This window comes from Haematobia irritans, chromosome 2 (assembly GCF_050003625.1).
Source record: "Haematobia irritans isolate KBUSLIRL chromosome 2, ASM5000362v1, whole genome shotgun sequence".
In the NCBI taxonomy this organism is placed as follows: domain Eukaryota; kingdom Metazoa; phylum Arthropoda; class Insecta; order Diptera; family Muscidae; genus Haematobia; species Haematobia irritans.
The window spans coordinates 2139218-2681117 of record NC_134398.1 but is presented as its reverse complement, the minus strand read 5'-3'; the positions used below and the strand labels follow the sequence as shown (position 1 = coordinate 2681117).

General features: G+C 34.0%; 3 protein-coding genes across 3 annotated transcripts; all 3 read left to right on the top strand.

The window, feature by feature from the left end:
- The first annotated feature begins 73748 nt into the window (after positions 1–73748).
- LOC142223011 (uncharacterized) lies at positions 73749–78947 on the top strand. The gene has a single exon (XM_075292944.1). It carries the CDS (start codon positions 73749–73751, stop codon positions 78945–78947), a length of 5199 nt encoding a protein of 1732 aa, XP_075149059.1.
- A 113977-nt stretch (positions 78948–192924) lies between these two features.
- On the top strand, positions 192925–477594 carry LOC142223212 (uncharacterized). The gene is made up of 8 exons (XM_075293064.1): positions 192925–193517; positions 228537–228757; positions 386013–386359; positions 448928–449072; positions 472213–472323; positions 472435–475705; positions 476467–476493; positions 476589–477594. Exons 2-8 carry the CDS (start codon positions 228708–228710, stop codon positions 476760–476762), a joined length of 4125 nt encoding a protein of 1374 aa, XP_075149179.1. The 5' UTR covers positions 192925–193517; positions 228537–228707; the 3' UTR covers positions 476763–477594.
- A 6964-nt stretch (positions 477595–484558) lies between these two features.
- LOC142226525 (large ribosomal subunit protein eL29-like) lies at positions 484559–484838 on the top strand. The gene has a single exon (XM_075296585.1). It carries the CDS (start codon positions 484600–484602, stop codon positions 484831–484833), a length of 234 nt encoding a protein of 77 aa, XP_075152700.1. The 5' UTR covers positions 484559–484599; the 3' UTR covers positions 484834–484838.
- Positions 484839–541900: the final 57062 nt, after the last annotated feature.

The window sequence follows — 541900 nt, the reverse complement described above, 5'->3', positions numbered from 1 at the left end:
ATTGTTACAAAATTTTCTGAAAATTGAAAATTGTTTCTCCATGTGGCTCCAGAAGTTAAATCTTGGGTGTCAGTTTATTGGGAGGCTATATGTAGTTTTGAACTTCTTCAAGAGGCTCCGGAATTCAATTATGGGGATCGGTGTATAATTGGACTATAACTAAAAGTGGCTCGGTATGGCCCATTTGTAATACCATCGGACCTATATCAACAACAGCTAAATGTATATAAATCCCTAGCTAATTTTATATCCTCAGTATATAGAACCGATTTATATAATATCAATAATGCCTTAAGACTACTTTCTAAATTACTTGTACCATTCATTTTCCATTTGTATTTTTATACCCTCCACCATAGGTTGGGGGTATATTAACTTTGTCATTCCGTTTGTAACACATCGAAATATTGCTCAAAGATCCCATAAAGTATATATATTCTGGGTCGTGGTGAAATTCTGTGTCGATCTGAGCATGTCCGTCCGTCCGTCTGTTGAAATCACGCTAACTTCCGAACGAAACAAACTATCGACTTGAAACTTGGCACAAGTAGTTGTTATCGATGTAGGTCGGATGGTATTGAAAATAGGCCATGTCGGTCCACTTTTACGTATAGCCCCCATATAAAGGGACCCCCATATTTGGCTTGTGGAGCCTCTAACAGAAGCATATTTCATCCGATCCGGTTGAAATTTGGTAAATGGTGTTAGTATATGGTCTCTAACAACCATGCAAAAATTGGTCCACATCGGTCCATAATTATATATAGCCCCCATATAAACCGATCCCCCGATTTGGCTTTTGGAGCCTCTAAGAGAAGCAAATTTCATCCGATCCGGTTGAAATTTGGTACATTGTGTTAGTATATGGTCTTTAACAACCATGCAAAAATTGGACCATATCGGTCCATAATTATATATAGCCCCCATATAAACCGACCCCTAGATTTGGTTTGCGGAGCCTCTCAGAAATTTCATCCGATCTGGTTGAAAGTTGGTACGTGGTGTTAGTCTATGGTCTCTAACAACCATTCAAAAATTGGTCAATATCAATCCATAATTATATATAACTCCATATAAACCGATCGCCAGATTTGACCTCCGGAGCCTCTTGGAAGACCAAAACTCATCTGATTCAGTTGATATTTGGTACGTGGTGTTAATATATGGCCTCAAACACCCATGTAAAAATTGGTCGAAATCGGTCCATAGTTATGTATAGCCCCTATATAAACCGATCCCCAGATTTGACCTCCGGAGCCCCTTGGAAGAGCAAAATTCATCGGATTCGGTTGAAATTTGGTACGTGATGTTAGTATATGGTATCCAACAACCATGCATGAATTGGTTCATATCAGTCCATAATTATATATAGCCCCCATATAAACCGATCCCCAGATTTGACCTCCGGTGCCTTGTGGAGAAACAAAATTCATCCGATCTGGTTGAAATTTTGTACGTGGTGATAGTATATGATATTTAACAACCATGCCAAAATGGTCCATATCAGTCCATAACCATATATAGCCCCCATATAAACCGATCCCGAGATTTGGTTTTGGAGCCTGTTGGAGGAGTAAATTTCCTCCGAGTCAGTTGAAATTTGGTACATTGTGCTAGTATATGGCCGTTAACAACCATGCCTAACTAGGTCCATATCAGTCTAAAGTTATATATAGCCCTCAGATAAATCGATCCCCAATCACACAAAAATTGGTCCATGTCAAGTTCATAATTGTATATATCCCCCATATAAGCGACCCCTATATTTCAATTCTGGCTCCCTACGTACCGTTCCAAAGTCCATATCGATTCGTAATTATTTGTAGACTTACATACCTTTTTGTCTAATATATACCACGTGTGGACTAACTCACAATTTAGAAAACGATTTAAGATACCACAACCCAAGTAATTCGATTGTGTATAACAGTCTTTCGTAGAAGTTTCTACGCAATCCATGGTGGAGGGTACATAAGATTCGGCCTGGCCGAACTTACGGCCGTTTATACTTGTTTTTATTAATATGGCATACAAATGCAATTGCATAGTAATAAAATCTGAGTTAGTTGACCTCAATTGTAATTGATAAACTATAATATCGTCCTTCAATTTCGGTCTATGAATGATTTATCTGAATGATTTTCCCAGGCAATATTAGAAAAAATCAATTTTGTCAAATTATCAATTTCATGCAAAATAAATCCAATAGTATATAACTTTCCTTTGACTAAACTATTTTGTAAAATAGGAGTTTTTTTATTTGGGAGTTCATACAAAAGAGCCCTATAAATTTCAAGTGGAAATATTATAGTGAAATAATCGAAAAAATAACGAATTGTTTACAATACACTCCACGATTTTTCGTAAATATATCCAAGGTTGTTTTTTTTGGCTACAATTTGCTGACGTTCCATGATAGCTTGGGTGCACGGAAATTCATTGGGAGTAAGCGAACGTGTTCATGAGGGAGGATGAGTGAGTTGTAGGCCATATACAAAGGATATTTATAAAATATTCCCATTTGTTTACATGCGTGTAAATAAAACTCATAATTTACCATTACACGCTGTACGATAAATGCTATTACGCATTCATAAATACCGACGAGTCATCCGTCTCTAGCCAAAGCAAACAACGCGAAATATATCACACTTAGCAAACCATAATAGCAACGCGTTGACACTTAAAACGAACACGACTACACACACACATATTAACTACCTTATTGATATACCATATTACTCATAGAGGACCCAACTTTCTCACACCTCTAATGTGGTCATACAAATAAATGCATATGCATGTAAACACATATGTTTGTGTATGTGTTTGTATGAACAACGTTTGAGTTATTCATTGAGGCCAACAACTTTGAATAGAACCCTGACAAACAGGCAATATGTCTATCTGTCTCTTTGTCTGTGAGTCCTCCATTCTATACTTGAGCCCATCGAACTACTCGACAAGTCGTCAATGTCAACCATACTCATCATAACCGTGACTATATCGTTCATGAACTTTCCTACTATCCCATGAAAAAGTGAATCAATTGTACATAGGAAAAAAAGTGGAATAACAATCGGAAACCAAAGTGAATACAAAGGAAAAAGTCAATGATATTCTATATAATTATAAAGATGTAATTCAAAATGTCTTTGTTTTACATCTCGAACACATGCACAGAATAATTTATGGAAGTTTGCTTATAATCAGTCGTACCATCAGAGCTATGTTTTGAGAGAGCGAGAGAGAGGTAGAAAGCCATTGCATGGGAACTATTTTTCTTCGACCATATAAGGATGTAGTTTTACTTATTGCACAATCAATTTCGTAGTAACCATTAATGAATACAAAGCTACAAAGGTTCGAATTTATAGTAAATCGTAGCATACAATATCATATTTTCGTTCAAAATGGTAAAACTCCCACTTAATACCAATTTTTCTTTGTGTATAATATAGTATTATGTGACATGGTACTCACATATCATAAACTGCCAATAGAGGCAATGACAATGATGGCATAACCAAAGAAAAAGGATAACAAAAACAACTGTCAAGTGAAATTATCCACAGTTTTGCCGCAAACGCAACGGTATATAATTTTACTTCACGCACTAATACCAATTTATGCGTTATAGCTCTTAATGTTTCCCCCCTTAGATGGGGGAATGAGGATATTTTACACAATAGTATGCGAGCGTTTATTAGGATAGTTAGGAAATTTACCCTTATTTCACTGAAAAAAAAAATATTTACGCGATATTAAAGATTACGCAACCTAAATTTTAGGATGCGAAATTTACAAAATATTAAGGACAAATTTGTTTAAAATAATGAAATTTTAATTAAAATAAAGTTTATAATCTTTGCTTCAAAAAAATTTTTTTTCATTAAATTTAGGACACACATTTTGTAAATTTGAGCCCCCCTGTTAAAGTCGCATGTCTTTGAACTAAGGCTAATTTTCCTTAAAGTAAAGAAACACATATTTGATTTAAGGAAATTATCCTTAAATTAACTGAAATATTGAAACTTTAGATTTAAGATAAAAACGCTTTAAATATAGGTTAAGACTTATTTTGAGGATGTAGTGTCTTTGGTTTAAAGATTTTTTTTGGAATTAAGAAAACATTTTTTACTTGAAGTATCAGTTATAAAGGGTGATACGGTCAAAATTTGGTCAATATAAACTTGACGTATTTCTTTCAATTTTGCATTTAAAAAACCTGAACACCCCTCATTTTGAAGGTGTGTGTGTGTAGAATGTTGCTCCTATTTTGATTTTGGAATTCAATCTTCAGTTGTCAAAATGCCGTCAAAGCAAGAAGAGCAGCGTATCAAAATTTTGCTCGCGCATCGCGAAAATCCGAGCTACTCGCACGCACAGCTGGCAAAATCGCTAAAAGTTGCCAAATCAACCGTTACAAATGTAATTAAAGTGTTTGGGGAACGTTTGTCGACAGCCAGGAAGTCTGGATCGGGGGGAAATCGAAAACCGGAAGCCGCTGAGACGACAAAGAGAGTTGCCGGTAGATTCAAGCGAAACCCTAACCTCTCTCTCCGAGATGCCGCAAATAAGCTGGGTGTATCGTCTACAACCGTGCATCGAGCCAAAAAACGAGCCGGACTATCGACTTACAAGAAGGTAGTGACTCCAAATCGCGATGATAAACAAAATACGACGGCCAAAGCGCGATCCCGGAGGCTGTACTCGACGATGCTGACGAAATTTGACTGCGTGGTAATGGACGACGAAACCTACGTCAAAGCCGACTACAAGCCGCTTCCGGGACAGGAGTTTTATACGTCAAAAGGAAGGGGAAAGGTAGCAGATATTTTCAAGCACATAAAAGTGTCAAAGTTCGCAAAGAAATATCTGGTTTGGCAAGCCATCTGTACCTGTGGCTTGAAAAGCAGTATCCTCATAGCTTCCGGGACTGTCAACCAAGAAATTTACGTGAAAGAGTGTTTGAATAAACGTCTGCTGCCTTACCTGAAGAAACACGGTTGTTCCGTGCTGTTTTGGCCGGATTTGGCATCTTGCCATTACGGTAAAAAGGCCATGGAGTGGTACGCCGCCAACAACGTGCAGGTGGTTCCCAAGGACAAGAACCCTCCCAACACGCCAGAGCTCCGCCCAATTGAGAAATACTGGGCTGTTGTCAAGCGGAACCTAAAGAAGACCAAAAAACTGCTAAGGACGAGTAGCAGTTCAAGGCAAACTGGCTTTCTGCGGCGAAGAAGGTGGACAAGGTGGCTGTACAAAATCTGATGGCAGGTGTCAAGCGTGAGGCCCGGCAATTCGGATTTGGAAAAGCGAAAGCCTAACTGAATATTTTTCCTGAATTTTATACTAATTGAACTTGAAAAAGAAATTTAATTTGATTTTTTAAATAAACGATTTCACAGATTTACACGCGTTTTCCCTTGACCAAATTTTGACCGTATCACCCTTTAGTTTGGATTTTTAAACTGGCATTTGTTTGTACGTGAGTACCTTTATTAATAAACCGCGAAAAGAGAATGAAAATTTGATAAATGAGATCTGTATCCTAATTTTAATTTTATTCGTCCTAGATTTAAAGCCAGATAGGTCGCTAAAAAATTTCCTTATTTTAAAGAAACCGCATCTTTGGCTCGGAATTAATACCAAAATCCTTAAGGGATCCAAGTAATTTTTTTTTTTTTTTTGGATCCAAGTAAATTTTTTTTTCAGTGTTGAAACTAAAATAAAATGTTTAGTTCCATCGTTGGATTGAGATCATTAATAGAAGAACTGTCCTGTAAAACTCTCATTAAGGAATCTCAAAAAAAATTGATGTAGGGCAATCGAACCCGTCCGATAATTATTTTCAGGCATTTGATATTGTTGTTTGTATTGTACCCAGTTTTGCTGGAAAGGAAGCAACCTCAAGACCGGTACAGAACTACGCCTTATTTAATCCTAATTATGTTACAAACAAATGTCATCTTATTTGTATTATAAAAATTCTTTCGACTTAGCAATTGTTGGAAATATAAAACAGAGTCCATCCTTAGGTTTGTGTGCAGGGCAAGACCCTACAATGTATGTTTTAGTTATAATGGAATAGACCTTTTAGCTATGTTCTGTGATTCTAGTTCTGACACGTGGAAGTAATATGGGAAGTTATTAGGAGAATTACTTTTATATGTTATACAACATAAAGGGTGATTTTTAAGAGCTGTAAGACAACTTTTCAAAAAAGCATAAAATTCGGCAAAATGCATAAAATGTTTATTTGAGTCGATAGTACGGTTCATATAATTTAATGTTTGAAGATTATTTCAGGCAAGTGTTGATCGTGACTGCGCCTCAAATTGTACGCGCGTGGCATGTGGCATAATCGCCATGCAAGTCAATCTCTTGGAAAAACAAAGTTGGATATCAGCTCACGGTAGCACTCAACATCCACAATTACGTTGCGATTCCCATCATCTTGGAAGAAGTGCGGTCCAATGATGCAACCAGCCCATAAACCGCACAAAATGTGTTTTTTTCTGGGTGCATTAGTAGCTTTTGCTTCTGGCTGATCTTCACTTCAAACTAAAAAACACTCAAAAAAGGATGCCCGGTCCCAAAGGCTCGGAATCAATACCAAAAACATTAATCTCTTTACACTAATGATTGTGGTATTAGGTTAAATGTTAAAGTGGCATCCCCATTAAGTTTCAGGCTCACTTAGACTATTCAGTCCATTGTGCATGATTTTGGTATTGATTCCGAGCCAAAGAAGCGGAGAATTAAGTAAGGATATTTTTAAGACACAACTCTCTTTTAAATTTAAGTAAAATTAAGTGCGTACTTGATTCCAGGAAATAAATTTTAATTTATTCGTATTTTTAACTTTTTTCTTCATGTACTCTCAAAGTCATTTAGAAACATGTTAACGATACTTCAATTTTCAAATTCCCACTCGACTTCAAGTAGAAATTATTTTGAAAAACATGTCCTAATTTCGATCGAATTTTTGCGTTGTAGTCAAGATGCAAAAAGTCCACAAATTTAAAGACTATTTCATTCATTTTGAAGAATTTTTCGGAATTATGAAAGTTAAGTTGGCCTTAGTCAAACAAAATTTTCTTTCATGAAATGATAAGCATTTTGTAGTTGAATCTCCTATATTTAAGTATAAAACAACTTCATTGAAAAGTTTATCGACTTTTGGACAAGGAAGAAAACTTTATATCAGAGAAATGAGTCTTTTATGCTAAGCAAAATTCGCATTCGTATTTTAAGGACTTGAAATCTTTGGTCTGAATACAATATTATTTTCAGTGTACCTGTTAAACACAAGAAGCTGAATAAGAAGCGCTCTATGAACATTCTTAGCAGAGTACGCATTTTGGTAAACAAAATTTAATAACTTGTAAGCATTGTGCCTTTGTAAGGCAATTCATGGCAGTGCGTCAGCTGTCTAAACCAGTATTGTCAAAAATATAATAGGTAAAAAATCACCCTTTATAAAAACTTGCATCTATTCCACCTGTCTGTCTGTCTGTCCCTTTCGTGTGAATGATGTTATCATTCGATTAAAATTCAATTCTTTAGATCTAAACAGATTTACATAAACAGATATGGAAGATATAATTCCACATTTCTCCAATGTCTAACACCAATTTCATTGGCCAATAAACTCTGTGGGTGAAAATTGCGATATCTAATATGATATGCTTAGATTCCTATCTAATATATGAGATAATTTCTGAACAGATATTAGAGGATATTAATAAGAAAAGTGCTATGAATAGATGTGGTAACAGGTTGGCTGATAAGTCCCCGGTTTGACACGTAGATGGCGTCGCTAGTGTTAAATGCATATTATTTGTACATAGTACCAACCTTCAAATGATTCGTGTCAAAATTTGACGTCATTAAGTCAATTAGTTTGTGAGATAGAGCGTCCTTTGTGAAGCAACCCAGCAAAAAAAATTGGAAGTTGTTCCACAAACATTTCTTTTGAAGCCCATCCCAGAATCCCCCATCGAGTTTTTTCAACTTCCGATGCAGTTCTTTTGGACAAGTGCACAAACATTTCTTCTAAAGCACATCTTGGGATCCCCCAATGATTTTTTTCTACTTCCGATGCAGTCCTTGAGGACAAGTATTAGAAAGAACGCAATCAGGCTATTTTAAGTGCAAATTTTGTATAATTAAATTTTACACAAAAATGGAAAACTAATAAAAAAAAAATAGAAATTAATAAAAAAAGTAAAAAAATAATAATAATAAAAAACTAAATTTCATCCCCGCTGGGATTTGAACCTGTGCCGTTTGACTTTTTCGCTTCCATGGAAGTTCTTTTGAGAAGTTTTTGCAAATTACGAGAATTTTTAATTTTTTTGTTGATTTTTAATGGAAAAAATATATTTATACGAAAATATATGCCGAAAATAAAAAATAAAAACGATCCATGACATAAAAAAATAATTTTTTAGAAAAATATTGCCGCTGGTGAGATTTGAACCTGCGTTTCTTATTTTTTCGTTCATACAAATAAAGAACATCTCGAGAAGCAATTAGAATGTTATTCCTTGGTGTCGTATTACGATCATATCCCAAACATTTGAATTGACCTTTCGACGCTTTATGTTCAACAGCGTTTGTGGCTGAGTGTGCTAAGGCGTTCTGTTATGGTGCCAGCAAACCCAGGTTCAACCCCTGGTCGGAGCGAAAAAGTTTTTCAAATTGTAAAAATTAGATAATAGGAAAATAATTGTGTAATAAAACATATTGATGAAAAAAAGTGAAACTGGTTGAAAAAACTTTTTTTTGGCTTTCTAATTTCTTCATTCAAATTAACTTCCAGGGCACAACTTCTAAAGCAATGCAAAGGATCCAAAAAGGGAGTACTTCCGTCCTATGACAAGCCCATGTAAAATTCATTGGAGATGATCCAAGTTTGCACTACTTCCGGATCACAGATTGGGGATCCAAACTACTTTTTTGGAAGCTATTTTTTTGCTGAGAACTTTTGTTATTGTGAAAAAAATGGAAAAAAAGGAATTTCGTGTTTTGATAAAATACTGTTTTCTGACGGGAAAAATACGGTGGAAGCAAAAACTTGGCTTGATAATGAGTTTCCGGACTCTGCCCCAGGGAAATCAACACAAATTGATTAGGTTAGGTTAGGTTAGGTTATGTGGCAGCCCGATGTATCAGGTTCGCTTAGACTATTCAGTCCATTGTGATACCACATTGGTGAACTTCTCTCTTATCACTGAGTGCTGCCCGATTCCATGTTAAGCTCAATGATAAGGGACCTCCTTTTTATAGCCGAGTCCGAACGGCGTTCCACATTGCAGTGAAACCACTTAGAGAAGCTTTGAAACCCTCAGAAATGTCACCAGCATTACTGAGGTGGGATAATCCACCGCTGAAAAACTTTTTGGTGTTCGGTCGTAGCAGGAATCGATCCCACGACCTTGTGTATGCAAGGCGGGCATGCTAACCATTGCATCACGGTGGCTCCCAACAAAAATTGATTGGTATGCAAAATTCAAGCATGGTGAAATGAGCACGGAGGACGGTGAACGCAGTGGACGCCCGAAAGAGGTGGTTACGAAAACATCAAAAAAATCCACAATATGATTTTGAATGACCGTAAAATGAAGTTAATCGAGATAGCAAAGGCCTTAAAGATATCAAAGGAACGTGTTGGTCATATCATTAATCAATATTTGGATATGCGGAAGCTCTGTGCAAAATGGGTGCCGCGCGAGCGCACATTTGACCAAAAACAACAACGTGTTGATGATTCTGAGCGATGTTTGCAGCTGTTAACTCGTAATATACCCGAGTTTTTCCGTCGATATGTTACAATGGATGGCTCCATCACTACACTCCTGAGTCCAATCGACAGTCGGCTGAGTGGACAGCGACCGGTGAACCGTCTCCGAAGCGTGGAAAGACTCAAAAGTCCTCTGACAAAGTAATGGCCTCTGTTTTTTGGGATGCGCATGGAATATTTTTTATCGATTATCTTGAGAAGGGAAAAACTATGGCGTTATTGGAGCGTTTGAAGGTCGAAATCGCGGCAAAACGGCTCCATATGAAGAAGAAAAAAGTGTTGCTCCACCAAGACAACGCACCGTGCCACAAGTCATTGAGAACGATGACAAAAATTCATGAATTGGGCTTCGAATTGCTTCCCCACCCACCGTATTCTCCAGATCTGGCCCCCAGCCAATTTTTCTTGTTCTCAGACCTCAAAAGGATTTTTATCAGAACTGATTCCATATTTATTATATGCAATCAGATTTTTCAAATATCGTCTGATGCGAGCATATAGGCAAATATTCAGATATAATACGATTTAACTCCACAATAAATAGATATTGTGTAACCTCACCTGTTTTCAGTCCTGATCAAATCACATCAAACCTAGAGACAACCATTTTGCCTTACGAGTTTATAGAAATAATAATGAATTGTATATGATTCTTTTTATTTAAAAAAAGAATTCATTCGGATTCCATATTTGTTTTTCTGACTGCTCTTCAATCTTTATTTGATGAAATCACTGAATTTGTATAACGCATATGTATCAAAAGCCAATGCATAATTTTAGGCAACCATAAATGTGTCAGTGTGGTAAACAAATTTCAACAACGCAAAGTGTTGTGTGGCAAAACAAACAAAACATAGATGTATTTGGCATATTCTAATGATATACAGTGTCAATGTGTTCGTGTTCATACTTCATATGGAAACGAGAAAAATAGTAGCCATAAATATGCGTTCATTCAACATACTACAAGTGTGTATTTGTGTATACGTTTTTATCCAAATAAAGGCAAGTGCTTGCTGAATTTCGTTGACTGGTTATTGTATCGCAATGTCTCATGTGACATTTATTGTGCGAAAACTACCACTAACTAGAGTCTAAAATTATGCGTGAAATATATACACATGCAGGTACTTATGCTAACACACTCGCATGTATTTAGGCCAATACCACTCACAATAGTGAAGTAGTCATGGTTAGACAGCAACTGTAGAATAACCAAACATTGAATACCAACTGTCAATGTGGTAGAACCGAAATACTCTGCCTTTGGGTATGGTGATAATAAATAAAACTCCACCGATATGTTTTGCCAAAATTATGGAGGTATCTGCCAGTTGCCATCATGGTCCAAATAAATGACAAATTACTCAGCTTTTTTCAATACTTCAATAAGCGAGGAAAACTATTTCGGACTATAAAAGGAATACAGTGTTTTCAGATTCTATTATAGTTACTATAGTGGGGCAATCAAAAAGTAGGAGTTATTTTTGCCTAAAATAGAGTATACCGGGTGGCTGATATGTAATACAACAGTATAAAATACCAATTGTTTCTTTAATTTTATTGGTCAACAGAAAAAATGTTGCCAATAGCATTACGAGTAAGTTTTGGAATCAGTTTATATTTTATCGAATTGGCTACCATTGGCATGAATTATGGCCATTGTGAGGTACAAATCAAGCGGGGAACATCTTTTTTAGCCATTCTTGAGTGCGGTGGTACTGGGGCATGTTGACATGTCCATGGTTTTCGGTCGTAATTTTTGTCCCCATGGTCATTGAATTCTTGCGGGGAGCCACCATCGGAGGAACTTGAATTTTGTTGGTGAATCAGATGTGAAAATTTTCAGCTGACCCATTGAAGCGCTCCTTGGTTTTTCCTTGTGAAACTTTCATTTAGTCTTTGATAGCCGCCTTAACACTTTGCAACAACGGCGGACTTGTCATAACAACGTTTAACGATTATTTTAAGATTTTTCATGGTCGTTCATGAAATCGTGAATACCCGTGAACGAAATCGTGAACATTCCGTTTTGATTTTTAGTGAACGTTTCCGTTTCATTTTGTCACAGTTCGTTCACGATTGTGGAAGCCATTTTTATACCCTGCGCCACACTGTGGAACAGGGTATTATAAGTTAGTGCATATGTTTGTAACACCCAGAAGGAGACGAGATAGACACATGGTGTCTTTGGCAATAATGCTCAGGGTGGGTCCCTGAGTCGATAAATATAACCATGTCCGTCTGTCCGTCCGTCCGTCTGTCCTTCCGTCCGTCTGTCTGTGAACACATTTTTGTGATCAAAGTCTAGGTCGCAATTTAAGTCCAATCGCCTTCAAATTTGGCACATGTTCCTAATTTGGGTCAGAATAGAAACCTATTGATTTTGGAAGAAATCGGTTCAGATTTAGATATAGCTCCCATATATATCTTTCGCCCGATATGCACTAATATGCACCCAGCAGCCAGAGTTTTATACCGATTTGCTTGAAATTTTGTACAAACATAACACTTAGTCGTATAGTCAAGTGTGCAAAATTTGATTGAAATCGGTTCAGATTTAGATATAGCTCCAGAGCCAGATTTTTGGCCGAATTTGGTTGAAATTTTGCACTAAGAGTACAATTAGTAGTATAGTCAAGTGTTCAAAATTTGATTGAAATCGGTTCAAATTTAGATATAGCTCCCATATATATCTTTCGCCCGATATGGACTAATATGGTCCTAAAAGCCATAGTTTTGGCCCAATTTGGTTGAAATTTTGCACACGGAGCGGATTTTTCATTGTAGCTATGTGTGCCAAATTTGATTGAAATCGGTTCAGATTTAGATATAGCTTCCATCAAGGTCGTATTCAAATGAATGAATATTTTTTTATAAATAAATATATATTTTTAGCCGCATAGAAAAATCTTATCGAAGATGTTGAAGAAAAGCTTAAGGTTTTATTTTGAAAAACGCTTACCTATAAAACTTGCACAAATCATAGAATACTAGTTGAAAAGCCCGTCAAACGACGGTCGAAAAAAAAAACAAATTGTTTTTGTTCTCGCACCACAAATTTATTTTTTGGAAAATGTCTTTCTGCTTTTTATGTGTGTTTGTTGTTCATGTTGTGAATATGACTCGCTTTGTTTGGCCATAGCAACAACAACGAAACAGCCAAACACACATGTGTAAACGAAATGTCGCAAAACTGCGAAAAGAACCTGCCTAATTCAGCGATGGAAGCACTTGGAGAATGCAATAAAGAGATATTTCCAAACGTGCATATTCTTTTAAAAATTTTGGTCACTTTGCCAGTTACTCAGGGATGGAAAATACAATTTTTAAGAAAGTACAAAAAAGGTATTTTTGAGCGGAAAGGTACTTTTTACTAACTTTCAACAAAAATTTCACTGGAAGATTATTGTCAAGAAACTGAATTTTAAAGAAACTAAAATTTTGACAAAATTTTCTATATAAATAAAATTTTGCAAAAATTTTCTATAGAAATAAAATTTTTCTATAGAAATAAAATTTTGCAAAAATTTCCTATAGAAATAAAATTTTTACAAAATTTTCAATTGAAATAAAATTTTGACAAAATTTTCTATAAAAATAAAATTTTGCAAAAATTCTATATAGAAATAAAATTTTGACAACATTTTCTACCGAAATAAAAAATCGATAATATAGAATCGCATTCTCCTGTTTTTGACTATGTCTTTTACTAAATCGAGATTTTCTTCCCACATGAACATGTCTGTTTTGCCATATTTGTAAAAGACTATTAGCAAATAAGGTTGATAAAGACTTTCTCAAAATATTAAAATATTTTGTCAAAGCCATTGTACCATAAATCTGATATCGACTCAAAAATGTCTACACAAAAGGTATTAAATCCTTCGCGGGGGTACTACAGAACTGCCCGGGGTGAAAAAGTGTTGAAAAAAGTACTATAGTACTGCATTTTCCATCCCTGCTCATCCGAACGTTCATTTTCAACAATGAATTAAAGACGTATCTTAGAAATTCGACTAGCGAGAGTAGACTCAATGGATTGACATTGATTTCGGTTCATCGCCGAATAAATGTGCCGACTAAAGAAGTCATTGATTTATTTGCCGCCCAAAAAGCCCGTCGGCTCAATTTAATATTATAAAAATATTGTATACATACCTATACATAAACAAAATTTTCTACACATGAGCTTATATGAATATTTTTTTTTTTAAGTTGAACCACCCCCGAATTAAAATCCTGGCTACGGCCTTGGCTTCCATATATATTTTTCGCCCGATATGGACTTATATGGCCCCAGAAACCATGGTTGAAATTTTGCACTAGGAGTACAATTAGTAATATAGTCATGTGTGCCAAATCGGTTCAGATTTAGATATAGCTCCCATATATATGTTTTTCTGATTTCGGCAAAAATGGTCAAAATATCAACATTTTCCTTGTTAAATCGCCACTGCTTAGTCGAAAAGTTGTAAAAATGACTATAATTTTCCTAAACTTCTAATACATATATAACGAGCGATAAATCATAAATAAACTTTTGCGAAGTTTCCTTAAAATTGCTTCAGATTTAAATGTTTCCCATATTTTTTTACTAAAATTGTGTTCCACCCTAGTGCATTAGCCAACTTAAATTTTGAGTCTATAGATTTTGTAAAAGTCTATCAAATTCTGTCAAAATCGAATGATATTTAAATGTATGTATTTGGGACAAACCTTTATATATATCACCCAACACATTTGACGGATGTGATATGGTATCGAAAATTTAGATCTACAAAATGGTGCAGGGTATAATATAGTCGGCCCCGCCCGACTTTAGACTTTCCTTACTTGTTTTTTTCGGACATAGTTGCGACTGTATGAGAAACAACTATATCGAAAATATTTGTAGAACAACTGAACAGTTCGTCATCTAGATTCTCAATATAATGGACCGTCAGAGGTACATATATAATTAATAATTCATATATATCCCGATTTAACTATAAGATCTGATGTATCACTATGTGTCCATTATGGACTATATTAAAAATATTGATTATATATTTCGACAATCAATCATATTCAAAATTTAAGCATACATGTATAACTATACATGTGAGACCTAGTTTAGCTATAGCAATTGTCTCTTCGGATATGTATTCCCCATTCTCACAAACACTTCATCATCTTTACCCCCTGAGTAACTATAAATATTCTAATATGTGTGTCACTGTGCCCGAAAAAAACAAAAAACAAATATTCAACTCCCAGAGAAACTGATTGGACTATGGGGTACCACAATGAAGAGAAAGCATTTGCCTAGCGAATTTGTTTGAATGATAAATACATTTATTATGCGGGTTATGACACATCACAACAATGATGAAATGTATAAACTTTTGACGCGACCTATGATCGCAAACGATGATGACTTCATTCATTCATTCATAAAGTCTGAGCAACGACATGGACCAGAAGCATACATTTGTTTAACCATGCCGCATAAATCTGTTGTGAAGTAGCAGCAAACATCCCGCATTTAGGCCTTAATGTATGATGCCTCCTGGTTTTTGATTTTCAAAAAAACAAAAAAACCACTACACCAATAACCCAGGCAGGAACAAAAGTACCGAAAACACAAAGGCAAACTAACAACTATGGGAACCCCATAAAAACTTTTAGTCATCTATTATATTATGAGTGAGGATTGAGGCATAAATGCATTCAGTCATTCATTCATTTCCATTCATCTACGTGTCCTGCCAACCCGCCAGTCATCGAGTCTACTCCATGCTGCGGTTGTTGGTAGGACCAACAAAAATATTTAGTACCTTGGGTTTACATCAACATCATTTTCATTCTCATAATGCAAATGCAACATAAACTCATAAATAATAAATTATGATTGCACACACTCAAACACACATACGTATGTACGTATGTATATGTGTTGGCCCCTTGTGAATGGTAAATCGTTACCGTTCACACGAACACACACTCTCCCACCAACACAGGATAACAGTTAGAGAGCATTCGCATGATATTCTATACCCATATGGTAAGTGTTTGTTTATTTCATGCCTTTGTGTTTGCTGATGTTTTGGGCCAGGTATTAAATGCTAGGTAACCGTGTGCTTGTTGGTCACTCATTGGTTTTAATACAGAAATACATTGAAAAAGAGAGGCAGAGAGCCTACCCACGAAGAAGGAACAATCCCTTTTTGACCATCTCGTCTGTTGATGCATTGACTTGCAGCTACTTTAGCTGGCGATATCAGTTATGACCCCCTAACAACTATGCCGCCGGCATCATATGTGCCGTGGGCCAAAAATTATCGCATGGCAAATATTTGTTGAACATGTAACCTGGTATAAGTGCATGTAGATGGATCAGCATAAAACTTTCATGTAGAAGGAAAAACAAGAAAAACTACAAACCCGGAACGAGTCACTAGAATTATGTGAACTCATTTACCAAATAGCAACAACAACAATAATAATATTTTTGTTTATGTTTGAGAGTCCACGACGTCTATAGTAGGCACAGTTAAATGAAGAAATTGCGGGAGCCATAGAGAAAGAGAGCGAGAGACATAAGGCATGCGCCCTCGTTTGGTAGCATATGTTTTAGAACAAAAAGTTTAGCACTTTGTATAAGAGATTTAACTTAATTTCTGTGAAATAAGGCCATAGTAAAAACAACAAATATGGAGAGAAATAAAGAATATTTTAAAGTTAACATTTAATTGAATGAATTATTTATGCTTGCATTTTAATACTGATCACAATGATTTCATTCAATGAAAATATTGCGTGAAATAAAAATTTAGTATTTTTTTATAGCATTTACATTAGAATGAAGAGCACAATGGTGGTCCAATAAGTACTTAGACTCGGTTTATGATGTAGGTGTCCCTATTACCGCGTGTAATAGGTTAGGTTATGTACATGTAGAGAAGGAATATGATTATCTCAAATATGTTTCAAGAGTTTATAGTTGTTTTTACACGGGGAACATTTAACATATTTGTCGCAACCATGTTATTGACTACGAAATTATCATGTTTGTTTCTATAGAAAAATTTGTCAAAATTTTATTTCTATAGAAAATGTTATCAAAATTTTATTTCTATATAAAATGTTATCAAAACTATATTTCTATAGAAAAATTTGTCAAAATTTTATTTCTATAGAAACATTTGTGATAATTTTATTTCTATAGAAAATTTTGTCAAAATTTTATTTTTAGAGAAGATTTTGTTAAAATTTTATTTCTATAGAAAATTTTGTCAAAATTTTATTTCTATAGAAAATTTTGTCAAAATTTTATTTCTATATAAAATGTTATCAAAATTTTATTTCTATAGAAAATTTTATCAACATTTTATTTCCATAGAAAATTTTGTCAAAATTTTATTTCTATAGAAAATTTTGTCAAAATTTTATTTCTATAGAAAATTTTGTCAAAATTTTATTTCTATAGAAAATTGTGTCAAAATTTTATTTCTATAGAAAATTTGGTCATAATTTTATTTCTATAGAAAATTTGGTCATAATTTTATTTCTACAGAAGACTTTTTTAACATTTAATTTCTATAGAAAATTTTGTCAAAATTTTATTTCTATAAAAAAATTAGTCAAAATTTTATTTCTGTAGAAAATTTTGTCAAAATGTTATTTCTATAGACAATTTTGTCAAAATTTTATTTCTATATAAAATTGTGTCAAAATTTTATTTCTATAGAAAATTTTGTCATAATTTCATTTCTATAGAAAATTTTGTCAAAATTTTATTTCTATAGGAAAATTTTGTCAAAATTTTATTTCTATATAAAAATTTTGTCAACATTTTATTTCTATAGAAAATTTTGTCAAAATTTTATTTCTGTAGAAAAGTTTGTTAAAATTTTATTTCGATAACAAATTTTGTCAAAATTTTATTTCTATAGAAAAGTTTGTTAAAATTTTATTTCGATAACAAATTTTGTCAAAATTTTATTTCTATAGAAAAGTTTGTTAAAATTTTATTTCGATAACAAATTTTGTCAAAATTTTATTTCTATAGAAGATTTTGTTAAAATTTTATTTCTATAGAAAAATTTGTCATAATTTTATTTTTATAGAAAATTTTGTCAAAATTTTATTTTTAGAGAAGATTTTGTTAAAATTTTATTTCTATAGAAAATTTTGTCAAAATTTTATTTCTATATAAAATGTTATCAAAATTTTATTTCTATAGAAAATTTTATCAACATTTTATTTCTAAAGAAAATTTTGTCAAAATTTTATTTCTATAGAAAATTTTGTCAAAATTTTATTTCTATAGAAAATTTTATCAACATTTTATTTCTATAGAAAATTTTGTCAAAATTTTATTTCTATAGATAATTTTGTCAAAATTTTATTTCTATAGAAAATTTTGTCAACATTTTATTTCTGTAAAAAATAATTGTCAAAATTTTATTTCTATAGAAAATTTTGTCAACATTTTATTTCTATAGAAAATTTTGTCAAACTTTTATTTCTATAAAAAAATTAGTCAAAATTTTATTTCTGTAGAAAATTTTGTCAAAATGTTATTTCTATAGAAAATTTTGTCAAAATGTTATTTCTATATAAAATTGTGTCATAATTTTATTTCTATAGAAAATTTTGTCATAATTTCATTTCTATAGAAAATTTTGTCAAAATTTTATTTCTATAGGAAAATTTTGTCAAAATTTTATTTCTATATAAAAATTTTGTCAAAATTTTATTTCTATAGAAAATTTTGTCAAAATTTTATTTCTATAGAAAAGTTTGTTAAAATTTTATTTCGATAACAAATTTTGTCAAAATTTTATTTCTATAGAAGATTTTGTTAAAATTTTATTTCTATAGAAAATTTTGTCAAAATGTTATTTCTATGGAAAATTTTGTCAAAATTTTATTTCTATAGAAAAACAAGTATAAACGGCCGTAAATTCGGCCAGGCCGAATCTTATGTACCTTCCACCATGGATTGCGGAGAAACTTCTACGAAAGACTGTTATACACAATCGAATTACTTGGGTTGTGGTATCTTAAATCGTTTTCTAAATTGTGAGTTAGTCTACACGTGGTATATATTAGACAAAAAGTATGTAAGTCTACAATAATTACGAATCGATATGGACTTTTGCACGGTACGTAGGGAGCCAGAATTGAATATGGGGATCGCTTATATGGGGGCTATATACAATTATGAACTTGATATGGACCAATTTTTGTGTGATTGGGGATCGATTTATCTTAGGGCTATATATAACTATAGACCGATATGGACCTAGTTAGGCATGGTTGTTAACGGTCATATACTAACACAATATACCAAATTTCAACTGACTCGGAGGAAATTTACTCCTCCAAGAGGCTCCAAAACCAAATCTTGGGATCGGTTTATATGGGGACTATATATGATTATGGACTGATATGGACCACTTTTGGCAAGGTTGTTAAATATCATATACTACCACCACGTACCAAATTTCAACCAGATCGGATGAATTTTGCTTCTCAAAAAGGCACCGGAAGTCAAATCTGGGGATCGTTTTATATGGGGGCTATATATAATTATGGACTGATATGAACCAATTTTTGCATGGTCATTAGAGACCATATACATGGTTGTTGGATACCATATACTAACATCACATACCAAATTTCAACCGAATCCGATGAATTTTGCTCTTCCAAGGGGCTCCGGAGGTCAAATCTGGGGATCGGTTTATATGGGGGCTATACATAATTATGGACCGATTTCGACCAATTTTTGCATGGATGTTTGAGTCCATATATTAACACCACGTACCAAATATCAACTGAATCAGATGAATTTTGGTCTTCCAAGAGGCTCCGGAGGTCAAATCTGGCGATCGGTTTATATGGAGCTATATATAATTATGCACCGATGTGGACCCATTTTTGCATGGTCATTAGAGACCATATACTAACACAATGTACCAAATTTCAGCCGGATAGGATGAAATTTGCTTCTCTTAGAGGCTCCGCAAGCCAAATCTGGGGATCGGTTTATATGGGGCTATATATAATTATTGACCGATATGGACCAATTTTTGGATGGTTGTTAAATACCATATGCTAACACAATGTTCCAAATTTCAGCCGGATCGGATGAAATTTGCTTCTCTTACAGGCTCCGCAAGTCAAATCGGGGGATCGGTTTATATGGGGGCTATATATAATTATTGACCGATGTAGACCAATTTTTGCATAGTTGTTAGAGACCATATTTATATGGGTGCTATACGTAAAAGTGAACCGATATGGCCAATTTGCAATACCATCTGACCTACATCAATAACAACTATTTGTGCCAAGTTTAAAGTCGATAGCTTGTTTCGTTCGGAAGTTAGCGTGATTTCAACAGACGGACGGACGGACTCAGAATTTCACCACGACCCAGAATATATATACTTAATGGGGTCTTAGAGCAATATTTCGATGTGTTACAAACGGAATGACAAAGTTAATATACCCCCCATCCTATGGTGGAGGGTATAAAAATATCTAAATTTTATTCAAGAATTCTATAAATATATCAAACAGTAAAAATCTAGCATTTTTGGTAGAATTCTTCCAACTGTGGCAGCCTTGAATGGAACCCACCCTATACCCACAAGTCGGGTATAGAGTGACAAAAGTCTATGATTTTGTTCGACTGGCGATGAAGGGAAGCTGACACCATTGGAAGTTTAAAATAATGTATGTTTTATATCCTGGAAACAAATTTGAGCTTGAGAAAGCCGCTTTTGTTTAATGTTGTTTAAATGTTATTTTTAATTATTGGAAGTCGACGCAACGTGGATCCGTTGGCACAAACGCAAAGTTGAAGTCGATAATATTTCACTATAATATTGGACCGATATTGGACCACCTTACCAAGGCTCCATCTTATACTCCTAATTTGGCACCTTGCGACTTTTTGTGATAAAACTCAGAACATCACTTTAGGATCACTTAGACTATTCAGTTCATGTGGTATCACAACAAGAGGCGAACTTCCCTCTTGTCAATGAGTGATGACCGATTCTATGTTTAGCTCAATTATCATTTTTTCTGTTATATTGCTTCACATGTAATTTTTTTATTGCTGTTATTACTGGAACATCTTTTTCTGTACAGAAAAAAAAACTGTTTTATAGCAAAAATAAACTACGTCATTTGAAAATTGAAGTAAATTATACTCCACATTTTGAGATTTCCATAAACCGCTATTAAAACCAGGAACATTTAATGTCATAATGAACTTTTTTAATTAAAACTCTGGAAATTACACTTTCTCATAGAAGACAAATGAACTAAAAGTAAAGAGAAAATCATTGGCGCAAGTCATGACCATACTGTAGTTCATTCTTACTATTTTTGGGAATAGTACGAACATTTTCTTTTGCTTTTGTTTGAACTAATGTGTATGGTCATTATACTTTATACTCAAATATGTAGTTCATAAAATATTTTTGAGACATACTTAAAACATGAAAGAGTTCATTGATTTGTGGAAAATTTCGAAAAAAATTAAATTTAACTACTAACAAATAATTTTTTTTGCAATAAAAATAAATTTAGCGTTTTTTAACTACGGATTTTTTTTTGGTGTGTCGTCATGGTTCAGTTTAATCTCCCTTTATCCTTAATACAATCTTTCAGAATATACATTTGTATCTGTATGCATCGTTTCCAAGGCATAGTGAATGTTTTTGAGTATTTGTTTTTTTTTTTTTTGTTTCAATTCACAACTCCAAAATATGGTCAACAAAACACAAATGTTAGCTCTAGTTGATATAATAAAACAATTTGTAATCTCAAGCGAATAATAATATTTTTATAATCTTTAATGGTCGACATGTTAAATTTTCTAAACATGCAATGGTTGTGGTGGTGGTGTAGGCCATTTATGGGTCATTGTACCAGAAAGAAAAATTCTTGTGTTGGGTTAGAGCTGAAAAGTGTTAAAAACAACAAAGAAAAATAAAAGAAATCAGAATAAGAAATTAGGATTTGTTCGTTTTAAGGCAAGACACAAATTCAAGATACTTAAGGAAAAATAAACAAACAAAAAAACCAGAGCAGAAAAACAAGAAATGGCCTTCAAGTAATTCGTGATACCAGTATTACTTGAAGAGTTGGAAAAAATGCCCTCAACAATCACCATTAGCATGCTTTAACACGCATTTCTTTATTACATTCATATATAAAGGCTATTTGTAATTTCTGAGTTATGCCCACCAACTACTTTGCACATCCAAGGCAAAACAAACAACGAAACACTTGAAATAACTTTTTCATAATACTTGAACATGCAAATTTCAATTATGTTAGATATTTTTAGAATGCACAGCGGTACGAAATAGTAAATGTGGGAAAAATAAATTTAAGTGGTAAATAAGGCAAAAACACATGATCCATATCATATCGGTTTATATGGGGGCTGTATATACACTAATAGTAAAAGTTTCGTTATATTAACGAAATGTGTCGTTAAAAGTCAGCCAATGAATTCGTTAATACAACGAAATTTTTCGTTATTATAACGATTTTTCTGCTAATCAATGCAACGTTTCATACAATTAACGAATAACATAGATTCGTTGTATTAATGAAAATGTTTCGTTATATCAATGAAAATTTTTCGTTGACTGACTTAATGAAATTTTCTTTGTGTGCAATATGGACCGATTTTCTCATGATTATTTGAAGTCACATACTAACTCAACGTACAAAATTTTAACCGAATTGGGTGAAATTTGCTCCTCGAAGAGGCTTCGGAGATCAAATCTGGGGATCAGTTTATATGGGGGCTATATATAAAATACATTTTTTTTTGTCAAAATTCGTTTTTATTATTCAACATAGTTCCCTTCAAGAGCGATACAACGATTATAACGACCTTCCAATTGTTGATACCATTTTGGTAGTACTCCTTCGGTTTTGCCTCAAAATATGCCTCAGTTTCGGCGATCACCTCTTCATTGCAGCCAAATTTTTTCCCTGCGAGCATCCTTTTGAGGTCTGAGAACAAGAAAAAATCGCTGGGAGCCAGATCTGTAGAATACGGTGGGTGGGGAAGCAATTCGAAGCCCAATTCATGAATTTTTGCCATCGTTCTCAATGACTTTTGGCACGGTGCGTTGTCTTGGTGGAACAACTCTTTTTTCTTCTTCATATGGGGCCGTTTTGCCGCGATTTCGACCCTAAAACGCTCTAATAACGCCATATAATAGTCACGTTTGATGGTTTTGCCCTTCTCAAGATAATCGATATAAATTATTCCATGCGCATCCCAAAAATCAGAGGCCATTACTTTGCCAGCGGTCTTTTGAGTCTTTCCACGCTTCGGAGACGGTTCACCGGTCGCTGTCCACTCAGCCGACTGTCGATTGGACTCAGGAGTGTAGTGATGGAGCCATGTTTCATCCATTGTCACATATCGACGGAAAAACTCGGGTGTATTACGAGTTAACAGCTGCAAACACCGCTCAGAATCATCAACACGTTGTTGTTTTTGGTCAAATATGAGCTCGCGCGGCACCCATTTTGCACAGAGCTTCCGCATATCCAAATATTCATGAATGATATGACCAACACATTCGTTTGATATCTTTAAGGCCTCTGCTATCTCGATCAACATCATTTTACGGTCATTCAAAACATTTTGTGGATTTTTTTTGATATTTTCGTCGGTAACCACCTCTTACGGGCGTTCACTGCGTTCACCGTCCTCCGTGCTCATTTCACAACGCTTGAATTTTGCATACCAATCAATTATTGTTGATTTCCCTGGGGCAGAGTCCGGAAACTCATTATCAAGCCAAGTTTTTCTACCACCGTATTTTTCCCCTTCAGAAAACAGTATTTTATCAAAACACGAAATTCCTCTTTTTCCTCTTTTTCCATTTTTTTCACAATAACAAAAGTTGCTTCACAAAAGACGCTCTATCTCACAAACTAATTGACTTACAGACGTCAAATTTTGACACGAATCATTTGAAGGTTGGTACTATATACAAATAATATGCATTTAATACTAGCGACGCCATCTATGTGTCAGACCGGGGACTTATCAGCCAACCTGTTAATTATGGACTGATATAGATAAATTTGTGCATGAATGTTAGGGACCATATACTAACCAAACGTACCAAATTTTAACCTGATCGTATGAAATTCCATTCTCCAAGGGGCTCCTAAAGCCAATTCTGGAGATCGCATATGGGGGCTAAGCGTAAAAGTGGACCGATATGGCCTATTTAGAATACCATCTGACCTACATCGATAACAATTACTTGTGCCAAGTTTCAAGTTGATAGCTTGTTTCGTTAGCGTGATTTCAACAGACGGACCGATATCGCTAGATCACCATGAACCTCAATACATGTACTTTATGGGGTCTTAGACCAACATTTCGATGTATTACAAACGGATTGACAAAGTTAGTATACTCCCTCTCCATCCTATGGTGGAGAGTATACAAATTAAAGAAGATTTCATTAAAACATTTCGCATTTTTTCTGCGTCACTGTGCCAAAAACACTAACCTTTAAATTGAATCATAAACCAAAAGCTCATCTTCCTACCCTTTACCCGACATTGACCATTCCGCTTATGGTTTCATGCCTTCAAGTGCCAAGGAATAACGGATATCTGTCTTGGTTAATGGCTAAAAGAAAAATTTGTTGCTGCGCAAAATTCTAGTAATCGCTGTTAAGTCGTATTTATGTCCTTGAAAAATTTTTAATTTCTTAATATTCAATGATTCCTGGCACAAGAAAGTCGAAGGATAAAACTTTCTGGTTTCTCTATGGGTATGTTTGGCTGTATGTATGTGAATGTGTGTTCGTGTGTGTATAAGTGTACTTAAGTCGATGTTAGTATGAGTGTAAAACTACTTTTGATAACAGCGTCGCTTGCAAACTCTTTGGTTCGTTGGCTTCTTTATGGGTGGATAAGTAAGCAAGTATGTGTGCAACAGTGATTTTGTGTGGTTCTTTGTGTATGTGGGTGTGTATGTATAAGTTTGCTTGCGATAATTGAAAATGTCACAGAATCACGTCATGAATCCATTGAAGTCAGGGCCAGTACAGCCAAAGGCCGCAAACAATCAAACAGTCAAACCAGATCATCAAACAACTGCAACAACAACATTGGATTGGATTGTTCTCTCTCCTCTCTCTCTCTATCTAGAGCTTTCCGACCAAACTGTGTTGCTTGGAAAAGCACCCAAGTAAGCAACAAATAAATGCTGTTGATTTTTGCTTGTGATTGCTTTGCCTTTGGTCACGCAGCATTGACATTTTCCTTTCACTTCTTAGCCAAGGTACAATCTGGTGATGATGAACGAGGAGTTGGGTGGACATTTCAAATGGCGGCTATGAATCCTCACGAATATTGTGTGAGAAAATGGAAAAGTATGAGGAGCTCATTGGACAATATAGCGGGATTATGGTATCAACATCAACAATGTTTTTGGCAACTGCCTCCACAGTGGATGAATGGATGTACAGCTCATAACTTTTGGCCAAGATTGGATAAGAGCTAGAAGATTCAGTTTCATTTTGTTGCGATTGTTTGCTTTTCCATTTCGTTTCAAAAGATTCATATCTTTTGCTATAGTGCTTTGTATCAACAATTGGGGAAAAGTTTTTAATGAGCAAAACTATTATTATTATTTTTTTTTGGCAATGTCAAGATCGTAAATAGTCCTTTTGAGATAGAATTGGAGATTCAAGATTTGTGAGAGGCACTTTTAAACTAGCGAGCATACATCAGACGGATGGACCAAAATAGAAAAACCCATTCACCTTGACAACTGCCATGAGTTTAGGCCCTTAAAGTTTTTTTTATGATTTATGACCGTTTGATGGATTCGCTTAGTTTTCTATAGTTTTTTTTGATAACAAATGTTTTGAAAATATTTGTCCCGTTTTGAATTCTTATGCTTCTGGACACCGCATTTTTTTCGATTTTCCTGAAAATAGATTTCTATTTTCAGGAAAATCGTATTTTAGGTATTTTAGGTTCACATAGAACTGCGTCATATTTGGCTTATAGCAATCCATGTTTTGATAGATGATCGAAGGTTTGAGTCATTTTATTGATTTTTTTTACACGCAATGTTTAAGATTCCTCTAAAACTTAAACAAAACTGTTTCTTATAAACCCAGACTCTAATTTGTAGAGACTTTAAATGTAACTTGGAGAAGTGTATCATTTGAACCGATCTTCTTCACAGAAAAAAATTTTACGAAAAATTGTCCAATTAAAATTTTAATTGATTTTTAAAAAATATTCAGTGAAAAATTTAATTGGATCAACAAATTTTTTAATTGAAACAAAAATCAATCACAAAAATTAATAGTATCAATTAATTTTTTAATTGGATTAATTAATTTCTAATTGACCTTCAATTAATTTTTTAATTGATACTATCATTTCTGTGATTGAAGACATTTCAATTAAAAAAATTAATTGGATCAATTAATTTCGTGATTGGATCAGAAAAAAAAAATTTTGTGTGTTAGGAGAGTTTGCATGTGGTGAAAATTTGAAATTCGGCCAGGCCCAAATTACTTACTTCCCGACCCACCAATAAAAATAAGGATTTTAAGGTATCATTAGATGCGTTTGAAATTTTAGGGTGATCTTTATAGCGTTTAGAACAAATAGTGTTTTTTTACGTTTTTTATCAGCCCAAAAATATCAGAATTATATAATGGTCCAACGATTGAATATTCATGTTTGAAAAAGGGAGGAGTCGCAGCTTGAAAAAAGTCATGGATTGGGGTTAGTTCGATTAATTTTACAGGTGAGTTTTCTGCAGGTAAACAATGTGTATCACACCAAACTGTGGCCATTACTTTTCCGTCTGGTGATATATGCGCATGTTCCCAAATCCACTTCCAGGTGAATGTGAATCAATTCCACAATTTTCGTGTCCTACAATCCGCTTTAACCGGAATTTTCGTGAAATCAATTCACTTGCAAAAGTCTTGCTGAAAGTTGAATTATGTCCAAGATAGGTGTATTTCCGGTTAAAAAAAAAAAATACTCGCGTAAAAAATTTGAAATGTTTTATATTTAATACATAAGTTTTATTAAAACTGCGTCATTTTTAATTAAAAAAATAATAAATTATAATAAGACTATTGATTCCACTTAGTTTGATTTCCGCCTTAGTGAATTTTTGGGTGATTTTTGCAACCCAGCTGGTTACAGAAAAGTTAAAAAAGAACGTGGAATTAAGAACACAAAATTTTCACGCTCGTGGATTTGACGTGAATAGTGGAAGTAGAATTGAAGTGGATATCGGAACATGGTGATAGTATTCACCTTCATCGTGGAATCTGCGCCAGCGGCATTCCACTCTTTCGACTGATTATTGGTATGCGTTTTGTATCAGCGAATACATCCTTAATCGATCGTCAAACAAAGCCTAATAATCTGCCGACGAACTGCTCGTGGCTAGAGTGAGCAAATATGTCACCGTGTCAAACGTATAACCCGTCGTAGTCGTTTGGGTCTTGCTCCCCAAAATGTAACGTTCGTCCATGTTAAAGCAATTTCTGACGAAGCTATAAAATAATCGAGTGCTATATCTAAAGAATTTCAATGCGCAATTTGAGTTCCAAAATCAAAAGTCGAGTCACCGATCGATAGTGCTACTTCTCCATTTTTATAGAATATATAGAGCCTTCCTTAGGTTAGGTAGGGGCTGTCACTAGCCCGTTATTTCTGGTGCACTTAAACTATTCAGTCCACTGAGATTCCATAGTGAGGGACTTCTCTCTTATCACTGAGTGCTGCCTGAAGGAATGTTTACCTCAACATCAAAGGACCTCATTTTGTAGCCTAGTCCGGCGAAACCACTTACAGATGCTTTGATACACACAGAAATGTCAGTAGCAATACCGAGAAGGCATAATACAATGCTGAAAAAAATTTTTGGTGTTCGGTGGAAACAGATGGCATCCAAAATCATATCATTCAATGCCAGTTTCTACCACCTCTCCACTAGAGGTGTGCACGTGACACGAAATTGTCGTGACTCACGCGTGAGTCACGCTCATGGCAACGGCGTGAGTGTGAGCGAGCGTGATTAAACCCAAATGTCATGCGTGAGCGTGAGTCACGAAAAGTGTGCGTGATAAAGATATACGCTCATGAAAAAAAAATCCCGCTCACCAACAAAACGCTTAAGAGTTAAAGGGTGATACGGTCAAAATTTGGTCAAGGGAAAACGCGTGTAAATCGGTGAAATCGTTTATTTAAAAAATCAAATTAAATTTCTTTTTCAAGTTCAATTAGTATAAAATTCAGGAAAAATATTCAGTTAGGCTTTCGCTTTTCCAAATCCGAATTGCCGGGCCTCACGCTTGACACCTGCCATCAGATTTTGTACAGCCACCTTGTCCACCTTCTTCGCCGCAGAAAGCCAGTTTGCCTTGAACTGCTGCTCGTCCTTAGCAGTTTTTTGGTCTTCTTTAGGTTCCGCTTGACAATAGCCCAGTATTTCTCAATTGGGCGGAGCTCTGGCGTGTTGGGAGGGTTCTTACCCTGGGGAACCACCTGCACGTTGTTGGCGGCATACCACTCCATGGCCTTTTTACCATAATGGCAAGATGCCAAATCCGGCCAAAACAGTACGGAACAACCGTGTTTCTTCAGGAAAGGCAGAAGACGTTTATTCAAACACTCTTTCACGTAAATTTCTTGGTTGACAGTCCCGGAAGCTATGAAAATGCTGCTTTTCAAGCCACAGGTACAGATGGCTTGCCAAACCAGATATTTCTTTGCGAACTTTGACAGTTTTATGTGCTTGAAAATATCTGCTACCTTTCCCCTTCCTTTTGCCGTATAAAACTCCTGTCCCGGAAGCTGCTTGTAGACGGCTTTGACGTAGGTTTCGTCGTCCATTACCACGCAGTCAACTTCATCAGCATCGTCGTGTACAGCCTCCGGGATCGCGCTTTGGCCGTCGTATTTTGTTTATCATCGCGATATGGAGTCACTACCTTCTTGTAAGTCGATAGTCCGGCTCGTTTTTTGGCTCGATGCACGGTTGTAGACGATACACCCAGCTTATTTGCGGCATCTCGGAGAGAGAGGTTAGGGTTTCGCTTGAAACTACCGGCAACTCTCTTTGTCGTCTCAGCCGCTTCCGGTTTCCGATTTCCCCCCGATCCAGACTTCCTGGCTGTCGACAAACGTTCCCCAAACACTTTAATTACATTTGTAACGGTTGATTTGGCAACTTTTAGCGATTTTGCCAGCTTTGCGTGCGAGTAGCTCGGATTTTCGCGATGCGCGAGCAAAATTTTGATATGCTGCTCTTCTTGCTTGGACGGCATTTTGACAACTGAAGAGTGAATTCCAAAATCAAAATAGGAGCAACATTCTACACACACACACCTTCAAAATGAGGGGTGTTCAGGTTTTTTAAATGCAAAATTGAAAGAAATACGTCAAGTTTATATTGACCAAATTTTGACCGTATCACCCTTTAAACTCATTTACAATTTTAGTGACACCTTGGATGTAATAACGCTCTCGATTTTAATAATGCTCATGTTTTCAGACACGTCGCTAAGTCAAATTACTTAAAAAAGTGTTCGGGAGTCACGACATTTTTCATGAGTAACGATATTTTTCGTGAGACATTTCGACATTTTCGTGCGTGAGTAAAAATTTTCGCTTCGTGAGTGTGCGTGAGACTGAGGGTGTTTTCGTTTCGCAAAAAATATGTTGCCCTGGGGTTACACTACTTTTTCCCTCATTGTATTTTCGCTCAAATAATAGTGTCATTCCAAAGTTATTGTTAATTCATAATATTGTGAGTGATACAGGATCCAAAATCTATGACAGTGTCCTTTATATTTGGCAATTAATTTGGAGAATGTTGCACCTTTTTTCCCAATCGAAATCGCCATGAGTCCTACCAAACAATATCGTGCGTGAGTAAGATTTTTCCGTCGTGATTGTGCGTGAGCGTGAGTGAACTATTACTCACGTGCACATCTCTACTCTCCACTACAAAATATGGTTAATGAAATTTTACAATTTAAAATGCCTTACAAATCGAAACAAATCGAAAACAGAATTTTTTGCTATAATCATTTCATAAATAATACTTTCTGGATCTTCTATAGTTCACTCTTCCAATGATTATTGCAAAAAAAAAAACAACAATCACCTAAAGGAAACGGATGCAACAAAGTTCTGCATTTTGTTACTCTGCTTAATGAAGATGCAATGGATCTTATTTGTTTGGTAGTTAAATTTTGATGTTTGACTTTATTTGTAAGAGATAACAACCAGACTTTGACACTTCTGAAGAATGAGGTTGTCATGGAGATTGCATGCAATCTATATCTGACGAAGTATGTTATAAGAACGGTGGGAGGTAGAGTGGCGTCTAGAATAGCAATCCTATAAGACACAATACCATGTTGCTGGTCCTTGGTGTTTGAGTGTTGCCGTGCGTGGGTATGTGTAAGAGTGATGTTTACTTTTTAAACCTGAAACAGCATAAAATTTCAGCAATGAATTCATATAAAAAAATGCAAGTGTCGCTACCATTCCAAAGTAGTCAACATCAGAAGCTTTGTAATGAAATACGCTCTCACATCATCTTCAGCGCCATTTTTGAGAAAGTAGCAAATGACAAATGACTGGCAAACGTTAATGAATGCAATTTGGCAAACTTTGTTGTCTGCTTAAGCGACAGAATGTCGGTGTCGGTGTCGGTGTATACTTCAATGCCACTGAGTGTTTGAAGTGGGTATTTGAAGGAATCTTCGTTATCAGCCCTCTACAAATGTCTCATCTCACAACGATAAATGAAACTGAAACTTAAGCAAAACAATCAACTGAAATTTCAGCATAGAACCAAACTTCCAATGGCTGGCTGAAGCAAAATGTTAAGGCAAGCTATACGGATTGTTTATAGTTCCGTCTTAATTTCACCAAGGATGCGTCCTTCAAATGCCATACTACTTAGAGTACAGTATTTATATTCTGCCGCATGAATAGTTATAAGAGCAGCCCAATTTTCTGCAGGTGCTAGGAATACGGTATATTTAGGAAATTGAATAACAAACTCGACAAGCTGAAGAATCAACTCACTTGGATTATTGACAGTAGATGAGGAAGCCGGTAACCACACTGAAAAGAAAATAAATGAATGCAGTAGGAATAAATTGATTGTTGGTAGAGAGAGTGATAGCAAGTTGCCAAAAATTAAGGAAGATTGATATGGATTCTTTATGGCATTTCAAATTGTAATTTTTAAGGCATGGGGAAACTCAGAGAGGTTGGTAGGTTCCAGTATACATCAAAATATGTGTTTTAAGTAAAGCTATGCCATATAATGCATGGAATAAAGCTATGTCATATAATGCATGAAATCACTCCGAAAAATCTTTGAAATAAAAGTGCCGCTTCAACGGCTGGAAATGGGAGTCAAATTGCCGTTTCTAAACGAACAGCGCGATTTTATTAGAGGAAATTTCAAAAACAGGGTGGGGGTGGGTATAGTGGCAACATATTATATCCCAGCAAAAAAGTTGTAAGATGTTCTGAAGGCACAAATTTATAAGCACTTCCAAAAATGTCCTCCGAAAGAAGCTCCGTATTTTAAATATACAGGAAGTTCTTTTAATTAATTTTTTATTCCTACCACCATAGAATGGTGATGGGGGTATAATAAGTTTGTCATTCCGTTTGTAACACATCGAAATATCGATTTCCGGCTATATAAAGTATATATATTCTTGATCAGTGAGAAATTGTAAGACGATATAAGCAGGTCCGTCTGCCGCCTGGCCGTCTGTCTGTCTGTTGCACCCAGAGAAGGAATATGATCACCTCAAACATGTTTTAAGAGCAAAATGTTATTTTGGGGTGGTGACCATGTAACATGGTTTTCGCAACCATGTTATTTTCTCGAAAATCATGTATCTGATTTCGGCAAGCAGGTTATATTTGACGAGAAAATAACATTTCAGTGACAAACATGTTACATGGTCACCATACAAAAATAACATTTTGCTCTTGAAACATGTTTGAGGTGATCATATTTCTTCTCTGCGTGTGTAATCACGCTACAGTCTTCAATTATGGCGCTATCGTCCTGAAATTTAGCACAGATTCGTCTTTTGTCTGCATGCAGGCTAAGTTCGAAGATGGGCTATTTCGGTCCAGGTTTTGATATAGCTCCCATATAAACCAACCTCCCGATTTGTGGTCTAGGGCTTCTAGAATATGTAGCTGTTATCCAATTTGAAATTTGAAATCTAGAGGTATTCTGGGACCGTAAAGTGGTGTGCCGAATATGGTGAGTATTGGTCCATGCTTTGATATAGCCCCTATATAGACCTATCTCCCGATTTTACTTCTTGGGCTTCTAGAATCAGTAGTTTTTACCCAATTTGCCTGAAATTGGAAAACTAGAGGTTTTCTAGGACCATAAAGAGGTGTGCCGAATATATTGTGTATCGGTACAGTTTTTGATATAGCCCGCTTATAAACCGGCCCTCCGATTTAGGGTCTAGATCCTAGAACTACAATTAGATGTGCTGAATAATGAGTGTATCCCTCCATATTTAGGATATAGCTCCCAGTAGACCAATCTCCTGATCTAATTCCTAGGGTTTTTAGAAATGACAGTATTTATTCGATTTGCCACAAATTGAAAATGAGATTTATTTTTTATCGGTCCATTTAGTAAAGCTTCCATGTAGACTGATTTCAGAAGGTGCACTGATCATGAAAATTGCTTGAAACTGAATGTTTCCAGATTTTACTTGTCGTACTCATTTAAATAATTGGGGTAAAAATCTACAGATTTTAGATTTTAAATCAATGCGTTATTTCATCTTTTTCTTCACACTTACAAGAGATGTTAATGATTCCTCTTAAACTCAAACAAAAAATGGTTCTTATAAATCCAGAATCTGATCTAACCTTCATAAGTAAAGAAGTTTTTCATATTAAAATTTGAATTTTTGAAGATTTCGATGGAATTTTTGATTTTTTGGGGGTGGTCACGAATTAACATCTTTTTTGCTCTAAGAGATATGAGCAAAAGAAGTTTTTCATATAAAAATTTATTTTTTTAATAGGATTTGGGTGGAATTTTTGGTTTTTTTTGGGTGGTCATGAATTAACCTCCTTTTCACTCTAGGACGCTTAGTTTAAGAGATATGAGCAAAAGAATTTTTTCATATAAATATTTGAATTTTTTTTAAGATTTCGATGGAATTTTTGATTTTTTTGGGGGTGGTCACGAATTAACCTCCTTTTCTCTCTACGACGCTTAGTTTAGGAGATATGAGCAAAATAAGTTTTTCATATAAAATTTCATTTTTTTAGAATTTGATTGGAATTTTTGATTATTTGGGGGTGGTCACGAATTAACCTCCTTTTTGCTCTAGGGCGCTTAGTTTAGGAGCTATGAGCAAAAGAAATTTTTCATATAAAAATTTGAATTTTTTAAGATTTCGATGGAATTTTTGATTATGTGGGGGTGTTAACGAATTAACCTCTTTTTCGCTCTAGGACGCTTAGTTTAGGAGATATGACCGAAATAAGTTTTTCATATAAAAATTTCATTTTTTTAGGATTTGAGTGGAATTTTTAATTTTTTGGGGTTTTTGATTATTTGGGGGTGGTCACGAATTAACCTCCTTTTCGCTCTAGGGTGCTTAGTTAAGGAGCTATGAGCAAAATAAGTTTTTCATATAAAAATGTATTTTTTTGGATTTGGGTGGAATTTTTGATTTTTTGGGTCTGGTTACGAAATAACCTCCTTTTCGCTCTAGTCCGAACGGCGTTCCACAATGCAGTGAAACCTCTTAGAGAAGCTTTGAAACACTTTTGGTGCTCGGTCTAAGCAGGAATCGAACCCACGGCCTTGTGCACGCAAGGCGGGGATGCTAGCCATTGTTCCACTGTGGCTCGCAGCCTGTTACCAGGCTGTTGTCTGGTAATCGCTGTGGGATCTCGCCCAGTCCCGTTTTCTCACCCATCTTCGATTTATCTGTGTAACAATTACTATCCTCTGCTATCTGTTCCCACTCTCCCAGGCCTATAGAATTGTCCTCGGCAGCCATGGCTACCTCAGGTGTACGATCATTTCACCTTTCGTCGCACCTATTATCATTTGATGGTTCGTCATATTATCGTCCAATCTCCCAATTTCTTCAATCTCATGGCAGCCATGGCGGTTATGCTTTTGATCTGAACCTCTTCTTAAGTCCAGTATCGCTTTCAAGGCTCTGGTTTATGTGGTCTTCATTACCCCAGTTATGCCAAGACAATATGTTCGTTGGACCCGTTGTACAATTTCTATGTTACACTTCCTCTCTATTGATGTCCACCATACTATCGACGCGAATGCCAGGATTGGTCTTATTACGCTCTCAAATATCCAATACGTCACCTTTGGATACCTTTTTCTTCAGAGTAGCTTCAAATTTAGCCAGCAAAAGATTAACATTAAAATCTAGATCTCATTTATCGAATTCTGTATTCTTTTTTTGCGGTATATAAACCAAGATATTCACGTAGAAATAAATTTTGGTTTAAAAATCCATATTTTAACAAATATTTCAAACAAAAAAAAATATTTCTTAATTTCAAATCCCTTCAAAGCAAAAATTTAAAAACCCCAAAATAAGTATTAGCCTGTATGTGAATCTTCTTATCTTTAATACAAAGATTCAATATTTTAATTAATTTAAAGATTAGTTTTCTATATTAAAAAATTAATTACAATTTTGTTATGTTAAAAAATATGTCCTCAATATTATGTAAATAACGGTCCAAAAATTGAGGTTCCATAACTAAGAGAACATTTTTTTCATTGTAGGAGACGGTTTCCTTACTTTAATACACTCCACAATAGAATGGGGGTATACTAAGTTTGTTATTCCGTTTGTAACACATCGAAATATTGTTGACTCCGTAATTATAAATTATAAACATTCTGGGTCGTGGTGCAATTCAGAGTTGATCTAGCGATGTCGATGCTTTAAGTCGAATCACTTAAATACAAACACAAAACGACTCCTTTGAATAGTTTATAGACTTTTTGGCAGGGAAAAACTTCAGAGAAATGCGTCTTCTAAGTTAAATTCGCATTTCGTATTTTAATAACATGAAATCTTTGGTCTCACCGCAACATTTTTTCAGTGTAATTGTTTTTTTTTTACTTTCTAAAACTCACAATAATTCACATCCAAAAAACTGAATTCGGATCACACCTTAAGAGGTGATGCTAATTGAGTGCAACGGCTGTTGAAATTGTGAACATCCACCCTATAACAGGCCTAAGTTAAATTCATCGCTTCTGCGCCAATTTTGCACCACTTCCGGATCCAAAAAGAACATTTTCGCTACTTTTTTGCTGGAATTAGGTTGACTTGGACTATTCATCCCACACTATAGGCGGTGAAATTTTGCTCTTGCTGCTGGATTCTATATTAAGTTCAATGAAAAAGGGCCGCTTTAAAGTATATTCTTGGTCATCGTGCAATTCTGAGTCGATCTAGCTATGTCCGTCCGTATGTATTCAAGCGAAAGCTGGTTGTATTTCTTTGTTGACAGTCGTCGAACCATGGACTATCTCTTAGACCGAAAAGCTAATGGCCACAGATAATAGATGTTTCACGATGGCAACTTACTGGGTCATATCTCCCGCCTACATCTACTTTGAAAGCCCCGATAAAACGTTGGGCCGTTGTATTGGGTTACAAGTAAACTATGTTTAAAAATAAATCGATACTTTTGTAGAACGTACTCATATTTTGCCACAAATTGCTTATTTAATAGGAGGAATATATGGTGCTATTCATTCGCCCGTTTGACTCTCTTGCTATACACAGAAAAAATTATTGCTATGTGATTCAATCGCTATATTAATGGATGCAATTAATATCACATACAATTTTTCGATCTTTGTGATTGAATTATGTTTTTTGTTTTTAAATATTTGCGATTTGTTTCTGTGTATAAGTTTGTGTTTGAAGAACAAAAGCTGAATAAATATTTCAAACTCACTTTAACTTTATAGGGATACCCTATAAAAAACAAACTATTTTAATACAATTTAATCCAACATACGCTGAAATCTGATAGTATTTCCATGATTGGCGTTCGTGAAAGTTTCTCTCTGTGGCCTAATCTAAACGAAGCCAAATATTTAGTTTACGTTTGATGGTTTAGGTATAATACGGGATATTAAATTATGTTAGAGTATAAACAATTTCTGGAAATATTTTATTTTCGCCTTTTTAAGGGGTTTCATATTTAGAAAAAGTGATTCATATCGTAGACTTCATAAGGATTTCCATATTTAATTTCCAATATCGTATCTGTCATATTTTCTTCCATAACATTTTCTGCAGCATCGATTTTGATTGTTTGTTTTTTTCCATTTCTTGTCAAATTTATATTTTTCTTTTCCTTTTTTTGTTTTGAGTTGCAACTGAACTAAATTTTATGCATGTTTATATATGCAATTAAAGTTTTTTCATTAAAGCCACAGCATCCCCGTCATAAGTGTTGTTAAGTGTATTTCATTAAAAAGGACAAACTTTTATGGAGTTATGCCATTACACTGCCACTTTACAGCAGTAACATACACTTAAAGACACCCAAACACACACACATACTCAAGAATATGTTCAACACATCAACAGCCAAGTTGCTACCAAGAACACAACAGAATCCTTGTTTTTTTTCACATAATTTAGCATTCGGTTTTTTCTGGTGTTTTTGTTTTCAAGCATTGGTCGTATGAGTTCCATAAGTATGCAACACATAGTTTTATTTTTTGGAAATTTATTAGGGTGTAGAAATTGCTGTACCATATACATATATATGTGTGTGTTTGTGTGGTAAATGCCCACGAAGGTTGTTTTTTTTTTTAATTTAGTAAAGCATTTTGAGTGCATGTGATATGAAGAAGCAAACAAATAATTTTCTTAAATGATATTGGCTAAAGGGTAGCATTTTTCATAAGTGAAAAATAATATGGGAACTTATATAAAAATTTTCTGTATTTATTTTTTAATATATTTTTTAAAAATATTTTTTATACATTTATTTACAGAATAATTTCATTGTCTATAAAAAAAGAGCTCCAAAAAGATTGGTTTGCATCCCAAGTTGTAATATGAATGTAGTGCAAATTTGGATTATCTCCAACGAAATTTTCTCATAAGACGGAAGCACTTCGTTTTGGATCCTTTTCATTGATTTAGAAGTTATACTTCATATGAATGAATCAAAGTTTCAAAAGTAGTCTACCAAAAAATATATAAAATATATATTGTTTCATAATTTTATTTCTATACAAAATGTTTTCAAAATTATATTTCTTTACATAATTTTGTCAACATTTTATTTCTATAGAAAATTAGCTTTCTAAAAATAAATTTCGTGTTGTTGCATTACTGTATAATAAAACGAAATAAAAATAAGATTAAGGGACTTGTAAGTTATATGAAAAGATGATGTACAGTGGGAGAAAAGATGATTCAATTTGTAAGAGGAATTTTCCCAAATGTTTTCTCCATAAGGAGTTGGCATAAAGGCCCAAAATTGAGTTATCTCTGCCAGCCAGATCTATACTAAAGGCTGTGGAAAGGTTCATTCGCCCGAACCGAAACATGTACAGTCCAGATAGATTTGTATCTGGCGTTTTCTTTTCAATGGCTCTATAACCATGTTCCTTAATCTATATCTGTCCATGAAGCTCGAAAAATAATTGTATAATTAGATATAATGAATTTGGACGTCAATTGCCTATTTCGGTATCAGGCTAACATGAAATAAAATTTAATTTCTATACAAAATTTTGTCAAAATTTTATTTCTATAGAAAATTTTGTCAAAATTTTATTTCTATACAAACTTTTGTTAAAATTTTATTTCTATAGGGATTTTTGTCAAAATTTTATTTCTATAGAAATTTTGTCAAAATTTTATTTCTATAGAAAATTTTGTCAAAATTTTATTTCCATACAAAATATTGTCAAAATTTTATTTCTATACAAAATTTTGTCAAAATTTTATTTCCATACAAAATTTTGTCATAATGTTATTTCTATACAAAATTTTGTCAAAATTTTATTTCCATACAAAATTTTGTCAAAATTTTATTTCCGTACAAAATTTTTATTTCTATGGAAAATTTAGTCAAAATTTTATTTCTATGGAAAATTTAGTCAAAATTTTATTTCTATGGAATATGTTTTCAAAATTTTACTTCTATAGAAAATTTTGTCAAAATTTTATTTCTATAGAATATTTTGGAAAAATTTTATTTCTATAGAATATTTTGTCAAAATTTTATTTCTCTACAAAATTTTGTCAAAATTTTATTTCTATAGAAAATTTTGGCATAATTTTATTTCAAAAAAAATTTTGTAAAAATTTTATTTCTATACAAAATTTTGTCAAAATTTTATTTCTATAGAAAATTTTGGCATAATTTTTTTACAAAAAAAAAATTGTAAAAATTTTATTTCTATAGAAAATTTTGTCAAAATTTTATTTCTATAGAAAATTTCGTCAAAATTTTATTTCTATAGAAAATTTTGTCAAAATTTTATTTCTATAGAAAATTTTGTCAAAATTTTATTTCCATACAAAATTTTATTTCTATACAAAATTTTGTCAAAATTTTATTTATATACAAAATTTTGTCAAAATTTAATTTCTATACAAAAATTTTATTTCTATAGAAAATTTTGTCAAAATTTTATTTCCATACAAAATGTTGTCAAAATTTAATTTCTATACAAAATTGTGTCAAAATTTTATTTCCATACAAAATTTTATTTCTATACAAAATTTTGTCAAAATTGTATTTATATACAAAATTTTATTTCTATACAAAATTTTACTTCTATAGAAAATTGTCGCCAAAACCATGTATTTTGTCGTTGTAATAATAATATTCGAGCGGAGAAAAATATATGCTGGCAATAAGTATTTAAATGGTTCTCAAATGCCGCAAACCTGTTCTATTATTTAAATGATAGAATTTGAGACAATTATTTACATGGTCGGGAAAATCATGTACCTGACCATTAATTTTTTTTTTACTTTTTTGCAGGGAAAAAAGTGTTTTTATAGGTTACGTATAGACATGTCTAGAACCATTACATGGCCATAAAGACCATGTACATTGTTTTCGGGACCATTTAATTTTTTAGTTTTTTAGCAGCGAAAAGAATTTTATAAAAACATTGAGCAGGTACACACGATTTTCATTTTGCGCGTCTGTCGTGTGTTGATTGTTTCTTGGAATGAATGGAGAATACGGAATTACTGTGTTTTGTGTTAATTTATTTATTCAGAAGTGGCATGTGGTTTTAGATGAATACAAACAAGGAAAGTGTAATAGAAAAAATGTACCTAGTTTTTGTTCTGCATTTTGATATATGGTACAATTTATTTTTTTTTGTAGTTACATGATGTCTGCGTTGGTACATTTGACGAAGTAAATATGGAATGATTACTAATTGTTGAAATTGAACCAAAATAGAGTGTGTAAAAGTATGTTGTGATTGCTTGCACGACATTATAAATACAAATAAACAATTTTTTTAATTTATAAATAAATAAAAACCAATAAATAACATTAATTTTGTGTTTTCTTTTCTCAAGTGGCGTTATTTTTTCGAAGACGAAAAAAGTTTTTTCATAAAGATCAAAACATTTTAGGTTGTGATCATGTTCTTTTAACTGGAAGAAAATAATTTTTGACGAATACCATAACATGTTATATCGTGACCATTGTCTTTTGATTCAAACAACATTTTTTTTATCAATATAATAACATTTTAGATGAGGACAATTTTATTTTTCTTAGAACCATGTTCTCTGAGACAACATGGTTGCAGGTAAAAATGTTACATGGTCGCCGCAAAAATAGCTCCTATCATATTATTTTGCTCTTCGTGACAATCATGTTTCTTCTCTGAGTGTAACATTTTTGGTAGAATTCGTTGGCAACCGTGCTGACGTAACATTTTTCCATCCGGTACAATTTACTTTTCCATAGTGTTCAGTATAGATCTGGCTGACGTGGATGACTTAATTCAGGCCACATATCCTAATTAAATTATGCGAATTGAAAATTAAATTCCATAAAAAAATTTATTCTAATTTCACCTTTATCAAATAACCTTCAATATCTATCTCTTGTATAAGAAAAAACAAGGAACTAAAACTAGGTCCTCGTTATTTTAGGGGGTTGTATAAAGTGAGAACTCTAGCACTCTATTATATTCCATGTTGAAGTATGTTTTTCTCTAGTACCCAAAGTAAAACTACTTTAAACCATTCTCCTAACAGTGAAGTGTACTATTTCTTTCATATTACCTGATAACTTTTTCCCCACCCCTACCAAAAAAAAATGTGTAAAACTTTTTTAACTTTCAAGTTGTTTTGTGGAAAATGAAGAGGAAATATGTGCACACAAAAATCCTTGTTACCTAGAGATATAGAGAACAAATATTTAGTTAAGGGAAAAGTTCATTTAGCATTACTCAAGCTACCTCAAAAAAAAAAACAAAAACAAAAACAAAAACGTAATGGTTTGCAAAAATAGTATTTTACCGCTACTTCATTATTAAATGGAACAAATGAATTTTCACACATTTTGCTCCATTAAAATACGTTCATTATTAAATTTAAATGTTGTAGATAACTATCATCAATCTAGAATTACATTTAATGTACTATGCTTTTTTCCCTGTATTTTATCCACAAAGTATGCAATGATTTTGTTAATTTTCATCAATTAACCTAAATGTATGCTTTAAAAAAAATGTAAGCATTTGTAGAAATGGAGTGAATTCTCCGTTTGTTATTGCTCTTAATTTAAATTTCAAATGATAAATTGTATAGTATATTTTTGTAATTATTACTATAATTATTGAGTGAAGATCTTTGTTGTAGGAGTGATATTATGAATATTTACCATACCAACATTATATTTTTATTTATATGAGTCATTCCATGGGATGGCTTATTTTAAGGAATATCAATAAATCATTTGTTGAATGGAGAAGGCCAAAGTGATATAAAAATTTGCAAATCCTTCTTGCTATTTTTCCCTATATAATTGCGTTTGCATATTTGAAATGTTGTCCGACAAGTCTTTATGAACAACGTTTGCAAACGGGGGAGGTACATTTTTCAACATACTCTCCTTTTATATAGATACCCTACGGGAAATTGGTGCAAATTGCCACTGACGGACCTATCACACAACTGGTACCGGTGCTCCAGTTAGTTGCAATTTTTAAATAGTCGTAATTTATTGATTTCCGAACTCGCTTGATATTAAAATATTATTGGATCTACACATTTAGTGACATAAAATTATTAGAATGACCTAACAGGTTGGCTGATAGGTCCCCGGTCTAACGAAGAAAAACACATTTTTTTGTCAAAATACGTTTTTATTATTCAACATAGTTCCCTTCAAGAGCGATACAACGATTATAACGACCTTCCAATTTTTTGATATCATTTTGGTAGTACTCCTTCGGTTTTGCCTCAAAATAGGCCTCAGTTTCGGCGATAACCTCTTCATTGCAGCCAAATTTTTTCCTTGTGAGCATTCTTTTGAGGCCTGAGAACAAGAAAAAGTCGCTGGGGGCCAGATCTGGAGAATGCGGTGGGTGGGGAAGCAATTCGAAGCCCAATTCATGAATTTTTCCCATCGTTCTCAATGACTTGTAGTACGGTGCGTTGTCTTGGTGGAACAACACTTTTTTCTTCTACATATGGGGCCGTTTTGCCGCAATTTCGACCTTCAAACGCTCCAATAACGCCATATAATGTCACTGTTGATGGTTTTTCCCTTCTCAAGATAATTGATAAAAATTATTCCATGCGCATCCCAAAAATCAGAGGCCATTACTTTGCTAGCGGACTTTTGAGTCTTTCCACGTTTCGGAGACGGTTCACCGGTCGCTGTCCACTCAGCCGACTGTCGATTGGACTCAGGAGTGTAGTGATGGAACCATGCTTCATCCATTATCACATATCGACAGAAAAACTCGGGTGTATTACGAGTTAACAGCTGTAAACAAGGCTCAGAATCATCAACACGTTGTGGTCAAATGTGAGCTCGTGCGGCACCCATTTTGCACAGAGCTTCCACATATCCAAATATTGATGAATGATATGACCAACACGTTCCTTTGATACCTTTAAGGCCTCTGCTATTTTTTGGATATTTTTGATGTTTTCGTCGGTAACCACCTCTTTCGGGCGTCAACTGCGTTCTCCGTCCTCCGTGCTCATTTCACCACGCTTGAATTTTGTATACCAATCAATTTTTGTTGATTTCCCTGGGGCAGAGTCCGGAAACTCATTATCAAGCCAAGTTTTTGCTTCCATTGTATTTTTTCCCTTCAGAAAACAGTATTTTATCAAAATACGAAATTCCTTTTTTTCCATTTTTTCACAATAACAAAGGTTGCTTCACAAAAGACGCTCTATCTCACAAACTAATTGACTTACAGACGTCAAAATTTGACACGAATCATTTGAAGGTTGGTACTATATAAAAATAATATGCATTTAATACTGGCGACGCCATCTATGTGTCAGACCGGGGACTTATTGTTCGACATATTTCAAAAGTTCGAATGCGATTCGGATGCCCAACATGAAACAAATTTCTAAGAGTTTGTCCGAGAGTGGTTCCTGAGGACCTGTCTATGGGGTGCTCCTGCTCATATATTATCCCCGGACGTGTTCTTTGTAATTAGTCAAAGACGTGTCCTAAAGTGTAAATTTACCCCGTCAATGACAAACCCATGTTAAAGTGACCGGTCCCTTCCATACATTTTTACCAAAACTGGGATCCATAGTCCTGTACCATGGTCCTGTGGTTGTTTCATTTCCCGTAAGGTATATTTAGTGTAGCCATATGTCAATTCTCTTAGCCTATCTGAAGAACGTTTCGCGAATATATGATGGACGGGACAGCATTTTATCAATTGGACCGTGGTGAAAAGGGGAGCATGAATTACCTTTTTTTCTTTCTTTTGGTTCTCAATATGTCAAGTTTCGTGCTCACAAAACAGCATTTGTGGGAAGCTAAGGTACTTAGACTATTCAGTCCATTCTGATAGGTTAAGTTAAAGATGCGTGAAGCTTGCTAATCGCAGCTCTAAAGGCAATAAAGGAAAAGCGTTTTGCTGGTGATGAAAGGTGGGTCCATTACGACAATCCCAAGCGAAAAAATTACATGGTTTCCCCGATTATGTCTCCACATCGAGGCAAAGTCAAAGAAGTTTATGCTGTGTATTTGATGGGACCGTCTGGGTGTGGTGTACTATGAGCTGCTGCGCAACTTAGTGAAACGATCACAGGAACTTTGTATCGAACTCAATTTGATGCATATGAACCGAGCATTGAATGGCCGCAATATTTCGACCCTAAAATAGGAAGTCCTATCCCACCACATAGCCCGAATAACTCAGACTTATCCCAATCGATGATGCATGACCTGTCTGATCAGCATTTTCTTTCTTATGAGGATTCCAAAAATTGGGCCGATGCGCAGATTAACTCAAAGAGGTGTTTTTTATACCCTGCGCCACACTGTGGTACAGGGTATTATAAGTTAGTGCATATGTTTGCAACACCCAGAAGGAGACGAGATAGACCCATGGTGTCTTTGGCAAAAATGCTCAGGGTGGGCTCCTGAGTCGATATAGCCATGTCCGTCTGTCCTTGGACACATTTTGTAATCAAAGTCTAGGTCGCAGTTTTAGTCCAATCGACTTCACAATTTGGCACAACTATGTGTTTTGGCTCAGAATAGAACCCTATTGATTTTGGAAGAAATCGGTTCAGATTTAGATATCTTTCGCCCGATATGGACTTATATGGGCCCAGAAACCAGAGTTTTACCCTAATTTGCTTAAAAATTTGCACAAGAAGAACAATTAGTACTATAGTCAAGTGTGCCAAATTTTATTGAAATCGGTTCAGATTTAGATATAGCTCCCATATATATCTTTCGCCCGATATGGACTTATATGGGCCCAGAAACCAGAGTTTTACCCTAATTTGCTTAAAATTTTGCACAAGAAGAACAATTAGTACTATAGTCAAGTGTGCCAAATTTTATTGAAATCGGTTCAGATTTAGATATAGCTCCCATATATATCTTTCGCCCGATATGGACTAATACGGTCCCAGAAGCCAGAGTTTTACCTCAATTTGGTTGAAATTTTGCACAAGAAGAACAATTAGTACTATAGTCAATTGTGCCAAATTTTATTGAAATCGGTCCAGATTTAGATATAGCTCCCATATATATCGTTCGCCCGATTTACACTCATATGACCACAGTGGCCAATCTTTTACTCCGATTTAATTGAAATTTTGCACAGGGAGTAGAATTGGGATTGTAGCTATGCGTGCCAAATTTGATAGAAATCTGTTCAGATTTAGATATAGCTCCCATATATATGTTTTTCTGATTTCGAAAATGATGATTTCTGATAGTCGAAAAGTTGTAAAAATGACTCTAATTTTCCTAAACTTCTAATACATATATATCGAGCGATAAATTATAAATAAACTTTTTCGAAGTTTCCTTAAAATTACTTCAGATTTAAACGTTTCCCATATTTTTTACTAACATTGTGTTCCACCCTAGTGCATTAGCCGACACAAATTTTGAGTCTATAGATTTTGTAGAAGTCTATCAAATTCTGTCCAGATCGAGTGGTATTTAAATGTATGTATTTGGTACAAACCTTTATATATAGCCCCCAACACGTTTGACGAATGTGATATGGTATCGAAAATTTAGATCTACTAAGTGGTGCAGGGTATAATATAGTCGGCCCCGTCCGACTTTAGACTTTCCTTACTTGTTTTTTGTTGCGGATCCTTGTGTTTCCAGAAATATGGGAAAAAGGCGATTTATCGGAAAAATTCTCCAACATTGAAAAATTTCGCACTTTTAATTTGTGATCCCATAATAAAAAGAAACTGTAGTTGAGGTTTCATTGATCTCGGATTTACTCTGCTTTTAAGATAGTAGGTAACTATCTCATGTCCAACATTTTGTGTATCGTTTTAAACGCCTGCTTTCATTACGAGCTGGTGGATTTCTGATCCTTCATTATCCGTGTTGGTCATTTACGGTGCAGCTTTTAGAAATGTGTCGTGGGGCCAGGTTTAATTTTGTTCAATCCATTCTTGACGATAGGTTAAAGTGGCAGCCCGATTAAATTTCAGGCTCACTTAGACTATTCAGTCCATTGGCATATACACACTGTATACGGCATTAAACAGCTTTTGGGTTACGCTTAGCGATTAACATTTCAAAACTAAAAGTCTGAACACCAACCGATATGCTCTTTCTTCCATTTTTCTATAATCTGCGACAGTCCAGCTTTCATACCAGTAAAGCCAAAAATGTGAGACTAATTACATAACAAACTACCCTCGTATCAAATGCAAATTTTATACAAATCTATTGTCTTTTTGTTTTGTCATTCGATTTGTCATGGAATTTCCCTCAAGAATGCCTGTGAGTTTTATTCAATGCATGACATTGCCTGTGTGCACCAATCAAATGAAATATGAAACCGTAATGATGTCATAATGCAATTAATGTTAATGTCACTTGTAAAGGACACATTTGTGTATGTAATATGGTATATGGTATATTCAGCAACGAAATGCCAATTAATTTGAAATATATTGCACATACAGAATGCATACAAATGGATGAATATACACGAACTCACACACACACACACTAACGCATAAGAATAAAGGAGTTGCCATCGTTCACACAATAATGGATATTCATTTCCTTATGGCATTGAATGGATACATGCATATGTGTTTTCACTCACACGCACACACACACGAATTTATTCATGTGTCATACTTATAGGAAATATAACTACAGTGTTACCAAATTGTTAGGTCACAATAGGATTGTCCTACTCAACAACAACACTACTTTTAATTCAGTCACAGGCACATACACACGCACACACAGCCTTGCAAATGTCCAATACAAACATATGTGGATTCTGAAATGCAAATTCGAAAACAAAGACAATGTCACAAACAACAACGAAAACGACAACAACATCAGTAGTAGATTAAAGTCTTAAATAACAACAAAGTCTCAATGAGCCAACGACAACAACTTGACATCGTTTGCGACACCGGAAGGAAGGAAATTAATACAAACCAGTGCTATGTCGTATTGTAGGTAACGCACAATAACTTTGACATCATGATGTTCAATTGCCTGAGAACTTTGCTGATAGCTTTGAATGCAGGCATTGTTTCGGGTAACGAAGTGAAATTCTCTATTGCTAAGATACGTTAACCATTTCCTAAAACACTTACTGTAACAGATGTGAATGCTCTATGGCTGTAACGTTTATTTACGTTTCCACAAAATTTGCTCTGTGTTTTGTTCTTTGCCTTTTTTCTTGTTTCATCATTTAAACAAAGTTGCTGGTGAGTTGCATCTTAATTGCATGAAATCTTCAATAACCATTTTTTTGTGGTTCAAATCAAGAGAATATTGCCAAAGATAAGTGTCAGAAGTGTGATGTGTACAACGTGGCTGATATGTATTGCAATCAACTTTAGGTTACTATAGTTTTTAAACCACTTGTCTGCCAGCTGACTTTTCATTTTATTATTTACAAACTTACAAAAGCATTTTCACCAATTTCATTCTGAAATAAAATTATTTGTGATAGAACTCAGGCGTTATAGTGTGATTACTCTATATTTGGCTGCAAAACCATATTTAAATGTGAATAATTTTTACTCGTAATGTTGGTAGATTTTCGTCAACTTTGTGGCCGGTAGTATTACATCGCGTCTATAAAGGGGACGGAAAACGGTAATAACACCAGAAATGATATGAAAATTATAGACCAGAAAATTCAAGCGGAAAATTCAAATTCACTCAAGATTTCCAGATCTCAATCCGTCGGACTTTTGCGCTTGGTATTTCGGAGAGTAAGGTTGACACTAAAATATTGTAATATCCCCCAATCCCTGGTCTGCAATTGCCATCCAAGGCAACTCGGGTCAAAGATATTTGATGCATTATACGGGATGCCATCCACGGTTGCCACTTGTTGCAAAAATAATGAATGAATGATCTCTCCTATTATCGACAGTTTTTGGGATGTATAAATACCCTTGAATTGTAAATATGTACAATTTTATACGTTTTAACGATTTTGGCTTGCACCAACAAGTGAAAATTGCTATTTCCACGAAAAGGAAGAACTTACTCACAATGGACTTTGATTGTACGAAAATTAAAATGTTTAAAGATATTGAATTATAAAAAATTCTCAAAATGTTATTCCTATAGAAAAAATTCTCAAAATTTTATTTCCATAGAAAATTTTCTCAAATTTTTAATTCTATAGAAAATTTTGTCAAAATTCTATTTCTATAGAAAATTTTGTCAAAATTTTATATCTATAACACATTTTCTCAAAATTTTATTTCAAAAATTTATTTCTAAAGAAAATTTTGTCAAAATTTTATTTCTATAGAAAATTTTGTCAACATTTTATTTCTATGGAAAATTTTGTCAAAATTTTATATATATAGTTAAGTTTTTCAAATTTTTATTTCTATAAAAAAATTTTCTTGAAATATTATTTTCATAGAAATTTTCTCAAAATTGTATTTCTAAACAAAACTTTCTCAAAATTTTTATTTCTAAAGCAAATGTTATCAAAAATTTATATCTATGAATAGTTTGTCAAAGTTTTATTTCTATAGAAAATTTTGTCAAAATTTTATATCTATAGAAAATTTTGTCAAAATTTTATTTCTATAGTAAATTTTGCCAAAATTTTATTTCTATAGAAAATTTTGCAAACATTTTTTTTGCTATAGAAAACTTTGTCAAAATTTTATATCTATAGAAAATTTTGTCAAAATTTTTTTTCTATGGAAAATTTTGCCAAAATTTAATATCTATAGAAAATTTTGTCAAAATTTTATTTCTATGAAAATTTTGTCAAAAGTTTATTTCTATAAAAAATTTAGCAACATTTTATTTCTACAGAAAATTTTGTCAAAATTTTACTTCTATAGAAAATTTTGTCAAAATTTCTATAGAAAGTTTTGTCAAAATTTTATTTCTATAAAAAATTTTGCAAATTTTTTTTTTCTATAGAAAACTTTGTCAAAATTTTACTTCTATAGAAAATTTTGACAAAATTTTATTTCTATAGGAAATTTTGTAAAAATTTTATATCTATAAAACATGTTCTCAAAATTTTATTTCTATAAAGATTTTCTCAAAATTTTATTTCAATAGAATATTTTCTCAAAATTTTATTTCTAGCGAAAACTTTCTCAACATTTTTATTTCTAAAGAAATGTTGTCAAAAATTTATTTCTAAAGAAAATTTGATCAAAATTTTATTTCTGTAGAAATTTTTGTCAAAATTTTATGTCTACATTTAATTTTTTAAAAATTTTATTTTTATAAAGATTTTCTCAAAATTTTATTTCAACAGAATATTTTCTCAAAATTTTATTTCTAGAGAAAACTTTCTCAACATTTTTATTTCTAAAGAAAATGTTGTTGAAAATTTATTTCTAATTTTTTTTTATCAAAATTTTATTTCTATAGAAAATTTTGTCAAAATTTTATATCTACATTTAATTTTTTAAAATTTTTATTTCGTTGTTTTTGATCTCAGCTTAAAGCCATGCATTGACTAAACTACAAGTGTAGATTAACCAACAGAGGAAAAGTATGCTTGTCAAATTTATTTGGGCAAAGCCCTATAGACTGCAAGATGGTGTGATGTACAGCTGTTTCGGAATTACCACATTCCTCATCAGCATCCTCTACTTGCAGCAAAACTATCAACCAATTATCAGAATAAATTCGGGTAATTCACTCAACCCAAAGTGAAATACACTTGAACCTTCCGAAAAAGGGTTTAATAGTCGGCTACTGCCTAAACAAATTTGCAAGCATATCTCTTTTCCTTTGCCAAATTTTTATTTCCATAAAAAATTTTGTTAAAATATTATTTCAATAGAAATTTTCTCAAAATTTTATTTCAAGAGAATACTTTCTCAAAAAAAAGAAAATATTGTCAAAAATTTATTTCTATAAAAAATTTGTCAAAGTTTTATTTTTATAGAAAATTTTGTCAAATTTTTATTTCTATATAAAATTTTGTCAAAATTTTATTTCTAGAGAAAACTTTCTAAAAATTTTTATTTTTAAAGAAAATGTAGTCAAAAATTTATTTCTATAGAAAATTTTATCAAAATTTTATTTCTATAGAAAATTTTGTCAAAATTTTATTTCTAAAGAAAATTTTGTAGAAATTTTTTTTTCTAGGGAAAAATTTCTCAAAAGATTATTTCTATAGAAAATTTGATTAAAATTTTATTACTAAAGAAAATGTTGTCAACAATTTATTTCTATAGAAAATTTTCTCAAAATTTTATTTCTATAGAAAATTTGCTCAAAATTGTATTTCTATATAAAATTTTGTAAAAATTTTATTTCTAAAAAAATTTAGCAAAAATTTATTTCTATAGAAAACTTTGTCAAAATTTTATTTCTATAGAAAATTTGGTCAAAATTTTATTTCTATAGACAATTTTGTCAAATTTTTATTTCTATTTGTATAAAATATTGAAGTATATCTTAGTTGGAGAGAAATATACCAAAACATCAAGAATTCTACCAACCTACCAAACAGTAAAAAAATTTATTTTTTTTGGTAGAATTCTACCAACTGTGGGAACTGTGGTGGTATTTCATCGTTCCTGTTTACAATTATCACAAATTTTGTCCATTTCAGAGCATTGCTCGCTTAGACATATAATGTCCTAGAATTTTTTTATCCCAATTTCTATGATATAAGCAGGGAATTACGGTGGATCCTTAAACCCACTTCTCTATTACCATGAAAGTCAAAGTGAATTTTGTGATTACTAAAAAACAATTCTCTTCACAAAAAAAAGAACACCATTATTCTCCGATAAATTAAAATTTTATGAATTCTTGTTTGATGCGCAAATCTGAAATGTTGGATCCTTGGACATGATGTCCCACCGGCTTCAGTCATGAAAACATCAAATGTGCTGATTTCTTCACTGTACCTGAAAATGTCAAACAAATCGGTTTTGCTATATTCAAGCGCATTTGGAACACATAAGCAAATAATTAATATATTTTTTATGGAGTTGTTTTTAGTAATTCATTCTTTTTTTAACTTCATACGGCCGTTTTTATCTCTGATTAACATTTATCATTGTCATATTAAAAATACATAATTATGAAATGGATGAAAATTCACCATGTTGCCAAACTTTATGTCTCTCTAGTCTGTAGTGCGATGGAGATTATTAAAGGTACGCAAAAAAAAAAAAAAAAACAAAAACAAAAAGTCACTATACACCAGGAAAATAACAAAAGGGGTTTGAGAATAGTTTGTGTCGACATGTTAATGAACTTTTGTGAGTGTGGATTTTGCTTCATGGTTTTTTGTGAGTGCTTAGTTTTTGGTTATGTTTAAACAAGGGGTTTCTAAGTAAACCAAAAAAACAAAAACCTAAAACCTAAAAAACCAGAAACCCATATAGAAAAAAAAATAGTTTAACTATGTTTGCAGCTGCTGTTAACTATAAAAACCAAACCAAAAACAAAACCACAACAGGCTGCCTTATCCTCCCAGCTTGTCTTGATGCTAGGGTTACCCTATGAAAATATGAATTTTCACAACATAATGTGGCATATGAATCCTAAGCATGCTGATCATATTGGTCGTGTATGCATACAAACGACCCTTCTCGCAAATATTGGACATTGTTGGGCTTTGTGGTGTTTTTCAACTGACAACGAATGTTTTTGGCGAAACCAAAGAAGGGACATGGTAAAAACAATAGATTTCAGGAATATCAGTCAGAACGGCCCTTTGCACTATTGCCCTAATCCCCTGTGAATTGCGGTGGGTTATGGTTTCTTAAGTCCTGGCTGTTAAAAGGCCTCGAGTTATATGGATTTTCCATTGACAATTTTAGATATCTATTTGTTCGTCCGCATCTGAACAGAGAGATCGACCATAATGGTTGGAAACCGATATTTGCAATAGAGGCAATCACATTTTGTAAATATGTTACCAACTTTTTTCCATTAAATCAACCCTATAATCCGGCTTTTTTCAGTTCTTTGGCTAGTCAATGTGGGTCACACTTTGTCAATTTTAGAAAACTATGGTCATCATCTTACCCGCCAATGGGGCAGTCTACGCTGTCTTCACGCAAAAAGTAACTCTTAAAAAAGTTTATTTTTAAGAAAATTATATACATTTCTGGCTAATTGCATTTTCCCTTACATTTTTCTCACGAGGCTTTTAGTTCTTAGAACCTATTTTTTCCATCAAATCAACCCTATAAACCGGCTTTTTCAGTTCTTTGGCTAGTCAATGTGGGTCACACTTTGTCACTCTTAGAAAACTATGGTCATCATCTTACCCGCCAATGGGGCAGTCTACGCTGTCTTCACACAAAAAGTAATTCTTTCCTCCCAAACGAAATTTTACACAAACAAAGTTCGTTTCTCTGAAAAAGTTCGTTGCTTTAAGAAAGTTTATTTGGAAGAAAAGTATATACTTTTCTGGCTAATTGCATTTTCCCTCACATCTTTCTCACTTCCACGTGGTTTTTTAGTTTTTATCCCCTATTTCTGTAATACAAACAATGTAGAAGAAATTATTCGAAGAAGAAATTATAATTATTCCTCTGTTGGTTAAGCTACACTTGTAGTTTAGTCAATGCATGGTTTTAAGCTGAGATCAAAAACACCAATAATGATTGAAGAGAAACCAACAATAACAAACAAAACGAATGAAGATAGAGGAAGCACGCTCAAAAACAAGCCCAGCCAACTACATTCAAATCGATGGTTTGAGTTTGGCAAAGGAAAGGATATATGCATGCAAATTTGTTTAGGCAGTAGCCGACTATCAAACCTTTTTTCGGAAGGTTCAAGTGTAGTTCACTTTGGGTTGAGTGAATTACTCGAATTTATTCTGATAATTGGTTGATAGTTTTGCTGCAAGTAGAGGATGCTGATGAGTAATGTGGTAATTCCGAAACAGCTGTACATCCAACCATCTTGCAGTCTATAGGGCTTTGCCCAAATAAATTTGACAAGCATACTTTTCCTCTGTTGGTTAAGCTACACTTGTAGTTTAGTCAATGTATGGTTTTAAGCTGAGATCAAAAACGACAATAATGATTGAAGAGCAACCAACAATAACAAACAAAACGAATTTTAACATTTTTTAAATTTTACCTTTCGCCTGGACGGAGAACCGAACCGTGGACCATGCAATTGCACTATCCACTGAGCTATGTACCTGTCGTTGTCATCAATAGACAAATATCCATATAAGTTATGTATATAGCATAGCTTGCGGCGCCCACGAGCCGATTAAACAAACTTTATTTAACAGAAACATACATTTAGTTGGACACCGTGGAACAGTGGTTGCTGCGACAGCCTTGCATACCAAGGATCCTGGGAGCCACCGTGGTGCAATGGTTAGCATGCTCGCCTTGCATACACAAGGTCGTGGGTTCGATTCCTGCTTCGACCGAACACCAAAAAGTTTTTCAGCGGTGGATTATCCCACCTCAGTAATGTGGGATAATCAGCGGTGGATTATCCCACCTCAGTAATGTTGGTGACATTTCTGAGGGTTTCAAAGCTTCTCTAAGTGGTTTCACTGTAATGTGGAACGCCGTTCGGACTCGGCTATAAAAAGGAGGTCCCTTGTCATTGAGCTTAACATGGAATCGAGCAGCACTCAGTGATAAGAGAGAAGTTCACCAATGTGGTATCACAATGGACTGAATAGTCTAAGTGAGCCTGATACATCGGGCTGCCACCTAACCTAACCTAACCTAACCTAACCTAAGGATCCTGGGTTCGATCCCTGCTTCGACCGAACACAAAAAAGTTTTTTTTTAAGAAAAACGTTTTTTTCTTTGCATGTTCAAAGCGTGATCGTCGAGTGAAGTCCAAAGTTGAAGTCCAAAGCTATTTGTTTTGTTCGATTCTTTCAAAGCTTCTCTAAGTAGTGTCACCGCCATGTAAAATGCCATTCGGATTCGATTATAACATAGAAGAAAACTCCACCAAAGTGATATCACAATGGGCTGAATAGTCTAAGTAAGCCTGAAATAACGGACTTGCCACTATAACCTAACTAAGCCTATCTGTTCCTTGATCTGCGTTGCGTATCAGTGTATCTACGTATTGTCGATAATTAGGAAACTAAGCAAAAACTTTCTCGCATTGGGTATAAACGACATCAAACGCTGCTATCATCGTTAACAAAATTTGAAGTCCTATCTTAATTTCTCTTTTGTCAGTAGTAGAATGCAGGGATCAGGCCTCTAAGCTCCGAAATAAGGTATAATTCATCCCTTTTCACTGTTGAATTTTACTGCTGAATACAAAAGAAAAATATTTCTAATGAGTATGCGTGGGTATGCTAGGGTACCTGTGTTTATGTTCTCTTGTATTTTCCATTGTTTACTTTGAAGCTCTGTACTAGCGTCACCTGTCCACCACATAAACATAATTTCCACACTAATGTTGTCAGTGCTTAAGACATGCTTTAAACTTTAGATTTTCCACAACAACAAAATCAAAGGAAAACTTCAAAGTAAAGCTAGCTCCTGTTCGAAAAAAAAACAAAATATTTTCCTCATCTCTGGCCAGCAGCTTGAAATCTTCTTGGTGAAGAAAAAGAGTTTGTTAGACATTGTGAAAGAGAATGACAGTCTGAAAGGCTTAGTGATTATGATAGTAAATAGTGTAGTAATTATTTTGTAATTATCTTGATCTTATTATCTGCCAAACAATTATTCAAAAGATGTCCTATAATTGATTTTCAAAATCTCTGTTGATGATGATAAGTAAATACAATAGCCTTTCATTGGTTTTTAGTATGCCATTGTTAACATGGGTATTGAATAATTACTTTAGTATGTGACCGAACTCACTCAGTTTAGTAAATCATATTTACACTTTTCAAACGAAATTTCCCAAAATTAATAAAATACAATTCAAAGTCATATTAGATATGCAATTATTATTAAATTGCTTGTGATCCTAAAAATATGCAGCACATTTATTTCAATTGAATTATAATTACATATAAAGCATACACATACATAATGGTTCCATGGTATTATGGAACAATAAACTAAGTCCGTATTATTGGGTTTGCCATTCCATTGGTGGTAGTATAAAAAGAATCAAACAATTTACTTTTTAAATAACTTGAAGAACTTGTCTTTTGATATTTCGTGCTTTAAATTTCGACTATTGCATTTATGAAAAAGTATATATAAAAAAACTTCATTACATTCCCTCTCAACTCAATTTAGACCTTTAGATTTTTCGCTAAAGATCGATTAGATTTGATTACTCGCAAAAGTCGATTATTCGATTTTTAACAACGTCAAAGATCGATTAGTCGATTTGACTCGATTTAGGAAAAAATCAAAAATTGACAAGAATGGAACAAAAGAATAGAACTATAACCGTCTATATAACTTTATTTTTAAGTCTTTGCTTCACATAGGGATCTGTAGAATTATAGTTTGGAGAAATTAAATTAATTATTTATTTATAAAAGAATTGATCATTTTTATACCCTCCACCATAGGATGGGGGTATATTAACTTTGTCATTCCGTTTGTAATTCATCGAAATATTGCTCTAAGACCCCATAAAGTATATATATTCTGGGTCGTGGTGAAATTCTGAGTCGATCTAAGCATGTCCGTCCATCCGTCCGTCTGTTGAAATCACGCTAACTTCCGAACGAAACAAGCTATCGACTTGAAACTTGGCACAAGTAGTTGTTATTGATGTAGGTTGGATGGTATTGCAAATGGGTCGTATCGGTCCACTTTTACGTATAGCCCCCATATAAAGGGACCCTCAGATTTGGATTGTGGAGCCTCTAACAGAAGCATATTTCATCCGATCCGGCTGAAATTTTGTACATGGTGTTGGTATATAGCCCCCATATAAACCGATCCCCAGATTTGGCTTGCGAAGTCTCCAAGAAAAGCAAATTCCATTAAATCCGGTTTTAATTTGGAACAAGGTGTTAGATATAATTTTTAACAACCGTACCAGAATTGGTCCATATCGGTCCATATAAAACGTTCTCCAGATTTGACCTCCGGAGCCTCTTGGAGGAGCAAAATTCATCCGATCCGGTGCAAATTTGGAACGTGGTGTTAGTATATGGCCGCTAACAACCATACAAAAATTGGTACATATCGGTCTATAGTTATATATAGCCGATCTCCAATCACACAAAAATCGGACCATATCGGTTCATAATCATGGTTGCCACTCGAGCCAAAAATAATCTACAAAAATTTTAATTCTATTTTATTTCTATAGAAAATTTTCATAAAATTTTATTTCTATAGAATTTTTTTTTTAATTTTATTTCTATAGAAAATTTTGCCAAAATTTTATTTCTATAGAAAATTTTGTCAAAATTTTATTTCAATAGAAAATTTTGTCAAAATTTTATTTCTATAGAAAATTTTGTCAAAATTTTATTTCTATAGACAATTTTGTTAAAATTTTATTTCTGTAGAAAATTTTGTCAAAATTTTATTTAAATTGAAAATTTTGTTAAAATTTTATTTCTATCGAAAATTTTGTCAAAATTTTATTTCTATAGACAATTTTGTTAAAATTTTATTTCTGCAAAAAAATTTGTCAAAATTTTCTTTCTATAGAAAATTTTGTCAAAATTTTATTTCTATTGAAAATGTTGTGAAAATTTTATTTCTACAGAAAATTTTTGTTAAAATTTTATTTCTATAGAAAATTTTGTCAAAATTTTCTTTCTATAGAAAATTTTGTCAAAATGTTATTTCTATGGAAAATTTTGTCAAAATTTTATTTTGTTAAAATTGTATTTCTATAGAAAATTTTGTCAAAATTTTATGTCTATAGAAAATTTTGTCAAACTGAATTATATACGTATTTGATCGATCTTTTTTGATTTAATATATACCTCGTATGGACTTACATACAATTTAGAAGACGGTGTTAGGAGGTTTTAATATACCTTGCCATCGGCAAGCGTTACCGCAACGTAAATAATTCGATTGTGGATGGCAGTGTTTAGAAGAAGTTTCTACGCAATCCATGGTGGAGGGTACATAAGCTTCGGCCTGGCCGAACTTACGGCCGTATATACTTGCTTATTCAGTAGACAGCCAGAAGGCTCAATTCTCCTTCAATTTAACTGAAATGTACATTCTGATATTCGTTTTGGGTTAAAAAAATATGTGATAGAAAATAAGTTTATTTGGTTGGATATCATATTCCCTAGAGATGAATTATGATCATCACCAACATTTTATATTTGGGCGGTGAACATGTAGTATGTTTGTCGCAACCATGTTATTTTCTCGGACATTATGCATCTTATTTCGACAACAATTATATGTTTGACGAGGAAACAAAATGTTTGCGGCAAATATTTGGTTTTCTCCGTAACAAAAATAACATTTTGCTCCAGGAGGTGATCATATTCCTTCTCTACGTGTGAATTTAATGCAAATCGTATTCCCGACATTACCATTTGTGGACCTGTGGACAGCCATTTTATAACCCATTTGTATGTATTTATACACTTCCATATTATTGTAGATCGTGTAGCTATTCCTACCCTACACAGAAAGGAACGAAGTTTGAGACAATCAAAGTTTTCTTTTGGCACTAAAAATTTTTCTTTAAAGCCAAATAAAAAGAATTAGAGACAATCATTGAATCGCATATCATAAATTTAGGAGTGTTTGATCCAAAGGAAAATACGTTCTCGTAAAGGGAAATTTCATTTGTCTAAAATTTCGTTCCTGAGAAAAGTATTTTTTCTTTGGGTGTATACACAATCGTTTATTCTTATCTTTAGGTTTTTTTATATATTTTTCATTTAATTTTTATATATTTTGGACTTATTCTCTTTTTCAACTCAATATATATTTGGCTTTTATAAATGCAATTTCGAATAGATAATGGTTTTTATAGTCCCTGCTTAAATTGCCAAAACATGCAACGGTTTAATAAATTATTTAACAGTTATAAACAAATTAAACAAGCTATGACTTATAAATAATGGTTGAGAGTTTAAAAAATATTTTTCATTACGATATATATGCATGTGACCATAATTTAATCAAAATAATTTGGCTTGGAATTATATTATGCACTTAGCTAGCTTTCCTAAAGCATTTTCAGTTCAGAGATTAAACTGTACAATACAACAAATCCACGAGAAGAAAATAAAATAATATTATTCTATTTGCAGAGATTTAGAGATATTATACCAGAATTGTCGAGTTTCAGCGTACATTAAATTACTAATGGGAATCGTGAAAAGAAGACCACAACCTCATTTCATAGACAGGATAGAATGGACTTGGCGCAGGTGCGATCTAATAGTCCCTGTAATTAAACATTAACCTTTCACTTCTGAAGCAATGACCAAAATTTTCCTGGATGATTTCGAATGATGGGAGCTCGTTTTCTTAAGCAATACTCTCAATTGTACTTACAACTCTTTAGAGTTTAAACAAAAACATGGAGATAACATATCTAAAAAGATTAAAACAAAATCAAAAATATTTTCCAATCATAGTTGGACAAATATCATCCTAATAGAATAAATTTGAACATTTTTACTGCAGTGGACAATTAAATAAAATAACATATAGAAGGTTTTTTCCTCTAGTATGTATATCGAAATAATAGAATAAAATCTAACAAATAACTGAGTGATTATCAGGAGCAGCATAAACTTAATTGTTATCAGAGACAAAACCACAGGACACAAATTGTCTCGACAATAACAATAAAAAAATGATAGGAATTTTAAATCTCCTCAAATAAAAATGTAAATTTGTAAAATATAGAAAACAAGTAAATAACATAACCTACTACAGACTATTTGCGGCAAATTTGTTTGTAAATATTTGTACTATAAATATTTGAAAGCTCCAAGAATCAGTTCCATTTAATATATAGCTTACAGAGGATTAGGTGTAGTAAAAAGAAATGCATTATATTTACATAAAAGGCTATACTTACCATAGTTTGGAGGGAAACATCTGAGGTGCAATACTTAGCATCTCTGGTTTGCATACAAAAATCCATGAGTTCATTTGCAGTTTTGATCGAACGCTAAACATTTTTTAGCGCTGACTTATCACCTCTCTGTAAAGCTGGTGACATTTCTGAGTTTTTCAATGCTTCTGTAAGTGGTTTCACCGTAATTTGGATCGCCATTCGGATTCGGCTATAAAAAAGAGGTTTCTTGACATTTAGCTAAACCTAGAAAGGGGCAGCACTCCATAACTGAATAGTCTAAGTTAGCCGGTCTGTCACTATAGCTAACCTATCCGCTCTCATTAATGCTATTGACATTTCTGAGGCATATAAGCATGGCTAACTATAGCCACTTATGCTTGATTTTGTCTTTAGGATGGTCCAATTGTTATTTTTATTTTATTCATTCATTAATTTACAATTAAAATTGATAACATAAAAAAGTTTGATGGCTATCACAACTAAGGTCTTAAGCTCCGAGGTACAGTTTTGACTTAAAAGATATGCCGTATGGAGACAGCTCTGAATAGACAATTCCCTGCAAATCCGGCCAAACATAGAGCAAAACCTTCCTTAGCCAGAATTTTTGGATATATTGCACGCGGAGTAAGGCATACTTCGCTAAAACAAACAAGTATATACGACCGTAAGTTCGGCCAGGCCGAATCTTATGTACCCTCCACCATGGATTGCGTAGAAACTTCTACGAAAGACTGTCATCCACAAATTTCAACTCACATGGTTGTTAAATATCATATGCTACCACCACGTACCAAATTTCAACCAGATCGGATGAATTTTGCTTCTCCAAAAGGCACCGGAGGTCAAATCTGGGGATCGTTTTATATGGGAGCTATATATTATTATGGACTGATAGGAACTAATTCCTGCATGGTTGTTGGATACCCTATACTAACATCACGTACCAAATTTCAACCGAATGGGAAGGATTTTGCCCTTCCAAGGTGCTCCGGAGGTCAAATCTGGGGATCGGTTTATATGGGGCCTATATATAATTATGGACCGATATCGACCAATTTTTGCATGGGTGTTTGATGCCATATATTAACATCACGTACCGGAGGTCAAATCTGGTGATCGGTTTATATATAATTATGGACCGATATGGACCAATTTTTGCATGGTTGTTAGAGACCATATACTAACACCATGTACCAAATTTCAGCAGGATCGGATGAAATTTGCTTCTCTTAGAGGCTCCGCAAGCCAAATCGGGGGATCGGTTTATATGGGGGCTATATATAATTATGGACCGATGTGAACCCATTTTTGCATGGTTGTTAGAGACCATATACTAACACCCTGTACCAAATTTCAGCCGGATCGGATGAAATTTGCTTCTCTTAGAGGCTCCGCAAGCCAAATCGGGGGATCGGTTTATATGGGGGCTATATATAATTATGGACTGATATGGACCAATTTTTGCACGGTTGTTAGAGTCCATATACTAACACCATGTAACAAATTTCAGCCGGATCGGATGAAAATTGTTTCTCTTAGAGGCTCTGCAAGCCAAATCGGGGGATCGGTTTATATGGGGGCTATATATAATATGGACCGATGTGGACCAATTTTTGCATGGTTGGTAGAGACCATATACTAACACCATGTACCAAATTTCAGCCGGATCGGATGAATTTTGCTTCTCTTAGAGGCCCCGCAAGCCAAATTTGGGGGTCCGTTTATATGGTGGCTATACGTAAAAGTGGACCGATATGGCCCATTTGCAATACCATTCGACCTACATCAATAACAACTACTTGTACCAAGTTTCAAGTCGATAGCTTGTTTCGTTCGGAAGTTAGCGTGATTTCAACAGACGGACGGACGGACATGCTCAGATCGACTCAGAATTTCACCACGATCCAGAATATATATACTTTATGGGGTCTTAAAGCGATATTTCGATGTGTTACAAACGGAATGACAAAGTTAATATACCCCCCATCCTATGGTGGAGGCTATAAAAATTAAAACTATGCTTGCGAAGAGTTATAGGAACTTATTAGATTCTTGTCTAAACGGTTGATGTTTCCGTGTCAAGCACGGAAATGATTTTTTGGAAATCTTTCCTATTTACTCTGGCAGTATATTGGACCCGATTTTATATAATTACAATAAAAATTAATTTTCTTAAAAGGCCAACATTTATCTGAAGCTGCAAAATACCTTGGAATGACGGTAGACAAAAATTAAACTGGAAATCCATGTATGAAATAAAACGAAAACCCTTGAATTGAAATGTGTGATTGGTAGAAAATACTCAATACAAAGATTGTTAAAATTCGCATTCATTCGGTTCCAATAAAAATATTTTATAATGGAAAATAAATTTCCGTTGTCAAAATATTGTTTAGAGAATGTGTGATAAAGCGAAGTTGCAATGAATCCTAATCACGAATACTTTTTCATAATCTAATCTAAATATTTCAAACGGAATAGCAAACCTATTATATACTCTCTAATCTTGTGGTGAATCTTTAATAATTAATTTGGGAAATTTAATTAAGAAATAAGAGTTTTACTCAAACTCTTAGTATTCGTTCTCATAATGCCAACTTCATCTCATCTCCCCTAAAATATCTAAGCCCATATAATATATGCCATATATAATAGTATCATGCTGCTATAAAGCTAAGGCCTTGTTACAACTTTTAGCTGTATGCTTTGCAGCTAAACTACAATAATTGTTTATTTATTGAAAACGTTTCATTTACGATTCATTGGCCAGCGACAAGCCTTAAACTTCGCATGTTTGTATGAAATACTAATCCTCTCTACGATAAGCTTCAGACTCATGCAAACAAACGTGTGTATATGTATGTGTTTGTGAGTCATGTCTTTCATAGGCTCTAAACCAAAGAAATGCATTCATACTACAAAGTCACATAGGGTCATACATACGCAGACACTGTGTGCGCCCACACATTAACCAAGTGAGTACAAAGAGAACCATCGTACTTGTCATAAGGAAGCAAATCCCTTTGAAATTGATGGTCAATAATCGTACTTGGAATTTGAAACAATGTAAGTTTTGTATGAGCCTCTATGTGTGTATGTGTGTGCGAGAGTGCTTCATATGAGAAAATGGCATGGAAAGGGCGCATTGAGTGGCGTGTATTGGACATTCATGGCAATAAAATCCACTGAACAATGACACTTATTCGACCAATACGGGATTAACGTAATAGAAATTTGACAGGCTACATGTTTTTGAAGCGGCACTTTTGCCTAATTAAATTACATAGCCATTGGAAGTATTTGGATAGTAGAAATAGTCGGGGGCATACGTGTGAAATGCATTGCTAGGGATCATATATAAAGGGTAATTGACACGAAATATCCTTATTGTATTTTTGTGTGAAGATATTTGTTATTGATTCAAATGACCAATTAATTTCAGTATACATTCGCTTTTGATAGATATGATCATCTTAACAAGTTTTCTGAAAAAAATTATTGACTAAATTTTTGTTCTGAAAAGTCTACCGGATTAGCATATGGCAAATTTGACAACACCTATGTGGATGAAATGCAGACAATAATTTCAGTTAGAACCTTCTCACCGACAATAGAATAAGACGAGCTTTCGAAAGGTGGGCTCTTGTGAACCAATTCTAATACAGTTATTAGGATAAAATCGCCAAACTTTTTTGATTAGAAAAAATGCGACTATGTTTAAATAGAATTAGAATAATAATGGAATTAAGGAATTAAGATGAGACTACCATGGCCAGGGCTGTGGAGTCGAGCCAATTTTGCTCGACTCCGACTCCAGCATTTTTCATCAGCTCGACTCCGACTCCGGAGTCGACTCCGAGTAATAGAACTAAATCTAATTTTAATACCACTAATTTGTAGTTCTATTGTGGGGGTACCGTGAGTGGATCGATATAAAGTATCGTATTTATTTATGTGTGCAAAAAAAGGTCTTAATTGCACATTAGATGCCAATTGAACTCTATATTTCAAATTTAGGGCAATGTTTACTAAATAAAATAATGATATAAATACCCATCATAATATGAGAAGATAGCAACAGTATATGTATTTGTGGACCAAAATTATTGATACTATCTCAAATCCTTTAAATTTGTTGCGAGCTATATAAAGGTTTATATTCCCATATGCATGAATTTGAATCTGAATCGAGTTAGACAAAATTGTATATACTTCTACAAAATCTATGTACTTAACATTTAAATCTAACGTTATGGGACGTAACACAATTTTAACAAAAAATGCAAGGAAAGTCTAAAGTCAGGCGCGCCGATTATAATATACTCTGCACAACTTTGTATTTAGATCTACATTTTGATAAAATCTCAAATCAGACTTCTACAAAATCTCGGGCAATATTTGGGAATTTAGACAATTTCGCAAAAATTCATTTATGATTCATTCATTGAAAAATTTGAAAATTTGAGTCATTTCTACAAGTTTTCGACTTAGCAGTGAGTATCTGTGAGCATACAATTTTGGAAAAAATGTTGCAAAATTTTATTTTCTGCAGAAACAAAATTTTGACTAAATTTTCTATAGAAATACAATTTTGGTAAAATTTTCTATAGAAATCAAATTTTGACCAAATATATAGAAATAAAATTTTGAATAAAATTTTTATAGAAATAAAATTTGGCAAATTTTTTATAGAAATGAAAGTTTGAAAAAATTATCAATAGAAATACAATTAAAAAAAATTGTGTAGCAAAGAAAATTTTGCAAAATATTCTATAGAAACAAAATGTTGACTAAATTTTCTATAGAAATAAAATTTTGACTAAATTTGATATAGAAATAAAATTTTGACCAAATTTTTTAATACAAAAATCTATTACTATAAAATTTTGGCAAAATTTTCTATAGAAATAAAATTTTGACTTAAATTTTTATAGAAATAAAATTATCAATAGAAATAAAATTTTGAAAAAATGTTTGTGTAACAAACAAAATTTTCCAAAATTTTCTATAGAAATAAAATTTTGCAAAATATTCTATAGAAACAAAATTTTGACGCAATTTTCTATAGAAATAAAATTTTGACTAAATTTCTATAGGAAAAAATATTTCTATAGTAATAAAATTTTGAATAAATTATTTATAGAAATAAAATTTTGACAAAATTTTGCTATAGAAATAAAATTTTGACAAAACTTTTTATAGAAATAACATTTTGACAAAATTTTCTATAAAAAAACTTTGAAAAAATTGTCTGTAAATATTCCACATATGTATATGGCCTTAAAATAAAATAAAAAAATAATTTCGATTGTTCGATTGATATGAGCATTAAAATGGATCGATACAGCCCATCTGCTAGTCTAACATTCTAGGAAACATAAAAAGATAGCCGTAATTGGCTGTAATCATGCTGTACATTGATCGAATGAATAACGCAATGGAATCTAATTTGCGTAAAAACTTGCTTAGTTACAAAAATGTGAAGTGTTTTAAAAAATTTGGTTTAGCCGGAGTCGGAGTCGAGCAAAATTTTTACGACTCCGACTCCGACTCCAGCAAAATCTTCAGACTCCGACTCCGACTCCGGCTCCACAGCCCTGACCATGGCTAAAACTTTTTTATTCAAATCGTCTCTAGTCCTAAAAAATTAATTATTTCCATTTGTACACATCCAACCTACTGAATGTATCAACATATCAATATAGCATGCAAATTATTTCCTGCAACACTTCCATTAATTCTTGAAAATTTTCACAAAAATGAAAACGCCAGTTTCTAGTGAAAGATGGGACAATACAAATATCAAATCAAGTTCATTTTGCGTGTTAGATAATCCTTAATTAAAAGTGTCTCCCCATTTTCGTTATAACATGGATATCAACTGAAAAATGATCAACGTAGGTGATGGAATCATTGTTATATCCAACAGCAATGCAGAGCGATGGGACAATCTAAATGCGGTGCTTTACAATTTGCTTTAATTGTAATTATCTGTCAGACAAGGGCTAGAGTGACATGCGAAATCAATGTCTCCACGTTGGGACAGTCAAATGCAACTTCCCTATCCCTCAAAACATTGGTGGAAATCTCATCTAAGTCACTGCATTGCCTGTAATTTCCGGGTAATTTTTGTACTCAGTATTTGTTTAGGTCACGCAAATATAATGTTGCAGAATTTGAGGCGCATAACAATGAAGTACCCACAAAACGTAACCACACGCGTACATTCAAAGGATGTCGACTATTGCGAGGTAGTGTTGTTGGTTGGCAGATTGTCATGCAGCAGGTAAATAATAAAATTATATTTTAGATTGTACTAAATTTGCTAATATCCTAGTAATGATATAGAATAACGGGAAAAAAATCAATTGTGGGCAAAAGGGATTACATACCAAGAATTGTAGAATAAACACAGAGATTTGGATTAAGACAATACCTGGATTGTAATAATCCAAAATATTTTAACTTATAAAACAAGCTAATGGCTGAATGACTTAATTTTTTTGTGATCGATTTTTATTTTAATTAAAAATCAATCAATTAAAGGTTTAATAATGTTTTGTTAATCTAATTAAAATTATAATTAGAACAAGTTTTTAAGTATTTTTTTCTGTGTACACATATATTTTATGTGCTTTGATTCAAAATTTCAATTTATTGTTGTTGAAGTTATTTGCAAAGTGGTCGGCAAGATCGCGTCGGGTAATATTAGTTTCCCAGAAAAAAGTTGGAAGTTTTCCTAAAATTCATCGAAAAATGTTTTTATAGAGATGAACTTAATTTTCACTTCACAAGGAGTTCTTTTGACTTTTTTACATAGTTTTTGCAATAAATATAGACTGTCTATACAAATAAAATAAATTTTCAAATAAAATTTGAAAAATTTACCGATTCATTCATCGACAGACATGAAATTTACAATAAAACATTTGCAAATAACGAAAAAGAAAACAAAATATTTGTTAATATTTTAAACATTTTTTAATGAAATCCGAAATTCTGAAATACCATCGCATTTGAAGAACATTTGCAAATATCGAAAAAGAAACAAAAATATATTTTTTAATATTTTCTTAAATTTTTTTAAATGAAATCCGAAATAATAAAATACCATCGCATGTGAAGAACAAATGCAAAATCAATACAGCAGATGCTTAAAAATATGACTTCTGCCCTATGTAAAATTCATTGTCTATGTTTTTTCGCTATACTTTGTTTTTTTTTTGTTGGGTTTATTAAAAATTATTACCCTTTATGTAGATCTTCCACACAAATTCTTTTTTAAAATATGGTGTAAATTTCATTTAAATTTCTGACAATTTCTTCTGTCAGTAATAATATGTATACTTTTTAGAAAGTACTCACTCAACATAAGCACAAACCTAAAACCAAATTGTGAATCAAACAGTTTTCCCAGAAAGCAAAAAACGTATATGCTGGAGTACAGAAAAAATATAAAAAATAAAAATTTAGAGTAAACCTTCGAAATCACTACATACAATAGACAAAATAACTGAATAATTAATTTGCTTTTAAAATCAAAGTTTAGTCTTTAGGTGGACACGATAATAAAAACTACCAACAGCAAACATCAATCGCAACTACGAACCATTGACGATAAAAATCAACAAACCAAGGACATTGTTAAGCTGTAAGTGTAATCCTAACTAACAGAGCCATTGAAAGAATCATGCAGGAATGTCAGTTTTATGTTGGTCCTTTACAAAAACAAAGTATCAATTACACTACATGAAATTCATTCAATGGTCATTGTAGTAGAGTGTTGTTTTTGTGTAATAAAACATATACATGAGTTGTTACTTTACTACTTGGTATTATTAATAATTTAAGAGTATCGACTAAAAATATACAAATGAAAAAAAAATTATCTTACCTTTATAGGTAAGGGTAGGTACCTAACCTAATGGCGGCCCGATATTTCAGGCTCACTTAGACTATACAGTCCATTGTGATACAACAAGTGCAGAACTGGGATAGAACCCATTACCTTTTGTATGCAAGACGAGCATGCTAATCATTGCGCTGTCAATCATTGGTAGCTGATATTGTCGTTATACACTCTCACTTTCAAGCAACCACTTGTTAATAATGGAATGTGAAAAGTATCTGTCACCTTGATTAAAATTTGGATAGAGCTAAGATTCACTATTTTCAAATCATACTTTACTATTTTTTTTTTAATTTTTGCACAGCTAAATTAAATAAATTCATATATTACATTTAATAAGCCACTCGAGCTCTCATCGTGAAAATCGCCTTATTATTTTGACCATATGTATATTTGCCCAATGCGGACTATGTTTGTGATCATATGGTATAGTAGCGATTTTTGTCTGGCGGTATAGAAACCGATATGATTTTTCAAAAATTGTTTACCTTTCTGGACATGGCTTAAAAACTCTTTGATGCAAGGGACTTGTGTGTTTATGTTTTGAAACAATGTTTATTAAACCAACAACAGTTTCTACTTTATTTGAATAAATTTGATATTGCTTGCAATTGTAGCTGCACAAGCATGCATCTCAATGAGAACTGCATTTGTGCATTAGGATGTTGGTGAGGAAGGCGATTGGGAGGGGGGTTGTTATGCCATAACACATTGCTTAGCAATGGTAATGGCTACGCGATTATATTGTCGTAACCATTAATTGTCGATGATGTTGTCATTACTAGGGCTCACAAACAACACCAGTTGCCTGCATAAATGGAATGAAATTTCATAGAAAAGTGCAATTAGTCAGGCATGCAAATTCATAAGCATTTATGTATGTAGACACGAAGGCTTTGACATATTTGCTACTCTCGTTCAACATTCCTCTCTTTCTTGTCTCTTACAAAGGAAAGCTTACACGCACACACACGCGTTTACAAGAGTAAATCGGAATTCAATTCTAGCACGCATGCAAGTGGCAAATCTTGTATTTCCCCGCTTGTTCAAGTAACTAGTTGTTGACTATCAAATTCATCTATTACCAATAAGTACCACCAGTTACTCCCAAATTTACGCGACATATATTTAACTGGTGAATTTAACATGGGGATGTCATTGGAGGGAGCCAATTGGATATCCTTAGCATTACATTTGGCACAAGAAATAAGTGGTAACTGAGGGATACATATATAAATAGCTTAATTTCAGTATTGTAGTAATAAGACCACAAATCGATTAAAATACAATTTGATTATTTTAATTTATTTACTAACATGAATTATATTAAATTATAACTAAATACATTTCACAAACATATTTAAAGCTAAAATTAAAAAATATAAAACATAAAACTTAATTTAAATACATAATAGAAAGGTGTCTTTACGGGAACCGCATAGCATGTACATCTGAATGATATAGTGGTACATGAAAATAAAGAATAATTAACAAAATAATGCCAAATGTATACTATATTATTACTGAACCTACTAAAAAAATTCCGAAATATATCCAAACACGTTTTTTTAAATTGTTTTGTAATGTTCTGCAAAAAACTTCTTGCTACGAAACCAACAGAAAACTAACTAAATTATTAGTTTCTGAAAATTCTAAAGTATTGAGATGTGCTTTGTTGCTTTTTTTTTTTTAAATAACTGTACAAATTGTCCAGCAAATAAGAGAATTCTCCCGCGTCTATTTTACAGGCAACCAGTTATCTGTGTTATAATTATTCGGCTATTCCATAGATTACTTAGTTGTTTATATAAATATCGAAAATGCGACAATGACTTCTTGCCGAACAAGCGGGTCATGCTACAGTAAAGCGTATAAACCAATACACGCTTACACCCAATTGTCCTAGGTTTCATTCACATTAGTGTATAAGTGCATTTTAGCCCAATCAAGTTTGCCTATTTGATTATTGAGAATTAAAAAAAAAAAACTTAACATGTCTTTGTACAGACACACAATCAAACAAATTGCTTTATGTCTCAACATTAGTTGGTTGAATAAGACAAGTGGAAATTTATGTTGGAAAATAGGAGTTGTAGTTATATCAGTTAAGGGGTGAGTATTAAATTATATACAATATAGAATAAAAAATATTGAATTTTTACATTGAAAATATTATAAATTAATATTTTTTTAAGACGGTTAGGGTGCCCTTAATCATTTTATACCTAACCCTTATAACTAAAATAATACAGTTTTGAGTTATTCTACCACAATATGGAATGCTCGTTGGGAGCTTTATTTTATAAAAAACAATGGATTTTATGGTTGCAAAAAGTTATATATTAATGGAAAAACTATGACACATACATTACAGACTAGCCATTGGTAGATGCCTATTTTTACATATTTTTATTTGATATACTTTAAACTTATGCCCATATACAAAACAATTTTAGGACAAATTGTCGAACGAATTAATTTGGAAAATTTGGTTTAAATTTTACTTAAACTTTTTTGTGTATGGAGATTAGAGATAGAGTCTATACGTGAAAGTATTTTTGAATTATTCGTTAACAAAAACATGTGAAGGTAATCTTTAATAAGAATACAATCACTTTGTGAGTAGGGTTGGCACTAAAAAATAGCAATGCGTTGTTAAAACAACAACCAGCGATTTTTGCAATTTATTGAGCCACTTCCGATCAATCCGATGTACTTTTCTATTAAGGAAAGAAAGATAAGGACTAATATATACAGGCGGCTGATTTGTAATGTAACAAAGTAAGGCGCTATATTTTTGTAAATTTTATTGTTCAAACACGAAGGATGTCGGAAATAACCTCAAATTCTAGAATCACTTTGGATTTGACAGAATTGACTACATTTGGCACGAATTATGGCCTTAAATGTCCGACAAATCCATCATATGCTGCACCAATGTGTCCATCACCTGTTGACGGTTATTTCCGACATCCTTCATGTTTGAACAATAAAATTTACAAAAATATAGCGCCTTACTTTGTTACATTACAAATCAGCCGCCTGTATATATTAGTCCTTATCTTTCTTTCCTTAATAGAAAAGTACATCGGATTGATCGGAAGTGGCTCAATAAATTGCAAAAATCGCTGGTTGATGTTTTAACAACGCATAATGTCATTTTATTGTTGTCAGATTGACACCGCATGTGTGATGATTCATGATCCACGCTATTCATATTTTTTCTATGGGTGTAATTTCGTATTTGAACACAGAAGAATTTGTTATGTGTACAACCAAATATTGAATACGCATTAGACGATAGACGTATTTTAAAAGCAAAACACTGAAAAAATATTAAGTGTAAGAAGGCAGCACACAGCTATTGCATGGCATTTAAATCTCTAGAAAATCAAAGCTACAATAACAATAAACTTGCGAACTTGTAACAAATTTTAATTTACATAAAAACCAATTTTTGTTTTAATTTCATGGGGCTAGTAAGTGCATAGCTCTGGTAGCATTTTTTCCACATTGTTATTATTCTACATATCCTTCAATTAAAACTCTTTTCTGTTTCATTACAACTAAAAGTATAATCTTTGGCATTCGTTTTGGGCTAATTTTGCAATGTGACCCCAAAAAAGTATGGTAACACACATTGCCACATTTAAGCAAATCTCTAACAAAGAATAAATGACAGTTTGACTGTTTGGATGTACTACATGGTCATGTGTATGTGTATGCGTGAGTGTGTGAGAAGAAAAGGGATTTTTATGTCAATCCTATTCAAATATCTGTGCTCTTTGAATCTGTCTCTGGAGTGCATTATGTGTAATCGAAATTTTCATCGTTTGCTACCAGTTTTGGACTTACTCAACCCCTCCATATATGACAAAGGCTGCTAATGGTAATGGTTCTTTCGTTTTGGGTGTACCCAGGAATATTGGCCTAATTTTCGGCCTCTTTTATTTAATGGGCACCGAAGTGATCGTTTATGCGTGTTTATTCTCAATAATGAGGAAACATTAAACGGCTTCAAAAACATGAGCATGATTCGTTTATGTGACACTCTAACTGAAACTGTCATAGAAGACATATTCATGGTAATATGCATGTGTATGTAAGTGTCGATGTGTTTGTTAGTGAGCATTTAGTGCGTGAGTTCACAAAATTTTATAGTTACCAAGAGGCATCCCATACACAATGACAAATACCAAAAAAAAAAAAATCAAGAAACCATCAAAACGAAACATAAGCACCATAAAAGTTAAGTGTCCTGTTTATGTTTATAGACCTTGATATGAGAGGCTATGCCTTGTGGATGATTGCCGGAGCTAGGTGGAAATATAATTTCCTTTGATTGGCCAATAGAACTAGGAAGGAATTGATAAACAACATGAATATTTATAGCAAGGAAGTATTAAATTAAATGCTGCCAATGGCATATAGTTAAAATAAAAAAGGATATATACTCATGTCCTTACGACCACCAGCAGACGTTTCTCATGGATATATCTACACGATTATTAATATAGGGTGAGGGAGTGGGGGGTTCGTTAAGAAAGTGTCCGAAGGAAAAGTAATATAAGACACTAGCATACAGGAATTGAGAAAATGAATGACATTCACGCTTTCTCAAGTATAGTCAGTTTACGAAAGAAACTTGAAATAAATGTAGTGTCAAACTAGTTTGATCGGACAATGCATAGGACATGACTTTAATTATTAATTTCAAACAAATTTAAAATTTTCAAACCTGTTTGTGGAAGATATTGATAGTGCGTAAGAAGACAAAATTAATTTAGGGATTTTCCTCGAATCACCGATTAACTGACCTTCGAAGCGTTAGTTTACCTACAAGCCAACAAATACCACCAGGCATAAATCATCACTCAGCCAGCCAGATTTAATTCTCAAATAGTCCTTCGGTTGAGTAGTGGTTATTGTAGACCACAGACAACAAAGAAGGAGACTCGGAAACGCGACTGACTGGGACAGTCGCCAGAAGGAGACGAGTTAGACACATGGTGTCTTTGGCAAAAATGCTCAGGGTGGGCTCTTGAGTCGATATAGCGATGTCCGTCTGTCCGTGAACTACAAAAATGTGTTCACGGACAGACGGACAGACATCAAAGTCTAGGTCGCAGTTTTACAGGTATGGCACAGGTATGTGTTTTGGCTCAGAATAGATCCCTATTGATTTTGGAAGAAATCGGTTCAGATTTATATATAGCTCTCATATATATATTTCGCCCGATATGGACTTATATGGCCCCAGAAGCCAGAGTTTTACCCTAATTTGCTTAAAATTTTGCTCAAGAAGAACAATTAGTACTATAGTGAAGTGTGCCAAATTTTATTGAAATCGGTTCAGATTTAGATATAGCTCCCATATATATCTTTCACCCGATATGGACTACTACGGTCCCAGAAGCCAGAGTTTTACCCCAATTTGGTTGAAATTTTGCACAGGGAGTAGAATTAGCATTGTTGCTATGCGTGCCAAATTTGGTTGAAATCGGTTCAGATTTAGATATAGCTCCAATATATAGCTTTCGGCCGATTTACACTCATGTGACTACAGAGGCCAATTTTTTGCTCCGATTTAGTTGAAATTTTGCACAGGGAGTATAATTAGCATTGTTGCTATGCGTGCCAAATTTGGCAGTTCCACCACTGAGACTTTCGGGTTTTCAGTTCTACCATTTAGACCTTCGGGCCTTCTTTTCTTCCACTGAGATATTGGGGACTACAGTCCCACCACTTAAAAATTCGGGCCTTTAGTTCAACCCCTGAGACATTCGGGCATGCAATTCCTTCAGTGAAACTTTCGGGCCTGCAATTACATCACTGAAATCTTCGCGCCTAAAATCCACGACCATGTCTTTGAATCATCTACGAGACTATAACTACAATCAAAAGATGTCATAGTTTGAAAGCCAAATATTGCACAGGACTTCACGATCACCTAATCAAACCGAATCATCAACAAACCGAACTACTCAGCCAGGATTATTCATATACCTATTAATAAACGCAAGAGTCTCCATTTTTTAATGAACTAAATTCCTGATTAACTTTCGACCATTAACAAATTCTTCAACAAAATTCAATGTCTTCATCAACTAACATATTGATCCTCAATGAACCGAAGTCTTCATCAAAAACTGACCATCATTTAATAGAATTTTCATCAATTCCTCGAGAGCCACCGTGGTTCGCATGTTTGCCTTGCTTACAAAGGATCATGGGTTCAATTTTCTCATAGAGCTAAACATAGAATTGGGATTCATTCATTAAGAGAAGTTCATCACTTGTGTGGTATACAATCGACTGAAATAATGGGTTGCCACTATACATAATCTAATCTAACCTACACTGAAAAAAATATTGTCGTGAGGTCAGCATAGAAGACGCATTTCTCTAAAAAAAGTTATTTTCCTTGTCCAAAAGTCGATAAACTTTTCAATGAAGTCGTATTGTCCTTATAATTAAGTGATTTACTTAAAAATGGGTATCTTAACATGAAAGAAAAAATTTATAGGCTAAGGTCAACTTGACTTTAATAATTCAGAAAAATTCTTTAAATTTAATGAAATTGTCTTTAAATTTGTTGTCTTTTTGCATCTTGACTACAAAGCAAAAAATCGTTCAAATATAGGACATGTTTTTCAAAACTTAATTTTAAAGAAGTTTTTTACTTCAAACATAGCATAATTTCTACTGGAAGTCGAGTCCTAATTTGGAAAATAAAGTTGCCGTTAACTCGTTTTTAAAGGACTTTGATAGCATATGAAGAAAAAAAGCTGTGTTGGTGAAAAAACCAACATATTCCTCTTTATAATTACTTCAAAATTTTTAATTTGTTAATTTTCTAATAATTTGTTTTAATTTACAAAACTTATTTTTTTAAGTTGTTTATTTAATTCAAAATTATCTAATTATGCTACAATATTCAACATGAGTGTAAATCTGTCTGCTTCCACATAACTAACATAATTTCCTTTATTCTTACCTTTGATCGTTTCAAAATATAAACTTAGCTTTTTGCAATCATTTGTTTCTCATATAAATATTTATTTCTGATATCACTAGTGTTGTTATTATCATGTGCTCTCTGAGAGTTAACAGTACAGACAAAGCTTTTGCATACTATATTGTTGCTAGTTTCTGCACTCAGTGTGTGTCGGAACATATAGTACATTTACAACTTTACTCTCTCGGTATAGCTTTATTAAAAACTATTATACAATTTAAAAAACAAATAGCTTCTATGGTACCGATGGTGAGTGAGGGGATAAATGTGTTATATGAGTTGTTATGCTGGATAATTTTTATTTTTTGTTGACTCTCACTGTAATAATACTTTGAATCTAGCAGAGAAACATTAGGCTTCTTGAGATTACTTTAGCATTTTTTTAATTCTTCTTTTTTTGGACACCGAAGCAGACAGATCACCAGCTTTGATAAGTATTGTGACTGGTATAAGGAAAATAAAACTTGCGGTTCTTTTTTTTATAACTCTGCTCTAATTCTTATTTCTTGATATTGATTTTTTTCTTGTTTGAAATAATTTCCTTTCTTTACGTACATTGTTGGTGCCGAAACCCGGGAAGTCTAGTCATTAGATTTCCCTCGAATTAATCCAATTGTATTATTTACTACGGTGGAAAGTAAATAAATTATTTCTTGCTTAATTATTGTGATAGCGTGATTTTTTGTGAAACGTGATTCTTGGTTTTTGCAAGGTGAAATATATAAATCATGAATTCTTTGGACCAATTTATTCAAATGCAGCGTGATTTGTATTCAATTTTGGTGAAATATGAGAAACGATTCGACGATAGAGATTCTTCCGGAAGAACTCCAGGTTATTTGCACACACTTGTCCAAAGAATTGATGATGTCTTTAATAATTTTGAGACCCAGCACAATGAAATTTTGTTGCAAGTGCATGACAGTGGTATAGATGCAGCCGATGTTCCTTATTTGAAAGATGACTTTTATTACGATTTTTCTGAACAATATTTTTCGTTTAAAGGTAAATTAATGGACACATTGTCTCACAACTCGGTTGCATTTTCCCCATTATCAAGCACTACTGTGGCAAGTGGAAATCGTGCTGATACTACTATTGGTGTAGACACCAAACTACCGAAAATTTCTTTACCTTCTTTTTCGGGAGACTATATGGAATGGATACCTTTTCGTGATATATATGTCTCCCTTGTGCATGGCAATGAATCATTAACAAAGATTCAGAAATTCTATTATTTGAAAGGCACACTTTCAGGTGAGGCCGCGAACTTGATAAAAACGATTTCTGCCACAGAGGCAAACTACGAGTCCGCGTGGGCTACTTTAGAGTCACGCTACCACAATAAAAGAATGATTGTTGGACATTTGGTGGGTAAACTTTTCGGAATCCAAAAGTCTGACGGTGGGTTCCAGTCCATTAAAATGTTGTTAGATTCCACAAAGGAATGTCTATCCTCTTTGAAAAATTTAGGTGTGAACACACAAACATGGGATCCACTCTTAATTCATTTGACCGCTCAGAAATTGGACATTCAGACGCGACGTGATTGGGAACATTCTTTGCGGTCATCGACCGAAATCCCATCACGTTCTGAAATGTTTGATTTTCTGGAAAGGACATTCCGAACATTGGAATCCATTCAAGACAGTTTCCCATCTGTGGTCAAACAAAAACCATCAAAACCGAAACAATTTACATCGGGAAAGAAGACATCTGTCCATTCTGGCAAATTTGTGAAACAAGATTTGATGAAATGTCCATATTGTGAAAAATCTCATGTACTTTCGAAGTGTTATAAATTCTTGGCTCTTTCATTTGCTTCACGGAACAAATTTGTATTAGATAAGGGCATTTGCCGGAATTGTTTGACGAGCGGACATGTCATATCCAATTGTGGGTCACCCTTTCGCTGCATTATATGCAAGGAACAACACCACACCGTTCTACACCCGGACGGACATAACAACTCTCGTGTGGAGATAAACAATGCTCCATCCACATCAAGTGGTTGTGGACAGGGTGTTACTCAAATGGCTTCTCATAACGTGTCTTATTTTCAGTACGTTTTGCTATACACAATTCGTCTTAAAGTTAAGACAAATCATGGCATGTTTGCTTTAAGAGCTCTTTTGGATCCAGGATCCCAAGGAAGCCTTATTACCGAATCTGCCGTACAACTTTTAGGGCTAAGGAGAATTAGATCACATTGTCAAGTCATTGGTATCGGTAATGGCCACTCCAATTTGTCGAAATATGCAGTTGGTCTTGATTTGATCTCCATGGCGGATATGCCTGTAATTTCTTGTGTTGCGTTGGTGCTCCCTAAACTTTCTTCATATTCACCAACACCGTCTTCACGGTATATATCACTTCCTGATAATGTGGCAGATAGTTTAGCGGACCCATATTTTTATAAATCTGACAAGATCGACATGATTCTTGGATCAGATGTTTGTTCGAAAATAAAGATTCCAGCTGAATCTTTTGTTCATGACGGATTCTTTTTTCAAAATACCTATTTCGGTTGGGTCTTTTCTGGTTCGACTGAACCACTGTCTGCAAATAGGGTCCATATACATACAGCGAACTTGGAACCTATTCTAAAGTCTTTTTGGGAACAAGAAGATATATCTTCTGATAGGGATTTGACATGGGAGGAATCAGCTTGTGAAGCTCATTTTACAGCTACCTCGAGTATGTCAGAATCGGGCCGATACATGGTCCAATTACCATTTAGAAATCTTCTTCGTAATATTGTTCTTCCAGATGTTGATAATAATGTTACGAGTGCTTTTAAGCGTTTGCGACAGCTAGAAATATCATTTTCTAAGCGTCCGCAATTTGCTGAGGCTTATAAGTCTTTCATGAGGGAGTATGAGTCTTTGGGCCACATGTCCAAAGTCGGTACATACCCTCAAGATACTCGTAGGGTATCTTATTTCTTACCACATCATGGTGTATTTAAGGAAAATAGCACCACGACAAAACTTAGGGTTGTTTTCGATGGCAGTAGCCACATGGGTGAAAGCAAGTCTTTAAATGAACTTCTTTCCCCCGGACCTGCTCTTCAAAATGATTTGCCTTCAGTCATAACGCAATGGCGGCGGCATAGAATATCTTTCAGTGCAGACATCGAGAAAATGTTTCGACAGATCGATGTCTGTCCTGAACACCGCAAATTTCAGCAAATCCTTTGGAGATACGATCCTTTTCAGGAAATATCAATTTATGAACTCAATACGGTGACATATGGCACCGCATCTGCCCCGTACTTGGCAATAAGAGTTCTCCAGAAATTATCAAATGATTATTGTTCTGAATTTCCTGGAGCGTGTAAAGTTCTTTTGACTGATACATACGTTGACGACGTGTTATCAGGGGCGGACTCTTTGGAAGAGGCATTTCTTCTACATAAGAATTTATGTGCTCTTTTGGCTAAGGGGTGTTGTAGGCTTCGCAAATGGGTAACGAACTCAAATGATCTTTTAAGTCGAATTCCTGTGGATTACAGGGATCCTTCGATGACTATTGATTTCGACCGCGGGAGCACGGTAAAAACCCTTGGCGTTCGTTGGAACACATGGGATGATAGCTTTTCTTTCAAAATAGAGCTGCCTCATGCGAGCTCTGTTACTAAGCGATCTATATTGTCAGAATCGGCCAGTATTTATGACCCCCTAGGATGGTTAACTCCATCAACTGTTGTTGCGAAGTCACTTTTCGAAACTTTATGGGAAAATGGACTTAATTGGGATGACGATATCCCAGACGAAATTAGGACGAAATGGCTTAGATTTCGTAACTCTTTATCTGACATATGTACTATTAGAATACCCAGATGGATAGGTTGGTCTACAGGCAGTAGGGTACAACTCCACTGTTTTTGCGACGCTTCAACAGCAGCATATGCAGCTGTTATTTACTGTAGGAGTGAGAGTGTTGATGGTGTTGTTGTCAATATACTACAGGCAAAGTCCAAAGTCACTCCCATTAAGACAGTCACTATCCCTAGACTGGAACTATGTGCCGCTGCTCTTTCGGTTAAATTGGCAGAACGGGTGAAGAGGTCACTGAGGGATATTGAAATTGACACAATTTGTTATTGGAGTGACAGCTCCACGGTCCTAAGTTGGATAAGAAAATCCCCTTCTACTTGGTCTGTTTATGTGGCCAATCGTGTCGCAGAGATACAAAGGCTGAGCAATCCCTTAGATTGGAGGTATATACCTTCAGCTCAGAATCCGGCTGATTGTGCCTCAAGGGGTATCGGACCTAATGATTTATTAGAAAGTAAAATTTGGTGGAATGGACCAGAATTTTTACTCAAACCGGAGTCATTTTGGCCACAGAATTTGCCCAATTTATATACATGCGATGAGGCAAGAAAATCAAAGGTTATGTCCTATAATAGTAGCTCGCTATCATACCCGGAGTTGCTATTGAAATATTCCAAACTTCAAACTTTGCTTCGAATTACCGCGCTCTGTTTTCGTTTCCTATATAATTGTCGGAATGCTTCGAAGAAGCGTACTTGTCCATTGACATTGTCTGAGACGAACGAGTCATTACTTCGATATGTGAAACTTACTCAAGGAGTTGATTTTAGGACTGAGCTATTTGCACTTTCGACTAATGCACCACTTAAGAATACATCAATTCTTAAATTGATGCCCTTTTTGGATAAAGAAAACATTATTCGAGTTGGTGGTCGTTTAGGGAATTCTTCTCTGTCTTACGACTTGAAGCATCCAATGTTATTGTCCAAAGCCAATCCATTGTCAAGTCTTATTATATCGGACGCTCATGGGAGAACATTGCATGGGGGTGTAACTTTGACTATGTCTTATGTCAATAGAAAATTTTGGATAATTTCTGGAAATACATTGGCTAAGACTATTATACGAAATTGTATTCCATGCTTTAAGTATACGGCCAAAACAAGTCAGCAAATCATGGGCAATTTACCTAACGTGCGACTAACCGTCACAAGACCTTTCAGCCATAGTGGGGTTGATTATGCCGGTCCCATTTCTATTAAAACTTCTTCTTTGCGGACAGCATCAACCACCAAAGGCTATATATGTCTTTTTATATGTATGGTGACAAAGGCCATACACCTGGAGGCCGTCTCTGATCTGACAACAAACGCTTTCCTAGCTGCTTTTCGTCGTTTCATATCTAGAAGGGGCTTATGTACGGATCTGTATTCCGACTGTGGAACGAACTTTGTTGGAGCGTCAAAGGAGCTCAAAGTTATCTACAATCGGAATAAGAATTCTATTTCAGCCGATCTGCATCAAGCTTTAGGTCTAATTGGGACAACTTGGCACTTTATACCACCCGCCTCGCCTAATTTTGGTGGTCTATGGGAGGCCGGTGTGAAGTCCACCAAGTATCATCTCAAACGCATTGTGAAAGACAGAATTCTTAATTACGAGGAACTTTTTACTTTGCTTTGTCAAATAGAAAGTTGCCTCAATTCTCGGCCACTTGCACCTCTATCGTCCGACCACACCAATTTTGATGCTCTTACGCCAGCGCATTTCTTAGTTGGAGAACCCACAACATGTATCCAAGAGGAGTCCTTACTAGATACAAATATTAACCTTCTTACCCGTTGGAAATGTGTGGAAAAAATGAAGCAGCACTTTTGGAAGAGATGGAGAAACGAATTTCTCAACCGCCTTCAAGCTCGGCCAAAATGGTTATGTCCCAAGCCAGAAGCTAGCGTTGGTGATTTGGTGCTGATTTCGGATGAGAGATGTGGGCCAGGACAATGGCTTTTAGGTCGTATTCAGGAAACACACCCAGGACCTGATGGACATGCTCGGGTTGTATCTGTCCTTACAAAAAACAAAATTATAAAAAGACCTATAACTAAAATCTGTTTCCTTCCAGGTGCTGAACACGAAACTCTTAAGTCCCCGCTAACTTCATCATCAAAGATATAAATCATCACATCGCAAAATATTATCTGAAAACGATGCCTATTATCCTCGCTGTGAGTCGGAGCACAGCGGAGTTCAAAATGAAACTCGACTAAAACACTCCCATCGTAGGCCATTTCGTTTTACAGGATATCCATCTCATCTTGAATTATTGTTCCATCAACTACGTCGACATTTCAACGTCTATCGGATTTTTTCATCATTATCATAATACCTAAAATCTATTTGTAAACTTCCGTTTACCAGGGGGGAGAATGTTGGTGAAAAAACCAACATATTCCTCTTTATAATTACTTCAAAATTTTTAATTTGTTAATTTTCTAATAATTTGTTTTAATTTACAAAACTTATTTTTTTAAGTTGTTTATTTAATTCAAAATTATCTAATTATGCTACAATATTCAACATGCGTGTAAATCTGTCTGCTTCCACATAACTAACATAATTTCCTTTATTCTTACCTTTGATCGTTTCAAAATATAAACTTAGCTTTTTGCAATCATTTGTTTCTCATATAAATATTTATTTCTGATATCACTAGTGTTGTTATTATCATGTGCTCTCTGAGAGTTAACAGTACAGACAAAGCTTTTGCATACTATATTGTTGCTAGTTTCTGCACTCAGTGTGTGTCGGAACATATAGTACATTTACAACTTTACTCTCTCGGTATAGCTTTATTAAAAACTATTATACAATTTAAAAAACAAATAGCTTCTATGGTACCGATGGTGAGTGAGGGGATAAATGTGTTATATGAGTTGTTATGCTGGATAATTTTTATTTTTTGTTGACTCTCACTGTAATAATACTTTGAATCTAGCAGAGAAACATTAGGCTTCTTGAGATTACTTTAGCATTTTTTTAATTCTTCTTTTTTTGGACACCGAAGCAGACAGATCACCAGCTTTGATAAGTATTGTGACTGGTATAAGGAAAATAAAACTTGCGGTTCTTTTTTTTATAACTCTGCTCTAATTCTTATTTCTTGATATTGATTTTTTTCTTGTTTGAAATAATTTCCTTTCTTTACGTACAAGCTGAGAAAGCGAAAAATTAAAATTTGCTTCCTAGAAGCAAGTACACAAAACTTAAATTTAAAAGAGAATTGTGTCTTAAAAGTATCCTTACTTGTATTCACCGCTTCTTTGGCTCGGAATCAATACCAAATTTTTTAAAGTAAAGACAAAATCTTTGGAACCGAGTATTATCATTTCCTTATTAAGTTTCCATCATCGATATCGAATCGAAGTTCTCATCGGCTATCGAATTTTCATCAACTACCGATCATCAAAGAACAACGAAGTTCTCATCGAGTAACATTTAATCAACTACAGATCATAAACGAACCGAATTCATTATCAATGAATCATCTTCAGCAACCTTCAATCCCGGCAAACCAAGCACTTTCCGATCACCTCTCCAATTATCAACATACCGATCGTCATTTTCCGATCACCTTCACGTCAGGGAAGATACTAATTTTCGATCATTTATATATCGACAAAATACCGAATGCCTACTGCCATCAGATTTTATCAACTTCAAAGTCCCCATCAACTACCGATCATCAACAAATTGAAGTCCTCATCGCCTACCTATCATTAATGAACCGACAAAGTTCTCATATCATACTGGTTATTTTGCGAACCGAATTTCCCATCAACGAATCATCTTCAGACAAATCATCTCCAATTATCTGTAAACCAACCAATATCCGATCGTCTCTACCTCATCAACCTACCAAGTAATTCTGACCATCAACTGGCGATTACCCACAAATCGATGATATATCGAATGCCTCCTCCCATCAGATCTCATCAATAAATCCAAGTACCCATTGACTACCGATCATCAACGAGCCGAATTTCTCGTCAACTATCGATCACAAATGCACCAAATTTTCATCATCGTACCGAATTTCTCATCAACGAGCAGACCAAACCGATTACTTACGAAGCTCATCAACGAATCACCATCAGCAACCTCCAATTAACTGTAAACTAACCAACATTCGGTCACCTCTTCATTATAAATATACTTCCAATTGCAAACTGCAGTCTAGTGTAATTATTTCAAGTTAAGATTTCTATTAACTCCACCAGGAATTGGTTTTCCAACTAGGACAATATCCTCACATATTTAAGGGTTTTTGTTTTGTTCTAGCCCAGAAGAAGTTTAGCATAGTTTTTCAATTTCCATCTCATCACTATAGCCAAATTGTTAATGAACTTTATCGAGGCAATTTTCCTCCTTGTTATGGGCTTTAGTTTAGTTTTGTCTTGGCTGTTGTTGTTGTTGTGTATCCATGGCATTTCTTATCAATAGAGTGTTTCTTGTGTTGCTGTTGTTGTTGCCTTTCCTTCAATCGTTAGAGTGTTAATTTTCTTATCACGTGCTTGGACTCCATAAAATATGCTTTAGTTTTGTGTTTATTTCATTTGTGCAAAAAATAAAAAAAGACTTAACGGTAGAGGTGTGCACGTGAGTAATAGTTTACTCACGCTCACGCACACTCACGACTGAAAAATCATATTCACGCACACTCACGCACGATATTTTTTTGTAGGACTCACGCTCACGCACACTCACGAAAAGAAAATTTGTACTCACGCACACTCACGCACGAAAACGTCGTGACTCATGAAAAATACCGTGACTCACGAAAAATATCGTGACTCACGAATAATTTTATGATTAATTTACCTTACCGAAGTGTCTGAAAACATGAGCATTATTAAAATCGAGATTGCTATTAAACTCTTAACATCCCAGGTGTCACTAAAATTTTAATTGAATTTAACTCTTAAGCGTTTTATGTTGGAGAGCAGGAATATTTTCGTGAGTGTAATTCTTTACTCACGCACACTCACGAAGATATTATTTTCGTGACTCACGCTCACGCACGACATTTTGGTTTGTTAATCACGCTCACGCACACTCACGCTGTTGTCATGAGCGTGACTCACGACTCACGCACGAATCACGAAAATGTTCGTGAGTCACGACAATTTCGTGTCACGTGCACACCTCTACTTAACGGCTCAATTTACGTTGTAATCTAAAGGTAATCTAAATTTCTTCGTTCGGTTGTTTTTTCGTTGTGCCAAACCATAAAAGTCGAGTATGATGATTTGCTCCACTTACCACCCCGAACCACATATTTGTCTTGGCGTTCTCACATTAGGATGATGATGCTGCCTCTACTTTAATGTTCAAATATGCTGGCTGTCCCCATCATTTTTTTTTGTTTGTTTTATTTGTGTTATTAATATCTCTGAATGTTTATATGAGCAATTTACACATACGAAAAATTGCCAGCTTATATTTGGACACTGAGAACATCTGAGATTGGGAAATGAGCTGAAAATGAGAAACAACAACAACAACAAAAATGGAAACCAAGACACAAGACCAAATGAGAGAAGAAAAAACAAAAAACGGTGAAACTAACATTACATCGCTGAAATGTCCCTATAAAATATTATGGCATTCTATAATGTCCTTTTATGGTCACTATCGCGTTAAGCTCTTAGAAAAATATGTTAGAGGATTCCTGCTTCTCGTATGGTTAGCATTCAAAAGTCGTTTTTTAGTTGTTCTTCCCCCTCAATGGTGCTGGGTGTTTGTTTCCAGCAAGCTCAAAGGAATGCGTATGTGTTGCTCTATGTGAAAAAGATGCCTGCAACACACAAACCTTCCGAAAAAGAGCATGTGTGAATCTTTTGTTTGTGTGTATGGGTGTGTGAGAGAGTTTGTTTTTAAGCATAAGTTTTTTATGGTTTTAAGTGTCTGTGTTTGTGGGTGTGCAATAATTTGTGTCGCTTTACTTGGGTATGTGTGGAAAAATTGGCTCTGTGATTGTGGCTCTGTGCGGTGCAAAATCTCATAAATGTTTTTTATTTTGTTGTCAAAAGCTTTGTGTAAGTGTGTGTGGGTGTGTGTGCAAATGTTGATATGTCCTTGTTTTTGTGGATATTTGTTTTGTGTGTATGTAAACACGCATCTTTACAAAATGCTTTTCTGCTTTCTTGCCTTAGTTGTTGGATGTTGGTTTTTGATTGTTTGCTACTCCTAATGTAACCCAATTCACAATGGGCAAAGAAACAGGCAAAACAGTGAGAGCGAATATTTAAGATAATTTGGATGAGAAACCATCATCACATGATTGCAATGTAAAACTTAAGGGAGGTTTTCAGTAAGAACCTGTTGGGAATCGTACGATTCCCAAAACTGGTCAGGTGTAGTAATGGTACGACATACTACTACACCGTACATCTAGACATGATTTGGAGCTAATGATTTCTCTCTTCTACGAGAAGTTATAATTTCGTAAATAGTGTTTAAAAAGAATATCATGTCACTACGCTTTTAGTGTTTCAACAACACAGACACCATAGTGACTTGGTTGCATACAAAAGGGTCATGGGTTCAATCCCAATTTCGACTTAATAAAAAGTTTTTCAACAGTGAATTATCCCCTCTCAGTAAGGCAGGTGATATTTCTTAGTGTTGCAAAGCTTGTCTAAGTGATTTTCATCTTTCACTCGGCAGACTTGAAAAAACATAGAGGGATTGAAGTTAGGTTAGGTTAGGTGGCAGCCCGATGTATCAGTCTCACTTAGACTATTCAGTCCATTGTGATACCACATTGGTGAAATTCTCTCTTATCACTGAGTGCTGCACGATTCCATGTTAAGCTCAAAGACAAGGGCGAACAGCGTTCCACAGTGAAACCACTTCGAGAAGCTTTGAAACCCTCAGAATTGTTACAAAGCTTCTCTAAGTGGTTTCACTGCAATGTGGAACGCCGTTCGGACTCGGCTATAAAAAGGAGGATTGAAGTTACTCGCTCATCCATCATGCAGATTTGGTCGTAGTAACTATTTCCAGTTCTTAAAGAATGGACACTGAGACAAGAATATCTTTAAATAAAGTGACGATCGCCTTAGATGAGGCCTATTGTGAAAGGGCAAAAGAAAAATCCTCACAAAAAAAGAAAAATGGAAGTACTTTTAAAGGCACAACTTTAAAAGCACTCCCAAAAATGTCCTTCCTATTTTAACTGCACAGGAAGTTCTTTTAATTTAACTTTTCGCTTTTCTCATATTTTAAAGGGTAATCAAACTTTGTTTTTCAAATAGGTTAAAACAGAGTAAGGATTAATAAAATGGTACAAACTATTCAATTTTTGTTGCACAAAATGCTAAATTCATTCTAGAAAAAAAAATTTTAGAAAATATTTGAGGTCAGAAAAGCGTTAGCTTGCATTACACTGAAAAAAAGCATACTCGGTTCCAAAGATTTTGTCGTTACTTTAAAAAATTTGGTATTGATTCCGAGCCAAAGAAGCGGAGAATACAAGTAAGGATACTTTTAAGACACAATTCTCTTTTAAATTTAGGTTTTGTGTACTTGCTTCTAGGAAGCAAATTTTAATTTTTCGCTTTCTCAGCTTTTTTTCTTCATATGCTATCAAAGACTTTTAAAAACGAGTTAACGGCAACTTTATTTTCCAAATTAGGACTCGACTTCCAGTAGAAATTATGCTATGTTAGAAGTAAATAACTTCTTTAAAATAAAGTTTTGAAAAACATGTCATATATTTGAACGATTTTTTGCTTTGTAGTCAAGATGCAAAAAGACAACAAATTTAAAGACAATTTCATTTAATTTAAAGAATTTTTCTGAATTATTAAAGTCAAGTTGACCTTAGTCTATAAATTTTTTCTTTCATGTTAAGATACCCATTTTTAAGTCAAATCACTTAATTATAAGGACAATACGACTTCATTGAAAAGTTTATCGACTTTTGGACAAGGAAAATTACTTTATTTATGCGTCTTCTATGCTAAGCAAAATTTGTATTCGTATTTTAAAGACATGATATCTTTGACCTCACGACAATATTTTTTTCAGTGTAAAGATCATAAAAAAATTAGATTTTATTTTTTAATCAAAATATCACAATTTTTTTTAATTCACATACTAACCAATGAATTCGCATCACACCTTAAGAAGTGATGCAAATTCAGTGCAACGGCTGCTGAAATGGTGGCCCATGTTAAATTCATCGCTTCTGCGTCAATCTTGCACCACTTGCGGATCCGAAAAGAACACTTTCACTACTTTTTTTGGCTACACTTTCTTTTTCCTGGGCTACTACAGAAATGGAGGTATATGCTATTCCAATTCCAGATGATGAAAATAAATTGAGTTGTTGCATAGGAGCGTACACTCAAAAAAGGGGGCACTAATGCCAATGATGCGAAGATGACACACAGTTGTGTTGAAAAATGGTTCAACTTGGGAGGAATGATTCTCGTATGTAATTTTAATAAGAAATTGGCATATTATACCCAAATTGAATCATTTCACCCAGCCAGATCTTACTGTAGACTATGGAAATATGGATTGACCGACACTGAAATGTATGTATAGTCAGGCTTGTAAGATGGGTATATGGCATTTTCTTTTCAACAGCTTAATAATACCAATTCCTTAATCTTCATGTCCAATTAGCTCGCATTAAAATTGTAATAATATGTAAAGCAATTGATTTGGACAAAAAACCAGCCTTTATTTTAGTTAATGACAATTTGTTGATTTTAGTAAAAGTTCGTCCAATGTGAGAAAATGTTCTTTATTTGAATAATTTTACTCTAATGACGTGAGCTAAAATAAGAAAAAAGGTTGTATTCCAATATAGTACACAATTTTACTAAAAAATAAAATAGTTAGTATTATCCTACAATGAGAGAAATTTGCTTAAATTGAGCTTATAAGTCTCTCAAATGAGAACATTTTACTAAACCTGTACCTATCTTGTAACAATTATTGAATCCAAATGTTTCCTTCAACATATGAAATTTTCTTAAACAACTGAAAAAACAAAATATAATTTTTTATTATTTAAATAAACCTATATTTTCATTCATGTTGGATTCACATTTTTTGGGTGTAGAATTTGTGTTTTTCACAAGGAGATGCCGATGCTCTCAGCTTTTGAGTAAAATCAATTGACTGAAGGTGGCGTAAGATTGTAATTCTTCGGACGATTAATGAGTTGTTTTGGCGACCAATGTCTTACACAGAAAAAAGTAAACTGTTTTGTAGCAAGAATGAACTACCTCGTACGAAAATTTAACTTAATTATACTCCACATGTTGAGATTTCGACAAAGCGTTGTAAAAATTAGGAAAAATTAATGCCCTAGTATTATTTTTAACTGCAATTCACGAACTTCCACTATCGCATAGAAGAAACACGCAGAGAAGGAATATGATCACCTCAAACATGCTTCAAGAGCAAAATGTTATTTTTGTATGGTGACCATGTAACATGTTTGTCACTAAAATGTTATTTTCTCGTCAAATATAACCTGCTTGCCGAAATCAGATACATGGTTTCCGAGTAAATAACATGGTTGCGAAAACCATATTACATGGTCACGACCCAAAAATAACATTTTGCTCTTAAAACATGTTTGAGGTGAACATATTCCTTCTCTGGGTGAATGATTAAGTAAAAGTAAAGAAAACAATCAAGCGCCAAATCAAGACCATTTTAACCATACCGTAGTTCTCATTAACCCGTTGTATATTTTCAAGCCCATTGTGCAAGTATTGCCTTTGCAGTAAGTACAAGTATTAAGTGGGTGGTTTTGCAAAATGTTATTATATGCTTACATATACGGGTGTCAGTTTGTTTTTTGGTTTGTGCCATTTGTTTATGTGTGAGTTAGTTTGGTCTTTATGTTTGGTGGGTTGTTATAACTTAATGGCATTGTTAGATGTTTGCTAAATTGTCGATATTAACAACAATGTTTGACATGTATCTTCTCCTCTTCTAGTTTTTGTTTTCTTCTTTTTCAACATTCCCCTGCCTCTTCTGATGCTTGGCATTGGCATAAATGCGGGCATAGTCTACATGGAAATGGGGCCATTCCTACAGAGAATAATAAGTATTATGTGAAATATGCTCTATCTGCTTTAAGGACCATTTGAGCGAAAACTGTTATAATTTATCAAAACCTTGCTAGAATATCTTTCCACTGAGATGAAGAAAAAAACGGAAATGGCATAAGTGGGTGTTATGAAGACGATAGGATACCCGCAAAAGATAATAAGAGAACAATGTTACTTAGTTTTCGGAAAATAGTCAATAATTTCTGTAAATAGCCAAGGCTCCTTTTTATCGCTTGTATATGTTATGACTTAGTGTTACGGGCTTATCGCATAGTTGAATGGATCTTTAAGTTATTATGGTTAATATTGTAAATGTACTCCATAGAAAAATATGAGATGAGATGTTTTGGTTAATACTATACATTGTCAGAGATCAATTTAAGATTGTTTTTGAATAATTTTTCTATATTTATCAAATCTGACGATATAGCGAGATATGAGTAGAAAATGACATATTTTATAATCGTTTTAGAAATTAATTTATCCACACCAGAAAAAAAACTCTATTCGGAACAACATTTTACTAAATAAATGAAATTCCAAAACTACCATGGGAAGTGCTTCACTCCCATCGGGGATAAATTATTCTAATGCACGATATTTTAATTTACAATTAATTTTTATTCCAAAAACAAAGTCGATGTCTATTATAGTGTTTTGTTTTTTGTAAAACTAGTTGCATTATTATGAAATAAGGACATGGTTTTATGTGTCGTAGTAGAAATCAAATGTACTCTGCAATGGCTCAAATCATTCTCCATTTGTGGAATATATATAAAATTATATTATTTCTTTTATTAGAATTGTTGTGTTTGGTAAATCATTTGTAATCGGTTATTTCTAACTAAAGTTGCTTGTTATAATTAAATGAAGTTCTTTTGAATCTGCCTGTGTGTGCATCATTATCTGACCAATAATCTGAATTGTATGACTTTGGGAGCCACAGTGGTGCAATGGTTAGCATGTCCGCCTTGCATATATAAGATCGTGGGTTCGATTCCTGCTTCGACCGAACAAAAAGCTTTTCAGCGGTGGATTATCTCACCTCAGCAATGCTGGTTTCAAAGCTTCTCTAAGTTGTTTCACTGCAATGTTGAACGCCGTTCGGACTCGGCTATAAAAAGGAGGTCCCTTGTCATTGAGCTTAACATGGAATCGGGCAGCACTCAGTGATAAGAGAGAAGTTCACCAATGTGGTATCACAATGGACTGAATATTCTAAGTGAGCCTGATACATCGGGCTGCCATTTAACCTAACCTAACCTAACCTATGACTTTGTTATAATGATGCCTTTCGTCAACTCTCTCCGTCGCCATCTTCAGTTCATCATCTCTAAGCATAAGTGTGTTTACACCAAATTCCGTTTAGATTTGTTCGAATTGGCTATCTTTGACACGAATTATGGTCACTATATGAATGCAGCTCTGCCGTACTTAGACCCATTCACATTCGATAAAGAGCCGTCTTGAGATGATCACCACATTGGTATTTTTTAGTGTCTACCTCCAAAATGTTTCAGGTGCAAATTCCAATGGATTGAAATATTTTAGATTTTGGTAGGCGTTGGGCTGTAGAAGTGGAGCAAGGAACCTCCTTTTTAAGCCATTCTTCGTCGACCCGTGTTGAGTGTGATGGTCCTGTTGGAATGCCATTGGTCTGTGGCTGAAATGTTTGTCTGGCTTCAATACTGGGCTAAGGCCTTTTTCCATAATAATTTATTTTTACCCCAGGTCGTTGAATGCGAGCGACCATCGACCGTTACGTCGGCCCACGCCATTACTATTGGAGGCGCTTGAGTTCTGGTGTAAATATTCTGCTGGCTTCATTGGTAAGTAAACCCACAATTTGGGTTTTCAAAATCTGCTCAATTTGGAATAGTTTCTCATCGGAGAAAGCCAAATTACGGTCACTGACCACTTTCAAGCAAGCGAAGCAAATTCTTGGCTCTTTGCAGTCTAACATTTCTATAGAAAATTTTGTCAAAATTTTATTTCTATAGAAAATTTTGTCAAATTGGAATAACAATAGAAAATTTTGTCAACATTTAAATTCTATAGAAAATGTTGTCAAAGTTTTATTGCTATAGAAAATTTTATCCAAATTGTATTTCTAAAGAAAACTTTTCCAAAATTGTATTTCTATAGGATTTTTTTCATAATTTTATTTCTATTTCGTCAAAATTTTATTTCTATAGAAAATTTTGTCAACATTTTATTTCTATAGAAAATTTTGCCAATTTTTTTTCTATATAGTTTCTTTTCCAATATTTCGGTTGACTTCGTCAAACCCGTTTTCAAGGATTTATTGTGATATGCACAGCTTCACACTCTGTTTTACACTAGTGTAGCCGAAACTATGATAAGTATTGCTTAAAAATTTTATTCCCATAGAAAATGTTGTCTACATTTTTTTCTATAGAAAATTTTGTCAAAATTTTATTTCTATAGAAAATGTTGGAAAAACTTTATTTTGTATAGAAAATTTTGTCAAAATTTTATTTCTATAGATTTTTTTTTTCAAAATTTTATATCTATAGAACATTTTGTCAAAATTTTATTTCGTTTTGTTTTGTTATTGTTGGTTTTGTTCTTTAATCATTGTTGTTGTTCGATGATTTGAACGGAACGGCAACGGAAAAGAGATATGTTTGTACGAATTTATTTCGGCATAAGCCGGCTATCATGTAAAACTTTTTTTCGGAAGATTCAAGTGTGGTTCATTGTTGGGTTTAATGAACTGCCTGAATTTATTCTGATAATTGGTTGATAGTTTTGCTGCAAGTAGAGGATGCTGATGAGGAATGTGGCAATTCCGAAACGTGCGTCCATCCAACCATCTTGCAGTCGATAGGGCTTTGCCCAAATAAATTTGACAAACATTATTTTCCTCTGTTGGTTAAGCTACACTTGTAGTTTAGTCAATGCATGGTTTTAAGCTGAAATAAAAAAAACAACAACAAATTTTATTTCTATAAAAATTTTTGGCAAAATTTTATTTTTATAGAAAATTTATTCCCATAGAAAATGTTGTCAACATTTTTTTTCTATAGAAAATTTTGTCAACATTTTATTTCTATAGAAAATGTTGTCAACATTTTTTTCTATAGGACTCCGGCTTTAGTCCTGGCGTATGTATTGCATACGTTCTCGCTACATCTACAGCTCACGAGCTAGTTTTCTGGTCTTCACTTTTCGGATTATTTCTGCACTAAAAAAAAAAACATGCCCGGTTCCAAAGATTTTGTCTTTACCTTAAAAAATTTGGTATTGATTCCGAGCCAAAGAAGCGGAGAATACAATTAAGGATACTTTTAAGACACAATTCTCTTTTAAATTTGGGGTTTGTGTACTTGCTTCTAGGAAGCAAATTTTAATTTTTCGCTTTCTCAGCTTTTTTTCTTCATATGCTATCAAAGTCCTTTAAAAACGAGTTAACGACAACTTTATTTTCCAAGTTAAGACTCGATTTCCAGTAGAAATTATGCTATATTTCAAGTAAAAAGCTTCTTTAAAATAAAGTGTTGAAAAACATGTCCTATATTTCAACGATTTTTGGCTTTGTAGTCAAGATGCAAAAAGACAACAAATTTAAAGACAATTTCATTAAATTTAAAGAATTTTTCTGAATTATTAAAGTTAAGTTGACCTAAGACCAAACATTTTTTCTTTCATGTTATGATACCCATTTTTAAGCCAAGTCACTTAATTATAAGGACAATACGACTTCATTGAAAATTTTATCGACTTTTGGACAAGGAAAAAAAACTTTATATTAGAGAAATGCGTCTTCTATGCTAAGCAAAATTTGCATTCGTATTTTAAAGACACGAAATCATTGATCTCACGACAATATTTTTTTCAGTGTGGTTTTGTTAATCCACTTGTTTGATGCAATGCGATACTGCTAGTATCACGTTAATAATCGTGATAGCCACTTGTGGATTTCCAGCCAAATAAACAGCAATCACAATATCACTCTTCAATTTAATCATGAATGACTTTATTTTTGAATGCAATAGATCGAAATGCTTTTGTAAGTTGTAAACTATAAAATTAACTTCAGTGGAATAAATCATTCAACTGTTAGACGAGCAAAGAAAGCAACCTGATGTAGGTTGCATTGCATAACAGCCACACAACATTTTATACTAGTTGATGAATCTTATAGTTTTGCTAAATAATGTGTTAAACATTTTGTTTCCAGACATATATTTTTTTACCCCGAAACAAATGCCAAACACCCTTTTCTATCCGTGTAGATATTAAGATATTTGCTTTCTAATAAACTGACAGGCTAATAAGAGTAATGTTCATCTCATCTTGGGTGTTTCGGAGGAGTGAATTAAAATTTGATGGTATCTTCTTTGGGGCATCTTTAGTATTAACTGTCAAAGCCTATCTGGAAATGAGAAAAGGGTTTCACACTTTCCAATCGATGGATTACGACATGAGTCCGACATTGTTTTGTGTAAAGTGTCAAGAAAATAATTAAAATCAGAGGAATGCAGGGTTTCAATTTACGCAAGAGGGTTGATAAGCTAAATGGTTGCCTAAAAGTAGACTTCAGTCAATGATAGCCCAATAGTGAGGGGAGATCCCAAATACCTATTATAAAAAAGCTTCATTATATTGGCATTACAATTTCCTTCAGAAGAGTTCATATTGATTTCGTTGCTATTGATATTTTCACAACTTGAGAAAATAAAAACAATAATATTCTCATGATAGTGGCAATAATGTGTAAGCGTAATTCAACCATATCATAAACTATCTCTAAATGTTCCGACAATAGTTATTTGCTATAATCCTTCCTCCTGGAGCATAGCTAAATGTTTTCCCATCGAATAAATAAACATAATTTTCCTTCTTTCCTTCGTTTGCTTGGACTTGCCGGTATAGTTCCTTTGGCAAACGTGTGTTGTCTTACAAAGTAAACAAGACTGAAATAGTTTTGTAGTTCTCCTTTTTCTTTTATGGATTCAGCCAAATGTGCTGGCATTGCTGGTCGGGTGCTGGGTCGACTTCCGCAAAGGAGAAATTTCAACTAAAAATAAGAGTTATACGCTTGAGTAAATTTTTTAATGCAGTATTTTCTAACATGATTTCTCTCTAACCAACCAAGCGTACGTTTCGTAACGAACAACGAATGCAAGAACGAATGGCAAAAGAAATATCGAAAAGGAAAATGCAAACTCTTTCTGTGCGTCTTGTTAACTTTTTCAGATATTGCCAAAAAAAAACCCAGAAATAGACGAAAAACCCTTTAAGAGTTTTTTTTTTCGTCTTTGTTAAGAGGTATTCCATGTTTGTCTTTTTTGAGATTATTTGCTGGTTGTTGCAGTAATACAAATTCTCTATGAAAAAAGGTAGAAAATCTAATACGTATATTGTATCACATATCTTGAGCTGGCCGAAGAGAGCACAAAAAGTGTGGATTTATATGCAATCATATCCTGTGGAAAGTGGGAATGGAGAATGCACTGAAAAAAAAGTGAACCCTATATGACATTAAAACCAATTTATTTCTACTTTAGTTAATGACTTAAGAAAGTTTATTTAATATATTTTTTAGAGGTGTGCACGTGACACGAAATTGTCGTGACTCACGCGTGAGTCGTGAGTCACGCTCATGGCAACGGCGTGAGTGTGCGTGAGCGTGATTACCAATCCAAAATGTCGTGCGTGAGCGTGAGTCACGAAAATCATATCTTCGTGATTGCGCGTGAGTAAGGAACTACGCTCACGAAAATAATCCTGCTCACTAACATATAACGCTCAAGAGTTAAATTCATCTACAATTTTGGTGACACCTACGATGTTAAGAGTTTAATAACGCTCTCGTTTTTAATCGTGCTCATGATTTCAGACACGTCCCTCAGGCAAAGTACTCATAAAATTATTCGTGAGTCACGACATTTCTCGTGACTAACGATATTTTTCGTGAGTCACGGTATTTTTCATGAGTCACGACATTTTCGTGCGTGAGTACAAATTTTCTTTTCGTGAGTGTGCGTGAGACCTACCAAAAAAAATCGTGCGTGAGCGTGCGTGAGTAAGATTTTTCGGTCGTGAGTAAAATATTTTTCACGTGCACACCTCTAATATTTTTGCGTACATTAGTTAAATTATCTAAAATGATGGGGAAAATATACACAAATGAAACATAAAGATATACTAGATTCGTCTTCCCCAAAAAATATGTCCGAGTTTCTTAAAATTTGTATATTTTAGTACAAATGCGCCTATCTTGAACATCGTATGGCGCTAATGGCGTTCTTGTAAATTTTAACTCCAATGTTTTTTTTTTCAAACTAACAAATTTCCATTATCAAGTGTAAAACATTAACTACGTCGGAAAAAATTTCTTTTAATTTGTCGAAAAATATTTATTTATTTTTGTAATATCGGCGTATGTACTACAGTTTAGTTAACATTTTCTAAAACTGTTGTTGTTGTTTTGATTTCAGCTTAATCTAAACTACAAGAGTAGCTTAATCAACAAAGGAAAAGTAGTTTTGTTAATTTTATATGGGCAAATCCCTATAGACTTAAGATGGTTGGATAGATGGACTTTTCGGAATTATCATATTCTTCATCAGCATTCTCTATTTGCAGTGAAACTATCAACCAATTATCAGAATACATTCTGGTAATTCACTAAATTTTTTAAAATCAACCAAAATTTTCCTTCCCGCTGGCTTCATTGATTTTTTAGTGTAGTAAGTCGCTTTTTCTTATTACATGGTGGAAATTCCAATTTACCTACAGCTGATATTCTCCACTATATATAGTTAATTAAGTCATTTGTTACAAATCGAAATATTGGCATGTGATCACATAAAGCATAAATGTTCTTTAAAAAGAACAAGTGTATACACCCAGAGAAGGAATATGATCACCTCAAACATGTTTTAAGAGCAAAATGTTATTTTTGGGTGGTGACCATGTAACATGGTTTTCGCAACCATGTTATTTTCTCGGAAATCATGTATCTGATTTCGGCAAGCAGGTTATATTTGACGAGAAAATAACATTTTAGTGACAAACATGTTACATGGTCACCATACAAAAATAACATTTTGCTCTTGAAACATGTTTGAGGTGATCATATTCCTTCTCTGCGTGTACGGACGTAAGTTCGGTCAGGCCGAATCGTATGTACCCACCACCATGAATTGCGTAGAAACTTCTACGAAAGACTGTCATCCACAATCGAATTACTTGGGTTGTGGTATCTTAAAACTTCTTAACATCGTTTTCTAAATTTTGAGTTAGTCTATACGTGGTATATACTAGACAAAAAAGGTATGTATAGGTAAGTCTACAAATAATTACGAATCCATATGGACTTTTGCACGGTACGTAGAGACCCAGAATTGAAATATGGTGGTCGCTTATATGGGGGGGCTATATACAATTATGAAATTGATATGGACCAATTTTTGTGTGATTGGGGATCGATTTATCTGAGGACTATATATAACTATAGACCGATATGAACCTAGTTAGGCATGGTTTTTAACGGCCATATACTAGCACAATGTACCAAATTTCAACTGACTCGGATGAAATTTGCTCCTCCAAGAGGCTCCAAAACCAAATCTGGGGATTGGTTTATATGGGGGCTATATATGATTATGGACTGATATGGACCACTTTTGGCATGGTTGTTAAATATCATATACTACCACCACGTACCAAATTTCAACCAGATCGGATGAATTTTGCTTCTCCAAAAGGCACCGGAGGTCAAATCTGGGGATCGGTTTATATGGGGGCTCTATATAAATATGAACTTATATGAACCAATACCTGCATGGTTGTTGGATACCATATACTAACACCATGTACCAAATTTCAGCCGGATCGGATGAAATTTGCTTCTCTTAGAGGCTCCGCAAGCCAAATCGGGGGATCGGTTTATATCGGGGCTATATATAATTATGGACCGCTGTGGATTTTAGCATGGTTGTCAGAGATCATATACTGACACCATGTACCAAATTTCAGCCGGATCGGATGAAATTTGCTTCTCTTAGAGGCTCTGCAAGCCAAATCTGAGGACCGGTTTATATGAGGGCTATATATAATTATGGACCGGTGTGAACCAATTTTTGCATGTTTGTTAGAGACCATATACTAACACCATGTACCAAATTCCAGCCGGATCGGATGAAATTTGCTTCTCTTAGAGGATTCGCAAGCCAAATTTGGGGGTTCGTTTATATCGGGGCTATAGGTAAAAGTGGACCGATATGGCCTATTTGCAATACCATCCGACCTACATCAATAACAACTACTTGTGCCAAGTTTCAAGTCCATAACTTGTTTCCTTCGGAAGTTAGCGTGATTTCAACAGACGGACGGACGGACATGTTCAAATCGACTCAGAATGTCACCACGATCCAGAATAGAGCAATATTTCGTTGTGTTACAAAGTTAATATACCCCCATCCTATGGTGGAGGGTATAAAAAAGGCAATTCAGGTAAAGAGTCTCCAATATCGAAAAAGTGGGGATTAAAACCTAAAAAAAATATAAAAAAAGTTTTTTTTTTATTAAAATATAATTAATTTTTTATAATATTGTATAATTGCATTTCCAATAAAAAATTGGAAACATTTTCATTTTAGCCAAATATTTTGTCACTGTACCAAACCTCACATTAGACCCTTTAATAAAATCGGTATTTACAAGAAAAAGGGATTCAAGATAAATTGTCTTAAAACGTCTTTATTTAAAGGACTATAGATAAATTCTATTTTAATTTAAAGTAAATTGAAAAAAAAAAACTGAATTATATAAAATCGGAACACTGTACATCTTATCTAAGGCTTGTAAACCTTGTGTGATGCAATAACAAATCACTGTTTTTCCAGGTTTACTGTTTACACTCAAAGAGGTATTTTTCTCTGTAGACTTCTAACAAATATCACACTTGAGTGCTCCTTGCAATTGCTATTTGTTATGAGCTTTTATGAATGAATATAAATATAACAGTGTGAACAGTATTGAATTACTTAAAATAAAAATAAAAAAAACATTGAAATTATAACTATAAAACAAACAAAAAAAATATATATATGTAAATTTGCAAACGCCTTCCAAAAAATATAAGGCAAATTTAATCATAGAATTCTATAGATATTCATAATGAATTATTGTCTTTCGGAAGAGTTACACTCTTATATTATCCATATCCACCCATTCATATCTTTATCTGTCTTCAAAGTGCTTGTGGGAAATATTTTGATTTCATATGAAAACTTGATTGAGCCATGAATCTGTTTTGACATTTCCTTATAGACTAAAATGGGAATACATTATAACAATTATTTATTTATGTAAGGAATTTTTGGTACCTAGAGCTCAAAAGCTATGAATGGTAGCTCTAGGACACTATTAGAACATATAGGAATTTCATAAATATCTTGTGAAGCCTTTGAATGCAATGATGATTACCAATATTTTAGTTAATCTAGTATAACGATATGCATTAATGACTTTTTCATCAAATAAAATATCTTATATACAAACATTGTACCAGAATTGAGGTTGCCAGAAATACTTTTTGTACTCTAGTGTTTCTACACAGAAAGTTACTTGCAACTCAGAAATATTTTTTAGTCTATTTTGGCTTGGCAATCCGTTGGTTGTTTTTTTTTTCATATATTAGTATTTTGAAATTAGTATTTGCTCTTTAGAAAATATATGGGATTTCTGAACCACAATAAATGTACAATTTTTATATAATTTGTATGTGTAGATATTGTTCGAGTTTCACAATTATGTAGATATCATTTACTAAGCAGTTTTATTCTAATTTGGCACAAATTAATTTTCTATGATATATTTTTTACCCTCCACCATAGGAAGAGAGGGTATAACTTTGTCATTCCGTTAGTAACACGTTGAAATATTGTTCTAAGACCCCATAAAGTATATGTATTCTGGGTCGTGGTGAAATACTGAGTCGATCTAGCCATGTCCGTCCGTCTGTTGAAATCACGGTAACTTCTGAACGAAACAAGTTATCGACTTGAAACTTGGCATAAGTAGTTGTTATTGATTTAGGTCGAATGGTATTGCAAAATGGGCCATATCGGTCCACTTTTACGTATAGCTCCTATATAAACCGACCCAGATTTAGCTTGCGGAGTCTCTAAGAGAAGCAAATATTATCCGAAATTTGGTACGTCATGCTAGTATATGGTATGTAACAACCATGCAAAATTTTATGAATATCGGTCCATAATCATATATAGCTCTCATATAAACTGATCCCCAGATAAGGGTGTGAATTTAAAGTTGTTTTCCTAAAGTGTTGTTTAGCCAAGACACAAACCATCAGCATTTTTTACTTTTCAACGAAAATTCGCAAAAAATCAAGCAAATTTCATCTTGAGTAGAAAGCCCAGAATGGGAAGAAAGTTACAGTTGCATTTCCATAACCGTAGCTAATTAAAATTTTAAAAGTGGGCTAAGCAATTTTAGCACAAGTTTCAACACTGATTTTCGCCTCTTTCAACTCCACGACAACGAACTGAAGTGGGTATACGTAGGTAGCTGTACCCTTGGAGTACCCCCAGTGAAAGCCCCATGGGCCTAGCTCATATGTGAACGGAGAAAAGTCAATGGGGGTAAAATTATTATCTGTTAGAATATCAACTATTTTCAACACTGATTTTCGCCTATTTACACCCAGTGAAAGCCCCATGGGCGTAGTTCATCGGTGAACGGAGAAAAGTCAATGGGGGTAAAATGACTATTTGTTAGAATATCAACTATTTTCCACACTGATTTTCGCCTATTTACACCCTACGACAACGAACTAAAGTGGGTATACGTAGGTAGCTGTACCCTGGGAGTATCCCCCGGTGAAAGTCCCATGTGCGTAGCTCATCTGTGAACGGAGAAAAGTCAATGGGGGTAAAATTACTATTTTCCAGAATATACTCTATTTTCAACACTGATTTTCGCCTATTTACACACTTCTACAACGAACTTAAGTGGATATATGTAGGTAGATGTACCCTTGAAGTAACCCCCGTGAAAGCCCCATGTGCGTAGCTCATCTGTGAACGGAGAAAAGTCAATGGGGGCTAAATGACTATTTGTTAGAATATCAACTACTTGCAACACTGATTTTCGCCTATTTACACCCACGACAACGAAATAAAGTGGGTATACGCAGGTAGCTGTACTCTTAAAGTATCCCCCAGTGAAAGCCCCATGTGTGTATAAAATAATTAACAAAATTTTTCATATTTTATTCTTTTAGTCGAACAGCAACAAATCAAGACGAATTTTGATTGATTTTTTGCGAATTTTCGTTGAAAAGTTAAAAGTAAAAATTTTCTGATGGTTTGTGTCTTGGCTAAAAACAACTTTAGAAAACAACTTTAACTTTACACCCTTATCCCCAGATTTGGTTTAAGAGCCTCTTGGAGGCTCATTCAATTCAGTTGAAATTTTGTATTTTGTGTAAGTATATGGACACTAACAACCATGCAAAAATTAGTCCATATCCGTCCATAATTATATATAGCCCCTATATAAACCGATCCCCATATTTGACCTCCGCAGCTTCTTGGAAGAGCAAAACTTCATTCATGAAAAGTGTAGGCCTGATGGGTGAAAACTTCCTCGTGAGCCGAACATATAGCGAGAACGGATGCAACACATAGTTATTGATAAATGAGCTTGGAAGTTCCAAGAAAGTGCTAGAGTTCACCGATGCACAAAAATTATACTAGAAAGATGCAAGGATTTGCTTCCCTTGCTCGAAAGTGGCCAGTTACTGAATTTAAGATGATGAGCAGTTTGTGAACAAAACAGGATAGGATTTATTTACCAAAGGGGTCAGCTGAAAATGAATTCTTTCGGTTGGCCACAAGAACTCAAACGCCTGCGTGGATAGCCATAACGTACGATTGTCGCCCCCAATTGTATTCATCGACCGTGAGGTCTAAATTTAATGTCGAATATTATGGGGAGAAAGTCGATAATAGTATTGAAACGCTGCTCAGACAAAAATTTCTGCGCATACCATGGACATTCCATCAGGTCTCAGCAAATTCGCACTCAGTACTGGCCAAAAAACGAATCACTTAAACAAGAGGTTCCTCGCTTAACTTCTACCAATATCTATGGATCCCAATCCGTTGTACTTTTGGGCTTCCCTGGAATTGGTAACCCTTCAGATTCACTTTCGTGCAACGTGTGATGGCCGGCCACTTGAAAGTCATAATACATGCCAAAGTTACCCAATTTGAACAAACCCTACGGGAAAATGGTGCAAATTGCCACTGACGGACCTATCACAGGACTGGTACCGGTGATCCAGTTTGTCGCAGTTTTTAAATAGTCATAATTTAATGATTTTCATAATCGCTTGATATAAAAGTCTTATTGGATTTACACATTTAGTGAAGTAGAATTACCAGAATAACCTATTGTTCAATATATTTCAAAAGTTTTTCATTTCTGGTGAAACAGAGTTTGTCAGAGACTGACAAACTACTACTAAAATGTCCCAGGACGTGTCCTAAGGAACGAGTCCAAGACGTGTCCTAAAGTGTAAATTTACCCCCTCAATGACAAACCCATGTTAAAATGACCGGTCCCTTCCATACGTCTTGACCAGAACTAGGACTGGTCCATGCACACCAGGGACTAGTCCTGTACCGGTCCTGTGGTTGATCCATTTCCCGTAGGGAATGTACACTGAACTAAAAATTTGATGTTATTTCCGATATATTTTGCTTTTTGGACAATATGTCGCTTTACTATGTTGCATCGCATATCAGCCGCCCTGTAAATATATGTATTACTTTTTTTAATTTTTTTTTGTTTTTTGTTTTTTTTTAATAAATCGTCTTCCAATCTGGAACACCCTTTCCTTATAAACACAACACCCAAAAACTACTCTTACTATTCAATCAACTAAAACTAAATTTTTATTCGTATATGTCAACAATTACATACCTGTTTTGTCGCCATAGGATCATAATATAATTTTTCCACGGATTGTCTTCAAAATCGGTAAAAAGCCTTTTAATAAATTTTACCGACAAATGAACATTATCTTAGAATAATTGAAAATTTGTATAAAATAAAATTCAATTTATCCATTAAGTATTAAATATTTTCTCAGAGACTACTTTGCTGGGTCTCTGGATTTTCATAAATTTTCCTTACAATTGTGAATTGAAAACGATCCTGCTGTAGTCTTTAGTTTATGTAAAAAACAAAACAATACGACTCATGTTTTTACAACATATTTATTTAGAATAACAAATATCTACACACTCTTATTTATATGCACACATTTTCCTGTATTGAAATTTGTTTTTGTTTCACTATGTATGTTAGTATTAAACATACGCCACCGGGTACATGATTTATTTATATAAATCATTCGTCCCATAGTTCTGTCTAACATTTTGATTTCCTAAATCCAAAATATTAGAATTATGTGAGTGTAGGACCTCTCCTTGGTTTCCCTTTGATCTTTGGTGTCATAAATAACATAAACATACATATGAAGTGTCACATTAAAGGTAATAAATAATTTTATTGCTTTTCGAACTTAAGTTTATTATTCATTCGCATGGCAAACAAAAATTAATGTTTAGTTTATTGTTAGGGAATAATGATATGATGACAAAGTCTATCTATTAAAAATGCCTAAACATAATTACTTTGTTTGTATAAATAACCCAAAGTCAGAAGTTTTGCATATAAAAAAGATTATATGTTACTTTTATTTTGATTTTCCAGTAAATTAAGTTTAAGTTTATTCGCATGGATATCTGTTTATGTGCAGATAAAAGGAGATTTTATGGGTGATGGTAATAAATAAATATTTACCTTTTTTTGTGTGTTTGTGGGTCTTTTTGGGAATAATTTAAGCCTATTTAGCTATGACATTAATCAGTCACATTTTTTATGATGCATATCTCATAAAATGCTCCAATACCTTGTGGGGACATTAGTTTAATTTTTCACATAAACTACCACCGCCAATTTTGAATTCATGGTTTGGGTCAAGGGTCTACTCCTTGGTTCTCCACTGTTCTTGTTGGTGTTGTTGTATGGGGTTGCACTCTCATTATTTTAGTCCTTTTCATGCCATAAAAATCAAGACCTTTAATGATTTTGTTTTTTTGCTGCAGTCCATCATTATTAAAAATTGGAAGTGTGCAGACATCTTGTAGTGCGAGTATGGCATATGACAACCCGAAACTTTTGCTGTTTGCAAAAGGAAAACAAGTCGTTAAATTAATCTTATTTTGAAAGTAATTTCTGAAATTCGATTAAATGTTTAACAACGACAACGGGCATACAAGCAAGCAAGTCTGCATTTGTGTTTAGCTGTCAACCAGCCCAATACCAATAACCCATCATTGTGCCAACCAACAAGCCAGGCAGTGAGACACCCAGTGAACAGTCGCAGCAGTACAAGTTCATAAAGATGAAACATCATTGACCCCATAGGGCATAGGCTTTGATGGCTTTTTCCTCCTCTTATCCCTCTTTGTGGTCGTTATAAATGACGATGAATGTTTCATCAGAATCTAGATTTGCAGTGTGAGTTTGATGAGAGTTTTGTATGTGTGTGTATGTGTGAGTGAGTGCAAGCAAGAAATCGGAGTTTCAGCATTGTGCTGTATTGGTTGCAAAAAGGCCTTACAGAACACCATATAAACGAACTGTGTTTACCCGGATAGTACGTTAAATGGCCACTACGAAGACCTATTTTATAGACCTCGAAAAACGATTTCTAAATGAGTTAAAGACTTTGAGCATCGCTGGACCATCGAAAGCTATCGAACTAACATTATTTTCATATATCCATTATACCCAAAGAAAAAATGCTTTCCTAAGGAACGAAATTTTAGGCTAACGAAATTTCTCTTTGACATAAAGTATTTTCATTGAGAGAAAATAAACCCGAATTCAAGACAAACGTTGTAACAATGGTCTTTAATTTGTTTTATTTGATTCTAAAGAAAATTGTTTAGCGTCTAATGAAATATTCGTTTGTCTAAAATTTCATTCCTCTGAAAAGAAAACTCTTCTTTCTGCGGAGCCATATCTGAATTTAAACTGATTTCTTTTCAAAGTCCACATGAAGGCCTTATGAAATTTCCCACTGATATCCAAAGACATTATGGCTGTTTGTGCGCCTTTCTTAGCTTGTTTGTTTATTCGGCTGTCTGATGAGTCGCCTTTATAGGTGTTTGTGTGAGTGTTTGTTATGCTTATCCCTAAATTAAGTTTTTAAGCACGAAAGGCATAAACTTGGAAACGAAGACAACCAACACCAGCCAAGCAGCCATCTATGGATGAATGCCTTTGACAATATTTACGAGGCCTAATCGATAAGTTTGATTATGATACAGCCTTAAGGTCTTCAATTTTTTAGAGAGGTCATAAAAAATTTTACTGCTTTGCTTTTTTTTCAAGTTTATCTCTCAATTTTAAGAAAAGCCAAGTAGGATTTGAGAAAATGAGATGTGTTTTTAAAAACAACTCAGGCTGCATTAATAACCATCACTTGAAACCTTGGAATAGGCAATAATGACAACTGGGGTTCGTGGAAGTTGAAAGAGGCTTAAATTTGGTTGATATCCGAATTAATATAAGGGAATATTTTCAACACACAAATACAAGGAATTGAACGACGTAAGCATTGCATATTTAGAGTGATATTACAATGGGTTTGCATGTTACTCACTTGTGAAAAGCATATTTTTGAAATCGAAGCTTTTCCACTTATTTGTAATGTGATCGACCTACCGCGCTGAAATTCAAAATCTGGTATTCTTTAGACAAATTCAGGGAACCACCGTGAATAGTTACCATGGCCGCCTCGCATTCAAAAGGTCACGAGTTCAATCCAAGTTTCGAACAACACAAAGTTTTTCAGCGTTGTGTTATCCCCTCTCGCTGGTGATATTTCTGAGTGTTACCGAGACCTCCATAGCAAAGATTCACTGCAACGTGAATATTGGCTATAAAAAGGAGATCCAATGCCATTGACCTAAACATATTATTTCATTTCCTTAACAAAAAGTTCATATCCTTAAAATACGAATTTTGCTTAGCTGATATATAGCTTGTTTCTTTATCCAAAAGTTGATAAACTTTTCTATGAAGTCGGTTTGTTCTTATAGTTAAAGAATTCGAGACATCCTAATATGAAAGTTTCGTTTTACTAACCTCAACTGGGCTTAAGTACTTCTGAAAAATTCTTCAAAATTAATGGCTTTTTGCATTTTGGCTATAAAGCTAAAAACCGTTTAAAAAAAGGACATGTTTTTTAATCCGTTATTGTACCCTCCACCATAGGATGGGGGGGTATTAACTTTGTCATTACGTTTGTAACACATCGAAATATTGCTCTTAGACCCCATAAAGTATATATATATTATGGGTCGTGGTGAAATTCTGAGTCGATCTAAGCATGTCCGTCCATCCGAACGAAACAATCTATCGACTTCAAACTTGGCAAAAGTAGTTGTTATTAATGTAGGTCGGATGGTATTACAAATTGGCCATATCGGTCCAGATTTGGCTTGCTAAGCCTATAAGATTAGCATATTTCATCCGATCCGGCTGAAATTTGGTACATGGTGGAAATATATGGTCTCTAACAACCATGCAAAAATTGGTCCATATTGGTCCATAATTATATATAGCCCCCATATAAACCGATCCCCAGATTTTACCTCCGGAGCCTCTAAGAGGAGCAAAATTCATCCGATCCCGCTGAAATTTGGTACGTGGTGTTAGTATATGGTCTCTAACAATCATGCAAAAATTGGTCCATATCGGTCCATAATTATATATAGCCCCCATATAGACCAATACCCAGATTTGACCTCCGGAGACTCTTAGAGGAGCAAAATTCATCCAATCCTGTTGAAATTTGGTACATGGTGGAAGTATATGGTCTCTAACAACCATGCAAAAATTGGTCCATATCGGTCCATAAGTTTATATAGCCCCATATAAACCGATCCCCAGATTTGACCTCCGGAGCCTCTTGGAGGAACAAAATTCATCCGATCCGGTTGAAATTTGGTATGTGGTGTTAGTATATGGCCGCTAATAACCATGCCAAAATTTGTTCATATCGGTCCATAATTATATACAGCCCCCATATAAACCAATCCCCAAATTTGACCTCCGTAGCCTCTTGGACGTGCAAAATTCATCCGATCCGGTTGAAATTTGGTACATGGTGTAAGTATATGCTCTCAAACAACCGTGCAAAAAATGGTCCATATCGGTCCATAATTATATATAGCCCCCATATAAACCGATCCCCAGATTTGAACTCCGGAGCCTCTAAGAGGAGCAAAATTCATCCGATCCCGCTGAAATTTGGTACATGGTGTAAGTATATGGTCTCTAACAATCATGCAAAAATTGGTCCATATCGGTCAATAATTATATATAGCCCCCATATAAACCAATGCCCAGATTTTACCTCCGGAGCCTCTTAGAGGAGCAAAATTCATCCGATCCGATTGAAATTTGGTACGTGGTGTTAGTATATGGTCTCTAACAATCATGCAAAAATTGGTCCATAATTATATATAGCCCCCATATAGACCAATACCCAGATTTGACCTCCGGAGCCTCTTAGAGGAGAAAAATTCATCCAATCCGATTGAAAATTGGTACATAGTGGAAGTATATGGTACATGTAAAAATTGGTCCATATCGGTCCATAAGTATATATAGCCCCATATAAACCGTTCCCCAGATTTGACCTCCGGAGCCTCTTGGAGGAACAAAATTCATCCGATCCGGTTGAAATTTGGTATGTGGTGTTAGTATATGGTCTCTAACAACCATGCAAAAAAAGTCCATATCGGTCCATAATTATATATAGCCCCCATATATACCAATCCCCAGATTTGACCTCCGGAGCCTCTTACAGGAGCAAAATTCATCCGATCGGGTTGAAATTTGCAACGTGGTGTTAGTATGTGGCCGCTAATAACCAAAATTGGTTCAAATCGGTCTATAGTTATATATAGCCGATTCCCAATCACACAAAAATTGGTCCATATCGGTTCATAATCATAATGCCACTCGATCCAAAAATAATTTACCAAAATTTTATTTTTATAGAAAATTTTGTCAAAATGTTATTTCTATAGAAAATTACGTTAAAATTTTATTTCTATAGAAATTTTTTTCCAAATTTTACTTCTATAGAAAATGTTGTCAAAAGTTTATTTCTATAGAAAAATTTTTCCAAATTTTACTTCTATAGAAAATGTTGTCAAAATTTTATTTTGTCAAAATTCTATTTGTATAGAAACTTTTGTCAAAATTTTATTTCTATAGAAAATTTTGTCAAACTTAATTATATACGTATTTAATCGGCCTTTTTTAGTTTAATATATGGACTATGTGGTATATAGTACGGTGGTAGGAAGTTTTAAGATATCTTGCCATCGGCAAGTGTTTATCACAATGGACTGAATAGTCTAAGGGAGCCTGAAATTTAATCGGGCTGCAACTTTAACCTATCGGCAAGTGTTACCGCAACCCAATTTATTCGATTGTGGATGACAGTCTTCAGTAGAAGTTTCTAAGCAATCCATGGTGGAGGGTACATAAGCTTCGGCCTGGCCGAACTTACGGCCGTATATACTTGTTTGAAAGACGTTTTTACTTGAAATATAGCCTAATTTTTTATGTAGTTCAGTCAAATTTGGAAATTCGACACGTTTTTAATGGACTTCGATAACCAATTAAGAAACAAGCTGAAAAAAAATGAAGTAAAATTTGTTTCTTAAAATCAAGTTCGAAAAAATCAAATTTAAAAGAGAATTATGTCTTAAATGTTCCTTTGACTTGAATAAAGTTTTTGTACGTTAGTTAAATTAACTAAAAGTGGATACTTATCAAAAATGTGAGTTTTGAACAATTGTTTCCTTCAAACTTCGAAATTTTCATTAACAATTGGACAAAAATAATTATGCCTAATAAATTTTCTTGAACTTGTCGACAAATATTTACTTATTTTTAAGAAATCCACGCGACATCTGCATTTGTAACAATGTTTAGGTAACATTTTCTAAAATTAGTCTATCTTTTCCAAAATTAGACAAAATTTTACTTCTTGTTGAGCTCACTGTTTTTTGAGAGTTTTTCGTATAAAAATTTAGATTATTTGAAGATTTAAATGAAATTTTTGGGGTAGCTACGATTTAAAGTCCTTTTCGGTCTAGGATGCATATTCAATGAGATATGAGCACTTTTTCAGAATTTAAATGTTTTTTGAAGGAGTTCTTTGAAATATTGAATATTTGACATGGTCACAAATTAACGCCATTTTTGGTCTAGAATGCATATCTGAAGAGATACGAGCCTAAATTTTTCATATAAACAATTAAAGTTTTTGAAGATTTTAATAGAAATCTTTTTGTGTATCTTGGTTTGGTCGTAGTTAATGTCCTTTTCTAGTACACATATTTAAAGCGATACGAGCAAAATAATATATACAAATATATACAAATTTGTATATATTATGGGTTATTGGTGTTACCCTTCTTGAGGACAGTAACTGATAAAGTTTGTTTGAATTTTCTTAAAGCCACAACCAATAGCATAACGATAGGCAAAATATTGATACAATATCGAAGTTTTGTTTTTTTTTTTAATTAAGTTTTGTACAAACACACAAACAAATCTGATTCAATCACGAAATTAATTGAACCAATTAATTTTTTAATTCAAATGTCTTCAAACACAGAAATGATATTATCAATTCAAAAAAGTAATTGAAAGTCAATTAAAAAATTAATTGATACTATTAATTGTGATTGTGATTGATTTTTGTTTCAATTAAAAATTTTTTCGAATCAATTAAATTTTTAATTGAATATTTTTTAAAACCCAATTAAGATTGGAAAAATGTTCGTGAAAATGTTTCTGTGTATGTCAACCAATCCTATCCTCGTGCAATATACAAAAGCAAAACATATTTAATGTATAACAGACAACAAAAAATAATAATATTATTATGGGCTAGTAATAAAAATATTTATGGCATATTGTACAATGCGATATACACCACTGAAAGATCCCAATACACTGCAGTAATTCTTGTTCACATGCACACACACACACACACACACGAATCCACTGGCTCAAGCACACAGACACAAGAATCGATATTTGAGGATGATGCTTTCATTGAACACGTATCATAATCCCAAATTTGCTGTACAAAAAACAGAAAATAAATAAATAGACTAATTGCATCAAAATAATCAAGAGCTACATAAACTAGCCCATAAAAATTATTTAACAAAAAAATAATGCTGATATCATTGGCAAGAAAAAAATATGGTTTTTATACCTTATAGTATTTTTGTTTTTTATTTAATCCACAAAGGGTTAGAGCCATACAATATCATACAACTGTACATTAATTAAGTTCCAATCAATAGCCTGTTGATAGCAAGACACAATTTGTATGACTATTATGTATCATTTAAAAATGGTATTTTTAACGAAAAACATATAAACAGATGGGATAAAACGACTACAAAAGAAGTTGGGATAGGTAGAAGTCGACCATTAACCTACTTCTGCAATTAAACCTTCTTTTCTTGGTTCTTTTAATGAAATTCTTGGGGATGAGTTTGTGAAATGTGGTAGACGTATGGTTTTTGTGTGGGAAATTGAAATGTTTTAGTAAAAAAAATTATAAATCCCCATGATAATAGTAAAAAGTATTTTCCATAGTGATATAAATAATTCAATTGAATTTCACAGTATCCATTTAAATATATCATAATCCCACAATGTTGAAATGAGAATTCATGGATAATGAAGAAAACGGACTACATTTAAATACTGACATTATAAGTGAAAAAGGTTAAATGTAAATCCGAAAAAAGTTAATTTATCTGGTTTGATGTTTAATTGTCCTCTCATTAAGGAGCTTTTCATAATCATAATGCCACTCGATCATTCATAATCATAATGCCACTCGATCCAAAAATAATTTACCAAAATTTTATTTTTATAGAAAATTTTGTCAAAATGTTATTTCTATAGAAAATTACGTTAAAATTTTATTTCTATAGAAAATTTTTTCCAAATTTTACTTCTACAGAAAATGTTGTCAAAAGTTTATTTCTATAGAAAAATTTTTCCAAATTTTACTTCTATAGAAAATGTTGTCAAAATTTTATTTTGTCAAAATTCTATTTGTATAGAAACTTTTGTCAAACTTAATTATATACGTATTTAATCGGCCTTTTTTAGTTTAATATATGGACTATGTGGTATATAGTACGGTGGTAGGAAGTTTTAAGATATCTTGCCATCGGCAAGTGTTTATCACAATGGACTGAATAGTCTAAGGGAGCCTGAAATTTAATCGGGCTGCAACTTTAACCTATCGGCAAGTGTTACCGCAACCCAATTTATTCGATTGTGGATGACAGTCTTCAGTAGAAGTTTCTAAGCAATCCATGGTGGAGGGTACATAAGCTTCGGCCTGGCCGAACTTACGGCCGTATATACTTGTTTGAAAGACGTTTTTACTTGAAATATAGCCTAATTTTTTATGTAGTTCAGTCAAATTTGGAAATTCGACACGTTTTTAATGGACTTCGATAACCAATTAAGAAACAAGCTGAAAAAAAATGAAGTAAAATTTGTTTCTTAAAATCAAGTTCGAAAAAATCAAATTTAAAAGAGAATTATGTCTTAAATGTTCCTTTGACTTGAATAAAGTTTTTGTACGTTAGTTAAATTAACTAAAAGTGGATACTTATCAAAAATGTGAGTTTTGAACAATTGTTTCCTTCAAACTTCGAAATTTTCATTAACAATTGGACAAAAATAATTATGCCTAATAAATTTTCTTGAACTTTTCGACAAATATTTACTTATTTTTAAGAAATCCACGCGACATCTGCATTTGTAACAATGTTTAGGTAACATTTTCTAAAATTAGTCTATCTTTTCCAAAATTAGACAAAATTTTACTTCTTGTTGAGCTCACTGTTTTTTGAGAGTTTTTCGTATAAAAATTTAGATTATTTGAAGATTTAAATGAAATTTTTGGGGTAGCTACGATTTAAAGTCCTTTTCGGTCTAGGATGCATATTCAATGAGATATGAGCACTTTTTCAGAATTTAAATGTTTTTTGAAGGAGTTCTTTGAAATATTGAATATTTGACATGGTCACAAATTAACGCCATTTTTGGTCTAGAATGCATATCTGAAGAGATACGAGCCTAAATTTTTCATATAAACAATTAAAGTTTTTGAAGATTTTAATAGAAATCTTTTTGTGTATCTTGGTTTGGTCGTAGTTAATGTCCTTTTCTAGTACACATATTTAAAGCGATACGAGCAAAATAATATATACAAATATATACAAATTTGTATATATTATGGGTTATTGGTGTTACCCTTCTTGAGGACAGTAACTGATAAAGTTTGTTTGAATTTTCTTAAAGCCACAACCAATAGCATAACGATAGGCAAAATATTGATACAATATCGAAGTTTTGTTTTTTTTTTTAATTAAGTTTTGTACAAACACACAAACAAATCTGATTCAATCACGAAATTAATTGAACCAATTAATTTTTTAATTCAAATGTCTTCAAACACAGAAATGATATTATCAATTCAAAAAAGTAATTGAAAGTCAATTAAAAAATTAATTGATACTATTAATTGTGATTGATTTTTGTTTCAATTAAAAATTTTTTCGAATCAATTAAATTTTTAATTGAATATTTTTTAAAACCCAATTAAGATTGGAAAAATGTTCGTGAAAATGTTTCTGTGTATGTCAACCAATCCTATCCTCGTGCAATATACAAAAGCAAAACATATTTAATGTATAACAGACAACAAAAAATAATAATATTATTATGGGCTAGTAATAAAAATATTTATGGCATATTGTACAATGCGATATACACCACTGAAAGATCCCAATACACTGCAGTAATTCTTGTTCACATGCACACACACACACACACACGAATCCACTGGCTCAAGCACACAGACACAAGAATCGATATTTGAGGATGATGCTTTCATTGAACACGTATCATAATCCCAAATTTGCTGTACAAAAAACAGAAAATAAATAAATAGACTAATTGCATCAAAATAATCAAGAGCTACATAAACTAGCCCATAAAAATTATTTAACAAAAAAATAATGCTGATATCATTGGCAAGAAAAAAATATGGTTTTTATACCTTATAGTATTTTTGTTTTTTATTTAATCCACAAAGGGTTAGAGCCATACAATATCATACAACTGTACATTAATTAAGTTCCAATCAATAGCCTGTTGATAGCAAGACACAATTTGTATGACTATTATGTATCATTTAAAAATGGTATTTTTAACGAAAAACATATAAACAGATGGGATAAAACGACTACAAAAGAAGTTGGGATAGGTAGAAGTCGACCATTAACCTACTTCTGCAATTAAACCTTCTTTTCTTGGTTCTTTTAATGAAATTCTTGGGGATGAGTTTGTGAAATGTGGTAGACGTATGTTTTTTGTGTGAGAAATTGAAATGTTTTAGTAAAAAAAATTATAAATCCCCATGATAATAGTAAAAAGTATTTTCCATAGTGATATAAATAATTCAATTGAATTTCACAGTATCCATTTAAATATATCATAATCCCAAAATGTTGAAATGAGAATTCATGGATAATGAAGAAAACGGACTACATTTAAATACTGACATTATAAGTGAAAAAGGTTAAATGTAAATCCGAAAAAAGTTAATTTATCTGGTTTGATGTTTAATTGTCCTCTCATTAAGGAGCTTTTCAGGGCGTTAATTGCCTTCAAAACGATTTTAATAAACCTTCCTATTAACTATTCATACATCGCAGGCGAAGAAGATTTAATTAAACAAAACATTGAACGAATTGATAAAAATATTTTAATCTGAAAAAAAAAAAAAAAATACAATTGTACATGCAGATGTATTTCATGTTAAACATTTTACATAATCTTTGATTTTCCGTGTACAAATTTTAAAAATGATGTTTGGTCATGGAGAAAATTTCTCTGGTCGTAATTGTTTTTACTTATGGATATTTACCACTCTATTCCGTTTTGTGGCCAGGATATTATGACTTTGAGAAAATTTTGCAATGACAACAAGTGCCTTGTGTGTCCATCCATCCATCCCTCTGGGCAATGGTGACATGATTCTCAATCAGATTATGCTAACTATATTCTAGGGCACTCAATTTACACAAAATATTATTTATTTCTCTAAAATAAAGAAATTTAAATTAATAGGAAGTTCATAAATTAAATTATTGAATTATATTTTTTTTTCATTAAATTTGTGTCATGAAACATTGAAGCATTAAAGGAGGGATGCAATACCTTTAAAGTCGTATGCCTTTGAAGTAAGGCAAATTTTCCTTAAAGTAAAGAAAACTATTTTGTGATTTCAAGAAATAATCTTAAAATTAACTGAAATATTAAATCTTGGAATTCAATTGAATTAAAAATAAAAATATCCACAAAAAATTATTTTTGTCTTCAATTACGAAATTAATTGACCGAATTACTTTTTAATGGAAATGTCTTCAGTCACAGAAATCGATTAAAAAATTAATTGATACTATTAATTTTTGTGATCGATTTTTGTTTCAAGTAGGAAATTTGTTGAATCAATTAAATTTTTAATTGAATATTTTTTAAAACTAAATTAATACTTTAAGTGGAAATAATTTCGCAAAATTTTTTTCTGTGTAGGCTAAGATTTAATTTATTGCTTCTTCAAAATGAGGATCTTCAAAATACCAATAATGACCTTTGATAATAATATCAATTCGCATACCTTTCATAGAGATTTATTTGCAGCAGTTCCAATCGCAATAAAAATACATTGGAATATTTTTCAAAATTTTTATTCATAAAAATTGATTAGATTTAAAAATAAATTTTCTAATAAAAATACCTTTTAAGATTTTTCCAAATTTTTATACCTTGCGCCACACTGTGGAACAGGGTATTATAAGTTAGTGCATATGTTTGCAGCACCCAGAAGGAGACGAGATAGACATATGGTGGCAATTTTGATCACCACCGGTCCCTGAGGCGATCTAGCCATGTAAGTCTGTCTGTGAATACATTTTTGTGATCAAAGTCTTGGTCGTAACTTTAGTCCAATCGACTTGAAATTTGGCATAAGTATTTGTTTTGGGTCAGAATAGAACCATCTTGATTTTGCAAAAAACAGTTTAGTTTTAGATATAGCTCCCATATATAAAGGGTGGTTAAATTGTAAGGGCCGATGTTGAATGTGAACCACACCTAAATGACAAGTTTTTTTCCGAATTTTATTTGACATTTCTCTATTTCAGACTTTTTCAATTTGAACCGTGGAGAGATACACAATCCAATAATGTTCCAATGGTTCCAAGAAATGGCAACGGTGGGTGATCAATTTTCGAAGAAAATCATCTGCAATGATGAGGCACATTTTCACCTCAGTGGATTCGTCAATAAACAGAATTGCCGCATTTGGGCGAATGGGAATCCAAGAGTGATTGTCGAAAAACAAATGCACTCACAAAGAGTGTCTGTTTGGTGCGGTTTATGGGCTGGCGGCATCATCGGGCCGTATTTTTTCCAAAATGAGTCCGGTCAGGCAGTTACTGTGAATGGTGTTCGCTATCGTGAGATGATAACGAACTTTTTATGGCCCGAATTGGAAGATATGGATGTGGACGATCTGTGGTTTCAGCAGGACGGTGCCACTTGCCAGACAGCTAACGAAACAATGGCTTTTTTGCGCAACAAATTCAATGGCCGTGTTATCTCAGGTAATGGCGATGTCAATTGGCCACCAAGATCATGTGATTTGACCGTTGGACTTTTTTCTTTGGGGTTATTTGAAAGAAGCAACATAAGCCAGCAACAATTCAAGAGCTAAAGGATGAGATAATTCGGCACATTAACGGCATAGAACGTCCATTATGCCTCAGCATCATCGAAAATTTGGACCATGGGATGAAGGTGTGCCACCGAGGTCGCGGCGCCCATTTGGCCGATATTTTGTTCCATACATAATTCATTAATACCAATATATCATAATAAAATAAAATTACAATCATTTCCTAAATAGTTTGTGTTTTATTCAAAATCAACATCGGCCCTTGAAAATTTAACCACCCTTTATCTTTCGCCCGATAGTTTTACCCTGATATTCAATTTTGTATAGGAAGTAGAATCAACGTTGTCGGTATACATGCCAAATTTGGTTGAAATCGCTTCAGATTTAGATATAGCTCCCATATATATATCTTTCGTCCGATTTACACTCATATGACCCCAGAGGTAAATTTTTTTAATTGAATTTTTTAAGTGAAATTTTGCACAGGGAGTAGTATCTGTGCGTGCCAAATTTGGTTGAAATCGGTTAAGATTTAGATATAGCTCTCATATATATGTTGTTCTGATTTCGGCAAAATTGGCCAAAATACCCACATTTTCCTTGTAAAAACGCCACTGCTAAGACGAAAACTTGTAAAAATTACTCCAATTTTCCTATACTTCTAATAATTACCTATCGACCGATAAATCATTAATACACTTTTTCAAAGTTGCCTAAAATTGCTTCAGATTTACAAGGTTTCCCATATTTTTTATTAAAATTTTTTCCAATCCAAGGCATTAGCCGACTTAAATTTAAAGTCTATACATTTTGTAGAAACGTGCGTCCATCCAACCATCTTCTAGTCTATAGGGCTTTGCCCAAATAAATTTGATAAACATTCTTTTCCTCTGTTGGTTAAGCTACACTTGTAGTTTAGTCAATACATGGTTTTAAGCTGAAATCAAAAACAACAACAATGAATTTTGTAGAACTCTAACAAATTTTGTCCAGATCGGGTCAGATTTAAATATATGTATATGGGAACATAACCCTTTATATTTAGTACCCAACACATTGGACGAATTTGTTGAGCTATCGAAATTTTAAATCTACAAAGTTGTGTAGGGTATAATATAGTCGACTCCGCCCGACTTTAGACATTCCTTACTTGTTATTCATGACTATTGAACTTATTTAATTCATAGAAATAAATTTTCCAATAAAACAAAATATAAACCATTTATGTTGTTTTTTTTTTAATTATTTTATCCTTGAAGTCAGTGCATATGGGAATAGAAACTAAATCCTTGCCTTGGTATACATTCGATATTGTCACTCAGCTCAACCGTAATCTGTGAATTTGAAAAATTCATGTTTTCCATGATGTTAGGAAATGTTAAATTTTTAATATTAATTTGCTGCCTTAATACAAACAGCAAAGAGGGTAGAGCGAAAACGAAGGCAATCGAGAAAAAGCAGATTGTAGGAAAATCAAAAACCAACAGAGATGAATGTAAACCAAAAAAAAAAAAGAGAAATCCTGAGGTCATTTCCATAGAGTTTTCCGAAGCAATTTTCCAACTTATTCGAATACTAGTTATGTGGTTTGTCCTTCCTCCTACAACTCAATGATGTGACACTAACCGGTGAGGGCATCTCATGCCGATGCCAAGTTTGTCATTCAGCCTCTGTGTCTCTGGGCCAATTAATATTTCATAAAGCAACCACAAAAATGTGTTGGCCATATGTCCTTAACCTGCATTCAACATTTGTTGCCGCTGTGTTGGGGTCGTTATTGTTGGTTGTTGGCATAGTTGTCATATAGTTGTTGCTCTTTTCTAGAGTTGTTGTTTTGGGGCGATGGTGTTTTGGCCAAGAAGACACAGTAATGCTTACTTCTAACCTTATGCATTCAAAACTAGACCTAGCCGCAAATAGAACACACCCACACACATACACACGTATTTGAATGTTAAAATGAAGTTAAGAGTATTCAAAATTCATACATATGTGTTGAACTATCAAATGTATTAAGATGGAACGACATGTTTATATAATATACAGGGTGGCTGTTATGTATTGCAAACAAACTCAGGTTGCTATCATTTTTAAATTGCTCTAATAGATTAATTCCATTGACACTTCAAGCTTACCCAAGCATTTTGATTTTATTCATGTAAAAATAGCTGTTTGTGATTGAATTGAAGCGTGATAGTGTGACGGCTTAATATTTGGTTTGAAAACCATTTAAATGTAAATAAATCTTTTGGTCCTCCTTTCATTGCTAGTCACCAAGACACGGATAGTGTCTAAGAAGTGGACGAAAAAGGCCAGATTTCGAGACAACACATGCAAAATATGTTAAAAAATGAGCTTGCACAAAAGCCATTGAAGTTCCAAAATGTGAAAGAGCCGATGTACAATAAAAAGTTAGGCTGGAAATAGTCAAGGAGTTGTTTCGTTTACACGAAAGTGACCAGTTACCGAAGTTCGTTTTCTGCGATGAGAAGCCAATCCAAGTTGAGTAATTGGTGAAAATACAAAATGATCGGATTTACTTGCCGAAAAAGTCAGCTGAAAATGTAAGTCTTCGATTGGCCACCAAGACCACACACATACTGCCGATGTAATGGTGTGGGCCTTCATAATCAGAGGGTTCGAAATAAATGTCGAATATCATGGAGAAAATGTCCTAAAAACAGTTCACACAAAAAATATTTTTTGTCTTCAATCGCGAAATTAATTGAAATGTCTTCAATCACAGAAACGATAGTACCAATTAGAAAATGAATTGAAAGTCAATCAAATAATTAATTGATACCATTTATTTTTGTGATTGATTTTTGTTTCAACTAAAAAATTTTTTGAATCAAGTAAATTTTTAATTTTTTAAAACTCAATTAAGACTTTAATTGGAAAAAATTTCGTGAATTTTTTTTCTGTATATATAAGTCCTGGGCAGACAAAAATGTCGACCGCAAGTCATGAACATTCTAACAGGAACGTCATTAAGCTAAACATAAAATCGGACAGCACTTAATAATAAGGGAGAATTACACCACTGTATAACACTCGACTGAATGGTCTAAGTGAGCCAGAAATAACGAGCAGCTACTATACTCAACTTAACCAAGAATGGCTGAAAAAGGTGATCCCATTCTAAAAATACCAAAGTGTCGATCATATCAATACGGCGCTTCACCAGGAACGATCCAAAATACCACAAAAATACATTCGTGCAGCATGTTATGGCTTTGTCGGCCGTTTGAAAGCCATAATTCGTGCCAAAGTTTGTCAATTTGAACAAACCTAAACTGATTTTAAAATTTTATGCTATTTTCGACATTTTTTTGCTTTTGAACAATAAGATTTAAAAATCGTGGAAAATATTTCCACACATTTCATATGGAATGAAACAGTTGCATGGTTGCATCGATGGCCATATTTCGCAGTACTAGCTTACCACAATTTTGTCTATATGTGGTTTATCTATAAGAAGTTCTCATTTATAGAAACATTCCAGGTTATCACGCCGATAATCGTTCTACCTTAATATACCACCATGTTAGCAAATACTCTTGGTTGTTTGCCTCAAAATTAAATGACATGGAAATTGTTTGCATTTTTCATAAAGTTCATTCATTTCACAAAATATTTAAAGCATTTCTGTTTGTTTTTTCCATTCAACTATGCTTTTGCTCTCCATGTGTGTATGTGCGTTTTTTTTTTTTTGCTAACAGAGTGACATGCTTTTAGAGATGAAAATGAACACGGGAACAAGGAAACCACCACAAGCAACTGCAAAAAAAAAAAATAAATAAAAGAGATATGAATGTATATTTTATATTTTACAAAAACAACAATTCTAATACAGTCCAATGCGATGACCATGAACATCTGTCAAATGCAAAAGCAGGCAAATTTTTCAAATGTCTCTGGCTAAAAATATTTTGTTATTTTGCCAAAAACTGAAAAATTTTTTTTGGAGTCAAATCCCAAATAAGGTAGTATAGTGTGATGACTATGTTGTTTTAGTTTCAGCCAATATTTCGATAGCCTTTTGTAGTAGCCATCATCGTCGTTGTATTTGGCGGTTCTGCTGGGTGTATGTGTTTGTGTTCAAAGTTTGCAATTGAAATGAAGTTATCATGACAAATTGACAGTTTAAATGAAATGTAGCTGGCACATGTCATCCACTGTATGTGCAATATGTTTGAAAATAGATGAGGCTGGTTGAATTACAAAAGTCCCTAACAAAGAAATTTCTCAAAAAGCGAGCATCTATATGGATAGCATGGCGTTAACCCTGGAAAGTCATCGTTATCTTTTGTATCATCCTTGGTCATTTTTGCTATAAATTGCATCGTCAACATAAATAAGAACTCAAACATAGTTCATTTGTTATTAATATTAATCAAAAATTCATAAAATGTTTGAATTAGTATAACTGAAATAAAATAAAAAATAAATAAATAAAAAAAAAAAAATAAAAAAATAAAAATAATAAAGGGTCATTATTTTGACGAAGGATGACTGTTTAGACTTAATAAACATAAAGTTGGTATAATAAGATTTAGGAAAAAGTTTATGAATTTTTAATTTTTCACATTGTTATACAATTAACTACACCGAAAAACAAGTAGACTGTTTTATAGGAAAAATTAACTACCTCGCACGAAAATTGACCTAAATTTTGCTCCACCTTTTGAGATTTCCACAAAACGTTGTTAAAACCAGGAAATTTTAATGCCCTGTTGTACTTTTTAACTGAAGTTCACGAAATTACATCCTCTCATAGAAAAAAAAAAAAATTAGCTAAAAATAAAGAAGAAAATCATTGGCGCCAAATCATTACCATTTTAACCATACAGTAGTTCATTATTTATATTTTTGGGAATCGTACGAAAATCTTCTTTTGCTTTAGTTCATATTGAACTTATGTGTACGGTCATTGAACTTTATATTCACGTTTAGTTCATAAAATGTTTGAGATATACTTAAAAAAAGTGAGATTTCATTAAGCTGTGGAAAATTTCGATAAAAATATTAACAATATAAGTACTTGCTACAGCGTTGCAATATCGTAATACCATCTGCGATATAGTTTTAAGCTTTATTTTGTTGTCTTTATAAGTTTATATTTGATTGTAACGTGTAAACTAAATGTAAAAACAAACTTAAAACAGTATCTATGTAAGTTTATAGTGTTTTTGGTTTCCAATAAAAATTGTAATGTATTTTATTCAAATAGACGAAGCCCCTGAAGAAGACAACAAGGAATTGTCGAAACGTTGAGCAAAATGTAATAAAACTTGTTTTTTTTTACAAAACTATATTGGTCCAATTAGCTTAAAAACTGAACTGAATAAAATTTAACTACTAGCAAATAAATTTTTTTCTAATAAAAATAAGTTAAATTTATAGTTAGTTTAACTACGGAAATTTTTTTCTGTGTACTGACGTAAGTTCGGCCAGGTCAAATCTTATGTACCCTACACCACGGTTTGCATAGAAACTTGCAATCGAATTACTTGGGTTGCGATAACACTTGCCGATGGCAAGGTATCTTAAAACTTCTTAACACCATCTTCTCAATTGTAAGTTAGTCCATACGGGGTATATATTAAACAACAAAAAGGCTGATTAAATACGTAAATAATTCAGTTTGAAAAAAATTTCTATAAAAATAAAATTTTGACAAAATTGTCTATAGAAATAAAATTTTCAAAAAATTTTCTATAGAAATAAAATTTTGACAAAATTGTTTATAGAAATAAAATTTTGACAAAATTTTCTACAGAAATAAGATTTGGACAAAATTTGTTTATAGAAATAAAATTGCAAGTTAGACCATACGGGGTATATATTAAACAACAAAAAGGCCGATTAAATACGTAAATAATTCAGTTTGAAAAAAATTTCTATAGAAATAAAATTTTGACAAAATTGTCTATAGAAATAAAATTTTCAAAAAATTTTCTATAGAAATAAAATTTTGACAAAATTGTTTATAGAAATAATATTTTGACAAAATTTTCTACAGAAATAAGATTTTGTCAAATTTGTTTATAGAAATAAAATTTTGCAAAATTTTCTATAGAAATAAAATTTTGCAAAATTTTCTATAGAAATAATATCTTGACAAAATTTTTTATAGTAATAAAATTTTGACAACATTTTCTATAGTAATAAAATGTTGGCAAAATTTTCTATAGAAATAAAACTGTGGTAGATTATTTTTGGGGATCGGCTATATATAACTATATACCAATATGGACCAATTTTGGCATGGTTGTTGGTGGCCATATAGTAGCGCAATGTACCAAATTTCACCACGTACCAAATTTCAACCGGGTCGGATGAATTTTGCTCCTCCAATAGCTCCGGAGGTCAAATCTAGGGATCGGTTTATATGGGGGTATATATATAGTTATACCGATGTGAACCAATTTTTGCATGGTTGTTAGAGACAATATACTAACACCATGTACCAAATTTCAGCCGGATCGGATGAAATTTGCTTCTCTTAGAGGCTCCGCAAGGCAAATAGGGTGATCGGTTTATATGGGGCCTATATATAATTATGGACCGATGTGGACCAATTTTTGCATGGTCATTAGAGACCATATACTTACAACATGTACCAAATTTCAACCGGATCGGATGAATTTTGCTCCTCCAAGAGGCTCCGAAAGCCAAATCTGAGCGTCGGTTTATATGGGGGCTATACGTAAAAGTGGTCCGATATGACCCATTTGCAATACTGTCCGACCTACATTAATAACAACTACTTGTGCCAAGAATCAAGTCGATAGCTTGTTTCGTTCGGAAGTTAGCGTGATTTCAACAGACGTACGGACATTCTTAGATCGACTCAGAATTTCACCACGACCCAGAATATATATACTTTATGGGGTCTTAGATAAATATTTCGATGTGTTACAAACGGAATGACAAATTTAATATACCCCCCATCCTATGGTGGAGGGTATAAAAAGGGAATTGGAACTGAAATCCAATATAAAAGGAATTGGACAATTTTAGTGGAATGCTGGTACTAATAGGTGATCTCATAAAAAAAGCAAAATGTGTTTGCCTCCAATCGAAAAGCCAGAAATTTTGAGTAAAGCCAGTAGTATCACCCATTCGGAGGCATTTAGTGAAACCTGTTCTAATATTCTTACCTTGCAAACCATTTTCAAAGTTTTGGAAATAGTCAAATAATCTATGTAACTTCGATAAACCTTGGTATCAAAATTATTTAATTTAAGCCTTGGTTCTGTATTGAGGTAAGCCAGAGTGAATTTTCATGCCGTTGCACTATGGGGCCAACGACCGGATTTTGAGGCAAAAACTACAAAAACGCTCTTATCGGTTTAAAATTTGGAACACTTGTTGTGCATAACGTCAGAAGAGCTCATAGAAATTTTCAGATCAATCCGCCCACTGACACGCCCACTGAAACCTTTAATATTTATAACCTGCACTAGACTGTAGTTTTGTATTCAATGTCTAGGTCGCAATTTTAGACCAATTGACGTTAAATTTTGCACACGTATGTTTATTGGGTCAGGATAGAGCTCTATTGATTTTGGAGGAAATCGGTTGAGATTTAGATCTAGCTCACATATATATCTTACGCCCGGTACGCACATGTAAGGCTCAAGAAGCCATAGTTTCATCCCAATTTTCTTCAAATTTTGCACAAAGGGCAAAATTGATAGTATTTGCAAGTGTGCTAAATTTGGTTGAAATCGGTTCAGATTTAGATATAGCTCCCATATATATGCTTCGTCCGATTTACACAAATGCTACCACACAGACCAAAGTTTTACTCCGATTTACGTGAAATTTTGCACAGGGAGCAGAGTTAACATTCTAGCAATACATGCCAGATTTGGCATGTATGTTATTGGCCCCAGAGGCCAGAGTTTAACCTTAATTTGCTTAAAATTGCACACAAAAATGGCTCTATTGAAAAGACCTCTTATTCTGTGAGTCCTCGAGTCCTTCTTTGCATGATCGAGTCTTTATTATAACATTTATTTCAATTTAGAGAAGCATTTCCCGCAAACACCCAATGAGACCCATCTGCTCTTTGTGTTTCTTCCATTTTTGTTTGGCTCGAGCGAAAATATTATATATTTTCTTAATTATTGATACCATGCAAGCTTACTTTGCATTCCTTGAAAATTTGGGATACGACACCAAAGGATTTCCGACGTGTTTGCAGTCAAAATATTACGAGTTCAATTTTTTTTATTTTTAGAAACACTGGATTTTTTGAATTTTTTAAATTTTTTCATTATGAGCCGGACGCTGCCGAAATTAAACTTGAAACCACATGAAAGTATACACAATAACCTTTCTTCCCATACCAAAATGTCGGTGAATACACGTGAATACAGAAAGTACCATTCCACGAAACACAAACATTACATGAAAATTATAAAACAAAAACTTACTACTTTAACAAAACACATTTCTTTTCGCACAAACGCAAACGAATTTTTAATATTTTTTATATTATTTTACGTACTTGTAGTACTATTTTCCATTTTATATAATGTAGATTAACTTATTAGTTTATTTTTTACAACTAATTTTCTACAATGTGTTTTTTTGACTAGCGATTCAAAATGTAAACTATCTAAAAACAGCCAACTTTGTCAGCTTGTTTTAAAAGCAACGAGTTGCCATATGTTTCTAATATTTTGTATTTCGAGCTACTGTCATGTCTGAAACAGAATGACGTTATCAGTTTTTCCAATTTAAATTACCGAAAAACTGACTTTTTGCCGCAGAATCCGGTCATTTGCCCCATAGTGCGTTGTTTTGGATAGTCTTCTAGGGATTGTAATGAGAATAAAATGTCGGCATTCTGAAAAGAAAAGTTTTAAATTTCAAACTTTCTAAATTTTGAAAAGTCGACTTTTTTCCGTCCGTCTGTTGAAATCACGCTAACTTCCGAATGAAACAAGCTATCGACTTGAAACTTGGCACATGTAGTTGTTATTGATGTAGGTCGGATGGTATTGCAAATGGGCCATATCGGTCCACTTTTACGTATAGCCCCCATATAAACGGACCCTCAAATTTGGTTTGCGATTGCTCTAAGAGAAACAAATTTCATCCGATCCGGCTGAAATTTGGTACATGGTGTTGGTATATGTTTTCTACTGACCATGCAAAAATTGGTCCACATCGGCCCATAATTATATATAGCCCCCATATAAGCTGATCCCCAGATTTGATCTCCGGAGCCTCTTATAGGAGCAAAATTCATCCGATCCGGTTGAAATTTGGAACATGGTGTTAGAATGTGATCTCTAACAAACACGCAAGAATTGGTCCATATCGGTCCACAATTATATATAGCCCCATATAAAGTTCCCCAGATTTGATATCCGGAGCCTCTTGGAGGAGCAAAATTCATCCGATCCGGTTGAAATTTGCAACGTGGTGTTAGTATAAGGCCGCTAATAACCATCCCCAATCACACAAAAATTGGTCCATATCGGTTCATAATCATGGTTGCCACTCGAGCCGAAAATAATATACCAAAATTTTATTTTTATAGAAAAACATTGTCAAAATGTTATTTCTATAGAAAATTTTATTTCTATAGTAAATTTCGCCAAAATTTTATTTCTATAGAAAATTTTGACAAAATTTTATTTCTATAGAAAATTTTGTCAAAATTTTACTTCTATAGAAAATGTTGTCAAAATTTTATTTCTATAGATACTTTAAACTTAATTATATACGTATTTAATCGGCCTTTTTAGTTTAATATATACCACGTATTGACTATGTGGTATATATTACTGTGTTAGGAAGTTTTACGATACCTTGCCATCGGCTTCAGTAAAAGTTTCTACGCAATCCATGGTGGAGGGTACATAAGCTTCGGCCTGGCCGAACTTACGGCCGTATATACTTGTTTTTTGATAATTTTGAATAATTGACTTTTTACACTTTCAAGTGACAACTCTTCGACTTTTTCCAAATTTGGAATCCCGCTTTTACAAGTTACATTATTATGCTATTTTTGAAAAACCAACTTATGATTCGACGTTTTTTAATGAGCTCTCAATCTACTTCATATTTGTTTTGATTCAAGGTCGACTTTTCGATTTGTGCGGCCTATGTACCCTCCACCATGGATTTTGTAGAAAGTTCTACTAAAGACTGGCATCCATATATTTGCCGAAGGCAATTTATCTTAAATCTCCTTAACATTGTTTTCTAAATTGTATGTTAGTCAATATGGAGTCTATGTTGGATAAAAAAGCATATTAAATTACAGTAAATTAACTTTATGTAAAGGAGCCTCTAAATAATTATGAACCGGTAATTAGAGAGCAACTCCAGAGACTATCGGAAATTAAATCTGGGAATTCAGTTTTTATATATTATTATGGACCTGTATGGACCAATTTTTGCATAGATGTACGAGGCCACATCTAGCAATAATTATCTAATTTCAACCAGATCTAATGCAATATGTTCATCCAAGAGGCTCCGCAAGCCAAGCCTGGGGATTGGTTTATATCAGGGCAGTATATAACTATGGACACCATGTACCCAACTTCAACTGGATCGGATGCCATTTGCTCCTCCAAGAGGCTATGCAAGCCATATCTGGGTGCCGATTTATATGGAAAGGACGGATGGACATCGGGTTATGGGTTATGGGGTCTGAGACCAATATGTCGATGTGGTACAAATGGAATGACAAAGTTAGTATACCTGGCTCCCTATGGTAGAGGATCTAAAAACCGGAGTGGTAAATTTACAAAAAGTCAATAAAATTAAAGGTGGATTTATAACTTTTGTATCCCTATAGTTTGCCATATAATTTGCTAAACATCTCAATTTGAATTTGATTGAAAAAAAATATATATTTTAATTGAAAATGTTTTATAATTCAAATCTAGTTATAGCTCGTTCCTATTTTTATACTTATTTTCTAAACGTTTAAAATTGTATTAGATTGTTCTTTTTAAGACTTAACACATGCTAATGATAACCTCCCTTAATTTTCAGTTTTATTCCAAGAACCACTTCTCCATCCAGAATCTGATTACGAAACATAAAGAAATTTCTAGGCCGTAGCTAAATATGTCTAATAGAACATAGAATTCTTTAGAATTTGCTTCGTTAGCTTATTCTCAATTATTCTGTGATCTAATATTCACCTATTATGTACACATACTTATATATTTTTTCTTTTTGCAAGACATACTCTTTCATTATTCTATGGTGAAGAGAATAAGTAAAACTAAATTAGAAATTGTAGACGTTTTCTCAATTTTCAATATGTAGTCAAACATCAGTCCTGATTGCACAGTTTCCTTGGTTACTTTTCTGTAGTCATGGCCAAAGTAGAAACATTAATTGGTCCACCAAGCTAAATGGCATGTGGTTATTACCGAGTGGCAGAGGAGGAGTTCCAACTCATGCTTGTTTTGACGTTGGCGGTTGGTCGGTGGTTTAAGCGTCAGGACTGCCCATGCAATGAGTTCAAATAATTAATTTTAATGAGGCGCGGTAAGTTTTGTAACTCAATACTTAAGTGTTGGCCCCCCTCAAGACCCGCACGTCTTCCCCTATACCAAGAAATGTCCCTATGTTATAGTGTCCAGTGAGGTCACAGTGAGTTGATTATATATTTCTTTTTGGTTCTGCTTTAGTTTTTTTTTCTTGGAAGAGGTTCAAAGAAGAGGCAAAACATCACACAGAGAAACAAAAATTAAGCAAGGATATTTTCCTCCAATCTCTCTATGATGGCCAACAAAGTTCTTGTGTTGCTTTCCGTTTCCGTTTTAGCAGATTTAATTGATGCTTAGGGCTACCCACACCAGCACTTGTAAAACGATGTAGGCACACAAACCCAATATGAAAGTGCGTGAGTGTTTGTGTGTGTGGGTTTGTTTATGAAACTCTCACTAAATTAAGCCAAGGGGAAACAAAGAACAGTAATCTTAACTTAAATTTGGTGAAATGTTTTTGATCTCTTTACACTTTGGGCATAACGAAACGTGTCAAAAGAGAATAAGTAGTTTTCCCAAAACTATTTTCCAAGATTTCTTCGTAAATTAATTTCCCATTTAATATTATATTATGCACTATACATATCGCTTTTTTTGAGAAATAAGAAATTAAGAAAAACGAAAGGTGTCTTAAGTTGACTTCTTTGGATTATTTCATTGTGACAATGTTTTAAGATTTTGAAGCGTGGCTATAAGTAACAAAGTTTTGTAAAAAATAAATTAAAATCATTGCACTAGCAAGTAACTGTCTTATAAAACATTAACATTTTAATAAAAGGTGGCTAGACGTTTAAGCCAGATCGGTGCCATATTTTTGGTTTGCATAGTCTTCTTTAAGCGAAAATGTAGCTGGATTTTTGAAAAAGAGCCATGTCATTTTTTGCTCTTTAGGGTTTATATCTTACTTCGATGGCTGCGGTCAATAAATTGTTAAATCAGTTGTAACAGGATCGTCAATGAAGTTTTCATGAACCACGTCCGTGTGTTACAAATACGACTACCACTGTGAACAAAGCTTGATCGGACATCAATTAAGGGTGTGCAAGATAGCTAAGAAACTCGGCATGATTTTTTATTTGAAGCATGAAAAAGCTCCGAAAAAAGCGCAAACATGAAATTATATTGGAACAGTATTTTTTTGTGAATCCGTTGTTAAACTACGGGGACCAACATTCATAAAATACGGCAAACGTTCTCCACCGAAAGCGAATATTTGATGACCATGAGGATTTGCACGAAACGATCAACATCGACTCTCTCTCTCTGTAGAATGTGAAACTATCAAAAGTGTGTACAGCACATTATTGGACTGATTGGAATTATGGCCTTCAAATGGCCGACAAAGCCATCTCCCGCTGCAGGAAAGTAGTTTGGCGTTATCTTGTCCCTATTCCGGTGAAACGCCGTCTTTAGATGATTGACATTTAGGCAGTTTTTAGTACCAACCTTTCTCTCAAAAATGCACCAGGCGCAAAACTGCAGCAGATTAATATCCGGGATTTTTGGTGTCCATTGAAATCGGGCAGCACTCAGTGATAAGAGAGAAGTTCACCAATGTGGTATCACAATGGACTGAATAGTCTAAGTGAGCCTGATACATCGGGCTGCCACCTAACCTAACCGAACCTAACCTTGGTGTCCATTTTGTGGTGAAAATGAAGGGAGGAACCTCCATCAACCTCATTCTTGGTTGATGAGTCCTATTGGAATGTCATATCCATGGTCCATATGTTTGTCTAACCAAGGCTTCAATATTATTTTAACCCCACGGTCGATGAATAATAGCGGCGAGTGACCATCGTCCTTTTAAGTGGGTCTGGCCATTACCATGGAACAGTGTATTATAAGTTAGTGCATAAGTTTGTAACACCCAGAAGGAGACGAGATAGACACATAGTGTCTTTGGCAATAATGCTCAGGGTGGGTCCCTGAGTCGATATAATCATGTCCGTCTATCCGTCCGTCCGTCTGTTTGTGAACACATTTTTGTGATCAAAGTCTAGGTCGCAATTTAAGTCCAATCGCCTTCAAATTTGGTACATGTTCCTAATTTGGGTCAGAATAGAACCCTATTGATTTTGGAAGAAATCGGTTCAGATTTAGATATAGCTCCCATATATATCTTTCGCCCGATATGCAATAATATGGGCCCAGCAGCCAGAGTTTTACACCGATTTGCTTGAAACATAACATAACACTTAGTCGTATAGTCAGTGTGCAAAACTTGGTTGAAATCGGTTCAGATTTAGATATAGTTCCCATATATATCTCTCGCCCGATATGCACTTATATGGACCCAGAAGCCAGAGTTTTATCCCGATTAGCTTGAAGTTTTGCACAAGAAGTACAATTGGTAGTATAGTCATGTGTGCAAAATTTGATTGAAATCGGTTCAGATTTAGATATAGCTTCCATATATATTTTTCGCCCGATATGGACTTATATGGCCCAGAAGCCAAAGTTTTGGCCCAATTTGGTTGAAATTTTGCACTAGGAGTACAATTGGTAATACAGTCATGTGTGCCAAATTTGATTGAAATCGGTTCAGATTTAGATATAGCTCCCACATATATATGTTTTCTGATTTCGACAAAAATGGTCAAAATACCAACATATTCCTTGTAATCGCCACTGCTTAGTCGAAAAGTTGTAGAAATGACTCTAATTTTCCTAAACTTCATAAATAAGCTTTTGCGGAGTTTCCTTAAAATTGCTTCAGATTTAAATGTTTCCCATATTTTTTTACTAAAATTGTGTTAGGGTGGAACATGCATTAGCCAACTTAAATTTTGAGTCTATAGATTTTGTAAAAGTCTATCAAATTCTGTCCAAATCGAGTGATATTTAAATGTATGTATTTGGGACAAACCTTTATATATAGCACCCAACACATTTGACGGATGTGATGTGGTATCGAAAATTTAGGTCTATAAATTTAGATCTACCGCCCGACTTTAGACTTTCCTTAATTGTTTTATTTGTTCACAAACTGCTAAAGTTAGCTTCTGATCGGAGAAAATAAGTTTGGCAAATGACCACTTTTGGGCAATCGAAGAAACTGACTTTTACTTTTTCCAGTCTAACATTTTTATGTGCATCGATGAGATCTTCATTTTGAGGAATTTCGAGGCTTCAGTCCTTGAGGTGATGTTTTTTATATGTGTCGCATACTTTCTCGGGATATGTTCAGCTCACGAGCATTTTTTCGGAGACGATTTTGATGTAATCTGGTCTTCACTTTTCGGTTAATTTCTGGCGTTCTTACTGTGTCCACTTTTTGGCTGCATTACGCATTATTGTAACGAGCAAACAAAATATTTATTCATATTTAAATGCTGGAAGTCTCTAACGTCTCTAAGTCTTTTGGTTTTCCAAGCGAACATAAAGCAATCACACTATCAGGATTGAATTCCATCACTAATAACTTTATTTCTGAATGCAATAGATCAACATGCTTATGTAAGCTTGTAAACAATAAAATGAATTGTTAATGGTACGAATCTGCCAGGTTTCAGACGAGCGATAGAAATGTTAGAAACCTTAAGATGGTTGTAATATATATCAGCCTCCCTGTATAAGCTTTGCCATTGTTTCATCAATTTGTGAAATTTTTTTCTATGTTAGCAATAAATTGCTGCAATCAAACTATTTCAAATAAGCCATACATCATAATACAGTTCATTTTAATTTACATATTTTTGTTTGCAAATTTGTTACAATGCATTGATGGCATCAATGCAAATTAAAATATTATTAATTTTTGTTTTGCTTTGCTAAAGCTATAACAAATTTCCAGGACTTTCATATCCATAGACCAAAGCAACATTTATTTTGCGAACTATGACCCTTAGCCGAAATGTAAATTGAAAGTCAAAGTACATGGGATTATTTGAGTATGTTCTATTTTGTGCCATAAATGTTCCTGTGAACATATACTCTACAGAGTACACTCAACATAAGGACTTGCAAATAAATAGCAACAACAAAAAAAAGAAAGAAAACACAATCCCATATTTGTTGCTCGTGCATGAACATTCATTCACCAAGAGTACCATGGCGACAAAAGCCGATTCGAGTTCATGAAAATGATATTTATGCAGATGTATGCGGATAATAAAAGTTGCTTTCATATTAAATTTAAATATTATTTTCATGCGGCGAATTAAATTCCATGTAAACCATTGCGATGGTATTTTGTTTTGCTACCAGAGTATCCTTTTTTCTGGAGAAATTCAATGCAGGCAAAGCATTGGAAGTCTAGCCATTCTGTGACGCCAAGAATAAAAAAACAACTGTAATTTTTCTCGAAAAATTATTATTCCAATTATGCTTAGTTGAAATGGGAAGTGGGCGAGTAGTCAAATTGAAATGGGTTTTATTGCGAAAAAAAAATATTGTAATTGTTAAGAATTTATATTTATAGCGAAATGCAAATATTTGTTATTGTTTTCATTGTTATTCCGTAGAAATAATAATAATTCAATGAATGATCACTTCAGTTCAATTCAAGCGATTCTTAGATACCAGTGTAATAATAATACCATGGCAAATTAAGGGAAAACAGCTAAAAAATTAGTCAAAGAATTTCATTAATTTGGAATTTTGTATCTACAGTCAAACAAAGGGTGTAACATTCAATCAAAACAGTTTCCAGTTCCAAAGATTTTGCCTTTGCTTAATTTATTTTTGAATTCTCTTTGGGCTAAAAAAAGTGAGAATTTCCACTATTTTTACAGTTAAGATGCATTTCACTTTTGAATTTAACACAAATCTTAATGTATTTTTTATTTTCTGCCAGGTTTCGTCATTATATCAAAGTTCTTCATTAGCGTATTAACCGCAACATAAAATTCAAAATGCAAGATCGCTTCTAAGTACAAATTATATTCTGTTTGTAGTAAAACGCGTTTTCAAAATAATGTCTTGAAAGAAATCTTTTATATTTAAGCGCTTTTTAGATACAAACAAGTATATACAGCCGTAAGTTCGGTCAGGCCGAATCTTATGTACCCTCCACCATGGATTGCATAGAAACTTGTACTAAAGACTGCCATCCACAATCGAATTACTTGGGCTGTGGTATCTTAAAACTTTTTAACATTGTTTTCTAAATTGTGAGTTAGTCCATATGTGGTAGAGAACCAGAATTGAAATATGGGGGTCGCTTATATGGGGGCTATATACAATTATGAACTTGATATGGACCAATTTTTGTGTGATATATAGACCGATATGGACCTAGCTGGCATGGATGTTAACGGCCACATACTAGCATAATGTACCAAATTTCAACTGACTCGGATGAAATTTGCTCCTCCAAGAGGCTCCAAAATCAAATCTCGGGATCGGTTTATATGGGGGCTACATATGATTATGGACCGATATGGACCACTTTTGGCATGTTTGTTAAATACCATATATTACCACCACGTACCAAATTTCAACCAGATCGGATGAATTTTGCTTCTCCAAAAGGCACCGGAGGTCAAATCTGGGGATCGGTTTATATGGGGCTATATACAATTAGGGACCGATATGGACCAATTCTTGCATGGTTGTTAGAGACCATATGCTAACACTACGTACTAAATTTTAACCAGATCGAATGAATTTTGCTTCTCCAAAAGGCACCGGAGGTCAAATCTGGGGATCGGTTTATATGGGGCTATATATAATTAGGGTCCGATATGGACCAATTCTTGCATGGTTGTTAGAGACCATATGCTAACACTACGTACTAAATTTTAACCAGATCGGACACCACGTACCAAATTTCAACCAGATCGAATGAATTTTGCTTCTCCAAAAGGCACCGGAGGTCAAATCTGGGGATCGGTTTATATGGGGGCTATATATAATTATGGACTGATATGAATCAATTCCAGCGTGGTTGTTGGATACCATATACTTACATCACGTACCAAATTTGAAACGAATCGGATGAGTTTTGCTCTTCCAAGGGGCTCGGAGGTCAAATCTGGGGATCAGTTTATATGGTTCCTATATATAATTATGGACCGATTTCGACCAATTTTTGCATGGGTATTTGAGGTCATATATTAACACCACGTACCAAATTTCAACTGAATCAGATGAATTTTGGTCTTCCAAGAGGCTTCGGTGGTCAAATCTGGTGATCGGTTTATATATAATTATGGACCGATATGGACCAATTCTTGCATGCTCATTAGAGACCATATACTAGCACTATGTACCAAATTTCAGCCGGATGGGATGAATTTTGCTCTTCCAAGGGGCTCCGGAGGTCAAACCTGGGGATCGGTTTATATGGGGCCTATATATAATTATGGACCGATTTCGACCAATTTTTGCATGGGTATTTGAGGTCATATATTAACACCACGTACCAAATTTCAACTGAATCAGATGAATTTTGGTCTTCCAAGAGGCTTCGGTGGTCAAATCTGGTGATCGGTTTATATATAATTATGGACCGATATGGACCAATTTTTGCATGGTCATTAGAGACCATATACTAACACCATGATTCAGGCGGATCGGATGAAATTTGCTTCTCTTAAAGGACCCGCAAGCCAAATTTGAGGGTCCGTTTATATGGGGGCTATACGTAAAAGCGAACCGATATGGCCCATTTGCAATACCATCCGACCTATATAAATAACAACTACTTGTGCCTAGTTTCAAGTCGATAGCTTGTTTCATTCGGAAGTTAGCGTGAATCAACAGACGGACGGACATGCTCAGATCGACTCAGAATTTCACTACGACCCAGAATATATTCTTTATGGGGTCTTAGATCAATATTTCGATGTGTTACAAACTCCCGATCCTATGGTGGAGGGTATAAAAATTATCGAATTTTAAGATGATTCAATTAAAATGTTCGTTTTTGTGAGATTCATTATATTCAAGTTTTCCTCAGTTCAATGGAATTTTCTTTTATGTGAGAATACCCATTTTAAAGACTAGCATTCGTATTTCAAAGACGAAATCTTTATACTTTCGTCCAGATTTGCTTTTATTATATTTTTTTATGTAAAAAATTTTAACAATTTCATAAAAAACTCAATTCAAGAAAACGTAACTTCAACAAAATTCGAGCCTGTTATAGTGTAATATGAATTCAGTACTTGTAGCAGTATTCCTAGAAACCTTTGCCGCAGTTTTGTAATTTCAAAATTTTGCAATTTGTTTGTTGCTTCTACTCTGAATCTGGATCACAGATAAAGTAACGAAAATTGTTGCTTCTCGTAGTACCGCAAACTTTTACAAATGTTTCCGTTTCAAGTGTCTCTTGACTTCGTTGGCCACAGTAATAGTAAAATAGTTTTGGATTCAAACTACGCCCAGATAGCAAGACGTGGATAGAAAATGATTGAGTTTAAATTGCATTTACGGCAAAGGTGTACACATTACAACATACTCGTGTGCTGCCATAACGAAGTTTTCTCTGTTTAATGCATTTGGAAAAATTGTAAATGTATCACTATCTCAGTTCAATCACCACACTACTACACTACCACCACTTCAACTATCATCAACATCACTTTAGTTACCAGGTACTACTGCCGCATCAACAGTACCACATATTGCTGCATTAATACAAATTGAGAACTACATACGGGAATGATAATATGTTTATCTGGGTGTGTGTATGGATGTGTGACCGTCTCATGGTTGTATGAGTAAGAAAGCTGAGTAGTTAGTGCATAGCATGTTTATCAATTAGTTTTCCTGTTTTTCTTATTATACACTTGATATTGACGGTGTTAGGTCATACCTAGATGTATGCGGAACCTCGCTCATCCCTTTAGTACTCTCTCTCCCTCTCTCTCTCTGTCTTTATAGCTGTATCTAGTTTAGTTAATGGAATTTAGATGGGAATTACAATCAAACACACAAACATACAAACACACTCAGTCAACCGTAAGCACTCTTATACATAAATGTTGAGTAAAAGCTTAAACTTATAATAATATTGTAAGCAAAGTACAGGAAAATAAGAAGCCGCAACTGTAGCAGCATAAGAAGTGGTACCAACTAAATTAGAAACGATAGGGCATAGACTAAAGGATTTATGCGAGAAGCCAGCAAACCAAGTAGTTGATCATTGAACGGTGGCTCCAAAATTATACCAAGTAAGATAACATGTGCAAGGAGATTTTGCACTTCTATATTAAAACATATCGAACAAGTTGCGGAAAGCAAATATATGGATTGAGAATTCCTCCCCGTGTGAAGATATACTTACAGGGAGCCACCGTGGTGCAATGGTTAGCATGCCCGCCTTGCATAACCAAAGTCGTTGGTTCGATTCCTGCTTCGACCGAACATCAAAAAGTTTTTTCAGCGGTGGATTATCCCATATCAGTAATGCTGGTGACATTTCTGAAGGTTTCAAAGCTTCTCTAAGTGGTTTCACTGCTATGTGGAACGTCGTTCGGACTCGGCTATAAAAAGGAAGTCCCTTGTGATTGAGTTTAACATGGTGAACTTCTCTCTTATCACTGAGTGCTGCCCGCTCAGTGATAAAAGAGAATGTGGTATCACGGGAGCCACCGTGGTGCAATGGTTAGCATGCCCGCCTTGCATACACAAGGACGTGGGTTCTATTCCTCCTTCGACCGAACACCAAAAAGTTTTTAGCGGTGGATTATCCCACCTCAGTAATGCCGGTGACATTTCTGAGGGTTTCAAAGCTTCTCTAAGTGGTTTCACTGCAATGTGGAACGCCGTTCGGACTCGGCTATAAAAAGGAGGTCCCTTGTCATTGAGCTTAACATGGAACCGGGCAGCACTCAGTGATAAGAGATAAGTTCACCAATGTGGCATCACAATGGACTGAATTGTGATGCCACATTGGTGAACTGATACATCGGGCTGCCACTTAATCTAACCTAACATAATGTGGTATCACAATGGACTGAATAGTCTAAGTGAGCCATTGGGCTGCCACCTAACCTAACCTACAGGGTGGTTGATATGTATTGTAACCAAATTCAACCTGCTATAATTTCTCAACCGCTCGTCTGACAACTGACCGATTTATTCCAGTGACAGTTCATTTTATTGTTTAAAAGCTTACAAAAGCATAAAGTTTATATTAAATAAAGTTTTATCATAAAAAAAATTAAAAAAAAAAAACGTTTTGCTTTATATTTTGCTGGAAAACCACAAGTGGCTATCGTTAAAGCGCTCCAGCATCGCGATCAAAAAGTTGACGAAAAGTAATAAGTCAGATTTAATCGAAATTAATGTCGCAGTGATGGAAAACTTGCTCATTAGCTAAACGCATAGCGAAAATGGATGCAACCCATATAAAAAATTGCTATGAAGTTCCAAAAAAGGCAAGAGCTCACCGATGCGCAAGAAAAGTTAGACTAGAAAAAGGGTCAAAGAGTAACTTCGCTTCCAAGAAAGTGGCCTGTATCCGAATTTGGATTTTCTACATTTCGATTTGTCTGAAATCAAATGATCGGGTTTAATTGTCAAGGAGTACAACTGATAATTTACAGAAATCATGTGATGCCGATAAAAATGGTGTGGGGCGCCGTAACGACCGACCGCTGCCGGCTTATGTTCATCGAGTCTAAATAAATAATTAAATTAAATCTAAATATATAATGCAAATTTTCTAAATACTGTTCTGAATCCCTGGGCAGGCAAACATTCTGACAGAAGAATTGGCCAAGAAGAAGATATTTCGGGACATTCCGACAGAAGAATTGACCCAAAATAACCTCTTTCAGACAGCGTGTGATGGCTTTGTCGGCCGTTTGAAAGCCATAATTCGTGGCAAAGGTAGCGAATTCTAAGAAATCTCAACTAAAATTTGGTTTTATTTTCAAGATTTTTCATCGGGAAAAGTGAAAAGTAAAAAAAGTGAGTGCTTTTCTTTCTTGCATATCGTATCAGCTGACATGAAGGATTTTTAATATTACTAAATCTATATAACACAATATGCTTAATTTCCTGCCGATTGGAAAAAAATAATAATTAAGACAGATACTTAAGATTCATTTATATATCGTTCTATATATAGACTATTTCGAAAATGTGCCTTCCAGGTTCTCGTAAAGTCAAATCAGGAGATTCCTTTACGTGGGTGCTACCGTGGAGCAATGGTTAGCATGCCCACGTTGCCGACAAAGACCATCCAGTTTCGACCGAACATTAAAGACCTTTTTAATGGTGGTTTATTCCCTCTCGTCAATGCTGTTGACATTTCTGAGCCCTTCAAAGTTTCTCTAAATGATTTCACCGTTATATGAACAGCCGTTCGAACTCGGCTATTCCTAAAAGGGAATCCCTTGTCATTGAGCTTAAAATGCAATCGGGCAGCACTCCGTGATATGGGAGAAGTTCACCACTGTGGTATCATAATGGACTTAATAGTTTTGTGAGCCTAAAAAGACGATCTGCCACTTACTTAACGTTGGGTGGTATATCATAAAATAGTCAATGTGAGAACTTTAAATGCCTGCAGATAAAACCCAAAAAAATATTCCAATTATCCCAACGCCCATTAATCTTATTAGACTTCTTTCTAATAATTTTTAAAATAGCATATACATTTTTGATATATTTTCTCAAAAGGACCGAAAATTGTATTAGTTGAATGGTAAATTTCAAGTCATTCCACAAAGTTTTGCTGGGTTATAATGCTAAAGTGATTTTCATCACCTTCAACCTGAATGCTGTCATGCAACTTCTTCCATGAATGTAATAAATATTATAATGTTGAGCATAAAATTAGTGTTTACGTATGGCAAAAGGACAAAGTATACCTTTAGGCTTTCAAACCATCTTTTGCTGGATGTGCTACGAAAATCTAATAAAATACGTGTTTGATGTGACTCCTTTGCCATAAAGTGCATGATTTTTTTTCGAAATTTTTACGGCACCAAATGACTACAGCTTCCATGTCCTACACACTTGAAATTAAATCAATGTTGGTCCTGTGGCTTTGAGACATAGTGAAGCTAAAACGAAAAAAAAAACCAACCAAACGATGAACCGTAATAAATTCACTAAGGCTATAGAAAAACAGTAATGTCTCCAATTTATGTTTACGAATTTATATTTGTCATCGAAAACTTCCACAACTGATAATAAACAATGAAATCTCAACAACAACTTGGCCATCACACCAGTGGCAGCAGTTGGTGTTTAAAGTTGGCTACTTCTAGGGCTAAGTTGATCCGGTTAGCTATCCACAAGCAATTTGGCCTAAATGGTTTTGTTGCCTGCCTTTGGTGTAACCATAAGGAAACTAGTTATCTTAAGTGTTAAATCACCTGATGCCGTCAGCATGATTTATCGTCAATTCCCTGGGACTACATTGTACATACAGCATGATCATGATGGGAAACATTATCCTTTTCAGGTCTGGTCTGGCCAGGATGGGAGAGGTGAAAAAAGGGACTCTGGTCAAGAGATGTTGTGCTTGCAAAGCCAACCCTCTTGTAGGTCGTAACGATGAAAAAGAAGAACTGATAAGCTATCAATATACTATAAAAATGTCCATAGTAAAGCAAATAAGTGACCCTTTTGAAATACACAGACGCACGTTACGTTTACCCATGACACAGCAATCCAAATGGAACCGGAGACAATGGCGGCAACCATAAAAATTATTCTCAAGTGTTTCACTTTCAACTCACGTTACACGAGGCAAAAACAAAAAGACGAGAAGTAAAATCTTCAGTTGGCTACCCCCAGGAACGCAATCAGTAGCAACAATAGCAACAACCAGAGTTTTATTTTATTCTCAGCATTATCAAAATGCTGGTTTTGGGGACTCTATAAGGCCTTTTTATTTGGGATCGTAAAAAAAAACACCAAAAATATTTCAGGTTTGTAAAAGTTCTTGATAATTGGACTCTAAAGTGTTTGGAACTCAGAACGGATTCGGCTAGAAAGAGGAGATCTCTTATCATAATACCCTGCACTAGCCATGCCAAATAAGTGTTATTCGACACAATTGAGAGGTAGATTATAGTTCTTACTCGTGAGAAGTATGCAAAATTGATATCTAGTGGGAAGTTAGAAGAACAAGCGCCATATCTAATATAAGTCTTTGTATAACTTTTTTAACTAAATATAAAGAAAATCGGACCATCATGAAGTAAATAAATCGACAAACAGGGATCAGACAGAGTACATGGTACAAACTCGCAACAAGTATCCTAATAAAATATCTTGTGGTAAATTTTAAGGCAATGTAAATGGACGTCATATCTTTGGTCTGTGTACACTAAAAAAAGACTTTCGTGAGGCAAACGATTTTAAGTCCTTAAAATACAAATGAGAATTTTGCTTAGAAGGCGCATTTCTTTGATATAAAGTTTTTTTTTTCGTTGCCCAAAAGTCATTAACTTTTCAATTAAGTCCTTTTGGCTTAACAAAAAAATCGTTTGACTAAAGTCAAGTAGGTTTTAATAATTATGAAAAATGCTATAAAATTAACGAAATCGTCTTCAAGTTTGTTGACTTTTTACATCTTCACTACAAAGCAAAAAAAAAAAACGTTCCAAAAATAGGAGATGTTTTTCAAACTTTATTCTAATGACTTGAAACATAGCATAATTTCTACTTGGAAACTTATAGAACATGAACAAAAAGCAATAAAACAAATAAAATAAAATTTGTTTCCTAGAAGCAAGTACGCAAAACTCAAATTTAAAAGAGAATATTGTCTTAAATGAATCCTTATTTCAAATCTCCGCTTCTTTGGCTCGGAATCAATACCAATGTCATCAGTATAAAGACAAAATCTGTGGACATGCTTTTTCATCAAATTTCGATCGAACAAAATTGAGGTTTCCAACATGAAGTATGTAAGTAAACTGAGAAGGCTTGCTTGCTGCATTGTGAGGGACTGAAATGGAAATATTTTGTACTGTGAACTTTTAGAAGTTTTTGTTATACCCTCCACCATAGGATGGGGGTATATTAACTTTGTCATTCCGTTTGTAACACATTGAAATATTGCTAAGACCCCATAAAGTATATATATTCTGGATCGTGGTGAAATTCTGAGTCGATCTAAGCATGTCTGTCCGTCCGTCTGTCGAAATCACGCTAACTTCCGAACGAAATAAGTTATTGACTTGGCACAAGTAGCTGTTATTGATGTAGGTCGGATAGTATTGCAAATGAGCCATATCGGACCAATTTTAAGTATAGTGCCCATATAAACCGACTCTCAGATTTGGCTTGCGGAGCCTCTTTGAGGAGCAAAATTCATTTGATCCGGTTGAAATTTGGTAAATGGTGTTAGTATATGGTCTCTAACAACCATACAAAAATTGGTCCACATGGGTCCATAAATATATATAGCCCCCCTATAAACCGATACCCAGATTTGGCTTCCGGAGCCTTTAAGAAAAGCAATTTTCATCCGATCCGGCTGAAATTTGGTACATGATGTTAGTATACTGTCTCTAGCAACCATGCAGGAATTGGACCATATCGGTTCATAATTATATAGCCCCCATATAAACCCATCCCCAGATTTGACCTACGGAGCTCTTGGAGGAGCAAAATTAATCCGATCCGGTTGAAAAATGGTACGTGGTGAAATTTGGTACATTGCGCTAGTATATGGCCGCTAACAACCATGCCAAAATTGGTCCATATCGGTCTATAGTTATATATAATCGATCCCCAAAAATAATCTACCAAAATTTCTATAGAAAATTTTGTCAAAATTTTATTACGATAGAAAATGTTGTTAAAATTTTATTACTATAGAAAATTTTGTCAAAATTTTATTACGATAGAAAATGTTGTTAAAATTTTTTTTTAGTATAGAAATTTTTGTCAAAATTTTATTACTATACAAAATTGTGTCAACATTTTATTTCTATAGAAAATTTTGTCAAAATTTTATTGCTTTAAGAATTATTTTTCATAGTTTCGGCTATAGGTCGATTAAAAAACATAGATATGATGTTTTTCTTTTATTTTTATTTCCAATATTTCGGTTGACTTCGTCAAAGCTGGTGTACACAGCTTCACACTCTGCTTTAGAAAATTTTTTCAAAATTTTATTTGTATAGAAAATTTTGTCAAAATTTTATTTCTATAGAAAATATTTTCAAAATTTTATTTCTATCGAAAATTTTGTCAAACTGAGTTATATACGTATTTAATCGAAGACGGTGTTAAAAGTATTAAGATACCTTGCCATCGGCAAGTGTTACCGCAACCCAAGTAATTCGATTGTGGATGACAGTCTATAGTACATAAGATTCGGCCCGGCCGAACTTATGGCTTGTTATACTTACAATGTTTATACCCTTCACCACTACTGTGGTACAGGGTATAATAAGTTTGTGCATTTGTATGTAACGCCAAGAAGGAGTAATCATAGACCAACCTTTTAGTATACGGATCGGCTTAGAATTAAATTCTGAGTCGATTTAGCGATGTCCGTCTGTCTGTTGATGTATTTTTGTGTGCAAAGTACAGTTCGCAGTTTTATTTCGATTGTCCTAAAATTTGGTATAGGGTCCTGTTTCGGCTCAAAGACGATCCCTTTTGATTTTGGAAAAAATCGGTTCAGATTTAGATATAGCTGCCATATATATTTTTCACCGATCTGGTCATAATTGGCGTGTATATCAATCGATCTTCCTCAAATTCCGTACACCCGAATATTTTATGAGTCTCAAAAAACTTGCAAAATATCAGCCAAATCGGTTGAGATTTAGATATAGCTCCCATATATAGCTTTCGCCCGATTTACACTCAATTGCCCACAGAGGCCAAGTTTTTGCTCCGATTTAGTTGAAATTTTGCATAGGGAGTAGAATTAACATTGTAACTATGCGTGCCAAATTTGGTTGAAATCGGTTCAGAGTTGGATATATCTCCCATATATAGCTTTCGCCCGATTTACACTCATATGACCACAGAGGCCAATTTTTAACTCCGATTTAGTTGAAATTTTGCACAGGGAGTAGAATTAGCATTGTAGCTATGCGTGCCAAATTTGGTTGACATCGGTTCAGATTTAGATATAGATCCCATATATATGTTTTTCCGATTATGACAAAAATGGTCAAAATACCAACATTTTCCTTGTTAAATCGCCACTGAATAGTCGAAAAGTTGTAAAAATGACTCTAATTTTCATAAACTTCTAATACATATATATCGAGCGATAAATCATAAATAAACTTTTGGGAAGTTTCCTTAAAATTGCTTCAGATTTAAATGTCGGCCCCGCCCGACTTTAGACTTTCCCTACTTGTTAATTTTAAAAAATAATATTTTACTTGACTTTTGACGTATGGTACTCCTAAAACTTGCTAAGATTTATGCAAAACAAAGAGAATTTTTATTACAAAGAATGGGGACTATACCAATCTTATGCCAAAAGCTTTATATCAGCAAAATGTTAACATTGAAAACTTACGTCCATTCGAGGGTTCGATTAGAAACAGGTCGTTGATATGTAAAGCGCCCATACACAATAGCTCCATCAAAGATATTTCAAGCCATGTCTTATCTTAGCATCCCTGCAAAATTGGTAAGACTAATACAAAGACAGCAGTTAAAGTCCGAAAGAATCTTTCCGACTTTCAATACCGATGGAGGATTCAGATAAGGCGATAGTTTTTCAAGTGATCTACGATATTGAACATCCTGCTGCATATGACCATTCGAGATGCGAAATTTTGTAGAAATGTAACTTATTTGTCTACGCCGATAACATTGACAAACATTGCCAACGGTAACAGCTACCTTCGGGCAAATACCAAGTTGATGGTTTCCACTTGCAAAATGTCCAGTAGAATCGTACCAACTGTGGATGTTGAAAACTACAGCTTTGGATTAGTCATCGATTTTATTTACCTCGGTACTGTCGTAAACCAATCTGGAAATGTTTTATAAGTTCGGCTTATCGAGATTTGTTGGAATAAAATTACATTTTTTTCCAATCTAATGAAACCTTTTCAAATTAAAATGAAAGTTTTTTTTCATATATCTAGAAAGCACAAAAATGGTTTGTTAAGAATACTTTGGTATGACAGCCAATAGAATTCAAATCGAATAAAAATATTTGGGATACCATAAATAAATGGGTTTCCGATGTCAGTCAAATAAATTATAATCAACGATAGATCATTGCTGAGGACTGTGATCATCATTGTGAATAGACAACTTTCAACTATAATAAATTGATTTATTTTTTATATTTAAAAAGATTACTTAAAAACTTATTTTTAAAATATATCATAAATAGGATAGGTTTTATAAAACGTCAAACCATAGAAAAAGTATGTACTTTTGTATTTTGACAATATCTTTATATTTAAAGCCCCGTTTTAAGGATAGCCAATTTTGTAGAATGACTCCATGGCTAACGGATTAAGGCCTTTTCTTACTATACAATCCCTAGAAGCATTGCCAGCACATACGTAGAAACAAAGCATTCCGATGGTTATTGGGTTTTATTTTATTGTGGTAGTTGTATTCAATGCCCGAAAACGATTCCTTGAGTATGTGTGAATTCTGGGGTTTCCTTTTGATAGTCTGATATCCTTGACAAACAGCATGTACGTGTGTGTGTGTGTGTATGTGTGAGGTGAGGTATGTATACGTGTTTGTTAGCATTGAACTGTTTTTTAAGCAGCTTCCTATGAAAAACTTAACTTATTATCAAGATTTGTTTAGTTTTTATTTCTATCCATTTGAAGCTTCCCCTTTTGGATTGCCCTACCAAGAGGCTGCCGTATAAAGGTCTGGAATTTCTACCGTTAGGCGAGAATTACCATTATTTTTGCTTGTTTTTGTTATCGATGTTGAATGGGGAAGTCAAAGTTTTTTTTTTTTTTTTTGGTTCGTTATTGTTTTCCTCTGTTTATGAGATAGGGAGTAAGGAGATGGTCTATATTTGTCTTATTTCTTTTTTCGGCAGTTTCGTTTGCTGTTATTTGTTCCTTGAACGGATGCTTTAAAATTGTTCTCTTTTAGTTTTTATTTGCTTTTTCCTTTTGGTTACTTAATAATTCTTTTGTTTGTCCTGATGTTGGTGTTGTATTCTCGATATTCTTGAGTTCTAGCTCTTTTTTTGGTCTTAACTGGCTGTAGTCATAAATTTTCTTTTATTTTTTTTATCACTCTTGTCGATTAGAGTATGAAAAACGGGGGAGTAGTAGTGTTTTGTTTTTTAGTATTTGATCTGAGATAAATCGCTTTGTAAACAATTTTTATTATGGTGCATTAATAAAAGAAAAGTCGACCCCAATTCTGGTTGGTATCTTCAACTGTTTCGATTGTTTTTCACAAATTTTTGTTCTTGTGTTTTGTTTTTGTTTTTTTTCTTAGTAGATCACATCATCATTGTAGACCTCTTTTCGCCTTTTGTATTATGTGCTAAATAAATGCGAAGACATTTGGTAAACAAAGCCAAGATAAAGCCATCAATATTGAAAGAGTTGCTATACTGATTGTTTTTCTACTTTCTCAGCAAAAAAAAAAAAGCTTGAAAAAATTCAATATAACATTTGCATTTTGAATGTCGGTCATAAATAATGAATTTTTCTCCCGCCCAACCATATGCAGAAGATTAGCAATCAACAAAGCGCCCCAAAATATGCAACAGTTTTTCTTAGGGCTATATTTTGCATTAGCAAACAAGACAAAGTGGTATTAGGCAAATGGGTGATTTTTCTGATGATTTTTAAGAAAAAAACAAATTATTTATTATATGATAATTTTAATGCATGTAGTTAGGAACAAATTCCTAATTAAAAGTATACCTCTTGCAGTCAAGGCCAATTAATGTTTGCGTATTATATTTTTTTGTGTGAATATACAAAAGTTGTTTTATAGGTAAAGGAATTAACCTAAATTCTCCTATTCTTTCGTAGAAAATTTAAATTATATTTTATATAACAAAAAATCTGCATTAAGCTAATTAATTTTAGAGATTTGTATCTCTATTATGTATCCCACTCTGCTCTATGTTCTTTTAATTGTAGTTTATAAAACGCATATATTTTAATATAACCTCCAATATAAAATGCAAACGAAATTATTCATTTATATAAAATATTTATTTGCTCATAGAAGCTAATTTAGAATGTGTGAAAAAGCACTGGGAACAGCCAAATGTTTTAGCTGATAATGAGAATAACTCTTTCGTTTTATTTTAAATTACGATTATTAATGAATATTTCATAGAGTTCCCACACTTAATTACGTGAATTCTCTAATAGAAGGCATTATAAAACTTTCTTTTTTCATTGATGAAGGGTAGTGAAAGGCTTCTCAATTGCATAAATAATTCACAAAGGAGTTTTAATTGGGCTGAAGTAAAAAAAAACGAAAAAGAAAAAGAAAATAGGTTATAAATATTGGAGGGGTTTAATGTTTTCCTTCAATTTTTTGTGAGGCGTTCTCAGACTCATAAAAGCTTTAAACATTCATTAGATAATTTCAACACCCGGCCCATTTTCATCGGTAATTGTGTCGTTGCTGAAAAAAATCAACTCTCTCCCATGCCCCTTTTGTGGAATAAACCATATGGCTTTGGTGCTATAGTGGTATGGTTGATTATTCTATTACCAGGATCGTAGAAAGCATAACGCATATGTGCTATCAGGGGGAATCTCTAAATCGAAGTGGTGGTAGGAGTTAGCCTAGGCGCTAATTTAATAACATTTGACGTTTAAGTTTTACGACAATGTGACGATGGTGATGATGTCAATGACTATGTAGACATTGACAATAATGCTGGCAATGATTATGACGATATTGGTTAGGACGAAACTGTGAGTGAGCCTAGGATGAAGCTAACCACAGCATAATGTGGAGGTGATTACAGCAAATTATATAATAACAAAGGCGACGACGACGACATCATCGTCATCAACGACATTTGCTGTTGTGTGTGCCTGTGTGTGTGTGTGTAGATGTTGGAATATTATGTTCAAGGCCCATCTCTCCTCCCCCAACAATCGCAACACACGCCTCCACGAAATTTAAACCATGGTTTTTGGGAAGTTTTGGGAATTTTATAACCACGGCGGCAAAAGGCGTTAATACCTATTGTTGTGGTTAACACCAAGCAAAAACTCTGCCAACACCACTACCACAACCATCATGGCCATTACGTATATAGAGTATGGAATGAGTCCTTGGGATTAAACTAAAACGAATATATCATCATGTGTATGTTGGTATGTGAGTGCAAAACATTTAGGAAAAGGAAGGGTGGTTGAATAGGGGTGATTATACGACAATGATTTGCAGTTTTCTAACTAAATTAATGATGATTTGTGATTTTGTGTTTCACAACGGCAGTAAATAATGTCATTAAATTATTTTTATTGAGCTTATGCGATACGCCCCGTTCGTTTAACACCAATCTTTAGGGAGGCAGGCGACAAAATTGGCAAGTAAAGTTATTTATTGTAAAATGCGCTTAAAATGGGGATTTGCAATTTTATTTTTATTTTGTATTTATTTTTTTTCGTATCGTCTTTGTGCTATCTACTTATTTTTTTTTTTCGTAATAAAGACGAAAGACTATGAAATTAAGTCCTTAAAATTTCAACGATAATATCACAATGAAATAGGCCAAGTCATATAAGTAATCTTGGTTGATCGAGTCAGTCGATAAGTCATCAAGAAAATTGAAATAGATAAAAAAGAAATTGAATAAATTTCCATTTAATTTTAATTGGCAAATTTTAACTAAGGCAAAAAGTAAAAGGTGCTTAGTCATGTTACTCTATTCTAAAAAAACCTTTGTATAATTATCTAAGAATGGCATAGTGGCTCAATGGTTCGCAATTTTGGATAACGTAAGCTTTGAGCAGCTCTTAACCGTTTAAGACTCCGGGACTTGATGGACTAATTCTTTCGAAAAAACCGGTTATGGGTACATACAAGTACTGCAGAAACCTGTGGTATATTCCTCAAAAATCGTAGAAGACAAAATTTGTCTTTAAATCGACCAATTCTCACATATGCGCTAAACACACTGGACTAAAATCTGACTTTAGCGCTCAAAAAGCGCTTGATAAGAAAGAAACGGATTCTCGAAATTTAAATGTGATATATTTCTGGAAGAAAAAGTTACTTCTACCTGAACCTGATATACCAGGATGTCACTACGAATTAACGTTACATAAAGGGGAAAATCTATGTAAATTTCGCTTGCAACGTGAATATTAACAATTGAGTAATGTTGAAAGGGCTGGGGTGACCACTAGATAGGGTCACGGCCTAAAGGAAAAAAAAGTTGATGCGGTCACCCCCCAGTTTTGTAGCATATTCGAAGACAATTTCAGAACACCAAAACTTTTTTTTTTGCTAGAACAATTTGAAAGCCTACTGTTTTAAAATTCTAATGGTTATAAGAAATGGGCATTATAGGGGTATACGAAGCGAAATAAAAATATTAAAAATTAAATTTGACGTCGGAGTCAAAAATGACCAATGCACGAAATATAGCCCTTGATCAGTCACGAACAACGATATGCGTTTCTTTTCGATCGGACTTCAAATGACGACACAGCACAATAAATTGTATTTCGGGGGTCGTAGGGTGCACGGAAAAAAAAGTTTTGGTGTTCTGAAATTGTCTTCGAATATGCTACAAAACTGGGGGGTGACCGCATCAACTTTTTTTCGTGACTCTATCTAGTGACCACCTCTACTGAATTAGAAATCCTGAGTGTTTGAGGGGTGTTATTAAAATAAGTGTGACAGACAATCCTAATACTGCTATATTCATGTAAATCTAAACGATATCTATACTTGATTTACTTCCTTCCTATTTTAAACAAGTAAACTAAAGTCGGGCGGGCCGACTATATTATACTCTTCACCACTATGTGCACCAACATTTGTGTTACCAACTCAACTCCTTCAAATTTGTTGGGAGTTACTATACAAATACAAATATTTATATATTAACCGATTTGGGGACAATGTTTTGTACTTCTACAAAATCTCTAGTATTAAAATTTAAATCAACTAACACCCTGAGATGAAACGGAATTTTGTGTAAAATGTGGGTATTTTGACCATATTTGTATAAACCGGACGAAAAAATATATGTGGGCTTTATCTGAAATCTGAGCAAATTAGATCAAGATGATACACATAAATAGCATATTAAATATATTCTCTGTGGAAACTATCGAGTCAATTGGAGGAAACTCCCATTGATAATGGTTCTAGAATATGAGTCATTCTACCATATTTCCCCAACTCTGGCGTACATGTATATGGAAGCTATATCTAAATCTGAACCAATTCGACGAAATTTGGCATGCATAGTTAGAATAATAATTCTGCTATATCTGCAAAATATCACGTAAATGAGAGAATAACTTTGGGCTCCGTGGTCATATGAGTGTAAATCGTCCGAAAAATATATATGGGAGCTATATCTAAATCTGAACCGATTTGAACCAAATTTGGCACACTTACCGACACTGTTAAACGTACTCCTTGTGCAAAATTTAAAGCAAGTCATGGCTTTTGAGGCCATATAAGTCCAAATATTTATTGGAGCTATATCTAAATCTCAACCTATTTTAGCCAAATTTGGCATATATACCTATATCATTAAACATACCTCTCGTGCAAAATTTTAAGCATATTACGGCAAAACTCTGGCATTTGAGGCAATATAAGTGCAAGTCGGGCGAAAGATATATATCGGAGCTATATCTAAATCTGAACCAATTTTAACCAAATTTGACATACATAATGATACCATTAAACGTACCCCTTGTGCAAAATTTGAAGCAAATCACGAAAAAACTCTGGTTTTTGAGGCCATATAAGTCCAAATCGGACGAAATATATATGGGAGCTACATCTAAATCTGAACCGATTTCAATAAAATTTACCAAGCATTGGTAGAATGTCAATTTTATTCTCTGTACAAAATTGCACGAAAATCGGTGGTAAACTTTGGCCTCTGTGGTCATATGAGTCTAAATCGAACGACAAATATATAAGGGAGCTATATCTAAATCTGAACCGATTTGGCTGATATTTTGGAAGCTTTTCGAGGTTCATAAAAAAGTCGGATGTACGGAATTTGAAGAACATCGGTTGATAAACACGCCAATTATGGCCAGATCGGGGATAAATATATATGGCAGCTATATATAAATCTGAACCGAGTTTTTCCAAAATCAATAGCGATTGGCTCTGTCCCATAAAACGACCATATGCCAAATTTGAGAAGGATCAAACTTAAACTGCGACCTGTACTTTGCACACAGAAATACATGAACAGACGGACGGACGGACATCGCTAAATCGACTCGGAATTCAATTCTAAGACGATCGGTATACTAAACGATGGGTCTCAGACTTTTCCTTCTTGGCGTTATATACAAATGCACAAACTTATGATACCCTGTACCACAGTAGTGGTGAAGGGTATAAAAATAGGAAATCGCTCAATTAGAGCTATATCTTAATGTGAACCGATTTGAATGGATTTTTGAGTAAAATCGGTTAATAAATAAGAGTTTTATGGAAAATTTTCGAAAAATCGGGTAATACCCATATATATATAAGCTATATATAAAAGACTATATTGTGCCAACTTTGAGTAAGTTCGGTTAATAAATAAACCAATTTAATCTAATATAGCAAATTTTTAGAACATCGATACATATATATAGGAGCTATATAAAAATCTGAACCGATTCCAATTTTGCAGTTGTAGATTACATTGTCTCAATTTTAAGTTCGATCGCATTATAAATAATGGTCAAATTAGGGAAAATCGTGCAATACATATGTATGGGAAAAGAATGCAGAAAAAGATTATTTTGTGTCAAATTTGAAGATTGTCGGTTAGGAAATAATCGAAATATGGACCCATTTGTTCAAATCGGACGATAGGTATATATGGGGGTTATATCTAGGTTAGGTTAGGTTATGTGGCAGCCTGATGTATCAGGCTCACTTAGACTATTCAGTCCATTGCGATACCACATTGGTTAACTTCTCTCTTATCACTGAGTGCTGCCTGATTCCATGTTAAGCTCAATGACAAGGGATCTCCTTTTTATAGCCGAGTCCGAACGGCGTTCCACATTGCAGTGAAACCATTTAGAGAAGCTTTGAAACCCTCAGAAATATCACCAGCATTACTGAAGTGGGATAATCCACCGCTGAAAATTTTTTTGGTGTTCGGTCGAAGCAGGAATCGAACCCACGACCTTGTGTATGCAAGGCGGCTCTCGTGGTTATATCTAAATTTGATCCGATTTTTTTCCAAATTTAATAGAGTTCATCCTTGTGCCGAAAAAACACAATACATGTCAAATTTCATCAAAATCGGTTAATAATTGCGACCGTAATCATGCGAACAACAAATATACATTGACAAACGGAAGGATCGACTTAGGAGGTGATTCTGAGTCGATCGTTATATATTCCATGAGGTCTAAAAACAATATTTCTGGTGGTCACTAAGTTGCAGACTTATACTAACCATTATTTGGTTTAGGGCATAAAAATACCAGAATTTGTGGTCACATTTGTGTATTTCTACACAGAAAAAAGTAAACTACATTATGGGAAAAATGAACTATCTCGTGCGAAAATTGAACTAAATCGTATTCCAAATTTTGAAATTCATTAACCTAACGAAAATTTTCCGACAATTTTGGATTTTGAATTATCATTTACGAAATTCATCTTTGTCGAAAAGAAAAAATTAACTACAAATAAAGGAAAAATCTGAGGCGCCGGATCATTCCCAATTTAACCATGCTGTAGTTCATTTTTACTATTTTTGAAAGTGTACGAAAAACTTCTTCTGTTTTAGTTAGAATTGAACTAGTTTGTATGCCATTGAAATTTTACTGCCCTTTAGTTCATACATTTTTTGAGACATACTTGGAATAAAGAAAAAATCGCTGAGCTGGGGAATATTTCTTACAAAATTTTAAATATAAACTAAAACAAAATAAAATTGTAGCAATAAATATTAGTTCATTTTAGCATCAGTTTTACAACATACTTTTTTTCTGTGTACTAATCCGAAAAGGGTTAACTATTGCATCTTCTAGATGCAACTTAAGATTATTGAAAACCTCAGAATTGTTTTAAATATTTATTCAAACTGAATTTAATGACTTTTTTCAATTAATTTAAAATACAAACTATACCGCAAAAATCCAACAACAAAAAAATTAATTGATTTTTAAATTATCTTAAACAACAACACATCTGTGGCAAATAAAAATTGTACATTAACATTGAAATGAGATATATTTTGGCTTACATTTATTTATGAACATTTTCGTATACAAGGTACTTTCTCTCAACCAATATGTACACTCACACACACACACAAATGTTTGTATTTCTTCCTGAATACTTTGGGCTTTATGGAATTTGTATGTGAGAGTGCAGTACATTCCCATAAACACCCATATGCACATCAATGCTCATCGATAAGTAGCATCAGTCTTACCACAACCAAACAAAATTGATTTGCATTCCACATTTATTTATTGATTGATTTGCAATTTGCTTGCTTGCTTTAGTGTGTATATGTGTGTGAGTGTATCACTAAATGTAGCCTTTTATGTTTATCTCTTCCATGTTTGTGTGTGTGTATGGACGCCAGCAAGGATGTTTATGCCGATGTATATTTATAAAGCACACGTGCATATTTTAAAAAGGTCGATATAGACCAATAACACTGCCACTTCAATATGTTTTTGCTTAATGCCACCATCACTGCCAATGGTTTTGGTGAATAAAAATCTGAATGTGTAAATCAAACTCACTCGATGAATATGGCTATGGAATGAAAATATTCAATACTAAATCGTGAATTTGTATTTGTATTTTTTCATTCCATACACATACATGTGACTGAAATTCACAGACTGCATGCTATTCTGGTATGGTGATATATGTGGTGCTTTAAAGTGCTTATGGTGTGACGAATTTTTTTATATGAACTGGAAAAGTATATATTTCCTTGAAGGCATAACAATGGAAAAATGAGGGTTTTTTGCTGCAAAGAAACGCCCAAAGGAATTTGAATGATAACATTGCACGAAACATCCGTAATAGGGGCCAGATTGGAAATGACTTCCGAACGTAATTTAGATCTTTTTATTGTGACAACTCATCAAAAATTTGAAAGTCGCATAGGGGATATGTTCAAATTTAGAAAAAAACCTTGTATATTGAAGAGTTTTTCTTACAAGTGTTCATAGGTTCTAACCCAGTCTCAGTTAAACGACCCAAAATGAGTTTTCTCACTCCGTCAAATCTCTATATAAAAGCTATGGACATTTGGATGAAATATGTACATCCACACAGAAAAAAATTTCACGAAAAATTTTCCAATTAAAATTTTAATTGAGTTTTCAAAAATATTAAATTAAAATTTTAATCGAATCAACAAATTTTTTAATTGAAACAAAAATCAATCACAAAATTTAATAGTATCAATTAATTTTTTAAGAGCCACCGTGGTGCAATGGTTAGCATGCCCACCTTGCATACACAAGGTCGTGGGTTCGATTCCAGCTTCGACCGAACACCAAAAAGTTTTTCAACGGTGGATTATCTCACCTCAGTAATGCTGGTGACATTTCTGAGGGTTTCAAAGCTTCTCTAAGTGGTTTCACTGCAATGTGGAACGCCGTTCGGACTCGGCTATAAAAAGGAGGTCCCTTGTCATTGAGCTTAACATGGAATCGGGCAGCACTCAGTGATAAGAGAGAAGTTCACCAATGTTGTATCACAATGGACTGAATAGTGTAAGTGAGCCTGATACATCGGGCTGCCACCTAACCTAACCTATCCTAGGATCATCTAACAGACAAAAATTCTAGCTGTGTAAACTTTACTTTTACTTTTAGAAATTAACTTTACTTTTACTAATTTTTTAATTGGATTAATTAATTTTTTAATTGGCCTTCAATTAATTTTTTAATTGATACTATCATTTCTGTGATTGAAGACATTTCAATTAATAAATTAATTAGATCAATTAATTTCGTGATTGAATCAGAAAAATTTTGTTTTGTGTGCAGGCTTGTCTATATTCATATTTGGAATTTTCTTTCAGTAACTTAATAATAAAAAATAAAAAATTAATTGGATCAATTAATTTCGTGATTGAATCAGAAAAATTTTCTTTTGTGTGCAGGCTTGTGTAGATTCATATTTGGAATTTTCTTTCAGTAACTTAATAATACAAATTTCTTCATATTTATGTCCAACAATCTCATATGACATTGTAATGATATGTAAAAACATTAATTTGGACGTAAAACTGGCCTGCATTAACATCAGGTAAACATAAAAAAAAAATATTAGATTTGGTTTTTCATGACATTAATCGTAAGCAATTTGCATCTCAATCTTAAAGACTTCAGCTCAATGCCAGAGTAACAATTAATAAAATGGTACAAATTATTTAAATTTTGCAAAAAAAAAATGCTAAATCCCTTCTAAAAAAATTGCGAATAATGCATTAATAATCATAAAATTTTTTTATTAATTATTTACTTGTCAAAACATCACAAAATTTCTTGATACACATCCAAAACACTGAATTCGCATCACACCTTCAGATGTGGTGCAAATTCAGTGCAGCGGTTGTTGAAATGGTGGACATCCGTCCTATGACAAGCCCAAGTTAAATTCATCGCTTCTGTGTGAACTTGGCACCACTTCCCGATCCAAAAAGATTATTTTCTCTATTTTTTTTGGAAGGGGAACAAAATTTTTAGATATCGGTTAATTTTTTGTTTTCAATGTAAATTAAAATTTATAAAAATTATTTGTTACAGTTCATATCGGTTGTAATATAGAGTTCCAAGACTGTCTTCATCATAAACATTCTCTTGCAATGAAAAATATTCACATTTTATTGAGATACATATTTATGTATGCAACCATTTGAATGTATGTGTGAGCGTGGGTGAAGTGTTCGTTGATTTCACCTTAGTTTCATATTCATATCCGGTCTAGGTGTTTGTTTAAGTGTTTGTATCAGGGCACGTACCCTAGGCCCCAGAATAGTTGTGTTTATATGAGAGATTGATCCTGTGGGAATGTTTGCTTCAGCCCAGCATACGTAAATGTAAAGGCATTTTTAATGAAATATAATATTTAAACCGCATTGGGTGCAAAAATTAGTTTGCATATTGAAATTGCAAAAATTACACAGAAAAATATACACTCGCCAATACATGTACCCACACAATTTTTGAAAAATATATATATACATATAAAATATATGGATATGGTTTGTGGTTACCATAATGCTTCGATAGGTGCACATGCACACATAAACTGTAATACCTGCATGTGTATGTGTATGTGTGTGTGTAATTGATTGAAATTCTTGGACTAAATATCCTCGTTTGTGTCGATGACTACCAATCAATGTTCTGGGTTCCGTTGATATTGTGGTGTTTGTTATATATGCCACAAAATTGATCTGCCAATGAATGAACGATAGAATACGGGGAAATGGCCGATGGTCATTCAGAAATATTCAGATAGGTTATATGAAAAATTGTGGCGTAATAAATGCCATTTTGGTAAATAAATCATTTTGCCACAAAACGAATATTGTGATGATTTTTTTTATTGTAGAAAATGACCTATTTATGACAATAAGTGACAATTTTGTTTTTTTCTTTTTTTTTTTTTTTGAATATGTGCTAAATACAACATTTTACTCAAGTTTTCCACTTTCTGATAAAGCATGAATGTGGCAAAGAGTGCTCATTCACATTGACTTATCAAAATTGCTCTTATGACGGAACATATGATCATTAGATAAATCATGCTCACGAAAATATCAATTACTTAATTACGAAAGTGGGTCGCGGAGGTAGTGAAAAGTATTCTTTTTGGATCCCGAAGTGGTACAAAATTGGCACAGAAGCAATGAATTTAACATGTGCTTGTCATAGCAGGGATTTGCATCACTTCTTAGGATGTGATACGAATTCTGTGGTTTTGATGTGAATTAAATAATTTTGTGATATTTTGCCTAATAAATTTCTTTTCCGAAAAATTTAGCTAATTGGGACCATTTTATTAATTCTTACTCTGTGTTAACCATTTGAAAAAAAAATAAAATTTCCGATTAAAAATGTGAAAAAAGGGAGTTATAAAAAAATGAATTAAAATAACTTACTGTGTGCTTAGCATAAAGAATGTCTTAAAGAAGACATTTTTTAAAGTTGTGCCTTTAGAGCAGATTCCATATTTTTTGGATGGTCAGATCCAAATCCCAGGGTTTATGAGCGTGCTGCTGCACTGTGTTTGTGAGCGCCTGCTGTGACCGCTGACTATTCTCCTAGGGCAATATGTGGCTTAAAGAGTTTTGTCTCACGTCGTGGGAGCCCCGATACTCAAGAAAGATTTGAAGCAGTGAGCTTGAACTGGTGACCGTAAGTCAATCAAGCCATGTCCATCCGTGTGCCTGAAATACGAGACAGCTATGTCCTTGAAATTTGCAACCAATTTCTCTTATAGTTATTTCAAATGAAGCATGTCGAACTTTATACAATCAAATCTGCACGGACGAAAAAGACTGTTTTTCATATGTTTGGGTGTAAAAATTATATGTTTGGAACTAAAATTTTCTAACACAATATTTTTAAGTGCAAGCATATAATGAGACATATATGTTAATATGTTAGAACATATTATGTTTGGGACATAAAGAAAAAAAGAAGATATCATTAATTTTTTTTCTACCAGTGTATACCTGAGGTGAAACATAATATGTTTTAACAATACAATCAATATTTTGTTTGGACAAATCCTGAAAACATATATGCTTGAAGCAAAATGTGTTTGGGGCATATGTCACAGAAGCGTTTTTTTAGGGTGTGGGTATCGGTCTATATGGAGGCGTACTAGAGATCTATTTTTCATTCGTTCCGCCTGAAATTCGGTAGGTGATGTGTGCATTCACCCTCAAGCAACCACATATCGATCGTCCTGAAAGTGTGTACGCGATATCAGAATCCTCAAGGAACCACAAACAAAAGATTCACATCGGTCCATAGCCCCATATAAATGGATCCTGTGATTGAAGTGTTCATAGGGCCGATATTTCATGGCTATGTACCATTAAACAATCACACAATTGTTAGTTCATAATTTCACACAATTACAAGATGACTGATGGGTAATGCCGACAAAAAATGTCGGAAGTATCATGAAATATGGCCTTTACACGGCCCACAAAGCTATCAAACGCTGCACGGAAGTGTCTCCACTGTATTGATGTCCATTACCGGTGAAGCGCCGTCTGGGGATGATCGACGTTGTGGTAGTTTTTAGTGTCAACCTTACTCTTCAAAATGTCTCAGGCGCAAAAATACAACGGAATGAGATCTGGAGATTTTGGTGGCTATTGTGCGGTAGAAATGAAGCGAGGAACCTTGATCTTAAGCCATTCTTGGTTGACAAATATTGAATGCGATGGTGTTCAGTCCTGTTGGAATGTCCACGTAAACCCGATCATTTTGTTTTTTTTTCGCAATCTCCTCCATTTGAAATGGCTTCCCATCGGAGAAAATCAAATTCGGTAACTGAACACTTTCGGGCAAGCGAAGCAACTCCTTGTCTCTTTCCAGTCTAACTCTTTGGAGCATCGGTGTGCTCTTGTACTTTTTGGAACTTCAATGGCTTTAGTCCAAGGTTATTTTTTAATATGTGTTGCAAACGTCCGCGTGATATGTTCAGCTCACGAGTTTTTTTTAACTGTGGCATGGATTTCGATCAAATCTGGCTTCACTTTTCGGATCACTTCTAGTATTGTCACTTCCTGACCATGATGCAAATCTCCTCGTAACGAGCAATGGTATGAGAAACAAAAATGTAATTACTGATAACAATCTAAACCATTCTCTATTTTCTAAACTTTTCAGAGACAAAGTTTGTAGTCGAAGCCAGGAAAAAAGGGTCCATATAAGTGTTATTTAGTTATACCCGAATTATAAAAACGTCCCGTATTACAAAACAAAGAAATCAATGTCGTCGTTAGTTAGATGTTGTAATGCACTTTAGTAGAATTGTGTTGGCAAATTATAACGGTGAGTACATAAATTCCGCTTTCTTGAACTTTCGTCCCTCCACCATAGGATGGGGGTGTTTTAACTTTGTCATTCCGTTTGTAACACATCGAAATATTGCTCTAAGACCCCATAAAGTATATATATTCTGGGTCGTGGTGAAATTCTGAGTCGATCTAATCATGTCCGTCCGTCCGTCTGTTGAAATCACGCTAACTTCCGAACGAAATAAGCTATCGACTTGAAACTTGGCACAAGTAGTTGTTATTGATGTACACGCAAAAAAAAAATAATTCTTTCCTCCCAAACGAAATTTTAGACAAACAAAGTTCGTTTCTCATTTGCTTTTCGCTGTAAGGAAGTGTATTTGGAAGAAAAGTATATACTTTTTGTGATAAACGTTTATTCTTTTCCAGGATGTAAAAACAATTTCATAAAGACAAACTCAAAAAAAAAAAAAAAAAAAAACATTGTTTTCTTGCTAATTGCATTTTCCCTCACATCTTTCTCACATCCACGAGGTTTTTTAATTCTTAACACCTTTTCCTGTAATACCAACAATGTAGAAGAAATTATACGATTTTAAAAATTTTTAAAATTTTTTACCTTTCGTCTGGACGGAGAATCGAACCGCGGAACATGCACTTTGTAAGCCAACACACTAACCACTGAGCTATGTACCCGTTATGATCATCAATATATAAATATCAATATAAGTTATATTTATATAGCTTAGCTTGCGGCGCCCACGAACCGATAAACAAAGTTTATTTAACAGAAACAAACATTTAGTTTGGCACCGTGAAGCAGTGGTTGCTACGTCCAATTTGTATGCCAAGGGTCGTGGGTTCGATCCCTGCTTCGACCAAAGTTTTTTGTTGTTTTTTTTTTTACATATATTCCATATATGTTCGGAAGATTCCGAAAAAATGTTCAACATTACATTGTATGTTAGTATATTAAATTTTGAACTGTAAAATGTGTCTTATTAAAGACCTTAAGTCAGAAAAGAACAGTGTTTGATATAAACGAAATGGACTGTGTTGTTGTTTCAAAAATAACTTTCTTTTATTGAAAATTGTCGAAGCAATTCAAAAAACTCTAACAAAAGAAAAACATTTTCGGTACACATTTTCCAAACTTTTTTTTCTTTTCGTGTAGGTCGGATGGTATTGAAAATGGGCCATATCCGTCCACTTTTACGAATAGGCCCCATATATACGGACCCTCAGATTTGGCTTGCGGAGACTCTAACAGAAGCATATTTCATCTGATCGGGCTGAAATTTGGCACATGTAGTTGGTATATGGTCTCTAACAACCATGCAAAAATTGGTCCATATCGGTCCATAATTATATATAGCCGCCATATAAACCGAATCACAGATTTGGCTTGCGGAGCCTCAAAGAGAAGCATATTTTATCCGATCCGGCTGAAATTTGGTACATGTGTTTGGTGTATGGTCTCTAACAACCGTGCAAAAATTGGTTCACATCGGTTCATAATTATATATACCGATCCCCAGATTTGGCTTGCGGGGTCTCAAAGAGAAGCAAATTGCATCCGATTCGGCTGAAAATTGGTACATGTAATTGGTGTATGGTCTCTAACAACCATGCAAAAATTGGTCCACATCGGTCCATAATTATATATAGCCCCCATATAAACCGATCACCAGATTTGGCTTGCGGAGCCTCAAAGAGAAGCAAATTGCATCCGATCCGGCTGAAATTTGGTACATGGTTTTGGTATATGGTCTCTATCAACCATACAAAAACTGGTCCACATCGGTTCATAAATATATATAGCCCCCATATAAACTGATCCGAGATTTGGCTTGCGGAGCCTCTAGGAGAAGCAAATTTCATCCGATCCGGTTGAAATTTGGAACATGGTGTTAGTATATGATCTCTAACAAGCTTGCCAGAATTGGTCCATAATTATATAGCCCCCATATAAACCGTTCTCCAGAGTTGACTTCCGGAGCCTCTTGGGGGAGCAAAATTCATCCGATCCGGTTCAAACTTGGAACGTGGTGTTAGTATATAGCTGCGAACAACCATACCAAAATTGGTCCATATCGGTTCATAATCATGGTTACCACTCGAGCTAAAAATAATCTACCAAAATTTTATTTCTATAGAAAATTTTGTCAAAAGTTTATTTCAATAGAAAATTTTGTGAAAAGTTTATTTCTATAGAAAATTTTGTGAAAAGTTTATTTCTATAGAAAATTTTTTCAAAATTTTATTTCTAAAGAAAATTTTGTGAAAATTTTATTTCTATAGAAAATTTTGTCAAAACTTTATTTCTATAGGAAATTTTTTCAAAATTTTATTTCTATAGAAAATTTTGTGAATATTTTATTTCAATAGAAAATTTTGTCAAACTGAATTATATAGGTATTTAATCCGTATTTTTGGTTATAATATATACCACGTATTGACTTACTTACAATTTAGACGGTGTTAGAAGGTTTTAACATACCTTGCCATCGGCAAGTGGTACCGCAACTCAAGTAATTCGATTGTGGATGGCAGTGTTTAGAAGAAGTTTCTACGTAATCCATGGTGGAGGGTACATAAGCTTCGGCTTGGCCGAACTTACGGCCGTATATACTTTTTATTTTTAAAATTTCTTTCTTTTTCAATTCAAGGGTCTTCAATAAATTTTCAGTAATGACAAAAGACGTATGGTATTATCATACTCTTATGGCACAATTTAGTGTTCCTTACAGCATCACAGAAGCGGCTGGACCGCTTTGCGAAATATGCAAAATATATGCAAAATCCTATACTTTCTTTTACTTCTATCATTTTTGTAACTCATTCATGGTATTACTTCATCGAATATTAATCACTTTTGTCCCACTGACCAATATGTTGTGTGATTTTTACAGACATATTTTTGTCGTGTTTAAAGACCTTTTTCAAGGCATAATAAATAATACGAATAAATATTAATCCTTTATGTTATAGGCTTTTGTTATTCTAATGCCACAACCATATATCTAAGCGCTAATAATTCATGACACATTATTTTCAATTTTAAGCTAATAAACACAATCTAGGGATAAGAATGGGTAGAGGGGTGAGTTTTTTCTTAGACTTCCTAGTATCATGGTTTTTGAGGTTGCTAAATTCAAGAGACAAGAGACGAAAAATATTCATTGTCGATTTTCCTAAAGTCTAAGGTCATATGATTCCTTTGAGTCTGTAGCTGATAAATTACCCACAATTTGGAAAGAATTTGTTAAAAATCCTTAATGTGAATATCCTGAAAGCACTTGGTCCAAAGGCAGCATTAGTTACGCACTCAACAGGCTTTAGAGCAAAGTTTCATTTTTCCCCATTTATTTAACAAATTTGTTACATTTTTGGATAGTCCCTGGTGCAAAGTAGCCCGCATAAAAGGTCTAGCATTAAGAGGCTATGACCTCAACTAGTTTCTTTAGTAAAAAATGACCTTTTAGTTTTAAGGAGCATCATCTTTGCGTCCCTCTTTCCATAGATTTCTATGGATATTTCAATTAATATTCCTAACAAAAAAAAAAAAAAAAGAAAACAAAAAAGAAATTAATGTGGCACCTACCGAAAATGTGGTCATGGTCCCAAGAATAAACTCTATGAAATTTACATGTGAATTGTTTCTGCTTGGTAGGGATTGTGATCGGAGTCAAAAACTCGACTTATCGACCATTCGACCTTTTAAAAGGCAAAGATGACATTACGATTTTCGATTTTTTAATATTGTCGAATTTTTGAAAAATAGATGTTTTGGAATATTCGAGTTTTGGAATGCTGATAATTTTACGCATTTATATTTATCGTATTTCTCTACATATTTATACACTAAAATACCTTAACTCTTAAATGCGCACTATATGTTTTAATATACAGCAACAAAAAATTCTAATGCCTTAAGATTTTTACCGAATTCTACGAAATCAAGTTTGTTACATTTAAAACATCATAACGCAGTTTTAAAAAAAATATATTTTTCAGAAAATCTATAGTACTTCTGGGTAACCTGAGACCAAAATTGAAAGAAAATTTAAATGAAATTTTGACCGAAAATTCAAAAACCTACCAATTATAAAAATAATAAATTTTTCCAGAAATAAAAGAGTGTTGATAAAAAATGAATGTAGTCAAAAAATATCTCCAATCTCTATGCTCTACTAGAGGTGTGCACGTGAGTAACAGTTTACTCACGCTCACGCACACTCACGAAAAGAAAATTTGTACTCACGCACACTCACACACGAAAATGTCGTGACTCACAAAAAATACAGTGACTCACGAAAAATATCGTGACTCACAAAAAATTTCGTGACTCACGAACAATTTTTTGAGTAATTTACCTTAGCGACGTGTCTGAAAACATGAGCATTATTAAAATCGAGAGCATTATTACACTCTTAACATCCCAGGTGTCACCAAAATTGTAAATGAATTTAACTCTTAAGCTCACGCACGACATTTTGGTTTGTTAATCACGCTCACGCACACTCACGCCGTTGTCATGAGCGTGACTCACGACTCAGGCGTGAGTAACGACAATTTCGTGTCACGTGCACACTTCTATGCTCTACTAAAATCAATTTTTCAAAAAAAAAAAATGTGTTATACAAATTTTGTTTTTTATAATTTTGCATATTATATATTTTTTTGAAGAATCAGTATTCTTTTAAGTTTAAGGGTTAAGGATTTTTATATTGAATCCATCTAAAAATGCCACTTCTATAAAATAAAAGTATTGATTAGGATACAGATTTTATTTATCGAATTTTTATTCTCTTTTTACGTTATTTCAACAAAAGTATTAATGTACAAATAAATGTCAATTTAAAAATTTTAATTATAAGCGATATCTTCAAGCAAAAAATATTTTCTTAATTTCAAAACCCTCTAAACCAAAGATGCGAATTCCTCAAAATAAGTATAAGCAAATTTTTTAAGCTTTTTGTCTTTAAACCAAAGATTCAAAAACTCAGTTAATTTAAGGATTATTTCTTTAAGTCAAAAATATTTTCATTTACTTTAAGATTTGTGTCCTAGCTTTCAAGGATTCGTCTCCTAAATTAACAAGAAAATTAAAGCAAGGATTATGGAGTTTCTTTGAATTAAAATTTATTTATTTTTAAGAAATTTGTCCTTAATATTGTGCCAAATGCCCATCCTAGAATTTTGGTTGCATAATCGTTCAAAGTAGGGCAATATTTTTTCAGTGTACTTTCTAAAATAAATATTGTAGCAAATTATATCGTCTAGCGATATTCTTATAGTTACCATAGAAATATTTCCCTTTTAATCGAATAATCGACTTTTTAGTAATAGTCGTTTAGTCGATTTTAAAAACGATAGTCAATTTTTCGATTTGAGATAATTTTCAAATAAATCCAATGTCAATTATGAACAATATAAAAAGTCGATTTTCGACTTTTGCATCCCTACTCCTTGGCCAACAGCTGACAGGCCGTTATGATTTTTGGCCCAAATTTTGGTGTTGTTGTTTCGTTGAAGCGTTTGCCCTCTGGTATTGGGGTTAAACGGAAGGTATTCAATATGAATTCATCGGCCTAAGTGGCCATTATTCATGTAGAATTTTTTTTCTTTTGTGGTTTTGCTTGCGTGTGTGTGTGAATTGCTAAATGTCTGGACAACAAAAAAAGGGAAGGATATTGTACTGTATTGTCCTACTGGCATAAAAAGGATCCCTTATTAAAGAAGAAGTTGTGGTTTTTGTGGTATCCTAAAATGCACCAAAATCTGGAAGGAGAGCTTGATAATGAACTATTCTCATAACTTACTTTACGGTTAGCTGAAAAAGTCTTAATTTACTTTACATCTTTTACATGTGTTGGTCAGAATATTTCTTATACATTGAATGACCGGGATTTAATGCTCCATTTGAAATTATTTAAAAGAGAAAAATTTTCAATAGTTAAGCATATCATAAATAATCTACATAGTGAATTTTACTAGTATCTAAAATTTCAAATTTCTATCTATAGATACGAGTATTTTCTAAATTTCTATCCATATGGCACAGTCAACTCGTTAGTGGAATGTTTTTTTTTTTTTCAAATTATCCTCCATAGAATTCCTTTAAACGTATCGAATAACCATCAATACCTTTGGCAGTCAGTCAATGAATTTCGTATTCAGCTAAACAGCAAGCCAAGCAATCATGGAAACCCCCTTCCTAACGCATTCACTCTGTACGTAGCATTAGTTTTGCATGTTCATTGTGGCTGTCATAATTCCCAGGAGACAAAAGTGGTGGCATTGCCATTTCTATTATTCTGACGTATGATAAACATTTCACATAACCAAGCATGGAAGTGAATGTGTGTAGATTGTAAGGTGTATAGGAGTGAATGTGTGAACATTGTTTATAAATTTAAATAAAACAAACACTTGAACAAACCTGCCAGACACAACCCACACACGTGTGATGCATTTATTCCAGTATGAATATAACATTGTTTTATATTCACTTGGATAAAATCTAAAATAGCTTAACATTCAAACAATTTTTTTTATATTGGATAGTCGAAAATGGTGTTTTTTTTTATCAATAGATGTCATTGGAATCATTCAAGCCATTTGTACAGTTTACGGAGACAATGCTGCATCAGTTCGCGTAGCACAACAATGGTTCGCTTATCGCAGAGATTGTAATCAGAATCAAGAAGTCAAATTTTGGAATAGTTTTATTTTTTTGACTTTTCGATTAAAGTCGACTTTAGGAGTTTTTGAATTTTTCAAAGTTTTGAAAATCGAATTTTTGACTTTTTAAATTTTTTGAGATACAGCTAAATAATTGTTGTACCCTCCACCATAGAATGGGGGTATATTAACTTTGTCATTCCGTTTGTAACAAATCGTAATATTGCTCTAGGACCCCATAGGTTAGGTTAGGTTATGTGGCAGCTCGATTATCAGGCTCACTTAGACTATTCAGTCCATTGTAATACCACAGTGGTGAACTTCTCTCTTATGACAAGGGATATCCTTTTTATAGCCGAGTCCGAACGGCGTTCCACATTCCAGTGAAACCACTTAGAGAAGCTTTGAAACCCTCAGAAATGTCAGCAGCATTACTGAGGTGGGATAATCCACCGCTGAAAAACTTTTTTATGTTCGGTCGAAGCAGGAATCGAACCCACGACCTTGTGTATGCACACTCAGAGAAGAGTGAACCCATTAGGGAGTTATTTTTAACTAACCAGTGTTAATATTGAACTTCGTATGTCGCTAAGGAAGCCTGTACCCATAGTAAGTTAAAAATTTTCCTATCGATTAGTAATTTGTTTTAACTTTTGTCAAGTTCAAATTTAACTGTTCAGAAGTAAAAAATTAACTAAATAATAAATTTTTTGAAAACGAAAAAATGAATGTTCCGGATTTCCTAGACCACCTAGTGACTTGGAGCAATAAGACCTCAAGGGGGAGGATCCCCATTTCTACATGTCATATTATATTTAGTACAAACCACTTACTCTTCTGTAGTACAAATCCTTTAGAATCATTTATTAGATTTTTTTTACCATTTTATAAAATTTTACCTTTTGTCCGGACGGAGGATCGAACCGCGTACCATCAGTTTTCTAACTAAACACACTGTCCACTGGGCCACTTAGCTCTTACACTCATCAACAACAAAATGTGACTTTGTTTATTCTTTTCTTGCTTGGCTGCATGTATTCATTAACACATACAGTCAAGGGTGTCTATTTTTAGAAACACCACACGAGCGCATGTTTCGGAGACGAACTATTGCCTAGAAGTAGATTCATTCAACGGTAGTTAGAATTGACATTCATCGTTAGTTTATTTATACCAAAAATGGAAATTTCGTGTCCAACTAGACTTCGTAGTATTGCACAGAAAAAGTTCAGTATCGCTGAGAAACTTCTTCGTACGTTGGAGAAAATACGTACTCGCTATTATTATATTTGCTTCAGTCCATTTACGCACTCATTGGGAGTTCTTAACCATTTTGCTGGTAATGGCCGTAAGTTCAATTTACTTCCACTGAGTTAATTTTGTTCATCAATAGTTAAATTTAACTAACTGTGAGTAAAATTTTGAACTACTCAATATTATGGAATTTACTTGTAGTTACGACGTAAAATTTTCTGAGTGCAAGGCGGGCATGCTAACCATTGCACCACGGTGGCTCCCGACTTGATCGACTATCGACTTGAAACTTGGCTTAAGTATTTGTTATTGATGTAGGTCGAATGGTATACCAAATGGGTTATATCGGACCTCTTTTACGTATAGCCCCCATATAAACGGACCGCATTTTTGACCTGCGGAGCGTCTTAGAGAAGCAAATTTCATCCGATCCGGTTGAAATTTGGTACGTGGTTTTAGTATATGGTCTCTAATATTCACGCTAAAATTGGTCCATAAAAGCCCATAATAATATATAGACTCCATATGAACCGGTCCCCAGATTTAATAATTATATAGCCCCCCATATAAATGGATCCCCAGATTTGATCTTTGCAACCTCGTGGAAGAGTAAATTTAATCCGATCCGGTTGAAATTTTGTATGTTATCCCAGCAAAAAAATTTGGAAGTTCTTCCAAAGGTACAACTTTAAAAGCACTTCCAGAAGATGCCCTCCCAATGATGTTCTTTATTTTAACTACTCAGGAAGTTCTTTTAATTAAATTTTTTATAACTTGGGTTTGTCATACTTTTAAGGGATAATTTTAACTGTTTTTGTTTCAAATAGGTTAAAAACTGAGTAAGAATTCATAAAATGGTACAAATCATTTAAATTTTTTCGACAAAAACGCTAAATCCAATCTGAAAAAATTGTGAATTTTTGAAAATATTTGAGGTCAAACGTTTCCGACAAGCATTAGAATCCATTAAAAATTATAAAATATTATAAAAATTATTTATTTGACAAAATATCACAAAATTTTTTAACTTACATTCAAAACATTAAATTCGGATCACACCTAAAGAAGTGATGCAAATTCAGTGCAACGGCTGTTGAAATGGAGGACTTCCGTCCTATGACAAGCCCATGGTAAATTCATCGCTTCTGCGTCAATTATGAACCACTTCCGGATCCAAAAAGAATATTTTCATTGCTTTTTTGGCGACGCTTTTTTTCTGGGATGTTAGCATATCGACACTAACAACCGTGTAAAATTTGTCCATTTATTATATATAGCCCCCCATATAAAGGGATCCCCAGATTTTATCTAGGGAGCCTCTTGGAAGAGCAAATTTAATTCGATCCGGTTGAAATTTTGTATGTTATGTCAGTATATCGACACTAACAACCGTGCAAAAATTTGTCCATATTCGTCCATAATTATATATCGCCCCCATGTAAACCGATTTCCAGATTTGACCTCCGGAGCTTTTTGGAGGATTAAATTTAATCCAATTCGGTTAAAATTTGGTACATTGTGCAAGGATATGGCCGCTAACAACCATGCCAAAATTGTTCCATATATAGCCCCCAGATAAATCGACCCCCAATCAAACAAAAATTGATCTATATCAGTTCATAATTGAATATAGCCCCTATATAACCGATCCCCACACTTTTGTTTGCTGAACCTCTTGGAGAGCCAAACTTGGTTCATATCGAATTAGTCTATATCAATTCATAACTGTATATAGCTCCCATATAACTGATCCCCAGACTTTGGTTGCTGAGCCTCTTGGAGAGCCAATCTTGGTTCATATCGATCCAATCACAACAAAAATTGGTTCATATCGGTTCATATTTGTATATAGCCTATATATAAATCCACCCCCCATATTTCAATTTTGGCTCTCTAATTACCACGCAACAGTTCTTAAAAGTTCGTAATTATTTAAAGACTCCCTATATATAACGATTAAGAAATTAATTATATACGTATTTAATCAGCATTTTTTTCTAATATATACCCCGTGTGGACTAACTTACAATTTAGAAGACGATGTTAAGAAGTTTAAGTATTACCACAACCCAAGTAATTCGATTGTGGTTGACAGTCTTTAGTTGAACTTTCTGCGCAATCCATAAGATTCAGCCTGGCCGAATTATTCGGGCCAGTATTATCCGGGATATTTTGAATTTTAAAACTAATTATTTTCCTACAAAATTAGTTATGCACTTTGCTCTTTAGCATTACAAATGGAAACATATAGAAAAAATTATAGCTGAATTGTTTTTTGTTGTTGTAATTTTTATTTGTATATTTGTTTTCTATTGCAGGAAATTAAATTCTAGTCCATTTTATAAAATAAATAATAAATTTTATAAAATAAATAAATTGTTGTTAAGTCATCTTTTTGTTTCAGTGTATGTATATAAGATTACAAGTTTGTGAAAGTGAGACCATAGATGTTTTCTACAATATAACAAAAAAAACCAACCAAACATAATGCTAAAAGGGGAGAAAATCACTTTTGACACGTAAGACAGCAGTAAATCAAGAAAGTATAAATTTTACATTAGTCGTGGTAATTGAGATGAGCACGAATCGCATACAAATACCTTTCAATACACCCACACGGCTATATGGTATGTAACCAGGGAGAAAAATCCATACAGCCAGCGAGCTAAACAAATGTGAAACGGAAAGAAAATATTAACATAAACATTGATGAATGGTTAAACACTCACACATGTGCGCTCATGTGCTCACTCTATGAGTATGGAGTACCACCATAATGGGATGTCACTCACACAAGTGGTTGTGGGAATTATGCCAATACATCAGCCACAAGATGAATATTTGTATGTGTTTGGGTGTTTGTGTGTGTGGCATAATTGTTGCTATTATAAATAGCTGTAAAAACGTTAAGGTGATTTAAATTTTCATAAAAATTTTGGTTGCTGTGGTGGTGCTTATAATAAAATTGAAAATTCCCATATTCGTATATGCTAATGGCTAGGAGAAATTCGATTCTCTCATGCCAACAGCTAAATGCTTGCAAAACAAAATGCCAGTATGTAATTAATTATGCAATCATTTTAGACATAAACCGCTTTATATAATATCACCATACTATAGACCTCTGACCTCACCCCATTCGATGTAGAGGGGATAACCGCTAGTCCTCAATCATTGATATTTTTTGTTTAAGAGCAATTGTTTGTAATTTTGTCTCTTTATTAAAATTAGAAGTGCTTTTAAATATTTACGAAGACCATCATATGAATGCCCTTTTTGTTGTTTTAATTTTACAAATTTCATGTAAGAGGAGATTTTGTTGTTTATTTTTAAAAACACATTTGTACAGGTGGCTTTGTCGTGTAAATGTGTGGTGTGTGTGCGTATGAGTGTTCGTTATAATCCTATTACATGTAAATTAAATGCTTATATTACATTTAAGTGCTTAATTTGTTTTATTGATAACCTGTTTGAATAAAATGCTTAAACTTATCCATGATAAAATCAAATATTCATGCTATGCTATGGGTTAGTCACATTACAAATGTTGAAAGCGCAATAAATAGCTCATATTGATTATAAATATTTTTAGAAACCTTTTTTTGGAGTAATGATGCGAAGGATTTTATACGAGCCCAATTTAATATTATTGAGGTTTCCAATTGGTTCTTTAATTGTTGTATTGAAAATTGGATAAAATGAAATTTGCTACCTCCATTGTTTCTTAAATCATAAGAAGGAAACTTTGTCATGTAAATGAGTAAAGCTCGATTATTATTTCATCTCAATAATATTAAAAAAAACATTTTTTAAGGTGAGACTCGCCGTGGTGTAGTGTTTAGCATGCATACAAAGGGCCAAGGATTCATCCAAAGTTTCGACCAAACACCAGTAACGCTGCACAGTGGTCGGTGCTATATGGAGTTAGCGGCCAAAAATACTTCCAGTATATTCGTGAGTAAAGATTTACGCTCACGAAATTAATTCCGCTCACCAACATAAAACGCTTAAGACTTAAATTCATTTACAATTTTAGTGACACCTGGGATGTTAAGAGTGTAATAACGCTCTCGATTTTAATAATGCTCATGTTTTCAGACACGTCGCTAGGGTAAATTACTCAAAAAATTGTTCGTGAGTGACGGTATTTTTCGTGAGTCACGACATTTTCGTGCACATTTTCTTTTCGTGAATGTGCGTGAGCGTGAGTCCTACCAAACAATATCGTGCGTGAGTGTGCGTGAGTAAGATTTTTCCGTCGTGAGTGTGCGTGAGCGTGAGTAAAATACTACTCACGTGCACACCTCTAGTTGGAAGTGGTGTGTATCGGTCCATGTTTTGGTATAGCCCCCATAATGACCGATCTCCCAATTTTATTTCTTGAGCTTCTAGGAACCATAGTTTCTTTCCGATTTCTCTGAAATTGGAAATCTAGAGGTATTTTAGGACCGCAAATAGGAGTGCCAAAAATGGTTTCTATCGGTCCATGTATTTATATAGACCCCATATAGACCGATATCCCGATTTTATTCCTTGGAATTCTAGAAACCGTATTTTCTATCCGATTTGCCTTAAACTTGAAATACAGAGGTATTTTAGGACCACAAATAGGTGTGAAGAAAATGATGGTTATAGGTTAATGCGTTGGTATAGCCCCTATATATACCGATCTTCCGATTTTATTTTTTGGGCTTCTAGAAAACGTTCTTTCTATCCGATTTGCCTAAATTTAAAATCTAGAGTTATTTTAAGATCACAACCATATGTAACGGAATTGAGGTGAATCAGCCCATGTGTTGGTATAGCCCGCGTATAGACCGATCGCACGATTTTACTCCAAGGGAAGTAGTTTTTGTCCGATTTTCATGAAGTTGTAAAACAAGATTGTTTTGAAAATTCGCCCTATTCGAAATACTTTGAACCACTTAACTTATCATAGATCTTATTATACACGTTTGTTCTGCATCTCAATACCTTGTATTCAAGTACAAACAAAGATATAATCGGACATTTCTAGCTCGAGGTATAATGTGTTTAGCGAAAAAGTAAAAAAAAAAACAAGTATATACGGCCGTAAGTTCGGCCAGGCCGAATCTTATGTACCCTCCACCATGGATTGCGTAGGAACTTCTACTAAAGGCTGTCATCCACAATCGAATTACTTGGGTTGCGATAACACTTGCCGATGGCAAGGTATCGTAAAACTTTTTAACACTGTCTTCTAAATTGTAAGTTAGCCCATACGGGGTATATATTAAACAAAAAAAAAGGCGATTAAATACGTATATAATCTAGTTTGACAAAATTTTCTATAGAAATAAAATTTTGACAAACATTTCTATAGAAATAAACTTTTGACAAAACTTTCTATAGAAATGAAATTTTAACAAAACTTTCCAAATTTCAACTGGATCGGATGAATTTTGCTCTTCCAAGAGGCTCCGGAGGTCAAATCTGGGGATCGGTTTATATGGGGGCTATATATAATTATGGACCGATATAGACCAATTTTTGCATGGTTATTAGAGGCCGTAAACTAACATCAGGTACCAAATTTCAACCGGATCGGATGAATTTTGCCCCTCCAAGAGGCTCCGGAGGTCAAATCTGGGGATCGGTTTATATGGGGGCTATATATAATTATGGACCGATATGGACCAATTTTTGCATGGTTGTTAAAAACCGTATACTAAGACCACGTACTAAATTTCAACCGGATCGGAAGAATTTTGCTCCTCCAAGAGGCTCCGGTGGTCAAATCTGGGGATCGGTTTATATGGGAGCTATATATAATTATGGACCGATATGGACCAATTTTGCATGGTTGTTAGAGGCCGTATACTAACTTCAGGTACCAAATTTCAACCAGATCCGATGAATTTTGCCCCTCCAAAAGTCTCCGGAGGTCAAATCTGGGTATCGGTTTATATGGGGGCTATATATAATTATGGACCGATATAGACCAATTTTTGCATGGTTGTTAGAGACCATATACTAACATCAGGTACCAAATTTCAATCGGATCGGATGAATTTTGCCCCTCCAAGAGGTTCCGGAGGTCAAATCTGGGGATCGGTTTATATGGGGGCTATATATAATTATGGACCGATATGGACCAATTTTTGCATGGTTGTTAGAGACCGTATACTAAGACCACGTACCAAATTTCAACCGGATCGGATGAATTTTGCTGCTCCGGGAGGCTCCCCAAGCCAAATTTGGGGATCGGTTTATATGGGGGCTATACGTAAAAGTGGTCCGAATTGGCCCATTTTCAATACCATCCGACCTACATCAATAACAACTACTTGTGCCAAGTTTCAAGTCGATAGCTTGTTTCGTTCGGAAGTTAGCGTGATTTCCACAGACGGACGGACAGCCGGACAGACGGACAGACGGACAGACGGACGGACGGACGGACATGCTTAGATCGACTCAGAATTTCACCACGACCCAGAATATATATACTTTATGGGGTCTTAGAGCAATATTTCGATGTGTTACAAACGGAATGACAAAGTTAATATACCCCCATCCTATGGTGGAGGGTATAATAACGGGATATCTCAAAAACGGTTTCATAAAAAAATTTTTAACCTTCATTTTAAAATTCAGCAGATCAAGGTACATAGGAAAAGTCATTAAATGTACATTTTAAGTATAAAATAGTGTTAACAAACACCACACAAAAATTAATATTTGGATATAAAGAAACAAGACCACTTCGGTATTAGGGAGATAACACAAAAACCCCCATTGGTGACTTCAGAGGAGGAACACAACTAAAACTCTACATAAAACTTACATATAAGAAAGAATGAACACGAACCAATGAGACTGGCAAAAATTGATTTTATAACAAATTTAAAACAAGTTTTATAATTTTTTTTATTTTAAAATATAGCTAATACCATTTAGTTCAAAATCCATTTCGATATAATTTTTCTTTCTTTTGTTTTATTTATTTAAAAGTGCACTTAATTGTATACTTTTTCACACTTTAAAAACCAACTGCTTACTTACTCTCTCCTTTGAAACCGTTCCTTATTTACATAGGAAACAGTGATGCCACACTTTTTGACAAATTTCTAACTTTGATTTTTTATTTTTGGCCAAAGGGATCGACCACTGTGCGCTGGTTACATTCCTAAGTTTTTTAAAGCTTCTCTATGTGGTTTCACAGCAATGTCAAACACCGTTCGGAAGTCTGGGCTGAATAGTCTAAGCGAGTATGAAGTAACTGGCTGTCATTATAACAAACCAAAGATTACCATCCCCATATAGCCGTGTCTTGAGGTCCATCCATCTTTGTTGTTTCCCAGATTTGGCTCTAAAATAATTAGACGAAATATGCATATTTCTGCCATTTTTTTCGGTTTTCTCCATCAAAAGATGAAATGGTTTTCCATTCAACCTTTGATGGCCGTAATTTCGGCCAGGCTGAATCTTATGTACCCTTCACCATGGATTACGTAGAAACTTCTACTAAAGACTGTCATCCGCAGTAAACAAATGTTTAGTTCCAATTACTATCTCCATTAGATTTCCGATTTTCTCAACAACATTTAAATTGAGCCAATGTCGGCAATTATGGATATACGTATGTATGTTAGGTAGAAAAGACAGGCAAACAAGCCCATTTATAAACACACATGTGTCACCATTGAAAGCAAACCACATTTTTTCCATTTACTGCATATCTGTCTGTATGGTCCAATTTCATTTCTATTTAAACATCGCATATTCTCGAATTGTGTCACAAATTAATATTTAATGTAACATAAAAAAGTGCTTAAAATAGTAATTGCAAATACATTTTAAATTCAGTTGTGTTAAAAATTTACATGCTGGCAGGTAAATGAAAGGACCATTCGTGTTAGTAGTTTTTCCATAGTACAGTTTATTTAATTAGAATTACATTGAATAAAATCACAAAGCATGCAATTTATGGATGGAAAATGTTACAAAATAAAGAAATTACTCAACTATCGCATTAAGGTCGTTAGACAATATATGTTAAAATTTTTCTAGAAATAATATAACATGAATTTATAATGAAAATATACACATATGATTTGTAAATTTTTTGCTCTTGATGTTTAACAATAGCATTCTACTGTTCTGGCGAATAGGGTATTGTAGATGAATGCATGAATGGAAGTAAGATAGACCCATGGTGTCTATGAAAAAAGTAGTCAGTGGCATAACCATAGTCTATTTGAAGAAGTTCACCTGTCTATAAAAAATATTTTCTAATTAAAATCGGATCGCATTGTTACTTCAGTCAAGTGGCTTTCAAATGGACGACAAAGCTACCATATTCCAAATGCAAGTTGCTCTGCCGTATTTTGGCGACACTTTGTTATGTGTTAATGCGTTAATACGTTGTTGTTTTTGGTCAAATGTGAGCTCGCGCGGCACCCATTTTGTACAGAGCTTCCGCATATCCAAGTATTGATGAATGATATGACCAACACGTTCCTTTGATATTTTTAAGGCCTCTGCTATCTTCATTCAACTTCATTTTACGGTCATTCAAAATCATTTTGTGGATTTTTTTGATGTTTTTGTCTGTAACCACCTCCATCGGGCGTCCACTGCGTTCACCGTCCTCCGTGCTCATTTCACTACGCTTGAATTTTGCATACCAATCAATTATTATTGATTTCCCTGGGGCAGAGTCCGGAAACTCATTATGAAGCCAAGTTTTTGCTTCCACCGTATTTTTTCCCTTCAGAAAACAGTATTTTATCAAAACACGAAATTCCTTTTTTTCCGTTTTTTCACAATAACAAAAGTTGCTTCACAAAAGACGCTCTATCTCGCAAACTAATTTACTTACAGACGTCAAATTTTGACACGAATCATTTGAAGGTTGGTACTATATAAAAATAATATGCATTTAATACTAGCGACGCCATCTACCGAGGACTTATCAGCCAACCTGTTAATCCTGAGATGTCTGAAGTAACAAATCATTTGTTTTAGTTATACCACGAAAATATCATTCTTTTTACAATTTGTAATGCTATTTTGCTATGTGTCAATTTGGTTAAGTATAAAAATGTCCCTATATATAACCGCTCTAATTGAACACTTCTTCAATATAATTTTCGTCTACAGTCAGATAGTTTCTGATAATGTCCTAAAGTTTACAAATCATTTTCATATCCATCAGAGATTATTGCAAGCGATTTGCTATTTACTTTTTCTTCCCTTCCATTTTGCCTTCCATCACTTTGCCCATTTAATGAGTGTTTGGGGATATTTACATGAGGATGACATGTTCAAGTGTCCATCAATTGTCATTGCAATGATAAGCAATCTTTCACAAACTTTGTGTTACTCGCTATGGGTTTGCCGGAGCAATCGATGGGCAAATTATTTGCCATGGTTAATGTCATTTTTGAACTTACGGGACTAAATCCATACGGCGATAGACAAATCTTGTGGTGTGGTTATTTTCTAATTAGGACAGTTTGGCAAGTGTCAAAAACTAAAGTGGTTCTTGAATAGAAGCCGTCAATCCCTTATGTGTTCACACGTTGAACTATACAAATTATTTGGTTTGCATTGATGTTGTCATTACTTAATTTGATGAACATTGAAAGGAAAACTGACTAGATTCAAAGTGAAAATATTGGGAAATTATTAGGAGATTATTTTGATTTTGAATAGAGAATAATGTGATGAGTAAACCCTATTCAGTGTTCGAAATGGCTCCGAAGATCCGTCTCAGCACTTTTTTTTTATAAAAAGGGCTGTTCAGTTTTATAGCTCTTGAGCGGAACTGAAAAATTGGCTCTTTGCGAGCTAATTTAAAAGAAAAACTCTTGCTCACACAGCTTTTTCATATGTGACACAAAAAATATGTAGTAGTATGTATGACACAAATTGAAATTGGTTATGTCATATGTGTATTCTTTTGAAATACAAATGAAATGAATGGAGACGGGCAAACACGTTGTGAGTTCTGATTTGATTTTTTTTATCCCATTTGGGAGCCACCGTGGGGTGCAATGGTTAGCATGCCCTCCTTGCATACACAAGGTCGTGGGTTCGATTCCTGCTTCGACCGAACACAAAAAAAGTTTTTCAGCGGTGGATTATCCCACCTCAGTAATGCTGGTGACATTTCTGAGGGTTTTAAAGCTTCTCTAAGTGGTTTCACTGCAATGTGGAACGCCGTTCGGACTCGGCTATAAAAAGGAGGTCCCTTGTCATTGAGCTTAACATGGAATCGGGCAGCACTCAGTGATAAGAGAGAAGTTCACCAATGTGGTATCACAATGGACTGAATAGTCTAAGTGAGCCTGATACATCGGGCTGCCACCTAACCTAACCTATCCCATTTGCTTGAAATTTGAAATCTAAATCTAAATTTAACATAACTCATAAAGAGTTATGTTAAATTTATTTATTTGAATTATATCGGTAATTATTCAAACCGAAATAGAAGCTTAAAGATTACCTTCGGGAAGCATACCATTTAAATCAATATTCTTGAGGTAGTATGTCTCATAAAATCCATATTTTCATGTAATCCACTACGATGAGGGTTTTTTCCGAAGGAACTGTTATAGTTGATTCTTGATGGTGTAATTAAGATTCACCCGGCCGAAATTACGTTTTTATACGTGTTCTTGGTATCTTCAAAAACGATATTTTCCTACATTAATAGGTTGGCTGATAAGTCCCCGGTCTGACACATAGATGGCGTCGCTAGTATTAAATGCATATTATTTTTATACAGTACCAACCTTTAAATGATTCGTGTAAAAATTTGACGTCTGTCAGTCAATTAGTTTGTGAGATAGAGCGTCTTTTGTGAAACAACTTTTGTTATTGTGAGAAAATGGAAAAAAGGAATTTCATGTTTTGATAAAATACTATTTTCTGAAGGGAAAAAGTACGGTGGAAGCAAAAACTTGGCTTGATAATGAGTTTCTGGACTCTGCCCCAGGGAAATCAACAATAATTGATTGGTGTGCAAAATTCAAGCGTGGTGAAATGAGCACGGAGTACGGTGAACGCAGTGGACGCCCGAAAGAGGTGGTTACCGACGAAAACATCAAAAAAATCCACAAAATGATTTTGAATGACCGTAAAATGAAGTTGATCGAGATAGCAGAGGCCTTAAAGATATCGAAGGAACGTGTTGGTCATATCATTCATCAATATTTGGATATGCGGAAGCTCTGTGCAAAATGGGTGCCGCGCGAGCTCACATTTGACAAAAAACAACAACGTGTTGATGATTCTGAGCGGTGTTTGCAGCTGTTAACACGTAATACGCCCGAGTTTTTCCGTCGATATGTGACAATGGATGAAACATGGCTCCATCACTACACTCCTGAGTCCAGTCGACAGTCGAATGAGGGGACAGCGACCGGTGAACCGTCTCCGAAGCGTGGAAAGACTCAAAAGTCCACTGGCAAAGTAATGGCCTCTGTTTTTTGGGATGCGCATGGAATAATTTTAATCGATTATCTTGAGAAGGGAAAAACCATCAACAGTTATTGGAGCGTTTGAAGTTCGAAAGCGCGGCAAAACGGCCCCATATGAAGAAGAAACAAGTAAAGGGTGATTTGTTAAGAGCTTGATAACTTTAAAAAAAAAAAAAAAACGCATAAAATTTGCAAAATCTCATCGGTTCTTTATTTGAAACGTTAGATTGGTCCATGACATTTACTTTTTGAAGATAATTTTATTTAAATGTTGACCGTGGCTGCGTCTTAGGTGGTCCATTCGGAAAGTCCAATTTTGGGCAACTTTTTCGAGCATTTCGGCCGGAATAGCCCGAATTTCTTCGGAAATGTTGTCTTCCAAAGCTGGAATAGTTGCTGGCTTATTTCTGTAGACTTTAGACTTGACGTAGCCCCACAAAAAATAATCTAAAGGCGTCAAATCGCATGATCTTGGTGGCCAACTTACCGGTCCATTTCTTGAGATGAATTGTTCTCCGAAGTTTTCCCTCAAAATGGCCATAGAATCGCGAGCTGTGTGGCATGTAGCGCCATCTTGTTGAAACCACATGTCAACCAAGTTCAGTTCTTCCATTTTTGGCAACAAAAAGTTTGTTAGCATCGAACGATAGCGATCGCCATTCACCGTAACGTTGCGTCCAACAGCATCTTTGAAAAAATACGGTCCAATGATTCCACCAGCGTACAAACCACACCAAACAGTGCATTTTTCGGGATGCATGGGCAGTTCTTGAACGGCTTCTGGTTGCTCTTCACTCCAAATGCGGCAATTTTGCTTATTTACGTAGCCATTCAACCAGAAATGAGCCTCATCGCTGAACAAAATTTGTCGATAAAAAAGCGGATTTTCTGCCAACTTTTCTAGGGCCCATTCACTGAAAATTCGACGTTGTGGCAGATCGTAAGTCTATTCATGATGAAATGTCAAAGCATACTGAGCATCTTTCTCTTTGACACCATGTCTGAAATCCCACGTGATCTGTCAAATACTAATGCATGAAAATCCTAACCTCAAAAGAATCACCCTTTATATACGGCCGTAAGTTCGGCCAGGCCGAAGCTTATGTACTCTCCACCATGGATTGTGTAGAAACTTCTACTGCAGACTGTCATCCACAATCGAATTTCTTGGGTTGCGGTAACTTTTGCCGATGACAAGGTATCTTAAAACTTCCTAATACCGTAATATATACCACGTAGTCCATACGTGGTATATAAAGGGTGATTTGTTAAGAGCTTGATAACTTTTTTTAAAAAAAAAACGCATAAAATTTGCAAAATCTCATCGGTTCTTTATTTGAAACGTTAGATTGGTCCATGACATTTACTTTTTGAAGATAATTTCATTTAAATGTTGACCGTGGCTGCGTCTTAGGTGGTCCATTCGGAAAGTCCAATTTTGGGCAACTTTTTCGAGCATTTCGGCCGGAATAGCCCGAATTTCTTCGGAAATGTTGTCTTCCAAAGCTGGAATAGTTGCTGGCTTATTTCTGTAGACTTTAGACTTGACGTAGCCCCACAAAAAATAGTCTAAAGGCGTCAAATCGCATGATCTTGGTGGCCAACTTACCGGTCCATTTCTTGAGATGAATTGTTCTCCGAAGTTTTCCCTCAAAATGGCCATAGAATCGCGAGCTGTGTGGCATGTAGCGCCATCTTGTTGAAACCACATGTCAACCAAGTTCAGTTCTTCCATTTTTGGCAACAAAAAGTTTGTTAGCATCGAACGATAGCGATCGCCATTCACCGTAACGTTGCGTCCAACAGCATCTTTGAAAAAATACGGTCCAATGATTCCACCAGCGTACAAACCACACCAAACAGTGCATTTTTCGGGATGCATGGGCAGTTCTTGAACGGCTTCTGGTTGCTCTTCACTCCAAATGCGGCAATTTTGCTTATTTACGTAGCCATTCAACCAGAAATGAGCCTCATCGCTGAACAAAATTTGTCGATAAAAAAGCGGATTTTCTGCCAACTTTTCTAGGGCCCATTCACTGAAAATTCGACGTTGTGGCAGATCGTTCGGCTATTCATGATGAAATGTCAAAGCATACTGAGCATCTTTCTCTTTGACACCATGTCTGAAATCCCACGTGATCTGTCAAATACTAATGCATGAAAATCCTAACCTCAAAAGAATCACCCTTTATTAAACTTAAAATGGCCGATTAAATCCGTATATTATTAAGTTTGACCAAATTTTCTATAGAAATAAAATTTTGACAACATTTTCTATAGAATTAAAATTTTGACAACATTTACTACAGAAATAAAATTTTGCCAAAATTATCTATAGAAAAAAAATTGACAAAATTTTCTATAGGAATAAAATTTCGACAAATTTTGCTAGATTATTTTTGCTCGAGTTGCAAGCATGATTATGAACCGATATGGACCAATATTTGTGTGATTGGGGATCGGCTATATATAACTATAGACCGATATGGACCAATTTTGGCATGGTTATTAGCGGCCATATATTAACACCACGTTGCAAATTTCAACCGGATCAGATGAATTTTGTTCGTCCAAGGGGCTCCGGATTTCAAATCTGGGGATCGGTTTATATAGGGGCTATATATAATTATGGACTGATATGGACCACTTTTTGAATGGTTCTTAGAGACTATATCCTAATATCATGTACCAAATTTCAGCCGGGTCGGATGAAATTTGCTTCTCTTAGAGGATCCGCAAACCAAATCTGGGAATCGGTTTATGTGGGGGCTATATATATTTATGGACCGATGTGGACCACTTTTTGCATGGTTGTTAGAGACCATATACTAACACCAAGTACCAAATTTCAACCGGATCGGATGAATTTTGCTCCACTAAGAGGCTCCGGAGTTCAAATCTGATATGAACCAATTTTTTCATGGTTGTTAGATACCATATACTAACACCATGTACCTAATTTCAGCCGGATCGGATGAAATTTGCTTCTCTTAGAGCAATCGCAAGCCAAATTTGGGGGTCCGTTTATATGGGGGCTATACGTAAAAGTGGACCGATATGGACCAATTTTTGCATGGTTGTTAGAGACCATATATTAACACCATGTACCATATTTCAGCCTGATCGGATGAAATTTGCTTCTTTTAGAGCAATCGCAAGCCAAATTTGGGGGTCCGTTTATATGGGGGCTATACGTAAAAGTAAACCGATATAGACCAATTTTTGCACGGTTGTGAGAGACCATATACTAATACCATGTACCAAATTTCAGCCGGATCGGATGAAATATGCTGCTCTTAGAGCAATCACAAGCCAAATTTGGGGGTCCGTTTATATGGGGGCTATACGTAAAAGTGGACCGATATGGCCCATTTGCAATACCATCCGACCTACATCAATAACAACTGCTTGTGCCAAGTTTCAAGTCGATAGCTTGTTTCGTTCGGAAGTTAGCGTGATTTCAACAGACGGACATGTTCAGATCGACTCAGAATTTCACCACGACCCAGAATAGATATACTTTATGGGGTCTTAGAACAATATTTCGATGCGTTACAAACGGAATGACAAAGTTAATATACCCCCATCCTATGGTGGAGGGTATAAAAAGTGTTGTTTCACCAAGACAACGCACCGTGCCACAAGTCATTGAGAACGATGGCAAAAATTCATGAATTGGGCTTCGAATTGCTTCCTCACCCACCGTATTCTCCATATCGGGCCCCCAGCGACTTTTTCTTGTTCTCAGACCTCAAGAGGATGCTCGCAGGGAAAAAATTTGGCTGCAATGAAGAGGTGATCGTCGAAACTGAGGCCTATTTTGAGGCAAAACCGAAGGAGTACTACCAAAATGGTATCAAAAAATTGGAAGGTCGTTATAATCGTTGTATCGCTCTTGAAGGGAACTTTGTTGAATAATAAAAACGAATTTTGACAAAAAAAATTGTTTTTCTTCGTTAGACCGGGGACTTATCATCCAACCTGTTATAGAAGAAATTAAATAATAATAAAAAAGTAAAAAAATTTCTAAAAGTAACCTACATTTTATTGGTGGGTTCACCTTTTTATTTTTTCCTTTGAATTAAAAAAAAATTAGTGGATCAGACAAAAAAAAATCATTGAAAGTAAAATTTTTATGTGTTCGACAAAAACTGTGTCCAAGTCTCTTTTGAATTAAGTACCATGCTGACATCGCATAGAATAATATGGAAATATTTCGAAAATATTTTAATTAGTTCCTTTGATACAACATTGTTTCTTTGACATGGTTATACATCTTTTATTCATCAATTCAGAGAATCCTGATGTTGCTTTATTGTTTTAAGTACAGAGATATATTATAAGCATTTGCCCACAAACATTTTATTATTATTGTTATGAACATCTAATTATGCTTTATTTGTAGTCGTACGCGTTTTACCATTTTCTGCCTCTCCCTCTCTCTTCCTCTCCCTGTCACATATACCAGTTGATGATATTATAAATTCCTAGAATGTAATCTATTATATTGGCATGCATTCATTCATTCATTACTGTTTACTCTGGTAGGCTAATTCAAAAGTAATTAAACGTTTCAACTGTTGAGCTGTTTTTGTGTGGATATCACACTAGCACACACACATACATACGCATTTTGTAAATTGGTTTTTTCCCATTGCTGCGTATGAATAATATTAATTCAGTTCATTAGTGGGACCATGGAACGTATAAGTGTTTTTTAATTACAATCAAATGAGTTTGAGAGTAAGAGATACGGTAAACCAGCATAGATGGAGATGGAGAGTTGGCTTAAGCATTTGTTAATTAACAGCTAATATGTTTTTCTTTTTCGAAATTACTCAATGATAGACTCAGGGTCTCAGTTGTATGTGCGGCATGTGTATTTATGCGAATTTTGCCGATTTGTTTTTGTTTTTTGCCGAATGGCCAATTTTCCTATATTATTTTTCTCGATTAGCCTAAAATTTCTCTTCAATGATGAAATTTCCCTTTCCAGCAAATGCCACCTAATTTGTGTCACTTGCGCTTATAGCTCCATAGCTAAGAAACTAATTAACAACTAATTCTCGTTAAGAATTTCCAGCTTATGCTTTTCTCCAATTTGCCCAGCTGTTTTGGTTCTTCCATACAGGCTTATTGTAGATGCTAGCCAGCTCCCTTGTAGTCGTAGTCATTATGGAATAGCTATAAAGATGAGAACGTTAAGACTATGTACACAAGTTCTCATGAACAACAAAACACTAAAGCAGCTGGTAATCACAAGAAGATCTTAAGCTTTCAATTGTATAAGTAACAAAAAAAAAACGGAAACAATGCACCATAAAGGGGCAAAGGAACATGTCCTTTTTCAGGCATTCCGATGCAAAACAAAAAAAAAAAAAAACACTATCGAAAGATAAAACAAATAAAGAAACTTGAAAGTTATTATAAAGCACTTGAGATTTCATGTTGATTGCCTTTCAGAACTACTTTCTGTTGTTGTTTACCTCTTTGTATCCTTGATAGCCTTGAAGAAAGGCCATATACAAACAATTTATAGGTGGATGAAACTATAACCCTTCTATTAACTTTAGTAGCAATAGGGTTCCCTTTGCATCAAAATTTCTTGCGAAAACATGGTATCCATTTTTCGTTTCATTTTTGCAAACGACGAGATTGTTCATTTGTAGCACGTTTTTTAATTAACTGCTACGTAAAGCGTAAGTCATTTTGAAGAGCAGGCAACGTGTTGTCATTGTATCCGTGTGGAATCCCTGCACGTAGGAGTCCTGGTCAGAAATAGCCAATGGCAGCAGTATATCCACCGAAGGATACAGGAAAAGCCAAGGCAAATTGAAGAATTCCCATTAAATCTTGTACGCATATTAAAACAAAAAAAAAAAAAATCAACAGAAAGGGACATTCACCCACACACACAAATATTCGTATCCTTATCCCCTTGGGTGGTACTTCAGCTTTTGTTTGGGTTGGCTACTAATCGTTGTTGCATTTAAATTGGGTGAGTGATTTACTCCAAAAAGGCACATTGAGTCAAATTCATTCACATGGGTGAAAAACGAAGATAAGGGCTATCATTTGGTTTTATAAAAAAAATCCAATTGATTGATTAATATTTATTGGATTGAATAAATTAAGAAAGGACGTAAATGTCATATAAAGACTAATTATTGTACAAGATTAATTATAAGGTTAAGCCCACATTTATTGATATAATAAGAAACAATTTGGAAATTGGAGCTGTAGGCCAGCAATATGACACACCAAACCCACCTTACTGAAATAGTATACCACTACATTTAAAGGGTATTATTAAGGCGTGCACATAATTTTTTTTTAACAAAAACAATGGAAGATAAAAAAGACGAAATAAATTACATACCCTGCAAGAAAAGCATCGCCAAAAAAGTAGTGATAATGTTCTTTCTGGGTCCGGATGTGGTGCAAAATTGGCGCAGAAGAGATGTTAAATTAATATGGACCTGTCATGGGATGGATGTTCATCATTTCAACAGTAGTTGCACTGAATTTGAATCACTTTTTGGGTGGGATCTGAGTTCAGTGTTTTGGAAGTGAATTAAAAAATTTTGCGATATTTTGCCAAATAAATATTTTTTTTTAATTGTTTATGATTTTCAACGCATTCTAACGTTTGGCCTCAAATATTTTCAAAAATTCGCAATTTTTCTAGAATGGATTTAGCATTGTTATCGACAAAATTTGAATAATTTTTTTCCATATTATTAATTCTTACTCTGTTTTTAATCTATTGGAAATAAAAAAGGGGAAAATCCCATTAAAAATATGAAAAAATTGAATTAAAAGAACTTCCTGTGTAGTTAAAATAAAAAACATCTTTGGGAGGACATTTTTGGAAGTGCTTTTAAAGTTGTGCATTAAGAAGAACTTCCAATTTTTTTTTGGTGGGAAGGGTTAGACATTTAAGCTTTAGAGGATGAGTCCAGAGTGAAGTAGAAGTCATATCTGTTAGTTGCGCAGAATGCACAAAGAGATGCTTGGTGATATTAGGCGAACGTTCATAATTCGGACAAACAAGTTGAACTGTGGGTTCAGAAGTGAGAGATAAGTATTCAAGTATATGGATATGACGGATCTAAGTTGGGATATCACCGACCTGGTCGCTCTAGGCAGCCGTTTTTCGTTAATGCTAACAGTTGATGGTCATCCACACACAACGCACAATGCTGCGCTAGTACAAAGATATTGTCTTCTGAACTGCTGTCGTGTGCCGGGCTTCCAATGCTGCCTTTACTCCTCAACACTGTCATTGCCGATTAAAATGTTAAATAAAAGTAGGTCTTTTTGGAAGTCGAACTAGATGAGCTTGAGTCGTGGCTTTCTTGATGAGGCATGGTTTACCTCTCTGAACTTTATGAGGTGCAGGTGGGTGTAGAGTTCACAGTGTAGCCTCTCGGAGAGCATTTTGGGCTTCTGCTATGTTGGCCCGGTCTAACAAAGAGAAACAGATTTTTTTGTCAAAATTCGTCTTTATTATTCAACATAGTTCCCTTCAAGAGCGATACAACGATTATAACGACCTGTTGATACCATTTTGGTAGTACTCCTTCGGTTTTGCCTCAAAATAGGCCTCAGTTTCGGCGATCACCTCTTCATTGCAGCCAAATTTTTTTCCTGCGAGCATCCTTTTGAGGTCTGAGAACAAGAAACAGTCGCTGGGGCCCAGATCTGGAGAATACGGTGGGTGAGGAAGCAATTCGAAGCCCAATTCAAGCATTTTTGCCATCGTTCTCAATGACTTGTGGCACGGTGCTTTGTCTTGGTGGAACAACACTTTTTTCATATGGGCTCGTTTTGCCGCAATTTCGACCTTCAAACGCTCCAATAACGCCACATAATAGTCACGGTTGATGGTTTTTCCCTTCTCAAGATAATCGAAAAAAATTATTCCATGCGCATCCCAAAAAACAGAGGCCATTACTTTGCCAGCGGACTTTTGAGTCCGCTGTCCACTCAGCCGACTGTCGATTGGACTCAGGAGTGTAGTGATGGAGCCATGTTTCATCCATTGTCACATATCGACGGAAAAAGTCGGGTGTATTACGAGTTAACAGCTGCAAACACCGATCAGAATCATCAACACGTTGTTGTTTTTGGTCAAATGAGAGCTCGCGCGGCACCCATTTTGCACAAAGCTTCCGCATATCCAAATATTGATGAATGATATGACCAACACGTTCCTTTTGATATCTTTAAGGCCTCTGCTATCTTGATCAACTTCTTTTATGGTCATCCAAAATCATTTTGTGGATTTTTTTGATATTTTCGTCGGTAACCACCTCTCTCGGGCGTCCAGTGCGTTAAACGTCCTCCGCACTCATTTCATCACGTTTGAATTTTGCATACCAATCAATTATTTTTGATTTCCCTGGGGCAGAGTCCGGAAACTCATTATCAAGCCAAGTTTTTGCTTCCACCGTATTTTTTCCCTTCAGAAAACAGTATTTTATCAAAACACGAAATTCCGTTTTTTGCTTCACAAAAGACGCTCTATCTCACAAATTAATTGACTTACAGAAGTCAAATTTTGACACGAATCATTTGAAGGTTGGTACTATATAAAAATAATATGCATTTAATACTCGCGACGCCATCTATGTGTCAGACCGGGGACTTATCAGCCAACCTGTTACAGATGCTGTTCTGGAGTTTCGGAATGACATTCAGTGGGAATCCCCAATTGGGTCTCGTTTATACTGGAAGTCCAAACGAAGGCCGCATAATCGATAAAGGGAAGGTCTGCCCCAAGACCTACCCGCGAATGTCTGCAGGATTTTGTTTCTATTGCCAACGTTTTAGCAACCATCTACGCATGCTTTCCAAAGAGGAACAGGCTATCAAACATTACACCAAGTGTCATAGGGTACTTGCATGAGGGTCTACTCTGGCTCAAGCTTTTGCTTCACTTCTTTGGACCACGATGTGAAAATGGTTGTCGTCGATTTAGGAGCAGACAGTTTCGGCTTTCATATGACAAAAATTCTTAAGAGCAGGAGGGTAGTCATTAATGCTCCACTGAAGCTTCTTCATGTCCTACCTGATGTAACTATGGAACAGTCGTCCTCATAGCTGATCGTTTGAAAATATAATGGTGGAAGGAGAGTAAATGCAGTTAATGTGATATGTGATCATTTCTCACCTAACTAACAATGTACGAACAATGGAAACAAGTGAACTAGATTACGGGTATACCAGAATTGAGGGATCCACGATCGATTTTCGCAAATCGTTCTATAAAATTTAGACTTTTCATGGGTACTGAATCATACGTCTTTATGGGAAAAATGTTTTGTACATAGAGTTAGGAAATTCATGAATGAGGAGATGTCGATGGTAGATTATAAGTTTTAGGGGGCATTTCTTCTTCAGTTTAGAGGTAAATTGGAACCAGTCGATATAATGCGGCTATCTGCTCCTTTCGGCGTTCTTCAGGTATTTGCAATGGATTATAATTTTTGAATCTAAGCAAACGATGGTCAACATCACAGAAAAAAAATTTCACCAAAAATTTTCCAATTAAAATTTTAATAGAGTTTTAAAAAATATTCAATTAAAACTGTAATTGATTCAACAAATTTTTTAATTGATACAAAAATCAATCACAAAAATTAATAGTACCAATTAATTTTTTAATTGGATCAATTAATTTTTTAATTGACCTCCAATTAATCTTTTAATTGATACTATCATTTCTGTTATTGAAGACATTTCAATTAAAAAATTAATTGGATTAATTAATTTCGTGATTAAATCAGAAATTTTTTTTTGTATGATCTTCACAGAACAGGGGAACGTTTTCGCCTCGTTTGCAGTTCCTACATTTGAGCGATATTACACGATTTAGAAATACCGAAAATATATTAGGTGATTCAATATCCTTTGCGTTAAGTCTTATCCTAGTTTGTAATTCTCATAAAATTAATCATGTTTTACTCACACACATACAAACCTAAAATTTGATGAAAATGAATCGGAAATTTTCGTTTTTATCCCCCTTTGTGCAATCAATGGAAATTTCATCATCTGCACAATATAATTTCTATTAATTTCAATTTTTATTGTTCCCCTATGATGGCAACAAAAGCTTCTTTCGCACAAAACTTGCAGTTAATCAAACGAAAAAATCGAATATACTTCAATGTGAATGGGGAATTGCGGCACTTAACCACAAGGACGCAATCACTTCATGGTATTCTCTCATGGAAACTGGTAATGGAAGAATGTTGAAATGTATTTATGTCAATGTATGTCCCATATGTCGCAAAAGCTTCCCCGTGAGTCTGGACTTGTTGGTATGGGAGACCAAAAACAAAAAAAAAGGAATCAGGGAAAGCATTAATTGGAAATTGTTAGAAATACGTAGATTGAGACAATGAAATCAATGTCATCAACTACAAATTGTAAAACGCACCGATAAAACGAACACAAACACCCGGAATGACAATGATGACAAAGTTTTTCCATTCGATGAAAAGGGAATTACAATCAGAAATATGACATGGGGAGCTAGCAGATGTAAACCTTGAACGAAAAATAGGAGCACATTTTTCTTAATCAATAGAAATTCTTGGATAAAATCCTTAGAAAAGATTATAAACAAATAGAATCATCTCACCCAGCCAGATCTTACTAGAGACTATGGAAATGTGAATTGGCCGACACTGAAACATATGTATAGTCAGGCTTGTAAAATGGGTATCTGGCATTTTCTTTTCAATAGCTTAATAATACCATTTCCTTAATCTTCTCTAACTCGTATTAAAATTGTAATAATATGTAAATAGCTTACATTATTTAATATAGCTTGTGAATATGGATAGGGGCACACAAAGAAAAAATTTGAATGTCATTCGGAATAAGTTATTACTGAGTTTATGAGGAATCTCAAATGGAGATGGTGATTGGATTGGAAGGCATTCACAATGCTCCACTTTGGCGAATTATGCAATCACTACGGTGTTAAATTACAAAGAAAACGAGTGCTCGGTCAGCTCGCACCTCTCGCCTGGCCAAAGTAGTTGCTTTCCCCTTTCGAGTTCTTTTTGCTTCCAAACCTAAACAAGACTCACTCGCTGGGCAGAAAAATAATCGCTATGCAAAAATCATGTTTGCCACTGAAGCCCATTTTGAAATCCTTAAGAAAATATAGATTTCAGAGTTAAAAGGATAATATGTTCAAAAAACACTGATATTACAGTTAGAGTGATCGAAACCGGTGTATCATAAGTCGAACTTAACTTTGTTTCGTTACAAACTAAATGAAGAATATCAATCAGTAATCACCAGAGATGGTCCCAATAGCAAGTGTTTGGGTTTTATAATGTCAAAAAGTTGTAAACTTCGGAATCGTCATACACCAGTATAAAACGTAGTAAATATCAAAAATAGTTATTGATATTAAGATTTGATTTTAAACTTTTTTTTTTTTTAATATTCTTTACTATGAAAAGGCCATATTGACGAATTTTTTATAATAACATTTTGAAAATGGAATAAATGATTTTAAAAATCTTATACTATTAAAATTCTTATTTTTTCAAAAACTAAGTATTTACGAAAGTTTACGACGTTTTTGACGTATGGTAAAATTGGAAGGCATTCATAATGCTGCACTTATGCGATCACTACGGTGTTAAATTACAGAGAAAACGGTTGCTCGGTCAGCTCGCACCTCCAGCCTTGCCAAAGTTTTTGCTTTCCACAGCCGAATTCTTTTTGCCGTCCAAACTTAAACAAGACTCACTCGCTGGGCAGAAAAATAATCTCTATGCGAAAATCATGTTTGCCACTGAAGCCCATTTTGAAATCCTTGTGAAAATATAGATTTCAGAGTTAAAAGGATACTTTGTTAAAAAAACACTGTTATTATAGTTGGAGTGATCGAAACCGGTGTATCATAAGTCGAACTTAACTTTGTTTCGTTACAAACTAAGTGAAGGATATCAATCAGTAATCACCAGAGATGGTCCCAGTAGCAAGTGTTTGGGTTTTATAATGTCAAAAAGTTGTAAACTTCGGAATCGTCATATACCAGTATAAAATGTAGTAAATATCAAAAATACTTATATGATATTAAGATTTGATTTTAAACTTTTTTTTAATATCCTTTACTATGAAAAGGCCATATTGACGAATTTTTTATAATAACATTTTGAAAATGGAATAAATCATTCTAAAAATCTTATACTATTAAAATTCTTATTTTTTCAAAAACTAAGTATTTACGAAAGTTTACGACGTTGTTGACGTATGGTAAAATTTTTCGTAAAAGTACCTATGTCAAATATAGACCATCTCTGGTAATCACATTAATGGATATTATGAGAAGTAAATGACTTTTGAGCATATACAGTGAAACCTCTCAAATTTGGACAATCTGAAAACCGGACACCTCCCAAAATTAACATCTCAAAAGTGGAAACCTTCCAAATGTGGACAAAATTTAGGCGACCGTAGGTGTCCACTTTTCAGAGGTTTCACTGTATACAATCCACTTTGGATAAATTCAATAAAATATTTCATACTCCTCAGATTGTTATTTATTAACCCAAAATTCCACAAAAAAAAAATATATATTCTTTGTACTTCTTGCATTTTTTTATGAATTTCATTTGCAATGTAGCATAGATATTGACCCAGTATATCTGTCTGGCTTTGTTACAAAGAATTATGATATCTTTTGAAGAATTAATTTGTTAGTCTTTGCCTTGTTTCTTATATCAGTGAATCTCAATTTTTTGTTTGTTTCATATTTCTCTTTCACCATAGTGTCCTTTCAAAAGTCCATTTCGTTCACAAAAGAGAAATGCAATATGACATTGATTTGAGTATCAAAGAACTGAAAGGCATTTCATTCGAATTCAATTTTTCCTTTTTTTTGTTTCGTATATTGAAACAGGAATTTAGTCAAGAGCATATTTCTCCATGTTTCTTAAGTTCACTTTTTTTTGATTTGAGCAGCCATGCTTCATGTAAATCCACAGTAAGATTTTTATAATAATAATATCCATAAACAACAATACCACAAAATGTGTTTTGACTGGTACCGAGGGTCCTGTTTATGGCAATTTTTTAGATGTTTAAATATATTTAAAAATTCTATTCTCTCGTGATATATAAATCTTAGCGGAAATACGTTAGAGGTGTACCTATGTTCAACACTTAGTTCTTGCGATTTTACCAGAATATGTGCAGGATTTTGTCAAGATGTTAATAGTGCGTTTGGAGATCCTATTTGGACAAATCTGATGTCTGAGCCTTTTGGAACAATATGTTTGCTATGATAACGTTATGTGAAACCACCATTGAGATTGTGTGTAAACTGTGGATATTCTGGTCATATTTCCTCAAATCGGAAGAACCTATGTCTAAATTTGAACCGAAGTTAAATAAAATTCTAATGGGACAAACATATACTGTGTATGTAGGCTGTTATCATTTCTAAACCCTTAGTCTGATAATTGACAGATATATTTCAGTGACAGTTCATTTTAAAAGCTTACAAATGCAATTTCATCTATTTGCAATCGGAAATAAAGTTATTCGTGGTGGAATTCAAGCGTGATTGCTCTATATATGGCTGGAAATTCACAAGTGTCTATTGTTATATGTCTCTAATATTTAAATGTGAATAGATCTTTACTTTCACGTATCATTGCATACCACCATACACTGAGGAAAATTTCGTACTTAAACTATCGCTGAATGTAACTTATTTTTATGAAAAAGAAAATTATTTGTTTGTTGTTATATTTTTTTATCTTTTTTTATGGGTATACATTTCCATGAAAAATTTTCTTTTGCGTTACTCCATATTGAACTTATGTGTACGGATAAGTTCAATATGAACTAACGCAAAAGAAAATTTACGTGAGATTCTCAAAAATAGTAAGATTGAACTACTCTTCTATGAGAGGGTGTAATTTCGTGAGTTGTAGTTAAAAAATAAACCAGGGAAATAAATGTACATGGTTTTAACAACGTTTTGCGGAAAAATCAAAATGTGGAGTATAATTTAGTTGAGTTACATTATAGTTCAGTTACATAAAGATTCCGAAAGTGACAGACAGATTTGATCGAAATCAAAAACTTGCTCGTGTGCGTGAACATTTCGCAACTGATTCAACTTACATTGAAAAATGAGCTCGGGCTAAACCATTGCAGTTCCAAAAAGTACTAAGGTTCATCGATGTACAAATAATGTTACACAGGAAGGAGCTAAGAAGTTGATTCGCTCGCAACAAAGTGGCCAGACCGAATTTGGGTTTCTCCAATGGAATAGCAATTCAAATTTGAGCATTTTCTGAAGAAACGAAGTGGTCCAAATGTTAGGTGTCGCCAATGGTAATGGTGTGAGCCGCCCTAACAGCCAATTGTCGGTCCCAGTTCATTTTCTTTCGAAAATAAATGCCGAATATTATCGGGAAAATATTTTTAAGACAATTTTGAGGCCCTAGGGAGACAAATGTTTCGGTAGCAGACTATGGAGATTCCAACAGTACTCAGTACGAATGCGTTTATGCATTCCGCACGCGTCGACCAAGAATAGCTTAAAAGGGAGTTTCATCGCTACATTTCTACGGCTCAATGGTCGGGCGTTTGTAGACTATTATTCGTGCAAAAAGGATCTAATTCCAACAAAATTGTCATAAATTGATTCTAAAATTTGATTTTATTTTTGATGTTTTTTGTTTTGGAACAATAATATTAAAAAATAACAAGTATATACGGCCGTAAGTTCGGCCAGGCCGAAGCTTATGTACCCTCCACCATAGATTGCTACTGAAGCCGGTGGCAAAGTATCTTAAAACTTCCTAACAACGTAATATATACCACATAGTCCATACTTTGTATATATTAAACTACAAAAGGACCGATTAAATAGGTATATAATTAAGTTTAAAGTTTCTATAGAAATAAAATTTTGACAAAATAAAATTTTGACACAATAAAATTTTGACAAAATTTTCTATAAAAATAAAATTTGGAAAAAAAATTTATAGAAATAAAATGTTGACAAAATTTTCTATAGAAATCACCTTTTGACAATGTTTTCTATAAAAATAAAATTTTGGTAGATTATTTTTGGCTCGAGTGGCAACCATGATTATGAACCGATATGGACCAATTTTTGTATGGGTATTAGCGGCCTTATATTAACTCCACGTTGCAAATTTCAACCGGATCGGATTAATTTTGCTCCTCCAAGAGGCTCCGGAGATCAAATCTGGGGAACGGTTTATATGGGGGCTATATATAATTATGAACCGATATGGACCAATTCTTGCATGGTTGTTAGAGACCATGTAATAACACCACGTACCAAATTTCAACCGGATCGAATGAATTTTGCTCCTCTAAAAGGCTCCGGAGGTCAAATCTGGGGATCGGCTTATATGGGGGCTATATATAATTATGGGTCGATGTGGACCAATTTTTGCATGGTCCTTAGAGAACATATACCACCACCATGTACCATGTATTTCAGCCAGATCGGATGAAATTTGCTTCTCTTAGAGCAATCACAAGCCAAATTTGGGGGTCCGTTTATATGGGGGCTATACGTAAAAGTGGACCGATATGGCCCATTTGCAATACCATCCGACCTACATCAATAGCAACTACTTGTGCCAAGTTTCAAGTCGATAGCTTGTTTCGTTCGGAAATTAGCGTGATTTCAACAGACGGACGGACGGACGGACGGACATGCTCAGATCGACTCAGAATTTAACCACGACCCAGAATATATATACTTTATGGGGTCTTAGAGCAATATTTCGATGTGTTACAAACGGAATGACAAAGTTAATATACCCCCCATTCTATGGTGGAGGGTATAAAAAATAACAAGTATATACGGCCGTAAGTTCGGCCAGGCCGAAGCTTATGTACCCTCCACCATAGATTGCGTAGAAATTTCTACTGAAGCCGGTGGCAACGTATGTTAAAATTTCCTAACAACGTAATATATACCACATAGTCCATACTTGGTATATATTAAACTACAAAAGGACCGATTAAATACGTATATAATTAAGTTTAAAGTTTCTATAGAAATAAAATTTTGACAAAATTTTCTATAGAAATAAAATTTAGAAAAAAAAATTATAGAAATAAAATGTTGACAACATTTTCTATAGAAATAAAATTTTGACAAAATTTTCTATAGAAATAACCTTTTGACAATGTTTTCTATAAAAATAAAATTATGGTAGATTATTTTTGGCTCGAGTGGCAACCATGATTATGAACAGATATGGACCAATTTTTGTATGATTGGGGATCGGCTATATATAACTATGGACCGATATGGACCAATTTTGGCATGGGTATTAGCGGCCTTATATTAACTCCACGTTGCAAATTTCAACCAGATCGGATTAATTTTGCTCCTCCAAGAGGCTCCGGAGATCAAATCTGGGGAACGGTTTATATGGGGGCTATATATAATTATGGACCGATTTGTACCAATTCTTGCATGGTTGTTAGAGACCATGTAATAACACCACGTACCAAATTTCAACCGGATCGAATGAATTTTGCTCCTCTAAAAGGCTCCGGAGGTCAAATCTGGGGATCGGCTTATATGGGGGCTATATATAATTATGGGTCGATGTGGACCAATTTTTGCATGGTCCTTAGAGACATATACCACCACCATGTACCATGTATTTCAGCCAGATCGGATGAAATTTGCTTCTCTTAGAGCAATCACAAGCCAAATTTGGGGGTCCGTTTATATGGGGGCTATACGTAAAAGTGGACCGATATGGACCAATTTTTGCATGGTTGTTAGAAACCATATACCAACACCATGTACCAAATTTCAGCCTGATCGGATGAAATTTGCTTCTTTTAGAGCAATCGCAATCCAAATTTGGGGGTCCGTTTATATAGGGGCTATACGTAAAAGTGGACCCATATGGACCAATTTTTGCACGGTTGTTAGAGACCATATACTAACACCATGTACCAAATTTTAGCCGGATCGGAGGAAATTTGCTTCTCTTAGAGCAATCGCAAGCCAAATTTGTGGGTCCGTTTATATGGGGGCTAAACGTAAAAGTGAACCGATATGGCCCATTTACAATACCATCCGACCTACATCAATAACAACTATTTGTGCTAAGTTTCAAGTCGATAGCTTGTTTCGTTCGGAAGTTAGAGTGATTTCAACAGACGGACGGACGGACGGACATGCTCAGATTGACTCAGAATTTCACCACGACCCAGAATATATATACTTTATGGGGGTCTTAGAGCAATATTTCGATGTGTTACAAACGGAATGACAAAGTTAATATACCCCCATCCTACGGTGGAGGGTATAAAAATATAGCGCTTTGCTTTATACCATTTCATGTTATCCACCATGTATATAGATCAAGTTCATCATACATAGTTAGAATTTCAATCCCATTATCTGTGCAAAATGGCAATTTAGTCGGAGTGAAATGTTGGTCTGAATGTTTATATGAGTTCGGGCAACAGATATATATGGGAGATATGTTTAAATTTGGACTGATTTCAGTCAAGCTTTGTACACTTAACAAAATTGACAATTGCACTGATTATTCAAATTTGTATACAATGTTCTGTGGCAATAAGAGTGCATATCGGGTGACGATATATGTGAGAGGTATATCTCAACCGATTTCTATCATCAATAGGGATCTGAATCAAGACACATTGATCTAAAATTGCAACCAAGACTTTGATTACAAAAATGTGTGTATATATATATAGAAACGCCGCCGAGCCGTCAAAGGAAGAGGTTTTGAGCATATTTGTCGAAGAAACCATCTCTATTTTGTCTGCTACTGTGTGCTGCAAACATATGCATCAATTTCCCCGGAAAAGAAATTGAAAGTTGTTTCACAAATAGTTCTTTTATAGCGGGTGGCTCTAACCATGTTGTGCACTTAGTAATTATGCTATTTGGCCATTTTAACTGAAAAAGTAAATTTTGAACACTTGCATATCGCAAGAAACAAAAATAAATAAATAGAAAATTCCCATAATTTAAGGATGACACTGTCGATGCCCCTACGTAGTATGGGGAGTATCATATTCCAGGTGGAAGTATACACCCCATCAAATGATCTATTAGAAAACATGTACACTTTGCTAGGTTTCCCCTGTTTTTCTGTAATAACAACATAAACAAAAAAGAAACCAAAGCTTTATTCTATCAAGTATCACTTCATTTTCTACTGTAATACCTTCCATCACCAACTTACACACATACTCATACACTTAGGAACACGCATAGCTCTTCAATTACTATCTTATCAATCACTGTAAACTCTCAAATCAAGTCATTCATTACCCGGCGAGTACTTATTTTTTTTTTATATTTCCTTGGAATGTCTATGAGCACAAGTAAAAGAATATCATTGCCAGTTGTAAAAAAACTCGTCATTGTTTTGCAAAGAAAAAGTGCGGCTGAATGGACCTAGTACTAAAACTTCATGCGCAGTAATGCTCACGTGTTTTATATACAGTACTAACTCTCTATACAGTTAGCCGGTTAGAGAATTACCTCATGGTTTTTCTATCTCTCGGCTACTGTTATGCTCTCGTACGCTCTGCACTCTTAGGGCCGTTATAAAATCGTTATTTTCTGTAACAGTTATGGTAACATTAACAGCAACAGTGATTGATTTAACAGAAGAATTGGGACTATGACAACATTTTTACTATTGAATGGAAATATAAATGGTAAATTGTACTCTCGCTCTCACCCGATGTTTCTTTTGCTGAGCCAAAGACGAGTGCTTTGTTTATGAGAATTGTTTTGCGGTCGACCATTGTTATGTTGCTTTGAGTACTAAAAACATTTAAGCTATGCTCTCCACCATCACTACTCGTCTCAATGAAGAGCCGAAGCTGTTTAACAAATTCGTAACATAAAGCAGCATGTAAGGCTGAACTCAATTCAAGAGGTAGGGAAGTGTATATGTGTCGCGTAGACAAAACTGCGACAATTTTCGTAAGGCAAATTCAGTACACGGACGTTATTTGCTAACGAAGCACAGACTTTATGGTTAGAGCGGTTACTGATTTTCCAAACAATAAGGAAAAATAGTGAATGTAATGTGTGTGTGTGTTTTCCTTGAGAATTGTGAATGCCAAGAAATCAACAACAAATGAAATCTTTAAATAGATCGTGTAAACAAAAATCCAAAAAATTATTCAGTTATGAAATATAAATAAAAAAGTGAAATTGAAATTGAAAAAATTAAATTGGCTTCATAAAAATTGAAAATTATTACAAAAAAATATATTTGTGAAAAATTCGTGGAAAAACGTGTTTAAATAAAAATCTGAGAAAAAATGTGAAATATTAGCAAAACCAAATTTTGCAAATTTATGACCTCCTTAAAATATGCTGCAGAAAAATGGTCTTAAAATCTGCCCAAGTGTATACCTGTAAAATGTCCAATGATAAATTGTATTCTTCTCGGCTATTTTAAGGGCAAAGAAATAGGCAAGCAAAAAAAGAGTAGAATGAAATTCTAGTGGAAGTGCAAAACTATATCACAAAAGGAACCTAACGTTAGTGCGGCTGGCAGGAATATGAAATGATGATGATCATCATCATAATGCCTGAAATGTTCATAAGGAAATTCACCAGAGTCAAGAAAATGTAGGTTAACATTTACCTCCATCCCTCTCACCCCAACCATCGGACAAAAAATTCTCATTTGGTGTGAAGTGTGTTCCACACCAATGCACACTGAAAGAATTTCGATTAAATTCATAACTACTCTTATTTTTTGTATTTGTTTATATCGTCCTGGGGGAAATGTTTATAATTAAAAGCAAATACATAAACAAATATTTACTTTTAAAACTATTCATCATAAACGAGTCAACATAGCTAAGGTGGCGGCGTACATATATATATGACTTTGTCTTTATGAGTTTGCCTTTGCCCATAGTCGTATGTGATTTTAGTCCTCATAGGCTATATGAGTGCGAATGTGAGTGTTGGTGTTTATTTAGAAAAATCCTAAAAGTATGCCAAGTAAATACAATTGATATATGTGTACAGAAGTCTCTAAGTGTTTATCATTATAGTGTCATTATCTACACTGAAAAAAATATTGTCGTGAGGCCAAAGATTTCATGTCTTTAAAATACGAATGCAAATTTTGCTTAGTGTAGAAGACGCATTTCTCTAATATAAAGTTTTTTTCCTTGTCCAAAATTCGATAAACTTTTCAATGAAGTCGTATTGTCCTTATAATTAAGTGATTTGACTTAAAAATGGGTATCATAACATGAAAGAAAATATGTTTGGGCTAAGGTCAACTTAACTTTAATAATTCAGAAAAAATCTTTAAATTTAATGAAATTGTCTTTAAATTTGTTGTTATTTTGCATCTTGACTACAAAGCAAAAAATCGTTCAAATATAGGACATGTTTTTCAACACTTTATTTTAACGACGTTTTTTACTTGAAAATAGCATAATTTCTACTGGAAGTAGAGTCTTAATTTGGAAAATAAAGTTGTCGTTAACTCGTTTTTAAAGGTCTTTGATAGCATATGAAGAAAAAAAGGAGAAAAACCGAAAAATTAAAATTTGCTTCCTAGAAGCAAGTACACAAAACCCAAATTTAAAAGAGAATTGTGTCTTAAAAGTATCCTTACTTGTATTCTCCGCTTCTTTGGCTCGGAATCAATACCAAAATTTTTAAAGTAAAGACAAAATCTTTGGAACCGGGCATGCTTTTTTTTCAGTGTATGTCCCATGTTTACTTGGGCATTTTGTGTTTATTGTTCTGGGACTGCTGCTACAGTTGTTTGTGCTTTAAACCAATAACCAATAATTTCTGGAAAATTACAATTTAAAAGATTTCTCTTTAATGATTCATGACAAACATTTTACGTTAAGAAGCTTAATAGAGACTAAAAATATCGTTCATAAATATACCCAAATTCTGAGAAATTATTTGTTGCAAAGACGAAAAATATAAAATGTATGACCTTTGATAAAGGCAGTTTACGTGCATGTTATTATTGTTTTCCTTATGATTTGGGACCAAACACCTTTAACATCTGCCATAAATTTAACAATGAAAAAAATCATGCATAAGGTATTAATATTAAAAACAAAAAAAAAAAAAAAAAAAACAAGTTGCCTTAAATATATGTGCCATAATTCTTATTAGCATTTCTTGATTTTTCCTAACATTCCCCGAGAGAATTTTGTAAAATTTATTGCTTTAATATTTTGCTCCATGATAGGAACATAAATGCGAAGGAATTTTTTGTTTGTATGTTTTTGTTTTGATAGATGAAAGGCTTAAAAGATGTATACATAAATGTGGGTGTTTTGTTTTCTTGTGTATACAAAATTATATTATGGAAATTCATGCAAATGGGAAATTGCAAAAGATTTTCATATTAAAGAGACTGTTCCAGTCTGTTAGGAGGTTATTAACATTTCAAACGGTATGAATAAAAAAATAAATACTGAGTAAGTCAAAAACATAATAATTTTCTCAAAAGTCAGTATTAAATCATGAAGTTGTCCTACGAAGTTTTTGCTTGAACTTTTTATTTGATGTCATTTCATTTTATTTTATTATACATACTGGTACAGATATTGACGACAATTGCAAGGGTGTTAGTAAAATATAAACTCTTCTGGTTTTCTTTAATAACTTGACCGATCCACTTCAATTGTATCGGTAGGTATGTCCAGTTCAATTTTCAATAAAACAACCTAGCATACAAAGTGATTTTAAATGTCTTTCAAATTTAACCAAATTAATCATTCTTAAACAATGGGACAATCACTGAGAATTGCTAACAATCGGCAAGTTCTTATAAGTCAAACCTCATAGAGACATTATTTAATTTAATCTAAAGATTATATTTAGAAACCTCTAAACATGATAGGGTCAATTAAAAAATGGAAAACTAAAATCGTAAGATCAGTGTATATCTATGATATAGCGAATAATTGACCGAGCCTATTCAGCACAACTTTTACTATATTCTCATAAAATAAACTCGGGACGTAAGACAACATTATTGGATAATCGAATAAAAATTGTAGGTGATAGGTGCTCAAAAAGTAAAATGGAGTTTATAAAGGGCTGTGCCACACAGTCCACTATAAAACTTATTTTAAAAATATTTTTAATGTACAATTTCTTTATAGAATTTAAGGAGAATTTGAAGAAAACAATTCCTAAAGGTTGATTAAAATAAATCAATCTGAACAGATTTCTCAAATTTTTCTAATAGTAAAGATAATAAATATACAACCTGTTGACTGATCAGTTATAAATATCTATAGCGTTCCTGAGTCGAATTAAAAGCTGTACGAAATTTTGGATGATCCATTACTATAAAAAGTCATACCACAACAAAAAATGGTCACAGCTTAGTCCACTCAAAATTTGATTCAGATACTATTGGTTTATTACACTACGGGCCTCAGTTTGGCTCTTAGAACTTGTACCTTCACACAAAAAATGTTTTTTTCAGATTCAAACACAAAATTAATTGATTCAAATAATTTTTTAATTGAAATGTCTTCAAACACAAAAATGACAGTATCAATTAAACAATTAAAGAATTAATTGATACTATTATTTTTTGTGATTGCTTTTTGTTTCAATTAAAAAATTTGTTGAATCGATTAAAGTTTTAATTGAATATGTTTTAAAACTCAATTAAGACTTTAATTGGAAAAATTTTCGTTAATTTTTTTCTGTGCAGTAGAGGTATAGGGTATTACTTTTTTCTTCAACATTCCATTTCTTGAAGACAACAACATCTGGACGTACATACGAATACGATATACCTGAAGCTTCTTTAGAGCAAGGTTAGCTAGCCAAGACGTACAGGGAATATGTATGTCATTCTGTCTATATATAACTCAAATGTTAGTTGGAACAATTTTTTACTAAAATTAAACCTAAAAAAAAATATCTTCTACTTAATTTTTGTTAATTGCCAGTTAAACCTTAACGGAACTAGGTTAGGAATGCACTCTGCATTCGAATGTGCCATACCCACTACGGGTATGGCACATTCGAATCATCTGGTTGCCAGCTCAATGTGCACTGAAAAAAAAATATTGTCGTGAGGCCAAGATTTCATGTCCTTAAAATACGAATGCAAATTTTGCTTAGCATAAAAGAAGCATTTCCATAATCTAAAGTTTATTTCCTTGTCCAAAAGTCGATAAACTTTTCAATTAAGTCGTATTGTCCTTATAATTAAGTAATTTGACTTAAAAATGGGTATCATAACATGAAAGAAAAATTTTTTGGGCTAAAGTCAATTTGACTTTAATTATTCAGAAAAACTCTTTAAAATTAATTAAATTGCCTTTAAATTTGTTGTCTTTTTGCATCTTGACTACAGAGCAAACAATCGTTCAAAAATAGGACATGTTTTTCAACACTTTATTTTAACGACGTTTTTTACTTGAAACATAGCATAAATTCTACCGGAAGTCGAGTCTGAATGTGGAAAATAAAGTTGTCGTTTACTCGTTTTTATGGACTTTGATTTGCTTCCTAGAAACAAGTACACGAACCCCAAATTCAAAAGAGAATTGTGTCTTAAAAGTATTCTTACTTCTATTGCTTCTTTGGCTCGGAATAAATACCAAAATTGTTAAAGTAAAGACAAAAAATTTGGAACCGGGCATGTTTTTTTTCAGTGTGGGTAAAAGGAATGCAGTATGTTAATGACATAGCAATAAAAGGGAAACTGGGGAAATACATTTTAATAATCTAAGCACTATGTAGCTACTCGGTCATGGGTCCATGGCGTTAGATTAATTCCCACACAGAAAAAAATTTCACGAAATTTTTTCCAATTAAAGTCTTAATTGTGTTTTAAAAAATATGCAATTAAAACTTTAATAGATTCAACATTTTTTTTTTAATTGAAACAGAAATCAAACACAAAAAATACTAGTATCAATTAATTTTTTAATTCTATGACATTTCAGTTAAATAAATAATTGGCTCAATTAATTTCGTAATTGAATCAGAATTTTTTTGTGTGCATGTTCTCATATCCACTAATAGGTGAATGTGAATCAATTTCACTATCTTGGTGTTCTACACTCCATATTCAGCGACATTTTCATCAAATTAATTCGATAACATATGTGAGAAAGTTGAATTATGTCCGTGATGGATGCATTTTCGGTTATAGAATATACTCACTTAAATAATTTGAAAGTTTTTTTTTTTTTTTTTTTAATACATGAGTTAATTTTATTTATTTATTTCATATTTATACTTATAAGTAAATTAGTTTTAATCTTTAGCGTATGTGTATAAATACATGAGTTTATTTTTATTCATTTTGTGCAAAAATTACGAATCATAGTGATTTGATTTCCTTCATAAAGTTTTTGGTAACCAAAATTTCAAGTTCGTGGATTTTTCGTAAATTGTAGAAATGAAATTGTATTGAATATTCGTAATTTGTTAGTGATATTTTAATAATTTGTATCTACGACTTTTTATATCACAGCTATCTAATTAAAGTAACCTTGAATCTATTAAAAGTTTAACGCCAAACTTATTTTATTCCCACATTAATATTTTATTCAAAGAGAATATTCAAAATTTGTCCCAGTGATTTATGAAATAAAACGATATTCATATACTTATATGTGATTAACACTACTATGAATACTTTTTTAACAATTGCACTGTGATTTTGTAATGCGCCTTAGAACTGTAATTATCCTGTCAGGATGTTAGTCATTTGTCATTCATCAAATTATGAGTAATCGCCGAGAGTGTAATATAAGAGGTATTTGTTGTGGCACTTCGACTAAATTATTTCGACCAGTATTCATTTATTGCTCAATTATTAACTAAGTACAAATTGAAGTATTAATTATTGATGTGTATTAGTGGATAATTGTGGTGTAGTTATAGTAGACACTGAATAACATCACTTGCCATATGTCAATTATTTGTTTTTGTCAAAGAGAATAGAGTGTAGTTTGTTGGCTGTCTCTTTCTCAGTTGATGATTGAGCCTGAATGTGGGTTGCCAAAGTTGGCAATCTAATGATATTTTAGTAAACATCTTTTATATATTCTATAAATGTATGATGTATTCTCTGGGAAGTGCATCAAATTATAGGAAGTGGCAGGTAAATCATGGACATTTTACATGTCAAATTTATTGCTACACTCAAAAAAAAACTACAATTGACACTAAAACCAATTTAACTTTTTTTTAGTTAATTTAAATAATTATGATTTCATAAAATTTCCCCCAATATGATAAATTTAAACCCAAATTTATGATATTGAGCTAAAGACTAGAAAAAAAATCCAGACACAAATAGCGCATACAATTTTACTAAATTCGAATTTTGCAAAAAGTAGTTCATCTTCTAAAATGTGTATATTTGTATGGCACTAAAAATAGTTTTACAAATTTCAACTCCAACTTTTTGTATTCAAAATGCGAATTTTCTTTATATCATAGGAAAACATTAATTATGGCTATAAATTCTAGAATATATAGAAATTATAGAATATATAGAAATATAGAATTTGTAAAAAAAGTATAATTTTGAGCATATCATATAATATACACACAAAAAAATAATTATTGGATTCAATTACGGAATTAATTGGTCCAACAATGATAGTATTAATTACCAAAGACAATTAAAATTTTTTTTTTTATCAAATTACACAATTAAATGTTGTAATAATTAAACTTAGTAAGAAGAATTTGGAAATTAATGATTATTAATTCTTGTAATTGATTTTTGTTTTAATATTTTTTGAAATTTCAATTAAAATCTTAAGGTGATTACTAAGTTCGAGTTTAGCCCCTAAATTGAAAACTAAATCAGTAAACAAAGGCATCAAATTGTACATCTTTGTTGCAAATTTTATTATAACTTGATGGGGAATAGCCCAAAGCAAATTTTCACAAAGTTTGTATTCCATAAAATGGATTATTAAAGAAAAGTAATCGTTAAAAATTGCGATGTTAGCAACTTAACTCGAACTTAATACCCACCAATGTGGTATCACAATGGTCTGAATAGTCTAAGTGAGCCTGATACATCGGGCTGCCACCTAATCTAATACCCACCTTTATTTGGAAATATTTTAGTGAAATTTTTTTTCTGTTCTGGGTTCACTTTTTTTAAGTGTACTAGACAATTTTACTTATATACACTTATTGTTTCACTAAAGTTTTCATTTGAGTTATGTTTACTGTTGTAATTAACAATCACTTGGGATATCATTAATTGAAATCCTTTAGATTTGTTGTTTGCCTTCTGGGTAACCCGCCTTAGTATTACGTATTTAGAAATATTGGGTAATTTATGTATACAGTTGGAAATGGATATAAAATGTCACACAATAAACAAATATTTTCCTTATATGCACCGAAAAAAAAAGAAAATTGTTTTATAGGAAGAACTAAATAAATCGAGTGAAAATTCAACTAAAGTGTACTTCAAATGTTGAGATTTCCACAAATCGTTCTTACAACCAAGAAAATTTAATGCCCTCTTGGACTTTTTAACATAACTGCTGTTCACGAAATTTTATACTCTCATAGAAGAAAAAATGAACTAAACGTAAAGAAGAAAATCATTGGCGCCAAATCATGATCATTTAACCTTAGATGAGTTTATTCTTGCTATTTTTTCGCAATCGCACGAAAAATTTATTTTGCTTTAGTTCATATTGAAATTGTGTGTACGGTCATTGAACTTTATACCAACGTTTAGTTCACAAAATGTTTGAGACATACTGTGAAAAATTTCGAAAAATAATAAAATTTAACTACAAACAAATATTTTTTTTTCAATAAAAATAAGTTGAATTCAGCGTTAGTTTAACTACTGCATTTTCTTTCTGTTTAATTTTTCTTTTCTTGTAGGAAATATTGTTTATAAGAAAAATTTAATTGCATAATTAATTCATATGATAATAAAAAAATGTTCTTACATGAAAATATTTTATAAAAAATCATGTTTCGAAACAAAATATTGTTTATAAGAAAAATATAATTGCATAATTAATAAATATGATTATAAAAAAATTTTCTTACATGAAAATATTTTATAAAAAAGCATGTTTCGAAACAAAATATTGTTTATAAGAAAAATTTAATTGCATAATTAATACATATGATTATAAAAAAAATTCTTACATGAAAATATTTTATAAAAAAATCATATTTCGAAACAAGATTAAAAAAATTCGTTTTATTGTTTTGAAATATTTTATTAATAAAAATACCAATGAAAATTTAATAATTTCATTCATCCATAAAATAAATTAAAAAATGTGTATTTTTCAAAAGGTTATGTTTTTATATTAAAAAATAAGTGAGCCCAACAGGAATGAAAATGGAAAAGGTTAATTTTAGAACATTTCAACTAAAATGTATCACAAATGCCGATATCACAAAAGTAAATATTTAAGTCTTTAAATTTCGTAGTAAATTTCTTGGAGTTAAACAATGCAAAAATTTCTTCAGTGCCATACAGAGTTTAGGGTGGGCGCATTTTCGACAAAATTTCTGACAAATTTTAAGAAACTCTGAATTAATTTTTGGCAAATAAGAATTTAGTAAATTATTATGCTGTATTTGTATATAATTTCCCCTTTTCGCATCGGAAATTCTTTTATATTGGAGAAATTTTAACTAATAAAATTGAACCAAAAATAGTAATCTGGCTTTAGCAACTTGCACTTTTTTGAATGCAGTTCTTGTGTTATTCATGATATTTGTCCGCTAATGGATTATCTGGATTTAAAATAAGTTTTTCTTATAAATGTGTTTCTTATGCGAAACATTTTTTATGAAAACAAAAAACACCAAAAAAATCAAACTGTTTCACTCATATTTCTTATATGCATTTGGTTCTTCTTATACGAGATGTGCGTATATCTGTTACCCACTGTAATTGTTAATATACCACTCACACACACATATAATCTTTTTATTCTTCAAGGACATTTTTGTGTACACAATTTAGATTAGGAAAATTCCCAAAACCGTATACATGAATATTGCATCTACACTCAGGCAGTATTGGGGATTGGTAAATATCAAATTATAATGTAAACAATAGGTTTAATCGAAATCAATAATTCATTGAATGTAGTATGGTTTATGAGTGGGCCGTTCACTTGGCATTGGCCTACATTATAAAGGATCTGGACTGAATAGTTTATGTCTACACTAATGGGATGCTGATATACCTCACCTTGCACTTATTTGTTGGCGTTCAAATTTATAACATTAAGTTTACCTAATAATTCTGGTTTTTGGTCCTACAACTTTTGGAGTTTTATTCGACTTTATGGGTGTTTAATTGCTTTTATAAAATTAACTGTTTTTTTTTTTTTTGTTTAAAAAAAAATTAATCAAATAGTTTTTTAATTGTATTGTTTTGTATATTGAATAAAACTTTTAATCATTTTTTTTATGTTATTTTAATTGTAGTTTTAAGACATTTGTTAAAATTTTAATATAAGATTCTTTTCTGTGTTTATTATAACAAACTCATGCCACATCAAGCCAAGTTGGAGTATGAGTATGTTACTAAACTAAACTATCTCATTAAATATTAACGATAATGAATCATCAAGTATAGTCGATTCTCATCATATATCATCATATCAATCAATCACAAAAAAGACAATAAGCAATTAAAATCTTCTACCAACATAAGGTCGATCGATTTTTGGGTCTTTAGGCCTATACAAAACAAAAACTGATAGGTCTACAAAAAAGTGTCAAATTTGAAATGGCTTCTTATGTAGATGGAAAAGCCCCCTCGTTAGTCCAATTCATTAAATAGATTGCTTACTTAAGGTTTTCTAAGCCTTAATACTCTTAAGTTTATGGTCCCAATCGATTTAGTAATAATTAAAAATCAATCATTTGTCACACTAATGACTTGGGTAGTATTTTCTAATGTTTGTTTGGTATCTCTTTATGACCAAACAAACAAACAAACATTTATTTGTTTGCCATCTATATGGCCAATCATATATTTCAAATGAAATGCACAGATCCTTAGTCAATTTCGATGTAAGAACACCAAAAACGAATGTAAACACTAATCGTTGGCACAACTACACTGAAAAACTAATGTAAAAAGTTTGCTTTATAAATTGTCCGAAGAAAAGCAAACAAACAGACATTAACGAAGAATTGGAGTTTTTTGCTTTCCTTGGGACAGGAAGGGCAAAGGAATGAGCATAGAAAATTCCCTGTGAATTAAATAGAAAACTATAAAGTTTGGCAATTGCCACAAATCCACAGACACACAAGCATATTCACACAATCAGACACTCATTTATACGAATTCCCCCCACAACACATAGTCATCGACAAATGTCATTAACCCGGTAAATAACTTTAGTCACAGTAGTCGTCATCGTCATTCTTTGGATTTTTTTGTAGTTTCTGTGATTTTGTGTAATTTACTTAGGAAATGCTAACTGCCTTTTACCTAATGCTCTCTTTCTTTTGTGTTTGTATGTGTAGTTGTTTGCATATGCATCTGTTTAGATACTCATGTCGTACATTGTCTGCTAGAGTATTGGTGCACACGTGTGAGTGTGTATGGCGGAGTTGGCTTGAAAGTAGGCGAAACCCAACAGACGACTTTGATAATTGCTAGCAAATTTACGTGCCAAAAATGTTGGGAACTGTTGGGAAATCTGTGCTGCATAAAAACATCCTATTTTTTTCTTAGCAAAGAAACAGACAAATGGAATTATTTAAGTATTTCTCAGAGGGGAGTAAGTATGTCACAGTTGGCAAAAGTACTATGTGAGACGATAGAGGTTTCAAAGCTATTTCAAATGTACATGCCAGAAATGTGACAGTAAAGTGTTGTTTAATATTCAACTGTGTATTTCCAATTCTTTGTACGTTCTGCGATTTTTATGGGAGATATATTTAAAAAACTGCCTAAATTCGGGTCGAGAAATTTGAATAAACTTAAGCATTTTGAAACAATATTTCCCGGAGGCTCTAGAAAATGAAACCTAATATCTGTCATAAATACTCTGAACATTGTTTTTTTGAACCTTTATCAATATTTTGATAAGAAACCATTTTCTTCAGTTTTTCAAACAATGCTAAATTCGAGGGCAATTCGATAAGTACTTAACCTAAAAACCAAAAATAAAAATTTTGGAAAATTATCGATTTATTTTTCAATTTAGGGACGCGAAAGAATCGATTGGCCTAATCATTCTCTAATTAGTTTTTCAATTCATCGTTGAGCAGGCCCAAAATTATTCGTTGTATAGATCTGTGATTGTTTTATCCTTCGCCATACTAAAAAAAAGTGTGCTTGCATTCAAAGACCTTCCCTTAAAAATTTTGGTATTGATTCCGAGCCAACCTATGTAGCTACCTATGTAGTTTTGAATCTAGGATCAATAAATTAAAATTAAGACAGAGATTTCGTTCATATTCATAAAGCTATTCGCGTACAAATTTAAAAATCCAAATTATAACTGATACTTCAAAGTAAAAAATTTTTGCTTAATTCCAAGAAACCTTTAAACCAATGAGGCTAAATCCTCAAAATAAGTCTAGGCCTATATTAAATCGAAACATTTAATATTTCAGTTAATTTGAGGACGATCTCTTTAAATCAAAAATGTTTTTCTTTACAGTAAGGAATGTTTGCCTTAGTTCAAAGACATTCGACTTCAACGGAGGGGCGCAAATTTCTAGTATTTGTGTGGTAAATTTAATAAAAAAAATTATAAGCAAATATAATAAACTTTATTTTAATTAAAATTTCATTCATTTAAAGAAATTTGTCCTTAATATATTGTAAATTGCGCATCTTACAAATTGGATCACGACTTCGTCTTTCCGATCAATGGGGGCTATCTTCGTGTCCTACATGTCAAACAATGCACTGAAAGGGGATTTTTCAGTTCCGCTTGTTGCCCGGTATGAGTGACTGCGGTCGACAAATTCTTCATGACTAAAGTGTTGTATGGGATACAGGGTTGTCCGATCGTACCAAAATTGGTCCAAAAAATTATTAATTTTTAAATTTGGTCCGATGGTCGGTCCAACTAGAATTTGGTTGATTTTGGTCGATTTTCGTCAAATTGGTATTTTTTCAAAAATTTCTATTGAAAGAAAATTTTGAAAAATTTCTGTAGAAATCAAATTTTCACAGAATTTTCTAGAAATAAAATTTTGACAAAAATTTCTATAGAAATAAAATTTTAACAATATTTTCTATAGAAATAAATAATTTTGCCAAAAATTTGTACAGAAATAACTTTAAAAAATTACGAGATTTGTTCGGATTTTGGAAAAATTTTGGTCCAAAATAAAAATTCATTGTGGCATAGCTGATGGGATATGTAATACGTGATATTTTAACATAAAATGCGTATTATCTCAACGATCTCGTGTAGCTCAATATACGTCAGGTATAAGGGCAGCGCGTTATTTTTTGCACTATTCAGCCGATTATGGACTATTCAGTCCATTATGATACCACAGGAGATGAACCTCTCATTGATAATTATTTTATTTATTTATTTGTCAATCTTCTTTAAATTTACCATTTAGCGATCTTCAATATACAACAACATAGATACGCTTATAAAATATGTAGGCTAGGCTATGTTCAGTTAATTACAAATATTATGTGAAATTCAACAATATATTATTTGAAGATGATTTGAAAGGGAAATTTATGATTCGTCAATATATGAATATTCTGATTTTAGCCAATAATAATATATTATTAATAAAATAATAGGTTCATTAAGTAAAAAATCTTTTTATTGCTCCTATGAATCCGATGATATACACGTGCACCTTATTAAAGTTACAAAAACTTATCCACTTGATTAATTATTCGATTCTTTATTCCCAATGTAATTAGCTGGACTATGATTTATCACATGAGACATGAATATGGGTTCCTTTATCGACCATTGAACGCAGTCTAGTGATTTCAATCTCAAATACAAATAATAGATCTTAAATGCTTATTGTGTATGTGAACGTGTACCCAACAAACTTAATGTTCGCTAATGAAGGACCATTTAAATAAGCATGGCATGATAAGGTACCCAAAAAAAAAAAAAAAACAACAAAATTGAAGCAAAGTTTAGTTGCTTACAAACGTATAAGCTTTTTCAATAATGAATGACTGGAAATGAACTCAATAATTTGAACGATGAACAATTGAACAAGGACATTTTTTACTCTTGCTCTTTCTCCTTGGCTCTCTAATTGCACCAAACAAATATGAAACAAATCATTGAACAAACTTTTAGACAAGAGTCCTTGAAGTTAAATTAAAATACAATTCATTCCCTATCGTTGGTGGGGGGTAATATTCGTAACGCAATGATATTAGCCAGACATATGGTGGGAGTTGATATTCGATACCAATATTGTGATATGAGTTGCGTAGATATGAAAGTTTTAAGTGTTCATATAATTCTTGTAGTTAACTAAAATGAAATTCGTTAAAACTTTTATAATTTTACAGAAACTTATCATAAGTAAATGACTCGTTAAAAGTTCATTGGATTACTTTTACATTATCTGAAGAGATGTATGGAGGTATATTTTTCAATATATTGAAATATTTTTAGATTTTTTAGTTGGTATTGATTAAGTGATTTAAGCAAGAAAATAAGAATGAGTTTAGCTTGGGTAGAACCAATTATAAGATATGATAAACTTAAAGGTAGAATTACATACCATGCGTTCAATGCGTCTGATGATTGAAGAGTTGAAATTTCTCTTTGAAATCAAAAGCTTGAATAGTCTGCTGCAAACAGAAAAAAACCAACCCTTCCATCAACGCACGGATTGACGCATGGTGTGTAATTCAACCTTAACCCACCGAAGTGGTAATATTTTGAATATTTTAATTTTAATAAGATGATTTTGTAGTCAAATCTAACACAGAATGTTTACGCAAAGTCAATATGTTATATTCAGAAGAAAGGGGTATTTTATATTAAAATAAATTATAATTTTTTTAGATTAAATTATAATTATAATTACTGCACATTGAACATATAGGTTTTGGGATATAAACAAAAGACTCTTATGTCATCCCAATATTTATGATCCCAGGAACAAAATTTGGAAGTTCTTCCAAAGGCACAACTTTAAACACTGAAAAAAAGCATACTCGGTTCCAAAGATTTTGTCTTTACTTTAAAAAATTTGGTATTGATTTCGAGCCAAAGAAGCGGAGAATACAAGTACGGATATTTTTAAGACACAATTCTCTTTTAAATTTAGGTTTTGTGTACTTGCTTCTAGGAAGCAAATTTTAATTTTTCGCTTTCTCAGCTTTTTTTCTTCATATGCTATCGCAGTCCTTTAAAAACGAGTTAACGGCAACTTTATTTTCCAAATTAGGACTCGACATCCAGTAGAAATTATGCTATGTTTCAAGCAAAAAACTTCTTAAAAGAAAGTTGTGAAAAATATGTCCTTTATTTGAACGATTTTTTGCTTTATAGTCAAGATGCAAAAAGGCAACAACTTTAAAGACAATTTCATTAAATATAAATAATTTTTCTGAATTATTAAAGTCAAGTTGACCTTAGCCCAAACATTTTTTCTTTCATGTTATGATACGCATTTTTAAGTCAAATCACTTAATTATAAAGACATTACGACTTCATTGAAAAGTTTATCGACTTTTGGACAAGGAAAAAAAGTTTATATTAGAGAAATACGTCTTCTATGCTAAGAAAAATTTGCATTCTTATTTTAAAGACATGGAATCTTTGACCTCACGATAATATTTTTTCAGTGAACGCGCTTCCAGAAGATGCACTCCCAATGATGTTCTTTATTTTAACTACCTAGGAAGTTCTTTTAATACAATTTTTGATAACTTGGTTTTTTCATTCTTTTAATGGGTAATTTTAACTTTTTCCAAATAGGTTAAAACCAGAGTAAGAATTCATAAAATGGTACAAATCATTTAAATTTTTTCGAAAAACATGCTAAATCCAATCTGAAAAAATTGGGAATTTTTGAAAATATTTGAGGTGAAACATTTTCGACATTAAAAATAATAAAAAATTATAAAAATTATTTATTTGACAAAATATCACAGAATTTTTTAATTGACATCCAAAACATTGAATTCGGATCACACCTAAAGAAGTGATGCAAATTCAGTGCAACGGCTGTTGAAATGGAGGACTTCCGTCCTATGACAAGCCCATGTTAAATTCATGGCTTCTGCTTCAATCTTGCACCACATCCGGATCCAAAAATAACATTTTCGTTACTTTTTTGGTGACGCTTTTTTTTGCTGGGATGTTCACATTTTATTTCATATTAAGACCTTCCTCTTTATCCAGGCCTCGACAAAGTTTTCACACGGCCTAACTTTATATTGGAGATTAATAACAAAAAAAAGGAAAATATATTCAACTCTTATGTGTAATATACGAAAAACGGTGTAGAACAAAAACTAAATAAAGAAAAAGTCTCTTAGAGAGGTGTGATTTAGCAAACAATGGCAATGGCAAACTGGGTTAAAACTTGGCCATAAATGTTAGCCCAACTAACATACTCACATCTGTGTACATTGGGCTGTTTCTGTAATAAAATTGATGATACACACAGAGAAGGAATATGATCATCTCAAACATGTTTCAAGATCAACATTTTTTTTTTTTGGAAGGGGAACATGTAACATGTTTGTCGCAACAATGTTTTGTTCTCCAAAAATTATGCATATGATTTCGGTTACCATGTATATGTTTGCCGAGAAAACAAAATATTAGCAACAAAAATGTTGCATGTTCACCGTCCAAAAATAACATTTTGCTGTTGAAACATGTTTTTTGGGGGGTATCATATTCCTTCTCTGAGTGTAATCATATATAACTTTGTTAGTATCATTGGTGAAAATCAAGGCATGTGTATGTGAGATGATACTAACAATGCCAATATAATCGATCAATCCCAATATACAATCGCAACTTTAGTTCTCTACATAGATGTATGTATATATGTATACAGAAATATATTGGCCATGTCAGTATGAGCATTTGTAATTTTAAGCGAATGTGTTATGTTGTTGGTATTTGCATTTACACTCGACCACGTTCTTTTTAAAAGCCCCAGTATTTTAGGCTTAAAACGGAGAGAAATGTAAACGCACACAATTGTACACAAAACTGAGTGGAAGCAAATATGAATGAAATGGCAACATAAACAGCAACAATCTTAAACTTAAAGGAAATGAACATTTTCTTTACACGTTTCTTTTCAAGAATAACGAGAACAAAATTATTTTCTACAAAAAAAGGTCTGCATATATAGTCTGAAGTATATAAACGCGTTCAAACCAAACAAAACATTCACATACCCATTCGCTCACTCACTTACCCACACTCATGAATGAAACATAAATAAGCCTAAAATAAGAACAGGATTCCTAGTAGCGGTAATAAGGCCCAAAGAAGGAAACGAAAACGTATAATTTAAAACCAAAATATTTCCGTATGTTCTTGGTTTTTGCATTTCCTTTACCTTTTTTCGCAATTATTTTCAACAATTTAAGATTTATGTGTTTATTTGTAATCACTTTTCGTTTCAATCTTTAGCATGTGTTTGTATGAAATTTTCTATGTAGAAAAAAGTAAATGAATATGAAGTGATTGAGTGTATAAGGGTGTTACTGAAAGCAAATAATATTTAAGAAAATTTTAAGAAAAACGGTTATGTTAGGAAATATTTATTCGTTCTATTTATTTATTTAATTTATTTAAAAAACCAGCACAACAAGATTCAGACAGTGCTAGTTTAAAGTTCACAAAAAAATTCTGATTCTATCACGAAATTAATTGATCCAATTAACATTTTAATTGAATTGTCTTCAATCACGAAAATGATATTATCAATCACAGTTTTGATTGTGCATACAAAAATATTAGATTAAAAAATTAAATGATTTGATTTGAAAATTTTAGTTTTTTTTTAATTGATTTAATTAAATTTTATTGCAAAAATCAATTAATTTTTTAATTGATCAAATTAAAAATGTAATTAAAGTTGATTTCAAAAATTAACTAATTTTAATTATATCAATTATTAGTTTTTAAATACAAATTTAAAAATTTTCAATCACCTACTTGACGTAATATTTCTAGTTTAATTAAAAAGTTAATGGTATTTATTTTTTTTTATTTAATTGAAAAAGTTTTCAGCTTCAATTATCTTTTTAATTTGAAATATTTCGGTGCTATTTTTTCTGTGTTGTGATACATAATATATGTTTGTCACAAAATAATGAAAATAATCTTAAATTAAAAAAAAAAAACTACATAAAATATTAGTTTAAAAAAATATATATATTAGTACAAAAGAAGTATATACAGCAGTAAGTTCGGCCGGGCCGAATCTTAAGTACCCACCACCATAAACCAAATATTAGGGTTTCCTTTGAAATTTCAGGAGGGCTTGAGGACACTTCCCGAAGATAAATTTAAAGATTTCACCTATGAGGCCTATATCAGATTCTGGATTTATAAGAACCATTTTTGTTTGAGTTTAAGAGGAATCATTAACATCTCTTGTAAGTGTGCAAGAAAATTATAAAATAACGTCTTGATTTGAAATCTTAAATCTGTAGATTTTCACCCGAGAAATAAAATCTGGAAATTTTACATTGAGTTTCAAGCAATTTTCATGATCATTGCGCCTTCCATACCCTCAAGAAGTGAAGTCGGTATATATGGAGGCATTACCAAATGGACCGATAAAAACTTAATCCGATACACGTTTTTGTGAGCCTAAAATACCAGAATATTTACAATTTCAGGTAAATCGGATAAAAACTACGGTTTCTAGAAATCCAAGGAGTTAAATCGGGAGATCGTTTTTATGGGGGCTATACTAAAATATGGACCGATACTCATCGTTTTCGGCACACCTCTTTATGGCCCGAAAATACCTCTAGATTTCCAATTTCAGGCAAATTGGATGACAACTTCGGATTCTAGAAGCCCAAGAAGTAAAATCGGGATATAGGTCTATATGGGGGCTATACCAAAACATGGAACGATGCGGACCATTTTTGGCACACCTTTTGATGGTCCTCAAGTACCTCTAGATTTTCAATTTCAGGCAAATTGGATAAAAACTACGGTTTCTATAAGCCCAAGACCCCAAATCGGGAGGTCGGTTTATATGGGGACCATACCAAAACATGGACCGATGCTCACCATTTTTGGCACACCTCTTTACGGTTCTAAAGTACCTCTCGATTTCCAATTTCAGGTAAATTGGATGAAAACTGCGGTTTCTATAAGCCCAAGAAGTAAAATCGGGAGATCGGTCTATATGGAGGCTATACCAAAATAGGGACCGATACTCACAATTTTTGACACACGTATTTGTAGTCCTACAATACCTTTAGATTTCCAATTTCAAGTAAATTGAATAAAAACTGCTGTTTCTATAATCCCAAGAAATAAAATCGGGAGATCGGTCTATATGGGGGCTATACCAAAACATGGACCGATACTCACCATTTTTGGCACACCTCTTTATGGTCATAGAATACCTCTCGATTTCAAATTTCAGGCAAATTGGATAAAAACTACGAATTATTTAAGCCCAAGACCCCAAATCGGGAGGTCGGTGTATATGGGGACTATATCAAAACCTGGACCGATATAGGCCACCTTCGAACTTGACCTGCCTGCAGGCAAAAGACGAGTTTGTGCAAAATTTTAGCACGATTGCTTCATTATTGAAGACTGTAGCGTGATTACAGCAGACAGACGGACATCGTTATATCGTCTTAGAATTTCTCCCTGATCAAGAATATATATACTTTATATAGTCGGAAATCGATATTTCCATGTGTTACAAACGGAATGACAAACTTATTATACCCCCATCACCATTCTATGGTGGTGGGTATAAAAAAATTTAAAATATTAATAAATGTATAAAAAATAATACAAACCTTATTTTTTGTTTATTTAATGTGAATTTAAGAAATTATTTATTTTTTATTTTGAAAGTTTAGTGTTGCTAATTGTAAATTCGATGACAGCAAGTTCCACAGATTGTTACTGAATATAAAACTGGATACAGAATTACTATTTCCTTAGAGCTGATTCACCTAGCTGGACGTAGGAATGGTTTGAGGCCTCAAGCCCTTCCTACACAGAAAAAAATATCCCCAAAATTATACCAATTAAAAAGATGATTGAAGTTTAAAATGTTTTTAATTAATAAATTAGTTGATACAATTAACCTTTTAATCAAGATAGAAACATTGAATTAATTCAATTATTGAAAATTTTTATATTATTATTAAAAAAATTATTTGATGTAATTAACTTTTTAATCGAACTCGGAAGACTATGCTCGTTGATAAAGTGATGGAATTCTTCTTTTTTAATTTTTAATTAATAATTTATTTGCAACAATCAAGTTTTTAATCAAACTAGAAACACAAAGTTAGAAAGAAATTGCAACTGTTACGTTTTTAATTAAAAGATTAATTGAGTTTTGCAATCAATACCAAGTAAATTTTTAATTGAATCAAATAAACAATTACAAGGGAAACAATTTTTGAATCAAGTATTTTTTATGCCCAATTAAAACTGTGATTAATGCTATCATTTTGTGATTGAAGATATTTCAGTTAAAAAAATTAATTGGATCAATTAATTTCGTGATTGAATTTACAAAAAAAATGTGTATACTACTTCCTTTGGAGCTTGTTTGTTTAGTTCGGGTTGCGGGGAAATGATAATAAATGGATTAATGCAGCTATATTCTGCTGGATAGAAAAATCTTCGGTCCACTTCAATTTTCCCCAAATATATTGTACATATTCACATATACATACATACAAGGATCTTGATTTTTTCATATGTGTGAAGTTACAAGTTATATTATTAAATATTAACATTTGGCTTATGTTTTCTTATTATGACAACTTTTGCCCTTTGTTTGCAGGCCTTCTTCCCGCTTGGTCTGTCCAATCATCATAGCATTGCCGTCTACCTCCTTTACTTCATGGCATGTTTTCATTTCCGCCGGCAATGGCATATGACAGCTGTGTTTCCTTTGAACGACGATTTCTGTTCCGCTCAGTGTCTACATTTCACAAAAGTATTTTCACACATTTACACTGCCTATTATCCTTGTTGAACGTTTGCTGGTTGGACTTTATACAAAAAGACACAGTAGGGCCTATGCTATATGTACTGTGCGTGTATTAGAGAACTTCCCACTAACCGAAGAATGGTTCCTTAACAAAAAGTTGCGTTAATTGTTTGGGCTGAATTCTTGAATTGTTTGCAGTTGTGGAGTTTGTTAACTTGATTGTGGGTTGGGATGAATTATAGGACTAAAATCATTGCTCATTCACTCACTTACTAACACATACACATATACACACACCCACATACTCGCATATATAAAAAAAAAAAAAAAAACATCAGCATAGTCATAGTCAGACACTGTATCCGCCATGCATGATGGATGAATGGAAGCATGAATGAATTATGAAAATAATGGTTGTTTAATGAACTTTGATGTTGCTGAATGTTTGCAAAGTTTAATGAAGAAATTGAAAGTTTTTCACCAGGAGTAAATTTGATATTTCTGTAAATTAGTAAGTGAATTAACACCAAATATGTGCCTTCAAATGTGGTATAAACAGAAGTTCAAAGTCTATAATATATGTGTATATGAAACTGAGAAGCAAGTTTATGTTGGCTCCGTATGATTTCTGGCTACTCCAAAAATACCACCCCGGGGAAAGCGTTTGTTATGTTTGTAGGAGAAAACATTGTCATAAAGGTATTTTTTCAAGAGGGGATTTGCTTGAAGTGAATGCAATTGATTTAGAAAAATGAATAAAGATTTTTCCAAACTACTTATTCTGTTTAATAGACCTCGTAGTGTTTGTCAGATACTCTATAGGATCAGAATCAGAGAATGAAGTCGACCCATTTTTGCCGGCGGTGGCTGAAACTAAAATTTTTCCTCCTGCGGCTAGACGGCTAAGCCGATATAAATTTGTCTATTCGGCGGCAGATAATTATACCCTGCTCCACACTGTGGAACAGGGTATTATAAGTTAGTGCATATGTTTGCAACACCCAGAAGGAGACGAAATAGACACATGGTGTCTTTGGCAAAAAGGCTCAGGGTGGGCTCTTGAGTCGATATAGCGATGTCCGTCTGTCCGTCTGTCCGTGAACACATTTTTGTAATCAAAGTCTAGGTTGCAGTTTTATTCCAATCGACTTCAAATTTGGCACAAGTATGTGTTTTGGCTCAGAATAGATCCCTATTGATTTTGAAAGAAATCGGTTCAGATTTAGATATAGCTCCCATATATATATTTCGCCCGATATTGACTTATATGGCCCCAGAAGCCAGAGTTTTAACCTAATTTGCTTAAAATTTTGCACAAGAAGAACAATTAGTACTGTAGTCAAGTGCGCCAAGATTTATTGAAATCGGTTCAGATTTAGATATAGCTCCCATATATCTTTCGCCCGATATGGACTAATACGGTCCCAGAAGCCAGAGTTTTACCCCAATTTGGTTGAAATTTTGCACAGGGAGTAGAATTAGCATTATTGCTATGCGTGTCAAATTTGGGTGAAATCGATTCAGATTTAGATATAGCTCCCATATATATGTTTTTCTGATTTCGACAAAAATGGTCAAAATACCAACATTTTCCTTGTAAAATCGCCACTGCTTAGTCGAAAAGTTGTAAAAATGACTCTAATTTTACTAAACTTCTAATGCATATATATCGAGCGATAAATCATAAATAAACTTTTTCGAAGTTTCCTTAATATTGCTTCAGATTTAAACGTTTACCATATTTTTTTACTAAAATTGTGTTCCACCCTAGTGCATTAGCCGACTTAAATTTTGAGTCTATAGATTTTGTAGAAGTCTATCAAATTCTGTTCAGATCGAGTGCTATTTAAATGTATGTATTTGGGACAAACCTTTATATATAGCCCCCAACATATTTGACGGATGTGATATGGTATCGAAAATTTAGATCTACAAAGTGGTGCAGGGTATAATATAGTCGGCCCCGCCCTACTTTAGACTTTCCTTACTTGTTTTTTACTAACATTGTGTTCCACCCTAGTGCATTAGCCGACTTAAATTTTGAGTCTATAGATTTTGTAGAAGTCTATCAAATTCTGTCCAGATCGAGTGATATTTAAATGTATGTATTTGGGACAAACCTTTATATAGCCCCCAACACATTTGACGGATGTGATATGGTATCGAAAATTTAGATCTACAAAGTGGTGAGGGGTATAATATAGTCGGACCCGCCCGACTTTAGACTTTCCTTACTTGTTTTATCTCGCTTTTTTCATATATTTTAATATTCATATTTTTATCAAATGAGTTAAAAACAGATTAAAAATTAATAAAATTGTGCAAATTATTTAAATTTTGCCGAAAAAAATGCTAAATCCTTTCTAGAAAAATTGCAAATTTTTGAAAATATTTGGTGTCAATCGTTCCAGACCAGCGTTATAATATATTAAAAATGATAAAAAATTTTAAAAAATAACTTATTCGTCAAAATATCACAAAATTTCTTTATTCACATCCAAATCACTGGATTCGCATCACACCTTAAGAAGTGATGTAAATTCAGTGTTCAGGCTGTTGAAATGGTGGACATCCGTCCTATGACAAGCCCATGTTAAAATCATCGCTTCTGCGCCAATTTTGCACCACTTTCGGATCCAAAAAGAACATTTTCACTACTTTTTTGGCGATGCTTTTTTTTGTTGGGTATTAATACAATGTACTGATTTATATCAATATTTTTGATTAATAGAGGACTAAATTTGTGTCGAGATGAGCCGACATATTCGGCGACGGCGTTGACTGGGAAAAAGTGGTCGGCGGTGGCTGAAATCGGCGGCTCGACTCGGCAGCTGCATTCTTTCATCAGGGTATATATATACCAGAAATATTGGTACATACCACTGCCCTTACTATCCGTTCGGCCGTTAGTCTCTTCCTGTATTTGCAGTTCGCAAATTGGACTTCCTTTAAAAACCTTCATGAAGTTATGTATAGAATATTTTTTTTTTTTTTTAATTTATACTACTGAATTTGGATAGAATCTGATAAAATATAAATATTGCTTTGAATAAATGTGAACACAATACCTTCTATATTTAAACCCGATAAAGTAAAACAGTTTATTTATCTGCTCCAAAATTTAGCGAACTGAAATTTTAAATTCTAGATTTTTGATCCTAGTTTGTGAGTTCATGGACTTTTTAATAATTCACAAGTTGACGAATTTCTCATACCTAAAAGTTATTCCCTTAAAATTTTGCTTCAAATAACCATCGAAGCACACGTCCGTTTTTTCTTTCTTTTGAAAAGCTTACAAAATATATGTTTTTTTAATTTCCAAAGCTTGCAAACCCAATCTCGTTATTACTGACCTCAAACAATATTGCAAACATATCTTCAAATTTAACGAAAAAAAAAAAAAATAATAATAATAATAATGGCAAACAATAAGGTGTTATAAATGAAATTGCTCACTTCCTTCTTTTGAATATTAAATAATATCATGTCTGGGCAATTTGTCCAAGTTTGCAGGCGCCCTTGTATTCAACTTAAGTTCAAATGTAACCACTAATAAAAATATATTGACTTTTGTTCGAAACGATTTACAAGGTGCCTAGAATACCGCCAACATATGACTCAATTATGGGCAATTATTTATAATGGTAGTATGTAGGTTCTGCCCTTCTCTCCACGCCCCTCCACCCATAACTCATATTCTACATGCCTAGTTAAAATATGGGGAAATGGCCAAATAGCCTCTGTTGGTTCTTTGCAAAGACCAATTTTATAGCAATTTGTAGCATACCGGGTGGGCATATTATGAATACAAAATTTATTACCGCTGAATATACCAAGAGCTGGTCTTCTTCTCTGGGTGGCCTCTATTATTTATCATATCCATAAAAAGCACCTGTTGTTGTTAACCATTTTTAAATTGGCTTTCGTTTACAACAATATCAACAGCAACAACAACAACAACGTAGCATAGCAATAATAACAAGAAACCATAAATATGCAACAAAAAATCAAGAAACTGTAGCAATAGCACAACAAAAATCCCATAAATTAAAAAGATAATGACACAAATATGGCAACGCCATTGGTAGCCAAAAACGGAAAACAATATCCAACAGTGAGGGCCATAATGAAAAAGACAAACCCAAAACAAAACAAAAAAGAATGGAAAACCACATTTTACAAACCTACTGACATAATTAAAATCTTTCCTAGAAAATCTAAAAATGAAAAGACATAAATTAAGCAAAACAAGCTGATAAGGATTTAGAAACAGTCAATAGACACAATTTGTTGAAACAGAATGCCCGATGAAGCATTCGAATAAAATTAATCAAAATCGAATCAAATTTCATTAAATAGGCCTTAGGGTTAGCAAAGCAGTGAGAGGATGAAAGACAATAACGAGGATGGCTTCCATGTTTTCTACCAATCTAGTATTTCAAAAGACTGAGAAATAACCGCTTGCTGTCTAAGAGGGTAGGCGTGCTACAATGCACAGTACTTTGACATCATTCATAAAAGATATTTTTATAGTCAATATTAAATTAGGTATTGACAATTTAATTAAATTTAAAATTAAATTGGGTTTTATATAAACAAAAAAAAAAAAATAAAATAAAATAAATAAATATGCATATAATAAGAGGGAAAATCTGGGTCCTTTGATCTTAACTGTACACAAAAAAATATATATAAAGCCTATGAAAAAAGTTTCATATTGGAGATGTTTGACATGAAAATAAATAAATTATTTATATTTAATATTGTCGCAGTGACCTAAGTAAATAAACAAAATACTTGATCATATTTGGAATTAAAAGAGTCATCTTTTCTGCTTTCAGAGTTTTTTAGTTAAATGCAAAGAACAATAATAAATCTTTAGCCTATAAGAAAGGTCAAACAGAGGCTATATTGGAACATTATTTCTTGGAAATGTTGAGTGCGACTGCACCACAAATGGTTCAATTTTGGCATACTCTTTCCAACATTTCGCCCAATATCTCACAAATGAGTGCTTGTCTGTATAGACATTAGCTTTAACATAGCCTCACAAAACAGTCTAATGACGATAAAACTCACGGTCTAGGTGGCCAAATTAGTCCGGTCCCGAACGCCAAATAAAAATATTCACCGAACCCGCCTTTCAATATATCCATAGTTACGCGTACTGTGTGGGATGTGGCACTGTTTAGCAAGCCAAGCTCTTGCATTTTGGTCAATCAATGTTGTAGATCATCTCACGTCAGCGCTTACCATTCACAGTTACGTTACCATTCATTTGATGCCTTTGACTTTTTCTGGATGCATTGGTAGCTCTACTTATTTATGTACCCATTGACCAAAAAATGAGCTTTCTCTCTGAACACAAAACGTGCGATTACACTTTTTTTTTTTATACATTTCGACTGTCAAATGCACCGTGGCATGAACGCGAGCCATTTAGTACTTTTTCATCACAGTTACTCTATATAGAGTTGTTCTGCCCTAAATGTGAAAATTTCTCAGATATCAACTCAATTCCAAAAATTGTAAATAGCTGGCATTGAAGGAAAAAAGATATACCAAAATGAGAATATTTTAGTTTTTATGACAGGATAACAACATTCTTCAGAGGAATATTGTCTATACCACATTCGTACTATTTAGCAAAAATGCTTAGAGCCGGCCTATGAGTACAGTTGCCACAGTTGCACAGTGGTCGATCGCATCAAAGTTAGAAGTTTGTCAAAAAGTGTGGCAACACGCTTTCCTTGGAGTAAAATCGAGAGATCGGTCTATATGTGGGCTATACCAACACATGGGCTGATTCACCTCATTTTCGTTACACCTATTTGTGATCTTAAATACCTCTGTATGTGAAGATTAAGGCAAATCGGATAGAAAATACGGGTTCTAGAAGCCCAAGAAGTAAAATCGGGATATCGGTCTATAAGGTGGCTATATAAACACATGGACCGATAGGCACAATTTTTCGTCACTCCTATTTGTGGTCGTAAAATACCTCTATATTTCCAATTTCAGGGAAATCGGATAGAAACTATGGTTTCTAAAAGCCTAAGAAGCATAAGCGTAGGAAGGCCTCTGGGGAGGGGGCTTAGACCCCCCAGAACAATTTTTGCCACCCCCCCCCAGAATTTGAAAACCTCTTTACGATTTTACATTTTTATAAGAATTAAACAAGTATATACAACCGCACAAAGTTTCGCTAAAGACTTTCATGCACAATCGAATTGTGGTAGCAGTTGTTTGAAGTCTGATATTTATGAAATCAAGCTGTGGTATAGTAATTGATATTGAAACTATTCTTTCATAAATTAATGTCTTAATAATGCTCCAAAAAAGCGTCGCCAAAAAAGAAGTGAAAATGTTCTTTTTGGGTCCGGAAGTGGTGCAAAATTGGCGGAGAAGCGATGAATGTAATATGAACTTGTCATAGAACGAATGTCCACCGTTCCAACAGCCGTTGCAATGAATTTGCATCACTTCTTGCAGTGTGATCCGAATTCAGTGTTTGAATGTGAATTAAAAAATTTTGTGACATTTTCCCAAATAAATAATTTTTATATTTTTTATGATTTTTAATGCATTCTAACGCTTGGTTAAAACGTTTTCTCTCGAATATTTTCAAAAATTATCGATTTTTCAATGGATTTAGCATTTTTGTGGCAAAATTTAAATAATTTGTACCATTTTATTTATTATTACAAATTTTTTGGACCAATTTGAAAAAAGAAAACAAAAATGTACGCATTAAAATATGAAAAAAATGAAGTAAAAAACTTCCTGTGTAGTTAAAATAATTAACTTCTTTGTGAGGACATTTTCGGAAGTTGTGCCTTTAGAAAAGTGTGGAACTACTTTTGCTGCTTTATTATAAATTAATTGTCGAGTTATTTTGATGCCTATCTTTTATTTATTTTTATGAAATAAAACATTAATTGAACCTATAAGTTCAGTCTATAAATGTTTAACTAGGAGGGCTATAGCCCCCCCCTAGGAAAATTGTCTAGCTACGCTAATGCTAAGAAGTAAAATTGGGAGATCGGTCTATATGGGGACTTTACCAAAACATGGACCGATACACACCATCTTCAGCACACGTACTTTTGATCCTAAAATACCTTTAGACTGCAATTTTCAGCCAAATCGGATAGAAAGTACAGTTTCTAGAAGCCCAAGAAGTAAAATCGGGAGATCGGCCTATATAGGGGGCTATAGCAAAACGTCATCAATCAATTCCATTTTATCATTAATAGTACTGACATAATTATAAAGCTGTGGCCGAAGTTTCACAATGACACCTATACTGGAAGTATTATTGGCTGCCAACTCCATACAGCACCAACCACTGTGAGTTTGAAAGTTTGTTAAAATTTTTGAAGTTTGGTAGATTTTGCAAAACATTTCTATCCAACTAAGAGGTACTTCACAAATTTCCTCAAGAAATAAAATTTTGACAAAATTTCATATAGACTTAAAATTTAGATAAAATTTTCTATAGAAATAAAATTTTAGGTCAAAATTTAACTTCGGTTTACTTGAAAATTTTCACAGAGAGTGTAATTAACATTTCAACGATGTGTGCCTAATTTGGTCAAAATAGGCTCACATTAAGACAAAACCGCCATATATATATATATATATATATATATATATATATATATATATATATATATATATATATATATATATATATATATATATATATATATATATATATATATATATATATATATATATATATATATATATATATATATATATATATATATATATATATATATATATATATATATATATATATATATATATATATATATATATATATATATATATATATATCCGTATTCCCACATTTTCCTTGTTATCGTTGAATCGTTACTGCTAAGTCGAAAACTTTATCGACCGATAAATCATAAAATATATTTTGGGAAATTGTATAAAAATGGCGTAAGATTTAAATATTTCCTTTATTTTTTTAGCTGATTTAAATTTTAGATTGTAGAAAATAAAAAAAAAAAAAAAACAAGTATATACTGCCGTAAGTTCGGCCAGGCCGAAGCTTATGTACCCTCCACCATGGACAGAACACATTGCGTAGAAACTTCTTCTATACACTGCCATCCACAATGAAATTACTTAAGTTGCGGTAACGCTTGCCGATGGCAAAGTATCTTAAAACCTCATAACACCGTCTTCTAAATTGTATGTAAGTCCATACGTGGTCTATATTAAATAAAAAAAGATCGATTAAATACGTATATAATTCAGTTTGACAAAATTTTCTACAGAAATGAAATTTTTACAAAATTTTCTGTAGAAATAAAATTTTGACAAAATTTTCTATAGAAATAAAATTTTAACAACATTTTCTATAGAAATAAAATTTTGGTAGATTATTTTTGGCTCGAGTGGCAACCATGATTATGAACCGATATGGACCAATTTTTGTGTGATTGGAGATCGGCTATATATAATTATAGACCGATATGGACCAATTTTTGCATGGATGTTAGAGACCATATACTAACTCCACGTTCCAAATTTGACCCGGATCGGATGAATATTGCACTGAAAAAACAGTGAACCCACCAGGAAGAAATTTTTTTTTTAATTTAGAAAATGTTGAATATATTTACAAATTTTTAACTAAATAGTATTACAAGTGCTGACATCGCTCCGATATCACAAAAATAAGTAAATATTTTTCGACAAATTATAGAAATTTTATTAGACATAAATAATTTTTTTCACTTTTTAAAGAAAATTTTGTAGTTTGAAGGAAAAAATTGGAGTTCAAAATTGCAAGAATGTCTTTAGTGACGAACGAAGTTCATGATGGACATTTTTGTAGTCAAATTTACAAATTTGAAGAAATAATGAACTATTTTATGACAAATACGAATTTAGTAAATCTCTATCCTTAACTTGTGTATAATTTTTTCCTGTCTTTTAGTTCATTAAACTAAAGTACGCAAAAAATTATTAGAGTAAATGAAACTTTTACCAAATATAATAAGTTCATGAACTAAAATATAGTAAAATTGGCTTTAGTGAAATAGTTAGTTCACTTTTTTTTGAGTGTGCTCCTCCAACAGGCTCCGGAAGTCAAATCTGGAGAACGGTTTGTATGGGGACTATATATAATTATGGACCGATATGGACCAATTCTGGCACGGTTATTAGAGACCATGTACTAACACCATGTTCCAAATTTTGACCGGATTGGATGAAATTTGCTTCTCTTAGAGACTTTGCAAGCCAAATCTGGGGATCGGTTTATATGGAGGCTATATATAATTATGGACCGATGCGGACCAATTTTTGCATAGTTGTTAGAGACCATATACCAACACCATGTACCAAATTTCAGCAAGATCGGATAAAATTTGCTTCAATGTGAGGCTCCACAAGTCAAATCTGGGGATCGGTTTATATGGAGGCTATATATAATTATGGACCGACGTGGACTAATTTTTGCATGGTTGTTATAGACCAAATACCAGCACCATGTACCAAGTTTTTGTTGTTGTTGTTATAGACCAAATACCAACACCATGTACAAAATTTCAGCCGGATCGGATGAAATTTGCTTCTCTTAGAGGCCTCGCAAGCCAAATTTGGGGGTCCGTTTATATGGGGGCTATACGTAAAAGTGGACCGATATGGCCCATTTGCAACACCATCCGACCTACATCAATAACAACTACTTGTGCCAAGTTTCAAGTTGATAGCTTGTTTCGTTCGAAAGTTAACGAGATTTCAACAGACGGACGGACGGACATGCTTAGATCGACTCAGAATTTCACCACGACCCAGAATATTTATACTTTATGGGGTCTTAGAACAATATTTCGATGTGTTACAAACGGAATGACAAAGTTAATATACCGGCCATCCTATGGTGAAGGGTATAAAAACAAATTTTCTAAATCGGTCTAGATTTAAACCAGTGTTTCCTACAAAGTTAATAGCGAAAATATCACCATTCAAAGGAGGAGATCAATCTACACATTTACTTTACAATGTTGCAATAGACAGTCTTCACCTTATTGAACAAATTACAAATCACAATAATAGTAAATCGACGAAGAGTAATGTCTTTAGAGGCTTTGGTCCAGCTGTGGACCCAGCTCGAAAAAGACGCGTATTATCTTGTGATTTCAATTTAAATCACAGTGTTTTAATTTCATGATATCTATAGTGGCATACTTCCACAGCATTTGAGGAAAGCACTTAAAACAATTAAGGCTTTCAAATAATGTTTTCCATTCTTGTAGATATCTTGTTAAGTAAGTTGTTTTAGATTTATTTAAATAAATCCTCTTATACATACATACAATTGAACTTAATTTGTATATCCGTTTAACATAGACGGAAACAAAAATCACCTCCTGACCCATTGAGGTTGTACTATCCTCCTCATTAATACGATTTACAATTTACCCCACATACATTTGAAACAGATTATGTTCCAGGCACTGTGACACATCAGTCAAAAACAATAAATCCCCAAAAGCTATAAAATAATAATCTACAGATTTTAGGGAATCAAAATTCATCAGAAGCTTCCTTCCTTCCTTCCACCATTGAGCAAACTCATGACAATGTTACTTCTATCTATGAATGAATGCTATCCACGTTGCGATGTGTTCAATTGAGATGTGATTTGTTCTTGTTGGTTGAATGTTTTCCACGTTTCCCCACTCATTTAGTAAGTAAGTGTGTTCTCTTCCCCGTTTGATGTAGTGGGATAGTGGGAGGGGGAGAGTAGTAATTGAAATATTGATATTGCCTTTTCTTCTTGGATTTTTGATGGTTCGCTAATGTGCGTGTCAGTTGTATTTGTTCTTTTTTTTTGTGGCAATAGCTTTTGTAGCCATTTGCTATTCGCTCTTCATAGACTCATTCTAATGATGTTGCAAACACTCAGAAAAAATGTGAATAGATTTTAGTAATCAAATGTAGAGAATTTTTAAAATTAAATATAGATGGATTTTAAATTTAAATTTTACGAAATTTTATTAAATGTAATTCTTTTATGAGATTCAAATTACATGGGATTTTTCAACATCATATTTTATATAAATAGAAATATGAAGTTTATGAAGTTATGTTTTTTTTGTTTTTTTTTCTAAACGAAATGTTTATTTTTAGCAAAAATATATTCAAACATTGTTTTATTTTTTCACTATGTCATGGAGATTATGAAAGCAATGTATTTCACATCATTCTCAGTGGGGAATTTGTAATATCGTTTTCATGACATTCCATGGACATAACTGTGCATGGTGGTGGGGTGGTGCCCGGGGTTATCTCTGGTCTTTGGCTGCTTGTCATAAATGGTTATCAGTTGTCTTTACTGACTTTTCGCCAAGCTCAAAGATTTATTGTTTTCCAAAGGAGTACTTTTCCTTGTCGATGTCCTCATAGTCAAAGCGATATTGTTCGTTTCATTGACGTTTTCGACGTTATCGTTTATATTGGTTTCTCTTGATTTTGTTGTTTTAGTCTCTGGTCTCTAGCATTATTGCCAAAGTCTCAATGGCAAAGGGATGGAAGAGTTTTTTTCTTTAACCCCGGGCAAAAGCTATTTGAAAGCCACCTCTCGTCATCATTTATTTTTGTGATAATCTGTTTTACAAGTCATGGTTGCTTATTTAAGCGAATTTTTATTGTTTCCGTTTTTTGGTCTTTTTTGTTTTTTGTGAGTTAGCGTTATTTGAAGAACTCTGATGGATTTAAATCACCTCCTATCCGCCAAATCTATCTTTTCCATTTCCTTTGCCTTTCGCTTAGCATTTAAATGGCTAGCTTTTGGGCCACTATTATGGTAAGCGGTTTTATTAAATTTAAATTTGTTGTTCCGCAGAACTTTGACAGAGAACGGAAAAAATCGAGGGTAAAAGAATGAAAATCAAAAGTTTGTTGGAAAAACAACGTAAAAAGATTTTCTTCAATTAATGGGCATTATGGTTGGTTTATTCCTTAAATCTATGCGATTTAGAGATGAAATGCAAAAATTTAATTATGTTAAAGAAACAAAAACTGTCATTGGAGTAAAAGAGATTGGTTTTAATAAAACTTGTTAGATCTTCAACAGATTTAACTAGAAGAAGTAGTGAATAGAGATTATAGGCTTTGACTTGATGTCAATTGAATTTGACGTGCTCTAAACAGGACAAATTAATTGATGGTCAAATATCAAAATTGTGATATGAACTGGACACTTCATACAGTGAAGAATGCAATTCAAACAGCAAGACTACGATTTTTATTTCTACTAGCTAGGTTTCTATCCTTCTAGTGGCTTAACTCTGTACTTCACATAATGAACATTTCTCCCGCATTTAGAAAACGGAGTTTTTGACTTGTATTCCGAAAACTGGGTCTTCGATCTGCTGTTTAAAGAACAAGGCTTCTTACTGATTACCAAACGCTGCCACATAAGTATGCAGTTCAAGTACAGATAGTACAGAGTCTGCTGATCAAACTGGAATTTTAGTTTTCAATTTAAATAACGGGACTTTAGTTTTCATCGGAGGCTTTGAATTGCCATTTAAATGCGATCCTCAGTTTAACTTATCAGATGTTGCGGATTTTACCTGTAGTTAAAAATGAGAGTTAGTCATTGAGCTAAATTTAAAAAAAAGTAACGAATAATCTTAGTGAGCCTTAAAAAACGGGCTATCTCTATACCTAATCTAACGTAACCTAGTACTATAGCTAAAGCTGCTAGTGGACCCCAGACAACAACTCGTTCCTGGCGTTTAAGATATCACCACCTATGTGTATCCACTATCACATCACAAAGTTTTCTGAAAGTGAAATATGAGTTTCTATAATCTTGGTGATTTCTAGGTTATTTATACTCAAAATTGAAGAATATGACGGGTACACGTCGTAGAATAACGAAATTTTTGAGGTTTTGTGGATAGGTCATCCACTTTGTTCTCAGGGAACAATGATTCATATTCTACCAAAAAAATGTCGGTCGTACAATTTTTATACCCTCCACCATAGGATGGTGGGTATATTAACTTTGTCATTCCGTTTGTAACACATCGAAATACTGATCTAAGACCCCATAAAGTATATATATTCTGGGTGGTGGTGCAATTCTGAGTCGATCTGAGCATGTCCGTCCGTCTGTTGAAATCACGCTAACTTCCGAACGAAATAAGCTATCGACTTGAAACTTGGCACAAGTAGTTGTTATTGATGTAGGTCGGATGGTATTGCAAATGGGCCATATAGGTCCATAATTATATATAGCCCCCATATAAACCGATCCCCCGATTTGGCTTGCGGAGCGTCTAAGAGAAGCAATTTTCATCCGATCCGGCTGAAATTTGGTACATGATGTTAGTATGATGGTCTCTAATGACCATGCAAAAATTGGTCTATATCGGTCCCTAATTATATATAGCCCCCATATAAACCGATCGCCAGATTTGACCTCCGGAGCCTCTTGGAAGACCAGAATTCATCTGATTCAATTGAAATTTGGTACGTGATGTTAATATATGTCCTCAAACACCCATGCAAAAATTGGTCGATATCGGTCCATAATTATATATAGGCCCCATATAAACCGATCCCCAGATTTGACCTCCGGAGCACCATGGAAGAGCAAAATTCTTCCCATTCGGTTGAAATTTTTGATGTTAGTATATGGTATCCAACAACCAGTCAGGAATTGGTTCATATCAGTCCATAATTATATATAGCTCCCATATAAACCGATCGCCTGATTTGACCTCCGGTGCCTTTTGGAGAAGCAAAATTCATCCGATCTGGTTGAAATTTGGTGCGTGGTGGTAGTATATGATATTTAACAACCATGCCAAAAGTGGTCCATATCAGTCCATTATCAATTATGGCCCCCACATAAACCGATCCCGAGATTTGGTTTTGGAGCCTCTTGGAGGAGCAAATTTCATCCGAGTGAGTTGAAATTTGTGGATGACAGTTTTTAGAAGTTTCTACGCAATCCGAACTTACAGCCGTATATACTTGTTTTTTCTGATTCAATCACGAAATTAATTGATCCAATTAAGTTTTTAATTGAAATGTCTTCAATCACAGAAATGATAGTATAAATTAAAAAAAAAAATAATTGATTCAACTAAAAAATTAGTTGATACTATAAATTTTTGTGATTGATTTTTCTTTCAATTAAAAAATTTGTTGAATCAATTAAATTTTTATTGAATATTTTTAAGATTCAATGCAAAAACTGTGCAATTCTATTGATGAAGAATCCCTTCCTTAGTAGCATGTGAACCCTATACACCGAAAAAAATTCACGAAAAAGTTTCTAATTAAAGTCTTATAATTAGAAAAATTTTCGTGTATTTTTTCTGTGTATAGGGTTCACATGCTACTAAGGAAGGGATTATTCATCAATAGAATTGGACAGTTTCTGCAGATGTAAATCATGTTCTACATCAGTGAGGGATTCGCATGCCACTAACGGGAAGGGCTTCGACTTAGAAAAGAATAGAATTTGGCAGGTTTCTTTAATATAAGACCATAGGTTTTAACTATGGCAAAATGATCACCGAGTATTCTTCCGATGAGGATCATTTTATCTAGTCTGATACGGCAAACGTAAACTGGATGGAATTTCTCTTTATTTGTACTCCCAAGAGTATGGTGAGTATCCTTTTAATGGACTGTTCACCCCGTTAAATTGGCCATGGATACAATTTGGCATTCAAAAGGGCTGATCCACATCTAGAAAAAGGTAACAGTCAAAGGGTTATAGTATGAAGATGAATTCAATGTCTCACATTTTCGACCACTCACGATTCAATGGTTTGAATTGGACTGCAAATTGAATTAGGCCTGACATCGTATTCCACTGATTTGGTCCAGTTCGACTTCCTTTTTACATTTGCAAACTAAATAAATTATAAAATTTTGGTATAAATATCAGTCGAATTAAGTCTAAACGTTGGTCTGTTTTTCATATTTAAATTTTTAATTAACAGCCTGTTTCTGTATGTCGATCGAACTCTATCGATCAACTGAAATGCCCAGAAACAGCTGATTTTTGGTTGTAAATTCAGCTGTTTGTTTCCATTTCAGTCGATCGACAGAGCTCGATCGACATACAGAAACAGGCTGTAATTTATTGGGTTAAAAAAGCGATGCCATCTACATAAATTTTTTCATGCAAATAACTTAGAATAGTTTAATAAGTTACAAACTTGTTTTTTATATGTATGATATGAGACTCGTTAGGTTCTTTTCAATAGTGGGTGTAAAATTTTTGTTGTTTTCCAAAATTTTCCCGATGAAGTCTTTCAATGAAAAGCCGAAATATTGAATAAAAATAAATTAAAAACGCAGACCTCGAGCTCGTTTTTATCAATAATTCATTAATTGGATATAATTTAAATATAATAAATTTGACCTTGGCTTCTTAACAATAACTTACATCGTAATCATTTTCCCATAAAACTATTATTAAAATTTTCTCTTTCGATTTTTTTACAGCTCCTTCTTCAATAACAACAAAAATATTACAATAACCAGGTTCTAATTTGGGCCGTGAACAATGAGTGTTGGCCCATGAAATCAAATTTCGGCTCAATAACAATAAAAGTAAATTAATTTGAACACTTGGTGTATGTCGTGGCCAGAAGAAGATATCACCTGTGCAGACACATGAAAATATTAAATACAATGGAGGTGTTTCTATTAGCCAATCACATGATGTAAGTACAGTCAATAACCAAACAAAAAAATCGTAGACACCTAATGAGAATAATTAAAGGACATTCCTAGTCGATTTGTATAACCAGACAAATTGAATAGCTTCAATGCCACCAAATAATAATAATATTATCTACTTAAGATAATTACATGTTTACAAAGTGATGGGTCGTCTTACAATTAAGTTGTAATAAAAATATTTTCTATTTTTTTTTTTGCTTTGGGGAAATCAAACATACCCCCAATGTAGTTTCTATACAATAGCCCCATTAAATAAGGGGAGATGGGAATTATAGTGTCAGAAACACTCTGACCTATGGTCAGTGTTTGGGGCAAGAGGATAGAAATAATTCACTCATTAAACTTCTGAAGCATGTTGGGAGAACAATAACACATGTCAGTGTTTTCAAACTTTTTTCATTTTGTTTTTTGGTCCAATTTTGTCCATGTATGACGTTAGGTTTCCAAACAAACATTTCATGAGTATAAGAAATTATAAAAACAATATTCCCAATAGACGTTAGAATGCTACTTAAGAGAAAGAAACAGAAAATATACAAGGATTTAAAACGGCAAGGGTTGTTACATCAACTACCATAGAAACATAACTGTTTTCTGTTTTTTTTTTCTAAGAATTTTTGTTTGTTATTTTTGCCCAAGACTTATTTTTTTTTTTGTTTTTTTTTTTCTATATTACAAGATTTTCAACACTAATTGTAGGCCCTAATTTAAGACATGCTACAACACCAGACAACCCTCATTCCTTTGCATTCATTGAAAAGTGCATTTTTAAGTTATAGGCAAAATAAGGCCAAAACAAAGTAAGAAAAAAAACTGTGAATGTAAAACATGATAATTATTTCAAAAACTCGTTAAGCACTTTGACATGCAATTATTGTGGTGAAAGAAAACGGCAAATTAAATTTAATGCATTGGCATTATACTGACTGCCACCTAAAAGTATGCAACATATTTCAAAATGTCCAGGTGTAAGGCAAAGTACAAATATGAAATAAAATAAAACACCCCTATGCCATAGTCGTTGCACAAGAATGCCATTAAGAATGCTATGTTGCAATGGCCAAGAGAGCAGAAATATGCCATATTGTTAACAAAACGTATTAGGTTTAAGAAAAATTACCTCAATTTTGCCATAAACTTTTTCTAAGAACGATTTGAATGGCATTTTTACTCTGTGAATATTTCAAATGCAATGAAATTTATGAGATGTTTTAGGGTTTTTGTGGTGTAATACAATCAACAAACTGCAGATGAAGGGAAACAAATGTTGAAGGAAATTCCAAAAAAAAAAAAATAGTTGAAGGTTCAGGACAAATATTGGTCCACATATCAAAGTAGACAAAAACAGAAATGTAAACCAAAATTGAGTATTGCGTTTTTGTAGTCATTTAGGCATAACTGTTGACATTTCTTCTCTTTTTGGTAACGAATTAAAAACCATCTGCAAGCATAAAAGCAATTTTTATTTTCAAAGAAAACAAAGCCACATCAATTGAGAAAGTAATTATTCACAATAGTAAGAAGTCAAAAGGAAATGCCACATGAAATATCAAAGCTTGCAGTAAAATTTATAAATCGAAGTATTGCAATTTTATCAATCAAAGATTTTATACCCCAAGACATGGTCATCATAAGCTTCTATAATTGAAATAGGTGTAATGGCTTTCACAGTGCTATATTGCTCAGAGAGATTTGTATTCATTTTAACCACCCAGCTAAACAAATTTGAAGTTCTTCCTAAGTTATTAATTTTAATGTACATCCAAAGATGCTCTTCTATCGATGGACATAATTATCACTTCAGAAGAAGTGCTCTTGAGGTGATATAAAAACATCAATTGCAGTTTTACGCATATGCTGAATTAAATTATATTTATTTTACACAAAAAAAAACATTATTTTCTGATTCAATCACAAAATTAATTGATCCAATTAATTTTTTAATTGAAATGTCTTCAAGGACAGAAATGATACTATAAATTAAAAAATTAATTAAAAGTCAATTAAAAAATTATTAAAAAAAAAATAATAATAATAATAATAATTGATACTATTAATTTTTGTGATTGATTTTTGTTTCAATTAAAAAATTTGTTGTATCATTTAAATTTTTAATAGAATATTTTTAAAACTCAATTAAAATTTTAATTGGAAAAATATTCGTGAAATTTGTACTGTACTGTATCCCAGTAAAAAAAGCGTCACAAAAAAAAAAATAGAGAACATTTTCGTTTTCGATCGGATATAGTGCAAAATTGGCGCAGAAACGACGAATTTAACATGGACAGATGCCCACCATTTCAACGGGACAGATGCTCACCATTTCACTACCCGTTGCACTGAATTTTCCTCACTTTTTAAGGAGTGATCCAAATTCAGTGCTTCGGAAGTGAATTAAAAATGTTGTGATACTTTGCCAAATATATAATTTTTGTTTTTTATGATTGTTGATCTCAAATATTTTCAAAAATTTCCAATTTTTCCAGAATGGATTAAGCATTTTTTCGACAAAATTTAAATAATTTCTACCATTTTATTAATATTAGAACAATTAATTAAAACAAGTATATACAGTAGTAAGTTCGGCCGGGGCGAATCTTAAATAACCGCCACCACTAATCAAATATAATAGTTTCCTTGAAAATTCCAGAAGGGTTTGATGACAGATATTTTCCAAACCAGTACGCTTCCCACAGATAAATGTAAAGATTTAATCTATGAAGACTAGATCAGATTCTGAATTTATGAGAACCATTTTTTGTTTGAGTTTTAGAGGAATCATAAACATCTCTCGTAAGTGTGCAAGAATATGATGAAATGACGCTTTGATTTGAAATCTAAAATCTGTAGATTTTCATCCCAATTATTTAAATGATTACGAGAAGGAAAATCTGCATTCAGTTTCAAGCAATTTTCATGATCAGTGCGCCTTCTATACCCCCAATAAGTGAAATCTATATGGAGGCCTTACCAAATGGACCGATAAAACTAAATCGTATACACTTTGTTATGGGTCTAAAATGCCAGTATATCCTCAATTTGTGGCAAATCGGATAAAAACTACAATTTCTAGAAACCCTAGCAGTTAAATCGGGAGTTCTATGTAATGGGAGCAAAACATGGAAGGATACACACAATTGTAGTTATAGAATCTCCAAATCGGAGGGCCGGTTTATAAGGGGGCTATATCAAAAACTGTACCGATACACAATATATTCGGCACACTCTTTATGGCCCTAGAATACCTCTAGATTTTCAATTTCAGCCATATTGGATAAAAACTAGAGATTCTAGAAGCCCAAGAAATAAAATCGGGAGATCGGTCTATATGGGGGTTATATCAAAACATGGACCGATAATCACCATTTTCGCCACATCTCTTTATTTTCCTAGAATACCTCTACATTTCCAATTTTAGGCAAATTGGGTAAAAACTACGGATAGCCCAAGAAGTAAAATCGGTTTATATGGGGGCTATATCAAAACATGGTCCAATAATCAACATTTTCGGCATATCTCTTTATTTTCCTAGAATACCTCTAGATTTCCAATTTCAGACAAATTGGGTAAAAACTACGGATTCTAGAAGCCCAAGAAGTAAAATCGGGAGATCGGTCTATATGGGGGCTATATCAAAACATGGACCGATACTCACCATTTTCGGCACACCTCTTTATGGTCCTAGAATATCTCTAGATTTTCGATTTGAGACAAATTAGGCAAAAATTATCGGCCTATATGGGGCTATATCAGAACATGGTCCGATAATCACCATTTTCGGCACATCTCTTTATTTTCCTAGAATACCTCTAGATTTTCAATTTCAGCCAAATTGGGTAAAAACTACGGATTCTAGAAGTCCATGAAATAAAGTCGGGAGATCAGTCTTTATAGGAACTATACCAAAACATGGACCGATACCCCCCATTTTCGACACACCAATTTGTGGTCTTAAAATACCTCTAGATTTTCAGTTTCAGGCAAATCGGATAGAAAATACACTCTCTAGACGCCCAAGAAGCAAAATCGGGAAATCGGTCCATATGGGCGCCATACCAAAACATGGACCGATAAGCACCATTTTCGGTACACTTTTTGATGGTCTTAAAATACGTCTAGATTTCCAATTTCAGGCTAAGACCCCAAATCGGGATGTCGGTTTATGTGGGGACCATATCAAAACTTGAAGCGATATAGTCCATCTTCGAACGTGACCTGCCTGCAAACAAAAGACGAATCTGTGCTAAATTTCAGGATGATAGATTATTGAAGGCTGTAGCGTGATTACAACATACAGACAGACAGCCAGACGGAGATGCTTATATCGTCTTAGAATATCTCCCTGATCAAGAATATATATACTTTATATAGTCGGAAATCAATATTTCGATGTGTTACAAACGGAATGACAAACTTATTATACTCCCGTCACCATTCTATGGTGGTGGGTATAATAACTTCCTGTTTAGTTAAACTAGAGAACATTTTTGGGAGGATATTTTTTGGAAGTGTTTTTTGAGTTGTGCTTTTAGACCAACTTCAATTTTTTTTTTGCTGGGGCAAAACATATAGAAAGGGCAAATAAAGTAATTTAATTTTATAAAAAAATTTTTAAATCGATTCATTTCTTGGCAAATGAGGAATTCGTGGAATTTGCTAGTATTACTCAAAATGTCTTTGGATTGATTTAAAAGTCGAAAGTTTTTTTTTTCATATTTTTTCCTTGTTTTTAATTTTTACTGAATTAGTATCACATCTGAAGAGTTAATAGGAAACCAATGCATTGGATACTTAAAAAAATTACCTCCGCCCCTTTGTGATAGTAATGAGGCAGACTTTAATACATTTTTTTATAAATCTAAACAAAGTTTTTTCAGTATCATTTTATTTTATTATTATTTTTTCTTTGGACCTGTATCTTAATTTTGAAAGTATATTTAAAATTCTGTTATTTGTTAAAAGTTTCTTATATTATGGGCAAAACTATATAATGCATTGGCGTCAATTTTGCTTTGCAGGAGAAAGTTTTTTCATGTAAATCTCCTTTCACCAAATATGTCCTAATTTTAGAAATAATTCCAGCAAATTTACAATCTCATTCAAATTAAATTGAGCATTTCAATTTCATCTAAGGCCATCTTCAATGCCACACCTAATGTTTGTCATTACCTACTTTTCATAGGAACGAAGTAAAAAAGAAAATCAGTTATTTCAAGCGAAAACCTTTTTGTCCACATTTTATTGTTTCACTGAAAAAAAAAACGAGAAAGGAAATTCTAAAATAAATTTTGTTGAAAACTGTTAGCATACTTCCGTTCGCTTTAAATGTTAATGTTTCTTTAACAGTTTAAGTCTTGGAACTCTTCGTTTTGGCCACTTCTCTACTTTCAGGGCCCCCTTAGTATTGGGTCATGTGTATATCTTCATACGTGCAAAGATGGTACAACTTTTTTACATTATGCGTAAAGTTTTTGCCGTTTTGTTGTTTTAGCAGTCAGTTTTTCTACCATTTAAGGGTCATAGTCTCTGGGCCCAAAAGGAAATAGAATTTGTTGGTACTTGCACGGGGTGAATATTCCAACTTGGCCAAATGTTGTAGCCAATGTTTGGTAACAACGTTTGTTTAGTTGGACTTTTGTTGTCACTTAAGGCAGTCACCATATTGGAGAAAAACAATTGGAAACTAAGAATAAACCACCCTCCCCCGAATAGTGGAATAAAACTTGGAAAATGAAAGAAATGAAACTTTAAAGTTTTGTGTGTATGCGTGTTCTTTTAGTTGACATCAAATTGAATTAAATAACTCCCAAAGCCTTCATACTGCTGCTTAACTGAAAGACCGTAACAGGGTAGACAAGAACAAGCAGCAAGTGTTCCTGTCATTTGTTATGACAACAATGAGATTAGTAAAAAATTAAGTCAAATTAAACAGATGGGCTTTGGTTGGTACTGTGTTTGCAGTGCTCGTCCAAGATGATGAAAAAAACTTTCGCCATACTTTCCTCCAAAGTCTTCAAGTGACAGATTTTCCTGAGACCACAAAATTGCCAGTGAGCAGCAATAGCGGGCGTTGCCCTTGGGTAATAATTAAAATAGAAACTTTGTTGTTGCTCAATCGCAATCTTGGGGGAATTTGGTGTTTTTTGGCTCACTCTCCTTGTGCGGGTAGATACCTTTGTGGTAAGACCTTGAAAAAATTTGCGCTCTAATTTACGTTTTGATGGGCCTCTAAGGACCTTACATCCAACCAATGAACCAAAGATTGGGCACTGGAATGGTGGTGGAAGGTAACGAGGCGACATGTAATAATAATTATATTTTTGTCTTTTTGTGGCACTGAAATAACGCGCTTAATTTTGTGGGTTTCTCGTTGTTATCTCTCTCTTTCTCTCTCTATCTCTCTGTGGCAATGCCGTTCTTTGTGGTTTTTAAAGAAATTTATATTTCAAGCAATTCGTGTGGAAATTTAAGAGGCATTTGAGGCCATCATGAATGTAAATACAAATAGCTATGTGTGGGGGTAAATGGGGCGTATGATGATTATATTTTAATTGCCCATCCATCATACGCACTGGAGGTACTTTGCTAAAATTTGGCCCCTGCTCCATTTCTCAATGCCATCTTTGTTTTTGGTGAATTTCAAGCAAGGGAGATTAATTCCAACTTCTTACTTCAATGACAGTTACGAAATTTATCTTTTGATTCTAGCTGCATTTGAGTGTCTATATAAACATGTATGTATGTGTGTGTATAAAAGGTAGAGAGCGCAGAGTCATTGAGGTCTACAGATTTAATTAGATATTCTCATTAGTGGCCAGTATAATGACAAGAGTATTTCTCTTTAGAATTTATAAAAAAAATCTCACATACTCAAAATGATTTATGACATTGCGCAAAAGAAAAAAAAACGAGTTTCTTTTCATTGAAAACGGAAATGTTCGGAGGGTTTGCAACCACAAGAAACAAAAATTTTAATGATACTTCTAAGGAAAAAGAAAACAGAGTTGAATGAAATAATAACAGGGTTATTTTTCTTTGTAACCGGGCTTTAAGTTTAGTATGTCGAAGATGATCCTTTGAATATTTAGTTTCAAAATCCTTCTTAATCAAAGGGTTAGTTTAGTTTTAATAAAAACAAATTTAAGTGATTTTGTAATGCAACACAGTCATGGGTTATACTCGTGCTTTTTTTTAATTTATTATTATACAGCAATAAATATTCCAAAAAACATCAAATTCTATAATCAGTTTAGATTTGTTCGAATGGACACGAATTATGGCCGACAACGACATCACAAACAGCATGAAAAAGGCTCTGCAGTATATTGGTCTATTCCATGCCAATCGCCGTTTTGAGATGATCGATACTTTGGTAATTTTTAATGCCACCTGTACTCTCAAAAGTAGCCTAGGAGCAGAAGTCCTACGGATTGAGATCTGGGAATTGGCCTTTCTGTATTAGAAATGAATCGAGGAACCTCCTTTTTAAGCCATTCTGGGATAATCGTATCGAAGGTGTCCATTTTCAGCTGCCCTCTTTGGTCAATAAACTCGATTATTTTCTTTGTTACTGACCCTTTTCGTGCAAACGAATCTATCTATCTATCTATCAGTCGGCTGTCAGAAGAGCGGTATAAGAATGACCAGCCACACTTTGTTGATCATCATAAAGGGCGGAACAAAATAGAGTGGGTGGCTATTTCGTTTCATAAACAAGCCACCTAAAGTCAATTCCTGCGAGAGTATTCCCATAAAAATCTACCAGCCAGACGGATTTACATCCAGACGTATGGACTTACTCAGGTTGATTCAAGAAGACATGACCAGAGATGGTCTGTATCAAACTTTTTAAGGTTTGCGACTGTCGCAAAGTTGTAAACGTCGTAAACGTCACATACATGTCGTAAATGTAGAAAAAGTAGCAAATGTCGCAAACTCCAAATACTTCGGACCCTTCAGATAGGCAGCGAATGATATCCAAGATGATGATATATGCGAAGAAGTTTCAATTCTCAGGAATGTTCATAAAATTATTAACGAGTTTGAAAAACTTGAGAATATAGTTATTTCAATTGGAAACTCGAAGCCAAAATTACTATAAACTACTCAATGGTCGGTACTCGTTCATAGTTAACCTTTCACAAATTACTGCAGAAACTGGAAGGAAGGAAAACTACTTAAGTCTTGCATAAGTGAATTGCTGTTTAGAGAGAATTTTATAAAAATCACTTTTTGGCTTATTATAGCCAACTTCCATACTAATTACAAATTTTCAAAATTGTAGCTAGTCATTCGTTGATGCAGCTAAAACTTGGATGGACATTATGGACCATGAAAACCAAGGATACTTTGAAGTTGTGAATGAGAGATGTAAATCTAGTATAATATATAAATACAATATATAGCATTTTTTGCATACCTTTTATCGGGGACCCTAACTAATTTAAATTAAAAAATATTCACAATTTCTTTAATTCCAAATTTGGTTTTCTACGCTAGGTTTACGACTTTTGCGACATACGTATTATACCGTCGTAAACGTATGTCGCAAAAGTCACAGTTTGCGACAGGCCAACCCTGGACATGACACAAATCTCTTCTAAACACATTTTGGAGGTCTTCTTGCTATCATTCTTACTTTTTGTATTGTATCAAGTGATACGATATGAAAAAGAAGATTTGAATTTGTGGCTGGTGACAGAAAATTTACGAAAATATCCTTGCACGGTCGATAATATTACCGTTAAAATCAATTTATGTGATAACCCTAAACTTTTATTTCATTATATTTTAGGAATTCGATTTTTTCATTTATTAAGAAGAGATCGTTTCAAATGCTGAAATGTCTCCATTTAAGGAAATTTAAGCAATCACCACACAATATGCATAGGTATCGCTCTCTCGTGCCTGTAAAAACAAAATTAAAGATATACAACATTTGTCTACCCTTCTTTCATTTCGGTCATTTAAATTCCAATTGAGGTCAGCTACTGGCAGGATTATAAAACAAAAGCTTTGTTGTTATGGCGAAACGAGTATCTGTGCGGCCTTTGTTTGTTTTCCCAACAGAAATCACAAGTATTGTCTGTTTACCTGATGGGAGGGAGCGCCATTAAGCTGCCAACCTCTGTACAGCTGTGGTGGTACATATGCTCCCCGCTCCACTCCTACTAATGTGGTGATCCCTTTGTGCCAGTACCTTTGGCTTTGTGTCGGTATATGGTTTTCATTGTTTGGTTTCGATGACCATTCTACAAAATTAAGTTAGCCATTGGGTTGTGGGTTAATGGTATCCACCATTCACCATTCATACATTAGCATTCCACCAGCATTCACAGCTGGAATGAGTTGAGCTGCACACCTTTTGAGGCTCTTTGGTTTTTATATTGTCCGATATGGTTCCAGTCAGACATGTTGGCCCATACATAACAAGGTTTTAGGTGAAACTATATGCAATATTTTAGTAGAGTTTACGTTTGGCAGGCAGCTGTTGTTTTTGTACCTAGAGTCCCTAAAGCGATTGTTATTTGTTTGCTTTTTCTATGGTAGGCCTTTGGAAACTCAATCGTAGAATAACTAGTGACCAAAGCTGCCAGCGACCAAGCCGAGCAAATGAATATAGAAATCATTATTAAGGTGACTATATTTATGGCAAATTAAGAAACTGTGTTAAATTGGGGGAGGCCAAATGGCAAGTAATATTCCATGACACCCGCAGTCCGCCTACAGAGAGCAGACCATAAAATTTATACACTTTATTATGACAATGTCCCCAGTTGTTGGTTAGCCCGCGCAAAAGTCTAACGACCAAAAAATCGACCCAGAATAAGCACCCAGAAAACATTAATGGTACGAAATGATAATGATAGGCTATAATTTTAAGAATTATTACCTTTAATTACAAGGAGACTTTTGTTTTTGGTTTTTTGCTAAGGCATGGAGGTCGAGATCTAGTTTATTTCACTGAGTTCCAGTGAAAGTGAATTTCACAAATGTGCACAGTACATTAAATAACTGACAAAGGTTGTGTTAATTGTAACATAAAATTTATTTTTTCTTCATCTTATGAAACAAAACGAAAATAGCTTCAAATGATGGCACAGACTTATGAGAATAATTTTTTTGCCAGCTTTCAAGAGGTAATTAAGTGGGTTAAATTTTCTAGAGTCTTGTTAAATATCACAGGGAGTCTGTAATAAAGGGTTCATAAGACTGCACATTTTTTGGATTTTTGAAATGGTTTGGTTGGGATGATTGTTATTTTCTATTTGAGTCAAAATGCGGAGACTTTTCCCATTGGTTTTATAGTTTTTTATTAAAGAATTTAAAACCATAATAAATTATGATATTAAATGAGATAGGTACTAACAACAAAGGTTTTCGACCTATCCATTGGTTTTATGAAAATGAAATAAGTCATTTTGACGATATTCCTACAAGAATGAATCTCAAAGTAACCTTGAGTGACATACAAGACATATTTCTGAAAATAAAAATACTTATAAAGCCCATATAAAAATTCATCTATTGTAGATTATAGATACACTAAGGTTAGGTGGCATCCACCACTTAGGGAAGCTTTGAAATACTGAGAAATGTCACCAGCAGTACTGAGGTGGGAAAATCCACAGCTGAAAAACTTTTTAGTGTTCGGTCGAAGCAGGAATCGAACCCACGACCTTGTGTATGCAAGGCGGGCATGCTAACCATTGCATCACGGTGGCTCCCACTCTTTGAGGAGGTGGATAAACATATAGGTAGGAATTGAGGCGGATGCACTTACCTGATCCTAGTTTGGCCACAGTGGTGCAATGCCGAACATTCCAAAACCAAATACAAAAAAAAAAATCAACGGTGGTTTAGCCCGCCTCAGTAATGTTGGCGACATTTCTGAGTGTTTAAAAGCTTCTTTAAGTGGTTACACAGCAATGTGGAACTCCGTTCGGACTTGGCTATAAAAAGGAGGTCCCTTGTCATTGTGCTAAACCTAAAATCGGGCAGCACTCAGGGATAACAGAAAAGTGAGCCTGAAATTTCGCACTGTAACTAGACCTTACCTTACCTAACTTAGTGGGAGGTCTCTTTCCCTCGGTTCTATAGGTGGACTCTTAAAATCGGAAGAAACTTCTGGCTTCTCACCGATTCAGCTATAGTATGAATCCTCTTCAGACCTGCCCGATATGCTGTTTGATCTAGAGGATCTATTTTGTAGCGTGGGTATCGCGCCTTTGGTAATGAAGATTAACCCTTATATTCCTGGATGGTGGTTGTCTATCCATAAAATGATGGTTTGGAGATATCCATAAAATGATGGTTTGGTTTCTTTGACGAGGTGGTCCTCAAATTGATTGCTCAAATTGATTGCCCAAGTGCTGCTGGCAATCAATTTGAGGACCTTGCGCAGTGGCGTAGTCAAGCAACTTAAAGGGGTGGTCAGATGTGACCCTGAGAATCGTAGAGTAGTTTATAGTCGGAATTGTTTCGGCATCGACTCTGCCGTTCAACGTGTTTTTGGACTTATTATACCCTAAACCACATAGTGGTCGGGGTATAATAAGTTTGATCGGCCAAAAATGTGCCTACCAGAAATATTGATTTTAGACCCCATAAAATATATACCGATCGACTCAGAATCACCTCCTGAGTCGATCTAGCGCTTGGTGTCCGTCCTTCCGTCCGTCCGTCCGTCCATGTATTTGTTGTTCACAGGATTCCGGTCGCAATTATTAACCGATTTTGATGAAATTTGGTACAGGGAGTTTTTTGGGCACAAGGACAAACGCTATTGAATTTGGAAGAAATCGGATCAAATTTAGATATAGCTCCCATATATATGTATCGCCCGATTTCGACAAATGGGGTCACGTTGCGCTTTTTTTTCAAACGGATCGTCATCAAATTTGGCAAAAGCTAATCTTTTCCATCGCCCTTCAAGTCTGCAAAATTTCATCCAAATCGGTTCAGATTTAGATATAGCTCTCATATATATGTATCGCCCGATTTTTCTAAATTTGGCTATAAAACCCTTATTTATCAACCGATCTTACTCAAATTGGGCTAAATGTAGTCTTCTATAGCACTTACTATATGTGCAAAAAATCATCGAAATCGGTTCAGATTTAGCTATAGCTCCCATATATATGTACCGCCCGATTTTTCTAAATTTGGCCATAAAACCCTTATTTATCAACCGATCTTACTCAAATTTGGTTAAATGTAGTCTTCTATAGCACTAACTATATGTGCAAAAAATCATCGAAATTGGTTCAGATTTCGATATAGCTCCCATATATATGTATAGCCCGATTTTCCCAAATTTGGCCATAGAACGCTTATTTATTAACCGATCTTACTAAAAGTTGGCTAGATCCAGTCCTCTATAGTACTAACTATATGTGCAAAATTTCATCGAAATCGGTTCAGATGTAGATATAGCTCCCATATATGTATCACCCGATTTTTAAAAATTCGCCCCTAATAACTTTATGTTTGACCATACAGGCCTCATTTCTTAACTGATCTTACTCAAATCTTGCACAAGGTAACCTTTTGTGGTATTAATCAAACCCGAAAAATATTATGCAAATTGGTTCAGATTTAGATATAGCTTCCATATATATGCATCGCTCGATTTTCCCAAATTTGGCCATAGTACTCTTATTTATTAACCAATGTTACTCAAATTTCAAATTTTGATGTACTAGCCGATCGTACTTATACGTACTTGTAGCTCTTACATAAGAATATTGCTCGATTTTTACAAATTTGTATTTATTACCCACACTAATTTAACGATTTTCTCTTTTTTAATAATGAGCTCAATATTAGTGGCATACTAACTCCGTAGGTGCAATATCAACACAGCCAGTGTTGCTAGAAGTATGGGAAATTCCCTATATTTAGCGTCTTGTAGGGACGTAGTGCCACAATGTAGGACATTTTCACTTAACACAATTTGTAATAATTTTTACATTTTGGTGGCTCTAGAGGAGGAAATTAGAAGCCGGCAAGGCTTGATCTTTAACAATGTGTGGTAAACTTTATTCCTGTAGAAAATTTTGTCAGCATTTTATTTCTATAGAACAGTTTGTCAAAATTGTATTTCTATAGAAATTTTTTTCAAAATACTATTTCTATAAAAAATTTTCTCAAAATTTTATTTCTATAGAAAAATTTCTCACAAAAATTTGTTTATAGAAACTTTTTCGAAAACTTTATTTTTATAAAGATTTAACAAAAAAAAAAAATACTAATTGGGTAGAATTCTTCCAACTGTGGCAACCGTGGTCGTAATACAAATTTATATTCTAAGTTATATACGTTGCATATTCATGTTTTAAGATAATAAAGTACTTGGAACCATTTTTGTTTTGTTAATTTTTTTAAATTTAACGAAAAATATAGTAGGGAAAATTGTTTGGGAATGTATAGGAAAGTAGTGAACTTTTTTTTGTCCTTGTAGGGTAAAACGAACATTTTCCCTGGCAACATTGACTATGAGCTATAGTCAGATTGACGCAAAGCACCCATGGACATGTACCCCTTAATTTTCTTAAATATGCAACTACGGTTTATCTCCCAGACCTATATGTTACCCCACAAATGCTTATGATTACTAATTCTGTAATGGTGGTTTAGGGTATGATATAGTCGGCCCCGCCCGACTTTCTACTTTACTTACTTGTGTTTTCGTTTCATTTTGCATAACGGAATATAAAAGTGACAAATTGGGAACAGTGACGATTGATTGTCTCCTTTAGTCCTATTCATCTGCCTTCGAAAAATTCGTTTTCCCGAAATGATTTCCTTATTCGTCTGACAACATTTGTCGATCAGAAAAATAGATCAATGGATCGGTCCCAATACGACCTTGATGAGGAAGGAGGCGAAGCTGATGCGCTATTAAGGTGAAAGAGAATATTTTTCTTCGCCAAGCTGACCATTCAGCGTTAAATCGGAAGCATCAAACAATACCCAAAAATGGTTTCCAGCTGCATTGGTTGTCTACATTGAGCATAGGAATAGAATATTTAATTTATTTATTATTATTATAATAAACTTTAAAGCATTACTCTAAGTTATTTGTATTCGACCCACCGTGCTTCATAAATATACAAGGAAACGGTCCGATTTGTTCCAATCAATATTTATTTAAATACATTTCAATTCATATCGGCCGTGTCTTCATTTTCCCCTTTTTTTCGGTTACTTAAACAAAAATGTGACACCTAAAGTAAAATGGGCTTAAAAAAGGGATCGGTTAAAGGCAAATGTGTAGGTGTAGGTGTGTGTGCGGGCGGGTGTATATGACCAAAAATATTCAGAATAATGTGATTTTCTTTGTAAAGCAAAATTGTCCTCATTCTTATGCTTACTCGCACTCACTGTTATTATGCAAATAGTCTTATTTTTTATTTTTTCTTTCGAGGAGGAGAAATGGCAAAGGACCTTCAGGCTTTGGTTGTTTAACAGATCACTGTAGAGAGAGAGAGAGAGAAAAAAAAAATAAGGAACAAATCTGTTTTGTGTAACATATTTAAGCAAATTAGTTTCGTTTAGGGTCCCTTTGTGTTGTTGGCCATTATATCGAAATTTTGTTCGTTTTTCTTCACTTGAATGATTCGGTACATTTGGAAAATTCGATTACATTTAAGAAAATTATGCTAAAATGTTATTGATTCTTCTTCGTTTCTTTCCTTTGCTGCTCTTCTTTCGGTTTGTCTCTAAAGTCATGTCCTTGAAGGTGATAGAATTGTATGTAAAAAAAGGATTGCTTTGGGCATGAGTTTACATTGTCAAGAGGATAAGTAGAAACAACTTGTATTTGAAAATGAAAATGTATTTTTCATTAAGGACAGATTTCTCTTTTATTAAATTTTGGAGTATGTCCTTAAGTTGCTCACATGAAATGAAGTGTTTCCAAGCATGAGTCATGTAAGCTCAATGAGGAGGAAACAAGTCTTCTGGAAATGTGTAAATATTGATGCGATTGCAAAGGAAAAAAATGAACAAATTTAATTTTTCTCTATATTGGATAAAGGATTTGTTTGAAACTGATGAAAGGATTAATGAAACAATTTTAATTTTGTTGACATTTTTTACGGCATTTGTTTTAAATGGAAAAGAAATATAATATGTACTTATATATTCAATAAAAAATTGTTGTAGGGTCTTGAAGTTTGATCATTGGGAATGAAATATTTAAATTATAATAATAAACAATATAATATTTATAATAATTTAATATATATATATATATATATTTTTTTTTTAATCGGAAAAACGTTTCCTATTTTTTTCTTGCACTAATTGAAAAATGCAACATTTAATTTTAAAAAAAGTTATGTGTTACATAGGTGATAAACAATAATTTTGATTCGTTTTGTTTTGTTATTGTTGGTTTATTCTTCAATCATTTCATTGTTTTTGATTTCAGCTTAAAACCATGCATTGACTATACTACAAGTCTAGCTTACTCAACAGAGGAAAAGAATGTTTGTCAAATTTATTTGGGCAAAGCCCTATAGACTGCAAGATTAGGTTAGGTTATGTGGCAGCCCGATGTATCAGGCTCACTTAGACTATTCAGTCCATTGTGATACCACAGTGGTGAACTTCCCTCTTATCACTGAGTGCTGCCCGAATCCATGTTGAGCTCAATGACAAGGGACCTCCTTTTTATAGCCGAGTCCGAACGGCGTTCCACATTCCGTTCCACCACTTAAAACTATCAACCAATTATCAGTATAAATTGAGGCAGTTCACTAAACCCAAAGTGAACCACACTTGAACCTTCCGAAAAAAAAAGGTTTATGGTAGCCGGCCTTTGCCGAAACAAATTTCTACATTAAAAATTTAATGTAGAATTTTAAATGAACTGACATATTTGCGTCGGCTTAGGCATCAAGAATGGATTGAGTCATTCTCTACTAAGTACACGGTTGAAAAAGACTGTTTTTCATATGTTTGGCTATAAACATTATATGTTTGGAACACAAATTTTTAAACACAATATTTTTGAGTGCAAGCATATAATGTTCATAAACTAGCATAACATGTTTGGGACATATATGTTAATATGTTAGAACATATTATGTTTGGGACATAAAATGTTTGTAAATATAATATGCTTGGATGCAAACATATATTAATTTAGAAATAGCCTATAAACATATATGTGTTTAGTAGCTTGGAGCGCTATTTAACAGGGAGCGATATTGAATTAAGTTGGCGGTTGTGGCTTGTTATTACAAAATTAACATTTTATTTTTCCTTGGGCAATTGATCAGCTACTTCTTTGATCCTTACACGGATGAAAAAGACTGTTTTTCATATGTTTGGCTATAAACATTATATGTTTGGAACACAAATTTTTAAACACAATATTTTTGAGTGCAAGCATATAATGTTCATAAACTAGCATAGCATGTTTGGGACATATATGTTAATATGTTAGAACATATTATGTTTGGGACATAAAATGTTTGTAAATATAATATGCTTGGATGCAAACATATATTAATTTAGAAATAGCCTATAAACATATATGTGTTTAGTAGCTTGGAGCGCTATTTAACAGGGAGCGATATTGAATTAAGTTGGTGGTTGTTGCTTGTTATTACAAAATTAACATTTTATTTTTCCTTGGGCAATTGATCAGCTACTTCTTTGATCCTTACAAACTGTGTGGTCCGCTGTTCGAATCCCCGTCCGACAAAAGGTAAAATTAAAATAAAAAGAATCATACAATTGAATAATTTCTTCTACAATGTTTGTATTACAGAAAAACGTGCTAAGAACTAAAAAATATCGTGGAAGTGAGAAAGATGTGGGGGAATATACAATTGGGCAGAAACAAAATTTTGAGCATTCAGGTCGAAAACCTATGTTGTTAGCACCTATATTACCTGTTTATTTTCATAATTCATTATGATTGTAAATATATAAATAAATAATAAAATTTTGAGCACAATATTGTTTGGGAGAATTTTTGTTAAGCATATAATATTTTTGGGTGCAAAATGCTTCCAAACATATTATATGTTCACATAATAACATATTGTTTTTTGGAAGACAACATTATTGAATTTGGATGCAAAAATACAAAATGTTTGGAACTTAGACTACCCAAACATATATTGTTTAGACCAATATGCTTTCAAATATATTATATATTGGAAGAGATCAAACATATAAATGTTTGGGCAATGCCCAAAAATATATATGCTTGAAGCAAAATATGTTTGGGAGTATATGTTACAGAAGCGATTTTTTGTGAGCGTGTACAAACTGTGTGGTCCGCTGTTCGAATCCCCGTCCGGCAAAAAGTAAAATTAAAAAAAAATTATAAAATATAACAATTTCTTCTACAATGTTTGCATTACAGAAAAAGGTGCTAAGAACTAAAAAATCTCGTGGAAGTGAGAAAGATGTGGAAGAATATACAATTAGGCAGAAACAACATTTTGAGCATTCAGATCGAAAACCTATGTTGTTAGCACCTATATTACCTGTTTATTTTCATAATTCATTATGATTGTAAATATATTTATATATAAATAAATAAAATTTTGAGCACAATATTGTTTGGGAGAAATTTTTTTAAGCATATAATATTTTTGGGTGCAAAATGCTACCAAACATATTATATGTTCACATAATAACATATTGTTTTTTGGAAGACAACATTATTGAATTTGGATGCAAAAATACAAAATGTTTGGAACTTAGACTACCCAAACATATATTGTTTAGACCAATATGCTTTCAAACATATTATATATTGGAAGAGATCAAACAAATAAATGTTTGGGCAATACCCAAAAATGTATATGCTTGAAGCAAAATATGTTTGGGAGTATATGTTACAGAAGCGATTTTTTGTGAGGGTGTACTTATCGATTGGTACATACCATTCACATCGAAAGCTCAATCGTTTTGGTTCACTACTATTTTACTTCTGGGCCACATTTGATGTCTGTATGTTGGAAAATTATGAAAAATTTCTATATTTGTAGAAAATTTGACAAATGCTAGACACTTGCGGTTGAATATGTTTCACGTATAATAAAGAAACTGTATGTGCCAAATCTGAATTTGATCGACAGCCATATGATCTATTTGCTGTCAACCTTGTGTCAATAAAAAAAATTATCTTATATAACCTATATTTTTATGGTATATTTATATGCACATCAATTTTTATAGTACCCTCTTCACATTCAGGATACGTGTCCAATTAACAAAAGCTTTTGCCTTAAATAGGTTTCAGGCTTGTTTTTTGTCAATCGTACATTTTTTTCAGAAGTTTATACATGACAAATGTTAAATATATGTTTGAAATATTAATTGAGGGAAACGAGTACAGCAAAAACTAAACATGGGATTTTTTATGTATTCTCGAAAAAAAAACAAATCCTTTATTATAATTAATTGGCTCATTTCAGTTACTTTAAATTTAACATATTAAATTAAATGATTTGCATGATTTGTATTAAAGCTAAGATATTATTTATATAAAACGTTTGGTAAAATTATATCTGATTTTTTTTTTATAGAAAACCTAAAATCCCATATGTTATGCTATTATTTGTCATTCGTTTCCTGGAAATGTGAATAATCTATGGCTTTAAATGATTATTTGTTAATTATTATCATATAATTTGAGTAATTTGCTTTAACTATTCTTTTAGCCAGCTATTGTTTTATTTATATTTAATGCAATCAATTAAATGACAGCAATATAGGCATGTGCTAAAATGAGAGATATGTGATATATTAAGCGTTTATTTGAACAGATTTATCTACTTTGGCAATAATTTATTAATGTCAGATAAACAATTTGAACGAAATCATTTGAAATTGAAATTATATAAATTAAAAGGTAATGAAAAAAACCATATATATCGAATTTTATGGAGTTTTGAGAATTTATTTCGATTAAAATTTAAATCGGAGTGATTTTATTGGCCTTGGAGTCATCAACATATGGGATTACTTGCACCTAGCACACTACTCGAATCTGTCTGCGAAGTTTAGTTATATCAATGCCACTAATCAAGTAAAGGTAATCAAAGTATAGAAAAGTAAAAGTTCTGAAATTATAGATTTATAAGTCGTCTAAAATTTCACGTAAATCTAAGCAAAAAATAAATATATATATACTCTCCAATTCAATTGAACCAATATATACTCACCGTGAGGAAATGTGAGTTAGATTAAAGTGTTGACTATTTTGTTCAATTTGAACTCTAACCCGAATTCCACAAAAATACATCACGACCGACTCCCACCCATAAGTAAGGTGGCAGCCCGATGTATCAGGATCACTGAGACTATTCAGTCCATTGTGATACCACAGTGGTGAACTTCTCTCTTATCACTGAGTGCTGCCCGATTCCATGTTAAGCTCAATGACAAGGGACCTTCTTTTGATAGCCGAGTCCGAACGGCGTTCCACATTGCAGTGAAGCCACTTAGAGAAGCTTTGAAACCCTCAGAAATGTCACCAGCATTACCTGTTGTGTTAAAATTCAAATGGTGCAATGGTTACCATGCCCGCCTTGCATACACAAGGTCGTGGGTTCGATTCCTGCTTCGACCGACTGCACCAAAAAGTTTTTCAGCGGTGGATTATCCCACCTCAGTAATGCTGGTGACATTTCTGAGGGTTTCAAAGCTTCTCTAAGTGGTTTCACTGCAATGTGGAACGCCGTTCGGACTCGGCTATAAAAAGGAGGTCCCTTGTCATTGAGCTTAACATGGAATCGGGCAGCACTCAGTCATAAGAGAGAAGTTCACTACTGTGGTATCACAATGAACTGAATAGTCTAAGTGAGCCTGATTCATCGGGCTGCCACCTAACCTAACCTAGGATCATCACACAACAGACAAAAATTCTAGCTGTGTAAATTTTCAAATCGGTTTAAAAAAAATCTGGATTTAGAATTCAAAATATTATAAAAAATAATAGATGAACAATTTACTTAATTTGTTCGATTTACCTAAATCCGTCACGATAACCATACAAAAATTACGATGGTTTCTCAGCCGAAAATTATGTTTGGACCGTATTTGAAGATAACTAAAATTTGATCTTAGATTTTGACTAGAAAATTTAGCTTATGGACAGACAAACAGAAGCCCCTAAATCATTATATTGATAATGGACACTAAGTAGTTTGACTGAAGATTTCATGGATCTATTTCGATTTCTTTTGCAAATTGTTCCTTGTCATTGAGCTAAAGCTCGAATCTGGCAGCACTGTGGTATCACAATGAACTTAATAGTCTAATTGAGCCTGAAATAACGGGTTGCATATATGCCTACCATAATCTTGTTCCACAGTAGTGCCTATTTTCAAAAAGTGATACAGGAAGATCGTCATGAGGTTAAAAAGAAAAAACCAGGCTTCCCTAACACGTCGGCTTACTTCTAAACCCGTTTCCGGCTTGTTATGAGGTCTATCTTCTCATTTCCATCATATCCTTCATGTTTTTCAGGGACGCGGGAGCAATTCCATAACAAATCGAATTCCATTCAGTCCCCATTTCTGGACTGGGTCAAGCCCTGGAAAATCTCTTCTTTTAAATTATATTATATTATCTTTTACAAGCAGGTTAGGGACATAATTAGTATTGCAAAGATTCTACTTCATCATCCGTTGCTGGCATTCGGCACAAATAAGCTCTCATGTGTAGGTTTCCGGTCATGATTTCTACGACCCCTCCGACTGTCGTCCCACCCTATTTCAGTAGTTCCATATCGTTTTATTATGCTGTTCCTATCGCTTTATGGGTTGCCCACGTTCGGATTAGCGTAACCCCTATAAACTTCTTTAGTTCACTTCTCTTTGTATCCGATGTAATTTGCGTATATGTTTGCTATTATTCCGATTGTCGGATTGGGAACTCGATGTTTGAGGCCGTCTCGAACGGCATTTACTTTACTCTGGTGTTTGTTCTGGATCGCAATTTACATGAAAACTGTATTGAAAAATTGAGAAATATTTAAACTTGCCAATTTTTTTTCTTTAAATTCATTGAGTTTGGGTTCAGAGTAGGCAATCAATTTTAGTTTGATTTGATGTTCATTGGTTTCAGTTTGGCTTAAAGGCAAAATCAATTGATTCAGATATTTATCTCCGATCTACCCACATTTATCCCAATTTTAGAAAAAAAGGAAAGGAAAGAAATGTATTAGATGTATTGCCTAGACGCCTTCTATTCCTATGAACTTTGGATAATCTAATACTATGATTATCGTCGAGACAATGAATTAACTAATTGACTGATTTTTTGTGTCATGTAGTATAATCTGCTCAAATATATTTAGGTCAATTTTTTTCTTTTTATGGACTATGCGTTTTTAGTATTTTAGATTTTTTTTATATATGTCCCAGCTAAGGGGATGTCATTATTTTTTGAGCTTATGTTGAAAATATTAAAACAAAAATATTTTCCTGCATTTAATTTAAATCCTTTTTCTGCTTATTAAGGTCTACATTCCTATTATTTTTCAGTTCCACTATGCATTCTACATAATTCTATATATTTGAAATGAAAGAAATCATACTATTGTTATTATAAAATTTCCATATGATACAATAGTATATGCATGAACGACTTTTGAAAGTATAAACATACCTACAAATATTTTTTAACATTGTAGTAAAAAGTAGAGAAATCTGTACAATGAAGTTCAATAAAATTCCTATTCATATGCTCTTACCAATTGTTTGGATTTTCTTTTATTTCACATAACTATACGATCAAGTTCTTGAAATCGAAAGAATGTGAAAAGAATAGTTTTGCTATAGAATCGACACAACTTGAGTATTCTTTATCTTTAAATATACGAAAATATAAAAGTGGGTTGCAATAAATGTAAGCACTTGAGGAAAAGAAAAATGATGTCGAACTTATTTTTTGTATTATACTTTATACCTTTTTGATTAAATCCCTGGTTTTCTGACTACACGCATATGCTGCTAATATTTTCCTGAGATTGTCAAATGTAGTTTGTTATACAAAATTGTAATTATCCTAAGGGAAATGGATCAATACCAATACCGGTCCATTGTGTGTATGGATCAGTCTCAATTCTGCTTAAAATGGTCACTTTAACCCTTAAATGCACGAGAACACCGATTCCTCTGAAAACATATATCCAAAATGGTAGAAAAGAACATCTGCACATTGTTTTCTTTTTTGCAAACTACTATGGTTGTATCGTAATATATACAGTACGCATCAAATTAAGTTTATGTTTGGAAATAATTAATTTGATTTAAATAGAGATATTTTACACTATTCAGTTTTTTTTCATCAACATTACTTATATCTCTCTGAAAAAGCATATTTTTTAAAACTGTATTATGATCTTTTAAATGCAAAAAACTTTATTTCGTAGAATTCGGTCAAAATTTTAAGCCGTAAGAATTTTTTTTCTGGTTGTATCTTTAAAGATACAGTGCGCATTTAAGGGTTAACATGTTCTTGTCATTGACGGGTTAATTTATACTTTATGACAATATTTGGACTCATTCCAAAGGACACATTCTGCGGCAATTTAGTAGGACCACCCCATAGGCAGATTTCAGGAAAGGCTTGATGGCAGCCCGATGTATCAGGTTCACTTAGACCATTCAGTCCATTGTGATAAAAAACACATAGGGACCTGTTCCATTTTGAGAATCCGAATCGCACTAGAAAGTAAAAAAATCAGTAAATGTATAGTTCAAATTCCAATTTCAAAACCAAGGCAGAAAAAAAATCAAAACTTATGTGAATATTTAAAAAATGTGTCAAACTGTAGCACCTGTGCTGTGATAGGTTCGTTAGTGGTAATTTCTACCAATTTCCCGTAGCAGTTTCATAAAAAATTTTAGTTATTCGGGTCCCTTTATTACATATTTTTTGAAAATTTAGTAATTAGTTGTTAATAGTTCCCGAGTGATTCTTAGTCACAGTCGCCTATAAACGTATATTTTTCCATTGTAATTACATCGTTAAGAAAATTTCATTCAAAATTTTTCATTTTTGTTATCATCTTCTTGTGTTGAACTACCTTAATATCTACACAGACATATTGTCACAATACTCACAACCTTTAGACAATATGCATATATAGACATACCGAGTCGTTTTCCAACGATTGATTTCGTAATTTTCTCAAGAGTATTCGTTACGTGATGCTTAAGTGCGTTCGTTTTATGTGTAGCCATTGTTGGTGTTCTCATACTCTTGCCGATGCTGCTGCTGACTACTTCCTGAGCTGCACACGACCCATATTGTTCATGTGTATCGTAACGTATTCAATTGTGTATGACACTTTCAATAAAAAAATGCAAAAAAAAAAACTGAAAATAAAGCGAATTGTTATTTAAAAATGACAATGACGAAGAGCAACAGAAGCAGCATTGTCAGTAGCGAGAGTATGAGAAACACAACAGACCGAACAAATAAATTGGAGCAAAGGGAATGGAAAATAGCTGAAAATCGTATAAATTTCAATATCACACAATGATACCATTCCAACGCCTTCGACAGCACCCCCTTGAGTAAAATTTCTATAGCAATGTTTTCCAACCACCCCCTTTGTATGCCCTGTCATATGTAAATGCTTTTGTTCTGTTGCTCAGTTGTTGATTATTGAGGCAGAATGAGTTGGAATCATTTGATTTGGAAATACATGTATCATAATGCAATATAATTTGGAAAATCAACGACATTAATAAAAATGCAGTTAAATGTAAGGAACGAAGTGACTTTCATGATAATGACACAGTAATGCATATGTGCAAGGGGCAAATAGGTATAATAATCATAATAAATATACGCCACCTTGGATCAGATGTGAAATCTTTTTTTGTCTTATTTTATATATGAAATGAATTAGAGTCCAGCGATGTAACTATGTGATATCCCCCATCAAGCAAAAGTCGCAAAGTAAAACTTTGGCCCATATTCTATAATTTCCTTAATTTAATAAAATTTTTGTTAGCTAAGGAAAACTACTTAATTCACAGCCCTTCAATTATTGTTAGGTAAATATTTTAAAAAATTAAAAATTTTGCTGGAGCAGAGAGAAATTTCAAAGATATCAATTTCCTATAAGATATGAGCTATAATGAAGGAGACGAGAGAGACACATGGTGTCTCTGGCAAATTGCTCAGGATCTGTCCCTGAGTCGATATAGCCATGTACGTCCATCCGTCTGTTTGTTTGTGAACACATTTTTGTAATCAAAGTCAGTCCAATCGTCTTCAAATTTGCCCCAAGTTTCTATTTAGGATCAGAATAGAACCCTATGGATTTTGGAAGAAATCGGTGCAGATCTAGATATAGCTCCCATATATATCTTTCGCGCGATATGGACTTATATGCCCCCATAAAACAGAGTTTTACCCTGATTAGCTTGAAATTTTGCAGAAGGAGTACAATTAGTAGTATAGTGAAGTGTGCTAAATTTTATTGAAATCGAGTCAGATATAGGTATAGCTCACATATACCATATATCTTTCGTCCGATATGGACCTATATGGTCCCAGAAGCAAGAGTTTTACCCCGATTTGCTTCCCCAGAAGCCAGAGTTTTACCCTGATTTGCTTGAAATTTCGCGCAATTAGTAGTACAGTTAAGGCACTAAATTTGATCGAAATCGTTGCAGACTTAGATATAGCTCCCATATGTATATTTCAATCGAGCCAGATTTACTCTGATTTGTTTGAAATTTTCCTATACCTCTAATACATAGCTATTGACTGATAAATCATAAATTCACTTTTGTGAAATTGCATAAAAATTTCTGTACATTTACATTTTTCCATATTTTTTTCAAACATTGCCCAAGGGCATTAACCGATTTAAATTTTAAGCCAAGATAAGTCTAAAAAATTATATATATACATATATAGACCGCAGCAAACTGGAAGAATTGGAGATAGTATCGAAAATGTGGATCCACAAAGTGGTGAGGGAATAAAATAACAGGTTGGCTGATAAGTCCCCGGTCTAACAAAGAAAAACACATTTTTTGTCAAAATTCGTTTTTATTATTCAACATAGTTCCCTTCAGGAGCGATACAACGATTATAACGACCTTCCAATTCTTTGATACCATTTTGGTAGTACTCCTTCGGTTTTGCCTCAAAATAGTCCTCAGTTTCGGCGATCATCTCTTCATTGCAGCCAAATTTTTTCACTGCGAGCATTCTTTTGAGTTCTGAGAACAAGAAAAAGTCGCTGGGGGCCAGATCTGGAGAATACGGTGGGTGGGGAAGCAATTCGAAGCCCAATTCATGAAATTTTGCCATCGTTCTCAATGACTTGTGGAACAACACTTTTTTCCTCTTCATATGGGGCCGTTTTGCCGCGATTTCGACCTTCAAACGCTTCAATAACGCCATATAATAGTCACTGTTGATGGTTTTTCCCTTCTCAAGATAATCGATAAAAATTATTCCAAGCGCATCCCAAAAAACAGAGGCCATTACTTTGCCAGCGGACTTTTGAGACTTTCCACGCTTCGGAGACGGTTCACCGGTCGTTGTCCACTCAGCCGACTGTCGATTGGACTCGGGAGTGTAGTGATGGAGCCATGTTTCATCCATTGTTACATATCGACGGAAAATCTCGGGTGTATTACGAGTTAACAGCTGCAAACACCGCTCAGAATCATCAACACGTTGTTGTTTTTGGTCAAATGTGAGCTCGCGCGGCACCCATTTTGCACAGAGCTTCCGCTTATCCAAATATTGATTAATGATATGACCAACATGTTCCTTTGATATCTTTAAGGCCTCTGCTATCTCGATCAACTTCATTTTACGGTCATTCAAAATCATTTTGTGGTTTTTTGATGTTTCCGTCGGTAACCACCTCTTTCGGGCGTCCACTGCGTTCACCGTCCTCCGTGCTTATTTCACCATGATTGAGTTTTGCATACCAATCAATTATTGTTGATTTCCCTGGGACAGAGTCCGGAAACTCATTATCAAGCCAAGTTTTTGCTTCCACCGTATTTTTTCCCTTCAGAAAACAGTATTTTATCAAAACACGAAATTCCTTTTTTTAAATTTTTTCACAATAACAAAAGTTGCTTCACAAAAGACGGTCTATCTCACAAACTAATTGACTTACAGATGACATATTTTGACACGAATCATTTGAAGGTTGGTACTATATAAAAATAATATGCATTTAATACTAGCGATGCCATCTACCGAGGACTTATCAGCCAACCTGTTAGACAGTTGCTTAGTTGAAGAACAATAACCCAGCAAAAGAAGCGTCGCCAAAATGTTCTTTTTGGATCCGGAAGTGTTGCAAAATTGGCGCAGAAGCGATGAATCTAGCATGGGCTTGTCATAGGACGGATGTCTACCATTTCAACGGCCGTTGCACTGAATGTGCACCACGTCTTTAGATGTGATCCGAATTCAGTGTTTTGGATGTGAATTAAAAAATTTTGTGGTATTTTGACAAATAATTAATTTTTTGTAATTTTTTTATGATTTTAATACAATCTAACGCTTGTCTGAAACCCTTGGCCTCAAATATTTTCAAAATTTTGCAATTTTTCTAGAATGAATTTAGAAATTTTTTTGAACAAAATTTAAATAATTTATACCATTTTATTAATAATTACCCTGTTTTAAACATATTTGAAACAAAAAATGTAAAATTTGCACTTTAAATGTAAGAAAAAGCGAGTTATATTAGTAGAAATAGAATTAAAAGAACTTCCTGAGTAGTTAAAATGAAGAACATCTCTGGAAGGACTTTTGGGAAGTGCTTTTAAAATTGTACCTTTAGAAGAACTTCCAATTTTTTTCTCCATGTGATTTTTGCAGTACATCTCGTAATAGATCTCTGCGTTGGATTAATCCTTCATTAAGCGCAAATTTCTTCCCACCTGTCAGTTTTTGTTATCTGGAACTAGGAAAGAATTGATTGGTGCAAGATCTGAATGATACTGTAGATGTGAAACGCATTCGAAATGAAGGTGATGTTTTTGTTGTCATTGCTTTCATTGACATTTGAAACAGAATATTATCTTGGTGAAGTACCACTTTTCTTTTCTTCTGATTTATTTCGTATTTTTGGGTGGTCATTGATCAATATAAACAAGTATATACGGCCGTAAGTTCGGCCAGGCCGAATCTTATGTACCCTCCACCATGGATTGCGTAGAAACTTCTACGAAAGACTGTCATCCACAATCGAATTACTTGGGTTGTGGTATCTTAAAACTTCTTAACATCGTTTTCTAAATTGTGAGTTAGTCCATACGTGGTATATATTAGACAAAAAAGTTATGTATAGTTAATTCTACAAATAATTACGAATCGATATGGACTTTTTGCACGGTACGTAGAGAGCCAGAATTGAAATATGGGGGTCGCTTATATTGGGGCTATATACAATTATGAACTTGATATGGACCAATGTTTGTGTGATTGGAAATCGATTTATCTGAGGGATATATATAACTATAGACCGATATGGACCTAGTTAGGCATGGTTGTCAACGACCATATACTAGCATAATGTACCAAATTTCAACTCACTCGGATGATTTGGCTTGGTACATTGGCTCCTCCAAGAGGCTCCAAAACCAAATCTCGGGATCGGTTTATATGGGGCTATATATGATTATGGACTGATATGGACCACTTTTGGCATGGTTGTTAAATATCATATACTATCACCACGTACCCAATTTCAAGCAGATCGGATGAATTTTGCTTCTCCAAAAGGCACCGGAGGTCAAATCTGGGGATCGGTTTATATGGGAACTATATATAATTATGGACTGATAGGAACCAATTCTTGCATGGTTGTTGGATACCATATACTTATATCACGTACCAAATTTCAACCGAATGGGAAGAATTTTGCTCTTCCAACGGGCTCTGGAGGTCAAATCTGGGGATCGGTTTATATGGGGCCTATATATAATTATGGGCCGATACCGACCAATTTTTGCATGGGAGTTTGAGACCATATACTAACACCATGTACCAAATTTCAGCCGGATCGGATGAAATTTGCTTCTCTTAGAGGCCTCGCAAGCCAAATCGGGGGATCGGTTTATATGGGGGCTATATATAATTATGGACCGATGTGGACCAATTTTTGTATGATTGTTAGAGACCATATACTAACACCATGTACCAAATTTCAGCCGGATCGGATGAAATTTGCTTCTCTTAGAGGCCTCGCAAGCCAAATCGGGGGATCGGTTTATATGGGGGCTATATATAATTATGGACCAATGTGGACCAATTTTGGCATGGATGTTAGAGACCATATACTAACACCATGTACCAAATTTCAGCCGGATCGGATGAAATTTGCTTCTCTTAGAGGCCTCGAAAGCCAAATCGGGGGATCGGTTTATATGTGGCTATATGTAATTATGGACCGATGTGGACCAATTTTGGCACGGATGTTAGAGACCATATACTAACACCATGTACCAAATTTCAGCTGGATCGGATGAAATTTGCTTCTCTTAGAGGCCTCGCAAGCCAAATTTGGGGGTCCGTTTATATAGTGGCTATACGTAAAAGTGGACCGATATGGCCCATTTGCAATACCATCCGACCTACATCAATAACAACTACTTGTGTTTCAAGTCGATAGCTTGTTTCGTTCGGAAGTTAGCGTGATTTCAACAGACGGACATGCTCAGATCGACTCAGAATTTCACCACGACCCAGAATATATATATACTTTATGGGGTCTTAGAGCAATATTTCGATGTGTTACAAACGGAATGACAAAGTTAATACACCCCCCATCCTATGGTGGAGGGTATACAAATTTTATTTATACATTTGTGAAAATTTATTTTAGTTTGCAAAATACGTTTACTCACATAAATATCTGTAAATTTTCTTTAAATCCTATAGTTTCGTTGAATTCCCTATGTCCTTTAACCGCCAAAACTTAATGCATATTTTTCCCAAACAAAAAAGGGTTTGAAACTCAAATTCATTAACACTCTCTGGTGAAATACATATAACGTGGATTTAATTAAAAATATTTCTTATTCTGGCCTTTTGGTTCTATAATAAACTTCCGCTCTTCTTTCTACTTCTTCTTCTTTTGCTTTAAGTCAAAGGACATAGATATTGAAACAACCTCATCAATAAATTATTTTTAGATTGGAGTTTTTTTGGTGATTTGTTTTTGTTTACATAGCAATTTCTTATCCTGTCTTTGCTTCTTGTTTACTCTCTTCGTATTGCTGCTCTTCCCTGTGGTCGAGGAAAAATGTTGACAATTCTGTTAAGCCATAAATAACCATGATTTGATTTTTGGCATAATATTAATAAATAACATTTTGTAAATGCCTTTAACACAAGCCAGATATACAACAATGCTAAAATTCTTTGTCAAACAGAATTTGCTTACTTGTGTGTGAATGTGTGCAAGTATGTGATAGCATGTGAGTTTGTATGTGTGTGTGTGTGTCGGAGTGTATAAGGCTTGTGTACATACACATTGTCTGCCTTCAAATCAGCTAACCAACAATAGGACCTTCACCATAGCATTATCAAAAACCAAAACAAAAAACGACATAAACAAAAATAAAAGAACGACAAGAGAATGTTTGTTATTCAATGGCGTTTGACTAAGGCCTTGTCGTTATATTTTGTTAGTCCTGTCACTTGCGGTGGCTGTGGTAGTGGAGGAGCCAGCACTGTCCCTCATCCATAGTGGGTGCTTTAGATATTTTGTTTGTTTTGACTTTGGCTTGAGCAAAGCTATGACTTGGGTGATGTGGTCTGACTTCTTTGGTCTTCCTCGGTGAGGTGGCCATAAATTATGGCCAATATTCATTCTGTGCGGCCTCAAAATGTAGTTGATTTTCGGGGGCTGGATATTCCTTTCGGCCACTGAAAATGTTAACGTTTTGCTTTCACAGCATTAAAGTCGAATAATTTCCGGCTTTTAGTTTTGTGTTAAGAAATTTGCTGTTTTGTTTGTCTTCTTAGACTGATACTGAATGCCCCCCTCTGGCTCACTGATCGATCCTGGTTATTTGCTGTGCGACAGTAATGTCCTTTGTATCTATGCAGTGAAGTGAACAATGTAAAAATCGATAGGATATTTTCGTAATTCGAAAAAGGCGTTAGAGATATTTCTAATGCCTTAATAGTAGATTTGTTTAGCATTATGCTTGAATAGGCGTGAAAATTGTATTCAAATTAAACGGACCATAAATGAATTACCAACTAAACAACAACGGAATATTTTGTGGCCAAAGACAATTTTGGTCTAAGTGAAACTTAGCGGCTTTTGGTTGGATTTAAATGTCAGACCAAAGGATATCTTTTAAAACACAGATAAATCTTTAAAAGTCATCAAATTACGGGAACTTTAAGGGAATCTAGGACATATTGTGGCAATGTTCTAAACTAATTATTTATTAAAAATATATATACGGTAATTTTGTTGTTGGGGGGAAATTGGAGCTTTTGTTTTCATCAAAAATCGATGTGTTCGATTTTTGGGCTGGAGTTTAATTCAAGCTGTGTTATATGTCCACAAAAAATGTAGATAATTATTGTGAGGTGCAAGGGTAAGTTTATGCGTTTTGTATAAAGAATGGCAAGGAAGTCCATCCACCTATACATTGATTTAATTGCCAGGTTGGGTAACATCCGAGTAAGGCTTGTAAAATTAAGACTTCTTTTGTAGTGTCTCGTCGTTTTTGTTTTTATTCTGTCATGGCTAAAGGAAGTACGTCTCATATGATTTTAATTTAAATCAAATAACTTTTGCCCACTAATAAGTGAGAAAAGTTTTTTAGTCTTCTCTAAAGAAGAACAAGATAAAAATAGTTCCATTTATCAAAAAATAGTTTCAATGTTAATCCGATCATCTCCTAGATAAAAAAAATCGTATAAAATTTTTGATGTTTTGTCTCTAGAGCAGTTATATACTATATTAGACAGTTTTTGGTTGCACCTTCTGAGAGATACAAACTTTTGAAATAACTTTTTTGAATTTTGTTTTCAAATGTGACCTAAGTCAGCACTAATTAACTTCCCAGCAAAAAAATTGGAAGTACTTTTAAAGACACAATTTGGGAGCCACCGTGGTGCAATGGTTAGCATGCCCGCCTTGCACACACAAGGTTGTGGGTTCGATTCCTGCTACGACCGAACACCAAAAAGTTTTTCAGCGGTGGATTATCCCACCTCAGTAATGCTGGTGACATTTCTGAGGGTTTCAAAGCTTCTCTAAGAGGTTTCACTGGAATGTGGAACGCCGTTCGGACTCGGCTATAAAAAGGAGGTCCCTTGTCATTGAGCTTAACATGGAATCGGGCAGCACTCAGTGATAAGAGAGAAGTTCACCACTGTGGTATCACAATGGACTGAATAGTCTAAGTGAGTCTAATACATCGGGCTGCCACATAACCTAACCTAAAGACACAACTTTAAAAGCACTTCCAAAAATGCCCTCCCAAAGATGTTCTTTATTTTAACTACTCAGAAAGTTATTTTGATTAAATTTTTTATGACTCGCTTTTTTTCATATTTTTCATAGGAAATTATTTTTTTTTTGTTTTAAATAGGTTAAAATCAGATAAAGAATTAATAAAATGGTACGAATTATTTATTTTTTTTTTCCCAAAAAAAAAAAATCTAAATCCAATCTAGAAAATTCAAATTTTTAAAATATTTGTTGTCAAATGTTCCAGGCAAGCGTTTGAATGCATTAAAAATCACAAAAAAAATTGTAATTTTATTTTTTGAAAATATCGCAAAATTTCTTAATAAAAATCCAAAACACTGAATTCGTATTACATTTTAAGAAGTGATGCAAATTCAGTGCAACGGCTGTTGAAATGGTGGACATCCGTCCTATGAGAAGCCCATGTTAAATTCATCGCTTCTGCGCCAATTTTGCACCACTTCCTGATCCAAAAAGAACATTTTCACCACTTTTTTGGCTACGCCTTTTTTGCTGGGTTAGGAGCATTATTTTTAAATTGCAAACTGGGGCGGTTTCGCTTTGTTTCGTGTCCACCGGTACCCATCAGAGAGCAATGATAATGAACTGTACCCGACTGCCAAGATTCCCATGGTGTGTTCAACGTCTAGTACCATCAAACTCGTACTATTCTCAAACTATTACCGATTTGTCTGTAAACTAAAGAAACTATGGTCTGATTTGGATGTAAGGCCAGTGCTCTGTAATGCACCGACACCACCTTCCGTCTTGTCACCACTGCTACCCAACCTCAACCCAATTTATCTGATTTGGTCAAGTGCTATTTCTGTGTTTCCATGTATAGGAATCCAAATGATTTAAATCACATCGACTACCAGAAGAAGCGTAACACCGTCACAGAATTATACTGCTGAATTGAGGGAAAACAAGCGGCAGAAATCCCTCGTTACTATCAAAGTGGTAAAATTAAGCTAGAAACTACTGCTTCAACCATTTTTCCCAAACATAAAAAAAATTTCTCTGAATGGAAATATCAATCGATTGAAGAAATCTTTGTTGATGGTTAGTATAGTGACAGCCCAATATTTTATGCTCACTTAGACTATTAAGTCCATTGTGGTACCACAGTGGCTTATCACTGAGTGCTGCCCGATTCTATGTTAAGCTCAATGACAAGCAACCTCCCTTTTATAGCTGAGTCCGAACGGCATTTCACATTACAGTAAAACCACTTAGAGAAGCTGTGAAACACTCAGAAATGTCACCAGCATTACGGAGGTGGGATAATCCACCGCTGAAAAACTTTTTGGTGTTTGGTCGAAACTGGGTTTGAACCCACGGCCCTGTGTATGCAAGCGGACATGCTAACCATTGCAACACGGTGGCTCCCATCTTTGCTGATACACAAGCGTTTTCTCTATACCTGGAGAAAGAGTATTTTTCAGACAATTCTAAGAAGTCAAATATCAAATTGAATGGAGATTACTTTAAATTGTCACCCTTCAAAAAATAATTGATCTTGTGTCCTTTTGGATTTTCCATGAGTTAGAATACCCTATAGCTCATTTCAGTAATATCAAATAACATCGATTTATCTGAATGGTATATCTGTGAATTTTTTTATTGGCATATTTGAGCTAAAGAAACTTTCTTCTACTCTAAAACTCTATGGATATTATTATTTTACCCTAGTAGTGTTTTTAGGACAATTAAATAGAACTCCAATTGTATTTCTCCAAGGTTTTTTTTGTACTGTTTTAAATATTTTTCTCCTTCCAATTTAAATCAATCTCTAAATATGAAAAAAAAATCTTTTTTTCCTACATTTAAGTACAACATTGGCAATTAAAATCAGTTAACCCGTAATTATTGTAAAAGCTACCATTGTCCTCTGTTCTCTACTTGACCACTTGTAAATGTTTCAATCACAGATTCTATTATGGAAACAAAAGCATTTTATGCCTTCATTGTGGTCAAGAGTGGCCACAAAAAAACAATCCATTAAACAATGGCGTGCCACATACAGACATACAACTCCCTGGTATTCACTTCGATACCCACGCCCACGAAAAAAACGACAAAGACTATGGCAGCGACAGACAGCAACAGCTTTAGCCACGTTTGACTCTGTGGTCCATCAGCCCCTAGCCCCGAAACATATCAGCATGGTTAGAAGAAACAAATACAAAAAAACTGCCCAAATCCACTGAGGAGGCAGCACTAGTAAAACAACAGCATAAAAACCCTGCTCATTATGGGTATTGTTTATGTGTTAAGGTTTAAATGCATTCCAAAGGATAGTTGTAAAAAAAAAAACCAAAACAGCAACAGAAATAGCCATTGGAAAAACAAAAAGGAAATCTCAGTACACCAACGAAAAATGGCCAGCCACAATGCCTGGCGTGGACTATGAACTACAGTAAAATAAAAATATCCAAAACATTTGGGTTAAAAGAAAACAAAAAACTGACACAACTTTAAAGCGGGGAGGATATACAGAAATTAAAACGCCCTCAAGAAAAAGAAAAATTGTGAAAATGAGAAGCAATACAAAAAAACCCCAAGACAATAATAATAAACACTGCTAAACAGCCAAGCTGGAACAGAAAAACTTCTGTTCATTGTTTCCTTCGTTTTCCGTTTAGAATTCTTTTGGATTTTTGCCACTAGTTTGGCAGAGAGGGCGGTGGGTGTAGTTCTTCTACTTTCTACCTTCGATAACGCCTCCTGGAGTTGCTCTTCAGTAGAGTTTACAAGAAAATTAAAGCGATTAGTTTGTTAGCTGATACTGCTTCTGCTTCTGCTGTTGCTCTTGAATTGAAGTTCACTTGACTAAAAGTCATTGTGGCAGTAGTCGTTTGTTGTTGCTGTTGTCGGTTTAAATGTCTTTATGCTGCTCGACTTGCTTCATGCACGCTAACTACAACGACGACAACGTTGGGGCTGATGATCATGACGTCGACGATGCCAACAAAGGCAAGCACGACAATAGCTTTGTAACGAACACTAATGCCAACGTAAGTTTCAACCGAACAAATCAGCCTAAAAGTATGCTTCAAGTTATTGTGAAATTTACCCTCCCACAAACACACACACACAGACATCTATATACTTACGCCCCACTTAACCAACAAAAGACTAGCAAATCCAGTGGTGTAAGAGAGGCGAATAAATGCCAACGAAATGTCTTAATTAGGAGCATACACAAAAATACCACACTCCAAAAATGAGTTAAAATTTAAAAATTTATCACATCCATCGAAAAAGCAAAAGGATTCATATCAAACAATTTAAACATTGATCTAATCGTTAAAAGGTGGAATATATGGCATTTCCATTGTTTCATGGGTGGTTCTACAGGACTATAAAAGTACAGCAGCCGAGCATACTGGAAATTGATAGACACATTATTCATGAAGAATTTTGCAATACGTTGAGGTGAGAAACTCATTACCAACAGCTCTTGTGTTGGTACATCCAGCCAGTTAAAACGGCTTGTCGTTCTACTCAATCCGCTAAAAGACCTAATATTTGGCTTGTTCATAATCTCTCCGTGCATTGGTATTTGTTGGTAATGTCATGAAAAGTGTTCATTGCAGTTTCCTGTTAATGTTACATCCCTAATATGGATCCTGCTCAATTAGTTAACGTCTATGGTGGGAATTAAAATAATATTTTGATATATTATATAGGAAAAGTATCTCATATCCCATTTAAATTTCATCATTGGGCTTAATAATTGAGGGCAGAAAAATATCCCTCTCGAGCCTTCATTGAAAACACCTACCGATATTTTCTACTGGGAAACAGTTTTGCTTCCCTAACAACTTGTATGCTTATGACATATATATCGAAAAGATTTACATGTATGTGTTACAATCATGGGGTATGTGTTCAAGTGCTCTGGAGAAGGGAGGTCGGTGAGTATAACCTTAACTGTAACGCACAAATGGATTAAAGTCTTTTGTTTTAAGGTTGGCATTCCAATGCCCACTTTTGGTATTTCAGAGTTCAAGGTTCTCTCCTATCTCATCTTTTGCAACACCCCCCCCCCCCAACTTAAGTAGCAAACAATTTACCAGAGAATGTGGAGATTTTTGAAATTTTATTGATTCGTATGTTTTCTCCCCTGGTACTTTGCGGCTTATATGTTAAGCATGCTTTGTACTTTACTTCAATAAGCAGACACAGAAGATGCCCTGGAACAACAACTACCAAATTCCTTCCAATTCCATACTATTTGAAGAATAAAAAAATGCCTTGGCTTTGATTTGAACTATAAAGCTATTTCATGAGGCATATTCGAGAGTACTCAATGCGGGAGAGTGTAGAAAAAAATGTAGAGAATTTAAGACCTACTTATTTTTTATTATCAACAAAATTGTGGCAGTTTATCCTCTATTTGTATAATGTATCGACACATCCTTTGCCGGAAAGGGTTACTGCTTACTCAGCTGTAGACTGATATTGAGGATTGTTGTTTATGGGTGAATTACTAAACAGGGATTTAAGGGCCTCAAGCGTTTCAAATTGTTTGAAATCCAGCTCTTCTCTGATAGTATATGATGGATAACGAAGGTCTTATGTGTAGCCTTGAGACCTTAAGGGGATTTGGATAAATTTAATTTATATAACACAAAGTATTTTATACAGTTTTATCATGGGACATATGTTTGAGACAACGTAAAATAGAATTTAATTATATTAAAATTGGGAACAAATTCTATAGACGTTAAAGAAACTGTTGTGCCTCATATATGACTACCATAAGTCTTGAAATTAATTCCAAGCTATACTACAAAGTATATAAAATCCCCATGGAGATGACACTCTGAACCTTATGAAACACTTTTTTAACATTCTAAAACTGTTGTAATGGTCTTACCAAAAAAACGTAGCCAAAAAAGAAATTAACATATTTTTTGGTGTAAAATAAGAGCAGAAGCAATGCATTTTACATGACATTCATTGGTCATTAATTCCTCAAATATGATGCTATTTTAGTATTTCTCAATTTATTGGAAACATTAAGAAAAACTTGAAAAAAAAATTAAAAATAATTTTTTCTACCTTTTTGGTACCTACTTCTATGTGAAGACTTTGCAGAAAATTCTAGGGAATTTCGTCGTCAGCCGAGAAATGGACTGGAACACTTCAAATATTTTTTTGAAAATTTTTTTTTCAGTTATTTATTTTATTCAATTCATATTCTAATCCTTATTTCTATAAATAAACAAAAAAACAAAAATTCATGGAGAATAAAAAAAAGAAAAACAACACAAAACCAACCAACAGACAGGAAATTTTTGGTTAATTTTAAAAAAAATTAGATTAAATTTAGGATTTCGCGCCGATTTCACAAAACTAAGTAAATATTTTTCGACAAATTCAGGACATTTATTTTTTCTCACTTGTATAAGAAAATTTCGTAGATTAAAGGAAAAATTTGGAGTTAAAAATTGGAAAAATTACTTTATTACCAGACGAAGTTCATGATGGGCGTATTATTGGGAACTAGCGTACACAAAAACTTATTAAATTGAAGAAACCTTTCTCAAAACATAATAATTCCACGAACTAAAATATAATTTAATAGGCTTTAGTGCTATATAGAGTTCACTATTTTAGTGTACATATTATAAATGCATACATAAGTTTTGTTCGAGAACCCGATAATTTTTTATAATTATCACAAATTTTTACTGGAAGTCGTTCACGAAATTTTTTCCAATGAAAATTTTAATTGAGTTTTAAAAAATATTCAATTAAAAATTTAATTGATTCAACAAATTTGTTAATTGAAACAAAAATCAATCACAAAAATTAATAAATTAATAATATTGACCTTCAATTAAGTTTTTAATTGATACTATCATTTCTGTGATTGAAGACATTTCAATTAAAAAATTAATTGAATCAATTAATTTCGTGATTGAAGCAGAAAAATTTTTTTTGTGTGTAGATAGAGAAATTGCAATTTTTTGCTAGATATTTTTTCCCTAGTAAAATGTTGCAAACCATAGCATACGTTGTTGATAACAAATAAAGCACCAGTACAATGTTAATGTTCCTCAACCACAACTGGAAGTTAAAAAGAGGATCTGTTTTTTGTTTTTAATATTTTAGAAGTTGAAAATTTGAATGTGCAAATAGTTACTGGATGTCGTTCTACTTCCTGCAATTTGAATCAAAGAGAGTAAATACACTCCTACTCTCTTGCTAGTTTTACTGGAAAAGTATGCGAACAGACCTATAATTGGATGGTAATATCTTATGCGCCGTCCAAATTATAAGTTTTTTTCTGGACGGAATGTCTGTATTTGTAAAGAAACTTACAGTGTGGGCAATCGCTAGGGTATGTCGGCTATGACTAAATAATCGGTAAATGTGTTATCGATCCCATTATGTCGATCCCGATATGTTCGAAACGAGTACTGTCGTCCGGATAAACGTATAGTCTGGACGGCGCATTACATGGAACTTTCACTGAGAATCCGAGAGGTTTATTCGCTCCTACACTGTTAGAAAAATATGTTTTTCATATGTTCCGATATAAACAAAATGTGTTTCGGGCACAATTTTTAAAAACACAATATACTTAAGTGCAAACATATAATGTTCCTAAACTAACACTAAATGTTTGGGACACATATGCTAACATGTTAGAATATATAATGTTTGGGGCATGAATGTTTCATAAAAATAATATGTGTGAATGTAAACATATATACATTTACAAATTTGTTGTGATATTTTATTCAGACAGCGACAGAGAGAGAGAGAGAGAGTATAGAGAAAGAAATAGAGATGGAAACTGGGAGGGCTGACGAAAGATATCAACATAACACAGCGAGAGAATCAAAAGAGAGCAATTTCTGTGAAACCGCTTGTATGCTGTTTCGGAAAACTGATTTATGATAAGGCCAAAAATTTGATATGCTTAAGTCTAAATATTATTTAATTTGAACACACACAATTTGTTTCTTGGTTCGTTAAAAGAAATCGGAACGTACGAGGAGTAAGTCAAAATAGTCAAGCAAAGGAAATTAAAAAAAAAAACGTTGGAAAATATACAAAAGTTACAAAGGAATCTTCATAAAAATAACGAAAGGACACTATACTCTTTGTAGAGTTCGGACAGTAAAATGAAAAAAGAAGGAAATAGTGAAAAATTAAACAGTAAAATGTATAAAAACAAAGTTTAGTTCCTCTTTATTAATAAGTAGTCCAAGAGGAGTTGACGGACACCTTCAAATATAAAAGCGGACATTAAGTTCGAGTTTTGCAGCTAAAGCAATTGAAAAAGTTTAGTTTCTTTAAAATGAATTGTTAAAGAAAAGTAAAAGGCAAAACAGGGTCATTCTAGAGCGATAATGCCAACTTAATACCGGCCTTAAAGGTAAAAATGAAATTAAGTACAAAACACGATACGTTTCAAATGCATTTAAAATGGTGTTAAATGCTCGTAAAAACTGTTCACGCCTAAATAAATTTATGTGTATATTATAAAATTATTTATGTATGTTTTTACTTGACTCCACGTTCTTCTATTGTTAGAGTTTTTGAATTCCTTCCAAAATTTCAAATTTTTATACCAAAAACAGTTTTTTGTTGCAAAATTTTTATTTTTGCAATAAAAAAATAATATTTTATCCAAAAGCTCAGTACATTTCGTTTATATTAAGCACTGTTTCTGACTGTAAATCTTTAGTAATCCACATTTCGAAGTTTCATTACAAAAATTTTATATAAATGTGTAAATTAAAAAAAAATAAAAATAAATAAAACTAAAAAAATTGGTGTTCGGTCGGAGCAGGGATTGAACCCACGACCCTTTGCATGCAAGGCAGACATGCTAACCACTGCTCCACGTGGCCAACAAATGTATGTTTCTGTTAAATAATGTAATGTTTGCATGGGCTCGTGGGCGCTGCAAAGTATGATATATAAATGTAACTTATAACGATAATTGTCTACTGGTGACTATAACAGCTACGTAGCCCAGGTGATAGTGTGTTGGCTTGCAAACTGTATGGTCCTCGGTTCGATTCTCCGTCCAGGCGAAAGGTAAAATTTATAAAATTGAATAATTTCTTCAACATTATTTGTATTACAGAAAAAAGCTGCCAAGAACTAAAAAATTTCATGGAAGTGAAAATTATGTGAGGGAATGAGCACAATCTCCTTTGGGGAAAATTCTTCCAAGTATATAATATTTTTGGGCTCAAAATGCTTCCAAACCTATAATATGTTCACATAAAACAAACATATTAATATTTCGGCAGTATCCAATAATATATATGCTTCCTGCAATATATGTTTGGAACATATGTTAGAGAAGCGATTGTTAGAGAAGTTAAAAAATGTTGATAAAGTCAACCATTGTATCGCAGAATTTATGGCCGATAAGAAGATCATTCCGGGGCCATCGCCATCATAATTAAACACGATGAACCAGGTCCTGAAAAAGATAATGACGAAAACATTTTATCTTTTTTACTTTCTGTATGAGTTTGTTTTTCTTTTATGTTTGAATTTCATTTTTTTATGCCAGACATTCATTTGCCTTGAAAGTCGAGACGGTTAAATATCCTACGAAGGCTTTATTAATTGGCATTACAATTGCCTTAATTCTTTAAAAGTTTTTCGTTTGTTAACTTCCACTCTCTCCCACTCCATTTATAGTACAGTTCACTTCCGTATTTATTTAACCCTCATTAAAAGTTTAGAGTACCATCTGCTTCTCAAAAGGCAAAACAATGTGGTATCAGTTCTCAACAATTTCAGCTTGTTATTCCCGCTTGCGTGTCATACATTTTAATTGCTTAACAAACTGGCGACATTTGAACCAGTCATGGTTAATGTTTTCCAGATGTACGCGCCTTAATGCCTTTATGTCTTTTTTGTGTGATCACATTTTTTTTTTTTTGTCAGGACCAGTTCCCTTATTTGTTTATTTTTGTTATACTGCAATGGGATTCTTACAGTAGACATTTTGCAGCTTTTAATTTGCAACACTTCTCTTGTAATTATGAAGCTAAACAAAAACAAAAACTATGCCAGACAACGACTTGTGGCTGTCACAGTGGAAATTATGTTGCTTTCAATATTTCAGCATAAACATTATAATGTTCAAGATAAACTTTGTACTTTGGAGCCGAAGCAACAAGGCCTAGAGGGTGAAGTGTGGGCAAACATTTTTTTGTTGAATTACACCACACACAAAAAATAAGCAAACAACAAATTGAAGTCAAGGCAAAAAGTAATATAAAGTGGGCAAGTAGAAAATATGGGTGGAGTGTGAATTTTAGGGAAAAATGTGTGTGTATGCTTGCGTGAACATCTGCAATTCTTATGACAAGTTCTATCTATATCCTACTCTTAGAACAATGCGACTCATAGTAGTTTTGGACAAAAGTAGCAAAAGAAATAGAGTATTTTGGAAGTTGAAATATTTTCTAAAAATATGATCGTCGATATCGAATAAAAATCTATCCACTATATACAGACGATTTTTATAATATTTGCCTAACAAAAAAAAAATTATTAGATTTTTTTTCCCTTCATGATCTCGAGTTGGACTAATACCAAAGATTTTAGAAAAAATATATTAAATATTTTGTTATATAATCCTCATTATATAAACCCAAATTTTCTGCCCGAATACTACATGTGGACCAGTGTAGGGAATACTAAATTCGTTATCATCCAAGTTTTATACTTACTTGTTTGTTTCTTATATCATGCAAGACCTTTTCAAAATACACACACACTCATACATGTAAACAATTGTGTATGATTGGGGTATGGGTGTGTGTGCTTACAATTATTATTACAATAATAACACCAACCGAAAAAAACGAAAACACCTAACCTATGCGTTGGTTATTACTCGCGTATCACACTAACACTTAGGCACATATGTAGAGACACGAGAACTTTTACACACACACCCACTTCTTTGGTACCCTGTCATGCTCATATTATTGTTACTGATGCTTAAGGGCATTGTAAAGCTAAAGTTCATTTTTTCATTTCCTCCTCTAGAGAGCTTCAATGTTGACTCATTTTAAGAACATTGTAAAGGGTGATTCTTTTGAGGTTAGGATTTTCATGCATTAGTATTTGACAGATCACGTGGGATTTCAGACATGGTGTCAAAGAGAAAGATGATCAGTATGCTTTGACATTTCATCATGAATAGACTTACTAACGAGCAACGCTTGCAAATCATTGAATTTTATTACCAAAATCAGTGGCAGAAAATCCGCTTTTTTATCGACAAATTTTGTTCAGCGATGAGGCTCATTTCTGGTTGAATGGCTACGTAAATAAGCAAAATTGCCGCATTTGGAGTGAAGAGCAACCAGAAACCGTTCAAGAACTGCCCATGCATCCCGAAAAATGCACTGTTTGGTGTGGTTTGTACGCTGGTGGAATCATTGGACCGTATTTTTTCAAAGATGCTGTTGGACGCAACGTTACGGGGAATGGCGATCGCTATCGTTCGATGCTAACAAACTTTTTGTTGCCAAAAATGGAAGAACTGAACTTGGTTGACATGTGGTTTCAACAAGATGGCGCTACATGCCACACAGCTCGCGATTCTATGGCCATTTTGAGGGAAAACTTCGGAGAACAATTCATCTCAAGAAATGGACCGGTAAGTTGGCCACCAAGATCATGCGATTTGACGCCTTTAGACTATTTTTTGTGGGGCTACGTCAAGTCTAAAGTCTACAGAAATAAGCCAGCAACTATTCCAGCTTTGGAAGACAACATTTCCGAAGAAATTCGGGCTATTCCGGCCGAAATGCTCGAAAAAGTTGCCCAAAATTGGACTTTCCGAATGGACCACCTAAGACGCAGCCGCGGTCAACATTTAAATGAAATTATCTTCAAAAAGTAAATGTCATGGACCAATCTAACGTTTCAAATAAAGAACCGATGAGATTTTGCAAATTTTATGCGTTTTTTTTTAAAAAAAAGTTATCAAGCTCTTAACAAATCACCCTTTACATGAGAGTATGTGGATATTTTTTTTTTTTTTGTGTGCGATGCATACATGTGTATGGGATTATGATCCTTGTATGGAAATATATGACTTTTTCTTATAGCTTGCAAGCATTTGAGTGTATGCTTAAATAAATTTTCCCATACAAGCGGAAGAAGAGATTACACGGTGGGCAAGCATAGTTTGTGGCAGTGCTGCCGCTACTACTTCAATCGAAGTATTTTGCTTCATTTTCACAAAATTTACTTCGTCACTCCTTCTTCCAAAAATATGCTTCACTTTTTGTTCTGCTTCAAATTTTAAAATTTTTCCGCATATTACCTAATTGTTTTTCTATTCCTTTAATTACGATGAACATAACGGTTTTAATGATTGAATTATTAACCGATGTGGACCAATTTTTGCATAGTTGTTAGAGACCATATACTTACACCATGTACCGAATTTCAGCCGGATCGGAAGAAATTTGGTTCTCTTAGAGGCTCCGCAAGCCAAATTGGGGGATCAGTTTATATGGGGGCTATATATAATTATCGACAGATGTGGACCAATTTTTGCATGTTTGTTAGAGATCACATGCTGAAACCATGTACCAAATTTCAGCTGGATCGGATGAAATTTGCTTCTCTTAGAGTCACCGCAAGCCAAATTTGGGGGTCCGTTTATATGGGGGCTATACGTAAAAGTGAACCGATATGGCGCCAAGTTTCAAGTCAATAGCTTCTTTCGTTCGGAAGTTAGCGTGATTTCAACAGACGGACAGACGGACAGACGGACGGACGGACGGACGGACGGACGGACGGACCGACATGCTCAGATCGACTCAGAATTTCACCACGACTTAGAATATGTATACTTTATGGGGTCGTAGAGCAATATTTCGATGTGTTACAAACGGAATGACAAAGTTAATATACCCCCATCCTATGGTGGAGGGTAGGTTAGGTGGCAGCCCGATGTATCAGGCTCACTTAGACTATTCAGTCCATTGTGATACATGGTGGAGGGTATAATAAAATGAATTCTATTGTTTTGTTTTCAAAAATGTATGCTACTTCAATTTTATTCAATCTACTCCACTTTTTTCCAAAATCTACTTCACTCAATTTTTCACTAGCGGCAGCACTGGTTTGTGGTATCCCAAGTAAATATATCTGGAAATTCCCCATAAAATCACCATGTCCCCAACTCAACAATATCGTCCTCATCTCTGAGGAAAAAAATCTCCATCTTGGCAGAAAATCTCCAAATTTTGAGATATAATAATATCTGAATATATCTGTGAAAAAGCACATATCTATAATTATTCTAAAATTGCAAAATCTGTGGATCTATTTTATAATTCGTTTCTTTTCAGTTTAGGCGAATAAGTGTGTAATTCGTACTCTCGTTTTTCTCCGTCTTTTAACTCCACTGTGCAGATGTATTTTCAACCATCGTGGTCTTTTTTGCGTTATCCATTGGAGCCTTTGGCAATCTTGGCTTTCTTTTCTCTTCCTATGTGGCGTTGCAGCAAAATGTTGTAATGTTAGTTTATGATATGTTCACATTTTTATTATATGCTAAATATGATGCGTCGTTATTACAACGCAAAATGTTGTTGATACCATGTTAAGTGTTGAGAATGTATAATGTCTTGGTTTCGTGTTTTTTGCGATAGCAGTATGGGTGGGTATGTAAATGTGTGGGTTTGCCTTCAAGTCAGAGAATATTGCATGTTTGCTTTACAAGACGTTTTCGACTGGTATGAGTTTGGGGAGTAATATGTGTGAAAGATTTAATGTTATGTAGCAATAAAAGAATATTTTAATGTTTTGATTGTTATATACACACACATACATATACATATATGCTACTTAATATTGTAAAAACATAACGATGCATATGATTGATATGCTTATTTTCTATGTTCCAAATCAAAATTTCGGAAGCCTGAGCATACGGCTAACTGGCTGCATTAACAATGAAAAACAATAAATTTCATTTTCATTACAATATCCATTAATGTACAAATATGAGCCCAAAATACAATTTGCCTCCTTTGTCGGTAGATGCTTTGAAAAACCTAAAAATATTCATAATTTTTAGGATTTATGTTTGTTACGAAAAATCAGACCGTATTTCTGTTCGAAAAAAGTCTCCTTCAACATATAATCACGATTAGGTCATGAGTTACATAGGCTCTAAGCTTGAATGAATAGTGGAGAAGCTTCGCTAAGGTAAGTTAAGAATATAGTAATAATCTAATAATTACAGTTAATTAGATAAATTTAGATGTACCCCAAAAAATAGATACAGAGACCATTTTTGCGCCCTTTTCTACGTTCTATATTTTCAAAGATGTTAATAAATGTATAATTACTTTGATATACACGCAAAGAAAAAAAAACGTTTGGAAAATGTGTACCGAAAACGTTTTTCTTTTGTTAGAGTTTTTTGAATTGCTTCGAAATTTTTAAACTTTTATCACCAAAAAAATTCGTTTGTTACAAAGTTTTTATTTTTTCAATAAAAAAAGTTATTTTTGAAACAACAACAGAGTCCATTTCGTTTTTATCAAACACTGTTCTTTTCTGACTTTTGGTCTTTAATAAAACACATTTTACAGTTCAAAATTTAATATAATACAATGTAATGTTGAACATTTTTTTCGGAATCTTTCGAACATATGTAGAATGTATGTAAAAAAAAAAAAAAAACTTTGGTCGAAGCAGGGATCGAACCCACGACCCTTGGCATGAGAGTAAGACGTAGCAACCACTGCTCCACGGTGCCAAACTAAAGGTTTGTTTCTGTTAAATAAACTTTGTTTATTCGGTTCGTGGGCGCCGCAAGCTATGCTATATAAATATAACTTATATGGATAATTATCTATTGATGACCATAACAGGTATATAGCTCAGTGGTTAGTGTGTTGGCTTACAAAGTGCATGGTCCACGGTTCGATTCTCCGTCCAGGCGAAAGGTAAAAAAATTTTAAAAATTTATAAATTCGTATAATTTCTTCTACATTGTTGGTATTACAGGAAAAGGTGTTAAGAACCAAAAAAACTCGTGGGTGTGAGAAAGATGTGAGGGAAAATGCAATTAGCAAGAAAAAAATTTTTTTAGTTAGTCTATATGAAATTGTTGTTACATCCTGGAAAAGAATAAATGTTTATCACAAAAAGTATATACTTTTCTTCCAAATACACTTCCTTACAGCGAAAAGCAAATAAGAAACGAACTTTGTTTGTCTAAAATTTCGTTTGGGAGGAAAGAATTATTTCTTTGCGTGTATAAACAGACAATAAGAAAAAAATTTTAAACAACATCCTGCTGCAACGTGAACATTTTTTGCCAATATTACAATATTATTTTTGAGTTTATTCCACATATATCCTGGTAAGTGATATATAACAAATGCAAATATAAATACCATAGCAACAAATGTCCATTCAACTGAAAATTATGAAAACGCTCTGTAAGTGTAATTAACATTAAATTTTGGCCTAAAATATCAACATGAAATTGTTTATACAGTGAAATTATAACCCGTGCATTCACATGCCTTAATGTTAATGGTAACCAAATAGGAATACAATTTTTTTTGACAAAATTAATCATGTTCGCGTATATTTCAACTGCATATGAAATGTCTACTTGCCACCATCTTCGAGTGGTATTTGCATCCAAAATTTAAGGGTTAAGATATGGTGAAAGGTCTAAAACTAAGGTAAGATTAGGTTTGATGTAACGCTGTATTTTTAAATGAGTGCTGCTTGATTCTTAATTAGGTTGTATACACAAAGGAAATTTCACTAAAATTAAGCCAACGAAAATTTTTCATTGAAATTTTTTCATTAAAACAATGATTGGTTGATTATTAGAAAATTCATTATAATATTGCTAATAATTTTCTGAATTTAAATTAAAACAAGTATATATGGCCGTAAGTTCGGCCAGGCCGAAGCTTATGCACCCTCCACCATGGAAGACTGTCATCCACAATCGAATTACTCGCGTTGCGGTAACACTTGCCGATGGCAAGGTATCTTAAAACTTCCTAACACCGCAATATATACCACATAGTCCATGCGTGGTATATATTAAACTAAAAAGGCCGATTAAATAAGTATATAATTAAGTTTAAAGTTTCCATAGAAATAAAATTTTGACAAAATAAAATTTTGACAACATTTTCTATAGAAGTAAAATTTGGAAACAATTTTCTATAGAAAAAAATTTGGAAAAAAATTTTCTATAGAAATAAAATTTTCCATTTGTTTTGTTTTGTTATTGTTGGTTTTGTTCTTTAAGCATTGTTGTCGTTTTTTTATTTCAGCTTAAAACCATACATTGACTAAACTACAAGAGTAGCTTAACCAACAGAGGAAAAGAATGTCACGCTCAAAATAAACCCAGCCATGTGAATTCAAATCGATGATTTGACAGTGGCATAGGAAAAGAGATATGTTTGTTTCGAATTCATTTGGCATAAGCCGGCTATCAATGTAAAACCTTTTTTCGGAGGGTTCAAGTGTGGTTTTTGTTGGGTTTAATAAACTGCCTGAATTTATTCTGATAATTGGTTGATAGTTTTGCTGCAAGTAGAGGATGCTGATGAGGAATGTGGTAATTCCGAAACGTGCGTCCATCCAACCATCTTGCAGTCTATAGGGCTTTGCCCAAATAAATTTGACAAACATTCTTTTCCTCTGTTGGTTAAGCTACTCTTGTAGTTTAGTCAATGTATGGTTTTAAGCTGAAATAAAAAAACGACAACAATGCTTAAAGAACAAAACCAACAATAACAAAACAAAACAAATGGAAAAAGAAGAGGTGGCACGCTCAAAATAAACCCAGCCATGTGAATTCAAATCGATGATTTGACAGTGGCATAGGAAAAGAGATATGTTTGTTTCGAATTCATTTGGCATAAGCCGGCTATCAATGTAAAACCTTTTTTCGGAGGGTTCAAGTGTGGTTTTTGTTGGGTTTAATAAACTGCCTGAATTTATTCTGATAATTGGTTGATAGTTTTGCTGCAAGTAGAGGATGCTGATGAGGAATGTGGTAATTCCGAAACGTGCGTCCATCCAACCATCTTGCAGTCTATAGGGCTTTGCCCAAATAAATTTGACAAACATTCTTTTCCTCTGTTGGTTAAGCTACTCTTGTAGTTTAGTCAATGTATGGTTTTAAGCTGAAATAAAAAAACGACAGAAATAAAATTTTGACAAAATTTTCTATAGAAATAAAATTTTGATAAAATTTTCTATAGAAATAAAATTTTGACAAAATTTTCTATAGAAATAACATTTTGACAAAGTTTTCTATAAAACTAAAATTTTGTTAGATTATTTTTGGCTCGAGTGGCAACCATGATTATGAACCGATATGGACCAATTTTTGTGTGATTGGGGATCGGCTATATATAACTATAGACCGATACGGACCAATTTTGGCATGGTTATTAGCGGCCTTATACTAACACCACGTTGCAAATTTCAACCGGATCGGATGAATTTTGCTCCTCTAAGAGGCTCCGGAGATCAAATCTGGGGAACGGTTTATATGGGGGCTATATATAATTATGGACCGATATGGACCAATTCTTGTGTGTTTGTTAGAGACCACATTCTAACACCATGTTCCAAATTTAAACCGAATCGGATGAATTTTGCTCTTCCAAGGGGCTCCGGAGGTCAAATCTAGGGATGGGTTTATATGGGGGCTATATATAATTATGGACCGATTTCGACCAATTTTTGCATGGGTATTTGAGGCCATATATTAACACCACGTACCAAATATCAACTGAATCAGATGAATTTTGGTCTTCCAAGAGGCTCTGGTGATCGGTTTATATGGGAGCTATATATAAATATGCACCGATGTGGACCAATTTTTGCATGCTCTTTAGAGTCCATATACTTACACCATGCACCAAATTTCAGCCGGATCGAATGAAATTTGCGTCTCTTAGAGGCTCCGCAAACCAAATTTGGGGGGCCGTTTATTGGGGGCTATACGTAAAAGTGGACCGATATGGACCATATTTTGCATGGTTGTTAGAGACCATATACAAACACCATGTAACAAATTTCAGCCGGATCGGATGAAATTCGCTTCTCTTAGAGCAATCGCAAGCCAAATTGGGGGGACCGTTTATATGGGGGCTATACGTAAAAGTCGACCGACATGGACCAATTTTTGCATGGTTGTTAGAGACCATATACTAACGCTAAGTTTCAAGCCGATAGCTTGTTTCGTTCGGAAGTTAGCGTGATTTCAAAAGACAGACGGACGGACGGATATGCTCAGATCGACTCAGAATTTCATCACGACCCAGAATATATATATATATATATATACTTTATGGGGTCTTGGAGCAATATTTCGATGTGTTACAGACGGAATGACAAAGTTAATATACCCCCATCCTGTGGTGGGGGGTATAAAAAAATATATAAGCACAAATTCGGGTTATAAAGTAGAGAAATAAATAATAAAACAAAATATACATTAATCAGTAAATATATGTTAACATACTATTCATTGTCAAAAGATTTTAATATTTCGAAATTTTGTTTGTTTAAATATAGTTTAGTAGTTCTACCTTTGGTGATAAATATGGATGTCCAGTAAATAAAAATTATGATTACTTACAAAATTTATTAGCGAAATTGGCGAGATTTATTTATTGAATCTTATCCACTATGAAGGACCATGGTGGATTTACTAAAAAAGTTTTCTAATCTATAAGTAAATGTACCCCTATAACTCCCCCAAACGTGAAAGAAACTTCTAAGTTTGAGAGTAAATTCCCAATTGTGACAACTATTGACTTCCTTCTATCTCTCCAACTATAATTCTATTATTTAGCCTCTTATGCCTGATACTAGAGTAGAACTAAGACATATCTTTCAAATTTGTTATTATGAAAAGTTCGCCAAGCATATTACAAGCATCCTCCATTCGAAGCCTCTTACATTTATTGATTTTATGCAAAATAACGCCAGCATAATTTATTCTGCATGTGACAACTCAATTTGAGAGAAGAACTCACAAATTGGAGGAAAATAAGGTCAAAGAAGCAATTTTGAGTAGAGCCTTAATGCAGTAACACCCACTCAACCCCAATCAGGACACAGTCTTTCTGCATATATTTGGCAACAAGACACCAAAGATAGGATAACACAGTGAAAATATTCAAATAAGAATATCGATAACTAAGTAGATATCACATACAAAATCATCGAGCCAAAAAACCTTTCCTCTCCTTCTCTCACATCAACACTTATGCAATCAAAGAGGACTTTTTCTATGAAAACCAAAGGCAACAGGCGACAACATTCAGAAATGTGAATTAAAGCTTCCTGTTCTATTGACAATTCTGTTATAGAATAAGTTTGAAAGGATCGACAAATACACATAGCCAGTCATTCACCTACATACGAGTATAGGCTGTTTTGCTGTGGACTCATTTTCCAAGGAAAAAGGACTTGTAGGCATTGAATTCAAAATCAACTGTGATTTATTGAGTTGTCTCCCATTGATAGAAGTTCAAAGTAAATGTTGTTGGAAGACAAACTAGAGCAGGCAAATTTATCAATTTCAAATGAAATTCCATTTCCAAGGTACCAAGGACTCCTTGTTGTTTTCAACTTCCTATTTTGTATTTGGGTTTCCAAATGTACAAAATATTTCTGAAGAAGTGAAAAAGGCTATTGTGTTCGAAGTGTATTTTGTATTAGATAAAAATAACAAAAAATAATTGGAAATTCGTTTTAATTTTAGCTATACACATCAGAATGTTATATTTGATACTTGTAAAAGGAATTAAGATTGATACTCTATGCGGACACAAATATTTTGTAATAAGATTTTCTTCGATAACAAAAATTCGAAGAAAAGAAAGTATAATACATTCGAAGAAAATTGATTTAAATTGGTTCTCTAATTAGTGGATACAAAAAATATTTACAAATTGTTAAAAAAAAGTATAGCATGAATTATTTACATTGAGTCCTCTAGAGTATTTACATTGATCAACTTTGCCTTCGCAAGAAGAGAACAAACACGTTGCAACTATTAGTGCATCTACCTTGCATACAGAATTTTCTGGGTTAAATATCAATCTTTCAGAATTTTCTGGGTTCAATCCCACCTTTTTAAGGAATAATGATAATTTTGGAATTGTTTTCTGACATATCTGAGAAATCCACACCCCTACTGGTTTCACACAAAGCATGATTCGTTTTAGCATTTTTAATCAAAAATTTACATAAAATCGGCCAACAATGTGGTATCGCAATGGAACTAAAGGGTGATTTGTTAAGAGCTTGATAACTTAAAAAAAAAAAAACGCATAAAATTTGCAAAATTTCATCGGTTCTTTATTTGAAACGTTAGATTGGTCCATGACATTTACTTTTTGAAGATAATTTCATTTAAATGTTGACCGCGGCTGCGTCTTAGGTGGTCCATTCGGAAAGTCCAATTTTGGGCAACTTTTTCGAGCATTTCGGCCGGAATAGCCCGAATTTCTTCGGAAATGTTGTCTTCCAAAGCTGGAATAGTTGCTGGCTTATTTCTGTAGACTTTAGACTTGACGTAGCCCCACAAAAAATAGTCTAAAGGCGTCAAATCGCATGATCTTGGTGGCCAACTTACCGGTCCATTTCTTGAGATGAATTGTTCTCCGAAGTTTTCCCTCAAAATGGCCATAGAATCGCGAGCTGTGTGGCATGTAGCGCCATCTTGTTGAAACCACATGTCAACCAAGTTCAGTTCTTCCATTTTTGGCAACAAAAAGTTTGTTAGCATCGAACGATAGCGATCGCCATTCACCGTAACGTTGCGTCCAACAGCATCTTTGAAAAAATACGGTCCAATGATTCCACCAGCGTACAAACCACACCAAACAGTGCATTTTTCGGGATGCATGGGCAGTTCTTGAACGGCTTCTGGTTGCTCTTCACTCCAAATGCGGCAATTTTGCTTATTTACGTAGCCATTCAACCAGAAATGAGCCTCATCGCTGAACAAAATTTGTCGATAAAAAAGCGGATTTTCTGCCAACTTTTCTAGGGCCCATTCACTGAAAATTCGACGTTGTGGCAGATCGTTCGGCTATTCATGATGAAATGTCAAAGCATACTGAGCATCTTTCTCTTTGACACCATGTCTGAAATCCCACGTGATCTGTCAAATACTAATGCATGAAAATCCTAACCTCAAAAGAATCACCCTTTACTTAGTCTAAGTGGGCCTAAAATAACGGACCAGCACTATACCTAACCTAATATACTCCAAACAAAAACCTCAGTCGTGCCACCTTTTGAGAACGTCTTCAATCAAAGAACGTTCTTGAGTTGTTTAGTGGCAGTCGATGAATCCTAGATTCAGTTTCACCTACTTGGACCAACGCCAGTCCATGTAGTGGACCACTCATAGTTAACGTGCTTCGAATAAAGCGAAGACTTCATCCAAAAAAGTGTTTGTCTTACTTTATGAATTTCAGTAGAAGCTAAATTGAAGGACAAGGGCTTTACATAGCAAAGAAAAAGTAAAGCTATAAATGTTCAGATATATTAGCCGCTGTCAGATGAATCATATATAAATCCACATTTCGCTTTACCCATAAAAAGCTATTCCCGATTTGCTGGAAATAATTATAATAATTATTATGGTGTACTAACACCATGTACCAAATTTCAGCCCGATCGGATGAAATTTGCTTCTCTTAGAGCAATCGCAAGCCAAATTTGGGGGTCCGTTTATATGGGGGCTATACGTAAAAGTGGACCGATATGTACCAATTTTTGCTTGATTATTAAAGACCATATACTAACACCATGTACCAAATTTCAGCCTGATCGGATGAAATTTGCTTCTTTTAGAGCAATCGCAAGCCAAATTTCGGGGTCCGTTTATATGGGGGCTATACATAAAAGTGGACCGATATGGACCAATTTTTGCATGGTTGTTAGAGACCGTATATTAACACCATGTACCAAATTTCAGCTGGATCGGATGAAATTTGCTTCTCTTAGAGCAATCGCAAGCCAAATTTGGGGGCCCGTTTATATTGGGGCTATACGTAAAAGTGGACCGATATGGCCCATTTGCAATACCATCCGAAATACATCAATAATAACTACTTGTGCCAAGTTTCAAGTCGATAGCTCGTTTCGTTCGGAAGTTAGCGTGATTTCAACATTCGGACGGACGGACGGATATGCTCAGGTCGACTCAGAATTTCACCACGACCCAGAATATATATACTTTATGGGGTCTTAGAGCAATATTTCGATGTGTTACAAACAGAATGACAAAGTTAATATACCCCCATCCTATGGTGGAGGGTATAATAAATAAAAATAGGTCCACAACGGTCCATAATTACATATAGTCCCCATATAAACCGATCCCCAGATTTGGCTTGCGGAGCCTCTAAGAGAAGCAAATTTCATCCGATCCGGCTGAAATTTGGTATATGGTGTTAGTATATGGTCTCTAATGACCATGCTAAAATTAGTCCATATCGGTCCATAATTATATATAGCCCCCATATAAACCGATCACCAGATTTGACCTCCGGAGCCTCTTGAAAGACCGAAATTCATCTGATTCAGTTGAAATTTGATACGTGGTGTTAATATATGGCCTCAAACATTGGTCGAAATCGGTCATTAATTATATATAGGCCCCATATAAACCGATCCCCAGATTTGACCTACGGAGCCCCTTTGAAGAGTAAAATTCATCCGATTCGGTTGAAATTTGGTAGGTGATGTTAGTATATGGTATCCAACAACCATACAGGAATTGGTTCATATTAGTCCATAATTATATATAGCCCCCATATAAACCGATCCCCAGATTTGACCTCCGGTGCCTTTTGGAGAAGCAAAATTCATCCGATCTGGTTGAAATTTGGTACGTGGTGGTAGCATATGATATTTAACAACCATGCCAAAAGTGGTCCATATCAGTCCATAATCATATATAGCCCCCATATAAACTGATCCCGAGATTTGGTTTTGGAGCCTTTTGGAGGAGCAAATATCATCCGAGCCAGTTAAAATTTGGTACATTGTGGTCAATATCGATTAGTTTTTCTTCATATTATTACAATTTTCATGCCATCTTATAGGACATGAAGATTAGAGAATTGGTACTATTAAGTTATGGAAAAGAATATGTCAGATACCAATCTGGCTATACATATTTCATCACTGGTTAATTCGAATTTCCACAGCCTTCAGTATAGATCTAGCGGAGGGAGATTCATTTTGATTCTTATGGAAATTACATACTCTTCCCAAATTGAAGCATTATATTTAGCATCTCAATAATAACTTTTTCTCTCCTTTATTAAAGATATTCCGTTCTAGCTGAAGTCATTTACTATTGTTTTAATTTTGCTATTGGTTTACTCTTTACTGAACACTTTACATCCATGCTTTCCTTTAATGGCAATGAAGAATAATTTGTCGCTAATCGAAAATCTATTTGTGTGATGATTTATTTTAATGGCGACTGTTCCGATTGAGCCACCATGATATTATCTTTGCAGGTGTCCATTATTCTTCACATGGTCAAACGAATAGAAACTTCTTTGTGGAATTACTACACAAATGCTGTCATGTGCAAATAGTAATTTATCATCAAGAACATTCACACAATGGCCTTTATAATTTCTCAATTCTTTAGATCAAAGGAAATTAGATGCTGGTGGGACAGTAAATGGAATTAAATGTAGATTAAGGAAAAATGTTCGTTGATTAAATAACGCATTATTTTTTAGTAAAATTAAGATTATTTTGAAAATAAATTTTAATAATATTTTTTTCAATAATTTTAATAACATTTTTTTTTCATTTATGTATTCGACCCATTCTATTGTATTCACATTCAAGCACTAAATCACCTCTTTATAAGTTCCCAAAATGGGATGTCTAAGGGAGGTCACTAAAATAATAATGGGTGATCTAGGCAAACTAATTGTAAATTATCACATATGCATTGCTACTTGGGGAATATAATGAGTCTATTCAACGGCCACTCCCTCGCACACCGCACCCGCAGCGATACCACATGGATGCATTCAAATTTGTGTAAATCCTCCATGTGCGTGTCCTTCATGTGTATGCCTACGTGTGTGTGTGTGCATGTAAAGTGTTGGCAAGTACATTGGATGATACACTTATTTACACTTTCCATTTATTTATTGATGTGAAGCGATAGCATGTCAGGCAATTTATTATCATCAAAATGCAATAAATTTCCTACAACAAATGTTCAACGGGAAGTGCGTAGTTTCACCAAAGCATACATGAAGACTATACTCAAGGAGAAAGTTTTGCTAAAGGATGGGCTTGATGTTGAACTCCTCCCACTTACTTAACTGTCAACGATGTAAAAGCGTTTAATTTTGAAGGAAATCTATTAAAACTTTGATTGTGGAAGTGATACAACTCCCTAATATCCTTGAGATGTCTCCGGAATATTAATCATTTCTAAGTACATATTCACACATACTTCTACATCGTGATGATGTACCTTGGATTCGTCATATTTATACATACATATGTACTTTCAAACAGTTGGCAAGAATACCACATTGTGTCTTGTGTGTGTGTGGATAATCGAGCTATGTATGGCTGTTAGTCTGTAACAAATACACCAGTAAAATAATCACAATAATGGTTATAATAATAACAGCCTTTCTCCCTGAATACTTGGCCAAGAGCATTTTTCATTTTTTGGTTAGTAAAGTTGCAATCACTCTGGCGACAGGCGGAATAAGAAAATTATATGGGAAATCTTTTCAAAGAAATCCATTACGATTTCAAAAGTATGACACAGGGCACACTACATTTGGCTGAAGTAAATGCAATAGCACTAAAATTTTACCACGGAATATATAATTTACTGGTTATTATTATTAAAAAAAGTCCAGGGTTATTTTTGTCACAAATGCGAAAAACTAAGGCAATATGAGATATTTCACCTGTTCTTAATTCAAGAAAATTTATACTTTCATTTGATGTCGATCGAAGTACTTCTCCAGATATCTTTCAGAATTGCATTGAATATTATGGAATCAATTATGCATAAAACCTTCAGTTCAAATACTGAGATATATGCCGTCTGTTGAAGTTAAATTTTTCTGCTTAAAAGTTAATCAGTTAATCAGTTTAAGTTCAATCATCTGTGATCGTAGCCATAAGGAAAAAGCTATGTGATATTTTAATTTAGTTTTTATTTATTTATTTTTGAAATTATTTTAAATTTGTGTTTAATGTTATGGTGTTCATGTGCAATCACTTTTTACCTTTTAACAATGATATCGAAAATATGAAAACAGACTAAATATTTCAATAAAGTTCATCCCAGAAGAAGTTGGAAATTACCAACGAAACGTCGGATAAAAATATGAAGTAAAGTCTTTTTATTTGATTATTTAGGGACCTTAAAAGCCAGATTTAGCATTAATCAAAAAGAATCGGAAAAAAGTTAATCAGTAATATTTCACAGTACTCCCGACTAATGTAATTTTATTCTGAGATGAATAAAAATTGAAGCTCTGAGGCTTTTGCTAAAGTCTCGCCTATAGTTCCATAACAGTGACTTTAGATGAGAAGGATAACTGATTTCCATGAATATTTGGTTTATACCCATGACAATACTGTATGCTTGGGAATAATGACTTACCGGTTAATTTTGGTTAATTTAAATAAGATTTTCAGAAGTTTTACTACATAGCAAATAAATTTGGGGGGATTGTTTATAAATCATCAACGCTTACACTATTGATCTTGCTAATGCTACAGAGAAGTCCTTTCCTAATATGCCATTATCAATGTTTCCAGTTAGTGGTAATTGCTTACCATATTTGAAATGAATTACCTGCGTTAATAGTTTTTAACGAAGGTCTTTACAGGATAGCGTTGGTTGAAAATTTAGAAAAATTCGCTTAATAAGGATAGCCATAACAGGTTGGCTGATAAGGCCCAGGTCTGACACATAGATGGCGTCGCTAGTATTAAATGCATATTATTTTTATATAGTACCAACCTTCAAATGATTCGTGTCAAAAATTGACATCTGTAAGTCAATTAGTTTGTGAGATAGAGCGTCTTTTGTGAAGCAACTTTTGTTATTGTGAAAAAAAAATGGAAATAAAAAGAAATTTCGTGTTTTGATAAAATACTGTTTTCTGAAGCGAAAAAATAAGGTGGAAGCAAAAACTTGGCTTAATAATGAGTTTCGGGACTCTGCCCCAAGGAAATCAACAATCATTGATTGGTATGCAAAATTCAAGCGTGATGAAATGAGCACGGAGGACGGTGAACGCAGTGGACGCCCGAAAGAGGTGGTTACCGACGAAAACATCAAAAAAATCCACAAAATGATTTTGAATGACCATAAAATGAAGTTGAATCGAGATAGCAGAGGCCTTAAAGATATCAAAGGAACGTGCTGGTCATATCATTCATCAATATTTGGATATGCTGAAGCTCTATGCAAAATGGGTGCCGCGCGAGCTCACATTTGACCAAAAACAACAACGTGTTGATTATTCTGAGCGGTGTTTGCAGCTGTTAACTCGTAATACACCCGAGTTTTTCCGTCGATATGTGGCAATGGATGAAACATGGCTCCATCACTACACTCCTGAGTCCAAACGACAGTCGGCTGAGTGGACAGCGACCGGTGAACCGTCTCCGAAGCGCGGAAAGACACAAAATTCCGCTGGCAAAGTAATGGCCTCTATTTTTTTGGGATGCGAATGGAATAATTTTAGTCGATTATCTTGAGAAGGGAAAAACCATCAACAGTGACTATTATATGGCGTTATTGGAGCGTTTGAAGGTCGAAATCGCGGCAAAACGGCCCCATATGAAGAAGAAAAAAGTATCGTTTCACCAAGACAACGAACCGTGCCACAAGTCATTGAGAACGATGGCACAAGTCATTGAGAACAATGGGAAAAATTTATGAATTGGGCTTCGAATTGCCCATATCTCCTTAAATATGCGTCCTAGAGCGAAAAGGATTTTAATTCGTGACTACCCTCAAAAAATTGAAAAATCCACCCAAAACCTAAAAAAATTGAAATTTTTATATGGAAAACTTCTTTTGCCCATATCTCCTTAAATATGCGTCCTAGAGCGAAAAGGACTTTAATTCGTGACCACCCCCAAAAAATTTAAAAATCCACCCAAAACCAAAAAAAATGAAATTTTTATATGAAAAACTTCTTTGCCCATATCTCCTTAAATATGCGTCCTTGAGCGAAAAGGACTTTAATTCGTGACCACCCCCCCACCCACCGTATTCTCCAGATCTGGTTCCCAGCGACTTTTTCTTGTTCTCAGACCTCAAAAGGATGATCGCAGGGAAAAAAAATTGGCTGCAATGAAGAGGTGATCGCCGAAACTGAGGCCTATTTTGAGGCAAAACCGAAGGAGTACTACCAAAATCGTATCAAAAAATTGGAAGGTCGTTATAATCGTTGTATCGCTCTTGAAGGGAACTATGTTGAATAATAAAAACGAATTTTGACAGAAAAAATGTGTTTTTCTTTGTTAGACCGGGGACTTATCAGCCAACGTGTTATTACTGTCCTTTGTTAACACATATCATCAAGTTTAGCCTCAGGTAATTCTTTTTTAATATTTCTCTTCCTTTTTAAATTTGCTTAAATTGATATTGATGTGACTTCATTTAGCCAAATTTTTATCGGTCAAATGTATATAATTCTCTTGTAAAGAAGACTCATTGTAAAGTCAATTCAAGTATTTTTGTCTTTTTAGCAATTTCTGTTTTACTCGCATTTCTTTTGGAAGTTCTGGCTGAAACAAATGAGAAGAACATAGCCTACCATGTCAATGAAAATGAGAAGAACATAGCCTACAATATACATGTAATTCCCATTTGCATTTCCATAAAGCTTCGTTAATTAGTACTAACTAAGTTTTATGCAGCACTATGAACTGTTATCCTGTCGATATATTCATATGCCACCTAACATTTTTTAGTTAAATTTTAAAAGAGAATATATAGACAATTTACTTTTTGTTAACTGCCGGTTAGAACTTAATGCAGCTACATCAATATGTTAAGGTCTTTCAAAGTATTTCTCCAAAAAAAATTAATCAATCACAATATAAGAAAAAAATATTTTGTTTACAAAATAACCTTCTATATCACATAAGCTTTTAATATACATTGAAATATGTGTCCTATAATGAACATATTCTCATAGTTGAAATAGATCTCAATCATATCATTTAAGACATCGGATGTTATGACAACATTGTAGGGTATCCGTCATTGGAAGCCAGATCAACGCCACTTCCGTTTTATAGAAAATGTGTGCCAAACTTTTGTTCTTTGGCCCTGTTTACGTTTTTATGTTCGTTTGTTTGCTAGCTTGCTTTTTTAGAAGGATTTCTAGAAACATTTTCCTTTTCCCTACATGACAACACACTTCATTTGTTCAGTTTATTGTTATGCTTTCATATATCAGATGAATAGAATTCTCAAACACACTTAAGAGCACATACTCTCACACGCACTAACACATCCACGGACAATCACTCAGTCTTTCTCATATAGCCCATCATATTCAGTGGCTCTTATGAGCAAGACAAAGAAGAGTAATGATAGAATTGCTTGAGAGGGTGCAGTGATTTCTGTTGTTGTTGATGTGTGTGTGTGTGTTTTTTTTATTTTTGTAAAAAAACGAAGAGTACATCTTTGCCTAAAGAATGCCAGCCAGGATGAAGACAAAAAAGGCAAAAAATAACGAAACCCAACAAGGAAATACTTGAACATAAAAAAAGCAGATGGTGTTTGTCCTTGCCTCAGCCTCTGCTGCTATTGTGGTTGGTGTTGTTTTTGGTATTTTGGTTGAATAAATGATGGCAACCAGCTAGACGGAAAGACCAATTGGGTTGAATAGAATACCGTATGAAGAGTGTCAGAATGTGATGCTACCATCCCAGTAAGGGTATGGGAATGTGTGTATGTGTGTGTGTCGTCCATGTGAGTTTATAAATGTCTTTCATTTTTAGTAACATATCACAGCATAAGTGGCAACAAATGTCATGTTAACAAGATTTTCTAGAAACATTATTATTACATCAGACGGGCTTCATGTCAGCCTTTCCAGAGGAAGTGGTAACCCCAGATATGAAGAGAAAGAGGCTATGGGAAACTGTAATAAAGATATTTTCTTTAAATTATGTTTGACAGTTTTTTCTTAGAATTAATATTAGAGAGCGAAGACTATACGAGGAAAGAGGATTAAAGTATTCAATAGCAAATCATATCAATGAAAATAAGACTACTTACATTTTTATTATTCAGGTATGTTACGAATCCTCTTATGTCTCTAAGTGAATATTGCGACAGTAACATATGTAAAATATTTGATAGATAATTCCTGATGTATTACATTGCTTTGAAATTGGTTGTATTCTCGGAAAAGTGTTTGGTCCTTAAACGTTAGCATGAAAAGAAGAAGGGCGAAAACTTATAATTTAAAAGAAGTAAAGAAACAATTCGAAGTAAAAAGGGGCGCACTATGTATCCTGAAGTTCTGCGTGCCTGAAAACGATTTTTTTGGAAAAACGATACCAGACCACCAAAACTCACTTTTTGGTTTGAGTTGTTACTTAAGGGTACTTTTAAAATTCTTTTGTGATGAAATCTTGTAGGATTCGATCCATCACATAATCAGCCATTGCCAGAAAAGTAAACAATCATCATAAAAAAAAGGTGTTGAACAATTTAAAAAAAAAACTGACTTAAGCAAAAAAGGTTCCATGTTTGGGTACTGAATTGTCTGTGCAAAATTTATTGAACCGAATTAAAAAATGCGATTCGTTGCTGAAACCAAGTAAAATTGATTCATTTCTGAAGTAAATGGTAATGGGACTCCACAAATGGAAGCTCATCAAAGGGTTACAAAGCCATAATTGACGCCTCGAAAGATTATGCTCTTTGGTGAGTTTGGCAAGGTATCGTCGACATCCCTGCTTCTTCGCATGGCTATTTCTAAACGATAGGAAATTTTCGTTGCGCTACTACATTTCTAGAAAATATTATACTAAACCCCATTTCAATGAAGCTCCGTTAGTGTTCCGTTAGCTAACGAACTTTTAAACCGTGCTATGGATATATCTGTCATCTTGGCTATATATTCCATATTTCAGTTAGGAGCTTAACTGCTGAAAAATTGCCAGTTATAATTAACCGGAGAGAAGATATTTCCATTTTATTTTCTGTTAACTGAAAGTTAAACCCTAACGGAGCTTCATGAAAATGGACGTAATTGGTTTAAATATTTCTGATTTGAAGTGCTTAAAAAAAACACCAGAACTAATTCTTAGTAATGCGCAGCGATAAGATCCCCCTTATTTAGCGGATGTACTTTATTAATAATGCAAATTCCCTTTCATAGCTGATAACTTTTAAAGTTCTTACTCTCTATATTCTAACATAGGAAGAAGATTATCTTTCTACCTCACCATTGTTAGCAATTTTCAATGTAAGTTCTAGTCACTTTCTTTTTGTATGCGTTTGTTTTTTTGTAAGACGAAGGAAGACTTAAACAATTCCAAGTATGAATATGCAGGTTTCATATTCATTTCCCTATTTGGTTTAAACAGTCATTCCTTGGTTTTGTCGCAAACTGGGAATATTTGGACCTGCAGTAATATTTCCTTCTCAGGGTTTTTATTTTTTGTATTACTGCTTTTATTTCTTCTGTCCGTGGCGAATGCTCCTGGTGAATTCAATTGCTAACTGTTGTGGCTAGATGTACCATTTCGATGTATAGGTTCCTTAAAACTTACATATATTCCAACACATACTCACACCGGTATACATATAGCACTATGCTTTATATTTATTGTTGACAACATTGTTGTTGTTGTTGCAACAAATATAAAAACAACTACGAGGGAATGAGTTGGGAAATGGATATATTTTTTTTGTTGCAAACAACTGGTTAGTTTTCTAGGAATTGTTCAGGCAACATATATACAAAGAAATAAAGCATTTTTCTTTCTCTCTCTCTCTCTTGTATATACAAATGCCAGTTTGCGTAATATGCACAGAGGAAAAGCGACCAAACGGCTAAACTACGAAGCATGCAACACTTGAGAAATTTTCAATAAACTTAAACGGTGTTTTATTGTTTTTGTTGCTTCCATTGTTGGCATTGTTTTCGTTAACGCAATAGTTGTTGGTGGTGGTGCTAGTTCAACTACTACTGCTATTTCTTCCTTTTGGGTTTGAGTTTAGTGCTTGGCTTTGGACTCTGTTGTAATCGTTGTTTTGTACATAAGTTGCATTTCCGTTTCCGCTTGCTTTTGAACACAAGCAATGTTATACAGAATTGCCGTTGGTTTGTTTGTCATATCCTCCGTTAACCATGGAAGGAAATGAAGAAAATTGAAAAAATGCCGCATGCTTTAAATATGAGATTTTCAACAACAACAACAGCAAAAAAATCTCTAAAATGAAGGTAAGCAATGATATATGTATGTGTATATATAAGAAATGAAAATGGTAAACTTAGAATGATTTATATCTTCTATGGTTGGTAAGAGCATAGAAGATAAGCTCGCTACTATAGCTTGGGCCTGTTTGTACTGTCTTAATTAATAACGACTTTACCATTTAATACAATTTGAGAAGACCTCATTTTTAAGATCTTTAATCTAATATACGATGGTATGGAACATCTATACCATTGCAGTTTTCAAAATAGCCAACTATAGAGATAGATGGCGTGATTTTTCTTCTTGAGCATAAGGATTATTTTATATTACCGGAGCAGAATAATTCGATATTACACCTAGAAAAAAGTGACCCTTCTTTAAATGAACTGGCTTTGAAAAAAGTTGAACTGAAAATATATATGCTTGGAAATATATATGCTTGAAAATATATATGCTTGCAGTAATTTTGGCTTTCAGCCTCCCATTAAAGTAAGTATTTTCTTCAGTTTACTTTTGTTTAATTCATTAAAAATTTTATGAACATTCCTCAGAATTGAAAATACTTCGAACATATCATCGAAATCGCTGTATAGCTGACCCGACTAAAGTATGTTGGGTTTACGACGTTTGTTACTTTTTCCACATTTACGACACGTATGTGACGTTTAACAGGTTGGCTGATAAGTCCCCGGTCTAACAAAGAAAAACACATTTTTTTTTTCAAAATTCGTTTTTATTATTCAACATAGTTCCCTTCAAGAGCGATACAACGATTATAACGACCTTCCAATTTTTTTGATACCATTTTGGTAGTACTCCTTCGGTTTTTCAAAAATATGCCTCAGTTTTGGCGATCACCTCTTCATTGCAGCCAAATTTTTTCCCTGCGAGCATCTTTGTGAGGTCTGAGAACAAGAAAAAGTCGCTGGGGCCAGATCTGGAGAATGCGGTGGGTGGGGAAGCAATTCGAAGCCCAATTCATGAAATTTTGCCATCGTTTTCAATGACTTGTGGCACGGTACGTTGTCTTGGAGGAACAACACTTTTTCCTTCCTCATATGGGGCCGTTTTGCCGCGATTTCTACCTTCCAATAACGCCATATAATAGTCACTGTTGATGGTTTTTCCCTTCTCAAGATAATCGATAAAAATTGTTCCATGCGCATCCCAAAAAACAGAGGCCGTTACCTTGCCAGCGGACTTTTGAGTCTTTCCACGCTTCGGAGACGGTTCACCGGTCGCTGTCCACTCAGCCGACTGTCGTTTGGACTCAGGAGCGTAGTGATGGAGCCATATTTCATCCATTGGCACATATCGACGGAAAAACTCGGGTGTATTACGAGTTAACACCGCTCAGAATCATCAACACGTTGTTGTTTTTGGTCAATTGTGAGCTCGCGCGGCACCCATGTTGCACAGAACTTCCGCATATCCAAATATTGATGAATGATATGACCAACACGTTCCTTTGATATCTTTAAGGCCTCTGCTATCTCGATCAACTTCATTTTACGGCCATTCAAAATCATTTTGTGGATTTTTTTGATGTTTTCGTCGGTAACCACCTATTTCGGGCGTCCACTGCGTTCACCGTCCTCCGTGCTCATTTCACCACGCTTGAATTTTGCATACCAATCAATTATTGTTGATTTCCCTGGGGCAGACTCCGGAAACTCATTATCAAGCCAAGTTTTTGCTTCCACCGTATTTTTTCCCTTCAGAAAACAGTATTTTATCAAAACACGAAATTCCATTTTGTTCATTTTTATACCCTCCACCATAGGATGGGGGTATATTAACTTTGTCATTCCGTTTGTAACACATCGAAATATTGCTCTAAGACCCCATAAAGTATATATATTCTGGGTCGTGGTGAAATTCTGAGTCGATCTAAGCATGTCCGTCCGTCCGTCCGTCTGTCCGTCTGTCCGTCTGTCCGGCTGTTCGTCCGTCTGTGGAAATCACGCTAACTTCCGAACGAAACAAGCTATCGACTTGAAACTTGGCACAAGTCGTTGTTATTGATGTAGGTCGGATGGTATTGAAAATGGGCCATATCGGCCCACGTTTACGTATAGCCCCCATATAAACCGATCCCCAAATTTGGCTTGCGGAGCCTTCCGGAGCAGCAAAATTCATCCGATCCGGTTGAAATTTGGTACGTGGTCTAAGTATACGGTCTCTAACAACCATGCCAAAATTGGTCCATATCGGTCCATAATTATATATAGCCCCCATATAAACCGATCCCCAGATTTGACCTCCGGAGCCTCTTGGATGAGCAAACTTCATCCTACCCGATTGAAATTTGGTACGTGGTGTTAGTATATGGTCTCTAACAACCATGCAAAAACTGGTCCATATCGGTCCATAATTATATATAGCTCCCATATAAACCGATCCCCAGATTTGACCTCCGGAGCCTCTTGGAGGGGTAAAATTCATCCGATCCGTTTGAAATTGGGTACCTGATGTTAGTATACGGTATCTAACAAGCATGCAAAAATTGGTCGATATCGGTCCATAATTATATATAGCTCCCATATAAACCGATCCCCAGATTTGAACTCTGGAGCCTCTTGGATGAGCAAACTTCATCCTACCCGATTGAAATTTAGTACGTGGTGTTAGTATATGGTCTCTAACAACCATGCAAAAATTGGTCCATATCGGTCCATAATTATATATAGCTCCCATATAAACCGATCCCCAGATTTGACCTGCGGAGCCTCTTGGAGGAGCAAAAGTCATCCGATGCGGTTGAAATTTGGTACATTTCGTTAGTATATGGCCTCTAACAGCCATGTAAAAATTGTCAATTTAGTTTTGTCAAAATTTCATTTCTATAGAAAGTTTTGTAAAAAGTTTATTTCTATAGCAATGTTTGTCAACATTTTATTTCCATAGAAAATTTTGTCAAAATTTTATTTCTATAGAAAATTTTGTAAAAAATTTATTTCTGTAGAAAATTTTGTCAACATTTTATTTCTATAGACAATTTTGTCAACATTTTATTTCTATAGAATATTTTGTCAACATTTTATTTCTATAGAAAATTTTGTCAACATTTTATTTTTATAGAAAATTTTGTCAAAATTTTATTGCTATAGAAAATTTTGTCAACATTTTACTTCCATAGAAAATTTTGTCAACATTTTATTTCTATAGAAAATTTTGTCAAGTTTTTATTTCTATAGAAAATTTTGTCAAAATTTTATTTCTATAGAAAATTTTGTCAAACTGAATTATATACGTATTTAATCGGCCTTTTTTTTGTTTAATATATACCCCCTATGGACTAACTTACAATTTAGAAGACAGTGTTAAAAAGTTTTACGATACCTTGCCATCGGCAAGTGTTATCGCAACCCAAGTAATTCGATTGTGGATGACAGCCTTTAGTAGAAGTTCCTACGCAATCCATGGTGGAGGGTACATAAGATTCGGCCTGGCCGAACTTACGGCCGTATATACTTGTTTTTTTTTTCACAATAACAAAAGTTGCTTCACAAAAGATGCTCTATCTCACAAACTAATTGACTTACAGACGTCAAATTTTGACACAAATCATTTGAAGGTTGGTTCTATATAAAAATAATATTCATTTAATATTAGCGACGCCATCTATGTGTCAGACCGGGGACTTATCAGCCAACCTGTTACAACTTTGAGACAGTCGCAAACCTAAAAAAGTTTGATACTGACCATCTCTGTTCCAAACTCCATTAGTGGAGTTGTATTATAGTACGGTAATCTTAACTTAACTTAGGATATTAGTTTTGGTTGATTAGTTTCTTCTAGCTTTTTTAAGCAATCCACTTGAATGTTGGGAATACATGATGACACTTTGCTGACCATATTGGTTAACTTATGAGGACGATGCATATATGAAAAATGCACATATAATTAACTAAAATTTTAAAATAGGTTCCCCTTATATTAAGCGTCGTTTTGTTACATGGTCTATAAATTCCTTTTTTAATTTATTTTTGATTGGTTTTGCGGCGTAAATTTAAATTAAGTTAAATTTAAAAAAAAAAACTGACAAACTCAGTCAATATTTTATTTGATTTTTATATAAATTCAAAAACTTTTTCTGGTAGTATCATATAAATCATTTATTATTCACATAAATCTGTATATATCAATGACTCAGTAAAGAGTAACGAATATTCTTCCCTGTGACCCATATTAGCTTTTCCTATGAAAGTCATTAAACTCTTTCCGAAGGGTATTCATTTTTAATTAATTAAAGAAAGTGACATACTAAAAGCTTTGGTAATTAATACGGGCCTATTTGAAGGAAGGCTAATATATGAGTTTGTATATGGCAAATAATTGTTTTCTATTCTATTGCTTTCCACTATCATAAAAATGGAGAAATGTTACTGCTTTTTCATTGATAAAATCCAATCAGAAAAGAGAGAAAAATAAATGCTTAGTTGATGTCATTCAAAGTGTTTGAAACTTGAAAAAAGGTCTTATTTTATTGTCCTAAAATATATTCAAGGAAACACACTCGTACATACTCTTTAGTAAGCTCTAATATAAAACTTACGGATCTTACATATGCTTTATAGTAAACGTTTCTTTTAGAAAATCAATCGGAAATAGAATCTTATTCATACCATGATACAAATGGATTGTATAATAGCTGAACATAGTCCGATGGAAAAGACAAATCGATTTTCTACACTAAAGGAATTCACTTTCACCTTTGCAGAAGAATTACCTATAATTAAGTTTTCTACTTTATTGCGAGTGTTTTTATGGATATAGCTTCATTTCGTATTATAGAGAGGCTGCCGTGAAACTAGACCCCCCAAATCATTAATTATAGCACGCCTCGAACCCAAACACAATTAAATGCTTCATCAACACCTTCCTAATAAAATAAGATGTATTTCCTAGGCCACCATTGATATGCCAGTTGTGCTAGTCACAACACGCAAGAACACTAAGGAGGCTATTTCATATAATGACTCATGGGTTAAACATACACATACACATTTAAGCTTTGCACTGAAACGCATATAAACACTCACATACAGTTAATTTCAAGGACGAACACATATTTCCTTTCAAGGTATATTAAAGAAAGATGACAAGGGTTGTTAGCATGATGTTATAACTTTTCAGATTTCCCATGAAAGGACAACTTTAAAAGTTTCTAAGCCAAATGTCACATTTAAAACAACAAAAAATAAAAGTCAATCAAAGTTTATCTTTAAAATTTTATACATGAACAGCAACGAGTTAGACCAGAAAGTTGTTTTTTTGTTAAGGACTCCTGAACCAGAAACAAGATCTTCGCTGGTCTAAGATTTTGTTATTGGTACAGAAATTATAAGTAATAAGCTTTAAGTAAAATTAACCCACAGTTCCCAATATGATTATTCATTAGCGTAGCTAGACAATTTTCCTAGGTTAAAAATTTATTGACTGAACTTATAGGTTCAATTAATGTTTTATTTCATAAAATTGAATAAAAAATTAGACATCAAAATAACTCGACAATTAATTTATAATAAAGCAACTAAAAGTAGTTCCACACTTTTCCCAGCAAAAAAATTGTGAGTTGTTCTAAAGGCACAACTTTAAAAGTACTTACAAAAATGTCCTCAATTATTTTAACTACACAGGAAGTTTTTTTACTTCATTTTTTTTCATATTTTAATGTGTAATTTTTAGTTTTCTTTTTATTTCAAATAGTTTAAAAAAAAGAGTAAGAATAAATAAATTGGTACAAATTATTCAAATTTTGTCACAAAACTGCTAAATCCATTATAGAAAAATCGATAATTTTGGAAATTATTCGAGGAAAAACCTTTCAAACAAGCGTCAGAATGCATTAAAAATCATAAAAACAATATAAAAAATAATTATTTGGGAAAATATAACAACATTTTTTAATTCACATTCAAAACACTGAATTTGGATCACAACTTAAGAAGTGATGCAAATTCATTGCAACGGCTGTTGAAACGGTGGACATTTGTCCTATGGGGAGGGGGTCTAAGCCCCCTCCCCAGAGGCCTTCCTACGCTTATGTGATTATTACTTTTTTTTATAAATTTTCTCAGCCTGTTTAATTGAGTTTATTAGTTTTTGGGATTATGAAATATTTTTGGTTAAAAATCATTACCACTAGTAATAAATTTCAAGTAAAGTAGACTCTTAATTATATCAATATCATTTTTTTTCTTGTCTCTCCACCTAAACAAATATGAGGAGGTATCATAAGAATGCTTAGTCAACCAAGCACTTTTGCTTTATATTCTAGCTTTACCATTTCAGCCAGGTATGATGTGTATCGTATGTGTAAAACTTTAATACATTCATTAATTTTATTACTAACTCGCACACATTAGCACATTTCCCATGAGGGTCATTGACACACATTGAACTGAAACAAACACTCGCAAATATATACCGTCCAACTAACGAGGCAACGATACCACACAACAACAACAACAACAGTAAACTGACCATTCAGTCTGCCTCCAATCAGCTTGAAACCCCAAACCAACCATCGAACGGCAAACCAATGTGGAGTTTTAGCAAGGACATACACAAGTCAATGTCTACGTTGGCAATGGTTTTTGTTTTATTTCTTTTTCACAATTACCTACATCCGTGGCAACATCAAAAACAACAACAAAATATTAATGTATATAACAACAACAATGTCAGTAAGACAAGAAGATATTCAATACAAATAATAAGATTTCCTACACCCATGTTGTAGAAGAGACTGTGTGTGCAAGAGAGAGAGAGAAAGAGAGCACCAAAGATCTAGGAGAATTGTCCTACAGTAAAAAATGTGCACAGTGTTGAAATTTATATAATTCGTGTAACTGAAATAAAAATTCTAGCACTCATTTGTGCACACCGCAGAATTGTTTCATTTCTTTTTTGAATTATATTATTCAAAAGTATAAAATATCTAAGCGAGCATAAAATTTAGATTTGTTCAAATTTTGGCTTTTTGCCGGAGAACAGCCGTCTTGATGATAGACACTTTGTTTTTGTTTTTTTTTAATTCCAAACTTACTCTCCAAAATTGCCCAGTCTCCAAAGTCCAACGGATTGGTATCCGGAGATTTTGGTTGCCATTTTGTGGTAGAAATGAAACAAGTATCATCCTTTTTAAGCTATTATTTGGTTGTTGCGTGCTGAGTGCAATTTGACTGTCACCTGGTGAAATGTCCATGGTCTGCTGAAGAAATTTTTGTTTGCCTATGGCTTCAACACTGCCTTTCGGATATTTTTGCGATAATGCTCGGCATTTAGTTTGACCCCACGGTCGATGAATATGAGTTGGGAGCAATCGCTGTCCGTTACGACAGCCACACCACTACCATTGGGAAAACGAATATTTCCAGCTGACCACTTTGGCAAGTAAATCCTATAATTTTGTCCGCTCTCAATCTGCTCAATTCTCATCTCATGGGAGAAACCCGAATTCGGTAACCGACAACTTTCGTGGAAGCCAAACATCTCCATGGCTGTTTCCTCTCTAACCTTTTTGCGCATCACTGAACTCTTGAATTTTTTTACAACATTTATAGTTTTACTCAAAGCTCATTTTTCTATATGGTTTTCATCCGTTATCGCGATATATTTAGCACCCAAGCAAATTTTCTATCATTGCGGAGTGCATATCGATCAAATCTGGTCCTCACTATTTGAATCGCCGTTACCGTTTTGTCAGTATGATGGTATAGAGAAACAAAAGATTTATTCGCACATAAATGGTGGAGGGCTCTTAAAATTTAAAGTAATCACACTTAAATTCCCTCAGCTTTTGTAAGCTTGTAAACAATAACTCTCACGGGAATAATTCTGCCAGCTATCCGGCGAGCGAAATGATAGCAACCTGAAGTTAATTGCAATAAATTTCAGCCACCCTGTAATTATACCCTCCACCATAGGATGGGGGGTATATTAACTTGGTCATTCCGTTTGCAGCACATCGAAATATTGCTCTAAGACCCCATAAAGTATATATATTCTGGGTCGTGGTGAAATTCTGAGTCGATCTGAGCATGTCCGTCCGTCCGTCCGTCCGCCTGTTGAAATCACGCTAACTTCCGATCGAAACAAGCTATCGACTTGAAACTTGGCACAAGTAGTTGCGAGGCCTCTAAGTGAAGCAAATTTCATCCGATCCGGCTGAAATTTGATACGTGGTGTTAGTATATGGTCTCTAACAACCATGCAAAAATTGGTTCACATCGGTCCATAATTATATATAGCCCCCATATAAACCGATCCCCCGATTTGGCTTGCGGAGCCTCTAAGAGAAGCAAATTTCATCCGATCCGGCTGAAATTTGGTACGTGGTGTTAGTATATGGTCTCTAACAACCACGCAAAAATTGGTCCATATCGGTCCATAATTATATATAGCCCCCATATAAACCGATCCCCCGATTTGGCTTGCGGAGCCTCTAAGAGAAGCAAATTTTATCCGATCCGGCTGAAATTTGGTACGTGGTGTTAGTATATGGTCTCTAACAACCATGCAAAAATTGGTTCACATCGGTCCATAATTATATATAGCCCCCATATAAACCGATCCACCGATTTGGCTTGCAGAGCCTCTAAGAGAAACTATTTTCATCCGATCCGGCTGAAATTTGGTACATGGTGTTAGTATATGGTCTCTAACAACCACGCAAAAATTGGTCCATAAACCCACCACCAGATTTGACCTCCGGAGCATCTTGGAAGACCAACATTTATCTGATTCAGTTGAAATTTGGTACGTTATGTTAATATATGGCCTCAAACACCCATGCAAAAATTGGTCGATATCGGTCCATAATTATATATAGGCCCCATATAAACCGATCCCCAGATTTAACCTCCGGAGCACCTTGGAAGAGCAAAATTCTTCCCATTCGGTTTAAATTTGGTACGTGATGTTAGTATAGGGTATCCAACAACCATGCAGGAATTGGTTCCTATCAGTCCATAATAATATATAGCTCCCATATAAACCGATCCCCAGATTTGACCTCCGGCGCCTTTTGGAGAAGCAAAATTCATCCGATCTTGTTGAAATTTGGTACGTGTTGGAAGTATATGATATTTAACAAGTGTGAGTTGAAATTTGTGGATGACAGTCTTTCGTAGAAGTTTCTACGCAATCCATGGTGGAGGGTACATAAGATTCGGCCTGGCCGAACTTACGGCCGTATATACTTGTTTTTATTTTTTTAAATTGTCTATTAAAATGTATTCATTTCGTATTAATTCCCCTGGCATTCTCACTCTTTAATTATGAGATAGTACAATACCTGTATGCAAAAATCACTTTTATAAACACTGTGCTCTAGGACTCGTCAGTGATGTATGAAGCCTATGGCCTTACCATCACTCCCATTTAATACCTATGGAAGATAAAGTAGGCCAAAGACGTCTTAGAACAATAAAATCATGAATGAATGAATGCTGTTGGCGTTACAAATGATTTCCTGTTTCCCTTTCGTTTCGATACGCTTCGAATAAATTTGATTCTACTTCGCATATAGGGTCCTTTGCGAAGACACATACGTTTATGCGTGTCATTGTGTGTGTGTACATGATTCTTTGACAAACATAAAACATACGCTACATATTTATAAACAACATTTTTATGGGTTTTCCTTATCTGTTTTGTAAATTTTTGCCATAAAAAGTAAATAAAAATACCTGTTCTGGAACAGGGGGAGACCAGCCAAGGTGAGACAATTTCAGCTACAACAACATAACCGAAAAAGTTACGGTATAGCATGGAGTCCACAAATGAGTTTGTTCGCAAATATTTTTCTTGTCCCAAATGTTGTCCAAACAATGCCGTAGCCATATTGGCAGGACCATAAACCATCGATTTCAACAAGGACGAAATAGTATGTCACCAATATCAACAAGATTTGGTACCAGAAATTTGTTGACTTTTCCCTCTATATATATGGGGGCTGTTTGATTTCGTATAGGATGTTGCCTTAACAATTTATGACCCAATATGGGGATGTATGTCGAAGTTTTACTAAGCTTGTTAGGCAATTATCAATTGTATTACGAGTGTGTTATGCATGTCACCGTGTGTGTGTGTGTGTTAGTCGTAACAACTGCTCAGGCTTCCCATTGGACATGATGGGAGGGGGAAAACATAAAAAAATCTAATTCGTTACTGAACTGTTTTTCTGGTTATTCCCTTTTCCATTTAATTTGAGGAAATTCGCTTTTTACGGCCTGCCAGACAATCCAATCTAAAGTCCATTGGGAGAAAAGATTTTCTCCAGCTTTTCGATTCGTTTCTATTGATTGATATGTGCATACATACATACATACATGAATCAAGTTCATGGGAATAGTGAACAGTTTGTAAAATTCCAAATTGCGTTGGTATTTGGTAGTAAAATCCATTGCGCTGTCAGCAAATGTAAAACAAATTGTGACAAATTCCATTTCCAGATGGTGTAAGGATTCCCCTCCCAGGAGGACCATTATATGGTAAAATGTGAAAAAGCTTTTTCACTTTAATATAAAATCCATAAGACATTTTTCAGGGAAGTGAAGATGTTTTTATAAATTCTTAAATTTAACAACAACCAGTGCTTAAGAGAGAATTTGCACGATTGGTTTTTGTTTGGCAAATGTGAGTTTTCCGCTAAATGACATTTTGTAATTGTTTATAATAAAAAAACAATGTATAAAAATAGATACAGTCGACTCTCAATAATTTGAATCCCAAGGGACAAGAGAAAAAGTTCAAATTATCAAGTGTTTCAAAATAATTACAGTTCAAATTATCGAGAGGGAAAAGCGATAAAGTTCAAATGTTATTAATAAATCAGGAAAATTAGTTTTACTTCATATTATTTTGAAAAAAAAAATGTGTTATTTAGTGATCTATCATTATCTTATGAATTTTCTACTGTTATGAGTGCTGAATAGAATTAGTTATTAGGTTATTAATAGATTTCCTTGCCTCGCTTAATGTGACTGGATTCAGCGTTTGGTCTTCTTCATTTCCATCCTTGTTTTTATCCAAATCTAAAAGTCAGTATCAACTTGAACAAAATCCTCAAAAGTTAAATCTCCACAGTTAGGTAGAAGTCCCCACCCAAGGTCCGCACTCCAAAATATTGGTAGTTCTGATAACTATGGCCCATTATCTGTTTGTCTAAACCCGCACTTTTTGAAACAGTTTTTAAGACATTTTTCCAGGCCTTATCGAACATCGTTACAGCGGCTAAAACAGCTATATTAACCTTTTCATTCTTTTAATGCTATCCAGCACAAGAGAAACAATTTCTCTGTGGTAGAAAGTTTTAAAGTTCTGGATAATGTATTGGTCTAATGGCTGTATCTTTGATGTCATGCTGGGTGGAAAAATATCAATTTTTTGTGATCTAAGGGGGTTGGGTTATTATGCACGGTGCAGTTATCCAAAAACAATAAGATTATGCGTTTTTCCTTTCTCGTGTCATCGTAAACCGAGGAATCACCAACTTCAAAATAGAGAGAGTAAAATAACAGAAATTCAAATTATAGGATATTGGCGAGAAAGACACCATTCCTGCGGCTTCAAATTATCAAAGTGTCAAACTCGTACTGTTTTTTTTTATACCCTTCACCACTACTGTGGTTCAAGGTATAATGAGTTTGTTCATTTGTATGTAACGCCGAGAGGGAGTAGTCATAGACCCATCTTTTAGTATACCGATCGGTTTAGAATAAAATTCTGAGTTGATGTAGCGATTAGAGGTCTGCATCGAATAACTTTTCACTACATGTATGCAATTCGCTGTCGAATATAGTACATACACTATCTTTCTCTCAGAGCGCAAGTAGTGAAGTGAAGAGAACACTTGCTTGTCAAATACCACCAAGTACTTATCCGAAACAATATGTGTTCCGAAAAAAAGGAACAATAAAAATGTAAGTACTTGAGAAAAAGTACAACATGGATTCTCTTCACTTCACGTGGTACCACAAGTATTTCTCAGTTATGTACGAAGTAAAACTTTCCATTATTAATAATCATAGATATGTATGTATATCACATATTTCATATATTTATGTATGTCACATACTTATCTTAACGTTTCCGTTCTCTATAACAAACCAAAACATATATTATGGAGAGTAACTGTTTTTTTGTATTTCTGAAACTGCACATGGTACATGGAGTACTCTATGAAGTTTTGTTCTCGCAACATACTCGACGTGATCACTCTGAGTACACTTCTATAAGAGAGAAAGAGGAATATGTATTTGTTGGTAGTGAAGACATCAGAGTAGCAACAAGAAGTTACTCGTGGCTTTTGGTGTTCATCAAAATGTGTACCAATTGTTTTGCGACTCTCTCAAATAGATGTACTCATATAGCAAGTACACGTGTACTCTGCATTTACAAATGGAATTGTGCAGACCTCTAGTAGCGATGTCCGTCTGTTGATGTATTTTTGTGTGCAAAGTCCAGCTCGAAGTTTCAGTCCAACCGTCCTCAAATTTGGAATAGCGTCTTTTTTCGGCTCAAGGACGATCCCTATTGATTTTGGAAAAAAATCGCTTCAAATTTAGATATAGCTGTCATATATATTTAAAACCGATCTGGTCATAAATGACGTATTTATCAACCGATCTTCTTCCAATTTTGTATAATCGAATATTTTGTGAGTCTCGCAAATTTTGCAAAATATCAGTCAAATCGGTTCATATTCAGATATAGCTCTCATATATAGTTTTCGCCCGATTTACACTCCTATATCCTCAGATGCCAATCTTTTGTTTCGATTTACGTAAATTTTTGCACAGGGAGTGGAATTAACATTATAAATATCCACACCGAATTTGGTTGAAATCGGTTCACATTTAGATATAGCTCTCATATATAGCTTTCGCCAGATTTACACTCCTATGGGCCCAGAGGCCAATCTTTTGTTCCGATTTACGTGAAATTTTGTACAAGGAGTAGAATTAACATTATAAATATGCGTACCGAATTTGGTTGAAATCGGTTCAGATTTAGATATAGCTCTCATATATATCTGTCGTCCGATTTACAGATATGACCACCATAGATCAAAATTTTCCTCCGATTTACTTAACATTGTGAACAGGGAATGGACATAACATTTTTACTATGCAAATTTAATTGAAAATGGTTCAGATTTAGATATATCTACCAGTGGTCAAAATTTGCAAATTTAATTGAAAATGGTTCAGATTTGGATATATCTACCAGTGGTCAAAATTTCACTCCGATTTACTTGCACTGACAGTAGGACTAACATTCTCGCAACACATGTCAAATTTGGTTAAAATCGGTTCAGATTTAGATATAACTCCCATATATATCTTTCGCGCGATTTAGATTCATATGAATACGGACGCCAAAGTTTAATTTCCAAAATTTTGATATTTTGCACTGAGAGTTCAATTAAAATTTTAGAAATGTGTGCCAAATTTTATCAAAATCGCCTCAGAACTAGACAAAGCTCCCATATATATGTTCTTCAGATTTTAGCAAATATGGCCAAAATACCCACATGTTCCTTGTAAAATCGTGACTGTTAAGTCGAAAACTCGCAAAAATGATTCAAATGTACCTATACTTTAATTCGTATATATCGACCTATAAGTCATAAATGAAGAAGTCCGAAATTTCATGCAATTTAAATATTTACAAAATTTTTTACTAACATGTGGTCCGTCCCGGTCATTAACCAATTTAAATTTTGAATCTAGACGTTTTGTGAAAGTTTAAAAAATCGCTTCATAAATATTTATATATGGGAAAATAAACGTTTATGTAGCTCCTAACAAATTTGAAGGTGTTAAGATGTATCAAAAATGTTGGTATACATAGTGGTGAAGGGTATGATATAATCGGCCACGCCCGACGTTAGATTTTCCTTATTTATTTTCAATTTATCGAGTTTTTTCAAGGGACCGGTAAAAGACTTCAAATAATCAAGAAATTCAAATTAACGAGTGTCAAATTATCGAGAGACGGCTGTAATGTGATTTTTTTTTAAAACAATTTTTGATGGACCTTAATTTATTTAACGATCTAGCTATATCCGTCTGTATGCCAACCATGATAAAGCAGTCTATCATGAAATTAGCCACCGTGGTGCAATGGTTAGCATGCCCGCCTTGCACACACAAGGTCGTGGGTTAAAACCCAGTTTCGACCAAACACCAACAAGTTTTTCAGCGGTGGATTATCCCACCTCAGTATGTTACTGCTGATGACATTTCTGTGTATTTCAAAGCTTCTCTAACATAGTTGGTTTCACTGCAATGTGGAACGCCATTCGGACTCGGCTATAAAAAGGAGGTTCCTTGTCATTGCGCTTAACACAAAATCGGGCAGCACTCAGTGTTAAGAAAGAAGTTCAACACTGTGGTATCACAATGGACTGAATTGTCTAAGTAAGAATATCATGAAATTAGCGACCTAAATCTGGAAAGACATACTGACGCTTATGACGCTTCAAATTAAAATCTAAATGGAAAACTTAAATAAGATTTATTGATATTGGTCTCAGTGTATATATATACATATTCTGGGACGTGGTGAAATTCTGAGTCGATCTACCGCTGTCCACCGACTCCGTAGACGAAATGCCCCGATGCACAAAAATAAGTTTTCTTACTACATAATTGCCTGGACCAGTTTGAATGTTTCTCTTGACTGAAGAAATTTGTTCAAGAGAACTGATTTGTTTGTTAAAAATTTTTAGGAAACAAAGATGGAGTTTTTGTTAATGCGAAATTGGATACATATTTTATATATTTGATTTTGGGGGAGATTCGTCATTGTTCAGAGATTTGCATGTTTAATTAATGTACATAGTTTAAATTGATGGTGAAAACTACTTCTCATTTCTTTACACTTCTGAGTTAAAAAACTAAACCAGTTTACTTCATACATTTTAAGACCATTAGAAAAGTAATCTCTGTTAGAAAACAAGACGTTCAATAAAATCTTCAATTTTGTCAAAAATCAAAATTAAGCTCTTGAAAAAATAGTCATGATACTTCCTTAAGAAGCATTATATTTAAACTTGTATATTTGTATTTATTAACGTCGTCTTTGATCGTCAATTTTATTGAAAGTGAATAAAAAGGCCAAACTAATTACGTCCTCATCATCACAAAATGCTTACCATGCTATTCAAATCGTTTTGAGTAACACTTAGTACATTAAAACGAGAATAATGGGATATTTTACGGATAATCTTCTTGTGTGCTATTCTCACTCATTCATCTCTAAATACCAATTAAACCCCTTTATGAGTTGTTGATATGAAAAATAATCCAAATTTGAATACACCTTAGGATATTGCAGCCATTGACAGCCAATTGAAAAGATATCGAGATATCTGCAATACCACGAAACAATGAATAAATAAAGCAAACACTAAATTGGCCCCATGTGGTTCCAGTCGTTTGTAAAACGATATTGATTTAGTGGAATATTCACAACTCTGGCAAATGTACTAGGCCAATGGCTAAGTAAGTGAGCGAGGCTGTATCTATCTGGCCATTGGTTCTTCGCCTAGTTTCAATCGACACGGATTCTAAACATCAGCCACAGTTCAACAATTATTGTTCCCCAATGCTTTTCGTGTTCGCATGAATAGACCAAAGCTCTAAAGGATTGTAAAATTTTGTTGCCAAAGTATTTTGTGGTATTTATCGGAAAATTTATGCTCTCATATTTTCGAAAATTGTGTGCAGAAAGTGTGCCATATACGTGGGCCAAACAAATAGGAAAAAAAACCGAACGAAAGATAAAAATAAATAGGGAAATCACGGTTTGAAAATAGGAACTTGTACCAAGTGTATGAGTGATTGAATGACCATTATTGATTGTTTTTTACTTCATATACACCCTTGCTAAAGGGTGGTTGTTAAACGTTAATGGTTCATAAATTTTACAGTCAGTTTTTTGTTCAGGAAATTGCTAATGGGTCGATGGGTTCAGAAGTGATATTTATGTAAAGTGACTTTTTAAAAGTTAAAAGTTGATCAGCGAGTATAGAAACCTCCTTAACGTTTTTGTATCTGATGAAAATCAAACTTCTTTAAGGTGGGTATTAAGTTCGAGTTTAGCCGCTAAAATCGTCATTTTTTCACAATTACTTTTCTTTAATAATCCATTTTAAGAAATAAAACCTTTGTGAAAATTTGCTTTGGACTCATCAAGTCATAATGAAATTTGCAACAAATATGTATAATGTTATGCCTTTTTTTTACTGATTTAGTTTTTACTTTAGTGAAAAAATTATGATTTTAGCGGCTAAACTCGAACTTAATACCCACCTTTAATTGAAAATTTTGATTTTATTTATCCTACGTCAGCTTATTTTTAATCAAAACATTACCAAAGAGAGATTATATTTGTGTGTACTTTCTATATATTTATATAACAATATGCGATAAAATAAATACTAACAAAAGTTTTCTATTTTTTTTTTCATTTCAGGTAAATATTAATTCCTGTTTTTGTTACAATACTAAGAACAAAATTTCTTGTAAAGAATTTCCATATTAAAACTATCAGTAAGTTCTTCAAAAAACTCTATTGTAGTTTTCATATTCATTTCATTTTACATTATTTCCAATTTAAATATGTAACAATAACCTGCTGATTTAAAGTAGTATACTTTTTTATATGTATTTTACTTCTCCCATGTAGATTGTATTTTACAACTATTACAAAGGATTACCAACTATACCTCATATACGAAAAATTTGAAAAAAAATATATATGCATTATGCTCAATAACATAGTTGCACTACAATGCAATTCACCAATAATTCTCAATAATGGTATTTTGCATAATACTCCCCTTGGTAAAATATGACATTGAATAGCTGATTTCAGAGAAAAGAAAATAAAGCAAGTTTATGCTTTCACAAGAAATTAAAATAAAGCAAAATAATTGAAACATGCTCTCATTATTACCAAGGTCTCTGGGGACCTATTATGAATTATTATTGTCCAGAAAAAAAAATAAATATGCAAGCTGATGAAAAAGCATAAATAGTCCATTATACATACTATCTAAATCCTATTATAAAACAAGTAAGTAAAGTCTAAAGTCGGGCGGGGCCGACTATATTATACCCTTCACCACTATGTAGACCAAAATTTGTGTTACCATCTCAACTCCTTCAAATTTGTTGGGAGTTATTATGAAGGTTTATATTCCCATATACAAATATTTATATCTTAGTATACTTGGAGACAATCTTTTGTACTTCTACAAAATCTCTAGAATTAAAATGTAAATCGGCTAACGCCCTGAGATGAAACACAATGTTAATAAGAAATATGGGAAATATAAAACTAGAGTAATTTTAATGCAATTGTACAAAAGAGCATTTATGATTTATTAGACTATACATATGTACTCAAGATACGCGACAATTTGAGTAATATTTACAATTTTTCCTACATAGAAGTCGGGCGATATTTTCACAAGTTGAAACTTTATTTAAAACTCGACTGTTATGTGGCAATCTGGCACTACATTGTGTAGAATATGACTACGATATTTACCATAGTAATTCTCTCTGCAAAATTTCACGTAAATGCGAGTATAACTTTGGCCTCCGCGGCGTAAATCAGGCAAATGATATATATGGGAGCTAAAGGGTGGTTAAAATTTCAAGGGCCGATGTTGATCTTGAATAAAACACAAACTATTTAGGAAATTATTGTAATTTTATTTTATTATGATATATTGGTATTACTCAATTATGTATGGAACAAAATATCGGCCAAATGGGCGCCGCGACCTCGGTGGCACACCTTCATCCGAAGGTCCAAATTTTCGATAACGCTGAGGCATAATGGAGGTTCTATGCCGTTAATGTGCCGAATCATCTCATCCTTTAGCTCTTGAATTGTTGCTGGCTTATCGACGTACACCTTTTCTTTCAAATAACCCCAAAGAAAAAAGTCCAACGGTGTCAAATCACATGATCTTGGCGGCCAATTGACATCGCCATTATGTGAGATAACACGGTCATTGAATTTGTTGCGCAAAAGAGCCATTGTTTCGTTAGCTGTGTGGCAAGTGGCACCGTCCTGCTGAAACCACATATCGTCCACATCCATATCTTCCAATTCGGGCCATAAAAAGTTAGTTATCATCTCACGATAGCGAACACCATTCACAGTAACTGCCTGACCGGCCTCATTTTGGAAAAAATACGGCCCGATGATGCCGCCAGCCCATAAACCGCACCAAACAATCACTCTTTGTAGGTGCATTGGTTTTTCGACAATGACTCTTGAATTCTCATTCGCCCAAATGCGGCAATTCTGTTTATTGACGAATCCACTGAGGTGAAAATGTGCCTCATCACTGAAGATGATTTTCTTCGAAAATTGATCATCCACTGTTGCCATTTCGTGGAACCATTTAACACGTTGTTGGATTGTGTATCTCTCCATGGTTCAAATTGAGTAAGTCTGCATGTCAAATAAAATTCGGAAAAAAACTTGGCGTTCAAGTGTGGTTCACATTCAACATCGGCCCTTACAATTTAACCACCCTTTATATAAATCTGAACCGATTTCAACTAAAATTTTCACACATAATGATACCATTAAACGTAGCCCATGTGCAAAATTTGAAGCAAATCACGGCAAAATTCTGGCTTTTGAGACCATACAAGTGCAAATCGGGCGAAATATATGTGGACTATATGTAATGGTGATTTCGATTGGTAAAAAATATGTTGCATATTTTACACCTTCCCCCATAAATCAAAAATTTTTGTTCGATTGGAAAATTCAGAGCAGCCTACCCAAAATGTGCACGTTCGATTGACGAGGTGTTACCCATCGCAAGAGCAAAAGTGCAACCCATTTTACACCGTAGCTGGTCTACGGTGCAGATGGTTACATCAGATGTTGAAGACGCTTTTATTCTTCCACCTAAATAATAGCGTTGTTGCAAATACAAAAGAAAGTGCGTAACGCGTGTATTTTGGTTGCATTTAAATTTCTTCAACACAGCTGATTAATTTACCAAGAAGAAGCATATCAATTGTTTAGTGCCGCGACAACAAAATTCGATATTAAATATTTTTAATATAATAGCAAAATGCAAATGCGTTTTTTTGTTTTTGCCAACACCCTTGTAGATGCGCTATTGGAGAGTAGTTCTTCTGACAAAGATGAAGAAGTTACAACATCATTGCTTGGACGAAATGACCAACGGCGAGTTAAAAACTTTGTTGAGGATATAATTAATTTGTACTCTGAAGTAGAAGTAGGATCATTAAAAATATATCAAATCAAAAGTTTAAACAATTTCTCTTAGTTCAAGAAAAATTTGCGTGTTAGTCGAGATTCCAATAATAGTCCAATAGTAATAATCGGAATATTTCCTCCAAATTTCTTTTGGTTTTGATTTTATATCAGTGTTGCACCTTTTTTGTTCGTTTTCACACGCAAACGGTGTTGTCATTGCAAGGGGTTTCGGCAACACTGTGGTAACACCATAAAATGTTGTACCATTTCATGGCTGAATAAGGAGGTTGAATCACGATAACAAAAACAACAAATTTCAATATGTTGTTTACAATTTTAAGAAGTCAAAATCAGCTGATAAAAGAATCGTATGGCATTGGTAAAAGTGGCAATTATTTATTCTTTCAATTGTCCTGAAAAAAATAATTCAAATCAGAGAAAAATAAAGGTTCAAATTTAATTGCGTCACCTATGAGTGATTGTGAAGTGGATAATTCATCCGAGGAACGCCGATATGAGACAAATAAGACTATAATACCCACCAAAGTTAAGAATGGAAGTCAGTCAAATGGATCTTCGCCATCTATTAACAAAAACAGTTTATGATGCAGTTTAAAAACTGATGTGCGTGGTATTTTGGGTCTGGACTATGTTATCAAGATACTCAAGTCATCTTTGAACAATTCTCCAGCTATGAATGCGCGAGTTTGTTTGAGATGGATTTGCTATGCAGTGTCATTTGGAGAGCTGCAATCACCATAAACATATGATTTTGACATCTTAAAATTTTGTCGAAATAAAAAAATTGTAATCATATGGGCCTATGATTTAACCTTCTTGTTCAGCCATGTACCATTTGTATGCAACACTTTTTTCCCAAACGAAATCACCATAAATCTGAACGGATTTCAATAAAATTTACCGAGCATTGGTAGAGTGTCAGTTCTACTCTCTGTGTAAAATTTCACGAACGTCGGTAGTAAACTTTGGCCTCTGTCGTCATATGAGTCTAAATCCGACGAAAGATATATATGGGAGCTATATCTAAATCTGAATCGATTTGGCTGATATTTTGCAAGTTTTTCGAGACTCATAAAATATTCGGATGTACGGAATTTGAAGAACATAGCTTGATAAACATGCCAATTATGACCAGATCGGGGATAAATATATATGGCAACTATATCTAAATCTGAACTGATTTTTTCCAAAATCAATAGCGATTGTCTTTGTCCCAAAAAATGACCCCATGCCAAATTTGAGGACAATGGGACTTAAACTGCGACCTGTACTTTGCACACAAAAATACACGAACAGACAGACAGAGAGACGGACATCACTAAATTGGCTCAGAATTTAATTCTTAAACGATCGGTATACTAAACGATGGGCCTCAGACTTTTCCTTCTTGGCGTTACATACAAATGCACAAAACTTCCCTGTAGGAAGTCTGGGGACATGTGTCTCTATGTCACCACTTTTGTCAAGTATTATGGTGACATTGTCGATAATTTGTCTACAGATTGTCTACAAATATTTCTCTGGCTTTAATGTGTAGAGAAATTTATGACAAATGAGAGTCAATGCTTCTTCTTCCTTTTCATTGTTTCGCTTTTTTTGGTTGTGAAAACACGTGGTATCGCAATAATTGGACAATAGTTTAAAAAGAAAAGTGAGGTTTATAAGTGAATTAAAAAATGAATAAAAGAAATTACAAAAGACTTGTGAAAAAGCAATTAAAATTGTACAAGGATAAAGTAAATGCTGAAGAGGAGTTAATTTCTAGAGTGAGCACTTTCAGTTATTTTGTGCTGCAAGAAGAAAGTTGTGAAACTTTTGAAAATTTTGGGAAAAACTGAAGCAGTGGTACATCGAAACATCGCCTTCCAGAAAGTGTTTGGAGAAGCTGCTCAGTATATTGCAGGAGGAAGGCCTTAACGTTTAATTAAATATATAATTAATTTAATTTAATTAAATATACATAATAAATAAGATTTTAATTTCTAATTTTACGTCTTTTTATTTGGTAAAAAAGTGTTGACAAAATGGTGACAATGGACTACTGATTCAGTGGTTCCCAAGTCTCCATATGGTTCTAAAAGTTCCACCTAGTCAGTAGTTCTTGTGTCAGTAGTTCATTCTCAATGACAAGTACATGTTAAATGTCAATAGAATTTTACATTGTCTGGGGTATATTTGGTCAGTAGTACTGGCGACACAGTCAATAGTAAGTCAGTACTGTTTCACTATTGACATTTCCTACAGGGTTATTATACCCTGTACCACAGTAGTGGTGAAGGGTGTAATGTATACATTCTATTAGAATTAGCAGAACCAAAAATAATATGGCTCCGTCCTAACCTGTCACCGATAAACTCATCTCCTAGTGGTCCTGTGGGTCCAACACTCCGTGAATTGTAAGTTAGGTTAGTGGCAGATCGATATTTCAGGCTCACTTACACTATTTAGTCTATTTTGATACCACAGTGGTGAAATTGAGTGCTGTCCGAATAGCCGAATCTGAACGACGTTCCACATTGCGGTGTTATCACTTAAAGAAACACTCCGAAATGCCCCCAGCATTATTGAGAGGGGATTATCTACTTTTTCTGGTGTTTAGTCGAAACTGGAATAACCCTTTGTATGCAAGACGGACATGCCAACCATTGCACCAGAGACTTAAAGGAGGTTTCTCGCTTCATTTCTACCGCACTATGGTCACCAAAATCTGCGGATCTCAATCCGTTGGACTTAGGCGCATAGGATATTTTGAACAGTAAAGCCCTTTAAAATAACAAAGTATTGATCACATCTTCGAATGGGAATGGGTCAATATACCACTATATACTTTCGTGGAGCTTCTGGTGGCTTTGACTGGCACCTATCGCGCCGAAGTCATTGCCATTATCAAAAGTTCTCGATACCTTGAAACGTCTACTGTCTCAACTAACTCCCCAACTTTAATCGACAGTTTGTCAAGAATAGATCTTTGAGTTTTGTCACTTTATTTTTATGTAATTGATGACGAACCATTATTGAAACTTGTTAAAATAATATTGGTTGTGGTAGGCATTAATGGGACGGAATATCTTATAAACATTAAATTCTAATCATAGTCCCATGCTGACTTTTTCCGATTATGAACAATGCCCGGACTCTCTCGATAAAACAGAATTTCGGCATGTACTACTGCATAGTAAGTTGTTCTGTGCATCAAGAGGTAAGTACTTATCGGTACTTATACCTTACTCCTAAATTAGTATCCCTATTATTTTGACTATATGGCTAATTATTTAGTAATTATAATAGACTGGGTTTTAATTAAGGAGATACAATTGAGTCATTTGCATAATAGGGCTGTAGCATATAAACAAAATCCCTTTTTATTTGGGCCATAGATATTATTTATTATAATATTTAAAATAGCATGCCGCCTAATTCATTCGTTTCCCTAAATATTTCGTATATAGTATATAGGTTTTTTGTACGCTTCAGTTGTATGTTTTAAATATCTAAATAGAATTCAATGATTTATTCAAAAATCGTTATGGATTTGTCACAAAAGAAATTGAAACGAATGCAAATGAATTCATATTTTGTTGATAAAATCCATAACGTTAGGATATAACAAAATTGCAATTCCAATTGAAAATATTTGTTGGATAAATATTGATACAATCAAAAATTTATTTCAAATCAAAACAAATTAAAAAAGTATTTGAGAGAAAAAAATTACATCAATTTATCTATGAAATATCGATGAAATATTTTATCATCACCGGAGAGACGACGAATGGCATTTTGAATAAAATACAAAAAATTTGGAATTCAGGCCATTGGACATTTACTCAGAAGTTGTTCTAAACAAAGTTAATTTATCAGTTTATGGTGGTATTTAGGCATTTGTTCGTACCCACCGCCCCTCCCCATAATTTTTAATTTTCACCAGATGAGACAAGACTCTGGGCACACAGAAAAAACCCAAGATTTCACCTTTTTGATTAAAAATTCAACTCACATACTCTAAGTACCGTACACACACACCATACATACCAAAAACGAAACGAGATATACAGATATATGCGAATGTAGGGACAAAATAAAACATTTATAATCATCATGTATTTTTCAAACTCATCCCTGTACTCATGGATCGCCCACATCCACACAATGTTGTGTGTGGGTTGATCTCCTTCGGTATTTGGGTGAATTGAAAGAAATCCGACTATTGTGTCGGTTGTGTTTTAGTATTTATGTGTGTGTGTGTATACATCGAGTGTTGTGGTTGTTTTGAACAATATATTCTCCCTCTCGTATTTAAATCTGTTACTTTATTTTTATTCAAAAATTTTTGTTGCCTACTTCATGGAGCCACTCACATATTTACAATGACAATGACACACACACAAAAATGTTCGTAACCAAATGAAACCTTTGGTGGTTTTCAGTTTTTGTTTTGGTTCTTTTGTCGACAAATTATTTATCCATTGTCACAGAGGTTATACAAAACCGCCCACCCACATACACTCATATATACATTTACTCATCCACTCACACACACCTCCACAATGACAAGCACATATTCTATGGAATAATTTCGAGACATAATTAGCATTACATGCTGAAAATTTATGACCTTCGTTGAGACAAAAACAAAAAAGATCTATACAAAAGAGGAATAACTCAAATGTACAATGGGAGGGAAATATTTCAAAGTTTCTATTTTTTTTTTCTCTTCCGTTCAATTAAAACAAAAGTTGAGCATTTTTTTTATTTTTGGTGAATTGTCACTTGAAGTTTAATTGGATTTTTATGCAAAGCAATTTTTAAAAATGAGAAAAAAACCAACCAAGCAAATATTGCCAGCCATGAGTATACATTCATATCCTTGGATACAATGAAAATAAATGGTATTTACTTTAGCCTCTCTACTGAGCAAGAGAAATTGTAACAAATTGATAATAGGCTATTTGGGAATTGCTGATAAAAGCTTAATCTAGATAAAATAAACATAATATCCTTGTTTGGGTGTAATTGATATTAAATGCCAGCATTTGTGACGGTTGAATAGACCTGATTCTCAAAAGGCTTAAAGATGTGTATTTTAGTCAAAGTGATTTTTTTTTATATCTTCTTTGTTTTGCAGAAAGCAAAAGATCATCAATCTACCAAATAATACCAAAGATATAATTATGGAATTAAAAAAATCTTTATTGCCTATCTAAAGATATTAGGTTTATTGCCATTTTAATGGAAAATGCCATAAAATGTGATTAGATTTATTTTCAAATTTTCAAAGCCTAAAAATGTAATTTATTTTATTAGTTTCAACGGAAAAAGAAGTGTTATTTAATGGCTGATCAATAGGTTTGCCATTAATATAGTGTCCATATTTATCGGCTTAAATTGTATTTTTTGTTGCTTTGTTTGCAATCGCGTGAATTTGAAAAATCTAATGAGAAATCTTTTTGGTGATAACCTTTTGGATATAAAAATTTCCCTTTAATGCTTTTGCCATAAGAAACTCCAATAGTGTTTGTTGAAATTTCAATGTTAATTAGAGCGAACCAAAACTTAACACAGATTTGTACCTTTCCGAAATATACGATAGGATTAAAAATTTCTATTTTTGGTATTGATATTGGGTTTATAAATATGAACCCATCAAAGCCTTTCAATACCAAACTACATCCAAACCTAGTACAAAATTGGTAAGTAATTACTTAAGAGCACCTTATACGGTCGGATAAACCCTGCGACACAACACGTTGCGGCCACAAATCCGCTAGTATAAGGTCATGTTCGCGTGTTTTGGGGACGTGTTGGGAAAAAATCAAAACAATTTTGATTTTTTCTGGTTGGGTGGCACAAATCATTGGGTGTTAGGGGATGTTCGCCAAATATTATCAAAAACAAATTTGTTTTCACAATAAAAACAGGCATTTCTGCAATGAAATTTACGAGGGATCGTCAATTCTGGCGGGAAATTGAAAAAATATATAATTCTAAACAAGAATTGTGGCAAAAACGTAGAAAAATTCCACTTCTATTCAGTGTAAAACCAGGCGAGAAGTATTTTGAAATCCATCAAGTAATTTGTAATTTATGAAATGTGGAATACTTCCGGAATCATTGTTTTGTCATATATATCCGGATTTTTATTATTTTCTTTCATTTGTTCAGTAAAAAATGCCTTCACCCATAACTTTTCATACATCTTCATTGTTTATGTTTAGGCTTCATCTTATTTTTCCACGTTGTCATCATATTTGTTCGAGCAGTGTAAGGGCAAATCTTGAACGAACACACAACAAATAGACGAACCTCTGTCGTAGGGTTTATCCGACCGTCTAAGGTCCGCTTAAAATGGAAATCTTTATTACTTTCGCAAAAATATGTCCTATAAGAAAAGCACTTTTCTGCAGCATTACCACCAGCTGGAATTTTAGCGGGATCGAGATATGAATAAAAAATATATTTGTGTGAGAAATAAACAGAACAAAGTGATAGTACACATGACAGTTTGTGTGGTGGCCAAATCTATCCGGTGATTAAAAATCATTATTCTCAATCATACGGTTTTGCTGAGGTTATGACACAAATGCTCTTGGAAAGCAGTTTCTCACCTCAACTACTTACCCAGGTTTTGCTCGCAAATATTGACACCTTCAACACATTTTTTGGAAAATTTTAAACTCATATTTCAAACTGCATCCATAAACAAAAAATGAACCCAAACTCGTAATTGCACCTAGCTACAAATGTTATGGAAGGTCTTTATCTGCTGTAAACTAGCGAATCAATATCTTTTCAGTTCTCGATGTGTCGAAATAGTCTTCCAGTTTCGTTTTTTATTCGAGTGAACAAGCGCACACTTTACGTATGGCAAGAATGGAGAAAAATTTGAGTACGGTCCTGCTTTCATGAGATGAAACATATTCATGTAAAGTCACATGAGAGATGCGCAAATACAGAATCTAGGAAGAGAATTTGCGGCTTTGTCATGAAGGAATGGAATGATTTAATTTGTTGAATATTTTCGCAGAATCATACCATGATGGGTAAGCTGGGCCTCGGCCAGAACAAAACGGAGTTTCCAATGGCTCCGCTATTGGAATTGTTCTGGGGTATTGTATCGTTGGTATCAAAATTCCAGATGTCGATGTTCCTGGCGACATATTTAAAAATGTGCCATCTATCAATTATAAAATTCTCATATAAGAAAAAATTTATTTTTTAATCAATAATTTTTATATATAATTTTTATATATAATAATTTTTAAATATCGGAAAACTAGTATCATGCTCAAATTGGCTTAATTTAATGTCTGCTGAAACAGAGAAACCTGGGTCCTCTACAAACAAACACAAACATAATCTTTTAGATATATAAGAACATCTTCCATTAACAATCAACGTGACTTTAAAATTCCTTTGATACTTTCAATTCATAGGGCAAATTATCCCACTTAGATGAAAAACCAAAATTTGTTTTAAAGTCAAGCCATTCATTGGCAAAAGTAGTCCACAAAGTTTTTGTTGCAAAATTGTAATTTTTACAAAATAATCCGAATTAAATTCTCTGAATAGCATGAATATGTTTGTTCTCGTAAATTCAACGAACTAATTCCATGAACATTTGACACAATCAAATTGTACAAGGATTTCTCACTTTCCCAAAACTCTGTCCTCTGAAATACTTTCACTGTCATAGTAGTTATCATAAACCAACTCATCAGCCAACCAACCAACGAGCCACCTACTTGGGCAAGTACATAAGGAGGCCAACATCTTCATTCAATGGTAGGCGGCCAAGAGAGACCAGTAAACAAAACTATGATGCTGAAAGCTGGTCATTTGCCAAAATATCCTTGGCCAACAACAACGATAAACCTAAAAACACTCAAAGATGCCTGAAGTATTTTCAACAAATTCACTTACGGTCACATTTAACAAATTTCGTGCTAAACGGGTGGGTGAATTCAAAAGGAGTAAATGTGGACCATACTGGTGCAATAGTGGAATAAGAGATGGACTTGAGCATGTATTTAATTATTTAACAAAATTTTAACTACAATTTGAATATCTTAAGTGTAAGGGAGGTAAAATGCCTCTCAAAATCCTTTTGAAATAAAGTTTGATGTCCTGGCATACAGGCAGGCAGGCAGGCAGGCAATCAGCCATGCGAATACTAAACTAAATCCTGTGTTGACCTTCTTGGTGCAAGTAAAACTTTTACCAGCCATGAAGAGCACAGATGATACTTCAACTGTTTCTTATACTTGGAATACAATGTGGGGCACCAACACAAGCTCGAAAATATCCATTTAGTATGGAGATCCGTCCCAGTAGAGGTGGCTGGTGGGAACAGAATAATAAACAGGCATACCGATAAGAGTGACAACAATGCCATTCGTCACTGAGCTTTCATCAGTATCGAGGGAGTGCCGGTATCTCAAACTGTCTCTGCAACAAATGCCACTTCACATCTTACAACATGACCAGGGTCATATCCCAGTTGCCTTGGTTGTCAACATCAACATCATATGTATTCGTTTTCCAAATACCGTCAGCTGCCATAAAGTGAATTGCGGTAAGCTCTCGAGCTCCCATCATCTCATAACTATCATCATGAGAGGATAATTATCATTATTATTTAAATGAATTATCCGGACAATTGTCAGCAGTAGATTTTTGGTATAAAAATGGACGGACAGAAGGACATTGAGATGGATAAATACGAATACCTCATAAAGTACACAGAGTTATTTATGAATGTGTATGTGTGTGTGTGTGTGTATTGTTGTGTGTATTTGTGTTTAAGTTTGCATAACAAAACTCATGGCCAGGATAAGCAAGTAAGTGTATAATAAAGAGAAACCGAGACAGAGAGGAGAAACAAAGAGAGATAGAAATAATCCAGTCAGCTTATGTCTCTAGCAAGCAATTAAATTTTTTTTGTATATTATGAATAGTCCCATAGGAGGAAGAGGATATGGATGATGATGATATTTAACTCAAAGTTGTTGGAGAAAAGTTATGTTGTCCATATTCCACAATTACTTAGTTTTTATGATAGGGAAAGGTTAAATGGCACTTTCCCGTGACGCATAGGAAAATCTCCAGTAAATTAGTTTTTTTTTTGTTTTTCGAAAACGAAATTTTTTCGCAAAATGAAAAATAATATCAACCAGTTTTCTGATAACTAGTTTTTTTTTTACAAGAGATAGTTAAAACAAATAAATAAATATTTTTTGAGGAAACATAGCAAAAAAAAAAAAATATTTAACTAAAACCAAAATTAAAATTGGATTAAAAACTTTGAAATAAGTAAATAAGAAAAATTGCAAAAAAAAAATAATTCAATTAAAATTTAATTATAAACTACATTTAATCAATATTATAAAAAAAAATATTAAAGTAAAATTGTAGTTAATACTTACTTTAACCAACAATAAAATTTTTCATCCTACATATTTTCCAATGCGTAACCCCTACATTAATAACTTGACGTCAACAAGAAATTTTCCTCCAACATATTTTCAGGTTAATAAATTATTTAAAATTTTTAATTTGCATATTTTAAGAAAATATTATATGAATGGGTAGAAATGCTTCTAAGACTTCGTTTGTTATTTATAAACAAATAATTATATTTATGTGAATATTAATGAGCAACATTAAACAGACAATGAGTAGAAGGACTTGTATACTGGCATGTTCTACTTGCTCAATAAAATATCCGGATAATATTTTAATTAATGCCAATGCTCATCCATGATGAATGTAAATATAATTGCTGAAATTACAGGAAATATAAACAAATTCATGTGGCAGGTTATAATAATACAATTACTTCATATCGGAATTTTAATTAACTTTGTAGAGGGCAATAACAAGGTTTTACAAGTATTTTCCAGCATATTGGGATTAATTGTATGAATTAATTTTTCCCGGAATGAGATCATGAAAACGAAAAAGAGTCCAGCATTGGCAAGCAAATGTTTAATGAAATAAATTTTAAAAAGGCTGGAACATATTTGTAACTGTAGTTTAAGGATGGATGGAAATATATCAATATGAAAAAGTTTGCACTCATTTTACTTTAAGAATTTGATAACCGATTATCAAAATTATATCAAGGGGGGATAACTCTGCATTTCCTAATAAATTCCCAGCAAAATAAGCGTTGCCAAAAAGTACTGAAAATTTTCTTTTTGGATCCGGATGTGGTGCAAAATTAACGCGGAAGCGATTAATTTAACATGGGCTTGTCATAGGACGGAAGTCCTCCATTTCATAGCCGTTGCACTGAATTTGTATCACTTCTTTAGGTGTGATCCGAATTCAATGTTGGATGTAAATTAAAAAAATTCTGTGATATTTGTCATATAAATAATTTTCATAATTTTTAATGGATTCTAACGATTGTCGGAAACGTTTGACCTCAAATATTTTCAAAAATTCACAATTTTTTCAAATTGGATTTAGCATTTTTTCGACAAAATTTAAATGATTTGCACCATTTTATGAATTTTTAATCTGTTTTTATCCTATTTGTTACAAAAAAAAAATTAAAATTATCCATTAAAAGTATGAAAAACCAAATTATAAAAAAATTGAATTAAATCAACTTAAAATAAAGAACATCATTGGGTGTGCATCTTATGGATGTGTTTTTAAAGTTGTGCCTTTGGAAAAACTTACAAATTTTTTTGCTGGGTTTATTATTTTTTTATTTTTGATATTTTCAATAAAAACCCAAATAATTTTCACAGCCACTTTTCTTGACATATATAATATGAATAAAATAATTGGATTCGATTTTTCCAGTCACTTTTATATTATATAATAAAAACGTTATAGCGACATGAACTTAGCACTATTATATGTTAATTTGATTGTTTATTTAAAATTTAATTTCCTCTAAAATTCCATCAATTATGGAAAATCTACATTAACAAATAAAAACATACAATTGTGGTAATGAAGAAAAACAAAAATGAAAACAAAGTAAACGAAGATGATCGAAAAAGGATATTGAAAATATTTTGACTTTATGTCATAAATGAATTCATTATGGTATTGACATCTCATTAAATACAACAGAAAGAAACAATAAATGAAAGAAACGACAGCTCTAGCTGAGGATAATGCGACCATAATGCACAAAGAAAAAAAATAATAAATGTCCGGTAAGACAACATTGTCATCATTTTAGTTGGCAAGGTCGTTATGGCTTTAAGTTTTGCTTTAACCTACTTTGCAAAATCTCACTTAAATTCACATAGTGACATGGTACGTGTACCATAACCAAAAACATATATGAACTATAAATCATTTAAAATTAAAAGAGAATATTTTGTATTCACCCATAAAAATATATATATTTATATATAACTGGCAGTAAATATAAGAATCATAAAAAAAAACTTTTCCCTGGAATAATATAACATCTTCGAATACAGTAGACCCATTTCGATAGAAAATTGCAAACTAAAGCATTTTACTCTTACTTTAAATATCCTTTTGTTGAATTTGTCATCAGCAAACGAAAAACCACCATCACCACCTGACATAAGGGGGCAAAGGCATAATCAATTTTATTTGGTGTTTTAATTTTCATTTCTGTTTCATTGCAAAAATACCAGAGATAAATTTAATATCAATTGAATATGTTGAAAACCGATTGTAATTAAAATTGAACATTCGACAATCAATACTCAATTTATAGATATTGAGTGAAGTTGGTCAAGTGCTTGCTGGCAATTAAAGCGAGTATATATGAAAGCCTGTACATAGTACTTGGTGATAGTTGTGAGTGTTCAATGTGATATAGGAGCATATTATTATACGATTCACAACTATAGTGGTATTTACATGTAATATCAGGAAACAGTTCAACCCCTAATACTACTGTGGTTTAAAAGTAAGATGAATTTGTTTGTAAAATGAACAATTTTTATATATTTTCAGTTTCATCTACTTTAATGCAATCACATTGCAATAAAATATATTTGTGCTAACGTTTTTTGTTTTCAAACCTCCGAAACCAGCTAAATAGTCTTTTTCCGGAGTTGCCGTCAGAACTTTCTTCGATGCAGTCTTTATTTCCTCATTCTACTCGAAAAGCCTTTCGCAGAGTGGTCTCTTTAGTTTTGGGAATTTGTTAGGAATCAGGTAAATATTGAGGTTACGGAATGATATTCGCTGAAAATGGTCAAGATAAACGAGTGCAATAGACTCAAAAGAATCAATAAATACCCACAAGTGCAAATATCATTAAAACTCCTGCAAACTAAAGACAAAAATAACTATGTCGAAAATCAAATTTTTCCTTCCTTTTTGACTAAAGCACCCATCAAAAAATTGAGCACTATTTCAGCAGGATTGTAAGGGAGAGAGACAGTATCAACTGCTTACAAAACAACCTAAACAGCGCTGATTTTTGTGGGCGATGTCCCGAGATAGAGCAGCTTCTACATAGCGCTGATGTAATTGTTCATTTTAATAGAAATATTGCCCACAAGTGATATATAATCTTGAGTATAGCATTGTTGGCGTGAACAGCACTACCTTTCATGCAATAACGTAAACGAATGATCATAAACTAGTTTGATTACTCGTTTACGTTATTGCAACCGATTTATGCAGTGTGGATGGACTGCCTACTTTATTGTATACTAAAAAGCGCAACTAAACTCTTACTGCTGAAGTATTTTTTTTGCTGGGCAGGATGGTGGGATTGCTGGTTATTGACTATTCGATAAAGATTTTACAAGACTAGCTAAACACTTTTACTACCAAATTAAAAATAAGTGATATGAGGTACACAGAAATAATTTTTGAAAATATTATCATGGAAGTAACAAGATCGCCTCCTGGTTGAACATTGGTAGACAAAGGAGTCAGTGGTCTAATATAGATTACAACTAGCTTCAACTAAATTACACAGAAGGTTAGGTTAGGTGGCAGCCCGATGTATCAGGCTCACTTAGACTATTCAGTCCATTGTGATACCACATTGGTGAACTTCTCTCTTATCACTGAGTGCTGCCCGATTCCATGTTAAACTAAATGACAAGGGACCTCCTTTTTATAGCCGAGTCCGAACGGCGTTCCACATTGCAGTGAAACTACTTAGAGAAGCTTTGAAACCCTCAGAAATGTCATCAGCATTACTGAAGTGGGATAATCCACCGCTGAAAAACTTTTTGGTGTTCGGTCGAAGCAGGAATCGAACCCACGAAATTACACAGAAAAAATCATTTTTCAATTGACACTGGTGATTGATATTACCATTCCGGTGATTGAAGACATTTCAATTAAAAAATAATTGAACAAACGGTAACTAAACCAGAAATGAACCGAAAAGGGAAGCCAGATTTGATCGAAGTCCATATGGAAGTGGTAGAAAACTTGCTCGTGGATATATGGCGAAGGCGGATTCAACACATATTGAGAAATTACCATGGACGAAATATACTAAAACCACACTGAAAAAAATATTTACGTGATATTAAAGATTATCCAACTTAAATTTTAGAATGCGAAATTTACAAAATATTAAGGACAAATTTCTTTAAAATAATGAAAATTTAATTAAATTAAAGTTTATAATCTTTGCTTTAAAAATTTTTTTCATTAAATTTAGGACACAAATTTTGTAAATTTGCGTCCCTCGTTAAAGTTGCATGTCATTGAACTAAGGCTAATTTTCCTTAAAGTAAAGAAACACAAAAAAATTTCTTTATTTTAAAGAAGCCGCATCTTTGGCTCGGAATCAATGCCAAAATCTTTAAGGGAAGGTCAAACTCGTTGCATCCAAGTAAACTTTTTTTTTGTTTTTGAGTGCAGTATTGAAGCCCTGAGCAGAAAAACATTTCGACCTCAGACCTTAGATTAGGTGGCAGCGCGATGTATCAGGCACACTTGGACTATTCAGTCCATTGTGATACCATAGTAGTGAACTTCTCTCCTATAACTGCACTGAAAAAAGTATTGTCGTGTGGCCAAAAATTTCATGTCTTTAAAATACGAATGCAAATATTGCTTAGCATAGATTGCAAATTTCTCTAATATAAAGTTTTTTCCTTGTCCATTGGTCGATAAACTTTTCTATGAAGTCGTATTGTCTTTATAATTAAGAGATTTGACTTAAAAATGGGTATCATAACTTGAAAGAAACAATTTTTGGGCTAAGGTCAACTTGACTTTAATTATTCAGAAAAATTCTTTAAAATTAATGAAATTGTCTTTAAATTTGTTGTCTTTTTGCATCTTGACTAGAAAGCAAAAAATCAATCAAAGACGTTTTTACTTGAAACATAGCATAATTTTTATCGGAAATCGAGCCTGAATTTGGAAAATAAAGTTGTCGTTAACTCGTTTTTAAAGGACTTTGGTAGCATATGAAGAAAAAAATCTGAAAAAAAAACGAACAATTAAAATTTGCTTCCTAGACGCAAGTACACAAAACCCAAATTTAAAAGAGAATTGTGTCTTAAAAGTATCCTTACTTGTATTCTCCGCTTCTTTGGCTGGAAGTCGAGTCCTAATTTGGAAAATAAAGTTGTCGTTAACTCGTTTTTAAAGGATTTTGATAGCATACGAAGAAAAACAGCTGAAAAAAACGAAAAATTAAAATTTGCTTCCTAGAAGCAAGTACACAAAATCCAAATTTTAAAGAGAATTGTTTCTTAAAAGTATCCTTACTTGTATTCTCCGCTTCTTTTGCTCGAAATCAGCAGCAAAATTTTTAAAATAAAGACAAAATCTTTGGAACTGGGCATGTTTTTTTTTTCAGTGTGAATGCTGCCCGATTCCATATAAGCTCAATTACAAGGGACCTCCTTTTTATAGTCGAGTCCGAACGGCGTTTCACATTGCAGTAAAACCACTTAGAGAAGCTTTGAAATACTCAGAAATGTCACCACCATTACTGGGGTGCGATTGTTCACCGCTGAAAAGCCCGCCTTGTTTATGCAAGGCGGGCATGCTAACCATTGCATCACGGTGGCTCCGCCGCAGACTTTAGTCATTCCAACAGGACTCACTACCATCGCATCCATCACGCCTCAAATATACATGACGTTTCATTTCTACCATACAATGACCACTAAAACTTCCGAATCTCAATCCGTTGAACTACAAACGGCACTACAAAATGTCCAAGTGGTGATCATCTCAAAAAAAAAATTAGCGTTTTATTTTGTTGCATTTCACATCAGTCATACTGTATATATGGTTATTCATAGAAGATACGAATTCCAATTACTTTATGCCCTAAATAAAAATTTCTCTTACACAGAAAAAAAATCCAAAATAGATCAAATTAATTTACTCAATGTATATTGTCATATTGGAATTGGTAAAAGTGGTAAATTAAAATTACCCTTTTTACTAATGCACAGAAAAAAGTGAATAATTGAATCAAATACAAAAATTGTGAATTCAATTATTTTTGTATTTGATTTTCAGCTTATGACGAAAATTGTAAATCCAATTACCCAAATTGTAAGGTTGTCATAAAACTATTTTCAAATGAAGTAATATTTGCGTTGAGTATAAATGTAATTGGAATTTGTCAAAATATTCAAATGACATAGTACTCAATCCAAATACATTAGTATTTGAAGTATATAAAGTGTTTTCAATTACAGTCGTAATTGAACTGAGTACAATGTTTATAGAATTTTGTAACCTATACAATTACTATCGTAATTGTGTTAATTACGATGTTAATCAATACAATCTTTGTACTATATAATCTATATTAATTTAAGAAAATTATACAAATACACTCTGAAAAAATGCATTTTATTATAAAAAAGAAATTGTGAAAATGTGTATAATTGAAAATACAGCGAAGTACATGTTTGGTAGAAAAATACAGAATATTCATTATAAACGACGTATTTAACAGGCTAACTCACAAAGAAAAAACAGTTTTTGAATTATCTGTACCACCTGCTGGAATTTCCCAAATCTTTCTCATTTATATGCGATTTGTTTAGGCATCCTGCTCTTCTGTAATACAAACATCTATTCATTTCAAAGTTTCGAAAATATTTCAAAGTTTTACATGATTTTACGTTCTGTTGCTGGGAAGAAATTCTCAAAATCCCCGTTTTCGAAGTAAACACATTTTCCTCTAGGCCACATATTTTTGACAGTCGGCTTATATCCATTAATAGGGCAATTTGACGTGTACACGAACTAATTGCAAAAACAAAATAGAAAGAATGTAATTGTACATATATTCCAAAGCTTGTTCGCAAGTTTTTAAACGACTCAATTCAGGATGTGTGTAAGTTTATACAACGAAAGAAATCATTTACATATTTTATTAAAATTTTCAGCGAATTTTAAAAATTTTACGAACGTAGAAATATGTACTAAATATATTAAATTAACTTTCCATAGTAAAAAGTTTGTGCTGTGATACTTTCGTCGTGATCCCGACTAATAGTCGAAGTCACGAGAATTCTCGTGAGTCTAAAAATTGTTGTGATCCGTTAATCGTCTTTAAAAGTTCTGTTTGCGTGAACGTACATGAGTATTTCTTGAATGTGCTTGAGAGAGAGAGAAAGAATTCTACCAACACGTCACAGGTTAGACTCACAATGAAAATGTTCATTTTTACGAAGAGAATTATTTCAGTGTAGTTTCCAAAAAACGCGCTTAACCAAAAAAACTGGTATTTAGATAAAGGTACTTATCTGCGATAAAAATACAATATGGTGCGCCAAAAATGTTGTAAATGTTAACATTTCGAATCGCGGTACCGATACCACGGTTTATTTGCGGGTAAATTCGACCATTTTCTTAAGAAGATTCTTAATAATAACAATAAATGACATTTTATTGTTTGTATTAATTTATTTTTCGTTACGTAGCAACGTCATAAACAGTTTTATCAGGCAATTACGCATTATACTTAAATCAATAACTTTTATACTTGGTCCAATTGAACATAGTAATTGATGTGTTGTGAATTCAATTACCAGTAAATTTTTATATTTTTGCCAGTTTTTCATTCAACCAATTATTTTCATGTTTGACTTAATAAAAATCGTATTTGATATAATTTTTTCATTCAATTATGCCAATAATTGATTTTTATTTTGCTTCAGTTTTTTCTGTGTGTGATGGAATTACCATCACAGCTGTATATAACTAGTAAATTAATATTAAACAGATATCCATAGCTTGATGAAACAAAATTATAAAACAAAAGCTTATAAGAGTAATATACAATCGATTGTCGACGTCATGTCCTTGTAAGCGGAAATCGATATTGTGCGGGTTAATTTTAGAAGACTCTAGCTTGACTGCCTAACATATCTTGCTATATTGTCTTAAATATTTACTCTGATGCAAGAGTTGGAAACGTAATGACAAAATTATTATAATTTCCATTCAATGACCAGCCTTACAAAAAAATTAACCGATTTTGATCTCCGTATAAAATATACCTTACTAAGGTATATGGTATTATAGCCAATCATTTAGTTTTTTTTTTTGTACGTTCTTTTCTGATTTCACACATATTGTATTTATGACCAAAATCGAAGCTCCCGTCGAAATGTGCCACAAGAAGAAAAAATTGCTCATAATTTTTGTGAATTGTTTACAATAATGTCATTGTTGATAGGTGATATTGTTTTGTGACAAACAAAGACACCCATACAAAAGTTTATCAAAAGCCCACAAACACACATATACACTTGTATATATGTATGCCTACTACAAATTTATACACTCGCACAAGCAATTTTATTAGTTTTGCTATTGCATACATGGTGACATTATGTCAAAGTAACAATAAATTATTGAACAGATTTCCGAAAGTGTTTGTTTGTGCTATTTTGTTTGTCCCCACCATTATGCATAGACAAAGAGAAATCAAAAACGCAGATAGATAAATGGAAAGCATGACAATGAAAGGCCATTTGGAAATTTCCATGTAAATTGATTTATTAAATGTTTAAGTACCAACCAAATGATAGTGTCCTCCATTAGGTATGGGTATATAAATGATTTTGGTAGACGAAAAATTTGTGGTAAAAGGGAGCGTATGAGTGTTAGCTTTTATACGCTCAGTACTCATACGTGATGGTGTACTGTAGTTTGGTCTTCATTGGTGTCTAGCAGCGTTGCCAATTTAGCTATTTTACCGCTAGATTTGGCTTTTATACCCACCACCATAGAATGGTGACGGGGTATAATACGTTTGTCATTCCGTTTGTAACACATCGAAATATCGATTTCCGACTATATAAAATATATATATTCTTGATCAGGGAGAAATTCTAAGACGATTTAACGATGCCCGTCTGTCTGGCTGTCTGTCTGTTTGTCTGTTGTAATCACGCTACAGTCTTCAATAATGAAGCAATCGTGCTGAAATTTTGCACAAACTCGTCTTTTGTCTGCAGGCAGGTCAAGTTCGAAGTTGGGCTATATCGGTCCAGGTTTTGATATAGTCCCCATATAAACCGACCTCCCGTTTTGGGGTCTTGGGCTTATAGAAATCGTAGTTGTTATCCAATTTGCCTGAAATTGGAAATCTAGAGGTATTTTATAACCATAAAGAGGTTTGCCAAAAATGGTGAGTATCGGTCCATGTTTTGGTATAGCCCCCATATAGACCGATCTCCCGAATTTACTTCTTGGGCTTATAGAAACCGCAGTTTTTATTCAATTTACTTGAAATTGGAAATCTAGAGGTATTGTAGGACCAGAAATACATGTGTCAAAAATTGTGAGTATCGGTCCATAGTTTGATATAGCCCCCATATGGACCGATCTCCCGATTTTACTTCTTGGGCTTATAGTAACCGCAGTTTTTATCCAATTTACCTGAAATTGGAAATCGAGAGGTATTTTAGGACCCTAAAGAAGTGTGCCAAAAATGGTGAGCATCGGTTCATGCTTTGGTATGATCCCCATATAAACCGACCTCCCGATTTGGGGTCTTGGGCTTATAGAAACCGTAGTTTTTATCAAATTTGGCTGAAATTGAAAATCTAGAGGTACTTGAGGATGATCAAATGGTGTGCCGAAAATGGTCCGCATCGTTCCATGTTTTGGTATAGCCCCCATATAGACCGATATTTCGATTTTATTTCTTGGGCTTCTAGAATCCGAAGTTTTTATCCAATTTGCCTGAAATTGGAAATCTAGAGGTATTTTCGGGCCATAAAAAGATGTGCCGAAAACGGTGAGTATCGGTCCATATTTTAGTATAGCCCCCATAAGAACGAACTCCCGATTTAACTCCTTGGGTTTCTAGAAACCGTAGTTTTTATCCAATTTGCCTGAAATTGTAAATATTCTGGTATTTTAGGCTCACAAAAATGTGTATCGGATTAAGTTTTTATCGGACCATTTGGTAATGCCTCCATATAGACCGACTTCACTTCTTGAGGGTATAGAAGGCGCACTGATCATGAAAATAGCTTGAAACTCAATGTAAAATTTCCAGATTTTACTTCTCGGGTGAAAATCTACAGATTTAAGATTTCAAATCAAGACGTTATTTTATAATTTTCTTGCACACTTAACATACAAGAGATGTTAATGATTCCTCTAAAACTCAAACAAAAATGGTTCTTATAAGTCCAGAATCTGATATAGTCCACATAGGTGAAATCTTTAAATTTATCTTCGTGAAGTGTCCTCAAGTCCTCAAGCCCTCCTGAAATTTAAAAGGAAACCCTAATATTTGCTTCATGGTGGTGGGTATTTAAGATTCGGCCCAGCCGAACTTACTGCTGTATATACTTGTTTTGAAGTCTATTTAAATGTGGATAAAACGGCATTTTTATCTAAGCCTTGCTGCCAGAAAAAAGGTTTCCACAGATTTCAAAGCTCAATTGAATTATTAATAACGATTCCCGCCATTATGCGGGACATTTTTGCAGCAAATACTCCTTGTTGTAAAGTTTTTTCCTCATATTCACAAAAGTAAACTTAATTCTATTTTTACTACACTCAACAAAAGTTTACTTGGATCCAAAGATTTTGACCTTCCTTTAAGGATTTTGGTATTGATTCCGAGCCAAAGATGCGGCTTCTTTAAAATAAAGACATTTTTAGGGACCTCCATGGCTTTAAATCTAGGATCGATAAAATTAACATTGGATACAGATCTCATTCATCGAATTTTTATTCTCTGCTTGCGATATAGTAATAAAGGAATTCGTGTACAAACAAATTCCAGTTTCGAAATAAAAAATTATGCCAAGTACTTAAGTAAAAACTGTTTTCTTAATGCTAAAAAAAAAAACTTTAGACAAAAGATGCAAATCCTTAAAATAATTCTTAGCCTATATTTAAAGCACTTTCATCTTAAATTAAAAAATTCAATATGTCAGTTGAGTTAAAGACGATTTCTTTAAATTAAAAATGTTTTTCTTTATTTTAAGGAACATTTGCCTTACTTCAAAGATCTTCAACTTCAACAGAGGGACGCAAAATTTCAAGATTTGTGTCCTAAATTTAATGAAAAAAGTTTTTGAAGCAAGGATTATAAAATTTCTTTTAATTAAAATGTCATTATTTTAAAGAATTTTGTCCTTACCATTGCGTAAATTTCGAGTCCTAAAATTTAAGTTGTATAATCTTCCATATTAGGTCAATATTTTTTTCAGTGTATTACCATACAAATTCCTTAGATAAAATGTCAGTAAATTATTAGGAATATTTGCATTTGACTCGTTTATGGTGTCCTTTTTATGTTATTATAATATTCTCAAGTTATTATGTTATTATTAAGTTAAAATAGTAGATGTGAATTGCTTTGTACACTGAAAAAAATATTGTCGTGAAGCCAAAGATTTCATGTCCTTAAACTACCAACGCGAATTTTGCTTATAATAGCATTTGTGATTTTCTCTTATATAAACTGTTTTCCTTGTCCAAAATTCGACAAAGTCTTTTTGTCAGTGTCCTTTTAGTTAAGTGATTCAACTTACAAATGGGTATCTTTACATCAAAGAAAATTTTGTTAGGCTAGGGTCAATTCTGAAAAATTCTTAAAGTTAATGAAATAGTCTTTGTGGAGTTTTTGTATCTTGATCACAAATCAAAAAAGCGTTCAAAAATAGAAGATGTTTTTCAACACTTTATTTTAAAGACGTTTGTAGTTTACATAGAATAATTTATACTTGAGGTGGAGTATGAATTTGAAAATTTAAATTGTCGTTAGCACATTTTTAAAGCATTCTTCATGAGCTATCAATCATGAAGAAAAAGCTGAAATAACGAATAAATTCAAATTTGACGCGAAATCAATACCAAAATCATTAGTGTACAAAATCTTTGGAATCGGGCATGCTTTTTTTTCAGTATTTTCAAGAAAAAATTCGGGAAATAAAGTTTTGAATGTGGCATTATTTTTTTAACATCAAAGAATACAAAAAAATATCGTATTGATAGGATCAAAACATTATTAAACGCGCGATAAAAACAAATCTGCCATTTATTAATGGAATGGAATTACATTTACGAAAAATAGGTTTGTTTGGCTAATTTTCCAATAAAAGTTATTCAGTATAAACTTGCAAGACAGTAAGAATGGGTTTTACTCTTTTGGGTAAAATTAGCAAAAATGTACACATTCACGAATTTATCATTAATTCAGCGGATTAAAGCCAATTAAAACGAAACATATTGATATTTTATAATGATATGACTTAGATATTGTTGCAGTCTCACATAAATAGAATTAAAATGAATACAATTAAATTAATGTGCATTTTAAGTGAAATAAAGCTTTTAAGTATGTTAAATTTCAATGAAAAAAGTGACTTTTGATGCAAAAAAATTTAGCTTTTTTATACCCTCCACCATAGGATGGGTGTATATTAACTTTGTCATTCCGTTTGTAATACATGGCAATATTGCTCTAAGATCCCATAAAATATATATATTCTGGGTCGTGGTGAGATTCTGAGTCGATCTGAGCATGTCCGTCCGTCTGTTGAAATCACGCTAACTTCCGAACGAAACAAGCTATCGACTTGAAATTTGGCACAAGTAGTTGCTATTGATGTAGGTCGGATGGTATTGCAAATGGGCCATATCGCTCCACTTTTACGTATAGCCCCCATATAAACGGACCCCCAAATTTGGCTTGCGGGGACTCTAAGTGAAGCAAATTTCATCCGATCCAGCTGAAATTTGGTACATAGTGTTAGTATATGGTCTCTAACAAACAAGCAAAAATTGGTCCACATCGGTCCATAATTATATATAGCCCCCATATAAACCGATCCCCCGATTTGGCTTGCGGAGCCTCTAAGAGAAGCAAATTTCATCCGCTCCGACTGAAATTTGGTGCATGGTCTCAGCATATGATCACTAACAACCATGCAAAAATTGGTCCACATCCATCCATAATTATATATAGCTCCCATATAAACCGATTTGACCTCCGGAGCCTCATGCATGAGCAAAATTCATCCGATTCGGTTGAAATTTAGTACGTGGGGTTAGTATATGGTTTCTAGCAACCATGCAGGAATTGGTCCATATCGGTCCATAATTATATGTAGCCCCCATATAAACCGATCCCCAGATTTGACCTCCAGTGCCTTTTGGAGAAGCAAAATTCATCCGTTCTGGTTGAAACTTGGTACGTGGTGGTAGTATATGACATTTAACAACCATGCCAAAAGTGGTCCATATCAGTCCATAATCATATATAGCCCCCATATAAACCGATCCCGAGATTTGGTTTTGGAGCCTCTTGGAGGTGCAAAATTCACCCGAGTCAGTTGAAATTTGGTTCATTGTGCTAGTATATGGCCGTTAACAATCATGCCTAACTAGATCCATATCGGTCTATAGTTATATATAGCCCTCAGATAAATCGATCCCCAATCACACAAAAATTGGTTCATAATTGTATATAGCCCCCATATAAGCGACCCAAATATTTCAATTCTGGCTCTCAACGTACCGTGCAACAGTCCATATCGATTCGTAATTATTTGTAGACTTACCTATACATAACTTTTTTGTCTTATATATACCACGTATGGACTAACTCACAATTTAGAAAACGATGTTAAGAAGTTTTAAGATACCACAACCCAAGTAATTCGATTGTCTTTCGTAGAAGTTGCTACGCAATCCATGGTGGAGGGTACGGCCTGGCCGAACTTATGGCCGTATATACTTGTTTCAAGCTATTTTTTAACTTTTTTTAGCTATTTTGTTGGGCAAATCTAGCGGTTTTAGGTGAAACAATTCTGGCAACGCTGGTGTATCATATGGATATTGGATATGAAATTGTATTATAAAATTGACCCTGTTTCCATATTCTTATTGGATTTAAAAATAAAACCATATATATTGTCTTCAAGAAGGTTTGATTTTTTTGTAACAATAATGTTTTTTTTTTGTAACAATAATGTAAATCAACTGAAAAATTGTGAGCAAATTTTATATGAAAAAATTATACGTAAATTCGTTTAGCAGTCAAATTATGATGCAACAATTTTGGTAAAGTAAGGATTGTGATATATCATGACTATGATAATTTACATATATGTATAGTGGGGATAGGTTAGGTTAGGTGGCAGCCCGATGTACAGCCGAGTCCGAACGTCGTTCCACATTGCAGTGAAACCACTTAGAGAAGCTTTGAAACCCTCAGAAATGTCACCAGCATTACTGAGGTGGGATAATCCACCGCTGAAAAACTTTTTGGTATTCGGTCGAAGCAGGAATCGAACCCACGACCTTGTGTATGCAAGGCGGGCATGCTAACCATTGCACCATGGTGGCTCCCATAGTGGGGATGATTTCGATAATTTTCACTAAACACATCTCAGTTATTTGAGATTTCTTCAGTATTCAAGTCTAGTATGAAAACCTCAAATTGATCATTCTACATGATCAAAAGCTAAATATGTATATAACATACGCCCGTATAAGCATTATTTCTTAACCCAATATTATATACCGATTGATTCAGTATAACCGACCAAGGTCTGACTGGCCGATCATCTATTTGACTCCGGTGTATTTGTTGCTTCCAAATTGGAGGACGTAATTTTTTATTGGTAGCTACCTCCGAAATCATCAGCACCGAGCTGCATCCGAAGTTTGTTCATTTGTCTATCCACTCGTCTGTCCATCTACTTATTATTTTTTTTTTTTAACGGAAAAAAACTTTGTTTGTCAAAAATTTTGTTCCTGAGAAAAGAAATGTATTCTTTGAGTGTTTTAACAATTTTAACAAATTTGGATTTAAAACCCACAATAACTTACCGATTTTGCATTTTAATTCTTGTATTTTAGCATTCGGTGAGACCTAATATATTTTCCAACAATATCACCTAGGAAACTCTCTGAAAAGAAAAACAAATTTCAGTAATATAATGAATATATAAAATAATCGATTTCAATTAAAATTTAATAAATTTTAAAGTGGGCGTAATTACGTTCGAAAGCCCCACGCTCTCCTATGAATGGATATGGACAGTTTAAAAGCATTTTAATGCCATACATATGTATGGTTCTCAGTATATAATTCTGCATATATAAGCATCGCAATTGAACGCTTAACAAATCATTAAATAAAAATTAAACGAAAAAAAGGATTACAAAAAAAAGTAAAACACACATCATTATCAACAAGGACGAATACTGGGTGACAAGACAACAGCGCTAGTCGTATGGATGATAATGTATTTTAAGGTTAATATGTAATAATATTTAACTTAATATCAGCCAATTAATTTATTACAAACACAAACATAAGCACAATCAGGGAGAAAAAAATTAACATTCACTTTCATACCACCTGCACAGGTAATTCGATAAAATAACACATCACATGATTTTTTACGAAATTACCCATAAATATTTATTTTTATTATTGCAGATTAAACATTTTTATTATTATCAGGAATAAAAGTTCATACATAATCATAAAATCGGGGCACAATAAAAACAGGATATGCAATAACACCATTTAATATATCACTTTTGTATGGATGCTTGTCATTACAGAGGATATTAAAAAAACACGCTTGTTTATATTCATATATTCACTTATTTATATTCATACAGAGATCCTTTGGAAATAGGTAGTAAACATGGATGTTGTCTAAAATTTTTGATAGAGCAGGTCTATGTTTATTGATAAGACTCAATAATTCTCACTCCATTTGATGAAAAAACTAAACAATAATCATTATAGTCTATTTGAAATGCTATCAGTGATTTATAATTACAAGTTAATTTTGTAATTATTTTTGTAAACTCCCAGAAAAAGTAAATCTTCTGAGTAAATTCCAATTTAAAGCCTAAAGCAATTTAACTTTAATTGCTTTATTTGGTGATCCTATGCAATATTGTGGAACATATAAAAGATAACATTTATTAAAAAATGTTGATAAAAGCAGCGATAAAAATACCACAGAACCGACAGCATGATTTTTTTTCAATATTGGTAAATTAAATCTTATCTGTTTGTACGAACTCGCTTATCTGAATGGTTGCATGGTGTTGATAATAATAAAGTTTCAAAAAGGAAGTTATTTAAATTCAAATGAAAGATATAATTTCCGTATCCTATTCATACATGCACACACTCGTTAAGTACACATACATACATCAAACTTATCGTTGCATTGAGTTTGTCAAACTTTGTTGACGTCCACCTTAACCCTGCAAACATTTTCTATCGAAAGTCTATCGAAGTAGTTTTGCCCCGGAAGATATAAATTTCATAGGCGATACTATCTTCTTATCGAGTTAGTGTCCCCGTTCGGGGACAAATGTCCCACTACGCGATAGTGTTCTCGGGGAATCGAATCAGTGGCTAAAAGAAGTAAATCAAGTATATACGGCCGTAAGTTCGACCAGGCCGAATCTTATGTACCCTCCACCATGGATTGCATAGAAACTTCTACGAAAGACTGTCATGAAATATGGGGGTCGCTTATATGGGGGCTATATACAATTATGAACTTGATATGGACCAATTTTTGTGTGATTGGAAATCGATTTATCTGATGGCTATATATAACTATAGACCGATATGGACCTAGTTAGGCATGGTTGTTAACGGCCATATACTAGCACAATGTACCAAATTTCAACTGACTCGGATGAAATTTGCTCCTCCAAGAGTCTCCAAAACCAAATCTCGGGATCGGTTTATATGGGGGCTATATATGATTATGGACTGATATGGACCACTTTCGGCATACTTGTTAAATGTCATATACTACCATCACGTACCAAATTTCAACCAGATCGGATGAATTTTGCTTCTCCAAAAGGCACCGGAGGTCAAATCTGGGGATCGGTTTATATGGGGGCTATATATAATTATGGACTGATATGAACCAATTCCTGCCTTGTTGTTGGATACCATATACTAACTTCAGGTACCAAATTTCAACCGAATCGAATGAATTTTGCTCTTCCAAGAGGCTCCGGAGGTCAAATATGGGGATAGGTTTATATAGGGCCTATATATAATAATGGACCGATTTCGACCAATTTTTGCATAGGTGTTTGAGGCCATATATTAACACCACGTACCAAATTTCAACTGAATCAGATGAATTTTGGTTTTCCAAGAGGCTCCGAAGGTCAAATCTGGTGATCGGTTTATATGGGGGCTATATATAATTAAGGACCGATGTGGACCAATTTTTGCATGGTCATTGGAGACCATATATTAATACCATGTACCAAATTTCACCCGGATCGGATGAAATTTGCTTCTCTTAGAGGCTCCGCAAGCCAAATCGTGGGATCGGTTTATATGGGGGCTATATATAATTATGGACCGATGTGGACCAATTTTTGCATGGTTGTTAGATACCATATACTAACACCATGTTCCAAATTTCAGCCGGATCGGATGAAATTTGCTTCTCTTTGAGGATTCGCATGCCAAATTTGGTGGTCCGTTTATATGGGGGCTATACGTAAAAGTGGACCGATATGGCCCATTTGCAATACCATCCGACCTACATCAATAACAACTACTTGTGCCAAGTTTCAAGTCGATAGCTTGTTTCGTTCGGAATTTCACCACGACCCAGGATATATATACTTAGAGCAATATTTCGATGTGTTACAAACGGAATGACAAAGTTAATATACCCCCCCATCCTATGGTGGAGGGTATAAAAAGCGATAGTTATTTAAAAAATAAAAATGATGATCGGCCACACCCAGCGTTGAACGCGGAACTTTTCGTTTTCAAGTCAGAGGCTCTCCCTCTATGCTACTCACGCTCGTTGTTTGATAGTGTATTTTTACACACATGTACTGTTAAAGAGGTGCTATTGAAAAATTCGCTATGTCGATGTATGGAGTCTATATTTAGATTTTTGATCGCTGTTAGAGTCAAATTTGTTTCGAAACGAAAACACCCCACGCAATAGTTGTTTTACTGTTGTTGTGATTGAGATATTACTACCAGAAAACTTCCTGGCGATTCGAAGTAGTGACATTTTTGCGAAAGACAATAAAACAAACACCCAATTGCTTGCAGGGAAAAAAGAGCTACAAATATCTATGAACATTTATTCTCCAAGTATTGCAAATAAATTCCCAAGTGAATGGGATCTGTAATTGTTCAAAAAAAATATATTAAACTTATGTTATCGATTTCAAGCAAGAACACCAAAAGAGCTTTACCTTTTCCACAGCTTTATTAAAACCATTTATCATAAAATCGGCGTTTTAAAACCAACCTTCATATTCATAAATTAAAGGATACGACAACTTAATCTGATGTTTACTTATGCTTGGCAGTATTGTACAATTCAATTAAACGCTCTCAATAATGCATTGCATTTATGATTTACAGAAAGAGTCTTCCGTGCCTCCTCATTCCATCCCAAATGTCAGAAAGTTGACTTTGCCTGGTTTTGCTGTTCATTCATTTTTCCTTAAATGTCACCATTAATTATTTTAAAGCTTTTTAACTTTTTTTGTCATGTTAGCAACAGTGACACGCATAATTTTGAATTGTGACTTTTTTTTAACCATACATCTGATGTAGGCTTTGTCCACATGCAAATGATTGCATACGTATGTATGTGCATATACTAAAGTGTATATGCGAAGACGAAATGTCATAATGGGGTGACTGGTTTATATGGAAAGAAAGAGGCGATTTAATTTCCATAAAACAAAAATGATGACAATTCAATTTGCCATATAACATACAAAGGAATCTTGTCCCTTGAGAATATATTGCGATAAAATAAACGTTCTTAATTATATCACAATTTCGGACACCGTACGAGTATATTGTTTGACTATTCATATTCAATAGTTTTTCGTATGATAACATACCAATATTTCAAAGGTAAAAACGAGCTTCATTTCATCGCTTTGGACGCCGTTTGGCTTGCGCTATAAAAAGGAAGTCCCTTGGTCCCTTATGGAGCTAAACATGAAATCGGACAGGATTCAGTGATAAGAGAAAAGTTCACCACTATGGTATCACAATGGACTGAGTATGGTCACCTTGCATATAAAAGCTTAAGTGACTAGGAACAATGAAGGTCAATGAGCTAAATAGAGGATCGGGAAAATTTGTTATTTTCACATTCATGCAATTAAATATCTGATTACGAAATTTTACAATTTCACTACAGAAATTCAAATATGTTCACCTCAGAACAATTCTAATACTTAGTAAAGTCTATGATAACTACACTCATGTTACTTTGGCAAACAGAATAGCACACTCATATGAATATACAGTGACAAACATAAGTATTGGCACACCTAACAATTTTGATAAAAACCACACGCAGAAAAGGAATATGATCACCACAACCATGTTCCAAGAGCGAAATGTTACTTTTTTACGGAAAACATGTAGCAAGTTTTTCGAAACCATGTTCTTTTCTCGAAAATTATGTATCTGATTTCGGAAAGCACAAAAGAATATTGATGACAAAAGAATATTTTTGCGACAAAAATGCTACATGGTCGCTGTGAAAAAGTGACATGGTGCTCTTGAAACATGTTTGAGGTGATCATATTCCTTCCTTGGATGCACATGTTAAAAGTGATATGAAACTATTTTAAATTAAAAAATATATATATTAATTCGAATTATGACTGCGTTAAGTATCCAGATCATTTTTATACCCTCCACCATAGGATGGGGGGTATATTAACTTTGTCATTCCGTTTGTAACACATCGAAATATTGCTCTAAGACCCCGTAAAGTATATATATTCTGGGCTGTGGTGAAATTCTGAGTCGATCTGAGCATGTCCGGCCGTCCGTCTGTTGAAATCACGCTAACTTCCGATCGAAACAAGTTATCGACTTGAAACTTGGCACAAGTAGTTGTTATTGATGTAGGTCGAATGTTATTGCAAATGGGCCATATCGGTCCAAGCAAATTTCATCCGATACGGCTGAAATTTTTACATGGTGTTCGTATATGGTCTCTAACAACCATGCAAAAATTGGTTCACATCGGTCTATAATTATATATAGCCCCCATATAAACCGATCCCCAGATTTGGCTTGCGGAGCCTCTAAGAGAAGCAAATTTCATCCGATCCGGTTGAAATTTGGTACATGGTGTCAGCATATCATCTCTAATGACCATGCAAAAATTGGTCCACATCGGTCTATAATTATATATAGCCCCCATAAAAACCAATCCCCCGATTTGGCTAGCGGAGCCCCTAAGAGAAGCAAATTTCATCCGATATGGCTGAAATTTTTACATGGTGTTGGTATATGGTCTCTAACAATCATGCAAAAATTGGTTCACATCGGTCTATAATTATATATAGCCCCCATATAAACCGATCCCCAGATTTGGCTTGCGTAGCCTCTAAGAGAAGCAAATTTCATCCGATCCGGTTGAAATTTGGTACGTGGTGGAAGTATATGATATTTAACAACCATGCCAAAAGTGGTCCATATCAGCTCATAATCTTATCCCCCATATAAACCGATCCCGAGATTTGGTTTTGGAGCCACTTGGAGGAGCACATTTTAGTCAGTTGAAATTTGGTACATTGTGCTAGTATATGGCCGTTAACAACCATGCCTAACTAGGTCCATATCGGTCTATAGTTATATAAAGCTGTCAAATAAATCGATCCCCACACACAGAAAACAAATTTGTTGTGCCAACCAATTTTTTTGCCAACCAAATTATTTGGTCCCATCTACTATCAGAATATAACCGACAAAATTTGTTGAAGCAACCAATTGTTGTCTGACACAACAGTATATAAAATAGTTTGGAGAACTACATTTTGGGCACATTAACAGTCTAATTGGCAATCACAACCAATACAATTGCGTTCGTTTGTCAAAACAACTAACTATTTGCCCGATAACCAATGCTTGCGAATTTAAAGAAAAAATCCGTTGAATTCATTTTAGTTTTTATTTTATTATATATTAATGTATATCGTAGTTATTGACCAAAAAGGATCTTGTAAAAAGCCTTTTATGAAGGGTAAAAGATAACCCCATGAAATAGCTAAGGTGGAGATTTACAAAATCTTCAAAAGCAGAATCAGATATTTCCAGTTGTTGTTGTAGTACCATATTATCATCATTGGAAGCGTCCCATAGCAAATGAAATACATGGATTTTCCCAACTTCCGCCAGTACTCACGACCATACATTAACTTTGTTAGTTCGACCACTCACAATCACGTGATTAATTTTCAGTGTGACTTGGGATTCAATCAGGCTCATAAATTTTTCTTATATATCGGCAGCAGGGAAATGTTGAGATTTTGAGACCGATGATGAGGCAGACAAACCATATATTTACCTTTCCCAACTTCGGTAGTGGTCACATGTCTCTACATATTTTATGGAAATTAAGATAAATGGTGAAGAGTGAGTTGCAATTTGATGTTGATCTTACTTACATTGAAAAAAATCTAACTTGATAATTAATGAAACAAAAGATTATTTGTTTTCATATATGTAGTCCATAGCAACAAGTTCCCTTTATAACTATCAAATCTGTTAACACAACCAACTTATTGGCCAGACAGACTTTCTGTTGGGTTTGGTGACACATTGGCAAAACAAATTAGTTATCACAACAATATGGAATATATTGAAATGGTTGCTTACTTCAATATATAAATAACGACCAATATTTGGTCGGGTGTACGAATTTTTAGTCACACAGCTATTATATTGGTTATAGAAACCATTAAACAAGGGAAGTAACTAACATTTATTCCAAACAACTAAAAATTGTAGGTCTCCACTATCTATTTGTTGTCGTACTCGAATTCCAACCAATCATTTCTCTGGGTGCAATCACAAAAAATTGGTTCATACACCCAGAGAAATGATTGGTTGGAATTCGATTACGACAACAGTTTGATAGTGGAGACCCACAATTTTTAATTGTGTGGAATAATTGTTAGTCATTTCTCTTGTTTGATAGTTTATATAATCAATATAACGGTGGTGTGACCAAAAGTTGGTACACACGACCAAATATTGGTCGTTATTTATACATTGAAGTAACCAACCATTTCAATTTATTCCACCCTGTTGTGATAACTGATTTGTTTTGCCAATGTGTCACCAAACCCAACTGAAAGTCCGCCTAGCCAATATGTTGGTTGTGTTAACAAATTTTATAGTTATAAAAGTATTTGTTACTATGGACTACATAAATATTACATCAAATAAGTTGTTGTTTGATTTAATTAATTATAAACTCTAAATTCTCAAAATTCAAATTCAAATTTTTCATGTCGAGTACCCAATATTAGAGAAAATTCTGGCCATAAAGACTTGCTGTGAATTAGGCATATATTCTTTTTAATTCGGTAGCTGCATTCTTAATTGGTGAGTAACATAATCATCAAATGAAATTAATACCACTCACTCACTTACGTTCTTCCCTACTAGAGATATTTTAACAAATGTGACGATTTCCGAGGATGGGAATGGCAAATATATAGATTGGCTACCTCGCCATCGAACTTAAAATCTATCAGAACTGAAGAAAGATTCTGGTGCAAAGACATAACAACACGTCAAGGTCCATGCGTGAGTCACGATCGGGTAATTGTGAGTGGAGCATCAGCAGCATCTGCATCATTTCCATTCAGTTTTTAATTATTAATTAATAATTTAATTAAATACAGACTAAAATTAATTCACCAAATGGTTTCTTTAATATCTCAAGCATTGGTTGTCCGAAAATAATAAATAGTTGTTTCAACAAACGAATAAAATCTTATTGGTTGGGACTACCAATTAGACTTATAATGTGCCCAAATTTTAGTTATCGAGACAATTTGATATACTGTTGTGCAAGACAATAGTTGGTTGCTTTGACAAATTTTGTCAGTTATATTCTGGTAGTAGATGGGACCGAATAATTTGGTTGGCAAAAGAATTGGTTGGCACAACAAATTTGTTTTCTGTGTGTATCAAGTTCATAATTGTATATAGCCCCCATATAAGGGACCCCCATATTTCAATTCTGGTTCTCTACGTACCGTGCAAAAGTCCATATCCATATATCTTTTTTGTCTAATATATACCACATGTGGACTAACTCACAATTTAGAAAACGATGTTAAGAAGTTTTAAGATACCACAACCCAAGTAATTCGATTGTGGATGACAGTCTTTCGTAGAAGTTTCTACGCAGTCCAAGGTGGAGGGTAAACAAGATTCGGCCTGGCCGAACTTACGGCCGTATATACTTACATTTTTGTGCTTTAAGTATTTAAATTATAAAAAATTAAAAAAAAACACACATTTTTTGAGGAACAAAATTATTGGAAAATTATTGGAATTATCGATCGGTATATATTTTATGGGGCTTAAAATATATATTTCTGGTAGGCACATTTTTCTATGAAGATACCCCCATCACTATGTGGTTTAGGGTGCTTTGCCAAAACTTACATATGTGTGACATTGTAAACCCTCCTTCAGAATTATTTCTAAGATGCCCACACCGTTCACTCAATTCTCTTCTCTATGATGGTGGTGAGTTTATCTGCCTCGTTAAGTGTATGTTGTTAACCCATTAAAATGTGCATTCACAATGTTGCGAAGAGTGTAAACAACGGTCCTCTACATATTGCCCATATGTATGTATGTATGTATGGTGCGTGCTAGAATATGAATTGAAATTACTTTTATGGAACATGACACTAACCGCGAACACCAATACAAACTACGACACTACAGTAATAATACCGCATAATACAAACACCCTTGGTTTCGTACACACACAGACACATACGAATATGCACATGCTTACAGATACATACATTTGGTATAGAGATATAAAGTCAACAATTCAACGATTTAACAACAGGGTTCTTCGCTTGGCAATGCATCAGCCTGCTGATTTCCCCCCAATGGGCCACTGAGACCGATGATTCCCCATGATGGCAAACAATGCATTTTAAGTTTGTAAACAATTCAATTAGATTGCAAAAGCTTTATGCGCAAATTGCTTTTGAATTATTAATTGGTGCACAAACACACACATGCATTTACACCGACTGGGTTACTGATCCCCAACCTCTGGGGGGTAAAGTGCATTTATGTCGTTCAATGAGAGAGTACCTTAGGTATGTGAAATACCCTTGCTAAACTTTTAAGCAGTTTAAGGACTCATCCATTTAATGGGAACCAGGCATTATGACGATGAATTTGTTTATATGAAATTTTAATCTAAATAGAATTGTTGTAATAAATTATAATTAAGGTTGTTATTATCACTCGTAGTCCTCTGGGATCCTAGATAAACCACTGCTTGACATATTTGAGATTTTTTTCTCCAAGCTAATGTATCATCAAATCTAATTTTCAACTCCTCACTTAATTTTCCTCGGCCTACAAAACATAATTGTGGCTACACTGAAGTATATCAAGTTTCACCCTCATATATAGGAATAAGAGGATAAATTGGATAATGCAGAGGGAAATCTGTAGGATTTTATTTGTTGAGGCCCTTGTAAAGTGAAAGGAATTGCTAGCTACACTCAAATAAAAAGTTTACTTGGATCCAAAGATTTTGACCTTCCCTTAAGGATTTTGATATTGATTCCGAGCCAAAGATGCGGCTTCTTTAAAATAAAAAATTTTTTTAGCGACCTATCTGGCTTTAAATCTAGGATCTGTAAAATTAAAATTAGGATACAGATTTCATTTATCGAATTTTTATTCTATTTTTCCGGTATTTTAATGAAGTTATTCGCGTACAAACAAAAGCCAGTTCAAAAATCCAAATTATAACGGATACTTCAAAGTACAAAATGTTTTCTTAATTCCAAACAAAAACTTTAAACCAAAGACTCTAAATCCTAAAAATAAGTCTTAGCCTATATTTGAAATGTTTTTATCTTAAATCTAAAGTTTCAATATTTCAGTTAATTTAAGGACAATTTCTTTAAATCAAAAATGTGTTTCCTTACTTTAAGGAAAATTAACCTTAGTTCAAAGACATGGGACTTTAACGGAGGGACGCAAATTTACAAAATTTGTGTCCAAAATTTAATGAAAAAAGATTATAAACTTTATTTGAATTAAAATTTCATTATTTTAATGAAATTTGTCCTTAATATTTTGTAGATTTCGCATCCTAAAATTTAGGTTGCGTAATCTTTAATATCACGTAAATATTGTTTTCAGTGTAATATCATGCTATTGAAATTCTGATTTGTGAGATAAGGCTAGGGATGGTAATTAGTTTCGATATGTCGGCTCACAAATTGCATGTATGTGTCTCACAATAAATTTTTCGATTCTTTGAACGCTTCTAATAGTACGAAAGGTATGCTAAAAATATTAAATGGAAAAAGGAAAATCGATAAATAAGACCCATCTGTCTATTTTTCTGTTCGTGTGTTCCATAACGCTAAAGTCTTTTCATATTGAACTGAGTATAGTTCCGTTGTTTGCTTGTAGACAGATTAAGTACGAAGATAGTCTTAACCCTTGTATTTTTAAATGGAGCCTCCATACAAAGTTGTTCGCCAGTTTAACATTTCGGTTACTTTCAAAGAGACTTTCTTAATTTATTTTTTTACTTCTATAAAAAGCGATCCAGTGGCTTAAAGTTTTGATTATAACAGGTTGTCAAAATTCGTTTTTATTATTCAACATAGTACCCTTCAAGAGCGATACAACGATTATAACGACCTTCCAATCTTTTGATACCATTTTGGTAGTACTCCTTCGGTTTTGCCTCAAAATAGGCCTCAGTTTCGGCGATCACCTCTTCATTTCAGCCAATTTTTTTAACTGCGAGCATCCTTTTGGGATCTGAAAAAGTCGCTGCGGGCCAGATCTGGAGAATACGGTGGGTGGGGAAGCAATTCGAAGCACAATTCATGAATTTTTGCCATCGTTCTCAATGACTTATGGCACGGTGCGTTGTCTTGGTGGAACAACACTTTTTTCTTCTTCATATGGGGCCGTTTTGCCAGGATTTCGACCTTCAAACGCTCCAATAACGCCATATAATAGTCATTGTTGATGGTTTTTGCCTTCTCAAGATAATCGATAAAAATTATTCCATGTGCATCCCAAAAAACAGAGGCCATTACTTTGCCAGCGGACTTTTGAGTCTTTCCACGCTTCGGAGACGGTTCACCGGCCGCAGTCCACTCAGCCGACTGTCGATTGGACTCAGGAGTATAGTGATGGAGCCACGTTTCATCCATTGTCATATATCGACGGAAAAACTCGGGTGTATTACGAGTTAACAGCTGCAAACACCACTCAGAATCATCAACACGTTGTTGTTTTTGGTCAAATGTGAGCTCGCGCGGCACCCATTTTGCACAGAGCTTCCGCATATCCAAATATTGATGAATGATATGACCAACACGTTCCTTTGATATCTTTAAGGCATCTGCTATCTCGATCAACTTCATCTTACGACCATTCAAAATCATTTTGTGGATTTTTTTGATGTTTTCGTCGGTAACCTCCTTTTTCGGGCGTCCACTGCGTCCTCCGTGCTCATTTCACCACGCTTGAATTTTGCATACCAATCAATTATTGTTGATGTCCCTGGGGCAGAGTCCGGAAACTCATTATCAAGCCAAGACAATGGCTAAAAATGACTTAGACCACTTTAGGCCGAACAAAGCTTTTTGCTCTCTTTGGATTGGACATTTTTAAAACTTTAATTTATTTAATCACAATAAATTCGAACTTTTGACAGTATGCAATTCACATCAATCTGAATAATAAACTACGAACTCCATCAAAAAATGCCAAGTCGGCTTAGCGTACTGTGGAATGAGGACATTCATATATTCCCAAGCATATATATTTTCAGAACGTGTTCAAACAAAAAATTGTTTGTGTTGTGCAAATATATTATGCTTCACTTTAAGCATATCTCCATTGTCGTAATTTTAATTGGATTCTGAAGAAATTTGAAATACGAAATATGTTCCAGAGCCATAATTGGGTGCCATAGTGGAGTTCAATAACTTCATTTTATGTGGCCCCTATGCGATTCGAATTTTCTGGAGCACTTAATTGCCGGATTTACTGTTCGATTTATCTCAAGTAAGAATGTAAAATCTCAGCATACATCTGATGGATGTATAGCATTAATGGCAGCTTAATTCGAAACCTATCATAAAGTATCTCCTGCATACAACGATTTCCCATTTCTATATATCTGGTTTTTATTTCAAGCTCACACAATTCGTCGTTTGTATCGTTCAGTTATGTTTATAAAATTTGAAAATTTAAAAAAAAAAAAACAATTTTAAATGTTGAAAGAACCAAAATGTTGAAAGATTAATTTTTATCTGTTTCGATGATAATTATGGTAGTGAATTATTAAACTAATTGAACTATATTATGTAGATTTTTTTAATCATTGAAACCTTTTTTTTTTTTCATTGCATTCATTCTACGTAAACCAAGTGGCATTATTTTTGAAATAAAGGCCTTGGTTGAAGCCTTATACTCCCGAACCTTCTACCATTCAAAGATTTTCCACCCAAAAGACATGCATACTTTTGTATTTATGGAAGATAAATTACATATTCTCCAACATTTGACCCCCTTTCACATATATGTGAGCTCATAACAGCTACTTTACGCAAACAAGGATTCACACAAAGGAGCCAAGCGAGAAGAAAAAAACACCAACACCGACAATATGAGGAAGATTAATGATTGTTAGAAGACTTAATACATTTCAAAAGAAAGCCAAACAAGATGAAAAAGCGAAATATAAAGACATAGAAGCAAAAAAAAACAACTAAATAAGGAATCAAACAGAAGAAAACAACACCATTACTTGCCATATTCAGTACAATCCGTATGACCAAGAGAAGCTGTAGAAGTGGAAGTGGCAATATGAGAAGAAGAAGACGAAGTTGAACAATGCAAACAACATCATCATCATCATCCATTGCCTAAAAAAACTTTGTTATGTGAAAAGTACAATTTAAATACATGCTCAAAAGCATGTACATACACACACATATATGTTACATATACTCATAGAGTATAAAAGAAGAGGTCCACATAAACAAAATCAATGATCTTAGCACAGACAACAAAACCTCAGAATTATCCTCTGGAGCATACAGTTGCAAAACAAAATAAAATGAAATTAATCCTAATACCAGATAAATACGAGGTCTAGATGAGGGTTCGGAGAACTAATTCACAGAGCAAAGACTTATTTTATGCCAATGGGTCAAACGATATGATATTATACAAAGAGCATATGGGGAATAAAAAGTCGATGTTTTTTTAATGTTTCTTTTGTTAAAAACTTAAAAATTAATATTAGAAATATCTCATAACCGACCTGCGTTAACATTCAAGCTGATAACTTGTTTCGTTCGGAAGTTAGAGTGATTTCAATAGATGGACGGACGGACGGATGAATTTTGCTTCTACATATGGCACCGGAGGTCAAATCTGGGGATCGGTTTATATGGGGGCTATATATAATTATGGACTGATATGAACCAATTCATGCACGGTTGTTGGATATCATATACTAACATCACGTACCAAATTTCAACCGAATCGGATGAATTTTGCTCTTCCTAGGGGCTCCGGAGGTCAAATCTGGGGATCGGTTTATATGGGGGCTATATATAATTATGGACCGATTTCGACCAATTTTGGCATGCGTGTTTGAGGCCATATATTAACACCACGTACTAAATTTTAGCCGGATCGGATGAAATTTGCTACTCTTAGAGGGTCTGCAAGCCAAATTAGAGGGTTCGTTTATATGGGGGCTATACGGAAAAGTGGACCGATATGACCCATTTGCAATACCATCCGACCTGCATCAATAACAACTACTTGTGCCAAGTTTCAAGTCGATAGCTTGTTTCGTTCGGAAGTTAGCGTGATTTCAACAGACGGACGGACGGACATGCTCAGATCGACTCAGAATTTCACCACGACCCAGAATATATACATACTTTATGGGGTCTAAGAGCAATATTTCGATGTGGTGCAAACGAAATGACAAAGTTAATATACCCCCATCTTATGGTGGAGGGTATAAAAAATTAGAAAATTAAATGGACGTTTCCATACAAACCATATTAATAAAGGCAATATGGTTAACTTACTTTAAAGATATAAATTAAATTTTATATTATTTTCATAGAGTATCACCAAAATAGACTCAGAAGATGTCTATGGACCGATTTCGACCAATTTTTGCATGGGTGTTTGAGGTCATATATTAACACCATGTACCAAATTTCAACCGGATCGGATGAAATTTGCTTCTCTTAGAGGCTCCGCCAGCCAAATCTGGGGATCGGTTTATATGGGGGCTATACATAATTATGGACCGATGTGGACACATTTTTGCATGGTTGTTAAAGACCATATACTACTACCATGTACCAAATTACAGCCGGATCGGATGAAATTTGCTTCTCTTAGAGGCTCCGAAAGCCAAATATAATTATGGACCGATGTGGACCAATTTTCGCATGGTTGTTAGAGACCATATAATAACACCATGTACCAAATTTCAGCCGGATCGGATGAAATTTGCTTCTCTTAGAGGGTCTGCAAGCCAAATTTGAGGGTCCGTTTATATGGGGGCTATACGTAAAAGTGGACCGATATGGCCCATTTATAACACCATCCGACCTACATCAATAACTATCACTTGTGCCAAGTTTCAAGTCGATAGCTTGTTTCGTTCGGAAGTTAGCGTGATTTCAACAGACGGACGGACGGACGGGCATGCTCAGATCGACTCAGAATTTCACCACGACCCAGAATATATACATACTTTATGGGGTCTAAGAGCAATATTTTGATGTGTTACAAACGGAATGACAAAGTTAATATACCCCCATCCTATGGTGGAGGGTATAAAAAATTAGAAAATTAAATGGAGGTTTCCATACAAACCATATTAATAAAGGCAATATGGTTAACTTACTTTAAAGATATATATATTAAATTTTATCTTATTTTCATAGAGTATCACCAAAATAGACTCAGAAGACGGTATGATACTTCTAACCACAAACATAGAAATTGACACTACAACACAACCGAAGATAGACCACGAAAGAAATAAAGACCACGAAATAGATATAGAAAACTCTCATTTATGCGAACTGCTGTTTCTTATTACCTATCCCACTCGGCACTACTAAAGAAGAAGCCATAAATTGTGGTTTTATTGTTTCGCCTGAATTTGTGAAGACGATATTTCCACAATTCACCAATTGATGGGGAGAACTTAACAAAACAAAATAAACTAAGCAGTAAAAACTAAATGTTTGAATTGACAGGATATGGGTATGTGGGAGAATTTCAGGAATAAAAATACTCTATCTTTTCGCCAAAAAAAAAGAAAAAAGAAACCAATCTCAGAATGAAAACACAACCATACATACCCATAGATGTAGGAGTACAAACAAATGTGGCTTAACATGAATTTTGTATTAAACTGATTAGGACCATAATGTATGCGTGTCAGAGAGAGCGATGCCAGTAAGCACGTGTGCGTGTAACGAAACGAAGTTCGTGGATATGTGTGTGTGTGTGTTAGTAAAAATATCGTTAGCACTGTGCATGATAGCAACACGCCGTAGAGGGCTTTAGGATAATTGCTACACTTTCTTCCACGAATGAAATTTCTGCGTTGGCGATAACATGGCCCAAAGAGCTATCCAACCATAGCACCTTAGCCTCAGAGACATTATGTAAAATTACAAAATTGGTTTCAAATTGACTGAGTTTTATGGAAATTTAATTTTACCATTTAACTATGGTAACACAAGATCCATGGAATTTGAAACATGTGCCCTTTATTTCTTGATAAAGTGGGAAATATATGATTCCCATCTTCCAATTTCGAATGTCTAAAAACCGAAAATATAAGATAAGCTTGGCTTATTTTGGCCTTGTGGATTCTTTCGGATAACAAAAATCAATATCCTAAAGCGATTATGAAACAGCCAATGAAATGGAAAAATATGCCATGGTTAAATTTACCATTGCAATCCTGATAACCTTTTGATTTCTGCGAAATCATAATTGAATTGAATTCCAGAAAACAGAAACATTTATATAATGAAAGCCTTGCGCAGAGATATATTTCCAGAGAATCCTTCAAGGTCAAACCAGAGAAATTTAATTGGATTTGTCTCTGCTTAGACTTTTACGCAATTAAGGGAATATCCATCGGTTATTTGTGGTTTCTATGGATTATTGTGAAATATGGGTTTAGCAGTTAAAGAAACCATTTCGTCTGAAATTGAAATAAAATGAAGAAAAGAAAAATATATTTTGTATATCCTTTACCAAAGAATACAAATTTTATTGTAGCATTTGTAATTTATCGATATTGGATTCTTGATTGAAGTCAAATTCTGAGTCGATTTGGCAGTGTGCCTCGGCTCGGCTCGCCTCTCCTCAATTCAAATAACGCTAGCTTTCAAATGAAAAAAGACACGTATATACGGCCGTAAGTTCGGCCAGGCCGAATCTTATGTACCCTCAAACATGGATTGCGTAGAAACTTCTACGAAAGACTGTCATCCACAATCGAAGTACTTAAAACTTCTTAATATCGTTTTCTAAATTATGATTTAGTCCATACGTTGTATATATTAGATAATTACAAATCGATATGGACTTTTTGCACGGTACGTAGAGAGCCAGAATTGAAATATGGTGGTCGCTTATATGGGGGCTATATAGAATTATGAACTTGATATGGACCAATTTTTGTGTGATTGGAAATCGATTTATCTGAGGGATATATATAACTATAGACCGATATGGACCTAGGTAGGCATGGTTGTTAATGACCATATAATAGCACAATGTACCAAATTTCAACTCACTCGGATGAAATTTGCTCCTCCAAGAGGCTCCAAAACCAAATCTCGAGATCGGTTTATATGGGGCTATATATGATTATGGACTGATTTGGACCACTTTTGGCATGGTTGTTAAATATCATATACGATCACCACGTACCAAATTTGAAGCAGATCGGATGAATTTTGCTTCTCCAAAAGGCACCGGAGGTCAAATCTGGGGATCGGTTTATATGGGAGCTATATATAATTATGGACTGATATGAACCAATTCCTGCATGGTTGTTGGATACAATATACTAACATCAAGTACAAAATTTCAACCGAATCGGATGAATTTTGCTCTTCCAAGGGGCTCCGGAGGTCAAATCTAGGGATCGGTTTATATGGGGCCTATATATAATTATGGACCGATTTCGACCAATTTTTGCATGGGAGTTTGAGGCCATATATTAAGAACACGTACCAAATTTCAACTGAATCAAATGAATTTTGGTCTTCCAAGAGGGTCCGTAGGGCAAAAGTGGTGATCGGTTTATATGGGGGCTATATATAATTATGGACCGATGTGGACCAATTTTTGCATGGTTGTTAAAGATCATATACTAATACCATGTACCAAATTTCAGCAGGATCGGATGAAATTTGCTTCTCTTAGAGGCCTCGCAAGCTAAATCTGTGGATCGGTTTATATGGAGGCTATATATAATTATGCACCGATGTGGACCAATTTTTGCATGGTTGCTAGAGACCATATACTAACACCATGTACCGAATTTCAACCGGATCGGATGATATGTGCTTCTCTTAGAGGCTCGCAAGCCAAATCGGGGGATCGGTTTATATGGGGGCTATATATAATTATGGACCGATGTGGACCAATTTTTGCATGGTTGTTAGAGACCATATACTAACACCACGTATCAAATTTCAGCCGGATCGGATGAAATTTGCTTCTCTTAGAAGCCTCGCAAGCCAAATCGGGGGATCGGTTTATATAGGGGCTATATATAATTATGGACCGATGTGAACCAATTTTTGCATGGTTGTTAGAGACCATATACTAACACCATGTAACAAATTTTAGCCGGATCGGATGAAATTTGCTTCTCTTAGAGGCCTCGCAAGCCAAATTTGGGGGTCCGTTTATATGGGGGCTATACGTAAAAGTGGACCAATATGGCCCATTTGCGATACCATCCGACCTACATCAATAACAACTACTTGTGCCAAGTTTCAAGTCGATAGCTTGTTTCGTTCGGAAGTTAGCGTGATTCCAACAGACGGACGGACGGACGGACATGCTCAGATCGACTCAGAATTTCACCACGACCCAGAATATAAAGGGGTCTTCGAGCAATATTTCGATGTGTTACAAACGAAATGACAAAGTTAATATACCCCCATCCTATGGTGGAGGGTATAAAAAAGAACGAAAGTGAAGCAAAATATGTAAATTCTAACTGGCAATACTTGTGTCCATTGAGGAGATAGCTTATTCAAATGTTGCTTACACTGAAAAAATATTTACGTGATATTAAAAACTACGCAACCTAAATTTTAGGATGCGAAATTGACCAAATATTAAGGACATATTTCTTTAAAACAATGAAATAAAGTTTATAATCTTTGCTTCAAAATTTTTTTATTAAATTTAGGACACAAATTTTGCATATTTGGGTCCCTCCTTTAAAGTCGCATGTCTTTGAATTAATGCCAATTTCCTTAAAGTAAAGAAACACATTTTTGATTTAAAGAAATTTTTCTTAAATTAACTGAAATATTTAAACTTTAGATTTAAGATAAAAACGCTTAAAATATAGGCTAAGACTTATTTTGAGGAATTAGCGTCTTTGGTTTAAAGTTTTTTTTTTCATTTGTTTTGTTTTGTTATTGTTGGTTTTGTTCTTTAAGCATTGTTGTTGTTTTTTTATTTCAGCTTAAAACCATACATTGACTAAACTACAAGAGTAGCTTAACCAACAGAGGAAAAGAATGTTTGTCAAATTTATTTGGGCAAAGCCCTATAGACTGCAAGATGGTTGGATGGACGCACGTTTCGGAATTACCACATTCCTCATCAGCATCCTCTACTTGCAGCAAAACTATCAACCAATTATCAGAATAAATTCAGGCAGTTTATTAAACCCAACAAAAACCACACTTGAACCCTCCGAAAAAAGGTTTTACATTGATAGCCGGCTTATGCCAAATAAATTCGAAACAAACATATCTCTTTTCCTATGCCACTGTCAAATCATCGATTTGAATTCACATGGCTGGGTTTATTTTTGAGCGTGCCTCCTCTTCTTTTTCCATTTGTTTTGTTTTGTTATTGTTGGTTTTGTTCTTTAAGCATTGTTGTTGTTTTTTTATTTCAGCTTAAAACCATACATTGACTAAACTACAAGAGTAGCTTAACCAACAGAGGAAAAGAATGTTTGTCAAATTTATTTGGGCAAAGCCCTATAGACTGCAAGATGGTTGGATGGACGCACGTTTCGGAATTACCACATTCCTCATCAGCATCCTCTACTTGCAGCAAAACTATCAACCAATTATCAGAATAAATTCAGGCAGTTTATTAAACCCAACAAAAACCACACTTGAACCCTCCGAAAAAAGGTTTTACATTGATAGCCGGCTTTTTTTTTTAAGTATCCGTTATAATTTGGATTTTTAAACTGGTATTTGTTTGTACGTGAATAGCTCTATTAATATATCGAAAACTAGAATGAAAATTCGATAAATGCGATCTGTATCCTACTTTTAATTTTATTGGACGTAGATTTAAGGCCCGATAGGTCGCTAGAAATTTCTTTATTTAAAGAAGCCGCATCTTTGGCTCCGAATCAATACCAAAATCATTAAGGGAATGTCAAAATCTTTGGATCCAAGTAAACTGTTTTTTTGCGTGTACAGTACTAAAAGAAAATATCTTGTTGTATACTAAATATTAGAATAATTACGACAAGAAGATGTGAGAATTGTTATTACTATGTTAAAATGCCAAATACCAATCTACACAAGCCTAGTTATACATTTTTTTGTCCCCGACTAGAGCAAATTTCCACAACCATCAGTATACATTTGGCTGGGGGAAATGATAAAATGATAATCTTGGGTCCTATATGCTAACTTTGAATGGAAATATCTTCCCAAAATTAATCATTTCCACCGCCATTAATATGAGAGTACTATAACTCACTGTCAAATTAATTGTGTAAAATCGGATCGGCGTCATTGGATTTCATTAAACAAATAAAAAGAGAATTTATTTGCTTGTTCGTATTTACTCTCTGCTAGCACCCTTTTGAAACATACAATGCTGGTCCGAAAACATACGCACAGAAAAAAAGGGAATTTTAAGTAGTCAAATGAACTGCAAATGAGTTCAAAATAATAATTATTACGAGATTTTCATAAAATTTTAAAATTTTTCAAATTTTCATAAAATTTTCAAATTTTCGTAAAATTTTCACATTTTCATAAAATGTTCAAATTTTCATAAAATTTGAAATATGAACTATCTAGGAAGAAATACGTTTAAATAAATTGAAGTTCAAAACTTGTCATAAATTACGAGTTACGAGAAGTTCAAATTTTTTTATAAATTACAATTTACTTTTTTCTGTGCGGATACTCTACACACATAGTCTACTAAACGAGAGTAATTTTATCTTTCATCAGGCAAGAGGCTATGAACTTATCAGACCACCCGTGTATTAACAAATATTGCCGTCGAAGTTCTAGCTAGAAATATTTCGGCATTCCAATGGTTGCCATAGAGTCAGAAAGTGAGCTTAGAACAGGCAGGGGCGACTAAATTTTCCTATTGTATAAAACCAGATATTCTAGGACGATCACAGTAATATCTGAAAGGGTTATGTGCAAAGGAGTAACCATAGATAGAAGATTGTAAAATATTGTCGTGAGGTCAAAGATTTCATGTCTTTATAATACGGATCCAAATTTTGCTTAGCATAGAACACGCATTTCTCTAACATAAAGTTTTTTCATTGTCCAAAAGTCGATAAACTATTCAATGAAGTCGTAATGTCCTTATAATTAAGTGATTTTACTTAAAAATGGGTATCTTAACATGAAAGAAAACATTTTTGGGCTAAGGTCAACTTGACTTTAATTATTCAGAAAAATTCTTTAAAATTAATGAAATTGTCTTTAAATTTGTTGTCTCTTTGCATCTTGACTACAAAGCAAAAAATCGTTCAAAAATAGGACATGTTTTTCAACACTTTATTTTAAAGACATTTTTTACCTGAATCATAGCATAATTTCCACTGGAAATCGAGTCTGACTTTGGAAAATAAAGTATCGTTAACTCGTTTTTACAGGACTTTGATAGCATATGAAGAAAACAGGAAAAGGTCTGAGAACAAGAAAAAGTCGCCGGGGGTCAGATCTGGGCCAGATCTGGTGGGTGGGGTAGCAATTCGAAGCCCAATTCATGAATTTTTGCCATCGTTCTCAATGACTTGTGGCACGGTGCGTTGTCTTGGTGAAACAACACTTTTTTCTTCTTCATATGGGGCCGTTTTGCCGCGATTTCGATCTTCAAACGCTCCAATAATGCCATATAATAGTCACTGTTGGTGGTTTTTCCCTTCTCAAGATAATCGATGAAAATTATTCCATGCGCATCCCAAAAAACAGAGTCCATTACTTTGCCAGCGGACTTTTGAGTCTTTCCACGCTTCGGAGACGGTTCACCGGTCGCTGTCCACTCAGCCGACTGTCGTTTGGACTCAGGAGTGTAGTGATGGAGCCATGTTTCATCCATTGTCATATATCGACGGAAAAACTCGGGTGTATTACGAGTTAACAGCTGCAAACACCGCTCAGAATCATCAACACGTTGTTGTTTTTGGTCAAATGTGAGCTCGCGCAGCACCCATTTTGCACAGAGCTTCCGCATATCCAAATATTGATGAATGATATGACCAACACGTTCCTTTGATATCTTTAAGGCCTCTGCTATCTCGATCAACTTCATTTTACGGTCATTCAAAATCATTTTGTGGATTTTTTTGATGCTTTCGTCGGTAACCACCTCTTTCGGGCGTCCACTGCGTTCACCGTCCTCCGTGCTCATTTCACCACGCTTGAATTTTGCATAGCAATCAATTATTGTTGATTTCCAAGTTTTTGCTTCCACCGTATTTTTTTCCCTTCAGAAAACAGTATTTTACCAAAACACGAAATTCCTTTTTTTCCATTGTTTTCACAATAATAAAAATTGCTTCACAAAAGACGCTCTATCTCACAAACTAATTGATTTACAGACGTCAAATTCTGACACGAATCATTTGAAGGTTGGTACTATATAAAAATAATATGCATTTAATGCTAGCGACGCCATCTATGTGTCAGACCGAGGACTTATCAGCCAACCTTTTATATAGCATCATGTAAAAAAATATCTAAGATTAATGTATATTTTTTCCAATGTTTAAAATTATTATTAAATGTGGAATAAAGAATTTCTTATTCTCATATATTTTTTTAAAGAGAAGACAGAAGTATTCCCATCTATATTGTAAATCATTGCTTTTTCATATCGCAAGATAACAGTAAGAGTATGACAGAGTGATTTCAAAATATCTTTCAAACCAGAAGCAAGTAATTTTTCACCTGCATAATTTTTCACATTAACAAAGAAAAATCACCCAAGGCCTCCGTACCGGCATAATCTTGTAAATTTTTTCCAACCACATGCCAAAGTCCAACTCACACCCGCTCGCACCATCCTTCCCATCTACGGAGTACAAATGTTTTTGCTTGAGAATGATCTCGTACACATTTCTTGAGTTAAGAAACACAACATCTCAGTTTGAATGACTTTGGTAGACATTTAACTTTCCCTTACCTCAAGGTGTAAGGAACAAACATTCGAAGTTGTTATAATGTCACTTCTTTTTTTTCGTTTGTGAACCTGACAGTGACGACCAGTTGATGGGGAAAAATCGTGAAGATGTCGCAGACTCTGATGGGTTGGGGAAGTTGGTAAATTGCGTAACAAGCCTAAGTGGCATTTGCATAATAAGCCATAAAATTACAAACTCTTGTACTTTATTAAAAATCAACAATGCTAAATACACAACACCATGTACCCCGAAATGCTTTGGCCATGGTACTGGATGCGATGATAGAGGTATTCTTAGTGACACCATGAGAAATACCACAAACCCTGTAACGGTGATGGTAGAGAAAAAGCTCTTGTAAATACTTGTAGCCACAGCACACAAACACACACACACACTTTGTTACATATACAAGCATAAGTATAGGTGTACATCTACTTACATGTGTATTTAGAGATACATATCATTTTCATCAGAGAGTCAGCTTCGCCGTTATCATCACCATCATCCGCATCAGCATAATATGAAAAAAAAGGTAACACCGCAACCACATCTACATTCAACCATACGTACACACACACACAAATACACATTCAAATCGACCCTGCCACTTAGGGTACTCTAAACCATATTTGTTGCTGCTACTTTCGCTGGTGTTTGTGTGTGTGTGAGTGCGCACATTTTGTAATAATAACACTTATCACAGTGACACATTCTTTATTCATATTCATATTCAGATGCTCCTCCTCATCCAGCTTTATCCAGTTTATCCAAAAGGTAACAGAAAAAGGACACAATTGTAAGATGTTTGCATGCAAATGATGTAAACCCCTAATAAAAGGATTTATAATTTAGTCCTGAAAAATAGGGAAAACGTTGAAGTCAAAATGAGCCATTCTTATTTTACCAAAAGGACGAAGGGTTCTTATTCCTGGAAAAAAATTGTAATCTGAAGAAAATATAACATATAATACGAAGACTAAGATTTTAAAAATGCCTAACATTACTGATCTCAAATAGGGATTCAAATCAACCCACTTAAGTAATATTATGAATTTTTTTAGAGCAGCTTTCAGATGAGGATTCAAATGAGAACTCAAAGAACAAGATCGAATCGGCGTACATTCTCTATTTTTATTTATTTGATTTAAATTTCGACATTAGACGATCATGCAAATACACCATTGGAAATTTCTGTTTCCCTTGCATGCACACTATCCGTAAGGAACACATTGTGAGTCTTTTTATACCCTCCACCATAGGATGGGGGTATATTAACTTTGTCATTCCGTTTGTAACACATCGAAATATTGCTCTAAGACCCCATAAAGTATATATATTCTGGGTCGTGGTGAAATTCTGAGTCGATCTGAGCATGTCCGTCCGTCCGTCCGTCTGTTGAAATCACGCTAACTTCCGAACGAAACAAGCTATCGACTTGAAACTTGGCACAAGTAGTTGCTATTGATGTAGGTCGGATGGTATTGCAAATGGGCCATATCGGTCCACTTTTACGTATAGCCCCCATATAAACGGACCCCCAAATTTGGCTTGCGTTTGCTCTAAGAGAAGCAAATTTCATCCGATCCGGCTGAAATTTGGTACATGGTGTTAGTATGTGGTCTCTAACAACCATGCAAAAATTGGTCCACATCGGTCCATAATTATATATAGCCCCCATATAAACCGATCCCCCAATTTGGATTGCGAGGCCTCTAAGAGAAGCAAATTCCATCCGATCCGGCTGAAATTTGGTACATGGTGTTAACATATGGTCTCTAACAACCATGCAAAAATTGGTCCACATCGGTCCATAATTATATATAGCCCCCATATAAACCGATCCCCAGATTTGACCTCCGGAGCCCCTTGGAAGAGCAAAATTCATCCGATTCTGTTGAAATTTGGTACGCGATGTTAGTATATGGTATCCAAAAACCATGCAGGAATTGGTTCATATCAGTCCATATTTGGAGAAGCAAAATTCATCCGATTCGGTTGAAATTTGGTACGTGGTGATAGTATATGATATTTAACAGCCATGCCAAAAGTGGTCCATATTAGTCCGTAATCATATATAGCCCCCATATAAACCGATCCGAGATTTAGTTTTGGAGCCTCTTGGAGAAGCAAATTTCATACGAGTCAGTTGAAATTTGGTACATAGTGCTAGTATATGACCGTTAACAACCATGCCTAACTAGGTCCATATCGGTCTATAGTTATATATAGCCCTCAGATAAATCAATTCCCAATCACACAAAAATTGGTCCATATCAAGTTCACAATTCTATATAGCCCCGATATAAGCGACACCCATATTTCAATTCTGGCTCTCTACGTACCTTGCAAAAGTCCATGTCGATTCTTTATTATTTGTAGACTTACCTATACATAACTTTTTTGTCTAATATATACCACGTATGGAATAACTCACAATTTAGAAAACGATGTTGCGAAGTTTTAAGATACCACAACCCAAGTAATTCGATTGTGGATGACAGTCTTTCGTAGAAGTTTCTACGCAATCCATAGTGGAGGGTACATAAGATTCGGCCTAGCCGAACTTACGGCCGTATATACTTGTTACATCTGCTGTACCTTTGCAGTTTTCTCCGTTCGTTTGCAGATCTCAAGATTTGGGTCAAAAATTGTATCCGAACGTACAAAGATAATGTCAAACTAGATTAACCCTCTAATGCCCAATGCCGCCTTTAGGTGGGCTTCATTTAGTTAGGAAGCTTTTAGTAAAACACACTTTAAGACAACAAAAATGGGTAAAATAAAGAGAAATTCAGTATAGGCTTTGCAGCATATACTGAATTTTACCGTATAAATTTATCTTGTTTAGTTTTCTTGCTTTTGTGTCGTTAACATTGAAAATTTAATCAGGTGACAAAAAATTGGGGCATTAAAGGGTTAAGCTTCTATTAGAGGTCTCATATGTACCACTAGTTCTTTATTCTAATAAATCCGTGGTTTCTTTTTTATCGTTTTGTAAAGTTGATATAGGTATTCCTCAATATTGATCCAATTAATTTTTAATTGAAATATTTTCAATCACATAAATTTAGTATCAATCAACAAAGACACTTAACAAATTAATTGTTCCACTTAAAAAATTTAGTATCAATCACCAAAGACACTTAACAAATGAATTGTTCCAATTAAAAAATTTATTGATAGATTTAATTTTTGTGAATAATTTCTGTTTTAATCAAAAAAAATTATTGGAACAATTAAAATTTTAATTGAGTATTTTTAAAAATTCGATTCAAATATTAATTGGAAAATTTTTTGGCGACATTTTTTTGGTTCATCTTTAACTACATCTCCCAGATACTAAGTGATAAACTTCACTGTATGACATAAATAAAATTTTTATCATATCTTCAGAATATCAGCCAGGTTTGTTAGCTGCTGACGATAAATATCGAAATATTTCTATTATTGTTATTATTTTTTTTTTCACTCATATAGATAACACCTATGGCCAATGTTGTGACCAAATTTAGTTTATTAGTAAATGTAAATATTTGCAAATTAATTTGATTGGAAATTAAATCGATTTTTTCACCCAATCATCGTTCTCACATACCCAAACAAAATAAAAGTTTCCGAATTCTTTCTTGAATCTATAAGGAAAAACTTCTATTTGAACATTGGTTAGCCTCTTACAAAATTCCACCTTTTCTTTTAGCATCTGTTTAGTCATTGTTTTCAAACAAAATCTCACTAAAACAAAAAATCTCCACAGAGTTTCAAAGTTCAATTGATTCCAAAAATCTTTGATTTCTTTTTATGAATTCTTTTCGCCATTCTTTAGCTTTCTTATCCCATTTTACCCTACAATAAAAATTTAATCAAATTTCAATTTACTTTTAGTAGATCTTTAGCATTCTATGCATTTTTCTTGGATCCAACTTCATTACATAGATTCCAGCTATTAGCTAACGAAATGCCTATTCGGCAGGAAATTTAAATTTTAAATAAATGGCCCAAGTTATCAGAATATAGGATAGCACTCCGAAGATGAGGGCAACGACAACGATAGAGTCACTCTGTAAGATGATGATGTGGATGATGATACTATCACCACTTTCTCATCGATGCTATTATGATGGCCCATCACCAAAGTCGTCATCCTACATTGCCATCATCATCATCATCAACATCATCGAAATCAATTGATTGACCTTAATAAAAAGGGGAAGAATTCGAAACGAGTTTGATAAGCCATACCAGCATTAGGATGGGATGAACCTGGCAAGGAAAACAAACGTGCTCAAATGTTGACTTGAAATTATGAGATTGTGTATGCTGCTGCAGAACCAGCAATAGAGAGCTCCTATGGAGACGATAGAAGTCAGATCATAACTTTTTATATTCACATTTATCATGAGGATGGTGTAGAACTACAGTTTGTTGAACTTTTGACTTTTTGATGGGAAACACATGAATATGCCTGGAGTGATTGCAAAAGACCAAAAAATAGGAATGTTTTTGGATATGTTTACCTTTTATATCCTTGGAAATATATACTGAAAGTGCTTTAGGAGTCTTGTGTTAGTTTTGGATGGTCTATCTTGAATCATCTATAAACATCGATTATATGCAATGCCTTTTTATAGTTTCTGCTAAATTTAAATAGTTTTCTTCACCACCATTTTTTTGAACGGCTTTAACCCTTGGATCATTTGGTGACCCAAATCATATTTATCATCACCATATTTATTACTGTTGAAATATAATTAAAAGTTCTTGCATGAATTGACGACATATACTAAATTCATGCTGAGTAGTAAGAACTTTTTATTATATTCCAACAGTAAGAAATGCAATGATGATAAATATGACTTGTGACCAAATGACCTCAACATCATATAAATTGTGGATCTTGTTTCTAACGCGGATCTTGTTTCACAAACCCTAGAGCCGTGGGAAAATGACTTAAAAATGTCGTCGAATGTGATCCTGAGAATTTGCGATTGTTGGTAGCCGGAATATTTAAGCCATCGACTATAACATTCAACTGCCTGCATAGCTCCGCTGTCCATGAGGATTTGATGACGGATATCCTTAAATTTCTTGCCGTGAAAGCACTGGTAAGATCAGCAAAGTAGATTGGGTTCGATTGGGATGCCCAAATTGAAACAGATTTCTAAGAGTTTGTCCGATACTGGTTCCTGAGGACCTGTCTATGGGGTGCTCCTGCTTAATTGTCCCAGGACGTGACCTTTGGGATGAGTCCAAGACGGGTCCTAAAATGTAAATTTACGCCGTCAATGACAAACCCATAAAGTGACCGGTCCCTTCTATACGTTTTGGCCAGAACAGGGACTGGACCATACACACCAGGGACTAGTCCTGTACCAGTTTTATGGTTGATCCATTTCCTGTAGGGTATTTAATATATCGCAGATGGTTTTATTAATACATGCACTTTTTTCTTTAAGTCACCTTCGAATTATTTGTGTGAAATAGGATCAGATAAAAATAAATTTACACTGAGCAAAATGAATTTAGTTAAAAAATAAAAAATATATTACTTCTTTCTTGTTTACTCTCTAATAAGTCCTACCAATTCCGAGATCATCTGCACCACAGAATTTCATCTTTAAGAATTTATTTTTTATAAAATAATTTAATGTAAATAATTCCTATTTCATTTCAATATCAATTCCGTATTCAGCTAATTGTCCTTGATGTCAATTAAATGAATGAGCTTTGACAGTTGATATTCTGCGTGGTGTTTTGTACTTTCCTTCTTCAAGGTTTGACTGACACAGTGACACCATATGTCACTTACCTAAAGGGGTGATGCTCTCATTTGATGTCCTTTTAATACCCAAAACGCCAAGTTGATATAATTTTTTTGTTGTATTTACAAAAATATCGTATACAGCAAAACCTTTGGGGAAATCTGTAAGATACACACAGTGAATACAATGGAATGACATGACGAGAAGCATAAGAATTCATTCACAATACAATAACCTAAGAAGCAGACACCAAATGCCATGAGGCCCTTGAAATAATCCCAAAGACAAAGACACAGATGACGATGACGATGACTATGGTAATGGCGACATCGAGAGTAGAGGACATGTTGACGACGATATTGCACACTGAAGATATTTCTAAGGATCTTGAAACTTTAAGGGTCCTTGCTGTGTGCCATTGTAGTGTACAAAGTAAGTAAAGGCATTCTTTGCTTTGAAGCTTTGTTGCATGGTTAACTTTTTCAAATATTTCTGAGTTTATTATTTCATCTGGTGTGTGGGGTATGGTTGGCATGGTGGCTTGTGTTGCAATCTTACACTTATCGTGTATAAATACGTTTAATCTTTTAATGTTTCACGTGTGGTTGGTTGCCTTTTAGCTTCCGCGTGCTCTTTATAATAAGCCAAGACGCTGGCTTATTATAAAGTTAGCATTTAACTTAATTTCCTATTCTTTGTGCCTTTGCGGTACCATCCATAACCCTCAAACTCCATCGCCATCAATGAATGAAAGTTTCGCAGAAGTAAACGTGTCTGGTTTTTCTTAACCTTTTTTTTTTGTTATTGTTAGGCAAATGGTTATCCTGACTCCTTTTTTACGCAACTCAAGCGAAAAGTAGTTGGAGGGGAAGACACGCTATTGCCATTGGCAAAATCGTCAAGCAACACCACCTTCGTCGCCCTGGCAGGAAATTTAATTTCATTGGGATTACGTTAATGAGATCATAATAATGTTAGCATGCGTTGGTGGAATTTCCAAGGTTCAAGCTCTTGGTATAATATTGAAAACAAAGTCCTTGCCCCATGCCATCCGCCAGTTTCACGCATCCCTTCAGTATGAAAGCTATATTCCATCAGACACTCATGAACCATTTGGCTTAGTAACAAACCAAAGGCTTTAGATTCTCGCGCACTCCACAAGGGCTGTGTAAAATGAGCTTTCCTCTTGAACATTCCTCTCCGATAAGTTGAAAAAAAGGCACTAGGGTTTAGAAGTTTAGCTGAAAAGGGGCTAAACTTATGCTAACTCTAAGAAGATATTACACCGTATTTTCCATATAATTTCTTTGCCTCGTTTGGTTCTTCATGGCAACAATCGCATTATAGGATTACTCTTCACATAAAATGCTTGAGTGGATTGGTGGATTGAAAATATGTACCAGCAAAAATGCTTTGTTGAATTTTGGAATCATTAAAAGAAAATCTGCTTTCTTTCATTTCTATTGTATTATAAACGTGACAATTTTTATGTGTTACAGACTAGCGTCTCTTGGTACCATATCATGGTTATGACCTTCACTTTGTTTTCTATACAGGACCGCAGCGTTAATTGAGTATAAGTTACATTTTCCACAACTCAAAGTGGAACAAATTCTCGCATGAGAGAAAGTGATAGACAAAAATGGTCCAAATACGTTTAAGATTTTGTCCTTCGAACTGGTAACATGTACTCTATTGTTGTGTCTGTTTCATAAAGGAAACTTAGAAATAGATGAATTGAATAGAAGAAACAATATTCTTGGAACATTTAATGTATGGAATACCAACTTGTTGACGCGTCAACGTGATTGAGGCCTAGAAAGGCTACTTTTTACGTAGATGAATGATTTTAATTAATTGGTCACCAAAACCAACAGGAAAATCCACTTCTTCGCATTACGATGAGTTATAATGGAGATTATAAAAGGGCCACTTATAAGGCTGGTCCCGGACAAAAACGGTGACCAGCTAAATGCTTGACAATATATGAGCGCAATCCATGGTAGTCTTGCAAATTTTGTGACAGATCCCCTCAGCAAAAAAGTTATCAAGTCATTACTTTTAAACTACTTTCAATTAATTAAAATGTTCTTCTAAAGATGGATTTAATAGGTGATAATATGTGATATGTAAAAATTCTTTATTTACGCAGTTCTCATATTAAATTTTATGAATTATAATAAGAACATATAGGGTAATGGAAATTTTCATAAAAAATATTTTAAAAAAATCTTGCAAGATGTAGAATTTGTAATAAAATATTTGGAAATATTAGTCAAAACGTTTTTACGTAGAAATAACATAAAAGTCGGAAATATTTTTTAAAGTGAAATCTGAAATACTTAAGTAGCATCACCACCAAAGCGAAATCAATGCAGCGGATGTTTAAAAAAAAACGACTTTCGTCCTATGACAAGCCCATGTAAAATTCATTCCAATTTTACACCTCTTCCCAAAAAAAGAAGTCCAAGGACTATTTTTTAGTGGGCGTTGATATACGCATTAAAAAAAGAATAGCGGACTAGAAAGACACACAATGAATGTGCTCCGAAGAAAGTGGAGATAGTCCCATTGGTCGAAAAGATAAAAGCCATTCACAACCCAGCAAAAAAAATTGGAAGTTGTTCCTTTTTGAAAAGCATCCTGGAATACTCCATCAAGTTTTTTCCATTTCCGATGCAGTCCTTTTGGACAAGTCAACAAACATTTCTATTAAAGCGCATCCCGGGATCTCTATCGATTTTCTTTCACTTCCGATGCAATCCTTTTCGAAGTATGGAATTAGGTCATTTTAAATGAAAATTTAAGTTTTGGACAATTAAATTTCGCAAAAAAGAATAGAAAATCAATAAAAACTAAAAAAATAATACAACAAAAAAATAAAAAATTCATCCCCACTGGGATTTGAACCTGTGCCGTTTGACTTTTTCACTTCCATGAAAGTTCTTTTGAGTAGGTTTTGCAAAGTACCATAATTTTTAATTTTTTGTTGATTTTTAATTGAAAAATATATTTATACAAAAATATATATGCCGAAAAATAAACAAAATAAAAACGATGTATAACATAAAAAAATAATTTTTTAGAAAAATATTTAATTAAAAAAATTTCCGCTGGTGAGATTTGAACCAGTGTTCTTTTTTTCATTCATAATAATAAAGAACATCTCAGGAAGTAGTTATAATGTCATGCCGTGGTGTCACAAACATTTGAATAGAAGTTTTGATGAACCGTTTTCGATGGCGTTTGTTGGTTGAGTGTGCTATGGCGTTCTGTGATGGTGCCAAAAGTCCCAGGCTCAACCCCCGGTGGAAGCGAAGAAGTTTTTCAATTTATAAAAATAAGAAAATAAAAGTGTGACCAAAAATACTGACAAAAAAAGTGAAATTGGGAAAAATTTTTTATTTTTCAGTTTTTTTTTTTTTTTAATTCTACATTTAAATGAACTTCCAAGGCCAAACTTCTAAAGCGATGCAAAGGATTCAAAAATAGAGTACTTCCGTCATATGACAAGCCCATGTAAAATTCATTGGAGATGATCCAAGTTTGCACTACCCAGCAAAAACTCATATTACCAGGTATGAGTACAAGTATGCCTGCGCCAAATGGGTAACAACTTTCTCGTACATATATCAGTACCCAGCAAAAAAAGCGTCCCCAAAAAAGTAATGAAAATGTTCTTTTTGGATCCGAAAGTGGTGCAAAATTGACGCAGAAGCGATGAATTTAACATGGGTTTGTCATATTACGGAAGTCCTCCATTTCAACAGCCGTTGCACTGAATTTGTATCACTTCTTTAGGTGTGATCCGAAATCAATGTTTTGGATGTGAATTAAAAATTCTGTGATATTTTGTCAAATAAATAATTTTTAGCAATTTTTTATAATTTTTAATGGATTCTAACGCTTGTCGGAAACGTTTGACTTCCAATATTTTCAAAAATTCACAATTTTGTCAGATTGGGTTTAGCATTTTTTTCGACAAAATTTAAACGATTTGTACCATTTTATGAATTCTTACGGCCATTTTCATGTAGCTCCGTTAGGCTTTAACTGCCAGTTAACAGAAAGTAAATTGCAAATATCTTCTCTCCAGTTAACTTTAACTGAAAAATTTTCGTCAGTTAAGTTCCTAACTGGCATATGGAATATATATGCAAGATGACAGCTTCGTTCATAATACGGTTTAAAAGTTGGTTAGTTAACGCAACACTAACAGAGCTTTATGAAAATGGGGGTTACTCTGTTTTTTAACCATTTGAAACAAAAAAAAGTTAAAATTATCCATTAAAAGTATGAAAAAACCATGTTATAAAAAACTGAATTAAAAGAACTTATGGGGTAGTTAAAATAAAGAACATGATTGGGAGTGCATCTTCTGGAAGTGCTTTTACAGTTGTGCCTTTGTAAGAACTTCCAACTTTTTTTGCTGGGTAGTAATACTTTTACACAGGCATGACATTGGAGGAAGGTATTTCCGTTCAAGCATACCAGCAGTCGAAAACTAAGTACTTCTTCGCAAGCATACCAGCTGTCCAAAAATAATATCTTTACCATAAAGATACCCAAAAAGTGCGAAATCACCCCTGTTTGTTTGTAATCCAACACACTATACCACGCTCCACGACAATTTTTTTTTTTTTTGAAATGTCATTTGGCTTTACTTATCGCTACTATTAACGGTGTCCACTGTGGAGCCGAATCCAGACCTCAAGATATGATTTTGATTACCGGTATTAATAGAAAGAATCACTTTTTGCCTACACAGGTAAGTTATTATTTTTAAATCCCAAGTAATATTGCAAGTAGTAACTTTTTGATTACCGGTATTACTGAAAGAATCTCTAGTTTTTGCTGGGTACTTCCGGATCACAAATTTGGGATCCAAACCTCTTTTTTTTGCTGGGAAGGTGTGATCCACATCTTGTCAAATAATCCCTGAGCTCTACTAGAACGAATTATGTAGTCTTTTTGTCATTGAATTGAAAAAACAAGGTTCTGAAAGTTCAAAGGCACTTGGATGTAATGGTTCCCATAGCCACCTTGCATACAAAGGACATTGGTTCAATCCCAGATTCGACATAACACCAAACAGTTTTGCAACGGTGCAATATTCCCTCTCAATAATGCTGGTGATATTTCAAATTGTTTCAAAGCTTCTTTAAGTGAACACGGCTATAAAAAGACTCATCAAAACCAGAGATGGTCTGTATCAAAATTTTTTAGGTTTGCGACTGTCGCAAAGTTGTAAACGTCATAAACATCACTTACGCGTAGTAAATGTAGAAAAAGTAACAAAAGTCGCAAACTCAAAATACTTTAGTCAGCTATGCAGCGAATTCGATGATATCCAAGACGATGGTATGTTATGTGCGAAGAAGTTTCAATTCTTAGGAATGTTCACAATTTTCGGTTTTAGTCCCCACATTTTCACTATTGCATTTTACACGAGTACAGGGTAACCGTGGATTTTCTCGTCCTTTCTTAGCTTTAAGTTCAGTCTCCTGTCCAATATAACCCCAAGGTATTTTGTACACTCACCAACGGGAATTTCGATACCACCTAAGAAAATAGGCTTGACCATGGGAAAACTTTCAAAAAATTCTGCAGAAACTCACAGCGAATGCTGTCAAACTAAAAAAATGTTCAGGATTTCTTCTATTCAAAATTTGGTTTTCTACAGTATGTTTACGACTTTTGCGACATATGTATTATACCGTCGCAAATATATGTCGCAAAAGTCACAGTTTGTCACAGGCCAACCCTGATCAAAACAGAACTCATTGACAAGAAAGAAGTTCAACACTTGCGGTTTAGCAAACGACTTAATAGTGACCTCTAACTTGGCAGTTCCTTATTTTAGGATACATATTATTTAACTTAAATGCTGTCCCATCCAGAGTATTCTAGTGATTAGGGCTAAAGTTCCAGCTGCTAACATATTTTTGAGACGAGTCAAAAATTGCTGTATTGACACAAAATAGATCGTTGATTTTCCAATATATTTATACTGCGCGATAATTAAAGCGAATATCCTGTTGAGAAAATAACAAAATATGTTGGCGAAGGTTTGACCATTTGACATTTTATTTCAATGATCTCGTTTGCACTTCATAATTTCTTGTATGTCTAGGATTTGTGCGAAATACAAACGAATCCTACAGCTAGGTTCCATTTAGGCCATCATTCATTGATAGAAGAGAAATGGTATGAAAATGATCTGAATAGTCAAGTGAGCCCAGAATAACAGAATGCGACAGTTTATGTATAAAAATTCCAAATTTGTTTTTAATTTGGTGATATGAAAAAAAAAAACATACTGTACTCTTCAAAGTGTTCAGAAGATTTCCTAATAACTTCCTTAAAATTGAATCTCCATCGAAAAATTTGTGAAATTCATACCAAGTTTACAAAATTTATGTCCTCCTCCAAAAACTTTAGACACATATTTTTAATTTTCCATAGCGTCTTTCTTCAGCATCTATGTGATTATTTAACAGATACCCCACCCCATTTTGACCATTTTACTAATGGTCGACAGTGATTTCAAGGATAGATGTACGTGCTATGATGTCGTGTTTTCTTTACGTAACACATCTGCTCCCTCTTGGTCATTTCTCTAGGGGGAAATTATGGTGGAAAATTCAAATAAGTTATTTTGAAATGCTAATATCATTTTTAAATTAAAATCCATCTCAATAAAAAATCCCTTAAGAACAGGTGTTGTTGTCGCTGCTGTTGTTAGGCTACTTAGCATACACTCTTGAGAAAGCTGTTATCCCGGAAAAGTCATAAAGGGAGCAAAGGTAAGACCTGGCATCATACTACGTACGACATAATAGTAAATAAAAAATATGACCAACAAAGAAAGAAATACGGCTGTCACCATTGCCATCATAACCATAATCATTGGGTGCGGGGTCAAGAAGTAGGAGGATGGCTGTCAAAACTACATTGGATACAGCGTCCGGCAAGCGGCAGAAGCCCAACAACTCCATATTGTGAAAATTTCTTGTTATCAATGGCAAAATGTAAACAACAACAAAAAAACTGAAAACTCTACCAACAAAGTAGGACATCAACAATATTGTTAGTTAATGTCATTTGTTCTTCTTCTTTCTTTTTAGTTTTTTCCACCTTTTTTTTTTGTATGGCTGGACAATTTTCCAGTGTATTTTTTGTGGAATTTGCTATGTTTTGCTTTGAGTGTCACTTGGTTTTTTGTCTTTGTCATAATTTGTGGTTGTTTGTTGTGGATAGTCGTTGTTGTTACTGCTGCCCTTAACGAATGTCATCATCCAAGCTTACGGTGTTGGGCAAGAGCTCTAAAAATGGCCGAGACAGGCACTTTGGTGAAGGGATGTTGCAGGAATATAATTTTTGCTTTTTTTTCATTCATTCTTTTGGTCGTAGTTTATGATACCCTGGTGCTTTGTCCATTCTAATTGCTTAACGTTTAGCATTCATAATGAACTGGTTGCCATTTGTCTGTAGCTGTTGAAGTTGGCGGAAGGTCCTCTGCTGCCTGCAGCCATGTTCTAGAGTAGCTTTAGTATTAGCTTCAACCATCAAAAACATAGATATTTTAACAAGGTACAACAAGTGAACCATTAGCGTAGTCATCAGGGGCTTATATGGGTTCACAACTGTGGCGAGAATTGAATCGAATTAAGAAAAGCTATAAAAATTTCCATACTATAACATGCCTCACTGATCCATATTCGAGTTTGATTTTACTGAAATTTTGAATATTAGCAGTAATCTACCACTATGACTTAACCCTTTCAATACCAATGTTTTGTTTCATACACCCAGCGAAGGAATATGATCACCTCAAACATGTTTCAAGAGTAAAATGTTATTTTTGGATGGTGACCATGTAACATATTCGCAGCAACCATGTTATTTTCTCGGAAATGATGTATCTGTTTTCAGAAAGCATGTTATGTTTGCCAAGAAAACAAAATTTTTGCGATAAACATGTTACATGGTCACCATCCAAAAATAATATTTTGCTCTTGAAACATGTTTGAGGTGATCATATTCCTTCTCTGGGTGTACGAAGTAAAAGGGCTAGTGATAGAACTTTGAGTCTTCACTCTTTCTTAAGGAAACACAAACAGACATCAGAAATACTTCTGTTCCTTGAATTCCCTTGAATTATAACATGTCTAGTAAAAGATCTTTGATTAAACCCACTTCACATTGAAATGCTGTTACTACCTCTCTGAATTGTATTTAGTCCCCTAGGGCAATGGTGAATAGAATACCAAGAGAAACCTTCAAATTATGGGAATTTTGTTTCGGATGCGGGATGGATAACTTCAAGCATTCGTTAAAAAAATTTTATTGCCCCTCGTTATGTCAGGAAATTCGAGTATGAGAATTTTTAGTTGGGGTCACACTAAAGCACAAACCACAGACCAGACCAGGACAAAATTTGAGGTGTGTTGTATTTAATTTAATTGCTGCAAACAAAGACGGGATGGCCAATGCTTCTGTTACCTTCGGGCCATGGTTATTCTCAGAGACAGGCAAGAAACGTTGTACTTCCTCCGTTGTTTTTTGTGTCTTTCTCTTTTCCATTTGTGTTGTGACATGCTCTGTTGTGTCATGTTTCCATTTTCCATTGCTTTGTGGCCATAAGCGGTCAGAGTGTGGATATGACATATCCTTGAAATAGTACTGCGATTTTTAATCCTCTTCTTCCTATGGCTCATGTTTCTACTCTATCTTTGGTCCCATTCCCACAATGCGTGCATAAATATCCTTGACAATGTTTATGTCCGCTTTTGAGGTTTGTTACTGACGAAATAAAATTAAGTTAAATGAATGTAGTTCACAGTTTATGGGATTTTTTGTGTGCCCATTATAACATTCTAATATCGTGCACATTTTCTTTCGTTTTGGACATCTGCCATTAAGGGAAATATCTTTGGGGGAAAACATTCTGGGTAATCGGGTCAGTACGTTTAAGCTAGTGTAATTGTTTTAAAATGTCGAAATATATATCTCTTTAAAAACGACATGTGCAATAATTACTGGAATTAAAATAATAATTATAAGGGAGAAGTGGAATTATACTACGGAGAGGGAGATATGGTGAAACATTGATTGTGAAGGTCGTGAGTTCTACATTCAAATAGAGAAGTCAACCTCATTGAATTACAATAAAATTTGGTTCAAAGTACGATATGGTACTCAAATATAGATATGACGCCAATGTATATATCTTACATAAAACGAGAGCACATTCGATAAGAAGTTAGGTTAGGTTAAAGTGGCAACCCGATTAAGATTCAGGCTTACTTAGACTATTTAGTCCATTGTGATACCAAATTAACTAAAAGTTCCTATTACATATTGGCACTTCTAGTTTTGTTATCGATTATTCGATAAGAAGTTAACTTCTCCGCACAGATCAGACTATATTTTTTTTTTTTTTTTTTGAGACAGGAGCAACGTTCACATTTCTCTGTATTTCTCGCTGTATTGGAACAAAATGGCCCCATTTGGAGAAGAAACTATTCGCCCTGACTAACCCCCAAAAAACCAAAATTTTGATGAAAATCCCCAAAAAATTCAATTTTTTATATAAAAAACTTATTTTGGCCATATTTTGTTAAATACGCGTCCTAGACATTCATTCCTGACCACAAAAAAAAATATTATGAAATTTTTGAAATTTTTATATGAAAAAGTTATTTTGGAAATATCTCCTTAAATATGCGTTTTAGAGCGAAAAGGATGTGAATTCCCGATCATCCCAAAAAAAAAAAATCAACATTTTGAAGAAAACTTTCGTAAAATTTAAAGTTTTGTATGAAAAAGTTATTTTGGACATATTTCCTCAAATATGCGTGTTAGCGCAAAAAGAACATGAATTCGTGATCATCAAAAAAAAAAAAAAAAAAAAAAACATTTTGATGAAAATTCTTGAAAAAAAAATTTTATACGAAAAACTTGTTTTTGCCAAATCTCCTTAAATATGGGTCTTAGATCGAAAAGGACGTTAATTCGTAGGTTAGCATTATCTACTTCATGCAGGTTAGGTTATTTGGCAGCCCGATGTATCAGACTCACTTAGTCTATTCAATCCATTGTGATACCACAGTGGTGAACTTCTCTCTTATCACTGAGTGCTGCCCGATTCTATGTCAAGCTCAATGACAAGGGACCTCCTTTGCATAGGCGAGTCCGAACGGCGTTCTACATTGCAGTGAAACCGCTTAACAGGGCTGCCAATTTTGCCGATTTATCGGCATTTTGACGATTTTTTACTGAAACAATAGCAAATGCCGATTTTCCGATTTTTGTCCCAAAAATGACAATATTAGCTCGGTTCAAAAATTTGGACTAGAACAGTTCGTTTACTCATTTAGAACCAACAAAAGAGAGAATACATTTGACAATAGTCAGATAGAGAAATTGCAAAATTTTGCTAGAGATTTCATGCATGTAGGAGCTATACCTCATTTTACATCTACAGTATTAGTATCACGGTTGCCAATCGTGCCAAAAATAATCCAACAAAATTTGAAGAAAATTTTATCAAAAATCTATCAAATTACAAAAATATCTTGAAGTTGTTCATCAAATCTTTGTGGTTAGTATATACAACAATTTTGTTTTATTCGAAAGAAATGTTTTATATGGAATTTATAGAAAATTTTGTTAAAATTTTATTTCTACAGAAAAAGTTGCCAAAATTTTATTTCTATAGAACATTTCGGCAAAATTTTATTTCTATTGAAAATTTTGTCAAAATTTTATTTCTGTAGAAAATTTTGTTAAAAAGAAAATAAACTTACTGATGTAAAACTATATATTAACAAAAATATATTTTTTATATTATTTTTTGAATTGCATAGCATAGCATTGCACCAAAATGTTTTTTTTTTTTTTTAATTTTATTTTTATACAAGACTGAATTCATTATGATTTTGTTGTTGAAATGCATAGTTAATTTTCTATTCTTTATATGAAATAAATATTTTTGTTTTTAATCAAAAAATTAGTTTGGTTTTAATATTATTAACATTGCAGATTTATTGACGATTTTTAAAATGGAAGTGACGATTATGACGATTTGTTCGGAAAAAAGCGACTGCCACTTAGAGAAGCTTTGAAACACTCAGAAATGTCACCAGCATTACTGAGCTGATATAATTCACCGCTGAAAAAATTTTTGGTGTTTGGTCGAAACTGGGTTGGAACCCACGACTCTGTGTATGCAAGGCGGGCATGCGAACCATTGCACCATGGTTAATTCTAAACCACCCTAAAAAAATCAAAATGTGATTTAAAAATCTTTCCAACTTTTTGGTATTTATGCTTGCCGATAACGTTTCTTAACGTTTCTGATTGGCGCTAAATTGAATTTTTGCTATTTTGTTATTTGTTTTGTATTACAGCCTATCGTGACACATTTCAATATCATCCAGATAAGGGCAAGGACCAGATGGCACATAAACTTGGACTCATAGAAAACTAGTGTTAAGGCTTTCTTAAAGTTTTAGGCACACACTGCTACATGAAAATATAACCTTCATTTCCACCTTCAAAATGTCATTTTAAATGAGTTGACTACAACACGTAAAGCAAAACTTAAACATTCTGAGTACGTAGGTTTCATATTAACACAAATGGTAATGTTTCCGGTTACACACACATGCACACACACACTCATCCCTTGGCACTTGTATATGTTTTATTTGGATGTCCATATACGTTTGTGTATCTGTGTTAGACCATTTTAATACAAATGCCTTGACAATATCTGTTTTGCATATGTTTGGTGATATTCCATACAAGTGTGTCTGTAACATAATATTGCACACAAATTGCCAAAGAAAAATTTATAATGCAAAGAGCAGCAAATAATATGAACAAAAAAAAAAAAAACAAAACAAATGGATAAAAAAAACACACACACAAGTATATAATATTGCTATCCGTCTACATGGACATTTTTATATGCATATAAACTGGTTTACGATTTCATAACACCCATTGCACTTAAAATCGTATTTTGGCAGTCATTGTTGATATAACGAAATTGAATTTTATTCCTTTCGATTCACTTCTCTTGGTTGAGTACTATGGGACAATTTTTCGCTATTGAGTGATAGGATATGGATGAAACAGTTTATTTTAAAATATTTCAATAGCCTTTATAAAGTCATTCAGTTCATATGGAACTTTACACAAAAAAAAAAATAATTTTTCCAAAACGAAATTTTAGACAAGCGAAGTTTTTGGTGTAATTAATAATTAAAGTTGTCACTAAAGGCAAATAAATTTATACAAATTTTTATATTGATTTATTTTGTTTCTTATTCAATCTTTTTTGAGTTTAAATAAAATTATTTATTTTATTAATTTTATTATTATTAATTTTATTTAAAAAAAATTAAATAAAAAAATATGTTATACTGATTGCTACGTTTGGCCCCATCGAACTTTAAACTGAAAGAATAAACTTTAAAAACAATAGGAAACTTCAAACAAGCTGAAATCGAAAAAAATAAGATTAAGGGATTGAAATTATATGAAAATAGATGAACAGTGGTTGTTGAAAATGATTCTGTTGGGAAGAATAATTCGCGTATGTAATTTCCATAAGAAGTTAGATGAATCAATCTAATGAAAATACTTTATGTTAAGGGGAAATATCGTTTGTCTAAAATTTCGTTCCTTAGGAAAGTATTTTTTCTTTGGGTGTGTATAGTCAGCCTTATATAGATTGGTATCTGACATTTTCACAACTTAATAATAGAGATTTCTTAATCTTCATGTACAATAAGCTCTACGAAAATTGTAATAATATGTGGAATAAATATTTTGGGATGAATTGATATCAGGCTAACATAAGATGAGCTGATTTCATTTCCCAGAAAAATAATTATTTTTTTGTGTTTATATACCAACGTTTAGTTCATACATTCACTGGAAAATTTCAAAGAAAGCAAGTATATACGGCCGTAAGTTCGGCCAGGCCGAAGCTTATGTACCCTCCATCATGGATTGCGTAGAAACTTCTTCTAAACACTGCCATCCACAATCGAATTACTTAAATTGCGGTAACGCTTGCCGATGGCAAGGTATCTTAAAACCTCCTAACTCCATCTTCTAAATTGTATTTAAGTCCATACGTGGTATATATTAAATCAAAAAAGATCGATCCAATACGTATATAATTCAGTTTGACAAAGTAGACATAAAATTTTGACAAAATTTTCTATAGAAATAAAATTTTAACAAAATTTTCTATAGAAATAAAATTTTCACAAAATTTTCTATAGAAATAAAAATTTTGACAAAATATTCTATAGAAAGAAAATTTTGACAAAAATTTCTACAGAAATAAAATTTTAACAAAATTTTCTATAGAAATAAACTTTTGATAAAATTTTCTATAGAAATAAAATCTTGGTAGATTATTTGTGGCTCGAGTGGCAACCATGATTATGAACCGAATAAAATTTGAACAAAATTTTCTATAGAAATAAAATTTTGACAAAATTTTCTATAGAAATAAAATTTTGAAAATGATGAAAATTTTATTATGAACCGAATAAAATTTTAACAAAACTTTCTCTAGAAATAAAATTTTGACAAAATTTTCTATAGAAATAACATTTTGACAAAAGTTTCTATAGAAATAAAATTTTGGTAAATTATTTTTGGCTCTAGTGGCAACCATGATTATGAACCGATATGGACCAATTTTAGTGTGATTGGACCAATTTTGGTATGGTTGTTAGCGACCATATACTTACACCACGTTCCTAATTTGAACCGGATCGGATGAATTTTGCTCTTCCAAGAGACTCCGGAGGTCAAATCTGGAGAACGTTTTATATGGGGGCTATATATAATTATGGACCGATATGGACCAATTCTGGCACGGTTGTTAAAGATCATATACTAACATCATGTTCCAAATTACAACCGGCTTGGATGAAATTTGCTTCTCTTGGAGACTTCGCAAGCCAAATCTGGAGATCGGTTTATATGGGGGCTATATATAATTATGAACCGATGTGGACCAAGTTTTGCATGGTTGTTAGAGACCATATACCAACATCATGTACCAAATTTCAGCCCGATCGGATGAAATTTGCTTCTCTTTGAGGCTCTGCAAGCCAAATCTGGGGATCGGTTTATATGGGGGCTATATATAATTAAAGACCGATATGGACCAATTTTTGCTTGGTTGTTAGATACGATATACCAACACCATGTACCAAATTTCAGCCGGATCGGATGAAATTTGCTTCTCTTTTAGGCTCCTCAAGCCAAATCTGGGGATCGGTTTATATGGGGGCTATATATAATTATGGACCGATGTGGACCAATTTTTGCATGGTTGTTAGAGACCATATACCAACACCATGTACCAAATTTCAGACGGATCGGATGAAATTTGCTTCTCTTTTAGGCTCCTCAATCCAAATCTGGGGATCGGTTTATATGGGGGCTATATATAATTATGGACCGATGTGGACCAATTTTTGCATGGTTGTTAGAGACCATATACCAACACCATGTACCAAATTTCAGCCGGAACGGATGAAATATGCTTCCGTTAGAGGCTCCACAAGCCAAATCAGAGGGTCCCTTTATATGGGGGCTATACGTAAAAGTGGACCGATATGGCCCATTTTCAATACCATCCGACCTACATCGATAACAACTACTTGTGCCAAGTTTCAAGTCGATAGCTTGTTTCGTTCGGAAGTTAGCGTGATTTCAACAGACGGACGGACGGACGGACATGCTTAGATCGACTCAGAATTTCACCACGACCCAGAATATATATACTTTATGGGGTCTTAGAGCAATATTTCGATGTGTTACAAACGGAATGACAAAGTTAATATACCCCCATCCTTTGATGGAGCGTATAAAAATTCAATTAATACAAAACTTTTTATTTACATAAAAAAATTAAATGTAACGATGGAATTTGTGTTTCTGTGCGAAACAAACTGCTGCACTAAAAATATTAAACGTACAACCCTAAAAAGCGCAAAAAACAGCCGCATGCGGCGTTTGGCCGCAGCATAACGCCACTAAATACCAGATCTGCTTAAATAAGGGGGTTGTGCAAACTTCAAAATTGGAAGGGAACTTTTGGGTTCACTTTGCAAGGCGCTATCTTGACGTCACCGATTTTTGGAAAATAGCTCTCATATAAGCATATCAAGGGAGTTACCCATGAAGGTAGCCGGATCCGTATTTGACCTTACCGCTTCAGACTTGAATAACGCAAATTACTATTGTGTAAAACATAATAGTATATGGCTGATATCCAATTTTCAGCAAAATAAGATTCATGTGTAGAATAGTTTCCCATTTATCGATTTGCCGCGTTTATTGAGCTCTCGGAAAGTCCTAAAGAAATTCAATCAATTTAAAACTTGAAGTGACGTTTCTGATGTGATGCTAACACAGATTGCCACTTTTATGTGGAATGGTTCACATGATTAATGTGATATTCTGGACATGTGCATAAATATGCTATATCGATTAATGGGATTTTTTTGGTTTGTTAAGCGATATCCGGCCAATTATCTGCGATATATTGATGGAAAAAGACGAAAAAAACATCGAATGAATATATCTCATGTTGTTGAAATTGAATTTATTTTGTCTCACAAATACACAATGACAATGGCATTTTTCATAGGCTCTTTGTGAATATGATATGATCAATGGAAATAAGTGCGCTGGTATATTTCATGTGTGTTATTGTATTTGTGTGTTTTGGTTTAATTTATGACGCCCATATTTCTCCGCTTTCAAGTGTGAGAAAAGGTCATTGTATGGCTCATACCCATACATTTCGGATTCGGTCAAAATTCATTGTTTATTACATTAACGTGTCAAAATATGCAAATAAACGTCAAACACAAGCACACAATAACCAAATTTGCATTTATGTTTGTTAGTACAGAGAGAGAGAGAGCGTGAGCGAGCTCATGGCTCAATAAAAAAATAAACAACAAAATACATGAGTCCGGGTGTTTATATTCGTACATACTTAAGTATGAGTTCATTAATGCGTGCCTTAATGGCATTCACGTTGCGTGCAGAATGTCGACACAACTACAAAGTCAAAATCCAAAAAGGCCAAAAATATGCCAAGACTCCCATTCTCTACATCTCGCACAAATAAAAGCGTTAATCACCAGTAACGACACACCGTTACGCACTGACTAACAACACTCTCCTCTTAAAGTCCATGAAAATGAGATTTTCACTCACACGTACTTTTCACTATAATCGAGTTTTCACACGAGCTGTAAGTACATGACGAAAATATGAGTGCTTAGTAAATACAGCTAAGCGGCAAATAACATCACCCGCGACCCTAAAGATATGTAGTCGTATGGTACACATATATACGACGTGAAAGGGTGGTGTTGTTGGTAGCATCAAAGTTTCCTAAACAGTTGGAAAGTCAAAAAATTATTCAAAAACCTGAGTAAATAAAGACAACACCCGCATTGTCTACTCAAGCTCACAGTAATGGTGAAAATAATAAAACCAACCTGACGGTTGACATCCAATGCGGCATTCCAAAGCAAACAAATAACTTAGAAGGACTTTATGTAGGTAGCGAAAGGGCTCATACAAACACACACACACATACATGGTTGAAATCATCCTGATAGAGTGAGTACAGTTTTTGTGTGTAAGTAGACGTCGGATTTTTACTGTTTTTTTTTTTTTCATGGCCACAAACACCTTTATGCTCACCTGATTAAAGAGGCCAACTCCTAGGTATGAGTAGTGTAGTCTTCAAACACCCTTCAATTACAATATAGGCCTAAATTTAGTTCTAAGTTACAGTGGGATACGTTTGCAAATTTTCTTGGTGATCGCAAGCCGATAGGCGATAATATGAAAAAACGACATAAGCATGTCTGTCAAAAACTGGAAGAGGCAAAATTTACCTAGGAGGTATGAGGGGTCTAAGCCGGTACGTTATACCGATCAAAGAACACTTTTCGCAAATTGGTCAATTTATTCTTGAACTCAGAATTGGTAAAAAAATATGGATAATATAGGCTTGTTATCGTTTTATCATTGACCAATACCGGTACGTCTTTTGTGAAGCAACTATTGTTATTGTGAAAAAAAAATGGAAAAAAAGAATTTCGTGCTTTGATAAAATACTGTTTTCTGAAGGGAAAAAATACGGTGGAAGCAAAAACTTGGCTTGATAATGAGTTTCCGGAGTCTGCCAGAGGGAAGTCAACAATAATTGATTGGTATGCAAAATTCAAGCGTGGTGAAATAAGCACGGAGGACGGTGAACGCAGTGGACGCCCGAAAGAGGTGGTTACCGACGAAAACATCAAAAAATCCACAAAATGATTTTGAATGACCGTAAAATGAAGTTGATCGAGATAGCAGAGGCCTTAAAGATATCAAAGGAACGTGTTGGTCATATCATTCATCAATATTTGGATATGCGGAAGCTCTGTGCAAAATGGGTGCCGCGCGAGCTCACATTTGACCAAAAACAACAACGTGTTGATGATTCTGAGCGGTGTTTGCAGCTGTTAACTCGTAATACACCCGAGTTTTTCCGTCGATATGTGACAATGGATGAAACATGGCTCCATCACTACACTCCTGAGTCCAATCGACAGTCGGCTGAGTGGACAGCGACCGGTGAACCGTCTCTGAAGCGTGGAAAGACTCAAAAGTCCGCTGACAAAGTAATGCCCTCTGTTCATACCCTTCACCACTACTGTGGTACAGGGTATAATAAGTTTGTGCATTTGTATGTAACGCCAAGAAATAGTGGTCATAGACCCATCTTTTAGTATACCGATCGGCTTAGAATTAAATTCTGAGTCGATTTAGCGATGTCTGTCTGTCTGTCCGTCCGTCCGTCTGTCTGTATATGTAATTTTGTGCACAAAGTACAGCTCGCAATTTAAGTCCGATCGTCCTCAAATTTGGCAGAGGGCCGTTTCTTGGGACAGAGACAAGCGCTTTTGGTTTTGGAAAAAATCGGTTCAGATTTAGATATAGCTGCCATATATATTTATCCCCGATGTGCTCATAGTTAGCGTGTTTATCAACCGATTTTCTTGAAATACCGTACATCCAAATATTTTATGAATCTCGAAAATCTTGCAAAATATCAGCCAAATCGGTTCAGATTTAGATATACCTCCCATATATATCTTTCGCCCGATATGGACTTATATGGCCCCAGAAGCCAGATTTTTGGCCGAATTTGGCTAAAATTTTGCATATATATCTTTCGCCCGATATGGACTAATGTGGTCCTAAAAACCAGAGCTTTGGCCCAATTTGGTTGAAATTTTGCACAGGGAGTAAATTTAGCATTGTAGATATGCGTGCCAAATTTGATTGAAATCGTTTCAGATTTAAATATAGCTTCCATATATATTTTTAGCCCGATATGGACTTATATGGCCCCAGAAGCCAGAGTTTCGGCCCAATTTGGTTGAGTACAATTAGTGGCACTAGGAGTACAATTAGTAATATAGTCATGTGTGCCAAATTTGATTGAAATCTGTTCAGATTTAGATATAGCTCGCATATATATGTTTTTCTGATTTCGACAAAAATGGTCAAAATACCAACATTTTCCTTGTCAAATCGCCACTGCTTAGTCGAAAAGTTGTAAAAATGACTCTAATTTTCCTAAACTTCTAATACATATATATATATCGAGCGATAAATCATAAACAAACTTTTGCGAAATTTCCTTAAAATTGCTTCAGATTTAAATGTTTCCCATATTTTTTTACTAAAATTGTGTTCCACCCTAGTGCATTAGCCAACTTAAATTTTGAGTCTATAGGTTTTGTAAAAGTCTATCAAATTCTGTCCAAATCGAGTGATATTTAAATGTATGTATTTGGGACAAACCTTTATATATAGGATGTGATATGGTATCGAAAATTTAGATCTACAAAGTGGTGCAGACTTTCCTTACTTGTTTTTTGGGATGCGCATGGAATAATTTTTATCGATTATCTTGAGAAGGGAAAGACCATCAACGGTGACTATTATATGGCGTTATTGGAGCGTTTGAAGGTCGAAAACGCGGCAAAAGGGCCCCATATGAAGAAGAAGAAAAAAGTGTTGTTCCACCAAGACAACGCACCGTGCCACAAGTCATTGAGAACGATGGCAAAAATTCATGAATTGGGTTTCGAATTGCTTCCCCTCCCAACGTATTCTCCAGATCTGGCCCCCAGCGATTTTTTCTTGTTCTCAGACCTCGAAAGGATGTTCGCAGGGAAAAAAATTGGCTGCAATGAAGAGGTGATCGCCGAAACTGAGGCCTATTTTGAGGCAAAACCGAAGGAGTATCAAAAAATTGGAAGGTCGTTATAATCGTTGTATCGCTCTTGAAGGGAACTATGTTGAATAATAAAAACGAATTTTGACAAAAAAATGTATTTTTCTTTGTTAGACCGGGGACTTGTCAGCCAACCTGTTAGCATAGATAAGCATAAAAAAATAGAATAAGGGAATACACGAAGGGAAATTATACAACTTCAATGAAACTTCTTCGTTATTTTAAAGAAAATGTTTCGTACTTTTTATTAATAAATTTTAACGCAGAATGTTTCGTAATATATTCATAAATTCGTAAAAACTTCTGCACAAAAATCATGAAGATTTTTTGAAGAAAGTTTCGTTAAAAGTGCGAAACTTTTACGAAGAAAAATTAATGTAGAAAATTTCGTAGACGTTTCGTATATTCGTAAAATGTTATTCGTAAAATTTACGAAAATGAATGAAAATTTCGTTGTTTTAATTAAGAATTCATCTTAAAATTAGCAAAGAGAATTCTTTCGGTGTATGGTTTGCACATTTGCGGACAATGATATTCATCATCTTTCCCGTAGCAGGAGCAATATTCATCCTTTTTGGAACCTCTTCTCCGCATTCGTTTGTTAATCTTCGATATGTATGTTACGAATCGACAAAGAAAATTCCTCTGATAGCCAAAAAAGTAGTGAAAATGTTCTTATTGGATCCATAAGTGGTGCAAAATTGGCGCAGTTGTACTGAATATGCATCACTTCTTAAGGTATGATCCGAATTCAGTGTTTTGGATGTGAATTGGAAAATTTTATAATATTTTGATAAATAAATAATTTAAAATTGTTTTTTATGATTTTTAATGCATTCTAACGCTTGTCTGAAACGCTTGACCTTAAATATGTTTACAAATTTCAATTTTCTTGAATGACATTTTAGCATTTTCGACAAAAATTTAAATAATTTGTTTCATTTTATTAATCTTAACTTTTTTTTTTGCTGGGAAGTTATTGCCGTATCCCATTCGCCCACATCTATCTAATGTGCTAAAGTTTGTGTAAGATGTAAGCTACCCATCTTTTTGAAATTAATCTGAGTACTTATCAGGCCAGCCTTGTTGCAAATTTTGTATCCAATTTAAACTCTAGAATCAAATAAAAATTTGTATTAAGATCACATTTGATGTCTAAATTGTACTGCCACATATTTTCCTTTCACTACCGTATAACGCAATCGGTGGAATATTTTGGAATTACTATCTCTTCTGATAAAGAATGCGGATTGTAGATGAGAATCAAAAAGTTGACTCCTCGACTCCACGAATTTTAATAATATTTAATATGATAAGAAAAAATTAAAATCCTAAAGCGTCATACAAAATTTAATATCTTTTATAAATTTAATTCTCAATGATGTGATATAGCAGTTGCACTTAATTTTTCACATTAGAATATTTTTAACTTTTGCCATGCTAATGACTTAAGCATAAGCTCTCACGCCCTCACAGTCATGATATTTAAAGCACTCAAAATTTCTCCCCTTTTAAGTCATTGATCCAGTTTTTTTCCGCTTGAAACATTTAGCATGTCAAGTAAGCATAATGAGCAACACACGAATCTAGGTTTAGTGTCTTCCATGCAGACAAACTTAAAAAAAATGAGTTACATGTATAAGTGAGCACATATACACGCATGTTTATTAATATTTCAAAATCTTTGTGACTTCGCACTGGGGTGTAAAAGTTTTGGCTCTGGAAAAAAAATCGTAAAAGTCGTAAAACACACACACATGTTAAACATAGATAACTGAGGTGTGTATGTGAACGAGATATAGGCAAATTTGCATTCATGTGTTGCTACAATATTTGCTTATAGTTAACGCAGACGAAGCATATATTCTCAATGGTATTTGAACCTGCTAGGACTATTTGGGAAATGTGACAAGAATACTTTTAAAAATTTGTGTCATATTACTAAGTAGAATACAGAGTAAAAATGCAAATCTACTTGCAAATTAATTTTAACTTTTATATTTCATAGCCAACATATTAAAATGATAATTTCGTCATTATAAAATAAACATTTCGTTATCGCGGTTGAAATATCCTAAAGTTATCATTTTGCTAAAAAACGATAAAAACTTTAAAATTGATTTTTATCTCAGAATACAACGAATTAAATTGACTTAATCTTCTAATGCCCAAGCCCGCCTTTAGGCGGGTTTCATTTTATAAGGAAGCTTTTAGTAAAACACACCTTAAGACAACAAAAATGGGCAAAATAAAAACAAAACTTATTTGAAACTTTACCGTATACATTTTTCTTGCTTAGTTCTCTTGCTTTTGTGTCATTAACATTGAAAATTTAATCATGTGGCAAAAAACATTGGGTCATTAGAGGGTTAAATTTTACTTAAAAATTTTCAACTAGATAATGTAAAATAACACAGTATACTGAAAAAAGCTTACCCAGTACCAACGATTTAGTTGTTAGGTTAGGTTAGGTTAGGTGGCAACCCGATGTATCAGGCTCACTTAGACTATACAGTCCATTGTAATACCACATTGGTGAACTTCTCTCTTCTCACTGAGTGCTGCCCGATTCCATGTTAAGCTCAATGACAAGGGACCTCCTTTTTATAGCCGAGTCCGAACGGCGTTCCATATTCCAGTGAAACCACTTAGAGAAGCTTTGAAACCCTCCACCGCTGAAAAACTTTTTGGTGTTCGGTCGAAGCAGGAATCGAACCCACGACCTTGTGTGTGCAAGGCGGGCATGCTAACCATTGCACCACGGTGTCTCCCTTTAGTTGTTACTTCCATTATGTTGTGCATACGACAATAATTGTTTTCAGTGTAGTCTTAATACCCTGCACCCCGTTTGCAATACCATGAATGATGTGCGGCGGACACAGGGTCTCGTGGACAAAAACGCTCAGTACCATGTCCAGACTAGATTTGTCGGTTTGTCCGCCTATTTGTCTGTCTGTAGATACGACAATAATTGTTTTCAGTGTAGTCTTAATACCCTGCACCCCGTTTGCAATACCATGAATGATGTGCGGCGGACACAGGGTCTCGTGGACAAAAACGCTCAGTACCATGTCCAGACTAGATTTGTCGGTTTGTCCGCCTATTTGTCTGTCTGTAGAGAATCTTTTATAAACAAATTCTAGGTCGAAGTTTTACCACAATGGACCGGAATTATGTTATTTTGGGTTTGAGTACAACTCCAGTCATTCCAAACGGCCAGCCCGATATGCTTATGTCGTCTTACAATTTCTCCCTGATCAAGAATATTTATACTTCATATAGACGGAAATCTATATGTCGATGTGTTACAAACGGAATGACAAACTTATTATACTCCCATCACCATTCCATGGTGGTGGGTATAAAAAGGGCTATAGAATAATAACTCGCCCCTTTTCAATTACATTTGTTCTTCTTTTGCAGGTTAAGTAATTCGCGGGCTACCCTCGTATATTAACCTAATCGATTGACACGATTTGTTTAAGAGTTTGACGTCACAGTTTCCGAATTTGTTCTTTAACACAATTCGATTTCATATGACTTTTATTTCTCTACGCATGTTTCTTTTCCAACCATCTGCTGTACTAATCCCTACTTTTTTTTTCTTTTCAGAATGGACTATCAACGTCCCCAACTGTTAATCATATCCATCTCATTGTTGTATTGGTTTCGCAATACGGCGGACTGTTGGAAATTCGACGGAGGTGGTCCTGGAGCTCTTGGTCCTGGATATCGACAAACCCGCAGTGCCTCAAATTTGCTAGTAGCACGAGGGCCCCCACCTGTTATACCAGCTAGTGGTGGTGGCGGTGGTTTTGCGTCCCTCTTCAATTCACCACCCCAAGATATGCTCTACTCCTGCCCCCTCAACAGTATGTGTCAATGTGCCGGATTACCGAATGAAACATCGACACTGATCGAGATTAATTGCAATGAGGTTGCATTGTATAAATTTCCAGGTAAGAAAATACCAAGTAAAACTGTGGCTGAGCAAAGATATCGAAGAAAAGAAGAAACAAAGTTGTAAACAATTTCTTACGCGGCAAAAGCCCTTTGTCATCCTTAATTAAAGGACCAACATGACATTAAAACTCAGCTAGGTGGAAATTATTAATTGCCTTATGTATGAGCACGCATGTGACACTGGTATGAGTTCTGCCAACCATCCTCAGTCTCTAGATGTATTTCCGTTGCTGTGCGGTTCAAGTGCCCTTGTACGAATATCCTCAAGAATTGGGCATACATGGGATTTTGTATAGTCCCATGTATCAACGTACACGCATACACATGTACAAGTTGACCCCACTGTAACCCCTTGAAATGTATAAAATCAGGAAACATATGATGGGGTGGGTGTGTTTGTTAACTGTTTTAAAGGCTTTTGATTTTTTGCGGTCATTGTTGGTGGAAGTTCACAACCATGGGCTGTTAGGTAGCCAACCACAGGTGGAAGTGAAGCACATGTAGACGGTTGTAAAAAGGGCCGCATAATGGCATTTGGTTGTTAAAGGTTTTTAGTGAAAGTGTGTAAGGCTGTATGGTCATCTCGTTGTAGTTCGATGGGTTCTAGAGAACTGAACAGTTAATGAACGAAGAGGCATATGAGTGTCCTTGCTGCAGCATACACCTGAAGAAATTATCTACGGGAAAATTATTAAAAAAAGATTGACGCTTAATTAGAAATCTGTGCCACTTTCACTTGAAATATCCTACGCCTATCGCTTGACACAAACCAAAGGTTAGCTATGCTAAGATTAAGATCAAACACATAAATTTTTCTCTTTGTATTTCCACACATATTCGTTCAATTCTTATGTTTGTTTGCATATGAGACAAGGTAGTGGTGCTTAATGTACTCTTGTTGTTGTATGGTCATCAAATCGTGTACATCCATAACATCTGCGTTAGCTTCATACGAAACATTTCTCCTTTTCTCTTCTTTCAATAGCAGGGCCATCGGAGATGCTGCAAAGTGGTTTTCATGGTTGATTGCACTGATTGCGGTAGCAACGCAATTTGCTTATTGGTCTCTAGGTAACAGACTCTCATACACACTCCAATACGCTTTCACTCACCCTTACTGCCATCAATGTCTCATTGAAATTCCGTGATATTTGCTACTGAAGTGCTATATGTTCCATTTATTGTATTTGGGGCATCGTTGAATTGATTATGCGCAACATTGCTTTTCGATATACATTTCGGCATGTCATTTTGTTAGAGGAGAAGTTCAAATAGTAACACATTTGTCAATTTCAGATGGGCACAGGAGCTAAAGGAGATATGAGCGGGCATATGTGTATTGTAGATAGCATAAATTTTCGAGTCAATAAAGTCCATGGACATAAATAGATTTTCAGTAATTTTCAGTGAAGAGGGCGTACCCTCCAATGTTTAGAGCTTGTACTCAAGGGCGCCGTTTTGATATATGGTCGGTGGGGAGCACATTTTCCGAATTCTTCAAAAAATTCAATATCTATATCGATGTTATAAAATTTTTACAAAATTTAGCAATAGGAAATAAAATAAAAACATTTCAACACCGTCATCCAAATACTGGGTACAATGAGTAAATCGAACGTTAGTATTCTGCAGTGATCTCAATCCCTTTAAGATTTATGGCTGATCCCCTATAGACATATAGATATTGTTGCCCATATCCTGTATAGAGATCATCCATCCACAGAAAAAATATTTCCAATTAAAAAGTTGATTGAAGTTGAAAAATATTTCAATTAATAAATTAACTTTTTAATCCAATTCGGAAGTGATGGAACATTTTTCTAATTTTTAAATAAAAATTTATTGCAAACAATCAATTTTTAAATCAAACTAAAAACACTAAGTCAGTTAAGAAAGAAATCGAAAATAGTTACTTTTTTAATGAAAAAATCAATTTAGTTTTGCAATCAATATCAATTAAATTTTTATTGAATCAATTAAAACATTTGAAACTTGCTAATGAAATCAATTAATTTTTTAATAAAGTATTTTTTTAATGTCCAACTAAAACTGAGAATGATACTGACATTTTCGTGATTGAAGACATTTCAATAAGAAAAATTAATTGGATTAATTAATTTCGTGATTGAATCAGAAATGTTTTTTATACCCTCCACCATAGGGGGTATATTAACTTTGTCATTCCATTTGTAACACATCGAAATATTGCTCTAAGACCCCATATATTCTGGGTCGTGGTGAAATTCTGAGTCGATCTGAGCATGTCCGTCCGTCTGTTGAAATCACGCCAACTTCCGAGCGAAACAAGCTATCGACATGAAACTTGGCACAAGTAGTTGTTATTAATGTAGATCGGATGGTATTGCAAATGGGCCATATCGGTTCACTTTTACGTATAGCCCCCACATAAACGGACCCCCAAATTTGGCTTGCCGATCTTCTAAGAGAAGCAAATTTCAACCCGATCGGATGAAATTTGGTACATGGTGTTAGTATATGGTCTCTAACAACCATGCAAAAATTGGTCCACATCGGTCCATAATTATATATAGCCCCCATATAAACCGATCCCCCGATTTGGCTCGCCGATCCTCTAAGAGAAGCAAATTTCATCCGATCCGGCTTAAATTTGGTACATGGTGTTGGTATATGGTCTCTAACAAAAATTGGTCCACATCGGTCCATAATTATATATAGCCCTCATATAAACCGATCCCCAGATTTGACTTCCGGAGCCCCTTGGAAGAGCAAAATTCATCCGATTCGGTTGAAATTTGGTACGTGATGTTAGTATATGATATTTAACAACCATGCCAAAAGTGGTCCATATCAGTCCATAATCATATATAGCCCCATATAAACCGATCCCGATATTTGGTTTTGGAGCCTCTTGGAGGAGCAAATTTCATCCGAGTCAGTTGATATTTGGTACATTGTTCTAGTATATGGCCGTTAACAACCATGCCTAACTAGATCCATATCGGTCTAAAGTTATATATAGCCCTCAGATAAATCGATCCCCAATCACACAAAAATTGGTTCATATCAAGTTCATATTTGTATATAGCCCCCACATAAGCGACCCCCATATTTCAATTCTGGCTCTCTAGGTATCGTGCAAAAAGTCCATATCGATTCGAAATTATTTGTAGACTTACCTATACATACCTTTTTTGTCTAATATATACCACGTATGGACTAACTCACAATTTAGAAAACGATGCTAAGAAGTTTTAAGATACCACAACCCAAGTAATTCGATTGTGGATGACAGTCTTTCGTAGAAGTTTCTACGCAATCCATGGTGGAGGGTACATACACAGAAAAAAATTCACTAAAAATTTTTCAATTAAAATTTTAATTGAGTTTTAAAGAATATTCAATTAAAATTTTAATTGAATCTACAAATTTTTTAATTGAAGCAAAAACCAATCACAAAATTAATAGTATCAATTAATTTTTTAATCGGATCAATTAATTTTTTAATTGACCTTCAATTAATTATTTAATTGATACTATCATTTCTGTGATTGAAGACATTTCAATTAAAAAATTAATTGGATCAATTAATTTCGTGATTGAATCAGAAAAAAAATTGTTTGTGTGTAAGATTCGGCCTGGCCGAACTTACGGCCGTATATACTTGTTTTTTGTGTCATTACATGAAAAACTAGGACGCTACAGCTCAAAATAAGCAGGTCGTCTTATTATGTTATTGGTAGATATATAATTTTATATGTTTTTTACTCTTCCCATTTTACAATTATGAAACGTAAGAAGCTTGTTTGCTTTTACCATTTAACCGTTTCGTATATTTAACATTATAGGCAAACCGCACGCAATCTGCTTTAAGTTTTATTTTTTTATAAACTTAAATCTTTTGTGGTGGAAATTGTGCCAATGGGTTTTTAATAAGAATGTCATGTATAACACAAATACACAAAAGAAAATGTTAAGCACTCTCTTTCTCTCACTCTTTTTCTCTCATACCTTAACTATTTTATTGTATATATATCCAAAACGTGTAAAATACATACTTTATCATTTTAAATTCAAATAAAATTAGCCAAACGTTTTGGTAATATTTCTTAGTTAAAAAAACAAAAATGATGGATTTTAAAAATTTTATTCTTCCGCCCATTTGCTTGAGGATAAAATCGTTTTGGAAATTATGTCTTAAATTGAAATAAATCTTTGCGGCATTTAAGCATACAAATAAATGGTGTAATTAACGCTCCTCTCTGAAACCCTGACACTCGACTAAATGCTCAAACATTATTTAAAATGTTATCTTGGTAGAGGGTTGCCGAGTTTCCATTCCATCACAGAATTCAGAACCCTGAAATAAGTCAACGTCATGTGGCAAACAATGAGAAATCATCATTTTTAACTACACATTCATTACTGGAGTTTACTAAGTGCAACTGTAATAAGAAACTAACTTGCAGTGGTTGGCCCAGGACACTGAGAAGTGGAAGTAAATAAAACGACCCACATGGTAAACTATGGTTTCGCTCAGCAGCAGCAAAAATGGAAAAGTTTTCCATCTTATGGGTATAGAGAAATGCCTTATTGTTCTCCTCAGTGCAGCATCACTTTACCAATGGAACTAAAATTCCGTTATATTCTTCTCGAGTATAACCAAACAAGGAAGAAACGAATTTGCTTCTTCGATGTTCTTTCTCTTACTTAACTAATTGGCTAATGTTTTATTTTAAAACTTTCCAAAAAAAAAAAAAAAAAAAAAAGTTGACAACGACACTGAAAGGACAACCGAAATTTTAATTTTATATTTAAACCAAATCTCTGCTTAAATTAAGAAAAGTTTCCTCCTATGCCTCTTTGGCCATCCTCACTCTCTGCGATTGTTCAGTGATTCCTGAAGGATCTTAAAAGTTTCAGACAGTAATGGAAGCGAACAGAGAACAATTCGGTATGTAAAGATTCATTAAAAACTACACCAGAGTTGTGCAGCAAGTTGAAAATTAAAGAAATTAAGAAAACAGGAAATGAAAATCACGGAAATTGGTTCTGTACATACGTCTGGCAAGAAGGATATTTGCACCCAAGATGTCGTGTGAATTAAGCAAATCAAAAGTGTGAAGGTACAAACGAAGAAGAAGGAGACAATGACATTTTTTCTCTGCCAATGGGCAAAATTCGAGCGTTAAGGTAATTTTGTATTCCATTTAAAAATCAGGGTAGTGAATAATTTAGGAATGCCAAATGATGCTTAGCCGAATCATTGTTTGATAAGGATATTGAAAATTGAATAAACAAATCTATCAAGGAGGATAAAATAATCCAAAGTCAGATCATCGATTTAAATAGCTAAGGCAGTAGGACCTAAAACACAGGGGTACATCAAAACTCGTATATAAATTGTTAAGTGTACAGAAGTCGGCACTTTTCACTATGGATAGCAGGCGCAATCCTTGAACTCTTCAAGGTAGCGTTTGGTGCTGCTTATGTGTAATCCGGGAAAATTGTTTGTAGAAGCTTATAGTCGATCAACCAAGGATCCGAAAGCGATGGATAACCAGAACCGAATCAGATGTTAGTTCTGCAGCATTGCGTATGCATAATTTGACGACGCTTATAGATATTATCAGTGATGCCAATTTGGTGCTTTTAGCACCAAATTTAGTGCTATTTGATTTCTAAAAAGCACCAAATTGCATTTTTGGTGCCTTTTCAAAAAAGCACCAACTTGTTGCTTTCTGGCATTTTCATTTAGTGCTTTTGGTGCTTTTTTCATTTCGAACAGTATTAAGTTTAATTGATACAAAAATTTGGATTAGACTTTCAAGAGCTTAAGAAACTCAACGTTGCTAAATATATAATTTTATTGTTATGAATGTGGTATTGATTATTTTTAATTAATATTGTTATTTAGGGTATTCTGTAGAAAAGTCTAGCGACGTTTTGAACTTGATAAAGATGTCATCAAAAAAGTTTATATTAAATTAAAAAAGCACGCACGACTGAAATAATATTTTGAAAGTTGAAAGACATTACTCATCAAAATTAATTGGATGAAAGCATGAAAACTGATCAAGGTGTATTCTTGGATAGCGGTTCATAACTTCATAAAATTATAAATTCAATACACAAAAGTTCTATAATACATCTCCGATTTTGTTTGTTATACCCTCCACCATAGGATGGGGGTATATTAACTATGGCATTCCGTTTGTAACACATCGAAATATTGGTCTAAGACCCCATGAAGTATATATATTCTGGGTCGTGGTGAAATTCTGAGTCGATCTGAGCATGTCCGTCCGTCCGTCTGTTGAAATCACCCTAACTTCCGAACGAAACAAGCTATCGACTTGAAACTTGGCAAAAGTAGTTGTTATTGATGTAGGTCAGATGGTATTGCAAATGGGCCATATTGGTCCACTTTTACGTATAGCCCCCATATAAACGGACTCCCAAATTTGGCTTGCGGGGACTCTAAGAGAAGCAAATTTCATCCGATCCGGCTGAAATTTGGTACATGGTGTCAGCATATGATCTCTAACAAACATGCAAATATTGGTCCACATCGGTCAATAATTATATATAGCCCCCACATAAACCGATCCCCCGATTTGGCTTGCGGAGCCTCTAAGAGAAGCAAATTTCATCCGATCCGGCCGAAATTTGGTACATGGTGTAAGTATAGGGTCTCTAACAACTCTGCAAAAATTGGTTCACATCGGTCAATGATTATATATAGCCACCATATAAACCGATCCCCCGATATGGCTTGCGGAGCCTCTAAGAGAAGCAAATTTCATCCGATCCGACTGTAATTTGGTACATGGTGTTAATATATGGTCTCTACTGACCATGCAAAAAATGGTCCATATCGGTCCAGAATTATATATAGCCCCCATATGAACCGATCACCAGATTTGACCTCCGGAGCCCCTTTGAAGAGCAAAATTCATCCGATTCGGTTGAAATTTGGTAGGTGGTGTTAATATATGGCCTCAAACACCCATGGAAAATTTTGTTCCAACTCGGTACATAATTATATATAGCCCCCATATAAACCGATCCCCAGATTTGACCTCCGGTGCCTTTTAAAGAAGCAAAATTCATCCGATCTGGTTGAAATTTGGTACGTGGTGGTAGTATATGATATTTTATAGTCATGCCAAAAGTGGTCCATAATCATATATAGCCCACATATAAACCGATCCCGCGATTTGGTTTTGGAGGAGAAAATTGCATCCGAGTCAGTTGAAATTTGGTACATTGTGCGAGTATATGACCGTTAACAACCATGCCTAACTAGGTCCATTTCGGTCTATAGTTATATATAGCCCTCAGATAAATCGATCCCCAATCACACAAAAATTGGTCCATATCAAGTTCATAATTGTATATAGCCCACATATAAATGACCCCCATATTTCAATTCTGGCTCTCTACGAACCGTGCAAAAGTCCATATCGATTCGTAATTATTTGTAGACTTAAGTTCGGCCAGACCGAATCTGTAAAGGTACCTTTTTTGTCTAATATATACCACGTATGGACTAACTAACAATTTAGAAAACGATGTTAAGAAGTTTTAATATACCACAACCCAATTAATTCGATTGTGGACGACAGTCTTTCGTAGAAGTTTCTACGCAATCCATGGTGGAGGGTACATAAGATTCGGCCTGGCCGAACTTACGGCCGTATATACTTGTTTTTTGTTGTATTCTTCCTACTATAAGTGAAATGAAAAATTTTAATTCGATTCCTTGTCGATTTTGGCATCCCTATTAGCTGCAACTAAGGCATGATGGCGACTAATGAAGAAATCATTTTAAAGTTAAACAACGGCAAAATTATACCATTGAGCAACTCATCATGCTCATTTCTTCAGTTTTGCTTTACTTGTACTTCTTTTCTCTTTGGGGAGTCTCTTTTCTTCTGTCTTCTTTCCATCTTGTGGGCTATTTGGGTTCAGAAAAATTAAATGAATTTTTAATTTTCAAATGAATTTAATTAATTCTTTCTTGTTTTACTTATAAGCAAACGCGGCAGAAAAAAAACAATGAAGTCAAGAAAGAGAATATGGTTAATTTTATGGAGAATTGAATTGTGAGAAGAAAAGAAGCTTTCCATACTCACATAGACAGGAAAAAGGAAGGAACTTAGTGATGAAGCCTGTTTATGAGGCAGACAAAATAAAGAGAAAAAAACGGCAAAATCATTTGCAGAATAAAAAGGACCCAAGAAAGCAGAAAAGGAAATGATAGGACTAAACCATAAAACTCACAATAAAGGCAATTCGCCACTCGATTTAGCTTAAGAAAAAAAAAACATCTAAATTCTATGATGGAAACAAATTCAAATGATGAGATTAGCAATTAAGCAAGTTTTTTTAGTCTTTTTTATCTCTTTGGAAATTAATTAAGGTATGGGCGGATAAGAAATGAATTTTATTCAAATTCACAGAACCAAAGTAAAGGACTAAGTTTTATCATGATAATTGTTTAATAACTTTTTACTCAAATTTACAGTAATGAATGATCTTAGTAGACGTGGCACTGCAATTGGGGAAAAAAGAGACTAAAACCAGAAATTGCATATAATTCACTTTTCGTTACCAGATATTGTTAGCAGCAATATAATATCAGACTAGATATGGTTGTAGATCTACCATAGACAGATCTGGCCAGATCCAAAAAATGGCGGCTCACTTGCAGCACTTAAAAAAAAATATACACCATTTTATATATCTACAGCTTTAAAGGAATTTAAATAAATTAATTAAACAATTTAATAGCCCATCTCATGTCATTTGAAAGGTACACATATGTTTGCAATTATAATTTCCACGTATTACTCTTTAGTAATGGGAATTAGTTTTTATTTTGACATCCACTTGTTGTGGGGCAATTATCTTTAGCTTTATTTTAATGAAGTGTAGTTTAAGCTAACAGATAACTTTTTGTGTTTTTCTGTTTTGTCAAATGCTAGTTTTTTCTACTATGTTGAATAGTTATGCTAAAGGAATTCAAATAAAAACCATTTACGATAGCTCCAGGGAATAAAATGCCATTTTAAATATTTTCTCTACTGGAATTATTTTCAATAAAACAATACCATGAAACGAAGAGGGGAGACAAAAAACAAATTCTCTGCTACTTTTATAGCCACTCTGTTTGTTATTCTAATTAGTTTTTCAAACTAACGTAACTGAATGAAATGAGAAAATCAACTAAACCTTAGCGGAACATGAAGTGTTGAGAATGCCATAGAAGGATAAACAAATGCAACAGTAATTCGAAAAAAAAGCGAATAGAAAACAAAGATATAAACCGCAACTTAAACAAGCGCCTGTGTGCTCTAAACACCAATTGGATAGTCATGGTAAATGGAAACAAAAATAAAATACAAAAAACAGCTCTTCTAGTTAAAATTCGTGACAGTGAACTATAAATGCGCTACACAAAATTGAGCCTATCATATTTATACTACTATTAGTATGATTTTTTTTTTTTTTTATTTAGACGTTATAAAACTTAATTTATATAAATTCATAATTATATTAGTGCCTTTGAGAAAATCTAAATTTGTTTCTAGGTCTTAACTACATCTCAGTCAAAACCAAAGACACCATCTCTTATCGACCATTTGCCTTAAATTTACTGTTTTTGCGGTGGTCATGAAATTGCGGAAAATCGGTTTATATTTGTGCCCTTATATAGACGATGTTTGCTGTCATCTTAATTTTGTGGAAATCGGCTTTAATACCCCAGCAAAAAAATTGGAAGTTCTTCCAAAGGCACAACTTTAAAAGCACTTCCAGAAGATGCACTCCCAATGATGTTCTTTATTTTAACTACCCAGGAAATTCTTTTAATTCAATTTTTTATAACTTGATTTTTCATACTTTTAATGGGTAATTTTAACTTTTTTTGTTACAAACAGGTTAAAAACAGAGTACGAATTCAAAAAATGGTACAAATAATTTAAATTTTGTCGAAAAAAATGCTAAATCCAATCTGAAAAAATTGTGAATTTTTTGAGGTCAATCGTTTCTGACAAGCGCTAGATTCCATTAAAAATTATAAAAAATTATGACAAAATATCACAAAATTTTTTTAATTTACATCCAAAACATTGAATTCGTACCACACCTTAACAAGTGATGTAAATTCAGTGCAATGGTTGTTGAAATGGTTGTTGAAATGGAGGTTGTTGGTTTACATAATGGATATTTGAATAATAAAATTTGGACACAGATTTATTTGGGGCTTACGACAAATTCATATTCATTATACCGTCATAAGGTTAGACTCATAACACTTTCATTTGTACGAAAATAGGAAAAATCTTTGTAAAATGCCTCTTAATTTTTTACAATACCGTTTGATATTAATAAAGTTAGATGGCAAATTATTCTTTAACGACACAGGAAACATATGTAGTCAACAGTATCCTACGACTTTTGAATCGGTTTTTGCCCATAGATTTACTTATAGACTCATTAATTAGAAATTGCATCAACTAGTAGGGCTAAGTACATATCAAAGATCTTTCGATGATTAAAAACTGTATCCAAATATCGATTTTCAAGTGTATGAAAGATAAGTCTAAGTTTCAATAAACCAAATCTGGAGGCGATAACTAAATATAATACAAAACATCCCATTTCCAATAATACATCCATATACACTGAAAAAAATATTATCGTGAGGTCAAAGATTTCATATCCTTAAAATACGATTGCAAATTTTGCTTAGCATAGAAGACGCATTTCTCTAATATAAAGATTTTTCCTTGTCCAAAAGTCGATAAACTTTCCAATGAAGTCGTATTGTCCTTAAAATTAAGTGATTTGACTTAAAAATCGGTACCATAAAATGGAAGAAAAAAATGTTGGGCTTGGGTCTACTTGATAATTCAATTCAGAAAAATTCTTTAAAATTATTGAAATTGTCTTTAAATTTGTTGGCTTTTTGCATCTTGACTACAAAGCAAACAATCGTTCAAAAATAGTTTTTTAACACCTTATTTTAAAGACGTTTTATACTTGAAACATAGCATAATTTCTACTGGAAGTCAAGTCTGAATTTGGAAAATAAAGTTGTAGTTAACTCGTTTTTAAAGGACTTTGATAACATATGAAGAAAAAAAGCTGACAAAAATTAAAATTTGCTTCCTAGAAGCAAGTACACAAAACCAAAATTTAAAAGAGAATTGTGTCTTAAAAGTATCCTTACATGTATTCTCCGCTTCTTTGGCTCGAAATCAATACCAAACTTGTTAAAGTAAAGAAAAAATCTTTCGAACCGGGCATGCGTTTTATACCCTCCACCACTACTGTGGTACGCCAAGAAGGAAAAGTCTGGGACCCATCGTTTAGTATACCGATCGTTTTAGAATTAAATTCTGAGTCGCTCTAGCGATATCCGTCTGTATGTCTGTCCGTTCGTCTGTCTGTATATGTAATTTTGTGTGCAAAGTACATCTCGCAGTTTAAGTCCGATCGTCCTCAAATTTGACACAGAGTTTTACATTGGCTCAAAAACAATCGCTATTGATTTTGGAAAAAATCGGTTCAGATTTAGATATAGCTGCCATATATATTTATCACCGATTGGTCATAATTGACGTATTTATCAACGTATTTTCTTAAAATTTCGGCCAGCCAAATATTTTGAGGCTTTCGTAAGATGTGCAAAATATCAGCCAAATCGGTTCAGATTTAGATATAGCTCCCATATATATCTTTCGTCCGATTTGAACTTATATGGCCTCAAAAGCCAGAGTTTTGCCCTGATTCGCTTCAAATTTTGCACAAGGAGTACTTTTAATAGTATCATTAAATGTACCAAATTTCGTTGAAATCGGTGCAGATTTAGATATAGCTCCCATATATATTTTTTGTCCGATTTTCACTTATATGGCCTCAAAAGCCAGAGTTTTACCCTGATTCGCTTCAAATTTTGCACAAGGAGTACGTTTAATAGTATTGTTAATTGTGCTAAATTTGGTTGAAATCGGTTCAGATTTAGATATAGCTCCCATATATACCTTTCGTCCGATTTCGACTAACATGGCCTTAAAAAGCCAGAGTTTTGCCCTGATTTGCTTAAAATTTTGCACAAGGAGTACGTTTAAGAGTATAATTCAGTGTGATAAATTTGGTTAAAATCAGTTCAGATTTAGATATAGCTCCCATATATATCTTTCGCCCGATTTAGACTCATATGGCCTCAGAAGCAAGAGGTTTGCCATGATTTGCTTAAAATTCTGCACAAGGAGTACGTATGAGTAGTATCGTTAAGCGTGCTAATTTTGGTTGAACAGCTCCCATATATATCTTTCGGCCGATTTACACCCATATGACCACGAAGGCCAAAATTATTCTCCCATTTATGTTTCTTGCTGAGATAGCAGGATTATTATTCTAACTATGCATGTCAAATTTAGTCAAAATCGGTTTATATTTAGATATAGCTCCCATATATATGTACGCCAGAGTAGGGGAAATATGGTAGAATGTTTCATATTTTAGACCCATTTTCAGTGGGAGTTTCCTCCAATTGACTCGATAGTTTCCACAAAGAATACATTTAATATGCTATTTAAGTATGCCATCTTGATCTAATATGGCCAAAATACCCACATTTTGCACAAAATTTTGTGATTATTTCTTCATATCGTAGTCATATCCTACACACTGTAATGCCAAACTTTCCACAGAATGGTCGAATTTTCAATAAACCTCCGACTTGTGGAAATATCGCCCGAATTGTCCAAATAATATATCACACTCCACAATTGACCACATATCTTGGCGAGATTTAACCAATATCCTTGTAAAATCGCCACTGCTGAGTAACAAAAATTGTAAATATTACTCAAATTGTCCTATATCTCGAATACTCATGTATCGCCCGATAAATCATAAATGCTATTTTGTACAATTGCATCAAAATTGCTCTAGCTTTATATTTCCCATATTTTTTTACTAACATTGTGTTTCATTCCAGGGTATTAGCCGATTTAATTTTTAATTCTAGCGATTTGGTAGAAACTACAAGTGTAGCTTAACCAACAGAGGAAAAGTATGCTTGTCAAATTTATTTGGGCAAAGCCCAATAGACTGCAAGATGGTTGGATGTACAGCTGTTTCGGAATTACCACATTCCCCCAAGCCATGCATTGACTAAACTACAAGTGTAGCTTAACCAACAGAGGAAAAGTAAGAATGAAGATAGAGGAAGCACGCTCAAAAACAAACCCAGCCAAATACATTCAAATCGATGATTTGAGTTTGGCAAAGGAAAAGAGATATGCTGGCAAATTTGTTTAGGCAGTAGCCGACTATCAAACCCTTTTTCGGGAGGTTCAAGTGTAGTTCACTTTGGGTTGAGTGAATTACCCGAATTTATTCTGATAATTGGTTGATAGTTTTGCTGCAAGTAGAGGATGCTGATGAGGAATGTGGTAATTCCGAAACAGCTGTACATCCAACCATCTTGCAGTCTATAGGGCTTTGCCCGAATAAATTTGACAAGCACACTTTTCCTCTGTTGGTTAAGCTACACTTGTAGATTAGTCAATGAATGGCTTTAAGCTGAGATCAAAAAAAAAAACAACAATAACGATTGAAGAGAAGCCAACAATAACAAACAAAACGAATTTGGTAGAAGTACAAAAAAATTTCTCCAAATATTTTCAGATATAAATCAGATATGGTAACACAAATTTTGGTCTACATAATTGTGAAGGGTAAAATATAGTCGGCCCCGCCCGACTTTAGACTTTACTTACTTGTTTTCAGTGTATATGAAAACTACACAAAATTGATATAAGTATTATTCACACATAATTGAAAAAATACATCTTGTAAGTAAGAAATTTTTATTTAACCTTTTTTTTAATTCATTTAAGAGTTTTATTGCATCCAGTTAAAAATCTACAGGTCGATATAAAGAACAAAATTTTCCCTTAAATTTGTAAGAAAACTCATAACGAAGGATGGCTGAAATTATGAATGTTTAAGGAAGCACAATTTATCCAAATTCCATAGTATGATCGTATAACACTTCCTAAGTAATGAAGGGTGTAAAGTCTCTCAGCTATATATTTCCATTCAAGTACTGCCACCGGTATCTAAGTAGAGCATGAAAATTAAAGTTGTCGCTTAAGCAATATCAAATAGAAATGAAATTGAAACAAAATGAGTTGAAGCCTCTTCTTTTTGAATAAAAAAAAACAGAGACTACATCCTAGCAACTATTTTTGTTTTTTGCGAATAGCAACAGCTACACTTTTGAAACTAACAGAAATTGTGAAAATGAAATAAATGCCTTAAAAATCCCTAGATATTCTCTGGTAGGGGAGACTATAGGAGATATGCCATAAAAACTAGCACGATTTTAATGTCGATTCAGAAAATGTGTTTCTTTGCATTCAAATGACTTCATAGTAGTTCACTTAACATTGTAACAATAACCTTGAGAATTACTTTTCTCTGTTTTCCTCTCTCCGATTAAAAAACTTAAATCCCCCATTCACCTACGTAAGGAAATCACAAACCAAGTTGGCTTTCAAGTTCCAAGTTGGAAATATAGAAACAAATGGTGAATGTAAAGAAAGGATTTTTGTACAAAAAAAAAACAACACAAGTGCTTCACTGCTATGATGTTAAAACAAGCGGAAAAATAAAAAAAGGAAATGCAACAAGGAAATTATAAAAATGAAACAAAGTCAAAGGCTTACTGCTTATACATGCCAAACAAAATCAACATCAAGAAAAACTACTGAGCTTTAAGACAAAGTCCAATTTCTTTAATAAACGAAAGAAATGTGAAAAATGACAAAAACGCACAACAACACTCTGTTCTAATTATCATAATTATAATTAAATATGTTTTAAACAATCCATAAAAATTGTGCTCAATAGAGGAAGATGATAGCATTAAAATGTTTGCAGAGAAGTGTAAAGCTAGAGAATTTAAGTAGGGGAAACAGAAGAAACTAAAACCCTCAGGGCAACTTAATTTTAACTGTAATAACTATCAAATTATTACCTAAAAACCTACTGATTGTATTTTATATTCTGATAAAATTCGGTAAATAAGACCAATATAGTCAACTCTGAAAGGAAATTGATCCCAATTTTAAAGACATGGGCCCACTATTAAAGGCCTCATGTCCATGACATAGCTAATCATTTTGAATCTTTACTTAATCGAGGGTGTACTATATATAACTGGAACTCGATTTTTCGATGTGTCGCAAACGAAAATACTTGTTAAATATACATCCACTGAGAACAAAAAAGGAATATCGCGTCAGAAGCATGACTACAAAAAATAGACAGGTAACAGGTTGGCTGATAAGTCCCCGGTCTGACACATAGATGGCGTCGCTAGTATTAAATGCATATTATTTTTATATAGTACCAACCTTCAAATGATTCGTGTCAAAATTTTACGTCTGTAAGTCAATTAGTTTGTGAGATAGAGCGTCTTTTGTGAATCAACTTTTGTTATTGTGAAAAAAATGGAAAAAAGGAATTTCGTGTTTTGATAAAATACTGTTTTCTGAAGGGAAAAAATACGGTGGAAGCAAAAACTTGGCTTGATAATGAGTTTCCGGACTCTGCCCCAGGGAAATCAACAATAATTGATTGGTATGCAAAATTCAAGCATGGTGAAATGAGCACGGAGGACGGTGAACGCAGTGGATGCCCGCAAGAGGTGGTTACCGAAGAAAACATCAAAAAATCCACAAAATGATTTTGAATGAGCGTAAAATGAAGTTGATCGAGATAGCGGAGGCCTTAAAGATATCAAAGGAACGTGTTGGTCATATCATTCATCTATATTTGGATATGAAGGAGCTCTGTACAAAATGGGTGCCGCGCGAGCTCACATTTGATCAAAAACAACAACGTGTTGATGATTCTGAGAGGTGTTTGCAGCTGTTAACTCGTAATACACCCGAGTTTTTCCGTCGATATGTGACAATAGATGAAACATGGCTCCATCACTACACTCCTGAGTCCAATCGACAGTCGGCTGAGTGGACAGCGACCGGTGAACCGTCTCCGAAGCGTGAAAAGACTCAAAAGTCCGCTGGCAAAGTAATGGCCTCTGTTTTTTGGGATGCGCATGGAATCATTTTTATCGATTATCTTGAGAAGGGAAAAACCATCAACAGTGACTATTATATGGCGTTATTGGAGCGTTTGAAGGTCGAAATCGCAGCAAAACGGCCCCATATGAAGAAGAAAAAAATGTTGTTCCACCAAGACAACACACCGTGCCACAACTTATTGCGAACGATGGCAAAAATTCATGAATTGGGCTTCGAATTGCTTCCCAACCAACCGTATTCTCCAGATCTGGCCCCAGCGACTTTTTCTTGTTCTCAGACCTCAAAAGGATGCTCGCAAGGAAAAAATTTGGCTGCAATGAAGAGGTGATTGCCGAAACTGAGGCCGAAGGAGTACTACCAAAATGGTATCAAAAAATTGGAAGGTCGTTATAATCGTTGTATCGCTCTTGAAGGGAACTATGTTGAATAATAAAAACGAATTTTGACAAAAAAATGTGTTTTTCTTTGTTAGACAGGGGACTTATCAGCCAACCTGTTATACAGACAGGAATCCTTGATTTCTAATAAATTACGGAAGAAATGCCAACTTTATTATGACTACATCCATTAATGTAATCTGTGAAGTTCAGTGATTAACCCTTCAGACAGTGATTAACTTCTTACCATGGTGGCGTATGTGGACTTCACTTCAGTGACTTCAATCATCATACGCACCAATGAACCCCATTTCTATATAATACAATGAGGACAAAGACCAAAGGCAAATCGTTAATTATTAATTTGTATACATTTTATAACAGCCAGTGATTAATTTTTATACAAGAATGCATAATTTTATATTTAACTGAATGTTGTGAGGAATAAAAAATTAATTATTATTTTGTTTAAAGCCCATTTAAATTCCACTATAAAATAGCTCTTTAAATATTTTTCTTTTTTCATAAATACATAAAAATGTGCAGTATGTTATTAATTTAACACCATATGGTTGTGAATATGAAATCGCTATGTCATATCAATTTAAAATCCGGAATCAGTTTTTTTTTCTATCTCATTTTTTGCTCGTTTTTCCTCACCCTGGGGGAAAACTACAAATAAAAGAAATTGTAGCCTAATACCATTAGAGTTCAATATTTTCCACGCCTACCAAAGTGCCAACAAAAAAAGCCATCAGTTAACCTACATTTTGTGAAATTTGATAACAACATTTTCAAAACTTTGCGCTGTATTGAACATAATTGACCAAGTTTGATTTATTTCGCAAACCGCACACAACCAACAGCAAAAAAAATTAATTGTTTTATCAAAAACATTTCCGATATAAGTTCACAATTAATGGCACGAAAAAAGCCTCTAAACTAGTAGTGTACTTTAAATAGGTCAGTAAGTTTTTCACAGATTTTTTTTTTCTCATCTCGCACCAGAACTGCCCACGGCCATAACAGATTGGAGATAGGGGTAAATTGTGTACATGTGTGGGCGGGTGGCATGAGAATTGTTTTTAAATGCTTATTTCCAGAGCTGTTGCAATGGCGGTTAGCAGCTTGACAACCACATTACACTAAATTCAATGTCTGTATGAAAAAAAAAAGAAAATAGAAATTTACACGAACCACAAAAAACTATTCTGACAAAACGAAGCCATCAGCCAAAATGTGTCGATAATATATATATAAAGGCTGCTAGTTGGGTGAATACCACATCTGGTCCATGACCAGACAAATGTAAAGAATCTAATATTGCACGGGAGTACAAAGTGATTGTGTTTTTTTATATACCCACCACCATAGAATGGTGACGGGGGTATAATACGTTTGTCGTTCCGTTTGTAACACATCGAAATATCGTTTTCCGACTGTATAAAGTATATATACTCTTGATCAGGGAGAAATTCTAAGACGATATAACCATGTCCGTCTGTCCGTCTGTCTGTCTGCCTGTTGTAATCACGCTACAGTCTTCAATAATGAAGCAATCATGCTGAAATTTTGCACGTCTTTTGTCTGCAGGCAGGTCAAGTTCGAAGATGGGCTATATCGGTCCAGGTTTTGATATAGTCCCCATATAAACCGACATCCCGATTTGGGGTCTTGGGCTTATAGAAATCGTAGTTTTTATTCAATTTGCTTGAAATTTGAAATCTAGAGGTATTTTATGACCATAAAGAGGTGTGCCAAAAATGGTGAGTATCGGTCCATGTTTTGGTATAGCCCCCATATAGACCGATCTCCCGATTTTACTTCTTGGGCTTATAGAAATCGTAGTTTTTATCCAATTTGTCTGAAATTTGAAATCTAGAGGTATTTTATGACCATAAAGAGTAGTTCCGAAAATGGTGAGTATCGGTCCATATTTTGGTATAGACCTATTTCCCGAGTTTATTTCTAGGGCTTCTAGAATCCGATGTTTTTATCCTATTTGCCTGAAATTGGAAATCTAGAGTTATTTTCGGATCATAAAGAGGTGTGCCGAAAACGGTGAGTATCGCTCCATATTTTAGTATAGCCCCCATAATAACGATCTCCCGATTTAACTCCTTGGGTTTCTAGAAACCGTAGTTTTTATCTGATTTGCCTGAAATTGTAAATATTCTGGTATTTTAGGCTCACAAAAACGTGTATTTGGTAATGCCTCCATATAGATCGACTTCTTGAGGGTGTAGAAGGCGCACTGATCATGAAAATTGCTTGAAACTCAATGTAAAATTTCCAGATTTTACTTCTACAGATTTAAGATTTAAAATCAAGACGTTATTTTATAATTTTCTTGCACACTTACAAGAGATGTTAATGATTCCTCTAAAACTCAAACAAAAATGGTTCTTATAAATCCAGAATCTGATATAGTCCTCATAGGTGAAATCTTTAAATTTATCTTCGGGAAGTGTCCTCAAGCCCTCCTGAAATTTCAAAAGAAACCCTAATATTTTGTTCATGGTGGTGGGTATTTAAGATTCGGCCCGGCCGAACTTACTGCTGTATATACTTGTTTTTTTTTTTTTTTAGAAAATTAGAAGAAGTCGAACAGTGCCAAATCGGGAGAATAGATTTGGCACTGTTCGACTTCTGATGGGGCACCCCTATTGATTTTTAATTCTTTAGCTTCCAGACACAATGCAGAAACTTGTACGTATTTGTCTTACATAGCGCCACATTATACTATGAAAGTGTCCCATGGTTGCATTTGTGGTGACAGACATTGTCTAGCATCGTAGCATTTTCGATAAAATGTTCTACATAAGCCGCTCTGTTGATTTCTTTTTAATTTTCTAGAGAAATATTTATCTCTTATAATTTATCCTTTCCAATTTTCATAGCCCAAGACCACTGTTCATAGCGCGTTTATTTGTATCGGTGTAAGCGCATATATAATGGCCTGTATAAGTACATTTCCAAGCTAAGCGGTGAGTTGAAAGGCAAAAATGGTTTACTGCCTTCCAACAGCTTACGTTCACCACCCATTCATTCATACGTCCATTTATCGTTCTTTTCGCTCGTTCTTGTATCACCCTGATTGGTGATGATGCTCAGAGTACTCTACGGCTATAAAAGCTTAAAAACATTCAGACTATGAGTGTGACAAACACTATCACGGCTACACAGGGATGTGCTTCCGATCTCTGTCACTATTTCTCCTTTCTTGTGGAGAGTCACAACAAAGATGATGTCGCTGGTATAGCTCTAATGATGATGGGCTATGATGAAGCCAGAGATGATTGCTAGGCATGTCAGCTGTTTCTCTACTCTTTCGTCTGCATGCTTTTAAGACAAAACAATAAAAAGCTATTAAAAGTAATTACGACTAAAACGCTAAAAGGAAACTATCGGACAATTATCCAGAAATAATGGGCTAGGGGTGTTTTGTGATGGCATTGGGCATTTGAAAATGGATGGAGAATACAAAAAACTATTATTCAACTTCAATGGTGATTATTTGAAAATTATTCTTTGAATAAGAATATTGGCAAGGGTAAGAATTCCAAAATTTGTTTGTAGATTTTAAAATTCAATAGAAATTGTGGAAGTTAGTTTTATAGATCGTACAAAATGGAAAGTAATTCAATATTTCTCAGTTCTTATCCAGCACTGTTCTGCCCGTAGGCAGATTAGGCTAGGAATAGTGGCAATCTGTTATTTCAGGCTCACTTAGACTACTCAGTCCATTGTGCTTAGCTTAATGACAAGGAACCTCATTTTTATTGTCGAGCAGTGCTGCCGCTAGTGAAAAATTGAGTGAAGTATATTTTTGAAAAAAGTGGAGTAGATTGAATAAAATTGAAGTAGCATACATTTTTGAAAACAAAACAATAGAATTCATTTTATTATACCCTCCACCATAGGATGGGGGGTATATTAACTTTGTCATTCCGTTTGTAACACATCGAAATATTGCTCTAAGACCCCATAAAGTATATATATTCGGGGTCGTGGTGAAATTCTGAGTCGATCTGAGCATGTCCGTCCGTCCGTCCGTCAGTTGAAATCACGCTAACTTACGAACGAAAGAAGCTATCGACTTGAAACTTGGCACAAGTAGTTCTTATTGATGTAGGTCGGATGGTGTTGCAAATGGGCCATATCGGTCAACTTTAACGTATAGCCCCCATATAAACGGACCCCCAAATTTGGCTTGCGGGGACTCTAAGAGAAGCAAATTTCAACCGATCCAGCTGAAATTTGGTACATGGTTTCAGTATATGATCTCTAACAACCATGCAAAAATTTGATTTACATAGGTCCATAATTATATATAGCCCCCATATAAACTGATCCCCCGATTCGCAAGCCAAAGCCTCTAAGAGAACCAAATTTCATCCGATCCGACTGAAATTTGGTACATGGTGTAAGTATATGGTCTCTAACAACTATGCAAAAATAGGTCCACATCGTTTAATAATGATGAGCCGCGTGCGGTATAGAGACTAGGTTCATTAGAAAGGGCTTGAACTCGGCTTTCATACTCACGAAAGTCTTTATTAGGAAAGTATTTGTGAAAAGCGCAAATTGGAAAATAAATTTTTTTCTAATGAAGACTTTCGTAGGTATGAAAGATGAGCTCATGCCCTTTCCAATGAACCGCACGCGGCTTAGTTTTGCAACAGTTGTGAAAATTTTTTGAAAATTTTATTTTCCAATTTGCGTTTTTCACAAATAATTTTCTAATGAAGACTTTCGTGAGTATGAAAGCTGAGTTCAAGCCCTTTTCAATGAACTTAGTCGCTATACCGCACGCGGCTTTTTGCGCTTTTCACAAATACTTTTCTAATGAAGACTTTCGTGAGTATGAAAGCGGAGTTCAAGCCCTTTCCAATGAACCTAGTCTCTATACCGCAAGCGGCTTAGTTTTTGAATAATAGGCAAACTACTAAAAATCCAAATTCGAAATCCTAAATTCGAATTTGAAAAATATTTTTGGTGGTGGTTTGTGTCTCGGCTAAGTCTTTTGCTGCAAATTCGAATTTATCTTAACACACATTTCATACACGCGGACATGTCAAAAATTAGTAAGAGGGGATAATTTTTTTTACCATCGTTCAGAACTGGGAGTGGACCCATGACCCTTTATATGAAAAGCGAGCATGCTAACCATTTCTCCACGGTTAGGTTAGGTATAATGAAGCCCGATATTTCAGGCTCATTTATACTATGCTACCCATTGTACTACCACAGTTGTGAACTATGGTATGTTTAGGTCAATGACAAGGAACCTAGTTTTTATAGCCGAGTCCGAATGGCGTTCCACTTTGCGGTGAAACCACTTAGAGAAGCTTTAAAACACTCAGAAATGCCTCCATCATTACTGAGAGGGGATAGTCCACCTCTGAAAAATTTTTTGGTGTTCGCTCGAAACTGGGGTTGAACCCACTGCCATATATATGCAAGGCGGGCATGTTAACCTTTGTACTAGGGTTGCTCCCATAATGCTAAAAAAAACTTCTGTGTATTTGAGCTTGTTAAGTTTTTGGAATTATATCCAATACTGTGTCAGCAACGACCTTCAATATGATTTACTTTATCACTGAGGTAAATATTGAATCGGGCTTAACACATTGATGGTAAAGTAGAACCCTTTTGTACCTCATAGAGGGTTTATGGGAAACACAGAATATTGGAAATATCACATAAACTAGAAATTGCTTCTCCTCACAGACTATGCTTTGTCTTCTAAACATTACGCAGAAGAAAGTGAATTTTCTCCCCTAATACCCATTAATCTTCAATTGTATTCACAAGGGTACCACTATTCAGAGCCAATCTCACTGTAACCTGAAGCATAATCGATTCCATCTCACCCTCTAATTTATACCTTTCAAAAAAAATCTTTTCTTCCCCAATAGCCATAATTTCTCACCAGCTGTAATGCGCCAAATCTACTGCACGAAAACAAAAATTCCAAACGCAAAATTATGCCCATTTTTAATTTTTCACAAAAACTGAACGAAACATTTTTCATTCATTGTCACTCTTGCCAAAGACGAACAATAGCACATTTTAGATGCGAATTAAGTAGTAAACGCTAGATTTGTCTTTGCTAATTATGTAGACGAGTACGAGGAGTGAATTTCTCGTGGCATTAGCTGGGGAGATTCTATGGAACCATTTTCAGAGGATAATTTTGCATATTTAGGCTTCTAGGCACCCAAGCAAATTTCACTGTACCATGTTTCAACAGCTATAATACTTTGTCGGAGCTGCATACATATCCTCCTAATGGCCTTGATGACGAAAAGTTGTGATGATGCAGATGCATAAATGTAGGCGAATTTTTGTTGTCTTCCAACTTTGAACATGTGTTTTTTTTTTTTGCTTTGTGTAGAACTACGTTGATGGGGATGAGTTCACCGGTTTGCGGGTGTATGTGTGTGTGTGTGTGGGTGCACAGATATTTGTGATTCTACGTTCTTTGGCGGCAAGAATTTTTGCATTTCTGCTTAATCTACCTCGACTACATTGCTCCACTTTAACACCTCCCACAACGCTGTGTTGCTGGACATGATGCAAGAATGATGGTGGGGTTGATATGAAAAGGTGACATTGTATTTTTGGATGCTTTTTTGGGAGGGGGAGAAATTCATTGGTGGTGATGTTGCTACTGTTGTTCATACAAACACCGCTATTGTCGGTGTACTTGTTACTGTGGTTGTTTTTGTAAGAAAGACAACATGCATGGATGTTGTTGAACAAAAATAACATACAAATGCATCTGCCAATGTGAATGTATGGCGTTGTAAGCCTCAGAGAATGTATATTTTTATTGTTGTTACAGGCTTTATATTCTTCCGCATTACCTATCCAAATTTTTCAAGCACTACAACTACTTCACACACACACACACACAGATATGTTGAAATGCAGGTGTGTGAGTTTTTTTCTTTACAAACACAAAGGATTGTTGTTTGCTTGGTTGGTTGATGCGGTGTATTATTAAAACATGTGTCAGTTAATGTTTCATGCGGCTCTGCTCTCATTCGGCGACGAGGACACGGACGCTGAGTATGTGTATCTCAGGATGAGTAGTGCTAGATGGGGAGCCATACAAAAACAAAAAAGAGAAAAAAATATATACACTAAAGAAGGACAACAAAAATACCATCAAAAAAACTGGGTTATGTGGTAAAAGTGGCAATGAAACTTGTGCACAGGCGAGGACATGTGTCCTACATTTACACAAACTCATGTATTTGTAGAGAAAACCCCATATAAATATTTGCATGCTAATATTAACCAACACATACAGAGACACACACACGCACACAGTCACATAGCGCCATTCATGTGTACCTTCATCCTCCAAAAAAGGTAATGTTTGCATTTCTTTAATTCAATGGTTAGTGAATTAATATTTAAAAGTGGTTAAGAGAATTACAAAAAAACACACACAGACTGCTAGGAAAAATGCTTCTACAATTTTCCCAAAATAACCTAAAGGCAACAGAGTCGTTACACATATGACCAGCAATCGAATATTTTGAAAGGGAATGTACATAGAATTCTCTGTCCGAGAGGCCCGAGTAAAAATTTACTCTGGACTCTGGCTAGCAAAAAGATTTTTCTATGGGTGCGAATTGATTTTTAATACAAATACATGTGGAATTGACGATAAGATCGTATGTGAGGAAGTTTACCACTATAATCGCCAAAGTTGGTTAAAATCTATACATGAAAGTTACATCCAAAACTTAATTAACACCCCAGCAAAAAAATTTAGAAGTTCTTCCAAAGGCACAACTTTAAAAGCACTTCCAGAAGATGTATTCCCAATGATGTTTTTTACTTTAACTACACAGGATGTTCTTTTCATTCAATTTTTTATAACATGCTTTTTCATATTTTTGATGAGTAATTTTAACGTTTTTTTTTATTGGTTAAAAACAGTCTAAGAATTCATAAAATTATTTAAATTTTTTCGAAAAATATGCTAATTCAATCTGACAAAAATTGTGAATTTTTGAAAATATTTGAAGTCAAACGCTTAAAACTAGAGTTAGAATCCATTAAAAATTATAAAAAATTATAAAAATTATTTATTTGCCAAAATATCACCGAATTTTTTAATTCACATCCAAAACTTTGAATTCGGATCACATCTAAAGAAGTGATGCAAATTCAGTGCACCGGCTGTTGAAATGGAGGACAAGCCCATGTTAAATTCATCGCATAGCGTCAATTTTGCACCACTTCCGGATCCAAAAAGAATATTTTCATTACTTTTTTGACGACGCTTTTTTTGCTAGGACCTGAGTTTATGTATTTATGAGACAATTTATGAGGCCAATATATTTGATAATTTAAATAACATCTGATACGACTACCCAAACAAAATAGTTGAAATATTTTTGAAAAACATGCGATACTGGGAGAGTGTAACATCCCTACGGGAAGTGGATCAACCACAAAACCGGTACAGGACTAGTCCCTGGTGTGTATGGACAAATCCCAATTCTGGTCAAAATATATGGAAGAGACCGGTCACTTTAACATGGGTTTGTCATTGACGGAGTAAATTTGCATTTTAGTACGCGTCTTGGACTCATCCCAAAGGACACATCCTGGGACAATTTAGCAGGAGCACCCCATATACAGGTCCTCAGGAAACAGTCTCGCATAAACTCTTAGAAATCTGTTTCAATTAGGGCATCCCAATCGAACCCGAAATGAAAAAAAAATCTTTTGAAATATGTCGAACAATAGGTTGTTCTGATAATTTTATTTCACAAACTAGAGCACAGGTACCAGTTCTGTGATAGGTCCGTCAGTAACAATTTGCACCAATTTCCCGTAGGGAACCATCTGGTAGATTGCACGTGTAGGAATCATATGCAGTGGTGAAGTTTCTTTAGACAATGTATGCTGTCGGATTCTTTGCTTAGCTCAATGACAAGGGACCTCCTTTTTATAGACGGGAAATTGATGCAAATTGCCACTGGCGGTCATATCACAGAATTGGTACCGATGCTGCAGGTTATCCCAATTTTTGTAACAGTTTCTCAAGAGGATAACCAAGACTGGTTCACGAGCGCCTGTCTATGAGTGGTCCATTTGGAATGAACCCAAGTCCTAAAGAACAAATTTTCACCAGACATGACAAACCCATAATAAAATCCTTTCCATATGTTTTGACCCGAACTGGAGCCCACACACAAAAAGAACTAGTCATACACCCGTCCGGGGGTCGATCCATTTCTCGTAGGGCACTGAGAGAAGCTTTGAAACACTCAGAAATATTACAAGCATTACTGAGAGGGAATAATTTATGTATTCATGTTCACTCATTAACATTTCTCACAAAATAAAGATGCTTTCAACTAAGGACAACATATAGAAAATATTTCTTGATAAAATTTGGTAGTTTAATGCAGGGTTATTTATACATAAAGGGTGATACGGTCAAAATTTGGTCAAGGGAAAACGCGTGTAAATCGGTGAAATCGTTTATTTAAAAAATCAAATTAAATTTCTTTTTCAAGTTCAATTAGTATAAAATTCAAGAAAAATATTCAGTTAGGCTTTCGCTTTTCCCAATCCGAATTGCCGGGCCTCACGCTTGACACCTGCCATCAGATTTTGTACAGCCACCTTGTCCACCTTCTTCGCCGCAGAAAGCCAGTTTGCCTTGAACTGCTGCTCGTCCTTAGCATTTTTTTTGGTCTTCTTTAGGTTCCGCTTGACAATAGCCCAGTATTTCTCAATTGGGCGGAGCTCTGGCGTGTTGGGAGGGTTCTTGTCCTTGGGAACCACCTGCATGTTGTTGGCGGCGTACAACTCCATGGCCTTTTTATCGTAATGGCAAGATGCCAAATCCGGCCAAAACAGTACGGAACAACCGTGTTTCTTCAGGAAAGGCAGCAGACGTTTATTCAAACACTCGTTCACGTATATTTCTTGGTTGACAGTCCCGGAAGCTATGAAAATGCTGCTTTTCAAGACACAGGTACAGATGGCTTGCCAAACCAGATATTTCTTCGCGAACTTTGACAGTTTTATGTGCTTGAAAATATCTGCTACCTTTCCCTTCCTTTTGCCGTACTAAACTCCAGTCCCGGAAGCTGCTTGTAGTCGGCTTTGACGTAGGTTTCGTCGTCCATTACCACGCAGTCAAACTTCGTCAGCATCGTCGTGTACAGCCTCCGGGATCGCGCTTTGGCCGTCGTATTTTGTTTATCATCGCGATTTGGAGTCACTACCTTCTTGTAAGTCGATAGTCCGGCTCGTTTTTTGGCTCGATGCACGGTTGTAGACGATACACCCAGCTTATTTGCGACATCTCGGAGAGAGAGGTTAGGGTTTTGCTTGAAACTACCGGCAACTCTCTTTGTCGTCTCAGCGGCTTCCGGTTTTCGATTTCCCCCCGATCCAGACTTCCTGGCTGTCGACAAACGTTCCCCAAACACTTTAATTACATTTGTAACGGTTGATTTGGCAACTTTTAGCGATTTTGCCAGCTTTGCGTGCGAGTAGCTCGGATTTTCGCGATGCGCGAGCAAAATTTTGATACGCTGCTCTTCTTGCTTGGACGGCATTTTATATTGACCAAATTTTGACCGTATCACCCTTTATATATCACCCTATTTTCGGGATATTAAGGTATGTGTTATGAAAAGATCCTTTATAGGTTTGTATATATAGTTAAATCACTCAGAAGTGGACGGCCTCTTAATTGTGTCCACATTTGGGAGGTGTTAACTTATGAGAGGATAATTTTTGAATGTGAAAATATAGGATACGTTTCACGACAATTGTCCACGATTGAGATTTAGTCGCTTTTCAGAGTGTTCAAGTTTCACAGGGTTTACTGTACACACATAAGCATTGTAAGGGTAGAGGACCAGCATATACAAGGGACATATTGCCTCATTTTATTAAACATTTTTTACTTATATGTTTCGTTAATTTTGTGCTTCTCAGTATTTATTGAAAAGTTCATTCCTCTGGCACATATGGTATATATTTAGCACAAAAATTATTACCAAAACGTTGGAAAAAAATCAACATTTATTGTTACAAAAATATAAATTCTACGAATGATATCAAATCTAATTTATGCCTGGTCATGACATATTGCTAAAGTAATTTTATCAATTGCATAGAAAATCTCCAAATAGAATTTACCCTCACATATCTCAAATATCCAAAAAGAAAAATGACAAACCATTATTCTTATGAATAAAAGACAAATTATTGCTCAACGGATTCATAAATGATTTTCATCGAAGATTATTAAACCAGAATCCAGTCAGAATTTTATCACAAAAAGGCTCTTGTTCGAGTATTAAGACAATGGAGTGTTCTACTCTAGTTGGTAAATTGATTTTTATTTCCAATAACCCATGGCTATGGTTGTAAAATCAAATACATGTCACAGCCATAAGTATGTGGGACATGATTGTTTTCCATCCATTCCCTTTTCTGAGAGAGAGTACTTGCCCAAATTCGACTTTTTGCATCAAAAGGAGAATAAAGAACACTTGCCTTTTAATATTCGCAAAAATGGGGGTATTCCATAGTCTATGAATACAATGGAAGTTCATTGAAAATGAGGGTACAATGAATCTATCATAGTTTTAGGTCCATGCGAATAGTCATTCTTATGACCCAGAAACTTGATTGTATGTTATGGAAAAAAAGGAACAAAGACCAAAAAGGGCTCGAATTTATTTGCTTAAGAGCAAGTATATTTGTTATTTGGTTTTCACTTAAACTGAAGATAATAAAGAAGGGGAAGAGGTATTTCAATATTAACATTTTATGCTTAAATAGGAAATCATGGTAGTAGGATGGTTTATTAGGCAGAGTAAAAAATAAAAGCACATGCATTTTCTCATTCCCAATATATAGTAGGATACCTAAGTCGTCTGTCCTTGTTATTTTGTAAGAGTTATAGTTGAAAATTTCTTAGATTTAAGTCAACATTTACAAAACCAATTAAAGAAAAGTTTTCTTTTCTGAGCAACGAAATTTCAGACAAGTGAAGTTTTCGTTTGATTCTAAAAAAAATTTCCTTTAAAAGCAAATAACAAAGTAGTATCAATTCCCTTAATCTTCCTGTCCAATAAGCTCGAATAAATATTGTAATAATGTGTAGCCAATAAAAACGTTTAGAGACAATCGTTGAATACGTTATCATAAATTCGGGTTTGATTGTCTAAAAGAAATTAATTTATAAGAAAGAGCAATTTCGTTTGTTTAAAATATCGTTCCAGAGGAACGTATTTTTTCTTTGGGTATATATAAAATCTACTTTTTATTTAATTATAATGTTATTTGGCATAATTAATATTATAATACAATAGGTAAAAACTATTCATAACTGGTAAAAAAGTTGATTTTGTCAGGTAGTTGATTAATAATCAAAAATATTTTGGCGAAATTTTGAGAAAAAATTCAGTCAAAATTAAGACTCCTTCTAATTGATGCACTCAAAAAAATTTTACTTGGATCCAATGATTTTGACCTTCAATTAAGGATTTTATTATAAACTTTCTTTTAATTACAATGTCATTATTTTTATGTTAGCCTGATATCAACGCAGGCTGATTTTTCGTCCAAATCAATTGCGTTATATATTATTACAATTTTAATACGAGCTAATTGGACATGATGATTAAGAAATTGGTATTATTAAGCTACCCAGCAAAAAAATGTGGAAGTTCTTCTAAAGGCACAACTTTAAAAGCACTTCCAGAAATGTTCTCCCAAAGAAGTTCTTTATTTTAACTACACAGGAAGTTCATTTGAGTCAATTTTTAAAAACTCGCTTTTTTCATATTTTTAATGGGAAATTTAATTTTTTTTATTTCAAATTGGTTAAAAACAGACCAAGAATTTATAAAACGATACAAATTACTTAAATGTTGGCAAAAAAATGTTAAATCCATTCTCGAAAACTTGCGAGTTTTTGAAAATACTTGATGTTAAACATTCCACACAAACGTTAGAATGCATTAAAAATCATAAAAAAAATTAAAATTTATTTATTTGTCAAAATATCGCAAAATTTCTTAATTCACATCCAAAACACTAAATTCGCATAACAACTTAAGAAGTGATGCAAATTCAGTGCAACGGCTGTTGAAATGGTGGACATCCACCCTATGATAAGCCCATGTTAAATTCATCGCTTCTGCGCCAATTTTGCACCACTTCAGGATCCAAAAAGAACATTTTCACTACTTTTTTGGCGACGCTTTTTTTTTTGCTGGGTATTAAAAAGAAAATGCCAGATACCCATCTTACAAGCTTGACTATACATATGTTTCAGTGTCGGTCAATCCACATTTCCATAGTCTCTAGTAAAATCGGGCAGGGTGAGATGATTCAATTTGGGTCTTATACACTGAAAAAAAATATTGTCGTGAGGTCAAAGATTTCATGTCTTTAAAATCCCAGCAAAAAAAGCGTTGCCAAAAAGGTGATGAAAATGTTCTTTTTGGATCCGGAAGTGGTGCAAAATTGACGCAGAAGCGATGAATTTAACACAGGACGGAAGTTCTCCATTTTAACAGTCGTTGCACTGAATTTGCATCACTTCTTTAGGTGTGATCCGAATTCAATGTTTTGGATGTAAATTAAAAAAAATCTGTGATATTTTGTCACACAAATAATTTTTATAATTCTTTATAACTTTTAATGGGCTCTAACGCTTGTCTGTAACGTTTGACCTCAAATATATTTAAAAATTCACAATTTTTTCAGATTTGATTTAGCAATTTTTGGACAAAATTTAAGTAATTTGTACCATTTTATGAATTCTTACTCTGTTTTTTAACCTATTTGAAACAAAAAAGTTAACATTATCCATTAAAAATATGAAAAAAGTTATAAAAAATTGAATTAAAAGAACTTCCTGTATAGTTAAAATAAAGAACATCATCTGGAATTGCTATTAAAGATGTGCTTTTGTAAGAACTTCAAAAATTTTTTGCTGGTATACGAATGCAACTTTTGCTTAGCATAGAAGACGAATTTCTCCAACATAAAGTTTTTTCCTTGTCCAAAAGTCGATAAACTTTTCAATGAAGTCGTATTGTCCTTATAATGAAGTGATTGTACTTAAAAATGCGTATCATAACATGAAAGAAAACATTATTTGGGCTAAGGTCAACTTGACTTTAATAATTTAGAAAAATTCTTTAAAATTAATGATCTTGTCTTTAAATTTGTTGTCTTTTTGCATCTTGACTACAAAGCAAACAATCGTTCAAAAATTTAACATGTGTTTGAACACTTTATTTTAAAGACGTTTTTTACTTGAAACATAGCATAATTTCTACTGGAAATCGAGTCTGAATTTGGAAAATAAAGTTGTCGTTAACTCGTTTTTAAAGGATTTTGACAGCATATGAAGAAAAAAGGCTGAAAAAGCGAAAAAATAATATCTGCTTCCTAGAGGTAAGTACACAAAATCCAAATTTAAAAGAGAATTGTGTCTTAAAAGTATCCTTACTTGTATTCTCCGCTTCTTTGGTACGGAATCAATACCAAACTTGTTAAAGTAAAGGCAAAATCTTTGGAAGTGGGCATGCTTTTTTCAGTGTATGCTAATTTCTTATGAAAAAAATATACTAGAATTATTTTCTCCCAAAATGTTGGCATCAATTTAGTATAGTGGGATTTGGATTACAATTATCACAAGTATCTCCCAAATCTTATTTGTGTAATCCCAAACTGCATCGATGAAATCTATATAAATCACATAGAAGGATAGACTGATGAATATTTAGACTTAGGTTAGATTAGGTTATGTGGCAGCCCGATGTATCAGGCTCAATTAGGCTATTCAGTCCATTGAGATACCACAGTGGTGAACTTCTCTCTTATCACTGAGTGCTGCCCGATTCCATGTTAAATTCAATGACAAGGGACCTCCTTTTTATAGCCGAGTCAGAACGGCGTTCCACATTCCAGTGAAACCACTTAGAGAAGCTTTGAAACCCTCAGAAACCCAACATTACTGAGGTGGGATAAACTACCGCTGAAAAACTTTTTGGTGTTCGGTCGTAGCAGGAATCGAACCCTCGACCTTGTGTATGCAAGGCGAGCATGCTAACCATTGCACCACGGTGGCTCCCATAAAAAATATTTAGACTTCAAGCAAAGAGTATGGCCACCTTGGTACACAGAATCCTTCTAATTCAACTCACTTGAAGAAGTTCCTGTAAAAAAGGTGTACCTGGTGGGTATAACCTCGTCGTCATACCCAAATTGGTGACAATTTTATAAGACACTCTTTACAATTCTCTAGTTACGCATTTTAGTATATACTCATTGTTTTGTTTAATTTCGGTATATTTCGATATTTCACTTTAGCACATCCTAATATACAAAGAATATTTATTGCCACTGTATTTATGGCGGTATATGTTTTCTCATTGTTCACGTGCCAATATATTTGCTTAGTTTATATACTCTAAGAATATTCGAATCTTTGGTTTATGAGGCCATTTGAGAGGCAACAAAAGAAGAAAAAACAATAACACAAAATAGTTTCTGAGATATTTTCGCAGACGTATGAGCTTTTTCGCACAAACAAAAGTGGTGTAATGCCAAACACAATCACAAGAAGCTTCACCACACACATCGAAAGACCATCAGACACTGAAAAAAAGCATGCTCGGTTCCAAAGATTTTGTCTTAACTTTAAAAATTTAGGTATTGATTCCGAGCCAAAGAAGCGGAGAATACAAATAAGGAGACTTTTAAGACACAATTCTCTTTTGAATTTGAGTTTTGTGTACTTGCTTCTAGTAAGCAAATTTTCAATTTATTTATTTTCCAAATTCAGACTCGACTTCCAGTAGAAATTATGCCATGTTTCAAGTAAAAAACCTCTTTAAAATAAAGTTTTGAAAAACGTGTCCTATATTTGAACGACCTTTTCTTTGTAATGAAGATGCAAAAAGACAACAAATTTGAAGACAATTTCATTAATTTTAAAAAAAATTTTCTGAATTATTAAAGTCAAGTTGACCTCAGCCCAAATAATGTTTTCTTTCATGTTATGATACGCATTTTTAAGCCAAATCACTTAATTATAAGGACAATAGGAATTCATTGACAAGGAAAAAAACTTTTTATTAGAGAAATGCGTCTTCTATGCTAAGCAAAATTTGCATTCGTATTTTAAAGACATGAAATCTTTGACAACACGACAATATTTTTTTCAGTGTATACACATACATTTCTTTAGGCTGTATTATATTGAATATTTGTTCTTATTTGTTTGGTTTTGTTCTATCAACCCAAAAAGAAAAAAAAAAAGAAAACAAAAACGCAAGAAAAGGAAAATAAGATAAGAATGAAAAGAAAACATGTTAAGCTAATACTTGATTAAAAAGCCCAAAGTAAATATGGATGTTTATAGTGTGTGTATAAAATAGATAGAGAGAAAATACTACTACAACAACAATAACAGCAATGGTAAACAGAAACCACTCACATAAACATTGACAATAGCAAAAGCATGAACAAATAAATAGGTGTAAAACAAATACAAACAAAAGATACGAACGTATGCATGAAACACAAATACAGACAGACAATTTTGTGGAAAATATATTTTCAATATACTCTGACGTATAAGTGATATTCATGGAAAAGCCTATGATGATATCGCTTATATGCTCCCATTAGTAAATGTCAATGTTCCCCATATCCCACATGTATTAGTTTTACGTTCCAAAGGTGCCACATATGACTTTGGGTTATTGCAAAAATATAATAAATATAGAGTAATTTGATTAAGACAGATTTATTTTTCTGAATAGGCTTTAGAAATTTAAAAACTTAAATATCTACCTCCTGTATGGAAAGATGTCTGCTTTAATCAATTATTTATTTATTTAGTTAAATACACCTTCAACAAAAATTTTAACAATTTTTCTTAAATTAAATTATGTGAATAATATTGTAATTTGGACCGAAGTTCATTTGTATCACAATTAAATATTCAAGTTTTATAAAATGGTATAAATATTAGAATATAAAAAAATAAAAAATATGAAATATATTTTTTCTTTAGAGTATACAAACTTCACCGAAAAAGACACGATATCGGTCTATATGTGAGATATGCCAACAACTGAGCATAAATGAAATCCAAATATTGAATTTGATTGGTATACATGGGGATAGTCCCTTGACGAAATATTTTTACTACGAAACTTTCAACATTCATCATGGATTTAAGTTTTAAATCACGAAATAATAGACTAATTTAGATAAAAATAATTGATCTACGATTATATTAGCTACAGTAATACCTCGAAATGTAAGTGGCAGTTCTCTCTTATCAATGAGTATTGCTTGATTCTATGTTTAGCTTAATGAATCGAACAAAACTGAATAATTATTGCCAATGAATATTTTCGATAAAAAAAGTAAAATACTGGATGGCTAATAAAGGGTGATACGGACAAAATTTGGTCAATATAAACTTGACGTATTTCTTTCAATTTTGCATTTAAAAAAAAAAAAACCTGAACACCCCTCATTTTGAAGGTGTGTGTGTGTAGAATGTTGCTCCTATTTTGATTTTGGAATTCACTCTTCAGTTGTCAAAATGCCGTCCAAGCAAGAAGAGCAGCGTATCAAAATTTTGCTCGCGCATCGCGAAAATCCGAGCTACTCGCACGCAAAGCTGGCAAAATCGCTAAAAGTTGCCAATCAACCGTTACAAATGTAATTAAAGTGTTTGGGGAACGTTTGTCGACAGCCAGGAAGTCCGGATCGGGGGGAAATCGAAAACCGAAAGCCGCTGAGACGACAAAGAGAGTTGCCGGTAGTTTCAAGCGAAACCCTAACCTCTCTCTCCGAGATGCCGCAAATAAGCTGGGTGTATCGTCTACAACCGTGCATCGAGCCAAAAAACGAGCCGGACTCTCGACTTACAAGAAGGTAGTGACTCCAAATCGCGATGATAAACAAAATACGATGGCCAAAGCGCGATCCCGGAGGCTGTACACGACAATGCTGACGAAGTTTGACTGCGTGGTAATGGACGACGAAACCTACGTCAAAGCCGACTACAAGCAGCTTCCGGGACAGGAGTTTTATACGGCAAAAGGAAGGGGAAAGGTAGCAGATATTTTCAAACACATAAAACTGTCAAAGTTCGCAAAGAAAGCCATCTGTACCTGTGGCTTGAAAAGCAGCATTTTCATAGCTTCCGGGACTATCAACTAGAGGTGTGCACGTGACACGAAATTGTCGTGACTCACGAAAATTTTCGTGACTCACGCGTGAGTCGTGAGTCAAGCTCATGGCAACGGCGTGAGTGTGCGTGATCGTGATTAACAAACCAAAATGTCTTGCGTGGGCGTGAGTCACGAAAATATTATCTCCGTGAGTGTGCGTGAGTAAAGGTTTACGCTCACGAAAATAATCCCGCTCACCAACATAAAACGCTTAAGAGTTAAATTAATTTATAATTTTAGCGACACCTGGGATGTTAAGAGTGTAATAACGCTCCCGATTTTAATAATGCTCATGTTTTCAGAGACTTCGTTAAGGTAAATTTGTTCGTGAGTCACAACATTTTTCGTGAGTCACGATATTTTTCATGAGTTACGACATTTTCGTGCGTGAGTGTGCGTGAGTACAAATTTTCTTTTCGTGAGTGTTCGTGAGTGTGAATCCTACCAAACTATATCGTGCGTGAGTGTGCGTGAGTAAGATTTTTCCGTCTTGAGTGTGTGAGCGTGAGTAAAATATTACTCACGTGCACACCTCTACTGTCAACCAAGAAATTTACGTGAAAGAGTGTTTGAATAAACGTCTGCTGCCTTTCCTGAAGAAACACGGTTGTTCCGTACTGTTTTGGCCGGATTTGGCATCTTGCCATTACGGTAAAAAGGCCATGGAGTGGTACGCCGCCAACAACGTGCAGGTGGTTCCCAAGGACAAAAACCCTCCCAACACGCCAGAGCTCCGCCCAATTGAGAAATACTGGGCTATTGTCAAGCGGAACCTAAAGAAGACCAAAAAAACTGCTAAGGAGGAGCAGCAGTTCAAGGCAAACTGGCTTTCTGCGGCGAAGAAGGTGGACAAGGTGGCTGTACAAAATCTGATGGCAGGTGTCTAGCGTGAGGCCCGGCAATTCGGTTTTCGAAAAGCAAAAGCCTAACTGAACATTTTTCCTGAATTTTATACTAATGGAACTTGAAAAAGAAATTTAATTTGATTTTTTAAATAAACGATTTCACCGATTTACACGCGTTTTCCCTTGACAAAATTCCATTCCATTCCATTTAAGTCGAGCAGGAAGTGACCATTGGTCATTAGAACGGCTTACACCTCCGGCGCGATTGAGATCTGATGGTCAATCGAAAGTGTACATTTTCAGCTGACTTCCTTAGCAAATTAGCCTGATTATTTTGTTGATTCACAAACTTCTTAATTTGTAATGACTTCTCATAGGATAAAACCAAAACCGATAACTGGCTCTTCTCAGATCAAATCATTCTTGGTATTGATGCGGGTTTTTATCGTCCACTTTTTGGACGCGATGCAATACTTCTCGCATCACGGTAACAAGTTCACGAACGAGAAGCAAATTATGTATTCGCATTTAAATGCCTAGGGCTCAAATAAACTGTAATCTGTCAGCTGTGCGACGAGCAGTTTGGAAATGGTAGTAACCAGAAGTTGGTTACAATACATATCACCCACACTGTAATTTCATATGTTTTTGCGGCATCTTTGTGGCCGTATCTATAAGTAATTTAAAATTAATTCATTTAAGCCTCTTTAAAAATCATTTTTCTTCCGATCATAGAAACCCTTAGTTCTCTGATCATTACAAATTCATAAGAAAAGCTCTAAAATTGAATATCCTATACCAAATACTTTTTCTATTAAAAACAAATACAAAGCTTATCATAACCCTAAAATATAATCGAAAACAGGTAAACCATTAAGCTGGTATTACAAAACTCTTTTCTCTCTCCAAAGTTATTCGATTATTCAAGTTCTTAACCCGTTAAAGCTTCCCTAAAAAAAGCAATTATAACTTCATAATGTTTCCACTTGAAACACCAGAGAAAAATTTATTTATGACTTTCTCTCTGATTCAAAGATAAATTTGGGGAGAAAAAAAATACCCCTTCCCCGCAACAACCTGCTTGGCCATTATTGCAATAATCAGTAGCAGAAATTTACCTCCTTTGCCACAAGTACGTTTTTATTAGCTGTTCTTGTGTTAAACTGCACCAACAACAAAAATTATCTCTACGACTTACACTAAATTTAACTATGAAATTGTGAACAAATCAATGGCATTTGTATTGGTGTTTTTTATTGTTGTTGTTATTTTTTCATGGTTTTTATGAGGGTATATATTTATGTGAGTGGTTTTCTACTATGGCAGAATAAATTGTTGTACAAGAGAGCACAGTGAGTTGTGGTCCAACACCAATACTCTAATAAACACCTAAGTTATTAAATAAAAAATTGTGGAACATTTTTTGTGGCAATCCTCTGGAGTTTGTCTTTCTCACTCTGTTTCATTGCTCGCTTTTTACGCCTTTTTACAAACATTAAACTGTGAAGTAATGAGCCAAACAGAAGACGGTCACATAATAATATTCCTTAAATTTACGCTTAGTGTGGGACCATATCCTACAACACCAGGAAACGCACTTTCTCTTTTCGCCTGTACCTAAAGCATACATCAACTTCAAGTGTCTCCTTGATGGCAATAATAACTCTAACCACAGGTCCAAGTTAATACTGCCACTGTCATACATTGTAATCCTTCTGAAGAGGAAAAGTAGTAGGGTATTTATGGTTGCAGACGATATAAAACATTTAACAATCTTCAAGTATAACTTTCACAAAACAAAAAAAAAGTTTTCTGGAAAAGTGAATTTTAGCCTCTTTGAAAGTATTTAGGACAAAGTGACCGAATGTGGTCATAAACAATTTGGTATGTTCGTTAAATATATGACTGTGCTATAAACATAGGAATGTATGATGGTGTCACGAGAAGTAGTAAATTTAATGCAGGAAGTGAACTACGATTATTCTCATTTTATATCTCACCAAAGGGGGGAGGAAGAAACTACAAAACATTGCTGGCGTCATAAGTACAAGAAACTATCCAACAGCAGTGTAACGAGTGAAGAATATGATGTTGCGAATTCAAATATGATATTTAAATAATCGAAAATATTTGTGAAAGATATGATACCAAGGCCGGATCGCCGGGAGCCACCGTGGTGCAATGGTAAGCATGCTCGCCTTGCATACACAAGGTCGTGGGTTCGATTCCTGCTTCGACCGAACACCAAAAAGTTTTTCAGCGGTGGATTATCCCACCTCAGTAATGCTGGGGACATTTCTGAGGATTTCAAAACTTCTCTAAGTGGTTTCACTGGAATGTGGAACGCCGTTCGGACTCGGCTATAAAAAGGAGGTCTCATTGAGCTTAACATGGAACTGGGCAGCACTCAGTGATAAGACAAAAGTTCAACAACGTGGTATCACAATGGACTGAATAGTCTAAGTGAGCCTGATACATCGGGCTGCCACCTAACGTAACCTAAGGCCGGATCGCCGTTGAAAGGTGGGTAATTTGGACATTGAACCGATATTCTACAAAGGGTGATGCGATAAGTTCTTTAACTAAAAAAAAAAGATATGGTCAAATAATTTTCAACATATATAGTCTTATATTACCTCTATAAACTTTGACCAGCGTTGTTCAAACAATCCATATTCGGAATCAGCTCTAAAAAGGGGATACTTTGACATTGATTTAATCGAATCCGAACCGGGCAGCTTAATAGTCTATGTGAGTCTAAAATATAGTAATGCCATTATACCTAACCTACCTTAACCCGTTTGTATACCCCAGGCCTCTGAAATAGTCCTCGTCTTAAACTTTTCCATGTAGCAGATGTGGATAACTCCTTACACAAAAAAAAAAACATTCTGATTCAATCACGAAATTAATTGATCCAATTAATTTTTTAATTGAAATGTCTTCAATCAATTAAAAAAATAATTGATCCAATTAAAAAAATAATTAATCCAATTAAAAAATTATTAATCCAATAAAAAAATTAATTGAAACTATTAATTTTTGTGATTGATTTTTGTTTCAATTAAAAAATTTGTTGTTAATAGAATATTTTCAAAACTCAATTAAGACTTTTATTGAAAAATTTTCCTGAAATGGTTGTCTGTGTATGGATACCAGACAATTGCGGACACTCACTTTTCGGCTCATGGCACAGTCTTCGCCTTCTTCGCAGCATGATTGATGGCTGCAGTCCACTTTTATGCTGCTCGTCCACCTTCCGTACATCAATGGAATGATGTTCCTTCATCTGTCACGAAACGAGGTGACTTCAATACCTTCCAACGTAATAAATATGATCATAAAAATGTTGTCAAAAATGGTTGGACATCCTCATCAGTTTCTACTTATAGACTATCTACCCATTTCAAGCCTTATCCTAGACTTTTTGGCGAGAAAAAGTTTTAAAACCCTAACATGGCCACAAAAAAGGAATTCAGTAGAGACATTCTCAATTTCCAAATAGGTCGTAAAATGAAGGGAATTGATGAAGAAATAAAAAAAAAAAACAACCATTTTGGACAAAATGTTCATCTTTCCATAACACCATAAATAAATTAAGAAATTATAGACAAATAAATAAGCCATTATATCATAAAATAAACTAAGGTTAGTTTTTGGTGTACTTAAGACACATATACGTTCCAACGTTGCCGTTTAAAATTCGTAAAACTGGTCATTCGCAATAAAAGTGGGCATTCGAATTATTATGTAAAAGTATAAAAATTATATAAAAAAATATAAAATTTGTAAAACTGGTCATTCGCAATAAAAGTGGGCATTCTAATTATTATATAAAAAGTATAAATATGTGGCAAAGGTTTTTCGAGGCCGAAGCTTATGTACCCTCCATCAAGGATTGCGTAGAAACTTCTACTGAAGCCGATGGCAAGGTATCTTAAAACTTCCTAACACCGTAATATATACCACATAGTCCATACATGGTATATATTAAACTAAAAAAGGCCGATGAAATACGTATATAATTAAGTTTAAAGTTTCTATAGAAATAAAATTTTGACAACATTTTCTATAGAAGTAAAATTTTGACAAAATTTTCTATAGAAATAAAATTTGGAAAAATTTTTCTATAGAAATAAAATGTTGACAAAATTTTCTATAGAAATAAAATGTTGTCAAAATTTTCTGTAGAAATAAAATTTTGACAAAATTTTCTATAGAAATAAAATTTTGACAAAATTTTCTATAGAAATAACATTTTGACAATGTTTTCTATAAAAATAAAATTTTGGTAGATTATTTTTGGCTCGAGTGCAACCATGATTATGAACGGATGTGGACCAATTTTTGTGTGATTGGGGATCGGCTATAAATAACTATAGACCGATATGGACCAATTTTGACATGGTTATTAGCGGTCTTATACTAACACCACGTTGCAAATTTTTCTCCTCCAAGAGGCTCCGGAGATCAAATCTGGGGAACGGTTTATATGGGGGCTATATATAATTATGGACCGATATGGACCAATTCTTGCGTGTTTGTTAGAGACCACATTCTAACACCATGTACCAAATGTCAGCCGGATGAAATTTGTTTCTCTTAGAGCAATCGCAAGCCAAATTTGGGAGTCCGTTTATATGGGGGCTATACGTAAAAGTGGACCGATATGGCCCATTACCATCCGACCTACATCAATAACAACTACTTGTGCCAAGTTTCACGTCGATAGCTTGTTTCGTTCGGAAGTTTGCGTGATTTCAGCAGACGGACGGACGGACAAACATGCTCAGATCGACTCAGAATTTCACCACGACCCAGAATATATATACTTTATGGGGTCTTAGAGCAATATTTCGATGTGTTACAAACGGAATGACAAAGTTAATATACCCCCATCCTATGGTGGAGGGTATAAAAATAATATGAATTAAGAGGCAGTCTTATATATGAAATTTTAAAATCGTATGAAATCTAAATAAAAAAAATAATTTTTCTCGTTTTCATCAAAAATCGATCGTTGAAAATAAAAATTCAAGGGAAAACTCGTCTTACCTGGCATAGAAAATTGTTTTAGCCTACTTGCAGGCGTCATAATCGGTCGCTTGATAACACTATGTTATGAGAAGGAAAAAGGTATAAAAACTATAGTAGTGGATGTATAAGATCACAAGGCATCTTTCACATCCCTAATTTTGAAGGGGTTCCGGGATCAATATTTACAAACCTGATAATTAATTAAAAAGGTGCACAACATGGTAAAAATTTAGTATTTAAATGTAAAAGGCATGACATTTAGTTGTGTAACAAAAAAGGGTCACAAAAGTTTAAGCGCTTAAAAAAGACAGTAAATTGCCACTGCTTTGCTCACAATATTTAGCTAAATATGCTAAGGACAACTATTCAAGTAACAGTCCTTGAAGATCTCTGATAATAGCAAAGCTCATAGAATGGCTAAAATTAACGTAAACTTTGCTTATTGAAGCCAAACGGAATCATTGCTTCGTATATAAAACCACCTATGATACACTATTTTTTTAGTTAAGATGAAAAAATTTTGCTGAATAAGAATAAATAGCAGCTATATAGGTTCTGATGTTCATTGTCTGATTTATTTCCACTCCCACTTCATGTGATCCCAAATATTTATTTATTTATTTATCGATTAATTACATTTACAATAAAATTATAAATATAATTGTAAGCTTTGACTGCTAGGGTCTCATGCATGATGATCCCAAATATACATACTTGTTAATGTGTGAAATCCTATAATAAAAGATACATTAATGTGGGATCTTTCGTCGGTGTATATAATGTATACCCGAAACATTCCCAAAAACATTCTTTTATAAACATTTATTAATTCCCCAAAGTATATCCTCGCACTATTCATTCTTTGTAGATACTTTCATTAGTTTTTCATTGATTTTATCGCACGAAACTTGTGAAAGTTTTAATGAAACTCCACAATGAAGCTTTTGGCAGTTTTATTACAAAAATTATTTTCAGTTATGTTATGCTAGAATTTTACTTTTGTTTTTCCCCATTTCCATTGATTTTCTAAAGACTAAAGTTTTCGATATCATCAAAGTTCTCTGTTCACAGTTTGCCATCAAAGCAATCTGTTAATGCCACCAACAAACCAACCATTTTATCTCAATACCCTCATCTCGTTTTTGCTGATTTGTTGACTTTTCCAGGATATTTGCTGTGGCTCCCCTCCCTATCAAAGCAGAACCATATTAAAGAAAGATTCTCGCTGAGAAAATATTAACGATAAACGCAATATAAATAAAATGAAAAATGATTTATTTTGTTTCATAAGAAAAAAAATCCCTTAAATAGCTCAAGGATAATGTTAATTTGGTTTGGCTCAAAGTGATGATCCAAAGTGTTGGGTATAAAAATTATTTACTTGATATTTAACGAATCTTCAGGGAATTCCACGAAGTCACTCTTCAACATAAATGACAAAAGTAAATATAATTTTTCAAGTAACATCTATGCACTGTCAAAAATAATAAACGTTTTGGTTTTTTTTAAGGCCATTGTGAAGCATAACAATTAACCTATAAATTCCATGAAAAGTGCATTTGGTTGTTTTAAAATTCATTTGCATGGTTGAATTGACAGCAATGAAAGCAAAAATGAAACAGTCATTGTTGAAATAACGTCTACACCGAAAAAACACTCTCTTTATAAAGAAGAACGAAATTTGTCAAAGAAACTTTAAAAACACTTATTAATTAATTTTTAATTGAAATTTCTTCAATCGTAACATAGTATTATCAATGATGATATTAATCACCATCATCAATTAAAACACTAATTGATACAATTAATTTGCAATATTGATTTTTATTTTAATTTAAAAAATAGTTGAATTAATTACATTATTATTTGAATATTTTTTTAAATTCAATTACAATTTTAATTGGAAACATGTTTGTAATATATTTTGTTATGAACGAAATATAACGTTTTTTCTTGAAAATATTTGAGATTTTTGTACCAACATTTATTTTGGCAAAAGCCAACTACCAATAAACTATCGGAAGATACAAGTGTAATTTACTTTGGGTTATGGTGAATTACTCGAACGTGTAGTTTAGTCAACGCATAATTTTAAGCTGAAATCAAAACAACACTGTGAGGCAACATTCAACTTTTTAACGCCATACAAAAAATTACTTATATCAGACGAAAGTACTCGATGAGAGAAGAAAAGTAATTTCTGGATTTTGATAGACTGATTGCCGTTCGTTTTTTATAAGCCTCTAAAATTTTTTTCGCGAAATTCGATTTTAGATACTTTTCTGCAATATTCGCATGGCCATGGCTCGAAAAAGGCTGTGATTTTGTTTTTGTAGTCTTCAGCGAAGTTGTAGCCCTTGACTTGGTCAACAAAAATGCTGAATATATTAAGTCGGGAATTGTTCATATTAACGCCAAAACCGCAAAACTGTCGAAAAATGACTGCACCGATTTTTTTTTTTTGTTTTTTGACTACAGCTCTTCAACTATTAAAATTTTACCAAACACCAAAAACCAACTTAATATATTCAGCATTTTTGTTAGCCAAGTCAAGAGCTACAACTTTGCTGAAGACTGCAAAAAACCTCACAACATTTTTCGAGCTATGGCAAAAAGTGCCTAAAATCGAAACAACTTTAGATGCTCATAAAAAATGAACGGCAACCAATCTAGCAAAATCCAGAGATCGCTTTTCTTCTCTCATCGAGTGCTTTCGGCTGGGATAAGTAATTTTTGTTTGGAATTTTTGTGTTGCACTGTGTAATAGAAATTTGTTCTATAGCAATGGTTAGCATGCCCGCCTTGCATACACAAGGTCGTGGGTTCGATTCCTACTTCGACCGAACACCAAAAAGTTTTTCAGCGGTGGATTATCCCACCTCAGTAATGCTAGTGACATTTCTGAGGGTTTCAAAGCTTCTCTATGTGGTTTCACTGCAATGTGGAACGCCGTTCGGACTCGGCTATAAAAAGGAGGTCCCTTGTCATTGAGCTTAACATGGAATCGGGCAGCACTCAGTGATAAGAGAGAAGTTCACCAATGTGGTATCACAATGGACTGAATAGTCTAAGTGAGCCTGATACATCGGGCTGCCACCTAACCTAACCTAATATCCTAACAACCAACCAATTGAGAAGTAGTAAAGACATGTATTAAAGAATTGAATATAAGACATTATTAGAGACATTTTCATTTAGCATATGGACATTTTACTACTCCTTCATAATATTTAAAAAAATCGTACCTTTTGATGTAGGATCCCAGCAAAAAAACTGGAAGTTGTTCCACAAACATTTCTTTTAAAGCCCATCCCAGAATCCCCCATCGAGTTTTTTCAACTTCCGATGCAGTCCTTTTGAACAAGTCCACAAACATTTCTTCTAAAGCGCACTGTGGGATCCCCCAATAATTTTTTTCCACTTCCGATGCAGTCCTTTTGGACAAGTGCACAAACATTTCTTCTAAAGCGCATCTTGGGATCCCCCAATGATTTTTTTCTACTTCCGATGCAGTCCTTGTGGACAAGTATTAGAAAGAACGCAATCAGGCTATTTTAAGTGCAAATTTTGTATAATTAAATTTTACAAAAAACAAGTAAGGAAAGTCTAAAGTCGGGCGGGGCCGACTATATTATACCCTGCACCACTCTGTAGATCTAAATTTTCGATACCATATCACATCCGTCAAATGTGTTGGGGGCTATATATAAAGGTTTGTCCCAAATACATACATTTACGTATCACTCGATCTGGACAGAATTTGATAGACTTCTACAAAATTTATAGACTTAAAATTTAAGTCTGCTAATGCACTAGGATGGAACACAATGTTAGTAAAAAAAATATGGGAAACATTTAAATCTGAAGCAATTTTAAGGAAACTTAGCAAAAATTTATTTATGATTTATCACTCAATATATATGTATTAGAAGTTTAGGAAAATTAGAGTCATTTTTACACCTTTTCGACTAAGAAGTGGCGATTTTACAAGGAAAATATTGGTATTTTGACCATTTTTGTCGAAATCAGAAAAACATATATATGGGAGCTATATCTAAATCAGAACCGATTCCAACCAAATTTGGCACGCATAGCAACAATGCTAATTCTACTCTCTGTGCAAAATTTCAACTAAATCGGAGTTAACAATAGGCCTCTGTGGTCATATGAGTGTAAATCGGGCGAAAACTATATATGGGAGCTATATCTAAATCTGAACCGGTTTCAACCCAATTTGGCACGCATAAATACAATGCTAATTCTACTCCCTGTGCAAAATTTCAACTAAATGGGAGGAAAAAATTGGTCTCTGTGGTCATATGAGTGTAAATCGGGCGAAAGCTATATATGGGAGCTATATCTAAATCTGAACCGATTTCAACTAAATTTGGCACGCATAGGCATAATGCTAATTCTAATCCTTGTGCAAAATTTCAACCAAATTGGAGTAAAACTCTGGCTTCTGGGACCGTATTTGTCCATATCGGGCGAAAGCTATATATGGGAGCTATATCTAAATCTGAACCGATTTCAACTAAATTTGGCACGCATAGCTACAATGCTAATTCTACTCCCTGTGCAAAATTTCAACCAAATTGGAGTAAAACTCTGGCTTCTGGGACCGTATTAGTCCATATCGGGCGAAAGATATATATGGGAGCTATATCTAAATCTGAACCGATTTCAATAAAATTGTGCACATCTGACTATACTACCAATTGTACTCCTAGTGCAAAATTTCAACCAAATTGGGGTAATACTCAGGCTTCTAGGGCCGTATAAGTGCATATCGGGCGAAAGATATATATGGGAGCTATATCTAAATCTGAACCGATTTCTTCCAAAATCAATAGGGTTCTATTTTGACCCAAAACACATACTTGTGCCAAATTCGAAGTCGATTGGCATTAAATTACTACCTAATCCCTTGGTTACAAAAATGTGTTCACGGACAGACGGACATGGCTATATCGACTCAGGAGCCCACCCTAAGCATTTTTGTCAAAGACACCATGTGTCTATCTCGTCTCCTTCTGGGTGTTGCAAACGTATGCACTAACTTATAATACCCTGTTCCACAGTGTGGCGCAGGGTATAAATAGAAAACTAATAAAAAACTAAAAAAATAGAAATTGATAAAAAATAATAAAAAAAAAATAAATTTCATCCCCGCTGGGATTCGAACCTGTGCCGTTTGACTTTTGCGCTTCCATGGAAGTTCTTTTGAGAAGATTTTGCAAATTACGAGAATTTTTAATTTTTTGTTGATTTTTAATGGAAAAAATATATTTATATGAAAATATATGCCGAAAATAAAAAATAAAAAAGATGCATGACATAAAAAAATAATTTTTTAGAAAAATATTTGATAAAAAAATTTGCCGCTGGTGAGATTTGAACCTGTGTTTCTTATTCTTTCATTGATACTAATAAAGAACATCTCGAGAAGCAATTAGAATATTATTCCTTGGTGTCGTATTACGATCATGTCACAAACATTTGTATTGACCTTTCGACGCTTTATGTTCAGTGGCGTTTGTGGATGAGTGTGCAAAGGCGTTCTGTTATGGTGTCAGCAAACCCAGGTTAAACCCCTGGTCGGAGCGAAAAAGTTTTTCAAATTGTAAAAATTAGATAATAGGAGAATAATTGTGTAATAAAACATATTGATGAAAAAAAGTGAAATTGGTTGAAAAAATTTTTTTCGCTTTTTAAATTTCTTCATTCAAATTAACTTCCAGGGCACAACTTCTAAAGCAATGCAAAGGATCCAAAAAGGGAGTACTTCCGTCCTATGGCAAGCCCATGTAAAATTCATTGGAGATGATCCAAGTTTGCACTACTTCCGGATCACAGATTGGGGATCCAAACTACTTTTTGGAAGCTCTTTTTTTGCTGGGATATTGTATAATATATTCATAAATTCGTACAAAAAATTTGGTTTAAGGGGATTTTATGTAGAATAGTAAATAGAGAATATTTCCTAAAAATAACGAAGAGAATTCTTTCAGTGTAGCATAATTCACTATTAAATACCACTACTACCTCCCGAATGATTTTTTTCTAAATAGCCTTTCGGTTTGGGAATGGGTATAATTTTTGTTTTGAGAAGAAATTGCTTTGCTTTCGCTGTTAAATGTTGTTGTCCAATCTCTGCTGATAATATTTCCTTATGCATTTTGTATTATTCCAAGCAAAGTGCATTTTCATGTTTTATTTTGATGAAATTAATTTTTTCTATGGAAAAGGGTTGCTCCACGTTCGTATGTGGTCTTGGAAAAGAAATATTTTAGCTTTTATTGAACTTTAAGCAGTCGGTTCATTTGTCATCAATTAAGGGGGAAAACCAAGCAGATACCAAACAGATATTCACTGTCATTTATCCTATCTTTTTTGGTACGTATAAACGAAAAACATTGAAATTTGTATATCGGGAAAAAGTCTATAAAGCTTTTCAATGTTTTTTTTTTTTTTTTTTTTTTTGAGACAATTTTCCAAATTGCCATACTTACACCATACGAATTTTGTCCTAATATCGTACATATACACATACACCGAGATCTGGTAGCTTAGTTTATGGTCAGGTATTTTGAAAATCGAAACAATTTCGCGCTAAAATGGGAAAATTGATTGAAATTTGCACTTGAATAAATTATGAAATAAAAACGTATGACAGGCGATGTGAATATGAATATGCGATTTGTGTAAATATGTGCGTTTGTGTGTGAGTGTGTGTGTTTCAATAAACCATCTATGCAATATCACGTACATATTCATAAGCACATCTACATGGTCGCATAGATAGCAGGCGACCGAAATATTAGAGGCAATTTTAGTGATAGCAACGATGGCTTCATTGCAAATGTTTTATGAACCATGTCAAGGTATGTTGGTATTATGCATGGCTTTCACTCAATTTTTGTTTTTCCTCTTTCATGTTTGATTACCAATAAACCTCAATATAAAATAGAGTGATTTTTATCAGCAGATCTGAAAAAAAATATGGAAATTTATTAAAGGTTAATGGAAAAATATCCATTCAAAAAATTTTTAAATTCTACGTAGAAAGTTCCGTCGAGCAATGATTTTTTCATAACTTTTCAATAGTGGAAATATTTTAAGTATTTAAATGAAAGATTTCCGACCGGAATTTTGATCAGCTTATAGCTAATAGTGCAGTAAGTTATAGACATACTTTTAGGTAACACACATGTTGTGTGGAATCAGTCTATTACTAGGGCGAATGATCGATAAGAAAGAAATGATATTAAATATTACGCTGCTTAAATTTTAGGATGCGCAATTTACAAAATTTTAGGATGCAAATTACAAAATATTGAAATTTTAATTAAAATAAAGTTTAAAGGGAATGAAAATTCGATAAATGAAAATTTGAGATGATAAAGGGTTTTTATACGTGTATTCTTTTAACTGATGTGCCACACAAGTAGCCAATATTAGCATAGGTTTGGTATAGTGTCAACCCGTTAGTTTAGGCTTACTTCTACTATTTAGTCCGTAGTGGTACCAAACATAATGAACTTGTCTCATATCAATGTGTGCTGGCCAATTCAGTGTTTAGGGACGTAATTTTTATTGCCAAATGTTAACGGCGTTTCACATTGTGGTGAAACCATTTAGAGAAACTGCGAAACACTCAGACATTTCAACCGCATTACTGAGAGGGGATATTCAATCGCCAATAAACTTGTTGATGTTCGGTCGAATTTGGGATTGAATCCACGATCCTTTGTGTGCAAAGCAGACATGCTGATCATTGTACAACGGTAGCTCCCATAAGTAACGAAACCATTGTGTCGTAACGGAACCATTGCTCGTTTACAAGAACAATTTCGGGACCATGTTATATCTCGAAGAGATGATCGCAAGTGCGTTTATCGAGGACATAGGGTAGCCACTTTGCCATTTAGTAAACGTTGTCGTGGTGGCCATTTGTTATTAGTTTTCCTACAGATGGATTCAATTAAGAATTTAATTGATCCAATTAATTTTTTTATTGAAATGTCTTCAATAACGAAAATGATAGCACCAATCATAGTTTTAATTAGGCATAAAAAATACCTGATTACAATATTAATTCATTTCATTACCAAATTTCAATTAAAGTTTTAATTGATTTAATTAAAAATTTAATTGATTTTGATGGCAAAACTCAATTAATTTTTTAATTAAAAACGTAGCTATTTTCATTTACTTTCTTAACCGACCCTATTTTCACGAAGCTCCGTTAGTGCTACGTTAGGACGGTGAACGCAGTGGACGCCCGAAGGAGGTGGTTACCGACGAAAACATTAAAAAAATCCACAAAATGGTTTTGAATGACCGTAATCTGAAGTGGAGATCGCAGAGGCCTTAAAGATATCAAAGGAACGTGTTGGTCATATCATTCATCCATATTTGGATATGCGGAAGCTCTGTGCAAAATGGGTGCTGCGCGAGCTCATACACCCGAGTAATACACCCGAGTTTTTCCGTCGATATGTGACAATTGATGGCTCCATGGCTCCATCACTACACTACTGAGTCCAATCGACAGTCGGCTGAGTGGACAGCGACCGGTGAACCGTAGAAAGCCTCAAAAGTCCGTTGACAAAGTAATGGCCTCTGTTTTTTGGGCTGCGCATGGAATAAACTTTATCGATTATCTTGAGAAGGAAAAAACCATTAATAGTGACTATTATATGGCGTTATTGGAGCGTTTGAAGGTCGAAATCGCGGCAAAACGGTCCCATATGAAGAAGAAAAAATTGATGTTCCACCAAGACAACGCACCGTGCCACAAATCATTGAGAACAATGGCAAAAATTCATGAATTGGGCTTCGAATTGCTTTCCCACCCACCGTATTCTCCACATCTGACCCCCAGCGACTTTTTCTTGTTCTCAGACCTCAACAGGATGCTCGCAGGGAAAAAAATTTGGCTGCAATGAAGAGGCGATCGCCGAAACTGAGGCCTATTTTGAGGCAAAAATCGAAGGAGTACTACCAAAATGGTATCAAAAAATTGGAAGGTCGTTATAATCGTTGTATCGCTCTTGAAGGGAACTATGTTGAATAATAAAAACGAATTTTGACAAAAACAATGTGTTTTTCTTTGTTAGACCGGGGGCTTATCAGCCAACCTGTTATCTGTCACCTTGCCTATATATTCCATATGTCAGTTAAGACGTTGAACGTTTTTCAGTTAAAGTTAACCAGAAGATATTGGCAGTTTATTTTCTGTTAACTTGCAGTTGAAGCCTAACGGAACTACATGAAAATGGCTGTTGTTGTATTGATTGTTTGAAATAAATTTTCAATTAAAACTTACAAAAAATTTCATCGCTTCGGAGTTTGATTAAAAAGTTAATTGTATCAATTAATTTATTAATTGAAAACATTTTCAACTTCAGTCAATTTTTTAATTGGAAATCATTTGGTGATATTTTTTTTTTGTGTATTCCGAAAATTCCATTGGGAAGACATATATTCGAATTGCTTATCAGCCAACCTGTTATCTGTCACCTTGCCTATATATTCCATATGTCAGTTAAGACGTTGAACGTTTTTCAGTTAAAGTTAACCAGAAGATATTGGCAGTTTATTTTCTGTTAACTTGCAGTTGAAGCCTAACGGAACTACATGAAAATGGCTGTTGTTGTATTGATTGTTTGAAATAAATTTTCAATTAAAACTTACAAAAAATTTCATCGCTTCGGAGTTTGATTAAAAAGTTAATTGTATCAATTAATTTATTAATTGAAAACATTTTCAACTTCAGTCAATTTTTTAATTGGAAATCATTTGGTGATATTTTTTTTTGTGTATTCCGAAAATTCCATTGGGAAGACATATATTTGAATTGCTTATCAGCCAACCTGTTATCTGTCACCTTGCCTATATATTCCATATGTCAGTTAAGACGTTGAACGTTTTTCAGTTAAAGTTAACCAGAAGATATTGGCAGTTTATTTTCTGTTAACTTGCAGTTGAAGCCTAACGGAACTACATGAAAATGGCTGTTGTTGTATTGATTGTTTGAAATAAATTTTCAATTAAAACTTACAAAAAATTTCATCGCTTCGGAGTTTGATTAAAAAGTTAATTGTATCAATTAATTTATTAATTGAAAACATTTTCAACTTCAGTCAATTTTTTAATTGGAAATCATTTGGTGATATTTTTTTTTGTGTATTCCGAAAATTCCATTGGGAAGACATATATTTGAATTGCTTATCAGCCAACCTGTTATCTGTCACCTTGCCTATATATTCCATATGTCAGTTAAGACGTTGAACGTTTTTCAGTTAAAGTTAACCAGAAGATATTGGCAGTTTATTTTCTGTTAACTTGCAGTTGAAGCCTAACGGAACTACATGAAAATGGCTGTTGTTGTATTGATTGTTTGAAATAAATTTTCAATTAAAACTTAAAAAAAATTTCATCGCTTCGGAGTTTGATTAAAAAGTTAATTGTATCAATTAATTTATTAATTGAAAACATTTTCAACTTCAGTCAATTTTTTAATTGGAAATCATTTGGTGATATTTTTTTTGTGTATTCCGAAAATTCCATTGGGAAGACATATATTTGAATTGCTGGTTGAAACTGAAATTTTCCCATACACAGAGAAAACCTGCAATAATGAAACGAACAGACACTTCCTTATTGGAATAGGAGTTTTAATTTCCACATTAGTTTTCATGTTAACCTCATATTTTAACAAGCGATTAACGATCCATTTGGAGGAATTAACTTTTCCATAATCTTCAGTTTAGCCCCCACATGTTAACCTCTAAAGGAAAAGGTACACAGTCTCACCCAAGTTTACATACGGTTAAAGAATATATATTTTCTTTAAATAATAAAATTTTAGAAAATATGCATGTATATCCATTGGTTTTAGTAAATTAATTTGAAAAACAAAGTATTTGTTAATTTTCAAGAAGATTTTTTTGATGTGGATTATAAACGACAACAAGAAACATGTTTAGGTAAGAGGTAACAAAGTCAGTGGTATGTAAACTTGTATGAGACTGTGTATATATGAATTCTTCCCTTGCAAAAACACTTATCTCCATATTCATTTCATTTTGTTACTGTACCAATGCAGCAACAGGAAATCTATTTTTAAAGGCTTCTGGCTGAATCCACCTGATTGGTAAACAATTGAAAAATACCACGTTTATTTATTTCTTGAGTTGTTTGTTTTTTTTTTTTTCATTTTAATTCGTGTAGATTTTATCAGTATCACAATCTTTTATTGCGGATAAAATCTTCCAAAAAAAAAAAAAAAAACTACCAATAATCAGCATCTGCCAAACAGTAGAATTAGTTCATCTAGCAAACTAATACAAAGAAACTTTAACCAAAGACAAACAAAGCTTTGTGATGTATTTTATGGATATTGTAAATTTTTCCTTTTTTTAAATCGAAGGCTTTTTTGCATCATTTGTTATTTCATTCCGCTCTCTTGTGATTCCATGCTAATACTGCGCTTTCAATGCACTCAAACTAAAAGTTCTAGTTAAGTCTTTTTTAATGAAAAACTTTGATAGGAGATTATCCTTTGTTAGTGCAATTGCTTGCAATTATAAACTTTATCCACTGCCATGCATATGCAGCAACAGACAGTGAACTTTATGGTGTTCTCGTTCTTCTTTTTGCCCGTTTATTGGCTGCCATACCCAAAATTGTCGTGGTTTGGAATGGGAGCATTACCACTTAGCTGCCTCTTAAATATCTGCTTGCATATGGAACATAAACATTAAATCGAATTACTTAACAAAGACACACCATAGTTAAGAGTAATTGGGAAGATAATGCAGAAACTTTTCTAATACAAATATTTTTAAAAATATTGCTAACTGCTAAGCAAATGTTGCTTGCTTTAAGCCAAAATATAGAAGAAAATAGCAAAGTTAAATGGAATAGAAAATGTTTGCAGATAATTACAATTGTAGGAGAGTATTTAGTTGCAAATGGAAAATTAATAAAATTTTGCATTTACATTGAAACCAATGAAAAGTGGACTCCCATGTACCACTAAATTATTTAATTTGTTCTACGTTGGTCTTGATATTACAAAAGTATTGTGGCATAAGCAGGTATTTTAAACCATTAATAACAATTTCCCAAATAAAAGCCTGTATAAAGTTGGAATTATCGCGCTAAATTGATCATTTGTTCATGGTTACTTTTCTTTAATAATTTATTTCACCGAACAGTGTGGCTGATATGTATTACAACCAACTTCAAGTTGCTATCATTGCTATGCGGATCGTCTGACATCTGACAAATTTATTCCATAAAAAAACATTTTGATCCATGCATTCAGAAATAAAGTTATTCGTGATGGAGTTCAAGTGTGATAGTGTGATTTCTCTATATATTTGGCATTTAGATGTGAATCGATCTTTTGTTTCTAGAAACAATGATCCTTACCGTTACCAAACAGTGGACCCAAAACAGATAACAACGCCAAAAATTAATCAAAACTGAAGGCAAGATTTCATCGAAATCTACGCCCGAGTAGTAGAAAACATGCTCGTGAAGTGAAGATATTGCGAGAACGGATGCAAAATTAACAAAATTGGTTTGAAATTTCAAATAGTGTAAGAACGTCGATTTGGATCAAATCTCGAAAGTGAATGAGAATTTTTTGGATGCACAACAAAAATTTAATCTGGGAAGAGTGTAGGAGTTGATTCGCTTATACGAAAGTGGTAAATTTCCAAATTTGCTTTTCTCCGATTAGAAGCTATTTTCAATTTTTTTTTAAAGCAAAATTATCGGGTTTACTTGCCAAAGAAAAGAGCTGAAAATTTACAATTTCGATTGGCCACCAGAATTCAAGCGCCTCCAATGGTAATGGTGTCGACCCCTCCGGTCGTACACCCAGAGAAGGAATATAATCACCTCAAACATGTTTCAAGAGCACCATGTAACTTTTTCACAGCGACCATATAGCTCCGGTCGTACACCCAGAGAAGGAATATAATCACCTTAAACAAGTTTCAGGAGCACCATGTTACTTTTTCACAGCGACCATATAGCATTTTTGTCGCAAAAATATTCTTTTCTCATCAACCATAACATGCTTTTCGAAATCAGATGCATAATTTCCGAGAAAATAACATGGTTTCGAAAAACATGCTACATGTTTTCTGTGAAAAAGTAATATTTTGCTCTTGGAACATGGTTGTGGTGATCATATTCCTTCTCTGCATGTATTTATCGACCGCGGGTCAATATAAATAGCGAATATTTTTAAATTGTCCTAAAAACAGTATTGAAGCTCTGGGAAGGAACATCGCTTAAAAAATAGGTTGCTGGCTTCATTTCTACAGCACAATGGCCTCCAATCTGTGGACCTCAATACGTTGAACGTTTGCGCTTGAGGCACTTTAGACAGTAAGGTGGTTATTAAAAACATCCAAAGTGGCGGCCCTTAACCGGGAATAGGCCAAAATCCCGCAGAGCCAATTTAGTGCAGCATGTGATAGCTTTTTCGGCCATAATTTCTGCCAAAGGCGCCCAATTCTTGTTCGAATTTAAACTGATTATTAAATTTTATGTTTGCTTTTCATTGTTTGCTTTTGAACAATAAAATTAAAAATATATAGCGTTGTATATCTTACATTACATATAAGCCCCCTTAAAGTTAAGCAACAAATATATATAATCAAACTAAACACAAAAGATTAAAATAATATTTTTATACCCTCCACCATAGGATGGGGGTATATTAACTTTGTCATTCCGTTTGTAACACATCGAAATATTGCTCTAAGACCCCATAAAGTATATATATTCTGGGTCGCGGTGAAATTCTGAGTCGATCTGAGCATGTCCGTCCGTCTGTTGAAATCACGCTAACTTCCGAACGAAACAAGCTATCGACTTGAAACTTGGCACAAGTAGTTGTTATTGATTTAGGTCGGATGGTATTGAAAATGGGCTCATATCGGTCCACTTTTACGTCTAGCCCCCAAATAAACGGACCCCCAAATTTGGCTTGCGATTGCTCTAGGAGAAGCAAATTTCATCCGATCCGGCTGAAATTTGGTACATGGTGTTAGTATATGGTCTCTAACAACCATGCAAAAATTGGTCCATATCGGTCCATAATTACATATAGCCCCCATATAAACCGATCCCCCGATTTGGCTTGCGGAGCCTCTAAGAGAACCAAATTTCATCCGATCCGGCTGAAATTTGGTACATGGTGTTGGTATATGTTCTCTAATGACCATGCCAAAATTGGCCCATAATTATATATAGCCCCCATATAAACCGCTCCCCAGATTTGACCTCCGAAGTCTCTTAGAGGAGCAAAAGTCATCCGATCCGATTGAAATTTGGTCCGTGGTATTAGTATATTGTCTCTAACAACCATTCAAAAATGGGTCCACATCGGTCCATAATTATATATAGCCCCCATATGAGCCGATCCCCATATTTGACCTCCGGAGCCTCTTAGAGGAGCAAAAGTCATCCGATCCGATTGAAATTTGGTCCATGGTATTAGTATATTGTCTCTAACAACCATTCAAAAATGGGCCCACATCGGTCCATAATTATATATAGCCCCCATATAAATCGATCCCCAGATTTGTCCTCCGGAGCCTCTTGGAGGAGCAAAATTCATCCGATCCGGTTGTAATTTGGAACGTGGTGTTAGAATGTGGTCTCCAACAAACACGCAAGAATTGGTCCCTACACGGATGAAAAAGGCTGTTTTTCATATGTTTGGCTATAAACATTATATGTTTGGAACACAAATTTTTAAACGCAATATTTTTGAGTGCAAGCATATAATGTTCATAAACTAGCATAACATGTTTGGGACATATATGTTAATATGTTAGAACATATTATGTTTGGGACATAAAATGTTTGTAAATATAATATGCTTGGATGCAAACATATATAAATTTAGAAATAGCCTATAAACATATATGTGTTTAGTAGCTTGGAGCGCTATTTAACAGGGAGCGATATTGAATTAAGTTGGTGGTGGTTGCTTGTTATTCCAAAATTAACATTTTATTTTCCCTTGGGCAATTGATCAGCTACTTCTTTGATCCTTACAAACTGTGTGATCCGCTGTTCGAATCCCCGTCCGGCAAAAGGTAAAATTAAAATAAAAAAAATCATAAAATTAAATAATTACTTCTACAATGTCTGTATTACAGAAAAATATGCTAAGAACTAAAAAATCTTGTGGAAGTGAGAAAGATGTGAGGGAATATACAATTAGGCAGAAACAAAATTTTGAGCATTCAGGTCGAAAACCTATGTTGTTAGCACCTATATTACCTGTTTATTTTCATAATTCATTATGATTGTAAATATATAAATAAATAAATAAAATTATGAGCACAATATTGTTTGGGAGATTTTTTTTAAGCATATGATATTTTTGGGTGCAAAATGCTTCCAAACATATTATATGTTCACATAATAACATATTGTTTTTTGGAAGACAACGTTATTGAATTTGGATGCAAAAATACAAAATGTTTGGAACTTAGACTACCCAAACATATATTGTTTAGACCAATATGCTTTCAAACATATTATATATTGGAAGAGATCAAACATATAAATGTTTGGGCAATACCCAAAAATGTATATGCTTGAAGCAAAATATGTTTGGGAGTATATGTTACAGAAGCGATTTTTTGTGAGGGTGTATCGGTCCATAATTATATATAGCCCCCATATAAACCGTTCCCCAGATTTGATCTCCGGAGCCCCTTAGAGCAGCAAAATTCATCCGATCCGGTTGAAATTTGCAACGTGGTGTTAATATAAGACCGCTAATAACCATGCCAAAATTGGTCCATATCGGTCTATAGTTATATATAGACGATCCCCAATCACACAAAAATTGGTCCATATCGGTTCATAATCATGGTTGCCACTCGAGCCAAAAATAATCTACCAAAATTTTATTTTTATAGAAAACATTGTCAAAATGTTATTTGTATAGAAAATTTTGTCAAAATTTTATTGCTATAGAAAATTTTGTCAAAATTTTATTTCTATACACAATTTTATCCAAATTTTATTTCTATAGAAAATGTTGTCAAAATTGTATTTTGTCAAAATTTTAAACTTAATTATATACGTATTTAATCGGTCTTTTTAGTATAATATATACCACGTATGGACTACCTTGCAATTTAGAAGACGGTGTTAAGAAGTTTTAAGATACCTTGCCATCGGCAAGTGTTACCGCAACCCAAGTAATTCGATTGTGGATGACAGTCTTCAGTAGAAGTTTCTACGCAATCCATGGTGGAGGGTACATAAGCTTCGGACTGGCCGAACTTACGGCCGTATATTCTTGTTTCTACATCATAGAATGAATTAATTAATTCTTCTAACAAAAACCAATAACTAGCAACAATCCTTTAAAAATTTAGTTTAATTTGTCAAAAAGCAAAATATTTGGACTAAGTTCATATTTCATAAAAGTTTAGTTTGCATAAAGCCATAGAACTTACAAAAAATCCAATCCCCTTGGAATTTAAATTCCTTTGTGGCTATTGTTTATAAAAGCAGACTTTCAAAGACTAACAACCCAAAAAACTGTCAATCATTTCGAATACAAATGAAATACTTCATGGTAAAAATAAACGATTTTTATGTTTACTGTTTCTGGCATATCAATGCAACTTCAAAGTGAAAGCTCTTTAGAAAATCAAAACCACAAGTTTAAAGAAATTTTAGCAAAATAGTTCAAAAGCTATCATTCATTGTATGTGTGTATGTAGGTGTGTGTGCGTGTATAAGGTGTTGTGTTTCACTTTACCCTTTCGTTTTGATAAATGTAACTTCAAAAATAAAACAAACAAAAAATCTAAAACAAAAATACTTCAGCTATGCAAATAATCCTCAGCCTTCATGAATACCTTCTAATATGCATACGCATAGCTCCCACGTTCTAAACGAGTGAAGAAAACAAAAAACCATACAGACTAAAATCTACATAAAATGTAAATGGAACATTCTCAACAAGTTTCCTCGTAAAGCATCGGCACTGATGCTCAAGGTAATACTGAAACAAGAAAAAGTTTCACGTACCAATAACAAAATACTGGCAAAATTCCACTAACAAACTAAGGGGGTTTTTCCAACGAACGCATATATAACGCCAGGAGAAGATCCTCTGAAAAACCTCAAAATGTGGCATTTATGGTTTGTTTTGGGAAACATTTTCTTAGAGTTATTCTATGATACTTGAAACTTTTAGCGCATCAATGTTATTTCACAACTATGTTATTTTCACAAACATATATGGGCAAAAAATTTCACCACTAGAATATTCATTGCTAGCTGAAGTGCAAAATGTTATAAGTGTGTTGATATTGTGCGACTATCCAAGTATACATTTTTCTTAGAGTGTACCTAGAGATTTCAATGAATGTGTATATGACTCCTTACTCATTCAGTTTGATATTTTACACCAACTTACTTTAAAAATTAAAATGTTGTTTTACCATCATACCCTACCATGCTTAATTTGCCTTGAGAGCCTTATGTAGGGTTTAACACAAACAACTGAATGACGATTCATCTGGCGTTGTCGTCATAGCTGTTATCTCTTCTTGCAAAAAGAGCGAAGTGGAGCCGCAACAGCGTAATTTGTTACGTGAAGTATGGCGTGTCAATAGTAAACAAAGAGCATGCCATAGCATCTGGTTGCGCGTATGTATGTGGGTTTAATACCGAAATTCATTTAAAACTCCACCAGTCTTTCTGGTCACATATTTGCATCAACAACTTATGGGACGCTGGTTGCTTTATGTGTTGTTCACTTTATATGTTCTAGAAAGAGAAACGAGGGAGTGAGGAAAAATTATAAAAAAATCCTGAATCTTTTTATACCCTTCACCACTACTAAGGTTTAGGGTATAATATGTTAGGTTAGGTGGCAGCCCGATGTATCAGGCTCACTTAGACTACTCAGTCCATTGCGACACCACATTGGTGAACTTCTCTCTTATCACTGAGTGCTGCCCGATTCCATGTTAAGCTCAATGACAAGGGACCTCCTTTTTATAGCCGAGTCCGAACGGCGTTCCACATTGCAGTGAAACCACTTAGAGAAGCTTTGAAACCCTCAGAAATGTCACCAGCATTACTGAGGTGGGATAATCCACCGCTGAAAAACTTTTTGGTGTTCGGTCAAAGCAGGAGTGGAACCCACGACCTTGTGTATGCAAGGCGGGGATGCTACCCATTGCACCAAGGTGGCTCCCTAGAGGGTATAATAAGTTTGTGCATTTGTATGTAACGCCGCGAAAGAATAGTCGTAGACCCAACTTTTAGTATACCGATCGGCTTAGAATTAAATTCTGAGTCGATTTAACGATGTCCGTCTGTCTGTCTGTTGATGTATTTTTGTGTGCAAAGTCCAGCTTGGAGTTTAAGTCCGATCGTTCTTAAATTTGGCATAGGGTCCTTTTTCGGCTCAAAGACGATCCCTATTGATTTTGGGTCATATTTAGATATAGCTACCTTATATATTTATAACCGAACTGGTCATAATTGACGTATTTATCAACCGATCCTCTTCCAATCTCGTAAGTCGAATATTTTGTGAGTCTCGCAAATTTTTCAGAATATCAGTCAAATCGGTTCAGATTCAGATATAGCTCCCATATATAGCTTTCGACCGATTTACACTCCTATGGCGCCCGAAGCCAAACTTTTACTCCGAGTTACGTGAAATTTTGCACAGGGTGTATAATAAACATTATAAATATGCGTACCGAATTTGGTTGAAATCGGTTCAGATTTAGATATAGCTTACATATATAGCTTTCGCCCGATTTACACTCCTATGGCGCCCGAAGCCAAACGTTTACTCCGAGTTACGTGAAATTTTGCACAGGGTGTATAATTAACAATATAAATATGCGTACCGAATTTGGTTGAAATCGGTTCAGATTTAGATATAGCTTACATATATAGCTTTCGACTGATTTACTCTCCTATGGTCCCAGAGGCCAAAGTTTTACCCCGAGTTACATAAATTTTTCATAGGGAGTAGAACTAACATTATAAATATGCATACCGCATTTGACTGAAATCGGTTCAGATTTGGATATAGCTTCCATTTATATCTGTCGTCCGATTTACAGTCATATGACCACCGTAGATCAAAATCCTTCCGATTTACTTCTAATTGGGCACAGGGAATGGAAATAACATTTTTATTATACATGCGAAATTTAGTTGAAATTGGTTCACATTTAGATATAGCTGCCATATATATCTTTTGTCTGATACGCACTTATATGGCCCCAGAGATCAAAATTTCACTCCGATTTACTTGAAGATTTGCACACAGAGCAGGACTAACATCCTTGCTACACGTGCCAAATTTGGTCAAAATCGATTTAGATTTAGATATAACTCTCATATATATTGGCCCGATTTAGATTCATATGACCACGGACGCCAAAGTTTCATTTCGAAAATTTTGAAGTTTTGCACTGAGAGGTCAATTAAAATTTTAGCAATGTGTGCCAAATTTTATCACAATCGGTTCAGAATTAGATAAAGCCCCCATACACTCAAAAAAAAGTTTACTTGGATCCGAAGATTTTGACCTTCCCTTAAGGATTTTGGTATTGATTCCGAGCCAAAGATACGGCTTCTTTAAAATAAAGAATTTTTTAGCGACCCATCTGGCTTTAAATCTAGGAACAATAAAATTAAAATTAGGCTACAGATCTCATTTATCAAATTTTCATTCTCTTTTCGCGGTCTATTAATAAAGGTACTCACGTACAAACAAATGCCAGTTTGAAAATCCAAATTATAACGGATACTTCAACTTAAACAAACTTTTCTTAATTCCAAAAAAATTAAAAAAAAAAGATACTAAATCCTCAAAATAAGTCTTAGCCTATATTTGAAGCGTTTTTATCTTAAATCTAAAGTTTCAATATTTCAGTTAATTTAATGACAATTTCTTTAAATCAAAAATGTGTTTCTTTACTTTAGAGAAAATTAGCCTTAGTACAAAGACATGCGACTTTAACGGAGGTACGCAAATTTACAAAATTTTGTGTCCTAAATTTAATGAAAAAAATTTTTGAAACAAAGATTATAAACTTTATTTTAATTAAAATTTTCTTTGTTTTAACGAAATTTGTCCTTAATATTTTGTAAATTTCGCATCCTTAAATTTAGGTTGCGAAACTCTAATTTCATGTAAATATGTTTTTCAGTGTATATATATTCTCCCGGTTTTAGCAAATATGGCCAAAATACCCACATGTTCCTTGTAAAATCGTCACTGTTAAGTCGAAAACTCGCAAAAATGATTCAAGTTTACCTAAATTGATTTTGAGTGAAGACACTTTGTGAAAGTTTAAAAAATTTTGTCCAAATCGGTTCATATTTAAATATTTGTATATAGGAATATAAACCTTTATATAGCTCCTAACAAATTTGTAGGTGTTAAGATGGTATCAAAAATTTTGGTATACGTAGTGGTGATTGGTATAATATAGTCGGCCCGCCCGAATTTAGACTTTCATTACTATTCGATTTCATTTCGTTTAGTTTTTCACTATGTCTATAGGATATATATAGTGACAGCTTCCTGAATCCTTTGCGCAACCAATTTTACAATCTCCACTTGCCTTTCAAATGTATCTGAAACTATTAATAGGTTCCGATTTGGGAGCCGAGGAAATAAATTTTTCCAAAGCCTGGACGTTGTTTTGGGGCATTCCGCTGCCCAAAAAGCATGACGGTGTAATGATGCGACTATGTACTGTTAGTTTCTTCAAGGACTCGTAACTTTAACATGCGATCTAACTCAGCGGATATGGGCTTCTTTTTAACGGGGGAAACAGGGAAATGTCTTTGTTTAATAAGGCTCGCAAAAACCATTTCTATAACATGCCACAGGAAACAGGTTTTGCCCAATCCTTGCTTAGCTAACAACGGAAACAATCGTAACGACGGAATCGTGGTAATTTATTTCTCTATTCGCTAGAAAGCTCTCTCTGAGAGGAAAATAGCTAGCTCAATGTGAAGAGACCTCCTTCCAGCATTGGTGAAAAAGTACAGACCAATATACAACCCATTCCTGTTTTGATCATTTTTTAGTCGTAAAACTATAACCGATTTCTCATAGCTATTTCATGTATCCTTTCTCTGACCCCACCTTGCTAATAGAGCCTCGTATTCTGTACCATTTCATCATAATCCCGATTTTCACACTTGATTTTTATAGACAACATATAAAAATACACAAAATATTTTTTCATCAAATTCTTGGTTATTTTTTTAACTTTACCCTTTTTTAAATTGTCGTTTGGGACACCAACGCATACCAGATCATCAGATAAAACACGAGCCTTGGTGTGGGCTCAAGGGAATATTTTGTGAAAGATGTTGAAATGTTGTTGGTGATTGTTAAGTAAATATTTGCATATTTTTCTGTTAAATTAAATTTTGAGGAAAAGTAACATTATGGGTTTTCGTTTTGCCGCCATCCGCCTGGCATTTCATCTACAAATCTATGTCCTGGTATTCCTATTTTATATTGAGAATGCCATTGGCTTACTTGTATGGGGATGCCAAAATTGGTAGATTTTTATCTTTCGTACAAATTTCCCTCTTTTTTGTTGTGCTATAACCAAAAATTGACACAAAAATTTACATAAAAGCAAAACGACTATAACAACATATCCCAAAAGGGAATATATATGGAGAAGCAACCCATGAAATTGGCCTGCCTGCAAGAAGGTAGTCCTTTAAACCATTCAAGCTGATATTTTAATAATTTTTAGTATCATTTCACCGACAAAGATTCCAAAAACACATACAGATACATAAATTCACATTCAATGATGATTTTCTTACTTTTCCCTTCACTTACAGAATTTATTCACAGTTCGGTGCGTTATATTGAAATGTCCAACACCCACCTGCAGAGTGTCGATGATGAGACGTTCCAGGGATTAAGACTGAAAACATTGAAACTTATCGACAACGAATTACAGGATATATCTGAAAGAAGTTTTAGGTGAGTCCTTGGTATATTACCAAAAAACGTATTGCTTATAACTTATTTGGGTACATTTACAAAACAAACATAAAAATTTGTGGGGCCAGATACACAGAAAAATATCTCCAAAATATTTTCCATTTAAATTTTGATTGAAGTTGAAACTCTTATGAGATCAAAAGAATTTTTTCATCTGAAAGTAAAATAATTATCAATAAATAAATAAACAATTAGTTGAGTTTTGAGATCGAAATCAACTAAATTTTTAATTAAACAAATTTAAAAATTGAAAGTGCCGAAAAAATCAATTAAATATTTAATCAAGTGTATTTTTAATTTCCATTTCAAGTTTTGATTGATACAATAATTTTCGTAATTAAATAAATTTCGATTTAAACATTAATTGATTCAATTAATTATTTCGTAATTGTATCAAAAAAATATTTCATTGGTATAAAGGAAGAGTTTATACGAATCGAACATTTTATAATTTATACATTTGTTCACCAAATCATAAATGAAATATATAACAAAAATATTGAAGAACGTTGGCTAATATATGTGGATTATAAGGCCACAATTCAAAAAATTAAATATAGTAAACTGTAATTATGAAACCGAATAAATAACGAGATTTACTATCAAAAACGTCAGTAATAGTCATAGTGGGTCTCATACTCATCTTACTCTCATACTCATACTCATTTCACTCTTATATCCTCTACTATATGTTTTATACCATTTTTATACCCTAAACCACATAGTGGTCAGGGTATAATACGTTTGATCGGCCAAAAAATGTGCCTACCAGAAATATTGACTTTAGACCCCATAAAATATATACCGATCGACTCAGAATCACCACCTGAGTCGATCTAGCGCTTGGTGTCCGTCCGTCCGTCCGTCTGTACATGTATTTGTTGTTCACAGGATTCCGGTCGCAATTATTAACCGATTTTGATGAAATTTGGTACAGGGCGTTTTTTGGGCACAAGGACGAACGCTATTGAATTTGGAAGAAATCGGATCAAATTTAGATATAGCTCCCATATATATGTATCGCCCGATTTCGACAAATGGGGTCACGTTGCGCGTTTTTTCAAACGGATCGTCACCAAATTTGGCAAAAGGTAATCTTTTCCATCGCCCTTCAAGTCTGCAAAATTTCATTCAAATCGGTTCAGATTTAGATATAGCTCTCATATATACGTATCGCCCGATTTTCCCAAATTTGGCCACAAAACCTTTATTTATCAACCGATCTTACTCAAAATTGGCTAAATATAATCTTCTATAGCACTAACTATATGTGCAAAAAATCATCGAAATCGGTTCAGATTTAGCTATAGCTCCCATGTATATGTACTGCCCGATTTTTCTAAATTTGGCCATAAAACCCTTATTTATCAACCGATCTTACCCAAATTTGGCTAAATGTAGTCTTCTATAGCACTAACTATATGTGCAAAAAATCATCGAAATCGGTTCAGATGTAGATATAGCTCCCATATATGTATCACCCGATTTTGAAAAATTCGCCCCTAATAACCTTATGTTTGACCATACAGGCCTCATTTCTTAACTGATCTTACTCAAATCTTGCACAAGGTAACCTTTTGTGGTATTAATCAAACCCGCAAAATATTATGCAAATTGATTCAGATTTAGATATAGCTTCCATATATATGCATCGCTCGATTTTCCCAAATTTGGCCATAGTACTCTTATTAATTTTATTAACCAATGTTACTCAATTTTCAAAGTTTGATGTACTAGCCGATCGTACTTGTAGCTCTTACATAAGAATATTGCTCGATTTTTACAAATTTGTATTTATTACCCACACCAATTTAACGATTTTCTCTTTTTTTAATAATGGGCTCAATATTAGTGGCATACAAACTCCGTAGGTGCAATAAATATTAGGGTTTTTCTAATATTTAGCATCTTAGCCACAATGTAGGACATTTTCACTCAACATAATTTGTAATAATTTTTACATTTTGGTGGCTCTAGAGGAGGAAATTAGAAGCCGGCAAGGCTTGATCTTTAACAATGTGTGGTAAACTTTATTTCTGTAGAAAATTTTGTCAACATTTTATTTCTATAGAACATTTTGTCAAAATTGTATTTCTATACCCAGCAAAAAAAGCATCGCCAAAAAATTAATGAAAATGTTCTTTTTGGATCCGGAAGTGGTGCAAAATTGATGCAGAAGCGATGAATTTAACATGGGCTTGTCATAGGACGGAAGTCCTCCATTTCAACAGCCGTTGCACTGAATTTGCATCACTTCTTTAGGTGGGATCCGCATTCAATGTTTTAAATGTAAATTAAAAAATTCTGTGATATTTTGTCAAATAAATAATTTTTATAATTTTGTACAATTTTTAATGGATTCTAACGCTTGTCGGAAACGTTTGACCTCAAATATTTTAAAAAATCCACAATTTTTCCAGATTGGATTTTGCATTTTTTTCGACAAAATTTAAATAATTTGTACCATTTTATGAATTCTTACTCTGTTTTAACCTATTTGAAAGAAATAAAGTTAAAATTACCCACTAAAAGTATGAAAAAACCAAATTATAAAAAATTGAATTAAAAGAACTTCCTGGGTAGTTAAAATAAAGAACATCATTGGGAGTGCATCTTCTGGAAGTGCTTTTAAAGTTGTGCCTTTGGAAGAACTTCCAAATTTTTTTGCTGGGATAGAAATTGTTTCAAAATATTATTCCTATAAAAAATTTTCTCGAAATTTTATTTCTGTGGAATTTTTTCTCAAAATTTTATTTCTATAGAGATTTAACAAAAAAGATTACTAATATGGGTAGAATTCTACCAACTGTGGCAACCACCACGGTTGGAAAGTAGGGAACTTTTTTTGTCCTTGTAGGGTAAACCGAACATTTTCCCTGGCAATATTGACTATGAGCTATAGTCAGATTGACACAAAGCACCCATAGACATGTACTCCTTAATTTTCTTAAATATGCAACTGCGGTTTATCTCCCAGACCTATATGTTACCCCACAAATGCTTATGATTACTAATTCTGTAATGGTGGTTTAGGGTATGAATGGTGGTTTAGGGTATGATATAGGGGCCCCGCCCGACTTTCTACTTTACTTACTTGTTTTATTTTGTTAGTAATGCTCCTGATTTACCCCAATAGTCCGTCTGCCCATCCCTCAATCTTCTGAAATGACGCTACATTCCGAAAGAGACAAGATATCCGCTTGAATCTTCACACAACTACGTCTTATTTGAACAAAAGACATCTGTCCGTTTACTACTTTGCGGTAGTGCACATGGATTACATTTGATTGTTATTCCATTTCCAATTCATGGTATTACCGATATCATTATTCAATTCCCACATTGGCCACACATATCGCCTATACCCAATTTTCTCCTATGTGTGTTTACAAAAGTCAAAATTTTCATTCCGATTTTATGAAAACTTGTAGCCTATATACCATAGTTTAACATTTCTACATTTAATTCAAAGTTAAGCAAGCTAGTTATCATTTTGCTGATAGCGGGGTTTTCTTTGATCATCAAAAGAAAAGAAATGATAAGCAAGAGGAAGAAAGTGGAAATAGGAAATGCATGTGTTGACCCTGTTATACACATATACATCCATACTAATACCACTCAACACACATACAAGTATGATTGTAGAAAGCAAACAGAAGAATAAAGAAACCCCCTCTTAAAGCCATAAAGAAGCTTATAAATATTAATGGGAATTTAACGAAGAAACAGAATTTCTTGCAGTGCGCTAACTGAATAACCATAGAACTGACTTATGAGCAGCCAGCAGAACATAAATATACATACACACCCACCCACATACACTACTTACATACACATCGGTCAGATATGAGAACCACAAACAAGTTGTTAGGTGATTGTATTACAGCAAAAAAAGGATAATTCTAAAATATATTTTCTATTAACTCGAAAAATTCGTCTCAAAAAAAAGCCGGCGTGTTTGAACAAAGCACATACTCAGCAAGGATACAAGCACTCAAATATATCTTCAAAAGAAATCAATAACCACAAAACACATGCATGTATATTTGCCCTTATAGAATTATGAATATTAAGGTGGCTACAAATAAATGACCAATTGAAAATTCATGTCGTATTGATGATACAGAAAGTATATGATTTTTAGGCAACAGGTATTGGGTATGGGAACCAAAAGTATTCGAAATTTAAGCCATGCGTGTATGACTAAATCAAAGTGGGATAACTAAACTTGAATGTGAGCGCACTACCGTTGTTGCGGTACCTTGGTGGATAAAATAACATAAATCTCTAATCTCCTTCTGGCCAATCGAAATAGCTGAAGCAGTGGGCATTCAAAGAATTGCATGAATCATATTCCATACGCAATTCTGAACATGAGAAAGCGGATCGGGGTCTACATTTACTCCTTCCGAACAAAAAGAGAAACTGGTGCATACCCGAGTCCGCCACTGAAGGGTGACGCCTAAAGTTTTTGTTATTCACAAAGTAACAACCACATTAAATAGTTTCACGCAGAGAAGGAATATGAACACCCCAAACATGTTTCAAAAGCAACATTTTAATTTTGGATGTGGAACATGTTACCCATTCAACAATACTAATTTGCTCCTGAAACATGAAGTGATCATATACCGCAAAGGATAGTTGTCACAATTTCACGAGAAATTAGAAATTGTGTGTCGATCTATGTTTTGATGTAGCCTCCATACATGGACGAAAAAGAATGTTTTTCGTATGTTTGGGAGTAAAAATTATATGTTTGGAACTCAAATTTTTTAACACAATATTTTTAAGTGCAAACATATAATGTTCATTAACTAGCATAACATATTTGGGACATATATGTTAATATGTTAGAACATATTATGTTTGGTACATAACATGTTTGTAAATATAATATGCTTAGATGCAAACATATATTAATTTGGAAATAGCCTATAAACATATATGGGTTTAGAAAGAGAGACCTAGAGAGTATGCTGCAAGAAAAATAATGGAAGTAACCAATTGGCACCTTATGTTAAATACACAAAGAAAATATTGTTAAAATTGTTTACTACCAGTATATGTCCTAAGGTGAAACATAATATGTTTGAACAATACAAACAATATTTTGTTTGGACCAATCCTGAAAATATATATGCTTGAAGCAAAATTTGTGTTACAGAAGCGATTTTTTGTATGGTGTATAGACCGATCTTCCGATCTTACTTCTTGGTCTTCTAGAAACTGGGACCGTAAAAAGATGTGTCGAAAATGGTCCGTATCGGTCCATGTTTTGGTATAGCCCCCATATAGACCGATGTCCCGATTTTGCTTCTTGGGCGTATAGAAACTGTATTTTCTACCCGATTTCCCTGAAATTGAAAATCTAGAGGTATTTTAGGACCATAAAGTGGTGTGTCGAAAATGGTCCGTACCGATCCATGTTTTGTTATAGCCGCCATATAGACCGATCTCCCGATTTTTATTCTTGGGCTTCTATATAGACCGATCTCCCGATTTTACTTCTTGGGCGTCTAGAGACTATATTTTCTAGCCGATTTGCTTGAAATTGAAAATCTATGTTAAATACACAAAGAAAATTTTGTTCACTACCAGTATATGTCCTAAGGTGAAACATAATATGTTTGAACAATACAAACAATATTTTGTTTGGACCAATCCTGAAAATATATATGCTTGAAGCAAAATGTGTGTTACAGAAGCGATTTTTGTTTTTTGATGGTGTATAGACCGATCTCCCGATTTTACTTCTTGGTCTTCTAGAAACTGGGACCGTAAAAAATGTGTCGAAAATGGTCCGTATCGGTCCATGTTTTGGTATAGCCCCCATATAGACCGATCTCCCGATTTTGCTTCTTGGGCGTCTAGAAACTGTATTTTCTATCCGATTTCCCTGAAATTGAAAATCTAGAGTTATTTTAGGACCATAAAGTGGTGTGTCGAAAATGGTCCGTATCGATCCATGTTTTGTTATAGCCGCCATATAGACCGATCTGCCGATTTGTATTCTTGGGCTTCTATATAGACCGATCTCCCGATTTTACATCTTGGGCATCTAGAGACTATATTTTCTAGCCGATTTGCTTGAAATTGAAAATCTAGAGGTATTTTGAGATAACAAATAGATGTGTCGCAAATTGTGCCTATTGGTCCATGTTTTAGTATAGCCCCCATATAGACCTATCTCCCGACTTTATTACTGGGGCTTCTAGAATCCGTAGTTATTATCCAATTTGGTGGAAATTAGAAATCTAGAGGTATCTTAGGATCATCGGTCCATGTTTTGGTATAGCCCCTATATACACTGATCTCCCGATTTTACTTCTTGAGCTTCTAGAATTCGTAGTTATCACCCAATTCGTCTGAAAGTGGAATTCTAGAGGTATTTGAGGCTGAGCTATTAACAAATATGTCAGCAGAATATGGTGTGTTTCGACGCATGTTAGAGGCTATACTAACTCTACATAGACCGATCACCAGATTTAACACCTTGGGCTTCTAGAAACCGTAGTTTTTATTCGATTTGCACAAAAATGTAAATATACTGGAAGTTTAGACCCTCAAAAATATGTATCGCATTTATTTTTACCGGTCCGTTTGGTAAGGCATCGATATAGACCGATTTAACTTCTTGAGGGTACACCTAAAGAAAAAAATATTTTCCTTAGGAATGAAATTTTGGACAAACGAAATTTCCCTTTCGTATAAAGTATTTTCGTTTAGAGCAAACTAATCCGAATTTTTGATAAGCGATTCCACTATTGTCTCTGAAATTTGTGTCAAAAGAAAACTTTGCTTGTTTAAAATTTCGTTCCTCAGAAAAAAAAACACTTCTTTCAGGGTATAACAGGCGCACTGATCATGAAAATGGCTTGGAACTGAAAGTAAAATTTCCAGATTTTACTAATCGTATTCATTTAAATAATGGCAGAAAAAAATCTACAGATTAAAGATTTCAAATCTAGTCTCCATAGGTAGAATCTGGTTGAACTGATTTGCTTGGTAGAAAATTTGTCATCAAACCCCCTAAAATTCTATATATTATCAAGAAACCCGCTACGACGAAGAGTTTTCAAAGTAAACTATTATATTTGATTCATGGTGGTGGCTATTTAAGATTCGGCCCGGCCGTACTTATTGCTGTATATACTTCAAAATGTTTATTCTTCTGTCATATGGTAAGCACTTACCGTGTAGATTTGACGGACGAAAATTTTGAAATTGAAGTTGAAATGCCGTTCCGCTTGGAAATTCGCGTATATACCGCATAAGCAGTATTGCATATACTATGTAAGGACCAAATTTTCTTACAGAATACTTTAATATTGTAATTTTCCCATCATGTAGTCGGTGCTCGATGTAAGCATCTATCGTCTACTAACCATCCAAATTTGATCAATTACCAGATATGGACCCCATATAAACCTAGAGGCTACTACCTCATACTAGAAAAAAAAATTCTTTTGTCACTCGGACCATGTTCTTGCAAAATATTTATTCCCTATTTTCACACTCTACTTAGTTATATTTGAACAAAATCATTTTAAACAATTATGGTGTATATGTATCGGGGCTAAAGGAACCACGAAACCAACAGAACAGAACAACATTCGAGTTTGTGTTTAAAGGTTTGGGTAAAATGTTCATGTTATGGTTTTGGCTATGCTGCATTTGTTCACCATCACAAAAGAACCTATAAAAGAAAATAATGTTGCATTTATACTCCGCAACAAAATAAAAAAAAAAAACGAAAATTATTTTCCAACTATACAATAGTCACAGCTAAGAAGAATATTACATAGTTGAAAAGAAAAAAAGCAAAATATCTCATACTAACTCCTATATCCATTTCCAGAAAGCCACATATACTTCGAAACAGATCTTAATAGATATCAATATACGTACCATAAGTATAGTATACATACATTTCAAATATGGGTTAAATTCTTATATGAAATCCGTTTGTGCATGTGTATGAGTGAAAGAGAGCCAGTATTTCGTACTACTATAACACCACATGATATGATTTATTGCTAGGGATTTGTTCAACTTTATTTTCAGAGTAAAAAATATGAACCAAAACGAAAGCCCAACGTAAATGTGGTAAACGGAAAACTTTCCCCAAAAAAGTGGATGAATAATTCCTAAAATAGTGGAGGAAAAACGAAATAACGAAGCATATAATATTAATTCAGAGCTTAGCAGGATGGAAATGATAAACTGTAATAAATAATCTATAAACGAAGCAAATGAATACATTTGCTAGTTAAGAAACGAAATTGAAATAAGCAAACAAATAGGAAAGAAAGATAAACCAAATTAGGAATTTCCATTATAAAGAAAATATCTACTTCTCCAGGATGGGATAGTACACTGAAAATAGTTTGAACTGTTCCAAAGATATGGTTTTATCAAAGTCCCTTAAAAGCCTGATAACAACAACAACCTAAATTCGAGTCATCAAGGATGTCCTCTTCAAAGATCTCGGTGACTCTGGCAACTACTATCGCTTCAGCTTTGGTGAGTTTTGAGCCTTAGGTTAGATTGCAGCCCGATGTATCAGGCTCACTTAGACTATTCAGTCCATTGTGATACCACATTGTTGAACTTCTCTCTTATCACTGAGTGCTGCCCGATTCCATGTTAAGCTCAATGACAAAGGGACCTCCTTTTTATAGCCGAATCCGAACGGCGTTCCACATTGCAGTGAAGGCAATTAGAGAAGCTATGAAACCCTCAGAAATGTCACCAGCATTACTAAGGCGGGATAATCCACCGCTGAAAAACTTTTTGGTGTTCGATCGAAGCAAGAATCGAACACACGACCTTGTGTATGCAAGGCGGGCATGCTAACCATTGCACCACGGGGGCTCCGGTGGTTTTGAGCCTTAGAAACATCCTCCATCATACGATGTTCTTCAATGACTGCTTTTTTGGTATTTCAACCAACTTCGTAAGAAGACCTAATCGGAACTGGACATGCTTTTTTCAGTATACCAACCAGCCTCTTCGTGTCGAGGATTTGGGAAACTTTTCCAGCACCTGTGAGTAGACGCCAGGGAGAGCAATCTAAATTTTCCCATTTGTGCTTTGAAATCAGACCTTCCATGGCTCCCCTGTTAATATAGCCATCACAAGAATGTATTTTGCATCTGAGGCAAACGATCTGTGATCTATTTTAGAAGGTGCACGCAGAGAAGGAATATGATCACCTCAAACATGTTTCAAGAGCATAATGTTATTTTTGTATGGTGACAATGCAACATGTTTGTCACTAAAATGTTATTTTCTCGTCAAATATAACCTGCTTGCCAAAATCAGATACATGATTTCCGAGAAAATAACATGGTTGCGAAACCATGTTACATGGTCACCACCCAAAAATAACATTTTGCTCTTAAAACATGTTTGAGGTGATCATATTCCTTCTCTGGGTGTGGCAACTCATCATCATCATCGATCGTTCCCTTTTACTAACTTCAAGAATTCCTTGTGGATAGTACATTGAAAACAGCTTGCATAGTTTGAAAGATATGGTTTTATCAAAGTTCCTTAAAACCAGATAACTACAACTTAATTTTGAAACATTAAGGATATTCTCTTCAACTTGAGAATGTGAGTAGACGCCAGGGAGAGCAATCTACATTCTTAGTGCTTTGAAATCAGACCTTCCATGGCTCCCCTGTTAATATAGCCATCACAAGAATGTATTTTGCATCTGAGGCAAACGATCTTTGATCTCTTTTAGAAGGTGGCAACTCATTCGGCGATCATTCCCTTTTGCTAGCTTCAAGAATTTTTTGTGTCCCAATTTCTTTAGTAATAAGTACCTATCACGCTAAATTTAAATATTTCGATTTAGAAAATTACGTCACTTCTGTTCAACGGTTGGAAAATTATATAAGTATGATCTCTAATATATATTTCTCATATGATAATACACTACTTCATTAGGGTGTTTTAATTTGAATTTTGATGCTAGCCAAAAAAGAGAAATGTTGGCTTAAAACTGATTGTGATTTTCACCATTTTTTCTAGTGTAAATTCGATTCCAATTTGTTTCCGGTTTTTGTTAGTAATTTTGGCGATCTATTCGATATAACCATCCAGCAAATATGTGTTGCAATATTGTTACAAATGTTCCTCAATCGTACGGAACATTTCCCACACATGCCTTCTAGGAGTTTCGATGGAAATGTTTATGCCCTAGGGGTAAAAACTACAACTACTATCAACAACCACAATATTCCCCTGCCACCGGATCGTATATTGTCATCCCAAACCCCAATAGCATTAGAGCATCTAAATTCCCCTATGGCTTATGAGTCTTCACCAAGCAATCACAAAATTATAGAAACCCCAACAAATGCTAAGTTTCATGCTTTACCATAGGCAAGTAGGAGGCTAGCCCATCATGTGTCAATTGCGTATTATGGTTATTTTGTACTCCCACAGCATCACCTCCTAAAATTCAAATTCTAGCATTTGTATGTGGAGCACAATAAGTCTCCGGCACTATTACCAGCAGTTTTATGATAATGGTGTTGTGGAAAGACTTTGTCCTGGTCCGTGAGTGAAATATTTAGGTCAGTCAAGTGGAAAACAAATGTTGCGCTCATTGAATTTTTGTCGGATCAGTAGTGTACATTGGGCGAATGAAATTTCTGAAGCGTTCATATGTTGGTAGTTACAGATCGCGGCAATTGAATTATGTCCGCTAAAATTGAGGGATGTGTAAAAAATATTGAACTAAAACTTGGGGGGGGGGGGGAAATCATTTTTATTATAAAAGATGTAAGGAACGGGCAAAGTCGAGCTGGACCGAGTATATTATACCCTGTACCATTTTATAGATCAAATTTGGCATGCCTAGCTAGAATGTTAATTGTACTCCCTGTCTAAAATTTCACGTCAATCGGAGTCATAGGAATTTAAATATATGGGAGCAATATCGAAATCTGTACCGATTTCAATGAAATCTGTGCCAATTGTACTCCTTGAAGCAAATCAAGGCGAAACTCTGGACTCTAAGGACAATTAAGTGTATAGCGGGCGAAAAATATATATGGAAGCTATATCTAACTTTGAATCCATTTGACCAAACTTTATATACATAGCTAGAATGCTAATTCTATATTCCGTGCAAAATTTCACGTAAATCGGACTAAAACTATGGTCTCTGTAGTAATTTGAGTGACATAAGCCAAAAAATGTAAATGGGCGCTATATGTTATCTAAAACTTAACCGATTTCTTCCAAAATCTATGTAGGTTCTATTCTCACTTAAAATTCATATCTATGCCAAATTCGATGTCGATAGGACTAAAACTGCTACCTACTTTAATTACAATAAATGTGTTCACAGACAGAGCAATATTTCCAAAGACACCATGTGCCTATCTCATCTCCTTCTGGATATCGCAAATACCCAGAAAAGGAATATGAACACCCCCAACATGCCTCAAGAGCAAAATGTTAGTTTTTGATGGTGAACATGGAACATGTTTGTCGCAACCATATTATTTTCTCGAACATAATGTATCTGATTTCGGTAACCATGTATATTTGTGCTAGAAAAAAACATTTTTAGGGACAAAAAAATTTTCACGTTACCGTTCAAAAATAACATTTTGCTCTTGAAACAAGTTTGGGGTTATCATATTCCTTTTCTGCGTGAACACATGCACTATACTATTATGATACTGTGTTCCGTAGTGTAGTTCAGTTTATATATTTGGGAATAGGCTGTTTTCCTAATACAAAACCCTTATACTCTGGCTTATAAGTATCAGCAAACATTGCACTTAATTATGAATATCTAAAAGTCAACACATCCTTAACCGCAATATCTGAGAAACAGACATATAGTGCAATAGACCAACAATAACTCTAGCACATTGTTCACTGAGAAAGTAAATTCCCCCAAACGATAAATCGAAAGCAATGCATATGCAAACCAACCAGAGGTAATGTGAAAACCCCAATATGGCCTTCCTTCATTAGGAGCATCATTACCCGATATCCACTGAATGTATGGCACACTTTGTAAAATGTTTATGACCTATCTACAATTTACCCAAATTCAACCAACTCCAATTGTAATAGCATTCGATCAACAATGAAATGAAATCGACATCCAATGCCCGGAAAATACTTTGCTCTAGATGGTGAAACAACAAAGCCAAAAGGCACTGCAATGCATTCGAGGAAAGTGCAAGAGAGGAGAGAAATAGTATTCGTACAACATCATTTCCGTTTCCGCCAAATCAAAACGTACAAATGGCCCAACAATTGTTGGCTGATGTTCGTTAACTTTTCATTTTACAGAGAATGATGCACAACCCCATGCACAACGATAATAAGAATGAAGAGAAGCAACGACCGAATGCCAACAAATGAATGAGTGAATGAGTGAATGAATGAATGAAAATCCAGTCATACATATAAATGAGTTGTTTCCTTCATTGCATTGTTTCCCTCAATCGACATTTGCGTTAAATAAGCTTTATTGAGTTGATAATAACATTTACCAAATACTAGCTCACATACACATACACATACACAATTCGTTCTGGTGTAAGCATCCTGATTGGAAATGGAACAAAGGCTAACAAAGGCAATGGGGTCTACCACGTTTTTATGAATGTGAGTTTAGAGCTAAGTATCCATAAAGGAAGTACTTGCAATGCCACACAATAAATGTGAGAATTCTTATATGTTGTAATTATTCTATTGTGAACCACTGTGCACAATACTTCACACAACATAATCATCTACCATATATAATTGTAATGATTCTAAATGAACAAATCGAGCAATTATTGTCTTTGATTTTGTACATTTTGATCATTGTCTAACATTGAGCACATAAATACTCATACACATACATATAAACACACGCAAACACACACACAAACTGCTATAGTAACTGCAAACATTTTCTATCGAAAATGTAGTTTGCCATGGAAGAATAAATGTTCTCGAGTGTTATCATCTTGTTATCAACAAAAGTCCCCCCCACTGTACGATATAATCCTCGGGGGTCGAACTATAGGCTAAGTGATCAATGCAGTTTGAGTTAGAGGTGTGCGCGTGACACGAAATTCTCGTGAACAAAACCTAAAGCAACTCTCGTGAATATGCGTGAATAGGACTAAAATAAATACTTGGTGCGTGAGCGTGCATGAGAAATAAAATCGGTTCATGAATGTGCGTGAATAAAATTTCTGCAAAATCACGCTCACGAAAATAATCAAGATTTAATTCACACTCTTATGTTATCTGAAATTAATTTGGCTCTCGAACTATATTCTATTTTTGAATTTGGAAAATATCGTGAGTTTCGTGAATTTGTTGTGAATCACGTGAATTGTCGTGAATCGTGCGTTAACGTGAGTCTTTAAAAGTAATTCGTTCGTGAGTACTGATTTTCATTTCGTGAATGTGACTGAGTGGGATTGGCTACCACACATAACGTGCGTGAGTGTGCGTGAATAAATAATTTAGAATCGTGAATGTGCGTGAGTGAAATTTCAGTCACGCGCACACCTCTAGTTTGGGTCATGAAAGTAGCTTCATTTCTAAACAGCTCGTTTGACAGCTGACTGCTTCAGTGGCAGTTAATTTTATTGTTTACAAGCTTACAAAAGCCATAGCTAAATTGCATTCAAATATAAATTTATTCGTGATGGAATTCCAGCGTGATAGTGTGTGTGATTGCTTTAGATTTAGCTAGAAAACCACTAGTGACTAAATTGCTTGTTTCTCATACCACTGCTCGTTAGGGTGACATTGCCAGTGTTGCAGTGTTGTGTTGAACGTTAGGTTAGGTTAGGTTATGTGGCAGCCCGATGTATCAGGCTCACTTAGACTATTCAGACCATTGTGATAAAACAGTGGTGAACTTCTTTCTTATCACTTAGTGCTGCCCGATTCCATGTTAAGCTCAATGACAAGGGACCTCCTTTTTATAGCCGAGTCCGAACGGCGTTCCACATTCCAGTGAAACCACTTAGAGAAGCTTTGAAATGTCGCCAGCATTACTGAGGTGGGATAATCCACCGCTGAAAAACTTTTTGGTGTTCGGTCGTAGCAGGAATCGAACCCACGACCTTGTGTATGCATTGCACCACGGTGGCACGGTGAACGTTAAAAAACACCGGGAATGATCCGAAAAATAAAGGCCACATTTGATCGAAAACCACGCCGAAGTGTTAAAAAAACTTGCTCCTGAGCTGAACATATCGATAGAACTTAAGCAACTCACATTGAAAAATGAGCTTGGACTATAACCATTGAAGTTTCAAAATGTGCAAGAGCACAAAAAATGAATAGACTGGAAAGAGCTTGCAAGAAAGTGGTCAGTTACTGAATTTGGTTTCCTCCGATAAAAAAAGCCATTCGAAATTAAGCAACAAAATGATCGGGTTGACTTACCAAAGAGGTCAACCCGATCGATTGCTCACCAGAACTCAAGCGCAGTTTATGGTAATGGTGTGGGCCGTCCATTGGGCCAAAACAAATGCCAAATATTATCGGGAAATGTGGTAAAACATTATTGAAGCCCTGGGGAGACAAATTTTTCGACCGCAGGCTATACACATCCAAACAGGACTCAGCACCATCGCACCCAGCATGCATCAACCGGCAAGAATGAGTTAAAATGAAGGTTCCTCGCTTCATTTCTAGCACACAATGGCCACCAAAACCTCCGAATCTCAATCCGTTTGACTTTTACGCTTTAGCATTTTAGAGAGTAAGGGTGGCATTAAAAAACACTAAAGTTTCGACCATCTGAAGACGACGCTTCACAGGGAGTAAGCCAAAATGCCGCAGAGCAACTTTCGTGCATCGTGGGATGGCTTTTGTCGACCGTTTGAAGGCACAATTCGTAGTAAAGCTTCCAAATTTGAACAAATATAAACTGATTCTAAATTTTTGTTTCAGCGAAAGAGATGAAAGAGAGAAGACGATAAAATTAACTTTTAAATGCTTGCAGGGGTTCAGCAAACGGAAACGGAATCGGAATCTTTCTCTCTCTCTCTCTCTCACACACACATAAATCTTATTGAAAATTACATACACAATAGCAATTAAAAATGTTCGAGTGCCACACGAGAAGCCAAGAGTGTTGTTGTAATGGTAATGGTTCTGTTGTCGCGCTATAGAGAATACAATCGATGGCTACATTCCCAATTGTATTGGAAATTATTGAAGTGCACATTTATTTTCCAATAATCCCGACACATTTAATATGAAACATGTCATTGCCATTCACTGTCAATCAATGGTCCACAATGACTGTATTTCATTGTATTTGTAAGAACCACTTTATGTGCAGCTCTCTTTTCCTGATAATGGTTTTTTCCTTGCCTAAAGCAAAAACAAACAAAAAAGAGACCAAAGTAAAACACAACTATGGTCAATTTTAATTGTGTTCCACAGTCACATTGAAATCATTTTAATGAATAATTTTGGCAAAGACTAAATGTTTTTAGTGTAGGGCCTCACCATAATTTCAGACCCATGACCATATTTGAATGTGCGTGTGTGTATGTGTGGCTGTTTGTATCGCAATTTAATTGGAGTGTGTATTTAAACAAAGGATTTATCACTTTCAATTTCAATAGGCAATAACTTTACAAATCAATGCAAAATGAATCAAATGAAATTATCAAAATCACAAACAGCCAATAAATTTGGGTTTACTATGGCAACTTTTGTGGCGACTATAAATGAACCACAATTCTACGAAATTTCGTGATATGCATTGTATTCACTTTTAATTAAACCAATGCGTGGTATTTTAATTAGAGAAGTCTAACTCTTTATGTTATCAAAATAGAACATAAAGTGAAGAAAAGGGTCTTCAAATCAAATCGAAGAAGACATTATCATTTACTTTAAGAAAATGCGAATTAATCAGCCATTAAACTGTTATTGTAAAGGGGACTAAAAAACATACTGACGTGGTTGAGTTAAAACCATTTAAAGGGAATTATTCCTAGAAATTTATTATCTTGAAAATAACTCAACGGAGCAGTAAATATTCTTTGCATACCTGCTACCAGGATTTGATATATGCCAAATTGGTTTATATACACAGCAAAAAATTGTGTGGGTCAAATTTTGGGCACAAAAAAGACCATTCCGGTACACAAGCGCAACCGCGAAGCCATTTCAAATTAGTGTTTAAAATTCTTGAAGGCCACTCTTATACAGTTTCTGTCGTGGCAGTTATGTCGTGGCAGTAAAAAAACAGAACACTGGTTAACAGCTAACGCTCTCGCATTGCATACAAAGGGTCATATGTTCAATTTCAGTTTTGACCAAACATAGTAAAAATTCTCTATGGTGGATTATGCTCACGGAAATGCTAGTGACATTTCTAAACGTTTAAAATATTTTCTAAATGGTTTCACCATAATGTCAGACGCTGTTCAGAGTCAGCAATAAAAATGAGATCACTTGTCATTGAGCTAAACTTAGAATCGGACAGAACTCTTTGATAAGAGATATGTTCACCACTTGTGGTATGACAAAGCACTGAAAAGTCTAAGTGAGACAAAATAAGGGGTTACCACTATTCCTATCACAATGGAATTAATAGTCTAAATGAGCCTGAAAATAAATCGGGCTGCCACTTTAATCTAACCTAATCCATGGATATTTCACCATCAGCCTCGCAACCAAATGGACTACAAACTTCCGTCCAATCAATCATATTTTCCCGATTTGGAATCGCTATTTTTATACCCTCCACCATAGGATGGGGGTATATTAACTTTGTCATTCCGTTTGTAACATATCGAAATATTGCTCTAAGATCCCATAAAGTATATATATTCGGGGTCGCGGTGAAATTCTGAGTCGATCTGAGCATGTCCGTCCGTCCGTCCGTCTGTTGAAATCACGCTAACTTCCGAACGAAACAAGCTATCGACTTGAAACTTGGCACAAGTAGTTGCTATTGATGTAGGTCGGATGGTATTACAAATGGGCCATATCGGTCCACTTTTACGTGTAGCCCCCATATAAACGGACCCCCAAATTTGGCTTGCGATTGCTCTAAGAGAAGCAAATTTCAACCGATCCGGCTTAAATTTGGTACATGGTGTTGGTGTATCGTATCTAAGAACCATGCCAAAATTGGTCCACGTCGGTCCATAATTATATATAGCCCCCATATAAATCGATCCCACGATTTGACTTGTTGAGCCTCTAACAGAAGCAAATTTCATCCGATCTGGCTGAAATTTGGTACATGGTGTTAATATATGGTCTCTAACAACCATGCAAAAATTGGTCCACATCGGTCCATAATTATATATAGCCCCCATATAAACCATCACCAGATTTTACCTCCGGAGCCTCTTGGAAGACCAAAATTCATCTGATTCAGTTAAAATTTGCTACGTGGTGTTAATATATGGCCTCAAACACCGATGCAAAAATTGGTCGAAATCGGTCAATAATTATATATAGGCCCCATATAAACCGATCCTAAGATTTGACGTCCGGAGCCCCTTGGAAGAGCAAAATTCATCCGATTCGGTTGAAATTTGGTACGTGATGTTAGTATATGATATCCAACAACCATGCAGGAATTGGTTCATATCATTCCATAATTATATATAGCCCCCATATAAACCGATCCCCAGATTTGACCTCCTGTGTCTTTTGGAGTAGCAAAATTAATCCGATCTGGTTGAAATTTAGTACGTGGTGGTAGTATATGATATTTGACAACCATGCCAAAAGTGGTCCATATCAGTCCATATTTATATATAGCCCCTGTATAAACCGATCCCGAGATTTGGTTTTGGAGCCTCTTGGAGGAGCAAATTTCATCCGAGTCAGTTGAAATTTGGTACATTGTGCTAGTATATGGCCGTTAACAACCATACCTAACTAGGTCCATATCGGTCTATAGTTATATATAGCCCTCAGATAAATCACACAAAAATTGGTCCATATCAAGTTCATAATTCTATATAGCCCCCATACAAGCGACCCCCATATTTCAATTCTGGCTCTCTACGTACCATGTCCATGTCGATTCGTAGTTATTTGTAGACTTACCTATACATAACTTTTTTGTCTACTATATACCACGTATGGACTAGCTCACAATTTAGAAAACGATGTTAAGAAGTTTTAAGATACCACACCCCAAGTAATTCGATTGTGGATGACAGTCTTTCGTAGAAGTTTCTACGCAATCCATGGTGGAGGGTACATAAGATTCGGCCTGGCCGAACTTACGGCCGTATATACTTGTTTTAACTAAAATGAGACGCTTTTTGCATCCAATTATTCCTCAAATTTCGCAATTAAGGCCTAAAGGATGGTATTTTGTAAACTAGCCTAAGTCTAGGCTTTGGTGACCTCCAACCAATTGTAGTTAAATTTAATCATTTTGCTCATATCAAAATAAAGGATCTTCAACTAAATGATCTAAACCGATTTCAGCGATATTCAGTTTATCTAACGATGATACCATTAAGACGAAACTTTAAGTAAATATCATTACAATTTACTTAACGTTTGTCTTCTGCTATCATTATATAACATTCAATAGAGTGAAAAGAAGATCAAGGCTTTCAATTTAAGATTCATTACTTGGTGGTAGAATATTTACACTTGATTATTTATCTATTTATGAGATCTATATCGATTTCTACCAAAATCAATAAAGTCAAGTTAGTGTCATATACCTAATCGATTGTATGGAAATTGTGGCCTAGATCTTGATTACACAAACGTGTTCTGGCTATTTATAGCCCACTATATGTTCCCACCATAAAAACGCAAGTTTCTAATACACAGTTTATTTGGATGACTACTTTTAATTTTGTTTTTCTTCAGCACCAACATTGATACACTTTTCATCTTCCCCACTATTTTATGTGTATTTAACATGGCACAACTTCATAATAAATTTAAAACAAAAGGGGAAATACCAATTTAATGGTATTAGTTAATCCTCAAATATACTCACTTCTATTTGCACAATACAGAGCAATTTACCCAAACCTTCACGAAAAAACAAACATAATTTTAGTTTGGCACAACTAAATGAAATCCTTTCCAAAGGCATAGAAGATTAATCCATACATGGGGAACTAGGTATGATGATAAGCTTACATGTGTACTCTCAGTTAGGTCTTGAGTTAGGAGGGCAATTATAAAAACCGCGACATTTAACAAGTAAACACTCATAAAACTGGCTATAATCTAACACAAAACTAATATTTGTGGTTTTATTTTAGAAAGCATAACAGGGTCGTGTACAAACAACACTAATACTAGCGAGTCTACTAATGCTACAAAATTGGTGTATACATGTGTGTGTGTATGTAAGTAATTACAAACATACACCAGTAGTACAAACCACTAAACGAGAGGAAAAACAATGGCACTACAATGGAAACAAAGACAAAACATCATATTCAGTTAAGACTCAATAGGGTTCATAAAACAATGGGTCCCTTAGAAACGCATGTGAGAGGGACCACATCGTGGTTATTATGAGGTGCCAGAATGTAAGCACACATTCTCTAGCATTGATAAGTTTTAATTATATGGGATTTTGTGTAAAAACTCTTGTAGTATATAGAGTGGGAATTTTTCGCTATAAATATTTTTTTTTAGCAAAGGGTAATTATTTTTATTTCTATACCCAAAACTAGATTAAAAGAGTTTCGATTTTAATTATTAGGTCCCTTGGAGGAAGTACACACAAAAAATATCAACAACATTTTTCCAATTGAATTCTATATTTTTTTTTTTTTTTTTGGAATTAAGAATTTAATTGATTCAACAAATTTTTTTAATTAATACAAAAATAAATAACAGAAATATAGTACCAATTAATCTTTTAATTTGACCAATTTTTTCATTGACATTGGCGATTGATACTATCATTTCTGTGATTGAAGAAATTTCATTTAAAAATTAATTGGATCAATAAAATTCGTGATTGAAGACAAAAAAACGGCTTCAAATCCAAAGTCTATATGACTCTGGCTGCCTATCCACCCTAATAAACAGCTAATAAGTGCCCAGAATATATCTTAATACTCTAATACAAAGACCTCGTGGCTTATTAACACACTAAAATCCTTTTGAATCGTTCTCCTATAGTTTCAACTCCATTTGTACATCGTTATGTAGGAACATTATCACTGCTATAATCTGGTTGCATATTAAAATGAATGTATGCTTATATGGGCATTTGCATATAGCATGTTAAGAGGCCAATATAGATTCGTATCTATTGACATAGTAATTGTAAACTGGTTGTAATACAAATGCTATTATAAGTTCTATTAGATAATAAATAGAACAATAAAACATTAACATAATTACATATGTTTGTTAAAATGGAGGGAGAATAGAGCTCATCATCAATTAGTTTTTGTAATTATATCTAAATGAAATGTACCACTGAAATGAGTCAATATTGAATTAGCAAACACTATTCTAGAATAACTAAAGGTTGTTTTTACAAAAAAAAACGGACTAACAAGTGAGAAAAAGTCAAAACTAAACCTTATATTTCAGATCGTATTGAGTGCTTATGTATTGCTAAAATGGGAAAGGTTTTCGCTGCATCATTGGTGTACCCTATTTTTACAATACCTTTTTGAGCTTAGTGAACAGGAAGATTAAGTGAATTGATACTATTAAATTACTGAAAAGAAAATGCCAGATTCCAATCTCGTAAGCCTGACTATACATATGCCTCAGTGTCGGCTACTACACATTTCCATAGTCTTTAATGAGATCTGGCCTGATATCAATACAGGACTATGGAAATGTGTACTAGTCGACAAGATTGGTATCTGGCATTATCTTTTCAGTAACTTAATAGTCAAACAGATTTAACTAAAATCACTTAACTGTTAAAACGACTTTATTGAAAAGTTTATCGACTTTTGGAAAAAAAACTTTATATCAGAGAAATGCTTCCTCTATGCTCAGCAAATTTCACATTCATATTTTCAGGATGTAAAATATTTGGCCTCACGACAATACTTTTTTTAGTGTAAGTTAGCTATACTAATGTTTAGCTTACACATTGTTATCATTTTGGACTACATACTTGAATTGTGGGTTCATTAATCCCACCCAGCGCTACCGTTGTGCCACTTTAATAGCAAATATGCCACCTTTTTTTAACTATTATGCAACTTTTTGTTAAACTGTATTTAATTGCATTCATCAATATTGTAATATTTTCTACACATTTGGATCAGAAAACAAAAACTATGCGGATAAGTACATTGAATGGCCACACATTCCTCCAGTACAAAAACTAAAACGTTCGACTATGAAACATGGAATTCGGACACACAACTTATTCATCGCCTAAAGGGCTTAAGTCTTAGATGATTAGCCTTAGATGATTGCTAATGCTATAATAGTCCCACATAGTCCCTCGTGGTATATATTAAACTAAAAAAAGCCGATTAAATACGTATATAATTAAGTTTAAAGTTTCTATAGAAATAAAATTTTGACAAAATAAAATTTTGATAACATTTTCTATAGAAGTAAAATTTGGAAAAAAAATTTTTATAGAAATAAAATTTGGAAAAAATTTTCTATAGAAATAAAATTTTGACAAAATTTTCTATAGAAATAAAATTTTTACAAAATTTTCTATAGAAATAAAATTTTGACAAAATTTTCTATAGAAATAAAATTTTGACAAAATTTTCTATAGAAATAAAATTTTGACAAAATTTTCTATAAAAATAAAATTTTGACAAATTTTTCTATAGAAATAACATTTTGACAATGTTTTCTATAAAAATAAAATTTTGATAGATTATTTTTGGCTCGAGTGGCAACCATGATTATGAACCGATATGGATCAATTTTTGTGTGATTGGGGATCGGCTATATATAACTATAGACCGATATGGACCAATTATGACATGGTTATAACCGGCCTTATACTAACACCACGTTGCAAATTTCAACCGAATCGGATGAATTTTCCACCTCCAAGAGGCTCCGGAGATCAAATCTGGGGAACGGTTTATATGGGGGCTATATATAATTATGGACCGATATGGACCAATTCTTGCGTGTTTGTTAGAGACCACATTCTAACACCATGTTCCAAATTTCAACCGGATCGGGTGAATTTAGCTCCTCCAAGAGGATCCGGAGGCCAAATCTGGGGATCGTTTGGTATAGGGGCTATATATATTTATGGACCGATATGTACCAATTCTTGCATGGTGGTTAGAGACCATATACTAACACCACGTACCAAATTTCAACCGGATCGGATGAATTTTGCTCCTCTAAGAGGCTCCGGAGGTCAAATCTGGGGATCGGCTTATATGGGGGCTATATATAATTATGGACCGATATGGACCACTTTTGGCATGGTTGTTAGATACAATATACTAATACCACGTACCAAATTTCAATCGGATCGGATAACTTTTGCTCCTCTAAGAGACTCCGGAGGTCAAATCTACAGGGAAGTGTAAGAAAAGGACGCTAAGCACACACCTGGAGACGTCAAATCGAACAGGACATAAATTAAAATATTAGTTTTAGACAGAAATAGATATAATTTTGTTGTGGTCATATGCTCCTTATATAAGAGCATGGGACTAAATGATCATAATGCGTATAGCGCCTAAAAGTAGGCAAAGATATTTTCTGTAGTAAATAAATCGGGTTAGCCTTCGGAATAATAATCCTCTAATGCCAAATCCAGCCTTTTTACCGTACCGAATTTCTTGCTTAGTTTTATTGCTTTTGAGTAATACAATCTGACTATTTTAAAAATGGGCAAAAATTCGGTATTACTCGTAGAGGGTTAAATTTCAAAGTATGATTTTCAACTAAATTGAGATAGTGCTGTTGTTAGTTTAGTTAAGATCTAAATTAACAAATGTTCTATATTCTATATAATTACGAAATTATTACTTTACCCTCATGACAAAGTGTGCTCCTTTTTTAAATGAGTTGAGTCACCCTTTATGTCGAATGAATGAACATGAATATACGTTTTACATAAGTTTATTTTTGTTCTTTTTTTGCAATGTCTAAATATTTATCGTGTCATTTCTTTATATCATTACAGCACCATGACACACAGTCTAATGACTTTGGATATATCAGGGAATAAAATGCAACACATACCCTATGAAGCTTTACAAAAATTGCATTCACTAACACGATTAGTGGCGCAGAGGTAAATTCAAATTCTTCAAGCCATAATAATATTTTTTTTATATTTCTAAGCTAAACTTAACTATACGCTACCCTAATGTCCTTTTATTTTAAAATTATTCTCCCATCACAGAAATCACATAACATCTCTCGATGTTAATTGGGAGGCTCAGCATGATACCCTGAGATCATTACACTTGGCTGGTAATGATATAACCGAAGTATCGCCAACGTCACTGCATGAGGGTGGAAGTCATCCCTCATCGGCTGCTATACAAACCATAACCCGAGATGAACATCTCAAGGGATCCCATATATCATCAAATTCCATTCCAGGTCTGAGCCATGCGGGCTCTAGCCATCAATCGGGTAAACCATTTAATCGACTGCAAAAATTATTATGGTTAGATCTATCGAATAATCGCATCTATCACATATCACCGAATTTTCTACCACGAAGTCTTATAACCATAGATCTATCGGGGAATCTTTTGTCGACATTTCCCCATCATTTATTTGAACATTTGTATGACCTAAGGATAATCTCATTGAGAGATAACCTAGTGAGGAGTGTAACGACCAAGGATCAACGTCAGGTGCGAATACATTTGGAGAAATTGGATATGGGTAAAAATCTCATTGAATCTTTGGAAACGGATTGTTTTCAAACGAACTCTTCGAATGTTCACATAAGGGCTTTGAACTTGGAGAAGAATTACATAACCCATTTGCCAGCTGCTGCTTTTCGGGATATTGGTACAGTCCATATGGTTTTGGCCTTCAATATGATTGAGCGTATTCATGTAAATGCCTTTGAGGGTATAGAAGATTCCTTGGAATATTTGGATTTGGAAAGGAATAATTTGAATGCAGTTCCTGGAGCCATAGGTCGTTTGAATCGTCTGAAATATTTGTATTTGACATCGAACAACATCAACCAATTGAGTAATTTGCCAGAGAATACAGACAATCTGAGGGTTCTGTCTTTGAGTGGCAATAATTTTACAATGATCCCTGTTTTGGCCCTCAAAAACTATACAAATTTGTCCTATTTGAATATGGGCTATAATTCCATAGGTGATATACCTGAAAGTATTTTCACTGTAGACTCTTGGGGTTCCAATTTGCAGACGATTTTACTAAGGAATAATAAAATTACCCATCTTCATTTGAATTCCTTTGCGGGCTTAGATCAAATCCAAGAGATATCCCTGAGCTTCAACGACATCAATATTCATCATCCCATGGTCTTTGAAAATGTCTCGAAAACTTTGAAAATCCTGGAGTTATCATTTGCCGTCTTTCCAGCCAGAAGTATGGAGTCCATTGATCCCTTGGATGCTTTATATCCCTTGCAACAACTCATGTGGTTGGGCTTGGACAATAATAACCTCAAACATTTGAATAATGAATCCTTTTCCAATATGAGGGAATTATCCTACATAAATTTAGGATTCAACCAGCTTAAGGCCTTACCCAAAGGTCTATTCTTACCCGAAGTCCATTCACATTTGGTTGAAATTGATTTGGGCTATAATTCGTTGGAGAAATTGCCCTCTCAGACATTTCATAATTTGGGCGACTTGCAAACGGTCAATCTCCAATCGAATAAAATACGCGTGATTGACAAGCATGCCTTTTACAATTTGGAATTTTTGCGCTACATAGATTTATCGTACAATCGAATATCGAATATTTCCCAGCAAGCCTTCACCACGCTACCCAATTTGGCAGCCTTGGATCTGATGTACAACAATATGTGTTCATTTAGCCTAAAGGCATTTCATTATGTCTCCAACACCAGTACACCATTAAAGCTGAATTTAACCTACAATCGGATCGGTCATTTTGAAGATCACTTGTCATCGTATATGTTCATCTATCATCTGGATATGGGTCATAATTTAATCAGCAAGACCGATAGTTTTGCCAATATGGCCAATACCTTAAGGTTCCTCAACTTGGATCATAACTCCATACAAACTCTGGCCAATCATGCCTTTGGTGATTTGGAATTCTTGGAAATCTTAAATCTAGCTCACAATAATATCACCAGCCTAAGGCGTCGTAGTTTCCAGGGTTTGAACTCTTTGCAGGAGTTAGATTTGAGTTTCAATAAGCTGGACCAATTGCAGGTGGAGCAGTTTTCCAATCTACGCAAGCTAAGAATATTGAAAATCAGCAACAATAAACTCAAGGCTTTGCCACGTGAAGTATTCATGAATACTCGGCTAGAGTATTTGGATATATCCGAAAATCAGTTAACAGTATGGCCGGTACCGGCCTTCTCCGATGTGGGCTTCACGCTGCGTAATATACAAATGTCAGCCAATCTGCTGGAGTATTTGGACTCTAGTATGTTTATAAACTCTCAGTTTTTATATGACATCAATCTATCCTATAACAAGATTACCGTCTTGCCTGATAATACGTTCAGTTTCCTGAATAATTTAACCAATTTGGATTTATCGGCAAATCCTTTGGTTACCACAAATCTCAAAGAGATCTTCCTACATACTCCACGCCTACGTAGACTAAAGGTCTACAATATGGGCCTATACGTGTTGCCTCAATTGAATCTACCGTTGCTTTCATATTTGGATGTTAGTGGGAATTTCCTCCAGGAGTTGTCTTCGCTACATGAAATGCGACAATTGCGTTTCGTCAATGTGTCCAACAATAAAATTGTCAATGCCTCCTGCGCCGTAGAACATTTACCATCATCGGTGAGGGTTTTGGATTTGGCCCATAATCCCTTGAGAAGAATAACTGTACACGATATGGCTTCCCTCAGGCATCTCTCCGAATTGAACCTGCTCGATGTTAAGGTGATCAATCCTCTAGCTTTTGCCAAGCTTAGATCTCTACGAAAGCTACATCTCACTGCCCACAATAATCTAGGAGAAATTGTCTCCCGTCTACCAGGTCTGCAAGAGCTAAGGGTCCATAGTGTGGATACAAATATAGGAGGTCAACTATTTGCCAAATTGATAAACAACACCAAACTTCATTTAGTGGAAATCTATGGGGTGAATATTCAGACAATATCACCGGAAGCTTTTGAGGGTCTAGCCCGCAGTCAGAAATTACTGGTGAAAATATCTCATACGAAAATCTCTGATCTACCACCGGGTATTTTCTACTCTCTAAGATCTGTGCCACATTTGTCCATAGATATATCGGACAATAAAATCAATGCCCTGGCGGCTGATAGCTTTTATCCCAATAAAACCTATTGGGACACAGTAGGGACGCGAAGTATTATGGGTGGTCTACAAACTGCCCAAAATCCTTTGGAATGTGAATGTGGTCTGGTGTGGTTTGGTCACTGGCTACGGAGATGGCTGAGAGAATCGGCACAAATAAAGGTCATACAAAAGGATGACATGAAGCAAATGGTTCAGGTAAGATTGGGTAACAATAAGGTATTCAATCTTGATTTCAATTAAATTTTATATACATTTTTATATAAACTCAAATATTTTTTGCTGATTGTTGAGATACTAACCTTATACATTTTTTTTTAAATTTTTATAAAAAAAAATATATTTCTTATAAAAAAATACTAAAGCATTATATATACATTTTTATATAAACTCAAGTTTTTTTTGTTGATGCAGAGATTTCAATCTTATGTTTTTTTAAAATTTAAAAAAAAAACATATATTTCTTATATATTTTTATAAAAAAATACTAAAGCATTTTTCGTTAAATTTAATTTAAATTATAAAATTTAAATTAATATTTGTAAAATTTAATTTTATTTTAGACCATTATAATGGTCAGAGTATAAGAATAGTGGAATAAATTTCCTATTTTAAAATATCCCTGGTCATGGATGTCCGTCTATCCAATTGTTTCAAGCATGGTAGAAACCATATACTTGCTTCATGAAATCTGTCCAATTAATGTTTTTTTTTTTAAAGTCAAGTAAAGTGAAATGTCAAATTTAAAAATTATATTTTAAGAATAATGCTTTTATTTTCTGATTTTTTTCTCGTGCTCATTGCTTTTTATGTGCATTATATACAACCTGAAATTTTCCATCAGCATTTAATGTTTTATTTTTTTAGTTTTCTACATTATTAAATTTTATTTAGTCTTTTCCAAAAATTTTTGAAGTAATTTATATTTTCTTTCTTTTTTTCGATGTAACAAATCAAAGCTTCCTTTACGTTCAAGAGATTTACGCGTAAGCGTTTTTATGATTTGTTTTATAAACTATTTCTTAAAAAAACAAACAAAAAATAATAAAATATTTTTTATTTTTATTTTATATATTTCTAGCGAGCTCGGGCCAATACCTGCCATGATCCCACCTCGGGCAAACAAATGCCAATACTGGAAATCTTTCCCGAAGACTTACTCTGTCAGGCATCAGCCCTCAGTAGTTCGAGTGAGAAACTATTTCTTATCTCCTTCGCCGTCATCATATTACCCCTATTTGGAATGACACTTTGATAATCGTAAACCTTTTTGCCATCATTAAATGAATAGGAAAACCGATTTTTTTTATTCTACAAAAGCACTAGACTTTTTGTGTGAAAATTGCCATTATCTCCATGGCTAAAGTGTCAGCCTTCTCACCTCATATCAAGCTAAGGCATATGAGGATAAGGGTTTGGAGTGTGGTTGTGACGGGACAAGGTCATACAAAGTCGCAATGTTCTTTTTGTATAGATAATTGATGTATATAATTTCCATATGTAAATGAGAATCTAGTGTAAATGCATATACTATAGAAAAACCAGTAAAACCTAATGATAGATATAAATGCAAACAGTTGTTAAAGTTTTGTACCCCCCCAAATGTCAAACCAAAAGAAAATAAGAACTATATATTAAGTCACATTCAAAACCTAAAAAAAAGAAAAATTTATAAAAAAAATATGAAAAGTTTATAGAGCAAATATGAATGACATGTTATTGCAATTTAAGGAATTTTAAAAATAAGTTAAAATATTTCATAGTTCTATAAATAAAAAAAAACATACATAAAGACACGAAAAGGGCCACTGATTCCTATGAAATGAATGAAAATTGTAATGAAAACTAAACACAACTACAATATTGTAAAACAATATGAATATACATAAACACATACTACAATTCAATATAGAAATATATAATAATATAGTAGAAATATACTGTAGCTTAATATTAGCATTATTTAGTTTTATAATTTATTTAAATCTGGATCCTTTGCTAACTAATACCACATTGTATGTGGGGGCAGCTGAAGCATTAACAAAACATTGGAGTCTAACACATGTATTTGCACTTGTCTAGATTGTAAATATCTAAAATACATATATTTCAATTTGCAAATATTTAATAGGAAATAGTTTAGATACATATAAATATATGTGTAAATATTTATTTAAAAATATATTTTGTTGTAATATTTAATTTAGTTCAATTTTGTATATTTATATTTAATATTAGTTAGTATAGAATATTGTTTTATTTTATTGAAATAATTTTAAATAAAATTTATTTATATTATTTTATATATATTTTATTTAATGTTAATGCCCACATTTCGAAAATGTTTATAACATTTAAACCAAGGTCGGATAATTGAAATCTGGAGAACTATGTATTTAAGTCCTATACCAAAGAAAGAATCGGTATAGGTGGTCATATCCTGTCATCCCATTCTTAACTTCCGATAAATCGAACCCCAGTGTCTTTGGGACCCATATAAATAATGGATCCATATAAACCATATTTGGCATATTCCTTTTTGGGTTTTAATAACGCCATGTTTTAGTTTCATTTATAACGAATGGAATTTAAGTCTAATGTTCAAAAATTAACATCAGGTCTAATGTTCTTAAAAAATTTACCTAGCATTTCAAAAATATTAGACAAAATTTGCTCAAGGGTCTGAAGTAAAAATAGATTAAACATTAAAGACCAATCATCTTTCTAACGCCATATACTATGTTCTCACTAACTCGTTTTCCTCATTCGTTGTTCCAAAACATTTCAACGTTCACACCGAGTTGAGATGTTTTAGTTTGACGGTTGCCATGGAAAGTCGAAATGCCCATTTACTCTAAATTCAACCGTTTGTTCAAATAAATACCGTGATCGTAAAGGGAAACTTTTTTTTTTATTTTCACGTCCCTATGTTCTTCAAAGCCTTTGTTTATTCGTTTTTTCTATGTAATTTATATTAATGATTTGACTTAGAGTTGAGAGTATGTTCAGTCAGAGCATATTCCAAATTAGGGGCGTTTAAATTATAAAATTGACGCGTTTTGGAGGAAAACTTGTGTTTTGAAATAGTTTTTTTTTTTTATGGGGAGAACTACTCGTTTTCAAATGCTTATAAAGGGAAAACATTTCAAATCCCAAAACATGCTTTGTGAGAACGCCATATCACAGCAAAATAATTATTATCGATTTCTGCACTTAATATTAGGCATTTCCCTTTTTTTCGTAAAATAAAAAAAAGATTCCAAATTTCATATTTATGTCCAGGGTCTGCTGATAAGTAAGATGTAAAAAATTAAAGCGCGATATTTTTTTAATTATATTGTTCAATATCAGAAACTGTAGGAAAAATCATCAAATTTTAGAATAACTTCGAATTGATATTTTTGAGATGATCGACACTTTGGCATAATACACTCAGAGAAGAGTGAACCCATTAGCGAGTTATTTTTAACTAACCAGTGTTAATATTGAACTTCGTATGTCGCTAAAGAAGCATGTACCCATAGTAAGTTCAATATTTTCCTATCGGTTAGTAATTTGTTTTGACTTTTGTCAAGTTCAAATTTAACTGTTCAGAAGTAAAAAAATTAACTAAATAATACATTTTTTGAAAACGAAAACATTAACGGTCCGGATTTCCTAGACAACCTGGTGACTTGGAGCAAGGAGACCTCAAGGGGGAGGATCCCCATTTCTAAATTTCATATTATATTTAGTACAAACCACTTACTCTTCTGTAGTATAAAATTTTACCTTTTGTCCGGACGGAGGATCGAACCGCGTACCATCAGTTTTCTAACTAAACACACTATCCACTGGGCCACTTAGCTCTTACACTCATCAACAACCAAATGTGACTTTGTTTATTCTTTTCTTGCTTGGCTGCATGTATTCATTAACACATACAGTCAAGGGTGTCTATTTTTAGAAACACCTCACGATCACATGTTTCGGAGACGAACTATTGTCTAGAAGTAGATTCACTCAACAGTAGTTAGAACTGACATTCATCGTTAGTTTATTTATAGTAAAAATGGAAATTTCGTGTCCAACTGGACTTCGTAATATTGCACAGTAAAAGTTCAGTAACGCTGAGAAATTTCTTCGTACGTTGGAGAAAATACGTACTCGCTATTATTATATTTGCTTCAGTCCATTTACGCACCCATTGGGAGTTCTTAACCATTTTGCTGGTAATGGCCGTAAGTTCAATTTACTTCCACTGAGTTAATTTTGTTCATCAATAGTTAAATTTAACTAACTGTGAGTAAAATTTTTAACTATTCAATATTATGGAATTTACTTGTAGTTACGACGTTTAGTCCTACGGATTGAGATCTGGAGATTTTTGTCACCACCCATTTGTTTCTGTTGGAATATCCATTGTCTGCGATTGAAATGTTTCTCTATCCAAGGCAGTCTTTAGGATATTTTCCTGATAATATTTGGAATTTGTTTTAACCCACATTCAATGAATACGAGCAGGGAGAGACCATCAACCGGTACTGTGGTCCACATCTTATGGTCAATCGTAGGTTTACGTTTTCAGCTGACCTCTTTAGCAAGTTAGTAATCATTTTGTTTATTCACAAATTGCTAATTTTGGAATGGCTTCTCATCGGAGATACCCAAGTTGGTAACTGGCCTCTTTCGTGCATCTTTGCCAACTTTGTCTAACTTTTTTTAGGGATCGGTAGGCTCTTACACTTTTTGAAACATCAATAGCTTTAGTCCAAGCTTATTTTTCAATCTATGTTGCATTTTTTTCTAATACTGCAAAGTGGATTTCTGTCAAATTTTGCCTTCGCTGCCAGTACGTAACGGTAACAAACAATGATAAGAGAAACAAAATATTTATTCACATTTATAGGCTGACTAGCTCTAATGACAACCCCTCACCAATGTGGTATCACAATGGACTGAATAGTCTAAGTGAGCCTGATACATCGAGCTGCCACCTAACCTAACCTAACGACAACCACTTCTGAATTTTTATCCGAATATGAAGCAGTCACAGTATCACGATTACATTACAACGCGAATAATTTTGTTTCTGAATGCAATAGATCAAAAAGCGTTTGTAGGCTTATAAAGAATAAAATGAACTGTCTCTGGAATAAATATGTCACCTGTTAGACAAGAGGTTTAGAAATGATAGCAAACTGAGGTTGGTTGCAATACATATCAACCACACTGAAATGTAAAAGTTGTGGTAAGTGTAAAAGAGTTGGGTGCTATGTGTAAAATTTTGATCTTTAACAAAAGAGGATTTTGAACCATTTAATGTCCCCTTCAGAGGACATTCAAAAATGGCCCACAACAATATAAGGGTCCTAGCAGTAGAATCTTTTTTTTTTTTTTTAACAATAAACATTTCTAAAATTAATTCAGCAAATTTTCAATCCAGCCGATTTTCTCGAAACAGGTAGACCAGTATTGCGATGTGTCACAAACAGAATGACAATGATGCAGTGAATCTTTAGTACCCTCCACTACGGGAGCCACCGTGGTGCAATGGGTAGCATGCCCGCCTTATATACACAATGTCATGGGTTCGATTCCTGCTTCGACCGAACACCAAAACGTTTTTCAGCGGTTTCTGTGTGTTTCAAAGCTTCTCTTAGTGCTTCCACTGCAATGTGGAACGCCGGGCTGCCACCTAACCTAACCCTCCACCATAGATCACATAGAGTAAATTATCTTCAGGACTTAGTTGCTCTATTCACTCGTGAGCAAGGTAATGTTATAAATTTGCTGTCAATATGTAATAGGCAGTTTTAGGTAATGTGCTGTCACTTCTCTAAACGACCATAAGGTACCCCTTAGTATTTTAAAATCCATCTATGATTTGTATAATTTATTTTTTTGTCATTTGTGATTTTTGTTTTATTAAAAATCCTTCTTTTAAAAATATTTTGTTTAGAAAGACAATCGTGATACTAATTGTAGAACAAAAGCATTGAAAATTAACTATTAACTAATAATAAAAAATAATTTTTAATTATATAGTATACAATTAAGAAACATATTAAAAAACACACGTATATAGAAACAACCCCAAAAACAAATTAAATGGTATATATCTAACTCAAAACATTTTAACAAATGTAAATACCAAAGAAATTAAAGCAAAGTCCAATAAACCAATTAGAGTAATACAAAAAAGCTATAACAACTAAACGAAATAAAAACCGGATATACAAACAAAATTCAAAAAAAAAAAAGAAAAATGATTCAAAACAGAACTGATGCATTTACATTATTATTATTATCTAAAAACTATATTATTCCAAATGATAACAGATATTATTGACTATATATATGTCAAAACAAAAACCTCCTCTTTAGTGTAACCAATAAAAAATATTTCATTTAATTTAATTCCAAAGGAGGATTTAATTTCTTTTCTGTTTTTGTCATCTCAAGGGAAATTTTACAGAACCAATTATTTTCTTGTTAAACAATTCTTTGTCAAATAGAGAATTATTTTAAATATTTCCTACACTTTGTATATACTCAAGTCGTAAAAATATAACAAAAACAAAAACACGAATTTTTAACCAAACCAACCAAATACTTAAGATAGAGAAAATAAATAAAACGAAAAACTGAGGAGCAGGAGATGAGAAAACAAGCATGTGAATATTATTATAAAATTAATAAAGAGAAAAAAAAAGAAATTGAAAAATAATAAAAGAAAAGAAATCTTCTTTGTTTGTTTGTTTTCAGTAATCGCCAAAGAAGCCTAAAAGATAGGCCACCCCAAAAACAACAAGTGAGTATAAAGCCTAAAAGTAGGCAATATTCTATACAGAAGATGAAACAAACAAAAAAGGACTTCATAAAGTATACACATTTAATTATAAGTATCTTCCGATGCCATTTCCAAGCTACCCTTTTGGGGTTTGCCCCCTCCCCCTCTTCAGAGAGCTACCTTTTGAACTTTTAATATCATAACATTTTGTTTGTCAGTTGTTGAAACATACCCTGAACTTCTTACAAATGACAAGGGCACGTTTTCCGGTTTGTGAAGGTAAGCCAAAAGGGTGATTATAAACATTCATATTTATTTTTGTTTTCCGTTTGCTCTCTGAAAGGAAAATACCTCAAAGTCTACTCAAATGAAATGGCGAGTAAATGAAATGAAAGCCCCTACCCCCCTCCACAAATACGGAAGATTATAGAGTAGCACACCTCCAGCTTTGGGTTCCCTTTCAAATAGTTTTCTCTGTATGTCATACTTTGTGGCGTTAGACCGGCGTTGCTCATTCGCTCGACTTAAAACCCAAAACACAAAAAAGGGCTTACAACATTTGTGTGGTTTCTTTGGGCGACCAAGACCAGAATTTCATAAATGGTAAGCTTTTTCCACAAAGGGTTGCCTGTAAATCCTTCTCGGCCTTTTATGGCTAGGGAATTGGAATCGCTTCCCAGGATTTTGTTTAATTTGTGTACGAGCTTAAAATTAACAACATTTATTTTACACATTTGAAAATGTTCAACAATCTTTGGTTTATGCAATTTAATATATACATCCTTGGGGTGCTGGAATTTTTAAAAACAACTGGAGTTTTGCCCCTCTGATAAAGGCTATAATAAAGCTTATTATGTAATTTGAGGTTTGCAATATGAGAGCCTACTTTAAGGGGATTAGTTCCCGTAAAAGAACCCAAATTAAATGTTAGCATTTTACCCCAAATTACTTTTTCTTTGGTTTATAATCAAATCAACTTTGTAAACTCCTTTCTATACTCAACACTCGCTATGACATCATTTAATCCTGTCCATTCCAAAAGTCCAATTTTGAAAACTTAAAGCCCCTTAGCTATATTTCGAATAATTTTCACACATAAGTGTTAAGTAATTGCTAAGGGAATGTTGTAATTAAAAGAGAAAAACGAATAGAGAGAGTAGAAAAGGAGTGAGATGGGAGATTACCCAAGGCTCTCATTCAAAGCTAAAATTGTTTTTTCTCTTTTTTTTGCTTCTTAATGCAATTCTCATCCCTGAAGTTAGACACAAGTATGGACTTTTTAGTGTAGTAACATGATAATGTAGTGGTAGTGTAAATCTCTGACCCCGTGTGTGTGTGTGACTTCAGTCGCTAAAAACACATAACAGTAGAGTTGAAAATGTTTAAAACTAATACCAGTTAGGTACTCAAGTGGGAAAACACCAGGTGTCCTAATGAGAGGGGTCCAACAAGGAAAAATTAAACATGGTTATCACAACACTTAATAAGCAGTGAATATTGTCGGGAAAACTGCAAATAAAACCTTGACAATTACGGGTCTTTAAATAAATTTAAATACTATATAATAATAAATGTTTATATTTCTGGATTGTTTTTATCTAAATATTCGCAGACAATTTTTTTTTTTTTGAAAATTGTCATTAAAATTATTTAAAAAAAAATAAGTAAAGTTTTACACACCCAAGTATACCTTCTAATCAGCAGTGAAGAATTTAACAAATTATATACGATTATATTATATACAATTAAACAATATATATATACGTATTTGAAGCCCACCGGTCTTCACCCTAGATATCATTAGATTCAGGCAAAAACAAAAACGTATTGAGAAAATAATAAGTTTTTAAAAAAGAGTGAGCTTTACATAATGCAACAATGTAACTACACCCAGAAAAAAGGGGCTCTAATGCCAACTGAACTTTATTTTAGTCAATGAAGATTAGTTGATTTTATTTAAATTGTGCACAATATGAGTAAATGTTTTTATTTGAATAATTTTTTGCTAACTTTAATGACTTGAACTAAAAATAAGAAAAAAAGTTGTATACAAATATAGTGCACAATTTTACTAAAAACTAAAATAGTTCCTATTTTCCTAAAATGGCAGAAGTTTACTTAAATTGAGTTCATAGGTCTCCCAAATGAGTAATTTTTACTAAAATTGTACCTGTCTCGAACTTCATACAGCGCTAAAGACATTTTACCAATATTTAAATCCAATTTTTTCTTTCAACATATGCAATTTCTTCAATTTGACAAAAATTATTAACTTATTTTTCTTTTCCCCTAAACTGTCAAAAACCTATTAGCGTATAAAATGGCCAAGCCAAAGAATCACACTAATCACAATCAAAACAGAAAGGCCCATGGTAATGGTATCAAGCGCCCAATGCGTAAACGCCATGAATCCACTATGGGTATGGATGTTAAATTCTTGACTAACCAACGTTTTGCCCGCAGAAACAAATTGTCCCGCGCTGAAGCTGACCAACGCTACAAGGATCGTATGGCCGCACAAGCTGGCAAGGAGAAGCCCGTTTTTCTCCAATAGAAAAATACAGTTTTGTTTGGCTCTATATGTATTGCCATTTTAAGACAAGTTTTCCAAAGTGGTGTGCTTACAAGGGAATAAAACGTAACGTAACGTATGTTGCAATTTGAAAACTATTTTAGTTAAAATTTTCTAAAATAAAGCTACATTTTCTTCCACGGTGGTTTCACTTTTTGGTGTATGCAAAGCCATCACACGCTGTCCATAATCTGATCCATTGCAGGCCAAGCGGCACTTTGGTATATTTTAGTGCCAATTTTAGTACTCTCCAAAATGCACCAGCTGCAAAAGTTCAACGGATTGAGATCCGTTGATTTTGATGGCCATTGGGTAGTAGAAATGAAGCAAAGAACCTCTCTCTTAAGCCATTCTTGATTGACGAGTGGTGAGAGCGATGCTGCTGATTCCTTTTCGAATGTCAATGGTCTGCGGCCGAAAATTTTGTCTGCCCAGGGCCTCAATACATTTTCCTGATAATTTACGAAATTAAACGGTCGATGAATACGACCGGGGATCGACTATCAGCCGTTACTGTAGGTCACTCCACTACCATTGGCTGCTTAAGTTCTGTTGGTCAATCGAAGGTGTAAATTTTCATTGGCGGCTTGATTTTTGCTGGCCAAACCAAGGTGTAAATGATCAGCTGACCGTTTTTGCCAAGGAGACCCGATCACAAAAACTGCTCAATTGAAAGACCACTTTCGTTAAAGCAAAGCAACTATAGCTTATCTTCTTACACCAATTGAGCCACCATGGTGCAATGGTTAGCATGCCCGCCTTGCTTACTCAAGGTCGTGGGTTCGATTCCTGCTTTGACCGAACACCAAAAAGTTTTTCAGCGGTGGATTACCCCACCTCAGTAATGCTGGTGACATTTCTGAGGGTTTCAAAGCTTCTCTAAGTGGTTTCAGTGCAATGTGGAACGCCGTTCGGACTCGGCTATAAAAAGGTGGTCCCTTGTCATTGGAATCGGGCAGCACTCAGTGATAAGAGAGAATTTCACCAATATGGTATCACAATGGACTGAATAGTCTAAGTGAGCCTGATACATCGGGCTGCCACCTAACCTAACCTACACCAATTGTTGATTTTGTTGAAAATCCCATTTTCATTGGACCGGAAGAATCGGTGTTTTCACGACCTCAACAATCGCTTTTGGCCTTTTGTATTGGCAATGCGAAGTTGCCAATTAAATGCCAAATGTAAGTCATTAAACTGCAATGAAAATATCTTCAAATAGGTACGACGTACATAAAAATTAAAAAATTGTGTCAATTAATTAATTATATATTTATTTTTTCGTTGAATTTTTGAGATCATAAAATTGATTTTCCTTTCACAATTACCTGTTTATATGAAAACCGGTTCTACCAATTATTTATTTAGAAAAAAAGGTAGGTTTTTAAAACAATAAAACACCGATTTTTTGATTGCTCTAGAAGCAATTCCTTGGCTCTTTTCAGTCTACTGTTTTTTTGTGCATCGGTGAGCCTTTGCACTTTTTGGAACTTCAAAGGCTTTAGTCCAAGCTCATTTTCCAACATGCGTTGCTTCCGTTCTTGTCATATGTTCTGCTCACTAGGTACACCTTCCCACCACTCCGGCGTGGATTTCTAGTATTTATTATTTCTGGTGTTGTTACCGTTTTTCGTCCATTTTTTGGACGTTATGCAACACCCGCAGTATCCCGGAAACAAGCAATGGTGCGAGAAACAAAAAGATTTATTAACATTTAAATGCTAAAGGGCTATTACGATAGCCACTTTTGGTTTTGCATCCAAATATAAAGTAATCACACGCTATCACGCTTGAAATCAATCACGGATATCATTATTTCTAAATGCAGTAGATCAAAATGCTTTTGTGAGCTTGTAAACGATAAAATAAACTTTCACTGGAATAAATCTGTCAGCCCTCAAAAGAGCGATTTAAAAATGCTAGCAAACCTGGAGATGGTTAGAATACATATCTGCCACCCTATATATTAACATTTTTGGACTCTGCGATCTCAACTCGGCAAAGCGATGGTCTTATGGATTTGTTATTAGCTTTATTTTCGATTATATGAGTGATTCTAATAAATTTATGTTCTAGCATAGTATCCAATTAAACATGTAGGTGTAGTGTTTTAAAATTAAATATAAATTTACAACTGCAATTTAATGTAATAATGTTCATTATGTTCGAATGATGTTTAATTAAAATGCTTTAATAATATATGCAGTTTAAATTATTTTTTCGAGTCTTTTATAATTCTTAAAAGTCAAGTAAACACAAACCCATATAAAAAAAAAACGAAGAAATCCCAAAGAAGAGCATAGTTCTGAATTCGTTTATACTGATGTTTTAATCGTAACAAGAAATCTTTTTACGCCCACATGTAGCAATGCAATTCACTTCAATTCACTTCCGTTTTCTACCTTTGTGAGTGAGTGAGTGTATGTGCATGTGTATGTTTTATGTGTGCGTTGTGCACATTTGTGTGTCTAAATCAGAAGTGATACTGAACCGAACATAAAATCCAATGAGCAAACGATTTAATCCTTATCCATGTTAGCTCAAAGGCAAAACGAGTAAACGAAAAAAAATGCTCTGAACTATTTCATAGAATTGAAAGCAAAGCAAGTGAACCCAGCCGAAAGGAAACAACACATACGTTCTTATTGTACCAATGGAAATGTGGGTGGATTCAGATGCATGTAAATGTAGACAATAGTGCGGGTGGTACAAATTTGCGTTCTTCAAATCGATATTTTCTTTAGAACAATTTTAAACATAGGAAACTGCAGATTTATAAAGATGATAGGGTTCGATAAAGAGTTGTCATAATTTATAGGCACGTCTACAAATCAACTCCTAGGGTCGAACTCTTGGTAACTGCTCAATTTGACAAATTCTGTAGAAATTGGTCTACGGAGCACTGAAGTTGGCAGCCCTTTGAATGACATCATATTTCTTTGTAAGATGACTTAATTTACTAGTAACAGCTTCATATTACGCAGTATATCAATATATTTCGAATGCATATGCCAATCGACCCCTCTATCAATTTTCGTATTAATCAACCCACCTTAATGTTTATGCTGTGCAATTTGAATATGAATGTGACTGTGAGCAGTTTGAAGTGTATCAATGAATACGAATGTGGTTGCATGAACCGTTCTTTACACATATGAAAGGTAAAATCTGTTATTTTTCTGCCCCCAAAATCGTAAAGAAATCTACGTACAAATGAATCCATTACAAGCAATTCAGAGATGCCAAAAGAGTTATTGAAGCGATTCTAAATTACGGGCAATTTTAAAGACAAGAATTTATTTTCTTTTTCTTAAGAGGAAGACAAAAAGTTTTCAAAATGTACTTATACCACATTCACATTACACTTCCAAAATCCAATTTTAAGAGATTTCGAGCCTAATCTGTATGAGGTATTCGAACAGTCAGTAGTGATAATTCTGTTTCTTTCTCAGATTGTCGGTATGCATCTCAGAAAGTGGGGGCATCTTATTTTTTGACCATTCCGCCTTTTTCGGAATATGTTGTACGAGGATAGTCCAATTGTGCGACTCTTTCCTGAATGTATGACTTTTTTAATTAAAGTTCTCGCAGAAGTCCATTCTCACTTGGCACTTCGACAAGTCATTGATTTTTGGTGAGTTTTTCTTCAAAAAATTTTAACAATATGCACCCAAAGAAAAATTACTTTTCTCAGAAACGAAATGTTAGACAACTGAAATTCCCCTTTTTTATAAAGTATTTGCTTTAAGAGCATATGAATCCGAAATTATGATAAACAGTTCAACGCATGTCCCCCCTTTGACTTTAAAGAAAATGTTTTTGTGTCAAAAGAAAACAGAGCAATTTGACTTTTGTCTACGCAGTAAACTCAAGCAAGCATTTTTGGGTCAACTGAAGACTTTAAACATGAATCGTTACGCGCATTGAATGCTTTCCCGAAATTGACTTTAACAACTGATACGAGAATTGGAAAAATTTGGCATAAGTGTACTGCAGCTGGAAGGGTTTTTCTTGAGTGAGGATGACACAAAAAAAAAATCAAATCACTGGCAGCTCCATAGTGATGTGGGATAATAACGCCAGTCTGCTGGAATCATCTTACAAATTAAAATAAATGAAATTAAAAATCTTAAATAGCTTCGCGTTGGCATCCAAAAATCATCTCTAACGTTATTAACTTTTGTCTTTATTTGTAGCCAAAGGCGAAATAAGCTTTTGCAAATCGAACAATAGAGTCCCTGTTAGCCTTCTCCTTCTTGATTTGGTTAGGTAATCCCTAAAGGAGCTAGACAAACCTACAATAACTGAAACAAGTGCCTTTGCCTACTGCAAACGGCTACGCTACTAACGAACTAACCCAGTACTTAATGCAACGAAGTTATACGTTCCAAAATGAAATCTGTAACTGGAAACGGAAAAATGAAGACAAACTTTAACCCAAGAACATGGAATGCCGTGCACTAGGACTACACATATACGCATGTACACACCCGTACAAATAGGCAAGCTCAGGTACAATTCAGTCGAAATGTTTTATACTGAAATGTAGTGGTAGTTCCATTGACGATAGTTTGTGGTGATGATGATGGCGTTGGTGGCGTTTTTGGCCCACATACATATGGTTGCTTTTATCCTCCATGTCCATTGAGAGAAACATTGACATTACTTTTGGCCATGTTGCAAGGGATTTTACACCGATGTCGTTTGGCATCCACCAACACGTTCGCAGCTACGTTCTCAAGTAAACTTTACGACATGCAAATCCCATACCCTGGCAATAGGCGGAAATGATTGTCGGTCTTTTTTAAACATAACAACTCATCCATTTGGGAGATGATCATTGCTAACGTTCACTTCTATATTGGCGCACTATATATACTGCCACAAGTGCATAAGCTAAGCCGAGTTTGGGTCTGGCCAACTGGCAAATGGAGCAGAATTAACGATGGCACAAGGAAACGACACTAACAGTGAGGATAAACAAGAAGAACACAAAAGTAAATTGGTTTGCAGACAACAGGATATTGCAGGAAATGTTTGCTTATATAAATGGCAGGTAAATGCCCCAATAGATTCCTCAACAAATGCCATTGAAGTGGAGAAAATTGCAAAAAAACAAACAAACGCCCCGTCAGAACCCAACAAAATCGTAACTTCCAAATGTATGTAATGGAGGATTTCACGAGAAACATATAAAACAATGACCCGCCTAAAAGTATGCCATACATATATAGGATGAAACATTTTTACGATAATCAAAACATTGATAAAATATAAAATGAAGAGCTCTGAAAAACTATAAGTATGGTATACATAGAAAGAAGCACGAAATCTAGGAATGTGGTCAAGCGTTGCTTCACCAAATAGCAGGGAACTGATAGTCATAAGAAATTTCCGCCCGCAATGACTACGTACTTATTGAAGCCAAGATAAGATTTTACAGACTAGAAAGTCTTATAAACGTCACCAGCCTCTTTTAATACTTTTCCCGATTGCGGGCTTTGGCACATATCTTTCTATATATACAATAAAAGGCACAATGGCGTTCCCCTACACCATGTCACTTCATTTTTATTTTTTTTTTTTTTTTTTTTTCAAATTACACAATTAAATAGCTAATAAGCATTTAAATGCTAATTTTATTATATTATTAAAGCTATTCAGCATACAAAATAAATACCAGACGAATTAAATTATTGTAAATTCTAATAGCATTTACCATTTAACAGCACCGTTGCTTATTTGGAATGCAAACAATTCCAAATGTGTAGTTCAATTGACAAACAAACGTTCACCACTTTAGCACTCCACAACAACTGAAAAAAAAGACTAACACAAATTGTTGAAATGCGATTATTTTGCTAAACATAGGCATTTAAACAAATTTAAATATTTTCAGTATTTATTGCCTACTTTTTGATGTTTGGTTTACTTCAACAGTACATGACAAAGCTAACACGTTGGATGCATTAGTTGACAGTGGTGAACTGAAGATGAGGAGATGTCATATTGAGTGGTCCAAAAGGCCTAATATTAAACTTCGCTTAGAATAATTATTCATGGAATTTCAATGATCTCCGCTAAAGAGACTTTGTGCTGAGTTTTTTTTTTTGTCATGCGGTCGAAAGGATTCTATCGCATGGAATTTAGATATTCTTGCCATTAATACACACAAACAATTTTTGCTGGGATCCAAAGATTTTGAGCTTCCCTAAAGATATATGGCCGGTTAGGTTTGCTATAGTGGCAGCCCAATATTTTGGGTTCACTTAGGCTATTCAGTCCATTGTGTTATCAAACGTGATGAACTTCTCTTTTAACAATGAGTGCGGCCAGATGCTATCTTTAGCTCAATGACTAAGGACCGCTTACACTAAAAACAGTTTACTTAGATCCAAAGATTTATTCCCTGCCACCGATGTGGTTTCTTTAAAGTAAATACATTTTTTTATTTATTCTAACGTAAAACGTTATAAAACTCATGTATTCATATATTTAGGTTAGGTTAGCTTAGGTTAGGTGGCAGCGATGTATCAGGCTCACTTAGAATTTTCAGTCTATTGTGATACCACATTGGTGAACTTCTCTCTTATCACTGAGCGCTGCCCGATTCCATGTTAAGCTCAATGACAAGGGACCTCCTTTTTATATCCGAGTCCGAACGGCGTTCCACATTGCAGTGAAACCACTTAGAGAAGCTTTGAAACCCTCAGAAATACCACCAGCATTACTGAGGTGGGATAATCCACCGCTGAAAAACTTTTTGGTGTTCGGTCGAAGCAGGAGTCGAACCCACCCAAGGCGGGCATGCTAACCATTGCACTACGGTGGCTCCAATTCATATATTTATTTGGCCTCAGCACCTATCGGCTACACTGAAAAAACAGTGAACCCACCAGGAAGAGAACTTTTGGTTAAATTTAGAAAATTTTAACTAAACAGTATTACAAACGTTGGCATCATGTCATAAAAATAAGTAAATATTTTTCGACACATACAAGAAAATTTATTAGACATAACTAAGTTTTTTCACTTGTTAAAGAAAATTTTGTAGTTTGAAGAAAAAACTTGGAGTTCAAAATTGCAAGAATGTCTTTAGTGACATACAAAGTTCACGATGAACGCATTTTTGGTAAAATTTACAAATTTAAAGAAATTCTGAACTATTTTGTGGAAGACACGAATTTAGTGCTTCATTTATGCTTCATTTGAGTATATGTTTTTCCTCGGGTTTAGTTAATTTAACTAACGTTCACAAAAAAGTATTAGAGTAAATAAAACTTTCTCCAAACATAATATTTCTATGAACTAAAATAAAGTTAAATTGGCTTTAGTGAAATAGAGAGTTCACTTTGTTTTGAGTGTATTTAGAGGCTCGATGGCAACAAATATAATAACGAAAAAGATGAATAATAAATATAAATACAACATTATAAGAATAAATACAATGCTATTAAATGATCTTCATTACAAGTTCTACGTTAAAGAGGAGTTCATCAATAGAGTTATAAAGAAATGTCTTCACCCTTGATTTGAAAAGAGAAAAACATGTTATTGATTTTATCTCATTGGGCAAATTGTTAAAATTTATTGAGCCAGAGTATTCAATTCGATGCTTTGTCGTTTCTGTTCTACAGAACGGAATTCTCAGCTCATTAGCACCACGAGTGTTTTAAATGGATAAACATTCGTGAAGAAACTATGGAGCTTTCAATCTAGACTTTCAATTCTAATTTAAAAATTAAAATCAAAAATATATTTACTTTAAGGAAAATCTACTTACTTAACATAATTCGTTGTAGCTATACCACATCAACCTATATTTTGTCTGGTTAAAGGCCTCCAAGCAGGCCTTTCATACTACGCTGAAAATATACTTAGACCCTCTTGCAACACAAATCGAGGACAGACATATTATAATCCAGACATTCTCTCATACCTTAGAGCTAAATACACGCATGAGAGAGCCATTTCACAATTACATTTGTATTATTGTTGGCTGGCATTATGTTTGTATTTTTCACTTCGATCTCATAAATTTTCGGTTTAATTTGTGTATGTGTATTAACACATAAATTAAATGTAATTACAAGTCCTCCACAATGCCATGGCTCTTCACATTTGCCTTGTTCAGAAAAACAGACAGTCGCATAGACAAAACAATGCTCACATTCACATGTATGAAAGGCAATAATAATAACAAAAACAACAAAGACATTGACAAGGACAAAGGCGACAAGTCGCCTATACAAGCAACAAATCGACTCTGGTAGGCACTCGTAGAATAAGCCAACCAAGGAAGCGAGATCCATGAACGGTGTTTATGTTGGTACATCCCACTCTCTCTCTTTCTCTGTCTCTCTGGCTAGGGAAAAAGTAACACAACGGTTCACAATAGCAACAATAGCGTCTATGACATTTTCGGCAATTTAGTATGATTTAAGAGCTTATGGGTTGGCGTTTAAATAAATTGGCTCCGGCATTTGGCATTAGCCATGTATTTTGCTCCAAATGAGCAGGGAGCGTCTCAACAACAAAACATAATAACAACAAAACAAGAGGAACCAATTCAACAACAAGGACAAAACCGGCTACAACAATATACACAATGATAATATTTTGATTTTTGTGTTAAACAATTTAATTGTTTGTTTGTAAAGCAAAAAAAAAACAATAATAGCTCATTGTTTGCTAACAGTATGGCCGACCATGTGGTATTTTCGTTATTCATTTCAGGAAACAAAGCTCTGCGCAATACCAGGCATTATACAATTGTTGGTGGTTGCTCCTTCAGATAATAACTAATAATTGACTAATAATTGGGGGCGATCGTTTATCTTTCTCGACAAAATATATTGCGTTGTCACAAAAGAAATTAAATAATAAGAAATATAAGTTTAACCTTGGGGAATTCAAGCACATGAAAAAACTGTACGTGCATTCAAAATAAATGGTTACCCAGTTTTAAACTGTTTTTTTTTTTGTTTTCTCTTTTTAAATTAATTGCTATTTACTCTGAACCAAACAACAGGATATATTTTAGAATCAATTCACTTTTAAATTTGGATAGTAGGATACCAATATTAATGTATCCGTTTTTATACCCTGCTGTGAAACACTGTGGAACAGGGTGTTATAAGTTAATGCCCATGTTCGCAACACCCAGAAGGAGACGAGATAGGCATATAGTGTCTTTGGCAATATTGCTCAGGGGCCGGCCCAGAGACGATGTCCATCTGCCTTTTTGTGATCAAAGTTTTTAAGTTGCAGTTTCATTCCAATCGACTTAAAATTGGGACAAGTGTGTATTTTGGGTCAGAACTATGCCCCAGCCAGATTTCTAAAAAAGTTGGGAATTTTGGGGTAGTTTTCGATGCTAAATTGAATAAAAAAATAAAAGATATTTACTTATGTGGTTTCAGTTCAATTTCAGATTCATATACTTAGAAGTGGTAAAATACCCTTATTTGAAATTGATGGTGTCGGGAAGAGTGACAAATTTGGTTCATATATAGATATAGCTCCCACATATATATATCGCCTTATTTAGGCTAATATGCCCATTGTAATTTGAATTATATTGGACTGCAGGATATGTTTGGACAAATAGATTGGCATGACATGTATGGACTCATATCTGTTGACCAGCAATTCGATTTTTTGCGAAATGCTATATGTGATCTATATAACGCACTGTGCCTATTAAGAGGATCAAAGTGAAATCAGGTAATAAACCATGGTTTAACGACACGATTAAGACTGCTATTAAGGAAAGGGATATTGCATACTCACGATGGAAGCGCTTTAGATTACCACATCTTCTAGAGGAGTATCTATCGGCGCGGAGAATAGCGAACAGAAATATCAATGCGGCGAAGACTGAATATTACTCTATGCGTTTCAATTCTGCTGTAGATTCCAGGGAAAAAATGGAAAAAATCGGGCGGTTATCAAGGTGATCCAAATGACTTGAACGAGATGTTTACTAATATCCCTGCCCCTCCGACGGACACATCCTTCTATGACACGGATGACGGCATAGGAGGAAACTTATCTGAGAGGAACGATTTCGAGTTCAGGTGCGTTACCCAAGATGAGGTCATAGAGAGTTTTTTCACGGTTAAGTCGAATGCTATTGGCCTGGATGGAATGGACCCCAGGTTTATACGAATACTGCTCCCTCAACTTATACCTCTTTTCACCTACTTATTTAACACAATTCTGACCTCCAGTACTTATCCCACGATATGGAAGCATGCAAAGATTATTCCGACCCATTGCTATTTTGTGTTATGTTTCTAAAGTGTTTGAAAAGATTTTACATAAGCAGATATATGATTATCTTCTTCGCGGTAACTTGTTATCTGAAAGGCAGTCTGGTTTCCGCAGAGATCATAGTTGTGTCAGTGCACTGATCGAAGTATCGGAGTCAATTAGGAGAAATATTGATGAGAACCATGTTAGTTTTCTTGTACTCTTAGATCACTCAAAGGCTTTCGATACTGTTGATCACAAAATGTTATGTCTAAAACTTCAAAGATTTTTCAATTTCTCACCTACTGCTACCTCTCTCATAACTTCCTATCTTAACAATCGGTTACAGACGGTTTACACCAGAGATACTTTTTCATTGCCATTACCAGTTACGAAAGGGGTCCCACAGGGTTCTATAATTGGACCTCTATTATTTTGCATGTACGCAAATGACCTCCCTCTAGAAATAGTCCATAGTCAGATACTTATGTATGCAGACGACATACAAATCTTTTTAAGTAGTCCGGTAGGTGATACTAGTGAGTGTTTGGGGAAACTTAACCACGACCTTGATCGTGTGTTTCGATGGGCAACAGCTAATGGTCTGCCACTAAATCCACAAAAGTCTAAATGTTTGATTATACACAAGAATAGAAGGTTCTCTTTGTCCAATGCTGACATTAGGTTGAATGGTCAACAAATCGATGTAGTCACTAGTGCTAAGAATCTTGGAGTAGTATTCAATAGCACATTGAGTTGGTCAAGTCATGTAAACCCAGCCGTTGGACAAACATATGCAAAACTACGTGCTTTATTCCTACACACCAGTCAATATTCGACTTCTCCTGGCGAAAAGTCTGTTGTTACCGGGATTAATTTACGGATCTGAACTCTTCGCGAATTGTGACTCCGTGAGCAAAAATAGACTTAACGTCGCATTCAATAGTATAGTTCGTTATGTGTATGGGTTACGCAGGACCGATCATGTTTCGCATATTACAAACTCCCTCTTTGGCTTTAGTTTTAATACCCTGCTTAATGTCAAGTCGTTAGTATTTCTACATAAATTAATTTACAAACGGAAACCCAGCTATCTCTATGATAAAATTCGGTTTACCAGATCTGATAGAAATAGGAATATAATACCCTTTATAAGGACAAGTCTTGTATCCGAATGACAGTTCTTTATTGACACAATACGTCTCTGGAACACTCTACCACCCGATATACAATGCATCAGCAACGCATCAACTTTTAAGAAGAGTATTCAAAATTTATTTCAAAATTAGAATATTTATCATTAAAAATTTGCTTGTAGATATAATATAGTATCACAATTTCAATTTCAATCATCAATAATACAATGCAATTGAATATTAAAAGTAATCTCTATATATATTTTTTCTATTATTATTAATACAATTTTTATTTATTTTAATTTTAATTTATTTTCTTTTTATCTTTAAATTTAATTATTGTACTTATTATTAATCGGTGTTTTTTTAACATTTATAATCCTGCCCTGTAATTATAAGATTTTAATCTTGTTGTGTAGGTACTCAATAAAATGAAATGAAAAACATATATCCAAATCAGTTCAAAATTAAATATATGTATATGGGAACATACAGTTTTTCGAAAGACTTGAGATGTAATCGAAAATGTAGAACTAGAAGGTGGTGCATGCTATAATAGAGTCAGCGCCGACCGGCGTTCCTTACATGTTCTGTCCGTTTTCGCCATGCTATATCAAAGATCTTCATAAACGTGTTAACCCCAACATAAAATTCTATAAAATGGTTTCGATCATAATGGCCAAATGATATATAACAAGTATATACAGTAGTAAGTTCGGCCGGGCCGAATCTTAAATACCCACCACCATGAATCAAATATAATAGTTTCCTTTGAAAACTCTTCGTCGTAAATTTAAAGATTCTACCTATGAAGACTAGATCACAATCTGGATTTATACGAACCAATTTTGTTTGAATTTTAGAGAAATCATAAACATATCGTGTAAATGATGAAAAAACCTTGAAATCTTAAATCCATAGGTTTTTACCGCCATTATTTTAATGATAACGAGGAGTAAAATATAGAAATTTTACTTTTAGTTTCAAGCAATTTTTATGATCAGTGCTTCTGCTATACCCTCAAGAAGCGAAATCGGTCGATCGATCCATGTCTTACATAATGGACCAGTAGAAATAAATGCGATACAAATTTTTGAGGATCTAGAATACCAGTATATTTACATTTTCAGGCAAAGTGCATAAAAAGTACAGATTCTAGCAGCCTAAGAAATAAATCCGGGAGGTAGGTCTATATGGAGGCTATACCAAAACATGGACCAATAATCAAAATTTTCGACAAAATTTTAATGTTCCTCAAGTACCTTTAGAATTCCAATTTCAGACAAATTGGGTAAAAACTACCAAAACTAGGACCGATACGGACCATTTTCCACACACCTCTTTATGGTCCTAAAATACCTCTAGATTTCTAAGTAAATTTGGGAGATCGGTCTATATGGGGGCTACAACGAAACATGGACCGATTTTTCTGCACACCTACACCCAGAAAAAAGGGGCTCTAATGCCAACTGCACTTTTTTAGTTCATGATTAGTTGATTTTAGTTAAATTTTGCACAATATGAGTAAATGTTCCTTAATTGAAAAATTTTTTGCTAACTTTAATGACGTGAACTAAAAATAAGAAGAAAAAAACTTTTATACAAATATAGTTCACAATTTTACTACAAAATAAAATAGTTCATATTTTCCTAAATTGGCAGAAGTTTGCTTAAATTGAGTTCATAAGTCTCTTAAATGAGTAAATTTTACTAAAATTGTTCCTGTCTTCAACTTCGTACAGCGCTAAAGACATTTTAACCATTTTTATATCCAATTTTTTCTTTCAACATATGAAATTTTCTTAAACAACAGAAAAAAATTAATTATTAAAAAAAAATTCTTCAGTTTGACAAAAAATATTAACTTATTTATAACATGTTGCAATTAGAAAACTATTTTAGTTAAAATTTTCTAAAATAAACCTACATTTTCTTTCACGGTGGGTTCAATTTTTTTGGGTGTATTTGTGGTCCTAAAATACTTCTCGATTTCCAATTTTAGGCAAATCGAATAAAAACTACGATTTCTAGAAACTCAAGACCCCATATCGGCGGTCGGTTTATATGGGAGATATATTAAAACTTGGACCGATACTCCCTATTTTCGACACACTTAAAATACCTCTAGATTTTCAATTTCAAGCAAATCGGATAGAAAATACAGTTTCTAGATGGCCAAGAAATAATATCGGGAGATCGGACTATATTGAGGGCTATACCAAAACATGGACCGATACATCCCATTTTCGGTACATCTATTTCTGGTCATAAAATATCTCTAGATTTCAAATTTCGGGCAAATCGGATAGTAAATACAGTTTCTAGAAGCCCAAGAAATAAAATCTGGAGATCGGTCTATATGGGGGATGTACGAAAACATGGACCAATACGAACCATTTTCGACACACCCATTCGTGGTCCAAAAACACCTCTAAATTTCCAATTTCAGGCAAATCGGGTTGTGAATACAATTTCTAGACGCCCAAGAAGTAAAATCGACAGATCGGTCTATATGGAGTCTATAACAAAACATGGGCCGATACACCCCATTTTCGACACACCAATTTTTGGTCCTAAAATACCTGTAGATTTTCAATTTCAGGCAAATTGGATAAAATATACAGTTTCTGGACGCCCAAGAAGCAAAATCCGGAAATCGGTCTATATGGGGGCTATACCAAAACATGGACCGATAGGCACAATTTTCGGCACACTCTTTGATGGTCCTAAAACACCTCTAGATTTCCAATTTCAAGACCCCAAATCGGGAGGTCGGTTTATATGGGACTATATCAAAACTTGGACCGATGTAGCCCATCTTCGAACTTGACCTGTTTGCAAACAAAATACAAATCTGTGCCAAATTTCAGGACGATAGCGCCATTATTAAAGGTTATAGCGTGATTACAACATACAAACAAACGGATTAAGAACATATATATACTGTATAGTCGGAAATCGATATTTCGATGTGTTACAAACGGAATGACAAACTTATTATACCCCCATCACCATTCTATGGTGCTGGGTATAAAATAGGTCCTAAGTATTTTTTTTGTAAGACCATTTAACTATTATTTCGTATACTGATGTTAATTTTCCAGGACATTTTCTTTCTAATGTATATGCTTAAGACAAGACTAGCGAGAAATGCTATAAAATATTCCCAATTAACATCCTCCACCTTTACAGTAATTAGTAATTATTAATATTTTTATTGAGAGCTGTTATAAATGTTGTTATTATTAACAATAATAAATTACCCAAGGGTAAATCGATCATTATAAATGGATAAACTTTTTGCACATAAATACTTTAAACAAAAAACTTTTAAGGATATGAGAACATCCATTAGGTGAAACCCCGCCCACATCATTCTTTGTCCCAAGATTATCCCAAGTTTTCTTGTTACAGAGATTTCTTAGGTTTTTTTTCAACTTTGCCAAAGAAAACAGCTTTTAGGGATTTTGCTTGGACGAAGAGTAAAGGCTTACCATCTCCATCTTCATCTCCCTCTATACTAGATATTTTTCCCCCCTTACACATTAAGTAATTAAAGACAATCAATTTCCTGTTAAATGTCTTCAGCAGAAAATTGATTACAGCTGCAGTGCTTACTTTCAAGCTATATGAGAATATAACCTCCATTAAAAGCCATAAAATCTTGAGCAAAAACACAACTTGAAGCGTAGGAAAAACGACCAACAATGAAAAATAAAAACAAAAAACGGAACAGCCAGCCCTTCTCAGGCTTCCATTAAGGCTGAAAGCCATCATCAACGAACGGGTATTGCCTGCATAAAAGTTCCGTTCACTTTGAAATGCCACTTTCGATAAACGTAACTCTCGGCAATTTTGTTAACAAATTGCAATTTAAATTACAGGCAGTGGCGTTGGCAATGGTGGCAGGGAAAGGCGCCATAAAAGTCACCTTCATCGATGTTGCCACCCAATACAATCGTCTGAACATCCGGTTGAAATCAATGGCTATGGATGTGGCAGCGGATATCGTAGTTGTTAAATACCGGAAGTTCATAATGAAAATACAAATTTTAAAGGTATGGGGAGGGGCAAGGGCTAGAAGGCTACATGGTTGGCTGGGGGCATATTCCTAGAGTGCAGTAAAGTAATGGGGGATTTCACAATAATTGGAGAAGGGAAAAGAACCAGGAAGTGAAGACAAACCATGTAATAACTGTCAGCAAATTTGTTTATCATACTTTGCGACAAAAAAATAAAATTGGCAGCTTCTAGTGTTTCTATAGCTACCATTTTTTAACAAAGTTTCACTAGTCAAAATAGTTAATGACTTTAGCCAAGGCATTCAAGCCTTAAAATTGGAGTTCAACTACACTTGCCATCAATGATAGCCATGTCTGGCGTCATCAGTGCCAGACATTAATTTCCGCTTCATGAATTAAATTTTCGAGGATAAAATGGGACCATCATTTCTCGCCATATTTCGTTTCTCGATGGTGACCAAATGAAAATCTCTCTCTCTCTTTGTTTACATAATAGGGAGTTGAAGCCTTAGGAAGTTATGGCTGTGGCCATGAAGCTCCTTTTAATGGTGAAGGGATTAGTTTTACTCATTTACCTCAGTTATTAATTATGCATATGATGACCTACTAAAAACTCAATTTCGGCCCTAGCATCAGTGTCATCCGCTTACGTCCATAATAACCAACAGTTTTCATGCAAAAACACAAAAAAACGTACTTTCACAGTTTCAGTTCATAATTGTGGCCACGTGCATACCACTCACCACATTTACCATTTCATCAGCTTTTGTCCATATTCCACGCGGGGGGTATGCATTCCCCTTTGGAGGAGAAGTTGCGAAAGTACATTCATTTGCAATGTAACAAAGTTAATTAATGAATTGTTAATGACACATGCAGCATGTTTTAAACAAACAATGTAGTAGGTAAAACTTTGCAGTAATCTGATGTATAAGGTGACCAAATGCCATAAGATATTAACAGAAATGTATGATTCCACAGTAAGAGACATTTTTTAAAGATACACTGAAAAAAACATGTCCGCTTTCAAAGATTATGTCTTTACTTTAACAACTTTGGTATTGATTCCAAGCCAAAGAAGCGGATAATACAAGTAAGGATACATTTAAAACACAATTCTCTTTTAAATTTGGATTTTGTGTACTTGTTTCTAGGAAACAAATTAAATTTTTTCTTTTTTCAGCTTTTTTTCTTCAAAATCCTTTAACGACAACTTTATTTTTCAAATTCAGACTCGACTTCCAGTAGAAATTATGGTTTCAAGTAAACACATCTGTAAAATAAAGTGTTGAAAAACATGTCCTATATTTTTTGCTTTGTAGTCAAGATGCAAAAAGACAACAAATTTAAAGACAATTTCATTAATTTTAAAGAATTTTTCTGAATTATTAAAGTCAAGTTGACCTTAGCCCAACAAATTTTTCTTTCATTTTATGCCACCCAGTTTTAAGTCAAATCACTTAATTATAAGGACAATACGACTTCATTGAAAAGTTTATGGGCTTTTGTACTTAATATTAGAGAAATGCGTCTTCTAAGCTAAATTTGCATTCGTATTTTAAGGGCACGAAATCTTTGGTCCCACAACAATATTTTTTTCAGTGCAATTTAAACAGAAAGTATGTATCTAAAACATTATTATCTTATATATGGGGAGGATAACTAGCCCTTTCATTTCCCCATGGCCCAGATTTCCCTATGTATGACCCACACAAAAAAAATATATGGCCACCTTAGCTTTTTTATCATAGCTCGATGACTCATATAAATTCCTCTCATCATTAGAAGTACCCCACAAGTAATTTACTGTCATAAAACATTGCATACTTAAAGGGATGTAAAACTTGGAATATTCTATGCAAGATACAAGTGTGGGTGAGCCCTAACCATAAATGTGGGCATGACAAATATTTTGTGAGAGCCAATGTGACTAAGTGCACCTACTCTAGTACCCATAGTATTTTCCCCTACATCATAGCCATCATCGGGTGATAAGACAAAATACGGAAAGGGCAATTTCAAGCATAGTGTAAGCCCCTTTTTACACTCAATGGGTAGATAAGGATATTCACTTACATTCAGTCACATTCACTTCACATACACAATCGCATACTCACTCTTATGCATAAATACACACTTGAATGACGTATAATCCAGTGATGACATATACAAAAAATTACAATTTTATTAAGTTAAGGTACAACAACAATGTCATTGAGCCAACAGCAAGAAGATGAAGAATAAAACTATGCTTAAATATAAATGACGATGAAGAATGTGTCGTGAAAACTGGGAGACAAAAAAATGGAAGGATGACACTAATATCTCCAGCAGTAGCAACAATTTAAACCTGCCCATGACTGCCACAACAACCCCTACCAAAAGCAGCACTTCATTCAGGGTTTTTGGATTACCCCCTCTTATAAAGCAAACAAGGTGATGTACTACTTGAAAGACTATGATGTAGTCGGTAGTGAAGATGATGATTTAGTATAAAATAATGATCCACCAAGCAGCTACTTTATTTTTTTTAGCTAAAGGATAATCTTTCACATGCGTTTAGCCAGTCAACCCTTTGAGGGGATGTATTTTCATAGTCTTTTTTTTAAGGTTTATCGAAGAAAACAGTCATAATGCCGATAGGGTTAAAACTAAGCAATTTATTTTGCGGTTGGATTATCCGAAAACATAACAGAACGGAGTTTAAACTAAAGATATATATGATCAATAAAGGGGGTGGGGGAATGGTACAATAGTTAGCATTAAACTATGAGAAGTATGGTTTCCTACATAACATTATGCACAGAATAAAATATGTATATTTTTTCCCTGATTTTAGTAAACTAAATTTGCACAGCAACGAAGATATTTTTTGTTTTCTTACAAATAGCGAGTGTTGATCTAGAGTAAATATAATAGATTCGACCCTGTCCAAGACAAGGCAACTAATTGGCAATTCAAATTGAACCAACAATGTTTTAACATTAATATAATGAAATTTAAAATTGCATACGAGCTTATTACCATAAACACACCAACATTTTTTTCTGATTCAATCACGAAATTAATTGATCCAATTAATTTTTTCATTGAAATGTCTTCAATCACAAAAATGATAGTATCAATAAAAACAAGTATATACGGCCGTAAGTTCGGCCAGGCCGAAGCTTATGTACCCTCCATCATAGATTGCGTAGAAACTTCTTCTAAACACTGCCATCCACAATCGAATTACTTAAGTTGAGGTAACGCTTGCCGATGGCAAGGTATCTTAAAACCAAAGTATCAAAAAAGATCGATCCAATACGTATATAATTCAGTTTGACAAAGTAGACATAAAATTTGGACAAAATTTTCTACAGAAATAAAATTTTAACAAAATTTTCTATAGAAATAAAATTTTCCGAAAATTTTCTATAGAAATAAAAATTTTGACAAAATATTCTATAGAAAGAAAATTTTGACAAAAATTTCTACAGAAATAAAATTTTAACAAAATTTTCTATAGAAATAAACTTTTGACAAAATTTTCTATAGAAATAAAATTTTGAAAATGATGAAAATTTTATTATGAACCGAATAAAATTTTAACAAAATTTTCTATAGAAATAAAATTTTGAAAATGATGAAAATTTTATTATGAACCGAATAAAATTTTAGAAATAAAATTTTGGTAAATTATTTTTGGCTCTAGTGGCAACCATGATTATGAACCGGTATGGACCAATTTTTGTGTGATTGGACCAATTTTGGTATGGTTGTTAGCGACCATATACTAACACCACGTTTGAGACTTCGCAAGCCAAATCTGGGGATCGGTTTATATGGGGGCTATATATAATTATGAACCGATGTGGACCAATTTTTCCATGATTGTTAGAGACCATATACCAACACCATGTACCAAATTTCAGCCAGATCGGATGAAATTTGCTTCTCTTTTTGGCTCCGCAAGCCAAATCTGGGGATCGGTTTATATGGGGGCTATATATAATTATGGACCGATGTAGACCAATTTTTTCATGGTTGTTAGATACCATATACCAACACCATGTACCAAATTTCAGCCGGATCGGATGAAATTTGGTTCTGTTTTAGGCTCCGCAAGCCAAATCTGGGGATCGGTTTATATGGGGGCTATATATAATTATGGACCGATGTGGACCAATTTTTGCATGGTTGTTAGAGACTATATACCAACACCATGCACCAAATTTCAGACGGATCGGATGAAATATGCTTCTGTTAGAGGCTCCACAAGCCAAATCTGAGGGTCCCTTTATATGGGGGCTATACGTAAAAGTGGACCGATATGGCCCATTTTCAATACCATCCGACCTACATCGATAACAACTACTTGTGCCAAGTTTCAAGTCGATGGCTTGTTTCGTTCGGAAGTTAGCGTGATTTCAACAGACGGACGGACGGACGGACATGCTTAGATCCACTCAGAATTTCACCACGACCCAGAATATATATACTTTATGGGGTCTTAGAGCAATATTTCGATGTGTTACAAACGGAATGACAAAGTTAATATACCCCCATCCTATGATGGAGGGTATAAAAATAATTGAAAGTTTATTAAAACCTTAATTGATTCAAATTAAAAAAATTAAATGATACTATAATTTTTTGTGATTGATTTTAATTACAATAATTTTTTTTTTTTTTTAATCTATAATTGAATATTTTTTAAAACTCAATTAAGACTTTAATTGGAAAAATTTTCGTGAAAAATTTTTCTGTGAACGAAGTGGCATAAATGCATCATTTGATATATCTTCCTATCTATTCATATTTTTAACAGGCAATATCAATATTCACCAAATTATAGCTCATTTCAAATACTCAAATATAAATGGAAAAAATTGAGTATGTGTTTGTGAAACAACAACGTTGTAGGACGGTGGGTAAAAAGTATCCCTATTCGATTTCACAACATAGGGGTCTCATGCTGCCAACAATTCAGCTCTTACTCTCCCTATCGATATAATCAGCTTTGCATAGAAATTTCCGTACGAATAGATCTTGATATGAAAGAATCACAAATGTTCTATAAGAATTGCCAGGAACTATTGGAAATTCTAATAGGCTTTTGTTATTGCATTATATTTATGTAACAGACTTGTTTGCTGTTTTAAGTGGCCATTGTTTGTAAATGCAATGAGGGTTAAATGCATGGAAAAACTAGCAACTAAGGAGGATTGTTAGGAAAAAATTGACTTAAATATAATACAATAGGAAATAGTATACATGTGGGTCCATTGTGAAAGTTCATCAAAAAAAAAAAAACATATCCCAAATAGTAGTTCATATTTATTATAATAAAATTTAACAAACGCTGTATAATAAAACTATGAAAAAAATAAAACGATTTCCATCTTTATCGAAAATTATTTTCTCAAAATTTGTAAAACTAGTTTTCCAAGTGAATTTTGGGCCTTACTCAAAATACACAACCACGTCTTCATGCGATGAATATTTCCTACCATCGAGTTTTTTCTACATTAGGAAATAGTAGCTGAGAGTGGTATCATAATGACAAAAATTTAAAAGTGCAATTTTTTCCTTTTTATAGAAATGGTCTCACGATTGAGTTTGTGAAGCATGAAGCAATTCCAATTTTATGGCCAAAATCTGTGCAGAACACGAAGTCTGATCAACAAAAACTGTTATTTAAAGTTTTTCGAATTTTTTCTGTTAAACTCAAAAAAAGTGGACTCTATATATCACTAAAGCCGATTTATTTATGTTTTAGTTCGTGCAATTATTACGTTGTAAGAAAGTTTCCATGATTTTAATAGTTATTTGCGTACACTCAAAAAAAAGTTTAGTTGGATCCAAAGTTTTTGACCTTCCCTTAAGGATTTTGGTATTGATTCCGAGCCAAAGATGCGGCTTCTTTAAAATAAACCTATCTGGCCTTAAATCTAGGACCAATAAAATTAAAATTAAGATACAGATCTCATTTGTCAAATTTTCATTCCCTTTTCGCGGTTTATTAATAAAGGTACTCACGTATAAACAAATACCAGTTTAAAAATCCAAATTATAACGGATACTTCAAAGTAAAAAATTTTTTCTTAATTCCAAAGAAAAACTTTAAACCAAAGACGCTCAATCCTTAAAAATAAGTCTTAGCCTATATTTGAAGCGTTTTTATCTTAAATCTAAAGTTTCAATATTTCATTTAATTTAAAGGACAATTTCTATAAATCAAAAATCTACAAATTTACAAACATTCTTTATTTTAAAGAAGCCGCATCTTTGGCTCGGAATCAAGAGTAAAATCCTTAAGGGAAGGGCAAAATCTTTGGATCCAAATAAACTTTTTTTTTGTTGAGTGTGATCTCACTGATTTTTTTTCACTTTATGTACATGTCATGGGAGCCACCGTGGTGCAATGGTTAGCATGCCCGCCTTGCATTCACAAGGTCGTGGTTTCGATTCCTGCTTCGACCGAACACCAAAAAGTTTTTCAGCGGTGGATTATCCCACCATAGTAATGCTGGTGACATTTCTGAGGGTTTCAAAACTTCTCTAAGTGGTTTCACTGCAATGTGGAACACCGTTCGGACTCGGCTATAAAAAGGAGGTCCCTTTTCATTGAGCTTAACATGGAATCGGGCAGCACTCAGTGATAAGATAGAAGTTCACCAATGTGGTATCACAATGGACTGAATAGTCTAAGTGAGCCTGATACATCGGGCTGCCACCTAACCTAACCTAACCTACATGTCTGTTATATGTGTTGGTAATGTCTTTTTGTCATTTTGGATTGTCCCTCGTCATTGAGCTTAACATAGTATTGGTCAGCAGTCATCGATAAGAGAGAACTTCACCACTATGCTGAGTACACACAAAAAAATTTTTTTTTCTGATTCAATCACAGAAATGATAATATCAATAAATAAATTAATTGACAGTGAATTAAAAAATTAATTGATCCAATTAAATATTTAATTGATACTATTAATTTGTGTTATTGATTTTTATTTCAATTATAAAATTTGTTGAATCAATTAAATTTTTAATTTAATATTTTTTAAAACTCAATTAAGATTTTAATTGGAAAAATTTTCGTGAAATTTTTTTCTGTGTAGTCTAAGTGAGCCTTAAATATCGGGCTGCCCCTATACCTAACCTATTGCTCTTTTTCCATTTTTTTTTTTTTTTTGAATCTGTGAACAGTCGAGGTTTCCCGTGATACAAAATAAACACCAACATTAACATTAAGCGACTGATACTATTACATAAATATATAAATTATATAAATTTCAACATCTATTGAAGACCCATTCTATTAAACTTTTTATGATTTCAGGTTTTCAACTGGAATCTAATGTAACTTGAATCGAAGGGGTTTTAATTCGGTAAAATATCTTTAGTTCATGGACTCTATTCATATTCAAGGGTGGATGTTAAAATTGGTTATGTTATATAATATGGTGATTTATGAATTTTAATTCAAGTCACGTTGTACTACAAATGCATCATTCCGAACGACTATGGAAATACGAGTAAATGACATTTTATGGGAACCCCATTGAAAGGATATGTTATGAAATTCTTTATTCATTTAATGAACCCTCACTCAAATCTTTTTCAAATATTTTGATTAACATCATCACAAATTTTTGATGTGATACCTAAACGTGTTTAACAGCAACATTATTTCTATTTGCGGAAAACCAGCAAAAAATTCCAAACTAAGTTAGAATGTTAACCACTTGAACAATTCCACATACATTGCTTCAGTTAGTAGGGAAGAAAAATATTTTCTCCAAATTCCAACACATAGGAATTCTTAAAACAACATTTTGGCCAAAGAGAAAGAGGTACATGTTTACCGAGAATGTGACCGAAAATGTCTTTGCCAAATAACATCAGTCCGTCATCCAGTGTCATGGACGTGGGTATTTCGAAATAAAACAGTTTTATGAGTTCTAGTGTGTGGAATACTTTGAAATGTATATGTAGCCCCTGCAAAGAATAGAAGAGAAATCAAATATAATGGTGAAAAACAGGGTCATACATACACACACACACTCCTCAAAGGAGTATACATTTTTGACAAAATGTTTTTAGAGTGTCTGACCATAAACTGGAGATGTAAATGCAACGCAACAACTAACGTGACTATGAATATTAACACAGTCTTTGCACATGCAAACAGAAATACGCACGATGAACCTTTTCAGTCACAAGAGTAAATGAGGATATATCAGCACATTATTTATTAACCTAACCTTGAATCATTTAACATAACATTTAACTATTTCTGGGGAAAAGACAATAGATGCTTTAAATTATTTTAAATAAAACTGATCAAATTAGCTCCACCAGATAATGTAAAGTCTATAATAAAAATTTCAAAAATCTACTCAAATTACACTAGTTTACAAAATAAAAAAAATTTCCTGTACACTTGATGAAAATCAACTTTTCTTATGTATTTTGAGCTGCTGAATTCGAAAAAAATTGTAAGGTACAGTTTTTGAGATATCCCGTTATTTTTAAATTTTTTCAATAAACACAATATATCTCGAGTTAGAAATGTCCGATTATAACGTATTTTACAATGGACCTTACCGCCAGAAAAGTAAAAACCATTTAAAAAAGTATCGTCTATACGACCATGAATAGAAAAAAAAATTTTAATGGTTTATACTTTTCTGGCGGAAAAGGTCCATTGTAAAATACGATTTTTTTTTTTGAAAATTTTGACTTTTCGCATTGATATTTTTTGAACCATTTATCTTATCACAGATCCATTTCTAACTCGAGATATATTGTGTTTAGTGAAAAAAGAGCGAAATTTTAAAAATAACGGGATATCTCAAAAACTATTCCATAAAAAATTTTAAACATTTTTTTTCGAATTCAGCAGCTCAAAATACATAAGAAAATTTGATTTTCATCAAGTGTACATTTTGAGTGTAAACTAGTGTTATTATCTTGACCAAGATTAAAATTTATCTTAGACACTAAAAAAAAAATTATTTGGTCATATGTACATAAATTGCAAATTATTATTTGTTACAAATAAACTTGACTTTATAAAAAACAGGTATACACGGCCGTAAGTTCGGCCATGCCGAATCTTATGTACCCTCCACCATGGATTGCATAGAAATTTGTACTGAAGATTGTCATCCTTAATCGAATTACTTGGGTTGCGGTAACTCTTGCCGATGGCAAGGTATCTTAAAACTTCTTAACACCAGTTAGTCCACACGGGGTATATATTAAAAAAGCCGATTAATAACGTATATAATTCAGTTTGACAAAATTTTCTATAGAAATAAAATTTTGACAATATTTTCTATAGAAATAAAATTTTGGTAAAATTTTCTATAGAAATAAAATTTTGGTAAAATGTTATATAAAAATAAAATCTTGACAAAATTTTGTATAGTAATAAAATTTTGACAAAATTTTATATAGTAATAAAATTTTGGCAAAATTTTCTATACAAATAAAATTTTGGTAGATTATTTTTGGGGGGTCGGCTATATATAACTATAGACCGATATGGACCAATTTTGGCATGATTGTTAGCGGCCATATACTAACGCAATGTACCAAATTTCACCACATACCAAATTTCAACCGGATCGCATGAATTTTGCTCCTCTAATTGCTCCGGAGGTCAAATCTGGGGATCGGTTTATATGCGGGCTACATATAATTATGGACCGATATGGACCAATTCCTGCATGGTTGTTAGAGACCATATGCTAACACCATGTATCAAATTTCAGCCGGATCAGATGAAATTTGCTTCTCTTAGAGGCTCCGCAAGCCAAATCTGGTTATCGGCTATATATAATTGTGGACCGACGCGGACCAATTTTTGCATGGTCTTTAGAGACCATATACTAACACCATGTACCAAATTTCAGCCGGATCGGATGAAATTTGCTTCTCTTAGAGGCTCCGCAAGCCAAATCTGGGGATCGGTTTATATGGGGGCTATATATAATTGTGGACCGATGCGGACCAATTTTTGCAGGGTTCTAGTATGTCAGAGAAACACCCTACAGATTACTACCTAAATATCATTAATAAATGGTATGTTTTGCTAATATATTAACCTACAAATTTCTGTGAAAATACTGCAGAAAAGTCTTACCCAGTTCCAAAGATTTTGTCTTTTCTTTAATGACTCTGATATTGATACCCAAGAGATACTCTGAGAATACATGAAACAAGAAATTGACTTTTTAACTTTTTTTCTTCTAAAGTCGACTTCGCTCTCAAGTGGTCTTTGAGATAAGAAGGAAATGAGAGCTAAGTCGCGTAAGAAGTGTATGCGTGCATTGAAGCGTAAGCACAGAAAGATGCAAGGTCAAAATAAGATATGACTCTGGAAATGACTATCAATATACAATAATAACGTACAACAACCTTTTTAGCAGCTTCAAGTCATCAATTTTTGGAGCTATTCCATTCACGCTTTTTGGTGTGTTGGTCTATGTCCATGTTTTGCAGTCACTTTGCAACATTTTCCATGAAAATTTGTGAAAACGTTTGAAGGATAAAAAAGTTGAAATCTTTGTTTGCTTTATGTGAAGTGAAAAAAGTCAAAAATAGTCAACGACATAATTGTTTAAGAGAAAGAAAAGAAAAGCTGACTTCAATTCAGAAAAGATATCCCAACACATCCCAATTTCACCAACATTATTCATAAAACAACGTAAACAATTGATAATGAACTGAAACTGGAGAGATTTGTCTTCACTTTCTATGAAAGTTTCAAACTAAAATTGCCTGAAAACGTCAGAGACATGTAGTATAACTGCCACCATAGAACTATTTCTCCCTATTCCCAATAAAACTAAACAAAATACAGCATATAACACTTATGGGTAAATAGTTCTTGTCCAAATAATGAAACAGAAAACCAAAATTGAAATCGATAACAGTCTTAGCCTTACTAAGCCCCTGTGGAGTAGAACAAAAACATTTGGCCAAAAGTCAAATGATCTCATATTAGCAATTTAGGGTCATAATCAGTGGCTGTTGCCCAACAAATTTAGCTCATTTGTTGGGTAAGTTCTTTTGTTTTGTTCCTTTGTTTGTTCGTTAGTTTATGTTAGTTTTATTTAACTTTTAAAGCTCTTAAGCAGCTTCCTGTGAGGCCAAAATGTCAAGTGTTGTCTTGTGAGATGACAAATAAATGTATATGGAAAAACATTCATACCCACACATACATATACAACAATATAGGCTAATACCGTGGCCGAATGTTGCCCATATACAAAGGTTTATAGTTAAGGAAGTTGTTGAATTCATGGTCATTGTAAGTATATGTGTAGAACTGGGTGTATATGTGTCTTTGCACTTGTACATCTTGTGTCCTACGTGACGTTGATGGTCAGTTTGCAGTTTTGGTAATTGTGTGAGAATATGCCATCTCTCAAAGATGACAAATAATTTGGTCAAAACATAAACCCAGAATCGCAAAGATTCACATACTTGAGTTTTGCCTTTATCCTTTACACTGGACATAGTATGAAACAAAGCTACATTGAGGTGGGGAAAAACATTTTACAATTTTATACTAATAATGGCTTAATCTTGAAGAAAATGTATCAATGCGATCACACATAACCAAGATGGTACTGTGGGTCCCAGATTACAGATTCATATTCGAGGATAGACCAGTGCTTAAAAAACCCAAGCGATCCGTACGGTTTATTTGCCGTCTTGTATTTTTACAGTGCAACCTCTCAGAAGTGGACACCCTCAGTCGCCTAAATTTTGTCCATATTTGGAAGGTGTCATGTTATGAGAGGTTAATTTTAATGTTTAAATTAGGGCTGTCATTCGGGAATATTCCAGTCCCAAAATTCCGGTATATTCGTTACGGGATTTATCACGAATCCCAGGATTTTTTAGGGTTCCCGAAAAAATATTCCAAATTTATTAACTTTGTGGCTTATTATAATTTTTTATTAATAAATTGGTGTCTTCATTCAGTATAAACGACCAGTGTCGACTGTGAGACATGTTTTTCATCTGCAATTATTACTCAAAATCTTTAAAGAATCCCGAAAATTTCCGGTCCCGAAAAAACCTCGGGATCCCGGGAATCAATATTTTGTAAACCCGAATCCAGGGATTTATAAAAGTCGATCACTAATGACCTATTTTTAATATAGCGAACGTCTTACGACAATTGCCCACTTTTGAGAGATATCCGGTTTCTGGAGCATTCAAGTTTTAGAGGTTTCACTGTACTATAATAAAATGTTGACGAAATTTTCTATAGAGATAAAATTTCAAGGAAATTTTCTATAGAGATAAAATTTCGAGGAAATTTTCTATAGAGATAAAATTTCGACGAAATTTTCTATAGAGAAAAAATTTCGACGAAATTTTCTATAGAGATAAAATTTCGAAGAAATTTTTTATAGAGATAAAATTTCGAAGATATTTTCTATAGAGATAAAATTTTGACAAACTTTTCTAAAGTGATAAAATTTTGACGAACTTTTCTATAGAAATAAAATTTCGACGAAATTTTCTATAGAAATAAAAATTCGACGAAATTTTCTATAGAAATAAAATTTTGACGATATTTTCCATAGAGGTAAAATTTCAACGAAATTTTCTATAGAGGTAAAATTTTGACGAAGTTTTCTATGGAGATAAAATTTCGACAAAATTTGCGATAGAGATAAAATTTCGACGAAATTTTCTACAAAGAAATTTTCTATAGAGATAAAGTATCGACGAAATTTTCTATCGAGATAAAATTTCAACGAAATTTTCTATGGGGATATCAACTTTTTATCTTCCAGAAAATATCAATCAAATCGTAGATCTTTAGTTAACAATTCTCAAAGTCTCTTCTCACATCACCCTAATACAAGATCCTGCTGAATAACAACATCAAGGATAAAAGTGTGAATTGTGATAATGTCAGCAAGTGTTGACCGTAAGGATGTTGTCGTCGTACTTTATAATTGTTCTAAACAAAATTTTCTATAGAGTTAAAACTTTAACGAAATTTTCTATAGAAATAAAATTTCGACGAAATTTTCTATAGAGATAAAATTTCGACGAAATTTTCTATAGATATAAAATTTCGACGAAATTTTTTATTGAGATAAAATTTCGACGAAATTTTTTATAGAGGTAAAATTTCGACGAAATTTTCTATAGATATAAAATTTCGACGCCATTTTCTATAGAGATAAAATTTCGGCGAAATATTCTGTAGAGATAAAATTGCGACGAAATTTTCGATAGAGATAAATTTCGACGAAATTTTCTATAGAGATAAAATTTCGACGAAATTTTCTACAAAGAAATTTTATATAGAGATAAAGTTATCGACGAAATTTTCTATAGAATTAAAATTTCGATGAAATATTCTATGGAGATATCAACTTTTTTCCTTTCCAGAAAATTTCAATCAAATCGGAGATCTTTAGTTAACAATTCTCAAAGTTTCTTTTACATCACCCTAATGCAGGATCCTGTTAAATAACACCATCAAGGATAAAAGTTTTAGTGAATTGTGGTAACGTCAGTGTTGACCGTAAGGATGTTGCCGTCGTACTTTATAATTGTTTTCAACAAAATTTTCTATAGAGGTAAAATTTTGACGAAATTTTCTATAGATATAAAATTTCGACGACATTTTCTATAGAGATAAAATTTCGACGAAATTTTCTACAGAGATAAAATTTCGGCGAAATTTTCTATAGAGATAAAATTTCGGCGAAATTTTCTGTAGAGATAAAATTTCGACGACATTTTCTATAGAGATAAAATGTCGACAAAATTTTTCATAGAGATAAAATTTCGACAACATTTTCTATAGAGATAAAATTTCGACAAAATTTTCTATAGAGATAAAATTTCGACAAAATTTTCTATAGAGATAAAATTTCGACAAAATTTTCGATAGAGAAAAATTTCGACGAAATTTTCGATAGAGATAAAATTTCGACAAAATTTTCGATAGAGATAAAATTTCGACGACATTTTCTATATAGATAAATTTCGACAAAATTTTTCATAGAAATAAAATTTCGACAACATTTTCTATAGAGATAAAATTTCGACAACATTTTCGACAGAGATAAAATTTCGACAAAATTTTCGATAGAGATAAAATTTCGACAAAATTTTCTATGGAAATATCAATTTTTTTTCCTTTCCAGAAAATTTCAATCAAATCGGAAATCTTTAGTTAACTATGCTCAAAGTTTGCTTTCACAACACCCTAATACAGGATCCTGTTAAATAACAACATCATGGATAAAAGTGTTAGTGAATTGTGATAACGTCAGCAAGTGTTGACTATAAGGATGTTGTCGTCGTACTTTATGATTTTTATTGATAACACTTATATGAACGTAGGATATACATTTCAACCTTAACTCATAATGGAGAATCATAAGTGTCCTAAGGTCAGCATGAAAGAGTGAATGCAGTTGACCTAAATTGTTTGTCAGCATATGTCTCGTAAAGAAGATAGAAATTCCAACCATTTATTTTTGCCAAAGGTAAAACAACTCACTTCTCATCGCTCGAAGTATTTCTACATACTAAAATTAAATGTTGATGACATTGTAAAATGAGGAAAAAATAGAGATCATGATGATATCTAGAATCCGTCGTCTCCCTCAATTGTATTGGACGTTTATAAATTTAATTAAATTTCTAAGGGCTATTCAACCTAGAATTTTCATTTCAATGTTTTGGTTTTTTTTTCTCCTCCTTTGGCTTTATTTTCCGCATCTGAAGAATTTTCATTCGCAGAAATCAAACAAATTAAAAGGCCTTTCATATCGGCCTTAATTTATGGCTTAATACACAAAACCAGTGATTTATATCACGCTGTTGCCGTGGCTGTGGCTGGCGCTGCCACCACAGCAGGCCAACTAGTAGCTATTGCTTTTGCCGCTGTAGCTTCTGCTGTTTATTGTGGCTTTATTGATTCATCTGATGGGACAGTATAGGGATTGCAATATAGGAAATTATTTCTTCGGAAATTATGATTACTTGGAATTAAAAAAAAAATGAAATATTTATGAGAAAGTGCTTGCAAAAATAATTGCCCAGAGATTGTAGCTCATCAAAATGTTCTCTAAAAATTTTAGTTTTTATTTTTCTTGACACTCTCGAAGGCAATGCCTAACATTGACCCTATGCTGTTGCCGATTTGATTTCTTTTGCTTTCATTTAAGTTGGCGTAAATAAAAGGAAATTTTCCACTACTTTGGGTTTTAATCAAATTGTTATACCTCATGACCTTTTTGATTACATTATTTCTACTTTAATTACAAAACTGTCTTCCCCACTACCGGCTGCTTGTCGATTCCCTCATTACTCTCTGACAATTGCCTCCCACCAGTGCATGGGTGTTAGTTTGAAAGTGACTTTGAATGCCATTGACTGTTGTCCTAAACTTGTGTTTGGTATGCAATTTCAATTTTTGTATGTGTGTGTGTGTGTATTTTTATGTCAATGCCTATGTAAGATGACATTGGTATGAGAAGATAAATTGCAATAATTTAAAATGATACATATACATTTGGATAGGTTTGTTTGGTGAATGAATTTAATTAATATATATTTAACCATATATACAGATACACAGACAAAAATAAAATAATTAATATTTGTTCAATGAATATTTTAATTGGCGATGAAAGAAAATTAAATTAAAAATCGGACACATCCTTTAGCGTTTTTTACAGCTTGTAGTGTCTTTGGCATTTAGTGGGCTAGCGTTCTCGTCAAATCTACGGGAATTTAGCTCCATATATCCATAAGGATGTTTTTGAGAATTTCCTTGCTACAAATGTTAAAGTTCTTCAGTTCATATAGGTCCATATATAATCAATTGGATTCAAGACCGGGCTGTGCGGAGGGTGAGGAAATACTTTTGTGGTAAATATTCTGTAAGAATATGGGGCGAATGCTTGTTCCAGACCCATTTATTGGACAGATTATTCTACAGAATATTTAAATTATCTATTTTGTGTATATTTCGTTCAATAAATATGAAGTTTCCAACGCCGTTAATGTCAGATTTGACTGAAATCCAGGTCGTAGTAATAAAAACCTTGCTCATGAGAAGTGATGCACCACATATTTAAACATGAGCTTGGACTAAGACATTGAAGTTCCAAAAATGCAAGAGCTCACCGATGCACAAAACAAAGTAAGACTGCATAGAGCAAAACAGTTGCTTCGCTTGCACCAAAGAGGCCAATTGCCAAATTAGATTTTCTAAAATGGGAAAGGCCATTGAACAATATGTGAAAAATCAAAATGATCAATTTTACTTGCCAAAGAGGTCAGCTGAAAATGTGTAACTTCCATTATCCACCAGAACTCAAGAGCCGCTGATGATAATGGTGTGAAACACCAGAAACGGACGTGGGTCACTCCCTGCTCGTGGGGTAAATGCCGAATATTATAGGTAGAATGTCCTAAAGACAATATTGAAGCCCTGGGCAGGCAAATATTTCGGCCGCATACCATGGACATTCCAACTAGAGGTGTTCGCTGGATTGGAAATTCTCGTGACACGTGTGAATCACGTGAGTCGTGAACAAAATCCAAAGTAACTCTCGTGAATGTGCGTGAATGGGACTAAAATAAATATGCCGTGCGTAAGCGTGCGTGAGAAATAAAATCGGTTCATGAATGTGCGTGAATAAAACTTCTGCAAAATCACGCTCACGAAAATAATCAAGATTTAATTCACACTCATATGTTAACTGAAATTAATTTAGCTCTAGAATTTTGAATTTGTGAATTGTCGTGAATCACGTGAATTGTCGTGAATCGTGTGTGAACGTGAATCTTTAAAAGTAGTTCGTGCGTGAGTACTGGTTTTCATTTCCTGAATGTGCGTGGATGGGAAAGGCTACCACACATATCGTGCGTAACCTAGAAGTGTGCATGTGAGTAATGTTTTATTCACGCACACTCAGGATGGAAAAATTTTACTCACGCACGATATTGGTTGGTAGGACTCTCGCACACTCACGAAAAGAAAATTTTTACTCATGCACGAAAATACCGAGCGTGAATGGGATTAGCTACCACACATATCGTTCGTAAGCTAGAAGTGTGCACGTGAGTAATGTTTTATTCACGCTCACGCACACTCACGATGGAAAAATCTTACTCACGCACGATATTGGTTAGTAGGACTCACGCACACTCACGAAAAGAAAATTAGTACTCACGCACGAAAATACCGTGACTCACGAAATTTGTCGTGACTCACGAATAATTTTATGAGTAATTTACCTTAGAGACATGTCTGAGACATGAGCATGGTTAAAATCGAGAGCTTTATTAAACTCTTAATATCCCAGGTGCCACTCACGCACACTCACGAAGAAATTATTTTCGTGACTCACGCTCAGGCATGACATTTGGTTTGTTAATCTCGCACACTCACGCCGTTGCCATTAGCGTGAGTAACGAAAATTTTTGCGAGTCACGACAATTTCGTGTCACGTGCACACCTCTAGAGTGAGCGTGTGTGAATTAATATTTTGCTTCGTGAATGTGCGTGAGTGTGAGTGAAATTTCAGTCACGCGCACACCTCTAATTCCAACAGGACTCAAAACAATCGCACTCATCACGCGTCCACCAAGAATGACTTAAAAAGAACGTTTTTCGCTTCATTGTCACCACAATTCTACCACCACCAAGATCTCCGGATCTCAATCAGTTGGTCCTATGCCTGGAGCATTTTGTAAGATACCACAGTGTCGATCATCTAAAGACAGCTCAAAATATCGCGGAATCACATTCGTGCAGCGTACGATGGATTTGTCGGCCATCACATAATTTGTGCAAACGTAGCCAATTCGATTTATTTTGAATAATAAAATTAAAAATATTTACTTTGTTGCATTATATATCGGCCACTCTGTATATGTCTTAAATCTTGAATAATTTTACAATCGAAGAGAATAAACAACACTTAAGGTGTGATGGTCCTTCATTTCCCCTTAAACCAAAGTATAGACATGCTTGAGTTATATTAAGATCTAATGGTCCAAGGTTCTACATTTTGAATGCACGTATTCAATCCCCGTTTTGACCAAAAAGTTTTCCAGTTATCCACATACTAATGTTGATGATGTTTGTGAGTATTTTCATTTTCTGTAAGTGGTGGCACACATAACATAACATGCAGCTCGGATTCGGCCATAAAAATAAGGTTCTCGGTCAGCACCCATTGATAAGAGAACACAACAGACAGAATAGTCTAAATCAGCCTGAATATCGGGATGGTAATATATCTAACCTCACCTAACAGATTTAGATACAATTTGTTTTCACCGTAAATTTTGAGGATATTCGGCAATGCCCCTGACATTGATATTTCTCTCTGTAAATATTCTTTAATTGGCTTAACATAAATCGATAAAAGAATTTGAAATGTAAATGACATTTGTTCTCAAATTTCAAATTATCTTCCCCTTATAACACTTCCTTTCAAAAATGTATAAACTGCTTGATTATTAATATTTGCACTTGAGTGATTTTTTCAGATCTTTCTAATGAATTTTACGCTAATGAAAACCGCATTTTCATTGCAATATATTTTCATATTACTCTACCACAGCATGTGTGTATAAGTTACGCAGAACCTAAGTTAGTCGAAATGAGAATAAAATTAACCACCATCACCACAGCCATCTATTAACGGGTTGTCATCACTACTCTTAACTAATAAACTAAGGTAACCAAGGTTTATTGTATTTTGTGTAGGGTTTATATACTATGATTTTTTATGAGTGCCAAGAGAAAGTAAAACGTAGTAAAAACACATATTTCTTTGAAATCAGAAATTATATCACCGGTCATCGATTTACTAATAGATCATTCGGTTCGTACATTCCCTTTTCCGATTTATGATAAATAATTTAAAGTATTCAATTTAATTGAAATTTTCACAGGAGGTAGACTAGTATAGGTATAATGGAAGCCCGTTATTTAGGCTCATTTAGACTATTCAGTCCATTGTGATGAACTTATCTCCCCTCAGAAAATTTAAAAGTTGGATCCATGACCAATATTCGAAAGATAGATTTTTGACAATTTGAGTTAATATTTTTCCCAAATTCTCCGATTTAAATGAAATTTACAGAGAAGATCAGAAGTGTCTAAGCGACATATTTCACAGATTCACAAACTTTATGGAATTAATTTTCCCAAATACCATTCAAAATATCCCCTACACACTGAAACCTCTACTCTAACTAAAATTTCATTAGCCATAGACGAACAAGTCTCGGTTAAATTAATAGGGACCAAATTGTACGAAATAGCAAAATCAAAGAAAATTACAAAATTTCCAACCAGAAAATTTAAAGAAAAAGAACAAAATAGAATAGTTTGAACTTTACTAAAGACTGTGATGCATCAAACAACAGCTTGAAATCACTACCACACAGTAGCATAAGCTGTCATCAAAACCATAGAAAATTGCATTGCGAAAGGAGAAATGATGTGAACATGGGTTTGGTTCGTAGTGTTGAGGAGAAAATCATGTGTCACGTGATATATTACAAAAGCCTTTAACTCGTCCACACAGCCTCATTTATTCTTTAGCATTCACATGAAGGCACCCTCAATCCTCCACATTGACACGGCCTGCCCCATACATAAATGTCCTTAGAAATATACAGCATAGGCTTCATTTGGAGCACAGTGTTATTAGTCAGCTATTGCCAAATTATCCCGTATGGGACATTTCTGAAAGAGTTTTATTGTTCTAGCATTCGAAATACATGTTCCGAGCCCACCATAAAGGGTGATACGGTCAAAATTTGGTCAGTATAAACTTGACGTATTTCTTTCAATTTTGCATTTAAAAAACCTGAACACCCCTCATTTTGAAGGTGTGTGTGTGTGTGTAGAATGTTGCTCCTATTTTGATTTTGGAATTCACTCTTCAGTTGTCAAAATGCCGTCCAAGCAAGAAGAGCAGCGTATCAAAATTTTGCTCGCGCATCGCGAAAATCCGAGCTACTCGCACGCAAAGCTGGCAAAATCGCTAAAAGTTGCCAAATCAACCGTTACAAATGTAATTAAAGTGTTTGGGAAACGTTTGTCGACAGCCAGGAAGTCTGGATCGGGGGGAAATCGAAAACCGGAAGCCGCTGAGACGACAAAGAGAGTTGCCGGAACTCTATCCTCGCGATGATAAACAAAATACGACGGCCAAAGCGCGATCCCGGAGGCTGTACACGACGATGCTGACGAAGTTTGACTGCGTGGTAATGGACGACGAAACCTACGTCAAAGCCGACTACAAGCAGCTTCCGGGACAGGAGTTTTATACGGCAAAAGGAAGGGGAAAGGTAGCAGATATTTTCAAGCACATAAAACTGTCAAAGTTCGCAAAGAAATATCTGGTTTGGCAAGCCATCTGTACCTGTGGCTTGAAAAGCAGCATTTTCATCGCTTCCGGGACTGTCAACCAAGAAATTTACGTGAAAGAGTGTTTGAATAAACGTCTGCTGCCTTTCCTGAAGAAACACGGTTGTTCCGTAATGTTTTGGCCGGATTTGGCATCTTGCCATTACGGTAAAAAGGCCATGGAGTGGTACGCCGCCAACAACGTGCAGGTGGTTCCCAAGGACAAGAACCCTCGCAACACGCCAGAGCTCCGCCCAATTGAGAAATACTGGTCTATTGACAAGCGGAACCTAAAGAAGACCAAAAAAACTGCTAAGGACGAGCAGCAGTTCAAGGCAAATTGTCTTTTTGCGGCGAAGAAGGAGGACAAGGTGGCTGTACCAAATCTGATGGCAGGTGTCAAGCGTGAGGCCCGGCAATTCGGATTTGGAAAAGCGAAAGCCTAACTGAATATTTTTCCTGAATTTTATACTAATTGAACATGAAAAAGAAATTTAGTTTGATTTTTGAAATAAACGATTTCACCGATTTACACGCGTTTTCCCTTGACCCTTTAATCTGCACCAATTTTTATAAGGATCGGTTAGTAATTTTGACCAACAAATATAGGAACAAATGTAGCGGCGATAGGATGGCGGTACACCTAAGATCCCGTTCTGAAATTTCAGCATGCAGAGAAGCAACATGATCACCTCAAAACATGTACCTTATTCTCCGTAAAAAAAAAAAAATTGTGTCCTGAAGCAGGTTTGGGGCGATCATATTCCTTCCCTGGGTGAGGTCCAAGCACAATATACGTAAAATAAATTGAATATACTCTGACCAGATATGGCCCGGTTAGCAATTATTTTGGTTTTCCACTTTCAAACAATTTTAAGCGTCGAAAACGTCTTATACCTGTATAAAACGTAGTAAATGTCAAAAAAAATTACAGGATTCTTAGAATTGATTTCAAACTCTTTTTTGTTTAATGTCCCAATACATCATCCACATTACACTTCCAAAATCTACTTTAAATAGATTTCAACTGTCAATTGCCTCAGAAAAAAGGCATTACAAATCCACTTTTACTAGATATCGAGCCTACACTGAAAAAAGCATGTCCGGTTCCAAAGATTTTGTCTTTACTGTACAAATTTTGGTATTTATTCCGAGCCAAAGAAGCGGATACTTTTAAGACACAATTCCCTTTTAAATTTGGGTTTTCTGTATTTGCAAATTTTAATTTTTCGCTTTGTCAGCTTTCATTCTTCATATGCTATCAAAGTCATTTAAAAACGAGTTAACAACAAATATTATTTTCCAAATTAAGACTCGACTTCGAGTAGAAATTACGCTATGTTTCAAGTAAAAAACGTCTTCAAAATAAAGTGTTGAAAAACATGTCCTATATGAAAAATTTTTTATTTTCTCTGTATATATATATTTTTTTTTTTTTTTTGCTTTGTAGTCACGATGCAAAAAGACAACAAATTTAAAGACAATTTCATTAAATTTAAAGAATTTTTCTGAATTATTTTCTGAAGTCAAGTTGACCTTAGCCCAAACATTTTTTCTTTCATGTTATGATATCTATTTTTAAGTGAAATCACTTAATTACAAGGACAATACGACTTCATTGAAAACTTTATCGGGTTTTGGACAAGGAAAAAACTTTAAAATTTCAAGGGCCGATGTTGATTTTGAATAAAACACAAACTATTTATGAAATTATTGTAATTTTATTTTATTACGATAGCGAACACCATTCACAGTAACTGCCTGACCGGCCTCATTTTGGAAAAAATACGGCCCGATGATGCCGCCAGCCCATAAACCGCACCAAACAGTCCCTCTTTGAGGGTGTATTGGTTTTTCGACAATCACTCTTGGATTCTCATTCGCCCAAATGCGGCAATTCTGTTTATTGACGAATCCACTGAGGTGAAAATGTGCCTCATCACTGAAGATGATTTTCTTCGAAAATTGATCATCCATGGTTTCTTTCATTTCTAGGGACCATTGAACACATTGTTGGATTATGTATCTCTCCATGGTTCAAATTGAATAAGTCTGAAATAGAGAAATGTCAAATAAAATTCGGAAAGAAATTTGGCGTTTAGGTGTGGTTCACATTCGACATCGGCCCTTACAATTTAACCACCCTTTATTAGAGAAATGTGTCTTCTATGCTAAGCAAAATTTGCATACGTTTTTTAAAGACATGAAATCTTTGACCTAAAGACAATATTTTTTTCAGTGTAATGTGAATGGGTTAAGGCATGACAAAAATTTTACATTTTTGCATATTTTTTTGTAATTTTACTCAGTAATTATTTGCAATATGCATTTAAAAAACGTCTGAGTGCAATGCGTTTTCAAACGACGGACCATCTCTGACTCTGACCACACTGAAAAAAATATTGTCGTGAGATCAAAGATTTCATGTCTTTAAAATACGAATACAAATTTTGCTTAGCATAGAAGACGCATTTCTCTAAAATAAAGTTATTTTCCTTGTCCAAAAGTCGATAAACTTTTCAATGAAGTCGTATTGTTCTTATAATTAAGTGATTTGACTTAAAAATGGGTATCTTAACATGAAAGAAAAAATTTATAGGCTAAGGTCAACTTGACTTTAATAATTCAGAAAAATTCTTTAAATTTAATGAAATTGTCTTTAAATTTGTTGTCTTTTTGCATCTTGACTACAAAGCAAAAAATCGTTCAAATATAGGACATGTTTTTCAAAACTTTATTTTAAAGAAGTTTTTTACTTCAAACATAGCATAATTTCTACTGGAAGTCGAGTCCTAATTTGGAAAATAAAGTTGCCGTTAACTCGTTTTTTAAGGACTTTGATAGCATATGAAGAAAAAAAGCTGAGAAAACGAAAAATTAAAATTAAAATTTGCTTCCTAGAAGCAAGTACACAAAACCTAAATTTAAAAGAGAATTGTGTCTTAAAAGTATCCTTACTTGTATTCTCCGCTTCTTTGGCTCGGAATCAATACCAAATTTATTAAAGTTAAGACAAAATCTTTGGAACCGAGTATGCTTTTTTTCAGTGCACATATTGGTTTCGAGTAGAAAAATGTTTCTTCTTTGGATGTAGTTTTCTTTCGCAACTGACCTTTCGAACAATATCAAACTCTATTCATGGTATCATGGTTGCTCCTGATGTTCTCAGTGAGAAAATGGGCACATATTGCATTGACAGCTTCCTCCTGCTCAAAGTTTCGCGCAGTATTTGATATTTGTACATACATAGTGCCTCAACTATATCGTGCATAATCTGTCGAAGGTATCTCTCACAGATAGCATTTAAACAATATCAAAAGCTGTCGGAAATATTTAAGCATCCCAAGCCTTAGTAGAAATCGATTTATAAATGTGATGTGTGTGTACATGAACAGGCGAGCAAGAAATTACCTAATAGCTATTCCACGTAGAACATTTCAAGTTACAAATTTATCGAACTATCATCACCTCAATCCTAAAGTGAATGCCCCATATAGTACAAGTGATATATTAGCAGGATGTTTATTATTCTCCAGCCTGTGAGTACATCATACACGTAGACATCCTCATACCCTTGTATACTACTCGTATGTCTAACTCCAAATCGTTGTACCAAATTCTACGTTTTAGTGTGACTGGAAGACCTGAGGCACAAGAGAGGTGGTATGCGAATGTTTGATATAGAGCAACATTTCTAATTATCTGACGGATTAGCTTAATTGGTAACAAGCGTACTTCCTGCCATGCTACATTGCTTGCCACATGCACACGAACAATGATGGCAAATATGTTCATTCATCTGCTCACCGTGAAGTTTATGCACTTCAGTGTAAACACACCCACACACAAACCCATATGCGCATGTATATTTATTCTCGTACATCCTAATGACACAGTTCACTTTACTCATTACTTATAGCTAGAACTTCATAGTGATGTGTAGATCTGCGGTGGAATAGGGCCCTATATTTTTGGAGTAGTTAAAATTACTTTGGAATATAATCCAAATTAAGGAGATTTCAAAATTTGAACATACCGATACTTGGAAACAATTATTGTATGATTGAACCAATTGTAAAGGCCTTAAGAGAATTCAATAGAATTAATTTGATAAGTGATCTTGATTTTAGCTATAATTTACAAAAAAAAAATTAAATATTTTAGATGTCATTTATTTTAAGCCAATAGTCTGAAAGAAAATTGTGTTCCATAAACGAAATGAATAAATAAATAAATAATCCCGAGTATCTTGTTATAGTTTTTTGTTAGAACGCTATAAGCTATGCCTTTGTACTGGATTAACATGAAAGATCAGCAATTCGGTATATATGTCTTCAATAAGTGGGGCGCCTTGTTCCGTTCTATATGAATTCGACTTTTTATGTCTAAATTCCACAAGCTACTTCAGGACTAAATGTTTCGTCTCCATCAGTACAGAAGCGTTTTCTGAGTACTCTAAGGTTCAATACCACGAGAACGTTCCGAGAACCGACTTTAATGTTATATAGCATGTCGTTATGTACATAAAAAATATTGTTGTGATGTGTAGTTTGTTGATAGCTGTCAGGTGAAGGATTCTCTACGTGTTCTACTAGCACCTTACCATCGGATCATTCTGCGGAAGTTTATATATATCAAGTCTGGAACTCATAGATTAGTCCGGAAACAAATTGAGAATTCATAGAAATTTCTTTTTTGTGTTCTTAAAAGTTGTTTAATGGAGGAATACGTGGAGATATGGGTCGATCTGATTTAACTGATATCAAATATGCAACTATTAATTTCAAAAGTGCTCCAAAGTCACTGGTTAATACGAATAGGGTTAATAGCTGCTGCGTTGATGTGTAGTTTGTTGGTAACTGGCAGGTGAATGGTTCTCAACGACGCTTGGGAGGTCTATTGGTTAGAAAAGGATTATCGATCTACCCGATTCACAGCTTACTCCAACATTTTCCTGGTTTAAGTAGCGGAATCATTCTGCGGATGATATATACATCGGATCTGCAACTCATAGATTAGTCCAGAAGTGAGAAATTTCACCGTGGGTTCTAGCGATAGTTACAATAGTATCTATCGCTGACATTCCTTGCCATTTTATCACTTTAGCTTTGATCTAAGAAATGTTGATTGAAAAACCGCCTCCCGAATCAGCCACCACAGTCACACAAATGACCCAGATCTAATAATTCTTTCTAAAGTTGAAGAACTGCTATTATCGTCGATACAGCTTCCTGTTGCCTAGCTAATATGAAAAGCCTCGTCATTTCCAGAAATGCACCTATAACAAGCGCTGGTTAAACTATACCGAAACTACAAGAAGCTGTATTAGCCAGAACAAACCCAGGGTCCGGAAATTTTCTCTGTCCAAAGGAGGCCTATGAATTTTAATTTGAATAAACAAGATGGCTTTTCAACTTTGTTGAAATTTGATGACTTTATAATGGTGACCGTTTTCAACATTTTCAAAACAAATCTGTGAACTTTTGACTTCGACAAAATGTAACTTTTTGAAAATTTTGGAAAAGTAGACCTTCAAATTTTTCGATTGTTATAAAGTGGATTTTGAAGTCACGAATATGTCACATTCCCTGCTTAGTTCGAAATCGACTTTTCAAAAAATCAAAAGTCCTTTAGATAAATTTAGAGATTCCAAACGCTATCGAGTCGAGAAGGCACTTCCGGCTAACCCCCATCAATACTGACATGTTCTCTGTAAATATATAAAATTTATCGCTGATGTAACCAGGGCTGTGGAGCCGGAGTCGGAGTCTTGGAGTCGGAGTCTGAAGATTTTGCTGGAGTCGGAGTCGTAAAAATTTTGCTCGACTCAGACTCCGGCTAAACCAATTTTTTTAAAACACTTCACATTTTTGTAACCAAGCAAGTTTTTACGCAAATTAGTTTCCATTGCGTTATTCATTCGATCAATGTACAGCATGATTGTAAATGAAAAATCAACTTCCAATTACGGCTATCTTTTTATGTTTCCTAGAATGTTAGACTAGCAGATGGGCTGGATCGATCCATTTTAATGCCCATATCAATTTATTTGAAATAATTCGAACAATCGAAATTATTTTTTTTTTTAATTTTATTTTAAGGCCCTATACATATGTGGAATATTGACAGAAAATTTTTTCAAAGTTGTTTTTTATAGAAAATTTTGTCAAAATGTTATTTCCATAAAAAGTTTTGTCAAAATTTTTTTTCTATAGCAAATTTTGTCAAAATTTTATTTCTATAAAAAATTTATTCAAAATTTTATTACTATAGAAATATTTTTTCTATAGAAAATTTAGTCAAAATATTTTTTCTATAGAAAATTGAGTCAAAATTTTGTTTGTATAGAATATTTTGCAAAATTTTAATTCTATAGAAAATTTTGCAAAATTTGGTTTGTTACACAAAATTTTTTTCAAAATTTTATTTCTATTGATAACTTTATTTCTATAAAAATTTAAATCAAAATGTTATTTCTATAGAAAATGTTGCCATAATTTTATAGTAATATATTTTTTTTTATTAGAAAATTTGGTCAAAATTTTATTTCTATAGAAAATTTTGTCAAAATTTTATTTCAATAGAAAATTTAATCGAAATTTTGTTTCTGTAGAATATTTTGCAGAATTTTATTTACTACACAAAAATTTTTCTAAAATTGTTTTTTTTTTTATTGATAATTTTTTCAAAATTTTATTTTTATAAGAAAAAAATGTCAAATTTTATTTCTATAGCAAATTTTCTCAAATTTTTTGTCTTACTGATGCTCGCTGATACTCACTGCTATAAAAAATGTATTCAAAATTGTATTACTATAGAAATATTTTTTTCTATATAAAATTTAGTCAACATTTTATTTCTATACAAAATTTAGTCAAAATTTTGTTTCTATAGAATATTTTGCAAAATTTTATTTCTATAGAAAATTTTGCAAAATTTTGTTTGCTACACAATATTTTTGTAATTGTATTTCTATTGATAATTTTTTCAAACTTTTATTTCTATAAAAAATTTTGCCAAATTTTATTTCTATAAAAATTTTATTCAAAATTGTATTTCTATATATTTGGTCAAAATTTGATTTCTATAGAAAATGTTGCCAAAATTTTATTTCTATAGAAAATTTAGTCAAAATTTTGTTTCTGTAGAAAATTTTGCAAAATTTTATTTCTATATAAAATTTTGCAAAATTTTTAATTTTTTACTTGACAAAAATTTTTCCAAAATTGTATGCTCACTGATACTCACTGCTAAGTCGAAAACTTGTAGAAATGACTCAAATTTTCAAATTTTTCAATGAATGAATGAATGAAACAATTATAAATATTTCCCAAATATTGCCCGAGATTTTGTAGAAGTCTGATTTGAGATTTTATCAAAATGTAGATCTAAATACAAAGTTGTGCAGAGTATATTATAATCGGCCCGCCCGATTTTAGGCTTTCCTTGCATTTTTTTTACTAAAATTGTGTTACGTCCCATAACGTTAGATTTAAATTTTAAGTACATATTTAGATTTTGTAGAAGTATATACAATTTTTGCCAAATCGATTCAGATTTAAATTCATGCATATGGAAATATAAACCTTTTATTGCTCGCAACAAATTTAAAGGATTTGAGATAGTATCAATAATTTTGGTCCACAAAGCATATACTCTTGGTATCTTCTCATATTATGATGGGTATTTATATCATTATTTTATTTATTAAACATCGCCCTAAATTTGAAATACAGAGTTCAGTTGGCATCTAATGTGAAATTAAGACCTTTTTTTTTGCACACATAAATAAATACGATACTTTATATCGATCCACTTACGGTACCCCCACAATAGAACTACAAATTAGTGGTATTAAAATGAGATTTAGTTATATTACCCTGAGTCGACTCCGAAGTCGGAGTCGAGCTGATGAAAAATGCTGGAGTCGGAGTCGAGCAAAATTGGCTCGACTCCACAGCTCAGGATGTAACAGCCGCTGGATGTTGGTATAGACCGATCGGATCAATCCGGTAAATAGAATCCACATCCGTGAAATTGTCCAATTTTAAAATATCATCAATGGTATCGAGAAAAAGAGACGTCTATGAGTTATTTCGTGTTTCAAGGGCCACCACTGTGGTATCACAATGTACTGAATAGCCTAAGTGAGCCTGAAATAGCGGACTGCCACTATACCTAACCTAAGGGCCAAGGAAATATATATCAACGGCATATATTATGACCTTTGACCCTTCTGTAGTGCACTCTTTTCATCCTATACCTGATGACTGTAGTAGTCGCATATATGTGCAATGCCGTAGTTTTTACTTAGACGCATTTTTATTGAAATTGGTGATGTTTAATTTCTATGTCTTATAAATTACTAAGGCCCCACAAGAAATCTCTTAAGAAACTACTTCCATCCCAAACAAAAAACCACATGAAATATAGTTTTTACTATGGCAACATTTTTCCTAAAATTTTTAATATCGCCTCTAACAAGAAGCCTAGTTTTGTCAGTTTAGTTACTTTTTTGACTTTTCAGATTAATTTCACCATATGCGCTTGTATGAGCTCTGCAACCTGCCATCTCTCTATTCCTCAGATACTTTTCCATATAATTGCATTGAAGTATAAATTTTACACGTATGACAAACAGTGGCAACATTAGACACTACACTAGACGTCAGCTGCGGCAATGGCAGCACTTTTGGCAAACGTTGTGGTTACAATTTTCATCGAGCGTTGTACAAAAGTTCAAGATTTTCTCTGGGTATTTTCCAAATCTGCAATTTTCCAACTCGATGGTATTTCTCCGGTAACGCTGTAGCAAGGAGAAAATGAGTGTGTCAAGATGTGCCTATTAATACTGTATCCCATGTCTATGGAATCCTTGCCACTGTCCTTCTATAGGGTGGTTAACCCTGTGTCCTTCCCCATATTGGGCCTGGTTTTGGTAGCCCCTTGCATTCGCATTTCACCATGACTGCTAAAGTATTTTTTTTTATTTTTTTTTTTGGCTGTGCTCTCTTATATTTGTTTGTTGAGTGTGCGGTAGTGGCAGGAATTCAGTTTTGTTGGATTTTCCTGCTTCAGTGGTTTTGCTCGGATGCTCTGGCAAATGTGAAGCTGTTGTTGGTGCTGTATTCTTATGCTGCATGGGGCAAAAGCATGTGATTTCTTTCCGGTATGACTGCTGGTGGATCAAAAGTTTTCCAGTTCACATTACTTTCTGCCGGATGATTTTTTTTCTCGTTTCACTTTTGATTCGGGTAAGGCTTGGTTTAATTCTGATTATGTTACGAGTGGCATCAGAGTGTAGAGGTTATTAGAGCCTATATTAGTAATTGCCTTGATTTTTAGGCTTATAAGTTGCCAGTTCATAGTACGTAAATACCAAGAGAAGAACATTAACAAACATATTCATATATATGTATAGCAATTTAGCAAGGAAAAATAATGTGCTGTGCGAAACTTAATTAAACCAGATTGGCATAGTTTTCACAAAAATATATGGAATTTTGTTGGTATTATCATTCTAACAATAAAACTATCTTTTTATACCCACCACCATAGGATGGGGGGTATATTAACTTTGTCATTCCGTTTGTAACACATCGAAATATTGCTCTAAGACCCCATAAAGTATATATATTCTGGGTCGTGGTGAAATTCTGAGTCGATCTGAGCATGTCCGTCCGTCCGTCCGTCCGTCTGTTGAAATCACGCTAACTTCCGAACGAAACAAGCTATCGACTTGAAACTTGGCACAAGTAGTTGTTATTGATGTAGGTCGGATGGTATTGCAAATGGGCCATATCGGTCCACTTTTACGTATAGCCCCCATATAAACGGACCCTAAAATTTGGCTTGCGAGGCCTCTAAGAGAAGCAAATTTCATCCGATCCGGCTGAAATTTGGTATATGGTGTTAGTATATGGTCTCTAACAACCATGCAAAAATTGGTCCACATCGGTCCATAATTATATATAGCCCCCATATAAACCGATCCCCCGATTTGGCTTGCGAGGCCCCTAAGAGAAGCAAATTTCATCCGATCTGGCTGAAATTTGGTACATGGTGTCAGTATATAGTCTCTAACAACCATGCAAAAATTGGTCCACATCGGTCCATAATTATATATAGCCCCCATATAAACCGATCACCAGATTTGACCTCCGGAACCTCTTGGAAGACCAAAATTCATCTGATTCAGTTGAAATTTGGTACGTGGTGTTAATATATGGCCTCAAACTCCCATGCAAAAATTGGTCGATATCGGTCCATAATTATATATAGGCCCCATATAAACCGATCCCCAGATTTGACCTCCAGAGCCCCTTGGAAGAGCAAAATACTTCCCATTCGGTTGAAATTTGGTACGTGATGTTAGTATATGGTATTCAACAACCATGCAGGAATAAGAAGTTTTAAGATACCACAACCCAAGTAATTCGATTGTGGATGACAGTCTTTCGTAGAAGTTTCTACGCAATCCATGGTGGTGGGTACATAAGATTCGGCCTGGCCGAACTTGCGGCCGTATATACTTGTTTTAAATGAGGTTTTCAAATTTCTGTTGGTTAAACTGCTCCTGTATTTTAAACAATATATGTTTTTAACCTACAATAACAAAATAAAAACAAAGCAATAACTGGAAGTTTAGTTCATATCCACACCTATCCCAGTGCATTCAAATCGTCGGTGATTTGACTTTGGCAAAAGGAAAATTTAAATGTTTGTATGAGTTGATGCAGGCAAAAAGCCTTTTCTCGTGAATGGGTTTATAGTTTCTAGAACGTGATAGTTGCGAAACGATCGTCCACCTAACGGTCATATAGTCTGAATGCCTTTGCCCTAATCAATTTGTCAAACATAGTTTTCCTCGGTTGGAATTTCAAAAAGTCATTTTTTTAAATTTTTCAAATCTATAAAATGTCAAAAACTCGAAAATGATAAATCTAAAAATCATTTTTTTAATGAACACAGCAGTTTTGACAATGAACCAATCCGAACAAATTGGTGGGGCGAGAGGTATGAGCTGGTGCGCTATCATAGCGAAGGACCACTTTTTCGTTGTAAATTTGTAAAGTTCCTCAAATTCGCTTCGAATTGTGTTAAAATTTTGATGTGGATCATACTACAGAAATCCGTAAAAATTGTAGCTATAAATTTCGCCCTCGAGAGTCTGAGTGATTTTCGAAATTTTGTTCAGTATATAACCTACGCAGTCATTTAAAATCCTTGCAGTCTCATAAAGCTCGTACACTTACAAGTAATATGCTAACAATGAGTAGGAGTGGATCCATGTTTCGTCCACTGTCATATAACACCCTTGGGTTTGGCGTAAACACTGCTCTGAAATAGTCTCACGGTTGCGAAATTGCCAAGAGGTAACGACACCAATTACGACGAATGCCTCTTCATTCCCAAAAAATATGACCAAAATATTTCCAATTAAAAAGTTAACTACAGCTGAAAACGTTCTCAATTAAAAAATTAATTGATACAAATAAGTTAATCGTCAAAGTAGAAACATTAAATCAATTAGGTCAATGAATGATTTTTTTTTTTATTTTAATTAAAAAAATAATTAATACAAATAAATTTTTAATCAAGGTCGGAAGACTATGTCAGTTAAAAATATTATGGAATTTTTTTAATTTTTAACAAATTGATATGAACAATTTTTTAATCAAACTAACACAACGTTAGTTAATACAACGAGTAAAAAATTTTTGCGTTTTTTATTAATTGTTTCAATTAACAATTTAATTAAATAAATTAATTTTTTATTAAATCAATTAAAAAATAATTGATTTTTAGAATCAATATCGATTAATATGTTAATCAAATACATTTTATATCCTAATTTAATTAAAAGTAAAACTGTGATTTCGTGATTGAATACATTTCAATTAAAAACTTAATTGGATCAATTAATTTCGTGATTGAATGAGAAAAAAAAAATGTATGCTTTGTTGGTCGAAAAAGAAGCCTCAGTCCATTGTGATACCACATTGGTGAACTTCTCTCTTATCACTCAGTGCTGCTCGATTCCATGTTAAGCTCAATGACAAGGGACCTCCTTTTTATAGCCGAGTCCGAACGGCGTTCCACATTGCAGTGAAACCACTTAGATAAGCTTTGAAACCTTCAGAAATGTCACCAGCATTACTGAGGTGGGATAATCCACCGCTGAAAAACTTTTTGGTGTTCGGTCGAAGCAGGAATCGAATCCACGACCTTGTGTATGCAAGATATCATGTGCTGACAGCATGTACCAAATTTCAGCCGGATCGGATGAAATTTGCTTCTCTTAGAGTCCCCGCAAGCCAAATTTGGGGGTCCGTTTATATGGGGGCTATACGTAAAAGTGGACCGATATGGCCCATTTGCAATACCATCTGACCTACATCAATAACAACTAATTGTACCAAGTTTCAAATCGATAGCTTGTTTCGTTTGGAAGTTAGCGTGATTTCAACTGACGGACGGACGGACGGACGGACATGCTCAGATCGACTCAGATTTTCACCACGACCCAGAATATATATATACTTTATGGGGTCTTAGAGCAATATTTTGATGTGTTACAAACGAAATGACAAAGTTAATATAACCCCATCCTATGGTGGAGGGTATAAAAATAATTCATTTTTAGAATCAAAATCAACTAATTTTTTAATCAAATACATTTTTTATCCCAATAAAATTAAAATTAAAACTGCGATTTCGTGATTGATGACATTCCAATTAAAAAATTAATTGGATCAATTAATTTGGTAATTGAATGAGAAAAACAATTTTGTGTATGTTTTTTTGGTCGAAAAGGAAGCCTAGCATTGGTCTTAATCTTTGAAAAAAATTTTGAAGCTCTCTACTTTATTTTAATTTCTCAATAAAAGTGGCAAGTGGTCCACGCGAACAACTATAAAGTGGGTTCCTTGCGCGCTCTCTTACTCAAAAATTACCTTATGCAGAATGGTCCTGCTTCCCATTACACCACGGTGTGTATCAATTAAATGTAAAATGTTTATGCTTCCATATTAATTTTTTCTATAAATGTAAATCTAAAAAACTTTAGTGGGTGCAGATAAGCTTGCCAGGTTCATCTTGTTATATAAATAAATTTAATGTCTAGTCAATTATATTTTTATAAAAATATAAAGTGAAAAAATTTACTTTTTTGTTCATCCCACATTAAAGTTCATTGAGAATCAAAGCGAGTGCATACTCTCTAAAATATATTTGCAAAAAAAAATTAAATTTACTATTCATGTCAAGTAATTGTTGTTTTACTCTCATTTCTGGTTTTTTGTCGGATCTATAAATACAATAAAGACAAACACTTGAGCATAGTCCTTGAATTCGCCTATTGTTCGGTGCTTTGTCCGGAGTTTTGTGAAAATCAAATAAAAAATTTACTTTTATTCTGACAGACAGAGTGGCAAGCAGAGAGCGTTCTAGTGCCCATTCTTTTTTACTTTGAAATATTCTAGTATTGCCAGGTATTCGAAAAATATATTTTGATTGATGAAACTTGCCACACAATCCATAACCTTTAAATTGGTGAAGAGTTCAAATGAGACAATGAAAGAATTTTCATTAATAGTGTGAAATGCGATGGTGGCCCAATAAGTAAGTGGCATTATTACTTGCCACAGGAGTATATAAGAAGCAATTTGATAGCACATACAATGGTAATTTGTCATTGGAAATTGACAAAAAAAAAATAAAAAATTTCATGTGAGATTTTTAATTTGGCTTATGATTTAGCTCAAAGAAAATTGCAGAAAAATTCGAAATCTAATAAGCAAGAAGGTTTAATTGACCTCTTATATTTGGAATTAATTCCTATAGAGTGACTACACACAAAAAAAAAATTTTCTGATTCAATCACGAAATTAATTGATCCAATTAATTTTTTAATTGAAATGTCTTCAATCACAAAAATGATAGTATCAATTAAACAATTAATTGAAGGTCAATTAAAAAATTAATTGATCCAATTAAAAAATTAATTGATACTACTAATTTTTGTGGTTGATTTTTGTTTCAATTAAAAAATTTTTTTGAATCAATTAAATATTAAATTAAATATTTTTTAAAACTCAATTAAAATTTTAATAGGAAAATTTTTCGCGAAATTTTTTTCTGTGTATGAAAGATAGAAAACAGGACAAACATTTTATTACCACTATTTGGCAATCATGTCATTGCAATCATCAAACAGTGGTCATCAGACCACCAGAATAGTGCATTAAATAAAACTCAAATTGAGATACTGGATTCAAAACAAAATGCAAAAAAAAGTGTTAAAATTTAAATCCTCCATATATTCAGGGACAAAGCGCTTAAACAACGGAATCACAATACAAAAACAGTTCTTATGAATACAGAATGCTTGAAAAACTAGATGGATGCTTCACAGAATTATTCAAGGGTTTTTTGCATAGGCAACATTAAATTCGGAAAAAAGGAAACAATAACGCGTATTTGCTATAGGATGTTTATGTCGTTGGCTATTAACTGTATATGTGCATTCAAAGAATTTTTTAAATTTATTTTTTGTTTTCAAAAAACATAAGCCAATGATAAATATTGGAAATATTAGTTGCAAGTTATGAATCTGCAATCGATAGAATTTTTTTTTTCAATCTCCTTTATTAGATTTAGGAAAACTTGGCTATCCACAAAATTGCAAATTTAATTTATTTTTCACACTGGCATTTTTCGACATGCCTTTCGACAATGGATATATGGTTGACATGTCAACATTTTCCAGATTCAAATTCGCATCCCACGTCAACTGTCAGTACAAACAGACTTAGATGCAAGAACATGCGGTTGTTGTGATAACAGTTTTAAACCATCTCCAAAAATTCCAACCATATCATAGGACAAGCAAAAAAAAAAAAGCCCAAAAGGACATGGTCAGTTCGAATGTACCAAAAATACATGCAATCTGTCACAACCTATCAATCGTCGAAAGGATGAATTTTGTTTCTCTAAATTTTGTTTGAATTTTTTTCTTACCCTTACATAGATTTCATGTTGTGCGATATTCAACTGCAACTAGGGCAAGTGTATTTTGTACTTTGCAATCTATGAGATCTAAAAGTCTATAAATACAATATGTAATTGTATATTACGGGCATTCAATATAAAATATAACCATGGAAATTGGAAACATTGTTTTATTTTTTTTTTTTTTTCAAAAATTCCGACACATCTCACACTCCTCGCAAATATTTATTATTAAATTTGCCAGCTTTTCATCTATACATTTTTCTAAATTAAATTCAACTCAAAGCCCATTGGCTGTTTATCCAAACATGTAAAAGTAAAGAAAAGCATACGCGATTGTTAAAAGGGATTTCTGATAGTTGCTGAGTTCTTTCAGATATTTTTGAAAATGTCATTTTTTAAGGGCCCTATTTGGCCATGTTGAGGCGTTTCATTTTTGTTGTCGTAAAGAAGTGGTTGCCGGTTGTGGGTTAGAAATGCACGAGAGCGCGTCTTTGTCGTTCCGCCTGACCAAATCTTTTGTTATCATACCTCAAAAAGGACTCATGTTAACAATGCCAATGAGATTTCAGCATCCTATTTTGTTGTTACTCAATTTTGTAGACCTTTGCTTTTATATTCACACCATGCCTTCGAAAACCATGTGGACAGGAAAAATGTTTTCTTTTTCATGTTTCTATCGTTTAAATTGTTTTTGTTCGCTAAGAACAGATGTTTTTCACACATTTCGAAAACGAAAATCCCGATTAAGGTGCTCCAATACTTAGATACTTTGCTGTAATGCCTTACTCCATTTTTGGTGTTTTTCTTTGAAGGAGTTTCTTCATTATTCTGGAAATAGGTAAAAGGGATCGCTTACAAAAGACTTTCTTTTTCTATCTAAACGAAAATTAAATCGTTTACTTTGATATTAAGATGTAACTGAGCACAATGGGTTTTTAAAACATACAAAATGTTAGGAACTACACATTAATAGAAGAAAGCATACATGGTTCCCATCACCAAATAATTATTTCGATACATTGTAATCTTTGAAACATCAAGGGTATCTAGAAAACCAGCCAAGGACAAATCAGAATGCCAGTTAGAAAATTAAAAACAAAATTAAAAGCCTAAAACCTGATATTAGAGGATATCTTTTAGATGAAGCATCTTTAAGATAATTTTTTGGAATTTGTTTTTCAATTGGCTACGATATTCCTTACGGCTACGATACACTTTATACTTCCTTCTCTTATTCTAGGAAACCCGTATTCCTCCAACTTTTCCAGTTCCTGTTTCCAAGCTTTTGTTGCGGATCATCTCTTCCCTCATGTGTAGGGGCTTATACTATAGGTTAGGTTACGTGGCAGCCCGATGTATCAGGCTTACTTAGACTATTCAGTCCATTGTGATACCATAGTGGTGAACTTCTCTCTTATCACTGAGTGCAGCCCGATTCTATGTTAAGCTTTTATAGCCGAGTCCGAACGGCGTTCCACATTGCAGTAGAAGCTGTGATACACTCAGAAATGTCACCAGCATTAGTGGCTTATACTATTTCGTATGAATACGGGGCAGTGACCTACATTTTCATAATATTACTTTTTAAGTACATCGTCCCGGACAGTGTTGCCAGTATTGGGGATTTTTCTCCATATTGGGTATATTTTTTCGTGGTAGGGGACCAAATTTTTGAGTTGGGGTCTTCAGAATTTTGTAAGGAATTTCCATAAATTTGGGGAATTTTGTGGGGATTTTTCTATGGAATACGGTTCAGTATAATAAATCGGATTTACATTAAATTATTTTTATCTTTACATTATTAAAGAAGAAGCACAGCGCATTTTCAAAAGAAAAATATATTTCTCCTCTTTATTTCACGGCTTACAATAGGGTACAAATGGAGGTTTTGGGCTTGAAACGGAAACATAATTTTTTTGTGGAAGCCCAAGGGCTAATATATAATTTTACTCTGCTTTACTAAAACATGTTTTTACAATATTGTTAAACATATATTAGTATTAATTAATGTACTTGAGAATCCAATTATGGGTTATGTATGCAATCAATATTATATATACATAAATCTTTTTGTTTATTTATAGAAATAAATTTTAGAATATGAATGGAATAAGATAAACAACCGAAAAAAAAAATATTTTTACAATTGAAAAATAATTTCGTGAGGGCTCTGTCCTAAATTTGGCCCCCTCATCGGGGTACATTACTGATATATTCCATAAATATGCGTACGATGAAGATAATTCACATACATATGGATCTATCACGACGGTTGGCACTCATGCCAAAAATAATCTACCAAAGTTTGAAGAAAATTTTACCAAAATTAAAAAAAAAAGTTTTTGACCAAAATTTTATTTCTCTATAAAATTTTATCGAAATTTTACTTCTAGAGGAAATTGGGTCAAAATTGTATTTCTACAGAAAATTTTGTCAAAATTGTATTTCTATAGAAAATTTGGTCAACATTTTAAATTTGTCAAAATTGTATTTCTATAAAAAATTTAAGTATCTCTTATTTGCCAAATCTACCAAAACATCGAGAATTCTACCAAACAGTAAAAAATCTAGCATTTTTGTAGAATTCTACCAACTGTGGCAACCGTGTCTACCACCCAATTTTACTACTTAAGATGTAAATTTTTGTTCATAGATCTGCCATTTTCATTATTTTATATTTGTTAAAAAAAAAAAAAACAAGTATATACGGCCGTAAGTTCGGCCAGGCCGGAGCTTATGTACCCACCACCATGGATTGCGTATAAACTTCTGAAGACTGTTATCCACAATCGAATTACTTCGGTTGCGGTAACACTTGCCGATGGTAAGGTATCGTAAAACTTCCTAACACCGACTTCTAAATTTAAAGGTAGTCCATACGTAGTATATATTAAACTAAAGAAGTATATACTGCCGTAAGTTCGGCCAGGCCGAATCTTATGTACCCTCCACCATGGATTGCATAGAAACTTTTACTAAAGACTGTCATCCACAAAAAAGGCCGATTAAATACGTATATAATTCAGTTCGACAAAATTTTCTATAGAAATAAAATGTTGATATAATTTTCTATAGAAATAAGATTTTCACAAAATTTTCTATAGAAATAAAAATTCAGTTCGATACAATTTTCTACAGAAATAAAATGTTGATATAATTTTCTATAGAAATAAAATTTTGACAAAATTTTCTATAGAAATAAAATTTTTACAAAATTTTCTATAGAAATAAAATTTTTACAAAATTTTCTATAGAAATAAAATTTTTACAAAATTTTCTATAGAAATAAAATTTTTACAAAATTTTCTATAGAAATAAAATTTTTACAAAATTTTCTATAGAAATAAAATTTTGACAAAATTTTCTATAGAAATAAAGTTTCGACAAAATTTTCTATAGAAATAAAGTTTTGACAAAATTTTCTGTAGAAGTAAAATTTTGACAAAACTATCTAAAGAAATAAAATTTTCTATAGAAATAAAATTTTGATAAGATTTTCTATAGAAATAAAATTTTGACAAAATTTTCTTCAGAAATAAAATTTTAACAAAATTTTCTACAGAAATAAAATTTTGACAAAACTTTCTTTAGTAATAAAATTTTGACAAAATTTTCTATAGAAATAAAATTTTGGTAGATTAGTTTTGGCGATGTGGACCAATTTTTGTGCGATTGGCCATTGGCTATATATAATTATAGACCGATGTGGACCAATTTTTGCATGGCTGTTAGCGGCCATATACTAACCCCACGTACCAAGAGGCTCCGGAGTTCAAATCTGGGGATCGGTATATATGGGGTCTATATATAATTACGGACCGCTATAAACCAATTTTTGCATGGTTGTTAGAGACCATACACTAACACCACATACCAAATTTCAACCGGATCGGATGAATTTTGCTCCTCCTAGAGGCTCCGGAGGTCAAATCTGGGGATCGGTTTATATGGGGACTATACGTAAAAGTGGTCCGATATGGCCCATTTGCAATACAATCCGACCTGCATCAATAACAACTACTTATGCCTAGCTTCAAGTCGATAGCTTGTTTCGTTCGGAAGTTAGCGTGATTTCAACAGACGGACGGACGGACGGACATGCTCAAATCGACTCAGAATTTCACCACGACCCAGAATATATATACTTTATGGGGTCTTAGAGCAATATTTCGATGTGTTACAAACGGAATGACAAAGTTAATATACTCCCATCCTATGGTGGAGGGTATAAAAAAACTTGTCAAAGAATTATTGGGGATTTTTGTGGGGAATTGTAATTTAAATTGGGGATGTTTGTGGGGACAAAAGCCAGAAAAATACTGGCAACACTTGTCACGGATGTTTCTTATATGTTCATCAATTTCACCTCCCTGCTGACTGTCGATCTACACATCAGAAATGTCCTACTCTTTTCCTGTTTTGGTCACCACATTATATTTTCGCCACCCTCCGATATAATGTGGGTGTCTATTACTCCATCCGAGTCCATTGAGATAACATATATATGCGGAGATTTAGTTATGTCAATGCGCACAGAAGGAAGACGTTGAACTCATTGGCTTCAAAAATTTTGTTTTCTCGCCAAACCTAAAATCCTTACAAAAATCAAATACTCAATTTACAAAAAAATAGCAGAGTTTGGTTTAATCTTGAAATAGGTTTAAGGTGATCATATTCCTTCTTTGGGTATACAAGCTCCTGTGCCGTAATTATTGCACTATTCAAATTTACAAAAACCCACTTTTTCAGTATAGTAATGTAGGGTATCGCTTTAACCCTTTTTCACTTGTTCAATAAGACATATAGCCTAATCCTCGTCCCTTTGACCCGGGGCTATTTTACTAGCTAGTTTTGTATCACACTATGAAACACTCTTGCTTTTAATACAAAACGAATTAGATGAAACATTGCCTGATAGGATTTCCGTTTTCTTGTTTCTGGCCATTGGGCGTAATTTTGTGGTTCTTTCATTTGATTTTGAAATGCTCCTTTGTTTGTTGGAATTTGTTGGTATTGTGGCTGTTTCTGTGGTTAATTCAATTGGGATTTAATTTGTATTTCTAAAGTTGTTCTGTTGATGGCAGCAGCATGGTGGGATGTTGCTACTTGGTGGATTTGTTACCATTATTGTTGTTGTTGTTTTTACTTGCTGCTTATTTTATTTAGTATATTTATATGGTGTTTGCGGTCTCTTGTTGTGGTATTGGTAGTTCTATTGGTTTTGACTCTCAGTCTCTCTTTCTCTCTCCCACTGATTAACATTTCATTCCAATTGCTAAAATTTCGCCTAAATGTTGCCTATGTTTAACATTCAATTTGTATAAGCTTCCTATTGTTGTTTTTATTGTTTTTGCTTACCAGTCAGAACAACAATAACAACAACAGGAAAATTGTATACCATACGACTATGACAACATTTTAATGCACAGTGTTTGGTTGATTTCAAAAATGAAGAAATACCACAATGCTATGAGCATTTGGCAGTTCCAGTTATATAGTCAAATATTAAGTCTTGCTGTTTAACAAAGTAACTACCGAGCAATCAAAAAAGCATCGCCAAAAAGCTAGTGAAAATGTTATTTTTGGATCCGAATTCAGTGTTCAGTGGGTGTGAATTAAAAAATTTGCGATATTTTTCCAAATGAATAATTAAGATAGAGAAAGATAGAGGAAGCAGGCTCAAAAACAAACCCAGCCAACTACATTCAAATCGATGATTTGAGTTTGGCAAAGGAAAAGAGATATGTTTGCAACTTTGTTTAGGCAGTAGCCGACTATCAAACCTTTTTTCGGAAGGTTCAAGTGTAGTTCATTTTGGGTTGAGTGAATTACCCGAATTTATTCTGATAATTGGTTGACAGTTTTGATGCAAGTAGAGGATGCTGATGAGGAATGTGGTAATTCCGAAACAGGTGTACATCCAACTATCTTGCTGTCTATAGGGCTTTGTACAAATAAATTTGACAAGCATACTTTTCCTCTGTTGGTTAAGCTACACTTGTAGTTTAGTCAATGCATGGTTTTAAGCTGAGATCAAAAACAACAATAATGAATAATTTTTATAATTTTGTATAATTTTTAATGCATTCTTAAGCTTAAGCAGAGCAGTTCAACCAGTACACTTCACGACGATAAATTTAAAGATTTTACCTATAAGAACTATATCAGATTTTGGATTTATAAGAACCATTTTTGTT

Bases quoted from the DNA above. Each gene is read 5' to 3' on its own strand.
- LOC142226525 (XM_075296585.1), top strand. From the start codon at position 484,600: ATGGCCAAGCCAAAGAATCACACTAATCACAATCAAAACAGAAAGGCC.
- LOC142223212 (XM_075293064.1), top strand. From the start codon at position 228,708: ATGAAAATATTAAATACAATGGAGGTGTTTCTATTAGCCAATCACATG. The intron at 228,758-386,012 runs GTAAGTACAGTC...TTTTCTTTTCAG, and splicing joins CTATTAGCCAATCACATGAT to AATGGACTATCAACGTCCCC. The intron at 475,706-476,466 runs GTAAGATTGGGT...AACAAATCAAAG, and splicing joins ACATGAAGCAAATGGTTCAG to CTTCCTTTACGTTCAAGAGA.
- LOC142223011 (XM_075292944.1), top strand. From the start codon at position 73,749: ATGCAGCGTGATTTGTATTCAATTTTGGTGAAATATGAGAAACGATTC.